The sequence below is a fragment of the Polistes dominula genome, unplaced genomic scaffold, assembly GCF_049000335.1.
Source record: "Polistes dominula isolate Pdom_NZ unplaced genomic scaffold, Pdom_raw_medaka contig_83, whole genome shotgun sequence".
Lineage (NCBI taxonomy): Eukaryota > Metazoa > Arthropoda > Insecta > Hymenoptera > Vespidae > Polistes > Polistes dominula.
The window spans coordinates 1,572,051-2,148,766 of record NW_028301032.1 but is presented as its reverse complement, the minus strand read 5'-3'; the positions used below and the strand labels follow the sequence as shown (position 1 = coordinate 2,148,766).

Here is a 576,716-nt window from a genome sequence, read left to right as displayed (position 1 = left end):
CGCTATATTAGCATAAATTAATTATAATTATTTCTAACTGATAATTGTTTGTTATTTTCTTTTATTAAGAATAAAGAAAAAAAGAAGGAATAAAACATTTGATGAAAAGGACAAGTTTCTTTATAAGAAAAAACAAATTATAGTTGTACAGTCACATTCGAATCACACCAAGCATATATATATACATATATGTATGTACATATGTGTTGGAAGATATAAAATTGCGGTGAGGATGAAACTTGGAAGAGGAAACCCAAAGGCTAAGAATGGTTGGTTGGTTGGTGGGCGATCGAGGGTCCTGAAGGCAACTGCTGCAACAGCCCAAGCATTTGCCGTGGCGGCAGTGTCGGCAAATCATCAAAGGGAACTGTAATTAGCTGCGCATGTGCCGTCCGGCCAAGCGGAGCACCGGACGCGGGAATTCCCTGCTTTTTGCTCGCGATCTTCATTGCTCGGATATGCTCGGTCTCTTGCTGGGACTAAAATCCCCCTTTTCTCCCATATTCTTTTTCTTATTTCTTGACTTCCTTTTTAAAAAGAAATTCACAGCGATTATAATCTTATCGTAAACTATACGACTATTTCTTTCATTTGCAGCCTTTCTTTTTTTGTTGGTGACGATGATTTCAACGAAAACGTATGAAATTTTTTGAAAAAGTTTGAGTACCAGTTTACATCTCAAAAGTCTCTGTCAATTTTTGAATTAAAATATAAAAGTAGGCTAATTAAATTTATGTGATAGGTTTCCAGCATGACACCACAGTGGTGTCACCAATGCTTGGCTCAATTGTTTTGAACATGACACCAACGTAATGTCACCGGTTTGATAATGTTCAAATTTTGGAATGTAAACCTTTATATTATCATCGACCTATAGGTGGTTTTCTTTGAGTAGAAAATTCGCAATGCCCGAGTGAAAATAAAAAGGGTTATTTGTATGGGAGTTTGAGAAAGCAACCTAAAGAACCGAGAATGATTGGGCCCCGGCCCCGGCCCCGGCCCCGCCTCTTACCGCACCGCACCACATCACATCGGACCGCACCGTTCCCAAGAAGACACGGCAAGATTTGAAACTTTTTCTACGTCTGTCGCTTGGAAATCACGATTCGATTCACTCGAGATCGTTCGAGGGAACGGACAAGGGACGAGTTTCTTATGTTAGTCGTCGTCGTCGCCGTCGTCGTCGTCGTCGTTCGACGTTAGGGCCCTTTTTCCAACCATCTTCAACCTACTCTTTCTTTTATTCCCTTTTAAAACTCGTGTCTCCTTTCGCATCGGATCATTTCTCTCTCTCTCTCTTTTTTTTTGTTTCTTTTGTTATACGTTGAATGGATCGAAATCGAAGAAATATGCGAGATTCTACTTTACTAAATCGCTTCAACCATGATTATACAGGGATTATCGTTTTTAACAAAGAAATTTTATTTAACATTAAACTTAATGCTAGATTTAATAGATATATATCTTATTCCAATCGTCAATGGTCAAATGATCACTTTAAAATAATTTAAAAATCAGATTTTTACTTCTAAAATTGTGAACAATAATAATAATTCAAAAATAATAATCATTGTTAATACATATTTCATAAACAATATACTTTATTTTATTTAGAAATGCATCTTCATCAAGAATTTTTTTATTACGAATTAGCACATCTCTACAAATTGCAAGATGCAATCATTTTAGGTTAGGTTCGGTATATTTCGTTAACAATATAACTTAATTTATTTTGAAATGAATAACATGTTTATATACATTTAATGCATTTCCTAACTAAGAATGTTTTTTTTTATTTACAAATTATCACATCTCTACAAAATGCAGGACCCGCGATCATTTTAAGGTTAGGTTACTGATTATATTGATTTAAGTTTAGTGTTAAATTGATCCTACGTAAATAGAAAGACACCCTATTCTGTTCCATTCTTTTTGTAACAGGTAAAAACATTTTACGACACAATGTTTTTATTTTTTTTTATTTTCTCATCGTCGTGGTATAATACAAAAGTAAATTTATATATCCCCTATAACGGGGGAGGGAGGGAGAGGGGTGGGGGTGGGGGCAACTTGATACAAGTTTTTCTCAACAGGACGATTTAATAAATGCAGAAAAGTAGCTTGCGCTTGGGTTTGCTCGAAATATCCCAGGCACGTTCTTCTTTCTTCAAGTAGGAACCACCACCACCATCACAGCCAATGGTTGTGTTCTCTTCACATCCATCTTTCTTTTGTTTCTTTTTATTTTTTTTGTTTTTTTTTTTCACGTGATGGCTACTACTGGCAACGGCCACCACCACCATTTCTTTTACCTTCTATTGTTTCTACCTTTCATCGTTGAGCGCGTCCATTCTTTCATTCATGAACGACGAATCAAATCGATGATGATGATGATGATGATGATGATGAGGCCCCCGATGTGAGAAGAGGCCCCATTCCCCTCGTCAAAGAATCTCAACTATTTCCGAAACATTATTTTAACAAAATTAAATTGTTTTTTCTAAACCAATCCCAACCCCATTGCATTATTATATACGTTTTAATAATTTTTACCAAACGCATATATGCGTTCATGATAGCCTAAAGGGTTAAAAACATTTTCTTTTTTTTTTCTATAAAATAAATTGTACTATACAATTATCTTCTATTTGTTTATATTAAACTACCTACTGTAAATTAACGCCAGTTGTTTATATATGAAGAAATAAACAATTATTTCGAAATAATGGCCGACGCAGGAGTTCATTAAGATCTCGTATGCAACATTTTCTCCCCCCACCCCTACCCCGAAGGAAAAGACAGTGCCGTAAATCTTTTCAGACGCGACCGGTCGAGAGCACAAAGTGCAAGAGAGAAAGAGAGAGAGAGAAAGAGAGAGAATGCATGAAACATGCTGCTGCTAACCCACCATGAATCATATCGATTCGTTCCCATCTTTTTTTTTCGTTTTTCCTTTTAATTCGTGAAAAAAAAATGAAGTAGAAAGAGAAAAAGAAAAACAAAAAATACATGGGATGGTATATATGCAATTTTATATATATATATGTGCATTACAAAAGTGCACACTTAGGTTAGGTTAGGTGTATACGCCCTTATGCGAGAAAATGGATTTATAATCGCATTTGATAATACCCGTTGGTGGGCCCCCGTCAAGAAACGTAGATGGAGAAATGCGAACGCGATATTATGGTGTATCATCGATCATTATATCTTTTCTAAGAAGTAACATTAACGTGCATTAACTTTCCCTTCTTCGATGTGAATTTAATATCGTCATGATGTACTCGTGCGCATGCGCGTGCAAGCACATCTAGGTTAGATTAAAGAGAACAATCTACAAAATTATAGGAATAATAATAATAACTTGTATATATACCCCATGTCAATTATTTTCTTATATTTATATATTTATAAATTATTATAACAATGATGCTTTCCCGAAAAGTAGTGAGGTTTTTTCCGAAAAGTAGTTTCATAGCTTCGTTACATAGCTCCGTTTCCGTTTATTTACTTTTCAGATCACTCCCATTCTAAAGAAGTTTTCACTTCAATAAATGATAATTGAATAATTTAGTCCACTTTATTGTAATTAACGGTACATATATTAGCTACCGTATCATTTGATGATTAACTTGAAGAGTAACATGAGCTCTATTAGAATAAAAAAAAAAGGAAAAAAAAACTACAATATAAAATAAAAAACCGGAATTGTGGTAGGGGAAAAAAAAAAGAAGAAAAGAATATGAGTGTGCGGTATTATTGAAGATCTTCGTTACGGGTCGGGTTTTACAGGGAACATTAACACGATTTTCAAGTTTCTCGACCCCCATACACGGAGCCGCGTGTGCTCGGGGGCCTCTTTTCATGTCTTCTTGTCGGGGCCCGGTCGCAACGGTCTGTTACGCCCATCGAAGGACGACCAAAAGGGAATAACCAACGATAGAGCTTCCAAGCGGTGCTTTGGAGAGCTTTCAAAGCCAGGAAAATAAAGAAACCGGTGAGACAGGTCGTGTACCCAATGGTTTTCTTTGATGTAATCCGAACGAAAGGGACTCTCATTTTCTTTTAAAACTCCAAAGTACTAATTATGTTTCTTTAATCCCTTTTCTAAGCATTCCGTACCGATTAAACATGGTGTGTGTACGTGTGTGTATATGTGTACTTCAAAAATAGATAATTACCCTTTGCCACGTGGGTGTTTTCTTTTTCAGATTTTGTAATAAGTATCAATTTTTTTAAGTTAATTTGCTTGATATTACATATATATTAGGGTTGCGTCAGGGTTGCGTCAATGATCCCATAGAAATTTGTATTTCGTTGCTTAAACTGCAAAGGCTAAAGTCCATTGTGAGGAGTAATGAAATCATACAAAAGGGTTTGCTGGCCGTGGAAACTGGTGGAGGAGCAGGAGGGGGCCCCTGTTTGTGGGACAGAGATAGTACGAGACGGTATCATGAAAAGAAAGTAAAAAAAGAAAGAAGAAAAAGAACAATGAAGAAAAAACAAAAGGGTGTCCTCCCCGTTGGCGGGGAAATATGAGTCCCACTATGGTCAGTTGGGCTAATCAAAATCTACTTTGTAAAAACGTGTGTATATATATATGTGTGTATAATACCCCTAGTGATCTAATATACGTTATTATAATACACCATTGTGAAACCTTTGAAAAATGTTTGTATTTTTCCTCGAATCGATTATATCTTTCAGTGCGAGCTATTTTTGTCCTAACTAAGAAAAAAAAAATAAGAGACTCTGATCCTTACGAGGAAGTTTAAGAAAGAATTTAAAGACTTCTTTCTAATCTGGATGATTTAAAGATAAACAAAAAAAAAGTATTCAAAGTTATTCAAGCGATCATCCTGTTTAAAAGAAAAAGAAAATCAAAGCATTCTTTTAATACATAGACACGTATATATATATATATATCTGTTCATCCTGTTTGTGTCATAAAGCATTGATGTAACCGTTTCCGGGAATGCGGATTGAAATTCATTGGTACAAGGGATTAGTAAGATACTCGTACTTCTTTTCGTAAATCCCTCCCGTTGGCTCTCTTTGTTCCTAATTGTGCTTGTGTGGGATTGGTTCGATGACTAGCGGCGGTATAACCAAAATAATAGGTACTCGTGTAGCCGTAAGGGTCGTGGCGAGGCGTGGAAAAGGAAAAGAATCCTTTAGTAAGAAGAAAAAAGAAAGAATGAAAGAGGAAAGCCGCTGCCCAGGTATGTGATGATGCCCTATGGCATGTATAGTAAGTATATATATATATATATATAAATATATGTTGTTATAGAAAGGCCCACAGTCTTCATATTGCTCCGAGTAAGACCGAAACTTACCGAGTATTAACGAACGGTGTCAAGCTAGGTCCAAAACGTTCCGACAATGCACGAAAGTTTGTTGTGAATCTTAACCCCACTTCTGTAGAAAGGCCCAGTCTTCGCATTGCCGAGTAAGACCGAAAGTTGTCGAGTATTAACGAGCGGAGTGGGGGCAGTCCGAGATGTTCCGACAATGCACGAGAGTTTGTTGTGAATTCAAGCAGTTCGAGTATCGACGCTCGACTGTTCGGTTCGATTCGTTGTGATACGAAATATCACGAATTAGTTTTATATATATATATATATATCTATATAACAACGTGTTTTTAAAATATTTTATATTTTTTTGTAATAACATACAAAGAGGTGTTTTAATTTTACGTCAAAGAATATCGAATAACGCGTGTCAATGATTTGTTTCAATTTAATTCAAATATTCGACAAGGATTGTTCGAAATTTCAATTAAAAAATGAATCATCGACATTGTTTTTTGTTGTGTAACGTGAAAATATTCATTCAAGAAGAAGAAGATAGAAGAATTATTCTGTGATTTATACAATAAGGAAATATATTTTTGTTTTGTACAAAATTTCATGAAGATGAAAGATATTTGGAAAAAGATCACGTTGTTATTGGCAATTATTGGCCTAACAAAATCATGGGGCATTAATCATGCTGGTCAAACTGGACAAAATAAAAAATGCGAAAGATTAAACGTGTCATTTTGTCATGGATTGCGTTACAATCTTACTGCAATGCCAAATTTTATGGGACACGAGGATCAATTGCAAGCTGAACGTGGCGTAAGTTTGTTAATTAACTTTTCTTTTATTTATATACATATGTATATAAATAATCCTAACACTATTGTATACTAATTCAAAAAGAAAATCTAATTAATTAACCCCTTAAGGAACAATTTTGGATCAACGTAATACAACGCTGCTCGAGTTACTTCGAGCATGCAACTTAAGGGGTTAATTAACATTATATACATATATATGTGATGTTATTCAAATTATTATTATTATTAACATCTCACCCAATAGAATTTTAGAAAAAAAAATATTAAATGTATTCAATTATTTAAACATTAAATTCTTCTTCTTCAAAAAAAAAAAAAAAAAAAAGTAATTGACAATTCTTGAAAAATGTTTCACTTTTGTACACGTGCAAGACACCATTAAAAAAAATAAACACGTGTTAATCTTTATCTATCTTTATGAAAGATTTGTAAAAAAAAAAAAAAAGGAAAAAAGAAAAAAACAACAAAATGATTGGTACGATGTCGCGCAATCGGTCAGATTAACGAAACTATGGCACGAAGTTAGGGTCTTTGCTCTGTTGAAGGAGATAGCAACACAACACATTGAGAAACCATGATATAAAAGAGGTAGAAAACCCATATATGTATGTGTATATGTATGTGTCTATACGACGCAGGTGGCTTTTATAGTCCTGTCGATAAGATCAAAGGGAAGCCGACTACTTCAACCTTTTACTCGCGTCTTAGGCGTCTTAGCGTCTCTGTAAATCATTTTCACGATAAGCCCAGCTCGGCTTCGCGATAAACGCCGTTACCACCACCAGCTATATTCATGGACATCGTTTTGCAGCCCCCCCCCCCACCTCATCCCATTACCCACCGTCATTCCCCATTCCCATCTTCTCTCATTCGTTGAGAGATATAATATCGAATTCCCTTCGTGCATGTATTCGAGTTCAGCTGATGTACCCTTTTAAATATTATTAAAAGAAAAAAAAACATGAATTTTTTAAGCAGACTACTAATTAAATTTTACAATTAACTTATTCGCAAGACCACGATGTTCATTTCGAATGCATGGTTCCCAGCAGCCATTTTTTTTTTTTATTGTATTGTCAATTATTATACAATGCTAAATTTTGTTTTTCTATACTTTATTAAATTAATAATGTATAATAAATAATAATAATAAATTATTATTTATATTATTATAATTATTTTGTAATTTTTGGAATTGAATTTATAATTAATTTTTAATTTATAATATTTTAATTATTATTTTGTATTATTAAATATTATTATACTTTTATTTACTATTATTTTATTATATTTTACTCAAAATAACTGATAATAGGTTACCAGAGTATGATTGCACACACAGTGTGCAAGTGAATCTCCAATTGGTAAAAAATCAAATTCTCCGCCCTTCCTTCCCCCACCACCATACACCTCACCAATCATCGTTTATCGTAACACTTCAAATTATTTTCTTTAAATTTTTCTCTAAAATTTCGTACCACTTAAAAGAATGAAATTATTATTTCCTTCTCGTACAAACCAACCCGATTAGACGATTAAAAAGAAACTAATAAAAAGTAAGATTAAAGAAAAAAAAAAAAATGGGGGAAAGAGAGTGCACAAAGATATAAAAATTTATTCGCGTATCTCGCGAGCTCGATGTCAGACATGAAAAGCGCATTAAGACGATCGGATATCTTAGAGGATATGAGGGGGACTCCCCACTCCCCACTTTGATGATCGCCGATCGAGATAGCTCTCGCCACACTGAGAAGAACCTAACCTCAAAAAAAAGAAAAAGAAAAAAATAACCTTTACTTCGATATCGTTATAGTAATTAATTTGGGAGTCGCTTTAATTAGTTTCATTCTTTTCTCTCTTTCACTTTCTTTTTTTTTTCTTTTTTTTTTGATTTAGTTTTATTTTATTAATAATAAACTAATACGTTTTATCATGTTAAAACAATTACCACCTGCCACAATACAAAAATGCAAACAAAAAATATTTAATGATATTCATACTAACGAAATAAAACTATTTTTGCAACAGTTGTTGTTGTTTTTTATTTATTTAAATATAAAAATTATTTTGATATCATTTAATTATTGATTTGAAATAAAATAGTGCGAATTTGTAATATTTTCATGAAGCACCACGATTTCATTCTGAAGTTGCAGTTATTAAAAGAAAACAAAACAAATTTAAAAATGAGTCCCAAAAAATGGCCATTGGCGGATAACTGGGGGGTTAAAGAAATATTTTACAATTTTTTTTTCTTGAATATTCTTGAACCTGGGAGAGAGGTTAGGAATTTCGATTAGCAGAATTTTGTTCAAAATAATGAAAAAAAAAAAAAAATAAATCAATTAATTGATTCTTAACTTATTAACAATTTAATACAAGTTTAATACAATTGATTTGTTTTGGAATGATCATTAATCGTAATATTATAATTAGTAAGATTTTAACAAAGTATCTTGAAGTCTTCTTGCACAATGAAATTAAAAGAAAATTGCACAAATGAAAAGGTTAATGAACGCGTTGTTGAGAATAGTCTCTCGAGGACGAATGAACGAACGAACGAATGATCACAGAAGCGTGGATGAAACCCGACGGGACGCATCGTGGATAAATTAAAGACGATCTTTTTAGTCGGGGTGACCGGGGAGGGGGAGGGGGAGGGGGGAGAGGTTACGAAGGACGACGACAAAGGAGTGCAATCGTTGTTACAAATTACCCAGAGTATATATGTATATGCGTGTGTGTGTATGAGTGATTGAACACAACACTCGTGCAATGTATAATTGACGTATTAGATTGTACCAAAAGTTCATGCAAATGTTATATATTTAAATTAAATTAAATATAAATTAAATATATTTTTTTATATTTATTATTATTATTTATATATTTATAGAAGATTAAGTATATTTCCAATGTTAATTTTACCAAAAAAATAAAAAAGGAACAATTCATTTGTATGCAATTTATAACACAATTTGTAATACAATAATTATAATTAAATTTATTCAAATATAACCTAAAAAAAGAAAAAAAATTGATAAAAACAATAAATAGAGATTTTTTTTTTATTATTTTTTAAATTATTCAATATAATTGTATTTATGTAGTTTGTTAATTGTAATTATATATAATTAGTATTATTTAATTTAATAAATAATAATAATAATATAATATATTTAATATAATTTAAATATGAATTATATTAAACGACAAATAAATATATATATTATTTATTAATAATAATACGTCCTTGAGTAATATACATGTATAATACGTAAGAATAACAATTGATCTTTCTTATCGTTGCGTTCAAATCTCCAGCTGTGCACGGGGAACCCCCTGCGCGACTATTCCATTCAACTTTTGCGAATGAAAGAAGAAGAAGAAGAAAACCAAAACCAAAACCAAAACCAAAAAAAAAAATTAATAAAAATCCCAACGATGACAACGACAACGAAGATACACGTGGATTGTATTTTCCTAATTGAAAGAAAATATTTTCATAGTTAACAAAAATATACCGAGAAGTACAATACACTTAATACACTTGCGTAAAATAACCCTATAGATAACATATCCCTTTAAGTACTTTACTAAAATATCAAAAGCAATGCAATGCAATGCAATACACTGCAATACACTGCAATGTACTGCAATGCAAGGCACAGCAAAGCAAAGCAAAGCAAAGCAAAGCAAAGCACGCGGCTATAAAAGCTGAACACCGCGATCCAAGCGAGAGGAACGACCCGAGGCTGTTGAAGGAGCCTCTCTGAGAAGAAGGTGCGGGGAGGGGGGAAACGAAAGGGTAAAATGAGGAGGAGGGTAGGTTGGGGAAGGGGGAGGTAAGAAAAGAGGAAGCCGCTGCTCGAATCGTGCACAAGAACGAAGCAAAAAGTACAAGAAGATGAAACAGAAAATAAGAAAAAAAAATGAGAGAAAGACAAGGATGATGAAAAGGAGAAGAAGAAAAAGAAAAAGAAGAAGGAGATGAAGATGAAGATGAAGATGAAGATGAAGATGAAGTAAAAGAAGTGGAAGTTGAAGATGAAGAAAAAGAAGTAGTAGATAAAGATGAAGATAAAGAAAATGAAAAAGAAATTAAGAGAAATAAAGAAAGAGAGGAAGACAAGAATAATTAAAAGAAGAAGAAGAAGAAGATGAAGATGACAATGAAGATGAAGATGAAGATGAAGATAAAGAAGATGAAACAGAAAATAAGAGAATGGTAGACAGAGAGAGAGAGAAAGACAAGGATGATGAAAAGGAGAAGCAGAAGAAGAAGATGAAAATGAAGAAGAAGAAGAAGAAGAAGGTGAAGATGAAAAAAATGAAACAGAAAATAAGAGAAAGGAAGACAAACATAATGAAAAGGAGAAGAAGAAGAAGAAGAAGAAGAAGAAGAAGAAGAAGAAGAGGACTACATTTTACTACTACTAATACACTGCCTACGTAATTCGCAAAAGTCCTTCGTTGTCTCCGAGAGAGAAGGTCTCCCTTTCTTTCCTTAGTTTCTACTCTTTTGTTTTTTTTTTTTGCGAAGCCATCTCGGTTGTCTGTCAAGACACTTTTAAAATGCTATCCTCCCAGTAGAAGCAGAAGCAGAAGCAAAAGCATCGACGTGAAGCAAACAGGCAGCCAGAGCAGACAGGGCAGGCAGGCAGGCAGGCAGGCAAGCAAGCAGAAAGAGAGAGAGAGAGAGAGAGAGAGAAAGAGACCCTTTTCTCTTCCCTTCAAGGTGGATTCCCTTGTTTCTTATTCCCAACGGTGTGTTCTTCACTTCGGCGGACCATTCTTGGAGAAAAACGCGAAATAACGAAGGAAGGGAATGCAACATGCGGAAACCGGTCTTCCTTCCTTCCTTTCTTCCTTCCTTCCCTTTCTTTTCCTTTCCTTTCGTTTCGTTTCGTTTCTTTCCTTTGCTGATTTCTTTTCTAGCTATAGTTGTTACAGAACGAGGAAGAACTTTTTTATCTTCCTCCTCCACTTCTTCTTCTTCTTCTTCTTCTTCGTCATTGTCGTCGTCGTCGTCGTCGTCGTGGTCGTGGTCGTGGTCGTGGTCGTCGTCGTAGTCGTGGTTGAATCTAAAAAAGAGAGAGAGAGAGTTAGACTGTGACAGAAACGAGCATCCGTCACCGAGACCGATGCGATCAATCTTCCAATCCCTTCACCCCCACCCACCCCTCTCCTTCTCTCTTCTTTCTAGTTTTTTATTACCATTATACTCAAAGGGGTGCAATGCGAATAACTAGCTCGATCAAAAACCTTCTTTAGTTTCCTTTAACGAAAACTACCATCTATAGTATGTAACAAGTATAGTTATTATTATAGTTATTATTATTATTATTATTTATTCTATACGTGATTGCTGCTCGTTAAAACATTTTTATATATTTTCATTTGATTTGATAATTAATCATCTATAGTATATTACAAGTATAGTTATTATATAGTTATATATATTATAGTTATAGTATGTTGCAAGTTGATTATACTATAATTATTATTATTATTTGTTCTATATGTGATTGTTGCTCGTTAAAACATTTTTATATATTTTCATTTGATTTGATAATTAATCATCTATAGTATATTACAAGTATAGTTATTATATATTATAATTATAGTATGTTGCAAGTTAGTTATACTTTAGTAGCATAACTAACGTACTTAATTGTAAGTACTAATATAATAACTAAATAGTATAAACGAGTATACTCGTGATACGAAAGGCAACCCTTCAATAAACATTTAATCCTACATGTCAAAACATAATCCTACAATCCAATTTGATCCTATCCTATATATGCGTGTGTCTGTCATGTCAAACAATTATTAACTATTACACTTATGAACTATTTAATCAGTTGCAATATTTTGCAATTAGTTTATTAACTCGGTACTGAAATTGTTTAAAAAAAAAGAAAAAAAGAAAGTAAAACATAAACTATAGAAAGTAAGAAAGAAAGGGATGACGCATTTTTGAAATACCCCCTAAGGGAAGTTGAATAAAAGAAGCGAATAAAAGAAGAAGAAGAAGAAGAAGATGAGGAGAAAGAAGATGAGAAGGAGGAGGGGGAGGAAAAGAGGGGTACTAAGACGATCGAAAATAAGGGGGTAATGCACCTAACGGGGCGGAGGAGAGAAAAGGTTCCATGAGATATAACGAGCGGTGGGCATCACGGGCAATTATCCCGCCCATTCTTCCCGCCTCTAGAGTCTCGATGGACGTTTCGTTTTTTCTTCCCTTCACTTCCCATCCCTTTCCCACCTTCGAGAAAGGGCCTCATCGGTTCGAGACCCTCCTCACCCTCCTCTCCCCCCCCCTTCTAGCTGCTTGCTCCTTGCTCCATTACACCGAGTCGAGAGGAAAAATACTACTTCCCCCATACTATTCCTTCCTCCTACCCCTTCTTCACCACCTCCACGATGTTCCCTTCTTCCAAATTATAGACCTCGTGAAATTACGTGGTCACCCATAACACCCGAGAGAAAAAGAGAACGGAACCAACCCTCCCCCCCTCCCCCCAGCCCCCAAAAAGAAAGAACCTTTCGATCTTCTTCTTCTTCTTCTTCTTCTTCTTCTTCTTCTTTTATTCTACTAAAAATCTTTCATTTTAATCTCTAAGAGTTATAGAAAGTATTTCGTTTGTTTTTTGTTTTGTTTTTATTAGCTATATCTAATACAGGTAACACCTTCCTATAACACGGTTTTGTTTTAACACACTTCAAGAAAAAGTTGATACAAATCTTGATACGACACTGTATAATACAATGATTGAAATTAATGAACTCTGAATTGTCCTACAACAACAACAAAGTATTTTCTAAGAACCCATCTATCATGTTAAATAATATCTGTAATGTATTTTACAAAAAAAAACAAACCCTTATAAGTTGATTCTACATCATTCTGGGAGTGTTGCTAATAAATTTTGCAAAAATTGAATTAATCCATGAATAATTGAATTATTTTGAATTATCTTTTGTTCTAGTTGGCAACTCTGATGCCTCTGGTACATTACAACTGTTCCAAACATTTGAGGTTATTCCTTTGTGCGGTATTTGCTCCAGTATGTTCGGAACATGTAGCCATGCAAATACCAGCTTGCAAATCTCTCTGTCTTTCAGTCAGAAGAGAATGCGAACCTGCATTGACCAGTCTCACATTACCTTGGCCAAATATGCTCGATTGCGATCGATTTTTAGATAGAGGTAATTATCAATGATTTATTTCATTTGTAACATTATTTTATATTTGTTTGTTATTTTTCTAGGTAATACACTTTGCGTTCAACCACCTGAAGAAACACTTTTGGATCAGCCAGTTCAACCTGTTCAACAGCAATGGCCAACCCCAGAACAAATTCAGCCTGTACAAACATCTACAGGATTGCAAAATCATCATCAATGTCCACCTCATTTCGTAGAAACACCGGATGTACAAACGGTTGGTTCAAATGTTTCCAATAGATCAATGAAAAATCGTACATGGAATGAAGTACATTTAATAACATCATCATTTTTGTAATTTGTAGATTTCTTGTGTACCACGTTGCGGTACCGACGCATATTATCGTGCCGAGGATAAAAAGTTTACCGAAAGATGGATAATAGGATGGGCATGGCTTTGCTTTTTGTCAACACTTTTCACCCTTCTAACATTTTGGGTAGAACCATCGAGATTTCGTTATCCAGAAAGACCTATAGTATTTCTCGCATTATGTTACAACTTATTATCTGTGAATTATATCATCAGAGGTGCTATCGGTACCGAAACCCTAAGTTGTGTTAGTCAAATCGATGGACCAAGTTACGTGCCAGTTCATGATGGATTGAAAAGTATTCCTTGTACGTGTTGGTGGATCGTGAAACATTATTTAAATTTAGCCAGTAGCACTTGGTGGACATTATTGTGCGTTTGTTGGTTCCTAAGTGCTAGAAATGAATGGAGTAGCGAAGCATTGCACAATATTGCTTCGTATTTGCATGCTGTTGCTTGGGGATTACCACTCTTTATTACAGGAGGTAATATTTTGTGAATTATATGTTTTATAATATAATGTCAGTGTTTTTTTTTTTAGAAATATTCCAATAAAAATATCCCCTATATTATTATTTGTTCACAGGAAGTTTACTTTCTCGTCAGATAGTTGCAGATGAGCTTACCGGTCTTTGCCAAATAGCCGATGAATCCGCATTGTGGCACGAAGTTTTACCACACTCAATCTTGATGTTCCTCGGTTGCATTTTAGCAGCCATTGCAGGTGGTGCATTGATTCGCGTTAGACGTGCCATTCGTTCGGCCGGTCGTAGTGCAACGAAATTGGAAAGATTGATGACACGTCTTGGAATTTTTGCTGTACTTTACGTATTGCCAGCACTTGGAAACTTGACGTGCATTTTACAAGAATCTTCGACTAAACCCAGATGGCGAATGTTAGCCCTTTTAGCTGCTCTCGATTGTCGTTCTGCCGAAAATTGTGCACCTGGTCCAGTTTACAGAGCTGCAGGACTGGAAGTGGCCCTTCTGAAACCATTTTTGTCTTTGGTCATTGGCGTCACCTCAGGCATGTGGGTCTGGTCTGGTAAAACTTGCCGAGCTTGGAGTAAATTACTTGCAGCTCCTAGCAAACCTACCAGAACAATACCAACTGCTCAACCTCTGACACAGAATGTTCTTAGAAATTTTAAAACTGATGTAAATATTGTGCCATGAGGTATCTTCTTTTTTTTTTTGTTTATTAATGCAAGGGAAATACTCTCTCTCTTTAATTGTACATAATATGTAAATATTACCAATGTATTATACGTTTTTGTTAAAGACCGATGATCTTTTAAAGATATTTTAAAACTCATTTCGTTTCTTTTTTTTAATCAATTTTTCCATTTATACTATGTATGAAGGTAAAAAGATATTGTACAGAAAATTTATCTTCATTGTCAAATCATTGTTTTTCTTAAATATGATGTATTAATTTAATTACAAAAATAAAGTAAGTTAAAACTTTGATCAATAACTCAATTACCTGTTTTTAAATTATCTCTTGATGATAAGACAAATGTCTTCCTTACCGACATACTCTTGATCTTATTGAAAAATATTTCTTGAAATTGATGATATACAATATAAGTATACGATAATTATATAAAAATATTATTTTATCTCAAATATTATCTTACAGATAATTTCTATTGAATTTTATACAATTTGAATAACAAATAATATGATTGATATAAAATTATAATTGCAATAATATAAAACACACTCGATGCACTCGGTTTTTTATGATATAAGATGGCGCTGCAATTGATTGATTCTATTGGTTATCGTTTGAACCAATAGAAACGTGACAACGTGCGCTATCTGTGTTTCTTAAATGGAACTTATTGATACATTTAATACTCAACTTTCTTGAAGTTATATACTCTGTGTATAAATAATCCCACGTGTTTGCATGGTTATGTACAGAGTTGATGTTAGAAAAAAATCTAAATAGTGTTTCTTATTATTATTAATTAAAAGTATTTATTTTCGATAATAATAATGGGTAAAATAGCACGATTGGGTAGTAGAAAAAAAGCAAAACGTTGGCCAAAAGGACAAAGTTCTAATTCTAACCCTGAAACAACAAAACATCGTGAAAAAGCCACATGGATGTTTTTTAAAGATTTTGCTGGTAAGTTCGTTAATTTATATATCAAATTATATTATAAAGTGTGTTTTACGATGAATAAATTTGTATACTTTATATATACAATCTATTTAATATATTTAGGAACACCCGGTATAACAACAGAAGATTTACAGAAACATGATGCTATGCAAAGTATTCTACCTCGATTAAAAAATGTAGAAATTGGTGATGACGATGATGATGGTCAATCAGAAAGTGTCATAGATGGAACAATTGATTCTGTAAAATCATTTGCCAGTACTTACAGTAATTGTACACACATGTCTTTCAGAGGGTAATTATAATCAACACCATTGAATTAATATTCTTGTATATTTTGTTTACTTACATTCATTATGGATTATTATTTTTTGTAGATTTTTAGAACATTTTCAACCTAAATCATTGATTCAAAAGGAAATGTTAGCTGTAATATCAGCGGTTACAGAAGTTATTAAACAAAATGGTGGAACTGGAACTACTACTGAATACTTTGGTGCATTGGTAAATCTAACAAATTATTTTATTGATTATTTTTAATGCAATATGTGTGATACCAAATGTTTTTCTCTTTTTTTTTTTTTTTTTTTTTTTTAGATGAGTACCTTGGAAGCAGTAGATACCGATATATCTGTTGCTGCTACTTTATCTTTATTAGGAATGGAATTTAAAAGTGTACCTATTAATGTACTCAATGCACAATTTAGTGCAGTTAGCAAAGTTTTTCTACAAATATTAACTAAATATATTGAAGTTGAACATTTTCTTATAATACGACACGTAAGTTTATTATCTATTAATATAATTATTAATGTTATAGAATTTATGATTAATTTGATAATACTTTTAGTGTATCGGTTGTATTTCGTTGTTATTACGATTTCAAGAAGCTGCAGTTTGGTCCAATTCTTCAACGACACAAATATTAGATGCAGTTCTAACATTTACTATTCACAGTAAACCGAAAATAAGAAAAGCTGCACAATATGGAATATGTTCTTTGCTTAAAGGTATTATTCAATTATTATCGAATAATATATTATTTAATTTTCATAATACATTTTATTTTTTAATGTAATTTTAGCAAGTTATATTATGACTCGTGAAGATGCTCCTACGTATCATCCAGCTGCACCACATGTTGCTAAACATTGTATAAATCAATTGAACGCAGCTTGTGAACCTGGTGGAATAACCAGTGTTCTTCACATTCTTGTACTACTTAAAGACATTATACATGTATTACCAAAATCATACGTAAAGGTACATCTAATAAGATTATTATTATTATTATTATTATTATTATTATTTAATATGCATTCTAATATCATCAATTATATTTTCACGCAGACCATTTGCGAAGAACTCTTACGCATTATGGGATTAAACAATGTTTTGATAACATCATGCTGTTTACAAGTATTACATGGATTATTCGTGTCTAAACCATCTGAAACAATATTACCATCACAAAGAAATGCACAAATCATAACTGCTCTTTATGATTATCAACCTCCTGCAACTGATGCTCAACCAACTCTTGCTTGGTTGACTGTTATGCAAGAAGCACATTGCAATCTCATTGAGTAAGCAGAAATTATCAGAAATATATTCATTATCAATTTTAATTATACAGAGAGAGAGAGAGAGAAAGAGAGAGATATGAATTAGAAATATAATGAAAATAATTGTAGGAAATCTCCGGATACGTGTGCTGCCATTATGCCTCGAATATTTGGAAAGTGTATTGAATTATGGTTCTCTGATAAACAAGAAGTTGTATCGGGTACTTTTCATACTGTCAAAGTACTTTTACATGATTGTATTAGCCATTTATGTAAAGATGAAGAAACTGGAAAAAAGTATGTTTTATAATTTAATGAATTTATTATAAAAAAAAAAAAAATGATATCTATAGTTTAATGTAAATCAATTTGTTTTGTTTTTTTACAGATACAAAACAATACTGGATCAAATAATTTGTATGATGCATGAGCCAGCAAAGAATCAACATCTTGACACAAATAAACCATTTGACTGTATACTTTATTCCATCGAATTGCTATTTCAAGTAATTATCTTTTACTTAAACAAATAGAATAACAATATACATTTTAATATTTACTTTTATTTTATATAAACTATAATTGATATCTTACAGATAACTGGAAAAACGAAAAATCCACATCTCATAGATATTTTAAAAACTTTAGGAAAGTTGTGTGATTTGAACAATTTTACGTATACCTCAGCAGCTGAAAATGCAATTGGAGCAGCTATAAAAACACTTGGTCCTCGTATAGTTTTAAAAACTCTACCTGTTCAAGTATGTTTCAAGTATCCAATTTTTAACTAAATAATCTACAAATTAATTTACTATTTATTCACTTTCCAAATTAATGGCTCAATTATGTCATAGATTTAATCAAATTTATCTAAATTCTTATTCTTTCTAGACAACGGAGGGTTCTTTAAATCTAGAAAGATGTTGGTTGTTTCCATTATTGAAAGATTCCATTACTTGTGGATCAATTTCATTCTTCACGGAAGTATTATTACCATTAGCAGTGTTTTGCAAGTAAGTATAAATTATTTCAACGATACTTTAAATATCTTCTTCTTCGTGTCACGTTGTTTGTCCACAATGGACTCTTAAACTACTGAACGGATTTGAATAAAATTTTGCACACTTTGTGCAGTTTTATCTAACTTGAAAGATAGGATTATTTAGATCTCAATTTATAATCGCAATTGACTTAAAGACGTGTGTATCGGACTGATTGTGATGAGGCACCCTTAGTGTAAATTTATATTTAATGATTTTTATTTTAGCAACAAATCCAAAGAACCGGGTGGTAAAAATTATGAATTATTAGTAACACAAATCTGGGCAATATTGCCAAGTTTGTGCAACGATGCTGATGACGTTAAAACAAATTTCAAGGTATAACAATTAATTTCATTAATATTACAAAATTGTAATACATTTTGATCATTTATATATATATATATATATATTGTTGTTATTGTAGGATATTGCTAAATTGTTGGGATCAATTATTAGCGGAGTTAAAGATTTAAGATTGTCAGCAATGTCGGCTTTAAGAAAATTGATAGTAAGAGCAACGGAAAATAATAATACTGAAGATATATCGGAGCTTGCACGTTTTGCCAAAAATTATTTACCAGTTTTGTTTGTTTTATACACAAATAAACCAAGAGGAACGGACGAGGAGGGACATCGTTTAGCTGCATTTGAAACTATTAAGGTACTATTAAAATATAATTCATTAATTATTTGTAATATAATTTTTATATATTATTATTTAATTAATATTTATTTACAGATATATTTGAAAATAACACAACAACAATTGATATGTGAATTATTTGATAAAGCATTAGACAAATTAAAGGGCACTGAGATAGATGATTATACAAAAGAAAGTATTTATGATTTGATAAGATTGTTGATTGAATTTACCGATGTTTCTAGAATTAAACAATTCTATGACATGTGTGTACCATATATCCGAGATAAAACTAAAGGAAAAGAACAGAAAAAAGCTTACAAGTATAATTTCATTCATTATATACATTCATTTATATATATATATATGTCAAATATGTGAAATTAATTGAACAAAATATTATTGTAGATTTTTGGAAGGATTATGTGGCAGTGAAAAGGAAATATGTAAAACTTTCTTTAAAGAACATAGACAGGAAATTCAAAAATTAATGATCAGTTCTGCAACTAAATTAGTTCAAACGAGTAAAGGAGTATGTATATAATTATTATGTATAAATGTTTTATTTCATTTTGTATATATATATATATATATATATATATATGTGTGATGTGTATTTTTTTGTTTTATTTAAAAAAAAAAAAAAAATAGGCTCGTATAAGATGTTTGATACATCTCGTGAAAATTCATCCAAAACTAGAGAAATCCAAATTTTTGCAAGCTATCATTCCAGAAGCGATATTATGCGTTAAGGATATAAATCAAAGATGTCGAACTTCGGCGTATCAATTGATACACGCCATTGCTGATGTATTTTTACAAAATTCATCAAATCTCGAAGAATATATGAAAATGTTAATAATAGGTTTGGCTGGTGAACCAAAATGTTGCAGTTGTACTCTACTTGTTTTAGCTTCTATGATTTATCATTATAACGGTAATTAATATTTATTATTTATATTTATTTAATATTACGTCACTGTAATAATATTTTTTTAATAATATTGTTGTTATTGATAGATTCTATTGAAAAGGAAACTTCAGAAGAAATGTTACAACACGCGTGTTCCCTTGCAATTAGTCCAACAAGAGAAATAGCTGAATCGGCATTATCATATATTAAAGTATTTATTAGTATAACCTCGAATGATTTAATTGCAAAACAATTACAAAAAATAGTAAGTAAAATTGATTTAATAATATTCAACAAAAGATTTCAAATTGGGCGTCGTATCAGCGTCTCTCGAGTTGCTACTTGAATCTGTTGTCGGGGCGCCGTATCAGCGCCACTCGACTTACAATTTCAATCTGCTGCTAGACGCTAATTCGACGCCACTCGAGTGCAAAATCTTCAATGATATTACTATTATTAATATTTTGTTAATAAAAAAAAAACATTAAATTGTTGTCCTAGGTGAAAACATTGACCGATATGAACGACAATTGTAAACGACACTTTAGACAAAAAGTACGAGACATTTTTACCAAATTGATCAGAAAATTTAGCATTAAAGTCATTTCTCCAATGATACCAACGTCAGACGTAATACTTCATAAGAGATTGAAAAATATTAATAAGGTTGAACAACTGAAGAAAAAGAATAAAGAATTGAAAAAAATGAAGAAAAGTGAGAAAGATGATGACAATGAATTTAGTGCTAAGAAAAGACCAAAAAGGTAATGGGGGTCCTCTTAGATAATTCACAAAATACAATTCTACGTACTAATTCTTTATTTTATTTTATTTTTTCTTAGCATGGAAGATCTTTTGGCAGACAGTGAAGAAGAGTACGGTGATAGTGAGGATGAAGAACCTAAGAAAAATAACAAAAAACGAACATCGAGAAAAGAAGCTTGGATCAAAGAAAATGCTGAAAATATTGTTGATTTGATTGATCCTACAACTGCTAGGAATATAACTAGTTAGTTTTTACTTTGTTTTAGTAATTTTTGCAATATATTATTTAAACAAACAATTTTCTATACTTTTCAGCAACAAAACCTGGGACTAATAGTAATATGAACGTGGTACCTATAAAAAAACCAAAAGAACCAAAAGATTATGGATTTAAAATTGCTCCTGATGGACGTTTCATTATTAAGGATGATAATCAAAAGGATGATGATGATGAGGATAATGAAATGGAAAATAAAAAGAGAAAATATATGTTATCTGAAAATGATTCAAATGATGATTATGGTAATTTTATGATACATACATTATAATATTTTATTTCTTAACTTCCTTCGCCGGATATATCCGGCATCTACCCGAAGACTCGTGTACGTGTTTCCGTACGACACGTGACGACACTTTGGTGGACTGGATTGATGAAACGAAAGGGTTAAGGATTAAATATTTATTATTAATTGTTCTGGTTTTCTTTTTTGTTTTTTTTTTTTTTATAGAAGATGATGAGGAGGACAAAAAATCGTTAGCATCAGTGGACCCAGCAAGTCGAAAGAGAAAACATGGCGCTAGTTCTGATACTACAAGTATGAAGAGTTTTGGTTCATCGAAATATCGAGGTAAGACATAATTTTAAAAAATAATAATACTATCCAACAATTGAACAAGTTAAATCAACAAATATTAGTGTTCTTTTGATCATTAATGTTAAGAGTAATACTGAAAATTACCACAGAAAGATGGTGTCTTTGTTTGAACAATATTACAAAGAAATTATTCTAATCAAAATAATTTTATAATTTTATTATAGCTGGAGGTTCAGGTATTCATCGACCATTAAAAGTAAGAAAGGTAGAACAAACGACACCTGGTTCTGAGTACCGTGCACATAAAGCTGGAGGTGACATCAAGAAAAAGGGCAAACCAGATCCTTATGCTTATGTACCATTGACAAGAGCTGCTCTAAATAAAAGGTATATAATTATATTTAAAAAAACAAATGTGTTAAACTCGTTAAAATAATAATTTGAGATACAAATAAAAATATTGAATTTTAGGAAGAAGAAAAAGATGGCGACGAAGCTTCGTGGTATTGTAGCTGGTGCTAAGAAAGGAGCACAATTTGGAACGAAAAACAAACGAAATAGAAAATAATCACAAAGATCAAAATCATCTTTGATTATGTTTGATTACTTAATTTTTTTTTTTTTTTTTTTGTAAGAAGTCAATTAAATATATATGTATATATATATATTATGAGATTATTTTGTTTAAGAAATTTAATAGTAAAACAATTATAATAATTAATAAACTGTAAATACAGTTTAGCTACTTTCAATTTTTCCTATTCTAATTGAGAAATGATATTTTTTATTTAATACAATCAATCCAATACACGCGTCTCTAAGTCAACGAATTAACTTATACCGCCATCTGTTAGAATCTTATCGAACTAACAGAGATAATCATGACTCTTTGTTAATAAACTGAAATAATTTGCGATAAATTGAGATATAAACAATCCTATCTTTCAAGTTGGATGAAACTGCACAGAGTGTGCAAAATTTGATTAAAATCGGTTCAGTAGTTTAGGAGTCCATTGCGGACAAACAACGTGACACGTAATTTATATATATTAAAGAAAGAAGAAGAAGAAGAAGAAGATATATATATATATGTGTGTTACTGTTAAAGTATCTGATTATTATGTCAATACGATACATTGAAATTCGATAGAACAATGCAACTAACAGAACTTTTGTTTTCAAAATACAGAAAGAGTTTAATAATGGTTAAGTAGTATGATCATGTTGTATAAATAACAAACAGATCTAATTTCAATTTTATACATTACCTGATGATCTGTATAATTAATTTCACAAATTATTGTAACATATGGTAACATGTATATAAAATAATCTGCACAGAATGCAATTTATAATTGTTCATTTGAAGTCATAAATAAACAAATTAATTAATATTCATTTTGTTTGTATTTTGTTTTGTTTTTTGTATTCAATATGTTATATAACAAAAGAATGATACGAAATCATAACGTACAATTTGTATTATCCCATCATCATCAGTGATACTGTTTTTTTTTCCATTTTATATTGACAACATAAAAATGACATGATTTTTTTGTTTTGTTTTTTTTTACTTCATTCATTCTAGATATAAAAAAAAAAATTATTAACAAATAATGAGACACGCTTCATAGAAATATTTCTATTTAATTTGTAAACGTTGTTATTGTTGTGTATTTGTTTAAGCAAACATTATTTTCAGTTGAAGATAAAAATGTGATATTAGATTAGGTTATTCTAAGAAATATGGATGTAATTAGTTAGCTGTTGTCCTATTTTAACTTCTGTAACAAAAACAAACACAATATTATCTTCTAAATACTATATAGAGAGATATTAAAAAACCCTTTCGATACAACTGATGTTTATAATCAAACCATTGTTTAACACAACCACAGTCACTCAATGTGTCCATACATTCACATTACTACCAATAATTACAGTTTATAATTATAATAGTATTACAATGATTCTAATGTAAATCATTTCAAAATTGTGTGATATTCAATCCTTAATCAAATTAACAATAAAATCTTTCTTTACATTATAATTAACCTATACAATAGAACCTTATTCATAATACAATGTTGTAGTACAATGAAAGCATACTTGTAAAAATAACATAGTTGTATCAAAAGGATTAATTAATTAGTCATTGAATATTGATTTACCTATTTTGGGAGGTACTTTTTTAGGTAACATACTATCCAAGTTACCAGAATTACTCATTTCTTTGACTATATCTAATCCGCCAATAAATTCACCGTTAATATACACTTGTGGATAAGTTGGCCAATCGCTAAACTTCTTCAAACCTTCCCTGATCGTATTATCTTGCAATACATCAAAGGTTTGATATTCCGCTCTATGAGAATCGAGTAAAGCAATCATAGTTCTTGAAAAACCACAGCGTGGATGTTCACGATTTCCTTTCATGAATACCATACAAGGTGCTTGATTTATAAGTCTTTTTAATCTAACTTCCAATGTTAATTCAGCTGTCAATGGTGTTGCATCTTCATTGACCAAATGATATTTAACTCTTTCTGTTAACAATCCTGTATTAACACCTTCAATTCTATCTATTATTTCTTCATTTTTATACAATAAAATAGTTGGTATTGCTGTAATGCCAGCCTTCAATGAAATTTCTGGTAAATTTTCAGCTTCTACCATTGCAAATTGAACTTTATCGTAATCTTTCAATAATTTCATTTCTTCTAGTACGTCGTTCACTTGTTGACATTGTTCTGCCCATGGTGCAAAGAAATGTATAACCGATAGATCTTTGGACCTTGGATAAAAGAAATAATATATTTATACATATATACATGTATATATTACATATATATGTATATGTATGTAATATATATTTATTTAAAAAAAAAAACAAAAAAATATTTGTTGCTCTTTGATCTTAGAAGTAAAAAAAAGAAAAAGAAAAATATTGAAATATGAGTAATATAAATATCAATTAGGTCAATATAGATGGAATGCATTTAGATAACGATAATGCGCTTGAAAACAAATCGATAACATTACGAATAAAGCTTGTTTAAATAATAACATGATAATACCTAGGATATAGAAGAAAATTTAATACATGTATAATAGAAAAAAGAAAAAGAAAAAAAAAGATGAAAAGAAAGGAAAGGACAAAAAGAAAAAGTATAATAAAAAAGCATGTGATAACTTACTTGATAAATTCAACGTATTCCGGTGTGGTTTTTAAAACGGTGACAGTCATTCTGTCACCTGTTAGTATTTAATTAGAACAATGGAAAACAAAAATAATGTATTATATCTAAATAAATGTTAAACCGGTAAATGTCTCCTTCTTTGGCACACACGACGAACATCCACGAACATCACGACATTCACGACTACGCGACCAAAGTTATCGCTTTCATGGAGGTTTAGAATTGGCAAGTGTTGTGATTGGTTGTCTACTATCCAATCGGAGATAGGAAAATGGCAGACATATTTTCGCGCTAAATTGCAACATATTTAAAATGATTTAATTGTGGTTTTTGAAAATGGTGACAGTCATTCTGTCACCTGTTAATATTTAATTAGAATAATGGAAAAAAAATAATGTATTATATCTAAATAAATGTTAAACCGGTAAATGTCTTCTTCTTTGGCACACACGACGAACATTCACGACTACGCGACCAAAGTTATTGCTTTCATGGAGGTTTAGAATTGGCAAGTGTTGTGATTGGTCGGTTAATATCCAATCGGAGATAGGAAAATGGCAGACATATTTTCGCGCTAAATTGCAACATATTTAAAATTATTGAATGATTTGATTAGAGATTTTGATTATTTTCAATTAGATACAATCAACATATATTTGTTTAATATATAAATAATAATTGATAAATTCATATTAGATATACATAATATCGTAAGTTTTGAAAAGAAGATTGGAAAATAGAATTCAATAGAAAATTTACACGTTGACGTATGGAGACAAAAAAGAAAGGTATGTAACTTTGTGAACGTACCTTTAAAGTAATGGCATTAGGTGTGCCAGTATATTACAAAGTGACCAATCATAAGAGCCGATGGTCAGTACATAATGCTATATGGAAGAAAAGGAAACGAGAAGGGGGATATCAATGTGTAAGAAAGATATCAAATGAGAGAAGGAATGAGAAGAAGAAGAAGAAGAAGAAGAAAAAGAAGTAGAAGAAGTAGAAGAGGAATGAGAGAAGTAGGAGGAGGAAAAATGAAAAGTAACAAGAAGGAGGAGGAGGAGGAGGAGGAGGAGGTGAATTGTCAGACACCTCGCCCACAAAAAGCCGATGCAGATGCGCCTGAGCGGTGAACACGTGCGACGCTTGATGTTTTTGCAACAGGCGCGTTCAAACGCGGTGAGATGTCCAGAAAATTGTCTCAAAATGATGCCATCGAAAATATATCTAAGTGGAATACAAATGACGTCTTGTGTCTCCTAAGAAAGGTGAGTAAACTTTCAATGTTTTATCCTTGTCATCCATTCTGTATGAATTTTACCTTGGGAGAAAATTATTTTACCTTACGTAGGATGGGTCATTGCACTTATCCAATATACACCTGGTATTTCCACAGATCGTGATTGATTCGTTCGAATGTTTTCGATATTTGAAAAAAAAAAAAAAATTACAAAAAAAAAAAACAAAAAAATTTGTTTTAAATACAAATATTCAAAAGTACCGGAAGTAATAAGATAAAGGCAGGAAATAAAAATCAAATGAGATATGTATTATCTGAAAGAGAAACAATCAAAAACGACTTGTGTGTTTTATTATTCTTCTATTTATATTCTAATTTTCTTTTTTCTTTTTTTTCTTTCTCGTAGTATTTTGATTAAAATTAAATTTAAAATACGATTTCTCGAAATACAACGTATATTTTTTTTTTTACTCTTCTTTTAATTTGAAATTCTTTCAAATATTTCAAATATCTTTAAGTAATTTAATACTATGACGATTTTTATTGAAATATACAATTTCACGATTTATACAGAATGGTTTGGAAGAATGCTGTACAGCAGTTTCGAAACGGCAAATCGACGGTGACGATTTTTTGGTAAATATAATTAATATAATGAATTTTTAATTATGGAAAATTTCTTCTTCTATAATATTTTATATCAAAAATACTTAATATGCATTTTGGAAATTCATTAAAATGAATATTTGAAATCAATCAACACAATGATAAAATTAAAGATATTTTTTTGTTTGTTTGTTTTCTCCCAAAATTCTTCATCTTTTAATAAGTATACAATTATTTTCGTTTAAAAATTGCATTATTTGGATACTAAAATGGGCACGCGCCCCTCTTTAGAACGAGATCTTAATTGATTCTAATTATTCCAGCACTTGACTGAAGGGAAGTTGGCTCTATGGAAGAGTGACCTCACTCGTTCTTTGAAATGGTAAGAAAAACGATGCTCTACACGATTTGAATTTTACGATAGAAGACGTTGTTCAAATACTTACGCGTATTTATTTCCAATGAACTATATAACCAACTGGCAAACTATCAACTCACACACACACACACACGTGAATTTGAGACACATCGTTTGACAACGCGGATTAACGGTATCTTCCAATACGGTATTATTTTTCAAATAAAACTTCAACAGAGTGTTATGTATCATTGTTATTTTTTTTTACATTCCCCCCCCCCTCATTTCTACATATATATATATATATACATATTATCAAAGCCACGTTGGCAAAGCTATTGTTTATAGTGATACTGTAACTATATATATATACATGGTATCCTGTGGTATTAATCGATTTTGGTTTCATTTCCATTGTGTCTCTAATGTGCTGCTTACATTTACAAATCAATAATGTTGTTGAATATATACGTGTAAGTATTTTACACGTTCATCAATGGATCTTATGTATATATATATGTATGTATGTAATTTCATTTGTGTATAAAAGAAAGCGATAACATTTATCGCAAAATTCTCCATTAAATAGTAAACCGCGAGACAACAGGAGTTTACAAGTAAAGTTGTTTTTTTTTTTTTTTTTTTTTGGTATCATCCAATAGAACGTGTGTGTAATAATTGAAATTATAGGAATATTTGTAAATCGATTAATGGAGGAGGGAACACTAACCACCATCCTTCCTTTCTTTAAAGTAAAACACTTCGATGTTGAGTATTCGATAAAATGAAATTGCAATTGATGCATTTAACTCGGTAATCACTCAGGAGGCATACAAGATTTACATAAGTGGTAATTGCATAGCGTGTGGGTTGTAGTTGTATCCTTTAATGTAACATCGTCAGCTTTACGAGTTAAGTGTTTATAAAAGTGGAATATAAAAAAATCCCTATTCTTGCGTATTATGGCGTAAAAATGGCTTTGTTAAATAAAAAAAAGAGATTCGATTATTATTATTGTTATTTTGTTTTCTTGCTATATTATTTTTATCACTTTGTTAAATAATATATGATGTAATATTTATATATATATATATATATATATTTTGTTTGTTTGTAGGGAACTTCGTACATTGGTAGAAAAAATAAATCAATATCCGGAGAAATATGTACAAGAACACAATATTGAAACTGAACAACAACAAGAACAACAACAACAACAACAACAGCAGCAGCAGCAGAACGAGGATCACATGAGCGATACCAGTTCTTGGGACACAGATTTTGAAGATGACATAACGGAAGAACAACATATTAATTCTACTTTTACTGATACCAAGAACATTAATGATAATAAAATTAATTTGAATTATGGTAACGATCATGATATTTCGACAAAAATGACAAATATCCAAAGTATTAATGAGCATGTTGATGAACATTTAATTAAAGGAGACGACAAAGAGGATGAAACGACATATCAAAATTTGGAATTTACCATATCTGACTTTAATAGTGCATACACTAATTATCAAGACAACATGATGACCAATCAACCATCTAAAAATGTTTCAAAGTTACATGGAACTATAGAAAAATCTTTGGCCGAACAATTGAAAGAAGAATTGAAATTGAGAAATTCTAAGAAACCAATATTAAGACCAAAACCCGATTCATTGCTCATTTCAAATAGGCCGAAAAATGTTACGACGATTTCAGAACAATCGCAAAAATCATTTTTACATGATGAATCCAAAAACGAAATCACGAACACTAAGTGATCTACAAAGTTAGTTCTTTACTTTAACAGATGTGTATTTTTTTTTGTTTTTTAAACTTATTTGAAAAAATAATCGTTGAATAATTTGTTGTGTTTAAATTGTTGTTAAACGTTTTTCTTTTTTTTTTTTTTTTTATTAGAAAGAATGGCTGTACCACCACCACCGGCACCTAAAATACCTAACGTCGAACAAAATTTGTCCAAAATAGGAAAAAACGAACAAGAATTATTATCTAAACCGTCCATATCGATTAGAAATTTAGATTTAATTGCTAATTTACCAACCAGACAGGAGGAAAGTGAGGACGCATATGAACAATTTGACGATCAAATAATAGAACAAAATCAAAGATCGATGATCTCGAGAATCGACAGTAAACAGTCATTGACCAGCGGACCCCAAAGTTCTACAGAAAGTGTTTATCAACCTCTTAGTACGACCAGCTGTGAAGAGGAGGAAGAACTCTACGAGATTTATGAATCCATTAGGGATCCGGTAAATTAGTGACCGATTTTTCTTACTTGCTTGCTTCATTTTTTTTTTTTTTTTATATTAATTCTATCATTAACACATTCATTTTAATTTCTCTTTTTAGCCTGAAAATAATGTTAATTATATAGAACCACTACAAACAACACCAAACAGTAATATTCTACCACCGCCATTACCTGTTAAACCAGCCATTACACCACCCCCAACGTTGCACGTGACAAAATCGAAGAACAATGCAAATGGTTAGTACATTTTAATTATATTTCTTATGAATTATAGTATTAAACACAAAATAATTGTCATCTACACGTGTTATTACTCATTATTTTAATATAATGTTGTTTTTTTAATGAGATATTTATCCGTGAGTAAAGAATAAAGAAACGTAGTTAAGAATAATGAAGAAAATAAAACAGAATAGAAAAGAATCATCGTATATTACGTGATAAGGGATAAAAAAAAAACATCGAATACAGTTGAAAAGGAAAGAAACAAAAAGTATAATGTATTTATCTTCCCACGAACACGTGTGCAACAAATGGCTGGTTATTAAACTGATCTTACTCTCTCTCTCTCTCTCTCTCTCTTTCTCTCTTTCACTTTGTCATGCAACTTGATGCGCTTTGCAAATTTTCTGTCAGTCGATCACGAACTACCGTCCTGTTTATTTAAATGCATACACCAAAGGATTATTTCTTTAAACTTTGATATTTTTTTTTAATTTTTTTTTTTTTTTTTTTTTATTGATTGTAAGAATTTGTTTGAAAGTAAAGATGTTGATTGATACGTACCTGCTGATATCATCAAAAATATTAATAACAATGTATAACGATTTGCAATACGTTTGTATTTGCATAATAAGATCGAAAGATCAAAGTAATAATAAGAATTTACGTGAAAATGTGATCTAAACATTTCAATGAAAATATTGTCAATTTAATTTTCTATCTCATCATCATATTCATTCACTTACACACAGTTAATAAATAGTTAGTGTATAGAAAAAAGAATAATAATATAGAAAAATTGATAGGGGATTGATCAAATTAGAACAAGAGATAATCGAATAGTGTGATGGAATGTGGTTCCTGCTTTTATCTCAGGCTGAGCAAACATCTCTTAGGAGGTTTAGGTGTGCGTCTGGCCGATGAGGTCTCCGATATGATAGTAAGGATCAAGAGAGGTCTTTCTAGATGTTGCTATTATCAACCACCAGATCCCCCAGGTATATCAAATTATTGCAAAAGCACGTTTACAATTATTAAGCATGAAACCTGAATAAATTCTTCTTAAACGTGCCTTTATAAATGTTCTTCTTATGAACTAATAATATTGGGACACCCGTTGAAGATATCTGATCTATTTGGAAGCTATTTCTAAATTATTTGGGAAACTTATATTGTGTACCCCATGCTAAGAGAGACCAACGGAGAGAAAAAGAATATGTGTATGTGTGTGTAAGTGTGTGTATGTGAGAGAGAGAGAGAGAGAGAGTGTGTGTATGTGTTGTATCATAACTTACTCGCCATTATTTTCCATCGTTTATAAATGCATACCGTCGCAACGTTTCATCCTCAGTCTCCTACAGTTTCTCGTGCAATACACTGGAAAAAATATTCTCTGCTTTTCTCTGAAAAAGTTCCATTTTTTTTTGTATATCTATATATATATAAATATATCGGTGTTGAAAAAAAAATAATAACGAAAAATATTATTACTATTAATTTGTTAATAAAAAGGAACAAAAACAATCAATTTCGCGTAATATAAATTTACTGTTTAACTTAATCGTCACTGCGAATTAAAATTCAAATAGATCGTCGTGACTAACCGATAATTTCTCAAATTTATCACAATTTTCATTAAAAAAAAAAAAATAAAAACGAACAAGTAATCAAATTTATATAGAAATTTAGTGATTACTAATATCAACGATGAGTAACTTCTGAGAGTAGAAGATTTGTTGTTTTGCTTGCAAAATAAGACCTTGAAAAATCTGACAGATGATCTTTTAAACATTTTCAAATAAACCGGATTTGAGTGATTTTTTTTTTCAGTTTTCCTTCTTTTTCCATCTTATTGGAATTTTATCTCTCGTTGTTTAATATCCCTGATAATTTAACCATAGCTAGAACCATCACAGTTGTGCGACGTATAGTGCTCGTGTTAAGAACGTGCGTGTGATACGTTTGATATTTTCTAAAAAAGCTCCGATAATTTGAAACATGGATGGAGATAAAAAAAACGATAATGTATACGTACACGTACTTTTGTTAAATGCATGAATCCTAATATTGTACAAGTGTTAATCTGCATATGTCACTTTTTGAAAACAAACAAACAAAAGAAGAACACGCATTTAATTGATAAAAAAAAAAACATGGCAACTATAATAACCGATAGTAAAAGAAATGTATCATTGAATACTGCAGTACGTCGACAAGCAAGCCTATCCGAGTGTCTGACTCAAGCTGCTCTGACACAAGCACGTCTAAATTTAGCAAGTTAGTGTGTAAACAAAGTTTGGCAATTTAATTTTGTCTTTTTTTTATATTTTTTAAATTCTTCTTTTATTTTATAGTAAAGATAATGGTTTAATTTTTGAAGGGGTTTTTAAATTATTTGATCATATTTTTAAGTTGTGTCCAATTGTTTCAGAACGTTCACCAGACAAAAAGTCAGCGACCTTGCCACATTATGGTAGCAATACTTCATTATCATCAAGCGAAAGAGCTACGAGACCATTACCACCACCACCAGATCGATTATCTTACATAGACAAGCCTTGGTTTCACAATGTTACTCGTTCTCAAGCCATAACACTTATTACGGAACGTACGTATTAAAAAAAAAAAAAATAAAAAAGAATTTTAGTTAATCCTTTGACTGCTACGCTGAAATGTTTTGCCCAGAACGCCATTGCATTATTTTTATTATTCAAACAATATCATGGCAAAATAAAATTAATAATAATAATAATAATACAAAATTGTAATTGTTCAATAGTACACTTTTTACTTCAAAGTATCTTCTGTATATCGATCATATTTAAATACATTAATTTTCAATTTTCATTTAGTTTTTCTTACAATTGTAAAAGGTTCATACGCTCCGGTTATCCAATGACCAATATGGCGTCTCAGGAAAAACTGTGGCTGATCATATATGATCAACATGGCAGTCAAAGTGTTAATAATTGTCTAACTTGTTAAAGTTAGTTAAAATATATATTAATAATATTATTATTAATTAAATTACAGAAAGTACTTACGGTAATCCGCAAGATGGTTATTTTCTTTTGAGACCTTCTACAACCAACGTTAATAGTCCATTGGCTCTTGTACTTTGGTGCAAGGATAGGGTTTATAATATTCCCGTTAGAAAAAGATCTGATAATAGGTATCAATACTTTTATAGGTTATATTTTTAATTATGAACAATAAAAAGATCTGATAATAGGTACAATATTCTTATAGGTTATATTTTTCATTATGGAAATATTACGGGGGTTGAAATCAAAAGTTTATGTGTACGTTTATTGTATAATGAATATTTTTTCTTTTTATAAAATTTGTACTTTTGAAAAATGGAACTTTTGTTTCAAGCCTAAATATGATGATGAATTATATTTTGTAAATGTTTAATTTGAATATTTGCAGGTACGCTTTGGGATCTCCAAAATTAAACGAACAATCGTTTTCAAGTGTTGAAGAAATCGTAACGTGTTACACAAAAGAAGAATTGGTACTTTATACAGGTGGCGTACAAACAGGAAGTACGAAATTAACAGATACACCATCGAAATGAAATACAAACAAACATGTCTCACGTAAGATGAATTTTTACTTCTCAAAGGAAAAAATGTAAAACATAAATGGGGGAAGAGAGATGGGGTGGGGTGTATTATTAAAATCACGTGTCATTTAATATAAGAGAACACACGTGTGTTCACGTGTCATGGTCAACATAAGGATACTTAAAACAAATTTGATCATTTACAAATTTACAGTTAATTCTAAAGTGCCTCTCGATCATGTAGAAATAGATAGATTCTAGTTTTTATGTATCATATGTGTAAAACTGGTTGCACGTTGCATTTAGTATACATATATACATATTTTATATTAATATTTTATAAATTTGTCTTTTTTTTTCTTTTTTCTTTTTCTTTTTTCTATTTACATATCTTAAAACGTATTATCATGTGTGCCTTCGACGAACAAGATTTGTTCTGTTAAATCAAATAAGATATGTATGTTTATACACCATTTTCAATCTCATATTTTATATAATGGTATTTTTTTATTAAAAATAGATACAAAATTGTCGTGAGATAATTAATATTATTATTAATCGAGATTTTTATAAAAAAAAAAATATAAATTTATGAAATAAAATTGTAATTTTTATACAAAATATTTGTTAGATTTTCGAATTGCAACGTATTGCAGAGGTCGGCAACCCCTTTTGAGTTGAGAGAAGAGCCCAAAAATTACAATTAACAAAATTTCCAAGTTTTTCAAGAGCCACCAAATTTTGTCTTGCCAACAAAATAAATAGTACTCGCATAACACGCATAATTCGCATAAATAAATCTTTAAGAGCCGCAGTTTCACATCTGAAGAGCCGCCATATGGCTCGCGGAGCCACAGGTTGCCGACCCCTGATCGTATTGGATATACAAAAAAAAAAACAAAAAAAAACAAATGAAAAGTATAAAACTTGTATAAGTTTTTCCAATCTATTTACTAAATAATTTATTTATTAACGAAACGAATTGATCAATTAATGTATTAATTTACGTAATTAAATGCTGAACAATAATATTAATAGTTTTTTTTTTTTAATTATTAATTCATATTAAGTGTGTAAGTGTGTTGTGTATATATATATAAACGGATACGTATATTCAATTATTATTGTACGTTCCATTCGTTGATGATGAGTATTTATCTAATAATATATAAGGTTTTATTTTCCAGAATCGAGTGATAATGATATCAGTGTTAAATAACACCCATTTTGATAATTGAATCGATTCACTTTTTGTAACGGTGTTTAATCGAGATCGTATTTTTTTTTAACAATGTCGCAAAAGAAAAAGAAAAAAGAAAGAAAGAAAGAATATATTTGTATGATGACTTATACCCTTTTTAAAATCAACTCAAAGCGATTGTACAAATTTAGAGATAACTTCTATGTGATAACCAGCCAGCTGTGCGTACTTATAATCAAAAATAATAAGTAGTTTGATTTTTATAAAGAACTCTCTCTCTCTCTCTCTCTATCTCTATCTCTCTTTCTCTCTTATATAGTGAAAAAGAAAAAGAAAAAAAAAAAAGGAAAAAAGACATTGCTCAACAAAAATCATCCAATTGAAATTGCAACATTTCAGTTATTTTATAAAGTTGGAAAGTGCATTGCAACATATTATCGTAAGTTTCTACACGTCCTTGTATATGTACTATTAAATATAATGATATTTTAAAAGTTTCATTTACGTAAAAAAAAAAAGATCTAAAGATTAAATTATTTTGAGTAAAATAATATTACAAATATATATATATATATATATATTAATATTAATATTATATAATTTATATATTAATAAAATATATATTAATATATATAATAATATGTATATATAAAATTTAATAGTAAATAATAGTAAACGTGTAAAGTATAATAAGATTATTTCATTCTATCGCGTATCTTCATCTTTTTTATTTATCTTTTCAGTTCATATATATATATATATATATATATATTTTTTTATAACCATGCATTATTTTACTTTAACACAAATAGATTCAATGTTAACCTAAAAATTAAACGTGTAATGAGTATAATTAAAATTATTTCATATTTATCGCGTATTTTCATTTCATTTTTTTGTCTTAATTTATTTATCTTTTCGATTCATATATTTTATTATTTTACTTTAACATAAATCGATTCAAAGTTAACCTCAAAATTATCTATAAATATCGATGCAATTAAATACAAAGATTCATGTTGTTTTTTTTTCTTTTAAATTAATAACTGATTGCGTTAAAAAAAAAAAGAAAAAGATTACATTACATCTATACATAAGATATATATCTTAAAGATACGAGATGAATAAGTATCACGAAATTGAGATAAAGTAGAAGGAAAGAAAAAAACCCACACGCGTACACACACAAACACACACTCGTCATCATCATCAACACGTTCAACGATAAAAAACAAAACTCCTCTATTTTTATTATTATTATTATTATTATTTTTTTTTTTTTCTTCAAACGAGTTAACTATTTTTCACTAGATGCACATAATTAAACACAACACACTAAATTTAAGATACATATATCTATATATATATATAAACAAAAAAATATTTCATTATAATCTATAATAAAAAAAAAAAAAAATTCTTACCAAATATCACACAACAATAGATAAATAGATAATATTTTTTAATATCGATGCGCGTGTATATAGATTTTTTATCGACCTATGCACACATTTTTTTTTTTTAAACCGATAATTCGAAATACCATCGAGCTACGTAAAACAATATAAAAAAAAGCCCCCTACCCCCCCCCCAAATACGTTCGACGTGTTCGATAGTAAAAAAAATGAGTTAATTAAAAAACAACAACAACAACATCAACAAAATAAAAAAACGAAACAAACAAAAACAAAATGGTGGATAAAAGAAAAAAAAGTAGAATATAGATAAAAATATGATTGGTGATTGTATTGGGTGAGGTGGGGGGTCGGAGGGATGGGCGGGGAAGGGAGAGTGGGAGGGGTGAGGGTGGAGGGGGGGGTAAGAGAAATAAGCGTAGTGGCAGAGAACTGGGCAGTACGTGGTATGACAGGTTTATGCGCACCGTCTCGTTAATGACTACCAAGTGACTACCAATTGAGCACTTTATTTGGTTTATCACTTAAAGCTTTTCAAGTCAGCATTTCATAGATCCGGGGCGTTGTGGAACAAAGATGATCCCAATCTCTTGAATAAAGTTAAAAAATAAAAAAATAAAAAAAAAAATAAAGTATAATAATAAGAATTATGTTACAATAATCAAAAGAAAATATTTCTTATTTTTTATTCAATAATAATAATAATAATAATAATAATAATGTTTGACATTAATTGGTCAGTGATGAAAAAACATTAGCTCTTTTTAACAGGAATAAATAATGGTGTGCATTGTTAGATAAGAGGTGATAATTGTTTTGGTTAATATCGTGCATTACCTAAGGAAATGGAAGATGAACAACCAACGAGAGAAGCAAACAAGATATGCGGTGTTTGCGGTGACCGTGCTTTGGGATACAATTTCAATGCAGTCTCTTGTGAAAGTTGTAAAGCATTTTTCCGAAGGAATGCACTTAAAAACAAGGTATAATTTATTGTTTTCATTATTTTATTTAATTCTGTTTATACGTATCCTTGTATATTGTATATTTTGTTTTGTTATGCATTACCACAACCACCACCACCACCACCACCACCACCATTCCGTCTTCATTTTGATTTTCTTTCTTTCTTATAGGATTTCCGGTGTCCTTTTACAGAAAATTGTAGCATCACACCAGTGACCAGACGTTTTTGTCAAAAATGCCGTTTGGATAAATGTTTCAGTATTGGTATGCGTAAGGAATACATTATGTCAGAAGAGGATAAGGTTTTAAAGCGTCAAAAGATTGAACAAAATCGTGCTAAAAAGAGGCCTCAATCGGATAACATTAAAACATCTAAAGTTAAAAAGGATTGCGTAGAAGATTGTACATTTGAAGATACAGTTAATTCAGTTGCATCTAATGTATCTGAGACATATTTTTGGGAATCAGATAAAAAGTATGCTGACTTAGATGCAGCTAGACAAAATCCTATGGAAAATATGAGTCCAGTTACTGCTGCTAGTGTTCCTAGTCCTTCGAGTCCACCAGAAAGTGGCAACATAACTGGATCGAAAACTTTAGATATGTTAAAAGATTCTTATAATAATAAATGTAATTTTGTTAAATATGAATTAATATCACAGTACGAGGAACCTAACACTGATGTAGAATCAAGAAGAATAACTTCACATTCACCAGTATCAAGTCGAACAAGATTTAACGAATTTGATCTAGCATCTCAATCAACTGGAAATGATAAAAATATTTCGATAAATTCGAGAAAATTTGATCAAAATTTGTTAGAATTTGACTCGAATTTTGGTAATGCGAGTAATCAATCACCACGTTATCAACATGAGTATGAAGATAGTTCGGCAAGTTATTGCAAATATGAACAAAGTCCTGATAGTGGTCCTTCTACGTTCATCGATTGTACTTCGAATGTTGAAACTACGCAATTAAATTTAAGTCCCATTTCTCATACAAGTGTACAAACGTTTACTGAAGAAACTACTGCGTGTCAAAGACAAAAAGAAATGTGTCCTAAAGGGAATGACTTAGTTAATAAATTTACACAAAATCCAGAACTCGTTATGAAATTTGTCAATAATCCACATTTAGTTGCTAAAATATTTCAAGATAGAAATTTAATTTTAAAAATTATGACAGATCCAGTATTGGTTAATAGATTAGCAGCAGATCCACAAATTTCACAATTTGTTAAAGAAAATAGTAACGATACTAGTAATACCGATACCATAAAACATTCTAATCCTGAATTAGAAAAAGATGTGATAGAAGAGCATTTATCTGCAACTACAAGTAGACAACCATTTAAAATCAAACAAAGTCATGTTGAAAATCCAATTTTAAAGGATTTAATAACATACAAAAGTACTGAAAATTATAAAAACAAAGATACCGATCTAAGTACAAATAAAACAACAACAGCCGATGTAACTAAAGATGTACTTCAAGATGTACAAAGGTATACAATGAACAAAAAAACAATGATTTTGTATTTGTGTGATTTGATTAATATATATTCATACATATATATATATATGAAATACTTTTTAGAATACCAATTGCTGCCAATTCGATCGAATCGATCTTGTATGAAGCTATTAAATTGGAATTTTCAGCATATTCAGCTCTTGGTGGGAATCAAAGCACCAGAGAATTAAACGACGCTGAAAGAGCAAAGTTAAATGAATTAATAGTAGCTAATAAAGCACTATTAGCTCCATTAGATGATGATATAACAAACTTAGTTGGTGAAGAATGCAAATTTAAAGTAATTTTATTATTAAATGTTAACAATTTTAACATTCATCCAATTGTGTATTAAAATTTGATTGATTTTTTTTTTTATAGGGAAGTTTTGGACAATCCGATCCAATGTTGTTGGATGTTATCAATTTAACGGCCATAGCAATACGACGTCTTATTAAAATGTCGAAAAAAATGAATGCATTTAAAAATATGTGCCAAGAGGATCAATTAGCACTCTTAAAAGGTGGATGTACAGAAATGATGATCTTAAGATCGGCACTTAATTATGATCCCGACAAAGATATGTGGAAAATACCACATAGTCAAGAAAGAATGTCAAATATTAAAGTTGACGTATTGAAAGAAGCTAAAGGTAATTTGTATGCAGAGCATGCCAAATTTGTTCGAACTTTTGATCCAAGATGGAGAGATGAAAATATTATTTTAATTCTAAGTGCTATTGCTCTGTTCACACCTGACAGACCAAAGGTTGTACACAGTGATGTAATTAAATTGGAACAGGTAAGAAAATATATATATATAATATTAGGTGGAACGAAAAGTAATGTCGCTTTTTAACCTCAAAATTCAAACAAATCAATTTGCCTAACACGTGTTTATTATTAATCAATAATTAAATTAATTAATCAAGTTATTAACAATGCAAATTTTTAATATCGTTTACTTTACCATTACTTTTCGGTCCCCCTAATATATATATATATATGTAATGTATAACATCATTTTTCTTATTTAATTTTGAATTTACAGAATTCTTATTATTATCTTTTGAGACGATACTTGGAAAGCGTTTATCCGGGTTGTGAAGCTAAATCGACATTTTTAAAATTAATACAAAAAATATCGGAACTTCATAGATTGAACGACGAAGTTGTTAACGTTTATTTAAATGTAAATCCATCTAGTGTAGAGCCATTACTTATAGAAATATTCGACTTAAAGCATTGATATTAACATCATTATTATATAACTTTTACTCTGATTCTTACCTCATAGCTTATTATTATCTGATAAAACAGAAAATAACAACAACAACAAAAACAAAAAGAAAATAATGATTCTATATACGTAGATTGAAACTTAAATAATGGCAACTATTTATTCACAACCGATACAAAAGAGTTACATGTTTGCACCTGTTACTGTTCCTCAAAGTAGTCATCAGCGTTGTGTAGAACCCGTTGCCAGCGATGTGGAAGGTGTAGTATACCGTCAGCAGAGCCTGTTCTGTTGATGGTGCAAATGGAACAGTCTACTGCCATGTCTCATCTAGTGTTACGATACAGCGTAAGAAAGCCTCTCCTTCACGCTCCTAGCACTCCAAGTGCATCTGAGCAGCTTCCTAACACATCCATTTCTGCATTTCCGTCAATTCATGCTGAACCCATCGTGGCATTCGCTTGAGAACTGTTCCAGAGATTCGACAGGCAGTAGGACCGCTCCATTTGCACCATCAACAGAACAGGCTCTGCTAACGGGTTCTACACAACGCTGGTGACTACTTTGAAGGACAGTAACAGGTGCAAACATGTAACTCTTTTGTATCGGTTGTGAATAAATAGTTGCCATTATTTAAGTTCCAACCTACGTATATATATATATATAAATTCTTAATGAAGCCTTATATAAAAAAAAAAAAAAAAAAAATGAAGATACTGTGATCAAATTGATTAGATGTCATTCTTATTAAACTGGGTGGTTATGACTATATATATATAATTTTTTAAATTATATAACATTATTATTGATAATGTGTATTTTTTTAAATATTATTATTGAAAAGAAAAAAAACAAAACAAAAAGTTAGCTTGTGTGCGATGTGTATTTTGGTTAAGAAAAAAAATACAATGCTAACGGATATTTTTGAAAAATATGCAACCAAACTGTTTTAAACGTATTATATATATATATATATAATATATAGTATTAAGTTCAATTACATTCTCAAAGAATGAAATAAGACGAATGTTACAATATATGTAAGGGAAGAAGCATTGCTCTTCTAGCTAGTCACTTAACAAGATGACATCATCTGAAATTTAATCAAATTTTCGAGCACAAGTGAATATATTTATCTTAGAACATTCGATGGCAATATGTCTTATTTAATATGAATTATATTCCATGTTTTTTTTTCTGTCTTTTTTTTTTTATTTTTTTTTTTTTATCGAATCAACTGATTAATATTTTATTACATAGCAGATTTACAATTAACAATAAGAAAAAATAATGATATTTTTATAATTAATGTTTCTTTAAATCTTATTGATATTGATATTGTATTAGTCACAATGAAAAATATTTATTTTATGTGTAAACAAAAAAAAAAAGAAAAAAGAAAAAAAACCAAATTTGTATAATATATTTATGATAAAATAGTTTGATTATAATAATGCAACATTATAAATTTGTTTGATAATAAATTTAACAATTTTATGAGATATATGCCAATTATATCGCACGAAATAATTATGAAAAAAAAACAAATTGATAATGCATTAATTAGGATGATCGAAAAGTAATGGCGTCGTTATTACGCAAATCAATTTTTATATTTTAATCAAAAACAGATTGATTTTGTTCAATCCGTTATTATAAATTTTGCATATTAGATAACAAAAAAGGGTTGTTGATAACAAAGTGTGATTGTATTATTAATTTAAAAATTAATTCGTTTGAATTTAAGGTTAAAAAGACGACATTACGTTCCGATCCACCATTTTGAAAAAAAAAATGAAGAAGAAGATATTTCAAGTCAGTCAATATGACAAACTTGTCATTATTATATAATAATAATAATAATAATAATAATAATATATTAATTATGGTACTAAAATACACTATCCATTAAATATTATTAATAATGAACGGCTTTGAAAAAAATAAAATAAAATAAAAGAAAAAAAAATGATTTTATTAAATAAAATTATTTTTTTTTCTCGACGAATCAAGAAAATTGTTATAAATTTAAAAATAGAAATAAATAATTTTCATTAAAAGTAATTTATATATTTAGAAAATTGAATTGAAGAGAAGAGAAGAGAAAAGAAAAGAAAAAAAAATTAGAAATTTTTTTAATGTAGTAATTATGTAAATAATAATTTATCATCGATTCTTTGTATATGAATTTAAAAAACAAAACAAAATACAAAAAATAATATTACAAATTTATATTTGATATATGAGAATATTGTGAAAAATTTACCAAGAGACCTGTGTTCATATAAAATACAAACTTATAATATTGCTGCTATGCAGTTTAAAAAGAAGAAAAAAAAGAGATGATAGTAAATATGAATAAAATTGTTTGAACTTGGTACTTGGTATAAAAAATGAAAGTAACGAATGAAATTGTAATACTTAGGAAAACAAAATGATAACAACAACAACAACAAAAATTATAATAATTAAATAATATGTGTACGAGTTATATAAATGTTTCTAATGTACACTATAAATTGTGATATATATATACATATGCTTATGTATATATATATATATATATATATGCTTATATGAATATATTTTTCATACAATATCATTGTTGACATTATTTCAAATATTGTATATAATAATAATAACAATAATAATAATAATAATTATGTTTCTCTTATTATGTCGCACGTTTAGAGTCATTTTCAAAATTCATGTGATATATGTAATATTTTCAAATATTTACCAATACCCACAAATATTTGTTTTATATATTTTATAGTCAAATGATCAACCATTTACATATGTGTTTTTAAAATTACTCAACATCCAGAAGAATAGCTTTTTATTTATTTATTTTTTGTTTTTGTTTATAGTAGTTGTATTTTCCATTCATTGTGTATGGTTTTTTTTTGGATGTCGAGTTTTGAAAGTTTCTCTAAAAAAAAAAAAAACAAAAAAAACTATTTATCAATGAAAGAGAAACTGCATTTGAATTCTATCAAAATACACGACTTACTTATTTACGTAGCTTTTTTTTTAACAGTACTACAGTTTACATATGTATACATGCATGTATATATACACTGGGCTGTTCAATAAGTTTTGCGATTCGATAAGAAAAACATAATTTTATAGTTTGAAATATACTTTATTATTCAGTATAGTCTCCCTGAAGATCAATACACTTGTTCCAACGAGATTCCAATTGATGAATTCCATCCCTGAAGTGAGAATCTGGAAGGGCTGCAAAATACGTTTCTACAGCTGTTATAACTTCATCATTTGATGAAAAACGCTTAAATATCATGCTTTTTTTTAGGTCTGGAAACAGATGGAAGTCGCTAGGGGCTAAATCTGGTGAATACGGTGGATGTTCCAACAATTCGAACTTTAATTCATGAATTTTAGCCATTGTCAAAATGCTTTTGCGACACGGTGCATTGTCCTGATGATGAAAAAGGATTTTTGTCTGTTGCAAATCGGGTCTTTTTTCACGAATTATTTCCTTCAGCTGGTCTAAAAGGTTACAATAATATTCAGAATTTATTGTTTTATCAGTTTGCAAGTAATCCACAAACAAAATTCCTTTAGCATCCCAAAAAACTGATGCTAACACCTTCTTGGCCGATTTCTGGACACAAACTCGTTTCGGAACCGAACAATCAGGTTTACACCACTCTTTAGTCTCTTGTTTTAATTCAGGATTATGATAATAGACCCAAATCTCATCCATAGTAATGAATCGACGCACAAAATCAATTTTATCCTTTCGAAAACGTACTAAATGTTGCTGAGAAAGTCGCATTCGAATGTGTTTTTGTTCCATTGTTAGCGAATGCGGCACCCATTGTGCACACAGCTTTCTGAAACCTAATACTTTAGTCAAAATTTTGCTTACAGTGCCCAATGAGATGCCTAGGGTTTCTACTAAATCTCTTTCAGTCACTCGACGATTTTCCAATATGATATCCAATAGTTTTTCTACAATTTCCGGTGTTGTTACTGTTTTTGGACGTCCTTCACGTGGATCGTCTTCAAGGCTTGTACAACCACGTATAAATTTAGCAACCCATCTTTCTACTGTACTAAGTGAAGGTGAAGAGTCCTTATACACTTTCAATATTCGTTCATAAATTTCCTTTGATTTTAAACCTTCCTCCAATAATAAAAATTCAATTACTGCACGATACTTGATTTTTTCCATTGTAAACAAATACTGTAACACGACGATACTAAATTGCTTGTAAACAAAGAATGAATTGATAAATTGAAATGAAACTTCACATACGTTCATATGAAGAGTGTACCAACATAACAACAACAACAACAACAACAAAAATTTAAGCTAGTAGCAACGTCCTCTCTTATCAAACCGCAAAACTTATTGAACAGCCTAAGATATGTATATGTATATATAGTACATACCTGTTATTTCTTTTTTCAATGAATTTCATTTATGATTCTCTATGTTCGTTGTCTGTCGACATATATCCAAGAAGATGCAGGATAAAAAATATGGTAGCACTGGTAGACGCGATGAAAAATATTAAACTGAGTAAAAATAGAATTAAATAACATATAATTTTAATAACAATTGTAGCTGCCCAAAACAACCAATTCCAAAATGTATTCCATATTGTTTTTATTCCCATTTCCCTTTTTCCAAACTTGTCACAAAAATTGAAATTTGAGCTCATTTATATTTAGGTTAAAACAATACATTTCAATTTGTTAATATTTTAAATTTTTATTTACTAATCGTATTTCAATTGTTTTGTTATTTTTTGTCAATTGATTACTTTCCTATATATATATTTATTTCTAAATTAATTAATTATTATCGTTAATTAATTTCTATACAAATTAATAAAACAATGGGCGTATATAAATTTGTTATTAAAGGTTTTATTATTTGCATTTTTGAAAAACAAATCTAAAAGAAATTGTTTAACAGAGAATTGTTATTAATAATTCGTATCAATGTTACAGTCTCTTCCAGGATGCATTTTGTTTTCTTTTTTTTTTTTTTTCTGTCAGGCAGGAACACATTAAATATTCTAATATTATTTAATAAATATTTCATTATTTGCACGTACTATTATCATCTTTGATCATTTTTTATCACACTCAACGTAACCTAAGGTATCCATAGTCCTACTTGATTTATTAATGCTATTATCGATATTTCCTATTTTACCATAATGATCACGTTTGTAATGGAAAAATACTTGCACATTTTCATTATAAGGTTTAACAAATGGGCAATTAATTTGTTCAGCAGCTAAATAGGATGATCCCAATGCTGAAGTGACTGTTAAATTGAGAAGACTAAATTCATCTATGACCAAGCCACTATGAATCTCATCAATGAAACCATCTTTCATGTATTTCCATGATTTCCATACAGATCCAACGCATATCACTTTAAGACCACCATCACTTAATTTAAGATCCTAAAAATACAAATACATTGAATGATTTATCAACATAATCATACATTTTGTTAATTGTAACTCACGTTATGAGCTTTCTTGAAAAGTGCAACAATATGACGTGCAAGTAATCGGCCATTTTCTTCAAATATCGAAAGACAAAGAGAATCATCTCTATCACAACCAACAGCTATTTCTTTGGCAAACATGGCAAATTTACTTTTGTCAAAGTTCGAATACAAATGTTGTAACATGCCAGCTCTGTCTGTTACTTTGAAAAAATCTCTCATAGCTGGCCAGACATAAGATATTGGATAAGGTGACTTAACTAGGTCATCCATGTCATCAAAAACGTATTTGCAAGCTCGGTGTGCTATCCAATATGCTTAACAAGATAACAAACATTATTAGGATTCTTGATAATATGAATATTTAAGCAATATCATTTTTTAATATGTTTACCACTGCCTTCATCTCCTATCATATAACCCCAACCACCACATCCATGAGTTTTACCATCTGGATTGATGAGTAAAGCATTGCTTCCTGTTCCAGCTATCAATACAATCCCACCAATTTCTAAACCAGTTCTAAGACTACCCAATGTATCTGAACTAACACAATAATCTTTAGCAGCATCTGGATATTCCTCAAGAAGTGTATCAATGAGTAAACGATTTGTTGTTTCTTCCTCACAACCACTCAAACTTAGACCCTACAAATATATATGTATATTTGTATATATATATCTATATATATATTTTATCAATAATTTCATATTTATTTATTATAACAATTAAATAAATACCACGCAATTCAAAGGAATAGTTTTAGGTATGTTCAATAATTCTTTTCCACGTTCTATCATAGAATTAATCCTAGCTGCAGTTTCTTTCATTCCTAAAATCTATTGTACAAATTGTTTATCAGGATGTAATTGTTAAATAATTAGGTTATAATTTATTTTAGCTATTTGATGACAATAATTTACCCAATGATTGGTGTCGGGGCCTTTAACTTCTATCAATTTTTCTCCATTTTGATTGATTATGACAAAGGTGGAATGTGTACCTCCTCTACAAACGAAATTTACAGTAATTTTATGTATTTTTTATATTTTTTTTTGTTTTTGATTTTGATTATTCGATAATCTTCATTGTATTTATATTTTTTAACAGATATTGATTTAATCTCTTAACAAATATTAACACGGTTTATTGGTGATTGATTGGTTTTGGTGATTTCTTCATTTAATAAAATATATAACGGGTGTGTGTTTAATACAGTATCGATGAATTTTTATTAATCAAACCAGATTTCAAATAAATTCATATATTGCAAGAATAAAAGATAATATCTTTGAAGATTTTTAAATGATTTTTTTACTTTTCTTTTGTGTATCTGTCAGATAAGGTAAAACAAAACAAAACAAAAAAAAACAAAAAGAAGAAATTTATGATGTGTTATTCGTTGTATTGAAAAAAAAAAAAAAGGTTCGTTTTAAATTCAAGATAGTGATTTGAAAAATGTAATAACACGATAAGAGAACATTTCAAAGCTATAACGAAGATGAGTTATTATTAAGTATACTTAGAAGTATTGTAAAGATAACAATTTTGTCAGATTAATTGTCTTTTTTTCTTTTTCTTTTTTTTTTGTGTTCTTCAAGTAATTATATTTTTATTTTAATCGTAAACGTCGTGTGTATTTTTAAATTTAAATTACAAAAAAAGAAAAAAAAATACAAAAACAATAAAACAAAAAAAAAACTTACCCCTCTAAACCACCGATTCTAATTTCCGATGGAATTTCGGCTAATTTTGTGTCTTCAATTAAAAAATTCGTTGCATCCTCCATGTTTAAAGAATCTTCCCTTTCCGTTCCCGCTCTTAAATCGCGACGAAGTTGATACTCGTCGATTATTTTCTTCGATTCTTGTTTCTTACCCTTTCTACCTCCTCTACCACTTTTTTTCTTTTTTCCTGCCATTTTTCAATTTTTCAACAATTATTATTTCGTTACTTCTTCACAAAGTAATTTTAATAAATGTTTCATTTGTCGGCCATTTTTAAACGCGATATTTTTTTGCAATTTTGAATCAAACGCGATCGAAATACAATACGTGAATCAAATTATTGTATTAATACAAATTTAGATACAAAATTTGGATGATTAATTTTTTGTTTTGTTTTTTTTTTTTCTATAAAATGTTCATTTTAAAAAGATTATGCCGAAAGATTATGCCGAAAGATTATGCCGAAATGATTGATCCCAAAATTTTGCTTTTTGTTTGTTTATACAATTTAAGTTGCAATTTTCTTTTATTTTTTTTTCTCTCTTTGTTCTCTTAGTAATCGTTGCATATTTCATTTATAATATATGTGTGTGTGTATGTGTGTGTGTGAAATCACGCGGAAATAAAAACAGTATGTTTTAAAATAAAAAACTTACGATAAATGTACGACGTCCTTGTAAAAAAATATATAATTGTGTGTGTGTTTTTCAAACAACATATGCTTCGTTCACATAAATCGTAGTCATATTTTGTATAATAAAACAATCATTCTTTTCTCATTTGAATTTTTGTTTTTTTTTTAATTTTTATTTTTAAGCTTCTCTCATAAAGTCTAAAAAATGATATATGAATAATTTAATTACCTATGAAGAAATAGAAGAGAAGAAATAGAAGAAAAATAATAATAAATCATGTGTCCGTAATTATGTTCGCGATAAATCGGTTGATTATAAAAGAAGTAAAACCAACGAGAAAACGACGTGTTCGATTGGCTTTCTTTTCATCACTGGTAGCATGCTTTACTCAAAATCATATCAGAGTGTTGTTGGAGGTGGTAAAGGTATTGGTGGTGGTGGTGGGCTGTTCAATGTAACGACGTGACATTATTTATTTCCGTAAAACGTCAACGAGTGGTAACATGTTGTAGATCGGTTCAATTATATTTGATTATCGGTACGGACGTTAATAAAGTTTGACCAAAGAATACCAGAAGTATATAGAAACTCTAAAAATCCCCTTTTTTCTAACCAGATTCATCTTAGTTACTAACCTGACCACCAGTGGGCGATAGTATGTAAAATGTTGTATTCTTTGATAGTATTGTACCCTTTTTTGATAGTATTGTACAGTAATAGCGTGAAATATCTACTATTGCCAACTGGTGGTCAGGTTAGTAACTAAGATGATTTTGGTTACAAAAAAAGGTGACTTATGAGCTTCAGTTTACCTTCTGGTATTTTTTTGTTAGAGATCATTCCTAAATGATCGATTGATGATAACAAATAAAAAATAATCAATATTGAAAATAAAAAGGATTAAATAATTAAGATAAAATAAATCAAAATGATCAATGTCTCTTCTGCTACCACACAACGAGCTTTCAAACCCAAGGCCCAGCAATTTGTTATAGCTTTTTTTCAAATTTCACTTGACTTGTTTACACTGACGGTAAACAAACAAACAAACAAACAAAATTCCGATAACATTTTGAAAACAGATAAAAAAAATAATTCAAAATAAATGTATAAATGTTCAAAGGATTTTAATAAACATCCTTCATCGTTGGTGTAAAAGAAAATATTTGTTGGTGTTTATTTGTTTTGTTTAACTGACTTGTGTACAAGAGCGTTCTTAACAGACCGAATTCCAGAGACTGACTGGCCTCGAATCAGGCCCACTTTAGCAAAAGTAGTGGGGGTATATCGGAATCAGGAATATAACGGAATCCTGACTAACGGTTTTACTGTAATATCTGGTCTACGCAAAGTAAAGATAGAAGAAGGGTTAAGCACATTAAGAAAAGGGCGCTGGTGTATGACTCCACGACTTGGTCGTCACGTTTTCATCGTCATCGTAGACTGCAACTTCAGAATGGTTTTGAAATACGCGCTTTACAATTATTTTGGGAATTATATTATAAAGATTAAAATATTTCTTTCCTCTCTTTTTTTTTTTTTTCCTAATTAGAGTCAACCACAGATGGAGTACATTACAATGTTTCATGAAAGAAAGTTGGGAAGCGCTGAATGTTAGGTAGAAAATGGCCGGGAGTATACCAATCGAAAAGGTTCAGGGTTGTTCGAGAGTGTTCGTATTTTATAGAGGGCGTTGGTGAATGACAGAGAGGAGAGTGTGTGAGAGAGAGACAAGGGCCGGTGGTGAAGGGGAGAACCAACCATCGTCGTCATCGTCGTCGTCGTCAGACGAGGCATACAGCAGCATGCACAGCAACGACAGACAGCACCGTCGTGCTAAAGTGGAAGGTTCGGGTGGTTTAAAACAGAAAAGAGAGAAATAATAAAAGTTAACTCTGTTTTCGAGTTAGGCCAATAAGTGACGAAATTTTTTCAGAGAGAAAGAGATTGTTAAAGAAAGAAGAAAATAACGTGTGAACAGAGATAAACGTAAGGACCCGGGAGGTGTGTTAAACAACAGCAAACGTTTAAAAAGTGTTGAGTGTATGTTTCTCTCTCTTAAGAGAAAAATAGAAAGAGAGAAAGAGAGAGAGAGAAAGGTAAAAGTGCATTCCTATCCCGTATGTGTCTTCTTCTTCTTATTCGGTGCGTCGCCGTCGGCCATTGTCTCTGACATGGAAGCCTATCAAAATGGCAGAGATCGTGCAGATGTTTTTGTTTCTTTATAAATCAAAATATCGTCGTAAACGTCTTAGGCAACCGACACGACAAGTAGAACTGATTAAACGGTTTAAAGAGTGCGGTGCTGGGATCACGGTGCCATGCTTGACTCCGCTCTGGTGGGCGGTGTTGCTCTGCTGTTGGCTCCTGCACCTTTCGGCTGCCTCCTCCTCCTCATCTACAACGACGACTACCGAACCCAGTTGCGACACCGAAACCTGCATCAACGGGGATTGTGTCAATGGTACATGCTTGTGTCGCGAGGGATGGCAGGGTCCTGCTTGCCAATTTTGCGGTGGCAAAGTCAAGTATGTCCGATATACAAATCTTTTTTTTTTTTTATTTACATTATTTTATTTAATGTCATGTTACTCCCTTTAGGATGAGACACGTACCTTCATTTCTATCTTTGTATTTCTAAGTAGACTCCTATATGTATATATATATATTTTCTCTACTAGCATTTCTTGTTCTTCTTGTTAAGCCCTCCCACCCCTCATCTCTATCCTATCTCTCTCTCTTTTTCGCTATGGGCAACGCCGTCTACGTGTCGCTACGTGTCAAGTGCACAAAACGGGACTCCCTGGAGTGTTCTGTTGGGTTGTTCATCTTCCCTTGCATCCTTCTTTACACTTTGTCCTTCTCTTCTCTTCGATCGTTCTCTTTTGCCCCCCACATACACGTTTTGAAGTATATATCTCTCTCTCTCTCTCTCTTTATCTCACTTCCTCTTACTATATTCCCTTAATTAGAGTTTCACGTTAGATTTCCGTAAATAAACTCGCGACACGTTCTTCTTCTTCTTCTAGCGATACACTCCAGTTTAATCGCCCTCCTCCTCCTCCTCCTCCTCCTCCTCCATCACCACCTCATCATCATCATCATGCGTATATTTATCTCTCGTACAGTTACAGTCTCTCTTTCTTTCTCTCTCTCTCTCTCTCTCTCTCTCTCTCTCTCTATGTTTTTCGAGTGGAAGGAAATTAATGGGGTAAAGAGAGAAAGAGAGGGGGTAGAAAAGATCGTAGGTCATTGTCTCTGGATTGACTATACTTGGTTTGACATCCTCATCGCTGGGAAATATGCTCGTTGTATCGTTAATGACAGTGACATCGCTCCAAATATACACTGAAAACATCGGAAAAACTTTGGTCGATTTTTTTCTCCGGTATTTTAGTCATTTTTTTGATTCTTATTAATATTCTCCTTTTTTCTTTTCGATTCACATTTATTTTTATTTTGTTTATAAATTAATTTCTTTAATTATTTTCTCCCTATCCATTTTTATTCTTCCTCTCTAATAATTATTTTACAGTAAACAGTTTTTTTTTTGAATAAAGTATTAACTACTACGTGAAATGGGCGGGAAATTAAAACAAAAACTTGTTTTAATCGCTTCTTTTTTCTTGTTTTGTAATTTCCTTTCTACATATATCGATCGATTTCTCTTATACTTATATACACATATATATATATATATATATACCGGGTGTTTTGAATATATTAGGAGCTTAGTTTACTGATAAGATAGTTTTCATTAGTTTTGTAGAAAAAGCTTTGCAAATTATCGATTACATTTGATACCCTCTTCGAATCTAACCTTTTCGATCGATATTAGTACTTTTATTTATGTTTCTATTTATATTAATATACTTCTACATATATAATTAATTAAAATGTTAGGTTAAGTTATAAAAAAAATGCCCCTTTGTGCTAAGAAATTATCTATGCAGTTGATAACCACAGAAATAAAATATGAATTCAGGAAATTATTATCACAAATTGATAAAAAAAAAAATAGAATAGATGAATTCTTATTTCTTCTTTTTCGAAATGCTACAAAATAACTAGTTCTTTACTAGTTTTTTTTTTTTTTAGTTTTAATACCTAATATCTCTAAATCCTTTTATTACTATTAATTTTGTATGCAGATAATACGTGAGTCATTCATCTCCTAAAATCATCACGTTCACATTCTCAACATGTGAAAAAAATCAAAATGTTGTTCAATTAAGTTAAAAAAACACGAACAAAAGATTATTTATCGTATCAAAAGAAAAAACCAGTAAATTGTCAACCTCATACACACCTACACAAATACACACACACACGTTTTCTATGATAGAAAAGAAACGACAGTATTTTTATTTGTTTGAGTTTAGAAATACAAGAAAATATAAAAAAAGAAATAAAACGTTGATGGATATAACAGAGGACTTTGCGAATGACAGAGTGTGTGTGTGTGTGTGTGTGTGTGTGTGTGAAAACGTTTGTCTATTTTTTGTTTCTGAAAAATTCATCGTTTGATTTTTTTGATTTAGGTTAGAATCAATTTTGCAGAAAACTTTGTATCGAACAATCAACATTTAAACAGGTTTTGAATGAAAAAGATATACGATATTTATCTTAATAATAATAATAATAATAATTAAAAAAAAAAAAAACATTCCTAAAGAGATAATTTACAACTCGTATCAATGTAATTAATTAGTATTTTGCTTTTTATTTTTTTTTTTATCTTTTTATCTTTTTAATGTCCCGTGTAAATAAATGATCAAGAGAAATATAAAAGCTTTATAAGATACATAATATAAAAAACCTATTTATACAAAGAGATTAGATAAGAAGATTTGACCCATCGATCGATCGATTGGTGGGTTACGGTTTTAAAAGTTGACAAGTAGAAGAGAGGTGTAATAGTAGTGGTGGTGTACGGTTTCGTTCGCTGTCAAGGATCAACATCGTCTGCTAGACACATTTAAAATCCAATTTTCTATTAAGTCATGACCTTTTTAACAGACTAATTTTCATCGTTTTTTTTTTTTTTTTTTTTTTTTATCAATAAAATGTAATGTGAATTAAAGTATTTAACGAAATTCTTAGAATTTTCGAATAAGTTCAAATATTCCAAACGTTTAATGTTATCATTAAATTGGTCAGATTATTTAAATATGTATATTACCTAACTGTATTATATATCACTGTAATCAATATGAATACTTAACAAAAAAAAAAACCGGTTTTCAAACTACATTCATATATATTTTTAAAATAAAATATGCATATATATTTCAAAAATTAATATTTAAAAATATTCTATTTAATTTACATTAAATTTATTAGTAAAAATTAATATTCAATAATTAATTAAAATAAATTAAATAAAAATTATTATTAAAAAATATTCTATTAAATTTAAATTAAATTTATTAGTAAAAATTATTATTATTAAAAAAATTATATATTTTAAATATTTTATATATATTATTTAAATATTTTTTATATATTTTTTTAAAGAAATTCAAGTGTAAACTTGAACGATTCACCACCAATAGGTGATGACGATGATGATGATGATGATGCACTTTTGCAATACTCAAATAAGACTTTTAAATTTGATAAATGAATTTCATTGAAGCTTCTTCTTTTACAACATTGGTTGGTTGATGGTAATATCTATTTTCAAAATATATATATATATATACATGTTAAAAGAAAGAACTATAATATTACTAGATTTTCTCTAGACATCTTTCAAAAGTTAATCCAAGCTTAGAATTTTGACTTTGTGACATTTTAGTTGACGGTGATTGATCGGCACCGAACGTAATTGAAAATTCTCAACTTTACTTACTCCTTGCATATATATATATGTGTGTGTGTGTATGTATGTGTGTAAATATATACATACGTGTATATAACATTTTATGCATATCATTTTCATGAGAAAATCAAAAATTTTCCTTCAAAATGTTAAATATCTGTTTTTTACAATCTTCGAGAAAATAAATCTTTCATTTTTATTTTGCCTTTTTTTTTTTTTAATTTTTAATTTTTTCATTTTATTAATTGTTTATATTGAAATTTTTATATGTGTATATATATTTAAGATGATAATTGATAATAATATTGTGTAAGAAATGAAGTAATTTTCAAAAGTATGTTCACATAGCGAATTATTACAACATTTTGTTTCACAATTTAATTTTCTATTTTTAATTTCGATGTTGTAAGAAGATTCGAAAGTAGAGAAGGCACCTGGTAGAAGAGAAAAACCTTGAGAAAACCTGGGTTCACAGCGACAGTTTGCTGCCCAGAATAAAAAAAAATGAAAAAGAAAAGAACACACATACTCTCTCTCTCTCTCTCTCATAGAGTTAATAAACAATTAGAAATAATTATAAAAAAAAACAAATGATTAAATGATCTGTTCAAGAACATGATCAAATAAAAAATATTTAATAATTATATTATATATTATAAATAATATGGTACTTATGTATTAACGCCACCATAGCAAAATTTTGCTAATGCACCAATCAACACCTTAAATTGTTGCGATAAATCGTAGAATAAAAAACTTAATTTAAAATCAAAAAACACTTTCAAAATTCAAAACATTTTATTTATAAAAATTAGTCAACCGGATTTCGATGGAAAATTGGCCGATATAGAATTTAACATAGATTCAAAATAGTATCTATTTTCTTACACCTGATGCTGTCGCCCTAACCCTGACGAAACCCTGACGAAACCTTGACGCAACCCTGACGGTTGCTGTGTGCAAACAACAAGGTTGTTGTGTGCGAACAACAAGATTGCTCTTTATTGGCTTATTAGCAGAATTTTTGCTGCGATGGCGTTAATACGTGAATACCAGAACAAATTATTTGTAATTTATGTATATACGTATTATCTCTTGTAACAAGTATGTAAATAATTCATTAATTCGGGTTGTTATGTAATGAACACATACAAGTTTCTTTTTTATATTTGATTCTATTTCATCAACTAGTAGTACGGAATATTCGGAATCGATCGTATACACACACATATATATATATATATATAGTGTTCTCTCTTAAAATATTTAAGAAAGAGAGATTCACAATGTTATCTATTATACATGGTGGTTAGGAAAAATATTGAACAAGAAAACGTTTTAGAAAAATTGAGTATATAGATTTTAGAAAAATAAAAAATACTTATCTTGATTTGTTTTCTAATTTATTTATTGAACAACTTTCTTAAACTAACCTTGTATTTTTTTTTTTTGTATAAAATTTTCAAACAATACTGATTCCTCTTCATTATTATTAATGGTACTTACGTATTAATACCACCGCAGCAAAAATTCCGCTAATGCGCCAATAAAGAGCAATCTTGTTGTTTGCACACAGCAACCGTCAGGGTTTCGTCAGGGTTTCGTCAGGGTTTCGTCAGGGTTTCGTCAGGGTTTCGTCAGGGTTCCTTCATTTTTTAGTGCTACGAAAATGCGTATTTGGGATTTGCCAAAAACAGAACAAGATGCGAGACATCATTTGGAATCTATTCTATATGGGCCCATTTTTCACCGAAATCCGATTGACTACTTTTTATAAATAAAATGTTTTGAATTTTAAAACTGTTTCGATTTTAAATCAAGTTTTTTATTCTATGATTTGTCGCAATAATTTAAAAGGTGTAGATTGGCGCATTAGCGGAATTTTGCTGTGGTGACGTTAATACGTAAGTACCTTATTTAGTTTTCTATTTTCTTTGCCTTTTTTTAGTTTATTCTTTTTGTTTGTTTGTTTTATTTTATCAAATAGAACAACGATCAATGTTAAAACGATATAACGGGTGATTTGTACGTACGTCACATTACATAAAACTTTGATTTCACGTAAGTTAATGAAATAATAGGTTCGTATTAGTATCACGAACATTGGAATAACCTGGATTTTCTTTATATACGTATAAAACGTATAAACGAAGCTTTAAAAGTGTTATTCTCATTGACACGACGACGAGGAGGAGAAAGAGGAGGAGGAGAAGGAGGAGGACATCATTGGGTGTTTTATACCTTACATTGTCCTGCTTTTGCTCTCCTTTCCAACGACACACTTTCTAAGGATCGTGACTCTAGGAATAGGTTGTAGGCTCGTCAACGTAACAATTATTAACCAGGATTATCTTCTTCTTCTTCTTCTTTTTTATTTCTATTTTATTTTATTTTATTTTATTTTATTTCGTCTTGCTCTTCATCTTATTCTGCTACTTTGTTCTTTTATGATTTTACAATCAAATTGCAAACTAATTAAAATAAGGAATTGTTTTTCACCTAACGTCGTTCTTTTCTTTTCTTTATCCTAATTTAGCGATTTCGTTACCCTTTTAAAAATACTATTTCCCGCGCATCGGTTCGTTTATACTTCTATACTTCTATATAACATGAAATGAAACCGAGTAAGGTCGTTGAACTTCTGGTTAGCCCGTTATGACTCATTCACCGTCTACATTCATTCGAACTTAGGTTACGAATGAATATGTACTATATTTATCAAATTCACCAAATTTCCAAATTTATCATCAATCGTTTGAAAATAATCTTTTTACGTGGAACAATGATAATAATAATGATGATAATGATGATGATGATGATGATGATGAGTGTTTATTCAACTATCTTGAGAATGTATTCACGTTGTTTTTAATTAAATGATCTTACATATTTTCTTGTATGTTATAAAAGAAGAAGAAGAAGAAGAAGAAGAATAATAAAAAGTACAGGTGTATAATATAAATTTATTATTCTCATTTAGCAAAGAAATAATTGTCTTACTCATGTACATCAAGGACAAATGTTGCTATAATAATCGCATTATTTCCTCAACCTTTTTCTATATCTTTTTCTTCCGCAATAATTCTAATTTAAAAACCATGTTTATCGATGTAATCAGAGATACCATTTGATTTAAAGTTTCTCTTTCTCGTTATTTTATTTATTTCTTTTATTCTCGAAGATTCGCAAATAAACGATTATCGTCAATGATTATACTTCTTTTTAAATATTTATCATGTTATATCACAAATATAGGAAATCTTGTAGATAATAAAATTGAAAAGAAGGTTGAAAAGTTTCAAGGATTTACTATGTCGAAAAATATCAATGAATTTTATGGGAATAATCAAAATTGTTCTTTTAGATTAGTTTTATATTATATTATATATTATACCTTTATATGATATATTATATTATATTTGGTTGGTATATTATATTATAATGGGATAAATTGCAGATTTCATCGAATCATTGTCGTTAAAAAATCTGCAATTATTCAATTGTCAACCCAACATTACACTTTTAAAAGCTTTAAGATGTTATAATTATTTAAAAATAAATTAAAAAAAAAAATACTTTTTTTGTTTGACTATAGATTAACGGAACCAAGTGGAAGCATTCACGATGGTATAGGGAATTACACGGCAGACGTGAGATGTTCTTGGTTGATCGAGAGCACCCCAAATTCCACGATACGTATGCACGTAGAACTGTTTGCAACGGAATGTGGTTGGGACCACCTGTACATTTACGACGGTGACAGTGTCGAGGCACCTTTACTTGCAATATTCAGTGGTCTTATGCACAAAGACGGTTATCATATACGCCGTGTACCCGAAGTAATAGCACGTTCCGGGAGCGCCTTGTTACACTTTTATTCGGACGTTGCCTATAACATGAGCGGATTTAACATCACTTACAAGATTAATGCCTGCCCGACTAGGTAAGGAAGACCTAAACTGTACAACGAGAAAAAAAAAACTAAGTTGATTGGATACCAATTTCTTTTTTTTTTTCTTTTAAACTCTACACGGTTCTATAGGGGAATCCCCATCAACATAATACACTGAACATTAAATCAGTAAACCTAACAATTTGTGCAGAAGTTTGATACAGTTAACTGAATTTAGTTGCTTTAATTATACTGTAATATTATTGTCAACATTGTAAATAATTAGTTAAATAAGAAACAAAGATTTTGTTTATATGCTGCATAATCAATCAACAGCTTTATTGTTAGGTTTACTTATAGTGTCGTCATACGTGTTGTTAGGTGTTTCACAATTGGTTTGTTTTTTTGTTTGTTAAATGACAGGTATTCCTACACCGATTGTTCTGATCATGGTGTCTGTGTAGAGGGTACATGCGCATGCGATGCCTTATGGACTGGAAAAGCATGCGACGTACCGATTTGTCCAAATAATTGTTTGCACCATCGTGGACATGGTGAATGCAGTAGATTAAAACGTCGTTGTGAATGTAATCATGCTTATAAGGGTAAACTATCAATTTGTTATATTTGTATCTTATCATTAGAAAATTTGATGATTTTATACATGAACGTTTCTTTCAGGTGTGGACTGCAATCAAAAGAGAGAACATGGATTTTGGGAGAGTATTACTTACAAGGACTTTTCACCGGAAGGTTCAGCCAGTCATTGTTCTATCGTTTGGAAAGATTCGCTTTACGTGGTTGGTGGTGAAAGTTTTCATCGTGCCAAGATGATTTATGTTTACGATTACAATGGTAACGTTTGGGAGACTCCTCATGTTGAGGGTAAACTACCTGCACCTAGATATGCACATTCATGCGTACTATTCGGAGATAAGATATTTATGTATGGTGGTGTTGTACAAAACTCTACCGTAACCAATGAGATCTGGGCATTTGACGTGTCGGCTAAGGTTTGGGAAAACGTTACCGTGCACGATAATTGTCGAAATAAAACAATGTGCGGACCATTGAAGGTAAATTGAATGATTCAACAATGACTTTTACGTTGAGAAAATATTGCATATTAATTTTGTACAGGCAGCCGGGCATACAGCGACACTCGTTCAAACTTATGGGGAAAAAGAGAAAATGGTTGTGATCTTTGGATATTCACCTCAGTATGGTTACTTGAATACCGTCCAGGAATATTACTTGGGAACTCGTGAATGGCAAATTGTTGAGACAATAGGTTTCCCCGTTAGTGGGGGATACGGTCATAGTTCAGCTTACGATCCTTTGACACATTTAATATATGTCTATGGTGGATACGTGTCCGAGTCACAAAGCACTCAAATTTTGACGAATAGACTCTACTCTTATCATCCAAAATACCGGGAGTGGAGATTGTTAACGGCCGCACCATCAGCAAGATTCTTTCACACTGGTATCTTTATTTCTGGCGGTTTAATGCTAGTATTTGGTGGGAACATGCATAACGATACTCAACACTCGCACGGGGCTAGGTGTTATTCCGCAGATACCATCGCATACGATGTCATGTGTGACACTTGGCAACATTATTTTGTACCTAGGGAAATGACCGATTTGCCAAGATATGGACATAGTGCAACCGTTTTCGAAGATTCTATGTATATTTATGGAGGATTCGATGGTCAAATGTTATCCGACATGTTGAGGTATTTAACTTCTCATCCTACATCTTATTGTTTGATAAAAGAACGAAGAACTCGTACAATGATTATTATTAATAATTATATTTTGTTGTATCAGGTATACACCGGGACATTGTGAAAACATGAAACAAAATGAGTGTTTGAACGCGAGGACAGGTGTAAAGTGTGTGTGGGACAAAGAAATAAAACGGTGTATTGCAATAACTAAAATATTGCGGCATGAGTTACTCGAAGACGATATGCATGATGGAAGATACACGAAGTGTTTGGACGACACCCCACCTAGAGGATTAACTTCGCATAAGGAATTGTGCAAGCTTTTAACCGACTGCGTTGCTTGCGTACAAACTTCATACAATTGTGTTTGGTGTGGTAAAAGTTGTTCGTACGAAATATGTCGGGATATCGCAAATTCACCGGCAACCGAAGTTATCAAGGATTTGGAAAAGTGCGATGCTCATACTGGGATCGAATGTTATCAATTGCATACGTGTCACGCTTGTTCGAGTGATCCCCGTTGCATTTGGTCTTGGTCAAATGGTCCGGATCGTTGCAAACCACAATCAAAGACACGCGAGGTGAGAAATATGTTCTTTTAGAAAATCGAGACCTTTTTTTTTTAATTCAATTAAACAATTTGTAATTGATTATACATCTCTTTTGTTAGATCACAAGTTTAAATGGTACCATTCAAGCTCAACGTTTAACAATGGAAACTTGTCGAAGTCCATGCTCGGAATATACTTCCTGTAGGAATTGTACAGAATCAGATTGTATTTGGTGTCAGAACGAAGCTAAGTGTGTCGATAAAAATGCATATCCTGCTAGTTTTCCATATGGTCAATGTCGTGCATGGACAACGCTCGAGGCAAGGTGTCGTGCTACTGGAAATGGAAGAGAATGGTGTAGCTTTTATTTGTCATGTTCGACGTGTAGATCGGATCCTGGTTGTGGATGGTGTGACGATGGTTCTGGTACAGGAAAAGGACATTGTTTACCTGGTGGTGCCCGTGGTCCAAGCAGCAGGAGTTTAGAAACGTGTTCGCTTGATCATTGGTACTTTACCACTTGTCCCAGTGAGTATTTTTTTGTATTCCTTGATTATTGTTAGAACAATTGTTTGTTTTATTTTGTTTATTTATTTTAGCTTGTCAATGCAATGGTCATAGTAAGTGTCTTCCAAATAGCAGTGTTTGTATTCAACCGTGTGGAAATTTAACTTCCGGACAGAATTGTGATAAATGTATTCCTGGCTATTATGGAAGTCCTTTGAACGGAGCAACGTGTCAACGTAAGATACATGAACAATTCTTAACCCATAAACTTTTATCAGTAGCCAATTAAATCTAATTCGAAATGTATGTTTTCTATATTTTAGCATGTTCATGCAATAATCAAGGAACACAGTGTTCTAGCGAGACTGGTAAATGTTTTTGCACGACTAAAGGCATCGTTGGTGATCATTGTGAACGATGTGACGTAACAGGTCTTTATTATGGCGATCCTGCGAATAAAGGATCCTGTTTTTGTAAGTAAAATATTGTCATTTTTTTCTTCTCTCATTTCTATGATGTCAATGTTTTTAAATTGATTTTAATATTTCTTTTACAGACGATTTGGTTATCGATTATCAATTTACATTTAATTTAAGTAAAAAAGAAGATCGTCATTACAGAGCAATTAATTTTAAAAATTCACCACCCAAAGCTGACATTGATGCCGAATTTTCTATAACATGTTCAGTTCTTGCTAAAATGAATGTTACTATTAAAAGACCAAACAGTTTAGAGAAGCCACTTCTTTTGGGTGCCAATTGTACAACAAACATGTATAAACATCGTTTTAGTAAAGCGGATTATAATTTTGGCAGCGAAGAAAACAATACTTTAACGACGTTTTATGTATACGTTTATGACTTTCAACCACCATTGTGGATTCAAATTTCATTTTCACAATATTCTAAATTAAATCTACAACAATTCTTCATAACATTTTGCACGTGAGTATCTAGACATTTATCTTAAACACTTAATCAAAATAAAATGAGAATACACACACACACACGTTATTTATTAATGATATTAAAAGTAAAATTGGACATTTTTTTTGTTCATTTATTTTCTCCAAATTGACAATATACTTTTTACTATATTAAGTCTCAGGCAGTACTTACTTGTAAACTAGAGATTATATGCCACCACACAGGTGTTTCCTTGCTCTACTTTTGGTAGCAGCGATTTTATGGAAGATCAAACAAAAATATGACATGTATAGAAGAAGACAAAGATTATTTGTAGAGATGCAACAAATGGCAAACAGGGCGTTCAGTCAAGTACTCGTAGAAATCGAGAGGCGAGATGTCGTTGACAACGATGTTGACAATAGATGTGACAGCGAATATAATAATAGTCGAAAAAAGAAAAAGGTAGGAAACTAATAATTGACAAATGGAGTTATATATATAGGCCATTTTCAAAAGAAACGGCCCAAATATAAAAGAATGAAAATGTGTATGATTTAAATGAAATGTTATAATTTCAGGATGCACCTAGTCCAATCGCCCTAGAGCCCTGTTGCGGTAACAGAGCAGCGGTTTTATCCTTGCTAGTCAGATTGCCTACCGGTGGTGAACCGTTTACACCAGCTGGACAAAGTGCTGGCTTAGCGGTAGCCTCAGCCTTAGTCACATTGGGTAGTCCTCGCAGACCATCCCAAGAATTAACGACGAAAGAACCGAAGAAAACTAGAAAATCGGCGAGTCAACATCCTGAATCAACATGTATTTAGCGATAAACCGAAGAAAGTAGACAAACAAATGCAATATTTCCAATGCAACTACGAGAGAGCCTTAGAATCGTTTCTGTGATCTTGCCTGTAATTAGTGGCAGGACAATCGATTAATCTTATTAATTATGACAGAGTGCAAATGTCAATGCCCAACACACACATATACACGATCTATAAATTCATTATGAATTTTGTTCACGTACAAAATTCATTTTGTCGTCGAAGGATGAATAATTGAAACGTTGTTAAAAAAAAAAAAAAAAACTAAGAAACTTTGGGCTACGAGAAATATGACCGAGAAGAAGAAAGAAAGAAAGAAAGAAAAAGATCGTGTTTTAAAATCAAGAAATAGAAATCACATTTTTGTATATTAATCGTCTCTCTAAAAAGAATTGTCGGTAAGTAATGAAAATCTCTTCATTTTGAAAATTCGTTTATAAAATTATATTCCCAATAATGCGAAACACGGTTTACCAACTAAGAACACAAGGTTTCTTCTAGGGAATTAATATTCATCTCTTAAATTGTTGTTTCTCGAATTAATTATTATTTACTTAGCGAATTAAACAAGTATTAATTAATTATTCGCGTTAAAAAGTTATTTGGTTTGAAATAACGCGAAGGAATTACTCGTTTAACTCGTTAATAGTTCCAAACCAACGATGTATAATCTTGTATATATATATAGTATATTGTTAAATAACATTCGTTTGCTTTTATCGTCAATATAATTGATAAACGTGTTTATTTTATGATTGATAAAACGTATCCAATCGAATCAATGAGAATTAATTTAGCGCTTTTGTTACCAACCATCACAAACAAATGTGGTTTAACTGCGTTATACCTTAAACGAACGAAATTATCCATGATTCATTTCAATTTCGTATCTTTTATATTCATCAAAACACATTAACGGCAATAGTACATCATAAAGATAAATATATCATGACTTCCAACATAAACTGGATAAAAATAGAGGATTTTTAATATCACATTTACTATTAATTACCATCAACATCATTGACATCAGCATTTTCATCATCAACATCATCGTCGTCGTCGTAATTGTCGTTACCATCATTATCATCATCATCATTAATATTATTATTATTATTATTATTATTACAACTATTATTATTATAATAATTATTATTGTTAATAAAAAAAAGAGAACGTTTTTTTTATATATATATATAAATGCAAATCTTAATAACTAATTGAAATGAGTAGATAATTTTCGACACTGAGAGAAAAAACATACGAGAGATTTGCCACGAGTGCTTTGAACGTGTAATTATTATTATTAACCCTTTGCACTCGAGCCCTTTTTTCGCTTGCGTTTAACCAACAACTCGAGACGATTTCGATCAAATTAGAAATATTTTTACATGTACTTTAACGTCATTTATAAACAAACAAACGTATACATAACTAATCAAATTTACCATAGATACCCAAGATGCATCCTAGGTTTATCGGGACACGTATCACAACAATATGTTACTTCTTGCCTACCTTTAGGCGTATTACGATCAAAGTAAACCTTACAGTCCCCTTTCAACCATTTAAGTATTATCTTTAAGTATATCACATAATAAATAAGCAGATAGAGTAAAACAAAAGACTTCAAATCAGTCAGGGCGCCGTATCAGCGCCGCTCGAGTGCAAAGGGTTAAAGTAACTTATATAAATACAACTTTATATTTATGTTAAAAAGCAAACAAAATTTTTATGAATATCGATAGAAATAAAAAAAAAAAAAAAATTCATGACAAACATAAAAAAAAAAACAAATTGTATATTTTCATTTGAGCTATAAATAGAATGGAAGAGTATCACGATCTGCGAAAGGATGAAAAATAAAAAGAAGGAAATGCATATATAAAAACGGTACAAAAAAAAACAAAAATTACTGTTTGTATTCTTTCCCGGTTATTATCCTAAGACAGGAGTCGGCAACCTGTGGCTCGTGAGCCACATACGGCTCTTTGGATGTGAAGCTGCGGCTCTTTAGTTAAAAGAGTTTATCAAAACAAACAAAAAACATTTAAAAATCGTTCTGAATTGATTAACGAGAAATCGATGAATAAATAGATTAGTTTTTTTTTATTTATTTATGCGAGTTATGCGAGTTATGCGAGTATTATTTATTTTGTTGGCAAGACAAAATATTGGTGGCTCTTTAAATCTTTGAAATTTTGTAAATTGTAATTTTTGGCTCTTCCGACTCAAAAGGTTGCCGACTCCTGTCCTAAGATGATAATATACATATATACATATATATATATGTGTGAATATTAAATTCTAAAATTACTGCAAAGCGGGTTTGGAAGTTCGCGCGTGTTAAGGAAACCAGAAAACAATTTTGTGGTCCTTGTAGATAGAACGATAAATTCTCTTTATCCAGTTTTGTACTTGAATGGGTGGCGTATTGTGCCAAATCAATTTCCCATATTGGTCTAAAGTCAAATAATAATAATAATAATTAACAAATAAAAAAGTAATATTTATTATTAGTATACAAAAAATTTAGTAATTAAAGAGAAGAAGTTGTGTATAAAAAAAAAAACAAAAACAAAGATAAACACATGTATAAAGATAAAAAAAAAAAAAAAAGAAAAAACAGTATATAATCCAGGATTATAAATTTATTATTAATTTTTTTGTTTTATGGACTTAGTTATTTCAATGAAATAACTAGGATCATTGCTAAATAACTAGGATTACTTTGTTGGACAAACCAAATAGAAAAAGATTGTCAATTTTTTTTTTTTAAATGATTATTTGTATTGTTCAAGAAAAAAGAGATGGTTTCTATCTTATCTTTAATTAATTAGAGTGCTGGGCTTTTTTGTTTTAAAATGAATCTTTCTAAAACCAAAATGATGTTTTTCTCTTCCAATGTTTTCAATAATAATGTGTACAAATTTTTATCATCTTTTACTTATTATAGATTAATTGCTTTAATAGTAAAGCAAACAAAATATTGATCTCATATATCCGTATTGCTTTTATTTTTACTCAATCTTGTATTATTAATCTCGTAGAAAGAACAAAGAAACAAATACCAATGTCCAATTCGATGTTTAGTTTCATTCAGTAGTAAAAAAAAATAAAATAAAATAAAATAAAAAACAAAAAAAAGAAAAGTAACGAAAAGAAACCTCCAGCACTGAGAAAATAAATTTACAATATTTTTTTAATAATTCTGTAATTAATTTACTGAAGGAAAGAAAAAGAGAGAGAGAGAGAGAGAGAGAGAGAGAGAGAGAGAGAGAGTTAGAGTGAAGGTAAAATATTTGTTTTGCACGATGCATTTTTTTTTTAAGTGGTTTTAAAAATACTCATATATATATATATATATACACACGTATAATTATAACTTTTTTTTTCTCTCATTTATTATATACTTTTATTTAATTTTTATTTGTAATATTTCATTTCCAATTTTTTTTCTTTCTGATTAATGGAAATGTAAATTTATTAAAAAGGTGCTGCCAGGAAAATATGTGCGAATTAGAATATTCGTTCAACGCATAATCCTTTAAGTTGTGTTATTGCAAAAGAATGATGTAAGTTAAGAAATAAATTTTTATTGAAACGCAAATATTTTTTTTTTTAATAAACTTGAGTGCAATTTTTTATTAATAATGACTTACATCATTCCTGTAATAATCTTAGCTCTTATAATAGATTACAAATATTTAATTAGTATTCTCTTATTGTTTAATGCAACGTAAAAACTGCACTAATAATAATACGTTGTTTTTAATATTGCGAACTGGTCTGTAATTTGTATTTAGTTTCATTTTGTAATTCATTTTGTGACTAAGTATTTTTTATTCAACTTAATGAGTACTATATATATATGTCCTCTTTAAGTTCTGAATATTATTTTTTTTATAATCATACAATTAATATCAATTTTATTCACGTAATACCAATGTATAGTTGTTGACATAAAATTTCAATTCTTCTTCTTCTTATTATTATTATTATAAAAAATGATAATATATATGTGTATATATACATACATATGTATAAACGTATGTCACATATTTTTTAAGACTAAACAAATGTCAACTAATGTTATTAAAATGCGAATTGTTAAAATGTTATGTATATAAGTACATTTTTTATTAATTTTTTTTTTTAATGTACCTTCGACTTGAATATTATTTTACCACGATTAATTTAAAATATTATATTGTTTTAAATATAATTCTGCAAAAGGAATGATACAATATGCAATGTTATGACCATTTATTATTATTCTTTTGAACAAACATTTTCAATGCAGCGTTTGTTACTGCCATAAACCCCATAGAGTTTATTTATCTTCATCATGGCAGTGTGTCAAAGTGTTAACCATAAATAATTATATTGCAAACAAACTCTTGCTATATTTCATAAAAAAATAATCCTAACTTCCTCAGCGATGTCATACACCATTGTTGTTCATAATCCTGATCGCACAAGGATCTGCGACCAATATCGTTGTTTACATTTAATATAAAACTAATATTTCTTTCTTTGATCAATTAAATGAAGCATAATGGTTGGTCGGTGGATCCTATTGCGATTTAAATTCGTCCAAAAACAACAAAACAAAAAGAAAACAAAAAAGATTATTAAAGAGAAATAAAGAGCAAAGGAACAATCTTAACACGTTGTTGACCAGTCACGAGTTAACTTGTGTTCCTGTGACTGAACTGTTGCTGACTGGTCACAAGTTAACTTATGTTTCTGTAACTGAACTGTTGCTGACTGGTCACAAGTTAACTCATGTTTCTGTAACTGAACTGTTGCTGACTGGTCACAAGTTAACTCATGTTTCTGTAACTGAACTGTTGCTGACTGGTCACAAGTTAACTCATGTTTCTGTAACTGAACTGTTGCTAACTGGTCACAAGTTTACTCATGTTTCTGTAACTGAACTGTTGCTGATTGGTTACAAGTTAACTCATGTTTAAAGGGGTTCATTAAAAATTACTTATATTGTTTTACATTTCAATCCAATTACAAAATAATAGCACAGTGACATGAGATGAATTCTTAAAAGAATTGACAGTCAATGATGTGTCAATAAGGGACGATAATTCCTTCGCTTTTATATTTTTCTTTATACCTAGGAGTCAAATAATTATTCAGTCATAATAATCTCTATTATTAGCCCGAAGTTTTTAGGTTTAATCGTATAAATATATATATATATATATATATTTCATTTTGGGATAGCATGGTGTATATACATATGTATACACATTTAACAAAAAAATTGTAAATGAACGATATATCTTTAAGGTAAAAATTACAATAATAATAATAATAATAATAATAATAATAATAATAATAATAATAATAATAATAATAATAATAATAAGAATAATTTGTGTACATGACAAGTATTTAAAAAGATCTAATTTAACAAATAAGATGATTGCAATGAAAATTCGGAAAGAAAATGAAATGAAATGAAGTTAAAGGCTGTAAACGAAAATTTAGGGAAAAAAGTCATTGTATATGTACATATGTAATAAGATATTACATAAGTATATTACATATACATATATATATATATATGATATCAATTTGAATTTTCATTCGCAGGAATAGAAGAAAAATGAAAGAGAGAGAGAGAGAGAGAGAGAGAGAGAGAGATGTGAAACAGAAAAAAAAATAAAAAATAAAAAAAATACTTAAATAATTTAGTTAGATAGGTATATATATATAAATATTATACATATTATAAATATTATAAATACATATGTGTAACTTGCAACAATTTTTCTAGGACACAATCGAAAAATATTTATTTTTATTCAGTGAATAAGAGTAAGTGTGAAAGAGAGAGAATGGTTGGTAATGATCTTTGATAAGAAAAAGATTTAAAAAAAAAAAATAAAAAAATTCTTATCGACGTTAAGAGATGCAAAAGAAGAAGAAGAAGGGGTAGTAGAATATAAATGGAACGTGTTTTAGTACATTTCGACGAAAAACAACCCTATTGTATATTTAACTTCTTGTCTTGGAACACGTTTGCATTACCATACACACACATTATATAAATAAAATGCATATAAAACATCTAAAAAATATATCGTGTATGTACATATTACATAATATAAAGAAAAAGAAAAAAGGTAATGTAATTTGTACACGCAAAATAATAATTATTATTCATTGCCTTGTTATTATTATTATTATTATAATATTAATCGCATTTTCAAATTTACAAAGATGAAGAAAGGTTCTAAGTGTCAAACAAATGTCTAAAGTATAATTGAGAGAAACAACACAGAGCGTCTTACCAAAGTTACTAAAAAATTTAAAATGTAGAGAAAGTGTGAATGAATGAATGAATGAATGATTGAAAGAATGAACGTGTCATTTCGTGAATCTTTTTAAATGAATAAAATTCAAATAAAATGTAAATATATATATGTATAAGTAACGAAACCCTCCTCCCCCTGTGTGAAAATGATATTTTCTTTGAATTATGATACTTAGTACCTTTCGCACTTTGCCTTCCTGAAATAATAGCTTGGATTATAAATAAAAACATTTCTGTTTCGTACGTATGCAATTAATTATCTATTATACATACATCCATTTTTACATGCATGCATACATACCATTCATATTTATATGTAATTTTGAATTTGTATGTATCATATGTGTGCGTGATCATCGAGTAACACTTTATTTAAGTTCAATTCTTTCTAGAAAAATAAACGAGATTTAAAATGTTATCAAAGCGTTATCAAAATTATTTATTATTATCAATGAAAGATCAATGATTTATTAGACAAATTAATTATATGTCTTTTTTTCTTTAAAAGAATAAAACATACTTGTAATGTCAGGAGTGTTTTTTTTTTTAAAGAGAAATATATGGACTTGAAAAGATAACATCGTTGATAAAATTTAAAAATGATACGTCTGACAAGAACGTAACTAAAACATATTTTATATATTCCTAAATTTCTCGTTGATTTGTTGAAAATGTATTACATGATTTACACGCAAACTTATTAACACAAACATACATTTACATATGTCAGAGATATACTTTTTGCACATTAATTCTCATCCTGGTTTTGTATATTCAGCTTTATCTAGTCTTTAAACAAAAAAAAAACAAAAAAAAAAGAATACAAGAAAAAGGTGTGGATGAAATTTTGAATCGGTTGAGAGAAAGCTTTGTAAATTTTGCAGAAAATATACAGAATACAAAATTTATTAATTAAAATAATTTATTTCTATGAAAATTAATCGAAAATAATGTGTTAAAATTATTTCTCTTTCTTTTTTAATTTTTTTTTTTAAACGTTCATTAATTTTTAATGTTTGAAATAAAAGTGTTAATATAATGATGGACGCACATCAATGTTTTATATTAAAATAATCTTTATTTGGTTCAATTATATTCAAGGTAAGTGAAGTAGCATATTTTTTTTTTAAATATAAATTTTAACATTTATCAAATATTAACTCTTTGAAGTATGGTAGGATTAAAAGTGTCGCACCTTTTTGATACATCGTAATGCACGGTGAGACATTTTTAGTCCCATCTCGAAATATTATTGCAATTTTTACACGTACTCATAACTTTCTATTTCATCTTATTTACCGCAAAGCAATTGATTATTAATTCTTCGTTATTAATTGTTTTTTTTTTTTTTTTTATGTTTTTACATATTATGTTAAATATTTATTAATAAAAAATATATAAATATTGTTTCATTTAAAAACGTAATATAAAATTTTGTATGCAACATAGGGCTATTTTATTATCTGAAATTCTGTGCCGCAAAGAGTTAATAAGTGCATTGATTTATATCAATTTTTTTAAATTATTTATTAGATTTTTATAATATATTTTATATAAAGTATTAATTTATAAATTAATTAATTAAATAGATGAGTTTTGATTATCAACAATATATTTCCATACGATAACAAATTAGAAATTAATTGAAGATAATATATCCAGGTAATCAGGTATCTTTCGAAAGATTCAAGGGTTTATTCCGTTCTAGCAATGTAAACGTTATCGCGTTAATTGGTTTGGGTTTTAGATCGAACTACTCGCGTTCAATTTCATATGGATATTAAATTCAATTTACCTTAGATTTGCTTTACGTTATATCAAGAAGTTCCCTATCGAAAATTCACTAATGGAAATGAAAATGAAAGACGTCTTCTTACGGTTCTAAAGCAAGAGACAGAGAGAGAGAGAGAGAGAGAAAATTTATCATCCTAACCCTTTAGAAATTCTCTTAACCCTTTTTGAGTATACTTCATAATTTTTTGTAACTAAAAATGTTTTCAACAGTTACAGAATAATTTTAGAATAATTTTATCATTTAAATACGACCCCGTTTTTATTTTTTATTTTTATATAATTTTCATATTATCAAAAGAATTCAAAAAGAAGGTTGTATTATTTGTTAACTTTTAAAAAATAAATATATGCACAGTTTACAGTAGTCAAAGGGTTACAGATTTTAATTGGAATTTAAACAATTGATTAATTACAATAAACAACACGACGAACATTCTTTCTCTTTCTTTTTCTTTTTCTTTTTATTATTTTACCAAATGGTGTTAAAGTTTTCGTATGATGTGTGCTTTTACATTTCTTTTTTTTTTGTGTGAAAATAAAATAATTTTCTTATAATTTAATTTAATTTAATTTAATTATAAAACAACTTTGATCTTTCTTTTTCTGATGATGGTGGTTGGGTGGTATACATTAAACGTTAAATTTCTATCTTCAAAATATTATTAATTATTAATTTATGCGTGAGACTCTAGTTAACATTCCATTCTAATTGAAAACCACCATATTATCATGAAAATAAATTCTAACAACGGAGAAATATTCCCCTTTAAAATTGTATACTTTCGAGAGCAACTCAAAATCAACTAGAAAAAGAGAGAAAGATTGAAAATGATACGAGGGTAAGCTTTGAAACGTATATGTATTACACTATGGGAATTTAAGAGATTACGTGAAAGATGTAATTCATATTTGAAAAAGTTTGTCGATGCGTTTCAAAAGCGGATTCAAAATTCAAGTGGCTTTTGTATATCTCGTGTATCATCATCCTCCTTTTCCTCTTTTTTGAATCGATGTTTGATATTTTTTTTTTTTATTTTTTATTTTTATTTATCCTCCGTTTTCTCGTTCAGTTATGTATCCTACTACTATTACTATCTATACGTATTTATGTCATATTTAAAATTACTATAAAACGAAAAACCTTATACAATATAATTGCATCCTAAATCTTATGGAACGAGTTAACGAATATTATGATGAACCAAAAAGTTTACGACGTTTATTATGTTGTGTTTTATTATTTTTTTTTCTAATTCTATTTATTCATTGGTACCTAATTTTCGTTAATCGATTCAGAACAATTTTTAAATGTTTTTTGTTTGTTTTGATAAACTCTTTTAACTAAAGAGCCGCATGTGGCTCGCGAGCCGCAGTTTGCCGATCCCTGTACTATACGATTGAAATATTAATTATTAAAAATTAAATACGAGAGACAATAAATGATAAAACAAAAGACCAGAGAAGAAGAACAATAATACGATATAGATTAAAAATTAAAAAAAAGTAATAACGATGAAAGAAGTGGAATGGGTGGATGGGTTGGTTGGTTGGTTGATATAGAATGAAATTTTATAGCAATCGTCGATGATAATGCTTCTTCCATCTCCCTTGCCATTTTATTTTTTATTATTTTTCATTTGTCGAATTAAAAGTGGTAAAATCGTGATACGATTATCCTAGCTTAAAAATTCGATCGACGTGCATTTAAAAGAAAAAATTAAAAATAAAACAAACAAACGGTATAAGAGGAAAGAACCATACCTTTCCCAAACCCTCCCTCCATCCCACACCACCATCATACAAAACTCTCATGAAGCATCAACTTTTCCCGCGAATCCGTGGGGCTGGAATGAATTTACGGTTGAAAATCATAGCAAACAAGAGAGTCCCGAGTTATCTCCAGGCTGTTTCATCTTTAGCTATCCGACTGAATACGTGTCTCTGGATATATACACACACATATATATTCTATATGTATTTTATTTATGTATATAACGGATAGAAGTACGTGTTTAATGTATATATGTATATATGTATGTGTGTGTGTGCGAACGAGCAACGAGATGAAGCTTTTCGAGTTGAATTCATAAGAGAACGGATTCAATGATTTCGTTCACTGAAATATACGTGTGAATTCGAGCGATTCACGTTTTACACGCAATACAAAAGTCAAGAATAGATACACGCATACACACACACACACTTATATGCATACGTGTATGTTGTATTGATGTATGGTTGTATACATAAAAGTGATTATTTTGCATATGTTTCGTTTATAGTACTTTAATATGACATATATATGCACACATATATACACATGCATGCATGCATATGATATATATGTGTTTACGTACATATATATAGAACAAAAAAGAAATTAAAGTTTTTTTATATTGCTGGTAGAACCTGCTGCTTGTTTCGACAGAGATATAAAAATAGTAAGGGAATTTTAGCAATGTGTTCTCATCGAAATAGCAATGACATAGCATTCGTTAGTTTCGACGGATAGTAAACAGGTAAATATGTTGGATATACCTTTCTGAATCGACCGTGCGTAAATACCACGCCTTTTTCAAAGCCTACCATTATTCATACTCTTCTTCACATCGTTCTTCATTTACGTCAGACACACGAGAGTTGATTGATTTTTGATTTTTTATAATTAAATTCATCTCACTTTATTTATTTATTTTTTCTTATCAAATTTTATTATTCGTTAGATTATATTATTATTATTCTTTTATGTTTTCTTTTTCTTTCAAAAAAATATAAATCTTGTGAAAATATATTTGCCCGTTGTATAAAGACGTTGTAATATATTAGTTTTTTTCATTGAGAAAAGAAGAACTGCCCTATCCCAAGCAATTGTCCTGCACACATACATACGAATACACGGACACAAATACTTACATAAAAAGGGTAGGATCGTTGAGAAACCTTGAAAATAGCCGAAGGCTGAGATATCTTTTATGACCCTTCTTTTTTCGTGATCTCCTTCAGACAAGGTTAACACAGACAACCGACATTTTTCTTTACGTTTTTCAAATTAAATGCAAACTCAGCGTTTTCTCAAGTTAAATCGATAAAAAAAGGAAAAGAAAATTGGAAAAGAATTATTGTCATTAATCTAGACTCTACGTAAGGACCAACGAAATCACCGAAAAAATTTTTTTCTAAGAAAGAACCAAGAAAAAAGAAAGATTTATTTAATATAAAACTTCGAACTAAAAGAAAAGCTGTTAAATTCATTAAAGACTTATTTTTTATTACGTCAAATGAATATTTTTTAAATAAACTGCCAGTACGTATTCTATAATATTCAATAAATCTAAAAGAATTTATTGAATATTATATGACATATACTAATGTATATGCCACTAGGTAATGACCATGTGTGTGCCTTCAGAAATGCCATTAAACATATATATATATATTAAAAAATAGAAATTCGAGATGTGCAAATAGAAGAAATTCAAAAGGAGTAGATGATAAATCCAACGATGATCACCTGCAACAAGAAGAAAACAATATTAGTTATACAATCAAGTGAGATACAATGGCCTGACATATAAATCCTCCAATTCGTAGATGCACTTTTCAAATGAATTCTATATTTTAAATAATCAAATCTCTATATTAATCGTTGCAATAAAAGTTGAATTTAAACGCGTGATTTTACATTTAGAAAAAATAATAAAAATAAAAAAGTAAAAGTACAAATATTAAGTTACCAAAAAATAATATCTATTAATTATAATGAAATACTTTGAAACTGTACCATATAGAAAAGAAAAATTACAAATTTAATAGAATACGATCACAGTGAAAAAAATTAAAGAAAAAAAAAAGTGAAATTACTTTAATATTCAGAAAAAAATAATTATTCTTTAAAATGTAATAATAAGAGAATTTAAATATTTGACTCGAACTAACTAAACACATGTGCATCTTTTTGACGATATAGACACGAATTTGGTGTCCCAAGGAGATGGAATGGTCCATCATCTCCACTTACAACTAAAAATTAATGACGAGCAAAAAAGTAATAGAATAAAATAAAAAATATGACTAAGGAACCATTCTCGAAAGGCTCAAACATAATGTTGAACCTTTGAAAATAACTCAATAGCCTGTAGTTGCCCTCTTGAGCCACAATTAAGTGGGGGCCTCTTCGGCATTAAGCCTCTTCTTTCTTCATTCCTTGAAAACTGCATTTGGACATTTCCAACGTGCAAGCAAGATATAAGATCTTTCATACTACTTTTGCAAATTACCTCGTATTTTATTACGATTCTTATCCTCAATTATTGAAAAGTTAATTTACTATTTCCGTACATTTTTCTAACTCGTGTATGATCAATGAATTCTAAGTTCATTGATGATACACGAGCACATTTAATTGAATGTCCAAGCAGATAATAATTTCCCTCGATGACCTAATAACACTTCGCACTTTTAACGTCGAGTAATAAAATCGAATTGAAATAAATAGTGCAATAAATGTAATGCATTTTCTTGCAATATTTTCATTTCATTAATTCGTTATATTTAATTATATCAAATATTTCTAGTGGTAAGAGGAAATCGCGATAGTGCGTAGTGCTAATCCTGAAATACTTAAAACTAAGTATCAAATGCATCAAAGAATTTGCGAATTGGATTCGACTCTATCTCGTTTGAGATAAAATCGAAGTAGAAATGAATCTTTCAAATGGTTGCAAATACCTTTGAATCATGATACATAATAAAGATCACAGAATAGTCACAAAATAAATTAACAAATCAAGCATAATACAGAATGAGATGATACAATTTTGTAACAATTCTGTATAAACCAGGAGGCGGAATTTCCACTCCGGAGTGGAAGCAAGAAGTCTAATGCCTTTCCTGGATCCTACCTACTTAAAATTAAAGTTTTCACATTCATTCAGAGAAGTATGCTACCTGCCTGCCTATTATCCATATTTTTACCCGTTTTAAGAAAACACATACATACCCACCCACTCACTCCACGGTTCTCACACATACCACCAGGGTGCAAAAGCCTAAACTAGAGAGCATGCCCCGGGGCACCTCCGACACCCTAGTTCAACCACGTTTTCTAAACTTATATGCTAATGGGTATACGTACGTTTTGCTGAAATCGACTGCCAAGGCTAATAATTATTGCATAACAAACTAAAGCAAAAATACAAGTATACACTAGTATATATGTATGCATACTAGTAATATACAAGTATATCAAAGTTTCCACAAATAAATGCAGTAACTCTATTATGCAAACGATTATCAAACAAATTAGAAATATTTAATATAAATATAAGAATGAAGATAGATATGTAGAAGTAATGCTTTAAGTATTTAATGATGTATTAAATGAATAAAAAATATCGCGAAACGATGTACAATACACACTACCTAATACGCACACACAGGTGTAAAGTACATCGTGCAATCACTAGCACAATAACAGCCGCCAATAGGGAAAAAAACTAAAACTAAACCCACGCTAACTGTTTCTCACCCATACGTGTAACACCTGGGCACACGCATAGATGAGAACGCAGAAAGTATGGGGGGGAGAAACGGGAGATTAGTATATTAGAAGCTGAAAATCCTGATCTAAAAAAACATAATTAACATATATAAATATATCACAAAAGATTTTCATAAAAATTCATCTAAACGGGCTAAGGACTCTACAAGTCATTTGGTGAATAATGACTTAAACAAGCGAATGAAAAAAAAAGTTACCCCATATGAAACAATTATAGCTTCGAGGTAAGGATGTATTAAAAGACTCTACAATAATGATGGATATTTTTTGCAAACCTCGGACGACTCCTTTCATTAAGTTGGCTGTTCTAATGAAAGAACTGGGCTTTGAGCCACCACTTAACTGCCAAAGTCTATCCGTCGCGAATGAGTTTGTCTTCTTGCTCATTTATTTAAAATATCAAAGTATTGATATATCAAAATTAATTTCGATTAGATAAACTATGTACGAAGCAATGCATGTAAGACATTAATTATTACATGCTTTTAACACGTAATTTTTAAAAAAGAGAATGCATTTATTAATTGCATTATGAATTAAATGAATTTAACCGATGAGACAAGAAAACCTATCCTGAACTAATAATAAAACATACAATATAATATACAACTTTCATGAGTAACTCCTAAAAAGGAATTACTCATGTGCTCGTCAATAATTTATTTAAATAATTACAACCAGTAACTCGTGCCGATTTGGACCTTTCATCCTCGGCATGATTGAGCACTGGAGGGACTTTAAATAAAAACTCACGGTTTAAGAAGTTCTGCGATGGCTCCAAAACACTCCTACTTCGCAGCAAGTATTGAAGTCTGACGATGGAAGATATTACTCGATTTGCCATTGAAGAAGATCCATTGAAGATCCACCAAAAATCCATCGAAGAATTCATCCAACATCTTTGAAAGGAAGAGAGAATCCATGGTTATATCTGTAAAATAAAATAAAACGAAACGATAAGTTATCTGGAATATTATTCAAAATCATATAAAATAAAATCGAGTAAAATGTAAATATAAATGAATACTTACAATGCATTCTAATGAGATGCAGCTCTATTGCACCATGGCGATGCACCTCGCGTGAATCTAAAAACGCGGTATAAACGAAAATAAGAAACTATAGATGAGTTTCTTATCGCGAAACCGAAATTTTATTATACGACGAACAACACTGACTCTAATTCGCGTTTGATTTTAACTTATTACTCGCCCGATCACTGATTCTAGACTGCACTAATTCAAAGACTGCATTGCTCGCAGTCAAATGCAACAACAAAAATTTCACTCCCGGTCACTTCACATGGGCCATTCGTGCACGATTGCAATCTGAAACTGAAATAAAAAAACAATACTATTAATATCATTACTATTACAAAAAATCATTACAATTTTTAAGGAATTATTTAATAAAAAAATATACTCACTTTAAATTTTTATTGATGAATGCTCAATGGGTCTCCTTTCCTTAGGATGATGACGATGCCAATGTACAAATAATGACTATAAAACTGCATTAGATTCAATTAATTCAATTAACACTAGATTTATGGACTGAGCAAATTTGATTCATTTCAAACTTTTTTGTTACATATATATAAAATAGAAATATTTTAAATTAATTGTAATTTAATAAAATTTAAATTTAATTAACTTTAAAGTAGAATATTTTTTAAAAATATATGTTAATTTTTAATGCTGTAATGAAATATACATAAATATTAATTCCTCTCCTCTATCCACTTTTTTATTTAAACAATGTTTGTAAATTTTTAAAAAATCTAGTGTTAAACGAATTTCTAAATGAATTTAATAAATAAAATGTGAATACCATTCCAACGATGATCTGAAACACACAAATACAAACAAAATAATATAAATTGTTGTTATATAAAAATTACTATAATTATTGAGAAAATGTTTAATATAAAAATTGACTTACGTTTTTTCTTCATTGATGAATGCATGATGGGTCTCCTACCCTTAGGATGACGATGAACACACATTTAAACTTAATAAAAGAAACTTGCGAGTTTCTTAACCGAGCAAACGAAACTTTAACATGCGACGATCAACACTGAATCTACTTGTCGATTTTTTTATATTTTTTATTTTAACACGATGCAACACACGAGAACCTCATTGCCTACGCGCTCGATTGCAATGATTTTCTGAAACAGAAAAAGAAAAAGAACAATTAAGATCATTGTTGTAATAAAAATCAATTGAAATTATCATAGAAATGTTTGATAGTAAAATATACTTACTTTTAGTCTTCGTTGATGATTGCAGGATGGGTATCCTACCCTTAGGATGACGATGTATAAAATAAAATTAAATAAAAAGTCTGAAAAGCTGAAACATACTAAAGACTATATTACAATATTTCCTGTAAATCATTTCTGAAGGCAGGGCACACATTAAAACCATTGAATATTTTTTGATAGAATGGTATTCAAGTTATTAAATATTTGTAAAATTGATCAAAGTATGCAACTATTTGCTTGCAATATTACATATCAAGTATGTAATGTTAGTATAAATATTAATTAAAAATCTTTAAAGTTGTCTAAATAAAACGGTAATTGTATCAGCAAACTCAATAAAGAGTAACATAAAAAATAAACCAGATTTTATACCATTCTATGCAATGAAAAGCTTTTTAAACTATTAAAATCAAAAAGATAACGTTAGAAATAAAATTATTAAATAATTTAATACGCCTTATTTTCGTTCATGTTGTCTCGTTGAAAGATAGAAACCGAATAAGAGGTATGTTACTACGTAACCTTGGTAGAGGGGATCTCGGGAGTGTCGAACGCTCGGCTATTATAGCTACGTTATCGGCTGTTTACGTTTTGTCGTCGGTAATTCGACGAAGAAAATTCCTTGAGAAATTCCTGGAAATAAAAATACACATTTATAATAACCTATATGTCGAGTGTATTGTTTTCTTATTCTTCCTCTCTCTCTCTCTCTCTCTCTCACTCCTTCTCTCTCACTCTTTCTGTAGTATTTCTATACGCTTATATGCTTATATTTAAAAACAATAATGCTCACCTCGCCGTATATGGAGAAGATAAAAGAACTTGCCACAAGGTAAAAAAGGTTAGTGAATTCGTGTTATAACTCTCCCATGTTAAGAAAGCTAAAAAGAAAGTAAAATATTAAAACACATATAAAAATTATGCATATAGTATGCATTTGATATATAACATTCGTTATATATCATTTAATATATAACAGGAAGGTGTACATTAAAATATTAATTGAAACAATTACCTGAAATTAACGGGATAACAAAATCCGCTGCAACAAGTATACAGATGGCAGATTAAAAAATTCGAAAGATTCGCCATATTGATGTGCATAAAACAGACGCGTAAGACTGGCGCGAAAATATTGCATGCGCGAAAATGTTGCGCAGTAGATCTTCTTTCCACCTATAATAAAGAAAAATTTCGAATGATTAAAAATACGATATAGGACCACAAAAATTGTCAAAATATACTCAAAAAATCAAAATTGATCCTTTTATCCTTTATATATTATAATAGGAAGGTGTGAACCTTACAAAATATCTTTTAATTACCTGATCTTAACGGGACGATGACACTCCGATGTGTTCTCCACGAATGACGCCATGAAACTGAAGAATTCGGACGAAAGCTTGGCTGTGATTGGCTAATTCATTTTTTTGAACATGAAAAGGGTCATCACAGCTTCTTACACGGACAGAATCTGACCTTCCTCATGACCACGCTGGTCAAACTACATATGATAATTTATTTATTAAATAAATTAAAAATCATTTCTATTTTTCTAATAAATGTATACGAAACTTATAAATATTCTAAAAATAATGAATAGAATAAAGACAATGTAGACATTAAGAGATCTTTGTCGTTTTGCACAAAAAAACAAAATCCTATAGAAGAGAATTGTCGATAGAAAAATGTCTAATATGAAATGCAGCATATAAAAGAATAAATTCCCAAAATCTGTATCGATAAAGAATCCTCACAATTGAAATATATTTAGAGATGCATAATTGTTTTCAAAATATTCACAATAACGTTTATACACGATTCACACACGAAGATTATTCCACATGATTTTCTATGCTATAAGATACTACATGCTCTTTATTAATCTTCTATTCATTATTTTTAGATTAATTATAAATAACGTGTACAATTTATTTGTAATCGAAAAAAGAAACACAAATTTATAACATATCAAAATTGTTTTCTATTTAATATATGTTAAATTGTGAGATAGTAGAAATCTGCTTTAAAAAATAAAATATGCATTATAACAAAAATAATTTTATCCTGAAATTAAATAAAATAAATATTACAATAAAAGATTTCTTGTTTTATCGGTGTAATGCCTGTAACATTATAAAAGTTATTAAAAAACATTATAAGGTAATTAGTTTCTGGAGATGAAATGGATAGAAGGAGCCAAGGAAAGGAATAAAAATATGTTCATTGGAAAATTACAGAAACTAATTACAATTATAATGTTTATGGTAAGCGGTCTTTGGCTGGATTTTACTTGCAATGGAATGTAAAACATATCAAAATATGTTAAACATTACATGGAAAGTAAAATACCATTGCCCAGGTCTAACCACGAGGAGGTAACCGCTTCTGAAGACCCAAGAGGGATGTGCATCCTAAAGATGCTCACATCCGAATATAATTCAAAGGAATGAATCTAACTCTTAGGCCCTACCATAAGAGTACCATTCAAAAAATCGTTAAAATTATTATCGAAAATACCAGAGAAAAATTTCAATATTAAAAAATACAAAATGAAAGACAAGGAGTGTAATCTGAAAAGAAATTCAATAAAATCATCGATGATACTTAAAACTAACACACCCTAGAATAACTTCAACTTATAGAAATACAATCTATATACATTTATATACATAATTTTCAATCTACATAAAATAAAGTATAATAATTAAAAAGAGTATACAATTATAAGTTGTACCATGGAATCTATAAATAAAGAAAATACATTAAAAATAATTATCAAACACGTTCGATGCTAAAAGGAGAATTATATAACGATACACATTTTCATTTTATTTATACAAATAATTATTTTATACTATCCTATATTACCAAGTCCACTTCTGGTGCCTTTATGGTCCTCATCTGGTCCACCTGTGGTCGTTTCCTTACCATAGTCCAATCTGCAACAGAAAACAAAGGGATAAAAAAGAGTTAAACAATAAAAGGGATAGGAAAAAAAGGGGGGATGGGTGTAACTTTTAAAGCGGAACTTTTCACGATTTTTTTTTTAAGTGGTTTCCCCCCGATTGGACTAGTCCACTGACTCTAAATTTAGGAGAAACCTACACTAAATGTTCAGTCCAACACCGTATACTATTGCGAACTTACGGAAATGAATCCTTGGGTCCGTCTAACAATTAGCGGAAGATGCCTTCCCTTACAATGAAGCTTCAGTTTCCCATGCTAAATGCATATCTATCAATGCATATCAAAAAGCCAAAAAAGAAAAAAAGAAAAAAAAAGGACGGTAGTTCAAGTTTAAAAGTTAAATGAACATGATTCTACCCTTGGGAGTAAGAAGATAGAATCATGGCTCGCGTGGGCAGGGTCGCATCCCTGAAGTAAATTCTTTATTTGTAAATGGTACCACCCTTTACGAACAAAAAATTTACCCGCTACCCATTGAACCGCTTCTAAAACAGAAATTTTTAATGAATATTAATACAATTTTATTTGCAATGTAAGTAATTGGAGTATATTATATTACCTTCCGATCTAGGAACGCAATCAAGTTGAAGACAGTTATCTGATAAATTGAAAAAATAAATTCATATTAAAATTATTTTCTATTCAAAGTATGTTAATAGGTATGTAACGTTTAAATTAATGTATATGCGTTGAAACAATCTGAAAAATAATTAAAGTATATTAAAATAATGAAATAATTGTTAAACAATCGATAGAAGTATCGATTATTATTTAAAAGTACGGAATATATTTTCGGAGTACCTTCCTCTTCGAAATGCACTAATAGACTGAGCTGTTGTTCTCTAAAACAAAACATTGATTAGAAAGTTGTTTATATGACTTCATATATGTTGATCATGTGTACAACGGTAATTAAAATTCTAATAAAGAAAATTCAATATTATAACGTACAGATTTTATTATTTTATCTATTCTAACGTAATTATTTTATTGTTCCTGCGCAGTGATGACTTCGAGTGTTTAATTGTCCTGTAATATAAGTACAGTGTATAAGAATATTATATTAATTATTAATTAATCGATAGAAGTGTCGATTATTGTTTAAAAATACGAGATATATTATTGGAGTACCTTCCTCTTCGAAATGCACTAATAGACTGAGCTGTTGTTCTCTAAAACAAAACATTGATTAGAAAGTTGTTTATATGACTTTATATATGTTGATCATGTGTGCAACGGTAATTAAAATTCTAATAAAGAAAATTCAATATTATAACGTACAGATTTTATTATTTTATCTATTCTAACGTAATTATTTTATTGTTCCTGCGCAGTGATGACTTCGAGTGTTTAATTGTCCTGTAATATAAGTACAGTGTATAAGAATATTATATTAATTATTAATTAATCGATAGAAGTGTCGATTATTGTTTAAAAATACGAGATATATTATTGGAGTACCTTCCTCTTCGAAATGCACTAATAGACTGAGCTGTTGTTCTCTAAAACAAAACATTGATTAGAAAGTTGTTTATATGACTTTATATATGTTGATCATGTGTGCAACGGTAATTAAAATTCTAATAAAGAAAATTCAATATTATAACGTACAGATTTTATTATTTTATCTATTCTAACGTAATTATTTTATTGTTCCTGCGCAGTGATGACTTCGAGTGTTTAATTGTCCTGTAATATAAGTACAGTGTATAAGAATATTATATTAATTATTAATTAATCGATAGAAGTGTCGATTATTGTTTAAAAATACGAGATATATTATTGGAGTACCTTCCTCTTCGAAATGCACTAATAGACTGAGCTGTTGTTCTCTAAAACAAAACATTGATTAGAAAGTTGTTTATATGACTTTATATATGTTGATCATGTGTGCAACGGTAATTAAAATTCTAATAAAAGAAAATTCAATATTATAACGTACAGATTTTATTATTTTATCTATTCTAACGTAATTATTTTATTGTTCCTGCGCAGTGATGACTTCGAGTGTTTAATTGTCCTGTAATATAAGTACAGTGTATAAGAATATTATATTAATTATTAATTAATCGATAGAAGTGTCGATTATTGTTTAAAAATACGAGATATATTATTGGAGTACCTTCTTCTTCGAAATTCACTTGCAGACTGACCCATTGTTCTCTAAAACAAAACTTTGATTAGAAAGTTGTTTATGATTTTTCTTATGTTGATTATTTCTGCAACGGTAATAATAATTCTAATAATGAAAATTCAAGATTATAACGTTCGGATTTAAACATTATTTTTATTCTAATGTTATTAATTTATTGTTCATGCGCAGTGATGACTTCGAGTGTTAAATTATGCTGTAATATAAATAAAGTGTATTAAAATATTTAAATAATTGTTAATTAATCGATAGAAGTATTAATTATTGTTTAAAAGTACGAGATAAATTATTGGAGTACCTTCCTCTTCGAAATTCACTTATACACTGAGCCATTGTTTTCTAAAACAAAACATTAATTAGAAAGTTGTTTATATGACTTTGTTTTATGTCGAGCACGTGTGCAACTGTAGTAATAATTCTAATAAAGAAAATTCAATATTATAACGTACAGATTTTATTATTTTATTTATTCTAATGTAATTATTTTATTGTTCATGAGCAGTGATGACTTCGAGTGTTTAATTGTCCTGTAATATAAGTAGAGTGTATTAGAATATTAAAATAATTGTTAATTAATCGATAGAAGTGTCGATTATTGTTTAAAAGTACGGGATAAATTATTGGAGTACCTTCCTCTTCGAAATTCACTTATACACTGAGCCGTTGTTCTTTAAAAGTAAACATTAATTAGAAAGTTGTTTATATTTCTTTTTTTTTATTTCGAGCATGTGTGCAACGATAATTATAATTCTAATAAAGAAAATTCAATATTATAACGTACAGATTTTATTATTTTATTTATTCTAATGTAATTATTTTATTGTTCATGAGCAATGATGACTTCGAGTGTTAAATTATTTGTAATATAAGTAGAGTGTATTAGAATATTAAAATAATTGTTAATTAATCGATAGAAGTATTAATAATTGTTTAAAAGTGTGAAATATATTTTCGGAGTTCCTTCCTCTTCGAAATTTATTTATAGACTGAGCCGTTCATTAGAATGATAAAATAATTGTTAAATAATTAATATAAGTGCATTTTTTTATCTAATAACTTATTACATATGATCTATCTACCTTTGCCTTCAAAATTCACCTTTTAACTGATTCATTATCCTCTATAAAAATACTTTTATTTTAATGTTGTTTAGGTTATTTTCCAAATTTGCCCATGTATGTCACAAAATAAAACATTCCAATTAAACAGAGATTAACATTATAACTCTCTTCATGTTATTACTATTTTTATTTAATACACATGTAACTTGTAATCATTATAAAAATAATGAATACAATAAAAAGAATGCATACTATAAACATTATCTCATTGCTCACGAGAAAAAAATCATGTATAAAAGAAACTTTGTCAAAGAAATTTGCAAAACAATTGACAATCTATCGCTTGCCAACAATAGAAAAGTCCCTATAATTTGTTTCTTCAACGTAAAAACTCGCCTTTATGATAAAGATTTAATTTTATACGTGTGGCAAGCGATAGATTGTCAATTGTTTTACAAATTTCTTTGACAAGGTTTCTTTTCTTAATGATTATTTTCTCGACTACCATAAGATAATGTTTTTATTCTGCATTCTTATTATTCTATTCATTATTTTTGTAATGTTTGCAATTAAAGTGTGTAAAGTATTGTGTAGAGTGAAAAGAGTGTAAAAATTAGAGTGTTATAATGTTAAATTCTGTTTATTTCGAATGTTATTTACGTTGCATACATGGGCAAATTTGGAAAATAACCTAAACAACATTAAAATAAAAGTATTTTTATAGAGGATAATGAATCAGTTAAAAGGTGAATTTTGAAGGCAAAGGTAGATAGATCATATGTAATAAGTTATTAGATAAAAAAATGCACTTATATTAATTATTTAACAATTATTTTATCATTCTAATGAACGGCTCAGTCTATAAATAAATTTCGAAGAGGAAGGAACTCCGAAAATATATTTCACACTTTTAAACAATTATTAATACTTCTATCGATTAATTAACAATTATTTTAATATTCTAATACACTCTACTTATATTACAAATAATTTAACACTCGAAGTCATCACTGCGCATGGGCAATAAAATAATTACATTAGAATGAATAAAATAATAAAATTTGAACGTTATAATATTAAATTTTCATTATTAGAATTATTATTATTGTTACAGAAATAATCCACATAAGAAAAATCATAAACAACTTTCTAATTAATGTTTTGTTTTAGAGAACAATGGGTCAGTCTGCAAGTGAATTTCGAAGAGGACGGTACTCCAATAATATATCTCGTACTTTTAAACAATAATTAATACTTCTATCGATTAATTAACAATTATTTAAATATTTTAATACACTGTACTTATATTACAGGACAATTAAACCCACGAAGAGTCATCACTGCGCAGGTGTGATAAATTAATTCTATTACAATGAATAAAATAATAAAATTTAAACGTTATAATATTATAAATTTTCTTTATTAGGATTATTACTACAGTTGCACACGTGCTCGACATAAAACAAAGTCATATAAACAACTTTCTAATTAATGTTTTGTTTTAGAAAACAATGGGTCAGTCTGCAAGTGAATTTCGAAGAGAAAGGTACTTCGAATATATATTCCGTACTTTTAAACAATATTTGACACTTCTATCGATTAATTAACAATTATTTAAATATTTTAATACACTTTATTTATATTACAGCATAATTTAACACTCGTAGTCATCACTGCGCATGGGCAATAAAATAATTACATTAGAATGAATAAAATAATAAAATTTGAACGTTATAATATTAAATTTTCATTATTAGAATTATTATTATTGTTACAGAAATAATCCACATAAGAAAAATCATAAACAACTTTCTAATTAATGTTTTGTTTTAGAGAACAATGGGTCAGTCTGCAAGTGAATTTCGAAGAGGACGGTACTCCAATAATATATCTCGTACTTTTAAACAATAATTAATACTTCTATCGATTAATTAACAATTATTTAAATATTTTAATACACTGTACTTATATTACAGGACAATTAAACCCACGAAGAGTCATCACTGCGCAGGTGTGATAAATTAATTCTATTACAATGAATAAAATAAAAAAATTTAAACGTTATAATATTATAAATTTTCTTTATTAGGATTATTACTACAGTTGCACACGTGCTCGACATAAAACAAAGTCATATAAACAACTTTCTAATTAATGTTTTGTTTTAGAAAACAATGGGTCAGTCTGCAAGTGAATTTCGAAGAGAAAGGTACTTCGAATATATATTCCGTACTTTTAAACAATATTTGACACTTCTATCGATTAATTAACAATTATTTAAATATTTTAATACACTTTACTTATATTACAGCATAATTTAACACTCGAAGTCATCACTGCGCATGAACAATAAATTAATAACATTAGAATAAAAATAATGTTTAAATCCGAACGTTATAATCTTGAATTTTCATTATTAGAATTATTATTACCGTTGCAGAAATAATCAACATAAGAAAAATCATAAACAACTTTCTAATCAATGTTTTGTTTTAGAGAACAACAGCTCAGTCTATTAGTGCATTTCGAAGAGGAAGGTACTCCGAAAATATATTCCGTACTTTTAAATAATAATCGATACTTCTATCGATTGTTTAACAATTATTTCATTATTTTAATATACTTTAATTATTTTTCAGATTGTTTCAACGCATATACATTAATTTAAACGTTACATACCTATTAACATACTTTGAATAGAAAATAATTTTAATATGAATTTATTTTTTCAATTTATCAGATAACTGTCTTCAACTTGATTGCGTTCCTAGATCGGAAGGTAATATAATATACTCCAATTACTTACATTGCAAATAAAATTGTATTAATATTCATTAAAAATTTCTGTTTTAGAAGCGGTTCAATGGGTAGCGGGTAAATTTTTTGTTCGTAAAGGGTGGTACCATTTACAAATAAAGAATTTACTTCAGGGATGCGACCCTGCCCACGCGAGCCATGATTCTATCTTCTTACTCCCAAGGGTAGAATCATGTTCATTTAACTTTTAAACTTGAACTACCGTCCTTTTTTTTTCTTTTTTTCTTTTTTGGCTTTTTGATATGCATTGATAGATATGCATTTAGCATGGGAAACTGAAGCTTCATTGTAAGGGAAGGCATCTTCCGCTAATTGTTAGACGGACCCAAGGATTCATTTCCGTAAGTTCGCAATAGTATACGGTGTTGGACTGAACATTTAGTGTAGGTTTCTCCTAAATTTAGAGTCAGTGGACTAGTCCAATCGGGGGGAAACCACTTAAAAAAAAAATCGTGAAAAGTTCCGCTTTAAAAGTTACACCCATCCCCCCTTTTTTCCTATCCCTTTTATTGTTTAACTCTTTTTTATCCCTTTGTTTTCTGTTGCAGATTGGACTATGGTAAGGAAACGACCACAGGTGGACCAGATGAGGACCATAAAGGCACCAGAAGTGGACTTGGTAATATAGGATAGTATAAAATAATTATTTGTATAAATAAAATGAAAATGTGTATCGTTATATAATTCTCCTTTTAGCATCGAACGTGTTTGATAATTATTTTTAATGTATTTTCTTTATTTATAGATTCCATGGTACAACTTATAATTGTATACTCTTTTTAATTATTATACTTTATTTTATGTAGATTGAAAATTATGTATATAAATGTATATAGATTGTATTTCTATAAGTTGAAGTTATTCTAGGGTGTGTTAGTTTTAAGTATCATCGATGATTTTATTGAATTTCTTTTCAGATTACACTCCTTGTCTTTCATTTTGTATTTTTTAATATTGAAATTTTTCTCTGGTATTTTCGATAATAATTTTAACGATTTTTTGAATGGTACTCTTATGGTAGGGCCTAAGAGTTAGATTCATTCCTTTGAATTATATTCGGATGTGAGCATCTTTAGGATGCACATCCCTCTTGGGTCTTCAGAAGCGGTTACCTCCTCGTGGTTAGACCTGGGCAATGGTATTTTACTTTCCATGTAATGTTTAACATATTTTGATATGTTTTACATTCCATTGCAAGTAAAATCCAGCCAAAGACCGCTTACCATAAACATTATAATTGTAATTAGTTTCTGTAATTTTCCAATGAACATATTTTTATTCCTTTCCTTGGCTCCTTCTATCCATTTCATCTCCAGAAACTAATTACCTTATAATGTTTTTTAATAACTTTTATAATGTTACAGGCATTACACCGATAAAACAAGAAATCTTTTATTGTAATATTTATTTTATTTAATTTCAGGATAAAATTATTTTTGTTATAATGCATATTTTATTTTTTAAAGCAGATTTCTACTATCTCACAATTTAACATATATTAAATAGAAAACAATTTTGATATGTTATAAATTTGTGTTTCTTTTTTCGATTACAAATAAATTGTACACGTTATTTATAATTAATCTAAAAATAATGAATAGAAGATTAATAAAGAGCATGTAGTATCTTATAGCATAGAAAATCATGTGGAATAATCTTCGTGTGTGAATCGTGTATAAACGTTATTGTGAATATTTTGAAAACAATTATGCATCTCTAAATATATTTCAATTGTGAGGATTCTTTATCGATACAGATTTTGGGAATTTATTCTTTTATATGCTGCATTTCATATTAGACATTTTTCTATCGACAATTCTCTTCTATAGGATTTTGTTTTTTTGTGCAAAACGACAAAGATCTCTTAATGTCTACATTGTCTTTATTCTATTCATTATTTTTAGAATATTTATAAGTTTCGTATACATTTATTAGAAAAATAGAAATGATTTTTAATTTATTTAATAAATAAATTATCATATGTAGTTTGACCAGCGTGGTCATGAGGAAGGTCAGATTCTGTCCGTGTAAGAAGCTGTGATGACCCTTTTCATGTTCAAAAAAATGAATTAGCCAATCACAGCCAAGCTTTCGTCCGAATTCTTCAGTTTCATGGCGTCATTCGTGGAGAACACATCGGAGTGTCATCGTCCCGTTAAGATCAGGTAATTAAAAGATATTTTGTAAGGTTCACACCTTCCTATTATAATATATAAAGGATAAAAGGATCAATTTTGATTTTTTGAGTATATTTTGACAATTTTTGTGGTCCTATATCGTATTTTTAATCATTCGAAATTTTTCTTTATTATAGGTGGAAAGAAGATCTACTGCGCAACATTTTCGCGCATGCAATATTTTCGCGCCAGTCTTACGCGTCTGTTTTATGCACATCAATATGGCGAATCTTTCGAATTTTTTAATCTGCCATCTGTATACTTGTTGCAGCGGATTTTGTTATCCCGTTAATTTCAGGTAATTGTTTCAATTAATATTTTAATGTACACCTTCCTGTTATATATTAAATGATATATAACGAATGTTATATATCAAATGCATACTATATGCATAATTTTTATATGTGTTTTAATATTTTACTTTCTTTTAGCTTTCTTAACATGGGAGAGTTATAACACGAATTCACTAACCTTTTTTACCTTGTGGCAAGTTCTTTTATCTTCTCCATATACGGCGAGGTGAGCATTATTGTTTTTAAATATAAGCATATAAGCGTATAGAAATACTACAGAAAGAGTGAGAGAGAAGGAGTGAGAGAGAGAGAGAGAGAGAGAGGAAGAATAAGAAAACAATACACTCGACATATAGGTTATTATAAATGTGTATTTTTATTTCCAGGAATTTCTCAAGGAATTTTCTTCGTCGAATTACCGACGACAAAACGTAAACAGCCGATAACGTAGCTATAATAGCCGAGCGTTCGACACTCCCGAGATCCCCTCTACCAAGGTTACGTAGTAACATACCTCTTATTCGGTTTCTATCTTTCAACGAGACAACATGAACGAAAATAAGGCGTATTAAATTATTTAATAATTTTATTTCTAACGTTATCTTTTTGATTTTAATAGTTTAAAAAGCTTTTCATTGCATAGAATGGTATAAAATCTGGTTTATTTTTTATGTTACTCTTTATTGAGTTTGCTGATACAATTACCGTTTTATTTAGACAACTTTAAAGATTTTTAATTAATATTTATACTAACATTACATACTTGATATGTAATATTGCAAGCAAATAGTTGCATACTTTGATCAATTTTACAAATATTTAATAACTTGAATACCATTCTATCAAAAATATTCAATGGTTTTAATGTGTGCCCTGCCTTCAGAAATGATTTACAGGAAATATTGTAATATAGTCTTTAGTATGTTTCAGCTTTTCAGACTTTTTATTTAATTTTATTTTATACATCGTCATCCTAAGGGTAGGATACCCATCCTGCAATCATCAACGAAGACTAAAAGTAAGTATATTTTACTATCAAACATTTCTATGATAATTTCAATTGATTTTTATTACAACAATGATCTTAATTGTTCTTTTTTCTTTTTCTGTTTCAGAAAATCATTGCAATCGAGCGCGTAGGCAATGAGGTTCTCGTGTGTTGCATCGTGTTAAAATAAAAAATATAAAAAAATCGACAAGTAGATTCAGTGTTGATCGTCGCATGTTAAAGTTTCGTTTGCTCGGTTAAGAAACTCGCAAGTTTCTTTTATTAAGTTTAAATGTGTGTTCATCGTCATCCTAAGGGTAGGAGACCCATCATGCATTCATCAATGAAGAAAAAACGTAAGTCAATTTTTATATTAAACATTTTCTCAATAATTATAGTAATTTTTATATAACAACAATTTATATTATTTTGTTTGTATTTGTGTGTTTCAGATCATCGTTGGAATGGTATTCACATTTTATTTATTAAATTCATTTAGAAATTCGTTTAACACTAGATTTTTTAAAAATTTACAAACATTGTTTAAATAAAAAAGTGGATAGAGGAGAGGAATTAATATTTATGTATATTTCATTACAGCATTAAAAATTAACATATATTTTTAAAAAATATTCTACTTTAAAGTTAATTAAATTTAAATTTTATTAAATTACAATTAATTTAAAATATTTCTATTTTATATATATGTAACAAAAAAGTTTGAAATGAATCAAATTTGCTCAGTCCATAAATCTAGTGTTAATTGAATTAATTGAATCTAATGCAGTTTTATAGTCATTATTTGTACATTGGCATCGTCATCATCCTAAGGAAAGGAGACCCATTGAGCATTCATCAATAAAAATTTAAAGTGAGTATATTTTTTTATTAAATAATTCCTTAAAAATTGTAATGATTTTTTGTAATAGTAATGATATTAATAGTATTGTTTTTTATTTCAGTTTCAGATTGCAATCGTGCACGAATGGCCCATGTGAAGTGACCGGGAGTGAAATTTTTGTTGTTGCATTTGACTGCGAGCAATGCAGTCTTTGAATTAGTGCAGTCTAGAATCAGTGATCGGGCGAGTAATAAGTTAAAATCAAACGCGAATTAGAGTCAGTGTTGTTCGTCGTATAATAAAATTTCGGTTTCGCGATAAGAAACTCATCTATAGTTTCTTATTTTCGTTTATACCGCGTTTTTAGATTCACGCGAGGTGCATCGCCATGGTGCAATAGAGCTGCATCTCATTAGAATGCATTGTAAGTATTCATTTATATTTACATTTTACTCGATTTTATTTTATATGATTTTGAATAATATTCCAGATAACTTATCGTTTCGTTTTATTTTATTTTACAGATATAACCATGGATTCTCTCTTCCTTTCAAAGATGTTGGATGAATTCTTCGATGGATTTTTGGTGGATCTTCAATGGATCTTCTTCAATGGCAAATCGAGTAATATCTTCCATCGTCAGACTTCAATACTTGCTGCGAAGTAGGAGTGTTTTGGAGCCATCGCAGAACTTCTTAAACCGTGAGTTTTTATTTAAAGTCCCTCCAGTGCTCAATCATGCCGAGGATGAAAGGTCCAAATCGGCACGAGTTACTGGTTGTAATTATTTAAATAAATTATTGACGAGCACATGAGTAATTCCTTTTTAGGAGTTACTCATGAAAGTTGTATATTATATTGTATGTTTTATTATTAGTTCAGGATAGGTTTTCTTGTCTCATCGGTTAAATTCATTTAATTCATAATGCAATTAATAAATGCATTCTCTTTTTTAAAAATTACGTGTTAAAAGCATGTAATAATTAATGTCTTACATGCATTGCTTCGTACATAGTTTATCTAATCGAAATTAATTTTGATATATCAATACTTTGATATTTTAAATAAATGAGCAAGAAGACAAACTCATTCGCGACGGATAGACTTTGGCAGTTAAGTGGTGGCTCAAAGCCCAGTTCTTTCATTAGAACAGCCAACTTAATGAAAGGAGTCGTCCGAGGTTTGCAAAAAATATCCATCATTATTGTAGAGTCTTTTAATACATCCTTACCTCGAAGCTATAATTGTTTCATATGGGGTAACTTTTTTTTTCATTCGCTTGTTTAAGTCATTATTCACCAAATGACTTGTAGAGTCCTTAGCCCGTTTAGATGAATTTTTATGAAAATCTTTTGTGATATATTTATATATGTTAATTATGTTTTTTTAGATCAGGATTTTCAGCTTCTAATATACTAATCTCCCGTTTCTCCCCCCCATACTTTCTGCGTTCTCATCTATGCGTGTGCCCAGGTGTTACACGTATGGGTGAGAAACAGTTAGCGTGGGTTTAGTTTTAGTTTTTTTCCCTATTGGCGGCTGTTATTGTGCTAGTGATTGCACGATGTACTTTACACCTGTGTGTGCGTATTAGGTAGTGTGTATTGTACATCGTTTCGCGATATTTTTTATTCATTTAATACATCATTAAATACTTAAAGCATTACTTCTACATATCTATCTTCATTCTTATATTTATATTAAATATTTCTAATTTGTTTGATAATCGTTTGCATAATAGAGTTACTGCATTTATTTGTGGAAACTTTGATATACTTGTATATTACTAGTATGCATACATATATACTAGTGTATACTTGTATTTTTGCTTTAGTTTGTTATGCAATAATTATTAGCCTTGGCAGTCGATTTCAGCAAAACGTACGTATACCCATTAGCATATAAGTTTAGAAAACGTGGTTGAACTAGGGTGTCGGAGGTGCCCCGGGGCATGCTCTCTAGTTTAGGCTTTTGCACCCTGGTGGTATGTGTGAGAACCGTGGAGTGAGTGGGTGGGTATGTATGTGTTTTCTTAAAACGGGTAAAAATATGGATAATAGGCAGGCAGGTAGCATACTTCTCTGAATGAATGTGAAAACTTTAATTTTAAGTAGGTAGGATCCAGGAAAGGCATTAGACTTCTTGCTTCCACTCCGGAGTGGAAATTCCGCCTCCTGGTTTATACAGAATTGTTACAAAATTGTATCATCTCATTCTGTATTATGCTTGATTTGTTAATTTATTTTGTGACTATTCTGTGATCTTTATTATGTATCATGATTCAAAGGTATTTGCAACCATTTGAAAGATTCATTTCTACTTCGATTTTATCTCAAACGAGATAGAGTCGAATCCAATTCGCAAATTCTTTGATGCATTTGATACTTAGTTTTAAGTATTTCAGGATTAGCACTACGCACTATCGCGATTTCCTCTTACCACTAGAAATATTTGATATAATTAAATATAACGAATTAATGAAATGAAAATATTGCAAGAAAATGCATTACATTTATTGCACTATTTATTTCAATTCGATTTTATTACTCGACGTTAAAAGTGCGAAGTGTTATTAGGTCATCGAGGGAAATTATTATCTGCTTGGACATTCAATTAAATGTGCTCGTGTATCATCAATGAACTTAGAATTCATTGATCATACACGAGTTAGAAAAATGTACGGAAATAGTAAATTAACTTTTCAATAATTGAGGATAAGAATCGTAATAAAATACGAGGTAATTTGCAAAAGTAGTATGAAAGATCTTATATCTTGCTTGCACGTTGGAAATGTCCAAATGCAGTTTTCAAGGAATGAAGAAAGAAGAGGCTTAATGCCGAAGAGGCCCCCACTTAATTGTGGCTCAAGAGGGCAACTACAGGCTATTGAGTTATTTTCAAAGGTTCAACATTATGTTTGAGCCTTTCGAGAATGGTTCCTTAGTCATATTTTTTATTTTATTCTATTACTTTTTTGCTCGTCATTAATTTTTAGTTGTAAGTGGAGATGATGGACCATTCCATCTCCTTGGGACACCAAATTCGTGTCTATATCGTCAAAAAGATGCACATGTGTTTAGTTAGTTCGAGTCAAATATTTAAATTCTCTTATTATTACATTTTAAAGAATAATTATTTTTTTCTGAATATTAAAGTAATTTCACTTTTTTTTTTTTCTTTAATTTTTTTCACTGTGATCGTATTCTATTAAATTTGTAATTTTTCTTTTCTATATGGTACAGTTTCAAAGTATTTCATTATAATTAATAGATATTATTTTTTGGTAACTTAATATTTGTACTTTTACTTTTTTATTTTTATTATTTTTTCTAAATGTAAAATCACGCGTTTAAATTCAACTTTTATTGCAACGATTAATATAGAGATTTGATTATTTAAAATATAGAATTCATTTGAAAAGTGCATCTACGAATTGGAGGATTTATATGTCAGGCCATTGTATCTCACTTGATTGTATAACTAATATTGTTTTCTTCTTGTTGCAGGTGATCATCGTTGGATTTATCATCTACTCCTTTTGAATTTCTTCTATTTGCACATCTCGAATTTCTATTTTTTAATATATATATATATATATATATATGTTTAATGGCATTTCTGAAGGCACACACAAAGTTATTACATATAACATATACATCGATGTATGTCATATGTATTATATACAATATACGTAAATATCATTATTGATATAGTTTTTCTAGTAATTACAAATTTTGGAAATAAATGCATGATTGTATTTTAATTAATTCATATGTAAAGTATAATATTTAAGAAAAGAAACATTATTTCGATTGTGATTGTTGAAATCGGGGTTGTAGGTGTGGGATCCGTCAGGTGGGAAACTGGCCAACGACCTAGATTTTAATTGTCAAAGTTATCGGGTTGCATTCGCATATAACGACACGTAGTGTTTCCTGACTGCGTGCCCGGTGTGCCCGGTTGTACCCGGGGGTTGGGACAAGTAATATAACTCTCTTTCCTCCCTCTTTTCTCCCCCTTAATAACCGCAAAATCTCGACAGTATCGCGAATAACTTGGTCACGATGAAACGCGTTAACATTTTCCTATCAAAAACACTGATATGCATCTTCTCTTCTATGAATTTTCCACGTATAGATTTAATATTTAACAACAATTTTATTGTTAATCTAACATACATTTTTCTTTTTTTTTGTTGTTCTTCAATACGTTATTCGTGTTATCCTATAATCGGTATTTTACAATTCAAATCGATTTAATTTATAATTTAATATTTAACTTAATTAGAATTTAATAATTAAAACTCATTATTCAATATATATTATTGGTTGTTTATTATTAAAATGATGTGAATATATTTTTTTAAACATAGTTGCACCAATAAAATATAATTTAATTTCAATTAAATTTCGTAATAAACGTTTCGTAATAAATTTATTTATTTAATTATTTCAGATATAATAAAATAAATGTTAAATATTTGTTTTTCATACCAAATTTATATTTTTATTTAAATAAAAGAAATTAATGAAGTGTAAAATATTATATTATATAATACAGATTTCGATATAAAACAAATATTTATCGATTGTTTTAAGTCGGTTTAAAATAAAAGCAAAAAAAAAATATTCATTTTTCATACAACGCAAAATCTTGGACACACGTTGAACGATAGGTGGTAATAAAAAACTAAAAAGAAATATATAACCAAAAATTCATCCTCATATGTATTTCTAGTCCCGTACCTTTTTTTTATTATTATTATTATCATTATTATTATTTTGTTTTGTTTTGTTTTCTCTTCGAAAACAAATAGCGTGAATCGATCGGCAGCTCAGCTTTCTTTCGGTTATATATTGGATTTTTATTGTTTTTAATTATAAAGGAAAACGTTTTTCACATAGTTTTCATAGGATTTTTTTTCTTCTATTTTTTTGTTTTGTTATTTTTTCTAGGAAAACGAGAAATACAAGCAATCAGTGAGAATATATAAAAGAAAAAGTTAATTGAAGCGAATCTGTCTCATTCTATTCTTGTATTATTTGAAATGAAATAAGAATAGTGTTTTATTTGTGTATCTGTGTTTGCCTATTTTCATCTATGAATATAATATATTTTATCATAGTAGTGTAACTAGAGAGGTACTTTGGCAGTTTAATCAATGAAAACGTGATATTGAATTTTCATTTTCTAACGATGCGTAAAATACTGTGACAAATTGCTTTCAGAAAGGATACAAATATATATATATATATATAGTTTTCAAAACTAATTGACACGTGTCAATAATCTTTACGTTTTCATTACTGTAACACTTCAAATAAGTTTACAGAAATATTCGTAATACAACTTGTCCATTTTAAATCTATCAATTATTTTCAATGTAATGCAATATTTTCAAGAATATTGTTTTTACACAAAAATATTTCAAATTTTTTTAAATTGATATCAATTGTATTGGAAAAAGAAACGTTTCTATTATAAGATAAATAAAATTGTATATTATTTATAAAAAAAATTGATCGGTAATAAATATAGAATTATTTCAATAAAAAAGAAAATTTTAAAATATATAAAGATGTAAGAAAATTATAAGTGTTACTTATAAAAATAATAATTGTATTTTTTAATTAGATTAAATTTATTTTTTATTAAATTTAATTATAATAATAATAACTTTGTTTAATTACTCTTAAAAAAAATTGTTGTTTTATTTAAATTAAAATAATATTTATATCTAACAATATAATAATATATTCTTATGTAATTAAATTAATATCAATTTAAAAAGTTTAAATAATCTTCAAATAAATTTCTTCGTGTTGGGGAAGAAATTTGATCTAAATTATTATTTGAAAATGAACAGAGTTGTTAAGAATATTTCTTAAGATTCGTATGATATGTAAATATATATATATATATATATATATATATATATATATATATATATATATATTAGTATATTTTGTAAAATAATTTGAAGAAAAGTAATAATAATAGATTAGAACGAGATAGGAACCGTTCCAGTTTAGTTGAAAGCCGATTAAACGCGATAGAGAAGTATTTCACGTAACAGTTTTGAATGCATACGTTCATATTCGCATCGTTTGGAAAGTTTTCACCATTTCTAGTTTCGTTCTTCTTCCAAATTTAACGATAGGAATATATACGTCCTAGCTGATCGCATTTAATCGTATATACTAGCCCCATTTTATTAAACTTTTTCCAACGAAACCATATAACGAATTAACTTATTCAAAAAAGACATATACATATATATATACATGAGTTACAAATACTTTTATGATTCACTTATACATTTATTTATCCTTATTATTCGTCAATTTAGTTTATACAAAATCGTGAAAACTATTCTCAAGAATTGTAAGATACGAAATATAAAAGATTGATTGATTTGTTTTATTTTATTTTTTAAAAAGAAACGTGTGGAGAACAACGTAAAAATTCGATGTTTTATTCCTCGAATCTCGGTTGTATTTTATTTTTCTGTTTTTTTTTTCGTTTTGATTATTTTTCTTTATATTATCGTTTCTTTTGCTCATACGGGATATGATTGATCTACGAAAATGGTACCTTTCATTCCATCGGCTTCGATATAATACTATACCAAGCCTATGACCTATGACCTATAACAGGATATGCGTGATGGGTAGGTAGGGATGGGTGTAGGGGGGTGGAAAATGCCTTCAACCCCGCGAAAAGCTATACGTGTATTCCTATCGATGCTCGATAACAAGGGAACGGACCGTGAAATGATATCGTTAATTCGATTTCTTTCTACCCACGAGATGATAGTGATGTGGTACTCTACTCTCTTTTCTTTTTGATTCTTTTTTTCCATTTCATTTTTTTCTATTTATTTTTCTTTTTTTATTTTTTTTTATTCTGTTGCAGTATTTTTCTTCCCTTTTATTCGTTTGTCCTTTTTATTTTTTTTACATGATAATCGCGAGAAACCAACGTTATACTCGATATATTTTAATTAATATATATTTAAATATCTTAATATATATAAATTACGTGTGTGTCACGTTGTTTGTCCGCAATGGACTCTTAAACTACTGAACCGATTTTCATAAAATTTTGCACACTGTATGCAGTTTCATTCAACTTGAGAGATTGTAATATTAAAATGATCATCTAGAAAAATTATAAAAATTTAATACAGATATAAATATAAATATATAAGTATGTGTATTTTTAATATCACACGTTTATATATTTTATATATACACATATATAAAATTTTTCGTTTTCCTTGACTATTTTTTAAAATTTATTCAACAAAAGTATTTTTTATTTTATTGTAAAAACTTTCAAGAATATTTACAAATTCATTGTTTATCAAAAAATTAGTTAATAAACTACAATTTCACAATATTTTATTTCAAATTGATCGATGTACGAATACTTTCTATATTCACTGTATATAATAAAAGTATTATATATAATATATACATGTGTGTGAGTAAATGCATCTGTCTTTTTAAACAAAAATGCGTTTCGACAGTAACAGGGGTGACACACTGCCAGGGGTGGTAAACAATATAACACGAAAAAGGGGTTGACTTTATTTTGGAATTCCTCACGATAACACATTGCTCGCTTACGAACTGCTTTGATGTCGCAACTCAAAGCCATGTATGTGAATATGTGTCTGTGTATGTATGTGTGTGTATGCGTATTCATACGTGAGATTCAAACCATTCGATAAATCGATCGATCGATTAGTTTAAATCGATCACCTAAATTAACGAAATTACCAAATAAAACTCGTATGTCGTCGTGTAACGTTAAAAGCTTTGTAATTGAATATTTTTAAGTAAATAAAAAAATAGTATACGTATATACAAGTAGTGTATATGTGCGTGCGTGTGTATAATTCAATTACTGTCGTCATAGTTCTCTTTTTGTCCGTTGCTTTGTTTGTTTAATATGAGAATAGAATTATTTTCTAGTATTTTTATTTTTATTCGTGATTCGCTAATAAAATTATGTATTTTTTTTTTTTTTTTATAAGAAAAAAAATGAAGTAAATTCGTCATTAAATAACTTTTTCTTCTTTTTTTTTTTCGAAGGTGGGGGTGAGGAATAAAATTATTAAGAGAGTGGTAAAGGGTGACTTTAATTTATAATAAAATAATTTCGTTAAAAAACTCGCTTCCCAAATCGATTAACACCACAAAGTATAAATAATATAACATTGCTGTATAATATTAAAATAATCATATAAATGATTCTCACACATTAATATATAAAAATGAAATGATTAAATGAAACATATTTGTAATAATTAAAATAAATTATTAATTACGAGTTATTTCATAATATGAAATATTTTAAATTAATCGGTTTACATTTATACTGTGAACGATTCAATAATTAATATTTTTGATTAATACGGGTACGGGTAAATGTTGAAACGAAAAAAATAAAAATAACAGAATAATTAAATATAAACAAAAGAATTTTTATAAATAGCGATATAACAAAAGTATGTAGGTCTAATGAATAAATGCGTAGATATAAATATAAATACTTTATCGAGCACATACACACACACACATATATATATATATAGATAAATGTAGTAGCGTCCAATAATAGTACGAAATTATTTGTACACCGACAATGATTCATTTCACTACACTGAAACAGAAAAGTATTAGAATTGTTTTTAATAAAATATCTGTAATTGGCAAGTATACTCGTCATTAAGAAGTAACAAGATATTATTAAACTTGTTCTTCAGGCCACGTGTACCACCGGTGGAACATTTACCATTTTTTGCATTGAAAATATATGTTTGTAACAAATTTATATTGTGTAATAAAATATTTCAAATATTGGTGCATTAATACAAAAATGCATTAGAAGTTTGTTTAATTGTTATATTAACAAAATAATTAATAATTACATGTGTAATGATTGATTTTGTTAAAGCAAAATTAAATGGTCTGAATGACAAGTCACATACATAAAAAAAGGCTTGGCACGGAACGTGTTGAAATAAAAAGAAAATATACGACAACAACATAAACAAAAACAAAAACAAGAAGAAGGGGGTAGAATAGTGAATGATATTATCGATCATTCCAATTGATTGTATGATTCCGGAGGTTCGTCAAGCATGCCGAGAGAATTTCATCCGACTATTGGCCGAACGGAAAAGGGAATTTTCGCTTGGTTCGTGGCGGAAGGAAAGCGTTCGTGATTCTCTCTCTCTCTCTCTCTCTCTTTCTCTCTTTCTCTCTTTCTCTATCTCTCTCTCTTTCTAGTTCTATGTATATGCAAGTATCTATCTATGTATATGTTTTATATGGCATGTATGTGTAGTCGTGCCGTCGATAAAACTCCCTTGACAGGGTCGGCCGATGGCAGTACGACGCCGGCCGTCGTTGCGTGCACTTCGTTCGCGTTCTTGTTGTTTCGACGTTTTTTAAAACAAACCATTTTTGTTTTGTTTTTTTTTTCGAAACGTTTACGAACACGTTTTTTTTGTGTTTTTTTTATTTTTCTCTTTTTTTTTTTGTTTGTTTTCTACAATCTTCTTTTCAATTTTCCTAAATTCCCATCCCTTTTCAGATATATATCATCATCCCCCCTTTTTCTTTTCATTTGTATTTTATTTTTTATTTTGTTTTTGTTTTTTTAAATGTACGATCGTTCTTGTTTTTTTTTTTTCAAATGGAAGAAGATGTGGCTAGAAAGATTGGGGGTTTTGTTTTTGTTTTTTTAATTATTGTCATTAATAAAAGTCATATTGATCGATAAATAAAAAATTATTATTATATATATATATATATATATATATATATATATATATATATATATATATATAAGACGTAATAATAACGTAATAATTCAATTGGGAATATAGTGAAGAAGAAAATATTATTTTCTTTGTTCGTTCGGTTGATTAGTTTTTCCTACCCCCTTTTTATTTTTCTTTTTTACTTATTTTTTTTTCTTCTTCTTTTTTTTCTTCTTTCGTTCGTTCGTTCGTTCTCTGTTACTTTTCAAAGTAAACACGAAAAGAAAGAAGATTAATTGTAAAGAGGGGTGAGGTGAGGTGGGTAGGGGTGGGAAGAGGGAAAAGAAAAATAAGGCATTGAGAAAAAGGACAAGGACGATCGAAGAGGAATTATCGAGTGTACGTGATTGACAAGGATATAAAAGGGACTCATCAAAAACCCCCCACCGTTGTTAAATTTTCCAAAGTAAGGATCTACAAAAGATTTTCAACAAAATCGTCACCGCAATTTTTATTCAGGTTAGAAATATTCAATTATTTTATTACGAGATTTATGGATTATGGATTTTAAGTTCATTGTATTTTTTTTACTGATTTAGAAAGGTTGTTCTCTTGAAGGGTTGATTAAAAGGGTAGAAATTAATATTTAGATTTAATTCATTACGTAATTAAAAATCAACGTATGTTTTTTATAAATAAAATATTTACATTTCATATATATTACTGTATATTTATTATAGTAATATTATGTTCATATTGAAATTTTTATTATATATTATTAAATTTAATAGATTATTTTTATTTATATTTATTGTAATATATTTAATATATGATAAATTTCTTTCATATATAATTAAATTTTTAATATATTTATATAATAATGTGTTAATATACTATTAAATTTAATATATATTATTTTTATTTATATTGAAATTTGTATATTTATATGAAAATTATATTATTTCATTACTTATATGTTTATTATTATTTTATTATTATTATTATTATTATTTCTATATTAATATGAATTTTATACTTATATGAAATTTTGGTAATAAATCAAATTATTTCAATTCATAAATCAAGTGTAAATATTACAAATATCTAATTCTAACTAACTAACTAATATTAATAAAATAATAATAAATGAAGGATTTATTTATGAAAAGAATAATTAGTATGATAAGGTAGGTGGTGTTGGTGGTACGTTAACATAAACGCAAAAAAGGGAAAATAAGTTAAACGAGTATTTAATTAGATGCGGCTAACCGAACGTAAAGAAAAATAAAATAAAATAAAAAAAAAAGAAAAAGTATACGCGGTTTTGCTTAAAATAAAGTTTAGCTGAGGGGGTGGTTGGGTGGAGGTGGGTTGGCGGGGGGTGGTAAAGAAATGTGAGATGGTAGAAGAAAGTTGCCAGAAGGAAAAGAAACGAAAAGGAAAAGGAAAAGGAAAAGGAAAAGAGAACGATGATACATTAACACCACACCACTCCAAAGCACCAACTCTCTTGGAAAATAATTAGAAAGCGCGGGATAGAAAAGATACATGTGTGTATGTGTATGTGTATGGATATGGGTATGTGTATGTGGGTGGGTTAGTTGGTTGGTTGTATATGACTCGTCTCTCTACTGTACCAAGCCGAGTACTCTGCTTCCGTGTAATTAAATTCATTACGGTTACCGTCTACTTAGTTTTGCTGTTTTGACTTGACCGATGATATGTTGTAAATTGCGTGTCTTATATTTATAATCCATCTTCTTTATTATTATTTTCTATTTGTTTATTTATTTATTTGTAAAAATAAATACCAATCATTATCAATTAGTTGCTATTATCGTTCACTAAATCAAATTATATACAAACTTTGTATTATAGGGTAGTTGAAATGGTACATTTTTGAGAAAAAATAAAACAAATAAAAAACAATAGCATCCGTTATTCATAATAATTATTATTATTATTATAAATAATGTATTCATTCATTTATTCATACGTTGTAATCATTTAACCAGTTTAACTGTGATTGACGAATATACACGTCATGGCTCGATTCTGATGACACAAAACGGTGCATGCACTCAAACTAAGGCGCCACAGTTAACTGGTTAAACATGTATCATCATCATGTTTATTTATATATAATGATATAATATGATACAATCATCATCATCATTATTTTGGGTAGTAGTTTGTGTAAGTGTAAAAAAAATGCGAGGAAAAATGTAATTTTAGACAAATCTGTTTGATAAATAATACACGATGCAATTTAATAGGTTTATTATAGGACATATTTAGATTTTGATGATGCTATTTGTTCGCAATTCTTCATATATATAAATCACTGTAGTTAAGCGTGAAATAATGCGAACGTGTAGCAGTCCGATTTTCGGGGTCGACCACCTTAGTATGCGATCTAGAACACGCGTATTAACGTCCGTAAAGATATTTCTGTAAGAGTGATCACCACCCTTCTCGTATTGATACTCGGTTGCCAAGAAATAATGGGGTGTGTGTGTGTGTGTATGTGTGTATAACAGAACCAACACGATTTTTTCTTGTCTACTTTACACTCATTATTTATCACAATTTGAACGTCATTAAAACAGAATTATATCAACATTTAAATACTCAGTATTATATTGAATTAAATTTTAATATATTATTATGAAAAAAAATATAAATAAATAAATATATATTAATATCACTTTGAAACATTGTTTTGGAAACTAATTAAAAAGTGTTATAGAAAAAGATATCTGTGTTTTGTGGGTGATGAATTTGTTTAAATCATTCGTCGTTTAAATTAATTCTTGAAATAATTATATCAGATTTGTTAAAATATAAATAATATTATTATAAAAATTTAAAATATATTAAATAATAATATTTTTTATTTCATTCAGTTATGTCATGAAATAATTTATATATATTGATATGTATATATGTGTTACGTAATATATTTTATATTATTCGTTGAAAAAGCCAAGAAAGCGCATAAGGGTTCATTGTCTCACGATTTTAACGGGACCCGACAATGCCGTCCAATTTAATGATCGAAATCTGTGAAAGCGCAACGGAAGCTTTCTTCTTCTGTCCGTTTCGTATTTCCACCCCTACCCACTCCCACCCTCTTGTTCCTTCTACCTCCACCCATCTCCCGATTCTTTCCCTTCTTCACCCTTTCCCAATTGTCGGTGAAAACAATGGAAACGATCGTCGTCGACGTTGGTAGTGGTGCTGGTGGTTTTCTTTCCTTCTAATCGAAGGGTTTTTTTTTTTAGTCGTTCATGAACGCGAAATCGGTTCTTTTTTTTTGTTAGGGTGGGAGAGAGATGAGGGATTAAAATCCAACCCTCTTTTCCTTTTTTCTTTGAATAAGATGAAAAAAAAAACATTGAACAGCTTTTTTGGTCATAGTTTGTTCTAAGTAGACTTGTGTTTGAACAAATTGTAGATTTTCTTTGTTTTTTTTTTTTTTTTTTGCTTACAAAAGTAAACGATTTTATTTTTTTAATGTGTCTAATTTTGTGTCTGTGTATGTGTGTTAATATGTTAATTTTTTTGTTTATATAATATAAATAATTTTAGCAATGATTTATCTTATTTTGTTTTTTTGTAATGCATATTTTTCTTGTGGTTTGTTAGAGAAGCCCATTATTTTTTCTTCAAAGGTACTATTATTATTATTATTGTTATTATTATTTGTTAAAGTTGCCTCTTCCTCTCTCTTCCTCTTTCTCTCTCTCTCTCTTTCTTTCTTTCTTTCTTTCTTTCTTTCTTTCTCTTCTCTTTGTTATAAATTGAATTCAATATATTCGAGTTGCGTGAGTCGCAAGGGAAAGTTTTATGTTCGTAGATGAACGTGATCTAAAAGTCTAAAATATCTTCTACGATCTTGTATCTCCTTTCTGTATATATATGGGTCTGTGTCTGTGTGTATGTGTGTGTATTAGTGTTATATGTCGTTACCATCGAGAGTACTTGAAGCATGAGACAGATAGATGTTTAAAAAGATTTTCAAAGTAACTGAGAAAGCTATCGGGTTAATAGAAGAAACAGTAGAAGAAGAAAAAAAATAAAAAATGAAAAGAATACGAAATAAATAAATAAATAAATAAATAAATAAATAAATAAATAAAAAAATCAAAAGTGTGTTTTTATACGATGAGAAGAAAAACAGTAATAAATCGTTGTTAACAGAAAATGTATTCTACTCTCTTGTATATGAAAATTTTATTTGTTTTATATAACGAGACGAGTTGTTTTATCTTTTATGCGTTATCTTTAATTAAATTAATAATTGAATAATAATGCTAATTTTGTTTTTCCTTCTTTCTTTTTTTTTTTTTTTTGAATTTTACCTTTGATCTTATAAAATCTAGAGACACGTAAATACTGGTGGTATTTCAAACACAGTGAACATTTTCAGTATACGGTGATATAATATTATTATTCAAGAACGTTTTCTATTATCGGTATTTTACTTTTATCAAAATATTTTATCATACTAACACTATACTATTTTATTTTCTTGATTGTATCATTTATTGTTTTTTTTTTAAAATGATCGAAACCACCTATAGTGCAATCTTTTGTTCATCATTAATTTATATTAAATTTATTAGTATTATTATTATATATTAAAAAAAAACTTTTATTTTTATTTGTTTTATTGCATCATATTTTTTCATTTATTATACAGTTTAAAAATTATAATAAAAATTAATATTTTACCATTGCAAAAATGTATGTATAATAATCTGTTTATAATTTCAATAATTTATTCGAATAATGGAATATTTTACTGTATTTGCTTTTTCATAATTGAATGAACAAAAATTAAAATAATATTCCTTTGTTCAAAATTGAATAATATTGTAAATAATTATATAAGTATAATTAATAATAATCTTTAAGTTTATCCTTTTATTATATTATTTTAATAATATATATGATATTAACCAATAATAATAATAAAATTAAAATATATTAAATTTAATTTGATATTATATTAATTTAAAAATATTATTATTATATTATTTATGATATTATGGTATATTATAAAAAATAATTCTTGATAATATCTGGTGTTTGATGGTGGACAAACGTTGAGAAAAAAAAAGGGAATTGTGTTTTATCTGTGTGTGTGTGTGTGTGTTTTAAAACACTTTTTTTTTCTCGCGAGATAATATTATGCGAATTAAAAGAATTTATAAACATATAATCATATAAACATAGGTTAATACGAATTTACGAGTATTATTTTACGGTCAGAGAACATTTACATTATTTATTTGATATTTTTTTTTCTTTTTTTTTTTTCTTTTTTTGGCCCAGATGGATTTTCATTTTTGTACGATAGGAGGAAGGGAAGAGAAGGGGGAGTGTTATGCATAAATCAAATTTACATAAATACGTTATCAGTAACCGATTTTTCTTCTTCTTTTTCTTCTTCTTTTTATTTCTTCATGTTTTATTTTCTTTTATTTCTTCGAGTAATACGACCGTGTTGCCCTTTTCGTATCTTTTATAGGTTAGGTTACGACATACAGTTGACAGACGCGAGAACCTTACGAAAGTGATTTCGAAAGGATTTAGATATTCAAATTGAGCTTTTTCTTCCATCCTCGCGAAAAAAAAGAGAGAAAAAGAAAAAAAAAAGAAACCATTTCGTATTGTCGTTTGTGAAAATGTTTTTCTGTATCGCGTTTTTCTTTCATACGTAAAAGAAGAAAAGGAAGAAGAAGAAGAAGAAGAATCGTGGGGTTGGTTTATACAATTTTACGAGAAAAGAAAAAGAAGAAGAAAAGGAAACAAAAAATATAGAATAAAAGTTTATTGAAGATTTTTTATTTTTTGTTTAAAAAAAAGTTAGAAAAAAATATTCCTTCTAAAAAAGGATTCCACCCATCTTGTTTTTCTCCTTTTTTTTTTTGTTTCTTCTTTTTTATTTACATTTGATAAATTAAATATCTAACGTTTTTAATATTTAAAATTCGTGATTTATTTTTTGTTTTTGTTTTATTTTAGTTTCTTTTTTTGTAGATTTATTTTAATTAACGATAAAAAAATGTATTTTCTAAAATAAAATGAGTCAATATGAATATATGAATATTTTGTTACGTATAAATAATTCACATTGTCTTTAATATCAAATAGCAGTATATATATATGTTTATATAATTTGTGTTTTGTATTTTTAATAAAATATGAAAAGATTTCTTTTTTTTTTTTTTTAACTGTTTTCTATTAAACAATTAACTGACGTATTTAGTTTTAAAAATTCCTATAAGGTTATGTTTCATTAAAATCAAGTAATGACTAACGTAGTCATATATATATACATCATGCTTCTATTATAAATTTTACAAAAAAAAAGAAAAAAAATGGTAAAACAAAACGTAGAAAGGAAAATACATTTCTATTTTATAACATATTCTATTCACTGTTGCAAATATCGTTTGTTAACAATTCTTTTTTTTTCATATTGTTCAAAAAGAAAATATAATAAAATTTATAAACAAGAAAAAATGTAGAAAATATACACCCATGTACCACCCATGAAGTAATAATAATCAACTCGTTTCAGTTTGTAAAAAGTAATACATAAAACTAGATGCACAAAACAGTGAGAATAATTAAAATTTTGTTTATAATAAAATACGTAACAATTTTATCGGTAATATTAACAAATGAAAAAATTGTCCTAATATCAAATGACAATTTTTATTATTTTTTTTTTTTTATTGAAATTTCAGTGTAATTTGCAATAAATGATGATGTAGTACTTGCAAAATAATATTTTGAATCCATATGGAATACTGGCCATTTATTATATTTTCTTTTGTAATTATTAATTTTTTTCTAATATATTTAAACATTCAGGAATATTATTATTATTATTATTATTATTATTATTATTATTAATTTCTTTTGGTTCTTCTTTATTATTTATTTATTTTTTTATTTTAATCATTCTCTTTCAACGTGGCTTACACCGAGAATAATATCATCCGTACTCAGTAGTAGTAGTAGTAGTAGTGTGTGCAATGAAACGATGTAATTTACAATGGGATATTGCGTGGTTACAAAGGTAAAGGAAAAAGGGTGCATTGTACAACCAGTAGCAACCAGCAACCAGTAATAGCAACAGCCACCAGTGCAACCAAGTCCGGCGACTTTTTAATCTCCTGATGGAGGTATTCTTTTCGTGAACAAACGACTCTGTAACTGTAATTACGAGTATGTGTGCCCTTTTTTTTTGTAATTTTTGTTCTTTTTTTTATTTGTACGTTTCAACGTGTAATTTTACAACCATCCATCCCTATATGAGTTTTTATTTCATTCAAATTCATTTTTTCGATACATTTGACGTATAAGTATGTCGTGCATTTTTTTTGGGAACTTTTCTGATACGTCATTCAATTTTTATATTATTATAATTAATCAGTTAATTGTGATTGACGAGTAAACACGTCATGGCTCTATACTGGCGACACAAAACGGTGTGTACTTTCAAACGAGGGTGCCACAGTTAACACTGCTTAATTATTATAATATCTTAAGGGGGCCTTCTACTCTGAGCACCTAAAAAAAAGGCTATTTTCGCGAATTTTTTCCAAGAAAACTATAAAAGATATCGATCTAAAAGTTGTTGGGTTTGTTAAATTGAGTCTTAAACTATATGAATGAATTTTTATTTTTTCATTTTAATTAATTTTTTATTGCAAAAACAGTAGTATAAAAAAACACCTTAAAACTTTAGTGCTTTGGTAGCTCCATCAGAACTTGAGAATGGCTTACCTGAAACATAAAAGTAAAATGGTTTTATATTCTGTATGACTTCAGCTACAAAGTGACAGTTTTATATAAAAATTTTATCAATAAATAAAAAAATGGTGGACAAATTACAAAAAAAACGTAAATTTGACCTTTTTTTTTATTGTTTTTATTACCATTACCGGCATTTATTATCGGCCCATTACCGGCATTTATTATCGGCCCATTACCGGCATTTATTATCGGCCCATTACCGGCATTTATTATCGGCCCATTACCGGCATTTATTATCGGCCCATTACCGGCATTTATTATCGGCCCATTACCGGCATTTATTATCGGCCCATTACCGGCATTTATTATCGGCCCATTACCGGCATTTATTATCGGCCCATTACCGGCATTTATTATCGGCCCATTACCGGCATTTATTATCGGCCCATTACCGGCATTTATTATCGGCCCATTACCGGCATTTATTATCGGCCCATTACCGGCATTTATTATCGGCCCATTACCGGCATTTATTATCGGCCCATTAATGGTAGTTGATCATTGGCCGATTAATGGGCCCAGCAATGGGCCACGTTTTATTCAAATTATTAGCCCATTAACATCATCATAATTTAATAATCTATATATCATCATCTTCAGACAGTTATATATTTCTCTATGTCTAATCCCCCGAAAAATATACCTGACAATACGAAGGATTATACAGATTACAATAAAAAAAACTGCTTGAATAAACAATGAAAGAGAAAGGGATTGAACAAGATAAGAGTCGTCCGTGCGCGCCGAACGCTCAGGAAAGCGGTCCGAGGTAGTTACGTTCAGGCACCAAAAATGTAGTTAGAGACATCGGATCTTTTTGAAATTTTAACACAATATTTCTACATATATATACATTCGAAAAATGTAAAAAAAAAAAAAAAAAATTTTTTTTAAATTGCAGAGTAGAAGGTCCCCTTAATATATGTAAATTAAGTGTCACGTTGTTTGTCCGCAATGGACTCCTAAACTACTTAACCGATTTTAATCAAATTTTGCACACTGTATGCAGTTTCATTCAACTTGAAAGATAGAATAATTTATATCTCAATTTATAATCGCAATATTATTTTATTGCGAATGATTGTGAGCCACAGCAACGCGTGACGGGGCACCCCTAGTTTAGTACTAATTTAAATTATTCATTTCGTATATTAATCAAAAAATGATATTACATGGATAATGAAAATGAAAATTGTGGAAGAAGAATAATTGTTTTTTTTTTATATTTTTTTTTTCAATAAGGAAAGAAAGAGAAAGAAAAAAATACGAATAAAAAAGAAGACAAATTTTTAGACTCGTATTCTACTGCATTGCCACCCCTCAACTCCACCCCCTCCCCCCGTTTAAATACGCATCTTCAACGTTCTATTATTTTCTTTCTTTTTCTTTTTCTTTTTCTTTTTTTTTATTTTCTTTTTTATTTTCCTACCCCCGTTTTCATTTTACTCTCTCCGCAAAACTTTTTCTAGTTCATTTCTGCATCCCCTTTCTTTTTTCTTTTTTATTTTTTACATAGGGATGCACGACAGTCTTTTTATATATATATGTATATGTATATGTATCATCAGCTGCTTGGTTTGTTTTTTTCTCTTGGTTTTTCTCAGTATGTAAGAAAAAAATAAAAAAAACACGTGTCTGAACTAAAGTATATTCAACGAAGATAGGTGTTGGGTTGTTTATGTGTTAGTGTGAGACACGTCTAGCTTAGTATGCTTGCTTGGTAAACATTAAAAAGTCACTATTTAAATTTTTTTTAATCCTACGTGTGTGCATATATTATACATATGTATATACATGTATGTATGTATGTATGTATGTGAAGTACATAAGAGTAAGGTAATGAATGACCGGAAAAGACATTTATTACATGGGTTAGTTATAAAATTTCTTTCAAACGTGTGTGTGTGTGTTTTTTTTTTTTTGTAAGAACGTTTATGCATTATAATTTTGTAAGTTATTATATCAGTGTAAATTTTTTAACATTTAAACTGGTAGTTTATTTATTAAGTAGGATAAGTTAAAAATGTAACGAGAAGTTTAACGAGCGAAAAACTGGCACGTGAAATCTACCACCCTGATTTTATTTTTTTATTTTTTTTTTTATTTTATTTTATTCTTCTTCTATTTCTTTTTCTATTTTCTGTTGATTTTCTTCTTTTTTTTTTTTTTTCTTATTCATCTTGGTTTCGTTGTGCAGCATCGTTTCGTAGCTTTAGAATCGTGACTGAACTTTCAAGAAGGCCGAATTCCAAACCCGTTTTTGAACAATTTTGCACGAAACGAATGTTACTTCGTTTCCTTTTTACTTTTTATCTTTTTTTATATATATTATTATTATTTGATAATCATTTATCAAAATTTAAACAAATTTTAGCTGCACGAAAATAATTTCAGTTCAAAATTGTAATTAATTCTATTCAATTTAAATGTTTCCAAAAAACCATCTTTTATAAAACATTTTGAAATATTTTACCACCATAATTAATCCATAAAAAAATAATAATTTATTTAAATAAACTAAACAACGAGAAATCACATTTTTAAGATTGTTAACGTCTAATCAAAACGAATCTCGTGTAAAATGTGTAAAATTCGAATCGCGTGATTCTCCAATACGAGAAGAAGAAGAAGAAGAAGCAGAAGGGGTGAGGAGTGGGTGGTATCTATCGTATATGTGTGCATACAATACGTGTATGTGTGTGTAAGTCAGATCAGAAAGACAAAAGCTTTTGAGATAGGTCGAACACATGACTCACGAATGGTTGAATACTCAAACAATCTTAAATATACGTATATAAGTAAAGGTATGTGTAAAAGTATGTAAGTTAAGAAATAGAGGTGGATGTGGGAGTGGTAAAGGGATAGAAAATAGGAACGACCGGTTTTCTCCGAGGGGTGGTTGAGGGTGGGGTGGGTGGGTGGAGAGATATACTCGATTACGTAAGCGAAACGACGACGAAGACGGAAACGAAGTATTTCCGAACGGTAAAAGAAGGGGGTGGTGCAGGGTGGAGATATGGGGAGGGTAGAAGGATAGGGTAGGTTGGTAGGGGTAGATAGGATTTTGCTTCTTGCACGAAAACTTCTCGTAGTTGGTCGTCTAAGGTCTTCTACTTACTCTTTGCCAAGAGAGATATCATTTTCGAGAATGATATCGTTTTCTAGCTTACTAGTTTTCTCTATGTATACATAGGATGGTTATACTAACGGATGAGTCGGAAATTTTTTTTATTATTATTTTTCTTTCAAGTGTTTTTACCAATTCAGAAGAAGGACGAGAAGATAGGAGGAGGAGGAAGAGGAGGAGGAGGAGGAGGAGGAGGAGGGATAGACTTGCAAAAAGGAATAAGAAAGTTAAATCGAGAGTGTACATTGAATTTCTTTCTGTAACCCAATTTTTTAGATTATTATTTAAAAAAAAAAAATTAATATGATGTAATATAATATTTAAAGTTGTAATTTTGAATATTAGGTATTAGGTAGGGTGTTATATTATTTAAAATATTAGTAGAATATACTAGTAAGCTAACTTTACTATTAAATATTAAGTAGTGAATATTATATATTTAGAATATATTAATATTAGGTAAGGTGTTAGATATTTAAAATATAGTTTAATGTAATACAAATATATATATATATATATATTTAAATAGAAAATAATTTTGTAAGTTTTTGAATGAAATTCATTGAAATAATTATACAAAAGGGAAGATATAATATAGTCTATGTGCAAACGTGATATGAAAGTTAAAGTTACTCTACAAGGTGTTATTGCGAGTATATGTGTGAATGTGTTAACGAATTCTCCTGGAGACCTTCGTAAAAGGTGCTCGTGTGAAAAGGACGATGATGCTAATGAAAAAATACGACGAGTATAGACGAGAGATATACTTATCATATATATATATATCACTGATTTTCTTTATCATTTTATTTTCTTAGTTAGTTTCATTAATTTTCTTTTTACTTTTTTCTTACAATTTTTATTTATTTATTTTTTTTTTAATTTAAATTTTATAAAAATCGTTATCAAAATTTGTCGTATTAATCTTTAACGACGTTAACCTTCATAGGGTGGAAAAATTTCAACGAGGTTTAAGAAAAAAAAAACAAAATAAATTAGAATATTTTTATATAAAATTCGTGTCACTTTTGCATCACTATTAAAATTAATATTATATTAAAATTAATATTATAATTTTTTTTCATGTCAATTAGTAAAATATATTAAATAATAATATAATATAATAACTTATACATAATTAATATATTATATTATTTAATAAATATAATATAACAATTTTATTATATAATATAATATTCCTTTGACGTATATTATCGTATCGTATCTTATCGTTGACCATTACTACTGAATTGTGAGATTTTGCTTGGTTGCTTTTAATATCACTACTACTACTACTACTACTACTATTACTGTTACTGTTACTGTTACTACTACTAATAGTAGTATTGCCAGAAGGGAATTTAGAAAGGTCAAACGTTTTCGTCATCGAAAATGTACAAGCATGATACACGAATGTTCAAGAATAAGAGACGATTTCTTTTTCTATCTTAGTTAGCTTTCATTGCCATTGATAAACTTGCTCCGGTTAGTTAGTTTGCTTTATCGATCCCTTTCCCTCGAGACACTGGGAACACGAAAAAGGGTTAGGTTCTTATCTAAAATTAGGATGAAGATATAAAGACTGATCCTTATTGTAAACGTTTAGAAAAAGTATACGAAAATGTGAGTAAGATAGAAAGAAAGAAAAAATAATGTAGTGATTTTGAAATTTATCAATGTTTAAATATGTATATATGTATATCTGCATTTTTTATTATCTTAATATATATATATATAAATTACGTGTCACGTTGTTTGTTCGCAATGGACTCTTAAACTACTGAACCGATTTTAATCAAATTTTGCACACTGTGTGCAGTTTCATCTAACTTGAAAGAAAGGATAGTTTTTATTTCAATTTATAATCGCAATATTATTTTATTGCGAATTACTTGTTTATTAACAAAGAGTCATGATTATCTCTGTTAATTCGATAAGATTCTAACAGATGGCGATATAAGGTAATTCGTTGACTTAAAGACGTGTGTATCAGACTGATTGTGAGCCACAGCAACGCGTGGTGGGGCACCCCTAGTTATTTTTATAAAATTCTGTATCTATCTGTCTGTATATATTTATGTGTATGTATATGTTGTTTTACTTCTCTTTCTTTCTGTCTCATTTTTTTTTTTCTATTTGTTAATTTTCTTGATAATTTTATTTGATTGTCATTTAGAGAACGAATCGAAATGTCTCCTAGTAGCATTTACTAATTCGTTATTTTTAGTGTTCTCAATTCGTGCAGAAGAAGCATTCTGTGTGATTACGTGATTGATCTATGATACTGTTCGCGACGGAATTCTATTAATAGATATTGTGGAGGGGTGAGTAAAGGGGTAGGGGATGAGGATATAAAAACAAAAGTCTTTCTATAGATCGTTCGAGTTTCTACTAGTCAGCTTTTATATATTATCATCTATTTTCAGTCATAACTTGCCTTGCTAACTATATTTAAGAATCTTAAATTATTTATTTATCAAACTTGCATAGAGTTTTCTTTTTAAATTACTTTATTTTCAATTTACCAACCTATACTTTGCGGAAAGTATCAATAAGGATATGTGTGTTTGTGTGGGCGGGTGTGGGTGGATGTATGAATGCATCAATGCATCAATGAATGAATGTAAAAGCATATTTTTTTCTCATTAATAGTTTTTCAATATTTATGTTTGAAAATATTAACAAAAAAATGTATATTTTCAATGAAACCCAACTTTTTAAACATATACTACCACTCCTCATCTTTTTTTTATCTAATTGTAAAATAGTCTAAAAGTTAATTTCAGTATTTTTTTGTTTGTTTGTTTCCATGTTTGATTTTTTCTTTTTGTTTTGTTTTTTTTTTTTATTTTTATTTTTTTCTTACAATCAACGCGTTAGACCAAAAAGAGTATTATTAAGCTCATGCAAGCATCCGTTGACCTTGATAAAAGTGGCCTAATTTTCGAAGAAATAAACGTGATCTCCAACATTGTCGTCGCATTGTATTTTCTCATCATGTATATAAAGTATAGTACTTATTATTATTACTATTATTATTTATGTCACGTTTTCGTCCAAAAGAATGATAATAAAAAATATGTATATATATATAACATGTAATATTATTTATATTATTACTAGGGGTGCCCCGCCACGCGTTGCTGTGGCTTACAATCATTCGCAATAAAATAATATTGCGATTATAAATTGAGATATAAATTATCCTATCTTTCAAGTTGGATAAAATTGCACACAGTGTGTAAAATTATATTAAAATCGGTTCAGTAGTTTAAGAGTCCATTGCGGACAAACAACGTCACAAATAATTTATATATATTAAGATATATTTATTTTTAATTAATAATTGAATAATTTGTTAAATATTATGATATAAAAATAAATTGTTCAAAAGGTAAACGTTCGTATGTTGGTATCAATGTCAAGAGTACAATGCCTTGATACGCTAGACTTATGGTTAAAAAAGAAAAGGGCTAAAGAAAGGAAAAGGGAAAGGAAAAAGAAAAGAACAAAAAAAATTGCTCGACAAGAAAAAGTTTGGAAAAGGTTCGACAACCCCTAATGATTCGCCTTTTTTTCTTGCTTTTCTTTTCTTTTTATTTTTTTTTATTTTTTTTTTTTTTACACCTTAAATTGTAGTACCTTAACACGAATTCTACGTGATTCTGTCACTTGTTATCGTAGATCTGTCCTTTCACCTTTCTTTTTTTTTATATCCCTACTGCCTGTTTTCTTTCTTTCTTTTTTTTCTTTCATTTTAAAAATAAAACAGCCTCTTTTTATGCGTCAAGGTTTTAACCTTTTCGAAAACATTCGACGAAGTACCCGAAGGTGAGCAATGAAAAAAAAAAAAAAAGAAAAGAAAAGAAAAGAAAAAGGAAACTTATGCATTAACTTTAATGATATATTAATTAATAAAATAATTAATAATACTCTAATAATAAGAAAAATAAATTGGTCAGTTTGATATTATCATCTCCCTTTGTGATCCCTTTTTTTAATAGCCCTTTATTCCTTTCATAATACCAAAGAACAGATACACGAGTGATCATTGTTCAAATATATATATACATAAGTATTTTTCTTTTTTTTAAATTAATTGACAGTAAATGTAAAAGACAAATGCAAATGTTCGATTTGTTCGGATAATCTTCTCGATTTTATGAATCCCACGAGATATTTTTATTTTTTATTATTTTCTTGGAAAAAGGGAAGAGGGTTGGGTTGGTTGCACCACTCGATTTCAAATTACATGACACAACGTACTATCGTCTAAGTTTTTTTTTCTTTTTTTTTCTTTTTTTTCATTTAATTCTCGTCACGACCGCATATCCGTTCTATCGACTTGGATTTTTCTCTTTCCACGTTTTCGTTCGTTCGTTCGTTCGTTCATCTTCTTTTTCTTTTTTCTCTCTTCTTCTTTCTTTTTTTCATTTTTTTTTAATTTATCCTACGACAGTTGCACTTTCCAAATTTTTTTTTTTTATATATACATATATATATATATATTTCTTTTAGTTCACGTAGGTAAAAGTAAAGTAGTTGTCACGCGTAGATGCCCGCAAGCTAAAGAATTTCATTTGTATTCCTTCAACATCATCATCATCATCATAATCATCATCATAATCATCATCATCATCATCATCATCATCATGGTAGTAGTGGTGGTGGTGGTGGTGGTAGTGGTGAAATTTAAAAAGCGAGTTGGAAACAAAAGCTTCTGCTGCTGATACTGGTGCTGGTGCTGGTGGTGTTGGTGCTGCTTTTCCACCTTCTCGTGGGTGTTGAGTTCTTCTTCTTCTTCTCATTTTTTTTTCTTTTTAGGATAGAAAAAGAATGAATGAACGAACTATATTTTTTTTCAAATAAGAAAGAGACACACACAAAAAAACTAGAAAGATAGAAAAAATGAGAGAGAGAGAGAGAGAGAGTAGCAATTTTTAGCCAAAGTTTTTTATTTCTCGTTCTCTTTTTTTTTTTTTTTCACAAAGGAAGACGTAAATATGACGTTGTGGACCTTTTCAATATTTCCTCAAAAAAAAAAAAAAAAAGAGAAAAAAGGGGTTGAAAGATAGAAAATCTCATAGCGTGAAGATTTACGGAGTAAGAGAGATGAAAGATGAGTTTGTTTATGAGATACATATACACACACGTATACATAAACATACATATACCACACATATATATATGTTTTTTTCTATACTTTGAAAATATCTCGAGGCTTTTCCTCCTTTTCCGAATTGAATGTAAAGTCGTCAGTTGAAAACTTCATACGTATATCTGTAAATATATATATATGAATGTATATGTATAAAGATCCATTCGAACGAATTAAAAGATAGATATTTCTAGAAAGAGAGAGAGAGAGAAAGAAAGAGAGAAAGAGAGAACTATTAGAAATCTTTAAAGATAAGAGAAATTAATGAGGAATCAGTTAAACGATTGGTGGTGGGAGGAGGATAGGAAAAAAGGGGAGGTTGTAGTAACCTTTGCTAGTAAAGTTTGCTTCGTGAATTAAAAGAAATCGAAGGCTTGACCTTTTTTCTTTCTTTCTTTCTTTCTTTCTGTCTTTCTTTCTTTCTCTTTATCTGTTTCTTCTTCTTTTCGGAAAAACGACGACTGGCGTCGATTTTTGTCGCCCACGCACACACCAACTTCTTCCTTATTTCGTATCAAATATAAACGTGGAAGTAAAAAATAAGGAAAGAAGAAAAGGAAATAGTAGTAGCAAATGGCAAAAGTAGTGAAAGAAATGAGGTTCCGAGCACTGAGTGATAGGAAAAAAAAAAAGTAAACAAGAAAAAAGGGAATTAAAAAGAAAGAAAGAATGAAAGAAAGAAAGATAGATAGAGAGAGAGAGAGAGAGAGAGTAATATTTCTTTTTTCGTGAAAGTAAAAAAAGGAAGGAGGTGGTGAGGGGATGAACGAGTGTCATGGACGACGAGAATTTACGTAAACGCGTGGGTGGAACAATAAGCGAATACTAAAAAGAGAAAGGTTAGAATAGTAAATGGTAGTAAAACGGTAGTAGAAGTGGGGCTGGGGAGGGGAGGGGGGAGGGTAGGAGGGGGGGGGTGGTAGGATAGACAAAGATAAAATTAGAATTTACGAGATAATGATTCACGTTGTTTCATTCAACAACAACAAAAACGTTTGCATACCCATTGAGAAACCTTTTTCATTTAACATTTTAATATGTGAGTGAGCGTACGATTCAACTTCCGGTATATTTTACGTTTATAATGAAATTATTATTAATTGGCATTAAATATTGATCATATTTACAGTCCCAATTTCTTATTTACATCCGTAGCTTATTTTGTTTTATACTGTATTATAAAATGAGCATGTAAAAGTAAACCCCCGTTATGTTGATGTTTGAGGTTAGGAAAGGGATTGGAGAAGGGGAGTAGTAGTAGTTTGAGGTTATGTTCTTAAATAATTTAAATACCAACGAGGTGACCGATCGAGAACTTGGTTAAGGGATGAGATTATCAGATTTAACTACATATTTCTCGTGAAAATGTATTATCAGGAAGAGAATGAAGAAATTCTAGAGGATCCCTACGAAATACCGAAATACCAACCACCATTTATGTTAACCAAGATGGACAATAGAAAATGATAATGTGAGAATGTGAGAATAGTGAAGAGAGAGAGAGAAATGAGAAAATAATTTGAAATTGATTGAAATGTTATTTGGTTAATGCATTAATTGTGTTTATATTAATAATAAAAATTAGTTTAAATTATTTTTACATTTATTTTATTGTTTATTTTTTTTGTTATTTCGTGTTAATTATTAATAAAATAATTTTTATTTTATAAGTCACTTCCCACATGTGACTTTAACATTTGACAATTAAAGGGTTGATAAATCAAAAAGGAAAAAAAATTATTCTAGTAACGTTTCAGTTAGTTGGACGACAAAATGGGGATTTTTGGTATGCTATGAGGACACCCTGAATATCGGTTAGAAATATACTCGATTGACCTACCCCAATCTGTTATATATATATATATATATATATATATATATATATATATATGTATATATGTGTGGAGAAAGACGGTCATCGATTCTTCCACACCGTCAAACTTTGAATTCGGATTCTAACTCGTTCGTTCGTTTTCTAACCAACATCTTACCCTCCTCCACCTTTTTCCTTTTCCTTTTTCTTCTTCTTCTTATTTTTTTTTCTTTTTTGAATCCTTTTTCTACTTCTCGTTCGACCTTTTGGCAAAACTTTTTAAACCCACGATTTTCCTTAACTCGAAAGATCATTTGCCGCTTTTTTACCTTTACCTTTACCTTTAACTTGTTGAGAATTATCGAGAATAGTTGAAAGCAACGTGTGTTAGGTTAACAGTTCGTATTTTTTTTCCTTTTTTTATTTGAAGGTCATAATAATCGAGAGAAAAAAAACTGGTCGTGCTAGAACATGATCATCGTTTCCTTATCGAGTACGTTGTCGTCGTTGTCGTTGAGTAAATACTTTTAGATTCTATTTATAAATATTTAAATAAGTCTCACACCTACGTAATTACTATATATATATGCATATTATATTATATTCTTAACCAGTTAACTGTGATTGACGAGTATACTCGTTAAGTTGAAGTGGTATTCACGAGTATACACGTCGATGCGTATAAAGTAGTAACCATTGGTTATTTTAACCCTTTCGCACCGGCTGGGACATATGCTGTCCCAGTCGGAAAAATGTTTCAATCAATTCAAAAGTCAATCGTGAAATCACTGTTGTTGATGGTGCACTGTTATAGAGACATTTATGCGTCACCAAGTCCTTCAATCTTTTAGGCATAAAAAATTATTTTATCTAATAATCGCTTAGAGAGGAGAAATGAACTGATCTTTCTAATGGGACACAATCGAACTGATTTTTCGCCGTATTGAAAGGGTTGAATTGTAATTTTTGAGCAAAAGCAAAACGTATTCTCAAATTTGCTGGTTGTACTCAACCATTATGTATTCAAACACGATCTCATCTTGCTGTTTTTTTTTTTTTATTCTTCACTTGGTAACTCTTAAGTGGACATAGAAGAAGAAAAAGAAGTAGAAGTAGAAGAAAAACTAGTAGTAATAGTAGTAGTTGATGATAGTAGGGTGCCAGAAGTAGCACGTTCACTGAGTTTTTTATTTTATCTACCTTCTTTCTTTTTTTTTTTTTTTCTCGAGAAGAAGTAAGTAGCAAAAGCTTTTCGACGATTAGGGGTGGTGGTAGTGGTGATGGTAGTGGTGATGGTGGTTGTTAAAGTTTTGTACAAGCTTTAAAACACGTTTGCATCTCTCGTTTGGAAGCTTTGCGATATCTTCACGTTTCTTCTATAATGAAACTAAAGACGACATACTTAGGATAATACGTAAATCCGTATAATGTGTCTCTTAGGATTAAACTTCATTCTTAACAGTGTCATATATTATTATATTTACAACATCGGGGTTTTTCTTTTTTTTTCTTTTTTATACATGTTAGGAGTTAGAAAAAATCTCGTTTTATTTTTAGTAACATTTGATCATCCTTTTTTTTTTTTGAGTTTAACACGAGTTTTATCTTATACAATTTTTTATCGTGATAATTTGTTAATGAATTAAATAAAAAAAAATTTATTGTATTATATATAAAAAATACAGTGTTTAAAAATAATAATTAAAATGTATTATATATATACAGGGTGATTCACCAGCACTTGTCACATAAATAGCTTCGAAAGTCTGATAAAAACAGAAAAGTGGTAAAGGAAACAGAAAAGTATGATGCAACGTATGTTTCGTCTGTTGTTGAAACAACTAAAGTATGACGTAACCCTGACACAACTCTGACGCGACCACGACCCGACTATGACTCGGAAGAGCTGTATTTTGGCCGGCTTGTTCGGCAGTTTTTACCTTTGTTGACTTCAAAAATATTAATGTTGCATATCATTGGATTCGTCTTGACAACCGCTATCCGAAAATAAGTATTCAAGTATAAAATGAAAATTACTGAACTTAGCAAAAAAATACTAATGGCATGTTGTTGTCCTGAATTTTTCATACAACTCTTTTCTTATCCACTTTTCTGCTACTTTCATACTTTTGGTGCTGTTTAAGCTGATGAATCACCCTGTATATTAAAATAAAAAAAAAAAAAAATAAAAAAAGAAATGAAAGAAGGAGAGTATATTTTATCGTAAAGTGACTTTGTACTCGTTCCAGAGAATATATTAACTTTGATGTCATCTATGAGAGAGAGAGAGAGAGAGAGAGAGAGAGAGAGAGAGAGAGAGAGAATAAGGGCCGATTCAAAAGAGAAAAGGGATACTAAAGTTTTGGGAGGTTGGGGGTGGTTCTGTGTGACGCGTCAAGTCGTGTCGTCAGGGTGGAAACTATGGAATGCATAGAGGGATGATGATGATGATGATGATGATGATGATGATGGTATGACAGGAAGAGAGAAAAAGTCTGATAGGAATCTCATCGTGTAATACGTTGATGCTTCATTCCTCTTTAATATCAAAAGAGATCGTAGTTTGTGATTTAATGAAAATTCTTCTTTATTGCTCAAAATATTCTTATTCTTTTTTTCTTTTTTTTTTCTTTTTGTAATTATGTTTCCTTTATTTATATTTATCCTTTATTTATATTTATCCTTTATTTTGTTTTATTTTTTAATTTTATTTTATAATTTAAAATAATAATTTATAAATTATATTAAAATACACATACTCACATATTATTATATTTTAATTTAATTTATTTTATTTTATTTTATTTTAAATTAAATTATTTTATTTAATTTTATTTTTGTAATTATAATTGATAATTTAATTGATATAAAAATTTATCATACTCACACCTATTTCTTTTTTTTTTTTTTTATTTTTTTTATATTATTTTTATAATTATAATTATAGTATAAATTAAATACAAAAATATACCTACAAATATATATATATAATTATAAAGTTTATTTCGTCGCAAAAAAAAAAAAAAAGAAAAAAAAGAAAAAAAGGTTATTTTTATTGTCCTCATGGACACACGCGAACCTTCGAAGGAAAATCGATCTTATCGGACGTTCTAAATCCGTTCTCAAGTGGTGCACACGAGTGTACACTTGCATCGTGTCGTAATGCATTATATCAGATTTTTTCGCTGAATCGGAATTTATCCATCACAGGTAGAGATAGATTGAGTACGTGTGTTGTCGAACGATTCTAGATACGTATGTATATATGTATTGCTAAAGGTACTTGATTCTTTATATGAATTTCGTAGAAAGAGAGAGAGAGAGAGAGAAAGATTATAGCAAATAGACTGTTGAATCATGGAAAAGAACAATCTTTCGTCTATTCCTCGAATATATTGCATTTCAATCTACTTATATACATATATAGATATATTTTTATACATATATAATATTAAACGACGATATCATACATTTTGTATTATACGGATATACATGTGTACGTGTGTATGCATATTATATTTGATAACTATGATATGAATAAAATTATATGTAGATATGGTTATGCATTTTTTTTTTTTTATATAATTTCAATTATATAATTATAATTATAAAAATAAAAAAAAATATTGAATGATTAGATACATTATTATTATTATTATTATTATTGTTATTATTATTTTTTTTTAATTATTTCTCTCTGATTTCTCGGGCATATCAGCGTATCAGACAGGATTCTTGCACAGGTCTGACTGCTTTAATCTCCTGAATTTAAGATGGTTCTGGTTATGTCGCATTTTTTTTTTTTTTTTTTTTTAATATAACCGCCTTTTGTATTTCTTGATGTGTATATTTGGGTCTGATTGTAATTGTGTGAGATGTGGTTTTAAATTGTTCGGTGTAATGCCTGTTGCAGATATGATGAAAGGGAATGATGTGAACCTTTTTTTTTGTTTCCATATTCTCTGTGTATTTCTTGTACAAGTGGTGTGTAGTTTTCTATTTTTTTCTCTGTATTTCTGCACATTTCTCTTATTATTATTATTATTATTATTATTATTGTGGGATTCGTAAAAAAATTGGACCACTGGACTGACTGGACCGTGACTCGAACCACAACAATTGAATTATCCAGGACCCACCGATGAATCCTTCTCACGAATGCCCAATAAGTTTGGCATGGAGGCGCTCGTCCCACATTATTATTATTATTATTATTAATATAAGTTATTAGATTTCTTAATATCTGACGAAATATATATGTCATTTTTGAAAATCTTCTTCGGGTTATTTCTCAGCGACGAATTATTTTTACTTTGACTTTGTAACGCAAACAAACGAGTTTATTATTAAAGGGAGAGGTAAAAAAAAAAGAAAAAAAAAAGATAAAAAATATGAAAAAGAAAAAAAAATGTACAAAATAATAAGGTAAAGGTAATTTTTTTTTTTTTCCTAACATCGTCGTCGTCATAGTTGTACTCACAGAAGTAATAGTAGTAGTAGTAGTAGTGGTAGTAGTAGTCTCGTTAATTTCCAAGACTTGGCGAGAATAAATAAAAAAAAAAAAAAAAAAAAAAGAAAAGAAGAGAGAACCTTCTCTTTCCCGGAAATTTAGCCGGAATTCTTCGTAATTAGAGCCAATTTGCTTATGGTTAGGTATAATTAATGAAACGTTTGTCTTTAATTAGCTAAAATATCGAAGTTATTCATCATCATCATCATCATCGTCATCATCATCATAATCATCGATTTCGTGACACACAACCGTGATTAATAATTAACTTCAATAAAAATGTTTATTATCGAATTGTTAGTTTTATTTTTATTTGTATTTTTCATGTCAAAAATTCTAACATTTTTTTTGTAGAAGAGAATAAAATAATATTGCGATTATAAATTGAGATATAAACTATCGTATCTTTCAAGTTGGATGAAACTGCATACAGTGTGTAAAATTTGATTAAAATCGGTTTAGTAGTTTAGGAGTTTATTGCGGACAAACAACGTGACACGTAATTTATATATATATATATATTAAAGAGATAATTATAATAAATTATAAATATATTAGAATATATATTAAAATTAAAATGAATAAATTTATATTGTAATAATTTTTATTAAATATTAAAATTATCTTGGAATTTTTTCCGTTTAATTTATTAAATGTTATTTTATTACACAACTTGTTAATTATTTTTCTTTACTTGCAAAGTTTGTAATGGGAGGAGTGAAAAAAAATCTTAGACACCCTCTAGAAAAAGAGAGAGGGGAAATGAGACGAGACAAAGAGAGAGAGAGAGAGAGAGAGGGAGAGAGAGAGAGAGAGAGACAGAGATGGCAGAGATAAGAGAGTAAAATAAAGAGAAAAAAAAAAGAAAGTAGAGGAAAATGAAGAGAAAAGTAGCATCTCTTCGTACTATTAGTCCAATTTCGTAGATAGCTCGAGCCCCACGTCGTTCCAGTTTCCAGGAATACGAACTAGACAAAGAGAGAAAGAAAAAGATAAAAGTAAAAAAAAAAGAGAAAGAGAGAGAGAGAGAAATAGAGAGAGAAAGAGAGAGAGAGAGAGAAATGAAAAGTATCATCGTTCTCTTTACATAAGGTTGACGTGGTTCAGTGCATACTCGACTTTTCCATACGTTGACTACTATTTCCACGTTTTTATTCCCTTTTACTTTTCATTTTCTTTCGTAACAATTTTTCTTTACTTCCTTTACTTTCTTCTTTTCTTCTTTATCATCACCATTACCCAACACCATCAACTTCTTTACTACCCCACCCATCATATTATTACCCTACTTTTTTTTACAAACGTTATTATTAATTTATGTACTTTACAAAATGAAACGTTTGTTAATTTTGTTCACTTATTGTTAATAATATTAATTATATTAAATCATTTTACGTTTGGTTTTTAAATTGACGATTTTCCATTAAGTTTTAAGTGTGATTGTTATATATTATGCAGTTTGCATATTATAAAAGTTGCATATTATAAAATAAGCAACTTCATTGTTCAGTAATAGAAATTTATTTATTTATTTTTTTTTTTTTGTAAAAATATTATAAAAATATGTGAAATTATTTAATTATTTAATTATTAATAACACATTCTTTATTATTTGTAAGTCATCTAATTACGTGACACTTACAAACCATATAAAGATTAAATAAATAAAATATGTATGTATATAATTAATAATACAGAAATAATTATTTAATACTTTTCAGTATAATAATAATAATAATTATTATTATTATTGTGATTTTATTTTGGTTAGCTTAATTGTTTTCTTTTTTTTTTTTTTTTATCAAATCGTCAATCGAGATTCCTTTATTTGTTTATTATTAAAATTTTGTTTGTTTATTTAAAATTGTTTATTCAACGTTTTTTTTAAATTCTCTTTTTATTTTGTATTTATTCAAGTGTTTTTGTATTTGCAAACAAATGACAATAGTTCTCCAGGTATTTCCATAAGCCAATCGAAAGTACGAAGTTGTCCCAATGGTAACAAACCCTTTTCTACCCCCCTCCCCTCCCTCTCCCCTCCCCCTCCCCTCCCCCCAACCAACCAACCATCCCCCTTGGATGCTAGGAAAACTCGTATCGTGCAACTGAGTTAATAGGTAGAGTTTACTTTTGTATCTTAGCTTGAGTATAGTGTTTGGTCCTTTGAGAATAACGAAATTTTCTAACTCTCTAGTTACTTTTTTTTTTTTTTTCTTACATACTTATACTTAACTATCTATGTGTTAGTGTTTTTCTTTTTACGACGAGAAAGTAACAAGAAGCTGTAAAAAAAGAAAAAGAAAAACAACAACAACAACACACGTGACCGTCTAGACAAGAGTACAGTAATGGTTTTCTTTTGTTTTCTTTTTTTTTATTCATCCCCCAGTAGGATGAAAGAAAAGGTGAGGAGGGAGGAGGGTTAATGATCAGTGGGGTAAAATAAAAAAAAAAACTTTTCTTTGTGAGAGTAATTTTTTTTTTTTTTATTTATTTTTATTTATTTTATCTCAGGAGATATACGTGAAAGAGAAAGAGAGAGAGAAAGAGAGAAAAAAATCAATTGGAAAAAAAAATGGTAATCAACAAATTTTGGTTTTTAATTAAATTATAATTATACAAATTAAATATATTAAATTATGTTATTATTATTATTATTATCATGTTACTATATTTATATAATAAATATTATAAATAAATTCAATTAAATTATATATTAAATTATATTATTATATTTATATAATAAATAAATATATAATTATAATAACAAATAAAATAATAAATTTAATTATATAATAAATTATATAATTTAATTATATATATATATAATTAAATATAATTAAATAAAATAAAAAGACAACGATTATTAGTTTATTTTGGCAATATATTTAATATCTTTTTTTTTCTTTTGCATCGAATAATAATTTTAATAACGAACAATAATAATAATAATAATAATAATAATAATAATAATAATAATAATAATAATAATGAGAAGAGATTTTATAAGATAGGAATATTCTTATGGTTTCTTTGAGTATTTTCTCTTCTATGTCATATCAGAGAATGGAATTTTTGTGAAAATAAAATTTTTCATCGTAAAAAGAGACACTGCCTGCCGATCTTCTCTCTTTTTCTCTTTGTAAGCGTCCCCATAACATTTTCTTTTTTTTTCCTCTCTCTCTCTCTCTCTCTCTCTCTCTCTCTTTCTGTCTATGTATTCAAGCATCTTTTATACGACCTACAAGCGCATGGTATACCTTTTTAATAATATCGACTAGCATTAGGGTAAAACGGTAATACTATTGTACATTTTAAAGTTATGCTTTTGATATTTATCATAAAGTAAGACAAAACTTTATCAACAAATAAAACTAAAAAATCCTCGTACAAGTTTAGTCATTTTTATACAGTATACCTGTAAACTTGGAATATATATGGGTCAATAATTTATCTGTCAGGTAACAAAGATACAGAGAATGCTTGATTACCCACGCGAAATACTCACGCGTCGTGCATCACTACTATTACTACTACTACTATCATCACTATCACCACCATCACAAATATACTGTATAATATACATACTATACAGGATGATTCATCAGCTTAAACAGCATCGAAAGTATGATAGCAGTTGAAAAGTGGATAAGAAAAATGTTGCATGAAACATTCAAGACTACAATATGACATTGGTAGTTTTTTGCAAGGTTCAGTCATTTTCGAGATTAATCAGTTAACTTTGTTTTTTGATATGCAATGTTATATTTGAATACTTATTTTCGGATAGCGGTTGTCAAGACGAATCCAATGATATGCAACATGAATATTTTGGAAGTGTCAACGAAGGTAAAAACTGGTGAACAAGCCGACCAAAATACAGCTCTTCAGTGTCATGGTCGTGTCAGGGTTGCGTCAGGATTACGTAAGGATTGACTAAACCTAACAAAAAAATACTAATTTCATATTGTAGTTGTGATTATTTTCTTGCAACTTTTTTTTTATATCCACTTTTCTGGTTATTATCAGACTGTCGGAGTTATTTAAGTGACAAGTGGTGGTGAATCATCCTGTATATATTGTGTATACATAGATTTTGTATAGTTGGAACGTTTTGTCAGCTGCAAACTATTCTCTTCTTGATATACCTTCAACCCTGTCGTTGGGTTCCATATTTTCCCCACTTTCCTAGTTTTTTTTTTTCTTTTTCTTTTTCTTTTACAAGATATAGAGAGAGAGATAGAAAGAGATAGAGAGTTTCGATTGGATTGCGGGTGCATTGAAAAGGGCAAACAGGAGATCGACTATCCATCCCTTTGGGCTAGTGTTAAAACGTTGAAAGTGGTGCGTCCATATATGTATACATATATATATATATATATATATATATATATATATATATATATATATATATATATATAAAGTATGCTTGAATAAGTAACAGACCTTTCTATATCGTTCATGTTAAACGATTTTCACGTATGTTCGTCAAGTCCTTTTTTTACTAGAGTTTTACTAGAGTAAGTGTACATGACGGAAAAAAAGGGTTGCATTTTCGCTTGATAAGGGAAAAAAATATCTAATTAAAAATGTGTATTCGAAATTTATTAGTTTTATATACAGGGTGGTCTGTAATTGCTGGTACAAGCGAAAAGTGGGTGATTCAATATGACAAAAATAAATCGAAAATATAGAATAATAATTTTTTCGTTTAAGGGTTTTGTTTTCGAAAAAAAAAAGAAAAATCATCTTTAAATTTATCCGAAAAGTCCGTAGGGTATTTCTGAAAAGTTTGTTCCCTATATATATATATATATATATATATATATATATATGGTATATTTTGATAACTATATAGGAAACAGGTGGAATATAAAAAGAAAAAAAATAGAAAAAGAATTATTGTATTTAACCGTTACATTGTTCTTCGATTGATATATGTGTCTTCTTTCATGTACGTGTACGTGTAGTACATGTGTACGTTAACGGTATTTCGTTTAAAAATCCTTTTCTACCTGGCATTTCTCTTGTCCTTAGTTGTTTTATTTTTTATTTTTTTTTATTTTTGCAAACGTATTCGAAGGTAGGTACAATCGATTATCACGTTCGATACTACTCTGTTGCTGATATTCAATTGCATGCCTGCAAATATTTGTATGGTCTTTTGTATTTTTCCTTTTATAAAGCTTTATGCGATTATGTCAAAGCTTACGCGTTTTATCTTTTTTTTTTTTTTCTTTATTTCTATTTTTTTTTTTTTTTTTTTTAATAATTTTTTAGCAGAAATGAAAGAATATTCGATCGTACGAATTTTGTTGTATTTATTTTCTTCTCATTTTAATTTAAATATTTCAACATAAAAATATATCATATATTATATATAAATATATGAGTGAATAGTTGAGAGAAGGTATATAGGGGATATTTTTCATTAACTATGGATGAATGGTTGTTGGATGTTTTGGATGAAAACAGATTTTAATTTACGTGAAATAAAAAAAAGCAAAAAAAAAAGAAATTGACAGCATGGTTATGATTTAGGATACTCTGACTCTCTCGTTTGTTCTCTTGGAAAAATATTATATTGTATTTTTTTTTTTTTTGTTTTTTTTTTTTTATTAAATCGTATAAATATTATCGTTTCGAATGTTCCTATCGGAATATGAAATATATACATGTGTATATATATATATAGATATAGAGACATATAGATAGATAAATAGAGTATATAAAAAGGAGAAAAAAATGTTTGAGTTTTGTTTGATCGGAAATCGATTGTCGCGTGTTGGTAATAATCTCTATGAAAAGTTCACTTTCCGTAATTGAGCATTTCTATTTAATTATCGATTGAAAAAAAAAAAAATGAAAAAAAAAAAAACAACTGTCCGGTTTTTGCGATCAAATCGGTCCGGTAACAAAAAAAAAAGAAGAAAATTCTATTCCATGCAGTTAGGTGTTCTTACAGATGTATATAATACTTTTATTTTATTTTATTTTATTTTTTTTTTTAGTTATTTTGACCACCAATAATAGTTATTACAATTAACGTTGTTTTCTTTTACTTATTATAAATAAAATTAAAATAAAAAATATTTTAATTTATTATTTTCTATTATTTTTATATCATTTAAAAAAATATTCCATAATTTTGTTTTATTACGAATTATATATATTTTTTTTAATTTTTTTTTTTTTTTTTATAAGTAAACGTATTTCAGAAATTGTTCACACCCCCCTCCCCACTAGTAGTCAGGATAGAACAAGTTTCTCTCTCTCTCTCTCTCTCTCTCTTTCTTTCTCTGGTTTCGTCTTGCTCGTACTGTCAGTTAGAAACCGATTGCGAATGGCTGTAAAATGCAACGCAAGACTGGAATGAAAAGGAAATCCTGCGATTGGCAGATTCCCTCCCATTCGAAAATTGGAAATAGAAATGTTAGTAGAAATCGTCGAAACGATCAAGAACGTCGTCCTATAAGGGTATTGATAAAGTAATCGAAGTAAGATCGTTTCTTTTTTTTTTCCTTTTTTTTTTTTAAACTCTTGCACAATTATACTTTTTCTTATATTTTCTATTTTAATTTTTTTTTTTTAGATAAAACAGGATAAAAATTAAAATTTATTCCTTATTTTTTATATTATTTAATATATATTATTATTTCATATATTTACAGGATGATCTGTAACTGATGGTACAAGCGAAAAAGGGGATGATTCATTCTGTATGAAAAAAATAAATAAAAAATACAGAATAAATATTTGTCGTTTGAGGCTTTGTTTTCGAGAAAAATCGACTTTGAATTTTTGCAAAGTACGCGTACACTTGATCATGTCTTGTTATAATAGACCTACGAGCTTTTCAGAAATACAATACGAATTTTTCGGAAATATCCACCTTACGAACTTTTCGGAAATACCATACGAACTTTTCGGAAATACCCTACGAACTTATCAGAAATACAATACGAACTTTTCGGAAATACCCTACGAACTTTTCGGAAATACCCTACGAACTTTTTGGAAATACCCTACGAGCTTTTCAGAAATACAATAAGAACTTTTCGGAAATATCCACCCTACGAACTTTTCGGAAATACCCTACGAGCTTTTTGGATATATCCACTTTGCGAAAATTTAAAGTTGATTTTTTCGAAAACAAATCCTCAAACGACAAATTGTTATTCCATATTTTCGATGTATTTTCTCATTATAGAATCAGCCCCTTTTCGCTTGTACCACCAGTTTACAGATCACGCAGTATATTGCAACATATAATATGTGTGTTGTGTTATCGAATATATTTAATATATACAATTATTTAATATTATATATAATTATTTACTATATAAATTATTTAATATACAATTATTTAAAACATAAATTAATTATTAAATATACACACACACACATATTGCAAGACATAATATATTGTATTATACAATACAATAATTAATATATTAAGAATATAATCAAGTGAATTGCATTTGTTATTTGCATTACAATAATATTCAATATTTACTTTTTTATTTTTTTTATTTCGTTACTTTAAGCATTATAGAACATCCAGAAACATATTCGATCCATTATACTTTTTCTGTTTTATTTTTTTTTTTATTTTCATTGTCCTCGTCTACGTCGTTGGTGAGTAACCGAGCGAAAATAGATTAATATAAATTGCCATTAATGTCGGAGGCTTGTGTCTTTGAGTAGAAGGAAGTATCGTATTTTTTTTCTTTATTTTTTTCTTTTTTTTTTTTTTTTGAAATCTGTCTTCTTGAGGATAGGTATATAATAACAAGGTGGTTGTCAACTATTTTTTCTTTTCTTTTCTTTTTTTTTTTCTTTCTACCTTCTACCTTCTATTTCTTTACTTGGAAATGCGAGATTCCCTTTATCACGTTCCATTATTATTATTATTATTATTATTATTATTAATATTATTATTATTATCGTTATCATTGGTGGTATTGTAAAATTCAACTTAATATCAAGTTCCTATCGTATATGCAAGAAGTATTCAATTATATTTTTAGATAGAAGTTAGATTTGTTAACACAAGGTAATATGTGAATTCACAAAGATGAATGTTTAATAAAGAAATAGAAAATGATAATATGTAGAAAACGAAAGCTTTTTGTATGACGACAAAGCATAGAAATGGGTTTTTTTTTATTTATTACGAAAAATCATAAAGAGAAGAACAGTACCCCAGCAGCAGCTTCCGTTTATTTCATTCCGATGGACGCGAGATTGTAGTGAGTGCATTTTATTCCTTTTTTTTTTTTTTTTTTTTTTATTTTTGTCTGTTCCTTTTACTCTTCTTTCTATCTCTCTCTTTCTCTCTTTTTCTTTTTTTCTCTTCTATTTCTATTATTTCTTTTTTTTTTTTTTTTTTCTACGGAGATTCCGGCATTCAGAATATCCCAGTTTTCGCCAGGCGAAGCACGTATGAAACTTTGCTTGGGGGAAAAAAAAGTCTCTAGCAGTAGCAGCAACAGCAGCAGCAACCAGGGGGATAAAAATTCCAATCGTCCATCCGATGCAATAAATTACAATTCGATAGGTAAAGTCCCCAGGTTGTTGGTGATGGTGATGGTGGTGATGGTGGTAGAAGGTGTGCTTGCAAAATCGTTTTGTTAGAAATTCCCAGGTTCCACCATCGTTTTTGTGTGTGAATTCACACATATATATTTCTCAACTTTGCATTGCAGATTTGCCGAATTACAGTTATCCCCACGCTACAACACATTTTCATATATAATTATATCTTGTGTGTGTGTGTGTGTATGTGTTTTTTTTTCTTCTTTTCATATTTTGGGACTTTTTTCTGTTTTTTCTTTTTTTTTTTTTCCATTTTGTTTGTTGGTTCGTTTATCTTCTTTACTTTAGTTTTATCGATTATAATATAAAGGAAACGACATTGAGACATCTTGGTCAGGTGCACACCATCATATATCCCATTTTTCCTTTCTTTTTCCTTTTTCCAATTTTTTTCCTTTTCTAATCTCTTTTTCTCTCAAACGGATTATTTCGTATTTCTGAAAGGAATATTGTGTAATACTGACATATAGTAAACGAGATATTCAAGAGAAAGTAATATTACTGTACAGTGTGTACCTATCTGACAGAAGTATACTTTAAATTCCGTTGTTGATAAAACAAAATATTAGAAAGAAGATTAGAAAAATGTTGTCTTAATATTTTTCTAATATTAACAAATATTTAGATATTTTTTATATATTTTGTATTTAACGAAAATCATTCATTAACATCATGATGATTTCTGAATCTGATCAGTCAGTCAGAATCAGTTAGTCAGAATCAGTTAGTCAGAATCAGTTAGTCAGAATCAGTCAGTCATTCATTCAGTCAGTTAGTCAGTCAGTCAGTTTCATTGCCACAAATACCAAACCCCACCCAGTGTTCCCATCCCTGAGCTTTGACCCTGTCCATTCGCGGTCTTCGTAGCCCACTTCTTTAAGATCCCGAACCAATATTGTCCTCCCATCCACGTTTCGGTCTACCCAGTGGTCTTTTCCCGTTGGTAAACCGATCAGTATTTTATGTACCGTTCGATTCACCCCCATGCGTGCCACGTGACCTGCCCATCTTAATCGGCGCGATTTTACGACGTTAATAATGTCCGGTTTTGTTGTACAGTAGTCAGGTGTACTTCTACGTTATGGGGTTTTCTCCGATTCGGTCGTTTCCTCATCGCGTTTTGCACCTGAAGATTTGACGAACAACTTTATTTTCGAAAAGCTTCAATTACTTTTCGTCCCGTGACGTAAGTGACTACGTTTGGGTACCATAAAGGACTACCGGTAGGATGATTGTCCTGTATATCCTGATTTTGAAGCACCTAGACAGCAATTGTGAGCTGAGACATTGTTTAAATTAATTGTTTTCTTAAGTTCTAAATACTTAAAGTTGTTGACCTGTTCCAAAATTTTATCCCGGACAACCATAGTTCCAATATTATGCATATTCTGAATTCTAATGATGATTATACTAACCATAAGTCATAATCATTTATTATTCTCTTGTCAGTTTCGTTTGATTCGTCGCCAGGTCCAACCAACCAACCAACCCTCGCTCGTATCATTCGTTCTGTATCTCGTACTACGATTAATCGATAGTTCGCACCAATTTAGCCAACGGCGTATTCGCGGACAATTATGTATCCTTGTATTGTGGCTTGTTTCTAATCGCTTTGAAATTGTCCAAAGGGAATAAACTGATATAAACAATAGAATGAGCGAGAGAGAGAGAGAGAGAGAGAATGATAGATTAGTATAGATAGTTACTGGCTTAGAAGACACAAATCTCTGGATAACTTGTGAAACGATACTCTCCGTAACATTTGTTCTCGACTGTAATCTTATCTGAAAACTTGGTTACACTTTAGATTATAATTCATCTTAAATTGATAGAATGTTACATAATAGATTTGGTGATACGTTTGTAGATTAATATTATCAGAACACAGAATATTATTATTATTATTATTATTATTATAGAGTAATGTATTAATCTTTGTTTGTAATAATAGAGGAAAATATTATTTCATATGTAGATAATAAAATATGTAATTAGGATTTGTTTAACTCATTTATTTATTGGGGAATTTTTTTGAGCAATATTTTTATGTAAAACTTCGTACTTTATGGAAAGCTTAGAAATATGAGTATTGTAATTTAAGGGTTGTAGGTAGTAAAGGGTTGATAAATATATAAAAATTATAATTTTGCAAATATTTTATCATTGGTCCCTAGTAGAAAACAAATGTGTGTTAATATTAAACATTATCATTTTCCAATGAAGATTTGAAATAAGAAAACTGTAAATTAGGTGTTATAGGTAGTAAAGGGTTAATGAATAAATAAAATCATTATTTTACAAATATTTTATCATATTGACTCATAGTAAAAAAAAAAAAAAAAACAATTAAAATATTACACATATTATATACAGAAGTAATTTGAGTCAAATGTGTTAATATTGAATATCATAGTTTTCTAATGAACCTTTTCAAATAAGAGAATTGTAAGTTAAGGGTTGTAGTACTACATAGTAGGGGAGGAAGGGTTGATGGGTAGGTAGGTAGGTAGGTAGGTAGGTAGGTAGGTAGGTAGGTAGGTAGGGTAGGGTAGGTGGGCAGATAAAGTGGAGTTTGTAGGATCTGCCACGTCATGAAGAGTATGGGGTGGTAGGAGAGTTTGAAGCTCGAGGGTGCTTAGCACGCGACTTAGCAAGGCCAAGACGATGAAAGGTCATTTAATAAGCAATTAGTTTCTTCCCTTCTTCTTCTTCTTCTTCTTCTTCTTATTCTCCTTATTTCATTCGTGAGAAACTTGCTTACTAAAGCATCATCCCTCTCCCCACTCCTGTTCTGTTGTCATCGTGCACTCCTTTTTTACTTCACCAATCAACAACATGAATAAAACAAAATCTTTTTGATGATAATAATCATACTTATTATTATTATTATTATTATTATTATTATTTACTTTATTGATTATCCTCCCCCTTTTTTTTGAGCAACCATTTCCAACCCCCCATTTGTATCATCCGTTTAAAAAAAGGTTAACTTTATTATTTCTTCCTTAACTTTCTAACCAACCAACCTCTCCCCCTTGTCCCCCACACATCCCTCCGTTTTACCGTTCTTTACTTAAACTTTGAAATGTCCAAGAGACACGAACTTAAGATTAATACTCAGTTTTGCTATCACGCTAAAGGATTATCCCTTTTTGTAAACCGTTAAATCCGATTTTAATGAAAGCTTTTCAACGTAAGTCTCTTTAAACGTTACGATGAGGGGAGGGGTATGATGGGTGGAGACTGGGGTTGGGGAAACTCATCCTTACCGATCAACGATACTTTATCTCGTTCATTCGTTCATTCATTCATTCATTCATTCATCCTTTATCTCTATCTATTTCTCTTTTTATACTTTTTCTCACGAACTATTAATAGGAAGAACGATAAAGAAGAAAAGCTAAGGGGTTGGAGCAGAAGGAGGAGGAGGGTGGTGGTGAGGAAGGGAGAGGGAAAGAAGAAATAAAAAACGGTGAGGGGAAAAAAGTAATTAATTGCTCGTAAAAGTTTTGCTTTTGCCTAAAAAGTTTCGTGTTAAATTCCAAGCATAATGACTTAATTGTTCATTCTCATTACTTAATCTTTCTTTTAATGATTCTGTTTTTTTTATAGGGACCCCAAAAAAAGATAGAAAGGAGAACGAATGTATGGAATATATTTCTAACCTTCTTAGATCTTTTTTACAGTTACGTTTGAATGTCTTTAATCTAACCTATAATTGAGCCGTTTCTTTTGAAAATGGCCTAACTCTCTACTTGTCAAGTATTATTTTCCAGTTGTACTTGGTTATTGTACAACTTCATGTTGTGTACCAATAAAGCATTCGAAGTTGCTTATATTCCGAGTAAATATGATAATACTTTATTGTAAATAAAATGATACAAGAAAACCTGACGCAACCCTGACGCAACCCTGACACCTGTACACCTATTTAGGTTACCATCCACTTTTTTATGATCGAAAGTAAGGTAAACGTATTGTTTTGACGCAACCCTGACACAATCCTGACATCCTTTACATCTGCTGTTTGGTTTACCATCTCATGTTTTATGGTTGAAAGTGGGGTCAACGTATTGTTCTGTTTTTTTTTTTTTTATTAGGAGATTATTATAATGGCAGAAGATAATTAGTCAAAAGGGGATTGGTTATTATTAATCTAAAACACATTCTAGGAAAGTGTTTTTGTTCAAATAGTATGTGATAGAGTAGTAGTGGTAGTAGTTTTAGCCACATGCTGTAAAAGTAATTAAGTGGTTTTTGCATTTTGATTATGTGTTATACATAGGCGTATCGTTGGTGTGACGTATAACGTGGGTGATAATTAACAGGAAAATAATGATCGCTTTGTTGATTAACACGCAAGAATTTCTATCAACGTATATCCTTGTATTACGTGTGTACCTATGTTCACGTATGTGTTGTTTTTTTACAGTAAGCATCATGTATTTTGTTGACATTTACTAATGGTTTATTAATGAAGTGAGTATTTTATTTTTTATTAAAATGAACAAATACATATATACACATATATATATATATCTTCTTTATGTATAAAAATACAGTGTCATACTGTTGGTTTTCAATGAATTTTGAAATTACTGAACTGATTTTAATGAAATTTTGGTTTATTTTGTGTGATTTTTTGTAAATTTAGAAAATAGGATAGTTTTGTTCGCGTTTATTTTGTATTTTTTATCGCTAATTTAAAAAGGACTTATTATTAAGAGGTTATGTAGGTCTTTAGGTACTGTTTTCAATAGATGGTGTTGTATTACAATTCAATTATTTCACGTGTTTTTTTTTCAGATTTAAGCATGGCATAACTAACCTTACTTTTTATATTTGTTCCTGTGTTATTATTTTATGTATTTTATTATAATTGTGGTATTATTTTGAGTGTTGTGTTATAATTTACGAAATAGTTTAGAATTATATTAAATATATATATATTTACAGGAGACATATCGTGTGCATATTAAAAATTGACAAATCATTTATTAACCAAATAATTGTTTTATTTTTTATTAAAATAAACAAATACCAATAAACACACACACACACACACACATATTTTTATTATATTTGTCATTCCTATAATATTGAATTTTAAAATAGAATAATTATTTGTTGATAATCAATTAAGTGTTGAATAATCTTTGCGTAGAAATAAAAAACAAAAAATTGAATAACAAAATCAATGTAAATTCGTAGACCGAATGAGTGTGTGAAAGAGAGAGAGAGGGAGAGAGAAATAGGAGGTGGCAGATAGGTGATTTTCACCTTCGTAAATGTAACCAAAGATGCGATCAAACAACACACATACATTCACACATAGAGAACTAGACTGACTGTTAATCTGTTGGAAATAACGCGACCGAATTGAACCAAACTGAACCGAATCCGAAATCAAGGGACGAAATTTGTTCGTTGTTTGTCGTGTAAGCTTCACATCCGTTAGGTTGGCCTGTTAATCGGGGACTAAGGTCGGAGAAGGGAGAGAGGGTGGTTTGTCATTAGGCTAATTATTAATGCTACGGGGTACGAATTTGTATTGAAACCTTCAACGAACGGAAAATGAGAACGCTACCAGTTCTCCATTCGTTGTGTCGGTGCTTTAATTCCCATTCGTGTAAATATATAACACACACATATACATATATGTATAAATGTATACAGAGAATCATGTTTACATTTGTATCTGTTTATACTAATAGACTTCTCGTTTTTTAAATAAATTTTAATTTATTCATATTTTATTTTTGATTATTTGTTATTTTGTTGTTGTTGTTATTGTTGTTGTTATATTAAAGTTTTTATAGTAGTATACTTAGTTATATTAAAATTATAGTTTATTAAAATTAATATTATATAAAATATTACACACACACAGTAAATATAAAGTACATTCAGTATATATTAAAATATATACTAATATATATATATACAGTTATATATTAAAATTTGTTATAAAACCTCATCTTTGTGAAAAAACCTCATTACATTTTGGAAAAAACCTCACTACTTTTCGGAAAAAACCTCACTACTTTTCGAAGGTTTCACTTCTAACACGTGTGATCTGCCCACATGATATTTTTCCTTTTTTTTTACTTTTATTAATAGATTAATCAAATATTCTATGATATAAAAAATAATTGTAATTTCAATTTTTATTTTAAAATTCTTTCGATTTTGTTTTTACAATTTTTATTCCTCTTTTTTTTTTTTTATTTACCTTCATTCTTTTTACATATTACACTCGTATAATAGAACAAAAGTTTAATCTTCGTTTTAATGGTACTTCATTTCTCTTCTTTTTTCTTTTTTTTTTTTTTTTTGAGGTTCTTTTCGTTTCTTGTTTGATTTTTTATTTTTTTATTTTTTTATTTTTTGTTTTTTTTGGTTTTGTGTTTTCTGTTCATTTATTTCTCATAATACGATCTTTTTTTTTTTTAGTAATTTGTAGATCCGTCGAAAAGGGTACTCACGTTTTGTTTTTTTTATTTTAGAGGGGGAGGGAGGGAGGTTTGGGAGAAAGTTAAAGTTCAAGTACATCTACATATACGTAATATGTGAATGAAGGGAGTAAGTAGGGGGTGGAAGGGAAGGGTGAGTGAGTGAATCGTACAGGTAAATGCAGAAAAAGCGAAACGGCTTGATTTCGTTTTATTTTTCAACCAATACTTCCTTCCATGTTTTCAAAGCTCACCTAACCCCCACTCTCACTAAACACCCCCCCCCCTCCACTCTTCCCTCCTTTCCTACTCCCTACTCTTTACTAATTCATTTATATTCGTTGCCCGGCATCATCGTCCACAGACATACGGAAGCTTTTTAGCTTTTAGAGCCCTTTTATAAAATCACTGGAGATCTGTGCTTTTTTTTTTTTTTCTTTCTATTTTATTTATTTTTTTTTATTTTTTGAGTCCACTATTTCGAATATTCATTAGTTAATTCGTGATTTTTGTTTTTTATTTTTATTTTTGTTGTTATTTTTACGTTAAATGAATCAAATTTATTATATATTAAATAAGGCAGAGATTTAAAAAGAATAAATATAAATAGAATGAAACAAATATTAAAAATATAATTAAAGATGTTAGAAAAGTTAATAGATGATACAATACATAGAAATAATACAATATGTACATAATATAATAATAATAATCATCATCATCATCATCAGTCAGCTATCCTCATCCACAGCTGGACGTAAGCCTCCCGTAATAGTTTCCATCTACCTTTGTCCTAAACTGCGTTCATCCAGTTGGAATGGATACGTTTTATATATCGTCCGACCATCAGGTGGGTGGTCTTCCTCTGTTGCGAAATGCAACCTCAGCTCGAGGTCTCCACTCTGTCACCTTTCTTGTCCACCTATCATCACTGACTCTGGCTAGGTGTCCGGCCCAGTTCCATTTAAGGTTGGCAATCCTCTTTATGGTGTCGGTTACTCCACTTTTCTTCCTTATGGTTGTGTTGGGAATCTTATCTCTCAGAGACAGGCCCAGCATTGCTCTCTTCATAGTTCTCTGGGCTACTCTAATTTTGTTTGCTGTGCGCTTTGTTAAAGTTAGTGTCTCAGCGTCATACGTAAGCACAGGTAAGACGCACTGGTTAAAGACTTTCCTTTTAAGGCAGATGGGGGGATATTTGATCTTAGAATATAGTTGAACTTTCCAAAGGCTGCCCAGGTTAGTTCGATTCTTCTTCGGTAATTCACAAGATTGATTGTCTCTACCCAAGTGGATTTCGTTTACTTAATATAATACAATAAGTTTAGTATTTTTGATTGTATTCCATTTTGTTGTTTGATTTTGGGATTTTTTCTATTTTTATTTTTTTATTCCTACCACACCACGTTTATCGAGTAATTTTTGTAACATATTAAGAATTGTATTAATTTTATATTTAATATTATTATTGGATTGTCCGTAAATTTTGTGCCAAATTTTTACAGAAGATTAAAACGCAACGCATTTAAGTTTTTTCTTTTGTTTTGTTTTTTGGTATTATTTATATTTATTAAATTATATATAAGTGGCATTCTGTGTAAACAATCTTTCTCCATCTTTATGGATAACTTCTAAAATTTATGGACTAACTTAAAAACCTGAAAAAAAACTTTTCAGGTTTTTTAGCAAAAAAAAAACAACTTTACGCCATCTGTTAAAAATCTGTACGAACTTTTCGGATAACCCAATAATATTATTATTATTATATTTAATATTTGTTGAATAATTTTAAATATTAATATATTTACACAAATGATTACTATTTGATTATGATTTTTCTATTTTTAATCATGTTACAACGACATATTATATTTATCCATGAATATATTAAATTTCAAGGCCTTGCTATATGCTATCGGTTCTTTATCGTATTACGTGTAAGTACATTTTGTTAACATTATAATGAATGGCCTTGTAAATTTTCAAATCGGTGACGATAATCGCTTAAAATGAAACACATTTATCCGAGCAATTAGCTGACGTCGATATGGCACCCTTTTCAACACCTCAACCCAACCCCCATGTTCCAAATTTATTATCGCACTTTCCACCATCCTCCATCATCCTCCTCCTCCTTCTACTCCTCCTCCTCCTCATCCTCTTTTACCTATACGTCCATTTTCAACAATGTGATTATTGTTTGTTACCCACCCTTTTCCCCTTCATTGTGACACAGTTTTATCCTTCAATTTTATATCAAAGAAAATTTGAATACCTGTCACGTGATACTGTATTCTATTTTTTCTTTTTCTTTTTTAATTTTGTTATTAGTATAATTAATTAAAATAATTCATATTCGTTTTGTTTCATGTGTGCAAATTTTTTTTTCTTTTTTATTTTTTACATTGTAGGATTATTGGGATATCAAATTTTGAATTGATTGATTAAATTATTTGATGATTGTCAAATAATAATATTACTCTTTAATTAATTAAATGATTATTTGCAACAGTATTAGTTATCAATTTAAAAAATAAAATATAAATAATATTATTATTATTATTTTTGTGTATAATATTTGGATTAGTCATATAACTTTTTTCCTTTATGATTTTTTTTCTATTGTTACTTAAAAAAAGAAGTTATTACCCTTCCCAGTTCCAAGAAAATCATTCTGTGTAATGAATTTATCTATATATTTAACTATTCCATTCTTTCTTTGATTATTTTTTTTTTTTTCTTTATTGAATTAAAGAGTAAGTCTAAAGAAGTGCTACGAAAATGGCAAAAGGTTTATCTTAAATATTTATTCTTATACGTTATATTGACGATTGATTGGAGAGGGTTTAAGAAAAGTATAAGAATATACGTGGTGATACTAAGGATACGTGGATACAAACGTATTCATTTCAAATATTCATAGGTTTGTCGGAAAAGCATCTTGGCTAAGGTTAGAAAGAAAAGAAAAGAGTAAGAAATAGTGGGGATGAATATATTCGATATATGAATAAAAGGGTACGTATTTGGGTCAACAAGTACACCTGTATATATATATATATATACTAAGATACTCAGGCCATGCGTTGCTGTGGCTTTGTTATAAAATGTTAATTTAATATATTTCTAAACTATTAAGTAAATTACAATGAAATATATAAAATAATAGGGGTGCCTCGCGACGCGTTGCTGTGGCTCACAATGAATCCGATACACACGTCTTTAAGTCAATTGCAATTATAAATTGAGATTATAAACTATCCTATCTTTCAAGTTGGATGAAACTGCATACAGTGTGGAAAATTTAATTAAAATCGGTTCAGTAGTTTAAGAGTCCATTGCGGACAAACAACGTGACACGTAATTTATATATATTAAGATAATACACGAAAAAATAGAAAAAGTAAGGTTAGTTATGCCATGCTTAAATCTGGAAAAAAATAACGTGAAATAATTGAATTGTAATACAGCACCATCTATTGCAAACTTGCAGTACTTAGAGACTTAGATAATCTTTAAATAATAACTAGATTATACAGAATTATTTTCTAATACAATAAAATCACAATAAAGTATATTAACATTTCTATAATAATTATTGTAGTTAACTTCATAATTTTATTATGAATTATATTATAAGTTATTAATAATTTAAATATTACTAGATATTACTAGATTTAACAGAACACTTTTCTAACACAATAAAATCACAATAAAGTATATTAACATTTCTGTAAATAATTATTGTAATAAATTTCATAATTTTCGTTATAAACCTTTCCTATTAGTGGCAGGAGTACCAAAAGGTTTAATCCTATTACAAAATCAAAGTGTTATTACCATGTTCTGTGTTTTCTACATACACATATATTTTTCATTATAGAATATAACATGTTGACGTTAATTATTACCTTGTTCTGTGTTTTATACACGCATATACAATATATATATATATATATATTTTTCATCATAGAATGTAACATGTTGACGTTAATCTCCATGAAAATTGTCTACTATCAACCAACCAACCGTCGATAGTGAAATTTTACATTGCAAATGGTCACGTTAATTAAAGTCTCAATGCGATTTCATAATCCTTTGAACTCTCAAGATAATCCTAGGGATTTAATCTGAAGGAATCTAAAACTTAGTTTCGTTAGAACTTAAGGAAGAATCCTTATTAATCTATCCTTTTCCTTTTATCCTTTCATACTTAAACACACTTTTAAATAAATCCTAAACACACACACACACACACACACATAGCAAACAAACTAACGAACGAACGAACGAACGAACGAACGAACGAACGAACGAATGAGTAAATGAACAAGCAAGAACAAAAAAGAATAAAAAATAAAATAAAATAGAAGATGCAAATTTTCGAATATAGTTGACTCAAATTTTGACATAAGCTGATAGCAAAATATCTATGGTGTGTTCCCTATAGGAAAACCTATAAGTACAATTTTTCAAAGCCACCGAAGGGTAACATCCTCATCGTGATACGCCAATAGAACAATAGACTCCTCTAGGCATCTCTCTAGTCTGTTCGTGTGCATACCTCACCCCAATCCTCACCCCCATTCTACTCCCTCATCCCTATTCCTCTCATCATCACCAATGTCTGCTTTGTGAAACGAAACACAATGCTTCTTCTACTGAAAGAAACCATTTCTCTACTTCTCTTTTCTACCATCCCCTTTCCCCACCATCTTCTCTCTTTTACCAACCACCTAGCTTCATCTACCCCTACCTTTGATTTTTTTTTCTTCTATTTTTATTTCTATCTTACTCTTTCGTCTAACCTTTTACCACAAAACTCAATTCTTTGGGTTAGCCTTTGGCACACGTTGGACTTTCGTGTTGTATCAAAATAAAGTTGAGGTAGCTGCTTTTTATTTTTTTATTTTATTATTAACAATTTTTAATATTAACAAAATTATTTGATAAATGTGGTAGCAATTGAAATGATTATAAACAATTGTATGTTAATATAATTTAATGAATTAAAATGATCACACAAAATAATTATACGTTAATTTAATGAATGTTATATTATATGGTAATAAAACAAACGAATATAATGTTAATCATTTATTTATTAATTATCTAATATAAATTTTAAATTAATTATTATATAATAATAATTAAATTAAATATTGTAATGGAATAGAATAATTAATAATAAATTAATATGAATTATTAATAAAGTAATTGAATAGTAATAATAAATAATATAATATCAAAATAATACACAGTAATTTATTAGTCATAAATATTACTAATATATAATATATAATTATACTAATTAATAAAATATTAAAATGAACCATTAAATTACGATATCATTGAGAAAAAGAATGAACGGGTTGATAGAATGAATGAAAGAAGATTAATATTTATCCAGAAAATACGTAGGGGTTCTACTTGATGCTGGTAATTGTTGAGAAGGTAAAGTGCAAGGGTAGGAGGGTTGAGAAAGGAGTAGGAGTAAAGGAGAGAAGGGAGTAGGGAGAAGGGTGAGGTAAGAGGGTGGGTGGCACGTTCCACCGACTGAATGTCAATGAGGCTTATTAAAGTTGGTAACACGCTGACTGTGCAGATTGCACTCACTGTGTGCAACCAGTGAAACATTATGCAGGCACGCGATTTGCTTTTGACCCCATCCAATGGGAAAGGAAAATATTATTGAGGAAAGAGAAAGAAAGAAAGAAAAAAAAATCTTACAAATTGCTATGTCACGCACTTTCACCTGTATTTTTTTTTCTAATTTAGAAATTTCCCTTTTTTTATTATTATTATTATTATTTTGTTTTATTCCATCCTTTTTTCCTCTTCTATCGTTTTTTTTCCTCCCGTGTTCGTGTTGAAAATTTGAAGATACTCAAAGTTTCGTCGAAGTTAGCCTACTTGTGAAATCCTGGCGTCAACTTAACGCCCGATGCCAGTTACAACGCCAGGCACCCCAATTCAACCCTCGTCCCTTAAGTCAGTGGAACCTTTTTGCCACCACCTTCTTGTAAGCACCTCCTTGCAATTCAATTTCTTTTCCTCGATCTTCGTTTACCCATTCACTTCACTTCGTTTCGTTCCGTTTCGTCTCGTTTCGTTTCGTTTCGTTCGTTTAGTTCTTAATCCCCCACTCTACCGTCTATCATCCCCTCCTCAAGCCCCTCAATTTTCTTCCCACTCTTTTTTATCCGTCGCTGCTTCTGTCTTTTTACTTACGGCCAATCAAATATCGCGAAAGACGGAAAAGGGAATAAGGGAAAGGGAAAATCGAAGCTAAAGTTCTCTCGTCGTAGAAAATCAGTTTGGAATATCAGTAAGAGAAGACTGCATCGGGGATTGGGGGAGGGGGGTGAGGAGTGAGGGTAGGAAGGGTAGGAGGTTATAATTAAATCAATCCTCTAGAAACTTTGCGAATTGAACGTTCAAGTAAGAGAGTGAGAGGTTATCGAGAGAAAAGGTTGGTAGGAGATGGTAAGGATCTAGGAGTGGGGGTAAGAAATGTAGGAAGAAGCAAGAAAAGGGTAGTTTTTTTTTTCGAGTAACCCCTCATCAGGATTTATACTTTAATCTTGAGATTACAACCAACACTTTTTCTTAGAATTCACATATAAAAAAATGGAATATTTGTAATTTGCAAAATAGTACCAGTAATAAATGGAAAATTAATTGAGCATCGATCATTAGTTAAACAGAGAGAGAAAGAGAGAGAGAGAGTTAAATCTTTGTGGGATGGTGGGGGAAGTCTTAAATTTTCAAATGTTCAACGTTAATTGGTTGGAACTACTTAGTAAAACTTTAACGAATGAGAAATATCGAACGACGCTTTGAGTTTCCAATGGTTCAACTGTTGGGGGGTAAAAAGGGGCAAAGTTAGGGGTAGGGGAAAGACGTAACGTAAAACAATTTGATTTCATGGAACATTATTGGTTATCGATGCACGATATTCTCTCCTTTCTCTCTCTAACTTACTAACTCACTAACTCATTCAATCATTCTCCTTGTCTGTCTGTGTGTGTGTGTGTGTGTGTGTGTATTTTCGAATCAAAACGCACTTTAGGCATTGTCTGCAATTTAATTAACCCAATTGACCGAAGTTAGTATGATAGTGGTGTGGCAGGGGGAGGAGAGGGGTGAGTAGGTTAGGTAGTTCACCTTTTACACATCCTCTCCCCCCACCACTTCTCTATGGCTTTCTAATTCTCAGAGAATAGGAAGCAGCAGTTGAATGACGGGAAGGATTGAAGAATGGGGGATGGTAGGGATGAGAAGGATTGTCAATATTTGTCATTGGTTGAAAATATTTGCGACAGAAAAGAGAGATGGAATGATAAAGTGAGCTATTTGAATTGCATATATATATATATATATATATATATATATATATATATATATATATATATATATAATACAGATATGGGGGTGGGGATTGATAGAAAAATAGAGTTACCAATGAACGCAGTTTTGTTCTGAGATATTTGGAGTAGGTGTTGGAATGTTGGAGGGAGTGTCCATTAATTCGTGAGAATTGGACGAATGGTAGTGATGAACACCCACATTCCCACACACATATTCCTGTTGATCGGTTAACAATTAAATCAGAGTTTCTATATGGTAAAATCCCCATAGCCTTTTGCTGGACAATAAGTTTGCTCGAGCGATGAGACGATGATTTTGCGTAGGTGGGTTTGTTAGAACAATACTCACTAACGATATAATACTTGTTTGTATGGTGGTTAAAAAAAACAACCCTTTGTTTTATTCATATGTTCATACATTTTTGTTGTTCTTGTTATTATTATTATTATTATTATTTGTACAACTAAACAATGTTGTTGTTGTTGTTGGTGTTTCCTTTACAGTGTTATTGTTGTTGTTAATGTAGTGGTGTAAGTTGCATCGGGGGTGGATTGTGCGTTTGTTTGCACTACGGTTGGCTGGAGGGAGGATAAGGGGTAGTGGAAAGGTGGAAGAGAAAGGGTAAAGGGGAGGCTTGCAGTATTACTATGCACTTGTGAACGTTTGACCTATCAAACAGAAGAACACCGTAAATGCAAGTTTCATTGACGACAAGAGTGAGGAGGGGGAGTTGAAACTCTACTACTTGTTATATATATATATGTATATATGAAACTTCCTTTTTATCGTGGGGGAGGGGAAGGAGGGGGTGAAACTTTAGTTGGAATAAGAAAAGTTAAAGGGACACACGATAAAGGTCACACTGTATTTTATTCCTTTAGGATATACTTTGCTTCGATTTATTATATATTAGAGGATTTTAAAAAACATTTATTTTTTTATAAATAAAATCTTGTTGAGAATTTTTCTAACAACAATCACGTAGATGGATAGAAACAGAAAAATAAGAAGAAGAAGAAGAAGAAGAAGAAGAAGTAGAAAGGTTTTTGTGTTAACTTTTTGAACTATGGTGGAATTACAAGTATTCCCCCACCACCAGCATCACCACCACCGCCATTTTGATGCACTGTAATACAATAATATTTCTATGCAACATATATAGGGTTATTTTATTTCACATTGTAATTCTGTACAGCAAAGAATTAATTACATTTTATGTACAATTTATGATGAATCCTAACCTATCAATTTCAGGTTTTAATTATTGAATATTATTTTCATCCTGTTAGCAAAAAAAAATATATATATATATTGTATAGAATATTGAAAGTATTGATGGGTGGGAGTTGATGGTAGTGGTATTATAAATCGTGACGATTCTTGGAATTCTGCAATTTCATTTCAAACTGTAGCCAAGCAAGTAAAGTAACAGGGGTTCCTATGTGTTTCTCCCTACGTTAGGGGAGGACACATAAACGCGTATCAACCACTTGTAGAGCTACTCTGGAATAAGAAAATGTCGACGTAGTTGCACACACACACACACATACATACACACCTATACACACCTTACTCTTGTAGTATATACATGTATATATATCTCACCTTGTATATTTTGTCTTGGGTTAAGGTTTAAGAGGTAACATTGAATTCTCTATTCGATTAACGTGCATCGTGATATTATTTTAAACATATTTTATTATTATTATTATTATTATTATTATTATTATTATTATTATTATTATTATTATTATTATTTATTAATATATTATGTTAATTATTTATTTCTGTTTCTTTTTTTTTTGTAAGGAAATTATGTGTGTAAAATTATATTATTTTATATTGGATTTCTTCACTTCGTTTGAATTTTAAGGTTAGAATTATTATAATCATTTTATTAAATATTACTCTGATTATTTATTTCAATTTTTTTCTACTTGTTTTTTTTTTTGCAATGAACTTACATATTATATAAAATTATTATTATTTTTTTTTATTATATTTTAGATTACTTCATTTCGTTTGAATTTTAACTTAAGGGCTGAATAAATCAGAAATATTCTCTAACCTATTTTTTGATTCATGAACTGTTATACATTTCTTCTATTGTATAAAAAAATAAAAAATAAAAAATAATCGTAGGATTTAAATGTAATTTGAAAATAATTATTAATAGGCTTGAAAATATTTCAATGGGACAATTATTTATAGGTTAGAAAATTGATAACTAACTAATGAAAAAAAAAAATAAAAAAATAAAAAAAAGGAAAATGGAAAATTAATAGTTGGTAGTATTCGAAAGGTACGAAGGGTCACACAGGGATTGAATAATATGGTTGCTTGCTTGCTGTTGAAACGAACGACTTATAACCTTTGATTTCCCCCCCCTCCCCCCGTTTTTTTTTATTTGTAGGTTATTTTTTTTTTCTTTCTTTCATTTATATTTGACCTTTTCTTTTTTCTCTTTTCCCTTTTTCTTTATTCATAGGAAAGAGGAGACATTTTTTTATTATAATACGTAATACACTTCCTTGAGAATTCTATGGGGTTTGTCAATTATGATTCTAATTTTGTCGTCAAGAAAATAAAAAAAGAGAAAAATGGAGAGAGAGAGAGAGAGAGAGAAGAAGAATCAAGATTGTGTTTGGAGATATCACAAACATTTTCTTTCTAGTTTTTTTTTTTTTTTTAACCCCTGGTTGTCCCTCAGTTCATTTCGTTGTTCCCTTTTAGTTCATTCTCTTTCGTTTCTTTTATTCTTTTTTTTTTTTTTTCTTTTTTTTTCTTTTTCTTTCCCTACGTCCAACGTTTCTTTTGTCTGCCCTTTATTTCAATGTTCAAGCCTTATCGGTGACACATCTCAATAACTCGTTGATCATATTGATCTGATTTAAATCAACAAGGTTTAATCATGTTGAAATATTAGATTTATATCTTTGATCATTAAAATCAAATTACTATGGGTAAGATTAGTATATTAGGGATTGATGATTTTGTTCGAATAAAAATAAAAGCAAATGTTGAAACTGGGATGTTGTTGATATCAAATATACAACAGGATTTTGAAAATCTGAAATTTACAGTTAGGTGTAATAATGTGTTTTAGTTCTTATTGAATCATTAAAATCAAATAACTATGGGTACTATTAGTATATGAGGATAGATGATTTTTTCAAATAAAAAAAAAATACAGAAAAAATCCGTGATGCTATTGATATCAAATATACAGGACTCTATAAATTACAGTTAGGTTTAATAATATTATTTAGTTCTTATTGTATGATTAAAATCAAAAAACTAAAGGGGATGATTGTTTTCAATAAAAGAAAATACAGAAAAGAAATCGTGATGTTGTTGATACCAAATATACAGAACTTTGAAAATCTGAAATTTACAGTTAGGTGTAATAATGTGTTTTAGTTCTTATTGGATCATTAAAATCAAATAACTATGGGTACCATTAGTATATGAGGATAGATGATTTTTTCAAATAAAAAAAAAATACAGAAAAAAACCGTGATGCTATTGATATCAAATATACAGGACTCTATAAATTACAGTTAGGTTTAATAATATTATTTAGTTCTTATTGTATGATTAAAATCAAAAAACTAAAGGGGATGATTGTTTTCAATAAAAGAAAATACAGAAAAGAAATCGTGATGTTGTTGATACCAAATATACAGAACTTTGAAAATCTGAAATTTACAGTTAGGTGTAATAATGTGTTTTAGTTCTTATTGGATCATTAAAATCAAATAACTATGGGTACCATTAGTATATGAGGATAGATAATTTTTTCAAATAAAAAAAAATACAGAAAAAAACCGTGATGCTATTGATATCAAATATACAGGACTCTATAAATTACAGTTAGGTTTAATAATATTATTTAGTTCTTATTGTATGATTAAAATCAGAAAACTATAGGGGATGATTTTGTTTAAATAAAAGAAAATATAGAAAAGAAACCGTGATGTTGTTGATACCAAATATACAGAACTTTGAAAATCTGAAATTTACAGTTAGGTGTAATAATGTGTTTTAGTTCTTATCGAATTATTAAAATCAAATAACTATGGGTACTATTAGTATATGAGGATAGATGATTTTTTCAAATAAAAAAAAAATACAGAAAAGAAACCATGATGCTATTGATATCAAATATACAGGACTCTATAAATTACAGTTTGGTTTAATAATATTATTTAATTCTAATTGGATGATTAAAATCAAAAAAGTATAAGGGATGATTTTTTTCAATAAAAGAAAATATAGAAAAGAAATCGTGATGTTGTTGATACCAAATATACAGAACTTTGAAAATCTGAAATTTACAGTTAGGTGTAATAATGTGTTTTAGTTCTTATTGGATCATTAAAATCAAATAACTATGGGTACCATTAGTATATGAGGATAGATGATTTTTTCAAATAAAAAAAAAACCGTGATGCTATTGATATCAAATATACAGGAATTTGTAAATTACAGTTAGGTGTAATAATATTATTTAGTTCTTATTGAATCATTAAAATCAAATAACTATGAGATAGATGATTTTTTCCAATAAAAAAAAATACAGAAAAGAAACCATGATGATGTTGATATCAAATATACAGGACTCTATAAATTACAGTTAGGTTTAATAATATTATTTAATTCTAATTGGATGATTAAAATCAAATAACTATGAGATAGATGATTTTTCCAATAAAAAAAAATACAGAAAAGAAACCATGATGCTATTGATATCAAATATACAGAACTTAGTAAATTACAGTTAGGTTTAATATAGATTATACAATAAATTTGTAATAGGGATGGTATCTATAAATAGTTGAGTCATTTAAATAGTCTGTAGTCTCAATTAGAACTTGATTTAGCAAGTATGATGAATAAAGAAGGGGGGGGGTGTAACATTGTAAAACATATTTGTAGCAGATGGTGGCTGCCTGCCTACCCACCCTAACCAATTCGCACACTATGAAAATCTTGTCTACGTAAGGTCGTATCTCCTAGTTCCAAGTTTCTCTCCGCAGACATTTCGAAGTTAATAATGCCTTGTTAAGTACTTGGCCTTGTTCTCCGCTGCACTTTAACTTATGCATATTGTACAGCTAGGGTGGGCAATATACGATAGTATACGATAGAACAGAAGAAGAACGGGGGAAAAGGTGGAGAAGGAGGAGGAGGAGGAGGAGGTGATGGTGGTAGTGATGGTGGTGGTGGTGGTACCTTGCTTATACGTTTTATAAAGCACTTGCCCATGAGTTTGTTCGTTTTAATACTTCCTCCTATGTGTTTTAACGTTTATTACAAAATGTTCATCATTTACTTTGACAATTCTAGGAAAATGATGCTTAAATTGTCTTTTGTTTTTTTTCTTTTTTTTTTTTGTCTATTGAATGATAAGACAATTATTATTACCATGAGTTGTGGTTTGTTTTAATACTTCCTTCTATGTGTTTTAACGTTTATTATCACATTTTCATCATTTACTTTGACAATATTCTAAGAAAATGCTTAAATTGTCTTTTGTTTTTTTTTTTTAATTTTTTTTTTTTTTCTATTGAAAGATAAGAAAATTACAATTGCCATGAGTTCATTCGTTTGAATACTTTCCCCTTGGTGTTTTGACTTTTATTACAACATTTTATCACTTCATTTGACAATTCTAAGAAAATGGTAAATTGGTTGCTGTTTTTATTTTTATTTTCTTTTTTCTTTTTTGTTTATCGAAAAAAAAATAAGAAAATTTGTACTTAGCTAAGAGTTTGTACGTTTTAATAGTTTTGCTATTATATTTCAATATTTATAATTATATTATTGGGTTGGCAACTAAGTCATTGATGATTTTAAAAGCCATCTATCGACAAAATCCGTAATCAATTAGTTTCCAACCTAATTTTTATATTATTATTGTATTATATTATATTATCTTAATATATATAAATTACGTGTGTCACGTTGTTTGTCTGCAATGGACTCCTAAACTACTGAATCAATTTTAATAAAAATTTTCCACATTGTGTGCAGTTTCATCTAACTTGAAAGATAGGATAGTTTAAATCTCAATTTATAATCGCAATTATTTGTTTATTACCAAAGAGTCATGATTATCTCAGTTAGTTCGATGAGCTAACTAATCTTAATTATATTATTATTAAAATTTCATTATTAACTTTGACAATGGTAGAAAAATGCTTGAATTAGATTTTTTTTAATTTTTATTATTTTCAATTGAAAGATAGGAAAATTATGGCAAAAGTAATTTCGAACACATTGAACCTTCCAATTTGGAAATCAATATGCATATATGTATCATTTCTTTAGGTATATTAGTGTAGATCTATATGAAGTAATGTAGATAGATCATGAGAGAAAGAGAGAGAGAGAGAGAGATAGTTTCAATTAATTTCAATTAAGTTAAGTAGAAACTCATCGAACTGTGCTAAGTATACCACCAGATCGACTTATGAAGTGTATATATCGAAATATCTATTGAAATGGTTTTCAATCTATGAAATTATTCAATCAACTAATTTCCCCACGATCTCTTTTCAAATTAGTCTAATTTATTTTCTCTTTCTATCATTTGATTTTTCTCTTTTTTCTTTCTATTTTTTATTCGCTTATTTTTCATCTACATTTGATTGGGAGAAATGTTTGTACAGCTATTGAATGGCAACAAGGCTTGTGTGTGTGTGTGTGTGTGTTTTTTTTTTTCCAAACGATTCAAAGCAAAAATGATTTTGAAAGATATAGGGTGCAAAATATAATATAAAGATTTGTTGATAATAAATTTCTATGTGAACTTTTTCAAAACACTCTTGTAATATGTATAATATTAAAAAAAATGTATAAATATTTTAATTAATTTATATTAAAAGCTTTTTTTAATGTTAGAAGAAATAACTTGGACATTTTTAAATGAAATAAACAATAATTTTATATGACACTTGTAAAATTATTGTTTATTTTTTTTTGTTTTTTTTTAGGAAATTATTAGATAAAATATTAATTTAATTAGATTGTTCAATAGTTTACAACAAAGCTTGTACTTAAAAAAAAAAAACAAATTGTTTAATAGTTTGCTTTATATTATGTTTTATTAATTTATATATAATATTGTAAATATGTAATAATAATAAAATAATATATAATAAATATAATTAATATTATATTATTATTCTATTATTTTTATTATATATTATATATTTAATAATTTATTATAATATATTTATTATAAATATATTATTTTATTTTTATATATATTTTATATTATATTATATTATATTTTATTATTATTTATATTATTATTATATTTATTATTATATTATATTATAATATATTATATATTATATATATTATATATAATTAATTTAAATTAATAATAATATTATAATTAATATATTATATATATATCTAATTATATTCTATTAAATTTTATATTCTTATAAATTCTATTAAATTAAATTCAATTATATTGTTTAACAAATGATTTTTATTCAATATATTTATTTATTTTAATATTACATAATGAAAGTATAAAATTATATTCTATCTCATATTTTAGCAAATTAGTGTATTTCATGAATTAGTTGATTATTTTACAAATAATTGAAATTCTACATTTTTATAGTAACATATGTATATATATATATATATATATATATGATGAGTATGTTTGCCCTACCACACTAGAGAGAACATCAAAGGACAGAATAGAGTAGTGGTTATGGCGGAAGTTTAGTTTAGCATACTAGCCACTCTGGTCTAAAGTATCGTAGGCTTGAACGAACAACGAACAAACTCGTGATACTACTATCTAACGTTAGTATTCCTCTTAAATAATTGTCCTGTTAACAGCTTACAGGAATTTATCCGAAAATTTAATAAATAATCGGATTACGAAGATTAAACTTTTGGCATGTTTTCACAAAAATCTTTTGTCAAAAAGATCCTTTACCCAATTGATTGATCAATAACAATTTAGCCGATTCAACAGATTGATTGATTGATTGATTGGTTAGTAAGAATTGTTTAAAAATTCTTTAACTTATGATTGTATCTGTAACATTTTAAATAATTTTCCAATAATATTTAATTAATTGAAAAATGGCTTCTTTTAATTTAATTAATGTATGTGTGTGTGTGTGTGTGTGTGTGTGTGTGTGTGTGTGTGTGTGTGTGTGTGTGTGTTCACCATACCTTTGATTTTATTCATTATTTTAAAAGAATCATTTCGATTTCAAAGATTGTCAAATAAAATTGAATAAAATCATAACTAGACTTTTTTTATTCTTTCTTTATCTTTGTTAAATATATATGTACATATATATATATATATATATATAAATATTAATTAATATATGTTCACATGACATTTATTTTATTCATTATTGAATATAATTTTCAAGACTTTGAAAAATTTCAAGATAAAATTAAATAATATCGTAATTATATTTTTTTTTCTTTCTTTCTTTCTTTCTTTCTTTATCTTTTTTAAATATATATACATATATATATGTAAATAATTGGAAGGCTATTAATTAGGTTGGACTAGTCAAATAATATCCATTATATTAGGTTGTACGCAAAGTATTTTCGTTTTGTTTTTGTTTAAATAAAAACAATTTTTGTTTCGAGGTTAAACTTAGGATTTTCAAGTGGGTTTAAATAGTTTCATTTGATAAATGTTTAAAACTCTCTTAACAATTCCACGTGTTGTTATTTGCCAATTTTGCATTAACTAATTCTAAAAATGTGTCAAGAAAAAACTTAATTACTTTCCAAATAACCTAAAATCATGCTTGACAAATGTTTCTAAAAATAAATGAATGGTAACTCTATTAATACTCATTTACATAATAACAATAATAATAATAGTAATAATATAATAATAATAATAATAATTGTACACATATTACTATGTGTTATATCATATTACCATTAATTAATAGGAAAACCGAATTCGTACATGTACAACATGGAAACCATGTATGAATGAAGTATAAAAAAAAACCTGCAAGATTGTATTACCTACACACACACACACACACACACACAAACAATAAAATAATAAAAATAAATTAATATAATCATCATTATAAGTATCTAGGTACTGCAATTATTCGATAGATGGCACTGTATTACAATGGGAATATTTACATATATTCAAGTCATACTTTTTTCAAATTTACATATGACATAACCTATCTTTTTCTATTTTTTTCGAGTATCATTACTTTATGGATGCCATTATTAATTGTTGTATTATTTAGTATGCTATTAACTTAGAATATAGGCTTAGTTTTTCTCGCGTTTATTTTGTAGCTTTTTTTTTGTCGCTAATTTAAAGGATTTATTATTGAAAGATTAAAAAGAAAACTGCAAGTTTCTCAATAGATGGTGCTGTATTACAATTCAATTATTTGAATATATTCAGATTTACATGTGACGTAACTAACCTTACTTTTCATAGTTTTCCATGTATTATTATTATTATTTTATTTATTTCATTCTAATTGTAATTATTATTTTGGTGTGTTGTTACAATTTTATTAAATAGTTTCGAATCAAATTAAATCAACATTTTGTAACAAAACCACAACAACTCGTGGTCGGAGCATCCTAGTAATAGTATAAATATAAAACAACATATATATATAATATAAAAATAGATAAAAAAAAAAAAAAAAGAATGAGATTGATAGATAAGAAGAAGAAAAAAAAATTAGAGTGGGTAGAAATCATCGTGCACATAACCGGTTAGTCAAAGAATCGCGTGCAGTTTAATGCAGTGCAGTGCAGTACAGTACAGTACAGTACAGTGCAGTGCAGTGCAGTCTCGTGTGCATTCACTCTCTCTCTCTCCCTCTCTCTCTCTCTATTATTTTTTCAAGAGAAAGAAAGTATTTCGTGCGTTCTGTGTCACTCTTTCTACGTGTGGGTGGTGTGTGGTGCGTTGTTCGATGTTACCGGGAAGAGAGGATGAAAAGGTGGATATGAAGTGAAAGATAGAAGATTATGATAGTAGTAGTAATAGTAATAGTAATAGTAATAGTAATAGTAATAGTAGTAGTAGTGATAGTGTTTTAGTAGTTGCGTGATAGTGGTAGGTGGGTGGGTAGTGGTGGTGGTGGTGGTGGTGGTGAATGAGGAGAAAAGAGGATGAGAATGGTTGAGATAGAGAAGATGATGTGGTGGTAGTGGTGGTGGTGGTGGTTGTTGGTGATAGTGGTGGTGGTGGTGGTTGGATGTGAATTCTAGAACGCGCATGCGAATGCAGTTTTGTACGGGACGCCCGGATTTTGTCAGTGCGCTCGTAACTCGCGCCGTGAACGGAACGATATTATTGTTTTTTTTTTTTATTTATGCGAGTATTTTAACTCGCGGATGTTTCTCTTTCTCTCTCTCTCTTTCTCTTTCTCTTTCTATTTCTCTCTCTCTCTCGTATACACACACTTTATGTTTTTCTATCACGGGACATCAATTTCGTTGTAAAATTTTTATTTTATATAAAAATATTTATATTTTTATTCTTTGTATACATATATATGTATATGTGTATTTATATTTTTTTTTTTTTAATTTTTATTCAATTTGTTATTAATTTTTTATTTTATTTATTGAAATTTAATAAATAAATATGTATTAGATTTTATAATATATATTTATATGTGTGTATGTGTGTTTTTTTTTTAGATTTTATTCAATGTGTTCAATGTGTTATTTCTTTTTTTTTATTTATTGAAATTTAATTTATAAACATATATTAAATTTTATTATATGTGTGTGTGTGTTTTTTTTTATTTTAAATTGTAACCAATAGTCTTTCAATGTTTTTTGATGATATTTGCCTTTCTCAATTCCGTAATTTATTTTTTATCTTTTATTAACATTTATTCTATAAGATTTTATAATATATGCATGTATACGCGTGTATGTGTTTTTTTTTTTTATTTTAGATTTTAACCAATTTGTTTTTTAATATTTCTTCGTGGTATTTTTGTTTTTTCTTTTTTTTAAATTTAGTTTCATCTTTTGAAAATTTTATTACCTAAGTTTATTTAAGTATACATATATGTATATATGTATATGTATGTATGTCTATCTAATATTTAAATGAAATGATTTATGGATAAAGATTGAATAGATAAAAATAGAGAGAGATAAAGAGAGATAGATGATGATATTTCATCTCACTCAGTCAGTAGATGGTTACTTAACTTTAAAGTGTGTTGTTACTTGTATCTTTCGGCATTCGATCATCTTCAAGTTGGTCCTTCCTGAAAAACTGGAATGTCACGTTGCACTACTTTTGAAAGTACAGGTGCGTTCTTTCAATTCTTTAGATATCGAGATCTATCGATCTATAGATCTTTTTTTATTTTATCTTTTCATTGTATTTATTTATTTCATATTATTCTTGACACTTTAAGTAATTGTTAATTGAATTAATATATATATATATATTGCATCTAATTTATATTTTTTTTTTATTTTTTGAATTGTTACAAAGGGTTCATAATCAAGTGGTTGAATTTAACTTTCATTATTTTTTTTTTTTTTTGATTGTATTTATTGATTGATTTATTTAGTTTTAAGTTCATATTACAAATGATAATATCATTATCACAATTCTTGTAATTTTTATAATTTAATTAATATTAAATAAATTATATATATATGTGTATAATACATTACATTTAATTTATATTTTTGTATTATTCAAATTATTGCAGAAAGTGCATTCAAATGATTGTAATAAACTTTCATTATTTATTCATTTATTTATTTATTTATATATTTTACTTTAAATTTTATATTTCATTGTCAATTCATGTAATTTTTAATTGAACTAATATATATATATATATATATATATACATATATTTCAATAAATTTAATTTATATTTTTTATTATTACTTGAATTATTGCAAAAGGTGCATTCAAATGATTGTAATAAACTTTCATTATTTATTCATTTTATTTATTTATTTATTTATTTATTTATTTATTTATTTATTTATTTATTTATTTATTTATTTATTTATTTATTTATTTATTTATTTATTTATATATTTTACTTTAAATTTTATATTTCATTGTCAATTTATGTAATTTTCAATTGAACTAATATACATATTTCAATAAATCTAATTTATATTTTTTGTTATTACTCGAATTATTGCAAAAGGTTCATTCAAGTGGTTTTAATAAACTTTCATTATTTTTTCGTTGTATTTAGTTATTTATTTATTTATTTATTTATTTTTTATTTTATATTTTATATAATTATTGTCAATTCAAATAATTTTTACATATATTGCATCTAATTTATTTTTGTATTACTCAAATCGTTACAAAAAGGTTCATTCAATCAAGTGGTTTTAATAAACTTTCATTATTTTTTCGTTGTATTTAGTTATTTATTTATTTATTTATTTATTTTTTATTTTATATTTTATATAATTATTGTCAATTCAAATAATTTTTACATATATTGCATCTAATTTATTTTTGTATTACTCAAATCGTTACAAAAAGGTTCATTCAAGTGGTTTTAATAAACTTTCATTATTTTTTCATTGTATTTATTTATTTATTTATTTATTTATTTTATATTTTATATTTTATATAATTATTGTCAATTCAAATAATTTTTACATATATTGCATCTAATTTATTTTTGTATTACTCAAATCGTTACAAAAAGGTTCATTCAAGTGGTTTTAATAAACTTTCATTATTTTTTCATTGTATTTATTTATTTATTTATTTATTTATTTATTTATTTATTTTTTACTTAATATTTTATATTATCATTGTCAATTTTCAAATAATTTTTACATATGTTGCATTTAATTTATATTTATTTATTATCGAAATTGTTGCAAAAAGTTCATACAAATGATTCAAATAAACTTTCATATTTTTTCATATTCATTTTATTTATTTATTTATTCCATTTTATTGGATACTGTATATTAACATATCATTATATTCCAGTTCATAATTTTTCAACCAACATATACGTATATACATAATATATAATATATTTTATTAAATTTAAATTTTTTATGACTCAAAACATTACAAAAACCCTTCATTCAAGTGGGTGGGAATAAACCTTTAAAAAACGTTGTGAATATCTTTTCGTGCATGTATATACATATATATATATATATATATATATATATATATAGTATATAAATATGAATCTTTTTGTGCGTTTATGTGTATGTGTGTGTGCTTTTTACGGTCAGCGATGACGTGATTTAGACATTAGAAAAGAATCCGATAACGTGACGTACATATATGTCGTAGAATAAAAGAGAGGGGGGATAAAAGATGCGGGGGTGGTGGGTGTCAGTGGTAGAAATTGTGGTGGAAGGGTGGGGGCTGGAGATAGTAGTGGTGGTAGTGGTATTAGTAGTACTGGTGGAAAGTTATAAAAGGGGGTGGTGGTGGTGGTGGTAGTGGTGGGGGTGTTGGGGGTGGGGGTGGTGGTGGAACGAGTAGAATAAACGTACGGGGGTGTTGCTGAAAGATTAATGAAGTGAAACGCAAGCGCGTCTTCTTCGTCGTTTCATACGATAGGATAGATTGGGGGAGGAGGGAGGGAGGGGTGGTTAGTAGGGGGTTGTAGAAGGTGATGAGTAAAATAGAGAGGAGAGAGGAGGGGGGAGAGGGATATTTAACGAGGGGACGAGGAATCGTGGATAAAAATCTTCCTACGTTTTGATCCGGTCCGTTTCTTTTATTCGAGATCATAAATTATTCTTTTAAAAAGACACCCCCTACCCTCGATAACTTCGAATTTTATCAATGTGTAAGAGAGAGAGGGAGAGAGAGAGAGAGAGAAATAAGAAAGAAGAAAAAAAATTGAATAATTTTAATCGAACGAATTTAAAAACTTTTCTTAATATTTTTATTGTTTACAGAGATTACCGATTTGAAGTAAGAAAGAAAATAAAAGAACAAAATTAGCCGAGTGTAAACGATTTAATCAGCCATTTAGTTTTAAATTAATATTTGTTTAATATTGAAGAATATAATTTTATTGAAAAATTATTTTACATTATTTAAAATATTATTAGATATAATTAATATTTATATTAATTAAATTTATTTATTAATTTATATTTATTACAATATTATAATAATATTATACATATATATTTAAAATTAATTATAATTATATTATAAAAATATTTTATATTATTTAAAATATTATGAGATATAATTAATATTTATATTATAATAATATTTTATATTAATTAAAATATTATATTATCTAGTAATAATATTTATATTAATTATAATTTATTCATTTATTAATTTATATTTATTGTAATATTATAGAAATATTAAATATATTTAAAATTTAATAATTAATTTATTATTAATAATATTTGATATTGATTAACAAAAGAAAATTGTGTAAAATTGTGTAAAATTGTGTAAAATTGTTAACGGATTATGTAAAATTTGATGAACCAACGTTAAAGTGTAAAATATTGATAAGACCTGTTGTTGTTGACGGGACACGTTGATAGGGGGTTGGAATAAAAAATTAATAATAAAAATAGAAAAAAAGTAAGGATGCGGAAAGTTTAACCCCCAACCTTTCTTTTTCTTTTTTTTTTTTGCTTTCTTTTGATTTTCTTTTTTATTTTTCCTGAAAGTTTGTTCTTTTCTTTTTTTTTCTTTCTTTTTAATTTCGTTGTGCAAAACTTGCTTCTCTGGAAAACTTTTTTACTATTACAATATTATGGATAATATATTCTATATATTAAATATTAAATATATATATATATATATATATATATATATATATATATTCTAATAACGATCATCATAATTTGTGTAAAATGATCGTTGAAAAATTTTCTTCTCGTGGGAGAAACATTTTATTTGCGTGGGTTAGAAAAATAAAGGAATAAAATGAAATGGTAATGAAATTAAATGAAATTAAATGAAAAACGACAGTTAATGAGAAAAAACTTTACAGTTTTATTGCTATCAACATTGTAGTAAATTTTTCAAAAAAAAAAAAAAACAAAGAATTTCTTGATTTATTTTATAATAATAATATTCTACTCGTATCTTGAAATGATTGAAAATTGTCGAAGATTTTCAATTGATATTTTAGGGTTACATTTTAGGTTATGTTATTCCATTAATTTAACGGTGATTCAAATTTAATATACATATATATATAGAAATTGATTTTAAATCACGAATATTATTTTTCAATAATTTTTTACTTACTTTTATGTATATATTGCATATTAGTTTTGTAATTTTTAATATTTTTTCAATTAATATTTTAGGTTATGTTATTCCGTTAATTTAACAGTGATTCAAATTTAATCTATATATATATATATATATATATATATATATATATATATATATATATATATATCAATCATTTCGTTAAAAATTACTTCGTATCTCGTTCAATATTTTTTCAATTGATATTTTTATCTCAACATTATACCAACACACATAAAAGTAAAAAAATATATCTCAGTATTATTAAAAACTCAAGATACGAAAAATAAGTCAGTTCATTCTTTTGTATATATATATATAGTAACTTTTTAAGAAATAAATTCCATTGTTAAAACACCCTTTTTAAAAATAGGTAAAAGTAGCTTATATATATAACCATAGAAACTTTTTGAAATTATTTCTATCAATGGACCAACTTATACATATATATATATATATATATATATTATTCTTTCATTCTTTATTTATCTATCTATCTATCTAACTATCTATCTATTTATCTATCTATCTATCTATCTATCTATCTATATATATCTTTCCTTCTCTTCAAATAACAAAAGGTAACCGATCATTGAAAGCATACAATCTGATTCTGTATAGACTTGTAATGATATCATACAGGTGTATGTATGTGCACGTGTATATATGTGCATATACCTGTACAGGTATATGTACATGTACATGTATATGTGCACGTATGCAGCACACTTTGTAAGAGCTTTCAATGAGAATTTTAAGCCATATTGGAAAAGGTATCGATATCGAACCTAACCTATACATACGTACCTTAAAGTATCTCTATATGTAGGTCGATAATTCGAGTAAATCGATACACACGATATACTATGGTTTTAACCAGAAACATAACACACACACACACACACACATACATACCTACAATCATCTATTGAAAATTGTTCGATCATATTATGAATCATATTTACAGGACACTTACATGAATATTTGATTATCTAACCATTCTTTTTCTTTTTTTTTTAATACTTTCATATACGTCACAAATGATTTTTTTTTATTGATACAAATAAATTATTGATAGTTGATAAAATTAATGACATAAAAGTATGTAAAAATTGTTTGAAAAATAATATTCATAATTTTAACACTAGATTTTGGAATCTCTGGCAGAGACGTGGCGTAGCAATTCGACCTATCTACTCTAATTTTGAATTTAGCCACCAGATTGCGTATTCAAGTGCTAGAGATTCCACGTGGCATAGCAAAATTCGACCTATCTACTCTAATTTTGAATTTAGCCACCAGATAGCGTATTCAAATGCTAGAGATCCCAATATCAGACCAGCCATTTTAATTCAAAATGTCTGGTCTTCATGTAACATTTGATTTTGGTAGAAATAGGTATACTAAAAATGGTTGGTATATCTAGTGTTAAATCATTTTTCCATATAAATATATGAAATATCAAAAGACAATTGATATCCTTTTGTTTATAAGTATGAAATGAATTAGATAATATTAATCGAATAAACGTTGGGGTAACAAATACTAACACATTAATATACGAATGTGGGAGTTGAAAATTGGGGATGGGGTAGTAGGTGGGAGGTTTGGTGGTTTACTCAGTAAAATCGTGGATGTTCAACCAATTAATAATTTCTCAGTCACTGCAAACGACAGAAGAGAGGGATCATTAATTACAGTCAAGTGTAAGAGGAAGGGTACATCCAAGTAAAAGGATCATGCTTGGAATATGCGAATACTGTAATCTACCTTTAAACTTTTTGTCCAATATTTTGGAAAATTTGTTACTTTGTTCAATTATAATTGTAAAAGTTCAATAATATTAAATAATTAAATGTACAATGATTATAATAAACGAAAGTATTTGTCAATAGTTATCATTGAAATATTTTATTAATTATATTATACAATATTTATATTAAATTATTTGTAATATTTTAAGTAAATATAATTTTTTAGGTTATATTGATAAAATTGCAAGCAAAATAGATTGATATAAATTTATGTTTTAATTTTGATTAATTATAATTAATAGTTATAGTAATATTTTGTAGGTTATGTATACTTTTTACTAAGTTTTACAGTAACATTTGGTAATATGAAAATTTCCTATATGCTTCTAATATCATAACTATCGTCATCTAGTGATATTTATAATGAAATATTTCATATTAAATATAATCTAACATCATGTGAACAATTATGCATATTTTTTACAAACTTTTACAATAACATTTGGTAATATGAAAACTTTTCATACTTCTAATATCATAATTATCATCATCTAGTCATATTTATAATGAAATATTTCATAGTAAATGTAATCTAACATCATGTGAACAATTATGTATATTTTTTACAAACTTTTACAGTAACATTTGGTAATATGAAAACTTTTTATGCTTTTAGTATCATAACTATCGTCATCTAGTGATATTTATAATAAAATATTTCATAGTAAATGTAATCTAACATCATGTGAACAATTATGCATATTTTTTACAAACTTTTACAGTAACATTTGGTAATATGAAAACTTCCTATGCTTCTAGTATCATAACTATCGTCATCTAGTGATATTTATAATAAAATATTTCATATTAAATATAATCTAACATCGTGTGAACAATTATGTATATTTTTTACAAACTTTTACAGTAACATTTGGTAATATGAAAACTTGTCATACTTCTATTATATCATAATTATCATCATTTAATCATATAATAAAATATTTCAATGTAAATATTCAAATACTATTTTTGAATTATCATGTAAAATCGTATTATTAAAAAGTTTCTATTTCTCATTCTTCATTTTCCTTCCTTTTTTTTTTTTTTTTTCTTTTCATTCTGTTCTATTTCTTTGTCTCTAGTGTTAAATTCAACTAACTAAACTACGAAACAAATTCGAAATTCGAATTTGAATCTTCTTCTTCTTCTTCCTGTTCTTGTTCTTCACTTTTTCGTCATGGTTTTCTCCTCTTGCTATCCTTTTGACGACAAAAGTTTATCCACGAAATTCAATAATCTCTCTCTTTCTCTCTCTTTCTCTCACGACAAGAGAGAGAGAGAGAGAGAGAGAGAGAGAGAAGTTGTGTGTCGTGCGCGCATAGCTTTTGTAAGTTTCCATTGGTGCTCCTTTAGTATGATTTATACGGTCTATCTAACAATATATATAAGTAACTAAAAGTAACTTAACTTAAGTAAGTTAATTGACTAACCTCCCATAAGTAAAATACATAAATTGATTTTAACGCAACTTTTTCTTTTTTGTTACAGTTTCGTAACAGTTAAATAAAAATCAGTGGATTTAATGTTAAACATAATTTTATGAATATTGTTTAATTATAAACAATTTGAATGATTAAATTAAATGATAAAATTTGTGCTTAAATTTGTTTTACAATTTAAAAGTAAAAAAAGAGGGTAGTGGTGGGGATGTTAAAAAATACTTTGGCAAATAATTGTATCCTTTTCTAGGGATATACGTAGATATATGAACATTTTCTAGAATCTAACTAGATTTATGTATTTACCTATATATATTATGTTCGTGTATACGTAATCATGGCTTTTAGAAGAGACGTGTATGGTAGAAACATAAATAGGGATAAATAACTCTTTAGATAGATATTCAAAGTGAAATATACGTGCAAATACTTTTGATTTATATTTACAGTGTATTTTAAAAACTTAAACTTAAACTAGAAATTTTCAAAACTAAATATATATATATATAAATATATTGTATGCTAATTTAAAGATTTATTATTTAAAGGTTATATAAGTGTCTAGGTATTGTAAGTTTTCAATAGATGGTGCTGCATTACTATTCAATTATTTAGATATATTCACGTTGTACATTTTTTTTTAGATTTACATATAACATAACCTAGATTTTTCTATTATTATTTTATGTATTCTATTCTAATTGTGTTATTATTTTGTGTCTTGTTAAATTTATATATATATATATATAGAATAGTTATGTTCGCGTTTATTTTGTATTTTTTATCGCTAATTTAAAGGATTTTATTAATTTGAGGTTAAACTAAGTCTTTAGGTACTGTAAGATGGCGTTGTAGATGGCTCTGTATTACAATTCAATTATTTTGCTATATTCACGCCGTACTTTTTCTTCAGATTTACATGTAACATAACCTAGCTTTTTCTATTATTATTTTACGTATTCTATTCTAATTGTGTTATTATTTTGTGTGTTGTTAAATTTCTATATATATATATAGAATAGTTTTGTTCGCGTTTATTTTATATTTTTTATCGATAATTTAATAATTTATTATTTAAAGATTACAAGTACTGCAAGTTTTCAATAGATGGTGCTGTATTACTATTCAATTATTTGAATATATTCCAATTTACATGCGGTAGTACTAACCTTACTTTTTCTATTTTCTATTGTGTGTTGTTATAATTTATTAAACTAAATAAAATTAAATTAAATTAAATCAACATTTTATAAAATAACCCACACTAACTCATAACCTAAACATCTTAGTATATATATATATGTATATGTATACATATTATTAATTATTTTGTTCTGAACCAAATGTTTTGTAATAAAAAAAAAAAAACGATTAACAACAAGTAAAAATACTTTTAGTAATTTTCTATCCTTTGAATCAATATTAATATTAAAATCTTTTGCAATAAGTCATCATATATATATATATATATACACACACATAATTCTAACACAAAGATATCACGTCACGCATACTAAGAAAATCTCATTTCTCTTTCAAGTAACCGACTTACGCACAGCTTTTACCAACCAGCTCTTGTCTTTTAACTTTACTCTCACACGTTTCTATTAATTTCCTGCTACACAGCAGCAACACATGTGTGTTCACGTAGTATTTTCATCATGTTTAAATTGTATTTCTAAGTAAGAAAATCCCTCCCCATTCCACCCTTCAACCCCAATCCTAACCTCGAAAATCTTTCCTTTAAAACAAACGAATGAACGAACATATTTCATAATTATTGTCACTTTGATTCTTCTTCTCTCTTTTTTATTTTTTTTTACACTTATCATCCATTTTCTTTTACTTTTACTTATAATTTTTATTTTATTTTATTTTATTTTATTTTATTTTTTTATTCTTTTACCACTACTATTTCACATTTTTATTCGTGAACGTTCAATATATATAGAATACTTCTTTTAAGATGTTTCTATCTCTCTCTTTCTCATTCTTTTTCTATCATTCTATCTCTTTCTTCCTCTCTCTCTCTCTCTCTTTGAGGTTTTTAAAAGAATTCGTTCTTTTCCACTTCAAAAGGAGACTACGAATATTTAAATAAAATAAAATAAGAAGAAGAAGTAGAAGAAGAAAAAGTGTGCACATTTCTTTTATTCTTTTTCTATTCTTATTTTTTGTTCTTCATCTTTTTATCTTTATCAACGTTTTAATCGATAAAGAATTATATGTTGGTGTGAGTAGGGTGTTGGGGTAGGGGATGAATGGTGGTGGTGGTGGTTAATTGCGAGAAACTTAAATCATATCTTCTTTCTTTTATTTTTGTGAATAAATCACGAAACTTGAAATGAAACGAAACGAAATGAAACGAAATGAAACGAAACGAGACGAGACGAAACGAGACGGGAAGAGACGAAACGAGACGAAACGAGACGGGAAGAGACGAGATCAAACGAAATGAAACGAAACGAAACGAAACGAAACGAGAATGTTTGATCAAAAATTGTATATGCGCATTCATATATACTTTGAAATTACTTTTGTTCATGAAATGCAGATTTTCTTTTCTGTCGTTAATTAAAAAAGAAATATAGAAAGAATAAAAAAAAAAAAAAAGAAAGAAAAAAAAACGAAACCAAACCAGTCTAGAAAAATAGAGAAAGAAATAAAATTGGGAATGTAATATGTATTCCTAAAAATTTGGAGGTTAGGTGTGGGTGGCGAAGGAGTGGGAGGGGGAGGGGCAGGTTTACATTTTAAAATCAAATCAATGGACAATTTTTGTTTGTTTCGTCCTAATATGAAAATGTAAAACGTTTAGGCATATCGAATCGATATCACTGAAAAAGAAAAAGTACTTTCTTTCTTTCTCTTTCTCTCTTTTATTTTTTTCTACTTTCTTATTCTTTCTCGTTCTTTAAAAAAGTTTTACAAGTTAAAGTCAAAAAGAAAAGTTTATAAAGAAAATCGCTTTTGGTTTTAGATTTTATGTGCAGTTGAGTTTTTACCGTGAAAGAATTCTTTTCATAGTTTTTTTTACATACAAACACGTAACACTGACACACACACACACACATTCATACATATATATTTATTTATATATATATTTTGTAATAGACATCTATATTCAGGATTGTGTATATAAAAAAAAGAAGAACAAAAAAATAATAGGGAAGTTTGAATAATAAAAATTTGTCATGAACGTTTTTTTGATTGTTTTTTTTTGTTTTGTTTTTTGTTTTTTTTATGCTAAACAGAAAATATATTTTTTTCTGAGTTTTATTCATCGAATTGGAAATTTTTATTATTGTTATTATTTGTTTTCCCCTTCTTAGTTTTTATTTGTAATTTTTTTTTGTGTTTTTTTTTTTTGTATGCATCCCTTGTTTTTTTTTGTTTTTATTAGGTGGTTCGGAAAGTCGTTTCGTTTTTTTTTTTATAAAAATGAAAATTTTTGCTTCGAAGTTAAACTTAAACCTTTCAAGTGGTCCTAAATAATTGAATTTGATAAATTCAAGTTCTCATCGATTCTCATGTCTTACTATTTGTCGGTTTGCATCAACTAATGTCATTATTGCGTCAGCAAAAAATGAAACAACTTTCCGAAACACCTAACTAATATTTTTGAAAATTTTCTATCATTTTTAGATTCAACAATTTGAATGCATAGAATTATTGTTTAGGTAATCTAAACAAGACAAGAGCTTGTAACTTCAGTATCGATTAGGGAAACACTTGAAAGGGTATAAACACAATCTCTGGATAAACATTTCAGATAATGTCTCGTTGTTATTGGTTACCACTTTGAACATCTGTAACATGTGCTAACACTCCAGATCATGGTCAAACAATAATTCATTATTAACACGATTCCATTTAGATCTTTGCTATAGTTTCCGTTCAGTTCTCATGGGATTTATGTAATACGTCTAATCTCTTATGAAGTCATTTTTGTTTTTATTTTATTTTTGACTTATGTCGTTGCAATAACTTTAAACTAATACAAGGATTATAATTATCAATAAAAAAAAAAAAAAGGGTGTATGTACAAGTTTGAGTTGCATAAGAAAAAACATAATGGAAATGAAATTTAATGAGAACTTTTTTTTTTCTAAATATAATTTTAAATGAAAAAATTTATATTAGAAATTATGTTGGGGTAAAAATTTGTATTAAAAATAATATTAAGTTAAAAATTTATATTAAAAATTATATTAGCTTGAAAATGTATATGTTTTAGTTATACTAACCTAAAAATTTGTATTACAAATTATATTAACTTCAAAATTTATATTTAAAATTATATTAACTTAATATTTTATATTTTTTTTAATTATATTAACCTAAAAATTTATATTACAAATTATATTACCCTAAAATTTTATAATTCTTAATTATATTAACCTAAAAATATATAATTTATAATTCTATTAACCTAAAAATTTATATTACAAATAATATTACCCTAAAATTTTATAATTCTTAATTATATTAACCTAAAAATATATAATTTATAATTATTTTAACTTCAAAATTTATATTACAAATTATATTAACCTAAAACTTTATATTAAAAATTATATTAACCTAAAAATATATAATTTTTAATTATATTAACTTCAAAATCTATATTAAAAATTATATTAATCTAAAAATTTTTATTACAAATTATATTAACCTAAAAATTTATATTACAAATTATATTAACCTAAAAATATTAATATATTAATAATAATATAATATTATATAATATATTATAATATTATATATAATATTAATAGAAATTTAATACATTAAATAATTAATAATTTATAATATTATATAATATTAATTATAATATTAATTTATAATATTAAATATAATTGATAATTAATTTATATATTTAATATTATATATAAAAAAAACTGCAGCAAACACAATTTTTAATTGTAACCATATGCTTAATAAGAAAAAGCAAGAAGTTAGATAAAGTTAAGTAAAAGAAATTTATAAATTAATGAATATATAAATAATAAATATATATATAGATATACTAAATAAATAAAAATTTCTATTGGTTGCAGGGAATCTCGTGAGAATCGGAAAGAAGGACTGTTTAAGGGTTGTTACAGAAGAATATAGACGAGGTTGCATAATTGGAAATGCGCTTCGTATACTTCGAGAGGATTTCCTAGAAAGGAATAAAATTTGTGGAAAGGGTGTGGTTGACAAAGAAGAAGAAGAAGAAGAAGAAGAAAAAGAAGAAGAAGAAGGGGGAGAAGGTGAAGAAGGATTGGTCGAAATAATGCGAGCGAAGCGAATCAGAAAAGAAATCCGCTTCAGATTGCTAAGATATCGAGAGTGCGTCGAGTATCGTAAAAACTCGTCTAACATCATAAACCTGAGACACCTTAAGGAAAGGGAAGAAGGGACGAACGAGGAAGAGGAGGAAGATAGATTGAAAAAAAGAAAAAAAAAGGAAATTAACCCTTTGAATTACTTTTTTTCATTTTCATTTGCTAATTTTCTTTTTCTTTCTTTTTTTTTTTTTTTTCTTAAATTTCATTCTCAAATTTTCTTTTTTATGTGTTTTCATTTCTTTTTTTAATTATTTATTTATTATTATTATTATTATTGTTGTTATTATTAAATACTCTATCGACTGGCTGTGATTTTTGACTAATAGAAAATCGTCTAGCCCTTTAACGTGTTACACACACACACACAAACACACACACACACACACACGTAAAAATCATTTTTACAAAAGACTGATTTTAAATTAACATAAAAAGCAAAAGTAATAAAAGTATTATCACAAGATAAAGGAAGAAGAAAGATAATTAATATTAAAAAAAAAAGAAGCAGAAATATAAATAAATAAAAGGTATACAACAATTATATTTAACATAATATTTATTATGATTTATTACGAAAAGTTTATACACAAAGGTGTCTTATACAAAAGTTGCATCATTTAAACGTTTAAATAATAAATGAAAAAATATTTGTTAAACTTGTAAAAAATTAATTAATAACTATAAAAAAATATATTGCAATGTATACTCAATCAGAAAACACATTTGAACTTTTATTTGAAATATTTTGTTGTCACAGATTATTCCAAGTACTTGAAAAATCTTTACGTAAATACAATTATATGAAACACCCTGTATATATATATATTATAAAAATAAAAATATATATAATTTATTCAGGTGCCATATACAAGAAGACCAAAATAATCTTCCAACATGGATCATCCTTCGAAAGAAGAGAAAAGGACTCGTGTTGGGTTAGTTGAAGGAAGGTAACACAACAGGAAGAAAATCGGTTGAACGATTCTCGAAAACGAGGATAGAATAGTAGTACACCATCGAATAAAACGGGGTGGTGAACAAAAAAGAAAGAGGGTGAGAAGAAGTAGGGGGAAGGACATGACCATTCACGTGGAAGATCAACTGACGCGAAAGTAAGAAATAAAAAGAAAGAAAAGAAATAAATCAAGGATAAAAAGAAGATTTTCAGTTGCCATACAACATTGTCGTCGAACTTGTAAAAAAAAAAAAAAAGAAATAAAAAATAAGAAGACGAAAAATTGAAGAAGAAATAAGAATAAGTGTTTATTGTGTATCAGAAAGTGGTGAGTGGTGGGGATAGCGGTGAGTAGTGGGAGTAGCGGTGAGTGGTGGGAGTAGCGGTGAGTGGTGGGAGTAGCGGCGAGTGGTGGGAGTAGCGGCGAGTGGTGGGAGTAGCGGCGAGTGGTGGGAGTAGCGGCGAGTGGTGGGGACAGTGGTGAGTGGTGGGGATAGTTTTCTTATTGCTTCGTCGTGATTGATTCGTTTTAAATCCGAGAGAATTCATTTTTTTTCCCCTTGAATATAAAAAAAACCATAAAATGAGATAGAAGATACTTTGATAAAGAAAGTAAGAAAGAAAAAGAGAAAGAGAGAGAGAGAATACATGCAAGCTTTTTCTTTTATTCTCTCTGTTCTTATTTCTCATCTCGAGTAGACGATGAATTCGATTTTGATCTGTGAAAAAGCTCGAAAGCTTTCATGATAAAATTGTGAGACTTTTACATACTTATTGACTTACTTTTTTCTTTTTTCGTACGACGAGGTTAGAGTTCAGTGAGAAAGAATAAAAAACGTGACACATACACAGAAAGAGAGAGAGAGAGAAAGGGAGGATTAGTTTTGTTGTTTCATAACCTAAAAAACAGTGAGAAACTTGATAAGAAAAATATAAAGGAAAAAATAAAATTAAATTAAAAATTAAAAAAAAAATGAAAGTATTGAAACACAAAGTTGAAAAATATCGACTCAAAATTAATTAAAAAAAAAAAGATACCAATAATAAAATTGTTAATTAATTAATTAATTAATTTGAATTACGAAAATTGTCAAATACAAATTTCGTTGTTTTGTTTATTCGCAAATATTAGCAAGTCAAATAAAAATGGGACATTAAAATGATGATTATTATTATGATGATGAATGATGACGATTATTACAATGAGTATGACGATGCTGATAATGATGATAATAATAATAATGGATTTAATTAAATCAGTGACAAATAAAAAGGATATTTTTCCAATGAAATTAATTTTCAATGATATCATTATTACGATTTCTAACCTATCAAAACATATTTTTAAATTACGAATGGTGAAACATTGTTTAAACAATTTTCTTTATAACAATTTGTTTCATTTCATGTAAAAAATTATCTGACAAATAATTTCTACGTGTTTTTCTCTCTCTCTTTTCTCATTATTTCTTCTTTTATCATATAAATTGTATGATCAAACTTTAAAAAAAAAAGAAAAAAAAGGAATAGTGTGTGATATTTATTAAAAAATAAAAATTTGACAAAAACAAAAAAGTAGTGCAGGAAAAGAAAAATGTGTGTGTTGATGGAACGTTCGTGAAAATGATTGGAAGTGGAACGAATTGTGAAACATTGACGATAATAATAAATTTAAATATAATTAACATTTAATTAATAAACAAATAATAAGTGTTGATACAGTGGTTACAAAAAAAACAACAACAACAAATAAAAAATGAAAAAAAAAATAAGGATTTGTTTACACCGTAAGAAAGACAAAGAAGGGGAAGGATTTCGTTAAAAAAAAAAAAATATTTGAATTCTCTCGTTCTTCTCTTTCTTTTTTTTTTTATAATTGCGAACAAACTTTGACGAATTGTTTTACGAATAAAAAAAAAAAAAACAATTTATCTTTATTAGGGACACAAAAAAAAATAAAAAGAAAAAAATCTTCGAACTGCAAATGAAAAAAAAAAAAGAAAACCAAAAGTGAAGTGAATTAATAATTCGTGTTAATGTTATAGAAAAATAAAAAACAAAAACAAAATAAAAATAGAAAGAGCGAGAGAGAGAGAGAGTGAGAGAGTGAGGAAGCAAAAAAGAAGACAAGAAGAAGAAAAAAAAAAGAAGAAGAATCCCAAAATTTTCTCAATAATGGAGAAAATTCATCATGTCAGTGTTGGTGTTGGTGTATTTGAAAAATTGTCGATCAAATATACAAACAATTTGATTAATTTTCATCATCCTAGTGTTAAATTAAGCAAAAAAAAGGAAGATTCTGATCTTTTGGTATCAGAGTCAAATTAAAATGCGAGAATTGAACGCCAGTGCATGCAACGCTTTGTACGAGGGCGTAGATTGGTCCGGCCCGTGGATCCTTTTAACATTGATCACATTGGCAATCGTTAACGTTATGGTAGTGCTCGGTAATGTTCTCGTTATATTAGCGGTATATTATACGAACAAATTAAGAAACGTGACAAACATGTTCATCGTAAGTTTGGCAGTTGCCGATTTATTGGTCGGATTGGCCGTACTTCCGTTTAGTGCAACTTGGGAAGTATTCAAAGTAAGATTTTTCAATTATTATTATTATTATTTTAACCTATTCCCTTCAAGTGCCGTATATATCCGGCATCTACATGATAACTTGTCCATACGAGCGTCAGGAATATATATTTACTAGGGGTGCCCCGCCACGCGTTACTGTGGCTCACAATGAATCCGATACACACGTTTTTAAGTTAATTGCGATTATAAATTGAGATTATAAACTATTCTATCTTTCAAGTTGGATGGGAGTGCATAGAGTGTGCAAAATTTGATTAAAATCGGTTCAGTAGTTTAGGAGTCTATTGCGGACAAACAACGTGACACGTAATTTATATATATTAAGAAATTTATTCTTGTTAATTATTAACACAAAATCATATTTACTAACGTAGGTTCAAATAAAAATGCATCTTGCAATTTGTCAAAAATTATGAAGATGAAGTATATCTTTCATTATTTAATTGTTTAAAAATCTCATTTTATATGAAACATGTGTTATTTTTTAATTTTTAAACTCACTAAGAACAGGTATAAAACTAATTGTAAATGTTAAATAGGTATACTGTTAATTCGTACATTCCTTTATTCGTATATCAATTTATAGAATTGATTATATATTTATTATATAAACAAATATCAAATATCATTTTATGGAATTTGTTATCTATATATATATATATATATATTATATAAATAAATTCATTCAGCCAACAATTTGATTTGATCGAACGCGTATCGTTTGGAATATCGATATTAGGGTAGAAGAGTAATTTGAAACAGGTGGTTGCCAAAGTCTCCGCCTACGTGTGCACTCACACACACGTATACACTAATACTAGTCGTATAGTCTAGTACATATGAATTTGAGAGAGAGAGAGAGAGAGAGAAATTCTGACTATAGCATAAAGGCCATACATACGTTGTGTTACATACAAGATGATAAGGCATTATGCAGGAACACTTAGCTACAAAACGAGCCGTGAAACGGCCCTTTAGCCCTTTGGTTGTCCCATTCGAATACCTACCTCTCTCCCACATACATATATATAATCCTTACACACATATATATATATATATATATATATGTATTAGGTAAATAGGTGATAGGTACGCGTGGCTAGTAACCATAATCAAGAAACATACATACGCATATGCATTACACATACACACACATACATATATACATACATACATGTATATAAAGATAGATTTAGTCGTAGCATTAATGTGATACTGAGAACATCCTCATCTTGTTCTAACCACATACGCTTTACAGATAACATGATCGAGATCTAACCTGTATCACTATAAACCTTATAAATGAACCTTTATATATATATATATACAACCTTTATATATATTCCCTTTCTTTTTCAATCTGAAAAGTTCAAAATACATGTGTGTATTAAAAGACATTCAGACCGAGATAACGAATCTCATGTGAAACTTTACTTTTTCAACTCAACTCTACTTTGTTTTTATATTTTTTTTTTATTTTATTCTGTCTCTCTTTCTCTTTCACTTTCTATCACTCTCTCTGTCTTTGTCTTTCTTTCTTTCTTTTTGTTTTTTTTTTTTCAAAGGTCTGGATATTCGGTGATCTATGGTGTTCAGTTTGGTTAGCAGTCGACGTTTGGATGTGTACCGCGTCGATACTGAACCTTTGTGCAATCAGTCTCGACAGATATCTGGCGGTGACCAGACCCGTCAGTTATCCCCAGGCAAGTAATCAACAGACACACATACATATATCGTTCAAACAGTTGGAATATCTCAAATAGTAGTAGTCCGTTTATTAGATAGTCTTACTTTCTCTGAACTATCATTCTTTCTCAATCACTCATTCATTCATTCACTCACTCATCCATTCAATCATTCGTTCTCACTCCTTCATTCATTCTTTTTCACTCATTCGCTCACTCATTCGTTCATTAATCCAGTCATTCATTCATTCACTCATTCATTGTTTTTTTACTCAATATTATTATTGATCAATCAATTTTTATTCGATTTTACAGTTAATGTCACCGAAACGTGCGAAACTTCTAGTTGCCACGGTATGGGTATTGAGTTTCGTCATCTGTTTTCCACCCTTGGTAGGGTGGAAAGATAAACGGGTATGTGTATTAGAAAAAAAAGTAGAAAATAAAATAGATTAAAAAAAACAAATCTTTACTTTCTATTATATCTATCTTTTAAAAATTGTATATGTAGTATCATTAATTGTATATATATATATATATATATATTATACTCATTCATATTTTTATTTTATATTATATTAAATATAAATTATAATATAATAATATTATATATATAATATAATAATATAATATATATATAATTATAATTATTACACATATTATTATAATATCTATAATATATAAATATAAATGTGATACTACCTATGTGATGACTACCTAAATTGTAGTTTATATATATATATAATATTATACATATATTAATATAAAAAAATTGTTTATTTTTTAATCTAAATAAATATAAAATAATAAATAATATAAAATATATAAAATATATTAGATAGTACATAATACTACCTAACATCATATAAATAAGGTTAGGATATACATTAGGTTAGATAGCACATTATACTACTATATATATATATATATATATATTGGTATATTTATCGTTTCAGTCTCATCCCACGCACAACGTGACATTTACGCAAAACGGCCCTTTCAACACTACCACCATCATAGTACCGGTGAAACCATGTCCATGGATCTGCGAGTTGACCAATGACGCTGGATATGTCGTTTACAGGCAAGTCTCTCTCATTCACTCCCTCTCTCTCTCTCTTTTTTTCTCTCTTTTTTTTTTCCTGAAATATATTTATTATCCTTCCGCTTTTCTGTTAGGCACAAAAAAAAAAAGGAAAAAAAAAAAAGCTTCGTGACTCGTCCAAAATTATTCATTATTCAACAACGTTCAACCTATAACACACGGGGTAGAGGGAGGGGGAGGGACGGGGGGACGGGGGGAGGTTTATAAAACAGCCCCCGTCGTTTTATTTAATCCTTTGTGGGCTTATACGTCAACCCTGAAATTCATGAGGACACTCCTCATATTTGTCCTCTTTCTTTTAAAAACCCTTTTTATACAGATTTGACCTACCGTAAAAGTGTTACAAACTATTTTTATCCATTAATCCTTTTTCGCTATAATATACAGAGAGTTTAAGGTTTTTCATTTGTGAAGTGAAAACTTCTTCATTTATTTATGTACTGTTTATTTATTTGAGTGATTATTATCGTGAATGTTTTTACAGTGCCCTAGGATCATTCTACATACCGATGTTAGTAATGCTCTTTTTCTATTGGAGAATCTACAACGCAGCTGTTTCCACAACGAAAGCCATCAATCAAGGCTTTCGCACAACCAAGAATACTATAAAGTTTGGATCTAGGTACTGTAACCCTATAAAAAAAAAAAATACAAAAAAAAACAACCAAACACATAAGCTTAACATGTGTTGAAGACCCTTTTTTTTTTGTATTTGACCAATAAAAAAAATATTATTAAAAAAATAGAAAAGGATATATAATGTTATATATATATATATCCTTTTCTATTTTGTAATATATATTTTAATATAATTTTATTTGTTATTATATATTTCTATTATTTAATATATATTATATATATTTTTATTGCTAATATTAATATTTTATATTGCTAATTATTTAATTTGCTAATTTTTTATATATATTTATATTGCTATTATTAACTTTTATATTGCTAATTTAATTTGCTAATTTTTTATATATATTTATATTGCTAATATTAATATTTTATATTGTTAATTATTTAATTTGCTAATTTTTATATATATATTTATATTGCTAATATTAATATTTTATATTGTTAATTATTTAATTTGCTAATTTTTATATATATATTTATATTGTTAATATTAATATTTTATATTGCTAATTATTTAATTTGCTAATTTTATATATATATTTATATTGCTAATATTAATATTTTATATTGCTAATTTAATTTGCTAATTTTTTTATATATTTATATTGCTATTTTTATTACTAATATATATATGTATATTATTTTTTATTGCTACTTTAAGAATTTATTATTTAAAGGTTATATAAGTTTCTTGGTTCTTTAAGTATTCGATAGTTAGCGCTGTATTACAATTCAATTATTTTGATATATTCACGTCATACTTCTTTTTCAGATTTTTATAAAACATAACCTAAGTTTTTCTATTTTTTCGAGTATTATTACTTCATACATTCCACTAATTATTGTGCTATTATTTCGTGTATTATAAACTTAGTATACAGAATAGTTTTTATCGCGTTTATTTTATATATTTTATTACTAATTTAATCAATTAATAATTTAGAGATTATAGGTACTGTAAGTTTTCAATAGATGGCTCTGTATTACAATTCAATTATTTTGATATATTCAGATTTACAGACACAAATGTGACAGATCTAACCTTACTTTTTATATATAAATCAATTTGTTATAACATTCTAATGTATATATGTATAATGTTTTATTACAGATTCGATGAACAAAGATTAACTTTGAGGATACATCGAGGACGTGGTAGTGTTCATAATGGTAATAGCAATAACGGTAGTCCAAGAAGTCCGGATTATTCTAGTCGCAGTTCTGTAAGGAAAGAGAAGATCAAGATCTCGGTATCATATCCGAGTACAGAAACATTAAACACTAAGTGCAACACTCTTGAGAGGACTCCTTCCAAGTGTTCTCAGGTTTCCGTGCATTACAGTAACGGACAAACGCAGACTCAGCTTTGTCAGGGTTCTAGGAGTACCCATTTGAAGGTAAACCAATTGCAAGAAGCTTTTTGTTTGTTCATTTAATAAACTTTAATGAACCATAAGGATAATCAATTTTGTTCAATCTTAATTAATAAATTGTGAGAAGATAAAATATGATGATGATGATGATGATGATGATAATTATGGTTATGATAATATTAGGGTGAACAGAATATTTGTAAGTTTATTGTATTATTAATTGTATTTTATTTTTTGTTGGTAAAATTTATTTTGGAAAATATTTGTTTAAGACGTAGAAACTTTTGGTGTTCACCCTAATTATAATTTTTAATATATATATATACGCAACCACATATATTTTATAATATATAATATTTAATATTGTTAATATTAATTAATATTATTTAATTATTTATTATTAATTAATATTAATATTATATTTTAATAAATGTGTATTTAAGTAAAACGTTGTTTGTAGGTGTATAAACATTTTGATATTTTATATATTTTTTTATTTTTTTTATTTTTTTTTTTTTATTTTACGAGATGAATCCCACGAATATAAAATTTTGATAAAAGAGGTTAGGTTACCAAAAAAATATAAAAATAGTTTGACAAATATTTAGACGATGTTTGACATATGACAATTTATAAACAAAACAAAAAAAAAGAAACATTTCGTAGATTTCTTTTCATATAAATATTTGTTTGATATTTTTGTATTTATATTAAAATCGACAATTTTGATTTGATCGAAAAAATAAAAAATGGTAAAAGAAAACGACGTAGAGTTCTATATTATACGGTTTGCTCTTTGATCTTTTGCAATAGGTCGGTGGAATAAACAGAGTGGGCAGTATGAGAAGACCCAGCAGAAGGGGTAGTTGTGAGAGTCAGTTGACTGGTGACGAGGTTACCCTTCGGGAACTAGCTCAGGGACAAGATGAAAAACCTAGAGTTTCTACGAGGATGGGTAAACGAAATTTAAAAGCTCAGGTATTAGTATCATTTTATTATCTTACTTACTTTAATATTAATAATATGCCCTAGTGTCTTTTATCAGTTTAAATTAGAATCTTCTTTTTTTTTTAATATTTTATTCGTGTTTATTTAAAAAATATTAATTTTAATTAATATGATACGTCTATAGAGAATTTATATGGTTTTAAACTAAAACAAAAAAATAAAATATTATATCTATATATTATTTAATATATAATAATATATAATATATAAATTATCATATATTATAATATATAACATACCATTTAATATAACATAACCTATAACATAACATATAATATAACATAACCTATAATATATAACATATACGCATATATTATATCAAAAAAAAAATTACATAAAAAAATCAGAAAAAAATATTGCTATAGGTTGACAAAACAAAAAAGAAACCAAAAAACCCAAAAAAGCCAAAAAAATATCTGAATCCATAATCCAATTTTTAACATTAACCATACACAACATGCTATATCAAAAATTGCTAGAAACATTGCTTTTGATTGAAACAAACATTGCAATTGAACAAAACAAAGAAAACCAAAAAAAAAAAGGGGACCCATTTGTCGCAGGTTAAAAGATTTCGTATGGAGACGAAAGCCGCCAAAACCCTTGGTATCATTGTCGGTGGTTTCATACTATGTTGGCTGCCATTCTTCACGATGTATCTATTACGTGCATTCTGCCCTAATTGCATCCACCCAACCGTCTTCAGTGTACTATTTTGGCTTGGATATTGCAACTCGGCCATTAATCCTTGCATCTACGCTCTATTCAGCAAGGACTTTCGTTCGGCCTTCAAACAAATAATCTGCAGGTGTTTCTGCAAAAGACGAGACAACACATTACGACGCGGTAGCGACGGCAGCCAATTGGCGATGAGGTGGGAGGAACAAAGTTACAAGGCGCGTTTTATTAAAGAATTGATATCACGTACCTTAGACGTTGAAATTGTGCCCTTAAGACATCTTTAACCTCTTCTACAATACGTCGTGCCCTTAAACTTACACTTTTATTTTTAATTCTGTATATATATATAAACATATATGTGTACAAGCATAACAATTGCATAATAATTGATACATACATACAAGTACATGTACAAACATGAAATTGCATACTAATTGATACATGTACAAGTATAAAATTGCATACTAATTGATACAAACATACATACATGTACATGACAAGCATAGAATTGCAGACTAATTAATACATACACACATATTCATGTACAAGCATAACAATTGCATAATAATTGATACAAACTCACATACAATTACATGACAGACACAAAAATTGCATATTAATTGATACACATACGTACTATACATGTTCTAGGATAAAATTGCATACTAATTCATACAAACTCACATACAATTTCATGACAAGCATAACAATTGCATACTTATTGATACACAGACACATACAATTTCATGACAAGCATAACAATTGCATACTAATTTATACAAATACATACCACACCTGTTCTAAGATAAAATTGCATACTAATCGATACAAATACATACCACACATGTCCTAGGATGAAATTGCATAATAATTTATACACAGCTACATACAATTACATGACAAACGTAACAATTGCATACTAATTGATACACACAAATACCACACATGTCCTAGGATGAAATTGCATACTAATTGATACAAATACATACCACACATGGTTACAAATATAAAATTGCATACTAATTGATACAAATATAGACATATACAAGGTACAAGCATAACAATTGCATACTAATTGATACACACAAATACCACACATGTCCTAGGATGAAATTGCATACTAATTGATACAAATACATACCACACATAGTTACAAATATAAAATTGCATACTAATTGATACACAGAAATACCACACATGTCCTAGAATGAAATTGCATACTAATTGATACATACATACATACATACATATACAAACATAACAATTGGATATTATTTGATACACACACACACAGTTTTCGCTGATATTTCGAACGGAGAAGTGAAGCAACAAATTATTGTTAATTATTAATTGTCTCTCTCTCTCTCTCTCTCTCTCTCTCTCTTTCTCTTTAATTCTCTTTCTCTCTTTCTTTCTCTTTCTACTTTTATATTTTATTTCCTTTTCTTTATCTCTCTTTCTAGTTTCACAAAGAAAATCAATTTCTTCTAACTCCTCTCGATACACGTATAATAATAAGAACAATAATAATATATATAATACAATAATAATAATAATAATATTAATATTAATATTAATAATAAATAAATAAATAAATAAATAAGAAGAAAAAAAAACATGGTCCAAATAAATTCCTGCTTTAGTTAAGTTAAGATTTGTAAGAGAGAAAAAGAATATTATGTAATATTTATTGTAATAAGTGTGTGCGTGTGTGTGTTTTTATTTTATTTTTTTTTATTTTTTTATAAAAAAAAAAAAAAACTTTCTCTCTTTCTATCTAATCTGTCTATCTCACTTTCTTTCTCTTTCTTTCTCCTTCTCCGATCGATTTTCTCATCAAAAATATTAAAAAAAAAAAAACATTTCCTTCACACACATTCGAAGACAGAGAAGAAATAAATAAATAAATAAATAAATAAAATAATAAAATGATGAAAATGATAAGAAAAAAAAATTAAAAAAAAAATAAAATAAAATTTCTTATCTAATCAAGGCACGTTTTGTTTCTTTTTTTTTTTTTTTTTTTTTTTTTTTTTTTTCTTCTTGTTTGATTTCGATTTAACAGAAGCGAGAGAAGTCCAAGTTGTACAATGCGTGTACAACAGCAGCAGGGCGTTTCCATGGAAGACTCAGACCAGGATCCAGGATCAGAACCGACTGTACATTCGACGAGCGAGTCCAGATGACTTTAACCGGTCGTAGTTGGTGCCCACCGCGTCATCTTTGACCTCATAACTTCGAACATCTTGAGGAAACATCTCGTTTTTATCTTTCTCTTATCAAAAATACCAAAAAAAAAAAAAAAAGAAAAAAAAAACAAACTTGACATAACCCTACTTTTTTTTCTCTAACTCTCTCTATCTCTCTGTCTCTCTCTGTCTCTCTCTTTCTTCCATTATTTCTTTCTTTCATTTTCTACTTCTTTATCTATCTTGTATCTCATTGTTTTTTTTTTCCAAATTTTGGTTTATATATTAATCCTAAAAATGAAATAGATTGACACTAGATTTACTGACTGAATGAAACAATTTGATTCATTAGGAAAGTTGATGACTGTATATATGTGTATAAAGTTGCAATATTTTTTTTTTTGAAAAACCAATATATTGGTTTGAATGAAGTGTATACATACGTAAAATATTTATTACGTTTTAATTACTTAAATTTATAAAAAAAAAATATATAATATTTTATTATATATATATATATATATTATTATTATTATTATTATTATTATTTTATTAAATTTATTAAAATAATAATACATAAATTTTATATTATTTTATAATATAATAATTGTTATAAAATATCTAATATTATTATTATTATTATTATTTTATTTATTATATTATATTAATATTATTATTTCTATATATTATTATTTTATAATATAAATATTGTTTTTTTATTAATTTATTAAATTTATTAAAATAATAATATAAATTTCACATTATTTTATAATATAATAATTATTATATAAAATATCTAATATTATTATTATTATTATTTTATTTACTATATTATATTAATATTATTATTTTAATTATTCTATATAAAATATATAATAATTTGTTAATTATTAATAATTGATTAATATTTATATATATACATATAAAGTCTCTGAACATAATTTTATAAAAACCAATATATTGGTTTGAATGTAACATATACATAAAATATTAATTATTTTTCCTCGTACATTTTACTCAACAACCCCCTTTCATTCAAATATAACATTTTGTAAATTAATTAATTAATTAATTAAATAAAACTGAAGATAACAAAATTTATCTGTAAATCTTAGTGTTAATCTATAAACGAGTTAAATGATGAGAGGATAAAATAAAAAAAATATAAAAAAAAAAGAAAATAAATTAATTACACGCGCGCACACACACGAATAAATTAATAAATTCGCCAGGTGTTTTGTTTCTTTTTAGAGGTGGGCTGAATTGCTACGAGAAAGAGGGGGAGAAAAAAGGAGAAATGATTGAAAGTGGTGGGTGGAAGAGAGAGAAGGTAGAGAGTAGAAAGAGGTAGATCAGTGTATATGTGTGTTTGTGTATGAATGCGTGCGTGTGTGTGTGTCATGTGTGTCTCATGAAAATATTGTTCGTGATAAGAAACATGAAAACACGTGAGTGTTTTTCTAATTTGAAATGTTTCGTTAAGTATTTTACGTATATTAAAATTATACAAATATGGGGGTTAAAAAAAAAAGAAGAAACAAACAGAACAAATTGTTTATTATTATTATTATTATTATCTTTATTATATTCGTCTTTTGCGTGAATCGTGAAACAAAGAAGAAAAAAGAACAAAACGAATTCTATGAAGAAATTTCTATGTAAAAACAATCTAACACCCCATACGCGTATTATTGTACATATCATCACACATCAACAACAACAACAACAAGAAAAAATTAAAAAAAAAAGTATATTTCGTCGAGTATATCACGAAATAAGAGAAGTGATTATAAGAGAATGTTTAACCCTTTGAGTACATTTGACGAGTGAGACTCGTCATTTGCTTACTTGAACGAAGTTACGGTGAACGAGTCTGACTCGTCTCATCTGAATTATAAGAAACTTAAATAAATATATAAATATTTCTATTTTGTTTCATTTATATATATATATATTTATTTATTTATTTATTTATTTATTTATATTTTTTTAATTGAAATGTTATTGCAAAAATATATAATATTTATATCACCAATATAAATATATATTACAAATAAAATGTATTATTACTTTTAAATATTAATTCATATAGCAACAAATTAAATTCATTATATATATGCATAAAAATTATTAAATAATTCAGTACTCAAGGGGTTAAGTCAAAAAAATATCGAATGAAATGAAAAGAAAAAAAAAACTAAGAAGAAAATATACGACGTAATAATCTTCTATCTGCTGTTTAAACAATAAATGGTGTTCGTTGAATGATGATCGTGAAAGATCACGTGATTCCCCCTCCACTCACGCAATCCTACGTCACATTCAATATATTAAGTGGTTGGCAAAAGTCGTTTGGTTTTTTGCTGACACAATAATGACATTTAGTTGATGCAAACCGACAAATAGTAAGACATGAGATCGATCGAGAGATTAAATTTATCAAATTCAATTATTTATGACCACTTGAAAGGTTTAGGTTTAATCTCGAAACAAAAATTATCTTCATGTGTTCGTTGAATGATGATCGTGAAAGATCACGTGATTCCCCCCTCCACTCAAGCAATCCTACGTCACATTCAATATATTAAGTGGTTCGCAAAAGTCGTTTGGTTTTTTGCTGACGCAATAATGACATTTAGTTGATGCAAACCGACAAATAGTAAGACATGAGATCGATAAGAGGTTAAATTTATCAAATTTAATTATTTATGACCACTTGAAAGGTTTAGGTTTAACCTCGAAACGAGAGTTATCTTCATTTTGACAAAAAGATAAACGAAACTTTCGACTTTTCGAACTACCTAATACGTGTGTACGTATTAAATATTAATTAAATATTTTTTTTATGTTACATCATGTTTTTTTTTAAATGAAAATCAATAGAATTCTTTTTTTACATCGAATCAACGAATCAGATGCAACTATTTTGTCTGTTTTTTTGTTTTGTTTGTTTTTTTTTTATTTGTTCGTTTGACAAACTAAATGTGTAAAATATTTATAGATTGATGATAATGACAATTGAATTTTATTTATTACATTTTTTAGATAAATTATTACAATATTAATAAATATTTTATTTATTACATCTTTAAATAAATTAATAATATTAATAAATATTTTATTTATTATATTGTTTAGATAAATTATTATAATATTAATAAATATTTTATTTATTACATTTTTTAGATAAATTATTATAATAATATTAATAAATATTTTATTTATTACATTTTAAAAAAAATATTACATATTATTTAATTACATTTATTATATTATTTCAAAATAAATAAATTAATTTATAATATAAATCAAAAAGAAAAGAGGAGGGAGCGTGGGGGTTAATACAAGTGGAGCCAATGACGCACGTATAATTCACACATACTTATTCAAGTGTAAAAAAAAAAAAAGAATAAAAGAAAAATTCCAACGACGTATATGTGCGTCATTATCGTCCTACGCCATATTAACATATTTGTTGCTAAAAAAAAAAAAAAAAAGAAGTGAAAGAAAGAAAGAAAAAATTACCCCCCAAAAAAAAAAACATAAAAAAAATATTATTAATCCTATAGCTTGACAAAAAAAAAACAACAACAACAATAACAAAAATTATCTCTCTCTCTCTCTCTCTCTCTCTCTCATTCTCTTGTGCAATATTATATACCTTTACGACTGATTGCATATATATATACATATATATGTATATATGTATATGTAAGTGTATAATTTATGGGAATAAGAAAAACGGCTAATTAAATCTAAGTAACAGCGAAATAATAATATTATTATTATTATTATTATTGTTTATCGCGAAATTAATGTATTATGTGATAATATATCGTTATATATATATATATATATTATATATAAATTTAACGAGTTAAAAAAACGAACTAATGCAAATGAAAAAAAAAAAAAAAAAAAAAAACAATGTGAATACGATGCGAATAAAAAAAAAAGAAATTTTTTGCGAGAGTACGTTTGATCTTACCGATTTTAGATTGTTCTTCTTTTTTTTTTTTTTTTATTATTTGGCCTATTTTTATTATTATTTTGTTGTTCATCGTCGTTGGGGATAAAAAAAAAGGAATGATATTAAGGTACGTAAATAAGTTTTTACATTTATATAAAATTTTTCGTCATCTTCATTGTTTTATTTTTTTTTTACTTCACTCCTTCACCCCTCAAACGTTTGTACACATTCATGAAATAATATCATACATTGAAGTATTACGTTTATATAATATATATATGTGTGTGTGTGTGTGTGTGTGTGTGTGTGTGTGTGTGTGTGTGTGTGTGTGTGTGTGTGTGTGTGTGTGTGTGAGTGTGTGTGTGTGTGTATGTATATATGTAAATGTATTGTATTATATTTCGACAGGTGTATTTGACACGTTGACATTGTTCAATTGGATTTTATTTTATTATCCTGATACCTCATCTATGTAACTTTCCATATAATAATAATAATAATAATAATAATAATAATAATAATAATAATAATAATAATATGGCAGATAATATATCAAGCAGAGATTGATTACTCCAAAAAAAAAAAATAAAAATAATGTGAATGAGTAAAATTGTATAATATTAAGTATAATGATATAAATTTTTGAAAATATTATTAACATTTATTTATACAAAATTATTTGTTTAATTTAATTTAATTTTATTTTATTATAGTTAATTTAATTTAATTTTATTTTATTTTATTTTATTTTAATTAATTTTAGTTTACATATAATTATATATTTTATATAATAATATATATTTATTACATTTTTACATATATATTTACACAAAATTATTTATATTATTTAATTTTATTTTAATTTAGTCTATTTTATTTTATTTTATTTTATTTTATTTTATTTTATTTTAGTTTACATATAATTATATATTTTATATAATAAAATATATAATATATAATATTCATTATATTTTTTCCATATAAATTTATACAAAATATAATTTGGTTAATATTTTTTTGTCTTTTTAACTAATTTTGTCATTGTTTTTTTATTTTTTTTTTTTTTTTTTTAAAGGAATTAATTTGTATTTCAGATTTTGATTCGTTTGCATAGACACACACCTGTAATATTTTCAACGTGAATCGAGAATAAAAATGAGAATAAGAGAGAGAGAGAAAGAGAGAGAGGAGAGAGAGAATGAGAGAGTGTGAGAATGAGAGAGTGTGAGAATGAATGAGTGAGTGAGAGAGACAGATCGATAATGTTAAACTATTTCCATGAGTGTTCCATTTCGTTATCACCCCTTGGCATTTCCATGTTATTTCAACGTCCAACCAATGGCAATAATTATCCATATTGTTCTACGAAAATGTGCGAAACGTTTGTTTATTTCTCATTAAGAAAATAGATTCGATACAATAAAACAAATGTAAAAATAAAAAAACAAACAAAAAGGTTTTTTTAAAAGTAATATGATCCAATCTCTAGGTAGGTTGATCTTTTATAATTATAAATAAAAATAATTATGATTTTGATTATAATAATAAAGATAATGATGAGGATGATGATAAAGGTACAGGTTTGTAAAAAGTAATTAAGAAAATATAATAAATTAAAATGAGATAAAAATTATGATGGCTTTGACAAATAAAATAAAACAAAATAAAATAAAATAAAATAGATGGGAGGGTGTATATTTTTATATAATTTAAATTATATAATTATAATTATAGAAAAATAAATACAATTTAAATAAAATAAAAATGATGATGACTTCAACGATAATAAGGATGATATGATAGTGGTGTACAGGTTAGGAAAAAAAAACTGTATATTTAGCAAAAAATTCAAATTATACTTAAACCTACTTTATCAATTATTCCAATACACTAATTAATAATAATAATAATAATAATAATAATAATAATAATATTTTTCCAAGTCTGATTTTACAATCAGATTTGACAATTGAACAATTGTAGTCACATTTTATACGATACAATATGATTATTGTACGAAACATATTTTTCATTAAGCGAGATAATTATTTTCCGTAATATTTATACAGTACTTCGAATATTAGAAATTTTTTCAAATACGTCTAAAAAAAAAAAAACCCTTTTTTTCGTATTTTTTTTTTTTTCGTTGCCTGTATAAAAATGAAAATATTGTAAAAAAAAAATATCTTAATATGATCATTTATTTTGCTTCTGGTAGATTAGTAGCGAGTACTCTAAAACCATTATGGTCAGCAATGTAATGTACTTGTTGTAAAATACCATTGGGATCGATATAACTATAAGCACCTCTCGTAGTACCGTCCAATGACCTTGATTCGGTTTTAGCACTTGAATCACCTGTATAACTATAATCGTATTGACCTAAAGAATCTTGAGTATGATGAAGAGAGCTATGAAGTAGCCTGTATGGTAAAACAGGAAACACGTATGGGGCTGGCAATGCAACTGTTGCTGTTGCTGCTGTTGCTGAAGTTGCTGATGCAGCTGATGTTGTTGTCCTCCTATGAACGTTTGCCATTTCTAAGAATTTTCCAAACTGTAAAGCAGCATTCGGATTATCCGATGATTGTCGTAGTCCTTGTATTTTCTCCTGATTCTCATCCTGATCCTTTACCGAAGTGTCCTGAACGTTGAACGAGGTTGTTTGTGAACTAACTCGTTGAGAAAGTGTTGGATCCGGCTTGGGTACTTGAATCTTGTCAGCTTCCGCTTGAGATAGTACGAATGGATTTTTCGTGCTCTGTGTATGGAACACATAAGAGAGTAGATGGGCAATGGGGTTATTTCAATAAATAAATTAAATTAAATTCACTATAGTATCGATATATATCGAATCACTTTTTTTATTGGGGAGGGTGAGGGGCAGCGGGTTCTTTCAGCAGTGTTTCTCAAATATTTCTTATTTTATTTTAAGGTTATGTTAAATGTATGTATTATTTTTTTTTTTGTGAAATCGAAAGGTTTGACGGTTTATTGGATTGTAAATTATTTTATAAATTGCAATTAATTTATAAAAATAATTATTCTGTTTATTAATTTAAGAAATGTTTTCTTTTTTTGGGAGGAAAATTTAGTTTAGTGCAAGGTTATGTTAAACTCATATAACTTTCTATAAAACTAAAAGTTTGAGCGTTTATTGGGTTGCAAATTATTTTATAAATTGCAATTAATTTATAAAAATAATTATTTTGTTTAATAATTTAAGAAATGTGCTCTTTTTTCTTTATAAAATTTAGTTTAGTGCAAAGTTATGTTAAACTCATATAACTTTCTATAAAACTAAAAGTTTGAGGGTTTATTGGGTTGCAAATTATTTTATAAATTGCAATTAATTTATAAAAATAATTATTTTGTTTATTAATTTAATTAATGTGTTCTTTTTTCTTTATAAAATTTAGTTTAGTGCAAGGTTATGTTAAATTCATATAACTTTCTATAAAATTAAAAGTTTGAGGGTTTATTGGGTTGCAAATTATTTTATAAATTGCAATTAATTTATAAAAATAATTATTTTGTTTATTAATTTAAGAAATGTTTTCTTTTTTTGGGAGGAAAATTTAGTTTAGTGCAAGGTTATGTTAAATTCATATAACTTTCTATAAAACTAAAAGTTTGAGGGTTTATTGGGTTGCAAATTATTTTATAAATTGCAATTAATTTATAAAAATAATTATTTTGTTTATTAATTTAATCAATGTGTTCTTTTTTCTTTATAAAATTTAGTTTAGTGCAAGGTTATGTTAAACTCATATATCTTTTTACGAAACTAAAAATTTGAGCTTTCGTTGGGTTGCAAATTATTTTATAAATTGCAATTAATTTATAAAAATAATTATTTTGTTTATTAATTTAATTAATGTGTTCTTTTTTCTTTATAAAATTTAGTTTAGTGCAAGGTTATGTTAAATTCATATAACTTTCTATAAAATTAAAAGTTTGAGGGTTTATTGGGTTGCAAATTATTTTATAAATTGCAATTAATTTATAAAAATAATTATTTTGTTTATTAATTTAATCAATGTGCTCTTTTTTCTTTGTAAAATTTAGTTTAGTGCAAGGTTATGTTAAACTCATATATCTTTTTACGAAACTAAAAGTTTGAGCGTTTATTGAGTTGCAAATTATTTTATAAATTGCAATTAATTTATAAAAATAATTATTTTGTTTATTAATTTAATTAATGTGTTCTTTTTCCTTTGTAAAATTTAATTTAGTGCAAGGTTATGTTAAACTCATAAATCTTTTTGTGAAAGCAAAAGTTTGAACGTTTATTGGGTTGCAAATTATTTTATAAATTGCATAATGAATTGGTTCTTTGTTTTTGTAAAATTTATTTGAGAGAGGGGAGAACTTTTATTTCAATAAATAAATTAAATTCTTCTTTCTAAAGTATCTATATATATATATCAAATCATTTTTTTGTTGTATTTCTTTCAGCAGTGTTTCTCAAATATTTGTTTCTTTATTTTAAAGTTATATTAAACATATATATTATTTTTTTATAAATTCTATGAAGAATGTAGTACATAATTAATATTATTTAAATACTAAAATACTAACAATAGTATAGAAAAATAATTTTGAGAAACACTGAAAACGATACAACGAAAATGTGCAACAGAATGAAATGATTTGTTTGAGTAAATAAATAAAATACAGGTTTTTTTTTTGTGTGTTCGTATAATAACGTAATATTGTTTATATATTTTCAATAAAAAATAAATTTGAGAAACACTGAAAATGATACAACGAAAATGTGCAACAGAATGAAATGATTTGTTTGAGTAAATAAATAAAATACAGGTTTTTTTTTTGTGTTCATATAATAACGTAATATTGTTTATATATTTTCAATAAAAAATAAATTTGAGAAACACTGAGTAGTATAAGAGACGAGTAGAATGTTCATGCAATTTACCTGAATTTCTCGTTCGACAATCTTGTTCTCGGTTGGTTTTAACTGTGCGTAACTGACATACGGTGGTAAGATCTTATAAGATAGTATGTTCCGATCGTTTAACTGAGATTTATGCAATTCCTCTAAGTGATTTTGTTTAGCTAATGTTACTTCCGGTGTATCATCTTGTTGAATTTGTTCGTCATGATTATTTTTAGGTGCTTCTGGTAAATTACTAGCTCTAACTCTAAAACCATTTTGATCATCTGCGGTATACAATACTGTTTGTAGTATTCCGTTTGCGTCTATGTAAGAATAACCTTCCAAAACAAAATTTTATTATAAAATATAATCTAATGTAATATAATAAATATAATAATAGTTAAAAGTAACAAAAAAAGAAAAAGAAAATAGATGAAATATTAGATTTTTTCTGAAAGTTACGTCCGTTCGAACAAATAATTTTAAATAATTTATACAAGTATTAAATAATATTTTAAAATATATATAAATAATATTAAATAATATTGTAATAATATATAAATAATATTAATTGTAATATATCAAATATATTGTATTGAAAAACACAAATATTAAGTCTACCGGAGAGTTCTGTCCATTTAAACAACAATATTAAATAATATTTAAATATATATATGTATATATAAATAATATTAAAATAAAAAAATATAAAATATTAAAATAATATTAAAAAATAATTATAAAATAATATTAAATAATTTAAAATAATACTATTATATAAAATAATATATAAAATATATATAATATTAAAAATATATATATTAAGTCTACCAAAAAGCTATGTCCATTTAAACAACAATATTAAAATATGTATATATATAAATAATATTAAAATAATATATAAACAATATTAAATAATATATATAAAATATAATAATAAATATAATATATAAAATATATAATATTAAAAAACAATAAAATATTAAGTCTACCCCAAAATGTCTGTCCATTTAAACAAACACTGATTGAATTTTTGTAACTCTAACAAATTTCTTTTCTTTTTTTTTTTTTTTTTTTAAATGGACAGAACTTTTTGATAAATTTAATATTTCATAGTTTGTTTTTTCTATGTAACTAGAAAAATTGATTGCACATCCTCAAACAGTGTTGATTGATTGATATTTTATGCATGGGTGGTACATTGCAACATAATCGATGACGAATAATCGATTGACGAATTGAACGTAGGTAGCAAACTACTCGTCACAATTACAAATTAAGAATTACATTAAACATTTATGGGTATATATTGTTCTCCTACTATCACATCCGGTGTAAGAATGTTTTTTTTTTTTTTGCATTTTTTTTATTTTAACATAATTACCACCCTACATTATAATTGGTTAAACGATGTCAAGGATGAATTTGTAATATTCAATTTATTTCTATTTATTTTTATTATGGTTTATTAAATTGACTTACCACCCTGTGTAATACCATTCAAGTTAGATTCCGTTTTAGCATGATGGGGTCCCGTGAACGAATATCGATAAGATCCTGATCCATCTTGTATGTGATATTGTCGTAATGGTGAATAATTTCCAATGGGATTGATCCAAACGTTTGCTATTGGATTACATAAAGATGATCCTAATAATAAACTGAACAAAATTATCTGAAAAAAAACAAACAAACAAACAAAAAAATACAACGACCCATAAATAGTAAAATCAATGAGAATTAGATTTAACGATTTTATATTATAATTATATTTTATATTATTAAATTATTTATGTTATTTTAATTTATATATATATAATTATAATATACATACTAACTTATTTATATTATTATTAATATATAGTATATAATATATAATTTTATCAAATTTACTAATAAATATATAAAATAAATTGTATTTAATTAAATTATTCATTAAATATATAAAAGAAATTTTATTATTATTTAATATAATGTTAATAATATATTATATTGAACAACAACAAAAAATAATAGTAAATCTACCGAAAAGTTCTGTTTGTTCCAACAATAATATTAAATAATATATAAAATAATATATAAATAATATTTAATAATAAATATAAATTATTATATTTTAATTTATATTTAAAATTGAAAAAAAAATAATTATTTAATATCAAACACTCACGTTTATCATCATGTTAATTAATACAGTAGATACAATCGATGAAAAAAAAAAACAACCCCCGAATTATAATTAATTAAAATATTAATATTAATATTATTATTATTATAATTTTTAATACTCGTTCGTTCCGGTGATTATGTCACATATCAAAGTTACGTTAATATTTTTTTTTTAAATTTTTTTCACAAAGTTATTTATTTATATATATATATATATATAGTTAAAGAATAATAATAATAATAATACTACACAACCACCCCGCGTGTGTGCTTAGGCTAACTTGTATCAGAAGTATGCGATTCTTGCTTGGTTGTATCCTCTTATATATATAGCCCCATGATATTCCCCCATGATATTCCCCCATGTGAATATCTTCTTCTTCTTCTTCTTCTTCTTCTTCTTCTTCTTCGTCATTGGTTACACTTGCCCGTTGGTGTGCTTAGTCGTACGAGCTCACTCCCTACTATTACCCCCACCCCCATCCCTTCCACCACCACACCAAGTATGATGACGTATACCACCACCTGGGCCTTACGATGAGAAGTAAGCTTGGACTCCCCTCAGGGCCGTCCAAGGCCACAAATCAGCCATAGTTCGATTTTCCAAGCAGATAAATCAAATCTTTATAGGTCTACAATAAACCTTAGAAATTTAGACGTTGATTTTTCCAAAAAATTTTTCTTTTTTTTTTTTTTTTTTTTAGAAATTAAACTCTCCCCTAACCTCCCCACTCCTCTCTTATTTTAATTATCAATCTTTCAAATAAAAATGGGGATGATTGCTATGAGGAAAAAAATGATTTTCTTAGTTGAACAAAGTTTTATTCTTCTAATGTTTGTCAAATATGAAACCATCAACCCCCCCTCTCCCTCCCTTAATTTAATCTTATTGTTTTTTTGTATTTTCAATTTTTAAGATTTCAATGACAATGATTTGTTTATTTATTAATATTAATGTAACAAGTAAATTGATATTTCTCAGCTTTTTCAGATATGAAACTTCCCCACTCCAGTATTTTCATTTTTATTCTTTTTACAAATCATCCCCTACCATGAAATATAATCCAATTTAAATTCACATATACATATGTTATATTTATTATAATTGTACACACACATATTACATATATTTCTTTTTCATTTTAATAAGCAAACAACTGTACAAATCTTCTCCTACCTTGAAATACTTGAAATATAATCCACATCAAATTCACATATACATATACATATATATATATATATATCATATATACTACAAAATATAAATATTATATTACATTAATTATAATTGTATATAATACAAATATATGTCTATATATTTCTTGTTCATTTTAATAAACAAACAAACAAACAAAAACAAAGGAAAAGAAAAATCAGATTGTAATTAAACGATAATCATAATACATGTTACATACATACTGTACAAAAATATTTGAAATAATCAACCTGTTACCTGAAATTACCCCATACACCTATAACCAATAAACCGAATCATATATTATTTACCATATAGAAAGAGAATACCATATGACACAGGAATAGTATGTGCATTTAAATGCCAATGTCAAAACCAACGCGATTTCTCGCCCACGTTCTATATATACATATGTATGTATGAATGTATGTATGTGTGTGCTCGTTAAATACTAAAAAAAGAAAAAGGAATTTTACTCGGCATAGTTACATGGTTGTTGTTGATGTTGTTATGTAGTAGTGTATATAAGTATAGTTACTTATTAAAACTCATGTAGAGACGCAGAGCCTGAGTAATTCAAATGGAATTGATGAACTCGTTACATCCCCCACTCCCTCAACCCTTCCCTCCTTGTTCTTGCTATCTATCTCTCTTTCTCTCTTGTTTTACAACGTAGGATTAAGTGCCATAGCAGTACTATACTAACATGAGTACGTGAACACCGACATCCTTTTAAATTTACGCAACGTGATATGGAAATATTTTCTATGGTGTTGTATATATTCTTTCTTTCAGTCCTTTTAAGAAATAGGATAACTCTATATATATATGTATATGTAGTTACATATATGCAACGTATAAGGAAAAGGTCTGATTTAATACCGATCCACCCACTTCCTCCCACTTCCCAACCCTTTCATTCTAACCTTTCAACGTTTTCATGTCGCTAGGGTTTCTTCTAAAAACGTTTAGACCTTTTTTTTATTGCTAATTTATGGATTTATTATTTAGAGGTTATATAAGTGTTTAGATATTGTAAGTTTTCAATAGATGGTGCTGTATTACAATTGGAATATTTAGATATATTCAGGTCATACTTTTTTCAGATTTACCTATAACATAACCTAGTTTGTTCTATTTTTTCGAGTATTATTACTTCATGGATCCCATTATTAATTGTGATATTATTTTGTGTGTTGTTAACTTAGTATTTAGGATAGTTTTGTTCGCGTTTATTTTATATTTTTTATCGATAATTTAAAAAATTTATTATTTAGAGGTTTACTAAGTCTTTAAATACTCTAAAATTTCAATAGATGGTGCTGTATTGCAATTCAAATATTTAGATATATTCACGTCATACTTTTTCTTCAGATTTACATATGACATAACCTAACTTTTTCTATTTTTTCGAGTATTATTACTTCATGGATCCCATTATTAATTGTGATATTATTTTGTGTGTTGTTAACTTAGTATTTAGGATAGTTTTTTACGCGTTTATTTTGTATTTTTTATCGATAATTTAAAAAATTTATTATTTAGAGGTTTACTAAGTCTTTAAATACTCTAAAATTTCAATAGATGGTGCTGTATTGCAATTCAAATATTTAGATATATTCACGTCATACTTTTTCTTCAGATTTACATATGACATAACCTAACTTTTTCTATTTTTTCGAGTATTATTACTTTATGAATCCCATTAATTATTGTAATTAATTGTAATATTATTATTACAATTAATTATTATTAGTATTAATATTGTAATAATTGTATTATTTTATGTTTTGTTAACTTAGTATTTTGGATAGTTTTGTTCGCGTTTATTTTGTATTTTTTATCGATAATTTTAGAATTTATTATTTAGAGGTAATCTAGATCTTTAGGTACTGCAATTATTCGATAGATGGCCACTGTATTACAATTCGAATATTTAGATATATTCAGATCATACTTTTTTCAGATTTACATATGACATAACCTAACTTTTTCTATTTTTTCGAGTATTATTACTTTATGGATCCCATTATTAATTGTTGTATTATTTAGTATGCTATTAACTTAGTATCTAGGATAGTTTTTACCGCGTTTATTTTGTATTTTTTATCGATAATTTAAAGGATTTATTATTAAGAGGTTTACTAGATCTTTCAATACTTTAAAATTTCAATAGATGGTGCTGTATTACAATTCAATCAGATTTACATATGACATAACTAACACCGTACTTTTTATATTTCTTCATGTATTATAATTATGTTATACGTGAATTTGAAGGTGGATTATATTTCGTGGTAAGAAAAGAATTGTACAGAGGAACTTGTAGGAAGTATTTAGGACCTTCGAAAGGTACAACGTCTTCTTTATCGTCGATATTCCTTTTCCGAATACTCTCTCTCTCTATCTCTCTCTCTCTCTCTCTCTTTTTCTACAAACCATACTCGTAAAATTTTTCTTCTTTTTTGTTGCTTAGTATCGGTGTATATGATCCTGTGTATATACCAAATGGTATGGTATGGTGGATCCTTTAATGTCTTTTTCTCTTCACGATATATAGACACGTAACATGTACGTTTTAACACACATATATATATATATATATTGGTAGTGGACCATTATCCATGGAATGAAACCAAACGAATCCAGCACCAGTACCACCACCGTACCGGCAAACTCGAAAAACTTCTCTTACCCCGTAAGAAAAATTGGCGGCTAGCAAAATTACGGTGCCTGCCTCGTTAAAGTGTTACATAAATAATACACCGTGACGCTATAATTTATGAATAATACTTCCCGCACGAAATCCTTATTCTCGAGAGCCCTTATTCTTATTCTTCTTATTCTTATTCTTCTTATTCTTCTTCTTCTTCAGCGGAACCCTTCTCTGCTTAAACGAAAGAATGAAACGGGTTGTAAATCTGTTTCACGTGCACCAATCGAATGGAATTCGATCGATATTTCTACTTTTTTAATATGCTCACATTTGTTACAAAATCAACAACATATATATGTGTGTATGAGTGTGTGTAAGTGTGTATGTGTAATATTATTAATTAATAATTTGGAATATATGGACTAATTACTTACGATATTTTATTCTATTTTATTTCATCAAATTATATCTTTTTAAATTAATATTATTTTAAACTAACATTTATTACAAAATTAAAAATATAAAATATAAAATATAAATATATAAAATAAAAATATATATAATAAAAAATATCAAATATAAAAATATATAAAATAAAATATATAAAATATAAATAAATATAAATTACTTACAATATTTTATTTTATTTGTTTACCTTATCAAATAATAATTTTTTAACTAAATATTATTACAAAAAAAAAGAATAAACAACACAAAATAAAATTAATATTAAAAATTTTTAATCATTACATATGTTATCTCACGTTTACGAAATATTTTACCCCCCCCCCCACCACCATCTTTGAATTCTTTTTAATTGCCTAATTTTTTTTTTCCAATCAAATCGAAACATATTATTATTATACATATCTTTCGATCGAGATATATCGAATAATAATTCTAACCGCACGATAAATCGTGAGATCCCAAAGAACAAAAATGATAATCAACAAAAAAAACCCCTTCCCGTTCGTTTGATCGAAAGAATTTATCGGGAATATTCGGGGTGCTCGAAGGCAAAAGAAAATAAATAAAAAAAAAAAACAACCCTTTTCTCCTTTTACGGAAACGTGAAATTCTTCTTGAGTTATCCATTTTGTACGAAGCAGGCAGGCAGGCAGGCAGGCAGGCAGCATGTTTGAAGAAGGATCATCGAACCTTTCTCGATTCCCTTCAAAACTAACCAAGAAACAAAAAATCGAAAAAAAAATCAAACGATCATAACCTAAAAAAGGCACGCGATTGATTTCGTGGAAGTCAATTTAAACGATAGGAACAATTTGAAATTATGATTATGAGTGTTGTATGTCATCAACTTACCCCTAATTAATTAAAACTAATTGAACTTGCGTGTATTTTACTCTCTTTATTTCTCTCATACAAAAAACTCATTCGTTGTTGTTGTTGTTGTTGTTGTACATCCTAACCTAAAATAAAAAAAAAAAGGTTCCTTATATTCTCCCTTTCCCTGTACACCCTTATAAATACTGTACTCGTATTGGTATATTTATTATTAACGTATGTACGATTAATCGAACGAAATTACAGAACAACGCGAGTTCTGTAATGAAAGGATGAGTTTTAACAACGCGTGCTGTTGGTAATTGCAAAAAAGAAAAGTAGGAACACGAATAAAAGGGAAAAAGTAATGAGAAGGGAGGCCCGGATAAATAATATGCTAATTAACCAAAGGGGCCTTATTCCCAAAGAACCCTTTCTCTCTCTCTCATTCGAGTTAGTTTACGATAAACAAACAACATTGAATCCCACCGATTAGTTTCCTACGTTCCTTTACCTTTCCTTTCCTTGCCTTTCCTTTCCTTCCTTCATTTGCTGCCCCCTTCCTCTTTTCATCCCATCTCCTGTTAAACCCCCGTCCCCCCACCCTTAAGGAAGAAAGTCCTAGAACGCGATCGTGAATCACGATTGTTTCAAGACGAAGAACTTGTACTACAAGGAAGAAACTAACATCCGATTGGAAGATTAAACCGGCTAACTAACGATTCCATTTGCTGATTGCTCGAGAAACTCAAGTGAAATGCCTTTAGGGATGTTAAAACGCGTGTGCTATGTAACCATTCCTAAGAACCATTTTTTTGTTCTTGTTTAATACGTACGTCGTTTCTGAAAGGGGAACCCCCATCTTGTTCTGAGACCTTTGACACGATGACAAAGATCTTAGGACTAATTAATTGAGATCAATCTAAACCTTGATAAGTATTCTTATACTTATACTTATTTTTTTTTTAGTCTTCTTCTTGTTATTGTCTTTTCAATTTAGTTTTTTTTTCTTCTTTTTTCTTTGAAAAAAAATTGATAAAACTAACGTAGTACTAATGAGGTGATTTTATGCAATCAACGTTCAATTAATTGTACTAATTATCTTAGTAAAAGAAAAAATATATGAAAATATTCATTAAGTTTTATTATTTTTAATAGAAATACAGTTAGAACATTATTATAATGTATACAGTATTATGTATATATATATAATGAAGAAATACAGTTAGAACATTATTATAATGTATGTATGTGCAGTATTATATATATAATGAATTTCTAATTGGTTTTGAATCTTTGATATGTTTGCTTTAGAAATGAAGACCAAGTTGGGTTTCTCTATTACAAAACAAATTTCTATTTACAATATTTACAGCATTTAACGAATCTATAATCTTCTTTTTTCTTTTTTTTTTTTTTTGAAAAAACTAACGTAGTACTAATGAGATTATTTTAAGTAACCAACGTTCAATTATAGGTTAGTACAAGAAAAAAGAAAAACAAGAAAAAATTGATTAAGTTTTATTATTTCTAAAAGAAATACAGTTAGAACTTTATAATTTCCATATACTGTAAATATAATATGTAAATTATTATACATACTTACTTTTTTTGATTATGTATTAATATTTTATCCAAATATTCTCCTCTCTTACTGTATATATTAAATACTTCTAAACTTTGAAAATATAATTATATTTATACAACTGTATATTCTATTATCTAGAGTAGAAAACTGTATATTTTATTATATATAGAATATACAGTTAATATAATATTTACATTATTATGTATATAAGTATATTGTTTTTTTGATTATGTATTAATATATTTTATCCAAATATACCCCCTTCCTACTGTATATATTAAATACTTTTAAACTTTGAAAATATAATTATATTTATACAACTGTATATTCTATTATCTAGAGTAGAAAACTGTATATTTTATTATATATAGAATATAAAGTAAATATAATATCTACATTATTCTATATGTATATAAGTATATTGTTCTTTTGATTATGTATTAATATTTTATCCAAATATACCCCCTCCTACTGTATATATATATTAGATACTTTTAAACCTATAAAATATTATTGGATAACAAATATAAATACAAATGTAAAAGATATTATCTATATTATCTATACGTATAAAGTACTGAAATTTTCATAAAAGGTTGTGTGTATTATATATATATATGTGTAATGTATACACCTTTGGTAAGGTTTTACACCGTTAGAGAGTTGCATTTCTGACGTCAGCGTAGTCAAAGTTTCGTATAAACTGTGCAAATTTGTGATCTCTATGCAAAGAGAGAAATAGAAATAGAAATAGAAAGAGAGAGAGAGAAAAGAGAGAGAGAGAGGGAGAGAGAAAGAGAAATAGTTGGAAGGTACCTTTCGCACTAAGAACGTCGCGAGGAATCATTATACACGTCCTTATCTGCGTCGCATGCGCTAACGCATACTAAAAGAGAGAGAAAGAGAGAGAAAGAGAGAGAGAGAGAGAGAGAATACTGAGAGTATAACATATGCAGACCTTTTATCAGAAGGACGCTGGACGTTTCTATTATCGCGAGAGAGAATCGTCGTATTCTAGAGTCGTAGTTCCTTTCTCTACCTTCCTACGTCTAATGTAAGCCTAAGTCTCACCGTTTTATCTGCCATGACCGCATAAACAACGGTACCTGTAAAATACTGAAAGAGAAAGAGAGATAGATAGATAGATAAAGATATGATGAAACTACGTTTAAATTTGTAATAAAGTTAAATCATGATATTGATATGATATACATTTTAATACAATTTGTTTCGTTTTTTTTTCTATTACATTACTGTATATTTTATCATTTGTAATATTAGTTATACATTTATTTAGTATATTATACATGGTATACATTTAGAACATTGTTTTTACATTATATAATTGCATCATTATTATTTTACTAATTATATTATTCATAGTATACATTTAATACATTTTTTTTTTTTTTTTTTTACATTAAATTACTGTATCATTTTTAATATTGATCATAATATACATTTATTTATATTATTTTACATATGATAACTCATTTAGAACATTTTTAAATATTTTTATACATTATTGTATCATTTTGATTATATTATTTGTACTATATATATTTACAGTTAGTATGTTATAATATATATATATATTTGATTTTTAAATATTATACTGTATAAATCATAAAATACAATATTTCCATTTACCTATTAATTTAATGAGTATCCATAGAAAATATGTATACCCAAAATTATTCATAAATTGAAATTGGATCCGATACATACAACTAACGAGAAACATTGGCTTTCAAAATACAGGAAGATATACGAACGAATAACTATGAGTGTTGTTTTGTAAAATAATAAGAAGATTATATAAAGAAGTATCTAATTTCAATTTTATATTTGAAACTTTATTACATTAACTTTCATATATATATATATATATATATATATATATATATATATATATATATATATATATATGTATTACTTATTTTATAAAACCTAAATTATAAATTATTACATTATGTGTACATAACCTATGCACATAATAGTATGAACATATTCAAACCCAAAAAAAGAATATTTTATATTTAATATATAAATTAAAAAATAATATAAATATTTTATTTGTAAAATAATAAATAACATTTTATAATTTTACATATAAAATATTTTATAAATGTGTAATATAATAAATGTGCAATAAGTAATATAATATTCAAAATGATACAATATAACGTAATAAAAAACAAAACTGTAATATAATATTAAAAATTATACAGTAATATAATAAATAAATGTATATAGTATAAGTAATATAATATTCAAAATGATACAAATATAATGTAATAAAAAACAAAACTGTAATATAATATTAAAAATTATACAGTAATGTCTTCTTCTGAAGAAGAAGAAGAAGAAGAAGAAGAAGAAGAGTAATGTAATATAAAAAACTGTACTGTATAAATACAGTAATGTATAATATAAAACATAACATAAAAATAATGTAATAATATAAAAAACTGTACTGTATAAATACAGTAATGTATAATATAAAACATAACATAAAAATAATGTAATAATATAAAAAACTGTACTGTATAAATACAGTAATGTAATATAAAAAAATGTTCTTAATGCATATAATAATATTTATTACAATAAATGAACTATAGTTTGTTATAACATAGTAGCATGAACATATTCAAACCAAAAAAAAAAAAAAAAAAAATATATTTCATTATCTTTATACTAAAAAATAATATTTGATTTAGAATTGTATTCAATTGATTGTATTAAATTGAAAAAAAAAATAATAATAATAATAAATGAACTATAGTTATTTATAAAAAAAAAAAATGATCAACATTGACATAGGTGAGCGAATTACATTCGTGATAGTTGGCATAATGTACCCACCTATCCCTGAGTATAAAACAACAACAATCTGTGGACTGTTTCACCCAAGCCATCCGTTATGGTGACACCCACGCAATAGTGCACAAGGCAGAGCATATGCAACTTGCACTTTGCTAAAATAAGAAGGTTGAGGAGAGTCCTTCTTGGTGACTCGAGTGAAACGAGTATCCTTTTAGTAAAAAAAAAAAAAAAAAAAAAAAATCAAGAAAAGGTGGTATGCCAAGTGGAGGCGAACTTTAGACGCGTATTAGGAGATATTCTATGGGGTTCTCCAAGTTCTTCCTATTTTCCTCTCTCTCTGTCTCGTTCATTCGTTCATTTCCCCTACCACCCCATTCCTCACCCAAACCCCCTCCTTCACTTTTCTCTCACTCTATCTTCACGAGTCTAATCTTAGCCTCCATGGGGTTCGACGAACCCGATAGGACACTTGTCGCAACTGTCCAACTCAGAGATTAGATCGATCCGACGAAAGGTGTGTATATGTGTGTGTGTGTGTTTGTGTTTGTGTTTGTGAGTGTATACTTGAGGAGTTAGGTAGGTACAGGAGGAAACCGGATAAATCGATTCTTTACGAGCGTTCTAAGAGAAATATGGCGAACAACGAACCCCCCCATCCCTAAAAAAAAAAAAAAACAAAATGGTTGAAACGATATTATTCGACGACACCAAACCTCTTCCCCACTCAAATGCAACACTTCTCTTTCGATTTATCATTCTAAGTAAGTACTAAATCCATTTCATCATATATATATATATATATATATATATATATATATATATATATATATATATAGTATGTCGCCCACATATGTGACCATAATTATGAAAGTGGTCTGTCTAATGGTCATATATCTTTTGTTTCGAGATATTATTTTCAAGAATTACATTTGAACATACTAAATGTATCATTTTTTATGGGGATTGGTATGTAATATTGTTTCTACATTTGTTTATTTATATTTTGTTAATGTTAAATATTTATTAGTTTAATATGAGGTTATTTTCAAATACGTGTGTGTTTGAATTTTTAATGTATTTTAAAATGATATAATTTATGGTTTGTTTGGGGAAGGGATAAAAGAATGGAAAGGAAGAAGAAGTTAGGTGGAAACAACTCGTCAAATTAAGATCGAGGTCGACTACTATACTACTCGTCATACTAACATTTCCGACATTTTGTGTTACGTGAAAATGTTAAACGATTTTTATCATAGTTCTTTCTTTTTTTTTTGTCTTTGTGTTAAAATTAAATGTTCTCGAATAAAAGATGAATATAATTTTTCCTAATAAATGCAATAGATGATAGGACACACGTTGAACGTTATGCAAATTCTTAGAAAAATTCTCGTCAGGTTTGCGTCAGGGTTACGTCAGGGTTACGTCAGGTTATCAAACCCAAACGAAAAGTCTAGTGTCAGTCACTGATGACTGACGGTGGCGGTCAACGTGTTAAACATTAATAATAACAATTATTAGTTATAATAAGAAAACCAAAAAATTGATAAAAATGATTTGTTTTATTTGTCGTGTTATCTCGTGAAGGTTTTACAATGATACAATGATATTGTTAAAGGATATACATTATTTTTACTTGTATATGTAACACATGTATCAATGTACTATATATATATTGTATGTATGTGTATATATGTATGATAGAAACATAAATGACATTAAATAAAAAAAAAGAAAAGATGTTCCAAAAAACAGCTGATTATAAAAATGAAAATAAAGAATAGGATGTGTCTAACAAACCTAATAGAAAACAAAATTAAAATACAAAGAAATAGAAAAGCTCAAATGTAGTTCTTTACAATTTTACAGGTTCTTCAGTATTTTTTTGATTACTCTGATCGTTTAGGTTATCACGAGCATCATCTTTACTTTCGATTGGTTGATCGGATGGAATTTTCGTCGTATCGTCTTCCGATGATCGAGCTAAACGTATGGTAGGATAAATCCATGATGGAAATTCTAAAAGATTAGAGATTTGAATGTTGCCATTTAAATGAGTAGGAGTGATAGTTTTCAAAGGAACGGCCGTGAGAATGGAAGAATAAGGTCGATGATCCAGGATTGCAACCGGCTCTGGAACGAGAGTATGAAATTCCGTAAGTATTGGTATTGGTTGTTGTTGAACTGTTTCGATCTTGACCGCGTCCTTGTTAGACTGTTGACCTTCCAATCCAAGATTTCTATGAATCTGTATACGATTTTGATGATAATCTTTAGATACCAACACAGTAACGGGTGATTTGATCACATCGATGGTCTTCAATTCAATTGGATTTGTTAGAATAGGTAAAACCGGTGTAGCAGCAGCAGCAGCAGCAGCAGCAGCAGCAGCAGCAGCAGCTTCACCTGTGTTAATCCTATTGGTTATCGGTTCGATACCAGCACCACTTTCCGTACGAATATTCTGATGAATTCTTAAGTGACTTTGATGAGAGGTAGCAGTTGGTACTGATGATTCTGGTAATAAAATATTTGCCAATGCTCCGTAAGGTTTACCATTTACCGATGTATCATTTTGTTTCTTATTTGAATCATTTTCATCTGCACTACGTTTGTTACGTGTAATCGTGGTTGATTGTTTTTCATCGTCAGATGACGATGACGATGAAGATGATGATTCAGTTTTAGCATGTTCCTCATAAAGTGCTCGTTTAGCTAAAATAACATCAGCCGTTTCAATTGGCAGATCGGTATCGGTTGGTAGATTAGTTGCTGCAACGCGGAAACCACCCTCGTCGGCTACGTAAAAAACTGACTGCAAGATTCCGTGAGCGTCCAAGTAGCTGTAAGATCCCCTCGTGACTCCATCAGGACCTTTGACTTCTTCCTTAGCCGAGGGTCCACCTGAATAACTGTACGCGTGTTCCCCGGTTCTCGTGTTCTGAGACTGATGATACACCGGAAGTGGATCTGCCAGATAGGCATACGGCACAAGAGTCAACTGTGAGCACGTTACGGTGCTCAGGATCACCATAAGTACCACTATCTGTGAACATTTATTATTTCTTACATTGATCTCTTTAACAAAATGTTACAATAATAATAATAGATGAGGTTAGTCAATAATATTATTTAATTATACGAAATTTATATTATGATTTATTTTATTTTAATTTATTATTTATTTAAATATTAAACTACTTAACGTAGTAACTACTTAATGTAGTCAAATTAATATTCAATAATAATTTCTGGGACTTCAAATTACGTATAAAAGAACATACAATTTTTAATATATAAATAATAAATAATATATAAATAACAACACACAAAATAATACCATAATTAATAATGGAATAAATAAAATAATAATACACGAAAAAAGAATAGAAAAAGTAAGGTTAGTTATATCATATGTAAATCTAAATAAAAATGTACGACATGAATATATCTAATTAAATTGTGATATAACGCCATCTATTGAAAATTTATAGTACCTAAAGATTAATCTTAATTGTTTATTATTTATTGATTAATGAATTGATTGAATTATATAAAAAGTATTATGTATTATCTAATTACAGTAATTCATTTAATTATTTGAAAGAAAAGTACCCTACTTATTTTAATGGTAGATACCATTTGGAAAAAGCTTTTTTCTTTTTCTTTTTCAAAAAAAAAAAAAAAAACCTGATTGCTTCGATTTACTCCGTAAAGGATTTAACTAAAGATTTTATCTCCCTTTCTTTTTTCTCTCTAAAACACCAATTTCGAATGAGAACAGATTTATTTGCTCGCTCGTTCTTTCCTTCGTTCAGAGTGAATACTTTTCTTTACTTTTTTTTTGTTGTTTTTTTTTTTTTTTTTTTTTTTTGAGAAAAGAAAAGAAGAAGAAGAAGAAGAAGAAGAACGTTCCTGGAGTGTCGTCGAGCCATGCTCGAGCTTTTTAGAATTCCTTTCGTTGAGAGGTCCAAGCAAGAGACACTTTCAGATTCGAGTTGGGTAGGCAACCCAAAGAAAGACAAAAAAAACAGAAGAGAGAGAGAGAGAGAGAGAGAGAGAGAGTAAGAGAAAAGCGAATTTTAGGTCCGAACGAGTGTCGACAGTACCCTGAGTAGTGAGGGGTTGAGGAGGGAGAGTGTGAGGGTGAATGTAGTAGGGGGTAGGGGGAAATGCTACTCTCTCTCTCTCTCTCTCTCTCTCTTCTCCTCTCTTTCCCTTGAACGCATGCCGCTTGGGGTGAGTTTATACTTGCATGAGTCTCCAGAGATTCAACGCTCTTTACGACCCAATAAGAACCCCCGTATAAATGTTCACGAATCGAGAAAAAGATAAAGTAAAAAAATAAAATGAAACTAGAAATAAAAAAAAAAAAAAGTTACTTTTTATTTTTTTTTTCTATTTCTTTGTTTTATTATTCTCTATGCAAATCGAATAACGCGATTTGATGATCTGTAAAACGTGCATTGATCTCTTTTGATCAATCAATCAAATAAAAGGTGTTACGAATTCGTTGTTTTGAAAATATTTTGACATTTGCAAACTTTCAGTGGAGGTTAGATAAATTTAAATGGCTTTTGTTTCAATTGTTTCAGGTTAGAAATATTTTCTTTTCATATTTATATTACGAAATATTTTTCAAAGCAAATTTTCAAGGGAAGGGATGTATCAGATGCAACAATTAATACAATGTTTTAATATTTAAATTTGCAATTAATTTTTCTTCAATGAATTACAGCTTTTCTTTCAATCGTTTTAGGTTAGAAATATTTTCTTTTCATTTTTATATTACGAAATATTTTTCAAAGCAAATTTTGGGGGGAAGGGATGTATCAGATGCAACAATTAATACAATGTTTTAATATTAAAATTTGCAATTAATTTTTCCTCAAAGAATTACAGCTTTTCTTTCAATTGTTTTAGGTTAGAAATATTTTCTTTAGATTTTTATATTAAAAAATATTTTTCAAAGCAAATTTTTAAGAATGTATTACGTGCAACAATTAATACGATTACTTGATAATCTAGATAAAGAAAGAATGAGACAGGTATAGCTGTAATTTCGTCGTTATTTGTAAAGTGGTCGAAATTTCACGATTTATAATCCCTCTCACCCTCTACCTCCCCCACCCCCCAATATACGAAACTCATATTTACACATTGCGGATGGCCACACTCGTGATTGGAATAACCGATATGTTCCGTAGTCTGAATTTTGCCACGATTTTACAGTTTACTTCATCGTCGTGTCGTATTTACCTCTCACCATAAGTATATATATATATAAAATACAGGTAATAGGTAAAATTGTGGATACATGGTGAAGTATATTTTATAACTATTAAATACGACGAAATATATATATATATATATTTTACATGAACGTTGCTAATTACGAAATACGAGAAGTTTTGTGACTAATTAGAAATGCTTAATTTATATCATACTCCCTCTCGGTTTATTTTTTGTTTTGTTTTGGCTAACTCAAAAAGTTACAAATTCAAAGTAAAAAACCTTGACGTAATAATATTCATAGACATTTATAGAATATCTATATTTATTTATATAAAAAATTTGAAATAGATAGATATAAATATTTGTTTATATTTGAAATGTTTATATTTCAAAATACAGTATCACACTTTTGGTTTTCAATGAACTTTGAAACTACTGAACCAATCTTAACCCATTTTCCCGCCAAATGTTCACTATTTTATTTTAAATTTTTATATTAAATAAAAGAAAAACAATTGTTGCAAAAACAGTTCTATTTAGTTAGTATGAATATCATTATACAGTTAATTTAATTTATTTTTGCAATTTTAATATTGCGATGGGTAATAGGTCAATGAAATTTTTGTTATTTTATGTAATTTTGATCAACTTAGAGTACAGGATAGTTTTTATTGTTAATATAACAAATTAATTATTATATTTTAAGGGTATCTAAGTTTCTAAGTTCTGTAAATTTTCTATAGATGACGTTGTATTACAATTTAATTATTTCAATCTTTTTTTTCAGATTTACATATAATAAATCAACCTTACTTTTTTATATATTTTTCTTGTATTATTATTTTATTTATTCTATTATCAATAAATGTGATATTATTTTGTGTGTTGTTATAATTAATTAAATAATTTAGAATTATATTAAATCAATGTTTTATAACAAAGTCACAGCAACAAATACTCAGAAAGCCTCAACATCCTAGAATACATATAACAAAAAATATAGAAAATAATCTAATAAAATAAATAAATAATAAACAATATAATAAATAAATATATCAAAGAAACATATATCTAATAAATATATAAAATCTATTATCTATCTATCTATAAAGTATCTACAATTTAATTGAATATAATTTTCCAAATATTTATCTATCTAATATCCATTTGTTGAATTCAAATAAATTGTCTTTGTTTTATTTATAAAAAAAAAATAGATTCTTGTGCACAAAATACTCACACAGACACATATTAAATTTTTCAAATAAATTTAAAAACAAATCATTCAATGTAAAATGATCGAAATTAGTAGACCAAAAACTACTCACCAACAATGATTGTTGCTGCTTCATCATGTTTACAAATTCAAAGTTGACTTTAGGTAAACCTCCTTCTTCGATGAAGGACTGTTTCGATTATGCACCTTACTCCTGATCTGGATTTTACTTATATACGTTGTCTGGACAAGAAGAAGTCGTTGTACACGATTACTTTGAATCAGGAACCAAAGGTTTGTTGTTCGTTGAAGGACACGAACAAACGAGATCCGTTCACCGAATTCTTCCTTCTCTGGTTATTCCTCTCTCTCTCTCTCTCTCTTTCTCTCTTTCTTTTTATCTTTTTCTTTCTATCCGGAACCGAAGATCCTGTCTCTCTCTCTCTTTCTCTTTTTTACTCTCTCGTGTGAGAGAAACTGGTATATAAGATTGTCTTTTTCATCCTTTAACCGGCAAGAGCAACAGGCAAACACACAGACAAATAAAACGAGAAATAAGAAAGATACAAGTTATAAAAAAATGAATAAAATATTCTTACTAATAGTTATTATAAATATATACATACATACTTACATACATACATGTATAAATACATACATACATAAATACATATACTAATTGATATTAAAGGTAGGGGTTATCATATTAATTTGTTCATAAATTTCTATTCTTAAAATAGCAAAGAGCAACCATTAATGACAATTAAGATGAAGATAAAGGAACTTAATGAAGGTACTACTATCGTGCTAAATATAATTATGCTTTCTCGATCGATAATAGTTTTAAACGGTGATAGCACAAACTGTGTTATCTTATTACATAATTTATCTTATCCTATATTGAAACTTAGTATTGCTGTCAAGTCAAAATATAGATGTGTTGTTATTTCTTTAATATCTACAATATTTACGTTTATGGTTAATTAATATTAATTTAATAGGTGCTTTATGCGATTATTTACAGTTTTATTTTCTTATTATTATTATTATTATTATTATTATTATTATTATTATTATTTTATGATCTTCTTAATGATTTTGTTTTAATGAAATTGATATTATCATGTTTTACATTAAAGATAAGAATGAAAGAAAAATAATGAACATTATCTGTCTTTTTCTTGAGTTCCTTTACTTCATCAACTTCCCCAAGGTCGTTTGGTACAACTTCTGCTATATTCAAATATAAACTTCTTACTTATAATACACTTATTTTTATTTATACTCTAGTTTTATATTTTCTTATTTGATATCATGCAAAATGTAATGAGATTTTATGTCAAATTAACTCATTTAATGATTTGCAACTTTGTACAATTTTTATAAATATTATAATTATCTTCATTTTTAATTCTATTTGATATAATGCAAAATATAATGAGATTTCATGTCAAATTAACTCATTTAATTATTTGCAACTTTGTAAAATATTTATAAATATTGTATTATCTTCATTTTTATTTCTATTTAATATAATTCAAAATGTAATGGGATTGAAGGTTAACCATTAACTCATTTAATATTTGCAACTTTGTAAAATGTTTATAATATTATAATTATGTTCATTTTTAATTCTATTTGATATAATTCAAAATGTAATGGGATTTTATGTCAAATTAACTCATTCAATTATTTGCAACTTTGTAAAATGTTTATAAATATTGTATTATCTTCATTTTTAATTCTATTTGATATAATTCAAAATGTAATGGGATTGAAGGTTAACCATTAACTCATTTAATATTTGCAACTTTGTACAATTTTTATAAATATTGTATTATCTTCATTTTTAATTCTATTTGATATAAATCAAAATGTAATGGGATTGAAGGTTAACCATTAACTCATTTAATATTTGCAACTTTGTAAAATTTTTCTAAATATTGTATTATCTTCATTTTTAATTCTATTTGATATAAATCAAAATGTAATGGGATTGAAGATTAACCATTAACTCATTTAATTATTTGCAACTTTGTAAAATGTTTATAATATTATAATTATCTTCACATTTACAATTTTATTTGATAAAACCCAAAATTTAATGGAACTTTATGTTAACTATTAACTCATTTAAATTATTTGCAACTAATCTTATAATAAAACAAAAATCTTTTTAATATTTTGCAACATAAAATAATTAAATTTCGACATGGAAGAACACATCTTGAAAAAATCTAAACTCAGCAAGAAAGTAGAGAATTAAAAAAAAAAAAATAGAATTTAAGAACAACTGATCAATATTTCTAATAACTGCAACATTGTGTCATAAGATAGTACATTTATATTTTATTACAAATACTCATAATTTCATAAATATTAAATATATACATCTCTTTTTATATTATAACAATAACACAAATAATTTTATACAAATATTCTCATCAAAACTACAATCAGAATACAAATCATCAATAATTTTCGATGCAAACAATTTCAACAATTTCAATGAAGTCAAAAAAAAAATATAATTCGTTTAAAGTCCTTGATAAAGGTATGCAAGTAAGTAAAGTACATCTATATATATATATATATATATACATGATCACTGTAAACCGAAAGAATCGTTTAAAGCTACTTCTCAGGACCTTCTTTCAGAGTTATCTTTTCATTTCTTTTTTTGTTCTTATACCATGCAACCGCAAATACGAGCAAGAATGGTGGTAGTATCTTTCGCCCTAACCGTAATAAAATCACGCGACCCTCAGCCTTGACGTTATTCACAGTACCTGACCCGGACATAGGCACTTGTACTTTAAACAACAAGCTACTTTACACGTTCAAATATATCACACGACCAATGATTTAAGTAAACCTAGGTGTGACTGATCTTCTCATGAATTAAATCTAATTGAATTTGATCATTAATACAAAAATTATATTTATCTTCAACATCTACCTATCAGCAGATAAATGATACTCATACATTTCTTCATTCACACACATACAAACTCATACTAAATTCTCTCATATATATATATATATATATATATTAAAAAGAAAAACTTGAACTATTGTTCTCACGAAAGCAAGCAGAGCAAGAAGTACGTCTCAGGGTTTTTTTACGAGAACCTTTAATGATACCCTCGAAGGTCATTGAACTCGTAAAACAAGTAAAAAAGAAAAGAAAACGAAAGGAAAGGTAAGAAAGAAAAGAAAAATATCGAAGAAGAAGAAGAAGAAGAAGAGGAACGTGAGCTAGTGTATTCGATCCTTTAAAGGGTATCTTTACAGGGTCATTCGTCGTTGGAAAAGCTCGTGAACGCGAGCAGGAGTGTGTAGGTGGAGACAATCGGGCGTGTATCTCGTTCATACCATCTCTCTCTCTCTCTCTCTCTCACACACACACACTTCTTCCTTTTTTCTAGAAGAAGTAACAGCAATAGCAGCAGCAGCAGCAGCAGCAGCAGCGAATCCGAAGCCATCTCACGGATGTCTATTTGTTTTCACGCTACCAACGTATAGGTACTTTTACTACGTGGGAAGGGCTTAGAGTAGATGGCTCGTAGGCGAAGATAGGCTGAGTGAAAAGCGTGGATAATCAGAGAATAGAATAACGCTTGACACTTAAGAAGAATAAGAAGAAGAGGGTTAAGGATAAAAGAAACATTAAAGAAAGACCATAGGCGTGAATTGATGATAATACTTCTTATAGAACAAGATTACCAACTTATTGTTTATTCAAAATCATTTTTATATATAGAATTGAAATAAAATGCTATAATTCTATTGGTTACTGAGAGTCTGCTCTGAGAAAACAAAAAAACAAGACATAGACATTTTAACATTCAAGGATATAGAATTCTTCACCCAACCCCCTTATTAAGTACGTCCTGGTAGGACAGGATCCAAGGACAGTAAAATAATTCGATTTAAAAATCCCGAAGAGGTCTACTAGCGCAGAATATACACCCACGTTCGCAGCAGCACACTACGAAGTGTATAGGATCCGGTCACATATATGTGGAGGTCGTCTTATGTCGTAAACAACGCGAACGTAATGCCGTTTCGTTCTGAAAGAAAATGAGAGAGAGAGAGAGAGAGAAAGACCACACCCGGTGTACGTACGGAGTACCACCATAAACACCGAAGAGTATCCTATCGTAACTGCTCGTTTTAACGTTCTTGCTCTTCGGCTTCGCATCGGTCTTTCTTATATTTGAAACAGCAGGGTGGATATGAAAACAGGTACGTGAAAAATGTTTGTTGTTATTATTATTATTATTGTTGTAAGAGAAAGAGAGGAATATAATGAAAAGTATGCGAAAAAATGATTTTTTCTTCAGTTAATGTATTTATTGTTGTTGATCTTATTTGTTTGTTATTGTCTTTTTATTAAAAATTTGTATTAATTCACTGATTTTTTGTATTTAATCGAGATATCATGCCAAATGTATTTATTATGATAAATTTATTTTATATTAATAATTCAGTCTTCTGGATCAACAGTTACATTGATAACATCCCTGTGTCTAACTACCGTCAATTGCAATGAACCACTGCTTTCTAATGCTTTGTATATATTGACAGCGGCAAATACTGGTTCACCGTTGACATGTGTAATTATATCACCAGCTTGTATTCCACTTCTAAAATTATACAAAAATAATACGAATATTATTATAAATATCAAAAAGTTTTCTCATTAATTAATATAAATAATATTAAACGTTTATTAATTTACCTGTAAGCGGGAGAACCGGTTATTACTCTCCAAACAAATACGCCATGTTTGATCATGTCTAAAGAATAACCTCTTTTGTGTTGTAATTCAAAGATAATATCGGGTGAAATGGTTAACATCGTTATACCCATATATCTTCTTTTGTGTGTTTCTACCTGATCGGGAAGTTTACCTACAATGAAACATAATTATTGAGTTAATTCTAAAAAGCCATCTATCGACAAAATTCGCAATTACTTAGTTACCAACTCAATATAATATATTATAATAAAACAAAAGTAAATAATTAATTAAAATTACCTTTGTTCTTTCTACGAATTTCTGCCTTCTTTAAGAAATCTTTAGCATAATCTATAGGAATAGCAAAAGAAATACCCGCAGTAACTTTCATGGCATTAATGCCAATAGCTTCGCCATTTAAATTCACTAAAGGACCACCAGAATTTCCAAACTAGAAATTACACATAGCTTTTTGTTATAACAACGTACAATATTCTAATTGTTTTTTTTTTTTTATTTATATCATAATAACTAACAGTAATAGCAGCGTCTGTCTGAATATAGGTTATGTTCCTGTCGAGACCGAGTTCTTCGCTTGGTCTATTTGTACTACTAACTACACCACTAGTTATCGTGTTACTCAACGACAGAGGAGAACCAATGGCGATTACAAACTCTCCAGGTCTAATATCTGACGAATTACCAAGTTTCATTACCGGTAAATCTTTCTGTAAATATAAAAATAATTTATACATTACGGTAGACATTTATGAAAAAAGATTAACAGAAGTATTTAGATAACGATAAGTTAATTTAATCCTTTCAAACGCCGGATATATCCGACATCCGCGCGATGACTTGTGCTTACGAGCGCCGGATATATCCGGCAGCTGCGCGTACTTCCGTATGATGACAACACTACGGTGAACTGGACTGCCAAAACGAAAGGGGTTAAAGATAAAAACAAGTTTTATACCTTATTAATTCTTAAAGTTGCAAGATCACCTTGCATATCGACGTCCTCTATTACACCATTATATACAGTTCCATCATGTAAGCGAACCTAAACAAATGATAAACATATGTATCTTTAAAAATAATATTGTATAATATTGTATTTACCTTAACTTTGCTATTGCGTCTTCTCATGACAACATGAGCATTGGTTAATATCAAACCATCGGAAGAGACAATAAATCCACAACCGTTACTAGTTGCGATAGGTCTTCCTGTGAACATATCTAATCTATTTTTAAATTAATATTATAATAATTTTAAATTAGATGTATATATATATATTATTAATTTGGAATATAAATCTAACAAACATGTAGAAAAGAAATATTAATCAGAAACGTACCTCTGTACTTACTTTTTATCATCAGATATTTCTATGTAAACTACCGAAGGTGCTGATACCGCAACAACGTCTGCTATAAAATTATATCTCTCTCTATAATCCACGAGATTTGGTATAATGGTCGCAGATCTGACGATGGGCATTCCAAAATTGAACTCCCTGAATCGTTCGTACAAATCATTTCTTTTTTTGTACAAGAAATAACTGATTCCCGAAATGACTAACGTATAAGTTAACAAATGTTTTCCACTTCTGTTGTTATTATTAATCCTGTTGTCACGTTGACACAGATGGTTACTTCTTACTTGATTTAATTGATCTGCATTGAAAAATATAGCTGGTCGTACGTGCGACAAATATTCTTTTTTCAAAATGTTTAAAGAAACGCGTGACAAGAGGACAGTCATTTTGAATTGTAACAATCAAAGTATATAGGTTAGGTTTTTTCATTCAATTCTGTTGTCATCTAAATATACTACTACTATCAAAGAATATAGAATAATATATGACACTTTTTATGTCAAGAATTCATTTTAGTTCGCATTGGAACCACCAGTGGGCGATAGTAGGTAGAATACCATATTTTTTATGTTGATGGATTTCTTACTGACAATTGTCGATAAGGTAGAAATAGTCTTTCCCTAATTTATCGACCATGTAAAAAAACTAGTTAGCACGTGACTACCAGTAGGCTTTAATAGGTACTTTATCTAATGACAGTAGAATACTGTCAAAAATGTGTTCTACCTACTATCGCCCACTGGTGGTCGTAATGCTAACTAAATACATTCTGTATACTATTCTATATTCATTGATTTAACCTACTGTATTGAGCCGAATAATCAATAAACTCGTAGTTTCTGTTCTTGGTCAACATTTATAATCATAGTTGCATTGTATACTTTTGAAGTGTCAATATTCTTGGATATTTGGTATGATTACAAAGAATAAACAAATAATAACATCTACACAACATTTGTAATTACATAACCTTACTTACGTTTCAGAAAAAAAACCAAAACCATGAATAAGATGTATAGTGATTCACAAAAACTCTCTTCCAAAAATATTGTGGAAGACAAAAGGGAAGAAGATGATGATGAAGAAGAAGAAGAACAAGAAAAAGGAGCAGAAGAAGAAGAAAAACGAGATGAGGAAGCTGAGGAAGAGGAAGATGATGAATCCGAGACAGAAGAAATGTTGTTAAAAGATAAAATACCTTGTACACATGAGGTAACTATGACCCATGGTACTAAAGCAGTTATAGCTATTGCTGCAGATCCATCTGGTGCACGTCTTGCATCAGGATCCATCGATTATGATGTTTGTTTCTGGGATTTTGCTGGTATGGATTCTTCCTTAAGAAGTTTCCGAACTTTGCAACCATGTGAAAATCATCCGGTCAAATGTTTACAATATTCTACTACTGGAGATGTAATATTGGTTATATCAGGAGCAGCACAAGCTAAAGTATTAGACAGGGATGGTTTTGAGAAATGTGAAACTGTAAAAGGTGACCAATACATAACTGACATGGCACGTACAAAGGGTCACACTGCTGGATTAAATTGTGGATGTTGGCATCCATTTAACAAAGAGGAATACTTGACCTGTTCGCAGGACAGCACTTGTAGAATTTGGTTGTTGCATAGACCACGTGGTCATAAAAATGTTATCAAATGTAGAGCACAAAATGGTGTTAAAACAATTCCAACTACCTGTAGTTACAGTCGAGAAGGAACCGTAGTAGCATGTGGATGTATTGACGGTTCCATACAAATGTGGGATCATAGAAAAAACTTTGTCAGTCCATCCTTGATATTAAGAAATGCTCATGGTTCTAATAACGAAATATCCAGTTTAAGTTTTTCTTATCTTGGACAAACATTGGCGACTAGAAGTTGCGACGACACGTTGAAATTATGGGACTTGAGATCATTCAAAGTACCAATATTTGAGGTTAAAGATTTATTTTCTCGATACGAAACAACCGATTGTATGTTCAGTCCAGACGATTCTATGGTAGTTACCGGAGAATCATTAAGAAAGGGTCAAGAAATGGGTAAAATTTTATTCTACGATACTAAAACATTTGAACTGGTTAACGAAATACCTGTTACCAATTCGCACGTTATCAAAACATTATGGCATCCTAAATTAAATCAATTATTCGTTGGTTGTGGAAATGGTACAGTTAAAGCTTATTACGATATCAACAGAAGTATGAGAGGTGCTAAATTATGCGTCGTCAAATCTCATTTCAAACATAAACACATGGAAGTAATGTCAACCCAACAAATAATTACACCACATGCATTGCCACTCTTTAGACAGGACAGACCTAAATCTGTTAGAAAACAAATGGAAAAGGATCGTCTTGATCCTGTTAAATCCCGACGTCCAGATTTACCGATTACTTCTGGTCAAGGTGGAAGAGTAGCATCATCCGGTGGTACATTAAGTTCTTATGTTATTCGTAATCTTGGACTCAGTAAAAGAATAGAGGATGATCAGGATCCTAGAGAAGCAATTTTGAAATTTGCGAAAGTTGCTGAGGAAAATCCATATTGGATAGCACCAGCTTATAAAAGGACCCAACCAAAAACCATTTTTCAAACCGATGAACAGGAAAGTGGTCCAAGTAATAAGAAACCAAAATCATAAATAAATTTGAATTTAAAATTCTGAATAATATCATGTAAATATTTATAATTTAAGATATGGAAATAGATGTACTTTGTTTTATGTCAAAGTAAAGTGTAATGAATATTATATATATTATATATTATTGTTTTATAATATACTGTATTATTTATCTCCTTATTAAAAAAAAAAAAGACATTATTATTATAAATAGAAAAAGAAATTGTACGTTGGATGTAACATAAAATACAATTGAAATAAACAAACCTGAAGTTAGGTTTTAAAGGTATATCCCTGTTTTAGGAAGTTTAAAAAAGAAATGATTTTTTATTGTTTAAATTTATACCTAATATATCTAAGATTATTTATGTAAAATTATATAAACCAATTTACAGTATTTTCGAAAATACAGCACTAAATGTGGTGAGGCGTCGAGCAGGTTACACAACGCTCGGACAACTGTTTTTTTCAAATTTAAACAAAATTCTAAATTTCACAATAAGTTTAGGTTTTTTTTTAGTTTATTTAGTAGAGAAATGTTTGAAAATTAACATTTCTTTTGGTTTTTTCATTTCAAACGAATTTATCCAATAGCAAATACGAGCTGTATCTTTCCCGCCAAAATTGGAGATGGCGATTAGGAGATGCTGCACAAACACATCCATAAAAGTCAACTGCTTTTCAACATTTAATTGAAAAATCTGTATTGATATATTCTCAAGAGTACACTTGACTGGTTTCTTTCTCTCTATCCCCAAAAAATCCTTTAAAAAACGTTTATGTAAGGCCCCATAATCATTTCAAATGTGTATTTAGTGACAATCAAACACAAAAATGACACCATCTAGTGACCAAACTTTATTTTCAGATTATTTTTAGGAAATAACGTTTATGCGTCTCTATGCACGTGGGTTTAAGGTTTACGCGTCTCTATGTGCTCTGTTTGAATATTTTCAAAAAATCTAAATTTTGATTTAAAAAAATGCAATTAAAATTGTTTTTAATCGCAGCGGCATGCGATAATTTAGGAATTGGCATAAATGGAAATTTGCCATGGAATTTAAAGTAAGTTTTTTCATTCCTATAATAAAAGTTCACATTTTTGGACTACTATAACCATATTATCTTATCATATTTTATATTTAGAACCGAAATGGCATATTTCTCTCGCATGACGACAAAGACAAACAATGACAATAAAAAAAATGTTGTATTAATGGGTAGAAAAACCTGGGATTCTATACCACCGAAGTATAAACCATTGAAAAATCGTATTAACATGGTTTTAACGAAACAATCTCTGTAATTCATTTTCCAACGTGATGATAATCAACACATTGTTGACCGGTCACGAGTTAACTCGTGTTTTTACAGCCGAACGTTACTGATTGATCATGTATTAACTCGTGATGCGCTTTTTTTTCGTGTAATTGCGGTTTTTGTTGATAGATGACTTTTTAAAATCAGCAATGATTTAGTTGCCAACCGGTGACATGAGTTAAATTTAAACAAAAACAAAAAAATGGCCGGTCAACGATGTGTTGAAACTTAAAATGAAACTTTTTTAATAAATAATTCATAAATGTTTTAAACAACATTTTTAGAAACTTTGGATCCGATGCGATCCCTTGTAAAAGTATTACAGATGCATTGGATATTATATCTCAACCACCATTATTAGAACAGGTGGACAAAGTATGGGTCATTGGTGGAAGTTCCGTTTACAAAGTACATTTATCAACAATTTTGGTTCTTTGAGTTTCTTTTTCTTTTCTTCTTTTCCTCTTACAAAATTTCTATATTTTCATCAGAGAGACCAAGATATGGGTCATAGGTGAAAATTCTATTTACAAAGTATATCTATACACTTTTTCTTTTAACCCTCATTAGGTTTATTTATACAGGCCGCATTAGAATCACCGTATTTTCATCGTTTGTATCTCACTAAGATAAAAAAGCATTTTGATTGTGACGTATTTTTTCCACAACTGTCAACCGATTTTGTACAAGTCAAGTGAGTAACTTTTGTCTCACAATATCTTTTCAAGTATAAATATAAAAATGATTTTATTTAGGGATCCCAATGTTCCTGATGGAATTCAAGAAGAAAATGGAATTCAATTTGAGTATAAAGTTTATGAAAAGAAGAACTGAAATGTATGTAATTTGTAGCAAGCTGTTAATGGCGAACAAAATATGAATTGAAGCACAAATGCTATTATAATTTTTCATAAAAATAAGATAACAATGTAGCATATATCTAATAAAATGAAATATATATATATATATATTTTTATATCATAGAAATAAATTGTTAACGTATTATTATGTTCGATGATTTATTAGGAATCAAAAAAAAAATGGTTATAACGTATTGTTTTAACAAATCATTCAAACTGTAATATGTATCAGATCAAACAATTAGAATTTTGTTAACCTGGAGGCCATTGCATTTGTCTACCACCGAGTACATGTAGATGCAGATGAAACACCGATTGTGCACCATCCTTTCCATCATTAACAACCATACGAAAACCATTATCCAAACCTTCTTGTTTAGCCACTTTTCTTGCAACTAACATTAAATGTCCCAACAAAGCTTCATCCTCGTCGTCGGCTTTGGACAATTGGGGAATTGGTTTTCTTGGGATTACCAAAAAATGTACAGGAGCTTGTCCATTGATATCATTAAATGCAACACACTAATTAACAAACAAATACAGATCAATCGAGGATTTATGAACAATGATGTATATGTATATATATATATACAGATAATAAATAAATAATAATTATTTATTTTATAAATTATTCGATAGATTACCTTATCGTCTTCGTAAATAAAGTTGCATGGGATTTCTTTACGCAATATTTTTCCAAATATTGTATCACCACCGGGAGTGGCAGATTGTGCTTTTTCCACTTCGGTCGCCATTTTTCTTTTTAACGTTGAGTTTATCGATAATTTGACACTCGAATAAATGATACGTTTAGACGAATTTAATGCTAAATTTAAGAATAACATTTTTTACAGATATTCTTTCCAATGAAATGCGCATTTACCAACTAACTGTAATTTAAGAATCACTTTATATTTACGAACTTATCAGCAAGTTCGTAAATACAAAAATTAAATGGCTGATTATGAAAATTAAAAAATTTGGCGCCGAATTTGATATACTCTCTAATCAAAAATATATTACACAAATAAAATTCATAATTAGTGAATGTAATATTAAAGATTAAATTATAAATAAATATATATTACTATAAAGTTGTTAATTTAATAGTTTACAAAACTATAAAATGTATTTTATTCTGTTATACAGTCTTTTTTTTCTAACCTTTGTAATAAAAACATTACAATATCTTATCTTAGATGTATATATCGCTAATTTGTATACATATTAATAGCAAATATTTTACATAAGATTACATTTTTTAATATTAATATTAATATATCTAAATTCTTATTAACAGTTACATGATATGGCAGTGTCTTTTCTGGTCTTTTAGGAAGATCCTAAATCTTCCATAATGATTCTAATAGGTCTTAATAGACCCCAGTCTTATCAAAATTATTCTATTGTATAACATATATTTAAGTATATTATTTAAACGAAGTAATAAACTACTTATCTCGAAGAATTTGTCACTTCATTCAAAATACAGAATCAATTATGTCTTTGTGTTATTTTTTTTCTTCTTTTTTTTTTTTTTAGAAAATATCTTAACTTAAACACACACATTAATTATGAGTTGCTATAAGAAATACCTTTTTTTAAATACTATACGTTATAACTACTGTATAATAAATTGATAGAGATTAAAATAATATGTGATAACTAAGCTCAGATTTTGTATACACTGTAAAATTATTTTTAAACTTTTGTTTTTTTTTTATAATATAAGACTAAAAATAATTTTGAATATTATTAGAACTATATATATATATATAGATAAATAAGATTCCATAGAAATAATTCTATCAGTCTAAACATATACTTCTCTGCTTTGATAAACAATAAGACATAAATTTATGATGTTTGATTTGCAGTGAAGTATCTGTGCCTTAAAGCTTGATAAGCTGTTAAACGATAATGAGGATTGAACGTAAGCAACTTTTGTAAAAGATCTAATCCACTTTCAGCTAGATTAGGTACTACTTCACCCAAAGGTTTTGGTCTTCTATAAGGAAATGCATTCCAACCAAGGGATACGTTTTCAGGCCACTCTTCTATTCTTGGAGTACCAATAATTCTAAAATATCACATACAAAATGTATACAAAATATATGATATAGGTTATATTCTCTATTAAATTAAATAATAATTATAATTAAACTTACTGAAAAATTCTATCCAATTGGTCTCCTTCACTAGTACCTGGAAATAATGGTTTCAACTTACTAATTTCAGCTAATATACAAGCAGCTGACCACATATCTACAGAAGATGCATACGAGCAACCTAATAAAACTTCTGGTGCTCTATACCATTGAGTTACAACCTATATAACAAAATAAAATCTATAGAAATTAAAGTAATCATTTAATTTATAATCAAAACTATATATATATAAGGAAAATTGAAATTACCACAGAAGTTAAAACCATGTCAAAGGAATATGTTTTAGCTAAACCAAAATCTGCAATTTTGATCCTTCGATCTGAGGTGACTAATAAATTTTGTGGCTTCAAATCCCTGTGTATAATTCTGTGACCATGTAAAAAATCAATGCCAAGTAGAATGTCCTTGAACATTCGTTTAACAACGTTGGGAGGTATACCTGTCTCTGAACATGATGATATATAAGATGCCAAGTCTTGTTCAACATGTTCAAAGACTAACCAAAGAGTTAAGCTTTCTTCTAATGCGTCTTCTATAACTTCATTGAAAGGTAAGACACTTTTTTGACGTTTGCCTTGACAAACGTCCAATAATCTGACCTAATGAAAAGTTATACATTTAGAAAAACAAATGAATTTCAATAAAAGGTTACAAATTGAATCAAAGTACTTACGATATGTGGATAATCAAGTCTTTCGAGTTGTTTCAAAGTTGAAATTTCTCTAACTGTAGACGTAGGTAATCCATCAATACTCAATGGTATTCTAACTTTTTTAAGTGCGACAACTTGACCGGTATTAGAATCTCTTGCTTTGTAAACAGTACCATAGGCACCATTACCAATATAAATTAATTGTATGTATAATGCGTGATCACCTATTAAAGATGATTGCATATTTACAGTAGAATTCAATGCGACGGCTTTCATGTCTGATGTTTCTTGATTGCTATTATCTTCGTCTGAATTTATATCAGATATTTCTCTTATACCTGATGGTCCTGCTATTGCTTCCTCTGTTGGATTTGTACGGTTTTTTTTTAAATAAAATATAATTAATAATCATAATGTATATCACAAATATAAATCAATTGAAATATTATACCTTCAATAGATTTATATGATTCTTCTTCAGTGTCCTTAGGTGAGTGTAATGTTTCGTTACTTTCCAAACTTTCTTCTTCCTTGACTGTGTCAACTTCTTCTTCTTCAGCTAGTTCCAACAACAATCTAGATCTTTTCGAATTCCTAGGAGGTGAGAAATCCGGTCCGAGCTCAGAGCTCGGACGTCTAGGTCTTTCCGCCATCACCACATTTTGCCAATTTTCTGAAACACCCCAATAATATTTTATTTATTGTACATAACATAGTTTATGTTTGTAGTGTGCTACCATTAACAAGGTCTTAGGAAACCCAAAGATTATACCCAACCAACAGTAGCGCTACAAATACTCGATAAACTGTCAATGTTTCTTAATAGACTCAACAGTAATATTAACTGTGTTTGGCAAAGAAAATATTGGCAAACATTGAAGAATACCGCTGGATCTTCAAAAGTACTTGTTCAAAAGTATTTGTCCAATCACCCGCAAAAATCACCCGTGTTCTATTGAACTCAGTGAATACCTTCAAAACAAGGCAAGCGTAAAAACCAACCCCAAAGATTATACACTAGCAGCACAAAATATTGAAAAATATTAAATACATGTGCATTTAATATTAAAAAGATATTTAATGTCTTTTTAAATATTAATTACATTTACTTTATTACACAATTAATTATAAATACAAATGTATTCAATATTTTGTACTACTAGGGTATTTACAAATTCTTAAAATTAAAAATACAAAGTACAAGAACAAATAGTTTTCATTTTGTTTATGAGACTTTACAAAGATGTTTAAGAATGAAAGATTTATTATGAAAAATATAAATTATAAATAATAAAAATGAAAGGAAATACAATTTACTTGCTGATGAATATAACCAGTTCCTATTTTATGGGGAAAAGTAAATAACATTTTCTACAATTCTAGAAAAACCAAAATTTTTCCTCTCTCTCTTTTTTTTTTTCTTTCAAGTTAAACAATGAAAATGTCGTTTGTATATATATATATACAAGAAAAGAAATAAACTATACGTATATACACTTCTGCATGTATATACGTTGGCACACACCGTCTGTTTCGTGACATCTGCATGAACACCTGCGTTCGTATAATGGAAGGAACCCTCGTGTCGCCCTTCACCGTCTTTCCGAAACACATCTTGTAAAACGTAATGAAGCCCTTATATATATACCATACGAAACTTTCTTTAGTCCTTTGTCTAACACCAATGTGAAATTTTATATTAGTATATATTTTTACCTTCTCAGAACATCCGGGCTAAATTGTAATTTGAAATGGGGAAAACATTATGGGAACGAATATGGGGGAAGAAAACAAAAACAATTCAATTCAATTGAATTCAATTAAAAAAAAATGTATAAAAAGAAATGTTGATGAAAGAAGGAAGAACTTTTCTAATTAATGTGCGATTAATTAATGCAATAAGAATTTAAAAAGTGGTGATATGCAATGTTACTTCATTTTTTATCTAAGGTCAACAAAAGTTGAAAGTTAAATAAGAGTAAATATTTTTTAATAGAGATAGAAATTGATATTCCCCTACCCCCTCCAACTTAAAGAAAAAAAAAAAAAAGAGTAAAAGGTTTTAACATCTTGGCACGGAAATAATTTATAAAACAAAATTTCTGAGAAAACATGTAATCTCATTTTGATTAACATTTTTTTTTATTTTTTTATTATTATTATTCTTTTCTTATAAAACACACACACGTGTGTGTGTCAATTCATTGAGTGTGTTAGTCTCAACGTATAAGAAGTGGATTTTTTATTAATGAAAAAATATCGCAACGAGCGGAAGAGCAGGAGTGGGGGGTTTAAGGTTAGAGTGGGGGGTTGTTAACGATACTACGATATACAATAAAATGTTGCAAAGTGATAATTAGAATGTAATCTTTCTTGTGGTCCCCAAAGTTTGTTCTTTTGACTCAATTAAATATATTAAATGTTTTTATTTTCATCTTCTTTTTTTTATCAGCTTCCTCTCGTGATAAAACATGGCGGAGAAAAAAAAAAGAGAGAGAGAGAGAGAGAACGAAAACAAGAAGTTTATACGAGGAGTCATAATGTGAATAAAAAAAAAAAAAAAGAAATGAGAAATAAAATAACTCACTATGAATGTGGTTGAATATCATACTGAAGAAAGATCACGACTATGAATTTACACTACGTGCTTTTGGGTTCAAACAAGAAAATGCAGGCGCTAGGGGGAAAAAAGGTGTTAAGAAAAAAAACAAAAGGAAGAAAGAGAAAAAACATGCAACAATTTCAACAACAACAAAAAAAAGGAAGAATGGAAGAAGAAGAAGAAGAAGAAGAAGTGGGGATAGCGCCTTCTGAGAACAGTATCCGTGCATCCGGGGGACTTTTTCTACTCGGAATGCGAGAGAAAGAAAGAAAGAGAGAGAAAAGTTGCAGTGGGAGTAAAAGAGAAGAATGGAAGTGGAAGGGAAGGACGAAAGATTGCTTGGTAGGAGGTAGAGAAAGAAAGAAAGAAAAAAAAGAACGGAAAAGTGTTTGAAATCTAAAGAGAAGTTAAAAGAAACCTAAAACTAACGAATAAAAATATAATTATTTCTCGCATGGTATTATCACGATACAGTTTTTATTTTGACTAACGAAGTTAGTTTTCAATGTTTTATTCAAATGGTGAAAGAATTATTCGTGAAGGATGATAATAAATTAAAAAAAAATTTGAAAGTTTTACGTGGATAGTCACATTTTTTCCCGCTGACTTTCGTAGTAAAAGAAAATGGCGTCCTTATTCTAATACTTTCTTCCTCCATTCTTTTTCTCTTTTACTCTTTTTTGTTTCTTTTTGTTTTGAAACTTTAGGATACACATAAACAAAAAATTATATTTTTCTTTGAAAAAAAAAAGTTAAATAATTAATGTTAATGTTAATTAATGTTTCAAGTAAAAGAAACCTAATCGATATAACCAAACTCTTTGACCAAAATAAATGTTGAAAAATTACCCAACCAAATTATATTTGGTATCCCAAGTGACAATCCTATATATAATATGTATATGTATGTAATATGTATTAACAAATAATTATTTTATTATATTTATAAACAAAATATTGATTTAAACAAAATAAAATTGCCATTAGAATCGTTCAAATCTCGCGCGTTTGATTGATAGTCATCAAAAGATTAATTTATCTGAAATACACATACGTATACAGTACACATATATACTTGACAGATGAGATGATCAACGAGTACACACGTGCGCGCGCGCGCGCACTCATTGTGTAATACAACCTGAAAAAAATATACCGAAACGATGAATGAAGAAGAAAAATAGAAACAAAAGGATTATTGGATACGAGATGAAAAAGCTCAACATTGTAAAATCATAAATTTGCTTTTATAAGATCGAATTTACGGAATATCAGTTGACATTGTACCCACCCACCCACACATACATACACAGTTGTGAAGAAGAACATTCGTTAATTTCACGGTGCTTAATGTAGGCCAAAATTCATACTGTTATCAAAACAAAAGCCGTTCACCGTGGATCCTCTTCCCCTGACCCCACCCTCTTTCAATCTTTTACTCCCCTCTCCTACCCCCCTATCACCGTAGAAACAAATAAGAGATTTGTATCGTTAATGAATACATACATACACACACATAAGTATGCATAGTCTAGCGACGTATGACAATTTGCGTAAAAAAAGGTTTTTTCTTTTTTTTTTTTACATCCGACATCTTTGTAATCTCTTCAAAGTGATAATTTAAGTTTAAATATACGTCATTGACCGATGACAACGATAAAATCTTTTTTAATGTTAGATTTTGAGACAATCATCAGCATGATCGTTTGAAAATTAAAGAGGGAGGGTTTAAATATTTAATAAAGGTTTTCTAACCTTAATTTTGATCCTTCTTTTAAAGGAAATCAATATTGAATGAAATATATTTATATGTATAAATGTGTATCAATACTTTGAAAGCAAATGTAGTCTTTCACTTGACTCAATTTGATTGGTATCATTTGTTCAATACAACATTTGAATGATTTAAATAAATGGGTTGATATAAAATAATACTTTAAATATAATATCTTATTTATTTTATCGAATATATAAATCGTTTAAATTCTAAATACGTTTAGAGTTCTAATTACCAACGTGTGAACGACAAAACGTTATCATCGAATAACGATAATCGTGGAATGACAAAAAGAAAAAATATGGCGTCGAGTATCTCAATAGCGTCGGGCGGGAATTTTGAAAATCACAAAAAAAAACAAAAGAAAAATTTTACTTTTCTATCAAGTATTCCGCCATTTTTATTTTTTTTTTATTTTTTACTAACCTGTCATCATTGACACATACTAAATACGATTCTAAGTAAGTATAAATAAGTTTGTATACAAAATAAATGCTGATGTGTGTGTTAACGTAATAACAAGACGGTTATTCCCAAATATATACCGGGTGTCTTCCACGTAAAAAGAAAAACTTATTGTAATTTGTAAATATGAATAAGTTTGTACGTGTAAAATAAATGTTGATGTGTGCATTACCGTAATAACAAGACGGTTATTCCAAAATATACCGGGTGTCTCTCTCACGAAAAAAGTAAAACTTAATGTATTGTCGAAGTTTATATTTTCTTTTTTCTCACTTATGGCTATGAAACACTTACAATTAGAAGGGGACGAAAAAATGAAACTAGGCACAACCCAGCCGTGACAAAACGAACACAGCGTACCACCGGAAATGGATATCGTCGTTCTCTCTCTCTCTCTCTCTTTCTCTCTCTCTTACTTTCAAAACAGATCACACGAAATTCAAAACTAAGGTAATTGGATTCCAAATATCATTTAAAGATTCAAACCGAAACATGATGGAGGAACTTAAATTGAATAATAAAACACTAGGATGACACACCCTTTTGGTTTTTTTAAAAAAACCCCAATCCTTAAAAAAAATGATTTTCAGTATCATTTGAAAGAATATGGACAAATAACTTGAAATGTTTTTGAAAAAAGTGTGTGTAAGCACAAAGTTATTGTGCTTGGGGGGTCGTCAGAGAACTTGAGAACTTAAAGAAAGAAAGAGAGAGAGAATGAGAGAGAGCTGCCGGCCATGGGCCGGCCGCGTGCTCGACGGGACGTCGAACTTGAAACTACGCCACCGGTTTTTCGTGATCGAGTTTTATAAGAAGAAGGAGAGCCCATGTCCGATGACTATTACGAATCATCATCATCATCATCATCAGATGACGAATTCAACGCGTCTCTTACGTGGAAACTACTTTAAACTATTTTTCTATAATATTCGTCATTTTCTTATTAAAGATACATATATATAGATAGAGAAAGAGAGAGAGAGAGAGAGAGAGAGGAAAATGATTCACATCAAACGATCAGCTGTGACCAACACACACACACACACACACACACACACAACACGCTATTCGTTACTTTCTCGTAAAGATCGTTAATTTTTCTTAGAACGAAACTTGTTAGCCTTTTTTGTGGTTCTATTAAAAATTTCCAAAATAAAATAACAAAAAAATATATATATACGTTGAAGTATTGAATACCTCACCGATTTGGCATTCCCTTTGATCCCTCCGTTCTTATTCGCGTTAGTAGCACGATTATTGTACTTCTTAGGATCGTAGGCAGCCATATTTAAATAGAAAAAGGTACACACCAGCAGTGACAGAGAGACAGAGACAGAAAGAAAGAGATAGAGATAGAATGATAGAAAGAAAAAGATAGAGAAAGGAAAACACACATACACACAGATATATATATATATATATACACACACACATACACACATACACACAAATAGTAAGCAGAAGAGACAAGAAGTCAAACAGACAGACAGACAGACAGATAGACAAATCGTAAAACCTTTGACACTTTACCCGAGTCTCTTACACGATTCGTGAATTTGTAGTAGGGTTTTTGTTTATTCCGCGCGTTGTTGATGAACTCTAAGTTGACAAATTCTTTTCTGAATTTGTTGATAAAATCGCAAAATGAAGTTGTTCTCTTTCTCTCGACGTGGCGACGACGACGACGACGACAACGACGACGACAACGACTCGATCGTGTAAAAGTAAAGAGGTTTTGAGTAGACGGAGAGACGACGAGGACGACGTTTTCTTCCCGAGGGCGGAGCACGAATGGAAGGAAGTGGGGGGAACAGGACCGATGCGTTAGTCTCGGGCCCGTAGAAGGTGCTTCGTTAGCACTGACGTTAGGACTTTAAAAGGGCCCTCTTTACTACTCCTCGTCAAATTTTTTACCTTTCCCTCTCTCTCTTTCTTTCATCTTCTTCATTTCAACAAATACATTTTTGTAACATTTTTCAGGAAGACTTTGTTCGATTTTTGATCAAATCATGTTGTTAAGAAAATTGTCAATGAGAAAAATGTTCATCGGTCAAACAAATCAAACCCTGCCCCCTCTGCCACGTGTTTTATTGGGTTGTACGGAAAGTAATCGAATTGTTTCCTGACCCAATAAAGGGCATGAGTTGATACAAACCGGCAGGGAGATTGGTGAGAGGTTAAATTGATCAAATTCAACTGTTTATACTCACCTAAACGGCCTAAGTTTAATCTTGCAGAGAAAATTGTCTTCATTTTCATAAAAGTTAGTTTCTGAAACAACCCAATAAGAAGAACATTTAGGAGACTGTCCTATTTGCATGTAAGAAATGTCAAGTAGAAGATTAGAAAGAGATAATAGAAAAGGTATGATGTGAACAAATAATTCACCAAGTCAATAGAAGTCTTCACGTGTTATTTCTAACCCCTAAGAAGATGTTGTTGAAGTGTGATGTTGTGTCCTTCTATTGTTACGTGGCATCTACTGCTGCTGCTGCTACTCTGCTGCTGCTGCTGTTGTTTGCTGATCACGAATAGTTTAACTGGACACGCATCGATGACGAGTCTAGACGAATATTATATCCCGCGGCGTTAGTAAAACCATGATGACGATATTTAATTTTTGCAAAATATATGAACAAATAAATAATAGTCTACTTTTGCTAGTTTTATTTGTTCCTTGCCCTCAAAGTGGTCTCGTGTGTGTTTTTTAAATTCCTTTTTTTAATATACACTTACAAACAAACGATTGACAACTGTGTTGCGCGTAGCACACGGTCTCGAAACATGAATGGAAATGCTTCTTTCGATTCGTTGTGTACAAGAAGTATATGTGTGTGTGTGTGTGTATTTGTATTGCTAATATACACACACACACACAGAAATAAGAGATAGGAGAGGAGAGTAGAGGAGAAGGAAATAGAAGAGTAAGGAAAGAAGCACAGAAGAAGACTGTTCTGGAATTGGGTAGGAGAAATTTGTCGGTCAGATCAGGGCCGGGACTATTAAACATAGGGCCCTTTCAAGGGCTTCTTTAAGGGCCTATCTATTGTATTAACTTTATACTCATGCTACGTGCTTATATATTTCTTTCATCACTTTTTTTTTCTTTTTGTTTACTATGGGAAATAATTTTCTATGCAAAGAGCAAAGAAAAAAAAGAAAAAAAAAAAAAAATGCTAAAAACCCTAGTATTAAGAAATGTAGATAACAGGATGGAAAGTATTCTTAACCAATCGGATTTATTCTTTAAACTATAGGCGGGTAATTTGGAATAGAATAAATAGATCACTAATATGACAAAAGTGAAGATGATTTTCTAATTGTAATTCAACATTTGTTCTAACAAAAGGAAACAATGTTCGTAACATTTCTATGAGATTTTGGTTCAAAAGTAATTTTGTAATGTCAGGACATCGTAGGGGTAAAAAATAGGGATGAAAGGAAAGAAGGGAAGGGTTGTTTGAATTAATATGAATCATAGATTTTCTTAGTATGAACAAAGTAGACAAGTTATGAGATTATATATCGATCGTTATCATGGTTGAACGTATAATTCCTTATCATTTTGAAAATAGTGGACGACACACGTGCAACATGCATGTGACTAAAAAAAAAAAAAAAAAAAAGGGACAAAGATAAATAATACATTTCTTCTATTTTGATCTAACGTAGAAAACTGATAGAAAAAATGTCCTAGGAAAATGTAAAAAATAAAATCTTTTTCTTCATAAATAATTGAAATTTTCTCAAAGTTTTTCATTCTTTCCTTATGTTTATTCGTGTGTGTGTGTGTGTGTGTGTGTGTGTGTGTGTGTGTGTGTGTGTGTGTGTGTGTATATGTGTGATTTTTTTGTTGGTCTTGTCATTTACGTTTTTTTTCCAAGAGACAAATGTAATTTAAAATCATGAATTCTAAAGGAATATATATATATATATGTTATACTGTATAAATGTTTCGTTTTCTTTAAGTTTACTTTGTAGTATTATACTAGTAAAATTCCTTGTAAAACATAATAAAACTTAGGTGACTGATTCATAGATTAATCGAACATGTTTAAATACATAACTATGAATCGTCGGTAAATTATCCCGTCATATCGTCATACTATGATTCGTTCGATGAATAGAATTACTTTCCTAAATTTTTTAGGAATATAAAAAAACATTATAATATATAATTATAATTTAATTTTATAATATTATTTATAATATATTAATAATAATTTATGTGTATAATATTATTTGTAATATAATTTATAATATAATTATAATTTTGTAATGAAATAATTTCAAATTAAATAATTTCCAATTTACAATTATTATTAAATATTATAAATTTTTAATATAGAAAATAATATTTAAATTATAATATAATTATAATTTTTTAATTAAATAATTTGTAATTTATAATTATTATTAAATATACCAATTTTATTATTGTTATTTAATATAAATAAATATAAACATAAATAACTAAATCAAACAAATACGTAAATCTAAATCACGTTTTATAATTATTATTTAATATATCGCAGTTTAATTATTATTTAATATTAAAATACTAATTTCTTTTTATTATAACAATTTATATCCAATGTTGTTTATTAATTGTGTTCTTATGTTGGTCATCAAATGACTCGTAAAACTATGACAAATGTATTTTATAATCAATTCTTTATGCACCCATATGTTTACGTAGTACACATATGTTTCTTCAAATATGGCGGAAAGATGCACTCAAGTGTCTTTCCCTTATTGGATTCTGTGCTCTACATCTTTCATAAAGAAAGAAAAAAAGAGAAAAAAAAAAACCAAGAAAAAAAGAAACAATCCCGAACCGAATTAGCTAAAAATAGTTCTGACTTTTTAAACTATACCATAAACGTCGCCATATTTAATCTGTACAACGGTAGTCAGTTGTTGTTCCATCAAATTCTATTTGTTACAAGGATAACTGTAAAAAAAAACCTTTCAAATCTATTAATTAATATTAAATAATAATTAATACATATATTTTTAACTTAAAATGTTTAATATTATTTATAATTATCCTTGAACAAAAAAAAATCTATTAAAATGTCGTATACATTTATGGTTTGGATGGATTCATTTAACGCGTTTATAAATAAAAATAAATATTAAATATTGATTTACATATATAAACGTAAAATTTGTTAACAATTATTCTCAATTTTTGCTTTCATGTTTAACAATTAATTATTAATTTATTTTAACGCATTTTTTAATAATTACTTACCGAAAAATCGAAGTGACGATATTGATGTTAGATAAGAAGAAAAAAAAAAGGAAGGTTAGGATTGTCAAAGGGACCTCGTAGGAATAATCGAAGTTTCCTTTTCAACTGAAAAACATTATGTCGAGTTCAACACCAAATGGCTTCCTTTCCCTTCGTTCCCTTTCTTCCTTCCTCCCTTTCCGACCTTTTTGATAGCTTATGCGTTCCTTGAACCAGTTACTGCTGCTTCTGCTGCTGCTGCTGTTGTGTTAGATGTGTCTTCAATTTCAGCAAAGTAGACTTCAGACTGGTTTCTGCTCAATTTGGTTGCCATACCTCACTGCACCATCATCCTTCACCATATTGTTCAATCAGCTTTAGAATGAAAATAGGAAAAAAAAGAAAACCGTATCGAGTGATCGAGTTGCACAGGAAATCACCATAACCTTCTATAAATATTTATATTATTAGTGTACCTTTTTACATACCTTTTTTTACCTTTTTTTACTTTGGATCAATTGTTAACTATTTATAAATTAATTTTTTATGAATTATTTAAACAATTTTTTTTCGTAAAACGAGATATAAATATAACCTTTTCGATCACGTGTTCATTGGTTGTATTAATGAAGAATAAATATTTGTTGTTTGATAAAACTTTTCTTTTGTTAAATTTGATTAGGTTTAACTTTTGTTTTGCATTAACACCCTTTTTCGAATTAATAATTTTTTTTTTATACAGGTAATTGTAGTATCGTTATTGATTTACCATCTGTAGGTAAGTTTTTCTTAGTAATTATACAAATTATTGTATACATTATTTTTATAATGTATTCTATTTTTTGTTTTAAATGGTTTTGTTCAATTATTTTAATGTTATTATCAATCTTTAATAGATATCAATCTATAAGTTATCAATAATTTTAATTACCAACTGAGTTACTTACTGTAACAGTAAAATCCTATAAAAATATTATCGACAGATAATACTGACTGAAATTGTCTACGTAGAGTATGACATGTTGCCTAAGTTCAGGTGTAATATTTTAATAACCTTAAAAATGATTTAAAAAAAAGAAAATTATCTAAAAATTGACGTAAACGAAGTAACGATAATTTGATTACAAAAATTACAAAAGATCATTTTTAGCATAACCAAAAAAAAAATAATCAAAATAAATACCATATTTTGAGATATAAAAATTATGACTTAATATAAAAAATAAAAATCACACGTTTTTTTCTTGAAGGAATATTTGCCATTAATAAAATAATTCTTATTGTTAAATATTCGAAGAAAAAAAAATAAAAAAAAAACAAAAAACATTGTATGAAGATTCTTTACATTAGTTTATTCACGTAGTAGAAAGAATCGACACTATCTATACCGTGTAATGGTTCATGGATACTTAAACAGAGTGCAAAAATCCGTTAGATAGTAGAAATGCGATTTTAATTCTCACTGCGCGCAGTTACAAGTTAGGTTTTGTTGTAACGAGGACACACACAGACAACACCTTCGTCAAAGTTTTTTTTTAGAAAAAAAAAAAACAAAAAAATAAAAAAAAAAACAATTCGTTCAAGTATGGGCGTTGTGTTACCAAGAATGATACGTGAGGTAGATGATGATCAAAATGAATTTGTTCACAAATATTATACTACATTGCATCGAGAAAATTATGCGGCCTGTTATTGGGGCCTTAATTTTCATTCTTTCAACCATTTGCAATTTCAACCCGTTATTTTAACATCACACGAAACAACAGAAACAATTTGATAGAAAGTTTTGTCTTTTTGTTTTACTTTGATCGTTTGAACAATTCGTAAATGATTAAACAATGAGAAAACAATAAATAATATTTCTGTATAATATAATATAATATAAGTCCATTTTTTCAAAAAAAAAAAAGAAAAAAAAAAGAAGAGATATCATTTAATTCATGCTTAATTTAATGTAAACTTTTAATGTGTGGGTTACTAGTTAATAGTTTAATTTCTTAAATAGTAATTTGAATATATTAATAGTAAATATTAATAATAAATATTTTGTACAATTTAAAATTGGTTAGTAAAAGAAATTGAGTTGCAGAATTGATATGCAAATCTTTAATTTTCTCGAAACAAAAGAGAAAGGGCGCCTTACACAGTTTTCAAAATAAGCGGTCCACAGATATATTAGAAAAAAAGATTAAGAATTAGGTTATGTTAGAAGCCAAAAAAATATATATATATATATATTAAAAAAAAAAAGATTAAAAATTAGGTTATGTTAGAAACCAAAAAAGAAACATATATATATATATATATATATATATATATATATATAAATATTTGAATTTTGATGATATTAATTCAACTTGCATTCCGTTATACTGAATCTTCCTAATTATTTTCTTAACGCGTTCATTTTCTTTTTTTTTTTTTCTTCTTTTTACAACTAACGATAAGAAGAATTGAATGCAAGACGTGACGTGAAAAAAAAAAAAGAAAAAAAAAAGAAAAGAAAATGAATGAATGCGACGATTTGATGAGAGAAAATTAAAACATTTAATTAATACTTTTCCATTATGTTATATACACAAACGTACAGAATAATTCTTCACTATGAGTGTGTTTACACGAACCCTTTTATGACGTTAATTGCACGAATTCATTAAAACGAACTAAAACAGGTTGAATAAGGAAGGTAAATGTCTCGTTAATCATTTTACTCATGGTAATTTAACGTGAAATAAAAAAAAAATAATTATTGTATTATGATTATTATTAAATATTTGATCGATAAGATTGTACTGTTGAAAAAACTACCCTTATAAAAAAAATAGAAGTTCAACCCTTTAACTGTAAACGATTAAATTCTTCGAAAGTATTTTGAAAATGAGGTTGATTAATTTCAAATGGGTTTGCACATCGTTGTGTGTGTGTGTGTGTGTGTGGTTCTTTTTTATATAAATTAATAAAATGTAATAAAATAATATAAATAAATATAATAAATCGTTAAATTGGTATTTTACATATTTACAGTTATTACAAAAAAAAATAGAATAAGCATCTTAACAAATTAGTAGCACCCCATTTAAAAAAACAGATGACGAATTAGGTTATGTTAGAAATTATATTTTTCTAATAATATAAATATAATAAATTAATAAATTAGTTCCCTTTCTCCCCATTAAAAAAAAAAATATATTAAAAATTAGGTTATGTTAGAAGACAAACAAAAATATATACATATACATAACAATTAATTTTCTTTTTACGAATTGAAATATTTACCAGTAAAAATACGAGTCAGTTGAAGTAAAAATTGCAACCAAAAAAAAACAAGATACAACTGGAAAAATCTCAAAAAAAAAAGAAGATTACAGGTGAGACGATAAAGATACCGAAAAATAAAAATGGAGGAAGATGAGTCAAAGGTAAATTGTAGTAAACTTCGAATGTTGTTTAGAAACGAGTCACTTTAAGAATACTAAGAAAAAGAATAGATAAAATGAAATGACGTTTTACGGGAATATTATAAACCCATGGAACACCATGGCGCGGCCCTGGAATAGTCAAGGTGGGAGAAACCGTGTATGACCGTCCTCATCGTCGACGGCCAGTACCGTGTGAACGACCGTGAAGTAAACCTCGAACTTAAAAACGTAAAAATCCGACCTTTACAATTTGTTTCATCAACCTCTCACACGAAAGGATGTAAAATACAATTTTAATTAAAAAATATAAAAAAAAAAATAAAAAACCAATAAAACTAGAGCTAGTAATTTTCTACAAAACGGTGTTGTTCATTTGACATTTTAACATTTCAAAATATTCCCCCCTAAGAGAAAACAAAAAAAAAACCCTAAAATTTCAAATCATTTACAGTAATTCAGTTGACAAATCAAAAACACTGATAAATATTTTCAAACAATTATTGTAAATTATTGTTTCAAATTTGTGTTTATAAAAAAAAATTTGTGATTTTAATAATTAAAAAAATAAAATTGTTGGAGTTTTAAAAAAAGGGATCACATACAATAAAACAATAATAATAATAATCATCATCATAGAAGGTTCCTTCAAAAAAATTGTAGCAGGATGTAAAGAAGAAACAATAATACAAGAATAAGAAGAAGAATCAGAACAAGAAGAAGAAGATTCAAGAATTTATTGATAGCATATAAAGGGACGAAGAAAAATAAAGAAAGGAAAAAAAACACAAAAGAAAATAAAAATATAAAAAAAGGTAAAAGGACGTTTCTTGGCCGAAAACTTGTGGGGGTTTTTTTTTACACCAGCAGACTGTTCCTTGGCAAGTAGGTCAAACGGTGTATTTGTGTGTACGTGTACCATATATATATATATGTGTGTGTGTGTGTTGTAAGACTGACTGAGAAAGAACAAAATACGTAAGAAAAAGATAGAAAGAGAGAGATAGAGAAAAAAAAGGAAGAAGAAGAAGAGGTGGAAGAAAAAGGATACACCTGAGGAAAGGGAGAGGGGGAGAGAGAGAGTGAGTGAGTAAGAGAAAGAAAGAAAGAAAGAAAGAAGATAAAAATAATAATGGCGGACGATGCTTGTGAAGTTGTGGTGTAGTAGTGTAAGTTCGACTGATGACGAGTTTCAGGCTCGTGATCCAAAATGGCGGCCCTATACCGATTACACGATTCCTTTCGCATAGACAATTTCATTGGATTTGATAAAACTACTTAAACAAACAAAAAAACAAACAAATCCTACCATTCATTGGGTTGACCTTGATATAACCAACGACCTTCTACAGAACGAAAACCAATATTCTCGTCCACCCCTTTTTTGTCCACCTCTTTCTTTTCTTTTTGTTTTGTTTTGTTTGTTTTTTTTTTGATGTCTCGAGAAGTGCATCGAGTAACAGGACGAAGAACAAACATGTCGGGATTGACCGGGTCCAAGGCCTTATCGGCCTTGACCATTCTCTTCGTAACTACCGGTAAGTTATTGCAATCGTTGCGGTTGAATAGATTTTGATCGAAAGCCATAGATCTTATGGGGAAATAGTTGTAGATAATATTTATTTTGTTTAGGATTTTGTTTATGTTTGTATTATGTATACGAAATATTATTGTTTATTATTTTTTCTTTTAATTGAAATTTAGTAAGAATTTTATAGAGGAATTTTATATATAAGGGATGAACAAATTAAAAAATGCTGTTTATTCAAAAAAAAAAAAAATACTATAATACAATTAATAAATTAGCTATAATGTGTGTCATAGCATAATTTTTATTATATTTTATATTATACAGTGTTAAATTTTATATATATATATATATATATATATATATATATATATATATATATATTAATTATTAATAATTAATATATATTAATAAAAATTATATGAAAAAAATACTATAGTAAGTTTTACCTAAGTTAAGGTAAATTATACTTAATCTATTAGGTTAATTTTTTTTTGGTTTAATTTCGTTTGGTTTTAGGTTAGTTTTAATTAGATTTTAGTAAAATTTTATAAAGGAATCAACGAAATAAGAAATACTATTACCAACAACAAAAAATACTCTACTATTATTTAATATTACTAGTATCATTTACTATAGTATTAAATGAAATAAAAAATACTATAATATAATATACTATAGTAATTTTAATATTTTTAATAATAATAGTATTTTTAATATAGTATAATATACTATAGTATTTTTTATTTTATTTAATACTACAGTAAATATACCCCTAATAGTTAGATATATTAACCTAAGTTTACCTAAGTTTACTTATATTCTACCTAACCTATAAGGTTACATATACACTTTAGTAGAAAATATTACATATATAATAAGAAATAAAAATTTGATTTACAATAATTTTAATAAATTATTTATAACGTATATTATACTTAACACTTTTAATTACATTCCACTAGAATTTTATAACAGAAACAAAACAAAATTTACATACATATATATATATATATTATTATAAATCATGAAAAAAAATTAAAGAAACAATTAATGAATCATTTATATTCAACGAAGTATAAAATCCTTGGCGAAATATAAACCCGTAAGTGGATCGTATCCGCATCCGGATAATCTGGCACAATGTGCGTACCGTCTCGAAAAAAAAAGGAAAAAAAAAAAAGACAAACACTTTCTATTCGTAATGACGATCATCTGACGATCATCTTACGTCAACGAATCATATATATAAAAATAGAATTAGAAAATAAATAATAATAATAATAATAATAATAATAATAAAATATACCTATGACGAATATTAACACTAAATATACCAGATCAGTCATTTTGATTCAAAATGTCTACTTCATGTAACATTTGATTTCTGTAAATAATTAAACGTTTTATTATTTAAAAATGTCTATCAATTCATTTATCTATTAAAATTATTATTGTTAAACATTTGTTCATATTTTTTGAAGAATAAATAAACACTGAAAGCTTCAAAAAGCATTTTTTTTTTATACAGTAGTCATTTTGACTAGTGTGGTATATTGAAAATGGTGGTATATCTAGTGTTAAAATCTAAACGAACAAAACAAAATCAAACAATAATCTTGTTCTTCAATAATATCGATTAAATATCTCGATAACCAAACAAATAAACAAACAAACAAGAGATATGCAAAATAGTTTATTGTTTTATTCGAACAAAAGGAACATTAGAAAGGAAATGCAATGGTTAAATGGAAGAGTCTCTTTAAAATGATGAGGTGAAAGCTGCATACGAACGTAAACCGTGTTTCTCTGAAGATTAGGTTATTTTTTTTTTTTTTTTTTACTATACCCTGACTGACTGACTTACTCTCTTCTTATTCATAAAATGTTTAAAAAATAAAAAAAAAAAACATTTAAGAAACTTCTAACAATTCTCTATCAATATACACACATGTATGCATACACGCACGTACGCATGAATTCTAACCTAACCTAACCTAAGTTACCGTTTTTTTTTCTTCTTTTCCAAGCCCGTATGAGAAAAATAAAATGAAACGGTTTTATCTCATTGCAACATTGTTGTTTCGTTAAATATTTTCGAAAAGATTGAAATATCGATATGAATTTTTCTATATATATATGTGTGTACAATATTAAAACATAACATTCCAAGATTACAATTATCATAAATTAACATTTTCTACGTCATAATATTATTATACAGAGGGATGTGAGATCAACGACATTAAGAGAAACACGTATATCCGGAATCCGGGGTGGGGGTGGGGGAAGGGGTTTCGTCATTCCACGACTTTCGCTCAACCGCATTAAACCATGAAAGTGTCACGAAATTGTACGACACACTACGCACCTGACAATATAACCTGTATATGTTACTTATACATGCATAAACTTTTATACAGTGCAATTGAACAAATAAGTAGTAAGGATCAATATAAACTAAAAACTTTTGATAAATAATTGGAAAATAGTAGAATTTCATTAATGACAAAAAATACATTGCAATTAATAATAATTCGAATTGCACAAAGTATCAAAATACATCTGACATATTAGGGGGAACCAGAAAGTAATGTCATTTCTACAAATATCCAATTTTTTTAGATTTTTATTAAAAACCAATTGATTTTTAACAATTTGGTATTAAACATTTTGCGTATTAGATAAAAAAAAAGGTTGTTGATAACAAAATGTGATTATAATATTAATTGAAAAATAAACATTTGGTAAAAATGTATTCTGAATTTAAGGTTAGAAAGCGCCATTACTTTCCACTTAATATAAAAATGAAGAGTTCGTTTGTTCCTAACCTCTAATCTCCAAAAGTACTTTACCTTGATTATTTTAAAATGTTGACACAATGTTGCATTCGCATTCAACTAGGTTTTTATTACATTAATTTATTTAAAAAATAATTAATTAATTAAAAAGAGAAAGATAAAGGTACAAGGGTAAGTTCAGTGCCATCTGTTGATAATAGATTTTGGTAAATGCGCGAAACATTTGAACATAACCTAACTTTTATCTAATAAACTACAATAACGTGTGATAGGGGAACAACTAAATATTAAAAAATAAAATAAATAGAAAGTAATATTATTTTTAGAATAAAACAAAATGAAGTTTATAAAATAGTAATCGAATATACAAAATGATACTATGCTCCTAGTTCGTGCATAACTTTTATAAATCTGTGGATAATGATATCTGTCAATAAGAGATTGAGTTGACGAAGTTATCTGACACGGGGCAAACGAAATGTCGCGTTTACCAATGAAAAGAATAAATATTGGGTTGGAATGGGGTGTACCGTTAACTCTGCCGTTACCGCCTCGAGAGACACGGTACATACCTTGTCTACGTTTCCACGAATAAAACCCTTTCGACAGTAACAACAATCAAAAATCAATCATATATTTATAGATTAATTAAATCTTTATAATCTAACATGAGTTATACATATATATGTATATACTAGGATACTATGGCCACACATTGCTGTAGTTTATTTATAAAACGTTGATTTAAAATATGATTTTAAACTATTTAGTAAACATATCAAACAATACCATAATTAAAATGAAATAAATAAAATAATAATATACCAAAAAAATATAAAAAGTTAGGTTAGCTATGCTATAAATCTGAAAAAAATGTACGACGTGAATATTGGGATATCTAGCACTTGAATACGCTATCTGGTGGCTAAATTCAAAATTAGAGCAGATAGGTCAAATTGCTACGCCACGCCCCTGCCAGAGATTCCAATGGCTAAATAATTGAATTGTAATACAGAGCCATCTACTAAAAATTTACAGTACCCTAGAGACCTAGATAATCTTTAAATAAATAAATCCTTAAATTAGCGATAAAAAATACGAAAAAATTATTCTATATACTAAGTTAACAACACTAAATAATACCACAATTAATAATAGAATACATAAAGTAATAATACTCACACAAAAAAAATAGAAAAAGCTAGGTTATGTCATACGTAAATCTGAAAAACATATGACATGAATAATAGCAAATTAATTGAATTGTAATACAGCACCATCTATTGAAAATTTACAGTACCCTAGAGACTTAGATAACCTCTAAATAATAAATCCTTAAATTTTTATTTAAAAACATGTATGAACATGTATGATGTATGAAATTAGGTTTATAAATTCATTAAATTTATATATAGTAAGATTCTTATGATATCAACAACATGTATGAATGTAATAATAATCAAGTGTAAAGTAGTATATCTGTAAATTAGGTTTAGTATGCAGGTATCTATTACGTAAAGTTTGAAATACTAGATAATGGAATGCAGTTCTAAGAAGACACAAGAAGAAGACAGTCTGCATTGCAATTTGCTTAACATTCTCACGGTTCTACTGTATAATATGTATATCTAAAGAAACATTGAAAGAATTTTTAATGTTCTAACCTAACAACCGTTATAATTCTCGCTGTTACACTTAATATTATAATGAATTTAAATTTTAATTAATTTTAATTATATATATATAGAACACAACAAAATTGTCAAAAGAACAAAAATATTTAATTATTGGATAATTATTTAAAAAAAAAACACAAATGATATATGATTAAATTTAATTGAACGAACGAATATTAAATTCGTGTAATACGATTGGATCTTAATGACCAATTAGAGATAACCTTATGAAGGAATCAGAACTGAAAAGAAAATGGACGCTTCGTGATTTTGTTCAATTTAAATTTGACTAATTTAAAAATATCATTCAATTAAAATTTATTTCCTTCTTATTCGATTCATTCTCTATCAATCTTTGTAAAAAAAAAATAAAAAACAAATTTGTTGGCAAGGTGTATTTCATAGAAACGGTTAATTAAACGGGGTTCAATGGATTAAATAGATTCAAAGATGGAATTTAGGTCGAGGATTGGACGTTATCGATAAGATCTCGATATATGCATGCATTTCTCGTATACACGAGTATGTGTGTGCATGTGTATGTATATGCAACGGATCCTATAGCAAAGTTTTAGTTTCACTTAAATTGCGTTGCGCTTCGTTGAATGGAATGGAAAAGAACCTAACCTAAGAAAAGAGAGAGGCATGTGTTCTCTAAAATTTCTCATCTTTATATTTATTCGCACTTTCCACAGTATTGCTGCTATAATTTTCTCTGTAAAATTGATATCATAGATATAAGAAATTAATTAAAATTGATATTTTCTTCATTTATCGATTACTGAATGCATTATAGATAAATTGAATTATTTACCGACAGATAAAATGAATATAAGTGTCGGTAAATTATCATCGATAATAAAAACTCGACTGATATTTTATCGACTCAGTTGTATTTAAAAAAAAGTGATGGGAATCCCCCATTTTACTTTGATATATTTCATTACTACAAGTTCAATAGAAGGATGACTCTATAGTATAATACTATAGTTTATTTATATACATATTTTTGGTACACAGTATATTAAATATAGCATTAAATATTGTAAAAATAATGAAATAATATTATTTGTTTCTTTTCTAAAATTACAAAATAAGTAACGATAATAAAACCAAATTATAATATACAATATTTGATGTATATAATATATATTTTGGTATAGTATGATGCATTGTGTTGGCAAAACCTGAACCAATGAACGAAATAAAGAACAAAGTAAAAGGTTTGAATAAAAAGTAAGTAAAGAAAAATGAAAGAATCCATTCCAGAGTAATCGTCGTACTTTCAAAGACGTCAGAACGTCAAAGCGGTAATTCGAAGAGTTCGATACACCGTGTCCTCGAGAATGTCAACTACTCGAGTACCGTTCGTTTCGGTAATCGTTCCTCGATCTCATCGATTTTTTGCTCCCACCACTACCATCACCAACATTACCTTCAGATCGATTCTCGTCTACCACGTTTGCCCTTTGACGGAAAGATATATATCCGGGGGGTGGGGGGTTACGATCAGGTTTTCTCTTGTATGGTGTTCTGACTCGTTTACGGGTTTCCGTTATCACATTCATTATATAGGAGAATGGTTATTTCATATGAATACTTTTTTTTTTGCAGCAACCTTGGCCATAGAAAATGATCGAACTTCATCAAAATCGTCAAAAGATGATTTGATACTAAGCGCTAGCTCCTACAGTACACCTCAAAGGACCACATTGGGTTTAGAAGAATCTTTGACCTTTCAACGAACCTCTCCGGCATTTCGATTGGAAACTTCTAAAAGTGTTTATAGTTATGATAATAAAAATGATTTGATAGAATCTTATCCTTATGAATCGATCGATCAATTAACATCATCCAAACACATTGATCACATAGACGGTAATAACATCGAAGTTAAATCTGGAGAATATTATCGGTAATGATTTGTTATCCTTATCATCAAATAAAACATTTTTGTGAACGACAAATGATATATGTTTAATCCCACTTGATTTTTAGCAATATAATACCAACGACAACAAGTCAGTCGATTTCGGGGGAAGGACAGGGGGCTCCGCAGGGAGGACGGAATCACTTGACGGAGCCCCATCATCAGTTGCCGGTTGGAATCCAAGACCAACCAGTACTTTATTTGCAAGGAATAGACCAACCAAGACAACCACGTCAAGAGAAGATTTATAGCGAACATGCACCACCACCACCGCCCATTCTACAAACTGCCTTGCCTGGTAGACAAGCCAATCCTGATATTCAGGACATCATTACGGGTATAGTTAAACTGTTGAACGGTAATGTCAATGTTGCTGCTAATACTGTAAGACCTTTGAGACCTGTCCAAGCTACTAGGTTAGTAATTATATCATTGTTTATATAATTAAACTCACGGTGTATTATTTTTAAGATAAATTTTTGTATTTTAGGATTAACAATAGAGGACCACCAAGAATTTCTGACGTTCCACCATTACCACCAGATTTTGATACACCTGGTATGAATCCCCCACCACCACCAGACACACCATATCCGTTTGATAAACCACCGAGTCTTGATAGGCCATTGGTTAATCAATTACCACCTGAAAGACCTATCAGACCTTTCTTAAATGGTGTACCTTTACCGGAACAAATTGTACCTTCAGGAAATCGTCCTTGGTCCTGGAACAGGCCTGGTATATATTTTAATTATGTATATATATATATTTTTAGAAGAAAAATTTCAATAAAATAATTGATTTTGTTTGATGATTCAGGTGTTCATAGACGACCCATTCCAGCTTACAAACCTTTACCACCTAATTTGGATTCCAGCTTTCATCGGGACAAAGATCATTTGAGCAATGATAAACACATGGAAAAACCTCATTTTGATTTGAAACCCGATCAACAACAGCAAATAGAACTCAATACAACTAACGAATCTGTAAACGTTAACGAAGAAATGGCGACCAATCACAAAACGATAGAAAATAAAATAGTAAATAATCATAATCAGGATAATGAACAGGATAATCCTACGAAGAAAGGTGAACACGATGATTTTACGAAAAAGATTCACAAGTATCAATCCCATATGAAGGATAAAATAAATAATGACAATACTTTAATATTGGGTGCTAATGAATCTGATGACAACGTGAATCAAGCTAGCAGTGTGATACGTTACACGGAATCACCAAAACCTGTAATATCATTGAACAGTCATACGAAGGATACGAAGATTACTAAAACCAACCATCACGTTATCGAATCTTCGATTATCAATTCAAAGATTGAAGATGAAAGCAAACTTGATGACGTCACGTTGTTCTCGAGTACAATCAAACCTACCAAATTATTTTCAACGAGTACTTTAAACATTGAAACGAGTTCTTCCGTACGTGTGATTGAACCCACGTCAACCAAGACGAACGTTCAACAGCAGTCAACATTTGTCCCAACGAATGATCATCGTCATACGAGTAAAATTGTCGAAACTACAACAACCACAACGACAAGGATGGAATTGGAACCAAGTATTTCATCAATTGAAACAGAAATTATAGAAATTCGTACAACAACATCATCTGTTATGCCAACTGAAAGTTTACCACCAATTACAACAACTTATTCAAAAACTAACACTCAGAAAACTACGATTCATAGTTCAACGAGTAGCAACACATTTTCGAAAAACACAGGTAATACCCAATGATGTGTTTTAAAACCCAATAATGATAAAGGGAAAGTGTTTATTTTATATTTAACGATGTAATATTATTATTTTATTTTTGTAGTACCTACCGATCGATATTCCTATCGACCTCGGCCTGGAATAGTACTCGATGATACCTTGGATTACACAGGAACACCAGGATTGGCTACGCAAAGACCTTACTCACCACCAAGACCTACATCCTTGGTTGATATATTCGACGTCACGGTTTCCGCAGTTCAAGGTCCAGGTGGAAGTTCTGGTATACCTTTTTATCTTGATAATTAATCATCTAACTTGATATCAACAAACAAGAAAATCTAATTTGATTAATCGTGACAAATCAGGTGACGGTGTTAGGGTGTCAATTAATGGTGGAAATGCCGATGTTATTCTAACAACTGCCGTGGAAGGTCAAGGATTTGTGAGTATCGATGGTAAAAGGACTTATTTAAATTTATTCGACAATACTGATCGAACTTTAACATCAACCACCCAGCCAATACTTCAACCAACTCGAACTCAACCACCCCATGTCGTTGGCACCGGGTTTGTAGTTTTGTTTTTACAGTGTATCAATTGTATGAAGTATTGTAAAACAAAAACATCAATTTAAATATGATTTTAGATTAGCAATACCACAACCGGATACTCCTAACATCAATCAACGTCCTAGTTTATTATCACCAAGACCAAATTATCCTAAACGACCAACTCAGCCTCCTGTTAGGATTGATACTTGTATAGTTGGTGATAGTAGTACCTGTGATGCAAGTCAACATGAAGCTTGTGCAACGATTCAAGGTGTATCAGCGTGTCATTGTAAACCAGGATTTGCTAGGTTACAACATTCCTTACCATGTAAAAGTACGTAATCGAAATTAGGATGAATCGTTCGTGAGTTAACTGTATTACAAATTGTGTTGTACATAACCTACTAAATTTTTAAAATATATAATCTTGATATCTTAAAATCAATCTATTTGGTTAGCAACTAAGTGATTGCAAATTTTGTCGATAGATGTCTTAGTTGCTCACCCAATATATTCAAAACGAAATATTATTTGTTGTTATTTTTTTTTAATAGAAATCGTAAGTATCGTGGTATCCATCAGGATAGATAGATTTTACGATAGAAAAGTTGTATGGGATCGTGGATTAGCTGACAAGGATACCGAATCCTATCAAACGTTGTCCTTCGAAGCTAACAGAGCTGTAAGTATTTTGTTCTAAATTTTATCTCAATAATAATAATAATAAATTTATTTTCATTTGACGTTATTGATCAATTCAGATCGAGTCAGCGATGTCTATGACGCCATTCTCGGACGAGTATATGGGATCGTCAGTTAATTCCGTCTATCAAGGTGATGTCAGTCAAGGACAAGGTGGTGTCTTTGTTAATGCAACCCTGAAGCTAATCTATGAACCGAGAACTGTGCGACCCAGTTTAGCCGGTGAATTGCAGAAACAACTGTTAGGTGTCATTCATAGGAGGAACAATAATATTGGAAATAGCGCGTTATACGTGGACAGTCCTCGTGGATCGATATCCAATTTGCAAGGTTAGATATAAACAAAAAAAAATAAAACAAATACACTTCTTCTCTATTCACACCCCCACCCCTTTACTCCCATTTTGTTTTTCTAGACTTGGACGAGTGTGCATCATCGGAATTAAACGATTGTCACTCTTATGCAACTTGTACAAATTCATGGGGTGGTTTTACCTGTACTTGCAATTCAGGATTAAAGGATCCTCATAAGGATGATACCAATGAGTCTGGTAGATCATGTTTGTCATGTCCTTCAACTCATTGCAATAATCGTGGAACGTGTTCCTATCAAAATGACCAGATGCAATGCGCGTATGTTGCAAACTTTATTGGTTTCTTATTAATGATTGATTTATAAACTTAATTATTATATTAATTTGTTATTTTTGGTCAATAGATGTACTGGCAATTATTATGGGACACAATGCGAGGTTGACGGTGAAGTTTTAGGTGTTGCTATTGGTGCATCTGTTGCTGCTTTGATAATCATAGTATTAACACTCGTTTGTCTTGTGATGTGGAGGTAAATAATTTGATTAAATGTAAAAGTAGTTTAATTATGAGGAATAATTTTGATATTAATTTATTTTTATTATAGTCGAAGGTGGTCACGTGAACAAAAATCAGTAGGGTCACCTGTTTATGGATATATTCAAGGTGGAATACCTGGAACACTTCCTGGTAGAGTATAATTTTGATATATCATTTATAAACCTTTTTTTGTATATAACAATATATATTTATATAATAATGATGATATATAATAGGTACATTAGCTAGAGTAGGTTCAGTTGGGACATTGGCATCGGTAAAACAAGGACCACCACCTAATTTACCACCCTACATGTTGGCACATTTTGGTGATCACATGGCAACTGCCAATATTTATGCCGTAAGTATCATAAAACATTTAAAACAAAGATAAACATATTACTATTAAAAATGTTCTCATAAACAGACAGAACCTATGGGCCCAACAAGACCAAGCTCAGCAATGTTTGGTTATCCACCAATAAACGTTCACGGAACATTACCACCGGTTCCATTACCACGATTGCAAGCTCCACCGAGACCAAGACAAAGACATCAACCGGATCCAGACAGTTCTGATTCAGAACCTCAGGATAAGGATAGAGCCGATTTGATACCACACAGTAATGGGTTCCATGTGCCCAGGCCTAAATCCAGGTCGTCTTTGGCGGTTAGTATAACAAAACAATTCATTTGTGATATATTAAATACATATATGTATATAATACATGTGTGAAAGACAGAAATTGGATACTGTAAAAGATTCACATGGTGAAATATTGCAACATTGATTTTGCATTTGATTTTATTTTTGTACATTTCATATTTTGGATATATACATGTGTATCTTGGACATTATCTACAATTTCGGTCTTTCATGGTAACACCATAAATATCTGAGTAGTTCTATTAGGTTGGCAACTAAATCATTGCTGATTTTAAAAAGCTACCTATTAGCAACATCTGCAATTATTTTTAGTTGCAACCCAAATATTTTTTTTTCTACAGTTTTTACAGTGATTAATTTGTTTATTTTATTATTTCCAAATGCAATTGCACATTTTCTGAAAACAGCAAAATAAAAAATACAAAAAAAACTATATTTACTTTTGTATTTTAATTTTTAGAATCAAAGTGGAATTTACAACGACGTTGAATACGATCAAGGAGACGTTCAGCACCTGTCCAAAAATAATATACCAATGTCCACCTATAGACCGTATTATAGAACGTGAAATTGTTTTTTTTTTTTTACAGAAAAAAAAAGCACAAAAGAAAAGAAACAGTCGTGGCTCATAAGTGTCCCTTTCCTTCTCTGCTGTAAAAGATGAGGAAAAATTGTAAAATAAAATTTAAAAAAAAAAAAAATGAAAAAAAAAAGACAAAACAAATAACGGGGAAAATGAAAGGAGACTCTTTATACATAGTAAGATTATTTAAAAATGTCTTCCATATTGGGAAGCTTATTAAACTTTTTAGGTTAGGCTTAGAAATCCTATTTCGATTGGTTTCAATGGACCATTGAGTATTATATTAAAGTCCCAAAACGATTGGAATAGTTATTAATGTTATTATATAATCATCCATTTATGTAATTTTTCTTTTTTTTTTGTAATTACATATTATACATATATATTGTTTTTTTGTTTGTTTTTTTCTTCTTTTGTTTTTGTTTCAAAGTTGAATTACAATAATACATTTTGAAAAAAGTATATTTCAACCAAGTTCATCACTTTTTTTTTGTTTTTTTTCTTAATCCCATTTTTGCCTCATGTGCATTTAAATAATAATAATAATAATAATAATAATAATAATAATAATAATAATAATAATAATTAATAATAATCAAAGTTAAAAATAGTTTGTAAACATCATTTCATTTGAGGTTAATTAATGTTTCTTCTTTTTTTTTCCGATCAAGTAAAAATACACAGAGCTTTTGAAACATTGTTAATTAATTATTGTTTGTTTATTTTTCTCTCGGCACTGTAAAACACACAAGTTTATTTTTGTTTGTTTGGTAATTATTCGATTAATTTTATAATTAATTAATGTCGTCAAAAAAATCAAATAAACAAGTGTTTTTATTAAAAAAAAAAGAAAAAACCACGTGTATATATCAATTCGTTGCTGTTACTCGTGCCGTTTCATTTCGTTATACACAAATTATTTTGCTTTTTGTTTTCTTTTATAAATTATTTAAAATCATCAAACTTTTCTAAAACTAGCGTAGTCGTCGTGTAAAATTCAAAACTAACGGCCGTTGAAAATATTATATTTTTAAAGAATAACAACATTGGTCACAAAATTTGCATTCACATTATTTTCTAATTGTATATATATATATATATACGATACTTAAATTACGATTAAAAAATATACTCGAAAAAGGGAGAGGGAAAGAAAAAAAGGGAAGGGGATAAGAGAGAAGAAGAGGGGGAGCGTAGTTGAGGCACGTGACAATTCGCGCAAAATACAATATTACATTTATCATTTTTTTTTTTGTTCTTTTCCAAGCTGAAATAAACGAAAAAAAATGTATCCCTATTTTATTTATTATTATTATTATTAATAACAATAACCTATTGATATTCGAAAAGAGTAAAATTTGTTTAAAATTTTCTTTAAATAAGTTTTTCTTACATAGGATTTCATTTTTGTTTTTTTTTTGTTTTTTTTTTTTTTTTTTTTTTTTTTATGCAAACATGCGTAAAATCGTGACGAGAGATAGATAGAGAGAGAAAATATTTTTTTTTTTTTATTATCGAATCACGGTCTTCTTTTTTTTTTTTTATGTATTTTAAATCGTAAATCGTTAATGATTGAGAGAATATGTTTTTACCGAACGTTGACGTATATATATATATTTTTTTTTATATATATATATGGAAAAAATTATGTAATTACAATATATCAATATAATAAATATGAAATATGTGTTGACAGATATACATATATATATGCATCAAGGTATATGTATGTATATGCGTACTGTAATGTATAAATACTATATATATATAGATAGATACAGGGTGTTCCAGTTTTATTCCACAAAATTTTATCAACACGTAATATGGTACTTAAAAATACAAATAAAAATAAAAAGAAATGTTATATTACAAAACAGACTCTTAAATAATTTATTAAATAGTTATAACAAATATATAAAATTATAATAATATTAATAATTCGTTGATATAATTAATAACTATATCAATGTGTATCAATTAATATATTTGCAACTCATTTAGCATGTAAAAAATTAATATTACATTGTTTTGTATTTTTTTTAATTTCCTACAAAATAAAAATTGCTGTTAAAATTGTTAGAAGATATATTATTATTATTATTATTAACTATTAGCTGAACAGGTGTCTTGAAGAACCAACTTTTTGATTCCCAAAGATTAACAAATTATAATTTATTCTTATGTGATATAAAAAAATGAAAAAAAAAAAATACAAGAAAAGTATTCTCCATTATAATTTCGTAATTTTGATTTAATAACATTTTAATAAAACATTTAAAAGTTAATAAATTTATAAGAACCATTTGTTCTCATTTTGTTTGTTTGTTTTTTTTTTTTCACTAATTAATACTAATTAATAACACACTGATAAAATTTTGTGGTAGGAGAGGAAGAAAGGGTTAAAAAAAAACTGGAACATCCTGTAACATTATCATATAATATTAATCAATAATATTAATAAATAATATTAATCAATAATAATAATAATAATAATTCTTTCTTTCTTTTTCGATATACGTAACAATACTCCACGCACACATACACATACACACACTCACACATACACCTGAACGATAAAGAGATAATGTATTACTTTTTTTGTTTTCTAGATTTTCTCGTCTTGTTTCTTTTGTGATAAGTGTGTAACAATGTTATATTATATAATGTATATATATATATATATATAAAGGAACACGATACTACTATCACTGAATCATGCGTAGCACCTGTTCCTCGACATTTCGTATAAAGGCAATAAATTTCTTTTGGTATGTAATAACAAGAAGAAGAGAAAAGGAATTGATTTCTTTTTTTTTTCTTTTTTTCATTTATATATACAGGGTAATTCACCAGCACTTGTCACCTAAATAACTCCGAAAGTATAATACTAGAAAAAAAGTGGATAATGAAAAAGTTGCATGAAAAATTCAGGACTATAATATGACATTAATATTTTTTTGTTAGGACAAGTCATTTTCGAGATTTAATGGTCAACTTTGTTTTTTTATGTATAATGTTATATTTTAATACTCATTTTCGGATAGCGGCTGTCAAGACGAATCCAATGATATGCAACATTAATATTTTTGAAGTGTTAACGAAGGTGAAAACTGGCGAACAATGCAGCCAAAATACAGCTCTTTCGCGCTGTATTTTCGCGCTACCAGAATGGCGCTGTGGTCGCGTCATCCTTCAGTTATTTCAATAGATATTTTCCAAATTGTTTTTATCGGTCATTGTCAAGTTTTATATTTAATGTTATATATCGTTGGATTCGTCTTGACAGCCGCTATCCGAAAATAAGTATTAAAGTATAACATTGTACTTAAAAAAACAAACTTGACCAATAAATCTCGAAAATGGTTTAACCTTGCAAAAAAATATTAATGGCATGTTGTAGTCCTGAATTTTTCATGCAACTTTTGCTTTATCCACTTTTCTGTTACTTTCATACTTTCGGTGCTGTTTAAGCTGATGAATCATACTGTATATATTGGAAATATTCTTTGATTATACATCAAGAATATATTTTTGATAAGCAAGGATATAAACTATATATTTTTGTTATCCTGCTTCATTTTTTTGTTTGGTCGTATTTTAACATGATATATTATTTATATAGTTTTTTTTTTATTTTATTTTATATATATATGTATGTATGTATATATATATATAAGTAATGTAAAAAGATTCCGAAGAGATTAAAAAACATTGTCGAGATGAAGGAGGAGGATAATAAAGCGAGCGGAGTAAGAAGTTTTGGAAGGCAAAGAGTGACGACGGGTACGGCTGATCTATGAAATTTTTTTGTTTTTCTTTCAAAGATGGCCGACTCGCGATTATTATTATTATTATACACGAGAAAATATAATTAATACTTCCTTTTTATTTTGTGTGTACTTTTTTTTTGCTTTTTTTGCTTATTTGTTTTTTTTTTTGTTTTTTTTTTTTTTCGTTAATCCGCAGTTTGCCGACGAAGATGATTTATCCCATTTTTATTTTCATTTAACTTTAATATACAGTAATCAAATTTGAAATGAATCAAATTAGCTTTCAGACAATAGTAAATCTAGCGTTGAAAATAATGTTATTTAAAAATATTTTGATATTATTTAAAATCGTTGATTAATTTATGTCTGATATGATTTGCACATTATTTTCAAAAAATATTCTGTATTAAAAATAGGATTTATTTTTCATCGACAAGCAAACGTAATAAATGTGTCCATAATTATGAAAGTTATCTAACATAAGTCAAAATATAAACAAAAAATGACTTTATCAATTATTCAACACACTACACATTATTTTAAATTAAATTAATTCAATAACAATTTTTCATGCTATTTAAATAAAAAATGAATTTAGTTAGATAATGTTTGTTATTTCAATATTATACAAAAATTAATTTAAAACATTTAAATATAATACTTTAAATATTTCAAACCAGAAGACATATATGACAGACCATTTTCATAATTATGACCACAAATATGGTTCTCTTAAGTATCTTAAGAATCCTTTCTGTGACTTATATTACAAACGACGTGTTATAAGTACCCAAGGTTTAAGTACGTAAGTATTCAAAGTAGAAAGTGTAAAGTATCACAAGGATTATAATAATCTTTATAATAATAATAATAATAATAATAATAAAGATAAAGATAATAATAATAATAATAGTAACAATAATCTCGCAGTAGAGTGCGAAGATTATTGTGCTTTATCTTAACATTATCGATCATACATTAATTATAAGCGCTTTAATATTCGCGTTCGTTTTATACGCGAGAGAGAAACCATACGCGCCAACGAGTATCACCAAAGGGGAATTTTTTTCTTTCTTCGTGTGTGTGTGTGTTTAGGATTCTCCCATAAATACATCAGTCTTTGACACAATAATTTATAATAATAATACCACTGATAGTAAAGAGAAAGAGAGAGAGAGAGAGAGAGAGAGAGAGAGAGAGAAAGTAAAGCTGAGTTAGAAAGATCATCTTATACATATATATATATATACAAACATATACACACACGTGTGTATTTTTTTATGTGTTCTGTGTGTTCTTTAATATGTGTGCATGATATGTATATATCTATATACATATTAGACACACGTGTGTATTTTCTTTTTATGTTTACTGTGTATTCGTCAATGTGTGTACACGATATATATATGTATGTATATATATATATATTTATATCTATATATATATTTGTTTATTTATTTTATTTATAATATAATCATTAAATATTTTTCATTTTTTCATTTTTCTTTTTTTTTTATTTACCGTAGACGAGAACACTTATAAAAGGCGACTTTAAGTATTTTTTTTATTTTTTTTTATTTTTGTTTTTTTTTGTTTTTTGATGCGTGGTCAAATATTTCGTTTAACGTTGTGCGCGATAGAGAGCGGAATTAGAAGGCTCGAATAGAAATATTATTTAGTAGTAAAGAGAAAGATGAAAAAAAGTGTATACAGGGTAATTCATCAGTTTTTGCTACCTAAAAAGCTCAGAAATAGAAAAATTTGCATTAAAAATTCAGGACTACAATATGACATTAATATTTATTTGTAAAGTTAGATCACTTTCGAGATTTATTAGTCAACTTTGTTTTTTTATATACAATGTTATATTTTAATACTCATTTTCGGATAGCGGCTTTGAAGACGAATCCAATGATATGCAACATTAATATTTTTGAAGTGTTAACGAAGGTGAAAACTGGCGAACAATGCAGCCAAAATACAGCTCTTTCGCGCTGTATTTTTGAGCTACCAGAATGGCGCTGTGGTCGCGTCATCCTTCAGTTGTTTCAACAGATATTTCCCGAATTGTTTTTATCGGTCATTGTCAAGTTTTATATTTAATGTTACATATCGTTGGATTCGTCTTGTCAGCCGCTATCCGAAAATGAGTATTAAAGTATAACATTGTATTTAAAAAAACAAAGTTGACCGATAAATCTCGGAAATGACTCAACCTAGCAAAAAAATATTAATTTCATGTTGTAGTCTTGAATTTTTCATGCAATTTTTTTCTCATCCATTTTTTTGACACTGTCATACTTTCTGAATTATTTAGGTGGTAAGAACTGGTAAATCATTCTGTATATATATATATGTATATTTATATATATTCTCGAAAAAAGGGCGTTAGAAGAAATATGTTTCCTAAAATTGTACGACACGAGTCGGAATAATTTATAATACTTACTGACGATTTAATCTCATCATTGATAAAATGTTGTGTGTGCATTATTATAAAGAAGAATAGCATAATTCTTCCATTTTTTTTTACTATAATTCGAACCTTGTATTCTTCATTTTCATTTCTTTTCTATTATCCTTTCGATCAAACCAGCAATCTCATATTTTTGATTCTTTTTTTTTTCGTCAATTGAAATAAATAAAAAAAAGTAAAAAAACTTTTTTTACCTTACACGTAATAATTAAATAAATAAATAAATATATTTATATTATTTTTACATATAAACAAATAAAAATATGAATAAATTATTTGACGTATATATTTTAACATTTATATTTAATATGTGTTTTTTTTTTTTTTAACTCGCGTGTATTTTTTTAATGAGGACACGAGAAAATTACAAGAAGAAGATGACAACAACAACAAAAAACAACGTAACAGTAGAGAAAGTTATATATATATATATGTATATACAACAAGATGCTTGGGGGTGTGAGGGTTATGTATGAATCTCGAAAGGTGTATTTTATCATCGAGCCCTCGTCAGGATAATTAGTCATATTTAATTCTTTAGCTATAAATTAAATTAAACCACCATAATAATAATTTTCTACTCAATAATCGTGTCATATTATTTAAAAAATTGTTCTAACCCTTTTTTTATTGATTTTACAACAACAAAAAATGATAAAATGTGTGATAATTATAAAGATAACTTTGTTTCTTATTTTTTGTTCTTCAACAGACTTTAATTTGACCTATTTTCTTGTATAAGTCAAAAGAGAGGTTAAAAGTCACCATAGCTAGGGAATTAAATATTTTCTATAATACGAGGGACACACACACATATACGAGGGACAAGCGCACCTATCGATTCTCTCTTTCTTTTCTTTTCTTTTCTTTCTTTCTTTCTTTCTTTCTTTCTTTTTAGGCCACACGATATTTAATGTTGTTTATTTTATTACGAGGAAAATGAAAAAGAACGAGCACGCCTAGTAATTTTATACTCGTTACACGAGATTCGTTAGTTAATAAATTTGATTAATTTAAGTCGGAGTTGCTTGAGTCTGAGGTGAGGGTGATGCAGGAGTGTTAACATTTGGCCTATAGAATCTGTTAACTAATTGTTTCAGACTCATGACACTTCCTAATCCTGTACCCGGGTCCATGTTGATAAACGAATCCAAATTGTCTTTGCACGCTAAAAACGTACGTATTTTTTTTTTTTTTTTGGTCGTAATCTATAATGTATTTTTCTTACAATGAAATATTCCTAAACAAATTATACATACTTGGCGTTGAAATTGGTGGATAATCGGGTGGCGTTTTGATCCATGTGCCATCCTCGCGTTTCATGTGTTGACGATTCGATGCAAATTGTTGCAAATAAATACTAGCAGGTACCAATCTAAATCGTCTGTGATATTCCGGTCTTAATGCTTCATCAGATCTGAATGTTTCCGTAGCGTATTTCCAGAAATGTGTTGGAAATGGTAATGCGCTATCCAAATCGTAAACGACGGCTCTTTCATCGGGCGCGTAAATCAGTATCACGTGATAATCCTGAAGAAATAATGAACGAACGAACGATTCTAACGATAGTATTGATAAAGTTTGATTTTATTTTTTTTTTTTTATAGCAATCAACTAACCCAAACAACGAGTTTGTCTTCGTCTTTTCCAGCACGTTGACGCCAAAGTGGTACGCTACGTCGAGAATTACTAATAAATGCAACATGACAATGTTGCAATTCCGATCCGTGTTTAGTAGCAACGTCCTGACACAACTTCCATACATTTTCTTCGCTAAAAAAAAAACCATACATATACCGTAATAATAAATAAATAAATATAATTTACAATAAAATGGTTTTATTGCGTGCACGCGATACGAGTAAAGCACCTTTTTATAGATTTATCAGATGTAAATTGCAAGATTATAAAATGGATAACCAATTGTTTTATAATAAAAAGAAAATCGTTAATTCGCTAAGTATTGGAACATTTAAAAAAAAAAAATTTTGTAAAAAAAGAGAAAGAGAGAGAGGGAAGACGTAAATAAAAAGTTACTGTGCATGAATTCATTCGAGAAAGATGAAGAAACGAAAGAAGATTCTGGGCCAATAATCGTGCAGCTGAAGTAGCGCGAATTTTTGAATATTCTCTTCTAAACGTTTCTGATTGGTAGCACGTTTTATCTTCTCTCTCTCTCTCTCTCTCTCTCCCTCTTTCGCTTATGTTTTCATCGATAATGGCGTCGCTTCGTATCAGCAGCGTTCGTGTTCCACCACCGCAACACGCGTATCGATCCAGGGGCGCGCGGAATATACCGCAATACGACACATTTTATTCCTTCAAATCGATCTTTACCCCTTCTCATTACTTAATACGAAAAGAAAAAAACAAATAATAAGAATCTACATTAAATTAAATATAAATTGTTTTAATTTCTCACCAATAGCAGCTGGTGTAAATGCAATCGGTTGACTTGGTGAAAAGCGGCACCAGGGGTTTGGTGTTTCCCGGGACACGAGGTTCCACTGCCATACTTTGTTTACAAACTTTTGACGTTTTATTCGAAACCCTAATCAATCTCTCTCTCTCTCTCTCTCTCTCTTAAACTCTTCTTATTCACACTTCGATTAAATTCGCGAATGAATTATGTTGTTGTTTTTTTTTTTAATTTTTTTTGTTTTTAATGATTTCTTTCAAACTACGTCATAGTTACCAACACAAATTCATTTCGCGCAAACATCATCATCATCATCATCGTCGTACTTTATTTTAACCCTATATGGTTTTAATTTTGATCAAAATTTGTATTAAACTTGTGTATATTAAGTACAACCTATGATACTGAACATGCTTCCGTCACTGCGTCTCACTAGGGAATGTAACTACGTTCTCTTGACATCGGACCCGCGCCAGGGTGTCATGACATTGCGACTGCGTACTACACGTCTTCCCCTTCCCCTTTCATTCGATTTGTTTATCCCCCACTCTTTTTTACATCTCTCTCTCTCTCACACACACACTCTTTCTTTCTCTTTCTTTCTTTCTTTCCACACACCAATGAACGTTTGTAAGGCCGAACGCGCGTTATCATTGTACTATTAATAAAGCATATTTTACACGGATGAAAAAATAAATTGTAAAAAGAAATCAAGAGAAAAGAAAAGAAATAAATATATAAGAAAAAAAAATGTACGGAATTAAGATAGTATTCGTTGTTAGAAAAAATATCAATGATGTATGAGATAATCAATCGTTAAATCTTATCAATGTTTCTTTTAGAGATTATTATTATCGATAATACAAATATTAATTGATAATTAGATTAAAAATGATACCAAGATTTATTTATTATTTTTTTTTATCTGAATAATAATAATAGTAGGGTGAAATAAAAAAATTCGTGAATTTTTAATCAATGTTGTTTTGATTTTTCAAGGAAAATGATTGGTGAGACCTTTGACACGTTGAGCGCCATGTTAAAAAACTATCAATTGAAAGAATATTAAGGATGTATTTTTTACCCCTTTAAACTTTATTATTTATCTTTTTTTATTTTATCAGACACACGCGTGAGTTTCAACCCTTCGTAAATATACATTTTCCTACTATAAAACCGATGATGTTATCGGATAATATCCTCCAATGATCGATCCGTGAGAATTTACGCGAGTATAATGCGACCTTCCTTGCTTATCCGATAAAAATGTGTTTGTGTTATATATATATATATATATATTTGTTATTATATATTGTATATAATATATATATTATTCTTGCGTCTCGTCTTTTTTTCTTTTTTTTTTTATTTTATTAAAGAGAAACGATAAAAAATAAAAGACACTTGCATCGATGATGACGTTTTCTATTGAACGTGTTCTGCTTCATTTTTATTTTTTTTATTTTTCACGTTTGTCAAACAGTATGATAGTTTTTCTTTTTATTGTTTCTTTTTTTTTCTTTCATGTCAATACGATTAAATTCTACCTCTCTGCAAGTGATGCAAAACTTTTTCTACTTTTTTCTTTTCTACCTTAGTCTCTCTCTTTCTCATGGTGGTGATTGTGTTTAAAACAAATGCTTGTCCTTTGATCTTTGTTCATAAAAATACAAAAAAAAAGAAAAAAGTATTTCAATTATTCGTGTAATATTTTTTTTCTTTTTTTACAAAAACCTTTCGAAATTTCTTTTTCTTTTTTTTTTTTTTTTGTAAAAAGATAATATAATTTTAAAATTGAATTTATTACAGAATGCATATTGAATAATGCAGTAACGAATGTCAGATAACTCGACCGGAAATGCAATGGCGTCCCTGAACTTTGAACATGACAAAACGTTTATCTTTTAATTCGTATTTAACTATTATCTTTTGAGTATACTTTTACATTGTCTAGGACTATTTTTTTTATTATTTCAGACATTTTTTTTGTGTTTGTTTATAAATTCTTTAACATAATGGCAATAAATGCAGCAAAAGCTGTTCTTAAACAAGGAAGAACTGTATTATTTATATGTGATTTTCAAGAAAGATTTGCTAAGGTTATGTTCGAATTTGACAAAGTTCTACAAAATTCTGTTAAACTGGTAATTACACACACCGATTATAAAATCATTTTATATATTATTAAAATGCAATAATATAAATTAATGTAAATATATGAATGTGTACATTAATAAAAAAAAATTGAGGTTATATTTTGGTTTCATTTTGATACTCATATAACTAAACACAATTAAAACATCAATCTTATTATTAAAATATGTTATATATATATATATTACAATGTAGGTAAATTCCATGAAACTTTTACAAATTCCAATGCTAGTAACCGAACAAAATCCAAAAGCTTTAGGAAAAACTGTATCTGAATTAGAAATATCTTCGGCTAAAGGTCCTTATGAGAAAACCCAATTTAGTATGTGTACTCCTAACGTAAGTATAATTCTTCTTTTCAATTTTCAATTTGTTACAAGAATTAGTAATTATTTATAAAATGATATTATACATAGGTTAACGAAGTACTTTCTACTATTTGCTGTGGATCTCGTCCAGAGTCTATTATACTTATAGGACTTGAAACACATGTTTGTGTTGAGAATACAGCTATTGATTTAAGAATGAATGGATATGAAGTTCATACTGTGGCAGACTGTTGTACATCACGCACACAAGAAGACAGATTATTGGCATTGGAGGTAATAGATTATGTGATACTTGTATTATAATAAAATATATATTAATAAACTATAAATCATTTTTTCTAGAGAATGAAAGCAATAGGATGTCACGTGTCTACTTCAGAGACTGTTATTTTTAAATTACTGAAAGATGCAAACCATAAAGAGTTCAAAAGTATTCAAAAACTTATAAGAACACCAACATTGTATACAGGACTCGTATCAGTATCAAAGATATGAGATATATAGTTTTGTTACAAAAAATCATTTCAAACTGATGAAACTAATAAATTGTTGAATTATATCATGTATTATTTTATAAAAATAGTATCACACATATTACAGTATAAGAACACACAATGGAAATAAGAAAATATAATAATACTGTACTTTGATTGGTAACAAGTTTATAATCAGTTCGTTTGATCTATTGATTGGAAATCTTAACTTTTTTATTTTGTTCCTGTCGAACCAAAACCACCTTCACCTCTTGTTGTCTCATCCAAGGTATCCAATTCTTCTAATACAGGGTATTCTATTTTTTCACAAATTATTTGAGCAATACGATCACCAGGTGCTACTTTAAAATCTTCCTCGCTATGATTGAACATTAATATTTGTAGGTTCCCACTAGAAGTAAAACGAATAATTAGAATAAAATTGGATCAATTAAATAATTATTTTCATTTTGAATATAAAAGGAATATTTTACCGATAATCCGCATCTATGACGCCTGCGCCAACATCTATAAAATTTTTCCATGCTAAACCAGATCTTGGAGCTATTCTGCCATAAGTACCAGGAGGAACCTGGACTTGTATATCAGTTTTCACTAATGCTTTGCCTCGAGCCGGTACAATGGCCTCATATGCACTAAAGATATAACAAAGAACATTTGAAATAAATGCATTCATTTTTTGTCTAATAACAAACAATAATTCTTACCTTCGTAAATCAAATCCAGCTGCAAATTCAGAACCTTTCGTAGGTGCAAAAGCTTTATTTGATAATTTGGCGAATTTTAAAATACTCATGTTTGATGTAGCAGCCATGACGAGACCTTACTGCTTAATACAACGTTTTTCAATAGGTTCTAAACCTTAGAACTTATTTCTTTATACTTCAAGCCCGCCAAAAATGTATATAGAAGTATATAGAAGTGCAAAAGTTCGCTTATTTCGCAACTGTATTCATCTTAGTTCCTGTCATAACCATCAGTGGGCGATGGAAAGTCTATTTAATGCCATGACGGTACAATACTGTCAAAGATATTTATATTTCATCGTTGAATTTGAGAATAAACCTTTAAGATTTTCTTCTGTTTAGTAGGTGTCTGAAATTGTATCATTTGTATAATGACATTTCTAAATGCACACACATGTTTATACACTAAATATTAAATATAATAATTGAAAATTTAATTGTAAATTGAAATGAGAATCTAATTAAGAAAAAAAATGAACTTGGCAGATTTAATATTATTTTGTATTTTTTAATAATATTTATATTAAATGATTTTAATTGATAATACTTATTTTGAAAAGTCCGCCGAAAGATCACCCGATAATCGATATTATATCGAATATCGAAATCGCGTAGTTATCGCGGTCCGTCTTATACTTTCAAGACAAATATCTTGGCATTTAATTGAGAAGAATTATAAAATGATGCATTTTAATTAATAAAATGAAATATATATGTTAATTATCTATAATATATATATATATAAATATATTAATAAATTATCTAACCTTTAGAAAAATTGTGTTAACTCATCGACGGGGAGTCCCTTACAAACTACGTAAAAGTAATCACATGGAGAAGACCGAAGAGTGTCAACGATCAATAGTATAACGAAAATGAATTGGTGAATATTACTTGAAGTATTCCGTGGAAATCATGGTATCCGGCGAACACGAGAGATTGTTACCTGAGCCTGAAAATTACACGAAATGCTTTTACGATCTCTTTAAAAATGTAGCAGAAGCGCAAAGGTATATAAACGTGTTTTCTAACCTCAACAATCTTTGTTTACCTGTCACTTTTCCTTATGTCTATGAAAGTAGTTGTTATTCTTGACGATTTCATTAAATTCTTAAGTCAATTTTGTAAGAAATCATAAGATTCTTTATTCAGAATTTATTTATTTCATTTAATTAATACGCGATATAACTGTATTTATTTTTCTTTAGGAATAACCTCAAATGTTTTATTTATGCACATTTGACAGTTCTAATGTATACAAATATTTTTCATATTTTATTTCTCTGATTATTTATCAAGATTATTAATTAATGTATTAACAATAATTTTCTTTTGTTTTATGTTATATTTTCTGTTATTTAAGAATAATAACAAATGATTTATTTTTAGATATAAAAATGAATGGAAGAAATGTAAGAAGAATAAAGCTGCTAAAAAGAAGGATAAAAAGAAGGTATTATTATTATTATATAATTTGATTTATCTTTTTTTTCTAAAATAATATATTGTATATATTTGTAGATTGAAGTGGGTGGTGATTTAAATTATAATAATCCACCAGAGATAGAGGTTTCATATAATGCATCAGCATTTGCTGTATTCGCTAGTGTTAGAAGTGCCATACTTGAAAAACATGCAAGAACAACAAGTGAGATTTGTAGAGCATCTAACTGTGGTTCACCACCACCAGAACTCAGTGATACAATTGATTCTGAGAGTGATGATGAAGATAGAACATCAACTATTCAGAGCTTACCAAAGGTAAATAATATATAAATAATATTAATAACTCTTTTTATTAATTTAATGTTTCTATAGATTGTAGGTATCGGATTAAGAAGTGTTTTTACTTTAATGCGTGAAAGTAAATCTGTTGATCCTACATTATGTACAAAAGCACTAGTAGCCTTATTGGATGTATTACAAGGACAGCTCCCAGAAGGCTTAAAATCAGAACCAGACGATGTCATAGGTTAAAATTACAATCTGATTAATTGAACTATAAATTTGTGCGTCTCAACTTGATTACAAAACTAATTCATTGTATCTTTCCAGATCTTTTATTTGATTTGCTATTAGATCTTGCAACATCTCATGGCCCTGAATCAGCGGCTGCCAATGATGGCAGTCATTTGACAGCAGTTGCATGTGCATGTCTATTAAGTCTTGTCGTAGTCAGAGGAGATACTGGTCGTCTTTTAGCAGCAGTAGCCGCTTTACTCATGTGTCCAAGAGCATTAGCGATTCAAAATATACAGGTAATAAAGTTATGAAAATATATGTATATATATAGATTTGTTTTCAACTTTAAAATATAATTAGATAAATTTATTTTCTTTAATTTTAGATGCCATGTGTATTAACTTCGTTGCAAAGAAGTGTGCACGCCGTTCTTCTTGGTAAACTTGCACGACCAGACTGGATAACGTATGGAGTTCCTAAAAATTCTAGAATTTATACATCTACGCTTAAATTACCAAATGATATAAATAATATAATACTCAACGGTAGAAGTTTTGTGAGCGATGGAAAATATCTTTATTTGCATACAAGTAAAGGATTATTAAAGATTGGTAGTGGTCATGGTGGTACGATTTGGGGTCACGTATATGTCCATAAGGCTGATTTTTATGCAACAGAAACTGGTTGGCTTGGTTATGCAAAAGTTAGCCATATTCTTTATCTTTAGCTTTGTTTTCCTTATTTATTATTCAAAAACATTAATATATTTATGTTTGTTTCTGCAGAATTCATTATACTTTAAATGTGCACCGAGAAAGCAAAGTGAACTTATAATAATAGATGCAGAAACTCTTGCAGTAACAGGTATTGCTGTATTGGAAGGACGTGATTGGTCATCATCTGTTATGTTTTCTGATGGTGAAAATCTTGGAATGATAACAGCTGGCAAAGATGTAAGTATTACAATGCTACCATTCAATTTTCACATAATACTTGGGTCTAATTTTTGTTTAGGATGGTTTTGTGGTGCGTACAATAAACACATTGAGCAATCCAGTATCATTTGCCTCAGAATTACCATTGAAATTAGCAAGAAAATGTGTAGATATCTTCGGATATGCAGCTTTCGATGAAGAACAAGTTGTACATACGTTGAATCTTGGTTGCGATGAAGAAATAGCAATGGTTACAGCTGGAAAAGAATTTGGTTTACTTAAAACTGTATCTGGTAAAGTAAGTATTACATTTAATAATTATATATATATATATATTTATGGTTATTGTATTTATAAAAGAAATTTGTTTTATAGATATTATATACTGGAAAGGGAGCAGCTTTGGGTATGAAAAGTAACACAAGGCCTAACAGATGGTTGGAACTTACACTTGGCAAAGGGCCAAGAGTTACAAATTTTGCTGCAGGTCATGATGGGCAGCATGCAGTTTTTGTTTTGGAAGATGGTACTGTTTTATTTGCTGGAACTGCCAGACGTGGAGAAGATGGTGATAGCAGTAAGTAATATGCATTCAATTTGATTATACTTATATTATATATTTTGGACATTTTTATTTTAGATAAAGCTCGTAGACAACCTAAACCAGTTAAGCCAAAGAAAATGGTCAGAGGAGAAGGAAAATTTATCGTAGATACTGCTTGTAATAATGGTACAACAGCTTTAGTAACAAAACATGGTTCCCTGTTAATGTTTGGAAAAGATACACTGCATTGTGATCCAACGACGGGATTGGTTACTGATCTTATAGAAGTTTATGTAGTTCGTGTTTCTCTTGGAAAAGCACATGCTGCAGCATTAACTAATAAGGGACATCTCTATACATTTGGAATTAATAATAAAGAACAATGTGGCAGGGATTTCTCAACCGTGCATACAGTGAACAAAGAAGCTACAGTAGTTGCTATGGAAATGGGTACAGGGGAAGATGAACTTATTGTAGCTGAAGAAGGTACTTATCTTTTTTTTTCATTAACAAACATTTTTGTAATTGATTAAAAAATAATACTTTTGTTATTAATAAAGATGGTACAGATCCTGGGGAAGATTGGGAAGAGACAAGGGGTATGTGTCCACCAGGTCAACATCAATGGAGACATCGTGTCTGTATGGTTTGTACAGTCTGTCGTGAATGCACTGGATACAGTATATCTTGTTTAAGTATTCGACCAGATAGAAATCCAGGCCAGTATGTATTTTTTAATATTTACATATATACACTTTTAATATTAACTTTATTATTGCATTAATTATTTCTTTTTTTTTAAACAGAGAATGTGGTTGTGGTGAAGGTGACAGTGGATGTGCAGAATGTGGATGCTGTCGTACCTGTGCAAGAAAAAGCTGTAATAACGGTAATAAATTCTAACTGATATGTTTATTAAAATATGTAATTGTTATTAGAGTAATATATGTAATATTATGTTGTTGTACTATTATAATATAGGAAGATCAGGTTCCAATTATCGTGAATATTTACAAAAACGTTTAGGAGAAATAAGACAACAAAGGCAGAGAAGTAAAGCAGGTCCAAGTGCAATGAGATATGGAATGAAGATGAAAGGAGCTAATAATCAAAGATTAGGTAAATTAATAAACAAAGTGACAAATTGATAGATAAACATGACAAATATATAATCTTTGTATTATGAAAAAAGTAGGATCAAGTATTGTTCCAAAAGGAGGAGGTCAACCAGGTAAAATGGCATTAGGATTAGGTAGCAATGTAGCAGGAGAAGAAGTTGTCGGCGGTAGCGACGTTGAAAGAGGAGATGCTGCAAGAATAGCAAGTATACCACCAGCTAGAGTTCCTATACCTAGCGATAGTCCTGTGATTCAAGTGTCTTGTGGTTTGCATCATACAGGTATATAATCTAATTAGTAATATAATTATTTTCAACAAATTCTCATTATCTTGAATCATTTTTGTAAATATCATTTCAGTGGTACTTTTACAAAATGGAGAAGTATACACATTCGGAAGCAATATATACGGTCAATTAGGTATTGGGTATATGGTAACACATGCTGGTCCAGTTCACGTTAAATTACCTACTTTAGCTACTCAAGTTGCTGCTGGATCTAATCATACTGTTGTACTTACAATAAATGGTGAAGTGTATACATTTGGTGCTTATCAGGTAATCCATTGATTGTTTTAATAATATATTTAAATCTATTTGAATTTTTTTTCATACATGATATAAATTTACAGAAGGGACAATTAGGCAGATCAGTAGGAACTAGCGAAAATGAATCTGTAAATATCACTTCTCAATCTAGTCGTCGAGCTGAAAAAGCTCAACCTTGGCAAAGCTTTCCAAGTATAGTTCCAAATATTGGTTCTCGATGGGGTAGACGTGCAACATGGATTGGAGCTGCCGGAGATCAAACATATATAAAAGTTGATGAAATTAATTCAATTAGTTTAACAAGAAGCACTGTAATGGCAAATAAGAATTGCATAAGTATGATCATTTTCAATAACAATATTATTGTTGTTAAAATTATCAGTGTATATAATAGCGTAACTTGTAATTCATTTTTACAGTATTACTTCCACATCAAAATGATCATGCAAATTCATTTAAATGCTTAGTTATAAGTAAAAGAGATGGAACATGTAATAGTTACAGTGGAAACGATCAAGTGGATTTTAGTAATTATGCAGCGTGTTTAGATCCTTTGTATAACGTTATTTGGACATTTAATCCTATGAATAATGAAATAAGCTTGTATAACATCATATCTACAGAAGCTCGGACTATTTCTGGATTGGAAGCTTCTATACTTAGTCCTGGTTTAGCATTACCTGTAGTACCTACATGTTTTGTAACACGTTCACAAGCTGCAATGCATTTATTAGCATGCTTGGATACACTTACACAAGCGCAAGATGAAAATTTAACTATAGTCGAAGAAAATGAATGTGATCAAACGAATCATGGTAAAGTTTACAGTAGAGAAGATTTTTCCACAGTTAGTAGATTCGAAAGTAAGTATTATTTAGTTTGTATTATCATTATAAACAAACAAGGTTTTAATATGTTTATTAATTATTAATTATAATTATTTAGATCATGGTGGTGGTTGGGGATATTCCGGTCGTTCCATTGAAGCAATTAGATTTATGCCTAACACAGATATTCTATTAGGTGGATATGGTTTGTTTGGTGGTCGTGATAAATACACTGCAAAGATAAAGGTATTTTTATATAAATAACATATATACATTATTACTACTACAAAGATATTTTTTCATACATACAGCTATTTGATATTGGAGTCGATGGTGGTGATCAAGAAAATGATGGAGAACTTTTAGCAGAAACGGAAGAGATACCATACGAATGTGGTCCTAGACAAAAATATGCTATTTTATTTGACGAACCTATTGCATTACAAGCAAACAGATGGTACGTGGCATGGGCAAAAATTGATGGTTCGTCTAGCGATTGTGGATCTAGTGGGCAAGGAATAGTCATAGCTGAGGATCAGTAAGTTTTATTTGTTGTATGATAAATGTTTAAGTGATATGAGAAAACAATTAATTGAATTTTTATTTTAAACAAATGCAGGGTTAGATTCTATTTTAAATCATCTAAAAGATCTAATAATGGAACTGACGTTAATGCCGGACAAATTCCACAATTATTGTATCGTGTTGTAACACCAGAAAATCAAACGTCTAATAGACAAAGAGATCAAATTGGGCCAGTTTATATACTTAAAAGAGAATTTAGTAGAACAGTTACGAAAGTATGTATTTATGCATTGAGAAAACAAACATTTATATGCAATTATGTGCAAGTTTATAATTGTATTAATTACAGGATTGTTTTCAATCTTTGATATCTCTCTTACAATGGAGTTGGAACACATTAAAAGCAGGATTATCAGATTCATCAGTCCATATTGCTTCATCTTCTCACACATTCCTTGAAATGGAACGTTTAGTTTATATTAGTAAAGCTAGTTTACGATTACTTAGAATATATACCAATGAAATTTATCCCAATCAAGGTTTGTATACAAGTGAATTAAAATAAGGACTAAAAAAAAAAAAAGGATAATTTATAATATTAAACAATTGTACAATTTATACAGCTGGAAGAAGAACTCCAGCAGAATCTGTACGTCTTGCTGAATGTATTGGCGAAGTACGAGCTTTGTTGCGTCAAATTTTATCCGATTCTGTACCTTTAAGTAGCAAGTGTAAAGGAAAAACACGTTCCAATAAAAGTAAGCATTCATTTATAACATAAATATAAATATAATGTATAATATAATTGTTGTTTATATTTTAGATTCGGAAAGTTTGAATAATAAAATGAGCAATAGCATACTCGAAGAGTGTCATAAAACATTTGTATCCTGCTATCATGCATTTTATCCAACTGCATATTTAAAATGGACTTCTTTATGCGAATTATTGTCAGAAATAGATAAAGTAAGTTGATAAATATAATAAACACAAATGTTTTTTTCAAAAATTGTTAATTATGAATTATTTATACAGGAACAAGGTGTTACTACGAAAGATCGTCTCCTATCAGCAGTTGTTGCTTCTCTTTGTAGTCCTACGATTCGTCTTAGATGCACCTTTCCAATTTTAAGTAATACGATGGATAACAGTGATGGTATAAAAAGACAATTAAGTCCATCGGATAATGCTGGTTTACTTATGATGAATTCAACAGACACCCATCAATATCCAATTCTCGTAGAACAAATTAGTTACAAATCACAAATTGAAAGTTCTGGAAGAGAAACATTGAATTGGTCGTTTCGTGAAGTTCTCGAAAGATTATTAGATTTGGTATTGGTACCGGTGAAGAAAAATCTTTGTAGAGAAAAAAGTTATTCATTGCCAGAATTAATTTTGCACTGTTGTTATTTACTTGCTCGTGTTATCGCTGAATTGGCAGCACAGTCAAATGGAAACGAAGATGATTTGCAAGGTGCTTATGGTAAACTTATGTACACCACACCTTCAAGATTTACGAGAACGAGTCAAACGAGATCATGGAATACTGGAAATGGTTCTCCCGATGCCATTTGTTTCTCCGTTGATAGACCAGGCATTTTTATAGCAGGCATTGGTATCTTTGGAGGTGTCGGAGTTTACGAATACGAATTGGAATTGTTAGAAGATGTATGTATAATTTTGAAACATTTCTTTTTTTTTATTTATTTTGATAATATTTCATAATAGTACATTAATTTATCTAGCAACAAAATAATACTGGAAATGATCCGTCTCATACTCAACGTTGGACTAGTTTAGAATTTACAAGAGGATCCTTTGGACCGGAAGGTTGCGTCAATGATATTATAGAAATAAAATTTAATAAACCGGTTGCAATAAAAGAGAACGTTAAGTATGCTATTAAATTGAGAAATCGTGGTGGTCGTACTAGCAACGGTGATGGTGGTTTGAGTGCAGTCAAAGGACCAGATGGTACAACGTTTACTTTTACTGCCTGTTCTTTCAGTTTTAATGGTACGAAGTATTTTAAAGTATTATAAATAAAATATCTTTTCTCTCATGTGATAACTAATCTTGTTATAATGTTTTATAGGAACAACACAAACAAGAGGTCAAATACCACACATTTATTACTTTTCCAATCCTCAAGATTCTGATGGTCAACATACCAGTCAAGCAATAGCTGAAGTACAGGCAAGAAAGTGCACTCTTGCCATGACAGCTACAATTATTCAACGTTCTAATGAAATATTTGCGTTGGCAAGAGAAAGAGCTGAAGAAGTCACTGCCAGTGAAGTACTTGGTAACGCAACTTTTGTAACAACCCTTTTACCATTAGTGATGGCTCACATTAGTCCTTTAGCTACATCAGATCCAAGGGTAAATATTTTATTATCATTTTGTATTTTGTGATTTTACAAAATGTTCAATTAACAATTATACATTTCAGAGTGGCGTACAAATATTGACATTGATACAAGAAATGCTTCCACACGTTGCAGCTTTAAATTTATTATCTAATATGGGAACATCCCAGTTATCGCAAGATAGTGAAACACAATCTCATTCGACACCCTCTGTCACTACCAGTCACCATTACACATGGCTCGAAAGTGATCATCCTTATAAACCTTCTGCAGTGTCACACTATAAAGTTACTTTTCCCGAATCTGTTAAATGGTTATCGATCGAATTTACTTCAGAATGTGGCACGTCACAGCCAGAAGATTATTTACAACTTTACATTCCAAATGTTATTACAAATGCTTCTGCTGGGTAAATAGAAAAAAAAAAAAACTAAAAAAACAAAAACAAAAAACCAAAGATTTCATTTACATTTAAATTGAAATATTTTAACAATTTTTTTTTGTATTTTTTAGTACACATGGAAATACAGTGTCAGAAGATACTCTATTATATTGGCCTGTATTACATAAAATGAGTAATATACAGAGTCAGTGGCCACAAAATGCTGTCGTATTACCAGGTATTAACATATATTAAAAAAAACTAATCAAAAATGTCGTCTTTATTAACACTTTAATGGCCGCACGCGTATACGCGGTTAAATGTCGTCAGGAACCCGGTAATATTTTTCAAGAATTAATTTCTAAAAAACTTTATTTACGAAAAAATTAACATAAAACAAAAACAGTAAATTTAATATATATACTAGGGGTGTCCCGCAACGCGTTGCTGTGGCTCACAATCAGTTCGATACACACGTCAATAAAATAATATTGCCATTATAAACTATCCTATCTTTCAAGTTGGATGAAACTGCACACAGTGTGCAAAATTTGATTAAAATCGGTTCAGTAGTTTAGGAGTTCATTGCGGACAAACAACGTCACACGTAATTTATATATATTAAGATAAGAAGAATAAGATATATAAAGTTATACACACATGTTGTATGAGCGGCCATTAAAGTGTTTATTAATATGCAATAATTATAAAAACTAAATAATATTTTCTAGGAAACGAAGTAATATTTTCTTTGGAAACCGCATCAGATTATATGAAGAACGATAGATCGAATACTTATGGTTTCAAGTGTTTGGTCATCGGTTATGATTGGATTACATCTGGAAATGGTTTGAAGAATTTAGAAATTGAACTGTCGTTTCTTGGTGGAGCATGTAGCGCAAGTTTAATGAAGAAAAATCTAATATTACCACCGGTGTCTGGTGGGTCTACGAAACATTTCAAATATTTTCAGTTTATTTTTTTATTTTTTTCTGAATAAAAGATTTCTTTTTGTATTTTTATTTTACATATTATGTATTATGATTACAGCTGAAGAAGTACAGAACGATTACGAGACTATGCAAGAAACTGCTAAGCGGATATTCTCCGTACACTCGGCCTTACTCGGACGTGGATTTGCTTTGTCATCACCGCCAACTGTCTCCCAAGCACTCGACGGTGTTCTTCCCTTCAGGTAAGTTTCATTCAAATTATTTTATTAGATCTAACGTAATCGTTAAAAACTATTCAAGATTAACAACTACAAAGATAAAATGCATGAAGGGGATTCTCGTCGTTGTCACAACTGGCAACAAAAACCCTAAAACATTTGTTTTCGTAGGTAGACACACAACTAGGGTATCAAAAAACACCATGATCCATTTTGTTAAAAATTATTTAAAATAATTCTTACCTATAGCGTTGATTTTACGTATCACGGTGTATACGAACACTCTCATCTAACTAAAATAAAAACACTTTTCGTAGCAGCCTTAATAAAAAACGCGTTTTCCGGGTATCGTTGAACAAACATTTTACTTGTTGAAAAAGTTAGCTCAACAATTGTTGTTGTCAGCTATAATAAATCCAAGTCGTTGTATTAATTGTGTCCCTGAGACTCGTTAAAAAAAAAAACTCCTTCTCGATTGTTGTAATTAACGCCTGTTATCATCGATCCAACGTGTTTATTCTTATCGTTACCAGCCCGGTATCTTATAATAGTGTGTTACGTGTAGATAGTGAGGGGAGGGGGTGGGTTTAATGTGTTGGGAGGGTTATTAAAAATAAATACAATAGGTTTTGATGATCGTTTAAAGGTATTTAGCGTGATCTTTATTCTTAATCGTCGGAATCAATACGTCGTTCAATGTGTAAAACAAATAATTACATTAGTCCAGAGCTGTTTGTGTTATATATCACAGTTTCACGATAATTATCAACTAAAAGGATCATTAGAAAACATAATTTTTCGCCAATAAGCGATAATCGCTAGACGCGTATACTCCGTATAATGAAATATGTACTAACGAGTCACGTTTTATGAATATTTCTCAGGTTACCTTATTGTATTATCAAAGTTGCATCGTTTAACACTTGCTCGCAATCCTTCTTGATGCTTAATTGTAATAATAATAATAATGATAATATATCAAACCTTGAGAGATATTTTTCTCAAAGCTCAAGGTAACAACGAACTCTCGATGAAGGTCATTGCGCGCGCAATAATCTCGGAAGCTTCGAGGCCCAATTTTTCTTCTTGTTGCATTGACTCTCTCTCTCTCTCTCTCTCTTTTGCTCTCTTTCTCCCATTTTATTATCGCTTCGGGCTGGCTAAGGAGAAAACTACCTTTGGAAGAATATCGTTTACAAAAGGGACGAGTAATGCGCATTAATAATGCATGCGACTTTCGTTCAAATATCCAAGATGGCTTTTACAAGCATTACAACATCAACAACAACAAAATTATAAAACCTAACCTCTTTTTTTTTTTACTATTGCACTTTTAGGTCCTTCTTCTTCTTCTTCTTCTTCTTCTCTTCTTCGTTAGTAAATGTAGTTTGTTGTCCTATTTTGAATAGATTTTTGTAAGAAAAAAAGAACTATACTTCTTTTTAATTTGATGAGTCTTCTTTGCAAGGGATTGGGGGTTGAATATTGAAATTTATTTCACATTATGTCTTAATTATTTAATGAAAAAAAGAAAAAGAAAAAATATGAGAGATTTAATTTGAAAGTTTGTGTGTCATTATTGAAGAGGAAATAGTTTAGGTGATTTTTTCTTTTATTTTCTGCGAGTTCTCTTATCTAACGTTTAAATCTGTGTTTCTTATTTGAATGAATACATGTGTTGGTTGGTGTATTTGTATATGTGTGAGGAGTGACGGGTTTTTGAATTGTATATTTAATATCTCTCTCTTTATCTGACTTGGTTGTTGGGTTGCTTTAGAATTAAAAATCAAATGAAAAATTACGAGATTAAGTTTGCGAAGAAGATTCTTAAAGGTTCGTCTACTTCTTCTATCTGTCTTCCTTTTTCCGCTAGGATGAATTCGTGCCTTTGAAAGGAACGAATAGAATTCTAAATGAAGAAACTCATCTTTGTGTTTTCTCGTACTACTTGAACGTGGTTCTTCTTCTTCTTCTTCTTCTTCTTCGTCTTCGTAGATAATCAGCCATCTTCTCTTGAAAGCTACCTAACGATATAAACTTAACTAGCAACGACGACCGATTAACCGTCCTCGTGACCTCGATCGGAAATCTCTTAACTGCTGAGAGGAACGTGACCGTCTCAAAGTAAGTAAAGTAAGTAAGTAAGTTAAATAAGAAAGGAAAAAGAAAGAAAAAATCAAAGTATAACAATAAGTGGGACAATAAAGTGTCATTAATTAATAACGCCGAAAATATTAATAAATAATACAAAAGAACTTGGATTGCAAAAAATCCAAATATTGGGTTGTCCGTAAATTTCGTGCCTATTTTGACGGAAGATTGACATGCAACACACTCACCATCTTTATAGGTAACTTCAACAATTTTTGGACTAACTTAAAAACCTGAAAAACAACTTTTCAGGTTTTTCAGCAAAAAAAAAACTTTACGCCATCTATTGAAAATCGGCACAAACTTTCCGGACAACCCAATATATCCGGTCACCGATAAAATTCAAAATGTTGAATTCAAAACTTTGGGTTGAAGGTATCAAACAATTGGTCAAAATGAAACAAGGACACGTTCGGATGGATAATCGGTACTCGTTGTTTCGTGATTTTAACACTTTAATGGCCGCACATCGATGCAGTCCAACATTGTCAGTGACTGGTAATATTAAATCTAAAATTAAAACTAAATTACCTCTAAAATCAAAGACGTAGCGATGAAATACGAAGCCACTCTCAATATTCACACTTGTTTACATTCATAAATTTATCAAACAGAGAGTGTTTTACTTACCAACAACTTTTGGCGCTAGCATCACACGCTTGTTGTATGAGCGGCCATTAAAGTGGTAATTGTCTTGTATCAATAAGATAGGATTACTCGATTTAAATGAATTCATGAGTGAATGAAGAAGGGGGGGTGGTTTCTTTTTGTTGTTCGTCGTTTTAGGATGTAATTGTAGTAGTCACGCAGGACTTCTTTATACGTGTGTTGTTTATAATTTGTTATCATTTTTGTTTTGTTTATATCGCATAAACGCATCTCTCATTATATCATCGACTTATACATATTATATTAGAAGATATCTTTTTTATCGCATATAATACACGCATGGTTGACGTGAAAACAAAAGGAATTGTTTTGAGGAACCCGCAAAGAGGTGTACACAATCGCGTTTATCAAAAAACGTTCCATACTTTTTTGTTTTGTTTTGTTTTTCTTTTCCTAACATCATTTTAGACGCAAAGGAATAATTCGCGCACAAACACCACGCTTAATATATATATATATATATATATGGTCTTTTAATTTGTATCATCGTTGCAATTGCAAGTGTGTTTTCTTCATAATTTATTTATCGTATCATCAAAGCTTGTACACTCGAAAACGACAGGAATTAGAATTAGTAGTAGTATTGATAGCCGACGAACCCGACGGTTCAATTTCACTTTGATGATGATCCTCAAAATGATGAATTCGATCGTTCATATAATCCGTCGAGTCGTAGGTGGCTTCTCGTTACAATTCCGTGGTCAAAGGTTCAGCTTTTTCAACGATTACGTGAAACTCGGTTTCCCTGTAAAGTCTACCATCTGGTACGACCATAGTTATCCTGCTGTCAACTGGTGTACCACCGGTCGTTGCTATTTCTCTTCCTATGACACCATTTTTCTTGGATACAACGTCAGGTGCGTTGGTTGGTACGCTCATCCATCGTTTTCTATCGTTGTTACGTCGTCTTTTGTAACACCAGACGATCAGGCACGCAAGTATTATAAGCGTCGCAAGAATTCCTACTATGATGATAATCAATATCAACATTGATCCACCTAACGAACAATGTCTCATTTCGTAATCGGTAAAACTCGTCGTTGAGGTAACGTCATAACAAAATAGAAATGTTTCCGGTGTTTCTATAGAATCTTGGGTTGACAAAATTGGTGGTACCACGGCATTTTGTCTCATGTAAAATTTCGAATATACATTAGTGTAATTTAATACGTTGTTCCTCCACAATGGTAACATCTGACAATCGCAGGATTGTTTTACCAATAGATCGTCTAATTCCGGACGAAAACTCGAACGATCAAACATCAATGATCCTTCCTCGAAATTAGACATACTGTTGTTCTTAAATATAAGATCATGAAGATTAGCGGATGATGATGATGCCGGTGGTGGCCTAGTTTCCGGATCCGATCTTATACCTAGAAACGCGCCTACGGCTAGACTACCAAAGGTATTATTTTTTATTATTACAGGTCCTTGAGCCGTTACATCAAATGCTTCGCTTTCTAAACTGTCTATTAAACAATTTTGAATCGCAACGGTACGTGGACTACGAACTATAAACGCTTCGCTTCTTACAATACCCATTTTGATACCGTCCAACATGAACTTGTGGTGTACCTCGATGTCGTTCATCGTACGACTAGGTACTTGTTCACCAAAACTACCACCTATCACGTGCAAATATCCCACGTCGAACTTCTTGAACGATTGAGCTTCCGTATTATCGATCTGACAATTCTCAAGCCTCAGGGTATCCGTGTGAAAGAGATTCGCAAAAGCGAATGCGCTCAACTGACCTATCCTCACGTTTTCGAAGCTTATAGCTTCAACGTCACCACCAAACACGAAACTGGGCAGCACGTCGATGCTGCAGTTCCTAACGGATATCCTTGTGCGCGAACTGTGCGACGAAAGTTTGAAGCTATGTCGAACCAAACTGAGATTCGCAACGTTCACCAGATCCACCGATCTTAGACCGATCATCGATATCAAACTTGAGTTCGTTACTATTACTGATGAACAATTGTTCACGACTATTCGACTGGTGTGTGGGCTCAACTTCTTGTCGCTTTCCGTGCTCAGGATCAATTCCTAAAACAAAAAATATATTTTTTTTTTTAGGTTAAGACATTAACAATGTTTGCTTTACTTTTAATTAATTTCAATCTTTCTTTACTTTCTTTTTATTTTTATTTTGATATTGTTTCTTTCAATGAACAAAATAATAATAATAAAAAAAAATGGGACACGTTTATACTCGATTTGATTCAATTCGATACGTTGAATAGGAGGCAAGGCTTAATAAGGGTCGAATAGCTGTAATTAGAAGACTAATTACTGTAATTGTTAGCAACGTGTGAACACCTCCTACCTTTCCAACCCCCATCCCCCTGTATCGCGTCAATTTACACGACTAATATTGTTATCATAATCACACGAATACGAAATATCAAACTTTTCTCTGCTAACTTTGTTTTTTTTTCTTTTTTTTCCGTCCATATCATCAACCCTTTCATAGTAGATTCTTTTTTTGTTTGTTTGTTAACAAGAGAGAGAGAGAGAGAGAGTTGTATACAGGCTTAATTTTATTTTACAGATTTATTTAAAACTAACAATCAAGGGTTGTTTAAATTGAGATAAATGATGGGAATTGTGTCTAAGTGGGGGAGGGGAAGGGAGGGGAGGGGAGGGGGGACGGACACCACCTTTTAAATTCATTTGAAAATAGTAAAACAGTTCTAACGAATAATAACAAGGTTTTTATCAGCACTAACATGAAAAGTCAGTAATAGCAAACAGTAACAGGTAGACAGGAAGGCAGGTAGTACATTAGAGAATACAGGTAGACTTTATAACACTAGTAATATATTTTCTCCCTTTTATTTCCTTTCCCTTTATGGTCATAGAATATATATAAAAGAGATCACATTTCATGAGTTAGTATTTCAAGAATAAAATCATCTACCAAAAGGCTAACTTCAATTCGTAAAAGAAATTTCAATATGTCTGTTCCACTACGTTAGTCAGACAATCATCCAATAAGGAACATTCCTGACATATTTTCAGCATGATTAATTTCTTAACAAAGAATTCGATATCTTGATATCGTATTATGTGAATGTATAGTCATCTAAAGGTTCTTTATCTTTCCTTTAAAGTGTGTGTGTGTATGTATATACATATATATATTGTATATACCGTTTCGTGTTTGGTTATGTAGGTTATGTAAACGATACGTTCGTGATTTCACGTTAAATGTTAAATCATATCGAAAAGATTTCGATTATCGATCGTTTCAAAATAAACTTGTACTTTTTTTTTTTTATCACCTTTTTATAAATGTACACCTTTTTTTTTATATATGTGTGTGTTAATTTTTTTGTAATTAAATTCACTTTAATCAAATTACAGTAATTTGGTGTTGATCATAAATTGAATTATATACACATATATATTATTAATTAATTATATATATTATTATTAATTAATTATATATGGGTGGGGTTAATTTTTCTGTAATCAAATTCACTGTAATCAAATTACAGTGATTAGGTGTTGATAAGAAGAAATGGAATGATTTTATTTTCTAACAAATGATTAGTTTTATTATTATTTATTATATACACACATTCTAGAATTTCGGATCATTTTTCATCTTGTTTGTTGTGTGTGTGTGTGTTTAGTTTTGTTGTATTTTAAACGAAACTGACCCACTCACCCCTCCTTAGAGTCTCGGGTATCAAATGAGAAACAGTTGAAATACTAGCAAAAGGAGACTGACCGTATTTCCTGTTTCTTATCTTTCTCTCTCTTTTTCTTTCTCATTTATCTTTGTTTTTTTTTTCTTTCTGTCTTGCTTTTCTTCTGGAAAGAAGAAAGACACGTTCAAATTTCTCCACATCGTACGTTTGTTATATTTATAATCCCTCTTTTATTCTTTTTCTTCATCTTCATTCTACTTTTTCATATTTATTCTTCTTATTTTCATTTTGTTCTTCTTCTTCATCTTCATCTTCATCTTCATCATTTTCACCTTCATCTTCATTTTCTTCTGCATCTTCTTCTTTATTCATCTTCTTCATCTTCTTCTTCATGTTCATCTTCATCTTCTTCTTCATGTTCATCTTCATCTTTTTTTTTTTTTTTTTCATAGTAGTAGGTTAGAAAGAGTGTTTTCAATGGGTAGGAAAAAAGAACATGCGGAGGAGTATGGAATAAAAGACGCAAAAGCTTCTATGCCAGGTACGTTTTTCTCTTCTGATGAAAACGAAACCTTTGTACTTTCCTTTCTCTTTCTATCTCTCTCTCTCTCTCTCTCTCTTTCTCTCTCTCTCTTTCTCTCTCCTTTTCTCTTTCTAGGTCTTTTTTTACTCCTACTTTTTTTTTTTCTTCTTTTTACTTGTTTGCAAGCACACCCCGTAGTTTCTACGCATTACCATCTTGATCCGTGCAATCTCTCTCTCTCTCTCTCTCTCTCTCTCTCTCTCTCTTTATTTCTTTTTCTTTCTCATGGATGCTGCTCGTGTGTCCCTTCCTGCTGCTGGTTGGTGATGGTGGTGGTGGTGGTGGTGGTGGCCCGTTTCGACCTTTGTTCTTTCCACAATATCCGAGCTGAGAGAGCGCGAGTTTCTCTAACCGTTATGGATTTTCTTTTTTTCCTTTTGAAAAGAAAAGAAAAAAAAAAAAAGAAAAAAAAAAAAGAAGAAAAATTTGTGCTCTCTTGGATATTTCATTAATTAATCCACGTCCGTGAATCTTCATCCCTTCTTTTCTTTTTTTTTTCTCTCCCTATTATATTTTCCTTCCTTCCTTCTTTTCCTCTCTTTCTTTTTTTTATTATTTCTCTCTCTCTCTCTCTCTCTCTCTCTCTCTTTCTCTGTCTTCTTTCTTTTTAGAAAGAAACAACTAGCATGGTAGAGGTTATGTTATTTATCGTACCAGGAGAGACTTTTTCAAATACTTTCAACTAAACGTTGAATTACAATGCATATACACACACACATACACATATATATGTATATATATAGTAGTCTGTGCAACGTCATGTGTTAATGTGGCTCACATGAGCCAAAAATATGAAGTTGTATTAGATAAAAGTTAGGTTATGTTCCAATGTTTCGTACACTCACCGAAATCTATGACCAACAGATGACACTGAACTTATCCTGTATCTTTTTCTTTCTCTTTTAAATTAATTAATTATTTTCTAAATAAATTAATTTAATCAAAATCTGAATGCGAATGCAACGTTGTGTCAAAGTTTCAAAACAATTAATTAAATACTTTTTCAGATTAGAGGTTAAGCATAAACGAAAAATCTCATTTTTATGTTGGGATTTCTAGCACTTGAATACGCTATCTGGTGGCAAAATTCAAAATTAGATTAGATAGGTCGAATTGCTACGTCTACGTGGGGGATCTCTAGCACTTGAATACGCTATCTGGTGGCTAAATTCCAAATTAGAGTAGATAGGTCGAATTGTTACGCCACACTTCTGCCAAAAATCCCAATATTAGGTGTACAATTTTACTTCCGTTATTTTCCTACAGATGGCTTATAGAAAAAAATGGCGGAAACAAATCAGTACATCTATTATGTAATTAGTAGTACCTAAAATTTTAATCTAATCGAAAATAATATAATAAAAATGATACAAAATTTAGGTTTATACGATATTACCGATTAGGTTCAAATGAAATCTACATTTATATATATATATATATAAGTAAGGGGATTCCCCCGAAACTCATTAAGTGGCATTAGTTTAAAGAGTATCGTATCGTTAAATGTGTACCGGGTGTCTCGAAGCACAAATTTGTATTTAGGAAGGAAAAAGATAGAATAGGGTGAGTACTCAAGAGGGGAGGAGGATGCAGACAGGCCAGGGTCATTGTCGTAAATTTCAAGGACCCCACCGGGAATCTGAATTTTATTTCCCAACAGTTTTACTCTACTCCCACGAGACAGAGAAAGAAAACAAACCAACTCAGAACAACGAGTGTGCGTGTGCAAGAGAGAAAAAGAGAAACCAATGGAAGGGTTTAGATAGAAAGAGAGAGAGAGAGAGAGAAATAAAATGAGAATGAGATAGTGGGATAAATACCATGATGCTTGTTGGATAGAAAGAGAAAAATTGAGTAGACCGGAAATGAGAGAAACAAATATATTCCTTCTCTCTCTCTTTTTGTATTTTATTATTTTTTTTTTTTTTTTTTTTGAAACGTCTCGTCTTTATTATTCTTCTGTCTCATTTTTTTTGCAGTCGCGTGTGTAATTTTATCGAACGAATTTCACATGTGTGTTATTCTCCAGACATTTTTCGTTTGTTTGTGTTGTGTGCGTGTGTTGTGTGTCGTATGAAATAAAAGAGAAAAGAAGGAATAAATGAGAAGAACAGAAAGAGAAAGAGAAACTGGGGGCTAGGAATGGAGGGGGGTGGGTGGTATAAAATGGGGGTTTGGGGAAGGGAAAGAGTAGAGTAGAGTATCGCGTAGAAGGTGTGTTGCTTCTCGATTACTTGAGGGGTGGTGGTAGGGGGTGATTCCCATTGGGAACACCAGCCCCAGAGTTTCTTTCAAAGGGTACAACATAGTTCGACATTGCAGCATGGTAGTTGCACAGCATCCTTCCCAAAGCTTCTTTTTTCTGTTTTATTTTTTTTTTTGTTTTTCTTCTTTTCTTTTATCCTCTTCCTTCTTCTTCTTCTTTTTGTTTTCAACCCTCATCGTTCTCTTCTTCTTCTTCTTCCTCTTCTTCTTTCTTGAAATGTTCCCACGATGGGGGAGAGCGCACGTTCTTTTCTATCATCTTCAAACGTTTCTCTTATTCTTCTTCTCGATATGATGCTAGACGAAAGATTGCCGATCGTCCAACACAAAACACACTCACACTTATATCTATATCCACATATATACACAATCTCATATAGACAGGTACAGTGAGAGAGAGAGAGAGAGAGAGAGACAGACAGATTATTTGAAAACCCAGTTCGCGTTCGTCTTTTCCTCCACCTGATTGTCGATTGTATTTTCTCTATATTTCATTTATTTTCTTTTTTCTTTTTCTTTTTCTTTTTTTTTTAACCCATTTGGAGACTACGAAACATTTTTTTCGAAAAGAAGAAGAAAGTTAAAAAATGAAAATGCATTTCAATTGTTAACAATCGAAAATCTCAATTCGTTTGAGTTTTGTTGATGATGTTGGTTGTGTAGATGGTTATGAAGGGTTGAAGGGATGTTGAAGAACCACTCGTGTGGAATAAATATTTCCATCGAACTTAGATGTCTATGAAGAACAAAAAAAGATCAAATGAATACGAAAATGTGTACTTTTACGATCTATAAAAGATTTATTCGAAACAATTTTCCCGTAAGGGGTTGGGAATGGCAAGGGTAGATGGTAGATTCATTCGTGAGAGTTCTATCCATCGTCGTCGACCATTATCGTGGTCTCCTAGTGGTCCCACCACCATGTTCATTGGTTACCAATTCCCTTTTTCTCCTTTTTTAATTTCTTTTTTAAACCAAACCAATTTTCCATACGCGGTTTCAAACACGATTCGATAGATAGTAGTAGCCAATAATTAAATCTCACGTTGACGAAAGTTATTAATTAATTATCACCTAGTTTCCACCTTCTCATTTTCATCCTCCTCTTTCTCCTCCTCCTACTCCTCTTCGTTATGTCAATTGTGTGTCATTTTTATTATCTATCGATCTGTTCACGTTGAATTATCGATAATATAATTTCTATTCTATTTTCAATTCGTAACCACGAGACTTTTTTATGAAGAATCAGAATTCATCAGTCATGTTCTATAGATCAGAATCAGTCAGTCAGTCAGTCAGTCAGAATAAGTCAGTCAGTCAGTTTCATCGCCACAAATATCAAACCCCACCCAGTGTTCCCATCCCTGAGCTTGACCCTGTTCACTCGCGGTCTTCGTAGCCCACTTCTTTAAGATCCCGAACCAATATTGTCCTCCCATCCACGTTTCGGTCTACCCAGTGGTCTTTTCCCGTTGCTGTACCGATCAGTATTTTATGCACCGTTCGATTCACCCTCATGCGCGCCACGTGACCTGCCCATCTTAATCGGCGCGATTTTACGACGTTAATGATGTCCGGTTTTGTTGTACAGTCAGGTGTACTTCTACGTTATGGGGTTTTCTCCGATTCGGCCGTTTCCTCATCGCGATTTGCACCCGAAGATTTGACGAACAACTTTATTTTCGATAAGCTTCAATTACTTTTCGTCCCGTGACGTAAGTGACCACGTTTCGGTACCATAAAGGACTACTGGTAGGATGATTGTCCTGTATATCTTGATTTTGAAGCACCTAGACAGCAATCGTGAGCTGAGTAATTTATTGACCGAATAAAAGCACGTTATTTCTTTTCTCTTTTGTAAATAATATACTATTCTCGAATTCCCGTGGTTCTATCTATTTCATGGTGGTTTGGGTGGTCCCTTGTGAGGGTATGCGGAAGAGGGGTTAAGTTTTAAGAGACACCACATCCGCTAAAAGGTACGATCGATTATTCACGTCCTTGTCAATTATTCAAAAAGGGGATACTTGGGACTAACTCTGCTGGAGAGAATACCACCCTTTACTCTGAGGGTGGGTTTTTTTTATATTTTTTATTATTTCCTGTAACTCGTTTTGCCGAAAAAGAGATAATACGACGAGTGGGGTTAGTTGGGTTAGTAATGGTACTGGTGATGGTAGTGGTCGTAGTGGGGGTTGCTGAGTTAAAGCACGGAAATTCGATAAGTTTCAAGGATTACTACCCTAGCAGCAGGTACACATACGGACTTAACGTTTTGCAACATCCGGTTAGTTTATACCGGAATCCGGAAACGCTGAGAATATCGGTCGAGGTCGATTACAAAAGCTTTTTTTATTTTTTTTTTATTAACCTCCATCGTTTTTCGAGCATCGTTTACTTTCTCTCCCCCTAACCCTCCTCACCCTCACCGTTGGTTGAATGTAAAAAAGAAAAACCTGGGAAAACTTGGAATTTTCTTTTTTTTTCTTTTTTTTTTTTATCTATCTGTTCAATCACATTTCCCTTTTTTTTTGTTCTTCTTTTTTTTTAGTTTTATTTTTTCTATTTTGCAATTGAAAATCGAACGATCAGTGCAACCACCGAGAGTAATTAAAAAAAATATATTTATATATATATATATATATATATATATATATATATATATATATATATAGTTATGTATTATATTATATATTTATATATATTTAAATATAAAATATAATATATAGATGTGTGTGTGGGTTAGAGAATAACAAAGAGACAAATAATTTCGTTCATATTCTCATAATCATCGTATATACTTTAGAGTATCTATTATTATTATTATACTTGTGTATCTTCTATGTAATCATAAACCCATGTATCGTTCGTAAAAGCGAAAACACCTGGTTGGTTAGCCAGGTAATTCGTGAAATGTAGAGAGAGAGAGAAACGTTTCTAACTTCTGAATAGTTTCCTCTCAATTTTGTTGGTTTATTTGTCGAATTTATACGATGAAACTAACTACTACTATTACTTCTCGTTTGTTAAAATAGCAAACTTTCTTCCCGTTGTAACGAAAAATATTAAACAAAAGAATTAAAGGATTAAACAAAAAGAAAAAAAAAGACAAATAGAAATAACGAAATAAAGAAATTAAAAAAAAAAAAAAAAAGAAGGAAATAATAAATTAAATATTACAAAAATTGCATCTTCTTATTTTTCACAGTTTTTACAATGTTGCAGCACCATTTGATTTTATTTAGATTATTACTTTATCTTCTTCTTATTATTTATTTATTTATTTATTAAATTCATAAATTAATTTATTATTATTATTATTATTATTATTATTATATTTTATTATTACCTTATTTTTAGATTACTGATTTATTAGATTGATTATTTAAATTTGATTTCAAAGTTGCATTTTCCATTTGATTTTATTTTTTTAGATTAATTTATTTTATTATTATTATTTTATTTATTTATTATTATTATTATTATTATTATTATTATTATTATTATTATTATTATTATATAGTTTATTATTACCTTACTTTTAGATTACTGATTTATTATAGATTATTTAAATTTGATTTCAAAGTTGCATTTTCCATTTGATTTTATTTTTTTAGATTACTTTATTTTATTATTATTATTATTATTATTATTATTATTATTTATTTATTAAATTAACAAATTAATAAATTATTAAATTATTTCATTATTATTATTATTATTATATATTTTATTATTACTTTATTTAGATTATTGATCTTGAAACACAAAACAAAACAAAAAATACAAAGTCTTATCGAACGTGATACTAATTAAGATTTATTTTCACGATACACACATTTAACGTGTGTTGCATATAATTAACATAATTTATCTTTTTCTTTACTACTACTTTTTTCTTTTTTTTTTTTTTTTTTTTTTTTTAACCATGAACTTGATGACGAGATCGATAAAATTACTATGCGACTAGATGTTATAGTAATGTGTCTATAAAAGAATAGAAAAAATAAGTTTCAATAAATAAGAATAATGAATTTCTGTTTTAGTTCAAGCAATCCGATTGGTTGAACTACGATGTAAAATAACCTTGCCTTCTCTCTCTCTCTCTCTCTTTCACACTCTCTTTCTTTTTTCTCTCTCTCTCTTTCTCTTTCTCGTGGTCATTTCGTCACGGACACGGCTTTTACGGATCGAGTTTACGGCATTTCCAAAGTATACTGCATACACTCATACACACACACACATATATACACATATATATATTCTACGTGTTGTGTTGTTCTTTGCTTGCATTATTATACTACTTCTCTTTGTATATTATACCTTGTACTTACACATACACATATATACATATTACATACATATACATATACATATATATAAATATACATATGCGTGTTGCATTTCTCGGATAATAGACAAAGAACGTTTTGTAGAAGAACAATAGCTATGATGGTTAAGAGAATATACAACCCACCCCCCTATCCTCCCCTACCCCCCTTATCCCTCATAGAAGAAGGAAGAGAAGCGTGATAGTTAAAACCTTTTTTTTATTTTTTTTTTTTATATTTTTTTTTTTTTCAAGACTTAGAGATTATGTTTCCTTGATAATGATAATAATAATAATAATAATAATTTGTAACCAACACACTTTTTCCTAACTCTCTCATTTTATTTTTATTATTATTTTCTTTTTTTCTTAAGGTGTTTAAAATAAAATAAAATAAAATAGATTTTATGATTGTTCTCACCCGAGTTAAGTCGTATTTTCTTTCTTCTCGTGTTTTTTCAATTTTTAATTGTTATTCTTTGTAACTTTTAATCGTTTTGTTACTATGGATCACTATAGTGGTCCGTAAGATGCTACTGAGATACTACGGACCACTATAGTGGCCCTGCATAAGATACTATTGAGATACTACGGGCCACTATAGTGGCCCTGCATAAAATACCGCATATTTTACATACGACGAACATATGCAGTTATAGCACTAAGTCAAATATTTCACTGTGGACGTGTAATTTTATAGTGTTTTGTTTCTTTTGATTGAAAAATCATTAATATCAACAACAAAATTATTTAAAAATAAATTTCAATTGTAACAATTTCGATGCTGCACGTATTAGTAGCCAGTACAGTAGAAGTAACACCATGAAAAATATGCCCATAGCAAAAGGGTTTAGTAGTTATACTCTTAATAGTACATTCAAGATATTTTATTTCTCGTATTAAGGTATTTTTGTTTTTTATTATTATTGTTTAATTATACAATATTATTATAAAACTTTTCTTTGTGATATTTTTTTCTTTTTTTGTATTTTTTCTAATCTTACAAAAAAGCCATCCTCCCCTTTGATAATAATTCTCGAATATAATATGTCGCGACGATATTTGATAGGTGAGAGGGGGTTGTGTGTATGTGTGTATGTGTGTTAGGATAAAATTCAACGAGACGCGTGTGACCCATGCATGAGAATCCTTCAACGAATTTCTCCCATTTTTCTCAGCACGCAGCAAATTTCGTTTTCTTTTTTTTTTTTTTTTTTTTTCTACCCCTCTTGGGACATCAAGCTACACATACGTACTCGTCCGGTGCGATAAATATTCTAAACGTAGGGGTGGGAGGAACTTGTGTGTGTGTATGTGTTCTCTTGGAACACGGGTTGGGTTGGTTGAAAAAAGAAAAGGTAAAAGTAAAAAGGAAAAGGAATGAAATACGAAAGGTGAAGTGCGAAGGGAAAGAAAATGCCCCTGGCTCATACACACATATATACCTACACATACACACATACGCACCTTACCTGTCTGCCTGTCTGCCTACCTGCCTGCCTACCTGCCACTCGTGTCGGCCTCGCGATTTGCGTAAACACGTTCTAATTTATAGCATATAGGGTTGGTAGTACTTGCCCTATGTACCAGAATGAAAAAGAAGGAAACAAAGAGAAAGAGAGAGAAAGAGAGAGAGAGAAAGAAAACCACTCTCACCACCCTTACCACTACTACTATGCAATTTTGCTCATATTTTTCACAGTTTAGAGAGAAAAAGCAAGTGTTCTCTCTTGCTTTTCTAATTTTTTATAACCTTGAATCTTTTAACAAGTACGTTTTTTTCTCTACATTTAATAAATAAAAAATGAACATTTACGTCAGAATAAAAAAAAATAATAGAATATAAAAATGTGATATTTTGCAATGTTAAATACTGAAACATCAGAAATCATCAGTTATGTCTTATAGATCAGAATCAAACAGTCATTCAGTAAGTCAGTCAGAATAGGTCAGTCAGAATCAGTCAGTCAGACATTCAGTCATTTAGTCAGTCAGAAATCATCAGTTATGTCTTATAGATCAGAATCAACCAATCATTCAGTAAGTCAGTCAGAATCAGTCAGAATCAGTCAGTCAGACATTCAGTCATTTAGTCAGTCAGAAATCATCAGTTATGTCCTATAGATTAGAATCAACCAGTCATTCAGTAAGTCAGTCAGAATCAGTCAGCCAGTCAGAATCAGTCAGTCAGACATTCAGTCAGTTATACATTCAGTCAGTCAGACATTCAATCAGTCAGTCAAAATCAGTCAGTCAGACATTCATTCAGTTAGTAAGTCAGTAAGTCAGTTTCATCGCCACAAATACCAAACCCCGCCCAGTGTTCCCATCCCTGATCTTGACCCTGTCCACTCGCGGTTTTCGTAGCCCACTTCTTTAAGATCCCGAAACAATATTGTCCTCCCATCCACGTCTCGATCTACCCAGTGGTCTTTTCCCGTTGGTATACCGATCAGTATTTTATGCACCGTTCGATTCACCCCCATGCGTGCCACGTGACCTGCCCATCTTAATCGGCGCGATTTTACGACGTTAATGATGTCCGGTTTTGTTGTACAGTCAGGTGTACTTCTACGTTATGGGGTTTTCTCCGATTCGGCTGTTTCCTCATCGCGTTTTGCACCCAAAGATTTGACGAACAACTTTATTTTCGAAAAGCTTCAATTTCTTTTCGTCCCGTGACGTAAGTGACCACGTTTGGGTACCTTAAAGGACTACCGGTAGGATGATTGTCCTGTATATCCTGATTTTGAAGTTCCTAGACAGCAATCGTGAGCTGAATAATTTATTGACATTGCCTAAATTCTACCTCTTTTCCTCTCCCTTTTGTTGGGTTCTGTTGAAGTTGAAGAAGAAGGTGTAAAAGCGTGGGTGTGAGGAGTATCGAAGAAGAAAAGGATGTTTTTTCGTTTCTAAGGGATCCCCCATTTATACGCTTTATCTAGATTCGATAATTCGAAAGTTGAGTTTAAAACGTTCATGGTTTGAACAAAAGTAAATTCCAATTCGTGGATTGGTCGTTCTCAGACCAAAGTTAGGCGTCTTCGTATTCGAAATTTTTCATAAGATAAAAATCGCGGTTTTACTTCAATGGATTCTCTTCTATAAAAGAGGATGGTGGTGGTGATTGTGAGTAGAACAGAGATAAGGAGAGATAAGGAGAGGAAAAAGAAATGGTTTCGAGAATGAGAATCGAAGGGAAGAAAGGGAAAAGGGTAAGAGTGGTGGTGGTGACAGATGCAAAGATACTAAATTAGAGTACTACTGGGTACAGGGAAATGAAATCGTTCAGATGAATCCATTTAAATAAAATTGATGTATATATATATATGTATATGTGTGTATATATGAAGAATTCATTTTTTGAGAATATAAATTTCCCTCTCCCCCCTCAAAATAAAAAAAAAAAATAAAATAAAATTGAAATAGAAAAGGAAAGGAATATTTTCATTTGTTTCAGTCTTTAATCTTCTTTTTTCTTTTTGTAATAATATTTGTATATGAAGTATTCATTTTTAAACATGTAAATTTTCCCGCCAAAAAATAAATGACAAGTAAAATCTTCATTTCTTTTAGTCTTCCTGTTTTTTTGTTGTTGTTGTTGTAATTTTTGTAATTTTGTAAATTTTTTTTTTGATAAATAATATTCCCTTAACAACTTAACGAATTTCATGTATTTCACATTTAAAAATCAAAATACTTAAGCTTTGTTTTGATATAAATAAGAATTTATTGTTTTCACTGTGTTAAATCGTAAAAAAAAAAGTTAATAATACATCCTTACCTCACCATCCTCTTTGCAGTCGCATGTCAACCTGCCATAGTGATCGCAGGAACAGGGCGAATAATCGCACCTGTTAGTTGAATTCGTCAGGACACCTTTCATCAGCAAACAACTCCAAAATAGTCCAAGAATCGCACTACCTAGCACGAATTTCGCTGTTCCCATTTTGTGCATGACACCTTCCCTTCCCTTCCTTCCTTCCTTCCTACCTTCCGTCCGTCCTTCCTTCCTCTTTCTTTAGCCCTTTTTCACCCTTTCTCTTCTTTTATCCTTTGTCCAGGTAATTTTTGTTTGTTCTTTACATCATGTAATCCCTTTTCGTGAACCAATTTATTTAACGTGTAACCAAATCAACATATATATATATATTTTTTTTTCTTTCAATTTTTATGTTTATTTTTTTTTTATTCTTTGTTTATTCTTCAAATCTCAATTTTTTTTTATATTAATTATTAATTAATTATTTTCATATATTATCAATTAATTAATTTTTTGTTTTTTTTTTGTTTTTGGTAAATTTATTCTTCAATATTTTAATATTTGTCTGATATTTTTTTTTGTATTATTTGTCTGATATTTTTTTCCAAATTTTGATTAAAGTCCTTTAAACCTTAGAAAAAGGTTGTTTTTTTTTTTGTATTGTGGCGTACGTCAAAAAAGTACCCCAACCCCACACAACCCTACGTCATTCTATCGGTCATATTATTCGAACGATCATTATTATCAATTTTATCATATCACTTGTATTATTGTTATTATTATTATTATTAATATTATTAATAATAATAGTATTGTATGATATTTTTCGTTTGTTTAAATTGATGATCCATCGACTGATTGAATTTTCAAAAGAAAATTAAAAAACACTTGGAATTATTCCTCTTCTATAATAAATCGTTGTAATCCAATTAGTACGTGGTAAATTCACATTAACGTATGATATCATCATAATTATCATCATCATCATCATCATAATCATCATCGTTAGATTTCTTATGTCAATTGAACACGTGTTATCTTTCTTCGGTGTGTTATCAGCCAACAAGTCCGATGATAATATTTCTTCTTCTCTGTAAAGATAATAAAAATAGTCTGATAAAGTTCTTCGTATTATTTAAATCATAATAAAATCATAATAATAATAATAATATTAATAATAATAATAATGATGACAATTCTACGACGATTCTTTGTGATCATATTTCAATAATAATAATAAGAAGAATAATATGAAATTAAAAGAAAAGGGAACACCCTTCTCAAACCCTTTTGGGTTCAAATTGAATTCTTGATTATCGTGTTACATATTTTAGATACGTGTGTGTATGTGTTTGTGTGAATGTTAGTGTGTATGTGAATGTGTTCATTCGTATCACGTTTATTGTGGATGAAAGTTCATTCTCCTGGGATTCGAAACAAGCATATATATATATGTGTACATGTACGTTGTGTGTGTGCATGTATGTTGTGTGTGTGGATGTACGTATGGGTACTTTGAAAGGAAGATGATAACACATCGTATATATTGATAAACGTTGTCTCGCGATAATATTCGAGAATATCGTGCGAAATCGATATTAGGAGATACGTTGTTGATATTTCTTTGAAGAAAATAAAATACAAATCTCGAAGACAAACTATGACACATAAGTTTTTAATCCTTGTGTTCATGAGACTTCAAGAATTTTGTTCATAAAGGTGTGAACGTGCTTGTATTTTATATAAAGTACTAGAGGTGTCTTGCCACGTGTTGTTGTGACTCACAATCAGTCCAATACACACGTCTTTAAGTCAATTGCAATTATAAATTGAGATATAAACTATCCTATCTTTTAAGTTAGATAAAACTGCACACAGTGTGGAAAATTTGATTCAAATCGGTTCAATAGTTTAGGAGTCCATTGCGGACAAACAACGTAACTCGTAATTTATATATATATTAAGAAGATATATAATAGAAATATTATGGTAATGTGTGTACAACATATTCCTTTAAAAAGCACATGGTAGTGAAAAAGAAAAAAAAAGAAGATTAAATTAAATGAAAAATAAAGAAACACAGAAATGGTGAAGTGGGTGTAATAAAAGGATGGGTGGATGTAAAAGGGTGGGTGGGTGGTTGTTTAATTGTCCCTTTAACTCTCTTTAAAATACAATCATAAACTTTCTTGAATAAATTAACCAACATAATTAACAATAATTAAATTAATCAGTAGAAACAATATCGTGATAATGTGTGTACACACACACATACACACACACATATTACTCCTTTAAAGAACACACGGTAGGGAAAAAAGAAAGAGAAAATTAAATTAAAAATAAAAAAAAAAATAAAAACACAGAAATTGGGAAGAAGGTGGGTGTAAAATGATGGGGGGGGGGAGTGGATGTTTGGAATACAATCTAAATTTGACCTATATATTTATATGTGTGAAAATTATGAAAAATTATTTAAAAGGTATGACAAAAAAAAAAAAGAAAAAAAAAGAAATTATGAAATAATTCCACGTATTTTCTCATTTCCCCATAAATTTGTTGAAATTGCAAGACGACTTCTCTCTCTCTTTCTCTCTCTCTCTCTCTCTCTCTCGTCTGTTCGTTTGTTCGTCTCTGTTCGTCTGACCGACATTTTAACGCATATAATCGACTAACCTACTTCTGACAAACGCAGGGAATCACTTGTCACAGTAGCAAATGAGAGAAAATTTATTCTGATAACGAAACAACCGTAATTTTAACACTTCAAACAAATTATTATTGCTCACACTTCATATATATATATATATATATTCATATATAAATATATAATTTTTATAGTATCAGTTTTTACATATTTTTATGTATTATTATTTTATTTTATTATTATATATACATATTAATTAATTATTATTATTATTATTATTATTATTATTATTATTATTGGTCACACTTTGTATTTATGTATTTAAAATATATTATTATTATTATTATATATTTAATAATTTTAATATTATTATTTTCTAAAAATATATATTTTTATATATTATTTTTTTAATATTATAATTATATTAATTTAATTATAATTATAATTATAATTATAATTATATAAATATTTTCTTTTTTTTTATATATAATTTTTTTAATATATAATATTATATTATAATATATAAATTATAATACAAAATTATATTATAATAATATATTTCTGTATATTATGATTTGTACATATTATAATATAATATTATATGAATTATTGTGTATCTCGGAGGGAGTGGGGGGGGGAGGGAGGTACTGATTGTGAGCCACAGCAACGCTCTAATTCTAATTTAATTATTTTTAATTATTATTTAAATAATTAATCGAAGAAAGTTCACAATTTTTTATGATTTAATGTTAAGTTGAAATTAGCATCACAAAGGTTGTGAAAATAAAGTAAGTAGTCAAATATATGCAAGCTTGAGTAATATTCTTTTTCTTTCTCTCTCTCTCTCTCTCTACTTTGCAACTTTGCAATGCAACTAGGTTGCACATATATGCACACACATATATATGCATACATATCCAAAGTAGAAGTAAAATGTTTTGCAAATATTTTAACTCTCTTACATTTTTTATTATTATTTTTCTTCTTGACACAAGAAAACTTATGTGTGTGTGTGTCTGTTTTCTTTCAACCAGGTTTTTAAAAGAAAAAAAGAAAAAAAAATGAAAAAAACGGGTTTTACAATTTTCTTAGAGTAGTAGAATGAATTTTTTAAATTTATTTTTTTTTTTTTTCACGTTGAGTAACCAATCAGGTACGAATTATACTACTCGAAAACTTGCTTGCTTTATATACGCGTATTGTAAGAACAGTATTCGAACGTTTTCTATGTTAATGGTGGTGTTATCGGTTGATCGAATGAAATACATATGTGTATATATATATATGTGTGTGTATATATGTGTGTTAGTTGAATGCTCGAGCAACAAGAGTATGTAAAAATCCGGTATCCTAATCGCAGCTCGTAAAACACGCCTTGTTACCTTACCCAAGACCCCCAAGACCCTGTTCGCGTGTTTTCAACACTTTTTCGATTTTTCTTCATTAGTTTAGGGTGGTTGGGGGGGGGAGAGAGACGGGGGGAGGTGAGGGTTTGTGCTAGACAGTGAACAGAAAGGGAAAAGGAAAAAAAAAAAAAAGAAAATGAAACAAGAATGAAAGGTAAATGAGCAAAGAGTTAGAAAAAGGTACAATGTGAATAATTTTATAGTACACGTCATCATGCCACGTGTTTTTTTGTTTTGGTTTAGTTTTTTTTTTTTTTTTTTTTTTTCTAGTGGAATATTTTGCGTGTCTTTGACATCAAACGAAGAAATTGTTGAAATTAAAATTGTAGAATTTATTGTAATATTTCAAAGTTTATCTTTCATTCTTTCTTTCTTTCTTTTTTCTTTTCTTTTGGTAATTAATCTAAGTGACATTATTTTTTTATTTTTTATTTTATTTTAAGGGGGATTATTTAAATGGGTGTGTGTTTAAAATAAAAAAATAAAAAATAAAATTATTTTAATAATATAATAATAATTATTATTATTATTAATAATAATGTAATAAATATTAGAAAATATCTTAAATAAATAAATAATAAAATATAATAGTAAAAAGAACAAATAATAAAAAAAAAAAAAATATAGAACCATCAAATAATTTAAAAATTTATACAATTATATTCTTATGGGTGTATTTTTTTCATTTTTATGGACACAAAAAAATAAAAAAATTAAAAAATGAATCTTCGTTTAGTCGCATACAACGGGATGAGGAAGTATAAAAGAAGAAGAAGAAGAAGAAGAAGAAGATTATTATAGTAAGGTGGCAATATGGTTGGAAGAAAATTGCATTGGGGTTGCTCGGGTAAAAAATAATAAAAAAAAAAAAAAAATAAAAATAAAAAAAAAAAAGAAAAAGGAGAACCCAGGAGTGAGAATGAAAGGCTCGTTGTGTTGCTGCTGCTACTACTACTACGATTCACAAAGCACGGGGTTTTTTTCCAAAAGAATTTTCCTTCTATTTCCTACCCTCTTTCCTAGCCCCCCCACCCCCGCCTATCATCTCACCCCTTCTCTCTCTTTTACTCTTTTACTCATTTTTTTGTCACTTATTTTTTTATTTCTTATTTTACTTTCTTCCTTCCTATCTTAATTTCTTCCCAAGTACTTTTCTATCTTTTTCTAACCAACGCGAAATTCCTCTTTTTTTTTTATTATTATTTTGTAATATCATCTTTAAAAAAAAGAAAAATTAAATAAGAAAAATAAAAAGGACAGAAAGAAAGAAAGAAAGAAAGAAATGGTGTAAAGTAAGGGAAGACAGCAGCAGAAGTTCTTTTTTTCTTCTGGTATTTTGATTAATTTAACGAGCTGAGCTGTTAACTTGCTAATACTTAAAGAATTGAAGGACATTTTTTTTTATTAATATCATCACCACCATATCCCCTCCTTCCTCATCCACCCTCATTTCTTTCTTTAAGTCTTTCTTTTTTTCCTCTTTCCTTCTTATTAACCCATTTAAAATCCACTTGCACACGGTATGTGCAATCACACTTAACTTGAGACACCCACTTGCATACAGTGTGTGCAATCATAGTGAGCTGTTATCAATTATTCTCAGCAAAGTTTTTGTTGAGATAAGAAATTGTATTTTTTTATTGTTAGTTCTTTGTTTTTTCTTCATTTTGGTTTATTCAATTCGAGATTCACTTGTATACAGTGTGTGTAATAATTTTTGGTATTAAGAGACCACTTGCATACAGTTTGTGCAATCATTGTGAGCTGTTATCAATTATTCTGAGCAAAGTTTTTGCTGAGATAAGAAATTTTATTTTTTTATTATTAGTTCTTTGTTTTTTCTTCATTTTGGTTTATTCAATTCAAGATTCACTTGTATACAGTTTGTGTAATAATTTTTGGTATCAAAAGACTACTTGCATACAGTTTGTGCAATCATTGTGAGCTGTTATCAATTATTCTGAGCAAAGTTTTTGTTGAGATAAGAAATTTTATTTTTTAGTTTTTAGTTTTGTGTTTTTTCTCTATTTTCGTTTATTCAATTCGAGATTCACTTGTATACAATTTGTGTAATAATTTTCTGTATCAAAAGACCACTTGCATACAGTGTGTGCAACCATACTAAACTACTATCAATAATTTTAATTAAAGTATTCGTCAAGATAAGAATTTTTTTTTTATAAATATGTTAGTGTATCTTTAAAGTATAGAAAAAAAAATAAACAAAATTTGTTATTATAAAATTGGCAATTTAATTAAAAAAAAAAAAAAAAAAAAAAAGAAGTGTAATAAAATCAATATATAAATTATTAATCCATTAGTTATATAATTATTTAAATATATATAAATTATTATTAATAAAAATTGAATAAATATAAATATAAATAATATAAATAATTAATAAAAAAAAAATTAAAATATATAATAATAATAAAATAAAATAGAAATGGATCCTAGGAGAACCACCGTGTTCTATGAAAAAAAGTCTCGTAGGTTTCGAATGGGTTAAAGTAAGAAAACCTTTCTCTTAAATTCTTCATTGAGTTACTAAGTTGAGTTAGGAGTTAGAAATTCTTCACATCATAGTGTTTTGAGTATAATTATTTGAGTATAGTGTTTTAAGTACAGTGTTTGAAGTATAGTGTGACGATTTGTTCCTAGTAACACATAAAGATTGAAGATTGTAATCATTTGTATAAGTCAAATGTGTATTGTATGTTGTTGGTATGTGGAACGTAGGCGTATGACTATCAACCAACCAACCAACCAACCAACCAACCAACCAAAGCAAACTAAACCAACCAAACCAACCAACCGATCAAACCGAACGAATGCTGGCAACAGACATTCTGCCGCCGGCTTTACTCATATTTCTATCACTCTCTCTTTCTCTCTCTCTCTTACTCTTTCTCACTCACTCTCACTCTCTCAGGTCTCTCTTTCTCTTTCTCTTTTTATTAACAGTGTGAGGAAAATGTCCAACGAAAGATTAGAACGCGTTTTACACGTGCAACCTGGAAATTCAACGACGAGTTAAACCACCACCACCACCAGCACAACCATAACAAACTTTCCTCTTCCTCTTCCTCTTTTTTATCCTCAACCACGTGTCATCATTGTGTCATACCACTAGTCGTCATAGTCCGTCATATATCCGTCATATAGTTCGTCATTGTCGGCAATGTCAACAAAAGAGAACGTAAAACTTCTTCTTCCTCTTTCTCAACACACGTGTCATCATTGTCATACTACTAGTCGTCATACTTCGTCATATATCCATCATATATCGTCATTGTAGACAACGTCAACAAATGTGAATGAAAGTATATTATGAAATCCTCTCATTCTCTTTCACCAAAGCTGTTCCTGCCATGTTCTGCCATGTTTTGTGTGTTTGCAGTTCGTTAACACAAACGAATATTCCCATAATTTTCTATACGAGAATTTTGTTAGGGTGGTTTCCTTTTGTTTTTTGTTTTTTTTATTTTTTTTGTTATCAACCCCCAACTTTTCTCGCTTTCCTACACCCCACTTTTTCTTCTCTGTACACACATACACATGTATATATATATATATATATATATATATATATATATATATATATATATATACACAAACGTAATAACCACAATCACAATTACAACCACGAAACCGACGACGAGAAAGTTTCGAAGAGTATTAGTGAGTCTCGAGTGGAATGAATGGGGTTCTTCTACCCCTTCTTCTTCTTCCCCTTCAGTTATTTTTTCTTTTTTATCTTTTTCATTCATTCATTTACTCGTTCTATTCCGAAAACGATATATATATATATATGTATGTATATATAACTCGTGGGAGGGGAGTAGAAGTAATAGTAGTGGCCACTTTAAAATGAATTGCCCTGAAACGACGAGACACAGGTCGAGTTAAACTTCATACTTTTCTTTTTTTCTTTTTTTATTTCTTTCATTTTTTGTCTCATTTCTTCATTTTCATTCTCCTTCTACTTTTATTTCACTCCCCCACCTGACTCCTATCCTCTCTAACCAACCCTCTCGTGACGATGATGTAATTAAGCGAGGCAACATTGTAGCATCAGTAGTAGTAGGCAGCTTTAAAGGTAAAAAAAAAAAAAAAAAAAAAACTTTAAAGAAGAAGAAGAAGAAGAAGAACCTTTCGTTAATTATTATTCCCTTGTCGTTTCTTTGTTATTTATTTTTAATTGCTTTTACGATACAAAATGGTGCACTTAATAACTCGCTAAAATACAAGGCACATATTATTATCATCATTATCATTCTTTTTCTTGTATAAAAAGTTGTTTTTTTTTACGAATGAAAATTTACGATTAAATTGACCATTCATTTTGTTGACAAAAAAAAAGAAAAAAAAAAGAAAAAAAACATAGAAAACGAATGAAAATTTGCAACTAAATTGACCTATCATTTCTCACACTTTTCCTTTTCAAAAAGTTAGAAGATAGAACAGGTCGTTTCATTCTGAATTAGACGACTATTGGATGTTTCAATACACCCTGTGTATATTCCACACACGCTTTACTTCCCCTCACTCCCCTTTTCAACCCTCATCCCCCATTCTTTATGTCTTCGATATATGTATACAGTATTTTCTATTCCTTCGAGGATGGGTTGCAATTTTGAAAAACGTTCACTTCTTTTCTTTTTTTGTTTTCTCAGTACAATCGAGATCACGATATTTTCACCTTATCATCTTATTTTCTTTTTATTTTATTATTTTTTTTTTTTTCAGAATTATATTCATCTCTTTCTATCTAACTTTCATGAATAAACCGGTTATCATATACCCTTCACAATTTATGATACTTTCAAACGCATTCAATTTATATTCAAGATAAGTGTTCACTATTTTTCTGAGATACAACGATACAAAGAAACAGTCAGTCAGTCAGAATCAGTCAGTCAGACATCCAGTCATTCATTCAGTCAGTCAGACATTCATTCAGTTAGTAAGTCAGTAAGTCAGTTTCATCGCCACAAATACCAAACCCCACCCAGTGTTTCCATCCCTGAGCTTGACCCTGTCCACTCGCGGACTTCGTAGCCCACTTCTTTAAGATCCCGAACCAATATTGTCCTCCCATCCACGTCTCGGTCTACCCAGTGGTCTTTTCCCGTTGCTATACCGATCAGTATTTTATACACCGTTCGATTCACCCCCATGCGCGCCACGTGACCTGCCCATCTTAATCGGCGCGATTTTACGACGTTAATGATGTCCGGTTTTGTTGTACAGTCAGGTGTACCTCTACGTTATGGGGTTTTCTCCGATTCGGTCGTTTCCTCATCGCGTTTTGCACCCGAAGATTTGACGAACAACTTTATTTTCGAAAAGTTTCAATTTCTTTTCGTCCCGTGACGTAAGTGACCACGTTTGGGTACCATAAAGGATTACTGGTAGGATGATTGTCCTGTATATCCTGATTTTGAAGCGCCTAGACAGCAATCGTGAGCTGAGACATTGTCTAAATTGATTCTTAAAGTAGAAGAATAGAAATTTGTGTGTGTGAGAGGGAGAGAGAGAGAGGAGTTTAACTATGATAAAAGACAATTACTATGTTTAAGGGAAAGATTATTAAGATCGAGTATCTCAAAGGGACGGAAATGGTCGTTTGTTTTGATGGAAACAAGTTACTTAATCCAGCAATTTGAATGAACCTTTTGTCAAATTGATATTTATTGTTATCTCTTCCCCTCACCCCTAGATTATTTTTTTAAATTGATTGATTTATCGTAAGAGTTAAAAACACAAATTTTCTTCAACCCCTTCAGACCTCTGTGCACATTGTTGATATACATAATAATAATTTATGTACAATTATGTTACAAATTTAATGTTGCAAATTTTCGTTTAAGGATCCCACATCTCTATTAAAATTTATTTATAATTTTGCAAATTATTAAATAAATAAATAAAATGTGTATCGTTGTTTTATGAAACATTAAACTCACATGAATGTTTTAATTTTCGTATTAAAAATAATTGTTTATTAAATGGAACAACAATTTGGATCTAAAGGGGTTGTTAAATTAAAAAGTTTAATATAATTTTAGTCGAATAAAAAATATCCACCCCTTTCCCGTTGGGCAGCTGTGATTGTTCGTGAAATTTGTTCGATGATTTAATTAATTTCGTTTCAAGAAATTCGAAGCCACCTACCCCACCACCCATCTACCCAACACCACCCGATGTGTGTTGTCCAATTTAGTAACCTACTTTTGCTTAGTTTTGTTCGTTCTTTTAATTATTATTTTTTATTTTTTTATTTTTTAATATATACTCTTGAGAAAATGAGAGCAAATGTACGATCAACTTTGACACAACCAACAACGTTCATCAATTACGAAACGTGACGAAATGAAACGGAAAAATTTATAAACGATTTGATCCAATTTTCGATGAATATAATATCACATAATGATAATAATGATAATAATAATAATAATAATAATAATAATAATAATAATAATAATAATAATAATCTAAAGTTACGTGTCATAAAACGTAAATGAAACTCGGATTATTTCTATCTTTTTTTTTTAATATACGAGCCATGTTTTCACAACGTTAACGATTTTCGAAATTTATAAAACATAAAAAATTGCACAAAAAAAATTGTATTTTTCTATCGACCAAACTCGTTTAAAATTTTTCCCCGAATACCAATAATCCAAATTCACGGTGTGGTTTTTCATTTTATTGAAAAAATAAAATTAAATAAAATATACATATATATATATTAAAACACACACAACACACACAATGTTGCACGTGTTATATGAGATATTTCAAATGATCGGTATGATTGATTTTGAGTTGCTTTTCCTAGTGTCAATCAAAAGTTAAACGAAAAAGGTTTGTGATACAACAACAACAACAGCATCAGCATCATCATCATCGTCATTATCGTCATCATCGTCATCATTGACACGTGTTATGTTTGTTAACAACAAACCTACCTACCCGTCATCGTTTCAAGTCCTCGAATCTGACAAACGTTTCTCGATAAAATCCGTTTATTCTCACACGACGAAAATCATTGATTATATATCTATATATATCTATATCTATATATATCTATATATATATATATATATAGTATATATATCGGAAAACGATCGTACGTTTTGATAGGAGTTGGCACATGTCGACGTTAACGTAGGTTGCTGTTACAGCTGTTGTTGTTGTTGTTAAAACATTGCAGCAGAAACAAACACAAATAAGAAAAAATAAAAAAAAAAGTTAAGTTCGGACATCTGTAAAATTTCGTTTCATTTATGAGAAAATACAGCCATAAGTTGTATGTGGTTAGAGTACAAGTTTGTTCAGTTCAATGAAAAAAATATGAAAGTTAAAAGGTCAAAGATGAAAGGAGTTTAAAGAACGCGTTCGTGTAATAGTAGTATCATATAACGGGTGTTAAAATAATAAAAGAATGAGATAACAAGTCTTGACACACACTAATACACACGAATCATAGTGTGGTGATGCCCACGTGGGAAATCATGCATTACCGTTCCTAGTTCGCGATTAATCAGACAACACTTCAATATGTGTTTTAGAGAATGTTTTAAACTAGAGTAATGTTGAATAAATAATGTTTTTTTAATATTATTTAACACTTTGGTTACATTTGGACGTATTAATACGTCATGCATTTGTTTAAGCAAAGATGCATAGGACGTTTGAATACGTCGTTGAAACTGTGACGAGGATTTCATTTGAGTTCATTTTGGGGTTTATTTCAAAGTAGTGTGTAAATTTGGGATATTATTAGTATTATTATTTATTATAATATTTAATATTAATTTAAAAATTGTTATTATATATTTTAAAGTATTTTTTAAATATTATTTGATACTGAAAAGTGTTAAACTGGATGAGTTTAACACAAAAATTGTGCAAGTTCATCGAACCTTGATACAACTCTCGTTTATTTCAAAGTAAATCCCTCATTTTTATATTTTATTATTATAAATAATATTTAATATTAATTTAAAAATTGTTATTATATATTTCAAAGTATTTTTTAAATATTATTTGATATCCAAAAGTGTTAAACTGGACGAGTTTAGCACACAAATCTTGCAAGTTCATCGAACCTTGATACAACTCTCGTTTATTTCAAAGTAAATCCCTCATTTTTATATTTTATTATTATAAATAATATTTAATATTAATTTAATTTATTATAATATATTTTAAAGTAATTTTTAAATATTATTTGATACCGAAAAGTGTTAAACTGGATGAGTTTAACACAAAAATTGTGCAAGTTCATCGAACCTTGATACAACTCTCGTTTATTTCAAAGTAAATCCCTCATTTTTATATTATATATTATTATTATTATTATTATAATAAATAATATTAAATATTTATTTAAAGATTATTTTAATAAATTTCCAACAAATTTTTAAACAAAATTTATAACCAAAAGTTTCAAATAAATTTTGCACAAAGTATCGTGCAAATAAATGAAATTGTATAATAATAAAACCCAAAATAATATAAACGGTGAATAGAAGTAGACAAAATTAAAGGTGATGGTAATGTAATGGTGGTTGGTGATGGTTGAGGATGGGATTTCATTTAAACGACGTAGGTGGTCGAAAAAGGAAAAGGAAGAAGGGGGAAGGGAGGGCTCCCCGTTGGGTTATTCGTTGTTCGCATTTGAGATCGATTCGTGCGTTGCTCGATCTTGCAAAGGGCACACCCTTCGTGAGAGTATAACAGAAAAATAGAAAGAAGGATTTCTTCATACTATGGTTTTCATCATATCTCATGGGAACATTTAAGAATATTTCAAAACTCGTCTCTCGTGTGTCAGTTCGTGTTCTTAATTCATCTTAACACGTTGTGTGGTATTTAAAAGATTGTTATATAACTATGACGATGACTGTACACCACTACTACTACTACTACTATTTATTCGTGAAGAAAAAAAATTATCATAGTGATTCGTATCACGTATATGTGTGTGTGTGTGTTTGTTTTTTAATGATATTATTATTCATAAAGTTTGTATATTAATTCAACTGTGTATGTTAAAGCTCATTACAGTTATGTTTATTAATATACACGTATGTGTGTATTTTTTGTTGTTATTAATTTGTTGCATTATAAATTCGTAGTATTATTTATAAACTGTGTATATTAAATAACATTAAACTTATGTTTATTAATATACACGTAAAGTATATATGATTTTCGTAGTATAAAAAATTCATATGTGTGTGCATATTTGAGTATGTGTTTTTTACTAATCCGTGGTATTTATTCATAAACTGTGTATATAAAACAACATTAAAGTTATGTTTATTAATATACACGTAAAATATATATGATTTTTGTAGAATGAAAAGAAGGTCATGTGTGTGTATATGTATATGTGTATATGTATATTTATATATGTGTGTGTGTGTTTGTGTGGTAATCCTCTATTTAAACTCGTTATTAACGATCGGGAATTATGATGATACGTTTGAAGATAGTCTTTTAAAAAAGACATGATCTTTGAACTAAACGACATTTCTATATATACATACATATACATATATGTATATATATATATGTATGTATGTATTCTCGCGTAATCTCGAATAGTTTAGTATTATCTAGCAAATTCTATCATCTCGTGCCTGTCTATCCAAGAAAATGAAACTTTATAACATCCACGATATTAAGTGTGTATATATATATATATATATTTATAAATTATGATCATTGATCATCATCATCATTTTAAGCAACATAATCTTCGTCTAAATGATGCACAATTGATTCCTTGTCGATGAATTATCATACATTCATTCATTTTGATTGATTTATTTTATTTCATTCGAAGTATATCACTTGATTTTTCTTTTTTTATTTAAAAAAAAAAAAACACTAACCACCACATTCACTGATGTTAATATATTCACGTAAAGATCTCGTACGTTACGAGGATCAAGGTCATCGTCATCACGTTACGCGTAATAGCTGATCGAAATGAATCGTCCGATTTTATTCATTAAATTCATTTGTTGATTTTATTTGTTTTTTTGTTTATTAGAAAATAGCATGGAATTTCACTGTTTTTTTTTTTCTTTTAACTTCGTATACGATTTGTTCGATAATAATAATAATTAATAAAAAAAAAAAACTATGACGATGCGTCTCGTATGACGCGCGGACAGCAACTGGCCGGCCTTTCGAATTCTCGGCTGGTTTGCACCTCTCCCTCCTTCCTCTGAGTTCTCCCGACGACGGTTATCGCACACACGGCACGAGTTTCTCCCACCACCATTACCCAGTTTCTCTCCCCACCTAGAATTTCTCTTGACACGAGCACCCCCTCCCCTTCCCGCCACCCAGTCGTTTCCCTCGTCTCCCCTCTCCACTTTCTTCTGCTCTCTCTGTCTCTCTCTCACCCTCTCACTCTCAACCCTTTTTTATTTTCTCAAATCTTCTCCGTTACTTCTTCCTCGTGAGAAAAATCATTCTTCTGCTATTTTCTTTTTATTTTATTTTATTTTTTTTTATTTTTTTTTCTATCTTCGTTTATTTAATTTGAAATTCATTCGCAAAAATTGTGGTGTCTCCAATTGCTTATCTTCTATCTTTGTCCTTGTCTGTTTGCTGGCCCTTATCTTTCACGAGATTAAAGACGAACGATGAATTTATTTGCGCACAATTCATGGGACTTACAATTGCGCAATTTTTTCTACGTGTGTGTGTTTGTTCGTTAATGTTGTACGTGTATATACACGGTAATATATAGAATAATCGCCTGATCGTTCGTAAACGTTTATTTTACAAAAAGTTTTTAACCAGTTAACTGTGGCACTCCATTTTGAAAATTTGTACCGCTGTGTGTCGCTACAATCGATCGATTACAAGTTTTGAGGTTACAATTGCTCATTTTCAGGATAAAAGGAACTCTACAAAGTTCAAGAACTCAAGAAGTTCAAATCTTGAATTTCTTTTAACTCATCTTGAAATTGAAGAATAAGTTTCGTTTCCTCCCTCCCCCCCGAAAAAAATTGTTACAATTTAAATAGCAACAAATCATGAGACTACGTTTTACGTATGACGAAATCAAACTCAGTTAACTGATTAAAAAGATAACACAGTTATTTTCCACGTATCATTTGATTCACATCATCGTTCATCGTCATCGTTCATCGTCACGTCATTTTTATTTCTAACACGACACGATAAGAAAAAAAAAAAAAAAGAAAAAACGAGGAAATAATATATCGAGATTTTTATTCTAAAAACTCCCCAAAAAAAGTGGTGTACAGTTTTACGTAACTTCAGTTTAACTAGCGACGACCAACAAGGTGTGTGGGTGGGTAAAGGGGGTATTAGTCTGACGTTACGAGCATTCCAGGTTTATATGTGGGCTAACTGCTTTTTGGACTCTCTCTCTCTCTCTCTCTCTCTCTCTCGTGTTAATTAAACGGTGATTAATTATGTCGAGAGGTTTTGATAAAAAGCTTTAGCCTTGTACTATTACTGGGCTGCGTAAAGTTTACGGAACGTGTGTGTTAGTTTAATGTTCAAAGGTTTTCGTTGAATCGTTTATCGTTAACCGTCATTGCAACGTTCCAGTTATTCCTTACGTTTTATTATTATTATTTATGAAGAAAATCAGAAATCATCAGTCATGTTTTATACATCAGAATCAGTCAGTCATACATTCAGTCAGTCAGAATCAGTCAGAATCAACCAGTCATTCAGTAAGTCAGTCAGAATCAGTCAGCCAGTCAGAATCAGTCAGAATCAGTCAGTCAGACATTCAGTCAGTTATACATTCAGTCAATTAGACATTCAATCAGTCAGTCAGAATCAGTCGGTCAGACATTCATTCGGTTAGTAAGTCAGTCAGTCAGTTTCATCGCCACAAATACCAAACCCCGCCCAGTGTTCCCATCCCTGAGCTTGACCCTGTCCACTCGCGGTCTTCGTAGCCCACTTCTTTAAGATCCCGAACCAATATTGTCCTCCCATCCACGTCTCGGTCTACCCAGTGGTCTTTTCCCGTTGCTATACCGATCAGTATTTTATGCACCGTTCGATTCACCCCCATGCGTGCCACGTGACCTGCCCATCTTAATCGGCGCGATTTTACGACGTTAATGATGTCCGGTTTTGTTGTACAGTCAGGTGTACTTCTACGTTATGGGGTTTTCTCCGATTCGGCCGTTTCCTCATCGCGATTTGCACCCGAAGATTTGACGGACAACTTTATTTTCGAAAAGCTTCAATTACTTTTCGTCCCGTGACGTAAGTGACCACGTTTGAGTACCATAAAGGACTACCAGTAGGATGATTGTCCTGTATATCCTGATTTTGAAGCACTTAGACAGCAATCGTGAACTGAATAATTTATTGATCGAATAAAAGCATGGCATTGTGGGTTATAACATTTGAAATATTGAAATAAATGTTAATCAATGTTTGAGAACATTTTTTCTATGCCTTTTAGGTATTACTCTCAATGAAGTTGACTTCGTTCGAAATTATTTGATTATTTCTGTATGTGTCTGTGTGTGTGTGTTTTTGATTTTTTTTATGTTTCTTTTCTAATTATTTCATTTTGCTAAGAGGATATATTTTTTGTTTTTAAATAACTGTAACGTCAACCTACTTTTCGTAACATTTGTATTTATGAGGAACTTTATTTTCCCTTTTGCACGATGAAAGCTCCTTCTTCTTCTTCTTCTTCTTCTTCTTCTACTATTGTTTTTAATTTTTATTTTTTTTTTTTATATGCGTTAGGACACCTCGACCTTTTAAACTTTCTGGTTAATACGACATTTTTCTCGCGTTTCTCATTTCTCTTTCTCTATCTGACAGAATAAAACTTTTCTCTCTCTCTCTCTCTTTATTTCGCGTGCACACCTTACTATTATTTTTTTTTTTTTGCTATCCACACATACATACCTATATACATATATAGAGTTTTCCATTTGGTGCAGCGTGTCATTCTGCATAACGTTATGTCGCGTTAAAAATCCCGAAAGAAAATCTCACGCGAATGATCGCGAATAAACTCGACTTTTTCACCTTTAACTTAACTGTTAGTCAAGAGAGAGAAAGAGAGAGAGAAAAAGAGAGAAAAAGGGACCTCGAGATTCAAGCCCTTTTAGCATAATATATATTCATTCTAGATAAGAATTTGTATGATCGATTTGTCGTAATGTCATGCACCTCGTTTGTCTTTTATAAAGTGTGACAAATCTTTAAATACGTTGGAATAATTTGTTTTCAAATAGATATAAACAAAAGATTATTATTATTATTATTATTATTATTATTATTATTATTATTATTATTATTATTATTATTATTATTATATATGATATTTAAGGTTTCCTAATTCATTTATATTTTGTATTTAATTATTAAACAAGTATACATATATATTATAATTTAATAAATAATTTATATATATATTATAATTATTAATTAATTATAGTTATATTATAATTACATATGATATTGTAATTTAATTTAATAATTATATATATAATAATTAAATATAAAATATAAATTAATAATAATTAAATATAGAAAATATATTCATTATATATATATATATATATTATATAATTAAAAATTAATATTTAATATTAATATTATAAATTATTAATTATATACATGTATATATATATATAGAACATTTTAGAAATTAATCCAATATATTTTCTGTATTTTACTTAAATACACAATCCCATAGTATACACGGATCAACAAGTGTTTCTCCTCGGTCGCGTTAACCCTTGAAAGGGTCTCGAATAAAAAAAAAAAAAAAGAAAAAATAAAAAGAACATTTGAGAGTTCCTTATTCTTTTTCCTCTTACTTGAATTTTCTTTAATTTATCCTACATAGAATAATTTGACAATAATTTCAAAGTTTCACATCCAAATGATGGTGCAATTAACCAAAAAGCTGAAATTGGTGGCAGAAGTAAAACTCTAGGGTAGGGATAACTCAGTTTTGTATTAAAATAAATTGGGACTTATACAAAAAACATAAAAAAAAAAAACAAAAAGAATATGCATTAATCGAGATTATTCTGTCCATGATTCTCCACTTTTTACCACCCCTTGGTGTCACCACCCCTTTTTTCTAATTTGTTCTTTTTCTTTTCTTCTTTTTATTTCTTTTTGCATTCCTCTTTTACTCGACGTTGTTTTTAAATGGGTCGACCGACAAGCAAGCGAGCAAGCAAGCAAGCAAACAGCACGTGGAATCTCGTTTCGAGGTTATACCTGGTAGACTAGTAGCAGGAGGAAGAGGAGGAGGAGGAGAAGGAGGAGATGGAGGTTGAGGTGGGGGTGGTGAAGTTACCTACGGTGCGCAATGTGCACCCAGTTCAATTCGGAAAAAAACTTTCGAGTGCCCTCTCTCGTCCGCGTATTTTCACTCAGATTCGAACGATCGAGTTAATTAAAAAACGTCAGACAGCAGAGGGAAAGAGCAACCAGGGGATAAAAAGGGTTGGTTGAGGGAACAAAAAAGTAGGAGAGAGAGGGGGTGACAGACAGAAAGAGAATGTGAAAGAGAAAGAGAAAGAGAAAGAAAATGAATTCTATTTTACTACAATTTTTCTTCATCTTTTGTTTATAGCCCACTCTTCTCTTTTTTTTTTTTTATTTTATTTATTCAAATTATAATCTTGTCGTCCGTTAATTTTCTACAATTGGGTTGTTTATATTTAAACGAATGATTTTTCATGGGGTTTAATCTACAAAATGAGTGATTTTTCGTCTCTATGGTGTTTCGTTATTTAAAATATCTTTATATATCTTAAAATAATTTTAAAATATCTTAAAATATATTTTATAAAATATATATGGTGTTTTTGTTATTTAAAATACTTTTCTTTTCTTCTTCTATTTATTTATTTATTTTATTTTATTTTATTTTAATTATATTTTATTTTAATTTTATTTTAATTTTTTTTATTTCTTTCTTTCACTCAAATTATAATTCTGTTCTTGGTTAATTTTCTAAAACGGGGGTTTCCTATACGTAAAACCAGTGATTTTTCGTCCCTATGGTGTTTTTGTTATTTAAAATACTTTTTTTTCTTCTTCTATTTATTTATTTTATTTTATTTTATTTTATTTTATTTTATTTTATTCACTCAAACATTGTAATCCTGTCCTTCAATAATTTCCAAAAACATGGGTTTTTTTTATACATAAACGAATGATTTTTCAACCTTATAGTGTTTTTTGTGTTAAAATACTTTCTTTTTCTGTTATTCCTTTTTTTCTTTTTTTCTTTTACTTCCTCCCTTACTCCTCATTGTCATGTCAGTTGCAAAAAGAGACAGGTAGAAGAAGGTTTGGGAAAATAATAGAAAAATAGAAGATTAGAGACATGGGAATGAACGAATAAACGAATGAATGAATTTAAAGAGCCCAGACAGGTGTCAGTGACGTCACAGATGCTTTCCATGAACACAATTCGACACGATTAAGTTTAGTCGACGAATTTAAAAGGTCGTCGATGCATCCAATAACATTTTTCGAATGAAAAAGAAAAACCTTTCGTGAAATTCATTGTATCTACGTAAACGATTTGTCTACTTTTCATTGAGAATTAAACCTGAAAATACCATTGATATTTTATTTTTTATTCAACAGAAGGGGAGATAGTGATGGTGTTGACTATTATATTGGGTTTGTAAAAACCTGTTAAAGATTTTCTATGGTTAAAGTAAGTTGAATTTTATCGGTGTAACAACTTTCTTCTCTTTGTTTGTGTGTGTGTGTGTGTGTGTGTCACGTGTGCATCGGCGTAAATTTCACCTACGTGTTGTTTTCTCTTCCTATCTTCTTCTTCTTCTTCTTCTTAAGGGTCCTTGACTATATACCGAGTTGCTTTTTAAAGAAAAGAAACCAACAAAAAATGTCTGCGCACGGAAGCTACTAACTTGGATTCTGTACGTTCACCTTACCCACCTACACACGTAACAGCCATAATACATACACATATAGAGTGCATTTTTAAGGGAAAAATATTAGCAATAAATTCGAGCTACTTCTCTTCTAGTTTTCTCTTTTCTCTTTCCTTCTTTTCATGTATTTTTTCACTTTCTTTTTTTTTTCTATTTCTTTCAAGCTTTTTAGAAGAACAACTATGTTTTCTAGGAATTTGCTAGGAATTTTCTAGGAATTTTTTTTCTTTTCTATGAGTAAATGTGAAAGTTCATTATTTTTTATTTTAACGATGAAATTTTGTTGTTGTTTTTTTTTTGGATTTATTAAAGATATTCAACCAATTTTTTCTTTGACTCTTCGAATGAACGTATTTTCTTCTTCTTCATCTTCTTCTTTTATCATTCGTAGTACGAAAAATCCTTCTGTCTACCTTGCAGTAACGGACAGAAGGTGTAAAATATATACCAATGTGTAGGTGGTGTACCCTTTTTGTTACGTTTCTCGATCACAACTAAGGACACAACATTTATCACTGTCGAACGAATGTGTTCGATCGTGGTGGCTTTAACGTTGATGGTAAAACAGGAAGAAGAAATCGAGAATCTTGAGAATAACGTTGGATGAATACAGGTGTTGAATAAAAGGAATTTTAACATTGTTCTTGTCGTGTGTCTCTTATCAAAACAAATCAGAAATCATCAGTCATGTTTTACAGATCAAAATCAGTCAGTCAGTCTGAATAAGTCAGTCAGAATCAGTCAGTCAGATATTCAGTCATTTAGTCAATCAGTCAGACATTCAGTCAGTCAGACACTCAGTCAGTCAGACATTCAGTCAGTCAGACACTCAGTCAGTCAGACATTCAGTCAGTCAGACACTCAGTCAGTCAGACATTCAATCAGTCAGTCAGACATTCATTCAGTTAGTAAGTCAGTCAGTCAGTTTCATCGCCACAAATACCAAACCCCACCCAGTGTTTCCATCCCTGAGCTTGACCCTGTCCACTCGCGGACTTCGTAGCCCACTTCTTTAAGATCCCGAACCAATATTGTCCTCCCATCCACGTTTCGGTCTACCCAGTGGTCTTTTCCCGTTGCTATACCGATCAGTATTTTATACACCGTTCGATTCACCCCCATGCGTGCCACGTGACCTGCCCATCTTAATCGGCGCGATTTTACGACGTTAATGATGTCCGGTTTTGTTGTACAGTCAGGTGTACTTCTACGTTATGGGGTTTTCTCCGATTCGGCAGTTTCCTCATCGCGTTTTGCACCCGAAGATTTGACGGACAACTTTATTTTCGAAAAGCTTCAATTTCTTTTCGTCCCGTGACGTAAGTGACCACGTTTCGGTACCATAAAGGACTACCGGTAGGATAATTGTCCTATATATCCTGATTTTGAAGCGCCTAGACAGCAATTGCGAGTTGAGTACTAGTGGAATGAGACTACGTTGGAGATTAAAAGATTATTTTGTTATCAATTTGAAATAATGTATAAAAAGAATCAGAACGCGTAAAGGTGCTGACAAGTTAGTCGGTAGGGTAGCTGCGATAAGTAAGTGTGACTACATTGAGGGTTGGGGGTTAGGCTGTTGGGGGTTGAGGGTTAGGTGGTTGAATGTTAGCGGCATCGTTTAGGAAGAAGCGAGAATCGGGCCGCTTTCCTTTTATATTTAAGTCGGAACTCTTTTGCGAAATTGAAATACTGAAAGTGGGTAGTGGTACGAGTGAATTAGAAGAAGAGAAGAGAAGAGTTATCCAGAAGAGAGAGACACAGAGAGAGAGAGAGAGAGAGTATAAATGTTGAGTAAAAAAGAAAGAGAGAAAACGACTCCTCGTACGTAGTAATTAAAAGTCTGAAAACTCCCTAAGTCGCCTCAGACTTTGCGTAATTTGTAAACGCGCACGTGGGTTCTTTGCCTTTTCTTTTCTTTTCTATTTCCCCCCTTTTCGTGTAAAAAAAAAAAAAAAAAAAAGAGTCAAAGTAAGAGAAAGAAAGAGAAGAGTATAAAGAAAGAAACTCTCGTCAGCGACACTTATTCGAACCCCTTACTCTCTCCCACTACACCATTTTCTTTCTTTTTTTTCTTTTTCTTGCACATACTACTAACCCTACACACTCACCCTACACACTCACCCTTTTTCTCTCCTATACGAATATACAATTTTTTCTTCTATTTGGTTTCTTTTTTCTTTTTTTTTTTTTTTCGTAACTCTTGTGACGTTTACTTTCTTCCATTTTCTATTATTTTATTCTATGGTGGTAGGTTCTTCTTCATTTTTAGTTTGTTTTTATCTTTCTATAGTTTTCCTTTATTTATCTAATTTTCTATTCGTATAAACAAAGATATTATTTATATATATATATATACACACACATAAAAAGAAAGTATATCAAAACCCTTAATTCAAAACACATTTTTCCCAACATTTGATTTTCACTGTATTATTAAATAAATAATAATATCTGCCATGTGTAATTATTTATGGTGAATCGTATAGTACTTTTATTATTATTATTATTATTTTTTTTTTAAATCTTTCCACGCATTGCTATTGCTCAGTTTTCCGTTTTGCAGAGTTTGAGAATCGAATCGAATAGAATCCAATCGAATAAAGATCTCGATCTCGTCAAAGGACTTGTATATATGTATGTGTATACGTATATGTGTATATTTCTCTATCCTAGAAAAATGTTGAACCAGTGAAACTAACTACGTATAGTACGAAATACTTGTGTTCGATAAAATGTAGAAAAGACGACGGGTAGTTCTCTCTCTCTCTCTCTCTCTCTCTAATCCTCGTTTTTCTACGAACGAATGAATACCTGGCGTGTTATAAAGATCCGATTACATGGCTGCGCACACCTTGTATCTACGAAAAGGATGATGGTGGTACTGGTGGTGATGGTGCTGGTAGATTTCTATAAAGTTTTTTTTTCTGAGAAAGAAAGAAAAAAAAAGATAAAAGAAAGAGTCAAAGAGTAGTAGTAGTAGTAGTAGTAGTATTGCACCGAACCCGTATCATTCTCGTCTCTTTTCGAAACTGAAACCTATAAAAATTCTATGTCGATGGTTGTTAAATTGTATCGTTGACATAAATACGATCGAAAGAGAGTAACTTTTCTTTCTACTTTTTTATTTTTTTTATTTTTTTTTTATACCTTTCTAACCAAACGCACGTGGTTTTAGTACGGACGAACGATTTACGAGAATATATATATGCACTTGACGTGTCGTTGTCAACACTACTACTACAAATAGATATGTCGGGTTTACGTCTAAAGCTACCCCTATATGTAGTATATATATATATATATATAGGACACGAGTGTATATGTATATTCTATAGGTTAGTGGAATTTTTCTTTAAAAATGTTTTTCAAGGATCTTTGCGAAACGGATATTTCTATTGCAAAAGATGGAGGTCAACAAAATTTTTTTAAATTCTAAACGAAACGCGAAAAAACGATAAGAATTTAGATGATCTAGTATTGAAACTTTCAAATAGAAAATTATAATAATACGATAAAGTTAAGTATCTACTAAAATATATATATATATATAATATTATTATTTATAATAATTATATTATTAACCCTTTGCACTCGAGTGGCGCCGAATTAGCGCTCGGTAAATGGTAGATTTAAGTAGCAACTCGAGCGGCGCTGATACGGCGCCCGGTAAATTGAAGTGGCAACTTGCACGTTAATAAATAGTTAATAAATATTATATATTTATAATATTATATGATGCTTAGGTATCAAACTGATAAAAAAAAAAAAATCACATTTAAGTATAGAAAATATTTAAAGATTAATAATTTGCAATTAATCGAAAATTTCATTCAACTTTTCATTACAAGCAGATGTGATTTCCCAAATTCACTAATAAACGACACGATAAAAAAATAAAAAATACAAAAATTTACCAAAAGATCGCGGCGACAAAGCGTGTAAACCGTCATAGCTCGTAGAAAAGAAAAAGAAAATAAAATAAAAACAAAGAAAAAGAACAAAAAACAAAATGAAATAGGCAGAGCTGCTGAAAGGTTAGAAAACAAGCGAGAGAGAGAGGGAGACAGAGTGAGAGAGAGGGAGGAAAGAGAGAGTAGTTGGAAAAGAAAAAAAAAGAATTGAAAAAAAAAAAGGGTCGGGTCAAAGCGTCGACAAGTTACCTTTGAACCTTGACGATCATCGTGCTTGCCTAGCAGACCGCCGAGTTTTTTCACTAGCGCGTATTTTTGTTCCTACACTTTTGCTGCACTCCTCTCTCCTCTCTTCTCCTCTCCTCTCCTCTCCTTCGTCTCCCTTTTCCCTTTTTCTATTTTTTTTTCTTTTTCATTTACACGCGTGTTGTACACACGCAGCAAGTTCATAGACGCAACCTGGTGGGAGTTGGAGTTGGGGGTGGTGTCGAGGTTAGGGTTGGTGTTGGGATTGGGATTGGGGTTGGTTGGTTGATTTTTTCTCGCTTGAACGCGACTCTTTCGGCATACGGCCTCAAGCAACAAACTTTAATTAGCAAGGATTCAGGAACCTAAAAACAGGAAGGAAGTGGGGAGTGGGAAGGTGGTGGGGATAAGAAGCAAATGAAACATCATTCGTAGCACCTATAGGCGCTACCAAAATTACAATTTTGTCAATTTCTTTTATTATTTTTTTAATTTTTTCCTTAGAAAGGATTCAGAAACCTAAAAACGGAAAGGGAGTGGGGAATGAGAAGGTGGTGGGGATAAGAAGCAAATGAAACATCATTCGTAGCACCTATAGGCGCTACCAAAATTACAATTTTGTCAATTTCTTTTATTTTTTGTATTTTTTATTCGTCCCTATATCCTTTTTCCCCAATCTATCTATCTATCTAAACTATCTAAACTATCTATCTATCTATATATCTATATTTTTATCAGTTTATTTCAACCCTTCATGCATATACCTTTCTCTCATGTTCCTCGCGGCAAACCTCGAAAACGTCCGACACTGGAAAACGTCACCCCATTTCCCTACCCTCACCATCAACCTGCCAGGTTGCCTGCCAGTGCTTTGCCCATATTTTTTCACCACTTCTCTTTCCATCCTACCACCCCCCCCCCTACTACCCTTCTTTCCTCTTTATCAACGTTCGTTCAAAGCCGTTCTCTCTCTCTGGTGGCAGGAAAAACTCGATGCACCCCTCCGTTTCTGTACTGCACTGCACTGCACTGCACTGCACTGCACCACGTCTGCACTTTCTCTCTCTTTTTCTCTTTACTATGACGTTGCTTCTAGTTCGAAAACATGTGTGGAAAGAAAAGCGTGAAACTAACACGAGTTTTATGAGAAAATGAGAGAGATAGAGATACAATATATATATATAGTATGGATATCGAGCTTCAAAGAGTTGCATGGCACCCCTGCTTCTGCATCCTCTTTCATCGTCCGACACTTCGCTCATATTCCGTTTTTTTAAAAGCTCCGGATTTACCCACTCCTACGTTTACCAACCCACACACACCTTTTCTACCCTCCTTCCTACTTTCCTTCCTTCTTTCCTTTCTTCATTTCATCCCCCTTTCGGATTCAACCTAAACGTTTCTCCCGTACGTTCTTTTCTCTTTTTCAACCCCCGAAAAACCCGCTTTCGTCAATGGCCTACTATTATCATCCCTCTCTTTTGTTTTTTTTATCAATATTTTATTGCATAGGAATAGAAAAGAAAATTAAATGAAAATAATGCGTTTTACACACTTCATTGCAACCAACTCAACCAAGTCAGCTTTCAACATTGTGTAAAGTAAGAAACTAGCACAACAGATTTGTGAAATTTAGAACGTCGAACATATCGCAAATTTGGTTATCGATCTGTGTCTAACCTCAAATTAAGATACAATGATTAATAGATTTCATGCTACCAGTGTTCATTTTGTATATACTTGATAAACTTGACCATCAGGTCACTTGACACCTTGAGGGCCACGTGAATTTTTATGGAAATCTTCGTCAGGTTGCAGCAAAACGAAAACTTGAACGTCAGGCATTGGTGTCTGACACAGCCTGAATGGGAAGTTCAATGTCAGGGTTGCGTCAGGATTACGTCAGGGTCATCATTAATGACTGACGTGGTACTCAACGTATTACAGTACCCATTAATGGATAGGATATAAACGATCCTATCTTTCAAGTTGGATGAAACTGCATAGAGTGTGCGAAATTTGATTAAAATCGGTTCAGTAGTTTACGAGTCCATTGCGGACAAACAACGTGACACGTAATTTATATATATTATATCTATTTGATTATATTTTTTTTTATTTATTATAGTAATTTTACATTGGCAAATTTTTTTTTGTTATTTTTTTTTTTATCTCGATGAATACTTTACACAAAATAATTGATAATAGTGTTTGATTATAAACTCAATTCATAAAGTGTTCGAATTCGTAATGGCATCTATGGAGAATGATATATATATATATATATATAATGGGAATTGTTATTTGTTACACACGAAAAAGGATGAAGATTTTTTGTGAAAATTTGAATGTACAAGAGAGAAAGAGAGGGAGAGAGAGAAAGATAGATAGAGAATTTTTCAGATAATGTACGAGCCAAAAAGATCGTACAAATTTATATCTATCGTTCGTCAAATGTGCGTGTACGATACGTTTCGTGAAACTACGTTACTCCGATTGACTTTTTTTATTTTTTATTTTATTTTTTTTTTCATGATGGATATAGTAGGAAAAGTGGACACATATATAGATATACATATATGTAGATATAGATGTACAACATACATGTTGTATCGTCAGTTTTATTGAACTTCGCGATAGCGTCCTTTTGCCCATTTTACGAATCTAACGAACCTAACCTTTCTTTTTCTCCCCCACCTGACACCTAAATTTTTTTTTTTTCTATACCATCATACTTTTGTTGTTGTTGTTGTTGTTTTTGGGAATTGTGCGTAAAAATATCTTCGAAAAGGTTTAACGATTTTGATAAGGTGCGATTGTTTTGTTCAACTGACCAATGAGAAAGTCTGTGTGTTCATCATCGTGTGTGTGTTTTCTCCAAGTTTCTTTTGTGACGTGGGGAAAAAAAATCCCCCCAAAAAATTGGGTCAAAAATGATGTGGAAATAAAAAAAAAAAAAAAGAAAAAAAGGTTCGTTCGTACGTTTCATATTTATGTGGTTGCTTCTCGTATTTTTCTCTTTTTTCTTTTTCTCTGGTAATTTTTTTTTTGTCTGTACTCCTACCACCTTCACTTCTATCTGTACACTCCCACCTTCAACCCTTTTTCGATTGATTCACGCACGAATAGGAGAAAGAAAGTAATAGGGTAAATATGCAATAAAAGTCGATTTCGCAATTCGTGAAAATGCTCGACAACGACTACTACCACTACTATCAAGACCATCACCACCAACACCACCATTGTTTACAATCCTACGAAGAGATGCAATTAATTTCATTATCATCCCTCGTATTCCACGTATAACGTATCCACAAATATCAATCCAGGAAATTCTTTGTTCCTTGGTATAATCGAGAATCGTAGTAGTAGAAAAGAGTCATTTTGACAAAGGTAATATCGATTTGCGGTTTATTTGATAAAATAGAAAGAAAAAAAAAATTAGAGAAAAAAAATATGGCATACCACCACCCCCAACTGAGATCATCATCAATCGGTTTATTTGACAGAATAGATAAAAAGAACAGAAATAAAATGTTGCACTCAACCTGATCATTATCAATTGGATTATTTGATAGAATAGACAAAAAAAAAAAGAATAAAAAATATTTGAAGAATAGAAAAGAAAGTAAAAAACAGATGTTTGCAGATCACACACGGTAGAAAGTGAAATCTTCAAAAAACTAAGTTTCGAGATAATGAGATGAATACAAAATATCTGCTGTAGGATAATTGTATTCTCTTCTTATTTAGTATCGCGGACGTTACATAGCCGCCCACCGCTCCGTTACATAGCCGCCTACCGCACCGTTACATAGCCGCCTACCGCATCGTTACATAGCCGCCTACTGCATCGTTACATAGCCGCCTACCGCATCGTTACATAGCCGCCTACTGCATCGTTACATAGCCACCTACCGCTCCGTGTTACATTTTTTCAAATCACACCCATTCTAAAGAAGTTTTCACTTCAAAAAAAAGATCTTCACTTTCGAAAACAAAAAAAAAAGAACAATCGAAACAATCGAAACAAGTTTTCACCTCAAAAACAAAAATGGCATATCACCCCGTTACCCACATCATCATTAATCGATTTATTTGATAGAATAGAAACAAAAGAATAGAAAATTCAACAAATTTCGACAATAAAAAAAAATAAAAAGAACCAAAAAAGTAGAATACAAAAAAAAAATGGCATATCCCCAAACCCCAGATCATCATCAATCCCATATCCAGTGTATGACACGCGTGTAACGTTTCAATAGACTTTTGTGAAATATATTCCTATCCCCTACGGGTCTGCACACCCTCCCCCCCTCTCCCTCCCCCTTCCATGTCCCTTCCCTCTTTTTCTGTCCCTTTCCATTTCCTCTCATTCCACAGATATCACAGTATGATGGTGGTTCGCGATTTTATGGTCGAAATACATATCACTCCATGGTTGTACGTGGTTCGTTCATTGAAAAACACTGGGCCAAAGATATGAGCTGGAAGACATTACGAATGAAGAATTATGGTAGTCAGCTTTTTCATGCTGAAGTGACGAATTTATTCGAAAGTTCCATTGCTGCATTGTTGCATTGCTGTTGCATTGTTGTTGCATTGTTGTTGCATTGTTGTTGCTGCTGTTCACTCTAATTTGTCGTGTCGTTTAGTTTTCCCCGTAAAATCCTCGTGTATTTGTGTCTCTGGGTGTGTGTTTGTGTGGGTGGGTTTGGTGAGTTAACAAAATTATTATTTTCCACTCATACCCGTGATACTATCGAAGGTTTCGTTGTTTTCTTGTTGTTGGTTGGTTGGTTGGTTTGTTCGTTTGTGCCGATTTTACGAGAATGCATCGATATTTGTTTTATTTTAATTTTGAACTAGATTTTCATTGATTGATTTAGTTTATTTAACTTTTTTTCTCAGATATTTATAAAAAAAAAAAAAAAAAACAAATGTACATGTAATTTAATATAAAATAATATATTACAACAGTCAGGAAGTAGATTGTATCGATTTTTTTATTCTAATTTTTGAACTAAAAAGCAAACAAAAAATAGAAAAGAAATGATGTTTCTTCTCTTTCACTTTATTTTTGTTTCTTTTATTTCGTTCAAATTGCAAAATACGAATGTTTTATTTATTATATATTTTTTTTCTCGAATAAATAATTATTATTCTTTCCCCGAGGTATTATAAGTTAAACTAAATTTCTTTATTATATTTTTCTTCTTTTTTTTTTTTGTTTTCTTTCTTTCTTTTATTCTGTTCAATTTGCAAAATACAAACTTTGCGTTTGTATTTTTTTGTTCTCTTTCTGAACAAACAATTATTCTCCCTTACGTATTTTAATTTGAAATAATTTCTAAGTTATACTTTTCTTCTTTTTATTTTATTTTATTTTTTATATCGAAACGTTTTCCTTTTATTGTAACTCAACTGATATAATTGTAACAAGAAAGTATAAAAAAAACTTCTTTTGAAAGTGTTTACAAGCAGTCAGGGAATTCGTTACGAGAATAAGAAGATGAAGAAGAAAAAGAAAGAAAGAACTTTGATACGTTTCATTGTATTACTTTGATAGTTGTAGTAGTAGTAGTAGTAGTAGTAGTAGTGGTAGGCACTCGTACCTTTTCCCCTTCCCTTTAGGGCACCCTTTCCTTATCGGTTTCTCGTCCTCGTTTCGCATTTACGGACCAACTTTCTTTACTACTATTACTGGCCTACCTGATATTTTTCCCAAAGATATACGAGAAAACTTTATAGGGTAGTTTTATGGTTTACCCCTTACCCTACCCCATCGACCAATATGATTTGAGTTACTAATAAGCTAAACTTTTTGTGGAGAATTTGTTGCTGGGTTATAGAATAGTCAACTAATAATATTAAACGTTGATGTACACCTCTAGTTTTCATTTTATTTTCATTTCCTATAGTCTCACCCTCTACCAACATCACCATCATCCTTCTTTCCTAAAATCTTTCTCATGGGGCCACATCGTGAAAATTACGCGCAACCTATATCATGACGTAGTTAGCATCTTCATCAACTTTTAATATGTTGACAGAGATATGTTCAGTATTATTGTTTCAACTCATCTTAATGTTGCAACCCGTCATAATAAGTCAGTCAGAATCAGTCAGTCAGAATCAGTCAATCAGTTAGAATCAGTCAGTTATACATTCAGTCAGTTATATATTCAGTCAGTCAGACATTCAATTAGTCAGTCAGAATCAGTCAGTCAGACATTCATTCAGTTAGTAAGTCAGTCAGTCAGTTTCATCGCCACAAATACCAAACCCCACCCAGTGTTCCCATCCCTGAGCTTGACCCTGTCCACTCGCGGTCTTCGTAGCCCACTTCTTTAAGATCCCGAACCAATATTGTCCTCCCATCCACGTCTCGGTCTACCCAGTGGTCTTTTCCCGTTGCTATACCGATCAGTATTTTATGTACCGTTCGATTCACCCCCATGCGTGCCACGTGACCTGCCCATCTTAATCGGCGCGATTTTACGACCTTAATGATGTCCGGTTTTGTTGTACAGTCAGGTGTACTTCTACGTTATGGGGTTTTCTCCATTCGGTCGTTTCCTCATCGCGTTTTGCACCTGAAGATTTGACGAACAACTTTATTTTCGAAAAGTTTCAATTTCTTTTCGTCCTGTGACGTAAGTGATCACGTTTCGGTACCATAAAGGACTACTGGTAGGATGATTGTCCTGTTTATCCTGATTTTGAAGCGCCAATACAGCAATCGTGAGCTGAGATATTGTCTAAATTGATTCTTTTTTTAAGTTCTTCGTTTATTTCGTAAAATTCGAAAAAAGAACAAAAATCTGGATGAAACACAACATTGAGTATTACACAATAAAAAAAAAACCATTACGTGTCAAACTTACTTAACAATTGAATTTGTTTAAATCTGCGATATTTCAATGAAAATTTTATATGCTATATATACAAAAAAAAAAAAAAAAAATAAAAGAAAATAAAAATAGAATCGTTTTAACCCCCCAACCATCCACCCACCACTACCACGACGAGTCCAGGCATCAAATTGATGAGATAGGAAGTAGTATTTTCGGGAGAATATTTTTCACTAAAATCGAATATGACGTGCATCTCGGAAAAATAAAAAACAATAAAAAAAAACCCTTTTTTTCTGCTTTGAACTAAATAACAAATAAAAAAGAAAAAATACAAAAAATCGTCTAGGCGACAACTTGAATTTAAAAACGTCCAGTTCCAATAAAAAAAAAAAAAATAAAACAGTAAAAAAAAAGGAGAATCATTCAGATGGGTTTTTTTTTTTTAAAGTTACATGAACCATTTAAAAAAGAAAAAAAAACGAAAAACCTCAAAATTTCGAAAATTCATATCTCAAAACACAAGAGGGTTCGGTCGAAAAATTTTCTGTAAAAAATCATGAATACCTTTTTTTTTCTTTTTTATTCATCAGGATCAATAACGTATAAAATTTTCATCGGAATAGCAGATGCAACTAAAAAAAAAAAAATAAAAAAAATACATTTGGTTAGGATAAAAATTTTATCAATCGCACGTACACTCGTAATTTAAAAGAACAAAAAAATTATTATTATTTATTTTAATAATTGTTTTTAAAAACTAACCACATAATAACTAACGACCCTTTCCATCGATTTAATCCTTTGAAAAAAATTAATAAAAATAATTCAATGATACTTCTCGATGTTAAAATTAAATAAACACAAACAAATCGAATAATTAAACATTGTGATCGATACACGTTTGTGATTATTCTCTCATACGTTGTTATAGTGTTGCAAAACTATCAATCGATGGTTGGTATTAACGAGGATATAATATTGCGTACGATTATCGGAAGTTACTTGTTGGCAGTATTGATTAATTAACTCACCGATTAATGGGAAATACCATACGTGATGTTGTACTATATTTAAACGATAGCGCGTTTAAACGGCCAAACACGATGAACTTGATCGGTTAGTTTCACTTCTCGTATGAGTTATATCAAGTGGTATTCTATTAATATCATCTTCTCAACCTAAATAGTATAAAACGATTACATTAATAAACTGATCGTAGGTTAGTATATTTTGAAAACAAATGAATATTAAGGGGTTTACAAAATATTAAAAAGATAATTATTAACCCTTTCGCTGCGAACAGCGCCTTTTGGCGCCGTGTATTTGATTTACGAATGTCTTGCGTTGTACCGTGTTGTCCATACAAACAACCTACTATTGCGCCAACTGCTGAAAGAGCATTTCATTTTTAGGCGCTCCCCAACGAAAGGCTTAACATTCAATGTCTCTTTTATAAATAAATAATTAACAAAATAAATAAATAATTAACAATCATCATCATATTAATATCATACATGGGGGGGGGGGAGGATGTAAACTCGCGTTTAGAACATGCCACACGTTTCTGGGTATAACATCGAAACATAAAGGAATTGGGGGATGATTGGGAGGGGGGCTCGTTCCGGATGCACTTTGCATCTACGGTGCATAATTCGTGCTGTTCGAGAGGGTCCACTACCATCACTATCACCACCCTTCATCGTTGGGGGTCCAGGATGTTTCCCCGATCGATGCCACTCATCGATCACACCCCTACCTTCATCCCCACTTCTACCATTGCTATGGTTCAGCTTCACAACGTGCTTATGTGCGTGCCGTACGTGCTAATTATACGCTTGTCCGAGAACATTACCCCCACCACCCTAAAAACCCCTAACCATTCTACTACCACCATCTCCTATTCCCCAATTCACATCCCCTAAGCATTTGAGTACTCATCTAACGTTTACTTGGGAATTTGTACGCTTTGAAAACACTGTTGTTGTTCTCCTTGTACTTTGATATTTATGGTAAACTTAACTCCTTCCTTCCTTTAAGGGAGTGAGAGAGAAAGGGAGATGATTTTATTTCATTTTTTAATTTATGATTTTATTTTATATTATTTAATATTATTTTAATTTACTTCTTTGTATGATTTGATTTTATTTTAGTTTAAATAACACATGTGGGTAGTATGGTAATTTACTATCTCTAGTTGAGATAATCCCTACTCATCTTCTTTCTTTCTTTCTTTGTCTTTTATTTTTCTTTCAATTTTTTTTTTTAGTTTCTTTTTCTACCCCTTTTTAATTTCAACGAAATATGGTTATTACGTTAAGCTATAATAGTACGAATATCTTCCTAAGTAAAATAATTCGTTTCATCTGTTTTAAGATAAGATAATAATATAGTGGATTTAAATTCGATATCAATTTTAAATGTTACTAGTTGAACGAAAGAAATAAAAATGGAATAAAGATATTCTTCCATAGCTTAATGGAATCCTTAGAGTCGTAATTAGGACTTGTAAAAAGGGATTTAATCGAATAAGAAAAAGGAGAGACTGAGAGGATAGATAGAGAGAGAGAGATAGTTAGAAGATTAAGAATAAAAGGAATAATAATAATAATAATAAAAGGAATAATAATAATAATAATAATAATAATAATAATAATAATAATAACTCTTATCTTTTCGTCAGGTTTTTTTAATTGATAATTCTCACTAATTATAAATTATAATAATACTACAATATTATAAATACTTAAATTACTACTACTACTAATACTACTATTAATAATATTAAATTAATTTATAACAAATTTTTATTTATTAAAAATAATTAATATTTCGGTCAACATTTATCAAAATTTCCTTTTTTTTTTCTACCACACGCAAGTAAAAAAATAAATTTGTTTCTCATTGAAGTTTATTATCATCATTTTTCACAATTTACTTTTAACTTTTAAGTTTCTTTTATTGTTGATAATGATTGTTCTTTATTTTATTTTTATGGTTTTTTTTTTATTTTTTTTTTTTTTACTCTTATAAGGATAAGAATAAAATAAATTTTTATTCACTCCATTTATTGTTTTTTCTTCTTCTTTTTATTTTTATCAAGTCCTTACTTTGTTATCCCCCCCCTTTTATTCTTTTCGTCTTTCCATTTCCTTCAACCCCATTATTCGAAGTCACTCGTTGTTGCTGCACCGTTCGGGGAGTACGAGAAGAGAAAAAAACAACACACACATATACACAGACACAGATACAGACACAGACACAGAGAGAGCATTCTCTTTGAGCTTTTGCATAAAAGGGGACCTTTTGGGTTCTTAGGGAAAATCGAGAAAGCGAGACGAGATCAAACATGCTGTGAGAGAAGAGGAGAGGGTGCTGCTGTGGCACGTTTTCTTCCTATCCTCTATCCCCCATTTCGTTTTCTTTTCTTCCAGTTTTATCACCCATATTCTTTGCTTTCTTATTCTCTATTTGTCTTTTTGTTATTTTTATTTTTTTTTATTTAGTCACGCGTACGGAACAAAAAAGAGATGAGCAGAGAGAGTAACGTAAAACCCTTAGGAAAATATTTTCTAAGAAGGGGGTTGTGGGGTTAACAATTATTTTTTATTAATTACAATATTATTATTATTATTATTTATTAGAATAAATAAAATCTTACATAGAACAAAGTTCAAATAAAAATAAAACGATGCTAACACTTTGACTGCCATTTTGATTGGTTTCTTAGTTTGTTTGGTTGGTTGGTCATTGGGTGATTGGAAAGTTTGAATAAAAAATGTACAATTAATTAATACATTTTAAACATTAAACCCTAATTTAAAATATACCTTGAACTATAAACAAATTATCCCTTATTGCATTTAATTACAAAATAAAATTTAAAAACTTTACCAAGGAAAGTGTTTCAGTTGATGAAACTAGCAACCTTATCAATGTAAAAAAAAAAAAACAATATGGTTTTATTTAAATTGTTTAATTAAAAATAAGAAGGACAAAAGTCTTAAGAAGAAGATAATTGTAAAAATATCCAAATATAAATAATTAATTTCAATATAATATCTTAACACGTTGAGCAGAGCCACGCTAATTCTAAAGGGAAATCCCCGTTAGTCAGCAGCGACACACACGGCCTAAACGGAAAGCTCAGTGCCACTCAGCAGCGACTGATGTTCAACTTCACGTTTTGACCACATCAGGCGCTGATGACTGACACGTTCAATTGTTTTTTCAAAACAAAGCAATGCTTGTAGCCTGACGGGGATTTCCATAAGAATTCACGTGACACTGAACGTGTTAAAATAATAAAATCAAACTATTATCTTAGCATCTTGAACGAAACTTGTCTGCCAATTTGGCAACAAACAATCAAAGTGTTTAATAATCGTGCATGGGGTGGGGGGACGGTTCATGGGATTCAGTTAGCATAGTAATTTAAATCGAAATAAAACGAATGAGAATAAAAATCTTCGTGTATCTTCCTTGAGAAGATGGAAAACTATGATGAACGGGATATTGGGGTGGGTTTGTAGAGAAGGTGATGAAGAAGAGAAGGAAGAAAAGGAGGTGGAAGTGAAGGAGGTGGAAGCCGGGGGCTAATACATGGTTGCTTTCGTGAAGAAAACTCTCCGATCCTCGAAACGAGACCTGGGCCCTTTATCCCTGTCGGTATGACGTTCTTCCCTGCACTATACCTTGATATCGTATTAAAGTTGCAACGTGTCCCCAGGGCGATACGTCTCTCACCGATAGTGTAGTAGTAAAACGTATGGGGGGGCTAGGTAAGGGGAACAGGTACAATCCTATATATACATATATATATTTACACACATGGGGATATGCTTTCAGAACAACTCGTTTCACCTAGCGCTCGTTCATCTTACGAATTTATCAGAAACGTGTTTGTTTCATAAAAAATAGAATAAAAAAATTAAATTAAGATTAATTTACATATATATAGGGTGGTTCAGTAATTATTGTTTATTTTGTTTTTGTAATACAACATTCACTTATTTTATAACAAATATTGAACTGTTAACTAATTACTGAACACCATCTTTTGTATATTCGTTTGATAACGTAACTAATAACATTATTATACTTTTCCTTGATAATTTTCGTTTTGTAATACCCTCCGAAGTTTCCTTAAACAAAAGAGAGAGTGAGAGAGAGAGAGATTAATCGAGAATTATCACACCTATGGTGTAGACCTGTCGTGTATATGTGTTTATGTTCTTGCGCTTGAAGCTTGCCCGATTACACGCGAGCTTGATAATAGATCACCTAACCCCCATGCCTTCCTTCCCTGTTCACGTTTACACCCAGGTAATATCTCTGATACCTGCCTGGTTGCCTACACACTACTACTACTACTACTACTACTACTCCTTCACTTTCATCGCTTTACTATTACTATTATCTGATCTCAGGGATCATCTAAAGATTCCTATCCATCATTGACACGTCAACCTGTTGTCAAAGGAATGACAACTTGCTACTCAGTCTTATTTCCAAAACAATTACATTAATTATCCTAATAACCCCATACGTTCAGAAAACTATGTTTAAATTGTTTCAAATGATATTCTCTTACAACATTTCAACTTAACACTGCTGTACTTTGAATTGACAGTAAGAGAATGTGTGTATGTGTGTGTGTGAGAGAGAAAGCTGATGGGAAGACACGTACCTAACAGGATTGGTTGGTTCACTTGTCACAATTCATGAGTACACATACACACACAGAAAAAGAGAATGTCTGGATAATATGTATTGCAATTACACGGTTACAAGGACAACAACGATCCTTCGTCGACATGCAACATCCCAGTCTCACTTCCGGTCGAGAACCTTTTCAATCTGGCTCCGTAGTATGTACCTATTATCTATCGGTGCGGTAGCACTCTGTTTACAAAGTCTAACCCTTACGTGAATTAGAAAGAGATAGATAGATAGAGAAAGCTAGGTAGCTAGCTCTAGCCTAGCCAGCAAGTAGGTGAACGATCTACTAAGCGTTCAACGTTTACGATAGAAACGCGACACAAAGTACATAAACCCCCATACACAAACTGTGTGACATAGTCGATCATCGAATTGCTGCTCGTTCATCCGATATACGTTCTTCTCTTCTGTCCAATATACCCAAATCAAATTCATAGGGAATCTAGGGGGAAAAAAATATAAAATTTCGTTCGTGGGATTTAAAAAAGTCAACAATAAAAAATAAAAAAAAAGGAAAACATGGTTTATCAATTGGACCAGTTGTGATGTACATGTGTGTTGGGGTGGTTAGGGTGGTTGGGGTTGATGAACTGGACTATATATGCGTTCTTCTTCGTGTTCCTTACTTTATATCGTTTTCGCTACCTTTTCCAGCGTATCAACCCTTCACTGATTCATCATCCTACCCACCGACTAGAGTACCTCGAGCCTTATCCGCTTGTAACTAGTTCATTACTAGACGCCTAGGGTTAATCTGGTATACGTAGTAGACGGGGCCGGTAGGTTCTATTATACCTGGGGGTTGGTTGGTAAGCCGTGTTGTTCGTGTTACACCTATACATGTTCTCGTGTTTAATTCTTCTTCATCTTTAGGTGAAAAAAATCTCACGTTTAAATTGTTAAAAATTTCAAATTAATTTGATTTCTTATCATCTTCGCCTTTCATTATCAATCGTATCAATTTTTATCATAGATAGATAGGATATATCGATCAATTTTTATAAAGATTGAAATATGAGAGTGTATAGAGAGAATTTTATTGAGAACTCAACAACACGTGTTTTATCGATCTTCGTTCACGTTGCTGATGTTGCTGACCCATTGTTCTCCAAGATCACATATACTCTCTCTCCCTCTCTCTCTTTCTCTCTCTCTCTCTCGGGGTTTTTTAATTAGCGTATGGCAATCAACAAACGTGTACAACCTGTATTTCCTAGAAATATTCTTCTTTTCTATATAATACTTTTACGATGCACGTTTTATTCTATCATTCGTTGATAACGGCGTTTATTTGAAATTTTCTTTTTTTCTTTTTACCTTTTTTTTTTTTTTGTAGATCACTGCCCCATAGGTATCAGTAATTCGATAACAGGGCGTGTATCACTTTTTCAACGAATCGAATATACATACACATATATACATACAGGGTGTCCCATAAAACATTTTTATTTTAAAACCTGGCAAAAATTTGAAAAAATGTATGTGTTAAACAAACCTGGACAGCCCAGTTCAGTCCCAACAGACCCCCACAGACCAGGGTCCTCCGGGGACTCTCAGGGATTCTCCATTAATTCCCAAAGACCTCCAAAGGGTTCCCACAAATTCCCCGGGGACTCCAGGGTTTCCCACAAATTCCCTGGGTACCCTCAGGGTTTCCCACAATTAATCTGGGCTCCCCAGGTGTTCCCCACAAATTTTCCAACAAAATTTATTCAAATTTCTTTTATATAGTCAGTATCAAAAACAGCTGAACTTATAAACTTTTGTTAAGAATATTTTTTTTTGGTCAGATTATATAGCAAGTACTTGAACAATCATGAAAAGAATCTTTTTTGTGGTACACCCTGTATATACGTGTGTATGTGTGCACGCATATGTATGCACGCACGTTTGCACGCACGTTTGCACGCACAACGTGTCACTCCTCTGTAGAATTAGTTAGGAAGCTAATTGCAACGCCACCTCGTTTTAATTCCATTATACGATAGCTGGCGTCGTGTAGATGCAAATTTCTATCCTTTACCCACTCTCCCTTCCACCCTTTCGCCCACACCCACCCACACACACTCTCTCTACCCACTTTTCTATCCCTCTGGCAGTTTCTATCCCTTTTCTGACATCATCTACTTTCTCTATCCACCCCTTTCCCTCATCCCTCCCCATTCAGCTCTTCTACCTCAGTTCCTCTTATCTTCTAACCAACCCTTTCCCTCTCCCCCTGTCCCCACCCCTATCTTCTCGCTTACTATCAGAGAACTTTCCGAATTATCTTGTAACGCGAGACGACATCACCGGCTCGCAATTACGGTTGGCACGTCTGGAAGATGCTGTACTACATGCAACTCACTTCCTTCTCTTCTCTTTTACTCTGTCTTTGTCTTTATCATGTTCTATCGTGAACTTCTCGTTCATCTCTCTTTCCTACATGTTCTGCTATTAACTAATACATATATTTCGTCATTCCTTTCAAAAGCACACGCATTCGTAATTGTAATAGTAATAGTAGTAGTAAAGTGCTTTGCAAAATCAGAACGGTTTTATTATTGAATCGTATTTAATTGTTTTCAAGTCCTACCACATCGTCAATTTCAATTGCTTTCCCTTATTCGTTATGGTTTACATATGGGATATACTACGTGAAGATTAGAGAAACGACGTGGAAAGTTTTTATATCCCCCTAGGACCATCACCCACTCACCATCACCATCATATATGCATGCACATCTACGGTCATTGTTATTTGCAATCGAATATAACGGACGAATGTTTTTGTTGCTTTGCATTGCACATTTTTTTTTTTTCGTTTGGTCTGTTTTTTGTTTTTTATTCTAACAATATTTCCATATTTTATTGTATCTAGCATATTTCAGTTTTGCGGTACAGTTTATATTATTCATTCGTGAACGTGTTCGTATATTAATCTACGAATCTTCCATTATGACCATTATATTATACATAATCCATAGAATACATCTTGGTAATCATTTTCAAAATGAGTCTGATAACTTTGTTGTAAAGTTTTTTTAAAGTTAAATGGCCAAAAAGGTTAACCTTTTAGTTACTGCTGAATGTTGCCAAGAGCTGTTTCTTTTTGTGCCAGTGTTTTTCATTTTAATGAAATATTTTATAATTATATTATAATTTTTTTCAAAAGAATAATACACATATACTTTAATTTCAACAATTTACTTTAATAATTAATAAAAAATTAGGTAAAACACATTTTAAAAGATGTTAAAACGTGCCACTATAGTCGCGTTACGTACTGGTAGTTGATGTTTGGGAAATCCCCTGTAGTTGAACGTTCTGCTGGAAGATGGCATTCATGTAAGTCACTATAGTGACGCGCGTTGTACTGGAAGATGACATTCGGGAATGCTACTATAGATGGTGCGTCGTACTGGAAGATGGCGACCACGCAAGCCACTATAGTGGCGCGCATCATACTGAAAGATTACATTTGGGAAAGCCCCTGTAGTTGCGCGTTCTACTGGAAGATGGCATTCATGTAAGTCACTATAGTGACGCGCGTCGTACTGGAAGATGACATTTAGGAAAGCCATTATAGGTGGCGCATCATACTGGAAGATGGCGTCCACAAAAGCCACTATAGTGGCACGCAATACCTAAAAGGTTATTTAGGATCTTCTTTGAATTTATAAAATAAGCAAAAAGTTGACCACGTCATAGATTCTACAAACGAAAATTTCTCTTTCCCTCTCTCTCTCTCTCTCTCTTTCTCTCGTCTAAAACTTCCTGGGTATATTTAGGAACGTTATATATACCTAAACGTTCATTCTAATTCGACGATTCGTTTAGAATGTTTGTCTAATTGTTTACCGATACGAATTCGTTCTACTAATGCGTTTCAATATATATATATTTGACTTAGTTAATTAAATTTCTTTGTAAAGTTGTATGTTAAATTCTATTGAACATAACTACACGTTGATTAGTTTATTCATTAGAAAATTGTCTTTGTAAAATAAGACAAAGACAAATGAAATATTATGTGAGAAAATTACCCCAAAAAAAAATTCCTTATAAAGTTTGTTTGTTTAAAAATTAAAAAATACTCTTTTATAGATATAACAAGAAATAATAATATTGGATGTTAGAAAAAATCCTAATCACACATCCTTAATAATATCTTTCTTTTTCTAACGATCTTTTCATAAATCCTCTTTTCGGCATTTAATATGCAAAGATACATATATATATATATACGTGTGTATATTAACGTGGTCTCGTTTATCTCGGGACGATTAAGTACGCTTAGTATCATGCAAAAAGCGCATTATCCCAACGCGACCATGAGCAAACGTTATTATCCAGAATGTGCGTCGTCGTTTCTTTACCCGAGCCAATGGCCGTGAATGCAGTTTACGTCTAGCACTCTCTCTCTCTTTTAACATTTAAAATTACATCTCGTTGTCTCGCGTTTGCTTAATGGCACGGAATTTTCTCACCAGTTACAACAACCTTTTTTTTTTCACTTCCTCTTCTTACTCTCTCTCTCTCTGTCTCTCTCAGTTTTCCTTGGTAGTTTCGAAGGGTAAGCAGAAAAGAAAATCGTTTACGACTTACGTAACCACCATCACATCTTAAAGGGAAAATTTTAATGACTGATTTTTATCATCCCTCGTTCACATATTTTATACATAATTAAACCAGTAAAACATAATTTTAGGTAAACTACAGGAAAATATGTTCAATATTGGAGCTTTAGTCGTGCGGGATAAAATTCTGAAACGAGTAAACAACTTTAGATATTTAGGATCGATCATAAACCAAGAACTTCAGAAAACAATCAATTTAGACCATGTCTCAGCTCGCGGTTGCTGTCTAGGCGCTTCAAAATCAGGATATACGGGACAATCATCCTACCGGTAGTCCTTTATGGTACCCAAACGTAGTCACTTACGTCACGGGTGCAAAATGAGATGAGGAAACGGCCGAATGGAGAAAACCCCATAACGTAGAAGTACACCTGACTGTACAACAAAACCGGACATCATTAACGTCGTAAAATTGCACTAATTAAGATGGGCAGGTCACGTGGCACGCATGGGGGTGGATCGAACGGTGCATAAAATACTGATCGGTATACCGAACGGGAAAAAACGACATAGTAGATGGGAGGACAATATTGGTTCGGGATCTTAAGGAAGTGGGCTACAAAGACCGCGAGTGGACAGGGTTAAGTTCAGGGATGGGAACACTTGGCGGGGTTTGGTATTTGTGGCAATGAAACTGACTGACTGACTGATTCTGACTGACGAATGACTCAGGGTTGAGAACACTGGTGGAATTTTGTATTTGGGACAATAAACTTACCAGTTTCTAATGCCAATTAATAATAATAATAATAATCAGCTTATTCATCTAACGTAATATGAGAAGAAAATTTGGTCGTCTTTGGTAATCTGTCGATTCGGTGATCCCTTGGCAGAAGAAGATGAAGAAGAAGTTAGCTTTCAAAAGTAATTTGAATTTGTGCACGACCGCAGAAATTCGATTTGATACTCAACGTGAAATGTACGTAACGAGTCTAGGAACTATCCTAGAACGTTTCTCTTGGCACTCGATTCTCGTGCTGCCTGCCTGCCTGTCTGCTTGGTGCACCACCCCTATAGGGTGGTGAAACTTTCCTAATGGTGTAATTCGTCGAATAATTAGCGTTAGCTCTTTAAGCGTCAAGAGAAATCAAATCCCTACACTTAAAACGACCTCAGGAACCGATCGAAAGAACAAACACTAAAGACCAAACTTGTTTTCCGTGCGTTTTCGAACTGACATAGAATTTTAGGTGGTAGTAGTTGTATTTTTCTTTCACTCTCTTTCTCATTCTCTCTTTACACTATTTTCTTTTTACTTTCTTTTCATCTTTTGCAATTGAAACTATAATTGAAAGTTTTACCATACCTTTTCTGTATATATTCATGCATACAAATTTAGCTTCCTATGCTTGTTTCCCGTTCGCGAAATCTCTGCAGGTAACAACTCCCTACCAACATTTGTTTGTACGAGACAAACAAACGAACCTGCTGCTCGTGCTGCGACCCGCAAACATACTCTCTCTCTTCCTAGGGTTTTAATACTAGGACTGACTAGTCAGCTTTTTGTAAGAAAATTGTTTAAAGATGAGAAGAAATATATTTTTGGACAGTTTAAATTTTGATTTTATATTAAATAATTTAGAATTATATTTAATCAACGTTTTATAACAAATATATATTTATTTATTTTTTTGTTTTTGATGATAACAATAAAACAAAAAAGTAATTCTCGTTTGATGTTATGTTGCAACGCTTCAATGGAATTCATAGAACCAAGGAATCACACGGATGCTGCACACGGGCTGTTTTGTTGGGATTTCGAATAGCAGTTAGAGGGTTGATGGTGACCACCGCCATGGACTAAATAATGGCACCCACATCTCCGTATTCTAAAATCCACCTCTACGAAATCCCCAGCGATTTTTTTTCTTTCGTTAAACGATGATAACGAATTCAGGATACCGAGAGTCATTTGAGTTTCAAATTTGTTCCTGGCATCTGTGCACACCCTTCCCTCCTATCTTGTGTTTGATGCTACCAATCCTAATCCTCACGTCGGAGTATCAATTTTTTCGGCTTTGAAAATGACGTTAGAAAAGGGAATGTAACCTTGTACTTTGTATATTATCCTAAACCACATTCGAAAGTTATTACCCTTCAGAATATTGCAAAGCTAATTTGCAATTCGTACTATCCACTAACGGGACTTTTGATCTTGTCGCTTCTCATTGGTCGTCCGATAACACCGGCTCAAAGTTGTCCCAGGGCTTTAGCCCTAACACATTTCAGACAAGGGAGAACGTTACTCAAGGGACATTCATAGTACCCTGTGTAATGGGTGGGGGGGGTGGCTGGTAGGTGGTAGTATGCGTTAACTTTGACCCTGGAAACCAGCGTACGTGCGTTCTCTTTCTCTTTCTCGTACACACACGTACACACATAAAGAGATATATATATATGTTCAAAGGAGGTCCTTTAAGAGGAGGGTCCAACCTAAAGGATAGATTTATGCTGATCAGAAATTATAGGTTAGGTCTGTGGTTATGTCGACTTGCACATCTCCCCCCACTCCCTGTCGTAGTGCATTAATCAAACCCACCTACATTCATTTTCTCGTTTTCTCTCTTTCTCTTTCTCTTTCTCTTTTATTTACACTTTTTCATTTTATTTAAAGCTTGAACCATGGCTGTTGTTTAATGTTCCGAGAGCAGGCTTGTATTCTCGTAATTGTAATTTACCACACCGAAGATAGTAATGTTCATTGAGAAATGAATAACAAACTTGGAGCAGGAAATGGTAATGAAAAAGTGATGGATGAAAATAATAAATGAAGAAATTGTGGTGCAGGTAAAATGAGTAATACAAAAAAGAAAAAGAAAATTTACTCGAGATATGATTGGCTGATAGAAATCTTTTGGAAAATATGAAATAAGAAATAATGTTAAGGGATTCAATATAAATGTAACACGAATTTATTTTACACAAAGGGTTAGTTCACTGTATTTATTGCAATTTTTTAAATAATTTATTTATTTAAAATATTTATTATATTATTAATGTTATTAATTTTAATTTATACAGACTTTTAGTACGTTCAATTTCATGATGAAAAAAAAAAAATTGGAACACTGGTGCTGATCGAGATTGCTCGCATGTAAATTTTGTCATTTCTCGTAAACGTTGAAGCTTTTTCCTATTTCAGCCCCCCCCCACTCCCTCTCCTATCAACTCCCACCCTTCGAAGGAATTTCAAAGTTTAGAAAAGTAGTTTGGTAAACGACGAAGAAGATCACCGAGAGAAAAAGACGATGGTGCAACAACTTCTTCTTCTTCTTCTTCTTTTTCTTGTTCTTCTTAAAAAAAAAGTTTCTTTGCTTTCTTTTCGTCTCGACTACTTTCTCACACAGGTGGGCTTTTGAACGTAAACATTCCCACGTATGTACACCACTGTTAGTTGACATAACTTTTAACAACTGCAGTGGAGACCAACCCGTTGTTTCTCACATGTTTTGTTAGTTTCGTGAATAACCACACGAATCATCGTTTCATGACATTTTTCTATTATTCAGTCAGTCAAAATCAGTCAGTCAGACATTCAGTCATTTAGTCAGTCAGAATCAGTCAGTCAGTCAGTCAGACTCAGACAGTCAGTCAGTCAGTCAGACTCAGACAGTCAGTCAGAATCAGTCAGTCAGTACGAATAAGTCAGTCAGACATTCAGTTATTTAGTCAGAATAAGTCAGTTAGACATTCAGTTATTTAGTCAGTCAGTCGAACATTCAGTCATTTAGTCAGTCAGTCAGACATTCAGTCATTTAGTCAGTCAGTCAGACATTCAGTCATTCATTCAGTCAGTCAGACATTCAGTTATTCCTTCAGTCAGTCATTCATTCAGTTAATCAGTCAGTCAGTCTTTCCTCATCGTCTTTTGCACTCGAAGATTTGACGAACGACTTTATTTTCGAAAAGCTTCAATTTCATTTCGTCCCGTGACGTAAGTGACCATGTTTGGGTACCATAAAGGACTACCGGTAGGATGATTGTCCTGCATATCCTGATTTTGAAGCACCTAGACAGCAACCGCGAGCTGAATAAAAGCATCATGAAATTTTTCTATCTACAACAATATCAAAATTATCATTAATGTGTAAAGAGAAGAAGCAAAAGGGTGCGTAGGTGTTTCAGAAGATTTTTAGGTTGAAGGAAAACGTAATCGAGATGGCAAAGTCGTTGTCAAGGGTCCACCATCATCCTTTCTCTCTCTCCCTCGTGGTAGTCTAATTCAGAAAGGCTATTATTTTCACGTCAGGCCGCAGTGAGCACACGGTAAGGGCAAAGGGGTTGGGGTTGGGGTTGGGATAAGGGGAAGTGTGGCCCTCCTAGGATATTTTAGAACACCGTTGTCGTTTCCCTGTACTCTTCGTTCCGCAACGGGACCATTACCGCATGATATATAATACGGTCCTGAGTTCAGCAAGCCCTTGCTTTAACCTCATTCCCATTTTCCTCTAACCTTCGTCGTTTGCTACCTGTTACTATTATACACTCTTTTCATATTCAACTTTATTTCTACTTTATTCTTACTTTTTAAAAGAATACTCGTATGCATGGTGTTTAGTGTTAATTGAATTACAGTTGGACGTACCTAACCTAAAATTTTATCTGCCTTTAATTGTTACGAGTATTTAAATACGAAATAATCATTGATTCGTTGACTTATGGGTTAGATTTTTGTTGTATAATTCACATTGTTGCTTCTGCAATTCCCCATAGTGGTCAGTGATGATATTCTATAGGTTCTTTTTTGTTTAAATTATTACAGAAAAAAAAAGATTATAGAAAGAAGAAAGTGTGCAACTTTACTCATTTCTCATTACGATCCAAAGTATACAATAAAAAAAGGTGTAAACTGTTTTCCCCATGACTACCAGGTTAGGATAATTAGTTTGATGGAAAGATCAATGGCTTTTGTCTGCTGCTGCTGCTGCTGCTGTGTGTGTGTGTGTGTAGTGCTGTTACTGTTGCTGTTACTGTTTACTGCTGTGTGATCGTCGATAATAATTAGCAACATCTGGCGTACGTATAATTACTTTCTTCTTCTCCACTACGTACGTAATACACAGAGGGAATTTATACAGTTAAAAAAAAAAAAAAACCTGATCGATATTCCATCAGATGATTGCGCGAATGCCACGTGATAGACATTCAATCACGTCTAATTATTTCGTGCTGAAAATATCGTCTGATTCCTTCTTCTTCTTCTTCTTTTTTTTCTTATTCTTATTCTTTTGTTTTTCTGATTCTCGAACCGGTTAAAATGAAAAGAATCCTCTTGCAATTTATTCTCGATATAATTCCATAATTCATCTTGCGTCTTTCTTTAACGACGACTAGGTGGAATGGTGGGGGTTGGGTGAGAACCTCGTTGGATTCTCTTACGAAGAAGACTGTTAAACGTAACGGGAAGAAAAAAATAATGAATCGGTTATTCCAACCTCGTACGAACATAAAATATTCCTTGATCTTGATACGAAGAAAAGAAAAGAAGAACAAAAAAATATATAAAAGGTACCACCGAATAAATATATATATATATATATATAAGGTCATAGTATACTTGATACATGGTTCGTTGAATTCGTATTAATAATAATTTTTATAATACTGGTGTGTCATTTAAAAAATGAAAAGTAGCTTTAAAAAACATTACCAAAAAAAAATATTTTTAAACTGTTTTTTTTTTTTTTTTTTTTTATTGCAATGTAGCAATGTATAATCCAATTAAAAAACAGATCATAACTTTCGTTTAAAGTATTTTTTTCTTTTTTTATCAGGTTGTCGCAAATACTTGAAAAATCGTGAATGGAGGAGTTTTATGAGACACCCAGTATATATGTATATATGTTAAATTTTGTTAAAAGATTAATGTTAAAAAGAAATGTTAAAAAAATATTGAGATGTAAGATGTACAAAAAAGAAGAAAAAGAAGAAGAAGAAGAAGAAGAAGAGTCCTTCTCATTATTTATTTATTAATTTGAAATTTGATGTATTATTTATATAATTTAATAATTTTAAAAAAATTTTTATATTTATTTAGTTATTTTCTTGAATTTTTACGAGAGAGAACGTACCCTTAATGTTTTTTTTTTCTTTTTTTTTCTTTTTTCTCAGAAAGATTCTACGCATCGTAAAAAACATTTTTCTTTTTTTTTTCCTTTTTCGTTTTTTTTTCTCGAGCAAGCAACCAAGCAAGCAAGCAAGGAAGGAAGGAAGCAGGTCTTTCGGGATTTGGTAATTTTCGTTGAAGAAGAAGGGTCGAAGGGAGAAGATACGTATCGAAACGAAGGAAGGAAGTTTGGTCCTTTTCAACGACGTTGAAAACTGTCGGTCTACGGGGTTACTTTTTGTAATTTCGTAAAATAACGGGTTGAGTGTGTCATACCACTACTACTACTACTAAAGTATTGGGTATTGGTGAACATAGGTGTACGTAGTTTGAGGAAAGAAACATTTTTCCTTCGAACGAGGGTTAAGTTTCCATCGATGTATGGGTGGGTAGTGATGGAGATGATGGTAGTAGTGGTGGTTATGGTGGTGGTGTTAACTTGTCTCTTCTTTAGGTGTTTTCACGTCAACGGTTGGTAATCCTAAAACTCCCTAGGTTTTTTTTTCCTTTCCCCTTTTTTTTTTTACTTTTATCTTTGTCTTCCTAGTTTTCCATCCCTTATCCTATTTTGATGTTTTTTTCCCTTCAACCCTGCTACTCGGTGTTATAACCCAAGCTTACGTTTACGCGTTACTAACGTGAGAGACACTCAACGTGAAGGGGTGGGGATGAAAAACATCGTTGGTTACACACTCGAGCCACGTGAACAAGATCAGAAAGTGAGATGAAGGGAAAGGTGGAGAAGAAGGTGGAAGTGGAGGTGGAGATGGAGGAGGATAACGTTCGAAAACATCTTGATCCCGACCCTGACTACTACTACGACAACGAACGTATCTTAAACTTTGATCATACTCTAACGAGATTTCAAAATGTTCTCAATTGGAATGACTATCAAAAATAGTTACTTCATAGTATTAAATCATTATTATTATTATTTATTGGCATTAAAAACTGGAAAGTTCATTGCCACAAATACCAAAGGAATACTAAGGAAAATATGTGTTATCAAAAACTGTAAAGTAACTTTTAACAAGTTGACAGAAGTTGTATGTTCGGTACTATTGTTTTAACTCATCCCAATGTTGCAACCTGTCATAATAAGTCAGTCAAAATCAGTCAGTCAGAATCAGTCAGTCATTCATTCTGTTAGTCAGTCAGTCAGTCATTTCATCGCCACAAATACCAAACCCCGCCCAGTGTTCCCATCCCTGAGCTTGACCCTGTCCATTCGCGGTCTTCGTAGCCCACTTCTTTAAGATCCCGAACCAATATTGTCCTCCCATCCACGTTTCGGTCTACCCAGTGGTCTTTTCCCGTTGCTATACCGATCAGTATTTTATACACCGTTCGATTCACCCCCATGCGTGCCACGTGACCTGCCCATCTTAATCGGCGCGATTTTACGACGTTAATGATGTCCAGTTTTGTTGTACAGTCAGGTGTACTTCTACGTTATGGGGTTTTCTCCGATTCGGCAGTTTCCTCATCGCGTTTTGCACCCGAAGATTTGACGAACAACTTTATTTTCGAAAAGCTTCAATTTCTTTTCGTCCCGTGACGTAAGTGACTACGTTTCGTTACCATAAAGGATTACTGGTAGGATGATTGTTCTGTATATCCTGATTTTGAAGCACCTAGATAGCAACCATGAGCTGAGTTTGTCTGGTTTAACTAGAAATATATGAGAAATTATGAATTATTCAATTATTTAATAAAATATTACAGTCACTTACTAAGTAAGTTACAACTTATGAGACTTAATATATCAGTCTGATACTTTGATCTCTTTTTATAAAAATATGTATATATGGTGAATACATACGTATGTAAATACCTTTAATATTTAATTTTGATTTGAAATAGGGTATATATTTAAGACCCGTGTAAATAAATGATTATTTGCAATCGACAGAACGGAAACAGAACTTGGTGTATCGTGTATTCGAGATGAACGTTATTTAACCATAGAGAGTGGTGTTAACGACGTGTCCTCGCGGTTATACCGTATAACCGATATGACAATACAATTGTCTGCTGCTGGTGCGTAATGGTTAGCTTCGATGGATGGGATATCTATTCTCAGTTTACGATCATCGTCATGACGAATCATGATTGTTGTCGGTTCCTCGTAAATTCAAACTCCTTGTTCGCACGTGTTCTCGATATTTCCAAGAGATATGTTTCATACATATACACATATATATATATATATATATATGTATAAGGTTATCTTCTCAATACATTTGTTTTCCTATGTGTTTCATTTTATATTATCGTTTTATTATTTCCCCTTTTTTTTCTAGCCCCGAGTGTAACAGAAATTTTATTTGAATGAAAATATGAAAACATAAAGAACAAATCTAGTGGAACACGTTTGCTCGATATTTGATGTAATAACATATTCGATATTGTTTATAAAAATGTATTATACAAAGTTTTATTAATGATAAAAAGTATTTCCTTTATATAGGATAATTTTTATCGTAATTATTTGTTATTTTCTATTGCTAATTTAAGGACTTATTATTGAGAGATTACATAGGTCTCTAAGTACTTTAAATTTTCAGTAGGTGGTGCTGTATTAGAATTCGATTATTTGGATATATTCACGTTGTACTTTTTTTTTCAGGTTTATATCCAACATAACCTAACTGTTTCTATTTTTTCGTATATTTAATTTGACTGCATTGATTAGTTTAGTATTATATTAAATCAACATTGCATAAAAAAGCTACAACAACACGTGTCTGAAGCATCCTAGTATATGTATGTATGTATATGTATGTATAGAAAATATGAGAAAGGGAATGGTTGTTTGTTTTCGTGATTAATGGAAAACGATACCTATAAGTGTGAGTTCTTACTGCACATCATTTTTTTCACCATAGTTTTCATTTGTGTTAAGAATAATGAACGCGTTCAAAGGTCCCCCATGAGTTTTTCGCTTTTTATTAGCTTGTTAGAAAAATCTGTCCTCCCTCAACCCCTTCGTTGAAATATATTTACGAGCCCTTAATTATTCTTTTCCTCTCTTCTTTTCTTTCCCTATCGTTCATCGTTAACACTGGGTGTTTCGGTTCGCGTATGAAACCCTCCCCTTCAATCCCAATACTAACCCCCAACCCCTTTTCTTTCCCATCCCTTTTGCTTTGCTCATCTCTTTCGTTATGGCGTAACTTTGGCTTGGAATTCTTGTGTTATTACCGAGATATCAAATTTATCTCTCTCTCTCTCTCTCTCTTTTGTTACTTTATCCTTCTTTCTCTAGTAACGTGATAAAATAAATCAAAATGTGAACGAAGAAATAAAAACAAAAAAATATACAACAAGAATATGGGTGAGGGGGTTTTTTTTTTCTTTTTTTTTTTTTTAAATCGATAAGCAAACGTTACATACCTGCTTGCTCTCTTTTTCACGGTCATTTTTCATTATGAAGAAAAGTGGTTTCTGTGTGGTAATTAATGAGACTTCTCAGACATAGCTCGGTTGGCCCCCTTTCATTTTTTTTTTCTTTCTCTCTCTTCTTCTTCTTCTTCTTTTTTTTTTTTTCTTCTTCTTCTTCTTCATCGCGATTCGTCTTTGCCAGTCTCATATTCTACTTCAGTTTTCTCGATTTTTCTCTCTTTCTTTAACTTTCTTTTACCTTCATCTTTGTCTCTATCTCTCTCTTTTCACTTGTTTTTTTTTTCATCCCCACCCTTTTCGTTTCTTTTTCTCTATAAATCATTCTTCTCTTGTACACCCTTTTATTTTTTTTTCCTCTTCCCTTTCGTAGAGTCGTCCTTTTACCACTTTTGGTTACGCGAGGGTTAAAAAGAAGTTCCTTCAAATTACAAGATATTTCATCGGTTTTCTCTCATCAGTTGAACCAATCGAGAGTACTTCTTCTTCTTCTTCTTAGGGGGTTTGGTGAAAGATGAGGTAAGGGGTTGGATAGCTTTGGTACGACCATCTTAGTGGCATTAATTACAGTGATAACGATTGGATAACCAGAACCACCCTACGATTCTTGGTTGTAGGTAACAGTCAGAACCTCCCTCCACCCTTTTAGTTTGCCCTTAGAGTTGAATTTAATCTCATTGTAAGGAAATTCAACGGCCTGTCTGACTCTGAGAGAAATACTAGAATTTCCCCTTTTACGTCTCATCCAACCCCCGTGAACCCTCATTTTATCTTTTATCCTACTCTAACGCTAACAATTCCCATCCTTTCTCTCACCAAACCATCGTAACTCGATCTAAATTTTCCACCAAGTCATTGACTATATATATATTCTGTTACTATACCAACTTAAGATTCTACTACTCGTTTATCGTTAAACATTGATTCTTGTTCTGAAAACACCATGAGTATATATTTCGAACAAATAGAATTGTCTGATTGTAAATAGGTATCTTATTTGGAAACAAATTCGATTGATTTGTTTAAAATGAATATATTTGTAGGGTATAATAGTTTAGTAAATATATATTATTAATTTATAATGTTTTATTATATTATTATATTTATTAAATTATTTTTAATAAACGTTTAATAAAAGTGTGAGTATTGAATGTGAAGTTACGAGTTCTTTGAATCTGTGAAGTTAGGAATAACATAACCAAGTACTACTACTAATAATAATAGTAAGAAAATAATTTTATAGTAAAATATTTTCTAGAAAGTATAATTAATAGAAAGAAGTCCCATTATATTTTATTATTTTATTTATTAAATTACGTTTAATAAAACTGTTTCCAGAGAACAAATAAAATAGCATTTTGTAGTGTGTGAAGTTAGGAATAACATAACCAAGTACTACTAATAGTAATAATAGTAGGAATATAATTTTATAGTAAAATATTTTCTAGAGAGTATAATTAATAGAACAAAGTCCCATTATATTTTATTATTTTATTTATTAAATTACGTTTAATAAAACTGTTTCCAGAGAACAAATAAAATAGCATTTTTTAGTGTGTGAAGTTAGGAATAACATAACCAAGTACTACTAATAATAATAATATTAATAATAATTGCTAGGTAATTTTATAATAAAATATGTTTTAGTATAATTAATAGAAAGAAGTCTCATTATATATTTTATTATTTTATTTATTAAATTACGTTTAATAAAGCTGTTTCCAGAGAACAAACAACATAACCTTTTTTAGTGTGTGAAGTTAGGAATAACATAACCAAGTACTACTACTACTAATAATAATAATATTAATAGAATAATTTTATAGTAAAATATTTTCTAGTATAATGAATAGAAGTAAGTCCCATTATATCGATTTAAAACAATTTAATAGTTATTTTTATTATTTTCCCATTCCATTTATCCATATTGTTCACAACACAAAAATTTTGTCTTATTTAATGCTAATGTCACGGATTTCAAAGTTACTATATGGAAATAAGTAAATAGATAGTAGTAGTGGTAGAAGTAGGGGTTTCCCTATGTATACAGAAAATCAAATCTTCTTCAGTGATTCTCTAGGGGGTATATAGCAAAAGGCATGGCATCACATCCTCCATGGTGTGTTCCCATTTACGGCAAGGGTTTTAGGTGCTTGCTTATGGGTTGGTTGTTCGTAGTTCACCACAGGGAGAAAGCTTGGGGGATGTAATATTAAGGTTATATATATATATATATATATCCGGAGTCTGTCGAAGTCTATGGTATTCCCCATTGACGTTAGAGAGATGTACATACCATAGAGATGCCAATACATCCCTGAACACCTTCTTACCTCTTCTCTTGAATCTTCGATAAATTTACGAGATACTAGGAACGTTGCATACGTAAACACTGAAAATATTCATCGATAATGCGATTCATGCATTCTTGTTCGATATATGTTTATATATATCGAAATTACTGAATTGATTTTAATACAATTTTGATTTATTTTGTGTAGTTTGTCTCAATTTAGAATCTAAGATGGTTTTCATCGCGTTTATTTTGTATTTTTTATCGATATTTTAAAGATTTATTAGTTTGAGGTTATCTGTGTCTTTAGGTACTGAAAAATTTCGATAGATGATGGCACTGTATTACAATTAAATTATTTTTTATTGTTTTGTATTTTTTATTGCTTATTTAAGGATTTATTATTTTAAAGGTTATCTAGGTTTTTAGATACTGCAAGTTTTTAGTAGATGGCGCTATATTATCATCCAATTATTTTGCTATATTCACGTCATACGGTTTTCAGATTTACATATGACAAAACTAACCTTTCCTTTTTCTATTTTTTCGTGCATTATTATTTTATTTATTGTATTCTAATTGTAATATTATTTTGTGCGTTGTTTTAATTTATTAAATAATTTAGAATTATATTAAATTAACATTTAATAACCAAACCACATCAACGCATGCCCTAAACATCCTAGTATATATATACTTACGTATGTGTATGTATATGTATGCTTGTATGTATCTTTAAAACCTTTCTGGAGATTCCTCAAGAACTTTAATTACATTTGACGATTTCTCCTCTTCTTCTTCTTCTTCTTCTTCTTCTTCTACTTTTTCTTTTTCTTAGACGACAAATTAAGGATCCCTTCAACGCCCTTGATTATTATCCACCCTAGTACGGTAGCAAACAGTCTCTTTAAATAAGGTCAAACCCGGATGTTTAACCCTTTTATCGAAAGTTTCCTGCAAACGTAAAGAATCAAAGTTTCTTTTTAGACTTGTTAAAAAAAAAAAGGGAAAAGAGTGTAGGGATCATTTAACTCTTCAAAGGGATGAGGATGAGAAATGCCTAATTACAACCTAAATATTTTAATAGTCTTTTAAAAAAATAATGATTATGATTATGATTATGATTATGATTATGATTTTTGAGTACGAGTTGTTAAAAAGAATTCGGAAAAAAAAAGGAAACATTTTGAAAGACAGTAATATTCTTAAAATTATTTTTAGGTTAACCATGCACAATTTATTGTAACATTTATAGTAATTTTAATAATAGTAATTAGTATTTATATAATTAATAATAATAATAATAATAATAATAATAATAATTTTTGAGTAGGAGTTGTTACAAGGATTCCAAAAAAGAAACATTTTGAAATACAGTAAACTTTTTTAAAATTTCTTTTAGGTTAACCATGTACAATTTATAGTAATATTCTAGTAATTTTTCCTTGAGTCTTATAATAATTTTATTTAGTTTAATTTTTGTTTCTTTTTTACGTTTTAATTTCATTTGTTTTACGATGGAACATTGTAGCACAAAAATTTAAAGAAATTCTTCTTTTTCCGAACGTTATAGGGATTTAATAAGACACAATTCTTAAAAATAACTTTTGAGGTTAACCACGCAAAAATTAATCGTAACATTATAGTAATTTCTCTTTTAGTCTTCTAGTAATTTTATTCAGTTTCATTTCTTTTTTATTTTTAACGTCAGAACTTCGTTCGTTTTACGATGGAAGAAGAAAAGAAAACAAAAAAAAAAAAACAAAAAATAGAAAAAAATAGAAAAAAAATGAAGAAATTCTTCTTGAACGTTATGGGGATTTAAGAACACAAACCCAATGGGCGGTAACAGAAGTAAATTGTATCTGTTTACAGAAAAGAGAAAGAGAGTTAAGAGAGAAAGATAGAAAGATAGAAAGAGAGAGAGAGAGACAGAGAGAGAGAGGGTAAACTGGGGAAGAAGAGAGGGTAACTCTGGAAAATCAGGCAATTTAAATTCACCGTAAAAAGACCTTTTAATTAAAAGACTTTAATTCCTCGCGGCGTTACGGTAGAGAGACGTTTACTTATTCATACTAATGACTAGGCAGCCTCGAGTAATTAGAACGGTTTGAGAACTACCGTAGAATCCGATCCACATTTACTGTATATCAAGAATCGTTCGTACCACGTTCGCGTGTATTTCGAGGATTCGTGCGTTTGAAGTTGATGATGGGTGGTCGTTCGGTGGAGGGGGGGGAGGGGAAGGTGCTTGTCTGGATTTGCTTTTAAACAAACCAAAAAATAATAACAAATAACAAATGACTAACAAAGAGGTGTCAAACAATGAAAGGGTTCATCTATGTATTATATTTTCACGTACTGTAATAAAACATTCTAGAGAGAGATAGACAGAGAGAGAGAGACAGGGGATGATATTAGTGAAATTCTTTTAATTGGTTGTTTAAAATTGTGGTTAAATTTATATTTGAAAAAAAAAAAGAAAGAAAAAAAGAAAATGATGATATTTTTTTCATGATCATTCTTCACCAATGGTTTTTTTATGATCTCTATGTATATGTGTTGTATATTTTTTTTTTTCTCATAATTGGTTAAGAAGAAAGACAAATATAATAGAAAAGTACAATAAAATAGAACATGATAATACATAAAATTCGTGAGATGATAAAACGAAAGTAAAAAGTAAAAAAAAAAAAAAAAAAAGAAATTGTGCAACCCCTTCTTCTAACGCTTGCAACCGTGTTGTGTTGTACAAGGCTGAAAGAATTTTTCGTATGGATTTAATTTCGTTATGTCGACCGTTTTTCACGTACTGCGAATCATCGATAAAAAAAAAAAAAAAGAAGAAAATTCGAATGTTCCACGAGGTGTGAGAGGAAGGAAGAATTTTTTTATTCGGATTAAACTTTGTTCGACTTTCTTTTTTCTTTCTCTCTTTCTTTTTTTTTTTTGTTTTGTTCTCTAGGCCATCGGCTTTTGCACAGCAGCACCAGCAGCAGCAGCACCAGCCTTGTTAATTAGATTCACCTGTGATAATTAGATTAAATCCGTCAATTAATATTCCGTGTTTTACTTTCGTGCTTTGCTCTCATCCCCTATCCTCCACCCCCTCTCCCCTATCTCCCCCCTCTCGCCCCACTTCCATCTATAAAACCCTTTTGTCCTATCTTTCAATTTTTCACCTATACCCATTATATTTATTCCTTTTTTCTTATAGTAATCGATGTGTGTGTGTGTGTGAGTGTTTTTTTTTCTTTCTATCGATTTACAACGATACCCATGTAATTCCTAATTTCTTTTTTTTTTATTTAGTATTTTTATTTCGAATTTGTATTTTTGGATGAATTTTTGTTTTCCCCCCTCAATTATCCCTTTGTTTTTCTTTTTCTTTTTATTTCAACTTTTTTTTTTAGCAACCTTTACCTGTACTTAGGTTCTTTTTCAGTCCAATTTATTCTAGTTCTTTGGATACGAAAGATCCTTTCGGTTCGATTAGAGTTACCACCACCACCACCACCACCACCACCACCATAATCGCCACCACCACCATTACTACTACCATTCTCGTACCAGCGTACAGTAACATTTACGATAGGTATAAGTATAGTTAAACCCTTTTTGGCTTTTTCTTTAGTCGATCGATGTGTAACTCCTTCTTCTTACCGCCATAATTCACGATCGTACAAATCCCGTGGCCGAATGAGGTTTTTCCTCCCCCACCTTTACCTTTCTTCATCATCCATACTTCTATCCCCTCCCTTTTCCTTTTTACTACCACCACCAACATAACCAACCGTCTTTCAGATTTTCTTCTGCATCGTTCGATCTCAGTTGAATTTTCTTACTACTACTACTACTACTACTACTACTACTACTATTACGTGATTTTTACTTGAAGGGTAGAAGATTGTGAAACGATAGGTCGTTTGAAAAATATGCGTACCCTTCATAGTTTCGTCATTTCAACTTTATAGTTCATACTTCTTTTCTTATTTCAAATGTGATTGTTCTTTTTTATTTTTATTCTATATGAAGCTTTTATTAATTTCTTCTGTTTTTTTTTGTTTTTAAATTAAATACGAACAAATTAACTTGCTATTTTATATACATGACGCAAAATATTCGTAAAATTAGAAATAAGTAAGTGTATGCAACATTGTTCGATTACTTTATCCCTTTTTCTCTTCTTTTCCTTTTTTTTCTAAATTAAATACAAACATATTAATTTGCTATTATATATGACGTAAAATATTCGTAGAATTAAAAGAAAATAATTGTATGCAACATTGTATGGTTATTTTATCCTTTTTATTTTTATTTTTTTTCTAAATTAAATACGAACAAACTAACCTTCTATTTTATTTAAATATATGACGAAAAATATTCGCAGAATCAAAAGAAAATAATTGTAGGCGTAATATACTTATGCAACATTGTTCAATTACTTTATCTATTTTATTTATTTTTTTTCTAATTTAAATACAAAACAAATTGACTTGCAATTATATATGACGTAAAATATTCGTAGAATTAAAAGAAAATAATTGTATGCAACATTGTATGGTTATTTTATCCTTTTTATTTTTATTTTTTTTTCTAAATTAAATACGAACAAATTAACCTTCTATTTTATATTTATATATGACGAAAAATATTGGCAGAATCAAAAGAAAATAATTGTAGGCATAATATACTTATGCAACATTGTTCGATTACTTTATTTCTTTTTCTTTATTTTTTTTTCTAATATAAATACGAAACAAATTGACTTACTATTATATATGACGTAAAATATTCGTAGAATTAGAAGAAAATAATAGTATGCAACATTGTTCCGTTACTTGATTTCCTTTTATTTTTTTTTTGTTTTAAATTAATTACGAAACAAATTGACATACTATTTTATATGATGAAATATTCGTAGAATTAGAAACAAAATAATTGTATACATAAATATATTTATGCAACATTGTACTATTACTTTATCTATTTTTCCTTTTTCTTCTTTAGAATTTAATAAGCACTTATAAATATAGTTTTTAACTTACGTGTGTATGTATATTCGATCAAGTCTAATAATTATCTATCGATCCTCGTTTTCCATACTAATTATGCAAATGTCATATTTCTGTATAAAAATAGGTGATTTTGAAATGTCGATGAGAAACCAAACTCGTTCAGTTTTTTTCTATCTTTATTTTTCTCTTTTTCTGTAATTTTCTTCTTCTAATCTTAGCACACTATTTAAAATTATATATTGACAGTTTCATTACTCGTTTCAATGGGTTCATTTTTATATCGATTGATTTATTTCCTATCTTCGTTTCTTTTTTCTTTTTTTATCTTTTGCCATATTAGCTTTCTGAGAAACTGTTATGGTAAGGGAGATTTTTTTTTTTTGGCATAACTAACATCGAATCTGCGATTTTCTAGTCGTAAATAAAGAAGAAAGAACGTTGAACGTTAGAATTGATTTATAATAGTCCCAAATTTCGATGCACCTGCTACCAATGCGTTATTATTATTATTATTATTCCACACATCCTTTTTCTTTTATGGTTTTACAAAATTTCTGCACACCTTTCTGCATATTTCACGTGTGACAATAATAATTCGATTTTTAGTTTTTTTTTTATTATTTAGGTTCAAAGGTAATATTCATTCACTTATTTAAATTCAAACGTGGTTTCTTTTTCTTTCAATAAAAATTTATTACAAATTTATTATTATTATTATTTTAAAAATTTTAAATTATATAAAAAATTAAATATTATTACAAATTATGATATTAAATATTCAAAATTTAAAATTATATAAAAATGAAATATTAACAATGTCCAAGAATTTATTTCGAACACAAATTTGATATTTTTAATTTATTAAATTTTTTTTTTTATTATAAATAATACATCATATAAAAATATGAATTTTTAAATAACGCAATTGTATTTATAATCTTGAACTTTTTTTTTCATCGATCATAATTGTTTTTTCATTTTTTTTTTTTTTTCATTTATTCATTCATTCATTCTATCTGGGAACGTTTTATCGACAAAGTTTATTAATTGAATAATTTCTTGTCATACTTTTTTATTTTCACACAATGACCAGATATTCTCTTGTCGACAAAATACACCCAGCACTTTAGGAAAAAGTTTACAAGTATAAAAGTTAAGTATAAAAGTTTGTCTACCACCACCACTACCCACCACCAACACCAACACCACCACCACCACCACCACCACTAGCACCCACTTCAATGGTCGAAGTTTAATTACTCGACAGATTTTCTTTCATTTTCGAATTCATTTTCAAAGTAATAGTTATTGTTAACAAAAAACTTGTTAGTCGAACTTTGATAGCAGCCAAAAGAAAAAGTTTCACACAGAAAGGAGAGTTGATATCGTTTAATGTTACGTGTAGATACAACAGATTAGAGTACTCGTAATAACCTAAGTAATAATTTCAACAATTTTTATTATTATATTTTTACACAAAATTCTAGTAAATTTTCTATAGAAAATAATTCTATTATTTTCTATTATAATAATTTCATATTATAAAAGAACTTTTTTTTTAATTGAAAATAATAATAGAGTATGTTATTAAAAGTTTCTATAATTAAACATAACCTCAATTCTAAGTTTTATTATTTTATTAGTTTAATTTTAATATTAGAAGTACCATATGAGACTATTTCAATGTAACCAATTGTCAATAATTGGTTTTGAAATTAATTTTTACTAAATTACTAAAATTTTGAAAAATAAATACTAAACATAACCTAAATTCTAAGTTTAATTATTTCATTAGCTCATTTTTAATAATAAATATACTATAGGACTAATTATTACTAAATTACTATAATTATTTGTGTAAAGAATATTAAAATTTCAATTTAAATTTATTTTTAATAATAAATACTAAACATAACCTAAATTCTAAGTTTAATTATTTCATTAGTTCATTTTTAATATTAAATGTACTATAGGACTAATTATTACTAAATTACTAAAATTATTTGTGTAAATAATCTTAAAATTTCAATTTAAATTTATTTTTAATAATAAATACTAAACATAACCTAAATTCTAAGTTTAATTATTTTATTAATTTAATTTTAATATTAAACGTACCATGGGACTATTTCTAAATATAACCAATTGTCAACAATTTTTAAATAATAATTTTTACTAAATTACTAAAATAATTTTTAAATAATATTAAAATTGTAATATCTACAAAATTTATTAAAAAAAATAAATACTCTATTATTTATAATATTTATATTATATTATATATACTATATTAATATAAATAATAAAATATATATTAAATTAATATAACCTAAAAGAAAAAATATAACCTATATATATATAATTATAATTAATATAAAAATAATATAACACATAAATATGAAAAAATATAACCTATAAATGTAATTCTAATTATTATAAAAATAATAGAACATAAATATGAAAGAATATAACCTATAAATATAACCTATAAAAATATAACCTATAAATATAGCCTATAATTAATAATATATATTTAAAATATAACTTATCATTATAATTATAATTAATATAAAAATAATACAATACTTAAATGAAAGAATATAACCTATACAATATATAACCTATATAAGAATATAACCTATAAATAATAATATATATAAAATATAACCTATAAATATAATAATAATGAATATATTAATCTAATATAAAATACAATAATAAACTAATGAATAAAATTTCAATAAAGGATTTATGGACAGATTGATCGAGTAAAGTTTACTGATAGGCCCTGTTTTGTAGGACAACTAAAGACTGACAGATTGAATATAACCGAATACATTACTGAAAGTTGCTCAACGTTCCTATGCGGTAACATAGCTCCACTAATTTCGAAACCACCCGCATTGGGGTTACTCGAATAGACATTACTACATAGCGGAACTTCCTAGCTTGCAAGTACTTCTTGGTTCAGTAGTTTCTCGCGACTGTCCTGGAAACTTGTTTGGCACTTCATTAGAGTCACAAACCTTCGCTGCTGTCCTCGGATGTTAGGTCAAAGAGAAGAGTAATTTTACTGAGAAACAGGAACACTGCTAATAGAGTTCACGGCTTTAAGTAAATTCAATTTTCAATTGGATTGACATAAGTCGGACAAACACAACATTCAAAAATATATACATGTATGTAAAAATTCAGTGTCACATTGCTGGTGCATTCAATGAAGTATGGAATTACTCAGCTGATTTTAACACAATTTTTAGCTTATTTTATATTTTTTTATTGCTAATTTAAGGGTTTCATTATTTAGAGGTTATCTAGGTCTCCAGGTTCTGCAAGTTCTCAGTAGATGGTGCTGTATAACATATGACATAACTGACTCTTACTTTTGATATTTTGTCATGCATTATTATTTTATGTATTGGGATCTTTAACACTTGAATACGCTATCTGGTGGCTAAATTCAAAATTAGAGTAGATAGGTCGAATTTGCTACGTCACGTGGGATCTTTAACACTTGAATACGCTATCTGGTGGCTAAATTTAAAATTAGAGTAAATAGATCGAGTTGCTATGGCACGCCCCTGCTAGAGATCCCAATACCATTTTAATTGTGGTATTATTTAAAGGTTATTTGAGTCTTTAAGTACTGTAAGTTTTCGATAGATGGCGATGTATAGAAATTCAATTATTTCAGGGGTTTTTTTTTCAAACTAACCTTACTTTTTTTATTTTTTACAATTACCATTTTATTCAACAAGATCTAAATCTCTATTTATAATAAATTTATAAAATAGCTCAGTTAAAAATAAAAGTAAAATCAAAGATAATTTAGATAATATTTATAGATGATACAGACTGATAAAAAAAAAACTCTGGTCATTCGAGAAAATGAACGACCATTTAGATTTGATAATTGAAAACCACTTGTAATACGTAAAAAAAGAAAATGGTAGTTATTAATGAATGAAACAGCTTAATAAAATGAAACAAACATTACTTTACAAAAGATTTTACTAAATATCATTTTACTTTGTTTAATTTATCAATCAATCAAATCAATTAATTAAAAAAATTGAAGAAAAATTTATTTAAAAAATTTAGCAATTGAATTAACAAAAAAAATATTAACAAATAATAAATCGTATGATAAATCTTTGGCATTTAATTCGAATTGGGTTTCAAATTCATAGGATCGTGTACTTGTTGCAACGGTTTAATTGCTTGAATACAGGAACCGGTTGTGAAAATAAAAAAAAAAAATAAAAAGAAGTTTTCTGGAAAATCGTTGGTCCAATGTTCGCAACTCGCGGCGAGAGTTTATTTGGAGGATAAGGGATGGTGCGGGGCAGGGGGGAGGGGGTGAAGGGGGTGAAGGGGGTGGTAGTAGGTTGCACATATGTGCATGAAACGCGAATGCATCGACGTGTATTGCACAGACTGTGAAGACGAGACTGCTGCTGGATACTGGATGGTTACTGCTTTTTCTATTGGTGTGTTAGATATTTGCTAATGTATGTATGTGTACGTGTGTGTGTGTAAGGGAATCCTGTATTGCACTTATACTACTCGTTTTAATCCTGAAGAGCCTGGCGTATATTCGTCCGTAGCCCCAGCATCGTTGAAAATCGTGGAAACTTTCTCTGACTGGTTGGCGTTTAATATCCGTAACACTCTTTTGTTAATAAAAAAAAAAAAAAAGAAAAAAGAAAAAAAAGAAATAGTAAAGAAATAAAAATAATGAAAGAAAAGAAATGGGGGGGGGGGTGGGGCAAAAAAAAATCCACGAAGGTTTTATTGTTGGGTTGGGTTTGGGTTGGGGGCGGGGAGGGGTGGAAAAAAAGGATTTTCGACGGGTAGTACAAAAAAAAAAAAAAAAAGAAACAAAAAAAGCTGACATCGCGGTTATTCCTCGTTGTTAACTAAAAACGAATTTTTTTGTTGTTCTGTTTTTTTTTGTTTGTTTTTTTTTTCTGGTTTTTTGGTTTCATTTCGATGTAGTAAAACATTACATCTCCTCTTTGGTTGCGAAAGATTGTAGAACGTTTTAACATTTTTTTGTGTGTGTGTGTGTGTTTTTTTTTTTTTGTATTTTTTCAGACGAGTGTCATTTTTAAAATCTTAACGCAGTAAAAGCTTATTGTATATTTTTCTTTTGAATATTATTTTATAAAAATAGAAATAGGTTTTAGGTTGAATATAAATTAAGAAATAAATATGTTGATTGTATATATATATATATAATATAAATTTAATAATATTTAAATAAATAAGGAATAAAAAATTAATTATTATTATAATAATAATTGTGAATTTTAACTTAATTAAATTAAATAAAATAAAATAAAAAAATAATAAATAATAATAAATAAAATACAATATTATTGTATTAAAATAATTCTCGATTTTTTAATTTAATTAAACAAAAGTAAATAAAATAATAAGTAATAATAAATTAAATTAAATATATATATATATATTATTGTATTATATAATAATAATAAAATTTTAATTAGATTAAATAAAATTAAAATATAATTCTATAAATTAATAAATAAAATTTAATACTAATAATAAATTGAAATAAAACAATATAATAAATAATATTAATAATAGTATTATAAATAATTTACATCCTCCATTACTTTATTTGAAACATTATTATTTTTAATTAATTCTAAAAAATTTGTTTTATATTCAATTTATATTTTATATTAATTTTATTAACATTGTGGACAACTTTCAATACAGAAGTGATTATTGTCTATGTGAACATTAAAACGTGTTTGAATAATATTAAATATTAATAGAATACCATATTAAAATGTTTAACATACCTTTTTATTCTTTAATATACATTGTAATTAATTAATAATTAATTTTAAATAATGTATCTTTAGTTTAAAAGTATTATATACGAGTATATGTGTACGTTGTATCATCATTGTGTTCAAAATCCAATAGAAAAATTTATTTTCTTTGTCATCTACGCAAGTTCTATTATTGAATATTGTTTTTATAATGTTCGGAGTATTATTTTTGCTTTACATACATACCGTAGCCTTCGGCAAGTTAATATAAACAACAGTTTAATATTTGTCCTTACATGGATGACAAACGAGAGTCAGTTGATCGTTTGATTTTGACAAGGAAGGTTCGTATAATTTATACTTCGTATTTTTATAATATAATATACATTGTTTATAATAATTAACAATCAAATTAAGACATATTTGAACATTCTAATGCACTTTATTAATATTTTTATGATTGTTTAAACTTATTTTAACATTATCGTGTATTTTCGTGTGGTTGTGTGTTTTATTTTTGACAATTTTCATATCGGATGAAATATAATTCATAATTTGTTGATTTAATTTTTAATAGAAGACAATGAAATCAGTTTATTGGTGGATACCAAAGAGAAAGGTGGGACAAATGATTTGTTTAAAAAATTATAAAAATGTATATGTATATGTATATTATCAGATAGAATGAAATTTTATATTCAATTGCATATCTAACTAGAAATTTTATTTTATATATTATTTATATTATATTATTATTTTTTTATAATAATAATATATATTTATGTATTATTATTATTATTTTACTATGTTATAATAATAATAATAATAATAATACTAATTAGAAATAAATATATTTCTTTTATATATTATTTATATTATTATATTATATTATTATTTTATATTTATTATATGTAATATTAAAATATATTACTATATTATAAATTATAATATAAATAATATATTAATATTAATATATAAATTAATATATATATATATATATAATATAATATTAAATAATTTTATATTTATAATAATTATATAATTATTAATATTGATTATATAATTATTATAAATAGTTATATAAATTATATAAATAATTATTGTATATTATTTCTTTCATTTAGAAATAAATAATATAACATTTTATGTGTTTATTATTAAATTTTTATAAAAAAAATCATTAGAATTTTACAAATTACAGGAATTACGTTCATTTGACAATGATCATTTGACAACACAGTTATTTGATACAACACAACGAGAATCACGTGTATAAAAAAAAAAATCATACGACAGATTTTTTCGATTCGTTGATAAGAAAATGAATGAAAAAAGCGTATTATTATTTGGTTTTATGAAATTTTCGAAATTTTAGAAAAATTTAATATTAAAACAATAAATCTGCAAGTATTTCTCTTTGGACTACTTTTTTCTAGAGTGGAAACAGAGATAACGAATTTAAAGAAGGCTTGACTACTTACACACGGTTGTTCGTGTGATTTTTGTCTTTTAATGTTTTTTAATTTTTTTGTTTTTATTTAATTTTTTTTTTTCTTATATTTTTGCAGAAGGATTACAAAACAAAAGCGTCGTTAATCTCGAGATTTATTCCATCTGAAATTGAATTTTGCAAAAACAGAAGTTATCTTTGTTTCCCGTTTTCTCATTCTATTTCTCTCACTCACTTTCTCTCTTTGATTCGTTTTCATTTCTCTGTTCTCGTCTTTCCTATGGGGAAAGGGGGTTTGTCCCGTGTAATAACACGTAGAACAATCGCCTTAACTCGAAAATCCTTCTCTTCGTTAGAAGAAGAAGAACAAAAAGAAGAAGCAAGCAAGCAAGCAAGCAAGCAAGCAGCATTGTTTTTTTTTTTTTATCTTTTTCTAAGTTTTCTTACTCGTTTTTCACTCGACAAAATTTATCTCGAGATGTGAGTCCTCACGTTTTTCTCTAAAAGTAAATTTCTCCCCCCTTTTGCCCCCACCCGCCCTCTTCTTTCATTTCAAGAAATAATAAAAAGATATTTTCATCGTGTGTTTCATATTTATAATATGTCTACTCTTCTTTATTCTTATCTTTGATTAATTAATTAATTTCTTTGTTTTTTTAATTATTATTTTAAATAGTATTGTTTACTATGGTATATATAATATTGCATGTTTTAATATGATGGTTGCATTCCTTTATGGTGCATTTAAATATAATAGTTTTTTTGATTCGTCTTTTTTTATTTGAGAATTAGTCGTTTTTTTTTTATATATTTAAAATTGTTTTATATTTAATATTATTTATTTAAAATTATTTTATATTTAATATTATTTATTTAAAATTATTTTATATTTATATATGTAATATTATTTATTTACTATTATATTACATTTATATATTTAATATTATATATTTAATATTATTTTATATTTATATATTTAATATTATATGTTTAATATTATTTTATATTTATATATGTAATATTATATATTTAATATTATTATATATTTAAAATTGTTGGTGCATTAGACATTTTTTCGTCATGTTTCTTTTTATCTAATATAAAAATTGTTCTTTTATATATTTAAAATTATTTTATATTAATACATATAATATTATATATTTATTACTATTTTATATTTATATATGTAATATTATTTATTTACTATTATATTACATTTATATATTTAATATTATATATTTAATATTATTTTATATTTATATATTTAATATTATATATTTAATATTATTATATATTTAAAATTGTTGGTGCATTAGACATTTTTTCGTCATGTTTCTTTTTATCTAATATAAACATTGTTCTTTTATATATTTAAAATTACTTTATGTTAATATATTTAATAATCTATATTTAATATTATTTTATATTTATATATTTGATATTATATATTTATATATGTAATATTATATATTTAATATTATTTATTTAATATTATTTTATATTTATATATATGTAATATTATGTATTTTTAATATTATTTTACATCTATATATTTAATATTATATATTTGATATTATTTTATATTTATATATGTAATATTATATATTTAATATTATTATATATTTAAAATTGTTGGTGCATTAGACATTTTTTCGTCATGTTTCTTTCTATCTAATATAAAAATTGTTCTTTTACATATTTATTATTATTTTATATTTATATATGTAATATTATTTATTTAATATTATTTTATATTTATATATTTGATATTATATATATAAAATTTTTGGTGCATTAAATACACTTTTTCTTACATACACTTACTTACACTTTTTATTTTTTTTTTTTATTTTATGGAAGCGTAAGGAGAAAAAAATGAGTGGGTGGGGTTGGGTGGTAGTTGGAACAAAGATAAGAAGACAAAATCGGAAAAATCAAAAGAAAAATCATAGTTTCGCCAGAAAGTTTTTTTTTTTCTTTTTGATTCTTTTGCTCACAGACAAAAAAAAAAGAAGAATAATAAGAAGAAGAGTTTTGAATTAAGAAGGAGAGCCAATTCTAGGAAGGTACTTTTAAGGTTAGGAGAGGGTTTGGAAAAGAATGAGGAGAAAACGAAAGGGAAAGAGGAAGAGGAGGAGGAGGAGGAGGAAGAGGAGGTCAAACTCGACGTACAAATCATTTGAAGTTCTTGAACGAGTTTTCGGTTAGGTTCAAAACGGCGCGTTTGTTCGAGCATAAAATTGCTATGATATAGAAAATGAGTGGGAGGAAGTGAGAGAGGGGAGAAGGGGATTGGGGGTTGGAGGGGGGGGGGTGTTGGGTTGAGTTAAAGAGTTAGGGAGACACCAACGATTTTGCTATATTCGTTTTTTTTTCCTTTCTCATCCAACTATTCGTTCTCTCTTCGTCATTGTCACCTCCTCCTTCCCCCCCACCATTCTTCCTTTTCCCTTTCCCTTTCTCCTCTTTTCAAAGAGTGGTGGGGGAAACCATACCGCGAAAATCACGAAGAATTGCGCTTTTCGAAAGTTTCGTTCGTCGTTCTGCTTTGGAAAGATTGAATTATTTTCTTGTTCATTTTTTTTTTTTTTTTTTTTTTTGTAGAATAGAAGAAGGAATTTACTTTCTTTTGATTTTTGGATTTTTGAAATAAAAAGATTAATATAAGAAAATCTGTTATATGCGTTTGACGTTAAAAATGAATTATTGTTAATTTAAAATTGCCGTAAGTTTATTTTATGTGCGTGAATTGAAATATTGACAAATTGTTGCGTTGTGTTAATTAAATTTTATATATTATTAATATTTAAATTATTAATATTAAATAATATTTTATTATTAATATTATATTTATAATTTAATTTTTTATTATTAAGATATGGTATATTAAAATTTAAAATAAAATATACAAAATTAAAATATATAATTAAAATAAAATATATAGACCATATGTTGGTATTTGATTTGTCCACGATATAAATCCATTGGAATTACAACGATTTAGAAAACATTTCATAGAAAGAAATTTCATTAACTGTTCACTAACTGTACCCCAATCTATTATTTTTAAATTTCACCTACTGTAACACCTATAATAGGGTTAAAATAAATTAAAAAAAAAAAAAAAACCATAAGCAAACGTTAATAATAAAAAAGAAGTCTCACTTTTGTCAGTTTCAAACTTATTTTTCTTCATTTTTCAAAAAATATTGACACAGTCCATGAGATGTTTAACTTTTGGATGTTTAAGTCTGAGTATGTATAAAATGGTTTCATACTTGAAAGAGCAACCCTTAACGCTTTTACCTTTCCACCTATGTCACACATGTCACAAAGAAGAAGAAGAAGAAGAAGAAAAAGAGAGATGATGCTCGACTTAGAAACGTTGAAATGGCATGAACGAATAAAGACGACAAAATTGTATACATTTCTTCAGAAGAGTGTATATAAATGTACAAAATAGTAGTAGTAGTTGTGTAGATATTTGCACGTCGTCCTTTACCTTTCGATATTACCTATACTTTCCCCCACTTCTCTCACTTTACTTCCCCCCACTCTTCTCGTTTTTCTTCAAGATTTCAATGGTCGAACGCGTTACGTAAACAAACTTGAAACGAGTTTAGAATACAAAACGAGATCCCAAACCTATCATTGATTTGAATATTTGGTTGTTGTTTTTTTTTTTTAGTTTCAGTTTCGACGATATTTCAACACACACACACACACACACATTTAAAATATATATATATGTGTATGTGTGTATGTATAAACAGTTAGTTCAAATAAAAATAGGAAACATCGTTTTACTCGTAGGATTTTTGTCAAAGCTAGCAAAGAATTGGAGTGAAATAATGCAAGAAGGGGCAAATACTTCAGCAACCCCCTACCTAAACCTCCCCCTTCCACTCTGAGCAAATATAGCTCGAGTACAGTTCTTTAGATTTTTCGGTATCCTTTTTATTTCTTCTTACTTCTTTTTTTGTTGTTGTTTTTTTTTTTCTCATCAAACCTATGTACCATCTCAATTTTTGTCACAAAGTTGCATGGCGAGGTAGAGGAGGAGGAGGGGACGGACACTTTTTACGTACACGTAGGAGATAATGACGAATAGGAATAAAATATGAGAAAGCAAACATTTGAAAAGTTTCTTTCTGTTTTTTTTTTTTTTTTTTTTTTGAGTATTTTTGTCTATTTGGTTCATTCAAAACCTGGTTCATTCTGTTTTGTGCAACATTGAAATTTTTTCATCTAGGAAGAAATGAGGATTCTAAAGTTTATTCTATTTGCCATTGAGTAAATGCAAATTCTCGAATGTTAAAATACGTGAGGGAAGATTTGTATGTCGACAGAAATCATCGTGAAAGATCGATAGCATGGTCAACGTGATTTCCTGACCAACAAAGTAAAGTAAATTAGAATCGTGCAAGTCATTAAAAGGAACAAACATTCTCTAACTATCTCTCTCACTCTCTCTCTCTACGTTTATCGTCTTAACTGTTGTTATCCACTTGCAAAATCTATTTTATCTTTAATTCTATTTGTTCACTATTATCTCGTGTTGATTCGAACGTATCCAACTTAAAACGTTTAAAATAAAAAAAACACTCACACACAAATCTATTTGTGATGTTGTTTAAAAATAAAAAAATAAAAAAAAATAATAATAATAATTTAGACCATTTATGTTTGTGACACACATATCACATATTACACATACATGTGTAAATAAAATATTCTATAAAATAATCAAAGTTTAGAAGAACAACAAATCTATTTGATGTCTAGGAATGCAAACAAAATAATAATTTTGACCAATTATGTTTGCACATAAGTAAAAATATCGTGTAAAATACATCACTCATACATACACATATCCATCTACGTTCTTAACGAACCACGAATCATCATCATCATCATCATCATCATCATCATCATCATCATCAAACATCAACATCAACATCATCGTTGGTTTTTCCACAAAGCATACTCTATGAAAGTACATCATACGTTAAAACGACGTTTATAGAAACATACGAGTTCAAAGAGAACACGACGACGACGACCATGCAAAAAGCAAGAAAAAGAAAAAGAAAAAGAAAAAAAAATGTTGGAGTACTTATGCGAACGTGTATTTAATGACGGGAGACATCAAACGAACGAAAGGAGTAGTCGGAAAAGCGAGTTCAACGCGAGATTCTTTTCCCTCGTGTTAGTCGTTACCCCCCACCCCACTCCCATCCCCACTCCTTCTCCATTCCTCTCCTCTGCAGTCATATTTTTTTTTCATTTTTATAATCTATATGTTTGTATTTAAAAATTCAGTGTCACATTGTGTTGATCTCCAATGAAGTTCGATATTAAGAAACCGATTTTTATGAAATTTTCGTTTATTTTGTATGATTTTGGTTCAACTTAGTACATTATTTTGTATTTTTTTATTGTAAAATTAAGAATTTAATTATTTTGAGGTTATCTAGGTGTTTAGGAATTGTAAATTTTCAATAAGTAGCACTGTATTCAATTTTATTTCAATTTATATACGACATAACCTTACTTTTTCTATTGTTTCGTGTATTATTATATGTTTTCAATGAAGTTTAAAATTACTAAACTGTTTTCAATGAAGTTTAAAATTACTAAACTGTTTTCAATGAAATTTTTGCTTATTTTGTAAGATTTTATTTTAACTTAGTACATTATTTTGTATTTTTATTGTTAATTTAATGATTTAAGTATTAAAAGGTTATCTAAGTTTTCAGATATTGTAAATTTTTAATAGGTGGCACTGTATTTAATTCAATTTTAATTTATATATGACATAACCTTACTTTTTCTATTATTTCGTATATTATTTAAATGTTTCCAATGAAGTTCGAAATTACTAAACTAAATTTAATGAAATTTTGTTTTATTTTATTTGATTTTATTTTAACTTAGTACATTATTTGTTATTTTTTATTGTTAATTTAAATATTTATTTACTTAGATGTCATCTCAGTCTTCAATTACTGTAAGTTTTCAGTAGATGGCACTGTATTACAATTGAATTTCACTTTACATACGACATAACCTTACTTTTATTATTATTTCATGTATTATTAATCGTTTAAGTATTTTAAAGCTTTATTAACAACTACGTTATTCAAAAGTTGTTAAAATTGAAGTCAAATTTTCATAAAAATATCATTCATCACAATAATAATCGTTGATATAAAACAACAATTCCTATAAAAAAAAAAAAAAAAAAAAAAAAAACAATGAAATTGGCTGTTTTTTTAAAGAGATTAAGAAGAAGTTCTTTAATAAGTCATTTGTATGTTTTTTACGTACACCAAAACTAAACTTAAGACGATTTATCGAAGAATTTTTCATTGTGAAAAGTGTACGCGTAAGAATTGGCATGCTTTTCCTCCCTCCTCTTGTCCCCAACCCTCTTCCTTACCCAGTTTCCACGTTCTGGTCGAGAATGTAATTTCCGTAAGGTCCGAAGAATTCAGGACAACTCTTCCAAAGTGAAAAAAAAAAATATAGTAAAAAAAGAAAAAAAAACGAAAGTCAGTGCACACATCTGACGCCCGATACAATTTGCTCGATCGGAATCTTTTTGCTAGAAAGAAAAAGAACTGGATGGTGTTTTTTTCTTTTTTTTTTGGTTTTTTTTTTTACCGTTTGCACTTTCGTGTCGTACCTTCTTTCGTTTCCCCGTACACCCTTCTATTCTTATATTTCTTTCTATTTCCCTCCCCCTCTTCCCTTATTTCTTAGTAGCGTCATCCCCCCAATAAGGTTCTTCTCCACTTTTACTGCAATTTTATCGTCCAAGAAAGATCCCGCTTCTTCTTGTTCTTTTTGGTGTGTGTTCACTCGTTCGAGTAAAATCTCGCATAGTTCTTCGGTTGAATAGGATAAAAGTGTGTAAAGTGATTCCTTTAAATCGCGAGAGGATGAAGGGTTGAAAAAAAAGGTACTTTAGGAATTTTTATCTTATCGTACAATTTCAATAGATTTTCTCAAAAATTGTTCTATCTATTTTAAGATATTTTTTATTCAAAGTTTTATTTAATAAAAAAAAAACAAAATTTACTTTTACTATAGTTTGTTTAACATATTATAATTGTTATTTAATTAAATTATTTATTATTTAACACGTGGTTTGTACTAAACCCTTTTATGTCTGACTTGTAATTCCAAAGGCCATTTGATTTTACTTTAACAAAATCTAACCACCATTACATGTATAATAATTAAAAAAATTGTTTTCTTTGTTAGTATATTGCATTATTTGTTTAATGCATTCATATATTTTTTCTACAGAATTAAATTTGTTATACAAAATATAATTGCAGTGTATTTTTAAATTAAATGTTTCCAAGTGTGTACCACTGGTGGTACACGTGGCCTTAAGATTTGTTTAACGTGTTAATTAATAATAATAATTAATATTTTACAGATAATATTTTTGACGAACACTCTCTAACGAATAATTCTTACCCCTTTCCCCCTTCCTTTTTAAAATTTGGAATATTCTTTACAGGGTTGCTATTATTTGAACGTGAAAACGTTTAGTTTTATTTTTGAAAACAAAATCGTAGAGATAGAAATCTTTTCGGTCGAACAATCTTGAACGAAACTATTCGTCGGATATCACTCGATTTAAAGAAAAATAAAATCCCTTTTGTTTTTATCCTTCGTTTCAGCAAGGATCTTTATCGTTAAATCTTTTTCGACGTGTAGAATTTCAAAAGTCCAAGTACGTTTTTCTTACGTATCTGCTTTCTATCCGTTGCTTTTCTCGTACAGAAAAGACTTCGATAAGATACACCCCCTCCTCCTTCTCCTCCTCCTTCTCCATCCTTGCCGTTCAACCACCCTTCTTCTTCTTCTTCTTCTTCTTCTTTTTCTTCCTGTTTCGTTGAGGAAAAATCCGATATGTTAGAAAAGGGATGCATCGACTTGTCAACCGTACCTATGAGACTTAACTCCCCCTTTAGAACATCTTACCCCCACCATGACTTTCATCCTCATCCTTGTCTCACCCCCAACCCTCTTTTTGTAGCATGCTTCTCGTCACCTTCGATATTATCCTTTTCTTCCTCCAAGAATCAAGCTTGAATCTAGCTTGCAAGTTTCCCTTTACTTTCGATCTACTACAATCCGATGAAATCGGTTTGACCTCGATACCCTATTCGATCTATCGTACTACCATCACTTATCTTTGGCTTTGGCCATTCGTTGAAGTACTTCTTGACCTCAATATGTGTCCCATTCCTTTTCTCTCAAACACCCTTTTTTAAACCCCCTCTTATAATCGATGGAGAGCTTCTTAAACAGTTAACTGATGAGTTTGACGAGTATACTCGTTCATAAAGAAGTGGCAGTATTTTGGGTTATGACTAATATACTCGTCATGATTATTAAAAGTAATCATTGTATGTAATCATTGTAAAAAAATGAAACATAATCTCAAATTTTAAGAGTAGTAAAAAGAAATTCAAAAATCGTAGAATAAATTACCATTTTAGTTTATTTTATTTTATTAAATGAACAATTTTAATCTCAAAACTCGTAATCGGTCGATTGTAGCGACACACAACGGTGTAAAGTTTCAAAATGGAGTGCAACAGTTAACTTGGTTATAGATGAGTTTAATCACGTGGAAAATCACGTGGTAAGTCATGTGATAAGTCACGTGGTAAAGCGTACAAAGAAATGGCCACTGGCTAATTGTAATTACTGTAAAAAAATGCGAAATTAATCTCAAATTTTAAGATAGGTAAGAAGAAATTCAAGATTTGTTTAATAAATTACTATTTTTGTTTAGTTTTAGTTCATTTTATTCTCATAAATGATCAATTTTAATCTGAAAACTCATAATCGGTCGATTGTAGCGACACACAGCGGTGCAAATTTTCAAAATGGAGTGCCACAGTTAACTTTGTTAGAAATTAGTTTAATTACGTAGTAAGTTACTTGTTAAGTGACTTATAAATATAAAATAATATGTTATTTAATAATTAAATAAATAAATAATTCCAGAGTATGTGTAGTTCTCGTTCAGAAATATAAAAAAATTATTTCTAATAAATAATAAATTATTTTTATAATACAATATTGAATAAAATTTTGTTGAATATTTATCGAAACCATTTATTAATATATTTATTGATATATCGAAATGATATTTATTGCATTAATGTGAAATGGGGGTTTTCTACACACCGTTTTGAGGTTTTTTCAAAATGTCAATTTATTATTTTTGTTTTGAATGTTTTTCAAGGTAGATTAGCTGTCATACGATTTTTCTATTACAATTTTTTTTTTCCATTTATATTAGAATGCAAAAAATAAAATAAAAATTGCGTTCACTTTCTGCGCATCGTTTTTCTTTTTATTTTCTATTTCTTCTTCTCAATAGCCAGGGTTAAAACTACGTCATGACGTAGTCTTTATTGCTATCGATATATCATGCTACGAAAGGAAAAAAGAAAAGAAAATAGTTATATATATATAGGAAAGGAAGATAGAAGAGAATAGATGAGTTTTACCATCGACGAACCAATATAATGGTCGTCTAGGGGTGGAAGTTGGTAGTGGGAGGTTGGATAGTCGCTTGTCTCGAAATAAAAAAAAAGAATAAAAGAACAGGTAGAAATAATACCATCCTCTTTTATCGTTTCACCGTTGAACAGAAAAAGGTGGAAAAGTTGGAATCGAGTTGGACCTTTGGTAGGATCGTCTTGATTGGCCCTATGACCTTCCTACGATTCCCTTTCTCTCGTTTTATCTCCGATTGTGGCAAAAGAAAAGAAGTTTTTTTTTTTTTTTTAACGTTCACATTCCAATTTACTTTTGAAACGACACGAATAAAAAATGAGTTCCTCTTTTTTTTTTTTGGATTTTATTTTATTTTATTTTATTTTGTTAAGGGTGGAAGAGGGGGGATAATTTAATCGAACGACGATGTATCAAGGAAAAAATAAATTCTATCACCGTTATAAATTTTCTTGGTAAATGTCGTTACTTTCATGGTAAGATAGAAATATTGATATGACTAGTTTGTGACACGGATATCACATGACTCATACACACACACACATATATATATATATATATAAATTTTGGAAAAATATGGCCAACACGTGGTGTTATGTATTTCTCAGGAGACTTAACTTTATTTACTTCACGTACTATACAAGTTTTTTTTTTTTATTTTTTTTTTATTTACCATGCACCTCGTACTACGATATCACACGAAAATTCTTATTATAGTTCTCATCTATGTCGTCCTTGAGCTTTTGCAGATGAAAATGAAAATCTGTTGGTCCTACGAAGAAGAGAAAGAGAGTGTGAGAGAGTGTGAGAGTGAGAAACCGCATCTCCGAAAACAGACTCTTACACGCACTTTCCCTTTAAAATTAGATGCACAAAGTTGCTGATTCTGCGTAACTACTAAGTTAGACCTTCCCGCGAGACAATATGTAGATAAGCAAAGTTTCCATTGTCTTCGGATACATTCATCTAACTGGCAGACGTTCGCACGTTTCTGAAGAACGTTATTAATCACGCGTAGTAGTATATAATTTTCAGTCCTCTCCAACTAGTACATACACATGACTTTATACATATATATATATATGTAGTATATACTGGTATATTGTGCAGTACCTATCTATATATATATTTAAACTGGTATATATTATGTGTAGTATTTGTTATAATGTTATGTAGTGCCTATATATACAGGTACTGTATATATTGTACTTATATATATATTGTTATGTAATACTTGTATGTGTTATTTGTTATATGTGTAGCATTTGTTATAGTGTTATTTAGTACCTATATATACAGTTACTGTATATGTTGTATATACTGTTATGTAGTACCTTTATATATAGGTACTGTACATATTGCACATATATATACTGTTATGCAGTACTTGTATGTGTTATTTGTTATATGTGTAGCATTTGTTATAGTGTTATTTAGTGCCTATATATACAGTTACTGTACATGTTGTATATACTGTTATGTAGTAGTTGTTATAGTGTTATTTAGTATCTATATATACAGGTACTGTAAATGTTGTATATACTTTTATGTAGTACCTGTATATATAGGTACCTATATGTATAGGAACTACATAACACTATAACAGGTACTGAGTAATATACCAGTATAATATGTATATGTAGCATTAGTATTAGTACAATATATATATGTAGTGGGTGCACACATATACAAATATTACATAACCTTTATCCTCCTACACTTGCATGTGTGAGATATTTGTGGTAAAAATAAAACATGTAAAATTGAAGATTGAATTATTTTGTTATTATATATGTTGTATAATTTTGATAATAATTTTGTAAATTTACTTTGTTTTACAGTGTTAGCCAGATGTTTATGATCTCCCTACTTAGATAACTCCTTTAGGATGTAATCAATTTTGTTGACAATTCCTATCATCTCCAAGTACTTTTCATTCCTGTTCCTTAAAAATCATTCTCAGGTAAGACATATTTTCATCTTGATTTAAAGATCATTGACCAATCATATTTTTTATCATTGTTTTAATTTTGATTTTATTTTCTTATATCATTTCAGTTCTTTCACGGGATAGAATGATTGAAAAAAAAAAAAAAAAAAATAGTTCGACTATTTTTTTTTTAACGATTTCATTTGCCTAGGATGAAGAAGAAAAAAATGTGTATACATGTTTATACATTAAAATTCAGTGCCACATTGTGGATTTTCAATGAACTTCGAAATTAATGAACCAATCTTAATGAAATTTTATTTATTTTGTGTAATTTTGGTCAATTTAGGATTTAGGATAGTTTTTATTCGTGATTATTATTTGTTATTTTGAGGTTATCTAAGTCTCTAAGTACTGTAAGATTTCAATAGGTGGCTCTGTATTACAATTCAATTATTTCGATATTTACATGTGATAGAACTAACTTTACTTTATATATTTTTTCGAGTATTATTGTTTTATTTATTTTATTGTAATTGTGATATTATGTGTGTTGTTAATTTAGTATATTGGGATCTCTGGCAAGGGCATGGCGTAGCAATTCGACCTATCTACTCTAATTTTGAATTTAGCCACCAGATAGCGTATTCAAGTGCTAGAGATCCCAATAGGATAGTTTTATTTTATTTGTATTTTAGATTTATTCTTTGAAGATTATCTGGGTCTTTAGGTATTGCGAGTTTTCGATAGATGGTGCTGTATTACAATTCAATTATTTCGATGTTTACATGTGATAGAACTAACCTTACTTTTTATATTTTTGTTGAGTAGTATTATTTTATAATTGTGATATTATTTGTAGTGTTGTTGTTTAAATATTATATATTATATATAATAAAAATTGTATGTTGTTTTATGCTTAATTTTATTCCCAGAAATTGTTATGGAATATTAATTTTACAGCATTAAATAATTTAAAATTATATTAAATCAATATTTTATAAGAAAACCACATATATACATAAATATTCAACTACAAAAGCATCTAAAAAAAATATATATATATATATTTGATTGAATCTTTTCGATTTCGACAAAATGTTCTTGAAAGTTACGGTGAACTTAGATTTAAGATTGGCCGCATAAGAGTCAGAAAGAAAAATAAAAGACAAAAAGAATTGAAAGAGAGTGAGATGGAGAGTGAGACGAACGAATCAAAGAAAGAAAGAAAGAAAGAAAAGAATGAGATAAAGAAACAAACCAGATTTCGTATTCGATAGAAAGAGAAAGAGAGAGAGAGAGAGAGAGAGAGAAAAGGGATTCCAGAATGGTTTGGAATACGGGCTTAAATATTTACTCAATGCAAACAGAAAATTCAGTGCTTCGTTGTAGCCAACCAACCAACCAACCAACCAACCAACCAACCAATTCTCTTTTCCTTGGAAACATTTTCGTAAAATTCGGTGTGAAAGATGCCATAGATGCCCGAGTACCATTTTCTCTCTCTCTGTCTTTCTCTTTTCATTTTCCAACCTTTTCCTTTCCCTTTCCCTTTTATGTCTCATATTCACGCATGCTACGTTTTTTTCTTTCGTTACTCATTTCTATCATTTTTATTTTTTTTTGAATAAAGGAATACAAAAAGGAAATACGATAAACGATAAAACTACGATGCGTGACGAACAATGGCCACTATAATGGCGCGCATCGTACTGGAAGATTACATTCGGGGAAAGTCCCATTAGTTGCGTATCGTACTGCAAGATGGCATCAACAAAAGTCACCATAGGTGGCGCGTCGTACTGCAAAATGGCATCCACACAAGCCACTATAGTGGCGCCGTGTTCCTCAAAGGTTAATGGTAATACTCGTCCTTTCGTTTTTATTTTTAAGAAAAGAATTGAAATATATTTCGACGATCGACAATTTTATACGCGACAAAACGTTAAAGTTACAACTACCATTACCATAAAACGCGAATAAAGGTGGTGAAAGGGTTGCGTAGAGAAGGGGTGGAAAAAATTCAAAAATAAAACAAAACAAAAAAAGGAGTCAAAGTTAGAAAGAAAGAGAAAGATATAATTTTCGTGAGAAACTAAACCGATTGTTTCGACGTTTCTACCAGTTGTTGGGTGAAGTAGCGTAAAGTGTGGGAGGTAAAGGGAGGAGGAGTAGAATTGGGGTAGTAGGAGGAGGGTTGGTAGTTGAGAAAGGAACAAAAAAATCTATGAGAAAGTCTTTCACTATTCTTTTTAGAGATACTTTCTTCGCATTCGTTGAAAATTCATGAAACTGTTCTTCTGTCGTTTTCTACTACACCCCCAACCCCACACCCATCCACTCACCCATCGTTTCAGGTTCTTCTCATACTACTCTCGAATTATATACTCTTTCTTCTTCTTCTTCTTCTTTTCTTCTTCATTTCTTTGTACTACTTCTTCTCCATATTATTTTTTTTTTTTTGTACTTTACTTTAGGAAAATATTTCAATCGTTACTCGAGTGGTATAATTTGTGTAATCGGTTAATGGACGTTTCGTTAACTAATGGGGGATGAAGTATGTTAAAATGGGGGTGTAATAAAATATGTTTAATCTGTTCATGAGTAAATCAGAGAATATTTAACTGTATTTACATTTTATTTTACGGTTGAACATATGTAATATACGTGTTTATTCATATTAATTGATAGAAATATTACTGCACATTATATATACCTATATATGTATATATGTATATATATATAAAGAAAATAATTTTTGATTGACACGAATGAACACGTAATTTTCATAATCTGATTATTGTATTAATTTACTCCTTTTGTTTTGGTTTTGAAAAGTCTTATTATCCAAAATTGTCTCAGTCAATTTTTTTAAACGTTCAACGTGATAATTTTGTAAATAAACTTTTAATATTAGTGTTGATTTAATAAATATTTAATTTATATGCATTTCTCTTCGTGCTTTATTCACGATTTTAAATATGAAAGGCTTTTAATTTGAATTTAATCTATAAAACGAGAAATTATTATATAAGTTATGTTAGTAATATCGTGTATACAGGTTTCGTGTTATTTGAGCTCTTATAAACAAACTTTGGTAACATTAAACTCGTTTATGTATATATATATTTTCAGGTTAACAAATAATGGTCGACAAATATACTTGTCATTTTTTATTTTTTATTTATAATATATATATGCCAGATTTTAAAAAATTATTTATAAAATGTTCGATAATTTTGTATAAAAATATTTTTTTGTTTTAAATCAGGAATGTTTGTTATCGATTTTATCCTATCCCATTTTTGTTACGTTAATTAAATATTTAACATTGAAATTTATTATCCGTGACATGGTCAAAGAGAAAACCAACCCCATAACGTAATAATAATTCCAATTTTTTTTGTTAAATTCGTTTTACCATAACATAAGTGCCGACAGAATTAACGAGCATATCTCATCATGTATATATATATATCTATCTATGTATGTATGTATGTATGTATATGTATTCGTCGAATCATAGGGAGAAGACCCCCTTTGAGGTTTGATATCACCCACTATGCATCGTCATAGATAACATGTATAAAATTTTAATGTAAAATTGTAACCGGTGGGGTTGCGTTCAACCCTTTTGGAAAACACAGCTTTTGCTTTCTCTCACAAAATTCCTACGTCCCTTTTATTATAATCGATGATCATGATGATGATGATGATTGGTAACGAAAGATATGTTTCGTGAATATGATATAAACATTTTTTAATTAATTTTACACACCTTTGTTTAATCATAAAATTTGTGAGTAACAAAAGTGTCATTATTTGTAATTCATTGATACGTAAAATCTCGTTGTTGTTTTCTCATTGATCGTTCGAGCGTTATAAATTCTTCGCGTATTTTATATCACATAAAATTATTTATTAATTAAATTTAAATTGCATATTTCTCTTTTTTTTTTCATACTGGGGTGAGCTTTAAGCTTTAACTTCAAACAAGATTATTTTGTCTTTTATTCAAGGAAAAAAAGAAATATTCAAAGCAAAGTAGAAAAAGATGCTCAACTTTGTCTTAATTAACGTTAATGAAACGAGCTTTGCGTATATATATATGTACATAGATATCCTCCATTTTATTTTATTTTATATTTTACTTTTTTCATTCATTTATTTTTAACTTAGATTTAATTATATGCTTCGTGTTTTACATGATCGATAAGATAGGAATTTTTTTTGTTAAAGACAGTAATACAGTTGACTTTGATCTTTGAAATATAATTGAATAAAAATTTAACAGGTGTAATATGAATTGTAAAGGAATAAATTTTTTTACTGTAAATATCATTTATAGCAAGAGGTTGATTACACGAACTTTACAGTAACGTTGTTTCATCATTATGCCACGTATACGTTCTTTTAAATATAATTGAAACCAAATTTAATAGATAATATATACATTATACAGGAAAGAATAGTTTACTGTAAATATCATTTATAGCAAAGGGTTGATTACACATTGTAACAGTATCGTTGTTTCATCAGTATGCCACGTACGATCTTTTGAATATAATTGAAAAAGAATTTAAGAGGTTTAATATAAATTGTACAGGAAAAAATTGTTTACTGTAAATATCATTTATAGGAAAGGGTTGATTACACATTGTAACAGTATCGTTGTTTCATCAGTATGCCACGTTGATCTTTTAAATATAATTGAAACCAAATTTAACAGATAATATATACATTGTATAATAAAAATTGTTCATTGTAAATATCATATATAGCAAGAGGCTGATTACACCAACTTTACAGTATCGTTGTTTCATCAGAATACCACGTACGATCTTTTAAATATAATTGAAACCAAATTTAACAGATAATATATACATTGTATAAGAAAAATTGTTCACTGTAAATATCATATATAGCAAGAGGTTGATTACACCAACTTTACAGTATCGTTGTTTCATTAGTATGCCACTTAGATTTAAATATAATTGAAATACAATTTAACAGATAATATATACATTGTGCAAAAAAATATTGTTTCCTGTAAATATCATTTATATAGTAAGAGCTTAATTACACCAACTTTACAGTATCGTTGTTTCATTAGTATGTCACTTAGATCTTTTAAATATAATTGAAATACAATTTAACAGATAATATATACATCGTGCAAAAAAATATTGTTTGCTGTAAATATCATTTATATAATAAGAGCTTAATTACACCAACTTTACAGTATCGTTGTTTCATCAGAATACCACTTAGATCTTTTAAGTATAATTGAAATACAATTTAACAGATAATATATACATTGTATAAGAAAAATTGTTCACTGTAAATATCATTTATATAGTAAGAGCTTAATTACACCAACTTTACAGTATCGTTGTTTCATTAGTATGCCACTTAGATCTTTTAAATATAAATGAAATACAATTTAACAGATAATATATACATCATGCAAAAAAATATTGTTTGCTGTAAATATCTTTTATATAATAAGAGCTTAATTACATCAACTTTACAGTATCGTTGTTTCATCAGAATACCACGTACGATCTCTTAAATATAATTGAAGAACAATTTAACAGGTTTAATATATATTGTGCAAGAAAAAATTGTTTACTGTAAATATCATTTATATAACAATAGTTTGATTGTACTAACTTTACAGTATCTGTTTCATCAGTATGCTACGTACGATTTTACGAAGTTGGTTTGCTCGTAGAATAAGGAAATTAAACCATTTATATCATTCTTGTACTTGTCTCACGTTCTACGAAATACGAGGACAATTCGTGAACCACCCTCTAGGCGTGTTCGTCTCTGCCTTTTACAGTATCTCAATTTTTCCTTCATCTTTTTAATTCGACAGAATTAGGTGGAATTTCTTTAAGAGTCTTTTCACAACTGACGACGAGCTTTTCAAAGTGGAACACTCGTCAAAGTAATCCATTCTTTTTTTTTTTCTTTTTTTTTTTTTTTGTTAGATAAAATAATTTCACAAGTAGATGATCAAAACTGTCATTTATTTTTTAAGTTTTTACTTTTAAAACATCTTTCACGTTTATATTAATCGAAATATTGACATTTAATATTAATGGAATAATATTTTAATCAAACTTTTACGTAAAATAATGAAAATCATTATTTTTATCTTTATTTTATTTCGTATTTTTTATATGAATATTTTTATGTGTTTTAAAATATGAGATAGAAATAAGATTTTAAAGATGAGATAGATAATAAGATAAAAAATAAAATATGTGATCTTAAATCTTTCCAATGTTGAATTGTTTGAATTGTTTCCAATGAAGTTCTAGAAAATAAGAAAAAATAAGAATAAAAATAATCTTATCAATTTTATTATTACAAAATAATTGAATTCTTGTTTAAATATTCAATCATTTTTTTTAATGGTGTTCTAGAAAATTTAATAAAATCAAAACTAAACTTATCAATTGAAATATCACAAAATAATAAAAGTCTTTATTGAAGACTCGAATTATTTGTACGATTTAACAATTAATTCGATTTTTTTGTTCATTTTAAAATGATAAGAGAAAAGAATCTAATACATACATACACACACACACACATACATACATAGTAGCAGATACTGGAAACTACCATTACTACTATGGGGGTTTCCTTTCGAGTCAAACGTTCCTCTGAGAGTAGCAGGTAGCACTCACGATGGGAAAACTCGTTTCTACTTGAAAGAGTTGTCCTCTCTTTCTATTTCTGCTATCGTAGTCTCTCTGCACTTTTAGATAAAAGAAAGAAAGTAAAATAGAAAGAGAGAGAGAGAGAGAGAGAGAGAGAGAGAATAGAACCATGGGGGTTCTGTCGGATTCAATGACCGCTTTTTCCAGAACGAATTCGCGTGCTGCTTGCTTCCAAGTGAATTAACGAAAGAGAGTTACGGATAATTTCAAATACTTCAGAGATGAATAGACCTTCTTCTGTTTTTCACCCCCTTTACCATCCCTCACTCACTCTTCACTCTTCATTCCCCCATCTCTCCCCACACTTTATCTTTCTCCATCCCCCTTCTTCCTTTCTTTTCTTCTCTTTTTAATTTCTGCTTCACCTCTTTTATTATATTCCTACAGTGAGATTTCTCGATATCATTTTAAAATTCTACACCACCCACTCACTCATCTCACCCTCTGTGCTTGTGTTTTCAACGAAGAATTTCTTTTTGTGTGTGTGTTTTTTTTTTCTTTTTATTTCTCTTTTTTTTTCTCTCTTCGATGAAAATTTGCTTATAATTTTGCATTTTTCGCGTTATATGAAATAATCGGTACTCATTTTCTTCTTTAGATTCTTTTCTTTCTATCTCTCGAGAGAAAAGTCGAGGAAAATTCATAGTTTTCTTTTATTTTTTTTTTTTATATTTTTTTTTTTAAGATCAGTATTTTAATCTCACGAAGATATTGTGTAGTCTGAGACTCATCTTTGATTCATCGGATTCGACGACGTTTTATTTTATTTTTTTTTTGTCTTTTATTGCATTTAAACTTTCGTTTCAATCTATCAAACTTATCTCAATTTTATTTTAGATTTTTTTTTAACATCTTTGTTATATTAGTTAAAAAAAAAAAATAAGTAATAATTTTTTCTTTCTTATTTATAGAGAAAAAAATAATTGAAATACATAAGTGGAAGTAATTGCATAGTTTATTGATTTTCATTTTATTTTATTTTTTTTTTTTATTGTTTTGTATTTTATTTTATTTTATTTTAATTTAATTTAATTTAATTTAATTTAATTTTATTTTATTATTTTTGTTGAATTTTATTTTATTTTTCTTTTATTTTATTTTATTTAATTTTTTTCTAGATATATATTTTTCAATTTATCAATTTTATCTTAATTATTTTTTTTGAACATCTTTATTATTTTACTTTTACCAAAAACATAATAATAATTTCTGTTCTTTTTTATTATACCAAGAAAAAAGGAAATAATTAAAATGCAAAATTTGCATTAATGCAATTAAATCGCATAGACTATTATTGATTTTCATTTCCACATTATTTTACTTAATTTTATTTTATTTATATTTTCTTTTTATTTTTATTATTTATTTTTTTTTTCATTCTGATATATTTATTTCTCATTTTACAGTTTGATGCGGTTTTACTTATCGATCGATACTCGTTGACTAAGAATTTTGAAAGAGAAACTTGAGTATAGCAAGATAGTTGCTTTGAAAAGTAGCTCTTTTTGTGAAAGCGTTCTAATTCTTTACATGGCAAAGCTTCTTTACGTCGAGGGGTGGTGATGGTGGTGTGTGGCTTTTAGAGATCGGCCGACTAAAAGGTCCGAAAATCCAATATGCGAGTGGGAAAGCACGTAAGACCAGTTTTACTAAAAGGATCGGTTCATTCGTTCCTCGTTCGTTCGTTCGTTCAGGCTTTCGTTAAACTCTTCAAACTGTTTTTTTCTATTTTTTTTTTTTTCCGAATGATAGTTTTGAGATATCTCAGAGACCAACTGCAGCCCTCCCTTCGTTCATTTCTTTTAAATTATCTCGTGTTCCTAAAATGAAAGAATTAAAGTATCTTGTTTTTATCTTTTTGTTCATAAATCAAACGAATATCGGATTCAATTTAACCACATGAGTTGTAAAAATCAACATTTTGTATTTTACGTTTGTAAATAAAATTTGTAGCAATTCTTTCCCCCATTCCACTCCTATTTCCATCCTATTTTTAAATCAACGTATTCGTTTTAGTCATCAGTGACTTGAAACAATTTTAAGATTCCTTCAAAGACTCCCATTCGTTTTGTTCAAATTATTTCGTGTTCCTAATATGAAAGAATAATTAAAGTGTCTTTTTTATTTATATTTTTGTTAATATTTGGGTGTTCGGAAAGTTCGTGTCGATTTTCAATAAATGGCTTAAAGTTTTTTTTTGCTGAAAAACCTGAAAAGTTTTTTTCAGGTTTTTAAGTTAGTCCAGAAATTTTGGAAGTTATTCATAAGGTTGGAGAAAGGTTGTGGAAACAAAATGGCACTTATATATAATTTAATAAACATATATATATAAATAATACCAAAACAAAAAAGAAAAAAACTTAAATGCGTTGCGTTTCAATCTTTCGTCAAAATTGGCACGAAATTTCCGGATAACCGAATAAATCAAACGAATTTTGGATTCAATTTAACTACATGAAATGTTGAAGGAAACGTTCTGTTTAAAAATCTACATATTTTGTATTTTTTTTGTATTTGTAAAATAAAATTCAGAATAATTCTTCCCCTACTCCCCACTCCTGACTCCTGACTCCCCACTCCTCACTCCTGACTCCCCACTCCCGTTATTTTCAAAGCAACGGTATTCTCATTCGTGAGTCGTGATATGTGACTAGAAACGAATCGCATAAACGAGAGTGAGTGAGATAAAGAAAAAGAGAAAGAGAAAGAGAAAGAGAGAGAGAGTGTCCTGACAAAATGGTACGTGCCCTTGGGAACAAACGGGCGATGCATTTATGAGATTTAAATCGCCTAAGCGGTCCATTTCCGCGGTTATGCATTATTCACCAACTCCTCCTGGTTCTTGAATGTTTTATATCTTCTTCTTCTTCTTCTACTACTTCTTCACTTCTTTCTTTCTTCCATTCTTTTTCTTTTCATTTTCATTTTCATTCTTAGTTCTATCTTGGTTCTTCTTCTGTGGGGTAGGGGGAGGGGTGCCCTTTGGACCTTTACTTTCGTAGCAACGTTTCTTCGTAGAAGTTTGAAACGTTGTGGCGGTTGGCCGCAAGGGAGAAGACACACACACACACAGACACATACATGAGAAAGAGAAAGAAAGATGGACGACGTGTAGGAACGAAACAGTTTTGCGGTTTTTACCCCATTTCAAGTTCAGCACGAATGTTATATATATCACTATTTCTCATCTTGTAGGATTTAAATTGAGAACAATCGTTTTTACACGTGTGTGTATGTGTCTTACTTGATATTTGCATATTTATTTATTTATTAAATTAATTATTTATTAAATGTGAGTGACGTAAGCAAAATTATTATATTTTTATTTTTTTTATTTCAAGAAATCTTTTTACTATTCTCTCATTTTTGTTTTGGTTTATTTTGTTTCTTTTTCTTTTTAAAATACAATACCATGCAAATGCCATTGGCAAGAACACCAAAACACTCTCCTACTCCTCCTTGCTCCACCACCTAAGCTTCTTCTTCTTCTTCTTACCTTTTTCGTTGATACGCCTTTCAGTATTCCGTGCACTCGTCTCAACGAATTTACTTTACGATCCAAAAGGAATTTTCGAAGATACCAACAGTCAACTAGCCAACTAAACCAAACCATCCAAACCAACCCGTCAGCCAGTTACCAAGTAAAACGTGTACGAACTGTGCATTTTTTTTTTCAAGGAACATGGCCAACGTCCAGTTTCGTGTTACGTTTTTTTCTTGTCACCTTTTATAATTATCTTTTTCTAATACCTTTTCCATTTCTAAATTCTTTTCCAAGAATTTTTACACATGGTTTCTTACAACCCTTTTTTTTTACGTGACAATCTTAATTAACCTGAAAAGTGTTACTTAACCTAAAAATTACTCGCTGCAATACAAAAATATAACAACAACAAAATTAAATTAAATTAAATTAAATTAAATGTACAATGGTTTTTATAATAATTATTTTATTAATTTATTTTTTTTTTGCAATAATTGTTATTGTTATTTTTATTTAAAATATGGAGTACGTGGTGGTAAGATTTAAATTATTTCAATTTTTGTTTCTTACTCCCCCTTTTTTACGTGACAATCTTACTTAACCTAAAAAATGTTACTTAACTTAAAATTAATTAACTTTTTTTGCAATAATTGTTGTGGTCTTTGTTTAAAATATGGAAAATGTTGTGTTAATATTTCATAATTGCAGCAATCATAATTTCATTCTAAAGTTGTGGTTATTAAAAGAACAAAAATTAATTAGAAATTGTGTACCAAACAAAAAATGGAACCTTAAAGGTTGTTAATGGGTTCAATAAAATTTCAAAAAAAAAAAAAAATAAAAATAATTTAAGTTACAATTTATTGCAGAGACATCTAACATTATTGAATGAATACTCAAAAAAGACGAGAATCACAAAAGTTGCAATTGTCGTACCTAACGCCTGTAAAAAAAAAAAAAAAAAAAAAACCCTTTTTCTCACGAATTTTTTTTTCCCTCTCTTCTTTCCTCGTTTTTCATTTTCTCTCTCTCTCTCTCTCTCTCTCTCTCTCTTTCTCTTATGCGTGAACCAGTATTTATAGTGTCGTAGGTGTCGTCGCATTTTTTTCAACATCCTCGAGAACGTTATTTTCGCAGACGCCATTTATTCAACGTGAGAGAAGAACATGGGGGTCTACGTAGAATGAGAGTTTGCTATAGTAAAATCGAGTAGAGGTTTTTTTTTTTGGGTCTTTTTTTTCCTATTCTTAAACATTGGCCAACCAGTCTGACCACTGACGAACGTACTACTACCACCTATCTCTTTTCTTTCCCACCCCTCTATCCCACACCCCCTTCCCTTCCTTTCTTTTACTACTCTTTAACATACACACATATACATTTATATATATACATACACATAGTCCTGTAAAATACGTACATATGTATGTGTGTACATATGTGTTCTTCAACAACCCCTCTGGCTTATTCCCGGTTCTACAGGATAAATAAAGGTTAAGGTTAGATTAAGTATGGGGATTCTAACGAACACCGTAACGGGTGGTGGGTGGTTGGATGGTGGTGGTGGTGGGTTATCGTGGCTTTTAGTGAAATATATTCCCCACATGAAATTTCCGGTGCGGTAATTTTCTACAGGTACACACATTCTTTTGAAAATTCTTTTGTTCCTTTTGGTGAATTCATGGTGGGGTTGAGGAGAATTGAAAGAGTCATATGACATTTCTATTCTCATTATTTTCACTGAATTTTACTGATTTTATATTTAGAATGTAATATAAATAAATAAATTTAGTGTGACTCATGTGAGTAAAAATATATGACGTCGTATTAGATAAATGTTAGGTTATGTTCAAATATTTCGCACGCACTCATCGAAATCTATGACTAACAGATGGGACTACATTTACTTGTTTCTTTTTCTTGTATGTTTTAAATTATTTAATTAGTTTATAAATAAATTAATTTAATAAAAATGCAGATGAATGCGAATGCAACTTTGTTGTGTCAGAATTTCAAGACAATCAAGGTAAAGTACTTTTGAAGATTTGAGGTTATGGACCAAATTAAATCTACATTTTTATATATATATATATAGATAAAATGAATTATTATTATTATTTTAATAATAATATAAATAATACTTTTAAATATAACATTCTTATGTGAAATTATTATATGTTGATTACGTTGTTGTACAATTACAGTTGATGTGCAAAAGTAAACTTCACTTAAATGCGAATATTTGTGTCAACGAAAAATTTTCTTTGATTATTTATATCATAAATTTTAAAATAACAAATTTTTATTTATTTTAAAAGTATTTCTAATTAAAAAAAAAAAATTGAGTAATCGAAAAGATCGATGATTTTCGATCAACGAGTTTAAAGAAAATACGAATTAAAAAAAAAAGAGAATAAGCAAAAACGAAGAGTAGGAAAACGAATTGAGAGGGGAGGTAAGGGGTTGAATGTAGGGGGTGGGTGGGTCAGAACTATCGAAATCGTTGGCTTGAAACTATCTCACGAGTTTCCGGTGGACCATCCATCCGATAGACGGGAATGTGAAGCTTCGAACGGAAACGAACGATTAACGAGAGTTTCCGCGGGAACGATCGATCATTTAACTTCGACCCTCTCATCCTCTTCATCCTCCTGCACCTCCCTCCTCCTTTTTCTCCTCATCCTCTTCTTGTCTCCTTCTCCGTGATTATTCTGCACCGAGCCGGAAAGTCGTGGCTCGAATTGCACTCGATGCACCGAGTCTTCTCTCTTTCTCTCCACCATCACATTCTCCCCACCCCTTCGAAAGTCTCCCCACGTCTTCGTCGTTGATTTTCTTCTTGGTTTGCTGACTCATCAATCGCTTTGTTTTAAGAATCTAAAACGAATACTTGTCGATATCTATTTGCTTAAAATTAGAACTATTCCTTTTTTTTAATTTTTTATTTGACCTTTTATTTAATTCGATCGATAGTGAAACGATTTGTACGAATTTGTTTTTTTTTTTTTTTGGATATCACATTATTCATCTGTGTTCTATTTTTCTTTTTAATTTGAAATACTTAATTTTAAAATGTAATATTACATGTATAAATATATTTATATATATATATTATATTTTATTTTAATTTAATACAATTAATTTATTATATTTATTATATTTAATTAAATTAATATTTAATTACAAATTAAATAAAAGTTCAATTTTTAAATTGAAAAAATTAATATTTAAATTTGTTAATTAATATTTAAAAATATTAGAAAAATTAGAGAGATGTGTAAGGGGATAAATATAATATTTATATATTATATTTGTAATATAATATTATTTACATAATTGTAATTATAATAATATATATATTTATTGAAAGTTTAATTGAAATTTTGTTTCTATTTTTTGTTTGTTATATAATCAAGAATGTTATACAACTTCTACGACATTAATTAAAAGACGCGTTAATGTATTTTACGTTATCGTTGTACCAAGGATTAATTAACGAAACTAACAAACAACTCTCTTCGTAAATAAGTTTTGTTAAGTTTTACCTTAGTAGAGAGCATGTTTAAGAAGATTTTATCGATGATTGTAAACCAACATAGATCGAACTTTGTCGGTACGTGGAACAAACAAAGGTGTCGAACAATCTCAGTTTGGTTTCCATGTAGTGAACGACGACGACGACAGGGATGAGAATGAGTACGAGGGTGTGACACACTGTATTTCAGATTAAACCGCAATTTCAACGTGTAATTGGAACGAGATAGGTGGTGAGGAGGTGGAACAACGAACACACACAATGCAAAACCGTCCTATACGATGACTTCGATCCCTTTAACTCCCTTTTAACCCGCTTAAGTCGTAGAACATACACCTGATTACTAATTAGATCCCTGGGATATGTTACATGCTCGTATACTCTGTGTGTAGATGTGTCTAAGTGTATCTTGGTGTGGGTTTGTGTATGTTGCTGGGTGTTTGAGAAAGAGAACATTTTTCACGAACAATTTAAAAGGCGAGTCACTGAATATAAACGTGATTTATCAATAACATCGAACGTGCCATGTCTTGCTCTCAATTTTTACACATATACCTATATATGTATAATATGTATCGTGATTATTATTTTTATTTATATACTAGGATGTTACAGCCATGTGTTGCAGTAGTTTTTTTTTTTATAAAATGTTGATTCAATATAATTCTAAATTATTTAGTTAATTATAGCAAGACACATAAAATAATAATACTCGTAAAATTATAAAAAGTAAGGTTAGTTTTGTTATATGTAATACGCCATCTAATGAAAACTCACAAAACTTAGAAACTTAGATAATCCTTAAATAATTAAATCCTTAAATTAGCAATAAAAAATATAAATTAGTCACAATAAAAACTATCCTTTATACTAAGTTACCAACACATAAATAATACCACAATTAGAATGCAATACATGAAATAATATAATACAGTTAAAAATATAAAAAGTAAGGTTAGTTTTATCATATGTAAATCTGAAAAAAAACGTGAAGTAATTGAATTGTAGTACACTACCATCTATCGAAAACTTACAGTACCTAGTAGCTTAGATAACCTCAAAATATAATCAATCCTAAAATTATCGAATAAACATTATCCTATTGACTGCAAAAAAATCACACAAAATAAAATAAATTTCATTAATATCGGTTCATTGGAAACCAACAAAGTGGCACTAAATTTTTGTGTACAAAGATGTTACAGTTAATGTTGAAATAACAACGTGGATTGTATATAATGCAATTTATTAAACGTGTGTGTGACTCACTGTTTTTATAAATTAACCGAAACCTTCCGGACATTCTATAAAATATTTTAGAATATATCCATTAACCATAACACATGATTATAATAAATGACTGCAATTTCGAAAAAAAAGAACATTGTTGCAAAATTTGGTTTCCAATGAATTGCGAGTAAATCGATAAAATCGTTTAATTGACATTCTTTTTTTTTTTTTTTAAATTATATTTTATCACGCGAGAGGAATCTTTTTGCGATAAAATAAAAATCTCTTCTTCTTCTTCTTCCTCTTCTTTTTTTTTTTTTTATTCTCTAAATTAGTGTGTGTGTGTGAGAAAATAGTCGCAGTAGGATCGAATTAAATCGAGTGCACCCGGGCAAGTTAAATTCCGTCACGGATCACTCTATAGATCGTCGGGTTCTCTATCGATAGCGAAGTGCAATTAATTATCGTTAAATTGGATTGACGATATTTCATGAGAATGGTTGAACCTACTACTACGGGGGTGGGGGGATGATGGGGGGTGGACGCTTCCACGGATCATTGAGTCGGTAAATCGACTGCCAAGAGAACGGACGCACTCACGGGAAATGTACCTAATCGCGAAGGTGGTGGATAGGTTGAGAAGGAATAGAACGGGGGTGGTGGGGGGTGGGGTTGGGTGGTAGAAGGGGGAGGGGCTTGGCTGACTGTATGTCGTTTATCGCTAGAATTTCTTAAGCTTTCATCAATTTTATCGTATCACGTTCTCAACTATCAATTCCTCTTTCCTTTCTCCTGTTTTCTCCTTTTAACCCCTCCCCCCTCCCCCCCGTCCCCTATCCTAGTTTTAAATTAAAAGTCGTATGGGAATTGACAAGAAATACTTTTTATGATAAATCGTATCTCGGATTTATTTTATATATGTGTAGGTATATATCAATGTTCTATTAAAATTCGTTCGATCAAAGTATACACGTTTTACTTGATATATTTGTTTTTCTGTTTTTTTTTTTTTAATTATTTTTTTATTTCATATGAAATTTTATTTTATGTATCAATTTTGTTTTTATACACTTGTTTTCTCTTCCATCGAAATTACAATTTTTTCTTTTTTTTTTTTTTCTGATCTAATTTAATTTGGATGATACGAGAAAAATTGGTTTAGAATGTACAATGAAAAAAATCCTTTTATCGATGACGATGATGACGATGTTTCGTTCAATTTCATGGTGGCTTCGATTCGCGAAATATTATTGGTCCTTCTCTATCTATCTATCTATCTATCTTTATCTAGAAGGGTGTCTAAAACGATATACGTTTTGGCTTTACACTATGATTGGGGTGAGTGGTCATCGTCACGTTTTAAAGGGGTAGTGGGAGGTAGGTTAATGTCACGGTGGTTTTCTGCGATATATTACATTAAGAGAATGAGGTTATAGTTTCTATTAAGTTGCCTATTCTCTATCCAATACTTGCGAAAAGTGGTGTTACAAGGAATGAAGGCTTCATAGAAATAGGTAGAGTAATATTCATTGGATAGTATGGGGGTAGAAAGGGAAGAAGAGGGTGGCTCATATTCAGCGATCAGATTATCTTTGTGTTTAAATTCTTGCACGTTTAAATTGCATTTTGATCGAAACGATTAAAAACATTAGTTTGTTTATTGGTTTATTTTATAATTCATATTATTATTATTATTATTTTGTATTTTTATTCTCATAAATATTTTCAGTTTGTTGCAATTCATTTTCAGGTTAAGTTTTGATTCGTTAATTTTATGAAATTCCCTTTTCCCAAAGAATCGAATTGATTTTGTTTTGTTTTATTTTTTCTTTTTTTTTTTTTTTTAAATTAGTATTAAATTAATGAATAATTAGTTCATTTTAACGCGTATATATAAACTGGTGTGTTTTAATTTTCACTCGAGCATATGAGAATATCTCGCGAGGCGTTGTTGCATCGGTCGACTTGGCGTAGTATAACCCACGGTGGTCTATCTATTAATAGAAACACATGTGTGCGTTCGTTGGCTGGCACGCATGACGAGGGCGCACCCCGATAAATCAGTCATAATAATGAAAGAACGACTCTCGGTAAAATAGTATTAGTTTGAATCCAACGTGACACCGGTATACTTTTTGTTCTTCACTTCAAAAGATCAAAAGATCATTCCATTCTCATTTTATTTTATTTTATTTTTATTACCATTTTGCAACAATGTTTAATTATTCAATCAATTTTTTTCAATTTTTTGTCCTCAATTTCTTCCTCTTCTTCTTTTTCCCCTTCTCCTACATTCGTTTGATTTAATCTGCTAAATAAACAATAAATTAATTCAAAATTCTACAACTTTTGATAGTCGTGCAATTAATGAAAGAATTTTTTGAGTTGAGTGGGGAAAGAAACTGGGGAAAGGGGAGTGGGTTACATTCGAATTCAGTTTAAAAACTGAGTTTTTTTTTTTTTAGCGGGAATCCTAAAATCCCTAGGTTTTGCAATTCCCATACCCTGCAAATTTTTTTTTATCTATCTTTTCTTTCTATCCACCTTTGCGTCTTGAATCAGTCCGAGTAAATTGAGTTTCGATCACTGATTGAATCGCTAAGTTGGACCTAAAGGTTGTGGGATATCGATTCGTGGGTTACACGTTGGTCTGCCCCTTTTTTTTTCTTCTTTTCCCTTTTACACAAATTACGAAACGGAATTGAGAAAAACTGACTGATAGTTTTACAAAAGAAACACAAAAAAAAAAATAAAAAAATAAAATAAAGTAGAAAAATGTTGAGGGGTAGTAGTGTGTAAGACCTTACTACTCACCGTCAAGATATGGCTCGCGAACTACGTGAGTCAGCCTTGAAATTTTTCCCTGATAAGAAGAAGAAAAAGAAGAAATAAAAGTAGTAGTAGAAGAAGAAGAAGAAGAAAAAGAAAAAGAAGAAATAAAGTTGTTTCATAGTAGTAACCACCAACTCGTGTAGGATGTTCACTTTGTTACACGTGATGAAAAAACTAAAACGTGTTTTTATTTTAAACATTTTTTTTTTCTTTTTCACTTAAACAACAACACAATTTTCACTATGCAATGGAATATTTTCGTTCCATTCGTTCGCAATCGCGTAGGTGTCACCCTATCTATACAAATATTACTTCGAATAGTTTTTTTTCTCAATAAGGAAACTATTAACACTCTTTGAAGATTACGAGTTAGACGATGCAGGATCATCGTCTGCACTGCAACTAACATAAGCGACTTTCTTAAGGCCGAAGAACCGGACGAGAGGAGACCCGTTGCCCGTATCCCCGCCACTATTACAAACCAAGAATCTGACTTTAAAGCTTTATTCACAAGTACGCAACATTATTTCATATCTTTTTTTCTAACTTATACTTTAACTTATGAATAAACAGTCCCAATTATTCCAAATATTTTATTCAAAACAATTGATGTAACATTTATAATAATTGTCTTGTTAATAATGTAAAAGAATATGGCTCACACAAGTACCAGAACATTATTGCACATCTTTTTTTAACTTATACTTAACTTATACTTTAACTTATGAATAACCAGTTTCAATTATTCCAAGTATTTTATTCAAAAAAATTGTTATATATTTAAAAATAATTGTTTTGTGTTAATAATGTAACAGAACATGATTCACACAAGTATACTTAGACTAAACTACTTAGTATACATATATATACTAAACACTTTAACTTAAACTGAAATAACCTGTCCCAAATTTTTCCAAATATAATATTGTATTTAGAAATTTTAAATTGATATAACATTTATAATAACTATGTTACTTTCTTTAGTTAATAATTGAAAAGAACATGATTCACACAAGTACTCAACATCATCATTGCATATTATTATTTTAACTTATACTGAAATAACCTGTCCCAATTTTTTCTAAATATTTTATTTGCAAAATTGATATTAATCTTTAAAATAATTATCTTGTGTAAATAATGTAAAAGAACATGATTCAAATGCACAACATTCAATTCATGATAAAGTACTCAACATCATCCTTCCATATTACTTTCTCAACTTATACTGAAATAACCAGCCCCAATTATTCTCAATACTGTATTTCAAAAATTGATACAACATTAATAATAACTATGTTACTAATTATTATATTAATTGTTAATTAATGCATTAGTTAAATAATGTTAAGTAACTTGAATATAATTTTACTGTTTTCTCTTAGCAAAGAAATAGTACTAATTACAACTACAATTGGTATTATATTGTATTATATTTTTATTTTCTTAATTTTATTAGTCCATTGTAAAATGGTAGCAAAGGGGTGGTGCACTTTATCGAAAGAGAGAAAGAGAGAGAGAGAGAGTTGTGTGCCACCTCCGTGAAACTTAATAATATCGTTGACTAGGTCGGGGCAACATTGCTTTCATCAGTTCTCCGGTGGAATGCTCATTATGAAGTTAGCAGGACGGATTCTTCTTCTTCTTCTTCTTCTTACTACTCCTTCCCCACCTCTTTCACCTCCACCTTAACCTCCTACTCCTCTTTCTTCTTCTTCTTCTTCTTCTTCTTCTTCTTCATCCAACCTTTTCATCCTTGTCCGCTAGGGTGAAATTAAATTATGTCGCGATGTGATCTCTCTCTCTCTCTCTTTCTGATTCTTTTCTCTTTTTATTCTCTCTCTTTCATTCTCTTACACAACGCGCTTCTAAATGAGATTATAAAAAATTAGCGGCAAAGCTAAGAGTCTTCTAGCGTAGTCTTCTTGACTTTTCACTGAAAAGAAAACGAGAACATAGAAGTAGAAGAAGAAGAAGAAGAAGAAAAAGAAGAAAAAGAAGAGAAAGAAAGAGGGTGAGTTTAAGGGTGGAGTGGAGTGGAGTGGGGGTCTAGGGCAAAAGGGAGAGAGTAAAAACGAGAGAATGATAAATATTACGGTCTATTCTGTTAAGATAATACAAGGCTTTTGCTTCGTCGAGCAGCTCTATTTGCCTTTATTTCGGGGGACTCTTCATTAAAAGAGAGGGAGAGAATAAAAAGATAAAGAGAAAGAGAGAGAGAGAGAAATTTTTACAAGAAAGATTTTCCACGAATCACTTTGCATTTGAGGATACTAGTTCCTTTTATATTTTCCCGCTTAACGATCGTCATCTTTATTCCATCGAATAAAAAAGTTTCCGTTGACGTTGGTAAAAATGTTTGCATAACGAGGCAAGCTCGTATGTCTGATATTTGCATAGTCTGTGTTACTTCGTACGTTATATATATATATAGTTGTGTCCTTCCGTATTTTTCTTTTTCATTTTTCTCTCTCTCTCTCTCTCTTTCTATCTTTCTATCTTTCTCTCTTTTTTTTTCTCAGTCTTTCTCGTAATCTGAAAAATATTCTGTAAAGTTTGTTAGTGTGCAATGGTTGCTGCATTGCCAGAAGAATGGCGCGAGTTTAGATCTCCTCCGGTAGACGACCTCGGCCCTACGGACGTCGACCTTAAAGATAGTACAAGTAAAGGGAGGGAGAGAGAGAGAGAGAGAGAGAGAGAGATACGCAAAGGAGACCAGAAAGTGTTTGGTAAATCCTTATGGAAGAATAAATGTGACAAAACTTGTTTATACGAATCATTTACAATTAATTACTGTAAAGTTTGTTATTAAAGATTTGTGAGACATATTTTATGAATTATAACCTTTTTACATATTAGTTTGAATTATATTTCCAATGGGTATTTTAATTGCATTGATATAGAATGTTAAGTTAATCATTTTCATCGTCAGTTAATATTTTTTCATCGTCAGTTAACTTTTTTTTCATCGTCATGTATATATCATCTGTCTGTTCAATAAATTGATATCAGCTGTTAAATTTTGTCTAAATGAACTGTAAGATTTGATCTATTTAAAGGTTATCTTAGTTTCTAAGTTCTGTAAGTTTTCAATAGATGGCGTCGTATTTTAATTCAATCAGATTTACATATGATATTGCTAGCCTTACATTTTATATTTTTTTGAGTACTATTATTTTATGTATTTCATTTTAATTTTGATATTATTTCGTGTGTTGTTTTATTTCTAATTTAAATTTCTAAAAATTATTAATAAATATTAATTTTACTGCATTAAATAATTTAGAATTAAATTAAATCAATAATTTATAACAAAAAACATCCTAGTATTATTTATATATTATTTATTAATATATTTTCTTTTCTTCTCTATTATTGCTATTATTTTCTGTTCTGTTTTTTTTGTTGGGTGGGCTTATGGAGGTGGCTGAGTTGGGAAAATGTCCTTGAAGTGAATTCCGGTATCGAAGTGCAATTAAGAAAAGTGATCGGATATTGTACTTTTCAGAAAAATCGTTTTCGAAGTAAACGAGAAACACGTCGCCAAAATAAAAGAGAAAAATAAGAAATAGGAAAAAAGTTAAAGTTAAGTTTGCAAGTGTTGCAGTTGTAGTATCGTCCTATCGAAATCGAACGAGTGTCGTTTAATTAGTGGATGCTCGTTCGAGAGACTCTTATTTCCTTTTTTTTTTGGTCTTTAAGAACCGTCGCAATCCTCTCGATTCGGTTGGCGCCTCTGACGAAGATTCCTCTTGGAGGATCTTCCCTCTTTATGGTCTTTGTCCTCTTAACTCGAGTGTCCAACCTTTTTCTTTCTCTTATACTCTTATTCATGGTAACGATGAATCACTGAAAATGCAGCCAACTTAACCAAACATTGATGATTATGATGATAATAATTGATTGATTACTTTTATAATAACTTTAAAGTAGTTTAATTTAAAAATAATTGTTTATTATATTTTTTATGATTTCATTAAATAAACTTCACCATACTAATTTCTATCTTTCATCATTGTAAATAAGAAACAAGAATAGGAAGTAAATCTAGTTCATTTATTCGGGGATTGAGGAAGGGGGAGGGGTGTTATTTGTGAAACGATTCGATTAAAGAAGCATCCGCTTGGGTTCTCGCCAGGTACATCGTAAAATACACCTTAATTAAATTCCTTTTATGGATGGTCTTTTAAAATCGTTGTTTTCCATTTTACATACTGTTACGAAACAACGGTAGAACTTAAAGGTACAGGGAAACGAATGAATGAATGAATGAATGAATGAATGAATGAATGAATGGAATCGATACGCTAACGGTAAAAGAAAATACCACGTTTAACTAATGACTACTAATTTATTTCGGTTAAGAGAAAGGTGGAAAAGGAAACGGAATACCCTCACCCTCACCCTCACCCTCACCTTCTCACTCTCTCCCTTTACGAATGTCAGGAAAGAGAGACGAAATTACCGATACTGTATTTTAACCTTACTCTATATATATATACACATTTCGTTTTCTTCTAATACAAATTCACCCTCTACTATTTTGTTTTACACTAATGTAATTCCGATGTTAGTCGGTCGTGATCGTAAGTCTCAACGAAGAATTGGTTCGTATAAATTATATATATAAAAAAAAAAGTAAACGAATAATACTTGAGAAACGAACGAATTAATAAAAGATACAAAAATATAAACGCATTAGAGAAAAATAATCATATTATTCGTTGACGAAAAAAAAAAGAAAATAATTGAAGTGAACTTTTTATTTTTTGAAAACGTATTTTTAAACGAATAATACACTCGAGAAATGAACCGAAATGAAAGATAAAAAATAAACGCGTATAAAAGAATAATTATATTATTCGTTGACAAAAAAAAAATACACACACACACACACACACATTGAAGTTAACTTTTTTTTTTTAAAATAGAAAACGAATTTTAAAAGGACAAATTTCTGAAAAGCAACGTAAACGAAGATAGAAGAGGATATTCGAGGTCAATTTATGTCACTGTACACACACACACACACACACACATACACATATGTGTTCCAGTATTCTAGGTACATATAAAGTAACAGTATGCATATAGTTGGTAATGGGGAACAATTTCACGATCGAAGAGAAAATTCTGTCGGTGTGTGTTCATCGTATTATCGGCCTCGAGAACTGTATTTTCGATGCCACCACCATCACCACCTCCTCCTCTTCCTACGTTTACGTCCTTCTTCCCTCTCTTCAACCCTCTCAACCAACCTCCTCTCCCCCCGTCCCCAACCCCTCCTCCCCCTCCTCCCCTCACCACCACCCCTCTTTTACTCTACCCTACCTCGTTCCCACATTCTGTTCCAATGCAATCAAATTACTCGATGTTCGACGCGCCAACGGGGAAACGTCGTTAACCGTGGTGGTTATCGTCGGTGCGTGTCGCGTGTCGCCCTGTAAATCGAGTTTGTACCTTCCGTAACGGTACCCATCGAAAATCGGTATACCAGAGAAGAGGATGAGCGAAAAATAAAAATAAAACGAAAGAGACAGAGAGAAAAAGAGAAAAAGAACAGCAGCAACAGTAACAGCAACAGCAACAGCAACAGCAGCAGCAGCAGTAGATGCAATGTTTCCATCCTAAAAATTGTACCATGGGCTAGTCTTATTCCTTTATTTTGAATCAAAATCCTTATTTTTATATTTTAATCTCTTAGACAGGGTTTATTGTTGCATGGGGTTGTTTCTTTGTACGGTAGGATTCAATGAGAATTATATTTAAACGATAAAACTACGATGTGTTACGAAAAATGGTTGTTTTTTTACGCGAGTACATTTTTCATACAAATTTTACGGTTAAATTATAATTTTTTTTTTTTCAAAGAAATAATACACATATATATTAATTTAAACAATTGACGTAATTAATTAATAATAAAATTAGGTATAATATATTTTAAAAGATGTTATATACGCGGCGCGCGTTGTATTGGAAGATTACATTCGGGAAATCCCCTATAGTTGCGCGTCATACTAGAAGATGGCATTTGCGAAAGCCACTATAGTGGCGCGCGTTGTATTGGAAGATTACATTCGGGAATTCCCCTATAGTTGCGCGTCATACTAGAAGATGGCATTCGCGAAAGCCACTATAATGGCGCTAGTGTCTTAAAGGTTAACTAAAAACTTCCATATTATTACTCCCAATACACTCCTGCATTATTTTGCATATATATTTTTGTTCTGTTTTATTTGTCTTTTACTTTTTTTAGAGGAAGGGGAAGATTTTTGTTTGGTCTTTCATTATACAGTAATATTTTTGATGATACAATGACGTATTATTACATAATTTTACATCAAATCGACGAATATATGAATACTTCTCGTTAACCCTAAAAGTTCAACTGGCGGTTAAGAGAGAGTGGTTGAGGGGTGATTTTTATCAGATGTATGAATTATTGCACGACTTGTTCGGAATTATTAGAGAGCGATTCGTTATCCGTAGATAATGTCATTTTCTCTTCTTTTATTTTCCCCCCCATTTTTTTTTTTTCATTGCACGGCGGCGATGACTTTAACGTAAAAAATTTCTCGTTGATTGCGACGATTATTAGCGACACCGTGAAACGACCCTCTCCACTCTTGTACACCCATCCACCCCTTCGTGTCATTCTCCCTCTACCAACCCGAACATCGGTTAATCGAGTTTGTACGAATTTCGAGCGAGACCCAGGCTTGAAAATGTGATTTTAGTTTTTGTGTAAATTTCGTGTACCCGCCGAATCCGTTTTTTCCTTTTTTTCCTTTTTATCTTTTTTTCTTTTTTATCATATATCGATTTGTACTTTTGATTAGAACGTTTCGCACTAACGCTCTCGTCAAACTTTCATGCATTTACAAAAAAAGAATAGGGGTTGATACATACACCTATACACACCTTTGACGTTTGACAATTTTAGGCTTAGGTTCACTCACACATATCTGTTACAACGAAATTGCAATTGGTGGTGTCCGATTTTATTACACGCATTGATTTGAACATCGATTTTTTTACAAACTTGACAAAAGTTCTTCTAGTCGTAGTGGTTTATAATGAAAGTACAAAAGAAAAAGAACAGGAAAAAATGGTTAAAAAGACGAGTAAAAAACGTATCGATGAAATCAATTTTTCTATAAACTTTTCGTATTAGTTAGAAATTTTGTTACAAAAGAGAAAGAGAGAGAGAGAGAGAGAGCGCAAGATCTCGTCAATCTTTAACAAAAGTTTTTCCTTCGTAAAAGGATATCGATGAAAGAAGATTTTCTATGAGATGATTTTCTCTTATTTATTTTTTTTTTTTTTTGCATCTTCCAAGCGTCGTCGTCGTTATTTTTACAACGAGATCCGGTTAGTAGTTTTTTTTTCTTTTTTTTTTCTTTTTAAAGGAAGAAACGTACCCCCTTATTAAATTCCTTCGACGTTAATTATTACTTAGAACGTAATAGATACGTAAAGATTAAGGGGGAAAGGGGGAAAGGGGGAAGGGGGGGTGTATAGTACAGAAGAGAAAATTCGTTCTTTAGCGAAGTAATCCGAAATATTTGACCTTGAGTTCAATCTCCCCAGGACTTTGGCAAACTCCATCACGCTACGTTAAATCCTACCCCCGTCCTCCCCCACGTTCCTCCATGTCTTCCAAGAGCCTCTGACTAGCCAGAGCCAGACTATGCTTCTCTTCTAAGCCGGGGTTATTGCTGTGCTGCTGCTGCTGTTGGTGTTGGTGTTGGTGTTGGTTTTCTGGTGCTGCGTTGCTTTGCTACACGGTGGTATGCGTTTCATGAAAGATGGATAACGCGTCGAGTTTCCTTATTCAGACTCTTCTTGAAAAAGTTTTTGATAAAAAATCGTTTCGATTAAAAAAAAAAGAAAAGAAAAAGAAAAATAGGGCTGGAAGAAAATCATGCATTGAAAATATAAAAAATAAAATTAAAAGATAGTTCAACCCTTTGACTGATGTGGACGTATGTGTTTGATAATAATATTTGTTAGTGTGGGTGAATCTATTGATGCATATGCGAGTGTTTGTTTTTGTATTTTATTTTATGGGATTATACCATTATTATTTATTAAATAATTAATAAACTCATATTATTATTTATTAAATACAAACATTTATAAAATAGATTAGGTGAAGTAATCAAAATAATTTACAAATATTTTAAACTATGTTTGATAGATGATAGAAGTTGATTAACTTCTTAGGTATTACAGTGGCGCCATTATAGTGGATATTTCGAACGCCATTTTTCTGATTGAAGCGCCACTATAGTGGTTCACTCTATTACTCCACTCGCCCACCATTTGTGTATCAACTATATTATTAATTATTAAAGTAAACTGTCAAATTGTTAAAATATCTGTACCATGTTTTTAATTTAATCATCAACAACTTAATTGCAATGTACTCTCGTAAAAAAACACCATTGTAGAGGTTAAATCTGTATACCCATAAAAATAATTATATATTACTATAAATACAGTTAACCACATAAATAAACCACAGTTTTGAATTTGTAAAGAAAGTCATTTTGTTAATCATCGCGAATCATCTTTTTTTTTTCTTTCAATACTTCGCATCCCTTTTTCGAATATATTTTGAAATTCGTTGAAATAAAGTCACCTAGAAGAAATAACCACTTTGTAGAAAGAGAGAATAAGAAGAATAAGAATAAGAAGAAGAATAAGAAGAAGAAGAAGTTCTTTCCAACCGACCACTTTCATCCATTACGCGAAGCGATTTCAGTAATCGTTGCCGATCATCAATCTTCAAAGACGTTTTTGTGGTACAGCATTCATTATACTAACCCCACTGCTTCTCTCTCTGTCTCTCTCTCTCTCTCTCTTTCCCTTGCTGTTTCTTTCTCACTCATTTTTTTTTTATATCAGCCGGGTTAAAAGCCAATCAGTCTCTGCGACGTCAGCCGGAGAAGAAAGGATCTGGCCATCCTAAAAAGTTGTATCGGGTTGAGGTCTCCTCCAAAGGAACCAACCAACGAGAGAAGTTGCTTTAGTTGAGGAAAATTCTCTCTCTCCCTCTCTCTCTCACACACACACTCACACATACACATACACTTTCTCAATAAACCCCTTTCCCCCTAATTCTTCTCCTATCTTCGTCCTGCTGATGTTGGTGGTCGTCTTGGTCGTCTGGCGTTCATGACACACACACACACACACCCACATATACAGAGAGAAAGTGCGCTTTATCAAGGTTGTAACGAGCTGTCGGCGTTATTGCCGAGGTGTCTCCGTTACCGCGGAAGCTGACGCGGCGTTTCTAATAAAACGATAGTACCAAACTGTATGTGAGTTGTTAGTGGTAGTGGTGATGGTGGTTGGCAAGGTGATGGTGTCTCTGTATCGTGTTAGTATACCAAAGGTTGATCGTCTCTGTGTATGATGGCAATACCACCACCAGGTGGGTGGATGGGTGGTGGTAGTGGTTGCTGGTTGCTATAGTTTTGCGATTTAGTGGTCACCCGGAAAATCTATCCTAACGAAACACGTCAAAAGGTTTCATTTTGTTCATCGTTCAAAACTTTATACGACGCTTTTTTACTTTTCATTTCTTCATCCTCTTATTTTTCTCAGTGAAACTTCTTTTACCCCCCACCCCCACCCCCACCCCCACCCCCGGGTAAGAAATCTTCTTAAAACCGGTTTTTTAAATGAATTATCGAGATAATCGATGTTGTGAAACGTTCGATTACATGTTTTAAAATCAACTTTGATATATCGAACAGAAGATATTAATTTTTTTGTTTAATAACGAATCGAGGTTCCCCCTTTATAATCAACGGTTACTATGTTGAAACTTTGATACAGTATGGTATTCGAAGAATTTCACTGAACAGTACAACCCTCCCGCTGCCCCCCCCTCCTTCTCCTGTTAAGTTCTTCTTTCTCTCTCTAACTTGATCATGTCACGAACGCGGAAAACACAATGTTTGCGTTGGGTTGGCATGTGTAACCGAGACGCGGTTACCTTCGTTGACACGTAACTACTACTACTACTACTACCAACGTTGGTTGCAAGTACACAAATAGAGAGAGAGAGAGAGAGAGAGAGATAAATTCCAACTGAGTTAGAAAGTGGGGAGGAAAAAAAAAGGAACAGTGAAGGAATCCCTGGGTCGAATCGAAAAAGCCACCCCCACCATGAGAAGAAAACGAACAGACATGTTAAACCATGTCGTCTCGTGGTTGACGTTCATCTACGTGCTGGTGTTGTTCATTACCATTTCCCCTATACATCTAGGGTTTTACTCTCATATATGAGAATAATAAGAGTGTGGTAACTCAACGTGTTGAAGTTACATTTTGAAAACGGAAAGTCATCAGCGGTAACGAAGCCGAACAACTACTACGAACCGTAGCAGGGGACAAGAAGAGTGAAAGGTAACAAGGACGAATAGGAGGAGAGCCCTAAGGGCTTTTTGGCAAAGCAACGACAAGAAATTTTGGTCGACACTATTGTTGGGCCTCCGGTCATTGTTCGGTTCATTGTTTCTCGTCACGTGCCGACGAAGGTCCGTTATCCCAAAAGCTTTCCTATTACTTTAAGGGACGAGGATAGGAAAATCACGCGAGAGGGAATGTAAGGAGAAAGAGAACGATAGTTGGTCAAAAGTTTTACCCCAAGCCCCTCCCCCCGCCCCGCCCCGCCCGCCACTACTCTCTTTCTGTCTTTCTCTTTGATATGAGAGAATCACAAGCATAGCATAGGGGTTTTAGTTTTAGAAACGTCGATGATGAATGAATCGTGATCATGTATTAAGCTACCGTTAACTCGAGAACAACCTGTCAGTTGCAATAGCAGCTTAATATTATTATCCAATAGATATTATTATATATCAAATAAAGGTTAATGAAACTAGCGTACAAATTTATGAAGTTTTATCAGATTACTGTGATTTCTGATTTTAATGGGTACTCAATTTTGAAACTAACTTGTCAGAGTGTCTATAAATTCAGTCAGTTTTTATTCATCTTTTTTTTTGGGGGGAGGGATAAAATATTGTCACCAAGCTGGTAGTTCAAACGAGAGAATAATTTTTTTCATCCTCACTAGGTGTGGTGGTATACGTTTATCGTCTTGAAAAACGTGCATGAGAGAGATATAGGAAAGGAAACTTTATTTCCTATCGACAGGTATAAGAGATAAAAAGCGTTCGTGAGTCGGATCACGCGTTACGAGATGACATCGATATCGTAGGCTTTAGTTCGTTGGCTTTCATCGTCCTTTCTACGGTGATATCCCTTCATCATCGTCGATCCCAAGGATAACGATTTTCAACGAGTAATACGATGGGGAAGAAAGAAGGGTGCTTTTCACAATCAATTGCTTTTGGAAAAAAGGAAAAAGAAGAGTAGGTAGGTGTCTCGGTTAAGTGAAGTAAGTTAGAAAAGGAAAGAATAAAAGTTGAGAAAACATTTTATATCGTACGGGAAATATCTGTTTCGATTTCACGTTGGCAGAGGTGGTAATCCGTTCTACACGGCATAGGTGGATCAATGAGAATTTATTGTTTATTTTTATTCTTTCCCGAAACGACTATAAAATGTAAGGGAATTTAAAAGGGATGGATTGTAGAAGACAAAGAAAAATAATAGAATACGTTTCTTTCCTCATCCCTTAACCTTGGTGCATCCTAGTATCATTTGGAAGGATGATAAATCATCGTAGTTCCGGAACCGTGCACTTTCTTTCCTAGACGAGTATCTTTAATGTCTCGCGAAAGTCCTCTTATTCTTTAGAAAAAGAAATGAAAGAAGGGTAAATGAACTCAACTATGGTATAATCCTCTCGGGACTAGGCCAATAAAAGGTGGAATACGCTGGGGAGTATCTTGGAGACTTCATAACGACCGCGAAAGTCAGGAACTGACTATTTCTTTTACTTTTCTCTATCCACCGGACACTTCTCGACACCGAGCCAAAACCAGCACACCAGTAATACCATTGCTAGTAGTAGTAGTGGTAGTAGAACCAACACCATCAACATCACTACAGACATCGTTTCTGACGTAATGCAGGCCCACCAACCTGTCCCTTAACTCGGTATTCTTCCTTTCTCGACTTTACGACAGGTTCTCGTAAAATATCGACTTTGTCCGCCAGTAACGACTCCTTTTATGCTTTCCGAACTTTTATTCTTCACCAAGTCGAAGATCTTAAAACATTCCGCATAAAAGTTCCTCTTCAACTTATGCTTCCCTTTCCCTTTTTCCTGAATAAGAAAAAGTTTCAAAAGTTTTCTTTTCCTCGAACGTTATCAAATTTCGTGGTTTCAGCCCTATAATTCATGGTATTCATATTCGATCAAACGGATCAATTCTCTGTACCGATCATATCCGATCCTATCCGATCTATAACACATATTCATATATATATAGAAACCCTTTCTCTGGATGTCACTATTTCGCGTAGCCAATTTCGCTACGGTGGTTCCCCACGGAACCGAAGCAAACGTTTGGGGGAGAAAAGGGTAAGGGAGAACAGTATTAGAGTGGGGGAAGAGTGAAAATCGAAAATAGCCCTCTCGCTAGCCGATTAGTACCGAGGCATCAAGCGCACGTTCCCGAACGCATTTCGATTCATTTTCTTCGTCGATTTCCGGCCAATTATTGGCATGCTCCGGGCGAGAGAACAGCTCACCGATAGGCCGACCGATTCAAATTGGATTTTCAAAGCAACCCTCTGCGCACTACCTCTCTCTCTTTCCACCACCCTTTCCCTTTTCCTCTCTTTCTCTTTCTCTCATTCCAAACCCCAACCCCTCACCCTCACCTGACACCCCATCTCTTTCTGTTCTTCACTCTCCGGGTTTGCTTTCCATCCCCTATTTTCTATCTTTCTCGTTCGCTCGGAAAAGGACACCGAATCACCCAACCCACTCACCCCCTGACCCACCACCCCCGATGATCGTTCCCATTTGTTATCACCGGATCTAATTGCCAGGACGAAATGATGCCGAGCGGACAGAAATTACGCTATACGTATATCCGCTACGCGTTTCCCGTGATTGCTTTATGTCGTCGCTTGCTCGTAACCACCACCACCACTACCACCATCACCATCACCATCACCTACGCCTGACTGCCTGACTGCCTACCTGCCTGTCTCGCACCATCGATAAAACTAAACAATGTTGGAAGAAATATACCCATACGATTCACATGTTTTTGAACATGCTCGACAAAAGGTGGAAGGTGGTAACTCGTTTCTAACAAAATTGTAACCCCTTCCACCGTGTTTCTCACACCCCTGTGCTATTATGTCACGGATGTTTGTTTTTCGTCGATGGCAACTTTAACGACAGCGATTAACATTCCTACGATTGTTGGTGCGTTATCAACGCACAACGAAAAAAAAAGAATTGCAATTTTAATTGGTTTTTTTCCTACGTGAAATTTATTGCATTAAATCTAGTGATATTAGTAATTCGGTTTACGTAATTTGTATAAATTATTTGAAAAATACATACTTGCGATTATTAGATTTCTTTATCTACATTTTATATTCTATTATTTTAATATTTATTATTTCAATTGACCCATTATACATGCATTTGTTAATTTTCTCTCTCTACAACTTCGGAAAAAAGTTATTTTGCAAATATTAGAATATAAATTCAATGCTTGTGAGTGCGTTATGCGTAGCAAACATATGCAAGTCCGCGAATATACCAGTAACCTAGTTTCGTTCAGAAAGAGGATAACAACAGATTGAAATAGAGAAATTACTTTTGGTCCAGCGAACATACTTGTCTCGGTTGAGGGAGAGTGGGGGGAGGGAGAGAGAGGGGAGGGGGGGTCATTGCTTTGCATGAGATTCCTATTTTCGAGAAATATCAGAGAGTTTCTAGAACAATCTAGCCGATGTTGCTCGGTATGTGGGCAAAGAGAAGGCAGACAACATAATTAACACGTATGCAAATTCAAGTGAGAGAGAGAGAGGGAGAGAGGGAGAGGTAGTATTAATAAACGTAACGCACATTAACTCGAGACTATCGAGTATTGTATTACGCCTGTGCGCTTTAGAGAACACGTTGACGCGCGTTACTGGAATATTGATGCGAGTTATACGTTATGACATTAATCTAAGCGGCTAACATAAAGACAACAAATTCAATATTTCATTGTAATAATATTTCCTTCCGATAAAAATTAATTGTATCGTTTAATTTAACTTTTTTGATACTACTGCCACCTATTTGTGGCATTTACTAAACAATCCTTGGGTCCTACCGCCATTTAATATTAGTCGCACAGATCTTACCGCCGCCTATCGGTGGCGTCCCCTAAACAAAGGTATATTCTTCGATTCGCTAATGAGTTTATGATGTTAGCGTGAAAAATTTAAATTGCATAATATCAAAATTCGCGTAATCGTATAGAATACGTTCGAAATATTAATGTATAAATATAAATTACAAATATTAGGTCTTTCTAATGTAATTCTTAACCTTGTTAATACAACATACACACGTATCATAGTACTTTGAAAACAAAACTTAGTCTGTTATTGTACTTCAACGTGTTGGTACATGATGTCTAACTCGTGTTCTACAACTTTTAAATCATGTTTTCTTTTTAATCCGGATTTTTATCAATCAAAACGATTTTTCTTTTCTATTATTGTTACATGTATATTCTCTTTGTATCTTGACGTTTCTAAACCCGTTTATTCTAGATATGCATATACACGTCGTAGAATTTTATCGAGCGTGTAGAACCCAACTCCGGACTAGGGTCACGCGAATTTCAGCGAGCCACGAGGGAAGAGAAGGAACATTGGGATGGGGTTGAGGGTGGGGGTTGGTTGGTGGTGCAACGTGACCTCAAAATCAGTATGCAAATTCAGGGAATAATTATTCCGAGTGTCCGTCTCTGTCCCGGTTTCCCGCGGATCTCTCTGATTTAGGGTTACTACCGATTCGCAAGGTTGCAAGCAACCCAGCCAGCCTGAGCACGGGAGCATACACCACCGGATACCAATCTACGACAGTTTCTACATCGTGTACAACGTATCCTCTTCCTCTCTACATATGTATGTGTGTGTGTGCTTGTGTTTCTCTGTTTCGTCCTTAGAGAGAAGCAGATCCAAACGGATGGTCTCTGAAGATGCAGCCAGCAGTTGGATATTAAGAGAAAGACAGAAACATAAACGTGAATCTTATTCAACAGAGGAACGTTTAACGTCGTTAAATATGGATGTCCATAAAATAACCATGGTGTACCCATGAAACGATGTTTTAACTTGAAACGTCATGCTAGTTATATTTAGTTAATATATATTTGTATTTCTATTTATCTTCTTTCTCTTTTCATTATATTGTTCATAGTTCATTTATCAGAAAGAGAGGGATAGAGGATTATATTCACTCTCTGCAAACGGGAATGATATTTGTCATACTAGTACTAGCTTCTGACAAAACGACGAGGGACAGTTTGTTGGAAGTAGGTACGAGTAACACAAGGCTGACTCTAGTGGAAAGAGAGGGTGGATACGGGGTGGTTGGGAAGGGGTTGGATTTATTGACCTGCTCCGACACGGTAAACAACGGCTAGAGCGTGGAAAAGCATTTTACTCGAAGTTACGTACGTCTGATCGTGCTTAATTAATCGTTGCTCCATTACCATTCGACGCCTAGTTTCAAGTTGTTATATTATATTTTATTTTATTTTATTTTTTTTTACAAAGCTTTATAATAACTTCAGTTTTAATAAAAAAAGTAAAACAATACTTTTCGTAATACCAGTTACTCGTAACTAATTATCCGATTCTTTTAATGGTATTATCAATATTTGTAATAATACAATTTACGTTGTTAATTGCATTGTACAAATGTTCAACGTCAACAACAACAAAAATTCATCTTCATTCGTTTCGACACGTGTTTTAATTGGTTTTTTTTTCTTCCGATGCCAATTCATTATATGTAAAATTGAGGTTAGGTTCGAAGAAGAAGTGGAAGAAGAAAATAAATAAAATCGAGGGTGAAATGGGTGGTTGATAGAAAAAAATATTGAAAGACTTCATCTTTACCCTCGTCATTCTCATCGAGAGAAGTCCAGACGACTGGTATATATATATATATATGTAGAAGATGAGCGTGAATAAGGAAGAGGGTTGGAGGGTAGTAACGAAAGTTAGATATGTGTAAAGCTAAATCCGTGTTTATGAGGGTGATAAGGACCGTCATTAGAGATCCCACAAAGGGAAGGAAGGGTACGCTTTTTGAACTTCCTGACGAGAAGAGGCACTTTAGCAAACATAACTTGATATGTATCAGTGTTTGTTGTACTCTCGGATTGTATAATAATCGATATCAGAGGTTATATATTTCTCAAAGTGTTATCGACTTTTAGCGGATGCATTTTATCCGCTTATATTCAGCTTAATATGAAGCTTATAATACGATTGTTGATATCAATACGTGTTATATCTATTAAAATGATCTATATGTTTTTATAGTTATCTATATATTGCATATATATATATTGTTTAAAATACTATGAACTAAATCATGTGTAGACGTTTTATTGTTAGTCAATGGTGTCTCATGTGACACACGTTTGAAATACGACGACCATTTTGTATCGTATAAAGAAAAGAAAAAAGAGAAAAAGAATAAGTTAGGTTAAAATCGCAAAAGTCCTTCTCGTTTATATCCCTTTTTTTTACCTTAACCCATCCCCTCCACCCTACCCCACCACGAGGAAATGACAAACGAGCGCGAATACTTCTCCATCTTTTTTTCTTCTTCTTCTTCTTCTTTTTCTTTTATCTCATTCTTCCAAGGACCTTCTTTTTTACTGTTTTCTTTCTTGGAAAATCCCGAGGTCGGAAGGGTTAGAAGGCAGAAAAAGAGAAAGAGAAAGAGAGCTTAGCCGTAAATTTATTTTCTGGGGGTTTTTTTTTCTCTTTTTGTTTTCTTTTTTTCTTTTTCTGGCGGAAGTCTCGTCCTCCTTTTCGTGGAAAATCCTCCAGGGTGACTGGACACTCTAGTTTTCATTGTTTACGGTTGGCCAGAACTCGATGGAGCCAAGGGACGACGGTCAACTCTCTTACATTCTCCATTTCTTTTTCTTCTTTGTCTTTTTCTACCACCTACTACTACTACTACTACTACTACTACTTTGCTTCCTCTTGAAGAGGATAGTTTGACCAGGTCCATTTCTCTCACAAGCGAATAGTGTCTCGACCCCATTTCGTCTACTTTTCTCCTCGTTCTTCAACCACCATGACCGTATAACCTGGTGTGTACAAGTTGACCCTACCCTTTTATTCGACTTTCTTCAAAAGATATCATCACCTAAGAGAAAACGTGATCTAACGAAAAATATTATATTTTTTTAAGATAATCGAATAGTACTATACAAAAATAAAGTTTGTTTTAGGTTCAGTTCCTTTTTTTTTAGCCCACACTGCCACAATACAAAAGTACAATAAAAAAGCAAAAATTAACTGTATAACGATTGAACCATAATTATTATAGTTTTTATTTAAATACTAGGATGACTTTGGGCCACACATGATGCTATGATTTTGTTATAAAATGTTGATTTATTATTATTTTAAATTATTTCGTAAATTATAACAACACACAGAATAACAATAGAGTAATTAAAATAATAATACTCGAAAAAATATAAAAAGTAGGGTTAGTTATGTCATATGTAAATCTGAAAAAAATGTACAACGTGAACATGTCGATATAATTGAATTCTAATACAGTGACATCTATTCTGAAGTTGCAGTCATTAAAAGAAAATGTCTCCCCAAAATGGAACATTGACTGCTGGTGTTACTTTGTTATAAAATGTTAATTTAATATAACTCTAAATTATTTAGTAAATTATAACAATACATAAAATAATATTACAATAACAATTGGATAATTAAAATAATAATATACGAAAAAATATAAAACTAAGGTTAAATGATGTTACATGTAAATCTGAAAAAAATGTATGACGTGAACATGTCGACATAATTGAATTCTAATACAGCTCCATCTATTCTGAAGTTGCAGTCATTAAAAGAAAATGTCTCCCCAAAATGGAACATTGATGGCTAATGGGTTAAATATCCTACGATTATAACCTTACCCAATCATCTTCTTCTTATTTTTCTTCTTAATTTTTTTTAATCTTATTTTTATTCTTCGTTCTCATCCCATGAAGAAGAAGAAGAAGAAGAAGAAGAAGATAAAGTACCGTTTCGACCTCATTTCGTTGAAGAGCAACGTTCGATACTATCCTACAACTAAACTCCCTTAGGTTCACCGAATAAAAATTCTTGTTCTTTGCTACGTTAAGCTTTCTTAAAATTCCACCGAGCGTACTCTTGCTAGCTCGTACCCCCGTCAATTTACTTTATCTTCAAATATTCAGCGGATATCCAAGAGGGAAAAGCCGATTTATTTAATGCTTTTCAATGCACGTCCTATCTAGGAGGATCTCGTAATTTGACGACGTTGTGAAAAAAAAATAGGTTCGTTCAGAGATCGGACTGGTCACGTTTCCTTTCTGACAACAACAACAATAACAACAATAACAACAACGAAATAAAAGAGGATAAAGAAGAAATAAAGAAAGAAGGTGTTCTGAGAAAGAAGAGAAATGGTCAACTTTTTAGAGTTGTAGTAACATTTCTTTTTAAAAGGTTGCTACACTTCATTCTTTTTCTTTCTAAAGTTAGAAACATAAATTTTAATAAGTCGCGTGTATCCATCAAAAATGTATGCATGATTTAGATCACTTTCATAATTATGAGCTATAAATATAAATTTCTATCAGAAATGATAGGATTTCTCATTGGATTGAAATGGTATGCTGTTTCAATGTTTGCTTTTACTTGAAAAATGAAATCAGTCGATCAGTAGAAGGACACTGAACATCGAAGATAATCGAATTGTTTAGTGCGGTATTTCGGGAGTACTCTAGGTAAAAGGGGTAGGAAGGAAGATGGGTAGGTAATAGGAATAAAGAGGGGGGTTGGTGTTCTCCTGTTTCCTCCTCCTCAGGAGAGAATTCCCTTCGCGTCGTCCTCTCAACGGAGTCCTATGGACTACGAGACCTACACGCTGTTCAGAAAGGGCCAGTTCCAAGCCGTTGGAACGTGCTCGCTTTGTTCGCGTGCCAATTGCAGCCGTTAATTGGGTATAGCCAATAAAGCGCTGATTACCAACCAACCAACCAACCAACCAACCAACCAGTCAGCCACCCAACCAGATCCGGAAATCCCGCGAATCGTAGACGAGGTTCCGCAAGCGTTCTACGAGTTAACGCTTCGCTTCGCCAAAATAGCTCTCAACCATCCACCACCACCCACAACTACTACTCTTCCCTCCCAATATGCGTTTTACGCTTGCCGATCAAATGTACCCAAATAATCCTATCTCTCGTAATTATATTCTCCTTTTGCCAAGCACGGACATCGATGAAAATTTCAATAGTTTACTATAACACGAACTAGATTATTTCTCGACCAGAGGTAAATGGACAGGTTGGATAGATGAATAAATTAGTTTCAAATGAATTTCACATCTACTTTAAAAAGTCTTCTCTTTAATGTGAAAAATAATATGGTTTTAAGTAATAAAAAAAAGAAAACTTTGTTTCATTTGTCGAAGAAGAAATTGCTATTTTGTGAGAAACCTCTTTTAAGGATTTAAAAAAAAAAAAAAAGAAAAGAAGAAGTAAGTGGGTAAGTCTGATAAGAAACGTTGGCAAGTTAAGACGACGTGTTTAAATGCTTTTCATTAAAAGAGAAAAATAGGAACGTAATTTCTACGAGAGAAAAAAAAAGGTGGACAATTATTTAACTAATGAAATTGTACTTTTTCTTTTAACTCGTAATAGAGAAATTCATTGAAATGAATCGAGATAATCGAGATGAAGTTTCTTCGATGGGTAGATGATACGATTCCTCGGTATTGAACCTTTTTCGGTAAAGCCAATTTTTCGTAGCAAAACGCGATAAATTAATCACGTGACCGTGGTGGTACATCGTATATTATCCCAGTATGACATGGATTGTGCCGGGCATCAATGGAGAACCGACGTTTCATGAATTCCGCGATCTATGCATCACTCAAACAATATGCCGTCGTGTATTGTGCGTTACACGCGGTCGACGTCGGAACGCAACTGGCATTGTCTCGGCGCATAACCTGGGCTTCGTGCAGAAATAGGGGGAAGGGGAAAAAAAAAAAAGAAAAAATAATAAAAAAGAAGAAAAATAATAGTCATTCTCGCGAGAATTTAATCCGCATGAGGATACAACAAAACATGAAACATATGATATCTTCTTCATATATCAAATTTTAGTGTCATATTGTTGGTTTTCAATGAACTTTGAAATTACTGAATTGATTTTAATGCAATTTTTAGTTTATTTTGTGTAATTTTTGTTAATTTAGTAAATTGGATAGTTTTTGTAATGATTATTTTTATTTTTTATGGGTAATTTAAATATTTAATTGTATTTAGAGGTTATCTATCAGATTATTTAGGTCTTTTGGTAGCGTAATTTTTCAATAGATGGTGGTGTATTACAATTTTATTATTTCTATATGCATTCAGATTTAATTTAAATTATTTTAATGTATTACTTAATATATTATTTATTATTTAAAAGGTATCTAGAGGTCTCTAATTACTTTAAGTATTCAATAGATGGCAGTGTATTGCAATTCAATTATTTTGATAATTACATATGATATAACTAACCTTACTTTTTATATTTTTTTGTGTACAATTATTTTATGTATTCTAATATTTATTATATTATTATTTTTATAATTTACTAAATACTTTAGAATAATATTAAATTAATATTTTATAACACAGCTACATCAACGTGTGACTGAACCATCATTGTAATTAGACACAATTATAACAAAAATCTGTTATAATTATTTGTATCGATTTTCGTAAAAAGTAAAATAATAATCCTCCTAAAGAAGAATCCTGATTATGATGCTATTAGTTCTCAAAAAAGTAGAGTTGTTTCTTAGACGATTAAAGTGAAAAAGTTTCGATGGATTCGACGATGGATAAGTCGAGTTGTTAACACTGTACTTTACAAAACAAAACAAAAAATAAAACGAAACTATTAAACTCATTGCACCGAGTGCAACTTTTTCAGGATATGACATGACTTTTTTTTTATACCCTAAAAAAAAAAAAAAAGAAATGTCTAAACTAGCTAAATGGTTATGTGTTTTCTTTTCTTGGGTAAAAAAAGAAAAGTTCCTCTCATCGTTCTCTTCGTGTGTCGAATTAGATCTATGCGAGTTGTCAACTTCTCTTCAAGTTCTCTTCTACTTTACCTTACCCTTACTTTAACTTTAAACTACGAGTGAAAATTAAAGTGGATATCGCGAGATAAAATGACTGTTCTTCATCCCCATTTTGCTAAAGTTAGAGTAAGGAACAGTGAAATCTTTACCAACCAGTTGCTTATTTTCTTCTTACTTTCATTTCATTCGATCAATGCACACGAACAATTCTAATCTCGTACGAGTCACTTTTTTTCAATGAAAAAAATTCAAATAAGAAAAAGATCGAAGTGAAAACAAAATTCTCACAGTTTTCATGCCGGCACGTCGAGTTATTATTACATACATTTTTTTTTATTTTTTTATATATATAGAAACAAATTTCGTATGCACGTTGCATACACAATGAACGAAACGAGCTTGCCAACTTGTCCTTTCCCGTTTTTTTCTTTTTTTTCTTTTTCTTTTTCTTTGTTACAATTCTTTTATGTGTTTTCTTTCTTCTTTCCTTTTTCTGAACATCGACCAAAAATATTCTTCTTCAACTATCGTTTTCAAGTCTCGACGACGCTTTTTCCACAAGCTTTACCATTTCTTTTGCGTTGCATTCATCTTTTCTCTCCCTCCCTTTCTCCCTCCCTCCCTCCACCCCTCTCTCTCTCTTTCCCTGTACAACGCTCAGTTTCTTCCCATTTATTCCGCATTGTCATTACTTGAAGATACCTTCGAAAATCCTTGCAGGAGAATGAGAGTATTACACTCGTAAAGAAGACGCTTTCTATATATATGTGTGTGTGTGAATGTATTTACTCAAAAATCCCACAAGTACATATATATATATATAAAGGTATATTCGGTAGGAGTAGCCAAGCAATTTCTGCAATTACTTCCGCTTCCGCACAAACGCCCTTTCTCATTCGCCCTTCTCAAGTAGACGCTTTTGGTGACGTTCCCTTTTTTCCCCCCTCCACTTCTCCAAACCCTTTCCTTAGTCCTCCTTATTTACATTCTCAACGTACTTCTTTTACATTTTCCTCATCCACTTCTCGGTGCATTTCGAATGGTACCTCTGAGTTTTCCAAAGCACGCATCCTTCTCGTAAGGACCCAGTCACGAAACCACGAAAGTGTTATTTATTTTCTCGCGTCATGGAATACAAAAACAAAAAAATAAACAGAAAAATATTTATAGTTGTAAACAAAAGTGTTCCTTTGTTTTTTGTTATTAATTTTTTTATTGACCGGTAGGTAGTTCAACATCTTATGCACTTAGAAATCGTGAAAGAAGAGTGTGAAACACGATGAAACGTAAATGCGATACTAACCACTATAATGGCGCGTTGTACTAGAAGATGACAGTCGGGGAAACCCCTGTAATTGCGCGTAGTACTAGCAGATGGCATCCGTGAAAGCCACTATAGTGACGCTAGTGTCTAAAAGGTTTACTGAAAACTTGTTTAGAATTTGAACATCGTGAAACAGCAGAGCGTGAAACAAATGAAACGAAAATGTGACACTTAAAGAGTCAAACATATATACATGTATAGTATTTACCGTGCGATAGAATGAGATAGAAGACAGTATTTATTTGTTTCGTATTATCGTCGGCTCCACTTTGTGTGCTCCCCACTCCCAGTTCTCCCCACTCTTCTCTACTAAGCATTGTACACATGTGGGTATGTGTGCTCCTGCATGAGTCTGGTTCCAGCGTTCCCCACGTGTGTATGGCTCTGTACGTGTGTATGTTTTAGGGATATCTGAATTGGTTTTCTCATATATCACGCATCACATAGAATTATCGTTGATTTTATGGTGGGTGGAAAAGAATGATGGTAATAAAGTTTCCTAATCAAGATGAAATATTCTATAGGATAGAATCGACATATAATCGGTAGTGTATCGTTCCCCATACGGCACAAAATTTCAATTAATATCGGTCTGATCTGATATATGTATATATATATATATGTATGGTTATATCGATGAAAATCATACACAGAGGGCAGGATTGTCATTACCCGCGAATGTAAATTATTGAACGATAGGGGCAATGCGAGAAGTCCGAATAATATTTATGCGAACGAGAGAGTACTATATTTATGTGAACTAGGTAGCTTTGATAGCTAGCCTAGTCAGCTAGCTAGCTAGCTAGAACAGTTAACGTTTTACAAAATTTATTATCGAGAAAACCGGACGGGGTGCTTTTATAAATTAGAATTCCCCGATACACGCTGGCGCTAAACTCGTTAATCAAACTCCTACGAACTTTCATTTTATCGTCGACTACCGATTACTCTTCCAGCTCGTCGATAAGATAACAACTCTAATGTATTTTACACTATTGGGTTTTTTTGATATAAAAAACAAAAAAAATTGCGTTTATTTACAATCATTTTATATATTTTCTTACGAAATTATTATGGATAATAAACAACGTGTTGTTTATTTTGTTTAGTTACCCATTATAATTGTTAGAATTATTGTAATGCCATTATTCAGGTGAATTATTAGGTCATGAAGTGTATGATGTTCGTAGAAAATATCCGATTTCGAATTGAACGTATTCGGAATAATCGGAGGTTTTGTGTTTAATGACCTAATATTTGTCCAATTTATGATTCAGAATTTTGTCGATGAATTCATCCAACGAGTCATAAGATTCTAAATTCTTCTAATCACGCGAATTAATGTTAACTTAAAATATTTCAATAAAAGTTCGCGTATTTATAATGAAAATTAAAATAAAAAGATACGAATTGTGAGTATTCGTTTTCGTGGTCTGTGTTATCGACGTATTGCCAAAGATAATAGTTATCTTTGTATTGGTAATCGATGTTAATTATATCTATTTCGTTTAATTATTATCGATTTGAATCTGAAACACTCTTGTACGTTGGTACAACGTGAACGAGTAAACGAAATAATAAGATTGCAAACGATTTAAATGGAAATCGAAGTACGCGATGCATTGAATTACAAAGTCATCCGTTTATGCTAGCTTGAACAACGATGAATTTTAATTAAATTGTGAACTATTCATTATAGTTGCGTAGATCGTTATTATATAAACCTCCTGTTATTAAAGCTTTTCGATCATCAAATACACATATATACGGTAGCAAACTTTGTTTTAAAACAAAAACGTTAGGGGAGCTTCGTTCATTGATGTAGACTAAACTTTTTAAGGTTTTACAAGGTAAAGTAATAAATGTAAAGTGAACACGGGGGTTTTGTGGTGTACGTCGTATACCGATTAATGTCATTTCATTAAAACCCCGTTATATGCAATTAGGTGCAAATTTTGTTATAAGTTGTTGCTACGTTATTTTGGTGTGTCTATGTATTTATGTATGAGTGTGAATGGGTGCGTGTTTACCTTTACGATGAAATTCCACGAAGGCACTCTTACGACGAGGGAAACATCATACTACTTAGTTCTTATATAAAACAACCAAAACAATTTATTCGAAACTTCAATTTAACTTTCTAAGATAATATATTAAACGTGGACCACAGTGTAAGGTGTAGTTACCTGATGATCAAAGACCTGTTCAATTTTTCCTTCTTTCAAACCCCATAAAAAGAAATATAATTTATTCGATCATTTTCATATATATTCTAGAATATTTCCCAAGAATTGGTATACCATTTCTATTAATATTCGAATAAAACGGATGTCACGTTGGTACCTTAAAGGTGGACTAGTGCACGTTTCCATGAAACTGTTCAAGATTAGACATAGATAGTAGTTGTATTTGAGAATTGTTTCCAGTTGGAATATTTGCTCTCGATTGGTGTTAAACTCTACCTCTCCTACTAAAGTGGCTTATGATCTTTCTATTCGAGTGGAAATTTAGCAATAGTTATGGTGTCTATGTATGTGTTAACTTTGCTTAATATAATACACCAGGTTGTTGTTGGTTCATTTCTAACTAACATTGCTAATTCATTGTTGATTATTTCTAATAGATACATGCCACTGTTATCATTTGCAGAATATCTCCAGAGAACGAAAGAGAAGGCCAGAAGTTGAGGAGTAGGAGGAAAGAACAGATGAAGGTAGAAGATACTCGAGTATTTCTATTGGTGGGGAAAATGAGAAGCTTATGGTGGTGGGGATGAAGTTAGATAGAGAGAACTAAGCTGAAGGGTGTTATTTGGGTTATTTATATGTCCCAAGAGCATCGGGCCGGTTTATAATCGAGCGTGCTTACTTGACGACCATGATTACACATCGTTATCCTTGTTAACTCACCGGAAACGGCAGGTCTCGAACCCTATCCCGACTGTTTTCGTCCGATAGGAACAAGAATTACGTTCCCTCCGGTACTTCCGGCCTCCTCCTAAAGGTCTCTCTCTCTAAAGCCCTTTTGCAATGGCCACAGAAACTAAGGAACTTCTTCTATTTCTACTACCATTCCCTCTTGTCTCTTCTTGGCATCACCGATCGTCCGAAAGGTTATCCGTTTAATCTCTTGTATTATCCTTCTCATTTCTCTTGTAAGTATATATATATATATATATATATATATATATATTGTATAGTATTTATGTGTGTATAGAGAGAAGTTAAAGACCCTTTCTCTTCTTCCTACTCCACCTTCTCTTCTCCTTTTCGTATAAGACAGTTCATTCCTGTAATAGTAATTGTACGTTTTCGTGGTATCTCTTAAGAGTATTCCTTAGATTACAGGTAATTCGATTAAAGTAAGATGAGAATGAAGTCTCTTGAAATCTCGTTTCTTCACTAAAAAAAAAAAAAAAAAATACATCTGTGCAGAGTCACACCCTGTAGAAATGAAAGCTTTATTAAAGCAAGTTTCGAGAGAATGAGATGAATAATGCAGATTGTCAGGAGTATTAATATGAGTTTTACGTTTCAGGTGTAGGTACAAAAAAGATTCACGATTTTCATATAATTTTGATTCTAATATTATTATTATTATTATTATTATTATTATTATTATTATTATTATTATTATTTTGTTATTATTAATTGGCATTAGGAATTGGAAAGTTCATTGCCGCAAATACTAAATCCCGCTATTGTTTCCGTCCCTGAGCGTGATCCTTCCATTCACGGTCTTCGTATTTAATTTCTTTCAGGGATTCTAATATTATATTTATCCTATAAATTACAAATTTTTGTTAACCTATAATTTAAATAATATGAAGATAGAAGTGTGAGAGGGTAAGGGGTAATAAATTGACGTTTTAAAAGGTCCTACTTAAATGGGGGTACATATATATATATGTGAGATTACACACGTATGTGTTATATTTAATTTATTCGGTTAATCGCCCTAATTAATATCCTAGCTAGCTAGTATGGGAGTCAGGAAAAGGGGGTAGTAGTAGTAGTAGTAGTAGTAGTAGTAGTAGTAGTAATGGTTATAGGTTATAGGTACGACGACCTCACGAGTCTGGTTGGTAGTACATTTTCCATAATGTATGACGATAAATACGCGTTTCCCTGGGCTTTCGGCCAGTTAACGTTGAGGATGGTTGGCTGGGGTGTATCGGTCGAGTCGAGTTTAGCCGAACCAACCGAATGACTGAGCTTCTGCCTCCTCGTTAGCCGTTGTTACACATGGTAGGTGCTAATTTGCTTGGAAAATGTCAGATTGGGAACGTAGTCTACCTACTAGGGAAGTTATGGGGGGGGGGGAAGGTAGGAAGCAAACTCGAGTAGAACGTGTGTGCTAATCGTAAGGTGCTAACGAAGCTACCAACCCAACGTAGACGAAAGACAAACTTTACTCAAGATTTCGAGTTTTATTTTTCCCATCCTCTACCCCCCCCCCCACCCACCCACCAACTTCAACCCCCATCCCCGTTTATCCAGGGAAACCGGAGCAAATCGATCCAAATTGAAACGCAGTGTTTACACGGCATTCCCAGATGTCTCGAGAAATTTTATAAGAGTTTCTTATTTTTTTTTCTTCTTGTTTTTTTTTTTTTTTTTTTTTCAAATGTAAGGAAGGTAAAGTAATGATGGTAAAAAATTTATTGATTGATATTTAGAATGAAAATATACATCGTTTTGGTTAATAGTAAGTAGTTTTGTTCTGTATTTTTGAAATACTTGCATACATTTTTTGAATGAAGAAATGGGTAGAGGGGAGGTATAATTATTTATGGGTACATTTTATTAATTATATATATATAATATGTACAAATAGTATTTTATATATATTTTATATATTATAATATTATTATTATATTAATAATATTATATAATATAATTATATATAATTATCTATAATAGAGTATTCTATATAATAATTTATAATATAATAATATTATAATAATATTTAATATAATAATAATAATAATAATAATAATAATAATAATAATAATAATAATAATAATAATAATAATAATAATAATAATAATAATAATAATAATATATACTAATAATAGTTTGCTAATAATATTATATTATAAAATAATGTTATATATAAAATATTATTTAAATAATAATTTGAGATTAGTTGCTTGTGCTTTTGTTTTTGTTTTGTAGTAGATGTATAGTATCCACGAATCATTGGATGTATGATACATACATACATATGTATGCATACGTATTGGTAGTGATCATCATTCGCTATAGACAGGATCGGTGAATTCCTATCGTGCGTCTCTACCATAGACTAGGAATTCGCCGATTGGAATACCTTAAATTCCATCAGTCTAACCACTATTGGGTTCTTATAAATCTTTCTACTTTAGCAAATATAAACTATGTGACGTGTTTTAAAAGACATCTTTAGTTAGTTCTTATAAACTATAAAAGTAAGAAGGAGATTTATGAAAAGTTGTGGGAGTGGGGCTCACGTAGGAGGAGTAACATTTCGTATAGAACATTTTTTTTTCTTTTCTTTTCTTTTCTTTTTTATTTCAAGATACTAACCGAGTGAGAAAGAAACGAAAGAACGGAATAGTAAAAAGAAATAAAAAAAAAAAGGTTAAAGCGTTCACCTGTGTACTTTTTCAACGCGTCGAAAGAGGCACTCTTTCGAAAAGAGGATCTCTCTCTCTCTCTCAAAAGTCCTCCTCTCGATTTTCCTACCGAGAGGTAGAATCATATTCAGTCTAACTTTGCCTCTGGCGTATTAAACCAGCCAAGCAATAAACTTCAGTGAAAATAAAATAAAAAAAAAAACAATAGAATCTTTCTAATTTTCTTTTTTTTCATTCTTCTTTTGCATTACTTTAATTTTCCACGATTTTATTAAATTGTGACACAGTATATTCGGTTTTTTTTGTTTTTATTCTAAAATAAAAAATAATCATACTTTAGTTATTTATGTTGTAAGAACTTGTGAAACACCCTGTATATATTTTATAATTTATCAGATTTTGTGTTTATCTATTCTCTCTCTCTCTCTCTCTCTCTTTTCTTTTGTTCGCATTCATAGAAAACAACAAATTTATACAATTGTGATTATTCATATTCCAACTTTAATTTAACTTGCTTGCGTATACCTAAACTTATAGCCAACATAAAAAATGAAAAAAACCAATGAAATATGTAGACGATACATTTTTTACGATTAATAACGTGCACATAGGCGTAATAAAACTGGTCCATGGTAAAAATGTAGAAGAAAAACTATTAAAAATTATCTTATAACCGAGAATTGTGAATGGGGGTAGGGGATTGAGAACAAATGAATGAACAACCAATAGGAAACGAACAGAAACCTAGCAGGCGTTTGCCAAGATAACGAATTCTATTAATTATAGAGGAATACTTTTGAAAAATTGAAGTCACGAAAGCTCGTAACTATCTCGTTTGAATTTATTTCTATCTACATTTTATTTATTACCTTTTTCTATTTCCACGTGACATTATGTAGAATAGTATTTGGTATTAAACACATTCATTTCTAATTTAAATCTCACTCACTCATCTCCCATGATTATCTCAAATAATTTCCAATCGAAAGAGAAGAGTGTGAAAGCATTAAAGATGATATATATATGTATAGGTACTCGATACAACGATAGAGTTGTATTATTGGTTAGGTTCGTTGAGGATCATTATCGCTCTGAAGTTTGCTACGATGATCTCTCGTTTCGTGTTATTTTCATCAGGTCTGTAAATGTACGAGTATTTCTATCACATTCATGTTTCTGGGTCCAACCATCACCAACTTATACTCAGACAGATCAATGAATTCCATTTCGTTACTGGTGGTTTACCATACGGCACCCAAGAGTCGTGGTGGTGGGGTAATTCGTTGCACCCGATCCGATAAGGATTTCATTTCGCTTGGGAGTTTCATTAAACGGTAATTAAGTTTCATACCTTACCCTCCCTTCCCCTTGCCCCGTTTCCCTTGAGAATCGAACCAGAGAAAGAGAGTTACGATGGTTGAAGGTAGTTAGGTGGTAAAAGTGGGATGGGGTATATGAGATGAGATAAATCCAGTTGGGTTATATTGCGTGATTAACGCAATCATTATTAACCGATGGATCTTAATCGTTTTTTATTAATCCATGGTCCAGCCTTTCCCCCATTTTTTTCCTCATCTTCATCTTCTTCTTCTTACCATCTTTTGCTTGCTTTTTTTCATTTTCTTCTTCTTTTTTTCGTACTTGTTCGAGCTCTCTTCACAAACTCTTGACTCGTACACCAGCAACGGTTCTTCGTTTACCGCCTTATTACGAGGGATTAGATTAACTTTCGAGCACAGCAGCACCAGTAGCAGTAGCAGAAGCAGCAGAAGCAGCCCTTTCCTTTCCCTACCCCCTTAGATTCTGTTTATCCTGGTACTTCGGTAGAGGTACTCTGGTGGTACTCTCGAAAACAGGGGGATGATCTCTGGTAATTGCTTTAAAGGGTAAGGGTAGGCGCATGCATCGAGGTTCCCTCTGAAACTCCTAGATTAAAGGAGAGATTCAACCATCCAAGATTCGATTTTCAAAAGTTAGTAGCCGAGTATGACGGCTGGTTTGTCATCGTTCGATGAACAAAAGATAAAGCAGATAAGGATGAAAAGGTAGATGATAAAATTAATTGATACATTTATTCGATAATTTTATTTTTGGTAATTAATTATTCAAAAAGTTGATCATTTTATTTATTTGTAAGTTTATTGGTGTCTATTATATATTTTAATTATTATTAATTCGTTTAAAATATAAATTAAAAGTATCTAACTGTGGTGGGGGAATGGTCAGTGAATTGGTGGGGGAATGGTCAGTGAATTGGTGGGGGAAGAGTTAGTGAATTGGTGGGGGAAGAATCAGTGGAAGTGGTGGGGATACAATCAGTAAAGGAGTAGTGGGGACAACACTTAATAAAAGTATGTAGATAAAAGATTAACGTGCCAATCTGAAGATGAATTTTGTAGAGGAAGGTACACAGATTACATATTCCAAGCTTTTAAATTGCAATACACATTTAGTTCTATTTTTTAAATCATTTTTTAAAATATTTTTATACACTCTGCTTATATTGTAGGACAATTTAACCATCGTAGTCATCATTTAGTAGGAAGGTAGTAAATTAATTTCATTATTAAGAAAAGAAATGCCGTAGGCAACTTACCTGTCTATCTACCTATGATTGATCTATATATATGTATATATATGTATGTATATATGTGAGCTTGACGGTGATTCAATATTTTATACGCGAATCTTTCACGTCATTCCACATTCGATTTCCGTGTCACGTTGATCGGCTTTTTTTCTTTCTCTCTCTTTTTTAGTTTTTTTTCTTCTATATCTATATCATTCCAAAAAAAAGAAGAAGAAAAAAAACCCTATAAAAATTTATAGGATATAGTGAAAGAATGGTGACTTAATAATAATCGTATAAAGTTTAGTTTGAATGTAAAATGCAACGTTGTTTCGTACATGGGCTTATTAAAGACTTAACTAATTAACGAAATGGTACGCGGGTTTTCGTATATTCTTGCGCTAATTAAATTTCACCTGATAACCGTGTGTTTTGCTCTAATTTTCTCTCTCTTTCTCTCTCTATTTCTATTTCTTTATTTTACATACTGAATTGTATACACTTGTCTATATATTATTGTTATTATTATAATTGTTTTTAATAATTACACAGGACACGTAACACATTTATTGAATATATCGAACACAGGCTCTTTAAATATTTATATTTTTTATCTAATTAATATTAAATAAACTAATTTTCAGATAACCTGATTAAAATCAATGAAAGAAAAAAATGTATTGTCAAAAATGAATAAAACATTTAATTAAACGTTTTCAATTAAGAATGTTTTAAACGATCATCCCCCATTTCTTATTTGTCTTTTTTGTAACCCCCCAATCTCCAGTGTTTACTCATAACACCTGAAAATTAATATTCAACGTAAAGCCACTTGTTCGTATTTTACAAAGTTGCCTTGGGGGTATACGAAACATAGAAAATTTAACGTCCAACAACAACGACTTGGTTGGTTGGTTGGTGGTTGCTAGATGAAACGTGATCCCAACAGTCGGACCATTTCAGAAAACAAAGAGGGGTTAAAAGTGAAACTGCGTTAGGGTGTTTTGATAACAAGAGGGAAAACTGGGTCCTAACGTTAGCAAAGATAATAGGAGACTTTTAATAAACTATTAAAACGCCATCAACATTGAGACGTACTTTTTTAAAACTCGCTATTTTCCCTTTAGCCCTTTTTTATATCTTCCTACCCTTTCTGTCTCTGTCTCTCTCTATCTTTTTATTTCTTTGCATCCCAGAATGGCTCATAACTTTATGCTTCTCGATTTCCTTCTCTCTCTTTCTCTTTTTCTATTTTTTCTTTTTATATCTCTTTCCACATCTCGAATCCTTCGTCCTTCGTCCTTCGTCCTTTCTTTTCTCATTTTTTTTATTTTTTTTTTTTTTTTATATATTTTTCTCTCTTCTTTTCTTCTTTCTTACGTTGGCTTGGTAGTATTCTTATCCAGGAGACCTTTTATATCGTAATTACCATTTTTATCCTTCCTTTTCTTACCCAACCATTCCCCCACTACTACCATCAGACAACCATTCCAACCCCCATCGGAATTCATTAAAGTCTCTGGCGTATTCTCGCGTAACTAGGAGACTTCTTCTTCTTCTTCTTCTTTCGATCTACGTGGTTATTTTTTTTTTTCGTTCTTCTATCCCTCAGCTTCCATCCCACCCTTTTTCTCTCACCTACGCGTCTTTCGTTGTTCGAGATATAAAATGAGAGAGAAAGAGAGAGAGAGAGAGATTGAGATAGAAAAGAAAAAGAAAAGTAAGATTCGTCGAGACGACGAAAGAGTCACGTTCCAGGTAAGAAAAGAAAATTTCTTGTCGTTTTCGTTTAGGGTCAAAATGAGAGAGAAAGAGAGAGAGAGAGAGAGAGAGAGAGAGAGAGAGAGTAGAGAACATGACAAAGTAATCTACAAGAAGTTACTTTTTAGTTGATAACATTCGCTATAATAATTAAACAGTTGTTTTTTTATTTTCTTTAAGTAGAAAATTAAATTTTAATTTTGTAAAAAATGTGTCCCATAAAAAAATGTAACAAAAAATTTCTATGTCTTTCTATTATAATAAAAAGATAAATGTATGCGTTATTTTTTCCCCTAATCTATTGTAAACACCATAAATTTTCCATAATTTAAGTTTTTTTTAAACCGTCAGGTGTCAGCAATGATCAATCAACCAACTTTGGTTAAAAATTAAAATGTTACAATAAAATTCATGAAAAAAAAATTCGATTCAAATCTCAAAAGAAAATTTTGTATTCAAGGACAATGGTTGGATGATAAAAAGAGTGAAAAAGGTATGGAAGGACTTGTCCACTTTTATCTCGTTAAAGACACAAATTTTCGTTTATCTCGAATAAAGATAAAAAAAAAAAAGATGATCATCGTAAAAAGGGTAACACGAGATTGTAATTTATTCTGAAAAGAAAAAGAAGAAGTTATTTCAGTGTGGTAAGTGAAAAAAAAAGTCAAGGTTTCGATCGATCGATCGATCAATAGATAGATCTATCAATGTATCGATCTATCGATTGAAACCTTACAATGTTTCTTCGAAACATCGAGTGAGACAGGGATAGGCATACAACGATATTGAATGGAACAGAAAGAGAAAGAGACAGGAGGAAGTATTAAGGTATAATGTATAAGACCGGTTTTCTATGGTGGTAATGGAATCGAAGGGATAACGAGGCTGGGTTCGAGACGAGTTAACCGATAAGGAAACCGAAGGGAGAAATCCCATCAATGAATTTTCTAATGATTACTCGATACGACTTCCCACAGTCCCCTAAAACGCCCTAAAGGCATTTACAGTACTCTATCTTTTCTTCTTATTTTTATTCTTGTTTTATCACTGTTCTTCTCTTCCATTCCATCTTTCCCCATTCATCGATAAGAAGGTAAAACTGTTATACCATAATCAAATCTTTTGTTTTTGTCATCATGTTCATTATTATTATTATTATTTATTGGCATTAGGAACTCGAAATTATTCAGTCAGTCATTCATTCAGTCAGTCAGTCAGTCAGTTTCATTGCCACAAATACCAAACCCCGCCCAGTGTTCCCATCCCTGAGCTTGACCCTGTCCAATCGCGGTCTTCGTAGCCCACTTCTTTAAGATCCCGAAACAATATTGTTCTCCCATCTACTATGTCATTTTTTCCCGATCAGTATTTTATGCACCATTCGATCCACCCCCATGCGTGCCACGTGACCTGCCCATCTTAATCGGCGCGATTTTACGACATTAATGATGTCCGGTTTTGTTGTACAGTCAGGTGTACTTCTACGTTATGGGGTTTTCTCCAATTCGGCCGTTTCCTCATCGCGTTTTGCACTCGAAGATTTGACGAACAACTTTATTTTCGAAAAGCTTCAATTTCTTTTCGTCCCGTGACGTACGTGACCACGTTTGGGTACCATAAAGGACTGCAGGTAGGATGATTGTCCTGTATATCCTGATTTTGCAGCACCTAGACAGCAACCGTGAACTGAGTAATTTAATGATGTTTTATGTTTGTCTTAGGGGAGAAATAATGGTGTATGTATATGTTTAAATTCTATGGATTGTTACAATTTACATAATTTAATAGCTAAACCATATGGAAATGTGTAATTATGTTCTTGTTTAAATGTTCTTTAATAATAGATCTTTGTATTATTACAATTTGTGTTCCATCAAAAGTCATTAATTAATATTAATTAGAGTTATTGTTAGTTAAAACAATAATAGATACAAAAAATCAGATTTCTGGGACAAGTATTTTAATTTGAAATATAATAAAATTAAAATAAAAAGATATAAATCATTTTTTTCGTGACAAACACACACATATACATGTACATGTAAACGATCTGGAAGTCTGTGACTTCTCGAAGTTTTGTTTTCTTTTTCTTTTTTAACATCGACAAAAGCAATAATCTCATTCGGGTTCCGCGTGTTGAATGGAAATTTCTGACGCCTTGGAACGCATATTATACTGCGAGTGTTATAGGTCGGTACGCCATAAAAATATCGTAAAAGTTTCAGGTCAACGTGCAACCGTTGATGGTGGTGATGGTGGTGGTGGTGGTGGTGGTGGTAGTTGGGTAGCTCAAGTGTCGTATTGACCGTACCTTTCAAAAAGCATTTACAGATGGTGGGGAGGGGGAGTGGTAGGATGAGGAATGGAAAGATTTAAACAACGTTACGTTCGGAAACTATTCTCACGTCATGCAACTCAAGACTTGGGTTGTTCACTTGCTCGAAGTTTCTTACGAGTACTCGGAACATTTAAATCGTAAAGGGGAGGAAAGAGAGAGAGAGACAGAGAGGCTGTTAAAATCGTAAGAGGGGGGAAATTTCTATTGGAGAATAAATTTGAATAATAATCATCTTCGATATTTCCCTTTACCTATATATACTTACATTATATCGATATCATTATGAAAATGAAAAGAGACGATAATCACGATTCTCTTTCTCTTATCAGCACGATATATCGTAATTTCTTCCTGTAATATTCTACGTAAACGTAGGAAGATATATGCCATTCCAATTTTAGTTAGAATCTATTTTGAAAATATATATATATATATATATATATATATATAGTGTATACTAGGATGCTTCGGGGCTACACGTTACGATGGTTTTGTTACAAAATATTGATTTAATATAATTCTAAAATGTTTTAGTAAATTATATCAAAACACAAAATAATATTAGAATTAGAATTGAATTAGAATGTAAGTTTGGATGGAAAATTAGAATGGAAACAATGAAATAATAATACATAGAAAAAATATAAAAAGTAAGGTTAGTTATATCATATGTAAATTACGAAATAATTGAATTGTATTACAGTACCATCTATTGAGAACTTACAGTACTTAGAGACCTAAATAACTTTTAAATAATAAATTAAAATAATTTAAATTAAAATATAAATGTTAAAATAATTTAAATTAAATCTGAATATATATTAAAATAATTAAATTGTAGTACAACACCATCTATTGAAAATTTACACTACTTAGAAATTTAGAACTTACAATACTTAGAAATATAGATAACTTTTAAATAATAAATTTTAAATTAAAATTGAATGTTAAAATAATTTAAATGAAATTCGAATATATTGAAATAATTGAATTGTAGTACAACACCATCTATTGAAAATTTACACTACTTGAGAACTTAGATAACCTCAAAATAATTAAATCTTTAAATTAGCGATAAAAAATAACAAAACAATCGTGATAAAAATAATCTTATGTACTAAGTTGAATAAAATTACACAAAATAAATTATATATGTGTGTTATTACAATAGTATTGGTATTCTAATATAGTATAACATAGAAAGAATATTATACGATAGGTAAACGTTTCGATAACAAACGTGTATGGCTTATTGTTTCTCCTGAAACAATTATTTTGTTTTATTTTATTTAACGTTTTAAAATTGTCTAAAAAAAAAAAACAAAAAAAAATACATATCTACTCGAGTGTATTTTAATAACATTAATGCTCATCCGCACAATTACCCGAAATGGAAAAGTATCGGCTCGTGTTCGCCAACCAACCAATCGAGCGGAATTTTCATTCGTGTACGAAAGGAAAAGAGAGAGAGAGAGAGAGAGAGAAAGGGGGTGGGTGGGTTGGTTTTGTGGAATAACGTTTTACAATCAACGTATGCCGACGTGCGGAAAACGGACAATACTCTTGCTCGGGGGGAAAAAAAAAGAGAGAATCAGAAACAAGAAGAGAAAGAGAGAGAGAGAGAGAGAGAATTGTCCGAGCACATCGGTCATTTTCGAGAGAACGTGCGTACAAAATGTGAGATTCGTAAAAGGCAAATAATATAATTCGTCGAGTAAAATGACATTACGCGTTGCTATATTTCCTATCTCTTTCTCTCTTTTTATTATTTTTTCTTCTCTTTTTTGTTATTTATTAAAAGAATAAAATTTCGTATATAAATGTTAGAAATAAAAAGAAATACGTGAACTAGAAAACAAGAAAAAAAAAAAAGATCGTTTCCTATTCGTAAATGCAAATAAATGCGAACTTTTTTTTATAGTAAAAGAGAGGGGGTAAAAAGAGAGTGGAGGGGGACGTCACGTGACGTGGTACTCGAACGTAAACGCGGTTGCGTCCTTTTCGGAATGCTAAAAGGTGCGTTTATTCTTTTCTTTAACATTATTTTCTATTTCATACTTATTTTTCATTTGTAGATTTATTTATTTATTATTTTGCATTATAAGATTCTTCATTTAAAATCAGAAACTGTTAGGTAACTTATCAACGTGTTATTATTCATTTAAATAATCAGCTGAGCTGACAGGATAAAAAAAAGATGGATCGATGTTCCTGCTTGAATTTCATCGGAATATTTGGTGCACCGATTCGGTTGAACGAATAACACGCTCGAGGGAATCTTGAGGAAAGCTTCTCGAGTAAGTTTCAGGAGTCGAATCGAGTTTTCCTTCTTGAGAAACTGGGTCTTCTGTTGCATGTGAAAGTACGAGAAAGATAGATTGATATAAAGTGTGTGAGAGAGAGAGAGAGAGGGAGAGAAATATAGAAACACATATATTTCATCTTAATACTTTGAAGAGAGAAATATCGAAATGATTCTCTATATTTCATCTTTTTAAATATGTCTTTTTTTTTAAATATGTGTGTCAATATTTATCGTATGTGTGTATAAAAAATCATATTGGATATTTTAATAATTTATCAAAGTGTCAAATTATTTTCTATAATACACAAAATAATACCACAATTATAAAATAATAATGCATACTCGAGAAAATATAAAAAGTAAGGTTAGTTATGCCAAATGTTATTAATTGAATTGTAATACAGCGCCATCTATTAAAATTTTAGATTACCTAAATACCTAGATAACCTTTAAATAATAAAAATATCGCAGAGAAAATAATTTGATTGAATAATATATAAAATAATTGTAAATTTGTAAGGTTAGTTCTGTCATATATAAATAATTGAATTGTAATATGTCGTCATCTATTGAAATTTTAAAGTATCTCGAGATCTAGATAACCTATAAATAATAAATACTGAAATTAGCGAAAATAAAATATAAAAATAATGTGTACTAAGGTGAATTAAGTTAAACTAAACCCTAAAAAAAATTAAATTAAATACACAAAACTAACAAAATGTCATTAAAAATTTCAGTAGTTTCTAAAGTCCATTGGAAACTAACAAAATGATACTAAATTTTTTATGTATAAAAATTGTGATTACGTATAACCTTAAAATAAGCACATTTTAAGATAATATTGTTATTAATATTAATATATACATACTTATCACATATTTTATATACGTTTTGTATGAATGATCATCGAAGCAAAGTCATTAAAGCTATAAGCGAATTGTAATTTCATTTATTTCGTTTATATCCAGCATATGTTCAGTGATTTGTACGCTCGATAAGTCGACGATCCGGGAAACAAACATCAGACAAATTAATCGGCTTTCAGATAGAATAACATTTATCGTTAGATAATCAATAGTTATCTCAATATATATATCTTATCCAATACAATAACCAATTCCATTATGTTATGGCTCTGCCCATTATGTATGTTAATTAGTCAGAGAATGCATACGGAATTTCTGTATCTATAACATGTCAATATTAATCTAGGACGTACAATATATATATATATGTATATTAGGACAGTGAATTAGTCTTGTTAGTACTCCTAGCTATTAGTCTTTCAAATTTATCCTGTAAATAGTCGAAGTAACGCTGTATAATTCTACTGTACAATTTGTGTACATTTTGAGAAATTATTAACAATTACACAACCTAACCTATTTTCATGAATATGTCTTTCTCTACAGTTTCAATATTTTATGGAAAAGAAGAAAAAAATGTATAAAATTATTAATTAGAATTAAGAATAAATAATATTAATATATTTTTTTTATTAATTTATTATTCATTTTATTAATATTCTATCGTATTCAGTAAAATTTCAATTTAAATACACTAAGGTTAGGTTTTTCTTTTATGTTTGATATAATAAAAAAATAAATTGTCATCTCTTGACAAGTATTCTCGTCAAACATATCTAACAGGTTAAAGACCATCAATATACCTATATATGTATATATATTTATAGCATTCTTCGTTAAGTGACACACTTGTCGTAGTTCTGACACAAATTGTGTATCGTCTTTATAAAAATGAATATTACATTTTCTCACGACAAATTTTAATTTCGTATTCTTTCAAATATTAATATTTGCATCTCCTTTTTTTTAATATTTTATTTTCATTTTTATTATTAGCACATGTACAAGATAACATATAAAAATAATTTAACCGAATATTATATTGACCTGGGGCTAAGTTTTTTATGATATCAATTTATAACCGCGTATTTATTATTAAATATACATACAAATATAAATATACCATTTCCATTTGAAATTTAACATATATATCAATGGTATATATATATATATATATATATATATATATATATATATGTATATGTATATTCATCAACGTATTTTAAACGTTGTCCGATGTTTCGGACATTGAGTATAGTTTGAAATAGGTTGAACTGTCAATAAGCGAGAAAACACGTCACAGAGTTATCTGGCAAACGCTTACGTTATCTAAAAGGAAGTAATACAAGCAACATAACCAACGATTCTGTCAAAGCATATACGAGGCTTTTCGATGATATTCATATACATAGTATGTTATATACACACATCAATACATATATATATCGAAAACGATCTTGATCGGCATTTGCTCAGAGCAGCAGCACATCTCTTTCGCTAGTATTGTTCCGATAACGCAACAACCCCTGTATTCGCGTGTCAATCGTTCTAAACCGTTTCATATATATCGTAACTCGAATATCAAAACCCTGATACCACTTCCAATCGAAAGATGTAATTTACGATCACTCGTTATATTTCAATCTCGTTATCAAAGTGTTATTAATAATAATAATAATAAAAAAAGGTAAAAGGTTGAAAGTGTTTGTAAGTTTGACTTCTTGAGTTTCTTGTTTTATTATATTGGTAACTTTATTGAATTATACTGAATTATTAATTATTTTTTTTTTTATAAACATTTAATACTGTGTACGGTTTTGTTAAAATTTATATTCTTTTTTATAATTAAATGATTCATTTTATAAATGTGCTAAGATACTCATTAGAATTGTAATACAACGTCACCTATTGAAAACATACAGTACTTAGAGACTTAAATAATAAATATAAATTACATGTCACGTTGTTTGTCCGCAATGGACTCCTAGATTACTGAACCGATTTTAAATAAAATTTTACACACTGTGTGCAGTTTCATTCAACTTGAAAGATAGGATAGTTTATATCTCAAATTTATAATCAAATTATTTGTTTATTAACAAAGAGTTCAAAGTTCAAATGAAAACAATCTAACACACTGAATTTTAATATACAAATATTAGATTATACTTATCTACATTGTTGATAAAGAGAATAAAGTGTGAGATGGGATGTTTGGGGTGGTTGGGAGAGAATTTTAAAGAAAGAGTAAGGGAAATAGTGTAAAGGTTTAGTAGAAACAGTGTCCTGAAGTGGTTTTGTTCGAGACCCAAAACTTCATCATTACCTTCTGCCCACACACGGCAAATGGTCATGCAACTTTTGGCTTAACGCTAGTGGAATTTGCGGAAGGGCTTTTGGTAGAGAGAAACAACATTGGATTGTCTCGCTATCGTTTGCCAGCCCTTTTAAACCAAACTCCGTGGAATCCGTGAGAAATTCTCTTGAGACGTATCACAGGTATACTGATTTTGTGGTAGAATAGAGAAGTGTGCAGTAATGTTACTTTACTTTCCTTATTGTTATGTTGAAATTCACCAGTAATAAAGAGAGATAGAACGTTGTGTTATGGGGGTTGTTTTCGTGGTTGAAATAGAGGGTTGAAAGAAGGGGGAATTGTAATATACACAATGATATTAACTTTATGTTTTTTTACTTGATATAATAGTTTTGAAATAGAAAGAATGAAAGAAAGTAAAGAAATTTTTCAATGAACTCGTCATATTTCTGAGAAAAGGGTGAGGGAAGGGTTAAAAGATTATTTTAAGAAGCAAAATCGATCGTAGTTTGAAAGGTTTGATGTAACACGTTCAAGTTGAACCCTAAAGTTCCTAGGATAAGCAGAAAGTCAAGAAACCTTGACGAGAGTTATGAACATTTTGATTGTACTTGCAAAGGATGCCACAAATGTGGCTTTTTTTTTCTTTTTCTAACCCCTTCACTCTCGTTTTCTTTTTTTTGGGTGACAATAAAAAGGGTTTTTTCCAGTAACAATACCCACTCGGATCTCTTCAGAAAAGGTTAGTAGTCGAGCAGGTGGGTACATGGAGAGTTGCCCATCACGGTGAGTGCAATTGCGACGGTAATTAGCATAAGTCAGAAGCGACGTTGCGCATAATTTCGAGAGTATGTGTTCGTTGGTACTTGTACCAAGGTCATTGTCTACGTACTCTTCATTTTTGCATTATCCTTTTTTTCTTTTTCTTCTTCCATCATCTTCTCTGTTGTTTTGTGCGAATAGACAGAGAAAGAGAAAGAGAGAGACAAATTAAGCAGGTAAAAATTAGTTGAAAATAATTCCAGTTGACGATTCTTTCGGTTGCATTTTGCGACAAAAATAAAAATAATAATAAAAATGATAATAAAAAAAATAAAAAAAATAAAAATCCTTTCATACCTCCTTTCCATTCGCTTTTAAAAACTCTTTTGTATATCTGGTAAAAATAAAAACTATGTAGATACTTAAAAAAAAAGGAGGAAAAATACTTCTCTCAGAGATAGAGGAGATTATTTTTCATCTTTCCTATCTTCCTTTAATTATTTTCTTTTTTATATCAAAGCTCGAACAACGTTAAACGATGCTACGAGTTAATCCGCATATTTTTTTTTTTATTCTTTGCGTTACTTCGAACGAACAAACGTTCGAAAGGTTTCAGTGAGAGGTTAGGTTAGGTTAGGTTAGGTTAGGTCAGGTTAGGTTGTAACTTGATATCCGACAAAATGGTTTTAAACATTCGTCACTGCCGAGGATTACAGAGTTAACAGCAAAAGCAACAGGAGTAGAACGAAGGGTGGAAAGGAAGGGTTGGAAAAGTGAGTTGAGGGGTGTGGGGATGTAAGCGTAGAATTGAAGACACTTTTACTGCTCTTACTTAGAAGTGTCAATGACGAGACCGTAAATATTTTACGTAGCTTAATGAACGAAGCTGTACGCTTTAAAGCGCCCTATCCACCTTCTCTCTCTCTCTTTCTCTCTCTCTCTCTCTCACTCATTCTCTCTCAAATCTCGGCTACTCAGAGGCGTACTAATGGAATTTCGAGGAGATTGCTACGAGTCATCTCACTTTCTAACTATCTATCTATCCATCCACCCCCTTTCTCTCTTCTACCCCCTTTCCACCCCCATCTACATTCTCTCTCTCTCTCTCTCTCTCTCTCTCTATCTCTCTCGAATAATTGCGTTTGGAAATTAATTCGTGTTTCTTCCCCTTTACGTTTCTTTTCATCCTCGCATTTTTCTTGAACGTTTTTCTTCCCCGTGCCACCCCCTACCTCCCTCCCCCTAACCTCCAATATCTTTTCTTCTTTATTATTGAGTTTACGCAAAATTTTGTTCTCTCTTTTATTTATTTCTTTTTTTTTCTCATTATTTATATCAACTTAATTATTTCTTTCATCGTTCGCGTTTTAGCTTTTTGTAGAAAAATGAGAAAAAGAAAAGCATTCGAAAAATTGAGGTTATGTAAAGAAGAAGAAGAAGAAGAAGAAAAAAAGCATTTTTGCGTTTTCTATTTTGTTCTACATTTGTTTTTGGTTTTATTTTATTTTTTTTTTATTTTGAATTTCACTAGTTTCCTCTCTCTCTCTCTCTTTTTCTTTATTGTATATGTATATTTTTTTTCTTTTATAATGTGTCATAGAATATATTTTACTTTGTAAAAGTTTTTGCAAGTAGAGGATATATTTACGAGAAGACTTTACGAATTATGACGCGTAAATTCAGTTTTTAACACTTAAGAGAGAGAGAGAGAGAGAGAGAGAAATTTCATTCTCTTAACAAGTAAGAGAGGAAAAGGGATATAATGTTGTAAGATTACGATCGCAGTTTTAATGAATGCTGATTCGGTGGAATAATAATACTCGCATAACTCGCTACGGTAAAGTAAGAAGTTCGGGTAGAGTTAGGGAGGTATACGTCAGGGTTTACTTGAACTATTAGATGGTAAGTTTAAAAGATGATTTATCTTTAAAAATTATCTTCTTCTTCTTTCTTCTTCTTCTTCTTATTATTATTATTAAATATATTAACGAATAACAAACTTGTCATTGTTATTTGAATTACTTTATCAGATTATACGAATTGTAGAAAAGGGTGGGGTGTGTGTGTGTGTGTCTGACTCTGTGTCTGTCTGTGTGTGAGTAGAGAGAATGTGGGTGTGTGTTGTTACTGGTGTATCTTACGGTCAACTTTACAAACGTGTGTTCTAAGTTGAACTTTTCGAATTAGAGAAGAAGATAAGGTTTGAACGAGCTTAGTTGAACGATACTTGTCTAAAATTTTGCACAAAATGTTATCCCCCTCTATCTTTGGTTTAAATGATATTTTCATGAGAACAATACGTTGTTCGTTATTTCTAACTTAGGACAAATTAAACGTAATTAATACAGTTTATTAATCCTTAGAGTGCTATGAACGCATATACGTGTTTGTTAATATTAATATAAAATAATATAATGTGTTTTATTTGTTATATATTGTGTGTTTATATTATATTAATTAAATTATATTCACAAAGAAACAAAAACTTTAATTATATAATTTATTATTAGAATCTGTATAATTATTTATAATTAATTTAAAAATTTTTTTATTAATTATTATATTAACCTTTGCTTATCACCCTACCTGGAGCAACACGCTTACCACACCCGGGTCCTTTGGACCCAGGTGAGAAAAATTGTTATAAACAAGAAACTATTGCATAAATTTACTTCAACATTTTTTTGAAACTTCTTTATTATTTACTTAAAAAGACTATATAGGTTTGATAGCTTTAAATTAAATTTAAATATGTTTAAAAAAATTACCAAATTTGAACAATTAAGAAAAATGACGACTCAAGTTGCAGAAAAGGTCTGGGTCCTTTGGACCAAAGTGTGCTAAGCAAAGGTTAATATATTATTTTTATTTATATATTTAATTATTTATAATTAATTATAAATTATTCCATTTCTAGAAAACATATTGATTGAAAGTATTCAACACTTAAAGGGTTAATATTTTAATTTAATTTTAATTATTTTAATTTTGTAATTAATTGTTATTCGAGATTGGATCGTTCATCGAACATATACGCGAAATTTATACGAACAATTAATTAATTTATTTATATTTAGGTATACCACATCGTTCGTATCAACTATATTATAGTTACGAATATTATATATACATATATAAATTTATAATATGTATAAATGCATTAAAAGGTTGAATCGTATCTTCATTTGGATTAATTTTCAAAATTGTCGAGAGAAAATGAACAAAAAAAAAGGAATACTTTTTCCCATAATACCAATTAATAAATGTATTTATACATAATATACATAGAAATATACGTCTCATATATCATTGATCAATTATCTCGTCGATCAAATTTCTATATATTATTTATCAAACGATAATACGCAAATAACCGTACCATTTAAATCGAATTATTCGAATCTACGACAAATGATTTTCCATGAAATTTCAATTGGTAATCATTTATTATAGAAATAAATTTATTTTTATATCTATATATAATGCAAATATATGTCTCTCTCTCTCTCTGTCTGTTTGTGTGTGTGTGTGTGTGTATTTTCTCTTATTCAAGGAATAAAACGTTTCATATTTTTTTTCCTTTTTTTTTTCTACATCGATAGAGTATGCTTTATGTTTTTAGAAAATAAATAATCGAAAGCATTGCAAATAGGAATGAAAGAAAAGAGAAAGAGAAAGAAATAGAAATAGAAAGAGACATTTGTAAGAAAGCTTTTTATCAGGGAATGGTTTTCATTGAGTCGAGAGCTTGCAATAATGCGGCTTATCCCTCTCTCTCTCTCTCTCTCTCTCTCTCTAGATTCTCGTTATACATATATATATCTTCCATTAAGGACTTGTTTCGCAACGTGAAAGCTCTCTCTTTGAAAAGTAATCGTGTCAAGTTGATATACGTAATTTTATATGCATAGTGACTCTCGAAATAGTATCACGAAAATGAAATAACGTAGGTAAAAGTAATAGTAATAGTAATAGTAATAGTAGTAGTAGAAGCTCCTTGACGAAAAACATGAATTTGAAAATTTTAACAATCCTCGAACGTCGACGAGATTCTTCTCCCTTCCCCTTCCCCTTCCCCTTCCCCTTCCCCTTTCTGCACCTCTTTCACCCTTCAATCATGAAACTAAACTACTTCTAACGTTTCAAATGTTGTTCTTAAATTCGAATTCTACTTTGTATCGTACACGATAACGGATTTTTTGTTCAACGTTGATTGAGTTTTGTTTTTTTTTTCTTTCTCTTTTCTTTTTTACTTTTTTTCATTTTTCATTTTCTATACAACGCTTTTTTTTTTCTTTTTACCGATATGGAAAAGAGCTTTTTTTTTCTTCTTTTTTTTTTCTTTTTCTATTCAATTAACTCGGGAATTACTTTCGTAAATGTTTCGAATAGAAAGAAAATAAAGAATATCACAAAATTTTGTATTATTATTGTATTTTGTTTTTTTTTAATAATTACGTATTTGTATTTTAATTTTCAAATTTATTTTTTGGAAACTTACCGTTTTCGTTTTCAAATATTTCTGTGTTTGTCAGACCTGTTTTAATATCGTCACTCAAATTTCATCTCATTTACTGTGACACACCGTTTTGTGTTGCAAGAATCGAACCATAACGAGTATACTCGTCAATAGACAAAATCGTGCTACTTATCCATGACTAGTATACTCGTCGATTACAGTAAACTGGTTAATTGACGTGAACTTCAACTTCTTCAACTTTTCAATTTAAGCAATCATTTTCATAAGCAATTTTATAAACTAATAGAAAATTTATTCAATTTTGTTGTTGTTGTTTATTTTTAACCATTTGTAAGATTTAATTTTCTTTAAATTTTTTTTTTTTTTTAAATTCTTTTCATCCCTTTTAATCAGGTTAAACATATAACATAGAAATGGTATTCTTTAATTTCGTTGATTAAACGCGTTTAAAAGGAAATGATTTTCCTCGAGAGAAAAGAAAATTCACCCTCTTTCTCTTTTTTTTTTTCATCTAATCTAACCCCCACCCCCGTCTGCAAGTAACATTCGACGAGAAAGACTAAATCCTTGAAGAACGTAAAAAGAAATTTGGCCTTAGTGGCTTTCCAGTTATTTTTTGACCAATCATGTGAACAATACTTTTGCAATTAATACTAAAGTGTGTTAGTTAATCAGTTGACTAAGTTTGACGAGTATAACCGTCAAGAAGAAGTGACAGAATTTTGTGTCATGACTTGTATACTCGTCATGTGTTAAAAGTAATGACAATTGATTAGATTTTCATAATTGAGTATCACAAACTTGGTTATAAATGAGTTTAATCACGTGGTAAGTCACGTGATAAGTCACGTGATAAGTCTCGTGGTAGGTCACGTGGTTAGGCGTAAAAAGTAATGACCATCGGCTATTTAAATTGGAATTTTTGTAAAAAAAAAAATGAAAAATCTCAAATTTTAAGATTGGTAAGAAGAAATTAAAGATTTTTATAATAAATTACTATTTTTTTTTTTTATTTAAAATTCATTTTATTCTCCTAAATGAATAATTTTAACCTCAAAACACTTTCATCGGTCGATTCTAGCGACACACAACGGTGCAAACTTTAACTGGTTAATAGTTAAAAATATAAAACAAAAAAATAATACAATTTTTTATCAATATTATTTATTAATCTTTACCAAAAATAATTAACTTTATTATTAAAAAAGCACAATTGAGAACAAAGCTTAACTTTTTATTCTAAATTTCAAGTAAATTTGTTTGTAATTGAGCTTCTTAGAGAATTGTAATGAGCTTGGTAAGAAGAAGTTTCCTTTTTAACGACGATAACGTACAAAAATTTTTATTTTACTTTGATGTATGTGTATGTGTGTTCTCTCTCTCTTGAAAGAAGAAAAGCCAAAGGAAGGAAAAAATATAAAATGAAAAAAAGAAATTAAAAAAAATTAAAAAGGAAAAGAAAAACATGAAAGAGAGAGAAAGTAAGATGAAAGCTTTTGAAACCAAACGTATGAATTATATTCGTCGGTTCATGATTTCTTGACTATACTTAGTATTTTCAGTTTTTATCCAAATCCGTAAGAATAATTCATAAAATGTAACATTAATTACATTATTATATATATATATAATGTTTTAATTGACCACTTGTTGTTTAAATTATTCTTCCTTTTTTCATCGAGCATGAAATATTAAGCATTTTTAACGGTACACGTGTAAAATATAATGAGCACGAATAAATGAAACTAAGTTAAATTAGCTTAACTTATATTAGTTGCAGTAAGCTAAATTTAACAGTAATTTCCACATATATATATAGGTGAATAAAATTTAAATGAAACTTATTGGAACGATGATATTAAAAGAAACATTGGAAACGTATAAGAAATAAAATTAAATTAACAAAAAATAAAAGAAAAATAAAATTGTGAGAAAATAGGTTAGGAATTTAATATAATCATCATAATTATCATACTTAACATCCACTCGTAATTTCATTATTTTCTTTTCTCCTTTTATCGAATTCGAATGATACATACGTATATATATATATATAGAATTGATTGGAATAATTAAAACTTAACATATCAAATTTCCGATCGAATGACTAGCATTAAATGTTTCATTGAAATTTTGGTCATTCGATGTTATTCAATATCTTCATTAAACATTAGAACAATAATAATAATAATAATAATAATAATAATAATAATAATAATAATAATAATAATAATAATAAAAATATTGTTTCAATTAATCATTCAAGACAATATAAAATTAACTATCATTCTGTATTCAATACTATAAAAAAAAAATATATATATATATACATACATATGTATAACTAATACGAAATGGTGGTAAATCGTTTAACCCCGTTACTGTATAAATATGTATGCATAAATAAATAAATCCTTTTGTAGATTAAAGTATATATTAAAGTAATTATAAATGATATTATAATAACTTAACTCGCATATTAAATTAAAACCTAATTTGACAATAATAACGTTCGTTCATTTGTATTGCAAATAAATAATAAAAAATCATAATAATTTTATCCTATTTGGGGGGTAGGAAATACGAAAATACGTGGATAAATGAAACATAAACGTAGAGATAGATTTAAACGAAGAAGAAAAAAACACATAGAACAACACTAAAGCTATGGGGACGGAGGAGGTTGACCGAGATTAACGGGCACGCGAGCCTATCGAGGGTGCTATTATGGTCGTTAATAATTCCATCGGTGAAAAATACGAGATCGGGGAAAAAAAGAACCCCCTTCTCACCCCTTTTCGCGTAACACGAGCGAACAAAACACACAACCCAATCGCTAGGCGGCGTATGTGCATCGCGTAACGAGATCGCCATTTTGCTTGGTATTCATGGTTGTTGTTGTTTTATTTTATTCTCCAACCCTTCATCCCCACCTCTGAGCACGCGGGTATCGTTTCTCTATTATTTTTCTCTCTCTAGGTTTTTTTTTTTTTTTATTATTTTTTCCTTTTCTTTTGGGAACGTGTATTTTGCGTTATTTCCGGCCCCGCATCCCACCTTTTCGATGAGAACGACGTGCCACCAGGTTCTCCCGACGATTTTCAATGAAATTTTTGTATTCAATGGAAGGGGAACAAAACTGCATTTATCCCTGGATGGATTTTTGGAAATCCTGAATCCAACAACAACAACAACAACAACAACAACCTCTTTTCGTTGAAAGCCATTTTAAGCCGATACCAAACGTGTGCTCTGTTACGTACGTTCCTTTACAATAATCCTACACTCGAACATTCAACGTAATCGTTTCTATGGCTATAGAAAAGGGGTTTGTTAATGGACGAACAAGCCAATGGTGTTTTATTTCTTTTCTAACCTAAACACATTGCTTGTTGCAACCATTTACAGAAGTTTTTAAGAAACTTTATAGGTTAGTTCTCTCGCAAATGAATTAATTGTACCGTAATTTCAATCGAAATAAGAAAATAATTAGGGATACTTAATTAAATAATATTGTTACAATATTTTTGTTTTGTTTATTCATTTATCAAATTAATGTTTAAAAATTTCAAATGTATTTATAAATACGACATTACTTTTTAGGTTTCTTCTTAATATTTTTAACCTAAAAAAACATTCGGTTTTGTGCAATTTAAGTTAATCGAGAATTGTTTTGTTTCAAATTATTTTCTATAAATTCGATATATATAATATTATATAAGGTGTCATTTATAAATCTAATTGATACATTTCTCTTTTACTTATTTCTTTTTTATTCTGTACTTTTACCTGTTTGTTAAAATAATCGGCAGCTATTGCTATCGTACGATTCATTCACCTATACACAAAAGCTTGTATGCCATAACTAAAAAAAAGGACTTTTACGATAAAAATAATCTATATTTTTTTATTTTTTGTTGGATTTTGTATTTTAAAAGCTTCAAATATGGATTGGGAGATATAACTACCAGAAGAGAGAGAGAGAAAGAGAGAGAGAGAGAGAAATAAAGATAAAACTAATAATAATAATAATAATAATAATAATAATAATAATAATAATAATAATAATATTATGAAAGATAAAAAGCGTCGTTTTTCGTAATACAACAGTCATATATATATATATAATAGTTTATCGATATTGCTTTTGAGTTTTCGATGATACTTCCATTCTCTATTTGCAATACCAACATCAACATATATATGTATATATATATAGTTATAAATGATACAAACGAAGGATACATTATGTAAAATTAATGTCAGCTATTTCGGTTTCGATCGAGCTGCATATTTGTGTCCTACTCTATTCCCTAGTTCACCCTCACCTCCAACACCCCCATTGAAGTATTTATGATATTCATAAATAACAAAATACGTGATAAAATGTAAATGTTTATAACGTTCAATAATTAAATGTTATAAACGAATTCATACGACCTATTGTTATATATTATAGTTGAAAAAATTTATTCTAATATTTATCATCAATGAATTTTTCATGTGATACAAATTTAAAGGATACTTGTAGTCAAATTTATTCTACTTTACACGAAATGTGACACACAAATCTTGTAAGTGCTCGATAAATGATACACAATGCGAAATATCAGCATATTACAAATGACGTTATGTGATTTTGATTTTAAAAATAATGGCGTGAATGATATTTTTTTTGGGGGGTGGGTGGGAAAATTGAATGGATGAAGATCGATAAAAAAAGAAATTAGGGGTACCAAATTACGTTGATATTTCGTAGGATGATTTTACGAAGGGCAGTTCCCCTTTTTGGTTGGATAATTAGGGATGATAACCCACGAAAAGAGGTATATAATGAAACGAAAACAGCGTCTATGGGCAAATGGGGGTGGGGTGGGGTGGTAGGGTTGGAGGTGGGTTGTATAACTCGTCTCGTGGCTTTCGGCTACAGAATTACACGACTATCCCGATATAATATTCCCTCTTTTGGCCGTACCTACCCGGATTGATTGTGTTTATCTTTCATTAGGAACACCCCAACCGGTGTAGCAGTCAGTAATGGTGGTAGTGGTAGCCTCTTGTGAGGACTGAGGAAGGGTGGTGGTAGTTGGTGGTGGGTTGAAATCGTGAATAATAAAACGTTCTATTATCTTCCTTTTTAAAAAGTCCACTTTCGAATCGACTTAAAAAAAAACCTTTCATTTCGTTTTTATTCTATTCACCACGATCCTTAAACAATTTTCTGTCGAGACTCATTCGCTTTTTTTCTTTTTTTTTTTTTGGTTCTTCTCTCTAGAGAGGGGGTGGACAATGTTTTATTTATTATTTACTTAAAAAAAAAAAAAAAGTCAATTCTGTCTGCGGTTTAATTTATTTATTTAAAAATAATCTCTTTCTTTCTTTCTTTCTTTCTGTTTTCTTTTTTTCGGTTTTTTTTTTTCATTTTCTTTTTGGGTAAAAGATAAAGGATTAAATATTCTTAGAATACAAAAGGGAGATAGAGAAGATCAGAGAGTATGGCAATTAATTCATTATGCGATATCCGATGCAACATTTCTATTTGGTTTCGTGGTTTGGGATTATGTTTATCTTCCATTAGAAATACCGTACAAACAGGATCGGGTGCTTGTGAATAATAAATCTCACTATTCTCGTTTTACTGTTGCCCACAGAAATATTCTCTATCTCTTTCTCTCTCTTTCTCTCTCTCTCTCTATATATTTTTCTCTCCTTTTTTATATACGATGAAAGGACTCGATAAAAATTTGATTACTTTTATTTTTAATTTTTTAATGACATTTCTTTTATTTTCGAATGATATAATTTTTAGTCACCTAGTATATATTTATCGTTTTAATTTCATAATTTCACCCTTATTTGTTATTTATATATTTATTTTTTTTTTTTTTTTGTTATGTTTTATTTTGTTTTATTTCAATCAAGATGGGGGAGCGTTTTATTTTTTTATGAGATTTTTTTTTAATAATTTTTTGTCACCTCGTATTATTATTACTACCCCCTCCCCCATAAATATATCGTTTTAATTTCGTAATTTATCCCTAATTTTTGTATTTATTTATTTATTTTTTTTTTTTTTTTGGTTATGTTTTATTTTATTTCAATCAAGATGGGGGAGTATTTTAAAAGCGTACCGTGTTGCCATCTGGTAAGAAGATATTTAAGTTCACGATACATGCTTTTTCTTCTTGAAGAACTCCATTGGTATCTATAGAACACTTTGATTGTGTTGTACGTGTGTGAACTTTTTGTTTAAAAAAAAAAAAAAGGATAAATAATTGCACGACTATATATAAATCTCAACTCTTTATATCTTTTATGTAATTCTATCTTTTGTTATCGACAAACGTACAATTACTTTATATAAAAAATATATTGGATAGTTAATTAAATCGAAACTACTACTACCAACATTAAACATACACACTTATACACACTTATATACATAAATAGACACAGGGAAGGAGAAAAATAATGAATTTTTTAATGTTTCATTTGTTTCTATAATTTACTTGATATTCTTCCTTCTCTCTCTCCCTCTCTCTCTTTCTTGTTAGACACACACATACAAACATACACATACAATGAATTCATTCTAGTGTCAAATAGACATCACAGAGTGGTTTAAAGTCAAAGGAACAGAAGGAGTAAGACCGTAGCAAATTAAGTTCTCAACTCGATTCAAAGATCATTTCCGTTCCGATGATCTCATCGTTCTCTTAACTATGAGTTTGATTGGTGTATACCAATCTGTTACAAAAGATCCTATATTCTCTTTATACACACACACACACACACATACATACATACACATACATTCATTCTTTCTTCTTCCTATTTCGATTTGTATTTTATTTTTGATTTTATTTTATCTTGAAATTTTCGAGATAAAACTTTCCTAGCGATAAAAGGAACAATTTTTCGATATTATTTTCTTATCAATCGTTTCGTTCTCATCTTCGATAAAACACACAACACACACATACACACACACACACACATAAACAAAATAAAAAATAAAAAAAAGAAAAATCATATAAAGGCAGAAGAATTCAGCGTTTTCTAGAAGAAATTGAGTGGACCGATAAGTCTTCTCGAGCGAACTATAAGTTTTCTGGACAAGCCAACGATCAATCAGAACAAAATATAACCGTCCATTGCTCAGCCGTTATCGAAATCATAAGGAAAAGGAAAAATAGAGAAAGAATGAGAGAGAAAGGGACTGTAGTCGACCCTTTGACATGTATTTCATTTTTGGAAAATCCAAGGATCAGATCCAACTATGATTTTGAAAATGAAATAAAAAAAAAACTCAATAAGAATATTTCAAACGATTTAACAAATTTAAATCAATATTGGCTTTGTTATAAAATGTTGATTTAATATAATTTGATAAATTATAATAATACATAAAAAAATACCATAATTATAAAAAGTAAGGTTAGTTATGACATGTATAAATAATTGAATTATAATACAGCACCATCTATTGAAAGTTTAGTAGTACCTAAAGACTTAGGGTAACCTTTAAATAATAAAAATATCCTATAAAATAATTTTATTGAATAATAAATAAATTAATTGTAAATTGGTACGGTTAGTTATGCCATATGTAAATAATTGAATTATAATACAGTGCCATCTATTGAAATTTTAGAGTACCTAAAGACTTAGATAACCTTTAATTAATTATATATATTATTTAATTAATATAATATCTATTTTTATTAAACGCAAGAATTAATAAGGGTATTACTTATAAAAGAATGGAATGTTTGTGAATTTACAGTAATAAGCAATGCTATTATCGTTGGTTATGGTTAATTTCTTGGTATAAAGTAAACCTAATTAAAACTTCCTCTTGCTTGTTATTAAACTTACTTTAGTTACTTACATTCCACGTATTTTATGTATCATTTTTTTTACAAATCAATTAATTCACATCTAATTAACTCAATAATGATTTCGTGTCTATTTTTTTTTATTGTTCATTATTCGATTTGTAATAAAACGAATTGATCAAAAAATAAAAAAAAAGAGAGAGAGAGAGAGAGTGTGTGTGTGTGGTTTTAAAATGCATTTGGAAAATTTCGAAAAATGTATCGTAGAATAAAATCTCTCGTAGACGCAGGTGAAGAATCAAAAGTTTTCAAAGTAGAAGTAGAAGTAGAAGAAGCGTCACGTGTAAGGCATCGATGAAAGGAAAAAACCACGAGACGAGTACGAGTACTATGACGATGAACAGCATGAGTTCAGAACCCGCATAGCATCTTTCAAATAGTTCTCCCTTTCTCTCTTGCCGGTTCCCTTTTGTCGTCAGAGAAGCGTGAGAAGCTTCCGGAGTTCGGTCTTTATAGATTTCTAAGGTAGTATTTACTACTAGCTTCCCTTTCTTTCCATTTCGAGTACTATACCAAGATTTTCTATACCTTAAAACCAGAACAACTATGTATAATACATAAAATGTAAAAAAAAAAAAAAAAAAACATGAAATTGATGGTTAATTCAAATGCATAAAAATCAAATCATTATTTCTAGTTTTAATTAAATTACTATGTAGTTGAAATATATATATATATATATGTATATATTAAATATTATTTATATAATAAAATATACCCAAAATAGGTTTGTTAATATAATATTTCTAGGGATTTGATTTTTATAGATTTTTTTAAAAATAGTAACTTTAATAATTAATTCTATTTTAAATAGCTTTCCAATTTAAAAAGCCAATGCTTTAAAAATCTCATCATTATTTCTAGTTTAAATTAAATTATAGTAGGTATATCGTAAAAATAATAGATTTTTACAGTTTTTAGATAGATAGATACCAAATACACCTTTTTTTTTTTTTTTTTAAACTTCCAGCTAGACAGACAATTTCGTTCGTACGTTTACATATATGTATCTAATATCTTTTACCATGTGCGTATACGTTTCTACATGTGTGTCTGTGTCTATATACATGTATGTGTATCTACCGATCAGGGGAATCGTTTCGAAACAAGTTACAATAGTTCAGAATTTGTATTTTTTGTGTGTGTATGAACGAATCTCTATTCTCTATTTCGGTTCGTTCAGGAAAACGTGCTTTTCCAGTATTCGATCTGTACTCCCATAACGGATTGCGGGCCAAAACTATGATACGTTCCTTTCCTACCGCAGACCATACTGCACCATACTGCTATTAATATCGCGAAGTATATTTAGATTTCAATGGGGATACGAGACGACGACGATGAAGAGAAGAAGAAGAGTTGCTGGGCTGGTTTGCAACTTGGACGATATGCCGCCGTCTGCAAACTGCAACACCGAGGGGTGGGAGACCCATCTTTCACAAATATCGTTCAGAATTTGAAAAGGAACATATTTTTGGGGGGTTTTTGAAATATCATTGATTCGATAAAAACGGATTTGTGCAGATAATGCACAAGGTAGAAAGTGTGAATCCTAAAATAAACCATACTTCGAGAGAGTTTGACGAATGTTGCAGAGATTATCAGAAGTGGGTTTAATTTTAGGATTTATTTGTTATATTAAAGACAGATTGTCATCTAAATTGAGATTTTGGAATTTTCTTTGCTAGTTGAATTCTTATTTTTAGCCTTTTTTTCTTGTTAGAAATGGTAAATGGTATTTGCCATCTAGTGGCAATTTAAAGGACTAATGTACAATGCCTAAGTTGCACATATAACCTCAGATTCTAAAGAAGTTTTCACTTCAAAAAATTGTTTTCCAATGAAGGAATTTTAATTCAACTTTAAAATGACTTACACAACTTAAATTTCAAATTAATTCAACTTAAATTTGACTTACAATCGAAAAAAATAAATTTCTACTGTTTGTATCTTTATTTATTTTCTTTTTGTACCGTGTTTATTTGTTTATTTGTATATTTATTTTTGATTTGGAAAAAGTTGGATGCACACATTTTTTATATTTCCTTCCTTCCTTTCTTTATTTCTTTCTTTTTCTTACATTCACCCACGCGTACGTGCACATACATACACACCACACACACATATATATATATATATATATATATATATATATATATATACACTCGCAAACGTAAGCAAGTCGTGTCTGCCACGACGACATCCTGTTTCTCGATTTTTCTTTTCGTTTTTCTCCTTTTATAAGCGGGTGCCTCGAGATTCAACACGTGACTCGCAAACGTTCCGACGTTTCACGGATGCACCAAACGAATTGCCGGAACGAACATGCAAGCGCACTAAAAGATGAAGTGGAAAACTTACCGATGAAAACTTACGACGGGCCAATAAGTCAACCGATAAACTCTATTGAATCTTTCATCTAAATTTTCTAACCTAAAAATAACCACTTATCTACGTTTCTTATTTTTAGGTTATAAACAACATATACTATACTAAAATAATATATTACAAAATTGGTAACATATATATTTACAGTTAATTAAAATTAAAATTAAAAAATATATTTTATTTTAAGTAAAATCAAATTAACAAAACAAACATGTAACTGATCAAATATTCCCGCCCTATTATTGAACACTTAACCTCAAAGTATTTAGTACTCAAAGGTTTAATTCAAACATTCGTAAATAAATATAATAAAAATGATTTATAAAATTAATCATTCATTTTCTTTTGTTTGAGTATCCAATAAAGATTTCATATTATCTTGCTGAACCTAGAAAAAGAAAGGTTATCAAATTGCAAAAAAGGAGAAAAAGTAGGTGTGTTGAATATTTCTGTGACTGACTGTATATAGTGAGATATTCGATTTAAAGGTCCATTAGACCCTTCGGTTGCAATATCGTTGCGACACGTGACACGTCGGATCGTAAGGCACAGACGGTGGATATTAGGGAACACCAAGGTTCCCCCTTAACCCCGCTGCACCTACCCCATATCATAGTCATGACGAAATAGAAACGTCGATTGGACGTTAGTCGAAATCATATGTCGTTCAAAGATAACCTTACTTATGATTAGAATTAAATTGTTCTCTATATATATATATTGACACCTATTATAGTAACTGGATGATTATCTAACCTAATTATTTTTATTATTATTATTTAGAAATAACACATCAATCATTGTCTTTCAGATTATGCAAATATATTATTAAATTCATATTAGTGTTAATTTATCCGATTGGATGATTTATTTGTCAATAAAATTTCTTTTGAAGTATTGTCGATGCGGTGAAACGTAATAAACCGCGAAACAACTTCCGTCCAACGTGTGTACTAACTGAAAACAAAGCGTTTGTTCATAGAAAAGGAGAGAGAGAGAGAGAGAATGAATCTAATTTCCATTAGTACGCTTCACAAAACTTTTCGAAAGTTGTTGGCACCACTGTAACGAAAGTAGAGATGATGATCGTCGGTGTAGTTAATTTTACAAATACCATGATGTACAGTATTGCAAATACGATAATAAGTGAAACAAATTGTCACAAATGTTCAGAAAGAAACAAAAAAATTCTACCTAATATTATTTTTGAAATTCCAAAAGTTTGTAGAAAAAAAAAATATATATATATATATATATATATATATATATATATATATATATATATATATATATATATATATATTCATGAGCATAACTTTCTTGCAACACGTAAAAAAGTTTATTTTGATTAGTAACAAAGTTGCAAGTATATCTCGTGAGGTTGGAATGATGGTGGGGGTAAATTATTCGTAAGATAAAACAAACTAAATGATTTAACGTCTCCATTTTTCTTTTTGTTTTTTTTTTTTTTTTTTTGAGTTAAGGTCTTTTTTTTCTTTCCAATTTGATATAAAACAGATAGGTTAGGTTTTAACCTCTTTAAAAAGAAAAAGACAGAGAGTAAATTGGTATTTATCGGATAAATCTTAGAAAGCTCGTTAAATGGAAAGAGGTAAGAGGAAGGGAGCATAGGGCTTTGCCATACGACCTAGAAGACCCTTCGTGATTTCAGTTTCTCGAACGGTTTACGTAGCCCTATCCCTATCCCTTTACGTATTATCGTCTCGTATCCTTTGAAGATATCCTCCGGCATACCTCGATCGATTGTCGTGGTATCTCTTAGGGATTAGGTCAGGGACCAGAGAAACAGGTTAGAGCCTCCGCAAATCGGATGGGAGAAGAGGTACCAACCATCCGAGTGATGAAATGATTGGCTGCTTGATGAAACATGATAGAGTTTGCCAGGCTGCCCTACGGATTATTCTCACACGACCCACGCCATCATTGCAACTTGGCTATAATCTCACTTGCACGCATTTCCGGTTTAGAATATTTTTGTTTTTTATTTTAACTACTCTTTTATTTTATTTTATATTTTGTTATCAAGATAAGCTCTATTTAACAAAAGCTTCTTAAGATGACCCTTTAATTTTTTCTTCTTCTATTATACCTCGTTAGGTTAAATTAATTTCTATTGTATTCATAAATTGAGATCTAAATTGATACAATTTTTTTTTTTTAAACTAATCTATTTAACACTAGATTGCCCGAGATTTCTTGTATAGCTATATTGCCCAAAAACAGTCAAAATGACTGCATTGTGAAAAAATAACTAATGTGTAAACAAATTTGTTTAAAATTAATTTTTAATATTTCTTATATTATTTACAGTTATACAACAAGTTATTAGTAAATATTAACAATAAAAACCAAATTCTAAGAAATTGTGTCATTATATACATAATTGTTTTTCTAATTGAAAATAAAAAACAGTCAAAATGACTGCCTTGGGCAATCTAGTGTTAATTAATAATAATTCATTGTACGATTTTTCATAACCCCAACATTTGTTTCATTTATTTAATAAACTCGTAGATTTTATTATACCCATTGTTTGAATGATTGAACAGCAGTGTGACAAAAGTATTTGCAATAATTGTTTAATAATTATTACCATGAAACACCATAAGGTAAAAACATGTATTATTGTATATTAATCTATAATAATTAACAATATACTATTTAAAACCCTTCTATTTTTATTTTCTTATCGATTTATCTGCATAAACAAAAACGAATATTCTGCCTGTTGTATTTTTTTCAGGTTTTTTTTTTTTTTTTTTTTTTTTTTTTAAATGGGACTTATAAAATAGTCGTTTATTATAACGTAACGTTTACCGTTGGAAAAATCCTCTTTGTAAGAAAACGAAGATCGAAGGTGGAAAGGAAGCAACAAATTGCTTCTCGTCGAGAACTCGTTAGCCTCCCCCCCTCCTTTAACTCCTCCCCCCCCTCCTTCACCCAACCCACACCACTCAAGCCCGCGACTTTTCACAACTAGCAGCCGGTCTCGAGAGAAATGACACTCTTATCTGAGTAATGGACCACCATAAACAATCCGACGAAATCGGTGGTGCACGATAGGACCCCGAACTACTTCGGATAACTCGAGCTACTATCATCCTCGTTCCTTTTGCCTTGTCGACGGCCATTGCAATACCCGAGATAAAGACTGTATAATATATTTTCCAACTAAGTTTTTTATTCCAATCTTTTCTTTTTTTTTTTCTTTTTTGTATTTTCTTCATACGAAAAGATTATCACGATCACGTGATCTTTTTACGATCTAGTGATTTGTACTGAAACATTTAAGTGAGGTTATACCACCATCTTGAGATTTTAAAAATCGATTTTAATTGCTGCGCTAAATTTTTTATACTTTTGAGAATATTGTTTAAAAATGTTTAACTTAAATTATTTTAATATTTAAATGAATACAACATATATATATATAAATCTTTATATATAAATTTAAGGATTTAATTATTTAGAGGGCTTTTAGGTTTTTGGGTATTGGAATATAGGAAATAGATGGCGTTGTATTATAATTCAATTATTTCACGCTTTTTTTCAGATTTATATACGACATAACCTTACTTTTTCTATTTCTTCGTGTATTATTTTATTATATATTCCATTCTAATTGTGATATTATTTTATGTGTTATTATTTACAAATTATATATTATAAATATTTAAAAAATTTATGTTATTTTATTCCTAATTTGAATTTTCAGAAATTAGTAGTGAATATTTGACTGCATTAAATAATTCAGAATTAAATAAAATCAATGTTTTGTTATATATATATATATATTTTTTTTTGTAATTAATTATTGAAAGGTAAAGGAATTTTGAAAATCATTTAGAATGAATTTGAAAAAGAGAATAAAATGTAAAATGTTTTTTGAACTCTTGTGAACAGCTGCGACACAGCAGGCTGTGGTGTATTCCACACAGGGCCAAGATGCTGAGGGCAAAAGCTAGTCGGATTTCTCTTCTATTTGTTTCTCTCGCATTCCATGTTGAATAGTTTGGTCTCGCGTCTTCTTGGATTATACACCGACTACGCCCAGAAAGAAGAGAACAGAAAGAGAAAGAGAAAGAAAGATTAAGAATATCTTCTTCTCTTTCTGACTTTTCCTGTTCTCTCTCTCTCTCTCTCTCTCTTTCTCTCTCAAACTCTCTCTCCCACTCTCACTTTCTCTTTCTCTCCTTTTCACTCTTCCAAAAGCTTACTATCCTTTTTTTTTTTTTTTACGTTTTTCAAGAAGAGTAGATTTCTAAGTGTGTTTCGAAGCACCACTACGAACGAAAGAGAAAAGCAAAGACAAAATAAGAAAAAAAGAAAGTGAAGGGAATAAAAGAAAGAAAGAAAGAAAAAAAAAGGGAAAATACTACAGTTACTACAGACCTTTGAACTCCACTCGACGTAGAAAGACTTCTAACGAGGGAGTTTTATACTACGTAAGAGAAAAGATCGTGTCTTAGTATCGTAAAAATTCTTTTCGAAAGAGATAAGAACTTGAGGATAGTCTAAAGTATTAAACGATAGTACTGGTTACACGTATTATACTAGAAATAGATATGCAAGAGTTTTACAACGTTTTAGGGCATAAGTAAGGACGATAAAGAGACTAAGATAACAGAAAATATTTTTGATGTAATCTGATTACATGAATTTTGACCTAGTCATTCAATAAAGATTGAATTTTGGGGAGTTAATATGATTTATATATTAATATTATGACGTCCGGTAGTTCCACGTTGGTGCCATGCGAAAACTATTGGGTAAGTGCCGGTGACACCATGTTGGTGCCATGTGAAAACTTTTGGGTTAGTGCTGGTTGCTTCACGTTGGTGCCATGTAAAAATTATTGGGTAAATGTCGGTAGCTTCACGTTGGTGCCATTCAGAAATTATCACATAATGTTAATTATAATAATAATAATAATAATTAAAACAATGAAGACACATATTTCGTGGTCCTTGTAAAATATTCTTTTTTATTAATACCTGTCGTAGTATATTTGTTTTTTTTCTCTAACTATACACGTAAATCGATATTGTACATTTGTAGTATCTCGAAAATAGTCGATTTAAATTATAAAAAAGAAAAAAAAGGTGAACGGGTCAATCTTTGTCCATTTTTTTCTTTCTCAAAGTTCAATGTGTGCCCCATCAAAGTTTGCACTACGTTATATTATAATGTCTATTTCGATGGTAGAGTAATTTAAAGAATCAAAAAAAAGAAACAACGCGTCAGATTATTTTCAATCACACGCGACCAACATTAACATAAATCTTGATTGATAGAAATATATTTTCACGATATACGGAAAATCCAATTTACACTATTAATTCTCGATATGTTTTTCTTTAATCATTTTTACAACTTAATAATAAAACTTGTTCTCCCACTAAAAATGCTCCTTCATATTTTATACGGTTTAGTATGAAAATTGTAAAATGAGGAGCATGAACGATGAAAACGATACGAGTTACGAGGAAATTGATAAACATTTTATCATAGTCATAATCGTCAGTCATTCTCGACACAATACATTAACACATAATATTTATATCACAGATTAATCGGTGTTAAGCGTGATTACGCTTTAGCCGTATTACTCGATTCTTGATCGGGTTTGGTAGGCAGTGGTCTGTTTGCCATTTTAGCGGCCGGTGTTGAAGTTTGAGGTTCCGGTAATTCGGAGTAAAGATGAGCGGTAGCATCGGAGGGTTCGGCGTATTCGCACAACAAGGAATTCGGCCTTTTGCTATTGTTATTGATCTTAGTTGCACCGAGAATACTCTCTCCTAAAGCTTTCAAGAAACTCATCGGCCTCCCTTGTTGATGATTCCTGAGGGATTCCAACTTTGGACTTTCTGGAACGTCGAGTTCTCTTTGCTGTTCTCCTCTATTTGTGGAACAACCATTAACGAGAATATGATCGTTTACTACGTCCGGTGGTAAAGGTTGAGGTGCTCTACCAGCTAAAGTTGCCAGAACCGGTTGTGAGAGACGACTTGTACTGGGAACCGTTTCGTCACCAGGTAACTCGGCATACAAATGATTTTGATCGTTGGTTCTTTGGTCACGCGGTTCCGTGTATTCGGTTATGGTAGGTCTAGTTATTAATAAACCTGTCGGTAAAAGTTTTTCGAGGGACGGGACTCTTGTACCAACGCTGACCGAAGGTTTGCCAGGTCCACGTTGCTTTTTCGTTTTGGGACGTATCACGTCGTAGGTGTTTTCCTCTCCTGATGCACCCCTACCACTACCCATGGTCGTCGTCTGTCTGTCGTTGTTGTTGTTGCAACTTTCTTCTACCTTGATTAAATCGTATAGATGTTCGATCATATCTCTAGCTTGACTATAATTATCGGGATCGTTTAATCTATCTCTTAGATCCCTCAGGTACTCCTCTGTTAGTTCCTCCGGTAATGTTTGCGTAGCCTTATCTTCGGTGTACTGATAAAGTCCAACAGTCTCCTCCTCTTCCTCCTCCTCCTCTTCCTCTTCGGTAACATCCGGCTGAGTTTCAACCTCTAGTATTCTTGTCTCTGGCTGAAGACCAGCGTATTCGTGAACGCTTAGTCTGGATATCGATCTTGCTGACGTGGCAGCGGTCATACCACTGTTGGGTGAGAACCAGCTGGTTAGATTCATCAGCGGACCCGATGTTAACTTGGGACAAACACCGCGTCTTCTCATGTATAAAATACCCGAAGTTAATATCACTACGAGAACGATGAAAACTGCTACCACGCAGATCACCACGATAATCCTTTTCTCACGCTCGAGTTGTTCAGGATCGCTCATTTCAACGTCAAAGTATCCTTTGTGTCTTGGATAAACGTGAGGACCTACGCTAGGTGGACTCACACTTGGTTCAGGTTTAGATATTGGTTTTTCGCAATAAACGTGACTGTCACCCTTTCCACAGATCAATCTTGTGAAATTTCTCATGTCCAAATAACCTTCCGGTAAATTGAAACACTTTTCAAGAAATTTATCCACCATGCAATAACTCGAGTCCATCATCCACGATACCGAATTGTTTCTACCGGTTATTTCACGTACATAATCTTCCAATTTGCAATTACACTTTTCTTTGAAATAATTATTACCAATTCGTGCTGTATTAACTTGCTGAGATATACCGATAAACTTCAACGAACCCGGCCAAGCATGTTCTATGTGATTTCCTGTAAACGAAAATTCGAACTTTGGCGCCGATTTCATTGGTTTGGCGTCCATTTCTGCTACGATAGCATCCGATTCGAGATCGACGAAGAGATTATGTTCAATGGCGATGTGATTCCATTGATGTAGAACGATCGAACGATTGTGAAGACTTTGAAATTCGTTGTTGCTGAACGTTACAGTTGCTGCTGATATATCAATGGCACCGGATTTAACATCGGATAATCTATCAATCAAATTAAATACGTTTCAAATTAATACAATCTTTTTTTTTTTTTTTAAATAATAGTACACAGGTAATCCTTTCATAAAAAACCATACTTCTATGGGAACATGATTTTTACTTAACATTTAACAATGCACTTTAGATTCTTGTAAGACACGGTTTAATATTAAATTAAATTTTTAGGAATGTTTGTTTATTGGGTTACAGAAGGATTACCTGTATATCGTATGTATATTTTTGTATTTTTACCTGGAATATTGAATAGTAACGTTGTCATGTCCAGCTCGAAAAGCACCGCTCTCGATAAGTTTCAATCTAACGTCAACGAATTCTAAACTCTCGATAAGAATCTTATCACTGAAGGCTCCAGATTCTATTTCCGATATCGAGGCGTTGCTGATGATCACGTGGAAGATTGACATTGCACAAAATGCTTCTTTTCTTATAACCTTAGTCCAAATATCGTCCATTCGTACCTCTGCCACCGATGATGGAAATACTGCAGTTGGTAATTCAGTAATTCTTACGCTTTGGAACATAATCTACGAAAAAACAAAATATAAACAAATAATAACAATAAATTGTTATGTAATTAAGTAAAAAAAAATGATGTCGAACCTTCGTTGCTTGTCCATGTCTGCCATATTGCGCAGATTCAAATTTAAATGCGTTGCTAGATAGTTCCAAGGTTGGTACCTCTTTCACCGTTATCCACAATAACCAAGAAAATGCGTTTGGTTTGATTGCAACGTGTTTACATCTGGATATCAATACGCTCAATGTACCACGTGAATTTCTAAACGCGTGACTCTCAAATATTACACTGTTACACTCGGAAACTTCTAAATGTGTGTTAGGTGCTCTCAAATCTTCAAAGGCCTGCCTCTTCGCTATGACGCTGTAGATATCGGATACGTGGACCCTTTTCAATGGTGCACCGCCAGCGAATGCACCGCTTTGGATTCGCAATTCTCTGCAATGAGATACCTCGACTTCCATCGCTTCCGATGGAATCGTTCCCTCTAACAGTTCCACGACCTTTAAGTTAAACAAAAATACAAATCATCATTTTTTATTTAGAATTTCACGATTCAATTCTCAAATTGAAAAGTAGAAGACAAAAAGATCAAATGAAATGGAGAAATGGGACGAAAATTCAAGATTTTTGTTTGTTTGTTTGTTTTATTCACCACGTTGCATTTCATTTTAATTTTTTTTTAACACGAGATGCAATTACGTTAAAAATTTTCATAAATGTGAAAATACTTAGGACAAATTCAATTATTCACTGGAATATATTAGAAGGGGTGAAAAGTTAGTTCTCTTTCTTTATGGTCTCTCTCTCTCTTTCTCTCTTTTTCTCACAGGTTGCATTTTATGCATCATGAATGACAAGTATTACGATCTTTGGTAAATAATGATCATAGAAAAATATTCTTTTTCCTTGGCACGAGATATATGAAGTGAGAGAAACGGTGAAGGTTTGGGGTTGGGAGTTGGGGGGTAGTTTATTTCTTAGCACCCCGTTATCGAACTATTCTATATCGATATAATCATAAATAATGTTTAAAAGGTTATACCTAACCGATGTAGGAGAAAACATTCTGGATAATATACGAAGATTGGAAAATATGAAAGAAGAAAAGTCTTTGCATACTCTTGCACTTATGCACCTGTGCGTATGCATGTGTGTATGCGTATGCGTATGCATTTTTATGCACGTTACGTTTGAGACAAAATCGAAGAAAATCTATTGGATGATTTTAAGAAGATTATACTTTGAATAGAAAAAATTGATTCTCTCTCTCTTGAGAATACGATAGAAAAAAATAAAATTAAAAAAAAGAAAAAAGAAGAAGGGGTAATCATGCTCGTTATTTCTCTTGAACCCTTTTCGTAAAACATGGATACATCGATAATCCGCAAAAGGTGAAACTTCAGCTTAATCTTCGATATTTTATGCATCAAGAAGCGAGAGGTAAGAGCAGTAGTTTATTGCATCTTACTGCATGTTATACTTCCGCCCTTCCTCCCTTCCCTACTCTTCCCTTCCCTTCCCTTCCTCAAAATCGTGAACCACAAATCTCGCTTTGATGAATCGATATCTGACACGAACGATGCAACTTGATGATGCTGGTTTTACAACGTTTGCTCGTTTCGGTGATGCTACTTCAATCAATCGAATTTAATATAATCGATAAAAAAATAAACGATGTTATTATTATTATAATATGTATAAATATTTATACATATATATGTGAAATTAATATACGAAAGAAATAGAAAAAGTTAGGTTATGTTGTATAAAAATCTGAAAAAATCGTACGACGTGAATATATTCGAATAATTGAATTGTAATACAATGCCATCTATTGAAAAATTCCAGTACTCAAAGACCTAAATACCCTCTAAATAATTAAATCCTTAAATTAATAAATAAAAAAATAAAAATAATTGCAATAAAAGCCATCTTATTTTTTAAGTTGGATAAAATCACACAAAATAAACCAAAATTTCATCAAGATAAATAATTTCAATGTATTATAAAAATATTATAAACATTTATTGGCAAGATGTCGATCATTTCGAAGGTTAGGTTAGTCATTTGTATTACTTCAAACGAATCAGATACTTCAAATTCGTCATGTGACGAGTTAATAATAATATATGGAAATAAGTTATTATTTTTCATTGACCATGAGATACTTTTTTTTTCTTATTACTATCCTAGTATCATATTATAATCTTCTATCTAACTTTTATAATTATTTACGATCAAGTTTAGTTTCCTTTCACAGGATACATATATATAGGTAAACCGCAAGTATGATAAAAGTAGATAGAATCTGGTTTAACCAAGATATTGTGGTCTATACAACAGTAAAGTAACTCTAGACGTTATCGGAGTTTCAAGGTTAGAATTCATGCATACAACTAACATTCTCGATACGAATAACCAGTCTGTTATTGGCCCACCATTTAGTTAGCTTTAAAAGTACTTCCGCCGACGTCAACTTCCTGACTTCTTCGTCTCATATCTTTATTAAAGTTTCTTCGAAAGTTAAATCAAAATACGTTTGTATCATTTTCTTAGTATTATTATCACAATAATAATAATATTAATAATATTTTATCATGTATAATATTATTTGTTATTTTTAGTATTATATTTAAAAGATATTCGATGAATTTAATTATCATTTTATTTATTTCTTTAAAAAAAAAAAAAAAAAAAAATAAAAGTGTTAACAAAGCGACTAGTTTAATTTGAAAGTGAAATAAATTTAGGATGCTATTCTATAATATTTTCTTTCTGATATTCAACTATCTCGCATTCCTTCCTGAATAGAAAAATTTGAAATGCTTTTGAACGAATCCCTAAAAATCGAATCATAAAATTTACATAAGAAAACGCATTCTCCTTAGAACGAGAATTGATTTATTTTTCTACCAACACAATGTAAAACGATAATTCATCATACAATGATACTTAGGATAACTCACAAGAATACAATATCAACGTTTTATATTTTCCTATTGTATTCTCAATTAGAGGCCCAAATTTAGAGTAGTAAAGAAAAGTTTAGAGGTTATAAAGAAGATTTTTGAAAAAAGTAGCTAGAAAAAAATGTGATTGTACTCGTATGTTACAAAGGAAGGGTTGGTTTCTTTGGTAAAGGACAGTTATTATGAAAGAACCCCACACTTCCTATCCCATTATAGGATCGTTCTAGCATTATAAGATAGGCACGTATCCATTACTAAACTAAATTCATTATCTCGAGATATTTCTGTCGACCTCGGATATCACAACATCCATTTAGTCGTACGTGTTAAACGAGAGACTGGATGGGTACCGTATTAAAGTGCTCATAGCAACGACAACTTGATTCATTGTAATGAATTCCAAGAGCTGAGTTATTATATATATATATATAGCAGTTGAAAATATAATACGATATAGTTACACGTTTTATTGTATGAGAAACAATTGTTTAATAATTTATTTTTATACGTTTATAGATTATTTTTTATTATATTTAAACGATTTAGATTTTGTTTAATAGACAAACGAATTTATTTGACTAGTGTTATATAGTAATTTTATTTATTATAGTATTTATTTACAGTAATTTTTTTTCAAGTTAGTATTCGCGATTATTTGTTAATTTTTATTGATAATTTAAGGATTTATTTATTTAGAGGTTATTTAAGTCTTTGGGTACTGGAATTTTTCAATAGATGACGTTGTACTACGATTCAATTATTTCACGTTTTTTTTTTTCAGATTTACATATGACATTAATAACCTTACTTTTAATATTTTTCAGTGCATTATTATTTATTTTATGTTGTTTTATGTTTAATTTGAATTCCAATAAATTAATAATGAATATTAATTTGACTGCATTAAATTAATTTAGAATGAAATTAAATTAATACTTTTTATAACAAAACCACACAGCTACGCAAAACGTTAGCATCCTAGTTTCAGTATAATTTTTAAAGGACAAAAAACTCAGAAAAATAATTTACAAAAAAACGTTAGTTTTCTAATGCAAAAAAATTAAACGTAATATTTCAGTAAAAATAAAAAAAACGATTACATCTACGTTCAGTCATCGTCCAAACTAAACTAAACTAAACTAAACAAACCTCGTTTAACATTAGTCAAGAAAAACGAAAATACGATACTTCAAAGTAGCGGAAAAACCATTTGAGTAGTTCGTTAGCAGAAAGATGATTCATATAACAAACTGTGTTAGTATGAGTGATGTTAGTCAAGGCAAAACGTACATTTGATTTTTTGTTTTTTTTCTTGTTTGTTTCCCTTATCTCGAATATCTCAGTTATTCTGTCGTATGTAATTCGAAGCTAGAAAAGTAAAGTAAAAGTGTATGTGTGTGTGTGTGTGTGTGCATAGGAGCGCGAATTCAAGCAGGCTGCTCCTATATCCGTTTTCTTCTCGTTTATCGGCTTGCGAGAACGTCGGTCGAGCGTAATTTGCGAGACTCGATTTCAAGCAAGAAGTTCTCCTTGAACCTATCCACCTGCCAGTTCCACCAGCCCACCCCTCACCCCTCACCCCTCCTGTTTACCTGCTAGCTTGCTTGCTTGCTTGCCTGTTCTTTCGTTTGCTACTTTGTACAGCTCATTCACCTGGAAGTGAATTGTATTCTTCGAAAGTGTATCTTTTCCTTAACCCAAGCGATATTATCTTGTCAGTTTATCGAATCGAATAAAACGATTCGAGATTACTCCAACTGAGAATCTTGTCGATATATAAATATTCATTTATAATATATTCAAGAAATCTGATGATTGTAAAATTATGTTTCAAAGTAACAACCGCATAAATGTTATGTAATAGTAATAAGAGTATACTTTCTCAAGGTCACTAACTATTTCTTCTATTTATTTTTTATTCAAGTATTTTTTAAATGCATTTCAAGGAAATCACATGCAATGCTTTTGTTAAGAAAATGTGGATGCGTAATACGTGATCCGAATGAACGATTAAATTGTTTTCTTTTGTTTTATATTTAATTGTATTAATAAGTGATGACGTATTTAAATATTTTTACTGAGAAAAAATACAATCAAACAGATACTATTATTATCAGGAAGATCGTGTTACAAATTTTAGTTTAGCAATATCAAAAATATTGTTAATAATTTCTCGTGATAATAATTAAATTTAGAGATTATGTTTAAAATCAAGGATCAAATTAATACAAAGGAGTTGTACAAGGTGAACGATCCTTTAAAGATATGATCAGATAAAAAGGAACGTACTACGTTGCAACGACTTATTGGGAACAGGGTGCGGCACTTTGCTTAGTTTCTGACTGGCCGCTCCCGTATTTTAAGGTTATGTTTATAACCAATGAACGAATTTACATTATATTTTAATCAAAAAAAAAATGATTTTTCATATTATTTAAATTATAATATTGATCTTGCTTATCATCTTAGATAATTTTATTTCATTTTTTTTTAATCATTTCGTGGGAATGTCTTTTCTAGGTTAGTTCAAACATAACGAAATGTTAGTCGAGAAGTTGAAAGTTGAAAGTAGAGCAGCAGTTGTTGACTGGCTGGTTAAAGAAAAAGTGAAAAGTTACGAACAACTTGTTTTTTTTTCTTTCTTTTGAAATAAGAGAAAAGGAGAATAAAGGGAAAAGATCTAAAAAAAAAAAAAAAATAAAAAAAATTCACTTTAAAGAGTCTTAAGAGTCTTAATGTTGAAGTAGAGTAGTAGTTCACTGTGCGATAAACCAAGGAAGAAAGAAATCCTGTAATTCTCTCTTCATTCCTTCAGACAAAAGTCAAATATTTTTCTTTGCATGAATCAATGACGTCATTCTATTTCCCTTCTACGCCGTCCCTTTTCTTATTTTCGAGTGCATCGTTCTTGAGAACAGCTGTTGTGTCGTCGTCAAACTTTCTTCCTTCTTCTTCTTCTTCTTCTTCTTCTTCAATAAAATAAAGAAAAATCGTGAACACGTGCGCATAAGATGAGTATGAGAGGGTGGGGGTGGGTGGGGGGGGGCTAGAAATAGATGAGATGAGATGAGATGAGATGAGAAAATAAGAGAAGAAAATTGCGTTTCCTAGGATATTCTTTTTCTTGACTAAGGTTTTCATACGATGAATGACTAAGACTTCAGTCTTAAAATTCATACGATTTTGTGAGTTGCACACTGGTGACTCAACTAAGAGACAGGGATAACGTGCCTTGGTTATTTTTGACCGTCGGCACAAAGAGGAAGAGAAGAACCCGACTTAGTTTTCCCCCCTTTGCCCTTCGAGTTATGAACGACGAAGTAAAGCATGCTTCTCTCTCCTTCTCCACTTCGTCCTCATCCCTAAAACTACTGCTGCACCCTGCAGCACCAACAGCAGCAGCGTGTAACTATGTACGTTCTTGATGATGGTGGTAGTGGCAACAGTTGCAGATTAATTTTGTAGTACCAAGAAGATGATGATGGTGATGGTGGTGGTGGTGGTTTTGGCGAGAAGCCACTATCGTCCTTGTTCTCTAAGAGAAACGTTGCTGTAACTTGGGTTCTTTCATACACCTTTCGTTGTACAGCACGAAAGCGGATCCTAGGAACACGTTGACTATAGTATATTTCCTTCTCTTCGTTCAAAGTCTCGATCCGATCAAGGTCGATCGATCTATCCTAATGGAAAACGACGTTGTAGTACTTCGTTTCTTCCTTGGAAGTACCTTAGAGGATAATGTATTCGATGGTATACTACAGCTCTTTGGTACCTCTCTCTCTCTCTCTCTCTTTCTCTCGAGAATTATTGAACGACTTTAGAAACTCGATACTGTTTAATGAAGTATAAAATGTATCCTGCCAAAAATTTGGGGTTTTTTTTTCTTTTCTTTTTTGGCCTCAGACCACCACTAGTCGACTAAGTAATCTTCTCTCTTTTGTTTTTTGATAAATCATTTTATTACAGTTTATTATAATTTTTGAAAGATTTGTTAACCATTTTATGCCTTTTTGTTTTTTGGTTTTAATTTGTCATGTAAAGTACATTTAATTATGTGAGTGTGTAAGGTCCATTGTTTCTCTAGCAAACATATTTCAAACTTTTCTCTTGTAATATTTTTTATCTATTTTTTAATCTGTAATATTTATATTAATCTGGAAAATTACAACCTTAGAAGGGATATATAAACTATTTTCGAATTTACATACATACGAAAAATGTTAATTGAACACGTTTCTAACATAACCTACAAAAAGATGGGAAGATCGGAAAAATAATGGGGGAAATGAAAGATACAAAAAATGTCTGGAGAAGAAACAATTTTGTGTTTTTCTATTTTGAATTCAAATAGAACGAAACTATCCTAAAATTATCCTCAAAAATAAAACAGATGTGTGCAGATAACACACTGTAGAAGTGAAAGCTTCAAAACTTTTGTACTCTTCCACTTCATCGGTTTTACGATTTCAAAATTAGCTTCGATTCTAAAAAAGTTTTCACTTAAAAAAAAAAAAAAAATAAAATAAAATAAAATAAATAATCGATCTAAAAACTCGAAATAAATAATTAAGCATCCTCTCGTTGTAGTACGTGTAACGAATTTCTTTCGATTTTTCTTTATTTCGTATTTCCTTTTTTTCTATTATATATATAGTAAGACGATACGTAGTTCAGCTTTAAGATGGCGAGTCACGAACCATCGAAAGGCTAGCTCGCCTTCTGAATCAAAATTGGCAAAGGAATCGACGATCTTATCTTGAAAAGATCGTGAATCGCACTCGATAAACTTAAGTCCTAATGACGAACGTTTAAAGCACGATAAAGTATGCGGTTCACGCTGCCCTAACCTCCCCATCCACCCACCCCCTGCTTCTTTCGCATTCTCCAAATTGAAGACGTCGTTGGGAATATTCTATTTGTTCTAAAGCTATTTGATTTTCATTCTAGTCTCGAGACGTTACGAAGGATCTAATACGTGTCGATGGAATCAAATAGAGAATCGATTTAAGAAGACTTTGATGAACGATCTTCGATGACTATAACGAGAAAATAATGATTTTTTTCTTTTTATTTTTTATATCTCGTATTTTATAATAATACTATGATGTACCAGTCATGAGTTGCTATGGTTTTGTTATAAAATATTGATTTTTATTATATTTCTAAATTATTTAGTAAATTATTATGATAAATAAAATAATAATACACGAACAAATGTCAAAAGTAAGGTTAGTTACGCCATATGTAAATAATTGAATTGTAATACAGTGCCATCTATTCAAATTGTAGAGTACCTAAAGACCTTAATAACTTCTAAATAATTAAATCTTTGAATTAGCAATAAAAAATAAGAAATAATTGCTATAAAAATTATCTTCTATACTAATTTAACAACACACAAAATAATACTACAATTGCAATTGAATAAATAAGATAATAATACAGGAAAAAATATAAAAAGTAAGGTTAGTTATGCCATATGTAAATCTGAAAAAAATCCTGAAATAATTCAATTGTGATACAGAGTCATCTATTAAAATTTTAGAGTATCTAAAGATCTAGATAACCTCAAAATAATTAAAACTTTAAATTAGCAATTAAAATGATAAAATAATCGAAATAAAAATTATCCTATCGGTTCAGTAGTTTCGAAATTCATTGAAAATCAACAATGTGACATTGAATTTTGATATATAAAGAAGATTTTGAAATAATTGGGATTAATATTTTGGAAATATTTGATACAGTATTGTTTGAATAAAAGGAGAATTCCGGAAGCAATTTTTGCTAGTCTAACAGACGACGAAATTCTTTGACGGTGATAAATTAAGGATCCCTGGAAACAGACAGTAGTCGTCGCGTTCACACGTAAAAATAGTTCTTAAGCTTCTAAAGTTCGAAATAACAGATGCGAAGAAATGAGAGGAAAGAAATGTTAAAAGAACATTAAACCCTAAGAATTTAATTTTAAAGCAGTCCTTGAGCTTATTGAAAATATCCATTAATGAATACATAATTGTTTAGAATTTTGTCAATATTTTTATTAATTTAGAGAATTTTAATTCAAACTGTATTATAAATAACTTTAATTTTACAATTTAATTTTCTAAAAACAGATTTTAACTGTAATACTTAGGCAATCATCCTAACAACTATATAAATGGAAATTAAGTAAAATTACATTAACCAAAGTAAATCAGAGAAACAAGAAGTTTAATTTAATATTTATGTAATTAAGAGTTTCATTTGGAGTAATGTATTTGAAATTACTTAAAGTTACAATTACAAACCTAACCTTAAATTAAATATTACTATTATATATATATTATATATAAATATATTTATAATACATTGTAGAGAAAAATAATATATTTTTTTTTTTCAAGAGATATACATGATTGTTAAAATTATGAAATAAATATGGAAAACTTGAAAGTACTTGAACTTTTTCTAGAAAGGTGGTAACCGTGTTCATTCATACGAGAATACGTGGCATATGCAGTTAATAGTTAAAGTGAGTCAGAAAAGGGATAGGTAAGGGTAAATGCAGGTTAAAGAAACAAATCCTTAGTAGCAAACACGTGTGCAAAGGGGCGTATATATGGTAAAGCATTGAACCTTACAAAACCGCTAACATTCGTGGTAAGCATAAGTTCCTAGTTAGAGTTTCATAGTAAATTCTATATCTACAGAAAGTCACTAAAGAGAAGTCACTGTTAAATTTGGCAAATTTGCAAATGTCAGATCTTCGCAAAGTTTGATTTTACTTTGTCAATAAAACATTCGAATATACAAGTTGCAAATAACAATTTGATTTTATACTATGCGAAATATTGAACTTGTTTTTTATTTTTTATTTTTTTTTTTTTTTTTTTATTGAAAATACAATGAATTTTTAATACGATTTGCAAAAGTTTTTCACAGAAGTAATAAATGATGACAATTTGTTAAAAGATGTTACGTCGTTCCATTATATCTTGTTAACAATTCTCTACGTACAAATTGAACGATCTATCGATCCTACGAATCCTACGTGTTTCGCATAAACGATCGTAGAAATAGTACAGTCGTCTCATAAATTTCAAATATCAACTTGTCAATCTGTTCTCTCGGTTATCATCGATTGTACGAGAATTTATTTTTTACCTGTATCGACATTCCTCTGATAATATTTTTTTTTTTTTTTTTAATCCACTCCCTACACATTTTTCTTCAATTTTCAAATATTTAAGTATAAACGTATAATAAAAATTGATTGTGAATTTGTCGTTCAATAAAAATCATTCGATTAATAATCCTTTTTGGTCTCTCATAGAGTTTGTAATTTTACACGACCGTAAAAAAAAGAAAAAAAACAATTCAAAAATCTTGTTGGACAGGTAAAAGTGTTCTCGTGTGTCGTACCGATACCTACACCTAAATACGAAAGGAAAGATTCTTGAATTCGATATGACAGGTAACACCACCATGGGAGTTCAATGTTCGATCAATAGAACGTCGAACGGACACACGAGTATTCTCTCTCTCTTTTTTTTTCCATACTTTCTATCCAGTTCATATCAATCACAAAATGGCGTGGATAGAATAAAATGAATTTTTATTGGTAGTAGACGTTAAAACTTATAATAGAACGAATATAAAGTTGCAAAAGCACTCAAAAATGATTATTCATTTGAACAAAACAAAAAATATGACAAAAATTCTCTCTCTCTCTCTCTCTCTTTCTTTTGAAGATGAGTATGCTTTATGGTTAATTTCAGAATTTCTGGATGCCGCATTATCGTTGAGTACGACTAATATTTGTACGTGTATGAGTAACATAAAACGTATAGAAGATACTCTATGAAGTATGTGTAACTGAAAGTGAGAGAGAGAGAGAGAGAGAGAGAGAGAGAGGGTAGATTGTACATATACAAAACTACGTATGCATCTCTCAGTGAATGTGGTGCAAGAATTTCGTGGAACTCTCCATAGAGCGTTATGGCGGTTGCCACGGGAATGCCGGAAGTTAATTCGCGGAATGGTGGTGATAGTGATGGTGGTGGTGGTGGTGCACGCGCTGACACTCCTTCTAGCCGCGAGATGAAATTACTTCTGCCTCGCATATGGGCGAACCACGGTTTACGAGAGAGACAAGGATAGAGATAGATAAAGAGAGAGAAAGTGTAAGTATATATATATGTGTGTGTGTGTGTGTGTATGTATGAGAGACTAGAGTCGTGCTTTTGGCCCCAACGTGCAAGCCCCATTATGCATCGCCATTATGCACCAACGTGTACGGGGTTCGAGACCAGGGGTCACGTCGACGGATAATTCGGTTAATTGTCGACCCACCAGTAGTAACAGCAAGCACATGGATAAAACACAAGCTAAATTCTCAAGCAACTCTCTCAACGAGTGAAAATTCAACGATCCTCTCTTATCATCGTTTATCATCAAATATATTTTTTTCTTTTTTTACTTTCAATGATCGTAATAATTTTACGATTTGTTTTTATATCGAAAACTAGGTCACGATTTGCTGTAATTTTGTTCATTTAATATAATTCTAAATTATTTTATAAATTATAAAAAGTAATGTAAATAATTGAATTGTAATACAACGTCATCTATTGAAAACTTACAATACCTAGAAAGACTTAGTAAAACTCTAAATAATAAAATCTTTAAATTAGCAATAAAAAATACCAAATAATTGAGATAAAATCGATCCTATATATTAAGTTAACAACGCACAAAATAATACTATAATTGCAATAAAATAAATAAAATAATAATAGAGGAAAAAATATAAAAAGTAAGGTTAATTACGCCATATGTAAATCTGAAAGAAAAAAACCCTGAAATAATTGAATTGTAATACAACGTCATCTATTAAAAACTTACAATACCTATAAAGACTTAGTAAAACTCTAAATAAATAAATCCTTTAAATTAGCAATAAAAAAACAATCTTATATTCTAAGTTGACAAAAATCACAGAAAATAAACAAAAATTTTATTAAAACCAGCTCAGAGTAATTTCGAAATTTATTGAAAACCAACAACGTAACACTGTATTTTTATATATACAGAAGATGTATCTTACACTTTAATCGTGTAAGTTTAATTTAACATTCCTATTTTTAGTTATAACAAGTATACAACGAATTTATGTATCTCTTTAACAGCGTTGAAATATTGTTTACGTTGTTTCTTACATAGGGATTGGGTTATAGTTGCTATCTTTAGTGTTTTGGATACATTATGAGTATCTAACATAAGACTAAAAGCATAGCTACTGTAATTCTTGATAGATGTATTGTAATAGTATGAGATAGAAAGTTCTCTCCCTTTCCTCTCTTCCTCCTCCCTACCCTTTCTTCACCCCTACTTTTAAGTTTCTACACAGGAAGGATAGAGTAATTACTCCTCCCTGTCGAGATTACATTTTACTTGAACAGACCTAGCTATCGTCTTGGTTAAGATTAATGAAATGTCAGTGACTCGTGTTTCTAACAGTTACCATAGCACTTGGATTGTTATTATCAAGTATTTCTCTAGCTGCAACGATAATTTTAACTACGACTCTCTTCATTTATTTTTTTTTTTTTTTTATTAAATATTATTTTACTTGATTGACAATACGCATGTATTGTAGAATGTTTTTGGTATTTTTTTAAAAATGGCTTTACTTTCCAGGGTTTAATTGTACATTTGTTATATTTTATGCATAGATTTCTTTTGTTCTTTTTTTCTTTTATTTTTTAACAACTTGTAAATCAAATAAAAGTACTGGTATTTTATACATTTTGTTCTTTCACAAAATTTGACTGAAGATTTCCCTAGACGAATGATTATTTTTCTTACGTTCCTCTTTACGATTATCTACGTCACATAACAGGAAACAGAAATTTGAACAAAAAAAAAAAAAAAAACATAAAAAGTTTTTTACGAGTCGGTGTTCAGAAAGAGAATCCCCTAACTTGATGGGTCAGACGGTTATGGTTGACCTCCGAAAAAAAACGAAAGAGGGGAATTCCTAAGCAAGGTCGAAACTTTGTCTCGTATCTCATCTTTGAATAGCAGAAGAAAATGCACTCCTAGAGTTCATGAGAAACGAACAATGAACCTACTATTGCGCCAGTTGGTCGGAAGATATAAGAAACATAGATAAAAGGCTTGTTTAAAAAAAAAAAAAAAAGATGGAAGAAAAAAACCATAACCCCTCGACGATAATGCGGAACGACACTTATCGAACGACAAAGCGTACCCGTATTCTTCGGAATTATCGCTTCTAATTAATCGGTTTGTAGAAGAAGAAGAAGAAGAAGGAGAAGAAGCAGAAGAAGGGTTTTAACTAACGAGATGAGAAGTGTGAGAGTACCAACAAAACAAAACAAAAATAAAAAGAAAAATCATCACACGAAAAAGTTTCGTGCTGCTTTCATCGGCATCCTTTTCTAATTATCGAATATACAAATGTAAATATTATCTGACGAGTTTTGATAAAAATATAAATGAAACACAAATTGAAATTCAATAATTCAGTTAGTTTTAATGAACTGTTCAAAGGACAATTATTTTTTTGTTGATTACGCAAACGTTTTGATTTATAACAATTGTAAATAATCACGTAACACTTCAATTCGTATGAATTGTCATAACTAAAAGATAAAAAACCAAATCGATATATCGGATGATTAATTCTCGTAATTCTTATTATTTTTGAAATGTTATAAACGTAGTAGCCTAGTTATGAAATCTCTCATTTTGATTACATCGAACAAAATGATTGCTTTCTTTGTGAATTGCTTTTCCACTTACGAGAAGAAATGATCCGTTGGTTAAAATTATCCTACACGCGATATTACGTGTCGCATTACGCATAATGAAAAAAGATAAGGAAAAGTATGCCAATGATAACAAAAAAAAAAAAAAAAAAATTAAAAAAACACAACGAGTTGTACGTCGCGTTTTGACGTTTACAATTTATGAATTTAAATACGTTATTATCTACAAAACAATTTTTGCAATAATAATCATTGTTTCAATATTCTTAAATACATTTTTTTATTACATAAATTCAATCATCGATTGAAATATAAAAATGTCAAGAATTAATTGTAAGAGAAAATGATGCGAATGAAATTAAGATTATTTATTTGCAAGGAATTTTTGTGGTGTAGAAAAAAAGAAAAATTAACATTGAAAAACAATCATCGTCCATAGGTGAAGAAGATAATCCTATTTCCTGCATGATTAATATTTCCATGCAGTACTTATACTTTAGAAAAAAAAAAACCCCAGAAACAGATTACGAAAAGAAATATATTGAAAGATGCACTCAATGAACAGAGAGAGAGAGAGAGAGAGAGAGAGAGAGAGAGAGAGAAAGAGAGAATGTATTAAGTGTGAAAGAGAAGAGAAGTGGTTGAGTATGATGATTCGACACGTCGTTAACCTCTTAGGCACGACTGAATGTTGCATGAGACTGTCTCTGTGTACAGCAGGGTTTAACAAGAATTACGTGTAAACGATAAAAGTACGATGTGTGACGAATAATGGCTGTTATATTTTAAATTGTAATTTTATTACATTAACTTAAACAATTTACTTTAATAATTAATAATAAAATTAGATATAATATATTTTAAAAGATGTTAATCCGCTACGCGCCACTATAATAGCGTGCGTCTTATTGGAAGATAGCATTCGGGAAATCCCCTATAGTTGCGCTTCCTACTGGAAGATGGCATTCGCAAAAGCCACTATAATGGCGCTCGTAGTACTGAAAGGATGGCATTAGCAAAATCTCCTATAGTTGCGCGTCGTACGAAAAGATGGCATTCACAAAAACCATTATAGTGGCGAGCGTCATATTGGAAGACGATATTCGGGAAAGCCTCTATAGTTGCATATCCTACTGGAAGAATGGCATTCGCAAAAGCCACTATAATGGCACGGTGGTGTTTAAAATGTTAAATCGGTAAACCTAAGTTGCCTATTTCCACTACCACATAATCAACATATGCAATAGTTACCTATATACCTGATCATGACACATACTAACGAAGAAAACTCATGAACACATGCCTAGTAAAAGCAACAGCAGCAACAGCAGGATAGAAAACGAGATGCATCCGCATAGTAGACACGGTGGTTTTCACTCTCTCATTCACATGCGCACGCGTGTGTGGCCAATCGCGATAACTCGAGTGTACTCGCGGGGTGTTACGAGAAGAGAAGAGAAGAGAAGAGAAGAGAAGAGAAGAGAATTATCGTTGGGAATGAACGAAGCAGGATGTCGACTATATCTACACGCCCCCGAGCGAATTCTCCAGACAAAGCGAGCAAACCGCAATCGGCCTAGATGAGAAAGAGAGAGAGAGAGAGAGAGAGAGAGAGAGAGAGAGATGAGAGAGAGAGAGAGAGAGTGTGAGTATGTGTGCGTGTATTGTGCAGCCGCTGCCCGTCCTAAAATAATTTATCTCTCCGTTGGGATACATTCTGTAGCCGAGAGTGATAATGGCATGTACTTCTCTCTTTCTCTCTCACTCTCGTACGCACGCGTATTACATAGAAACCACTTTTAATCCTCTACCCACCCTCACCCCTCAACTCTTTCTGTTTCTTTCTTTCTCATTCTATGTAATCTCGATCGAACGATCTACGTTTATTGGATTATCAAAGTTATCGAACATAATACAGATTGATAATAATCTAGGAAAGATATACAAGATTTTCTATGATACATTTTATATCCTATTCTAGAATAATACGATAGTGTAGAACCATTAGAAAATCGTCAAATTTTTGAATAGTAGTGTGAGAGTATTTCCAAAAAAAAAAGGAAAATGACCGAAACCAATAACGTTACTACTAACGTATATGCCTCCTATTTTTTATTCATTCCATCTATCCATACGTCCATTTATCTATCGATCTACATCTCTTTGTATTTACTCGTCCGTGTATATTCAAGCTTGAAAAACCATTTTAAATTTCAGCGAAAAAATATCAAAGCAACCTCCGGGCACCCTGCGCATTTTACTCTACTCTGAAAAAAAAACCCCCTATTCGGATCAACAACTTCGAATATGCAACTAGTATTAAAGCGTAATCATCGATTCGATCTAATAGAATATGTCAATGGGTGGTTGGTTCATTCATCAAGGAAGAGAGAGAGGGCGGGGGGAGGGGAGGAAAGGATTACAAGTTTTCAAATATTTTTTATAAATCTACCTTTTTTGTCGAATGAGAAAAATGAAACAGATGAACAGGTTTGATAAAAGTATAACTTTAAAAGTTATCAATAATAATAATAATAATTATTATTATTATTTATTCTATTTTTGTGAGTTTTTTTTTTTTATAAATGGGACTCATTTCTTTTTTTTTTGTTTAAATGTAAATACGTAATTTGGCTTAGGATTGTCCCAGTTATTTATATATACATGTCATGTAAAATAATTTCGATTCTACGAACTGTAATTGAGGGATAGGGGGGTGAGGATGATCGTAACTGTCAATTAGGTTACTTGACTGAACCTTTTCTCTTACGTTTGACCACTCTTATCGAATTTTAACAGTTCGTAGAATTCATATTTTATGTTTCAACGTATATGTTGAATTTTATTCGATAAAAATATGTCGATAACGTGAGATGCCAATAAATAAAATGGATAGTTGAATGAAATAAAAAAAAAAAAAAAAAAGAAGAAATAAATAAATAAAAAGATCGATAATAATTCTTAGCACGTGCATGAACAACATTTACTTTATCGTATAGCACTTGCTAATACTTTTAAAACCCGCATGATTATACCATGAATAAACATGGTTAATAAATACATGGGTAACACCAACCAGAGATTCGTTCATCGTCATCGTCATCGTCACAGTCGTTGTCGTTGTCGCTGTCGTTGTCGGAGAAGAAGTAGAAGAAGTAGAAGAAGATGAACATAATTCGTTGAAAGGGGCCTATTGTGAATAAATTGAATCGAAAGATCGGAACGTTCATGGACAAGATGGATGAACTCGAATGAGCTCGACGAACGTGTACGAGCGTGAACGACAAAGAGAAACACGACACAGTGGGAGCATTTTGTGCTCACGAAATTCCCACCACAAAACCCCCATACCATTCAGCATATATGTATGCTATTCCCCTTCCCTTCTCCACCCCCTTTTGGAAGACCTCGTAAAAGAGAGTGAGAAAGAGAGAGAGAGAGAGAGAGAGAGACCATCAATTTATTAATCCAACTAAAACGTCATCGGCAAAGGAAGGATCCTGTTTTTGAGGTGTGGTCGTACATATATATATATATATATATGTATAAATTTATTTAAAGTGAAAAATAGAAATAGAAATAGAAAGAGAGAGAGAGAGAAAGAGAGAGGTAGTATTATTTCAAAAAAAAAAAAAAAGGGAAAAGCATCTAAAAATATTTTTGTGGTGGATTGTTCCTTTTGGAATTCATTGTTCTCTTTTCTGGTATTCCATCGTTTTATATGTGTGTATATATTGACCAATGTATACTAACGCAACTATCGATACTGTATCGAAAAGCAATAGTTGGATCGATAACGAATATACTCGTTTAGATATAAAATTATTCTGTAACGCTCGAATAAGCACAAGAGTTTTTGTGGAATTTGAGCGTGGGGTACTCTCAATACGTATAAATGTCAAACTGTTGTTATTTCGATTGCTTTTCTATGTTTCATGGTGATTATCATCGAGAACGTTGTTGAATTCGTTCATACAAAAAAAAAAAAAAAAGAAAAAAAAATAGAAAGAAACAAAGTTGTTAAAGTCAGCATTGGTTTTGTTTTTTTTTTTCATGATGTATCTGAGTATAAAAGTTAAACTACGGTGTATGGTAATTTCTAATGAGTATTGTTTTTTTTTTTGTTAAAATTATTAATTATCATGTAATTTTTCTTCTCGCATAAATTTTAAGGTCGATGACCGTGAGTGTGTAACGGTAAATACGAAAGGATGAAATTAAATCGTGGTTGCCAAGCCAAGCCAAGTCGGCTGGCGTTTGCCTTCGGGTTTGATCGTAAAATCTTATGGTTGGTAGCTGTATTCTACGTAGAATAACGTATGCACGTAGATTATAATAGTTTCCTTTTATTTCAACGATATTAGAATACTTTAAATTGATGGAAGAATGAAAGTAACAAAGGTACAATCGTATGAACGTAATTTACTAACCATAAATACAATTGAAAAAAATAAAAGAAAGGTATTATATACAGTTAACTTGGTAACGAATGATATTACAACCCGTCTGTAACTCTCCTATGGTTATTTTAAAACATATGTGTGACGATGAACCCTTCAAGCGGAAGTTACACGCGCAGGAAGTTGCCTAGGTTCAACCGAATGCATAAGAACGATTTTGAGGGCCCTATCATTTCGTTGTGATCATTTTATATATTTTCAAGTTGATGATTATCTTTTTATTAGCATGAAACGAGTTAAAAATTAATTAACGTTCTAAAATATTTTCTATTTAATTCTTACTTTTATACAGTAATTTCTTTTTTGTTTTTGTTTTTGAAATTCTTTTTATTTTGTGTGATTTTTTTTTTAACTTAGTATATAAGTTTTTATAGCAAATATTTTTATGTTGTATTGTTAATTTAAATATTTCATTATTTAGAGATTATCTAGGGGTCTTTAGGTACTATAATTTTTCAATAGATGACGGTGTATTACAATTCAATTATTTACATATGGCATAACTAACCTTACAAATTTACAATTATTTTATCTATTATTCGATAAAATGATCTTATACGATATATTTATTATTTAAGGGTTATCTAGGTCTTTAGGTACTATAATTTTTAATAGATGACGGTACATTATTGCAATTCAATTATTTGGATAATTAAATATGACAAAACTAACTTTACTTTTTATATTTTTTCGAATACTATTATTTTGTGTGTTGTTATAATTTAATAAATAATTTAGAATTATAATTATTCAATCAACATTTTATAACAAAGCCACAGCAACACGTATATACATTTATATATATGTCTAAAATATATATGTGTCTAGAAATGGTGAGACTAAAAGAGAGAGAGAGAGAGAGAGAGAGAATGATGACAGTGTGACGAGGCTGTAAATGGAATTAACAACGTTTGGACGATAAGTGACGTAGTCGCTAGATCTGATTCGATTAGGAAGTATATTTTTCGTTTGACGAGCAAACGGAGTCAATGGACTGACCGCGTTTTTCAAAGGCAACGCCTTATGGTGTCACTAACGTTCAAAATTATGAACAAAAAAAAAACAACAAATTATAAAAAAAAAAACTCCTTCATTGTAAAAAAAACATTTCTTTTCCTTTGTATAAACAGAGGACAAATATATTAGTCGTAAATCCAATAAAAAGAACATACACACACAAAAAGAAATACGTGGAATAATTAGAAAGAGACAGGAAGGGAAAACTATTGTCAAGGACACACTTATGATTCCCCCTTTTTTACGAATTAAACCCAGTTCATTTTCAACCCACGCGAAAATCGTATATGGAGTTGTTTTGGACGGAATGGGGGGGAAAAAAAAAAACCAGGATTCTGCAATCCGCATTGCTAACTCACACGAATTGCGGACACCGTACACACTTTGCCGACTCTGTTAATTAATCAGAATGATTTATCGAAGAGGAATTTCCAATGTTGCATATGTGTGTGTGTGTATATATATGTGTGTATAGAATCGTTAGAGACGTGAGAAATAATTTCTCTTCGAACGTGAATTTTCAACATGATTCCACGGGTGTTCGGTGGTCATGTGATGTACGCCGCTTAAATTCTCGACTTGGTTGCGCGCGGGCGCATATATACGCTTTCAAAGGAACGAACGAACATGTTAGGTACTCTCGTTGCTATCGTATCTATGTATGTATGTATGTATGTATGTATGTATGCAGGTCAGAGAGATGGTTAGAATGATAGGAGATAGACCAGTCCAGTTTGCAGTCAAGAAGCGTGGCGTTGATATACACATACACATACATATATTCATTTATACATATGTAGAAACACGTGAACTCTCTCAGAGTCTGTGACCTCGGAAAACGAGACACTTCTTTTTAACTTAACGCGTCACGCGTTGTTTTAATTAACTCACGTAATCTATTTACCTTCCCTTCCTTATGTGATAAAAGTATTACATAGTACATTATGTATATGTATATATACCTATATTTATTTATTTTCAGAATCGACATGTAAAACGAAAAATGGGGATAAAAGAGAGGAAGAATTATGCGAATAAAGAGATAAAGATTCGTGATATTTACCAGGTTTCCAACTCTCACATAAGTGTGAGGTTATTTTATCCTTTTTGTTTAAGTTTATACATAAAATCGACTTGCATTTACATTTACACAAATGTATAAATTCGTTCCCTTGTTTAGACGTTAATACCTAGATGTATGTACGTTTATCGTGGATTATGATATTTAACTGCGTTAAAACTCGTTCTTTGTGTATTTCTGCTAACACGTATTTCCCGCCATAATTCGTTGGACCAATGATTTATATTCTAATTCCCCTTGAAACATGATCCTCATGTCCGATTTCGTAAAATTTCATCGTTGAGTATTACAACGATCTTTTTTCTCCTTTTTTGTATTTAGAAAAAAAAAATAAATATGAATGAAAGGTAACAAAAGATAACCTCTTTGTGAATTGTAATGAACTTAAATAAATTGAACTTTAAATATATTTGAATTTCTCGTTATGATCATCATCATTAATTTTTATTTAAAAAAAAAAAATACAACAAAGTTACTCTACGTTGAAAATATTTACTCGAAGGACATTCCCTTGCATACTTCCAAGAAAGGAGGACTAATGTTAAGATATTCAAATGACGAAAGTTAAGTGCATCGCGTGGCGCATACGCAAGAGTTTCCTTCGTAAGTCAAAGTAGGCGTCGAGAAACTTGCAAAGCTTCTCGTCGACAATATTACTACAGATCCTTTCATGTTTAATCCTTTAAAACTAACAAGAGAGAGAGAGAGAGAGAGAGAGAGAGAAAGAGGCACACAGAGAGAAAGAAAGAAAGAGTTACGCTTATTTTTGATTCCTTTAGTGAACGATTAAAATGGAAGGAAGAGATTATTTTCTTTTTTCGCGTGTTCGTTAGAGACACGTTAAAAATAGTTCACGAAACGTTCAAGCATCGCTTTGTGTCGGTCTAACGAGAAAACCCTTTTCATTTTTTACATTTCGAGAACAACTACGATGATATTTTTATTTTATAAAACGTTAATAATCAATGAAGTATTGGTTATGTTCAATGTCACGTATTTTGAAACAAAGGAATAATTAGGAAACATCAAAAAATGGGAATGAATATTATTTTCTAATAGAAAATGTATTTTGTTAGTTGGTATTATTGTACAAACAAATTATCGAAATTATATTTTTGTTTGTTTTTTTTTTCACCTGATCGTTAGTGAACACGCATTTGACGTTAATCCAACTATGTGCTTTGACGGTGCAATTGCATCCGTCCATGGCGCATATCCCTGGCGCACTTTCGGCTAAACACAATGCTACATAGGAGCACAGTAGAACCACCACAGATATCATTGCACTGTGATTATTATTATTATTATTATTATTATTACTATTATTATTATTACTATTATTATTACACTTTGACCAACCAAATGCACCGAACACACTACATTTTCCACTCATTTTCATTATTATATTTTGACCACAAAGAATACAACGATGTTTTCCCTTCTTTTCTTCTTCCTACGTTCATCCAATAATAATAATAACAACAACAACAACAACAACAATAACAACAACATCAACAACGAGAGTAGAATCGAATATACGTCAGTTCATTGAACCAACTGGCCGATCATCGTCGTCCTTGATCGGACGGTCTAAAACTTTCATCGATTCTATCATAGCTCGTTTAAATTATGACCAAGAATAATGATTGGTTGATAGGATCATTTTTTTTGAATTGATCGTATTTGGATCGATTGCATTCGATAGATCAAACCCAATCAATTAATTACAAAATATTCTATCCATTGATTCTTTTGTTGTTGTTGATTTAATGATCCTTTTAATTCCAATAAATTATTAATTTTGCTAACACGAGTAATGTTAGTTTGGAGAAGGATGGATAAACAACAAGATTTCTTGGTCGGATTTGGTAGGATGGGTGATTTTAAAGTTAGGCACGCACGAGGCCCGGTTCGTTTGCGAAGAGGCAGGCTAACTAAAGACCAGCTGACGCGATCATGACGGAGGTTGCTTTGAAACTGTGGTCGGTGGCATGCACGATCGGTGTCTACTCCCCCACCTAGAAACCCGTGTGCCTTGCCTGTTACTCTTCTCTTCATATCTCTGTCTTCGTCTTTGTGTCATTGCCTTTAGTCTGTCTGTGTACGTATAGGTATATGTATGTATGTCTATCTTTCTTTCTTTCTCGTTTTCTTCGTCGTACAACTCTCTCTCCCGTGCCTTCAGGGAGAGCCTTTTAAAAGATAAAAGACCCTACGAGATACTTGAGAAGTAGAAAGAGGTTGCCCCTTTACACAGGTTTCGTGTCACGACTTCTTTCGAGACTAGTTTGTAGATGGGGAACGTTTATGGTATCCTAAGGGAACTCTGAATGTTTTATCGAAATCGACCCTGACCAAGTTTACAAACTTAATCTATTGTATTTTCTGTCTGAAAGAAAGAAAGTATCAACGACATGTGTATTCTACGTAATTCGTTTACATGTTATGCGTATGTAGGTACATCAATGCAACATGTATTGTCTAAAAAGGTTTTTCAGATACCATCGAACTATTTTTGTTGTTTCAAGTTAATTCCCAATGTAATTGCAAAAACAAAAAGCAGATTAAAACAAGACCGTATGAACTATGTACGGTTATTTCTAACCTAACATCTTCGTCTATGGTATTTCTCTAAAACGTTTTACCTTTCATATCTCTTCCCTTTATGAGGAGAAACCTGACCATTTAATTTCCCATGAGAAATTGCGCGTGTCCGTACTTCAACTATCCCAACTCCTCTTTTCATGTCTCTACGACACACGTGTGGAACTTCCATTCATTCATAACGTGCTTCTCAAACTGGGAAGCACCTGATGCTATTTGAAGTGGCCATTTTCGAAATGGCCACGTGCTGACCATACGTCAGCCAGCTGGAGGAATCAGAGAGAGAGAGAGCGAGAGAGAGTGAAATACAACCAACCTTAAAGCCGCACAGTCAATTTTGAACTATCGATCGTTGAATCGCACGTCCTCGTCAGGTTTACCTACCAAAAGCTTTTCACGTTTAGATCATCGATCTGATGTTACTCGCATATTACTTTGAAGGAACGCGAAATAAAATTTTGTCATAAGATCCTAGTTCCCTAAGGTTATTTGTTATGATCGCTCATGGCAAACTACGTGCTTTGGATGTTACTTTAATTTAAAAATGTAACCAATTCATATTATAAACATTTTAATCTCTTATTTTTATATTTAAAATTCCAAATACAATTATATATCTATTTGAAGATTAATTTGAAGATTAAGATATGAAAATTAGATGAAAAAAATAGGTCTTCAAATTTCTCTGATTTGTTTTCGATTTGAAGAATTGACGAGAAATAAATCGAAGAATTCACGAAAGCTGACAGTAATCTAAGTCTAAAGGGTACTAAGTGAGCGACAGTTTGAGGCTGCCGAGAAGAGAATTGCGATGTGATTACACCTTATTAGGGATGAGTCGATCGTTCGTCAGGGGAAGCAGCGATTGTCTGGCTGTTAGAAGAGCATCGTACTCGGTTCGGTGTGATCTACCCAAGCGAGTTCATCCGCTAGTACCAATTAAGGATATCGCGAGTTTGAAACTTGTTCTAACGAACCTGTTACCTGAATTCATTCGTCAATTTCATCCAACTTCTTTTCGTTTCATTTCATTGACTCAAATTGATCACCCCACCCCACAATTTAATTTTCATTATTTTCTAAAAAGTTGTCTCAGAAATTATCACTGCAAACCACAAACAAATCATAATCGGTTTTTTTTCTTTGTTTGATTTCAGTTGTCACTCAAACGAACGACTTTTCTTAAGAGACTTCGTTTCTTGTTCAACCGGCACGAGTGGTGGTAGATTGGCGAGATGGCTTCAACCGGACAGCTTCGTGGATCCATCCCAATGCGAGGCTCTTTATTCCAGAGAGGAAATGAGATGCGGATGGCCCGCTATTGTAACCATACTCACCAGGGACCAATACGGCGAGATTGTGCACGTGCCTGGTTTAAAGGTGAAAAGCAATTTTCAATAATTCATGATCCTAACCCACTTTACACCACATTGCTGTTTGTCGTGAAATCTTTTGCTTCTTATTTAAAACAACGTAACAACAGTTCTTTTTTTTTTTGTATTAAATATTTTGGTTAGGTCGAAGTAAAAGCAATTCCCATCGACAAAATGGATATAACTGGTACAGATCAAGGAAGAAAAATTCGTCGAGTTTCTCAATCCGATCCATTAACCTTCGGTGGTCATCCACAACCAAATTTGGATGTACCATACGAGGCCACAATCAGCAATAAGATGTGTTTTTATTCGATTACCATGATGAAGGCCTACGAAAATTATTCCTTCGAAGAATTAAGATTCATGTCACCTACTTTTAAAAGATCCAGCGAGAGTATGTTAGTAAGACCAAATAATGACGGTAGTTACAGTGCTACCTGGACACCTTGTTCAGTTGGTTGGTATTCTTTAATGATTACCGTTGATGGTTACAATATGGAAGATGTGAGTTGAATCACCTTTTTTTTTAAGATTCTTTGTTCTTTCGTACAAAATTATTGACGATTATTTTCTTTAGAATTACAAGGTTGAAGTGAAGGAACCTCCTCAAGGTATGCAGCCACCGGCTCAAAATATCGTGAAGAAACACCAGCAACAACCGAGCAGAGTTAGAAAGTTTGTTTCTAAAAATAGTGCCGGATTGAGAATCAGGGCCCATCCTTCTTTGCAGAGCGAGCAAATAGGTTCAATTCCTATCAATGGTACCATATCGTTTATAGACGAGGTAAATCTTTTTTAAACTGTAGTTGCTATTGTTGAAAGTACTTTTAAACATTTCTTTCGATTACAATTTCCTATTGATTAGGTACACAACGACGACGGTGTATGGCTGCGATTGAGCGCAGAGACCATAAAAGATTATTGTAGTAGCGCTCAATTGGGTGCTTGGTGTCTGCAGTACAATCAACATCTAGGAAAAACCTTATTACTTCCAGTAGAGGAACCTAAATCGATTTTAGATCAGGTCATAAAAGAGACCATTCTTCGGAAGAGAGTAGATTCTGGGGAAGAGTAAGTAGACTTTTATATTTTTCTTTCGATAATTCGATTTAACACGTACTTTAACGTACGTGTGTTTGTGTCCTCGTTTTCAGCAAGAGGCAGTCAGTACGTCTGGCGGGTGGTAAAAACATGGTCGTTGTTAAATGCGGAGCCTCGGGACACAATATTCGTAGCAAACCCAGTTTAAAGGCTGCACCAGTAGGAATGTTGGCTTTTGGAAATACAGTAACAATTTTGGAATACGTTAGTATCATGATTATTTAAAACCAAAACAACAACAAAATGAAAATATGATACTATAAATTTGATCGTTCTCATTAAACATTTCACAGTTCACGAATAACGAGGGTGCTTGGGCTCGTATCGATGATGAATCAGCTTCTAAATATTGCTTCGACAAAAATCGTTGTATCGATAGTGAAGTTTGGTCTCTAGCAATTAATAAACACGGAGTGGAATACATGAAGTTCGAGCAAGAACCAGAATCCGATCCAGTTGAAAAGAAAATAGCATTACCCGATCAATCTGTTACGTTGAAAGATCAGAAGACCAACAAAGGATTTGATTTTTCCGTACCATCCGTGAGTCACGAAGGTTTCAATTTTACAACTCAAAATTTTACACCAGGTACAGGAGAGTCTGGTGAAAATAGCAACACGAATCCTTTTGTTTTTGGTTCATACAATCAACATGATTCACCAGGTATTTTTACGTTTATCAATAATGAAACGGGAATCGTTATTTTATTTCTGAGATTGATTTTTTTTTTACAGGTAGCGAAAAATTTGCATTAGACAAGACAGACGTCTCGCCGAAGTTTTCTAAAGCGCACTCGAAAGAAAGGGTCGTTAAGGAACGGGAAAGGGAAGGAGGCGGAAAGTTCAGCGTTTTACAGAAATGGTTGAGAGGAGACGACAAAAGTCACGCCGAGAAAAAAAGTTCTCCAGGCAGGTAAGTGGAAAAAATCTTCTCTCAATCACATTTAAAAAAAAAAAAGAGAAACAAATTTATAAAAGTTAGTTGAACAAATATTAACGAAGAGTTTATATTCTCCAGAGATTTCTCAGAATTCGTTGGAGTATCCGTGAAGGAATTAGTTAAAGCAATGGGCGAGAGTCGTGCTAATGGAAATGGAGCAACACCACCGGAAACACCAAGGAGAATGTCAAGAAGCTCATCACCAAAGAATCCCCAAGGTGGGTCACCACGATTTCAAAGCCCATCCTCTAGTCCGGTTCCGATACCCGGTACGTATTAAATATCAGTTACCTGTTCAAAGGATTAACTACTGCCCTACTATCTCTGCCATATTATTCTGTAAATTCACGCATCACTTTTATTATTTCATTTTCTTCCATAGCATTCCTGTAAAAATGGAATTTTTTCAGATCCTGAGAAATTCGGTTCTCAGACTTGTAAGATCATTTAGTATTACTTGGGTATTTTTGTATTGCATATAAAGCTTTTATTATCAAAATATACATAGAAAGTCTAGCACCTACAAATCAAAAGTGCTAGTTTCTATGTCCTTTTTTTTCAAAGTATATTATTTTCAATTAGTAGATGTATCCAATATTTGACGTTTGTCTTAGCTGAACCTGGCCAACAACCAGCTGGTTTTGGTAATCATCTACATATAACTGCTGCTAGTGCCCCTGTATCAGGTATTGAATCCTTCTTTTAATTTGCTCGTTAACATTTTTATAATATTAATAATAATAGTAATTAAAATATTCCTTATTTATTATTTAACCTATTATTTTGTTTCTTTGTGTATTAAAGCATGAAAGTAGATATGAATGATTTGTTTGTTATTCATTTTGATACCTTGCTACTTTGTTCATTTTGTAGTAACCATATCATAATTGCAAATGAAGTTAATAAACTTGTTTGTATAAAATACTTGACACATCACAATACATTCATCAATTAATACAAAATTACCAGGTGGGAAGTGTTTGGTAGCAGGGGGGGACAGTGTTAGCAGCAGCCCAGTGCTCTGCGGCTCACTCAGAAGTGTTGGCTTATCACCCTTAGGTAAGAATACCAACCACAACATTCATACTCAATTCAACTCTACACGAAAATGACATAAGTGTTGTGTTGACTAAGAACCTTGGATGTTGCATTCATTCCATTATCATTGAAATCATTACATTTCAATTATACATTTGTTGCAAATTAATCAGAAATAATTGAAATCATTTTGTTTGTAAAAAAAAGTGTCTTGCACGAATTTTATTAATTTTGTACAATGATACGTGGAAAAACTGGTATTGTCTTGTAATAATATTACTATGTCATTGTCCATGGTTTTTTGAATGTTTATAAAGGTGAGATAATGATAACATAATATAATAATAATTATTATTACAGGTATTATGATTATTGTAAAAAAACACGATGACATTAAATGTTCTTTTTCGTAAAGTCTCAGGTGGAATGATTGATAGTATTACGTCCCAACGAAGAGGATCAACTCAAAGCGATACAAGTGCTTTGGTTAGCAGTCTAACTCAAGATCCTTCTCAGTCACCTAACGGAATTAGTACTACAGCAAATACACGTGACCTTTCACCCAGTCCAAGTTGCAGTTCTTTACACATGAGATCAGAAGGCAGTATAGCAACACCACCTGACACCCCAAGAAAAGATGGCGCGGTAAGATTGTATTCCTTTATCTTACAATAAACCAAATCAAGAAACAACTAATATTCATTTGATATTTTTTGTAGAATTCTCAAGACAGTCCACGTAAAGTATCCCAAGCACAAACACAAACGAGTCCAGAAAGCGCAACCACCGCTATGAAGGGACACTTTAGCATTGGATCATCTGGAACAAAAGACGAACGTCATTCACCAAAATTAAATAAAAGAGATCATACGAAAGTAGTGAAGATTAGAGCTAAACGAGCAATGTCACCAGCCAATACAAATCAATTACCAAATCCGTCACGTGCATTAAATCTGAGTAAAGATAAAGTTAAGGAAGCTATTAGTCCTTCAGTAGCTGAATGTTTAAGAGCAGTATTTGCTGCATTTCTATGGCACGAAGGTATAGTTCACGATGCAATGGCATGTGCAAGTTTCCTTAAATTTCATCCAACGTTACCTAAACAAGGAGCCGTCGTTGTTACAAGACAACCATTGGTACAACCTAATGACAAGGAGAAACAAGAACAAAAGGCTAGGCAAAGACATTCCGTGGAAGTAACAAATGCTGGAAATTATTTGCATATACAAGCTAGTACCTTGGAAACTTTAACTCGTTCAGCTGCAAATGCAAATGCTAATCGAAGTAGAAAGAAACAAGAAGTGACTATTAAAGAAGAAATACAATCAGGTGGTAAACTCGATTCCCTTCCAGAATTTCATACGGTTGCTGTTCTACCACCGGCCTTGAAGAGTTTAGTATTCCTCTGGGAAGAACTTAGTACGAATTGTTTACAAGCGGTCGAGCAACAATCTGTTTTACCAAGTCCAATATCTCAGATACAGACGATGAAACTAGCAAAGTGTCCAGCACCTGAAAAACGTCCGAGAGAAGATAAAGTGAAAGATAATAAAGATAAGAAAAGTAGCAGAAAGAAAAAAGAATGGAAACCTGTTGGAAAGTCTAATGCATCTGAAAGTCTTGGTACTGGTATAGAATGTGAAACTATTTGTGAACTTTGTGGATTGATGTTTCCTCATCCAGTGACATATCATATGAAAATGGTACACCCAGGTTGTGGTTGGAGTGCAGGTGGTAAGGGATATAAAAGTGATGGTAATTATTGTGTCGGATGGGCAGGTAATTGTGGTGACGGCGGTGTAGGCGGTTATTCATGGTATTTGATATGTGACACGTGTCGGGAAAAATATTTAACAGTGAGAAAAAATAAATTAGCTAAAAATTTTATTACGGGATTATCAAAGAGTAAAACTAACGACAGCAAACCAGTATCACCGATTACTAGTCCCAATGGGTTTGATACACACATTATTATGAAAAATAATGCCATGTTTCTTTTGGACTTGGCCAGTGCGTCCGGTTTAAGCATTCCAAAACAACAGAGACGACCGTCTCAAACTTTATCCTCCGTAGCAGAAAATTACAGTCCCCCGGAAGCAGCTGGTCCATTTCCACCAACGGGTCCGTTTCAATGTTTGCAAGCTTTGGGAATTCACAATTCTCAAACTCACGATGAGAGATACTACGAGGAAACTTTAAGACGACAAAATGGTCAGCAAAATCTTTATGAAGGAACTGTCGGAATGTTTAACACCACAAATGGCAGAGTAAGTTAAATTATATTACTGTGACATGTTTTGTTTTTTAATCATTAATTATACAATTTCCAGCCATTATCCGAGTGTCCCGTGAGCGAAAGTGACAATGAAAGTGGAAAAAATCGAGGAACATTCCATAGATCTGTATCAATGTCTACAGGTGCACCATGGGCTAGAAATAGTAACGATGGAAGAATCGTAATGATGCGTAAACGAAACTATAGCGGCGGTGAAATGAGCAATGGTGATACCTTTAGATATATCTCATTTAAATTAATCATATTATTATTTAGAATAAATATTTTATCGATTTATTTGTATATTACAGATGCTGGTTCATCACTATTATGTTATCCATCAGCTGCTCTTCAAAAATTAGTTCCATCTATGGATCAATCCGCAATAGTTTCTACAAGTCAAGCAGAAACAGCTAATAACGATCGAATAGAAATTCTCATGAGACCAGTTATGTTATTTGTTCTTATGCAACACAATTTACAACATTTACAGATAGCGATGAAACAAGCTTTGCGACGTGCTGCGTGTAGAGTTTATGCAATGCAAGCTTTAAATTGGTTATTACGTAGCGTAACTCAACCAATTTGTTTACATGATTTACTTTGGTGGTTCGTTTCCTCGCTTACACCTGTAGCATCTACTGATACTTCAGAACAAACAGAGGAAGATAATAAAATGGAAAAGAAAGATGATCATGTACGTATATTAATTTGTCAATTAACATTATTTTAAAAGGACAAGTATTTACTGAATGTTTTTCTTAATTTAAGGATATGGCAGGTACACGTGAACATCCTTTGGGTGACTTATTGATAGCAGGTGAAGCTGTTAATCCTTTGCCAACAGCATTTCATACTTTATTGCAAACTATTGCTGATTTAATGCTTTTACCACCGCCAGGTATCTTTCTAATATCAAAAATGTTTCTATTTTTTGAATGTGCTTTATATTATAATCAAAACAATTTACAGGTTCACCATTACAACATGCTGCTATTAGATGTTGGTCGATTAGATTTACACCAGCTGATCATATGTTCCTTCATAGAAGTCACGTTTTTAGTAACATCAGTAAAATTTTGTCAAGATCTGAAGAAGAGGAAGATGTTAATATGAGCATGCACGAAAGTCATCAATCTATGTCATCTCAACAGATAACTGGATGTGTTGAAGTTTTAAAAGACTTAACGAGTGGTGTGAAAATTAAAGCATCCAGTAGACAAGCCATGATAAGCAGTTTGACTGACAACTCAACAGAAACATTTTGGGAATCTGGCGATGAAGATCGACATAAAACTAAAACTATAACTATAGTATGCGCGGTACATTCTTTTCCAAGAATAGTATACATTCATATTGACAATTGTCGAGATTTAACAGTGAGTTTTATTTCATTATCATAATTGTCAATAATTTCATTCAAAACATTGTACTATTGGATTGTATCATTTTAGCACAAAGTATCCAATGTTGTATTTCAATCAGGAACTAATGTTGATGAAATGGTCAAATTGAGAACTGTTGAGATTGAAAGTAGATCTGTTGGATGGATAAATTGTTCAATCACTGGTAAGTTTCAAATATAATAATTATTTTCTAAACAAAGTAATATAATGTTGTAATGAAATTGTATAGATCCACGTCACGTTGTTATTGGACTGGAATTCAAAGGACCTGACAATTCCCTTCGCGTACGTCAAATTCGAATTTTAGGAGAAATCAAAGGAGAATCGTTAAAAATTGGGAAACAATTAAGCACGCAAATGATACAACAGAAAAATTGTGAAACAGAAACGTTGAAAGTATTTCGTCTGATCACATCTCAAGTATTTGGTAAACTTATACAAGGTGAACAACCTCAACAACCTGAACAAACGGAAGGATCGAATGAAGATATAGAAGATAGCAATGATTTAAGAGAACACATGGTTGGAATTTTGTTCAGTAGAAGTAAATTAACCCATTTACAAAAACAGGTTTGCAAGCATATAGTTTTAGCTATACAAAAAGAAACAATTCGTATGAGAGAAGAATGGGAATTGTTGTTGTGTTCTCCAACACCTATCAATAGTGTAGTAAGTGACAACAGTGATTTACCAAAAACAGCGGATACTTATTGTTTTGAAATGCTTTCTATGGTTCTTGCTTTAAGTGGCAGTTCTGTAGGACAACATTATTTGTCATATCAATACGGTTTGGTTAAAGATTTACTTAGTTTATTACATACTGGATCTGCCAGAGTTCAACGTCAAGTACGTATTTATATCTTTTTAATAATCTACACATGATGTTTAGGTATTATTGGATTTGTTTTCTGTTCTTAGGTTACGTCTCTTTTAAGAAGAATTTTACCAGTAATCAAACCTGAGATATTAGCTACTGTCGTTGGTGTAGAACGATTACCACCATCAGATTTTAGTATAGTAGCTGTTGCCAATAATGGTCTTACACAGTCTGAAGAATTTGATGATAGTTCACTTGGAATACTTGACATATTTTTAAGCTGTATCGCTAAAGCATTAACTGTACAAGTTAAAGTAAAAGGAAAAGATAATAATGGTAAAGCTTTGCAGACAGCTTCACTTGCAACTTGTATACATCCAAAAAGTTTTGTTGGTGAGAGATGGTGGTTAAGGGGATGTATGGCTAGAAAATTAGCTGAAGTTATAATTCAACTTTTAAAGGATATGGCATCGGTAAGCATTTTGTTAAAATCATTTTTAGAAGTATGTTTCAAATAATTCTATACTTCATTCCTTTTATAGGGAAAAATATCAGAGGCATGGGCATCTGTAGCAAAGGCTGCTATTGCTGAAAATATTTTAAATTTGACAAGATTAAGTGAAAAAAGTCGAGAACCAATAGAATGTCTTAGAACTCCAACATTGTGGTTAGCTCTTTCTTCCTTGTGCGTTTTAGATTCTGATCATGTTGAAAGATTATCATCTGGACAATGGAGTGCTTCTGAAGGACAACCACAACCTCCCAGGGTTAGTTTATTAAATGTTCTTTTACATAATGATTGCACTTATTTTAAAATATTTAACAAACATGTATTTTTGATGATATCTATTAAAATATATTTTGCTAACTTTATCAGCCAACATGTAGCAATCACGATGACGGTGAAACAACGGCTATTATACAATGTAATGAATGTGGAAATTTATGTGCTGAATGTGATCGAGTATTGCACCTTCATCGAAGAACAAGGATGCACATTAGACAGGTCTGTAAGGAAGAAGAGGAAGCTATTCGTGTAGATTTACACGAGGGTTGCGGAAGAACGAAACTATTTTGGATACTAGCTTTAGCAGATAGTAGAACATTGAAAGCATTGATAGAATTTCGAGATGGTTCACCAAGAAAACCTGTTGGAGTTACTTCTGGAATGTGTAGATTTTGCGGTACTACTGGAAATACAGGTTTATTAGCAATAGGAAATATTTGTGCTGATCATGATTGTCAAGAACATTCGAAAAACGCATGCAACAAGGTTCACCCTTGTGGTCATATTTGTGGAGGAGTCAGAAATGAAAAAACTTGCTTGCCATGCTTGTACAGATGTTCGTCGGATAGTGATCTCAAACAGGATGCCGATGATATGTGTATGATTTGTTTCACCGAAGCACTGTCTTGTGCTCCAGCTATACAATTACAGTGTGGTCATGTGTTCCACTTACATTGCTGCCGAAGCGTATTGATAAAAAGATGGGTTGGACCAAGGATAACATTTGGATTCTCATTTTGTCCTATTTGCAAGGTACCAATGATACATCCGATGTTAGCTGAACAATTGGCAAGCATCAAAGAGCTTTATGAGGATGTTAAGAGAAAAGCTTTAATGCGATTAGAATACGAAGGATTGCATAAGTATGCATTGTTTCTTTTTCTTGTTCACACATCTCATAACCTAATATTTTGTTCAATTCTTAATACGATATTATTTATACGTAATTTTTTATTATATAGAGTGGAAGCAGCATTTGCACCAGGTGGACGTTTTCAAGATCCAGCAGCGTATGCCATGGAAAGATACGCATATTACGTTTGTTACAAGTGTCAGAAGGCCTATTATGGTGGTGAAGCAAGATGCGATGCACAGCTAGGAGGGGAATCTTTCGATCCCACAGAATTGGTTTGCGGGGGGTGCAGCGACGTGGCAAGGGCTCAGATGTGTCCGAAGCATGGGGCAGACTTTCTAGAGTATAAATGTCGATATTGTTGCTCAGTGGCAGTCTTCTTTTGCTTTGGAACTACCCACTTCTGCAACCCCTGCCACGACGACTTTCAACGAGTCACCACCATTCCAAAGAGCGAGCTGCCTTCATGTCCTGCAGGTACTTATTTTTGTTTAATTACTTCTTATTGATAATTCATTTGATATTAAAACGATGACTAAATTATTACAGGACCTAAAGCTAAGCAACTTGAAGGAGACGAATGTCCATTACACGTGAAACATCCACCAACCGGTGAAGAATTTGCTTTGGGTTGCGGTATTTGCCGCAATGCGCATACATTTTAAGCTTTCAAGAAAGATAATAATAGCACACAATTAGATATATTGATAAAGTGCTGATAACGCTTTGTCGGTATTCATAAATTTCATGAATTTATGGATAATTCTCTTCAAGCGAATACACACCATTTGATATAAATGTATTTCCTGTAGAATTTAAAGTCGCACGATATCACGAAAGACTATTTGTCACACGTCGGTAATATTTGTCGAGGAGTAACTTAGGCTTTCTTTACAAGATTTTATAACTATCATAAAAGTGGAATTGTCGGTAATTATAATACCGTATAGAAACTAATTAAATAGATTCTGTTTTAAGTGAAAATCTAATAATGCGCGGATCTATAACATTGTTAAGAATCGCATAAGCCGTTTTTATCAATTACACTAAAAACTAGAAGAATTATATGTAAAGAATAATTGAGAAAGAAAAAGAGCGTGAGAGAGAGAGAGAGAGAGAGAGAGAGAGAGAGAGTGAGAAATAGAGAAAAGGAAAGTAAATGTGCTCGAAAAACCAAACTTCCATATAAAATAATAAGGTGGATTGGCATAGGCACACAGAGTGTAATCAATTTTCGTAAAAGTGTTCTAAGGTAAGCGTTTAAAGTAATATAAATTAACTTTCAAACTTATTCAAGAGCTAATTGATTATCATCATGATAATCTTAAATAAATGATAGGTAATTCACTGTATATTTTAAGAATCATTCACCGTATAAAACGCTATTACATATTTACGTATAAAATAGTAAAAAAAAAAAAGACAAGAAAAACTCGCAATATTCTTAAATACTCGAAACATTCTTGCGTTTCAAGAAACTTGTTCCTGCTTTTATTTTTTTATTTTTTAATTTTTACATAAAAAAAAACAATCGTATCGCTTAATGTGTTCTTATTAATTTACATGATTATTTAAAAAAAAAATTAGCTGTTTATATTGCATGCGTTTTATTATAAAGAAAATTATTATTATAATATATATACATATATATATATATATAAAAAGAAAAAAGTAAATTGTCTGACGTTAATTTCCGTTGTATTATGTTATAATTTAAAAGAAAAATAATTAAACGATCAAGTGAATGAAACTAATTCCATGTTTTGTATTATTTTTAAAGTTAAATCGAATTTATTGACAAAAAAGTATTTCGAATTTGGCGCCATACTCGTAGAGTTTGGATCGATCAAATATGGCGGATTGAAAACAGCGCCACTGGACGGCAGTCTGCCGTAAGACGTACGAGGTGTAACGCGTGTGTTTGTGTGTGCGCGCCGATTCTGACGTTTTTCGCCTCGATCAGCGGTAAGTAGACTTTATTTACGACTCGTCCAACAATAGTTATATAATTCTAAAGCCATACGAGTTATACGTAATCAAATGTGAATGATCGATTGGCGGGAAAAACTTGATTCTTTCGTAAACCTAAACTCCTATTCGCGATGTCTCGCTTAACTTGTAAAGGCTGACGAGAACGATCATCATCTCCTACGCACGTTCCGTGCCACCCTGTTATACACAGAACTGCTGTCAACTAAGCTCTCTATGTTTATTTTTACCACGAATTGCACCCAATTACAACTCGACCTCTTGCTTGATCGAGCCAAATTACATTACTCTACATTTATTCTGCTTAATCTTTCAGTCAAAGATTCCTGTAAAATCATAATTGTATGTATCTATATATATATACGTAACTCCTTTACACTTTAGGTCTTGGTGTTCCTTTTAACATTTTCGGTCTTTAATAGTCTTTGTTTAATTTAATACTTTTTGTCACTAGCAATGACAATCTTTGAAAAATCAGAAATTACTTTCATCTTTCCTATCTTATTATTTCTAATTATATTTTGATACGTTATAAATATTTATACAAACACGTCTTCGTGTATTTGCATAACGTTCTTAGTTTAACCTTTCTTTAATGCCAAAACAAATTTGATGATAGGATTCGAGTGACTCTAAAGATTCCAAAATTAATTTCATTCTTTTTAGACAATTAAATGGCGTCTTATAATTAGATTTATCAATGAGTTATTAAGTTTGATTTTATTTGATAATATAATGACAGTATTGACAACGATCGGTTCTTATAATCCTTCTTGTGATCCTTTCATTATGTTTTTGAATTATTTATTATCAATTTAATATGATAAATCTAAAGAATATTTTTGATATTTTTCATCAAGGATTATACAGTAACAGATAATAATAATATACATAGATGTGTCATGTAATAAAAAATGTATTTATATGTCAGTAGAGACAGGGATGAAGTAAAATGAAGTAAAAAGATAAAAGAACAATATGAAGGACCATGCGCACGTGTTGATTGCGTTGGCGTTGCATTTTTTGTGTTGCAAGGGTTTCGATGGTAACCTTTTGGTCTGAAAATTCGATGTTTTCTTTATGGGTAAAATAACATATCGTTAGTTCATTTAAGGGATTTCACGTGAAACTGGTTTCACACACGTGCGCAGCACGCGGCATAAACGTATATTAAGATAGTCGTTTGCATCTCACATGTTGTGTCAAGACGAGAAACCTGTATATTTCAAATTATGACACACTAGAAAAATTCTAAACTAATATTATACGGTGTATTTAATTAATTAAATTAAATAAAATTAAAGTTTCATCATCGATTGACCAGTAAGTATCGTTCAAATTTTGTATTAACGAGAAAAAACAAGTGTTTTTTAAAATTATTAACATATTCTGAAATGTTTAAATTACTTAGATATATAATTCCTGTAAATTTTATTTAAATATGTATATTTTATTGGGAGACATTGTACCGTTATATTTTTAGATTTATAAGATACTCTAAACATGTTTTCATTAAAAAGCAATATATTTTTTTGTCCTCTATAAAATTACAGTTTTTACTTTTATCCTTATATATTTTTTATTTAAATTTAAAGTAATAACAGTTTCCAATAAACTGATGTAATATTAAGTGTCCAATAAATTGATATATTATTTGTTTTCGCTATTTTCCTACAGATGGCTTAAACAAAAATGGCGGAAGCAAAGTTGAACATCTGTTATTGTACCTAGAATAATATTATTATTAATATCTAATATATATTAATATATAATTATATAATTATTATAATTAAATATTGATATATAAAATATTAAATATTTGCTAATTAAAATAATATATTACAGTATTATTTATTTCGATACGAATTACTTAAAGTTACTAACCTATATTAATATATATTAATTATATATTATATTATTAATATTTAATTATAATAATTATATAATTATATATTATTATATATTAATATATAAAATAATAAATATTTGCCAATCAAAATAACATACCACAGTAACATTTATTTCAAAATAAATTACTAATACCGATTAAATATTAAAACTATAATAATAATCATTTGTATTGATTTAAAACATTGATAATATTAACCGTAACTAATTAAAAAGTCAAAATAAAGTGTCATTAATAGTGTTATATACTTGGTGAAAAAAAAAACCAGTTTGGACATCGTTCTCGTACCGTTATTTTTTCTTATAACTATACTGACGTTGCATTGAACATATGCTAGCTGGTCGACGACCGCTATTTGTCTGTATTGTTAATAAGCCCTTAGTAGTTGGATCATATTTGTTCTGATGACTTGAATATAATTTATTGTAATAAATAATCATCTAACTAGATAAAAGAATACAATGATCGATATATTCAAATCTATAAAAGTAATATTACACAGGATGATTCAATCTCACGTACATGTGACGTGGTATGTGTTAGTAAGTTGAAATCGGAAGACACGTTCGATATTTCGTGAAACGTTTTGCTAACTAACGTTACCCTAAAAATCTTTCTAGCATAACATCGAGTGTAATATACGATGTTGTTACTGTATGTTATGCCAGACTGATTTTAAGTTACAGTTTTTGCAAAAAATTGTCGGAATTATTCGAATGATTTTCATGAGAGAGTTGGATATCACACTGAGATTGGGATTCGTTTAATTAGGATTTTATGTTAATAAAACCTGGTGTGTGGATTCTAGGTCTTCGTCATAGTTGGCATGTGGCACGCACGTACAACAAATACATATATATATATGCATATGTATATGTATGTAGAAGTGACATCAACAAACTTGACTAGACGATGAAAAAAGAAACAGAAAGATGTGTCGTCCTCTTCTTGCAACTCTTGTTTAAATCATCTTTGAAATCTTACACTGCTTAACATCCAACATTCGCTGCTAATTAATGACGAGATCTGTCTATAGGAATTTACTCGTTGTGGGAGTTTTTTTTTCCCCCATCCCTCTCTTTTATTCAAATACACAAGCTTGAATGTAGCCACGAATTGAAAAAGTTCATAAGGCTTTCAAAAATTCTCATCTTCTTTGACTTTTCTTCTCTCCATTCGTTACGTTTACTCGTGTGAGTGAGTGTGTGTGTGTGTAGTTGCAAACAAGAAATGTCTTTCTGTGATGATGGATTTTGATCGTTAATTAGACAGATCTATTATCGTGATTTTTGAAAGATACCATTTGTTTGATACAAAACGAGTTTATCGATTGAAATTTCAATGAGTCGTTGGGTTAAATCTTTATTAATGAGAGTACCTGGTTATATTACCTGTATCTATGTTTCTTCGTTTATTTAGAATCAAAAAAAACATAGCAGTAGTAGCTAGCAAACTTTTCATGTTGTCTTCTTTAAAAAAAAAAAAAAAAAAGAACAAGAAATGTTTGAACGATCAATGGGATCGGAGGTGAGTAACGCGTGCCTGGTACGAACACAGACACACATACACATACACCTTTAATCAAGATGTTATCGTTTTTCGTAGATCGAAAGTAATTCTACCATCATTCACATACACGTACATCACACGTACAAATCGTATCCTGTCTGTGTGTGGTGTGTGTTTTATTTAACTTCATTGAAGAAGACTCGTTGCTCTGGTAATTTTGTTTGTTTGTTGAATTCAAGATTATTTTCAATTAATTAAATAAAAAGAAAGATTACTATGGGGAAAAAAATGTTTTGTTATTTTTATACAATAATAAAAATGAAATAATGTAATATGAGTGTGAGTGTAGTGTGTTATGGTTTTCAAGCATCGTTGAAATCCTAATTTTTGTTCCTGAATCTATCCCCTTTCTTTTTTTTCTTGTTTTTTTCTTTTTAGTTTCACGATGCAACTTATTTACCTAAGCAAATGTTCTAAATTATCATTCAGTGGGACGATAGACAATGAATAAACCGGTAAGCCTCATAGTATTCAGAGTGTGACTATAATCTAACATATTGTAATTGCATTTAAAGGCCCGTCAACGAACGCGCTCTCATTAACGAGATTAACGACCTTTTGATTACTATATTTCCACTCTTCTTAAGTACTCAGTTATAACCTTTTTTTATTCTCAAAAACTTTGGTTAATTAATAAAACGATAATGGTTATTTAAATATATTTAAAATGAAACATAATTTTGGTATTTAAATTGATTTCTGAAATTAAAACTGCGATCCAATTCAAGTTGATTTATATTTTGCAATTTTGTGTTTGTGTAAATAAATATATTTAATATTTTTATTATAATTAACATTAATTTAAAATTAATATAATATTAATATAATTATACAATTAATTAAAAATTAATTTCAATTATAAAATAATTTAATATTTTAAAATATTTATGGTAGATTCAAAATCATATTTATCAAAAAAAAAAATCATTCATTCAATTATTCATAATTTTTCATATCAATAAAAAACCAAAAAATAAAATCAAAATTTAAAAACAAATCATAGAATTGCTTATGGTAGATTCAAGATCAAGGTTACCAAGATCACATTAGAGAAAACTCTCATATTTGTATATGTGTACCTGTTTTAGAAGAAGGGTAAATTCATTTTGTAGAATATGTAAGTGTGTGTGTGTGTGTTAGTGATAGTAAGTTTCAGGATGTTCTTCTCGTGTGGACAGGAGTCGTGCTCGTTCGAGCATCTTCTCTCTTTTTCTTTCTCTTTTTCTTTCTATCTCGTTCTCGAACGAATTACGAACGGCTGGGTCCCACTCCGTTGAAGAAGAAACATATACATACATAGTTAAATCGTGCACGTATACGCAGGTGCGTGGTTAAGTCAAGGTGAATGTGCCTTGGTCGAACACGAGCCTAGCAATCGTTGCTGCTGCTTCCTCAGTCGGACCTTTTGCTTCTTATCCTCGACATCAAAAAGGGGAATTGGTTCTTACTTTTATTTATCCGAAAATTTACCTAAAATATAAACAAACAAAAATACTTAATAATAGTGTTATTTTAATCTATTAAATATCTGTGTGTGTGTGTGTGTGTGTGTGCGTGTATGTGCAAATGTGTTCATATTATTATTTAAATTATTATTATATTTATTTCTTTTTTTGTTTGATATGAGAAACAATAAATTAAAAAAATTCAAATTAAATGTTTTATATAAAAATTTATTGAAAATATTAATAATATATTTCATATAATTTTGTGATAACTTTAAAAAGTTTTCTTTTACACGACCTTGAACTAGAATATATGAAAACTAAAGAATAATATTCTTATTTTATTGCTCCACTTGTTTTATTGGAAAAATTGGTTCGATAATAAACTAAAGACACTCTATTTAAGGTAAAAAAAAAAAGGTTCTTAAGTTAACCAATTGAATATTCACGATTATTGTGAAGAACTATACGGACTGATGGTTTGTTACTGACCTAGGGTTAACATCGTGGAATTCATGAATGTTAAAAAGTGCCAGAGGTCATTTCTGAATGATTCACAAGTCTCATTTTACCTGTCTCTGTGACACGCTCATAGTAAATCATCGTCTATTTGTTAATGTATTCTATTTAACATGTCTTAATTAGTGTCTATTGTAACATTCAACGATTTGTTTACAAAGTACCCATTTAAAAAAAAACAAATATTACCTAAGGTGTGAATTTTGATTGGTGAACATAATCTACTTTCTCGAGATATGGGATACTGTTTTTTTCTATCATGGTCGTCGTGACGTCATCGGCCGTTACTGTAATCGAAGATTTTTCTAAGGACACTTTGGGAAGGTACGAAAAACGATTCTTTTTTTTTATTAATTATTAATTTTTTTTTGTTAAATCAAATTATTATTAATAATAATTTTCCTTTCTTTCTTTTATATTAGTGTATTTCAATTTTTGTTTTGTTTAAATATTCAATATTATTAATACAACTCAATAGGTATTACAAGTACGTGCTTGTTGATGCTTTTTTAGGTCAGTGAAATCTTACCTGTTCTTTTTTTCTTTCTTTCTTTCTTTTCATTTCTTCTTTGTCGATAAAAGGAATGAACATTTAAATACACCATGGGTGTACTGTGTGTGGTTTGAATCTTCTCTTCTTCCTAGTAACGCGATACTCGATCGAAAGTTTATTCTCAATTCTTTTTGATACCACTTTTGGTTCACGATTTTCAATTGAGATTACACGTCGTAAAACTGACTTTTTACTTACCTCACGGATTTGACCTTGTTTGAAAGGTTTATAAATCGTTTTTTTTGTTTTTTATTGTGAACAGGTAAAATGAAAATAAAAAATCGCGTTTAGATTACATTTGTATATATTGACCTACTTTTCAATGATACTTGGACAATTTTTACATTGTTCTGTTTTGTTTTCACGAACGAATCTCAATTCATGATATTTACGAACGTATGTTGAATTGAAAAAGGTTTTTGAATTATTTTATCAAACGTGATTCCCTTTTTTATAGGAGACTTCTTTGAAAACTCATTTCTAAATACAAATATGACTCATCATCAGATGACAGATGACTTTTATTACAACAAGATGAATGATTAGATTGATATGAACTATTTCTAAACATAGTAACTTCGATTATGATTCGTTGAAAATTCAATGCATTCCAAGAGTAAGGAAAATTCATATGTGAATATTTAAATGTACATTTGTTTTAGGATATCATAATTTTATGATATAAAATGTTGTTAATATAAATAATATCAATTGTTATGATATATATGAATGATATAAATTGTTGTAAAATAGTTTGTATATCTTAATATATATAAATTATGTGTCACGTTGTTTGTCCGCAATGGACTCCTAAAGTACTGAACCAATTTGAATAAAATTTTGCACACTTTGTGCAGTTTCATTCAACTTGAAAGATAGGATAGTTTATATCTCAATTTATAATCAAATTATTTGTTTATTAACAAAGAGTCATGATTATCTCTGTTAGTTCGATAAGATTCTAACAGATGGTGGTATAAGGTAATACGTTCGACTTAAAGACGTGTGTATCGGACTGATTGTGAGCCACAGCAACAGGGCACCCCTAGTATTTATATAAAATTATTTAAATTTGTATTTTTATTAAGAAAAGTTTGTTTTGCAAGATTGCAAACTTTCCTGTTTTTAAAATATTCTATTTTTTTTATATTTAATCACATATGAATTTACAAGTATATAAATACACACTCACATATATGTATAATATTTGTTTAAGGATACTTTAAATTTATTTTACTGTGAAGAAACATTGTATTTGTATACTTACACTATATTATAATTAAATAATTATATAATTATTTAATATATTCATTTTAAAGAATATATATTTTTTTAATTTAGTACATTATTATGTATTTTTTATTATTAAGGATTTATTATTTAGAGATTATTTTGGTTCTTAGTTACTGAAAGTTTTCAATAGATGGTTCTGTATCACAATTGAATTATTTCAGTGTATATAGGACATAACCTTACTTTTTCTATTTTTTTTTTATGTAATATTACTGTATTGTATTTCAATATTAATTGTTAATATTATTTTGTGTGTTGTTATAATTTATTAAATAATTACAAATTATATTAAATCAACATCTTATAACAAACCCACAGCACAACGTGGCTCGAACATCCTAGTAATATCAGAAATATATAAATGTTTTATTTATATAAAATAATAAATATTAAAATGTGCATCCTAGTAATATTATAAATATACTCGTTCAGTAACTATTTTAGTTACTAAAAGTTTTCAATAGATGGTTCTGTATCACAATTGAATTATTTCAGTGTATATAGGACATAACCTTACTCTTTCTATTTTTTTTTTTATGTAATATTACTGTATTGTATTTCAATATTAATTGTTAATATTATTTTGTGTGTTGTTATAATTTATTAAATAATTACAAATTATATTAAATCAACATCTTGTAACAAACCCACAGCACAACGTGGCTCGAACATCCTAGTAATATCAGAAATATATAAATGTTTTATTTATATAAAATAATAAATATTAAAATGTGCATCCTAGTAATATTATAAATATATAAATCTTTTATTTACGTAAAATATAAATTTGTAAAATAAATAAACAAATAAATTCTTTAATTAAAGTAAGAATATCGTCACGTTGATGTCACGAAAACAAAAAAACAAAAACAAAAAGTTAGGGTAGGGTGATAGAAAGGACGAAAAATAAAAGGGATTAGGAACGAAGAGGAAAAAGACAGAGAGAAAAATAAAAAAAAAAAAGTAGAAGAGTAGAAGAGTAGAAGAGTAGAAGAAGAGAAGTTAGTTGATGGTGGTAGCTGAAAAGGTGCACGCTCAATTAAGGGGAGCAGACAGCGCGGAACGAACATTGCTCCAAGAAACGCGTCTTTCTTGTCTTCTTACCATCTTCTTCCTTTTTTTCTTTTTTTTTCTTTTTCTCATTTTTAAAAGTTTCTTCCACAAAGTCTATTTTACCTTCTTCCTCTTCTAAATCTTTCGTCTTTCCCCTTTTTCTCAACTTTGTGTCCTGCTTTTGGTAAAAACTAAACAATAAATAGGCACTATGCAACATTGTTATTTTACAGATTGGGAAACTGTTTATCAGAAATCAACGAACCTATCCATCATTATTGTTTTTTTTTTTTTGCAAATAACCAATCAGTTGTTTTTATTACGCTTGGTTGAATTATCGTTCAAATACTTTCAAAGTGTTTCGTAATAATTCATTTTATTACGAGATCGTCAGAGAAACAATTGGCTTATTATTTACTTGTATTCGATCTTTTATGTAATTGTAATACAATCATTGATAGTAATCTATTAACTATCCTAGGGTTAATTGATTTTAATTTTTTAAATTGGTATTTCAATAAATTTAGGTCAGTAAAATTTTATTATGATGTATTACATATTATTTTATTTCTTTTTAAACTCAAGAAGAAGATGAAACAATATTGAAAGTATATTTGAATATTGTTTTGTTTAATTAATTTAGGTATCAAGGATTAATTGATTTTAATTTTTTAAATTGTTCTTTCAATAAATTTAGGCTACTAAAATTTTATTATGGTGTATTACATATTATTTTATTTTTTTATTTTTAAAGTTGAAAAGAAGAATAAACAATATTGAAAATATTTAATATTGTTTTGCTTAGTTACTTTAGATAACGAGGGTTAATTGATTTAATTGATTTTAATTTTTTAAATTGTTATTTCAATAAATTTAGGTTACTAACATTTTATTATGATGTATTACATATTATTTTATTTGTTTATTTTTAAATTTGAAAATAAGAATAAACAATATTAAAAATATTTAATATTGTTTTGATATATTACACAAATACGATTAAAATTATTTTTGTACACTCATTGAAACAAAATTCATTACAATTGAAATTGCATTCAAAAATTGTGAAATGTCTTATAACATTTCATTGTCATTTATAAATTAATAATATTTGATATAATTTTATTGAATCAAAAGAACAATTTATTAAATAAGATTCATTTTTTAATATTAAAATGTCTTTACATACACTTTACATACATTTGTATCTCGTTATTATTACATTATCGAAATATAATAATCGTGAGAATCACAATCACTAGATTCGAGATCGTTTTTCATTACATTATCTACAATAAGATAACAGAAAATAAAAAATACTGGGACTTGAATACCAAATGCATGTTGCAAGTAAAACGATATGTTTCTTACGCGGAAGTCTATTTTGCTTGAGGGGGAAGTCTGAACGATGAACGTAATCGTGCACAGTAAAGGGTCAAGAAAAGGTTAAGACCGGTCTTCTCCCTTAAAAATTTTTCCGAATACTTCGTATAACGAGATATACCACCATCTTCTTCTTAAACCTACGAATGAAACTTTCCTTTTTTATTTTTTTTCATTTCTTTAATTTTTTTTTTAAATACTTTAAATAAGTCAGACGGAAGAAAAAAAAAATGAAGAAGAATAAGAAATGATAAAATTAATCTTGTATCGTAAACAACGAAGGTGTTTATTATAAGAAAAACAAATTGAAGCAAAGGTAATTATTTTATGGTATTAAATTTGTGTTTTATTTTAATGTCGGCTTTTAGTTAAAGAATTTTTGTTTCAAAACTGGTCCTTTTCACGAGAATTCTGTAAATTTTGTTTATCGTCGACCGTTACCAAGGGAAAACAAGGTAATGTGTTACTTCGAATCGCATTTCTCGTCATGCAGGACAATTTGTTATGAACATTCAACCCTTTTGCAAGTTTATTTCCTTATTTTATATATTTTGTTATTATTTATCATTTTGTTTTTACGTACGTAAATAAACGTTTGTATTTCTAATCAAATTTTTTGATTATAATTTTTTGATTTTAATTAAATGATCGAAAACTTCAGTTTAAAATTATTTTTTTAAACTTACTTAGTGTTCTAGAAATGTATTATTTCATAGTGATGATTAAATCTTTATTAATTTTGTTTCAATTATGTAATTGTTAAGGTTCAACGTTTATTCAATCAGATGAAATCATCTGATGTATTATCTAACTCTTACGAAAGCTTGTATTAACTTTAGGATAATAAACTTTTTATTGTGATTAACTTGTTCATACGAACAATGATTCATATTAAATCTTTCTTTACTTTTTTTCTTTTATTTTTTTTTCGATGAATAATAAATTAGACGAGGTCGTGTCAAATGTGTCATCGAAGACTATCATTCAGAAAATTTTTATTTCATCACAAAATGATATGAATAAGACATGAAGATCATTCATAAGGTGAACTTGAATCTTAAAATCAAATGAATAAAATGTACATTTAATAATTTATTTAAACTTTATCAAATTGGTATAAAATATTCATAGAAATTGAAATATATATAGTTAATAATTAATAATATATTTAATAATATATATTTATATATATTATATTAATTATGTAAAATACCATTTAAAATATAATTTATATAATATTAAATTAAAAAGGTATTTATATTTATATTAAATTAAATATAATAATATAATATTAAATTAAATATAATAACATATAAATAAATATATTATATTTAATAATATACATTTAATAATATATTTAAATTCTATCCCAATTAGAATAAAATATAGATAAAAATTAGAATATATATTTAATAATTAATAATATATATTATATTAAATATATAAAGTACAATTTAAAATATAATTTATATAATATTAAATTAAACGTATTTATATTTATATTTATATTAAATTAAATATATTATATTTAATAATATACATTTAATAATTTATTTTATCCCAATTATTATAGAATAAAATATGGATAGAAATAAGAATATACATTTAATAATTAATAATATATTTAATAATATAATATATTATTAATTATATATTATATTTAATAATATTCTTCGTATGTGATTTGTGTGTATATTAAAGTTCATTGACTGGATACATTATAGAGAAAATAAAAATAAAAGATAAAATGTTTTCACTTCACAAAAATAAAAGGAGAAACAACAAACATAAGTCAGTCACACCTTTTGGATAGTTTCCAAGTACTTTGTAAGCGTTTAAAGATCATAGTGATGACGTTTAAAAACCTGAATGAAAGTGCAAGTCTGTGTAGTAAAACATTCAAACACACACATACATATATACACACCACCAACTGTATAGTTCATCACATTGAAATACTTTTTCCATTTACATTAAAATACAAAACAAAAATAGAAAAGTTTGTTGACAACAAAAATTCACAAAATCTCATCCCTTAATTTAATTGAAAATATCCAAACCTTCACTGAACATGCATTATGGTCTCAGAGTTTACATGAATGACTTGTATCGGACGCATATATGTGCTCATAAGATTCTAAAGTTTTTGTTCGACCCATAAGAGTTGAAACAAAATCTCTAAACCTTCACTGAACGTGCATTTGAACTCCACAGTTTATATCAATGGCTTGTATCATCCGCATATATGCGCTCATGACAATTCCAAAACCACCGAACGTTACATTTGAGTTCATTCTGGTCCATCAAAGCAATTTCATCATTGGTTATTTCAAACTAATGGTTTGTATCAGATGCATATATGCATTATGGGATTCTAAGGGTTTTGTTAGACCCATAGTAGTTAAAAAAGGGAAGAAGAAGAAGAAGTACGCTTGCGTGGGTGGTGTGTACTATACTCCAGTAGGGTTTGTTCACATCCCTATCTTCTCATTCTCTTTTTCTCTCTTTCGTTATGTCAGTTTCGTCGGCGTCGTCGCAAACGAAGAACCCAACGACGTTTCCATATCGGCAGACAGTACGTTTCGTGACGTTGACCATCGTACGTTCACTTCCAGACCACGTGTTTCCGTTCTTATTTCGATTTATCAAAAGTTCAAATTGTTCACATTATTTTAGTGATGATGTATTACAATTTGTACAAATTTTTATTTTAATGTGTGTTCGTTGTTTTTTGTTTTTTTTTGGGTGTTACAAATTTGTTCACGTGAATGTTTACGATTAATAGACGCAACATCGATAAAAAGTAAATTCTTTTTCTATATTAATCTTATAAATTGATTGATTGATTGATTTTTATGAAATATAAAATAAAATAAATAAATATTATTGAGGAAGAGTGTATTTTTATTAGGTTTTTTATTTATTTATTTTATTAATTTGATTTGAATATTATTGATTTGTTTCGATACTTTGTAATTGCAATTTGAAAGTTGAGTATGTGAAATTTTAATAATACGATTGATATTTATAAATATTACATATTTATAATTACATTAATAATATATAATTATAATATAATATAATTAATATTATAATTAAATAAATATTAAATATATTAAAAAATAAATATATTAAATATTTATATTAATATGTAATTGTAATATAAAATAAATTATATAATAATATAATTAAATAAATATAAAATAAATAAATAATTAAAATAAATAATACTATAATTTAATAAATATAAAATAAATATTAAATATATATAAATAATTATTGGTTCAAATTTGGTTTCTTTTTATTATTCTATAACTCGTAGTAACAAAATTTTTGTATAATAATTAATATACATAGTTGAATATATTTTTTATTGAATTACATTTATTAATAATATATTTAATAAACTATTAATTATAATAATAAAATTTAATATCTAATAAATAATTTTTGAAATCAACGACAAACTCAGATTGAAACTCGAATATTTTGTAACTCAAACTACGCCTAACGCGTTTATTTGTTTCGCATGATTCATTAAATTCAACTTCGTTTTGCTTAAAAGGCTAAACGATTACTATTCCATATGGACAACAACCTTGCCTGTTCCGCGAAGTATTTTTTTTCTTTCTCTTTCTCTTTCTCTTATCGCTTAAAATTGATATCACTGAAAAGTAAATAATATATTAATTCTTATCTATCGTTTATTTCTAAATTCAATATTATAAATTCACATTCCAAAAGTATTAATGGTTCCTCGATATTTATTTCTTTTTTTATACTTAACGAATGTCAAGTATATTAATATATCTCAATGTTTTTTTTTCTAATCTTCGTACACATAAAAATACTTTAAGTAATATTTAAAATATTTTGTATTTTTATTCTACACAAAATCTTGTCGATTAGATGAAATATTTTGAAATACATTGAATCGATTAGTTTAGTTAAATGTTTCTCAATGTTAGGATTGGTTGAAAGTATAATTCATGATTAGAATATTTTAAGTTATTTTGAACATTAGGAAAAGGTAGAATTTAGAAATGGTCGCGTCAAGGTAAATGGAATACGAAAGATCGTGCAAAGGAAAGGGGAAAGAAAAAAAAAACAAATGGAAGAAAAATGGTGGTAGGGAAAACACAGACGTGCTTAATCAGTCTTTAATCTACTCCTCTTGGTTTCCTTTTAGGTTATTTTTTTTCTTTTTTTTTTTAATTCTTTTTCCTTTTCTTTCCTAGTGACATTACGTTATGAAGAAAGTAATAAGCACAGAGAGAAAAAGATACTAAAAACTAAATTGTAATAACCACGACGTACACTCGAATTGCATATTAAAATGTTAATCTTAGTTTCTGTTTTTTTTTCTTTTTTTTTTTTTATTTTCATTTTGCTCTTTTTATTTAGAGTCAAACTTTAACTTACATTGTTTAAAAAAAAATAAAAATAGTAAAATGTTTTATGAAAAAACGAATCATCTGTTTTCATATGTTCATTTCTATTTCTTTCTATTTTGAGTCTAACTTTAACTTACATTGTTTAGAAACGAAAAGGTACAATGTTTTATGAAAAAATGAATGAAATATTTGAAGAATATTAATAAACAAAAATTCTGTAAAATTATTAAAGTACTTAAAGGTGAAATAAATAACTAGGGGAAATTTAATAAATGAGATAATGAAATAATCTGAATTGCTTAGTGGGGGAGTAACTAGAAAGGGTCACTTGTTTCAGAAGATTTATTAAAGAGGGTCTTTAAACTATCCCTTTATTATAATTTTCTATATTTAATTTAACAATTGTTATTTCATCTTTGTTGATTTTTATTTTTTTGAAAAATATATATATATATATAAACATTAAATATATATTATTAGAAATTATTATAATATTATAATAATATATTTATAATATAATATATAATAATAATACATATATAACGAAAAAATAAATTACATATATGCAATATATACATTATAATGATTATATATTTATTATTATTATTGTAAATATTTAATATTTAATAAATGAAATTCTTTTAATTTAAAATACAATATTTATTTATTCTATAAATATATGTAATGCATGTATGTATTATATATGCAACTATTTATTATTATTTATTCGAAAGTATATGATTGTCACAAATGTTTCTCGTTTTCTCATTGAAAAATTTCTTCTTACATAGAAATATGCATTGCCAAGCAAGTTTTTTTTTTTCTTTTCTTTTCTTCTTTTTCTAAAACTGGTAAAACGATTTCGATCTCGTCGATTTCTCATAGGTAGTAGAGCTGTGTCTATTGGGAATTTGTGTCGGGGAAATTCTATGGGAAACGGGTAAAAGTTAAAGAAGAAAAAGAATAATATGATGAAAAGAAAAGATAGGAATAGAAAAGACAAGATGAAGAAAACAAAAACAAAGAAAAAGAAAAAAATAAAGAAGTCTTCAATGGTAGCCTATCTTCTTATGTAAACTAGTCGATGTATAGAAAAGTCTTGGAGTCAAAGGTAAACCAACTTTGAATACACCTCTATTACCGTTCAGGTAAATGGCTCCTTTTTTAGACGAATTCGTTGCGGTATAAAAGCACTACACCAGTAATGTTGGTTCTTTTAAAAAAAAAAAAAAAAAAAAAAAAAATAAAAAGAAATTGGAAAAGCTCAAACTCTTAGCACTCCAGCAACGTGTTCAAATACGTTTCCTTCTTTCACCTCATATTTTTGGGATCAATGATCTTTTTCTTTGACATTTATTTGTTTTTTTTTTTTTTTATTACACAAGATTTTCTTACGGTTTGTTCTCTCACATTTATTTAATAATTAATATTCAACGTTGGTATTATTATATTTACAAGCGTGTAATAAGTGAAAGATTGTAATTACCAGCTGTATTAGTAAAAGTAAAGTATAATGTGTTATTAAAAAAGTGTGTATTAAGTTAATTATAGATTGCATTGTATTTTTTAATAATTTGGAGGAAGAGTTATATGATTTTTTTAAATGTAATTTTAATATATTTCTTTATTTACAATTTTATTTTAAATATAATTGATATTTTAATATTTTTCAAATATTTTAAATATTTTTTCTTAGTATTATATTATTTTTTTTTAATATTTCAAATAATTTTTCTTAGTATTCTATATATTTTTTAATATTTTTAATATTTTTTCTTAGTATTGTACTATTTTTTTAATATTCTAAATATTTTTTCTTAGTATTGTACTATTTTTCTAATAATTTAAATATTTTTTCTTAGTATTGTAATATTTTTTAAATATTTTAAATAATTTTTCTTAGTATTCTATATTTTTTTAATCATGTTAATATTTTTTCTTAGTATTACATTATTTTTTTAATATTTCAAATAATTTTTCTTAGTATTCTATATTTTTTTAAATATTTTAAATATTTTTTCTTAGTATTGTATTATTTTTTTAATATTATTAATATTTTTTCTTAGTATTGTATTATTTTTTAAATATTTTTAAATTAAATTTAAAATATTTCTCCAAACGTATTATTAACTTAAAAACTAATTAGCTAATTAAATTGTTCAATGATTAAATGTATTGACTCTAATAGAAAAAAAAATGATAATTAATCATAACAATAACAAAATAATTTATTATTTTGAATAATTTATTATAAAAAAAAAGAAAAACAAACGTTGATTATGATAACGGTACGAGATTAAATAAATTCGCAAAAATTATAAACGATGAATGATTTTTCATGCGTGCCAGAATTGAAAAGTGTTGGTCGCTAATAATATTTCCTTTTTCCTACCCCCCTCTTCCTCTTCCCTCACCCCATTGCTGTTAATTAATGGCTTATTAAAGTCTAGCGGTTTCGTTCATTGCAAAAGACTAACGACCCACGAGAATTGGCCCGTTATAAATTTTTTTTTTTTTCATAAACATGACTTTTTAAATTGAATTTGTTTATTTTTTTTTCCTTTTTTTCCCTCTCCCATACCCCTTTTTTATTTGCACATAAAAATATATGTATATATATTATGTGGGGTTATTTTTTTTTATGATCTCGCCAGTCTTTAATCAAAAACCTGAAATTACTCGGAACATACCCCATTTACGTTCATTTTCTTCATGTTACCAATAACACACACACATATACACATATACACTTTTGCTTAATCGATGTCACATCCCTCGTGTCTCGAATCAATTAACGTTACCAGGAAATTGTTCAAAATTGAATTTTCCTTTTCTACGGTTATTGTACGAAATGGTCAAATCAATGAGAAATTCGTTTTTATGTGTTTGCAAATGAAATGGTAATTTTCAATTATATATATATATTTTTTTAAACAATACATAATATTGTTTTAATAATTCCATTTATTTAAAGATAATATTTTATTATTGTTATTATTCCTCTTACAATTTTATTAATATAACAATAAATTCATAAATGAAACACACGTGCAATTAATAACATTACTCTCTCTATATATATATTTAATAATTTTTAATATTATTTATTTATTTTTTTTTAAACAATACATACATTGTTTTAATTATTCCATTTATTTAAAGATAATATTTTATTATTGTTATTATTCCTCTTACAATTTTATTAATATAACAATAAATTCATAAACGAAACACACGTGCAATTAATAACATTACTATATATATTATATAATATTAATATTAATAAAATAATAAATTAATTAATTTAAATATTATTAATAATATATAATATGTATATATTATATATTAATATAATATTAATATTATAATAATATATAATAATATACACACCATATTTAAAAATAATAAACTAACTACCAAATGGACGGATATTGATGAGGGCTACTTATTTTTTAAACAAATTTATTTAATTTAACATGAATGCATATTAAAATATAATATAAAATGAATTAACATTATTGTTTAATTATTGTTGCACCTTCTGTACATATGGAAGATAATTATTTGGATATATAGATAATGGATAATAATTAGATAACTTTGGATATTCTAACATGTAATTGGATAGATAATTATATTGACCTTGAGGCAAATATGTATAACCAAAACTTGGTATTATTTGATTCATACCATTTTGACAAGGTGTCTGTTGCTGTTGTGGTGGTGACAAGTTTTCATTGTCATTTGTTTTTGGTATTAATATTTTGTTAGAACCATCCGTACTGTAATAAATCATATAAACACCTGGTTGATATCCTACACCAGGATAAATTAAATTATTTTGTAATGGATTTGGATAATTATTATAAATCGATGACCACGTTGATGGATAGAGTTGTTGAACCAATGGTTTCATCGATGAACTGGAACTTTCCATTTGTATCGAACCCGTAATTGGATCTTTTAATTCATCCTGTTTACTTGACTGCTACAATGATAAGTTAAATATGACATATATATATAGATGATAATTATTTTTAAATTTAGAATATGTTACAAATTTACCTTTTCAATATTTGATTCCATTGGTTTTGACGTAACCATTGAATTTATTGTTAAAAGTCTAGGATCATTGAAATTTCTTGCAATTGGATTTTTCATGAAATTTTCTAACTTGCTTATCTCGTCATCTACATCGTTGTTTCGTGCATTTGATAAATTTGATTCGATTTTAGAATCTTGATGATTAGTTGGATTATTCATTTCCTGATTGGTAGATGACATTAATAAATTAGGAATTAAATTGTGTGGATTTAGATCGAATAAAGTTTTCAATGTAGTTGGATGATTCTTAGTTTCTGTAGTCTGATTTTCCTTATCTAAATAAAAAATATATATATATATATATATAAATTTGATGAAATGTTCATTTTTCTATGCATAAAAAATATGAATAATGTTTAACCTTTAATTGCAATATTATTTGGATTTTGGGTTTCGTTGTTTTTCAATGTAGTTTGATCGTTTATGGACGAGTTCGGTTGAACAATATTGGCCTCCCCCGTTTTCCCAGAATCGGATGGGTTGTCGACAGATTTTTTGAATCTTTGATGAACTATCTAAATGAAATCAACGTATTATATTCCCTTTTCCGTACAAAATGAAACTTTTGTTTGAATAATAATAAAAAACAAGTTTACTCACCGATTGTGGAGCAGGTGCTCGTAATGTGTTAATCACGTAAGATGGTCTAACAATTTTATGTCCACCAATTTTCAATGCATGCAAGTGTCTTGATACAATTTCCGGATTTTGTGGAGAACCCAATAAAGGATTATTATTATTATTATTATTATCTTCTTGATTATTAACTTCTTTAGGTGTATTCAAATAAATTGGAATAAATGTTGGTTGTCCATACCAAAAATATGATCTATATTGATTTGGTACGAAATAATATTGTCTATCAATTGGTTGATATTGTATGTAAGGTCTTGTATATTCTGGTTGTATGTTAACATCCGCAATGATTATGCTAAACGTTGCAAACAAAATCTAAAATATAAATATTAAAAAATATAAAATTCGAGGAATGTGATTAAAATACACACCGTGAATAAAATGTAATCATAAAGCAAAAGTAACAAAGATAACATTGAATTATTAAATTAAAATATATGTTTAATTAACTTACCAATATTTCAAACTGCATTTTAATAATTAGTTGATAATCGTTCGAAATTTTGTATGAAACTGATCAAACTGGACGAGTCCGGGAGCTCATTTATTCGTAAATTTGCTGATGCTGACGCTGATGAAGCATCAAGTAATACATTCTTCTTCTTCTTTCTAGAACCGGACGTGACCAAACTCGATACGAAAAAATATCGTATTTAACCCACGGAAATAAAAATAATCGAGTTAGCTAATTATGAAAATAAAATTGATACGTATGTCCGCTTGGAAAAATGTATTTTGCATATGTTGCACATTTTTTACCTTTTTTTTCTTTTTTTGTTAAACAAGATTCTTATAGTAGAAAGAAAAGAAAATATAATTTTAAGTATTTGTGAATTATATTTGTTAAACTTGATTGCATTTTACGTTGCAACGTGGATACGTTGTTTAAAAAACTGCTTGAAGTCTAGCAGTGAATAGATGAAACTCTTTTTTTCTCTCTCTCTCTCTCTCTCTCTCTCTCTCTTACTTTTTCTCTTGGTGCAAACCATACTACCAAACGCTTATGTTCATCCGTCTGTCTACGAAGTCTTTCCCATTGTCTACAACCCTTCTGATTTTGGAGAGGAAAGAGGGTGTGTTCGCATGCAAGGAAAGCAAGCACGCGAGTATAGCTAGCGTCATGTGCGAACAGTCGATAAGGGTTTCCACTTGTCTTTAAACCCTTCCTTTCTTTTCAACCTCCCTAAACTTACCCGAACTTGCTTGCTTGCTTACTTCGAAAACTGCGTAGTGTTGAGAATCATTGGTGGAATATAAAGTAGATGTTCGAAATGTTGAGTTTGTTCTGATTGTCTTTCCTTTCTTTTACATTTACAAAAAAAAAAGAAGAAAATAAGGTAAATATTTGTTTGAATTTTTGTTTTGATTTAAATAGTTAAATAAAATAAGTAATAGATCAAAAATACGAAATCTAGTCACCCACTTTTGCGTGTTAATCGGGGCACGTCAGCAGAAATGTTTGTGGCCTCGAAGTGCATCGAACTCGCGAAAGGATGCATTTTTGCACATTCCATTTAATAATCTGTTGCAATCCCTGTGTATGTGTGTGTTCTAAGCTTTAAATGTCGAACGGAAGTATAAATCAGTGGCGCGTAAATCATGGGTTATCGACGAAATTATATGAAATTTTTCTGTAAATATTTTTATATATCACATTATAATAATAATAATATTCATTGAATAAAATCTACATGTGAATTTTGTTCATAATTATTTTTTAAATAAAAGAAATAACATTAAAATATATTGATTTACGTATTGGTATTTCAAAACGATTCACCTGTTAAATTATTTTATTAATTTTCAAATGCATCTTAATTTGCATTTTATTTAAAAAAAAAAAGTAATAAGAGTAGTAATATGTGTTTTTAAGCTTCCCAATATGCATATTGTGCTATATTCACAACGCTTAGTAGAAAAGAGTGGGGATGCTACGAAGTACCGCACAAAGAGGAGACGACACAATAATAAGAAACAAATGCATACTACTATCTTCTATCTCATTTTCTCGCAGCGCTAAACAAAGGATGTATATATGTTTATTTCTTTTACTGGAAGATGGCATTCGCGAAAGCCACTATAGTGGCGCGTCCTACTAAAAGATGGCATTCGCGAAAACTCCTATAGTTATGCGTCCTACTAAAAGATGGCATCCACAAAAGCCATTATAGTGGCGCATAGTGCTTAAAAAGTTACAGAAGTTTTCACTTTATTAAAGAAGTTTTCACTTTTAAAAGATTCTATACAAACTTTTGTGTCATTTTTGTTTTATTTTGTACAGAAACATATACATAAGTTTTCTCAATGAAATATAGATCAAGAATATAAACTAGTTGCAATAAACTTTCTAAAATTGTTCAGGTTGCGTATTCGGTACGTGATGCCGGCAACGCACTTGACGCTGCGCGAAGAGGACGTGGTAAGACTGATCTTGGAGTTCCTCCACAGTCGTGACCTTCACATCTCGCAGCTTTCTCTGGAACGTGAGACAGGAGTGATAAATGGTCAATACAGCGACGACGTACTATTCTTGAGACAACTTATACTTGATGGACAATGGGACGATGTGTTGGAATTTATACAGCCACTGGAAGCACTACCGGATTTCGACATGAGAAAATTTACTTATTCAATATTAAGACATAAATATGTTGAATTATTGTGCATCAAATCGGAAGCAAATTTGATAGCAGCCGGAACAAATGGTAGCGTTGATAACGCAGTAGAAGAAGTTGTCAAAGTTCTTAGCGATTTGGAAAAGGTTGCACCAACCAAAGAGGAATACAGTAGTTTTTGTCTATTACTAACACTTCCACGATTAACCGATCATTTACAATACAAGGATTGGAATCCTAGTAATGCTAGAGTACAATGTTTTCGTGAGGTACATCCATTGGTGGAAAAGTTTTTACCGGGTGATAGAAAATCAAACGATTTAGTTCATCCTGTAACATCTGCGAAAAATGACAGGCTTATTCAATTGATCATCAAGGGTATTCTGTACGAATCATGCGTTAATTATTGTCAAGCTAAAGCAACTGGTTTGAAGGAGAGTGAACAGGTAAGGAATATTTATGATATTCATTATAAAATCACTGTAAATAGGACATGATCATTATTTTCTATCATTACAGGTCGAGATGAGTTTCTGCAGGTTGTTAGACGGTTCTATCGGTTTTAGTGACTCAGATCTGAGTTTATTATCCTGGCTTCAAAGTATACCGCCGGAAACTTTCGCTGTACCATTCGCTCAAAGAACATTGAACGTTGATGTGGAACGTCTCGAAAGGCCATCTTTGGAAACTTCATGGACCGAACACATGTTAATAACACCCATCAAACCGAAGACTTTTCCTCACAGTGCTATGCCCTTTACCAGACCTAGATCGGCAGCAGACATGATGTCACGTAGTTTGGTGCCAGCTTTGGAAGCTGGTCCAGGTCCTAAAAATATGCCAATACCATCGGCAGCTTTGATGGCATTATCCACTGGTGACATCAATCTTATGTCAAGATCCTCTTTCGCAAGTTTCCACTTAACCGGTTTCAAAAATAACAAGTTAATGAATACTAGCGTTGACAGGCTATTCGAGAACGAAGGTGATGTCTTTCTTAGTTCTAGTTACGCTGATTTTCAACTTTTACCGTCGATACAAGAAACAACGACTACTACTACGACTACTAGTAATAGTAATAGTCATCCTAAAGCTCCACCTAGGATCAGAGGACAATCAAAAAGTCCTGAAGGTTGGTTACTTCATAATAAATCATCAGATAATTCAAACATTTCGAAAATTAACTATACGTTTCTTTGTTTTAACTTTACAGGAATTAAAGCGGCAGATCCTTCAGCAGCATCCACACCGGAACGAAGAATTTCAGGCAGAGAATCACCAGCACCATCGACAGCTAGGAGTTCTAGAAGAGACTCATTGGCTGAAAAACCTACAGGTGTTGCTGCAAAGATTACGGAACCATCGGTAATCCCAAGCAGAGCTATGCCAGTGGATCAATTTGAACAAAGCTATAACGGTGATCTATTTAAAGAATATCAGAAACAAAAACAGAAGTTGCAAGAGACTATTCAACAGAAGGAAAGGGAAAGGGACGAATTGGTGAAACAATTGTCGACCCCGTTGCCACCTCAAATTATTGAAAAACGACTACAAGCTGATGGGTGAGTTCAAAATGTCTTATTATTAGGAATTTGTCCTGTTATCCCTAAATTTATAGCCTATTTGTTAGTTCTGGAAGGTTGCTAACTTCACCCTTAAACCCTCCTCCTTTATTTGGGCTTGGGACTGGCAAGAAAATGAAAATATCATTTCCTTGGTATAAGATCTACGTCATCTAAGATTTATAATCCTTTCACGTAAAGTTGGTTACGAGTAAATGATGTTATGCAACGACGACCATAACCTCTTGACCATACTAATAAGGAATTAATTTAAACAGTTTAAACATATGATTCCTTCCTACGATTTCATTAGATTTGTAGTTTGATTTTTAGTCAAAGTAAATATCTAATTAGTTATGGTTAGCATCACGTAATAGTATCATTTTCTTATCTGTTTAAATTCGCCTACGCGCAGTGAGTTGAAATTGCAGTTAATCAAGCCACGAGTTGTTGATTACATTCCCCGACAGATGGCGGTATTAGAACGTCAAATATATATTTCTTGATCCTAAACGCTCGCCAAGAATAGAAATCCGTTCGTATGGTCTAGACACCGATGTGGCGCCATTCGAAATAGCATCGAGAATCGCTAATAAACTCGCTTCTTATATTTTTTTTCTTTTTCTCATACATATCTGGCATTGACCTCCAATGCCATTCCAGGAATAATTGAATTTTATTCAAAAGGGAAACCATAGATTTTAAAATAGATCTTCACGTTTAGTTTTTTTTACAATTTGGTTCACACGAGTTCTGACGAACATATCCGGTCAATTGTCAACCATAACGAGTTTATGTCAGTAATTCCTATTTCCCATGATACTTAGGACTAGTAACATTGTTGTTGTATAAATAAAGAATGGATTACGAGTCAAATAAAAAGGTTCTGATTTATCAGAAACATTCCCATGGTAATACTTATAGGGTTGACCTCGATACTTTGATATTCCAAATTGGATTTAAAACGAAAGTGGAATTTGAGTATGGTTCATTGACACCAATGTGGACATTGTTGTTTCGAGGCCGGATACCGGATGCATGGAACCACAGTCACGGGCGAAATCGTGACCGTATGGGTTTTATTTTATTTTTTTTTTTTTGCTTGCTTGCCATTGCTCGTCTGCTTCTCCACCCCGGTGATTCATTCCCATAGTTTAGCTTAGCTTTGTCGTACATATTTATGGTGCCATTTTCTCGTTCATGCGCGTGACTGCGTTGATAGGTTTACATGCGTGACTATACATGTTTCCTTTTTTTTTTTCTTTTCTTGTCAATATGTTAAAGATTTTGTTAAAAACACATACACATATTTATAAGAAAAAAAAAAAGATGGATGAATCTTTGGTAACCATAAGATGGTTATTTATTATCATTGATTGACTATTATTATGTCAACTAACAGAGCAAAAGATTTTTCTTTTTGTTTTGTTTTTGTTTTGTTTTACTTTCTTATCTAATTTCTCTTACTTTTACTTCTCGTTTGAAATTCTTCGTTTATATTTCGGTTACATTTTAGAATAACAATGATCGATCTTTTCTAGGTTAAAATTTTTTTCTTTTTTGTTCGTTATTCATATACAGAGTGTCCCATATAACTGTATTCACGATTTTTCAAGTACTTTAAACACAAAGTATTTTCTAATAACATTAAAGTATTTTATATTAATTAAAAATAAAATATAATTAAATTAAAGTATTTTAATAAAAAAAAGTTTAACTGTTTTTGATTGACTATTGGGATCTCTAGCACTTGAATACGCTATCTGGTGGCTAAATTCAAAATTATATTAGATAGGTCGAATTTCTAAGTCACGTGGGATCTCTAGCACTTGAATACGCTATCTGGTGGCTAAATTCAAAATTAGATTAGATAGGTCGAATTGCTACGTCACGCCTCTGCCAGAGATTGGGAATACATTGCAATTGGTTATAATTTTTGAGGTTAACTCTTCACTTTTTTTTTAAATGGCGCCCTATATTTTTGACTTTACAATATTAACACGTTGAGAGTGCCACGTCAGTCATAAATGACTGACACTTAACTTTAAGTTCAGAACGTGTCAGGTGCGTGGCCTGACAAAGATTTCCCTAAGAATTCACGTGGCATTCGACGTGGTAATACAAATTCAACAAATTCAAGTGTATCAATGGGACACCCTGTATAAATTACATTGGAAAATATATTTGATTAGTTTCTCTTAGATTGAATTTCACTTGATGATGATGATGATGATCGTTCATGTCAAATACGAGAAGATCGTCGTAAATAAAGTGACTTTCACTGTACCAAATAATCATATATATATATATATATATGTGTGTATTTATGTATGTGTACTTGACAATTCATTTTGAGTTAATATTAATCCTCGTTAACATATCTTTCTTTAATATTATGTACAAAAATAAGATGGATAATTATTCAATGTGAAAGTTAACGATTTTCAACAAATCAACCTTTTGTTTTCCTAGAAAACGTTCTTACCTATATATATATATGATTCATTTATTACACATATAAAGAGGGATTTTTTTTCCATTACATAATTATTTTTATACAATCCAGTAAAAGTTGTAACGCGAATATTATTTGATTTAATAAAATCAAAATTAAATTTATTTGTGAAATATATTTGAGAATAAACAAAGTTTCACATTACACATTCAAAATCATCACATTCTATAAATCAATGTAAATGAGAGAAAACAAGAGAATCATGATTTGGTTTAACCTGTTGAAACAAATCGAACGTATTTTCATTAGTAATATTCTGTAAACGTACACACTGTATAAAAATTCAATACTTAAAGTAGATAGTGTTTAGAACAAGTGAAATAACTGTACCTCACAGGTTTCTTACTTTTAACTAAACCTTTTGATTCACAACATCTGTTGGATATCATCTTCATGAACGTGTTAGAGAACATTTTACCTCTCTTTCTTTCTTATATCAGAGATATCATTTATTCTTCTTTCGTGAAGTAGCATTATCACTTAACTTAAATAGAAAACCAATTGAACGTACTCGAATCATAATGCTCTCACTGATAAATTCATTATCAATTTAATATAGTAGTAATAATAATAATAATAATAATAATAATAATAATAAGAAGAAGAAGAAGTATTCATCATTCGTAAGTTAGTTAAATAGAAGGAGAAAGAAAATAAAATGAAAAGTAAGGAAGATATAAAATAATAGTAGGAGAAGTGAGTAAGTAAATATTAAAACATACTTTATGAATAGTTAATATTTAACAAACGAGAGTGCAACGTACTATTTATGAATTTAAAATCGATAGCGAAAATACCACGTGAAAGTTAAAGTTTCACGTGGCTACTCATGCATCGAGTTATATATGTTTGTATATATATATATGTATATGTTTCATTCGATTACAATGCTTCTTTTATTTCTATACGTTCTGATAATTCAAATAATATTTTTATTCGACGATATATTTTACCTGTTGTAAAGTACAAAGTATGGTATTTAAAAAAAGAGAAAAAAATGAAATATTTTAGACGTGTCATTTCGAATAGATTTAAATATCAAAGTTGCATAGAAATTTTTTTCGATAGATCTGAAACATTATTTTTAGTTTTGTAATTATTTCATTTACAAAAATTCTAATAATAATAACTTATTATCAAATTTCAATTGAATTAAATATCAAAGTTGCATAGAAATTTTTTTTCGATAGATGTGAAACGTCATTTTAGTTTTGTAATTATTTCATTTACAAAAATTGTAATAATAATAATTTAAAATCAAATTTTAATTGAATTAAATATCAAAGTTGAATAGAAATTTTTTTTCGATAGATGTGAAACATTATTTTTAGTTTTGTAATTATTTCATTTACAAAAATTCTAATAATAATAATTTAAAATCAAATTTTAATTGAATTAAATATCAAAGTTGAATAGAAATTTTTTTTTCGATAGATCTGAAACATTATTTTTAGTTTTGTAATTATTTCATTTACAAAAATTCTAATAATAATAATTTAAAATCAAATTTTAATTGAATTAAATATCAAAGTTGCATAGAAATTTTTTTTCGATAGATCTGAAACATTATTTTTAGTTTTGTAATTATTTCATTTACAAAAATTCTAATAATAATAATTTAAAATCAAATTTTAATTGAATTAAATATCAAAGTTGCATAGAAATTTTTTTTCGATAGATGTGAAACATTATTTTTAGTTTTGTAATTATTTCATTTACAAAAATTGTAATAATAATTTACGATAAATTTTTATTTTATTTTTTAACTCTTTTTTAATGCTACTGGATTAGTAATTTGTGTTTATTACAGTTGCATAATATGAGTTTATTATTTTTAAAAATATTTTCCTTACTTTTTGAAATTCTTTTTCTATTTTATTTTAAATTAAATTAAATTTATTAAATATTTAATAAAATTAAATATTTTGTTATGAATATAATAATATAATAATATTATTATATAAATTAAAAATATAATAATATAATATTATAATTCTATAATAATTTAATAAACTATTAAAGTAAATTTTAAATTTAATTAAATAATATAATAATAATATAATAATATAATAATATAATTCTATAATAATTTAATAAATTATTTAATTAATAATACAATAATATAATTCCATAATAATTTAATAAATTATTTAATTAATAATATAATAATATAATTATATTCTAATATTAATTAAAAATATAATAATAAAATAATATAATTCTATAATAATTTAATAAATTATCTAATTAATAATATAACAACCTAATTCTATAATAATTTAATAAATAATTAAAATAAATTAAATTTAATTAAAATTACCATACAATATTAGAAAGAACACACATTATAAAATGAATTTTAACATTTTGAAATTCACATGTATTTTGTTCAAAGTAACATACAATCAAATTGATTGATTAGAATTAGATTTTTATTAACAAAAAAAAAATGTAACTTTCATACTTTATCAAATGTTAACAATCCTATTGATTGAAATAAAACTGAAAATATAAAAAGAAAGCAAATTATATACGATAGGTAGTAGAACTAGCGATACGCTTTGTTATTACGAACGAAGTCAAGCACACACATAGATACACATATACACACATAGAGAACGGTCAGTATGGTTGGTTCTAATGGCAGGAGGCTGCTCAAGTGAAGCTTGTGGAACGGCTCCTGCTCGACTCGCTGATATTCGACGCCAAGCTTCCTTCGTGGCAGCATCGTAAAACTCGTGTCAGTGTTTATTTCTCACCAAAAAAAAAAAAAAAACCAAGCAAAACAAAATATAAACTTTATCTTTGATTTGTTGTTCCAAAAGATAGCAAAAGTTTTCCAACATTACGAAGTTTTAATTCTTGCACGATCAAAAAAACACAAAGTTGTGTGAACTATTTGTTATTGTTTTTATTTTTTCTTTTTTCTTTTGAAGAAAATCCCCACTTGTTTGACAATTGTTTTTTTCTTTCTTTCTTTCTTTTGTACTGAAGTTTTTGTTATTATTTTGTATTTTGTACTTGTTCGTGAGTGTACTCGCTAAGAACGTTCTAATCTTCTAGTGTATAATAGTTTAGGATTTCATCTTGACTATGTCGGAATCATCGTAGTTGAAAAAGTTCAGTAGCGTGTAATAGTTACGTGGAAAAAAGGGAATTCTTCTAGCGAGGATGATTTATCATAAACCGACGACACCGAGATTCCGTATTGCCGAGCGTGTTTGCGTGTCTGTAAACAATCGGCCGGTATACAATAAACAAAATCACAGTAACAATTGTAATCTAAGGAGTACCGGTTCTACCCCACCTTGCATTAATCGGTAAATTTGTCAATAATTTGTTTTTTATTACATGAATATCTTATATGAATATTTTACATGAATATTTTACATGAGTATGCATGAAGAAAAAATAATTTTAATTATTAAACATAATTATTAGATATGAATTAGTAAAATCAGTTAACGACATAAAGATACTTGTAATAAAGTATTTGATTTTTTTAGTGAAACACTTTGATTGAAATTATTCTCAGTGCTGTAAATGATTGATTACATTTGAAAGTAAAAATGCGATGTAATAATTGAATTATTGAATATAATTATTAGATGTAAATTAGTAAAATCAGTCAAAGAAATAAACACATTTGTAATAAAGTATTTGATTTTTTTTAGTGAAACACTTTGATTGAAATTATTCTCAGTGCTGTAAATGATTGATTACATTTGAAAGTAAAAATGCGATGTAATAATTGAATTATTGAATATAATTATTAAATGTAAATTAGTAAAATTAATTAATGAATTAAACATATTTTTAATAAAGTATTTTATCTTTTTCTAAAACACTTTAACTAAAATTATTTAGCATACTTAAGAAAGGTTCATTATATTTGAATTAAAAAATTCGAAGAATTAATTTAATTATTAAATATAAATATTAAATGTGAATTAGTAATATAAATTAATGCAACACACATACTAATAATACTAAATATTATAATTTACTAAATAATATAATAATAATACTAAATAAAATAAAATAATACATAATGATAAAGTATTATTTTATTTCTATTAAAAACATTTCAATTAAAATAATTCAGTACACTCCAAAAAGGTTAATTACATTAATTATATTTGATAATAAAAATTCGAAAAAATAATTTGAATTATTAAATATAATTTATTTAATATAATTATTAAATATAATTAAATTAATAAATTTAAATTAGTAAAATTAATCAACTAAACAAACATACCAATAATAAAGTATTTTATCCCTTAAGTGTTTTTACCAAACACTTCAACTAAAATTAAATATATTCAGGATACAATTTAAGAATGATTGATTACATTTGAAAGTAAAAATTGGATTAATTTTGTCAAAGTTTAATTTTTTTCAAAATTAATACTTTAAAGTTAATAATGAGAGTAAGAAAAGTGAGAAAAATGATAGAATTTTCATTCTACCTTAATCTCTGTAGTAAACTCATCAATTTTCTAGCACGGATGTTCAAAGAATTTATGAACAATTTCCTTCAATTTTCCCCACTCCATCAGGAAATTGACGATATGAGAGTTCTGATTTTCGTGATTCATACCTATCAGACAAACTACATGCCACATACATATAGTTCACACACATACACATATATACATATATACTTTATCTACAAACTTAATCGTTTGACAAAGAAATGAAAAGAACAATAATACGAATAATAAGATTAAACGAGAAGAAACTAGAAAAAAGTAAAAAAAAAATTAAAATAACTATATAAATTGGACCAATGACGCGGCGTGATATTATCTAACGGAACGACGACTATGACGGATGACAAATAATCGTAAAAAGTACACGCGAAATATTCGAGATAACGATTTGGAAAATATAATGGAATCTTAGAGTGAAACGTAGCGCGAAATAAAAAAAAAATAAAAAAAAGGAAGAAAAATAAAGAGAGAGAGAGAGAGAGAGAGAGAGAGAGAGAGAGATAGCTAGCGGAAAAAAATAATAGATAAGGGTGGTGGGAGGAGGGGGAGGAAAAATAAGATTGTTAGATGGTTTCGTGTTATAATATTTTGTATTACAGTTATCCTTTAATTGGCTTGTTTAACAATTAGTTTGTTTATGACGAAACTTTGCGTACAATCTGTGTATAATATGTTTGATGATTACAACATTTATTTAACTTTATATTTATATAAAAAAAAAAACTAAATAATATATAAAAAAAATTAATATAAAAAAATAAATATGAAATTAAGTGAATTGATGCAACGAAATGTAAATGACAAATTTAACTTTCTCACACACACACACAATTACTGATTTAAATTATTATATTTAATTTAATTATATATAATAATAATAAATGTTAAAATATTAATTATAATAATTTATATGTATTATTATAAAAATTATATAAATATATTATAATAATTATGTTATTATAATTCAAAATAATATTCGAATTACGATGATAATTGTTGTTGCAATTTTCATTTTTAATTGATTAGATTTTAATTGATTAGACATTTTTAATTTATATTTAATTAATTAAATTAAATCATAATTTAATTTGTATTGTTTGTTTTTTATTGTTTGTAGTATAAAACAACCTTTAGGTAGTAAAGGTCCATCGCCAGTTCACGCAAGTACACCTGTCAGATCTGGTATCCAATCACCAAAACCTTTGATCAATGGTTACGATCAAGTCACGTAAGTTTTATTATAAACAATTCTAATCTAATATAAAAATATAATGAACAATTTATTGAATAATAATTAATAATCAATTGTTTTTATTTATTTTTTTTTTTTTTTTAATGTAGAAGGCAAAATTCAGCACCGTGTGTCAACGAATCAGGGATTCACGAGAGTCATTATGATATAGTCAAGACAACAAAGGTAAATATTCAATTTTTATTATTATTCTTTTTTTTTTTATAGAATTAATAAACTTTTAGCATGTATCATATTTAAAAAGAATACTGTGCTTTATTATTAACAATTTAATTTATAAAGAATTTATTTTGAAATTTATTGTTTCATTCTTGTGATATTGCAAACTTTTATTGATTTTTTTTATCCTAGAAACAAAAAGAGGATCTAGTTTGGGTTCAATTTGGTTTTTTCAAGCTAGATAAGAGTATAATTTATAATAATTTATTAATTATTTAAGAATAGTATGGATATATATATATAGTACTAATTAAAACTACTAGCACTAATTAATTAAAATACTTTTAATTTAAAAAAATTTTAAAATAAAAATTAATATTATTTTTATATATATATAATATATTAAATTTAATATTTAATAATTTTTAATATTAAATTTATAATAAATTTAATACTTTAATATTTAATATTTAATATATATAATAATACTATTACTTATATATATATATATATATCTATTATTACTATATATATAGATATATAATATGGTATAGTACTTTTTAATTACTAGAATATTATTAATTATACTCTTATATATATATAAATGAACGAGATAGATTTAATTCTTCTTTAATATCAATTATTCAATTCCTTGAACGTTCTTAATTCATTGCAGATATATATATATATATTAAAAAATTCTTAGTTTAATCGTACTAATTGCTTTTAAGTGGCTACTTCTGCATGGATGGTTGAACGTTTTCCAACTATTATCAGATATCCTTAGATCTTCTCAAAAATACTATTACGAACTTTTCATTTTCAATAATCTTACCTTAATCAAAGATTTATAACGTTGAACGTTAATTTATTAAAACAATATAAAAATATTTAATTAATTATGATCAGAATTCTCACGAAAACTCGTATTCGTTCTATTAACTTGAAATTCACGACAAAAGCGTAGAATATAAAAAAAAAAAAAAAAAAAAAATAAAAAAAAGGTTAGGAGAGACACAAGTATACTTCCGTTGACGAAGATTACATCCGGATAAATGTAACAATGGTTGTGTGGCGTCAGCCGTAAATTTGCATTTTAAAAGCCTCCTTTTTCGTAGCTTTACGAACTAAATTCCTCAGCTATTGGTGGAAAAGAAATAAAAAAATTAAAAGAAAAGAAAAGATAAAGTCAAAGTAAAATATAAAAAAATAAATAACAGGTTGATAAAATAACAGGGTTTTTTTTTTAAATTGATTAATAATTCACACGTTAAAAATTATTTATGTTTTTATATTTTTATATTATAATTAATAAATTAATAATAATTTTGTATTTTCGTGTATCAACTGTTGGATACATTTTTCGTGTAATTTATAAATATAATAAAAAAATTAAATTAATAATATTTAATATATAAATAATAAATATAATATAATAAATACATTAAAATAATAAAAAAAAATGAAAAAAAAATATTAATCTTTTTGTTTATATGATTCTGTGTTTTCGAGTATTACTTACAACTACATTTATTTTTTCGTGTAATTTAAACAATTGATTAAAAATTAATTCAAGGTGTTTATAAAAAAAAAAAAAAAAATTGTTTCGTATTTTAATCTAAAATTTGATTTTTAAAGTTACACACACACCTATCGTGTAACAGTTGACATCATTGTCTTTGTTTGGTCTCGTTGATGAGTCAATAGGTCATGGTCAGTGTTTCGTTTTATATTTTTTCTTTTTCCCTTTTTTTTTTAATTTACCACGAATAGACGTATCAACTTTTACAAACTTTATATACATATGTGTGTGTGTATATATCGTAATGAGAACTTTCCTTATACGTTGAATCGAGAGTTAAAATTACAACACGTAAGATCAATTGCAATACTTGTAAGTTTATACGTTCCTTGTGGTATTTCAAAATATAATATCAAAATAATATATATATATACTAATAAATTTTGAATCTAATGAAAACATTTCTTCTAAGTTGTCAATGTTTTATATCTCTGTCAGTAAAAACGTGACGATATCAAATAGGTTACACGATTATGCGAACATTTATAATAGTTGATATAAAATTGATCACAATAATCGTATGAATCGTGCATTCCCTAGTGGTGCAACGTGCATCAATCTTTTATTTATGTATAGCAAACTGCTGCAGGTAGATAACTCTCTCTATATATATATATATATATGTATATATTGCAGCATTGAATGAAATATGATGAAAATAGATTGAAATGATATGCATATAATAATTATAATATAATCATTTGAAAGTTCGTGTATCTTTTTATATATATAAAATTATATAACTATATATAATCGTATCGTGATTTAAAATTTAATGTTGCAATGAAAAATATATGTCGAATATATTCGTTTGGAAAATTTATATATATATATAGATTGCAGTATTCAGTGAAATATGGTGAAAATTGATTGAAATGATATAATAATAATAAATAGTATAATTATTATAAATAATATAGGAATTATAGTATAATTATTATAAATGATATTATAATCAATTATAGAATTAAATTTTATTTATATTTATATATATATAAATATATATATTTTTTTATAATATATAAATTTTATTTATTAATTTATTTATTTAAATTAAATAATTAAATTATATTAAAATAATATAATAATAATAGTATAATCATTATTAAAACTTCGTCTATCATTTTATATAATTTATTAATTAATTCATTCATTAAATTATCACTTATATAATACATAATATATATTAAATATATAAAATTATATAACTATATATTCGTATCATGATCAAAATTTAACGTTGAGTTAGTTCATTTAGAAAAAAAAAAAGTATATATATATATATATAATAATTCACAGGACAAATCTGTATTATGGAATTTTACTTGCAAGGTCTCGTTCACCCACGTGTAAAATTCTAACGACCATATTAACTATTCTATTCTATTTATTAGAGAATCGTACTATTGAATAAATCTTTTATTAAACGACGACGCAATTCGTTCATGTTAATCTAACTCACGTAATAATACTATATATATATAATACAAACACACACGCCTTCTCAGACAAAACCGTGAAACATTGTGAAGAAGATATTTGTCTTCGTACGCGAATTTTTTTTCTTCTTTTTTCTATGCGTAGGTGAGTTCAATTTTTTTTTTTTTTTTTTACTTGACTTTTAAAAATATTTTTTTTTTATTAGAATCTTCTTCCTTGATATTCGATGACTATCACATAAGTCTGGTTAAAAATGTTTTTTAATTTCAATTATCAATGTTTACAAAAATGATTGAACATTGACGATGAATTATTTTGATATTTGCATATATACATTACAAATTTAATATCACACACACACACACAACACAGATTAATTATTATATTAATATATATTTTTCTTATTTCAATTATCAATGATTAAAAAAATGATTGAACATTGACGATGAATTATTTTGATATTTGCATATATACAATACAAATTTAATATCACACACATACATTAATTATTATATTAATATTATACACGTAAACATAATATTATTACACGTATGCATATGCATTTTTTGTTTATTACTATTTTAAATGGTAATTCTATTTTTTTTTTTTTTTAGTGTTCTATTTTATTTTATTATTTTATTACGTAGTACTATTTTTAAAAATATTTTTTATTTAATGGAAACTTTTGTCCTGAGTTCCTTTCTTTTTATTTAATTTAATACGAAACTTTCTCTACTCTTCTATTTATTTCATAGAAATGAAATAAACATACTATTAGAATCATACTAACTTAAATAACGTAATCACATAGTTGAAAATGCAAGACTCGCTATGCGATCTTTTCGTAGATTGTAATTCAACACGTCTGTTTGTTTCTAGTGTCAGTTTTCCGAAAGTGTATACACTTTTACAACATATCAGATGTATAATATAATTTCAAGGTGAACTAGAATCTATAGTTTATTTCATATGTGTAGGTGTTTTAATGAGAAACTTAGTAACTCGATAACAAATTGTTTTGTATTCTTCACAAACGATAAATCAAATTTTTCATTTGATTACTTCATAAATACATCAAAAATTAATTTCCCTATATGTACGTATTTTTACATAATTTTTTGCATAAGTTGTATTTACGTATATAAATATATATTTGTTTTTAATTATAAAAATAATATAAAAATGTAAAAAATTGATTCAAGTAATTCGTGCATTTGAAAAATGACGAGTTTATGAAGCAAGTATTTATCAAGGTTCGCTGATCTTAAGTTTCATATTACGTACCAACCATACAAAAGAAGTCTTTGTATATAGTATACATATGTATATATATATATATATATGTAAAAAGTACATTCGTATGCAGTTTATTCATACGTCAAGGGAAAATATGCAGCTCCATCTCGTTGCATACTAACGTCGATTATAGTAGAAACCTGTAAATACATGTTTTTTTTTTATATTATTTCAATGCATTAATACCACAAACAATTAAGTTCCTATTGGTGGGTAATATTCTGTAATAAAGGTCGTCGATAATGTAGAAAAGTATAATTAACAACAAATTTTTTTCTAAACATTACGTATAGTGATTCCTGTTGAATATATCTTCGAGAATACATCAAATGACATAACACATAACGTTAGTTAGGTTTGTAAGAACAAAATAATCCTGAGTCATCAACCATTTTAGTTCACAAACGTAATCGTACGGTAATCACACAACGTTCTGTTTGCTAAACAAATTATTCACTTCATCTTAAAGTTCACGATCAGTGAAAGTGAAACCTTAAACGTTTTTATCTACTTTGTGTTGTAACAATTTACACGAATGATATTGAATTGAGTTTTGTTTTTGCTATTAAATCAAACAAATTATTCTCATCTTAAAGTTCACGATCAGTGAAAGTGAAACCTTAGATATTTTTATCTACTTTGTGTTGTAACAATTTACACGAATGATATTGAAATTTAGTTTTGATAGAGAAGAATGTCAAGGTCAATAAAAGTGCATCTCTTCGAAGATTGAAGAAAATAACTCGTTGAGTTACTTGAGTTTGTAACAAAATTGAAAGTCAAATTTGACGATTGACTATTTGACACTTGTGACGTGTCAGGGTCAGGTAAACGTGATTTTTTGTCCTATTGTGAAGATTTATCTTCGACAAACTCATATTGTTTGACCTAATATGGTGGCATCGGCTTTACGAATGCCTTCAGAATGGTTGGTGGGGATTCATATGGTGGAGAGTTTCTTTGAGGCTCCAGGTTTCTCTCACTTCGGAGGCCAGCAGTATCTCACCGGACGTGTGTTAAGCAGCACATGCGTTTACATGTAACCCTGTTGTTACATGACTAACGTGTCAACTGATTATCTCACACAACTCGTTTTGTTTAAGTCAGCAAAAAAAAAAAAAAAAAGAGATTCAACTTTTATCAATTTGTTCGTCATTTCGAATACAAATTCCACGAATTATGTCGAATTCACATTATCATCATCAACAAACAGCTGCAATACGTCAATTGGAGGAACTCTTTAGGGATGTAAAATTGGAACAACGACAAAACAATCCAGAATTATTTAAACTCGAGATGAAAATAGACAAATGTTGCGACATTCATGGTAAACACGCTAAAGAAAATTGTTGGAATCGTCGTGGTGGTTCTATGAGTAATTTGAATCAAATCAGAAGGGATTCTATGAATCGTCGTCATGATGATGGAAATTCGCCAAGTAGAAGAAGAAGTTCGTTGACAATGTCACATACTAAAAAGGAATTACATCCATCAAGTTTTCCAAACACGTTGAGAAAAAATCCTTTGGGTGCTTCGACCGGTGCTATAAATCATTCCAAAAGGGACCATCCTAATAATACAATTGGTGGATCGAATCTTAAGAGAGATCCTATTGGTAGATCAATGGGTTGTTTGAGAAAGGATACAGTATTGAATTATAATTCACCTTTGAGACGTGATTACGTAGCAAAATCAATGACAAATCTTCGAAAAACTTGTAGTAGTGTTGATGATCATCCTAAAAGTTCATCACAAAATTTATCCAATTTATTTGCAACAAATGTTACACGATTGGACGATCCTAAAAATGAAACTACAACCACGAGTAAAGATGATAATCATCATACGAATAAGAAAATTGTATCCGATGGAAATCTTAAGAGTTGTCTCGCTGGTTCTAGTGGAAATCTTCGTAGTAATCTTAACGTGACCTTGTGCCATGACCCCTTGCACAATTCCAACGGGATTTCAAAGAAGGATGGTAAAACAACATCGTCCATTATACCACCACCTAGTCTAACTCAAACTAGTCGTAGAAGTTCATTCGATAGAAGAAGTAGAAGATTATCTACGGATTCTTTAGATAACCCAAAGAGAAACTCGTGGGATCCAGGTCGTAGAGGTTCTTCTGGATCATCCGGGGGTTGGGATGATCCGATTTGGGAAGAAGGAATTCAGGACGGTGATCAGGTAAGATTCTTCCTTCTTAACTTCTCCTAAAGTCTAGTGGCACTTTCTTGGATGAATTTGGAACTCTACTGAAACTTCTTCTGAGTATTATCTCATGCAGTTGAAATATTACTTTTCTTTCTAAATCAACCAAGAGTCACGCTTGAGTTCATTGTCTTGTTCATCATCTTCTTCTTTGGAGTTCCCACGAAGGGGACAAGATAAAAGTTCTTGAATAAAAGGGAATATAAGAAAGCTACTGACCACGATGTCCTTGTACTTATGGTTAGTGGTTAGATTAAATTTATCGAACCTTTTAAGGAAGTTCTTTTCATGTGTTAAACGTTGAAACGTGGGAAAGCTAGATTATTCCTTATCGCCTACGTTTGTTTAACAACTTGACATATATGTGTGTGTTTATTTATGTTTGCTCAGAGTTACTTTTATCTATTCATGACAAGCGTGTGTTTTTTTTTTCAACTATTTTTTAAAGAAAACAACTTAATTATTTAATTTGTTTGTGTTTTTTTATTCCAAGAAATAATCAGATGATTGTATCATTTGTTTAACAAACTAAAATGTAACATTTGTAAGCTTCGAATTAGTTTGATCGATTTCGAACGTGTTTTATTTCAATCAACTTGTTGGAATGTTTTTATCGTCAAAAGGTATGTTCACGTGGCACGTGGTTTAAAAGACGCATTTGTGCGTCTCTTTGTGCTGACGTCATTGCGTGCCATGCATGGTATGAAACATGGTCACAGGTATTAGTCATCCAAACGATTACGAAAGTTATAAACTGCTACGAAAAATCTTCACGATCTTCTTAATCAAAGAACAAATTCATTTAATATTCTAACATGTACAATAATATTAGTAACAAATAGATAAAACAATTTTGTTCACAATTTATTTTTTAATTTACGATTTTACCTCGTAAGATGGAAATGTTGATTGGTGTTTGACTTTTGCAATGATTTCATCATCGATACGTTTTTTAAATAGACCATTACCTGTTTATGAAAGATAAGATATGAAATACCTGTTAATGCATTTCTTGAAACACGTGACGATGATCCACAGGTACAACCAACCTACGCAAAATTGTCCCTGAATCAAACCCACACATTATTTACTATTCATCATATTTGGTGTTTTATACTTCATATTTTTTTTTATTTTTTTTTTTTTATTATTCTTACCACCACTTCCACCTTCTCCACTTCCTCTTCCAACTGCTGTTTCCTCGTTTGAATGTTTTCTTGACATAAACTAAAGATTACGTATGAGGTTTTTTTCCTAAACCAACATCCTACATATAAGATCTCTCCCCATATGGTAAATTCCAAACATGGGATGGTTTAAAAGTAGCATACGCGTCATTTAAATGAAATCAAGCGTACGTATTAGAAAAGAATGATGGGATCATTTTTATAAATGGACCCTAGATCGTAAATTTACCTATTAAGACGAATAAAAATGATGATCTACGTTACAGTCAAATCATTTTCTACGAATTTACTATAACAGGGAGTGACAAAGATACACATAGGTTTTTCTTAGAAATTCATTTCTAAAGAATGATCTTTTTATATCTGTTTGTGGTTTTTTCTTTTAATGAGAATCTTCGTTTATGGAGTAACTAGGATGTTTCAGCCATTTTGTTATAAAACGGTAATATAATATAATTCTAAACTGTTTAATGCAAATTAATATTCACTAATAATTTTTGGAAATTCAAAATTAAACATAAAATAACATAAAATAAATAATAATACAAGAAAAAATAATAAAAGCAAGGTTAGGTATATCATATGTAAATAATTGAATTGTAATACAATGCCATCTATTGAAAATTTATAGTATTTAGAGACCTACATAACCTTTAAATAACAAATTCTTAAATTAGCAATAAAAAATAAATTTAAAATTAGGCATAAAACAACATACAATTTTTAATACAATATATAAATAATAACATACAAAATAAAACCACAATTAATAATATAAAATGCATTACAAAATATAAAAAGTAAGGTTAGTTTTGTCATATATAAATCTGAAAAAAACGTAAAATAACAGAATTGTAATACAGCGCCATTTATTGAAAATTTACAGTACTTAGAGACCCTAATAAATATGTATGACTCCCAAAATATATTAGACCCCCATAATAATGAGTCAAATATAAATGTTATCTTTAAATGGCACGTGACGTGACAGGAAAGGTGAGAAAGGGGGTTGTTGTTGATTCCTCAGGAAATGCAATTCGATGCAATTTCAGATAATGCAAGTACTATCTATGCGTGACTTTTCGGTCGACGAACACGAAACGAGATTTCTATGGGTGTAATGATATAATGGTGTAATCTTTAAAACAGTTGTCTCACGGTAAAACACATTGAAAATGATGACCGATCGTACCTCGATACCGTTAGGTTAAAAAATAAATCTAAGCTTATTTAAATATAAATATGCATAATACTCGTAATTGAATACGCGAGAAAATCAATAAGAAATAAGAAATAGCAGACAGAAAGGTTCAAAGTAAAAAGGGTTCGTTAAACGTGTCTTATTCTTGATTGAATTTATTATCATCTCACGAATACTAAAAAATAGAAATTGAATTTGAAATATACAACGTAACGGAACGTCATTCTGAAAATAGTCGTATAATTTAACTTGATGAAATATGTTTTATCTTATTTGTGATATTCTTTTTCATCAAAAGAATCATTAAAATGAGGTTAAAATTGGGGTGGGAGAAACAAATCGATTCAAACGATCAAACAAAGTTATATGATCCTCACTTAACCTCTTTTTGAGTTAACAATGTACCTAAAGATTGCACAATGAATGCAAAAAAAAAATTAGTGTGAGTGAAAAAAAGGTGAAATGTAAACGAGTGAACGCATCCTCATCGATTTGCCAATCGATCTTTGACATTTAACAGCTTTAATTAGAATATTTTACTTTTAACGATCAGTCGTACGATCAAAACTTGTCTCTTCTTTTAATTTAGGTATCGTGTAAGAATTTAATACAACAAAGACAAATTTTTGCGTGGTCGTTGGCGCCGTCTGAGTCTGTTAAAATGTGTGCCTAAAATAGGGTGACAAAGGATTTGCTATGCTACTATGTATATATATATATATATATATATATATCACTTGTTTGTTTTAATTGCCATGAAAAGTATAATCGTGAAAAGGGTACATTGCAATTTCTCGGATCTGGCTTTTTATTATTCAAAGAATTTTGTTGGAATGTTTTGTCAATTCGGTGAAAGTTTTCTATCTGTGACCATTTGTTTCCTGTCCCAACACCATTCCTGTCCCACACATTTCTTCCTATTTTATCTTCTTTTACTATTGCAGTTTACAGTAGACTGTATTTTTCAAAAAATGTGGAAACTGTCTTATCTACTGTCGGTATTACAGATGTCTGTAAGTCAATTTTATACAGATTTTTAGCATTCATCGTCATATTTTAGTTTATCAACTGTTTTATCAACGGTTGGTATACAATTTTAGTAGTATTCAAATTTAACTGTAAGAATATTCAAACTTTGGGATTTTTTTTTTTTAATTTTAATATTTTACGATCTGCTAATAATCAAATAGATTAAAAGAGAAGAATATTATTTAAATAATATTAAGTTAATTGTTATTATTTATCATTAAAATTCATATTCATTGTGGCATATATCAAGTTTAGTATTTTACGACCGGCATAAATGACTTTTATCTTTTTTTATTTTTTTTTTTAGAATACTTTTAATTGAACATTTAACATTTAACATAAATTATTAGACATTTATATATCTTGACAAAAAAAAAGTAAAAGTGAGCATATTTTACATATGTATATCTTTTATATAATTATTTATACGGTTTACTGTACTATCAACAAAATTTTTTATTCGTTAACATATTTAAAACGATCTTTGCGAATTTTCTGATATGTTAATAATTCCACCTTCTCCACTTTACTTTTACTATGCGAATTTTTTAAATTACTTTTAAACACGATTCCGTGTAACGGGCAGGTTGTGTCATGGTCCATGTATCTGGGACCATAATTACATTCACATGCATATTTGTGAAGTAAGGTTTTCGTTCGGCTTATCTTAGTAGTATAGTTTTTGTGAAGTTGAAACTTTTAGAACCGTTATTACCATTTCTAATGTGGAATGGTTTAATCTAAATTTTCTCGCACTAAACGTCAATTCGTTAAATGGACAGTCCCAATAATGTTTTTTTTTTTTTTGTAAATAAAAATAAAATGTAAGGTTCATATATTACGTAATTTCTGTTAACGATAATCTCAAAAGAACAAAAATATAAAAAAATAAATTAGTACTTTTGATAATGAATGATTTATTTCAATGAAATTTAGTTGATATAACCTAACAAAAAAATAGCATAGAAATTTTGAAACAGAAAATATAATATGGTAGAGTGTAATTTTGTAAGAAATTAATTAACGAGTATAAAATAACATTTCAAAATAATGATTTATATATATATATAGATATAGATATCTTCAACGATCTGTAAAACCTTTCACAAAAATATTTTTAAACTGTAATAGGGGCAATTATAAGTAAATATGTGTGCCATAATTATGAAAGTGATCTAAATCATATATCTTTTGTTTCCAGGTATTTTAAAGAATTACAAATTGAAAACATTTGAACATTAAATGAATTAATATTGAATATAACATTAAAATAACAAACATTGTCTTTAATTAAATTATTATTTAACAATATTATGAAAATTATTACATGAAATTAATTTAATTCTAAAATGTGTTTTGTGAAATAACCAATAATGTTATTTTATTTTTTTTAATTTTGATTCAGACCACTTTCATATATAAAAGCAATATACTTATATTAATATAATATTAATATATAATTATTATAATATTAATATAATACCTAATATAAGTATATGACATATATATTAATATAATAAAATAATTACTTACACATATAAATGTAATATATCGATATGAAAAAAATTATTTTAAATTGTTTCACTTTAGAATGGCTTATAAAATTATTTTAAACAATATTATTTAGAAAGAATCATTTAAAAAAAATAAAAAAAATAGAAAGAACCTTGTTAAGGCATATGTCACATAAAACAGATCATTTTCCATACGGTTAAGTATGCACCGATTTGGTAAGTTGTATTTCCTGTATGTAAGAAACTCGGTTAACAGGTCCCATTTAATTTTTCTTTTTTTTTTTTTTTTTACAGTCACCTTTTAACCTATTCCCTCCTTTTTTCTCGGCACGTGCTCTGTTACAAAGACGTTGACAATACTTCATTTTATTTTATTTTTAAATGAAATGAGTATGATGGGGAAAAAGTAGGTAAACGCCCGGTTACTACTCTCTAGAGAAATTCTATCTTTATTTATTTATTTATTTATTCTTCTTCTTTTTGTTTACTTAAATTATTTTTTTTTTTTTTTGTATAGACAATTGACCAAGACGTATATTTTTTATTTTTATTGTTTTTCTTATTTGCTTATTTTATTTTTTATTTTTATTTTTGTACAGACAATTGACCAAAACGTATTTTTTTTTCCTCATAAATTATATCATTTCCTTTTAAAGTGTTTAAATTATTTGGAACTGTTCGACACCTTCGTTAACCTTTCGTTTATTTCTTCATTCAAGTTTAAATGCATTCTATTCGTGACTTGTTATATTGAATTTATTATGATTCAAACTGATATGAGAATACATTTTCATTATACTAATCGTTATCGAGATATACATTTATAAAACAACATGATTTCACTTTGTCTTGTACACGAACTAATACTATTTGTTATTATTTATTATATTCTTTTTGTTTTGTCGTATGATAAATACATTTTATGATAAAATAAGTTGTCAATTGTTAAAGTCAAAATTTAATTTAAAAAAAAAAAACAAATGAGTTTATCAGAATTATTTCATACACATACCAAATTATTTTAGAACTAAATAAATGTCAATGTAATATTATAATTTTCATGATATTATTAAAAATATAAATTTCATTTGAGATTATTATTTGTTATTTTAATATTATATCAAATTTATTTAGAGTGTGTGTGTGTTCAAATCAATTAAATTAATTCAATGCAATGAATTTATTTAAGTAAATATTTTTTATTATTTTAATATTATAAAAAATTTATTTAGTGTGTGTGTTCAAATCAAATAAATAAATTCAATGTAATAATTTTCACAATATTGTCCAAAATAAATTTAATTACAGATAGTATTAATTATTATTAAAATTCAATATAATAAATTATTATAATATTATTTCAATAGTATAATATTCAATATAAAATTCATTAAGTGTATGTTCAAATCAACTAAATTGATTCAATGCCATTTTTCATTAATTCAATTCATATTTGAATAAAAATGTATTTATTTAGCTAATGTTTTTTTTTTTGTTATTTCAATATTATATAAAATATTCATCTTAATATATATAAATTACGTGTCACGTTGTTTGTCCGCAATGGACTCCTAAACTATTGAACCGATTTTAATCAAATTTTGCATACTGTGTGCAGTTTTATTCAACTTGAAAGATAGGATAGTTTATATCTCAATTTATAATCGCAATTATTTGTTTATTAACAAAGAGTCATGATAATCTCTCTTAGTTCGATAAGATTTTAACAGATGGCGGTATAAGGTAATTTGTTAATTTAAAGACGTGTGTATCGGACTAGTTTAAAATATATTCTAATGAATTAATTCATGAAAATATTTGGAAACAATATTAATATATGATTTAGATCATTTTCAAAAGTTATAAACACAATTAATTTCATTTGAAAATTCAAATTAGAAAATATTAATTGTTACAGGACAAATATTATTTTTCTTGATTTATTCTCTAATCGGATATAGTTAAAATACTTTCTCTAAAATGCATCCGCCAGGAATTATTTTATTTGCATTAAATTATTTCTCTAGAATACACGTTCATCTCGATTCATTTCGATTATACGTTTTGCGACCTATTTATACTATACAAGAGAGTTTTCGTTTGAAAAATCTTTCAACAAATTGGTGCAGAGAGAAAACTGGTCTTCTTAAGTTTGCTCGCTCGATCGCACTTCGTATGATTATTTTTTTCATTTTTTTTTTTTTCTTTTATTTCTATTTGTGTATTTTATTTTATGTTTCTGTACGAGTAAAAGAGGACGAATGTTAATTGATCTCATTCTCTCTCTCTCTCTCTCTCTCTCTCTCTCTATCTCTCACTTTCTTTCTTTCATTCGGAAGATTGATCCGTTTGTAATTTTTTAAATGAATGAAACTTTCGTGCATACCAACGAGTACCAGTTTCACGATGTTAAAAAATTAATAATAAAAATAATAAGATATTGTATTTATTTATCTAAATTTTATTTTTTTTATATATATATATATATATAAATGTTTGTTAATAATTATAATTGTGTATAGATAGCAATCAAATATATAAAACGTGACAACTCTAATTTTGCAGTGAAAGGAAACAAAATAATATTAATTTAATTAATATAATATATTATAAATAAAATAATAATATTATAAATATAAATAATAATTAATATATATTTGTAGGTTTTTTTCTAATACATAAATAATTGTTAAATAATTGTTTAATTGTGTATAGATTGTAATTAAACATATAAACGTGACAAAATTCTAATTTTGCAGTGAAAGGAAACAAAATTATAATAATTTAATTAATATAATAATTAATATAATATATTATAAATAAATTATTAATATTATAAATATATATATTAATTAATATATATTTGTAGGTTTTTTTCTAATACATAAATATTTATTAATAATTTCAATTGCATATATATTGTTTATATATTTGTATATATATTTTAATTGAGCATAAATTAATTTAATTAAATTTATATTACATTTATTTTATTTATAAATTTAAATTATATTTCAATTTTATTTATAATTATATACAAATTAAATTAAAGTAATTTATACTCAAATAAGAATAAACAATTTATTTTTAATCCCATTTTTTTTTTTACAACACCATCAAAATATTAAATTTTTATAAACTCAGAAAAAAATTGAACAAATCTAATTAGCATATTTATTTGATGAAAATTATTATTCTTATTAATAAAATCATTGTATTAACGTTTAAATTATAGATAATAAATTCGTTTATAAATATTAATGTTTTTGTTAAGTCAGTATTAAAACAAAGAAGAAAAAAAATTTGATTTAAGATAAAAGATATAATTAATTTCAAATATTTCATCGTTCAACAAAAAGATATTTTTTAATGATCGTAAAAGTCTAGATTGTTTGTAACGTTAGAAGAAGAAACTTTGGTTTTTTTTCTCTTTTTCTTTTTAAGACATCTTGAAAACATCTCAGTGACAGTATAGTGGCATTTAGAGATCAAAACCAATTCCAATTTTCCATTCTTGGCTTTCTCCGATACGCTCCGTTAATAATTCTCTGCGATGCGGCAATCCTCTTTATTTTTTTCTTCTCTTTTTATTTCTATCTTTCTTTCTTTCTTTTTTTTTCATTTTATTTCATCTCACTCTCCTTTCTTTAATCTCACGAGAAATAATAAAAAAAAAAAAAAAAGAAAAAAAAATGTTTATGGAGAGTCAAGAAAAGGCCTAGCCCACGCAAGATTTCCTTTCGCTGTAAAACGAGAGTAGTCGTCGTAGTCGTTATTTGATTACTATCTATACGCAATTGGAATTGTTAACAAACATTTATGTATTAAAATATAATCTTGATAAATTATTACGATAGTTTACTTTTTTCATTTTTATTATTATTTTAAATACTTTTTTCCTTTCACTGTAAAATGAGAGAGTCGTCGTCGTCGTCGTCGTCGTCGTCACGTTACTTATTTGTATAATATTTTATATTTATAGTATTTATATATGCAACTAGAATTGTTAACACAAATATTTATGTATAAAAAAGAAAATATAATTTAGATAATTAATTATAATATTTTATTGTATTATTAATTTTTAATATCGTTTCACTTCAAAACGAGAGCCATCACGTTATATATTTGTATAATATTTCATATTTACAGTAGCTTTGTGCAATTAGAATTGTTGACACAAATATTTCTATATTAAAAAGAAAACAAAATTTAGATAATAAATTAGAATATTTTTATTTTTTATTTTATTATTAATTGTGTTATTGTTTTACTTCCAAACGAGAGCCATCATGTTATATATTTGTATAATATTTCATATTTACAGTATCTTTGTGCAATTAGAATTGTTGACACAAATATTTCTATATTAAAAAGAAAACAAAATTTAGATAATAAATTAGAATATTTTTATTTTTTATTTTATTATTAATTGTGTTATTGTTTTACTTCCAAACGAGAGCCATCATGTTATATATTTCTATAATATTTCATATTTACAGTATCTTTGTGCAATTAGAATTGTTGACACAAATATTTCTATATTAAAAAGAAAACAAAATTTAGATAATAAATTAGAATATTTTTATTTTTTATTTTATTAATAATTGTGTTATTGTTTTACTTCCAAACGAGAGCCATCATGTTATATATTTGTATAATATTTCATATTTACAGTATCCTTGTGCAATTACAATTGTCGACACAAATATTTCTATATTAAAAAGTAAGCAAAATTTAAATAATAAATTAGAATATTTTTATTTTTTATTCTACTATTAATTGTGTTGTCGTTTCACTTCCAAACGAGAGCCATCACGTTATATATTTGTATAATATTTCATATTTACAGTAGCTTTGTGCAATTAGAATTGTTGACACAAATATTTCTATATTAAAAAGTAAACAAAATTTAGATAATAAATTAGAATATTTTTATTTTTTATTTTATTATTAATTTTATTATCGTTTCACTTCCAAACGAGAATCATCACGTTATATATTTGTATAATATTTCATATTTACAGTATCTTTGTGCAATTAGAATTGTTGACACAAATATTTCTATATTAAAAAGTAAAGAAAATTTAGATAATAAATTAGAATATTTTTATTTTTTATTTTATTATTAATTGTGTTGTCGTTTCACTTCCAAACGAGAGCCATCACGTTATATATTTGTATAATATTTCATATTTACAGTATCTTTGTGCAATTAGAATTGTTGACACAAATATTTCTATATTAAAAAGAAAACAAAATTTAGATAATAAATTAGAATATTTTTATTTTTTATTTTATTATTAATTGTGTTATCGTTTCACTTCCAAACGAGAGCCATCATGTTATATATTTGTATAATATTTCATATTTACAGTATCTTTGTGCAATTAGAATTGTTGACACAAATATTTCTATATTAAAAAGTAAGCAAAATTTAGATAATAAATTAGAATATTTTTATTTTTTATTTTATTAATAATTGTGTTATTGTTTTACTTCCAAACGAGAGCCATCATGTTATATATTTGTATAATATTTCATATTTACAGTATCTTTGTGCAATTAAAATTGTTGACACAAATATTTCTATATTAAAAAGAAAACAAAATTTAGATAATAAATTAGAATATTTTTATTTTTTATTTTATTATTAATTGTGTTGTCGTTTCACTTCCAAACGAGAGCCATCACGTTATATATTTGTATAATATTTCATATTTACAGTATCTTTGTGCAATTAGAATTGTTGACACAAATATTTCTATATTAAAAAGAAAACAAAATTTAGATAATAAATTAGAATATTTTTATTTTTTATTTTATTATTAATTGTGTTGTCGTTTCACTTCCAAACGAGAGCCATCACGTTATATATTTGTATAATATTTCATATTTACAGTATCTTTGTGCAATTAGAATTGTTGACACAAATATTTCTATATTAAAAAGAAAACAAAATTTAGATAATAAATTAGAATATTTTTATATTTTATTTTATTATTAATTTTGTTATCGTTTCACTGTAAAACCAAATTTGTCATGTTATACATTTGATTACTTGAAAACTATAGGATAGAAGTGCTCTCTTTATTCCCGTAATGATTATATTTGCATGATAATTTACGAGTTAGGCGAATACATAGATTAAGTATAGTAAATAATATAAAACAAATACATGAATGGTTTCGATTGAGACTCATAGAGACATATATATATGTATCTGTATTACTAGACCCACCCTCATTCTCACTTCCTGCGAATAGAATCTTGAGTTTCTATCACACAAGTAAAACCATTTCAAAGCGGATGAACCTAATCTCTGAAGTCGTCAGTGAAGAGAAGAAAAGAGAAGAAAAGAGAGTTCACGTGGTACAGTGAAAGCAAGAAAGGATGGAAAACGAACGTGCTCGTAAATATATATATATATAGTATATAAACGTCACCATCTTTTCTTAATACTTTTTTACATATTATATTATTTGATTTTTGTTGTTTTATTTTTGCATTTGATTTTATATATAAAATAATATTCAAAAATCCATCTCACTATGAATGAAATTATTACACATATACACATTACCTTTGGTGTGCTTGTTGTTGTTGAAGTATGAATTATTTAAAAAAACTAACTTAGGAATTAATTTAATTAATTAAGGAAATATTAATATTATTATTATTATTTTTTTTTGCATTTAATTTTATATACAAATATATCTAACATAAAACTATTTTACGATTAGTCAAATTATCACACATTAACCTTGTGGTATTATTGTACTTGTTGAATTATTAATTATTTAAAAAATTAACTTAGAAATTAATTTTATTAATGAAAGAAATATTAATATTATTTAATTATTTTATTTTTAATTTTTCCATTTGATTTTATATACAAATATATCTAACATAAAACTATTTCACGATGAATGAAATTATTGCACATTATTCTTGTGTACTTGTTGTGAAGTATTAATTATTTAAAAAAAAAAAATTAACTTAGACATTAATTGAATTAATTTAAGAAGATAATAATTTTCTATTTTTTTAATTTTTATTTTCCATTTGATTTTATATACAAATATATCTAGAACTATCTCACTATGAATGAAATTATACCCATACGAGTATACACATTATACTTATGTACTTGTTGTTAAGGCATTAATTATTTAAAAAAAAAAAAAATTATTATAAATTCGAAACATTAAGGAAATATTATTTCATTCAAGGAAATGAAATTATAAAATCAACAATTAAATTTTGCGTGCAAAGGAAGTATACATATATATACATATAAATATATAACTGTTGTTTTCTTATAGAATAAAAATCCTGTTTTCCATCGAAGTAAGAAGGGGGAGACCCCGGTTATACGCAACCCTGCACACAATGTAGTGTAACGAATAAAAAAAAATAAAAAAAACATTAAAAAAAAATATCTTTATCAAAGATACTAATCTTAATACTTTAAAATCACACAACAGAACAGAATTGAGTTTAAAGAGATTAAAAGAGATCTTTGTGTTTGATCGAACACACTGACTACCAACCAATGATTTCACAAGATTACAAAACACTAACACAAGAATAAAACAACAACAAGTAAATTATACTCCTTTTTACGTAAGATTCTTCCTGAATTTATTTTTATATATATATATTTTTTTTTAAGTATATAAAAGATAATAATGAAATATTAAAAAGACAAAAAGATAAAGAAATGAAAGAATCAAAAAAGACAAAACAAATCAGATTCTTTCTAAATTTATTAAATATAAAATTATTAAATTAATATAATAAATAAATTTATTATTGTCTAAATATACAATTATTAAATATAAAATTAATTAAATTAGTAAATTAAATAAATTTATTATTAGAATATAAAAAACAGGTAATATATACAAATTTATTATATGTAAAATTATTAAATGATATAATAAATGAATTTATTATTATCTGCATATAAAATTAATTAAATTCATAAATTAAACGAATGTATTATTATAATATAAAAAACAGTATAATCTATAAAAAAACAAAGATAAAATATTAAAAAAAAAAAAATTAAAAAACAAAATGATTAGAAATAAATCAATAAAATGAAAGATAAAACACGTTCAAATTCGAGAAAGTCAAACTTGACATTTACCAAACTAAACTTTTGTATTTTATTTTATTTTATTTAAATACTATAGTTGTATTCGATCATTATAAGAAGAAAAGGAAAGAATAATTTTTTTTCCTACATCAAAACGAAAAAAAAAAAAAAAAAAAAACTAGGGATGAGCTAAGTGAATCTACTGACGATTGGAAAGAAGAAGAAGGGGGAAACACGCGAGGTTTTTTTTTTATCTTCTTCTTCTTCTTCTTCTTATTTTTTTATTTTTTTTTATTATTATTATTATTATTCCTATACTAAGGTAGATAGGTAAGTTGGTAGTAGTAGTAGTAGTAGTAGTAGTAGAAGTGGGTCGTTTCTCAGCAGCAAGAGGCAGTCAGCAGTCAGCAGCAGACCGAAGTCACTCGTCGAGAACGTTTTACCTTCTACGCACTCATTTGGTGCACTCACCTGAACACGGACGCATCTCAAACCATAAACGCCGTGGATATTATCACCCCATAAAGAAAAAAAAAATTTTTTTTAATCCTTTTAGAAAATTCTTTAATAATTATCCTTCAAAATTATTTATCAGCATTTTTCTTTTTTAATTTAAATTTCAAATCACACATTTGGAATCAGTGTTTGATATTTTTTCCTTTAACATAATTCACCCTTTACCTTCATATGATAAAAAATTTTATTTTAAAACAAAGTGTCAGTGTAAATATATGTGTTTGTGTGTTGGTGAGTGTATAATAGTGTGTCATATTTGATATAAAAAATTTGTATTAATAATTACAGTGTTATTATTTTGAGATCAGAGTATTTGTATTCAAAGTGTGTTCATTTATAAAAATCAACGAAATTAAAAGAAAAAATAAAACTATCGGTGTTTAGTGAATTTTTTTTTTTTTCTGTTTAAATTCGTATCGTCATGATCACGAAGGATCATAATACTCGACACATTCGTTGACATTAAATTAATTAATTAATTAAAAAAAAAAAGAAAAAACAATTCATTTAATAAACAACGTGTTTAAAAAAAAAAAAACTGAAGGACAGAATTTTCGTTGATCGAAAATTCGAGATGGGTGATATAAGAATTTTAGATCCAAGAGTAGATCCAAGATTCGATTTGAAACAACATCATCGTCCATGGCCACCCATGTATAGAAATCATGCAAATGTTAGAGTACCATCAGTGTGTTATCGACCAGTGCCATTTGAAACTTTGACACAGTGGATGACAGGTGGAGGAGGTGGTGGTGGTGGACCACATATTACGGATTACAATTATATACCTGCCAGAATGGGTGCACCCAATCCAAACAAATCTAGAGATTATTATTATTTAGCACCAATGTATAGAAATGCAATGCCACCACCAACTGCACATACACCAATGACACCTTTACAAGTGTCACCTGTAACCGCTGTCTCACCTAGAATGATGATGATGGAAAGGTCCAAAGTTAGAACCAAAAGTTCAGCTGATTATGGTAGAAATAGCATTCCACCACCACCATGTACATGTACTATTGGTAGAACCAGATCTTTGGAGGATGTTAGAAGTGAAATGAGCGAATGGGATGATTATCATGATGAAAATGGTAATAATTTGAGAAGGTGTAATAATAATAATCCTAAAGGTTTTGCTGCTGCATCAAAACAAACACGTAGATCTATGGAAAATCTTTTGGATGTTGAAATTAATGGTCATCATCGTCATTATCATCATTATCATCATCATGGTTTGAATACTTTCGATAGGGATGGCAAAAATTATAAGAAACAGGATGAGAAGAGGAATGATAAAACTGGAAGGAGAAGGGGTAGTTATATGGTTCGTTGAAATTCATACTTTTTGTCTTTATTTATATTTATCGTGAGAAAATATTTTGATTTAACATTATTTATATTTATAGGCTTTATTGGATTAGTTGTATTATAATATTGGTATGCAATTTTTAATTAGATTCTTGGAATTTGTGATTGGAAATAATTATTATTTGAATTACAATTATATATATTATATGTTATAATTAATATATTAAATATTTATATTAATATGAATTAAATTTTTATATGTTAATATATTTATTTTAATTTAATTAATATAAATATTTAATATATAAGCAATATAAATATTAATTATATTAAATAATAAGTTATAATTTTTATTATATATTAATTATAATAATATAAAATATATTATTAATATAAATAATAAAAATAATAAAAAATAATAATATTAATATAAATAATAATTATAATAATTATAATCCCTAATAATAATTAAATTTGTAATTTTATTAAATACTAATTTATAATTTTTATTATATTAATTACATTATAATATAATAATTACTCGTAATATTTTAAAATATAACCTTCTATATTGTTTTATTTTTTATTTTTTTAATAAAATTTTGAGAGTGTCAATTAATTCAATTTGAAATGAGATTTATGATCAACATTGATATAAAATTATTATTATTATTATTAAATACTTGTTTTAAGAAGAAAATGATTTACCAAATTATTATTGGAATAAAATTACGAAGGTTCTCTGTGACGTGTTGAAATAAATTAATACTCGAGTATATCCTGATCATAAGAGAGAGAAAAAAAATGAGAGAGGGAGAGAGAGAGAGAGGATGGAAAGTCTTTCTTTCGTATACTACAAGTATATACTCGTTTATATGAACATTTAACGGTAAAATTATGCGAAAGGAACAACATATATAGTCTTTCATATCTACTTACGTACGTGTATATATATATATGTATACATACGTTGATTCAACGAAGCATGATCGTACCGTCCAGTGACGTGTGTTGGGTTCTTGTGGTAATAAGAAAACCATCGAACGGCCTTGATGTTGTTTCTTTCCAATTCTATCCATTAAATAACAAAACAAACAAAAAATAATAAAAATGAGACAATCATTCAAAAGAACAAATAAGAAACAATAAATATTATGTCCGTTTATGTCCGAATGATTACGAAAGTTATTATTTTTTTTTTTTTTTTTTCATTTAGAATTGATCAACGAAATGATGAAGTTAAAAAAATAATAAAACAGAAATGAAATACAGAATCGATTAATCAAATGATTAAAATATAACAAAAGCGTGTAAACCATTTCTGCTATAATACAAAGTTGCACAAACAAAACAGAATTATAGAAAAGAAAAGTTAGAATTGATCAACCAAATTGATGAAGTAAAAAAAATAATAAAACAAAAATGCAATACAAGATCGATTAATCAAATGATTAAAATATAACAAAAGCGTGTAAAGCATTTCTTTTGTAATACAATGTTGCGTAAGCAAACAAACCATAAAAAAGAAAGGTTAGAATTGATCAACCAAATTGATGAAGAAAAAAATAAAACAAAATTAAAAAATGAAATATTGGATCAATTAATCAAATTGTATTTTAAAATATAACAAAAGCGTGTAGACCATTTCTGCTATAATACAAAGTTGCACAAACAAAACAGAATTATAGAAAAGAGAAGTTAGAATTGATCAACCAAATTGATGAAGTAAAAAAAATAATAAAACAAAAATGAAATACAGGATCGATTAATCAAATGATTAAAATATAACAAAAGCGTGTAAAGCATTTCTTTTGTAATACAATGTTGCGTAAGCAAACAAACCATAAAAAAGAAAGGTTAGAATTGATCAACCAAATTGATGAAGAAAAAAACATAATAAAATAAAAAAATGAAATATTGGATCAATTATTCAAATTTTATTTTAAAATATAACAAAAGCGTGTAGACCATTTCTTTTGTAATACAAAGTTGCATAAACAAAAAAGAACTATAGAAAAGAGAAGTTAGAATTGATCAACCAAATTGATGAAGTAAAAAAAATAATAAAACAAAAATGAAATACAGGATCGATTAATCAAATGATTAAAATATAACAAAAGCGTGTAAACCATTTCTTTTGTAATACAAAGTTACGTAAGCAAACAAACCATAAAAAAAAACGTTAGAGTTGATCCACGGAATAATAAAAAAAAATAAAAACAAAAAAGAAATATAGGATTGATTAATTAAATGAATATTTTCAAAATAAAATTAAAAAACAAAATCATGTAAACCATTTCTTCTCTTTTGGTTTTTTTCTTAATACAAAGTTGCAAGTTACGTAAACGAAAAAATTTAAAGGAATGTTCCACTAATCAACGTAACAAAATTGTAAAGGTGAAAAGGTTAATGAATATTTTAAAATCATTCTCTAAAAAAAAAAAGAAACGAAAGAAAAATAAAAAAAGTTAGGTTAGTTTTCATAACATCTTGGTGACTCTGGTTAAATCATGCGTTATGTAAAACGTGTGTAAGTTCGACGACTGGTGAACATAATTTTCTTGCGTTGTGTTGCGCTTGCTAATCTATACCTCATAAACATTTTTGTGAAAAAAAAAAAACAAAAAAAAAAAAAAGAGAAAAACCCTAGCAACCGGATTAATTACGCACGCGTGTGTTATACCGGACATTAGTACTCATAAATTGGAGGAAGCAAAAAGTAAGAAAAAAGAAAGAGAAAGAGATAAAGAAAGAGAGAGAGAGAGAGAGATAGGAAGAGAGTGAAAGAAAATTGTTCACTAACCGTACACCCATACACACACACGCACACACATATATATATATATATATATATATATATATATATATATATATATATATATATATATATATAACTATTTATCTTATAATTACTTTAACATAAGATAAAACTTAGAATTAGAAAAATGTTCTCTCACCTAATCTTTTTCTTTTTACCTGTCGATTGTAAATGGCTAATCATTTCTTCATTTCTTACAGGACACACATGAGCTCCTGTATTTTATTTTATTTTATTTTTTTTTTGAAGCTACAATTCTAATAGTTAATAATATATAATAGTTGTGTGTGTGTGTGTTATTTCTATAAATATGGTCTATAAAAATTACTTATATACGGATATTATTATTTTACCATCTCAAGGAAAATATTGAAAAGATGGAAGGGATAATTTTCAGTGAAATTGCACGCGAAGAAAGTGTTCCTTATTCCCTTTCCCTTCCCCCACTCTTCATACTTGCCCCATACCTGCCCCATATCTTCCCCCCCCGCCCTCATATCCCCTTTGATTCCATAGACGGGGATTTTGAGTTTAATCATGCGTTACCACTGTTCTTAGAAGATAATTTTATCGGACAATATAATTGTCTTATACGATTGGTAAATTGCAACAACAATAATAACAATAATAATAATAATAATAATAATAATAACAATAACTTGATTTGGATCGAAATCATTTATCGATCATCGTTATTATACTTAAATGAAAGTTCATGATCATTTTTCTTCTTCTTCTTCTTCCTCTTCCTTTTATTTTTTTTTTAATTAATTGTAACTTTCCACGTGTTGTTTACAAGGTAATTGGTTTTTATTTTATTTTTTTTTTTGTTGCGTTCATGCCTCTAATTAAATTTCAAAGGATAAATTTCTTAGTTTTAAACGATTTATAATGATGTTTGTTAAGTGGTGTGAGTAATTTGAAATAATTTGAAAAGAAAAAAAGTGAACGATGTGTGAATATCTTGAAAAATCTGAACAATTTGTTTTTCATTATTTTTCTAGATAACGTCAATTCCTAGATAATCGATCTATCGAACGTTAAAATCGGATAGTTGATTGTTTATCTGAAACAATTTCATCGATTTTAATTTATATATGTCCGGAAGAAATAATCAACTTATAGATATATGTATATTGTGTTAATGTATATATGTATATATTATATATAATAATAGTTTAATGTTAGATAATTATCTTGAACCATTTAATATGATTTATTTCATATTTTTAGTCTAATCTATTTGAATAATCACAAACTTAGATATTTCCTTAATACTTATTTCCTTATATATATATATATATAATAAAAAAGAAAGTTATAAAAAGATAGTATCGGTTTACAGATGAGATAGTTGTTCTCTCTCAAAAAAAAAAAAAAAATAAAATAAAATAAAATAAAAAAGTCAAGTAAAAAATAAAAAAAAAAATAAAAACAAAAATAAAATCACGCTTACTTTCCGTGAAAGTTAGGTCACTCGTTAGGCTTAGTCGTTTAAAAAAATTACGTAACTAATTTAAATAAAAAAAAAAAAAAAAACAACAACAAAAAACAAAATAAGAAAAATCTAAATGCTTTTCTCAAAAAAAAAAAAAAACAACAAAAAACAAAATAAGAAAAATCTAAATCCTTCCCCCCCCCCCAAAAAAAAAAATAAAATAAAAAATTATTGTCAGATTTTAAGCAAGATGTAATAATCCATAATATAATAAATAATATAATAATTAATATAATAATAATAATTAATAATCCGTAATAAATATAATAAAAAAAATACTTCCTCTTCAAGATTTTTCTTTGTATTTTTTTTTTTTTTTTTAATTAACATCGAATGAAAGTAAATTAACACATACACATATAAACACACACACATATGAAACTTTAGTAATAGTTCTTGGTACAATTAAAACTTATGACGTGTTTTGATGCCATTTTCGTCGTAGAAAGTTTCAAGAGATATTCTCCCTTTTATTAATCTTTTACCTTTCTCTCTCTCTCTCTCTCTCTCTCTCAGTCTCTTTCTATCTTTCTCTTTCTATTTTACTTTTCCCCACTTCCTTTTCCTTTCCCCACCAAACTTAATCGAAATGATATTTCTTGATCGTCTTCATCTTCATCTTCTTCATCTTCTTCAATTTCATCGTCATCTTCTTCTTCTTCTGCTTCTGCTTCTGCTTCATCTTTTTCTTTTTTTTATCTTTTTTTTTTTTTTTTGTAATAAAGTTACGATGCGTTTTATCCTTTGAACTATTACGCGTTGATTTCTCATAAGCTATCAGTTGAAAATGCCTCTTGTCCTGGAAAAAAAATGATTTCATAGAGAAACGTATATCAAACCATCGAAGTCAAGAAAATTATAGTCTTATCTCGATTGAATGAGAAATGATCGTATGCCATACGTACGTCCTGTTTCTATATATATGTATATGTATACATGTGGGTTTTAATATATAGGTATATGTTAGAATGTATTGGCAAAAAGGGGTTGTCTCTTACGAAATTTTCTTCTTTAGTCAAAGAAAATGTATTTAAGTAGAATTGTCATTAATTAAACTGCACCTGGTAAATTTCATAATCAAATTTTTTCTTATAGTTATTATCTAAAAGTATAAAGTTTATTATTTTATTGTTTTATTATTTTATTAATTATTTATATTTATCTTATATTTGTATAAGTAAAATTCTAGGTATTATCTAAAAAAACATAAAGTAATATTATTAATATTATTTTATTATTTTCTAATTATTTATATTTATTTTATATTGTGTTATAAATAATTCTAAATATCATCTAAAAACATAAAGTATATTATTTTATTAATTTATTTATTATTTATATTTATTTTATATTTGTACAATTAATCCTCTTTATCATTTAAACCATAAAGTATATTATTTTATTAATTTATTTATTATTTATATTTATTTTATATTTGTATAATTAATCCTAGATATCTATTTAAACCATAGAGTATATATTATTTTATTAATTTATTAATTATTTAGATTTATTTTATTATTTTCTAATTATTATATTTATTTTATATTTGTATTATTATAATCCTAGTTATCTATTTAAACCATAGAGTATATATTATTTTGTTAATTTATTAATTATTTAGATTTATTTTATTATTTTCTAATTATTTATATTATTTTATTATTTTCTAATTAATATATTATTTTTTTATATTTGTATCACTAATTCTAGGTAATCATCTAAACCATAAAGTATATTATTAATATTATTTTATATTTGTATAACTAATTCTAGTTTTAATCATCTAAACCATAAAGAGTATATTATTAATATTATTAAAATTATTTTATTAATTTATTATTATTTTTAATCAAATCGAAAAAAAGTATTAATAGAAAAAAATGCTAACCTAACCTAAGTTTGAAGAAGCTTCTCGAAGAAACTGAATGAAACTTTTTTGTTTTTATTATTGTCTAATTATTATAATATTTTATATTAGTATAACTAATTCTAATTATTATCTAAACCATAAAATATATTATTTTATTATTTTTAATCGAATCGAAGAAAAAGTATTGACAGACAAAAATGTTAACCTAACCTAAGTTTAATGAAGCTTCTCAAAGAAATTGAATGGAACGTTTTGTTTTGTTTTTTCAAAGATTTCTATTGAAATTATTTTGTTTGCTATCATTTTTGTCTTCCTCTTCTTTTTTTTTTCTTTTCTTTTCCTTTCTATGATCAACATAGTATATCTTTTAGCGTAATATAGAGATATAAACCATGGTTTGAGCATTCGGCATCTGTCGGAACAAGTCGAACGTTGAAAAAGTATGCCGTGACCTGGATAACTATAATCCGAATGATTTCACCGGACTTTTTAACTCTTCTCAAGTATATTAGTTGGTACTCTGATCGAAACGAATGAACGAATGAACGAATGAAAGCATTTTCAGATAATAGTATTCCATTTGCCATTTGTTTTTTAAGTGAGTGATGATTTTTCATTAAGTCTAAGGACCAATCATTTCCATTCCAATTTCTTAACATAATTCCATTCATTTTTTCATGTGTGAAAAATTGTTCATTAAGCTTAATTAATTTATTTTATTTTTATAATTTATTATTTAAAATTTCAATAAGCCAATCATTTCCATTCGAATTTCTTATCATAATTCTATTTGTTTTTTTTTTATGTGTGTGAGTGATGATTTTTCATTAAGTCTAAGGACCAATCATTTCCATTCCAATTTCTTAACATAATTCCATTCATTTTTTCATGTGTGAAAAATTGTTCATTAAGCTTAATTAATTTATTTTATTTTTATAATTTATTATTTAAAATTTCAATAAGCCAATCATTTCCATTCGAATTTTTTATCATAATTCAATTTGTTTTTTTTTTTTTATGTGTGTGAGAGATGATTTTTTATTAAGCCTAATTTATTTATTTTGTATTTTTATAATTTATTACTTATGATTTCAATTAGTCAATCATTTTCATTCAAATATTTTAATCATAATTCTGACTATATTTTGAAATAATCATTTAAACTTGCTTTTCTAAGAAGACTCATTTTAAATTATTAAAAATAAATACATAATCCAACTAATAATAATAATAATATAAAATAGATAAACAAATCTATTGGAAATGAATTTTTGTGCGAAAGAAATAAGTGAAATTAATATTGATAAAACTAACCTAATCGAAAGTGCTATTTCATACGCAAAACACGTTCTAATATTTTTTTAATGAATCCCGATTACGAGAAAGTTTAATTTCAAGTTAAAGATGCACATACAAAAAAAAAAATATCAAAAATAAAAAGAAAATATTCGGAAAAGTTTATAATTTATGAGATTTAAACGATGTAACCAACAGAAAGTAAAATGGCATACAATATATGTATATATATATATATGGTTTCGTTGAAATTAGGTCAAGGTTTCCTTATTAGTCGTTTTACATCGAAAGCCACGCGTCGTTGAATCCATCTTTAAATGATTGCCATAAGTTCGAATTAAAAGATTGGTTTAAGAAGACCTTCGAAACGTCCGGTTAATAAATGCAAAGAAAACATAACCTCTCTAATCAACGTTTTTCTTATTTTTTTTTTTTTTTTGAAATAATTACTACGAAGAATTAAATAGAAGAAAAAAATGGAAAGAACAAAATAATTGTCGTTTGAAAAATATTTTTTAATAGAAAAAAATATATTGTTAATTATATAGCACTTAGGATTATCGATAAAATTTCAATTTATTATTATTTAAATATCATTTTCATTGAGATGATATTTAAATACTTATGGTTGACAATTGCTTCAGTAAATACTTTCTAAAAAAAAAAAAAAGAAAAATTCAAATGGAAGTAATTAAGTTGAAAATAAAAAATTAACGATCAAGTATCTTCATAATAAAAATACAAGAATAATAATATTAATAATAATAATAATAATGATGATGATGATGATGATGATGATAATGATGATGATTATGATGAGGATATTATCCACGAGGAAGCGTCGTAGGTTATTTTCTTCTTCTAAAAAAAAAAAAAAAAATAAAATAAAATAAAATTCGTATTACGATCCTTTCCGATTCGTTAAATTTAATCCGAAGGAAAGTTGAAATGGTGGTCGATTTTCGATAAGAATTTCCCCGGAACTTGGATCGATATTTATTTTTTTTTTTTAACGACCTCATTCTCACTCGTAAATCACGCTACAATGAGATTTACTCTTGAATACAAATTTTCAACCTCCACCTTCCCCCCAGCCCCTACCATAAGAAATAAAATATGAGATATTTCTATTTATTTTACATATTTCATGGTACGATAACTTTTGGGTATGTAATAAAATTGCTAAGTGTTGGTTTTGCTGGAAAGAGTGCTTCAAAATCTTATCTTTTGACTTTCAAGAAAGTGAAATTCTATAAATTTATTATTTTAAAATGATTGATTATTCTTGAGCCTCTTACTTTAATTTTGTATTATTTATAATAAAAAGTTAACACTGTTTTGGTATTCAAAAGAATATCTATAGTATATTGTATGTATAAGTAATATAATAAGTATAGTATTATATCTTAATCTTAATATATATATAAATTATTACTAAATATATTTATATTTACTAAATAAATTATAAATTATAATTAAACTATGGTATCTTTCAAGTTGAATGAAACTGCACACAGTGTGCAAAATTTTATTAAAATCGGTTCAGTAATTTAGGAGTCCATTGCAAATAAACAACGTGACACGTAATTTATATATATTATGATATAGAGTATAATAATAAATAAATAATATAATAATATAAAATATAATAATAATATTACAATACTATATTAATTATTATTGAAATAATAAGTAATAAAATAAAAATATTAAAAAATGACAGATATATATATGCCATTAATTAAAAAAATTGTCTCTTTTGTAAAATATTTTCCAATGTTGAATTTGTTTTTTCAATCAATTAGAAAAAAAATATGAAAAGTTACAATTTGTTTTTTATTTGTAAGAAATGACAGATGTTTGAAATAAAAAAAAACCCCATGAATGTTTTCAGACTAAATATTTCAGTTTAATATAGTAGTAATTCATATTTTTCTAGTAAGAACGTTTTGTAAATTTCTTTAAATGACGTTTAGTGAAATCATAAATTATCTCGTTTGGAATATATTCAAATTGCGAACTCGCGAATTGTAAATCATTGATTATTGATTTAAATTTAAACTATCCAACGATATGTCATGGATTATTCATGACACGCGATTCGGTTAGGCGGAATACAACATCCGTGACTAAGCAACGATCATAAATGCTTCCTATTTGCTTCACTCGGTTCGCACATGTCCTGTCCTAGATCTTGCTACACTTTTCTAAGCCTTCCTAGAAAACGGAACCAACCCAAATCAAAAACAAAACTCTTATACATTAATAATTCTATCGTATGTCTATTTGATTTTATTTTTATCATTTGAGTTATGATTATTTTTAATTGAAGTGTTTTAGAGTATGAGATAAAATAATTTATTATCAGTTTTATAATTAAAATATTTAGTATTTGTTTTTAATAGAATTTTGCATTTGACAAATTTCAAAATAAAAACAATAATTCAATTATTATTTTATTATTTAATTTATTATATTATATTTGTATATTTTTCATTAAAGTGTTAAGTGAAAGATAAAATAATTTATTAGTTGTTTATTATTAGTTTTATTATTAAAATATTTGGTATTTGTTTTTAATAGAATTTTCCATGTGACAAATCTCAAAAAAAAAACAATAATTATATATTATTATTTTATTATTTAATTTATTATATTATATTTGTATATTTTTAATTAAAGTATTAATTAAGAGATAAAATAATTTATTATTAGTTTTATTATAAAAATATTTGGTATTTGTTTCTAACATAATTTGCATGTGACAAATCTAAAAAAAAAACCATATTTACATTATTATTTTATTACATTATATATTATTACATATATCTATTATTATTATTATTATATTATTATATTATTATATTATTATATTACATTTATATATTGAGAAACATATATAATATAATAATACATAATAATAATAATACATGCTAGTAAAGTTGCATCAAATGCATGTATGCATTTAAAGGGTTATAAGTACACGTGTTTCTTTAGTTATCTTTAGAAAAAAAAACAAATAAAAAAATCATACTGATTATTTCGCAAGTAATGATTCATTGTTCATTGCATTAATACCAAAGTAATGAGTGTAACAATGATTTTATCTAAAACATTAATATACATGTATTGCGTACGTATAAATGTTTCTCGGTCATTTAAATCGATAAATTCTCGAATCGATATTCAAGTCACGTTATACAATCAGACATTTCACTTCGTCCCTTTGCAATATCATAGCTATCGTAAAACTTCCTTTCAATATAAATTATATAAGAAGACCATCGTGGTTGACCATTTGGGTAAAACATATATGTGGTGTATCCCATTAATCGTATTTGATTGCATCACAAGGATGTTCAAATCTGCATGACGATAGACATACATACATTTTACTATTTTTATTAATTTATTATTATTATTTAAATAATTATAAAATAATAGAACATATAATAATTATTATATATATGTATATACACAGTCAGAACTAAAAATGTAAAATAAAGAAAATTATTTGGAAATATTTAATCATCACAAAGTTAAATGACAAATAAAGTATTTTACTATTTATAACAATTATTATTATTATTTAAATTGTTATAAAACAAAAGAACATATTACGTGTGCAATTTGGCTTCTGCCATTTTTCTATAAGCCATCTGTAGGAAAATAGTGGAAGTAAAGTTAACCTAATATAATTACAATTGTATATATTATATATAGTTAAAACTAAAAATATGAAATAAAGAAAATTATTTAAAAATACCTAATCATCACAAAGGTAGATCCTTTTATATAAAATAATAATAATTATTATTTAAATTGTTATAAAACAAAAGAACATATTACGTGTGCAACTTGGCTTTTGCCATTTTTCTATAAGCCATCTGTAGGAAAATAATGGAAACAAAGTTAACCTAATATAATAATAATAGATCAGAACTATAAATATTAAATAAATACTAAATAAATAAAATAAAATCTGGAATCAAAGTTACAAAGAAAATTATTTGAAAATACACCTAACCACAAAGTTAGAATGCAAATGAAGTATTCTTCAATTTATTAAACAAAAATCTACAAATGTTAAATAAAGAAAAATTATGAAAAAATATTGAATCATTACAAAGTTAGATTGCAAATGAAGTATCTTTTTCTGACACGTGGAAAATTAAAACGTCTTGTCTTTGCACCGTTATCGATGCATACGTCTAACAACTCTACGTGAAAACGAACTCAAACTCAAACACGATCTTTGTGTTTAACTCTTAGGTTATGCTTGTTGTTGTTGTTGTGTTGAACTGTATTTCTATCAAACAACACAACGCTCATTTGCTTTGCTAATTTGTCCATCAAGATAATCGACGAAGTCGGGAAGCTGAAAGTAAAAGCGTGGCGAAGTGCACACACCGTTGTGCAAGAAGATAAATAGCAAAACGAATTTACGCTACGTGACTATTACTATTTACTAGAAAATATCTATCTATTTAAATCATCGTATATATCCTTAAAGATATTTAATATTCTATCCTATTTAATTTGTTGATTATTATTATTATTATTATTAGTATTAGTATTAGAATATTAATGGGTGAATAATCTCATCTTGTTTCTTGTTTCTTTTCTTACAGCAAGAACCCAGACCGGATTTAGATGTTAGCAATGGAAGTAGCAATGGTGGTAGGCCTAGATTTGTTCCAGTTACCGCATTGGAGGATGTACAAGCAGTACGTTGTGCCGAATTTCACCCCCATGGTAAATTATATGCCGTGGGATCTAACTCAAAAACCGTACGAATATGCGCTTATCCTAAACTCCATGATGTCAGGTGAGAAATCCTAATTATTTATTTATTTTTCAACTCTTAATAATAAATACTTAAATAATTTAATTATTTTTAATTTATAAAATATAAAATATTAATTATTTAAGTATTTTTAAATTTTAAAATAATTATTTTATTAAATGTAAATAAAAATAATTAATTTAAAATTTACTAATACTTAAATAAGTATTTAGTATTTAGTATTTATAATTTAATTAATAATAAATTATTAATAAATAAATAAATAATAATTAAATAATAAATACTGAATACTTACTTTTAATGTTGTGTATCCAATCGATTCAAATTCCAATTGAAATTTTTTTATTTTTTTATTTAAAACAAGAAAAATCAACTTTACGTATAGAAGAATGTCGTTCTTCTTGATCCGATATTAACACTTTTTTGTATTTTTTAAATTTTTTTTATATTTCGACGAACTTTTATCGAATTAAACCAGCAAGGAAACTTGATTCGCACGAATAAATGCAAATACATTTCGATATGTCACGGAGACCGGTTTGAATTATCGATTAAAAAATACACACGAAATATATCGATTAAAAAAATATAAAAAAGACAAAAATCAAACGTTGACGAGTTTAATCGTGCGTCAAAAATCACTGATATAATTTTTCTAACCATCCTTATAAATATTGTATTTATCAATTAATTATTTAAAAGATTATTATAAATGAAAATTAGTCCGGAAGTTGTTCTTTTTTTATTTTTTTTTTTTTTTGAATTAAAAGAATTCGAATAATTTTGTTAATTTTTTATTTTAAACACATCGTATTTTTTTTTTTCATTATTCATTACTATATGCAAGTATTATTATTCTCTGATATAAGGGGAAGAGGTGGGGGAATGATTAAGCTCGTGTAGAAAGCGTAAACTTTTATATATATACAGTTTATGGTTTATACGTGAATAGAAGACGGTACAACTCAACACAACACAACTCAACACAACACAACACAACACAAACTGAGCTATGTGCAAGCTGTTTCGCGCCGGACGAGCGAGAAATCGTAAATTACAAAGTGTGACTTAATCGAATCGCGGAAATAAAAGTTGGACGAACGATATCTCCTTCGACATGCGAAACAGAAAAAAAAAATACAGGATTTCCTTGAGAAAATTTATATTGATTTTTCAACTAACCTGTCATTTAACGATATAATAGGAAGTCGCAATTGTTTAAACACTCTTTACGAGATTATAAACATTACTAGGATGCTTTGGGCCACGCGTTGCAATGGTTTTGTTACAAAATGCTAATTCAATTCAATTCTAAACTATTTAGTAAATTATAACAACACACAAAATAATATTACAATTACAATGGAATAAATGAAATAATTTTACACGAAAAAAATAGAAAAATTAAGGTTAGTTACGCCATATGTGAATAATTGAATTGTAACACATCGCCACCTATTGAAATTTTAGAGTATCTAAAGACCTAGATAACCTCTAATTAATATTAATATACATTATAATATAATAATTATTATATATTAATAATTAAATCTTTAAATTAATGATAAAAAATAAATATAATGCACTAAGTTGACACAAAAATCACACAAACTTCATTAAAACCAGTTTAGTACTTTCGATCTTCATTGCAAACCAACCACGTGACACTGAATTTCTAAATACAAAAATATATTAATTGTCATTTTATTAAGTATTTAAAAAAAAAATAATTCATTTGATTGATCTTGAACATTTGAAAATATTTCTCTGAATACTTTCCTTACGAAGAAGAATAAGATCAGTCGTGTTGAATATTTGTTTGAAGATTAAAATTAGCAGTGTGAAAGTAGTTTGAAAAGGGGGTATAAAATTACCTTAAGTTAGTTCTTACTTTTCTTCTTTCCCTTTTTTTTTCCACTTTTGATCGTTAACGACGACATCAAAACATTATTTGATCCCACGCTCGAATTACGTACTCACATGCACACACACATATGTATGTATGTGTACATACAAGTTGAGTACGTTTCGTTTTAAAATGAGGGCTGGGAAAGAAGACGAATGCGTTGATGAAAGAAAGTGATGATATGGATTATACACTTCTGAGAACTCAACAGGATTTTCTTTCTCGCGAGATTTTTTTTTTTGCTAAATTAATATACCTAGTGAAATGAATTCTATCAACGTTAAATGAATTATGATTGATTATACCTAACATTTAATAATAAAACGATAATTGATTTTCATTTCATTTTTTTTTTTTTTTTAGAGAGGATCATCAAACTTATCAACCAACTGTTTTATCAAAAAGAACGAAACACCATAAGGGTTCGATATATTGTCTCGCTTGGACACCTGATGGTCAACTTATGGCAACCGGAAGTAACGATAAAACTGTCAAACTTATGCGTTTCAATGCTGAAACCTCAAGTCTCGAAGGTAAACATTGTTTCAATATTTGTTTTTCTTTAATTTTATAAAACCCTAATTCAACTTTAATGAATAAAATTTGTTAATTGTATAGGTCAAGAGGTAGAATTGACGATGCACGATGCTACGGTTCGTGATTTATGCTTTTTGGAGGATACATCGAATAAATCAAGTTTGTTGATAAGCGGTGGTGCTGGTGATTGTAAAATCTACGTAACCGATTGCACAACAGGTACACCTTTCCAAGCACTCAGTGGTCACAGTGGACACATTTTAACCCTTTACAATTGGGGAGGTGCCATGTTTGTCAGTGGATCACAAGATAAAACTGTTAGGTTCTGGGATCTTAGAACACGTGGTTGTGTTAATATGGTTACACCTGCAACGGTACCTGGTAGCAGGGTAAGTTCATTTTATAATCATTGTCTGTAGGTTAATCAAGTTTATTTCTTTTCATCGATAAAATAAATTTCATATTTCACATCACCCCCTACCCCTCAGAGTATTATTTAACTGAAAATTGCACATGTGTGTGTGTGTTTAAGTGATATATTAGGTTTGCAACTATGTGATTGAAGGTTTCGTCGATAGATGGCTTTTTTAAATCAGCAATGACTTAGTTGTTAACCTAAAATATTGAAATATTTCACAAATTTCATGAAATTTCAATTCAATGATCATTAAGCATGCTTTTGATTTCATTTAAATTGAATTCTTTTTAGTTTTACGTCCGATAAAATATTCGATCTAAGTTATTTTTTTTTCAATTGCACATCAGCACATCATCTCATAACAATTCCTTTAACACATACATTATATTACTCATACACGTACACATGTATACAGATAGGATCGAATAATTATCGGACGTTTTTTTCAAATTAATATTAAAAGTAATCGGGTATTATTTGTCTGAGTAGTATTTAATGTCGTTTCAGGTTGGCAGTCCAGTTGCTGCATTATGCGTTGATCCTTCAGGACGCTTATTAGTATCAGGACATGAGGATAGTAGTTGCGTACTTTTTGATATTCGTGGTGGTAGAACCGTTCAATGTTTCAAACCTCATGCAGCGGATATACGAAGTATACGTTTTTCACCTTCCGCTTATTATCTACTCACAGGTGGATACGATAATAAGTTGGTACTTACTGATTTGCAAGGTACGTGCTGCATCGAGAACGTTGAACAACAAAAAATTTTTTTTTTTTTTTTTTTTATCTCAATGCAAGTGTTTTTTACCTTTTTTTTCCGGTACACCTGTTTAACAAACCGGTTAATGGAAAAAATTCTTAGAACTCAGTACATTTCTAACTAATTCTAATGTGTGCATAATTTTTTCTTGGGGGGTTCTTTTTTTAACACCTATTTGCAAAAGAAATGAGTGAAAGTATATTCACGTTTTAGTTATGTTAAGAATTTTTTGTTATAAATAAATAATATCAAACTAATTATTTAATTTATTTGATTATCAGAAACTTTCAGTTGAAATGTTTGATAAAAACAAAATACTTGTTTACTATAAGTTTGATTTATTTAATAAAATCACACTTAATATTTTAATTTAAAATTATTTCATTAAAGTTACTAAATTATATTTAATAATTTAAGTTTTTATATTTAATATTATTTGCATTTAAAATTAATACAATTGTACATAATACTATGCTACAATAACTCAACTTTGTTTTGAAACTTTTACTTAATTAATTTAATTTAATATAATTATATTTAATAATTAATATATTTATAAAGTATAATTATATTTAATAATTATATTTTAATAATCATACTTTCTTACATTATTTGCATTTAAAATTGACAAAATTGTTCATAATATTATGCTACAATAACTCAATTTTGTTTTGAAACTTTAACCAAGTACTCATATATGCGTTTGGATAACTCAAATTAAAGATAATTAAAGATAATTTAAAAAAAAAAAACCTTAAAATTTTGTATTTCAGGTGATTTAACAATGCCACTTCCAAGTGTGGTGGTAGCTCAACACCAGGACAAAGTAATATCAGGACGTTGGCATCCAACGGAATTCTCATTTCTCAGCACGTCGGCTGATAAAACTGCAACATTGTGGGCCTTACCACCCATATAGAAGGAAAACAAAAAATCTTGTATTTTTTCTCATACGTTATTATTACTATTAATATTATTATTATTAATATTATTTATTTATCCATTTTGTAATGATCATTCATTGCAATTATCGAATGATCGTTTGTTCTACGTTCAAGTAATTTTTATTTCATTCAAGTATTATTCATTTCATTAATTTTTAAATTAAAGACGAAACAAATGATCGTGTGGAATAAGTAAAAATATTAAAAAAAAAAAAAAAAAAAGAAAAAAAAAGACAAGACACCGTAAAACAAACGATTTGTATTCGATAATAAAACAAAGGACTAACACAACAGGTCCCCATAAGTTTATTTCATGCTTCGTTTTTGACCAATTAAAAATGTGCACGCACACATTAGAATTATTATTATTAACAGGAAAAAAAATGGAAAAAAAAAGAAAATACGGATTGATCATAATATCGTTTACTGTATTGCGCTTTTGAGTATCTCGTTTATTGAAAAGAAACACGAACAAAAATAATTAAAAAAAAAAAATGTCAAGCGAAGTGTAGAGGTTAAGTTAAGAAAAAAATTACGGAAATTCGAAGTTTGAAGTTTGATTAAGTAAGTTTAAAAAAAAAAAAAAAAGAAAGGAATCGTTAAACTGCGATTGGGAATTTTATAAGACTGCGAAAAGGAGAATAATTAAATTCTCGTTGTCTGTGTATTACTTGACGAGAATGTGTTTTTTTTTTTTTTATATATATATATATAAATAATACGTTTTCAATAAAAAAAGAAAATGTGAAATAAGAAAGAGAGAAAGAAAGAATGAAAAAGTTAAGATGGATCATCGAAAAGTCAAACGAATTTGACAAAACTTTATGTTTGTTATGCGAAATTATTCTGATTGAATCTATCTATCTCTCTTTTTTTTTTATACATATATATATATGATTACAATTGTATTACGTTAGTAATGTAAATACGTTAACGACGTAAAAATAATTTTCAATTATGGGATCATCAAAGGATTAGACGAAATGATACGTGCTTTTTGTTTTTTGTACAGTCTACGTTATTTTAAGGTTATGTTTTTTATTTTTTTTGATTTTATTTTATTTTCCAATGCTCTCTTAATTTACTTTTAGTTTTCTTTTTTCGGTCATCGTTTTGTTTCTATTTTTTTTTTTTTTATTATTAATTTACATTCGTTATCATTCATGATTTTATTATTATTATTATTTTGTTTTTTTTTTTTTAATTTACGAACAAGTAATATAATAATAATAATACGCGCAAACATTTTTCTCGTGTAATTTAATTTTTAGTTAAATAATTGTAGTTAATTTTCCTTGCTTTTTTTTGTTTTTTTTTTTTCGTGTCAATCAGTTATAAACAAATCAATGTTTTTTAATTTGTGTGTAATATTGCTTTTCCTTTTTTTTTTTTTTTTTTTTAATAATAAATAAAATACTATCATTAAATTCGCACACGGATAACAAAAAAAAACTATGCTCATGTATGTTTATTATTATCGATTTACGAATCACGCCAAATATACAAATATATTTAATGCGTACGTAACCGTATAAGTATATTTATTCGTATTAAAGAAAAGAAAAAAAAAAAAAAGAAAAAAGTAAGAAAAAGAAAAAAAAAGACAAAAAAAAGGAAGACAGAGAAGAACTAATTAAGAGAAAAAAAAAATAAATAAAAAACACACACAAACAATTATAAAAGCTCGTAGTAGTGTCATCGTTTATTTTATCGCACTCCGCTAAACGAGATACAACAAAATGAAAAAAAAAAAAAGATTAAAATCAATGTTTTGTTTTTTTTTTGTTTTTTTGAGAACACAATAGTAATACGAATAAAATAGAAAAATGTTCACAACATCGATGAGTTTAGAAATTTAAGTTTGCTTTTCGCAATCACCAAAGTTCTTTGAAAGTAAAGTAATTGTTTAAACAAAACAAAAAAATCAGAAAGTAGTAGATGAAGATGAAGATGAAAAATGAAAGAAAATATGTTAAATTTCATTTGTTCGTCTATTTTATATTTTTTACACGAAGCGTTTTTCATTTCTTTTTTTTTTTTGAATATCAGCATTGAATGACAACAATAATTTGTGTTAACACTGTAAATACATAATTATCATAAATCTGATTTTTGTTAATCGATACTGTCAACAACAACAACAACAACAACAAAAATACTATTGATTGATTCTTCCATATAAAATCAATATTTACAAAATGGAATCATTTTTTTTTGGGTTACATACAAACAAATATATATATATATTTATTTTTTTATTCATCAACGAGGAAAAAATCAATCGAAATAAATGCGAGAATACATGCGTGGTGCAATAAATAATAAAAATAATTCAATGTATTTCCAAACGAAAAGTAAAGAAGAAGAAAAAAACAACCGAACAAACAAACAAACAAACAAACAATAACCAAAAAAAAATGAGTGTATTTAAGATCGATAAAGATGGCGTTTCAAATTAGAAAAATAACCCCCCCCTCCCCAGAAAAAAAAAAACAAAAAGAAGAAAAAGAACCTTCGTCTAACATATAATACAATTTTATCATCAAACATTGCAAGATGTCTTAAAAAAAAACAAAAAATAAATTTGCGCTATTATGCATTGTTATTAACACATAATATAGATATATACACACATATATATATATACATACATATATAAATTTAAAAAAATAATTGCAGACGAGTGTTCTTTGAAAGAATTTTTGAGATTTCATCCTCACTTCACATCTTATAATAATTGCTTGACCTCAATCAGTATCATAATCGATTTTTACATCACAAAAAATATCTTCTTTAAACAATTCTCGTACGAGGGAGGCTCAAGGCAAAATAAGAAGAAACTAAACTCGCATAACTTGATTGATATATACATATATGATAATAAATTATCAATGCTAAACGTGATGTTTAAAAGAAAAAGAAAAAGAAAAAGAAAAAACAAGATTAAAAATCAATTATGCGAGAAGATAATCGTCATTTACGCGTAGCAATTTGTCGTGCCTTCTATCGTTAAATGCTTTTCAAAGAATCACACATACACACACAACACACACACACATTATTTTTGTAATCTTTCTTGTCCCATTAGCTAATCCCATTTTTATCACATTAGAAGAAAAAAATCACATGAACAATCTCACAATCATCAATATATGATATGATAATAATATTAACCTATCATCGAGTTATATTTTAAAATATCATAGTAATTTTCTCTCTTATCATACAAATCGACGTTTAGATTAAACATTATTATAATCCACCTTACTATTACTATCGTGTTTTCTAATAAAAAAAAATAAAAAATATATAATATCATCGCATTCGTATAAGATGAAAGAAAAGAAAGATAAAGATAAGAAGAAAGGAAGAATCTTATTAATATCGTATCGATTATTATCTCTCAGATTAATATATAAATATAAATATAAATATATATATATATACATAATTAGCATAATTTATAACTTCGTACTTTTCCTGTAGATACTATAACTATAATAATGTCATACGTTTAAAATGAAAATAATAAAAATTGCATTATTAAATAATCTATCATCATACTCATCATCATCATCATCATCATCATAATATCTCGTATAATGATCGCGACGATTAGGCTAACACTAAGAAAGGGAAAAAGGGAAACATGATTACTTTCAAGATGGAAGAAACAAAATGTAAGTATAATAACCCCCATAACACCCCCCTACCTCCCTCCCTCTCTCCCTCTTTCCTTGATCCAATTTTTTGTTTCCTTTTTTTTTTTTTTTTTTTTTTTTTTAATACTTAGTTTTAGAAAAATAACCCAGTTATTATATAATCTTCCACCCACGTGAATAGAAAAAGAAGAAGGAAGATTGTGGTTATAGTTATTTTGTTAAAAGGATGAAATTCTATGAAATAATAAAAAAAAAAAAGAAGGATAAACGAAAGAGGCTCATTAAGATCGTCGTTCTACTTTTGAAAGAAGAAAATTAATGAAAATGAAGATACAGGCGCCTGCTATGATTTTTTTTCTTTTTTTTTTTATCCTCTCCTTTTTATGACCCTCATTTGGAGAAGACCAATTTTCAAAGCAACGAGGTAGAAAAAGGGTTCGCATAGGTCAAGCTCTTCTTTTCTTTTAATAGATAATAAACGATTCGAATTACTGAGTTCTGAGATATTGGAAATAGAATAACTATAATATTGGTGTGATGTGTCCCTAATCGTGTTCTTCATTTTTAGTTTTTTTTTTGGTTTCTAATTAATTCAGTAAAAATTGGATTGAAAATCTTCTGTAAGGTTTTTTTTTTATTAGTTTGTAATAAGTTTTTTCTTAAATATTAAATTTTATAAATAAAATTAAAAAATACAATTTATACAAAATAAAGAAATCATTTATATGTATATGCAATAGCAAATTGTACTATTTCTAATATCTCAAACAATAATCCTTTCATTGTTTTATTTATAGAAACTTACAAACTTATAACCTTTCTCAATTTTTATTTTTTAAATTATATTAATTCTATTTCTCTATTTTTTTTAATATTTAAAGAAAGTCTATAATATTATTACCAAATAATAATAATAATAAAATAAAGAAACCTAGAGACCTATCTTCTTCCAAAGAAGATAACCCTATTTTACATATAGTAACTTAACAAATTTGTCTGCTTCCTAAACTTTGTAAGATTTTTATTTTTCAAATTATATTAATTCCTTATTCTATTTTTTAATATTTAAAGAAAGCCTATATTGTTATTAACAAATAATAATATTAAAATAAAGAAACCTAGAGACCTACCTTCTTCCAAAGAAGATAAACCTTGTTTTAGTTATAGTAACTTACAAAACTTGTTAACTAACCCAATTGTGAGATTTTTATTTTTTAAATTATATTAATTCTATTTCTCTATTTTTTTAATATTTAAAGAAAGTCTATAATATTATTAACAAATAATAATAATAATAATAATAATAATAAAATAAAGAAACCTAGAAACCTACCTTCTTCTAAAGAAGATAGCCCTGTTTTAGTTATAGTAACTTAACAAATTTGTTTGCTTTCTAAACTCTGTAAGATTTTTATTTTTTAAATTATATTATTTCCTTATCCTATTTTTTAATATTTAAAGAAAGTTTATAGTATTATTAACAAATAATAATAATAATAAAATAAAGAAACCTTGCATTTCTTACAAACAAGGCACAAATCTCTAAAGAAACATATTTCTAACTAAGTATTGCATAAATATTAGAAAACAAGATTTTAATATTAACAAATAACAACAATAATAATAATAAATAAAAGCCCCCATTTCTTATTAACAAGAAAAAAATCTTAGAAACATATTTCGAAATAAGTATAATATAAATATTACAAAAGAGTTATAATATAACATTGAGGATGATAAAGTTCCCTTTTTTGACGCCCTTAGGGACACGTTTTTGGGTCTTTGGACCCACCCACGAAATTCTTTAGTAACTGACGTGAAGCCATCTGTCGAATTCGACGAATTCTTTGTCCGCTCATCCCTCTTTTCGTACTCTTTCTTTCGTCTTCACCTTTCTTTGGTAGAAAACTTTTCGAAGTATTCACCCCGGGCCAAACTATGAGCCCTAATTACATTGGAGTCCACTTGACGATCATCGAAAGAGTTCACTCCAGGCTAAGATACCTTAGTCTTCTTCTTCTTCTTCTTCTTCATCATATTTATACTGAACGAACGAGTTAACTGTTTTGCCTCCAGTTCGAATTCTCTCTTATCTTTAACCTGGAATGTCCCTGAAGGTACTTACAAATGTTCAGTTCCATTTTTCTCTCTCTCTCTCTCTCTCTCTGTCATTCTTAGAAATCTGTCAATAAATATCATATATATATATATTTTGGATTATAAATGTTATTTTAAAATCATAGAACTAGTGAAATAATTAGAAATGAAATGAATCAAATTGTTTGATGGTTAAATAATTCAATTATTTAAAATAAAATTAAATTTAATGCTTATATTCAATTAAAGTTTAATTATTTAATCATCTATTACACCCCCCTGATTAGATTATCGTATAAATATGAATAAACAAACATAACTGTGACTGTATATTTATACAATCATAATAATAATCAAGAAAATGTTAACTTCCTAGAAAAAAAAGGTTTACAGTTTAATGCTACCAATTTTTTTTTTTGACCCTAACCAAATTAAAATTGAATTTTGGACTATGAATTTTAGTTCTAAGTTGTTAAAGTTATCTAAGGGCTAAGATGTGGGAGTTTGTGTAGGGGTTTTAGGAAGAATAAAAGAAAAGATTCGAGAGAACACGATTGAGAAAGAAAAATATAAAAGATGAAAAAAGAATAGGGGTGTGGGGTTAGGGATAGGGGTAGGAGGAAGAGTTTTGGAGGGACTCACTATGCATTAGGCTAATCACATCGTTAAATAATTCATCACGCACGAGGCATTCAAATTAATAACGTATTACGAGAATCGGACTTCAATCGAGAACTCGAACTCACGAATTGCTATTGTATACTCTATCATTTCATACAGTGGTTCTCATATTAACGTTGAAAAATTTTCTTTTACATATATATTATGTGTCAATAATTATAAATATAATTTAAAGTTATCTACACTCATCTAAAGTCATGTAAAGTCTTATATATCTCTTCTGTTTCGAGATATTTTATGAATTAACATTTGGACACATTATATATGGATTTTATTATAATATTGAAATATCAAATAAATAATATAAAATAATATTGTGTGTGTGTGTGTGTGAAGTAATTAAATAATAAACGCTATAAGTTTATAATATAATATTCAATTTGAGGTTACAATTTTCATTTTGAGGTTAAACCAAGAAACTTCAAGTGGGCCTCGATAGTTAAATTTGATAAACTTAATTTCATATCAATCTCAGGGGTTGTTATTTGCTGGTTTGCATCAACTAATGTCTTTATTCTATCAGGAAAAAATTAAATTACTTTTCAAACTACCCATTGTTTATAAAATAATATTGAAATAATAAAATAAACACTGTAGGATTGATTTTTGACAATATTGCTAAAATTTACATTGAATTTATTTATTATTAAAATAATATTACCTGTAACGTGAAATAACACTGATAAACTCACTTGAATTTTGTTTGCTAAATTTTAAATTAGACCACTTTCATATTTAAGGAGTGGGGGAAGCACATACTATATCTATTTTTTTTTTAGAATTTATTTAATTTAAAATAATGTTGGATGTGAAATAATTGATAAACTAATTATATTGTTTTTATAAATTTTGATTTAAACTTAATTTATAATTATGAGCATACATTATATTTGTGTTTCTAACCTATTATCTATTTTTTATCTCAATATTTTTAAAATAAACTTTAATATAATCGTTTCGTGTATCATTGTATTCATGGTGAATAATTGTTTAAAAAATAATAATAAAATAAATATTATTCGATAATTAATTTATTATAGTAAATGCCGTACAGTTGAACCACTGACTCAGTTGAAATTGCATTCATTCAAATTAGAAAGAGATAAATAGAAGAAATGAAAAGATTTGTTCGAATGAGAAACGAAACGAAACGAAACGAAACGAAACGAAACGAAAGAAAAGGAAAGGAAGTGTAAGCACAAGGTTCTGAACAAAACCCCAGGGCAACTTAGTATAATCATTCTCGGAAGGGCAATTCTGTAGGGGCAGGCGCGCACCAACCTACGATGATAATAATAATTTAAATCGCTGCCACTTAGCATACGTGTAATTTGGCGCTTAAGATGATTTCGCGTCGCAGTTTGTGAAACGAAACGAAACGAACAAGAGAGAAAAAGAGAGAGAGAGAGAGAGAGACGTGTGACGTGTTCAAAAGGGCGGAGAAAAAGGATGATCCACCAACAGCAAAGGGCTGGCTTTCCCCTCTCCTCCCATCCCTCCCTACCCCCCACCCACTTTGAAGAAACACACCAGAATTTCTCATTTTTAAAGAAAACAAAAGTAAAATGAATTGTAGATTACCCCCACCATTTTTTTGGTTTTGTTTTGTTAACCTGGAGGCATAGTGCTCATGGTAAAGGACATAATCGTAGTCGTTTTTGATGGCCGAATAAAATCCCCATGATACGCGTTTTAACTTTTTTTTGCTTACTCTCATTTATTTCTGTCCGCAAAAGAATATTGTAAAAAAATGTCTTTTGTTCTTTTTTATTTTATTATTTTATATTAATTTGGTATTTAATGAAATATACATATTTTTTTTTCTATTTAATAATTTTTTTAAATAATTTTAATAAGGGTTTCTTTTTTTTAACAAATATCAAAAATAATTTAAATTATTTAAAATAATCTAATTTAACTAAAATTATTCTCTTAATTAAATTTTTCAACTTTTAAACTATCGTAAAAAATTGTTGGTAAGATTCACTTTTAAACTTTGACATTTAATAAATGTTTAAATTAAAAAATGTTCGACTTCGTTCGAAGAGTTAACACCTGGAGGTGTTTTAGTTGTAAAATGGGGTTTCAAGGAAAATCAAAACAGGTCCAACTATAATAATAATACGACTATACTAAGAATAGTCATTAGGACAAAATCATTATTCCGTTGTCGTTATATTTACATGGCAAAAAAGCAAAACTTTGCGTGACAAAAATATCAAAATGCCCAAGGCTACGAATAGCTAACGTACTATCTGCTAAAGCTTAGGGTAAGATGGGGTGGAGTTGGGTTGGGGGGAAGAAAGGTGGAGGGTCACAAAAAGTGATCTTTCCGTTTAAAAAATCTTTTTCGATATTATTATAGGTATTTTAAACAAAAATATTTGCATGAAAATTTGAGTAACATTTTACGGAGAATTGGGGAGTTAGGAATGGGGAGGACAGAAAGGGGGTGGTTACAGTTAAACGGTGATCAGTTTTTTGAGGAGACAGGTGTATAGGACACGCTTATTATATTTCATAGTCACAATTTAAGGTAATGATCCAAAACTAGAAAAGTTCTTTTTTTTTTTTTTTTTAACAAGAACAAATCATCCAACTTTTCAGGGTTTTAAAAATCAAATAAAAAATTATTGAAATTTATTATGATATATTATTTATCTTTCGTGATTGAGTAAAAAATATTACAATTGAAAAAAAAAAAAGAAAAATTCTGAACAAAGTATATTTTCACAATTGCAATTAATCATTTGAGATCACAGTCATTGAACCAACCACCCACCCACCCCAGTGATAGGAACGAGGGTGATTTCTACCTTCATTTTGCCATAACTCTTAGTAATAGCTAATATCTCACGTGAGTCGTACAAATGCGAATCGGTTACTAGTTACTACTTACACGAGGTAACGTGATTTATAGGTTAGGGTAACCGCGCAAGGTAGAGGAAGGTTAGAAAAAGAAGGTGAGAGAGTGTTATGCGAAAGAAGAAGAAGAAGAGTGGTAAAAACATGTGCATATATATATAATATATACTTTGTATTAGTGAACAGAAAGAAAGAGAAAGATATAGAAAAAAGGAATGAAAGAAAAGAAGAACATGAGTGCAAATCATTCGGATGGTTCTACGATGGCTGCCAATTAAGGAGCAGTTTTAATCGTTCTCGCCTAATTACCGGGCTATTACATTGTCTCTCGTGGTTAAATACGTCGGCCCAAATAGCCCCTTTTGCAAATAAAGAATTCAACAAGGAACGCCATCAAACTCACAGACACACACGTACACACATATATATATATATACATCTGTACAGTCGTTACATTCGTCAAATGAGCAACAACATTCATGAACACGTCGCGAGAATCATAGTTGCCAATTAAAATGATATTTACTTCGAACAAATTTACATTCCTCAGATTTCTTTATTTTTATATTTCATTTACTTTTTTCATTTTTATTCGTTCAATCAATCATTCTAACCTTATCAGTCACAATCATACGTCTTATAATACATTCTCGTTTAATTATTATGAACACCTTTTTCTTTATGACATTAGGATTAATTAAATGAAGAGGAAGTGGAGATGGGAGAGGGGGAAATTAAAAATGGCAACAAATTTTCATACAATTCGTATGATATTATTTTGTTAAAATAATTTTGCATGAAAGTATTCACGTTGTAATTCACGTGTCAGAACTTTACACGAAGTTTTTATTTTTTTTTCAAGATCCCCAAGGAGTCTCCCCAAGTCGCCCTTAATAACCACCCTCGCACTATTGCCTAAGGATCCAAACGACGCGACCTACAATCACGCACCATAGACAAGAGTTGAGTTGCAGAGGGACTCGATCATTATCACGGGCCAATAATAATCACCGAGACGTATTCCTTTAAAGTGCTGCTTCTTCTTCGCCCCTCCCCACCCCTCTCTCCACCCTTACCCATCCACACAACTTCGTTTGGAACATTTCGTTCTACTACCCTCTTTTTAGTTCTTTGTTGTCCTTCTTCTTTGCTCAGATCTTTTTCTTTCCAGTTCTTTCTTTTTCTCTTTTTTTTTCTGTCACACACACACATTCATATACATACAAATATATTTTTGGTTCTAACACGTTTACTACTACTACTATTACTTTTCTATAAGTCTGTTATTTCGTTGGCACGATGAACAATAATCAAAGACTTGAATGAATGAGAGTGTGAGAGAGAAAGGGATGAACAGCATCCTTCTAATTCAATGCAATTACAAACGAACGATTAAAGCGATTTTAATTGTACTACGCGTGGAATTATCCTCCAGGGGTAAGATCAGAACCTTTTTTTTTTATACAAATAAAAAAAATAAATACCCTAATTGTATATCTCTCTTTTTTTATCATACAGATCGCAGCAGCAGCACAAATATTATGCAAGTTTTGAACTTCACATCAAAAACATGACACGTTGATTTTAAATCTTAAATTATATGATGATTTTTTAATCAATTATCCGACAAATAATTAAATTAAATGTTTTGCAATAAAGATTGATTAAAATTTCAGATTACGTTTCGTTTCTGTTACAAAAATTACAATTTAAATAACCAATGGTCATTACTTTTTACGCCTTACTACGTGGCTTACCACGTAACTTACGACATGATTAAATTCATTTGTATAATGTATATAATCGTAATGATACAAAATCCCGGAACATTTTCATGACGAGTACACTCATTAAACTCAGTTAACTGATTAAAATTTATATCAACGTGATAATACTTCCACCAAAAAATAATTAATGAAGAATTTCATTTAACTTAGTTAGTTTTTTATAGGTAAGGGTAATTAGATTTACTGTGAATCTCGTAACATAAAAACTGCAGGGTAACCAAAGTGGAAGAGAAGAATTCAAGAGGAGTTTGTCAAAGTTAAACACTAGTATGGAATATCTTGATAGAGATAGGGGACAAAAAGAGAGAAAAGAGACTAACTCCGTCACTCACCATAACATAAATGAAGAGGGAAAGATTTGTTAAAAAAAAAACCATCACAACACGAAGAAGACTCACGTATCACCACAGGGATTCCTTTATTTCTCGAATACACGAATAAAAAAAGAACAATGAAAAGATATTAGTAATGATCTCCCATAGCAATCGTATTCGTTCGTAATCAGAATCACAGGGACGAATAAGAAATATTTTTTGTCGCCTTGACAACCAAGAGGGTCTCCAAAAATACATTTCAACGTTGGACACCATGCCGTTTTCTATTTCATATTTTTGTTTTGTTTGTTTCTTTTCTCTCGATTATTATCCCATTTTATGTTTCATTTTTTTCTAAGTTATCCGCACGTATAACATCACTGGAGAACTAGTAGTCGAAATAAGCAAAAAAAAAATACAAAAATCTTCTTTTTAATTAAAACTAACGATAATATGCGCGTGAGACGGCACCAGATTTAACCCCCGTGAACATACAGCTACCGTCAATTACTCTTATATGCCTTAAATAATATAAAAACAAAAATTCACGTAGAAAATATTTTCATTCTTTTTTCACATTAGCTATTCGGAAAAAACCTCACTACTTTTCGCAAAAAACAACACTACTTTTCGGAAAAAACCTTACTACTTTTCGGAAAAAACCTTACTACTTTTCGGAAAAACTTTACGTAATTTTCGGAAATAATATCCGTACTTATCCTTTTTAAAATACCTTACGGACTTATCGGAAAGACCCTACAGACTTATCAGAAAGACCCTACGGACATATCGGAAAGACCTTACGGACTTATCGGAAAGACCCTACGGACTTATCGGAAATACCCTACGGACTTATCGGAAAAAACCTCACTACTTTTCGGAAAAAACCTCACTACTTTTCGGAAATAACTTCACTACTTTTAGGAAATACTTGAGGTAATTTTAGGAAATACTATAAGTACTAATCTTTTTTGAAATACACTACGGACTAAGAAACCCCTTAAGGGGACCTTCTACTCTGCAATTTAAAAAAATTTATTTTTTTTTTTTATCATTTTTCGAATGTATATATATGTAGAAATATTGTGTTAAAATTTCAAAAAGATCCGATGTCTCTAACTACATTTTTGGTGCCTGAACGTAACTACCTCGGACCGCTTTCCTGAGCGTTCGGTGCGCACGGCCGACTCTTATCTTGTTCAATCCCTTTCTCTTTCAATGTTTATTCAAGCAGTTTTTTTTATTGTAATCTGTATAATCCTTCGTATTGTCAGGTATATTTTTCGGGGGATCAGACATAGAGAAATATATAACTGTTTGAAAATGATGATATATAGATTATTAAATTATGATGATGTTAATGGGATAATAATTTGAATAATACGTGGCCCATTGCTGGGAACACTAATCGGCCAATGATCAACTACCATTAATCGGCCGATGATCAACTACCATTAATCGGCCAATGATCAACTACCATTAATGGGCCGATAATAAATTTTATTAATGGGCCGATAATAAATTTTATTAATGGGCCGATAATAAATGCCGGTAATGGGCCGATAATAAATGCCGGTAATGGGCCGATAATAAATGCCGGTAATGGGCCAGTAATAAATGCCGGTAATGGGCCAGTAATAAATTTTATTAATGGGCCGATAATAAATGCCGGTAATGGGCCGATAATAAATGCCGGTAATGGGCCGATAATAAATGCCGGTAATGGGCCGATAATAAATGCCGGTAATGGGCCAGTAATAAATGCCGGTAATGGGCCGATAATAAATGCCGGTAATGGGCCAGTAATAAATGCCGGTAATGGGCCAGTAATAAATGCCGGTAATGGGCCGATAACAAATGCCGGTAATGGGCCAGTAATAAATGCCGGTAATGGGCCAGTAATAAATTTTATTAATGGGCCGATAATAAATTTTATTAATGGGCCGATAATAAATGCCGGTAATGGGCCGATAATAAATGCCGGTATTGGGCCGATAATAAATGCCGGTAATGGGCCAGTAATAAATGCCGGTAATGGGCCAGTAATAAATGCCGGTAATGGGCCGATAATAAATGCCGGTAATGGGCCAGTAATAAATGCCGGTAATGGGCCGATAATAAATGCCGGTAATGGGCCGATAACAAATGCCGGTAATGGGCCAGTAATAAATTTTATTAATGGGCCGATAATAAATTTTATTAATGGGCCGATAATAAATGCCGGTAATGGGCCGATAATAAATGCCGGTAATGGGCCGATAATAAATGCCGGTAATGGGCCAGTAATAAATGCCGGTAATGGGCCGATAATAAATGCCGGTAATGGGCCGATAATAAATGCCGGTAATGGGCCAGTAATAAATGCCGGTAATGGGCCAGTAATAAATGCCGGTAATGGGCCGATAACAAATGCCGGTAATGGGCCAGTAATAAATGCCGGTAATGGGCCAGTAATAAATTTTATTAATGGGCCGATAATAAATTTTATTAATGGGCCGATAATAAATGCCGGTAATGGGCCGATAATAAATGCCGGTAATGGGCCGATAATAAATGCCGGTAATGGGCCAGTAATAAATGCCGGTAATGGGCCGATAATAAATGCCGGTAATGGGCCAGTAATAAATGCCGGTAATGGGCCGATAATAAATGCCGGTAATGGGCCAGTAATAAATGCCGGTAATGGGCCGATAATAAATGCCGGTAATGGGCCAGTAATAAATGCCGGTAATGGGCCAGTAATAAATGCCGGTAATGGGCCGATAATAAATGCCGGTAATGGGCCGATAATAAATGCCGGTAATGGGCCGATAATAAATGCCGGTAATGGGCCGATGATCAACTATTATTAATCGGCCAATGATCAATTACCATTAATGGGCCGGGGTTATCATTTGGATATTGAGCCCTCTATGGGCTATTAGAAAACGTCAATGATCGGCCGTTAGTTGTCATCCTTTGCCCGGCGATTGGCCATCCAAGGGCCTGTTTTCAAACTTTGTATGGGGAATTATTAATATCACTCGACTTGAAAAAAAAAAAATAAATAAATAAAAGAATAACTCCACCCCAACTTTTCACCTTTACCAACCCCTACCCCAACTTCTTCTTCATATTCTTCTTCTTCCTCTTTCTTTTCCGCGTTGTGTTTACACTTCCCTTATTATTTTCACTTCAATTCTCATTCTAATATCTTCGACAAGGAAACATTTTTATTTCATAAAAAGAAAAAGAAATGAGAAATGTTTAATTGATCATTGAAGTTGAATTTTATAAAATAACAGATTCCCATGTTCTCAACCCTTTTCAAAGTTTGTTTGCATTTTAATTTATTTTCATTTTAACTTGTTCGTACACTTTCGACGGAGACTATATCTTTCCTTACAAATAGAAAGGGATCATAATATCTCAAGATTCATAAAAAAAAAAAAAAAGATAATAATAATTACCATACGTGTTCCATCGACTGGTGTAAGTACCTCAAAACTAAGGCACTGAAGCAAAAATACAAGCATCCTCCGGCACTTTTTAAAGATGTACAGAAAGTGCTAAAGCCTATTTATAAGGATCTGACTAAGACAGAACTGCTGGAAAGATGTTTAGGTGGACATACGCAGAATAATAATGAAAGCTTTAATAACTGCGTATGGAACATGGCACCTAAACACCTGTTTAACGGCAAAAAAGTTGTTGAAATTGCGTGCAAAGTTTCAGCATGTATCTTTAACGAAGGATTTCAAACAGTGATGAAGATAATGGAAACGATGGGCATGAAATTTGGGCCAGGAGCGATCGACTTTGCTAAAAGACGCGACGACCGACGTATCGAATCTGCGAACCGTCGAAGCTCTGAGTGCTCAAAAGATACCAGATCAAAGTGGAAGAAGGCAAGACTGGAAGAAATTGAAGAATATGAACAAGAAGAAGATCTATTGTACGGTCCAGGCATCGCAGATTAAGTTTAGGTAAGAATTTTTCACGATTTTGAGTAGAAAAAAACTTTAAACGCGTTTATCTTGAAACTATGTTTTGAAATACTAGCTCCATCGTATCTCACGAACCAGTAAACCGATTCTTATAAAATTTAATCCACATATTCTACACATGAGCTGTAACAAAGTGACGCAGAGTTTTTTCTTATATTTTAATTTTTACTATTTATTTTTAGTCAAAAACAATAAAAAAAAGGTCAAATTTACGTTTTTTTTGTAATTTGTCCACCATTTTTTTATTTATTGATAAAATTTTTATATAAAACTGTCACTTTGTAACTGAAGTCATACAGAATATAAAACCATTTTACTTTTATGTTTCAGGTAAGCCATTCTCAAGTTCTGATGGAGCTACCAAAGCACTAAAGTTTTAAGGTGTTTTTTTATACTACTGTTTTTGCAATAAAAAATTAATTAAAATGAAAAAATAAAAATTCATTTATATAGTTTAAGACTCAATTTAACAAACCCAACAACTTTTAGATCGATATCTTTTATAGTTTTCTTGGAAAAAATTCGCGAAAATAGCCTTTTTTTTAGGTGCTCAGAGTAGAAGGTCCCCTTAATTGAATCAACTGGCAAATCGAGTAATTCTTTTATTTCCACTCAAATTTTGGAGGTCTGGATAGTTAATGGTTCCCTGTTATGACAGCAGGGTGCTTGTTAACTTCTTACCTTAAGATAGAAAAAGAAACTAAGTTTTCTCTTTTCTTTTGAACTATGCCGTTTTAGGGTTCTCGTTTGTAAACGGAAAGGGAGTGATTGATGTTGATAATAGTAGTAGTAGGAATATTGTTCACCTTTCTGAATGAAATTCAACGCCGTTTATTACCTCGAATGGCATTTGGAAACGTGCTGAGAGTTTCTCGACAGTTATCGCGTGTACGCATCATGAAAAATAAAAGAGAAGAAAGGGGGCAAACTTTTCTACGAAGATCGATGAGATTTATGGAAAATGGTTATGGTTTTTTCATATACGATTGGGTTTTTTTTTTATGTCGATACACGATTTTTATCTTATTATAAAAATTAAATGATTTTGTATTACAAATACTGATATTTATCTTGTAATTTATGATACTTTTGAATCATCCGGTATATCATTTTTATTGTAAATTAATGATATTTTTTCTGTAATAATTTCTTGTTTTTAATTATACGTGAACTAAAGATCGAAATCATTTCTTAAATTCTTTGTAATTCAAAAGACGAATAAAATGTTTGTTTATTATCAATTAATTATATTATTTTTTATTTTATCATATTTTAATTTGATAATTTCAAGAGATATACTTTGTGAATAATTCATAGTAACTTTCTAGAGAATATTTACCGATAACTGGCGTCTCCTCGTGGCTTTGACTCGAAACTTCATGTGCAACAGGTGCCTCGTGGTTGCAACAGATTGTTTGCTGCTACCACTGCTGTTGATAGTGGTAGGAGACATAAAGAAAGAGAAAGGTGATCTTAAATAAAAAATACCAATACTTAGAAAAATATTTCGATATGTTAATTGTCACAAAACCTTTTAAATTTTTATAAAACAAAGACCTTTTAAATAAAACAAAAGTTTAAACATTTTCTTTTTTTTTTTTCATTGACAAATGACTTTTGATTTTCAATTATAATTAAATAGCTAGCAAGAAGGATCATCGATTAAAAAAGGGTTTTATCTTATCGATTAGTTTTGCGAGTAACAAACTTCGAAAGTTATGAGAGGATTCATCAATAAACAAAAAAAAGTAAAAAGACATTTTCTGCATCACATGACGCGTAAATTGTTAAGAGATGAACGTGCAGAATGCGAGGCACGTCGTATCACCCTGACGTAAAAGGGTTCATGGGGGGGAGGATGGGGATTATATAAAAGGGGACTACGTAGATGGGTGGGCCTGGGTCCCCCCCGGTGTTGATGGTTTAGCATAATTGCACGATTTTTTTTCAAACCTCCTTGTGTGGTCATCGAAGTAATTAACCCCGCTCTCGCATTTTACAATGCATCCAAGTATTAAAATATCACCCTTTTTCGATTTTATTAATTTATGTTACATTTTGACAAGTGGTTTTCAAGATTTTTTCTTCCCTTATTTTTGGGGAGTACGGGGAGAATTTTGGAAAAATCATTTAAACTATAAAACAAATTGTTGCTAACGTTGAATCCATTCATGTGTCCTGTAATTCATAAAAAATTATGTGAAAATATATGTAACGTATATTATTAAAATAAAGTGTATTGTTAATAGTTCAATTTGGCTAAAATCACGGTAAAGTATATCGATAAGTTTAACCATAAAATATTTCGAAATATTTCATAACATTAAACTGAATCTTAATTAGAATCTAAATACAAAATTATAATTTATATATTTTTATATTCTAAACATACAACTATGAAAAAAAACCAATACAAAAAAAAAATTGATCTAACTCTATGATCAATTTCTACCGTTATATTGACGTGACACGAGAAATCTATGATCATCTTACGTCAGAAGAAACTATACTAAACTAAAAATATCGTCAAGTGTTAACGATGCAGTTTAAATGCATTCAAATGAAAATAACTAAGCACAGTTGGCAGAAGGACGACAAATAATCCTTTAGACATTTATTGGTTCAAACTTTTAAATCTTAAATATAAAATGGTTTCTCTTTGATGTTCACTGATCGTACCGCACAAAACCGGATGTTAACTGGTGACACTTAAATCAATCAGACTTGCCTTTTACTACTGTTAAGACAAATGATTAATCAATCATAATTAATTAATACGATTAAACCTAATTAAAAGTTTTATGATACTTGAATGATGATAAAAATACAGGTAACATTTTGTAAAAGATGTTACTTGTACAAATCAATCAGGCTATTCGTCGTGATAATTGTAGTAACATATTCTGATCAATCAGATACCTAAATCAGCTGACTCTGACTGACTGACTAGTCGTTTAGTTTCGAGTATACAACCGGTAGTCCTAGCAAGGCCGACTGGCGCCATGAAGCGCTTATTAGAAAGTCTCGGTGCACAGGTAGGTATGCGATTGTTCACCACGATTGTGTCTCATTTAGATTCCTACCGCATTCTTCTATTTCTACTACTTTGAATCTAGTATCTATCTCTAGTATCTATTTCTCTTATGTTAGTTTCTTTCTTACATCAATCCTCAACTAACTATACAGGGTGATTCACCAGTTATTGTCATCTAAATAGCTCACGAAAGTATAATGGTAACAGAAAAAGTTCAATAAGAAAAATTCAAGACTGCAATATGAGATTAGTGTTGTTTTTTTTTTCTTTTGGTTAGGTTGAGTCATATTTGAGATTTATTGGTCAACTTTGTTTTTTTAGATACTTGGTTTCCAATTCAATGATGTGGTTATTTAGGTTGCAAGAGTTGGTGAATCATCCTGTATATAATTTCTTTCTATATTTCTGTTTCACTTTTTATTTTTGTTCTATTTCTCTTATTTGAAATTCGCAGTAAACAGTTCTTGTTGTTTATTGAACGATTTGTTTACGATCAAGGATCTTTATTTGTTAGTTATTTCGATTAGGTATTTGTAAGAAAGAAAGTTTTATTAGAAATTTTTATTATAGTAGATTTGAGTGAATAGAAAATAGATAGAATTAGATAAATTTGTTATAATAAATGAGAATAATTAATTTTCTAAATAAATAACTTGGTATAGGTGAGTATATTTTGAAATGGAATATTAAATTAATTTAGGAATACAATATGTTAAATATATTGAAATTAATTGATATTTAAATATGTATATTAAAAATCAAATAAAATTAATATATATATATATATTAATTTAAATTAAATTGAAAAATGATTTTGCTATGCAATTTGTTTTTGAATTTACTAAACGAAATATAATGGAAAATAAAAAATGGACTTTAGAGTATTCATCTAACAGAGAGAAGAAATCAGCAACCGGTATTAGGCGCATTCAAAACATTCCCGAATGTTTCACGTGAGGATTTATTAACATATTTAACGAAAGGTTTACTGATACAAGCAGAGATAACTATGCACGTTCATAAAACTTATGCACACGCGTGTCCTTTTTGTTCAAAGGATTTATGTACATACCTAAACTCGACATAGAAAAATATATACCATATTTTTCTTTAAATGAAACATTTAAATAAAAAAAAAAAAAAAACAAGTTTTCATTCAAAAAAAAAAAAATGTAGTATTAACGAACAAAATGATGAGATGTAAAATATTTTTATATCTCTCTCTTGTCACGTTTTAATTTAATTAAATTAAATTATATATATTTTAATTGAAAATTAAATATATTTATAATTTATTTGTTATATTAAAAATTATAATTTTTATATTATAATTAAAAAATAAAAAATATACAAAAAATAATTATTATAAAATAATAAAAAACAAATATTGCAATATATACAAAAAAGATACTTTTATATCTGATTTTATATCTAATTGTAAATAAAATTTAAAAATTAACTTTTTAATCTTTTATATAATAATTAAATCTTATTATTATAATTTATTTACGTTAATTTTTTATATCATAAAATTTAGAAAATTCATTTCCTCAGATCACCTTACAAATATTATTTTACAGAAACTAAAAAATCATAGTTGTACTCCTAAAATTTTGTGTGAATCTTAGCATTTTACTTTCTTCATTAAAATTCAACATCAGTTTGAATTGTCCCACGAATATAATGGATTGTAAATAACAGTTTTCTCAGCTCACCAATGGTGGGATGGGTTGAGGGTAGTGGGGGTGAAGGAATATTGTTTGCGATGGTAATTGTAATGTTTCCTGGATCTCATTTGCTGGCTTTCAGCCGTTAATATATGACGGTTTCGTAGCACGGGGCCAGAGAACAGCCATAACTCACTGGAAACGCAGCAACAAACAACACACCAGTTCATCTAAGGCGGTGGTGGGTCGCGTGGGTGCTCTCAAACGTTTCACTTTAAACTGATCTTCCTTCTAACAACACATCTCACTTTAAACAAGTGTCTTTCTCTCTCTCTCTCTTTCTCTCTCCTTTTTGTTTGTTGTTTGTTTCCAGGAGTTGGATCACCTTCTTATTGTCTTTCATCATTTATCTTTTTCTAGCTACTTATACATATATTATTGTTTTGATATTTTAACACAACGTTGTATTCGTATACAGGTATGTATTTATAACATTAATTTATTTATAAAATAATTACATTATTTTTAAAAAATTATTGTATGATATAAGTAAAGTCCAGAGCCATCTGTTCGGTCAGTGTGTGAAACATTTGAAGATAACCTAACATTTTTCTATACAAAATCGAAACGTTTTCAGTTATTTATTTGTTATAAACGATAATTATTTAATAACACTTTCTTTTTAACATTTTACCAAAAATTATTTATTAAAAAAAAATTAATTAAATTATTTTTAACACGATTGTGTATAATTATTCGCATTTGAGATTTAAACGAAAAAAAAAAAAAAAAGATTAAAAACTCTCATCCCTTTCTGCAAAACCTTTTTATTTCTTTCAATGTTTCATTTTATTAACAACACATACATAATTCTAACACTTGCTTGTATCATTTATGTTTTATCCATAAATAGTCGAGCATGTGTTTGTGTGTGTATGTGTGTGTGTGTTTGTGTTTGTATGAGAAAGAGAACCGAATGATTTGCAATCGTTTTTATTTTTTCCAGTCTCGAAGCTCGAATCAACCACCGGAGTTACGCAAAATCCATCGAAGGGCCGAAGGCATCGTACTGAAGAGATACTCTTTCTCTCTCTTACTTTCATTCTCTGTCCTACCTTGAGGATACCGGACGGTAGCACAATTATACACGTCATTACCGGAATGAATATTCATAACGACCACAGCGAGAAAGCCCAGGGGGAAAATGATATTTACTTTGTCGATTTATAACCACACAGACATACACACACACACAATAAGAGAGAGGGAGAGAGAGAGAAGGGTCTACATTTGGTATGGGAAACAGGAACGAGAGATTGAACAAGTTTACTTCGTATCGATACCAATAAAATACAATCGAAACCTTCCAACTCGATCTTTTAAGTCCCAACGATTTTTATTTATTTAACATTTTTCTTTTTTACAATGATTACAATGATTAAATAAATAATAATCTTTGCTTTAAAGTTTTGAATTTGATTATTTATTATCGGAATGATTAATATGTATCATTGGAATGAATCTTAAAACATTTCAGGAAGGTAGAAAAGATTTTTTTTTTAGGTTAGGAGAGTTTGGGACTTTATCGAGAAAGAAAGAAAGAAAGAAAAAAAAAGAAGAATAAGAATAAGAAGAAGAAGGGTCGTATTTATTCGAGGGCTACATTCTCGGACACTATCTCACGACCTTAAAAGCGGCTAAACGATTCAATTTGTAGTAATTATAATGCAACCGACGAGAGACGGGGCGACTTAAGTGTGCGCTTTTTTCATTGGAACCACTTAAGTAAGCGACGGAGTTTCGCGTGTGGGCGTTACGAAAGCGGATCGAGAGAGAACTCTTGTCCCGACAATTTCGTGCTAATCTAAGTGATATTGAACACGTTTGACATTAATAAAGCTGAACCAACGAAGATTCGTCTTTTGTACTTGGGTCTCATATTGCATATATATCATACATAGAATACCATAACTTATCAAGAATACAACACATAGAAATGTTTATAATCTACAATTTTATAGGAATTTATTTGAATGAATAATTTTTAAATAAATTAATATTATTTTACTTATAATGAACCACCAATTGATTCTCCAGTATAATTAAACTAACATTTATAGATACAAGTATCTGAATTAAGTGTAAAAGTTTAGTAAATAATTTAAAAAAAAAAAAAAAAAAAAAACATTGTGTGAAGATTGCACGTGAAACGATTTGAAGATTTCAAATAGAAGAAAACAAGAAGATGATTGGCTATTTAAGAATTGATTCACAATTGAATGTTTCACACACTTGCGTAATGATTGAAGTTAAAATGAAATTCTCACCTACGCATGACTGTGTGTCACCTTCCACCCTCAACTTTTGAAAGTTCCTTTTTAAACTCGGTGGAATTGTTTCAAACGTTCATCTTAGATGCGTCTCTTAAAATAGTCTTCCCGGAATAGCGAAGAATTTAGACCACCAACGCGCGAACTCTCGTCTCAATTAACGTTTTAAAGACTCGTCCACGCGATTATAGTCAGAACTATAGCCACCCACAACGTCGTCTAATATGTCCATGTTTGTATGGAACCAAAGTGCTTCGTTATCGTAGGATAGACCCACCAACATGACGATGTAAAATACGTCAGCACCAATCTTAATATTTTTTTTAATTAAGTACAAATTTATCTTTTTTGAATTTGTTTATCAAATATTTGTTATGTCATAGATGAAACATTGTAATGAATTAAAAAAGAAAATATTTAATTCAATCTTTCAACTCATTTGAGACTACAACGTTTTTCGAATTTTATTATTATATATTTTATTTATTAAATTATAGTTATTATTTAATTATATTATAAATAATATTTATTAGAAATATATATTAAATTATATTTATTATTTTAAATTATATTAAATTATATTAAATTTATTTTAAATTATATTTTATCTATATTTATTTTTTATTTTATTTCTTTTTATTTATTATAACAATTTTGCAATGGTCAATCTTATTTGTTTTTCTATACTTTAAAGATACTATTTATACCAACAAAATTGTATTTCGAAGTATACTTTACTCAAAATAATTGATAATTAGCTAAGTATGATTGCACATATGTTGTGCAGGTGAACTCGAATGGTCCTTAACTCACACATATCGTTCTCATAAGTTCATAGTACTCAAAAATTGATTTCAAATCCATGATATTATTGAATTATTTTTTTAAAAATAATATCAAATCATTGTTTAAATTCATCTGACTGTTAAAATTCACAAGGAAGGTTTTTTTTTTAAAAAGAATTACGGTGACGATGAAGATGACTATGAAGTTGTTGAATCTTAACGTAATGATTTTTACCTGTGATGCAAAGTGTAATCTTGGTAAGAAAATCTAAGCATGTCCCTCCCAGTCTCGGGGTACATGAAATCTGCCCGCTTTAGTCGCATGAAGTTTCTTTAGCAAAGTGGGGTCAATTGGAGACGAGGACCTCGCCAGTTCGCTCCCACACTCCGCAGAAATTTATTCCGTTGCTCTAATCGAGGCCGTCCACTCGCGACGTGACGTCGTCGTCGTCGGCGGGAGGACCGAAGAAACGAGATTCACACACACACACACACAAATACACATCCACAGAGAGCGGTCTTACGTTCTTTCCCTCCCCCCATCTTCCCCTCATCTTCCCTCACATCCCAATCCTCATCCTTTTTCCAAATTCTTTTTTTTTTATTCTTTGAACATTGAATATCATCTCACCCTTATTTTTAATGTTTCAAATCA

General features: G+C 29.4%; 23 protein-coding genes and 1 long non-coding RNA gene across 54 annotated transcripts; 12 read left to right on the top strand and 12 right to left on the bottom strand.

The window, feature by feature from the left end:
- The first annotated feature begins 5,550 nt into the window (after positions 1-5,550).
- LOC107072989 (frizzled-9) lies at positions 5,551-15,152 on the top strand. The gene is made up of 5 exons (XM_015333354.2): positions 5,551-6,125; positions 13,123-13,342; positions 13,405-13,577; positions 13,666-14,155; positions 14,257-15,152. The coding sequence occupies exons 1-5, from the start codon at positions 5,916-5,918 to the stop codon at positions 14,844-14,846; spliced, it is 1,683 nt and encodes a 560-aa protein (XP_015188840.1). The 5' UTR covers positions 5,551-5,915; the 3' UTR covers positions 14,847-15,152.
- A 419-nt stretch (positions 15,153-15,571) lies between these two features.
- LOC107072990 (RRP12-like protein) lies at positions 15,572-22,949 on the top strand. Its single transcript, XM_015333355.2, has 23 exons — positions 15,572-15,807; positions 15,907-16,099; positions 16,182-16,308; positions 16,402-16,584; positions 16,655-16,814; positions 16,889-17,067; positions 17,155-17,390; positions 17,499-17,666; positions 17,758-17,875; positions 17,966-18,130; positions 18,261-18,382; positions 18,637-18,748; positions 18,837-19,073; positions 19,152-19,378; positions 19,464-19,587; positions 19,707-19,992; positions 20,076-20,233; positions 20,470-20,732; positions 20,811-20,977; positions 21,049-21,255; positions 21,465-21,584; positions 21,776-21,938; positions 22,023-22,949. Exons 1-23 carry the CDS (start codon positions 15,675-15,677, stop codon positions 22,117-22,119), a joined length of 3,945 nt encoding a protein of 1,314 aa, XP_015188841.2. The 5' UTR covers positions 15,572-15,674; the 3' UTR covers positions 22,120-22,949.
- Grx3 (Glutaredoxin 3) lies at positions 22,940-24,940 on the bottom strand. Its single transcript, XM_015333356.2, has 3 exons — positions 24,749-24,940; positions 23,723-24,345; positions 22,940-23,335 (listed from the first exon to the last, which is right to left on the bottom strand). Exons 1-3 carry the CDS (start codon positions 24,796-24,798, stop codon positions 23,289-23,291), a joined length of 720 nt encoding a protein of 239 aa, XP_015188842.2. The 5' UTR covers positions 24,799-24,940; the 3' UTR covers positions 22,940-23,288.
- Positions 24,941-25,301: 361 nt separating this feature from the next.
- On the top strand, positions 25,302-34,339 carry LOC107072992 (uncharacterized). The gene is given in 12 exon segments (XM_015333359.2): positions 25,302-26,019; positions 26,565-26,627; positions 26,921-26,979; positions 28,073-28,326; positions 28,405-28,700; positions 28,702-28,741; positions 28,873-29,228; positions 29,329-29,467; positions 31,658-31,729; positions 31,884-32,060; positions 32,486-32,624; positions 32,885-34,339. Coding segments are annotated over 12 exon segments (1,827 nt in total). The 5' UTR covers positions 25,302-25,935; the 3' UTR covers positions 33,033-34,339.
- Positions 34,340-36,050: 1,711 nt separating this feature from the next.
- On the top strand, positions 36,051-40,533 carry Hr96 (Nuclear hormone receptor HR96). Of its 2 annotated transcripts, none has more exons than XM_015333370.2 (5): positions 36,051-36,619; positions 36,773-38,109; positions 38,202-38,418; positions 38,499-38,918; positions 39,168-40,533. In XM_015333370.2, exons 1-5 carry the CDS (start codon positions 36,482-36,484, stop codon positions 39,363-39,365), a joined length of 2,310 nt encoding a protein of 769 aa, XP_015188856.1. In that variant the 5' UTR covers positions 36,051-36,481; the 3' UTR covers positions 39,366-40,533. The 2 variants fall into 2 exon arrangements, with proteins under 2 accessions (XP_015188856.1, XP_089030573.1); XM_089174447.1 differs by having other exon boundaries at positions 36,484-36,619; positions 36,795-38,109.
- A 3,705-nt stretch (positions 40,534-44,238) lies between these two features.
- On the bottom strand, positions 44,239-48,192 carry Nagk (N-acetylglucosamine kinase). Of its 4 annotated transcripts, XM_089174449.1 has the most exons (8): positions 47,550-47,897; positions 47,237-47,412; positions 46,560-46,767; positions 45,777-45,861; positions 45,594-45,692; positions 45,248-45,500; positions 44,872-45,170; positions 44,239-44,806 (listed from the first exon to the last, which is right to left on the bottom strand). In XM_089174449.1, exons 3-8 carry the CDS (start codon positions 46,640-46,642, stop codon positions 44,465-44,467), a joined length of 1,161 nt encoding a protein of 386 aa, XP_089030575.1. In that variant the 5' UTR covers positions 46,643-46,767; positions 47,237-47,412; positions 47,550-47,897; the 3' UTR covers positions 44,239-44,464. The 4 variants fall into 4 exon arrangements, with proteins under 4 accessions (XP_089030575.1, XP_015188838.2, XP_089030574.1 ...); XM_015333352.2 differs by lacking the exons at positions 47,237-47,412; positions 47,550-47,897 and adding an exon at positions 48,028-48,192; XM_089174448.1 differs by having other exon boundaries at positions 47,237-47,897.
- Positions 48,193-48,967: 775 nt separating this feature from the next.
- On the top strand, positions 48,968-61,726 carry dsd (attractin-like protein dsd). Of its 2 annotated transcripts, none has more exons than XM_015333349.2 (12): positions 48,968-49,743; positions 56,635-56,982; positions 57,355-57,536; positions 57,613-58,007; positions 58,072-58,670; positions 58,765-59,245; positions 59,335-59,743; positions 59,815-59,958; positions 60,046-60,195; positions 60,279-60,666; positions 60,852-61,092; positions 61,209-61,726. In XM_015333349.2, exons 1-12 carry the CDS (start codon positions 49,406-49,408, stop codon positions 61,452-61,454), a joined length of 3,921 nt encoding a protein of 1,306 aa, XP_015188835.1. In that variant the 5' UTR covers positions 48,968-49,405; the 3' UTR covers positions 61,455-61,726. The 2 variants fall into 2 exon arrangements, with proteins under 2 accessions (XP_015188835.1, XP_015188836.1); XM_015333350.2 differs by having other exon boundaries at positions 48,971-49,743; positions 60,873-61,092.
- Positions 61,727-100,798: 39,072 nt separating this feature from the next.
- Oamb (Octopamine receptor in mushroom bodies) lies at positions 100,799-181,581 on the top strand. Of its 8 annotated transcripts, XM_089174481.1 has the most exons (13): positions 155,709-155,849; positions 156,497-156,682; positions 168,947-169,749; positions 170,081-170,657; positions 171,702-172,767; positions 174,335-174,472; positions 174,770-174,868; positions 175,411-175,538; positions 176,044-176,181; positions 177,310-177,595; positions 178,385-178,549; positions 179,143-179,475; positions 181,326-181,581. In XM_089174481.1, the coding sequence occupies exons 5-13, from the start codon at positions 172,507-172,509 to the stop codon at positions 181,485-181,487; spliced, it is 1,710 nt and encodes a 569-aa protein (XP_089030607.1). In that variant the 5' UTR covers positions 155,709-155,849; positions 156,497-156,682; positions 168,947-169,749; positions 170,081-170,657; positions 171,702-172,506; the 3' UTR covers positions 181,488-181,581. The 8 variants fall into 8 exon arrangements, with proteins under 8 accessions (XP_089030611.1, XP_089030604.1, XP_089030608.1 ...); XM_089174485.1 differs by lacking the exons at positions 155,709-155,849; positions 156,497-156,682 and adding an exon at positions 100,799-101,004 and having other exon boundaries at positions 179,143-179,453; XM_089174478.1 differs by lacking the exons at positions 155,709-155,849; positions 156,497-156,682 and adding an exon at positions 100,799-101,004.
- A 5,664-nt stretch (positions 181,582-187,245) lies between these two features.
- On the bottom strand, positions 187,246-192,096 carry CPR16 (cuticular protein 16; the record flags this gene model as incomplete). The annotated part of the gene is made up of 3 exons (XM_015326551.2): positions 187,246-188,180; positions 190,359-190,657; positions 191,802-192,096. Coding segments are annotated over 3 exons (1,155 nt in total), but the record flags the coding sequence as incomplete, so codon positions are not given.
- Positions 192,097-202,878: 10,782 nt separating this feature from the next.
- Positions 202,879-205,326, bottom strand: LOC149031899 (uncharacterized). The gene has a single exon (XM_089174426.1). The coding sequence runs from the start codon at positions 205,066-205,068 to the stop codon at positions 203,890-203,892; it is 1,179 nt and encodes a 392-aa protein (XP_089030552.1). The 5' UTR covers positions 205,069-205,326; the 3' UTR covers positions 202,879-203,889.
- A 7,493-nt stretch (positions 205,327-212,819) lies between these two features.
- On the bottom strand, positions 212,820-215,114 carry HtrA2 (HTRA2-related serine protease). Its single transcript, XM_015326563.2, has 7 exons — positions 214,602-215,114; positions 214,352-214,475; positions 214,206-214,292; positions 213,766-213,957; positions 213,530-213,680; positions 213,230-213,401; positions 212,820-213,134 (listed from the first exon to the last, which is right to left on the bottom strand). The coding sequence occupies exons 1-7, from the start codon at positions 214,994-214,996 to the stop codon at positions 212,975-212,977; spliced, it is 1,281 nt and encodes a 426-aa protein (XP_015182049.1). The 5' UTR covers positions 214,997-215,114; the 3' UTR covers positions 212,820-212,974.
- Positions 215,115-215,370: 256 nt separating this feature from the next.
- On the top strand, positions 215,371-217,388 carry LOC107069329 (gastrulation defective protein 1 homolog). The gene is made up of 2 exons (XM_089174340.1): positions 215,371-215,521; positions 215,597-217,388. The coding sequence occupies exon 2, from the start codon at positions 215,613-215,615 to the stop codon at positions 217,251-217,253; it is 1,641 nt and encodes a 546-aa protein (XP_089030466.1). The 5' UTR covers positions 215,371-215,521; positions 215,597-215,612; the 3' UTR covers positions 217,254-217,388.
- Positions 217,389-217,573: 185 nt separating this feature from the next.
- Positions 217,574-219,449, top strand: Dhfr (dihydrofolate reductase). The gene is made up of 5 exons (XM_015326515.2): positions 217,574-218,297; positions 218,379-218,534; positions 218,837-218,960; positions 219,137-219,246; positions 219,308-219,449. The coding sequence occupies exons 1-5, from the start codon at positions 218,215-218,217 to the stop codon at positions 219,384-219,386; spliced, it is 552 nt and encodes a 183-aa protein (XP_015182001.2). The 5' UTR covers positions 217,574-218,214; the 3' UTR covers positions 219,387-219,449.
- Positions 219,450-219,554: 105 nt separating this feature from the next.
- Positions 219,555-220,341, bottom strand: HINT1 (histidine triad nucleotide binding protein 1). The gene is made up of 2 exons (XM_015326562.2): positions 220,057-220,341; positions 219,555-219,934 (listed from the first exon to the last, which is right to left on the bottom strand). Exons 1-2 carry the CDS (start codon positions 220,255-220,257, stop codon positions 219,665-219,667), a joined length of 471 nt encoding a protein of 156 aa, XP_015182048.1. The 5' UTR covers positions 220,258-220,341; the 3' UTR covers positions 219,555-219,664.
- A 617-nt stretch (positions 220,342-220,958) lies between these two features.
- LOC107069328 (cyclin-dependent kinase 4) lies at positions 220,959-232,888 on the bottom strand. 9 transcript variants are annotated; one of them, XM_015326555.2, is made up of 8 exons: positions 232,335-232,888; positions 229,466-229,640; positions 229,288-229,348; positions 222,685-222,906; positions 222,255-222,595; positions 221,830-222,180; positions 221,581-221,741; positions 220,959-221,492 (listed from the first exon to the last, which is right to left on the bottom strand). In XM_015326555.2, the coding sequence occupies exons 3-8, from the start codon at positions 229,334-229,336 to the stop codon at positions 221,270-221,272; spliced, it is 1,347 nt and encodes a 448-aa protein (XP_015182041.1). In that variant the 5' UTR covers positions 229,337-229,348; positions 229,466-229,640; positions 232,335-232,888; the 3' UTR covers positions 220,959-221,269. The 9 variants fall into 9 exon arrangements, with proteins under 9 accessions (XP_015182041.1, XP_015182040.1, XP_015182042.1 ...); XM_015326554.2 differs by lacking the exon at positions 232,335-232,888 and adding an exon at positions 229,733-231,174; XM_015326556.2 differs by lacking the exon at positions 232,335-232,888 and having other exon boundaries at positions 229,487-231,175.
- A 2,996-nt stretch (positions 232,889-235,884) lies between these two features.
- Positions 235,885-250,207, top strand: pwn (calcium-binding EGF-like domain-containing protein pawn). 3 transcript variants are annotated; one of them, XM_015326552.2, is made up of 16 exons: positions 235,885-237,267; positions 243,349-243,649; positions 243,733-244,080; positions 244,155-244,402; positions 244,484-245,410; positions 245,507-245,686; positions 245,772-245,973; positions 246,053-246,291; positions 246,512-246,639; positions 246,719-246,989; positions 247,076-247,292; positions 247,378-247,503; positions 247,579-247,661; positions 247,748-247,872; positions 247,939-248,181; positions 248,639-250,207. In XM_015326552.2, the coding sequence occupies exons 1-16, from the start codon at positions 237,165-237,167 to the stop codon at positions 248,744-248,746; spliced, it is 3,849 nt and encodes a 1,282-aa protein (XP_015182038.2). In that variant the 5' UTR covers positions 235,885-237,164; the 3' UTR covers positions 248,747-250,207. The 3 variants fall into 3 exon arrangements, with proteins under 3 accessions (XP_015182038.2, XP_089030456.1, XP_089030455.1); XM_089174330.1 differs by lacking the exon at positions 235,885-237,267 and having other exon boundaries at positions 242,890-243,649; positions 245,772-245,848; positions 245,924-245,973; XM_089174329.1 differs by lacking the exon at positions 235,885-237,267 and having other exon boundaries at positions 242,891-243,649.
- Positions 250,161-261,490, bottom strand: LOC107069313 (protein N-terminal glutamine amidohydrolase). Its single transcript, XM_089174336.1, has 5 exons — positions 261,111-261,490; positions 260,877-261,038; positions 256,627-256,780; positions 256,267-256,537; positions 250,161-256,175 (listed from the first exon to the last, which is right to left on the bottom strand). Exons 1-5 carry the CDS (start codon positions 261,215-261,217, stop codon positions 256,021-256,023), a joined length of 849 nt encoding a protein of 282 aa, XP_089030462.1. The 5' UTR covers positions 261,218-261,490; the 3' UTR covers positions 250,161-256,020.
- On the top strand, positions 259,048-260,605 carry LOC107069314 (isochorismatase domain-containing protein 2). The gene is made up of 4 exons (XM_015326529.2): positions 259,048-259,570; positions 259,776-259,919; positions 259,997-260,182; positions 260,252-260,605. Exons 1-4 carry the CDS (start codon positions 259,442-259,444, stop codon positions 260,402-260,404), a joined length of 612 nt encoding a protein of 203 aa, XP_015182015.1. The 5' UTR covers positions 259,048-259,441; the 3' UTR covers positions 260,405-260,605.
- Positions 261,491-261,504: 14 nt separating the features above from the next.
- Positions 261,505-267,485, bottom strand: LOC149031898 (uncharacterized). Its single transcript, XR_016177177.1, has 4 exons — positions 267,393-267,485; positions 264,190-264,303; positions 261,917-262,101; positions 261,505-261,800 (listed from the first exon to the last, which is right to left on the bottom strand). It is a non-coding gene; the product is annotated as an uncharacterized LOC149031898 (long non-coding RNA).
- Positions 262,030-482,286, top strand: hiw (MYC binding protein highwire). 6 transcript variants are annotated; one of them, XM_015326518.2, is made up of 53 exons: positions 262,030-262,159; positions 262,539-262,602; positions 262,671-262,910; positions 262,968-263,121; positions 263,205-263,407; positions 263,497-263,814; positions 263,897-264,064; positions 264,126-264,344; positions 264,422-264,623; positions 264,687-265,076; positions 265,151-265,313; positions 265,397-265,479; positions 265,617-265,709; positions 265,783-265,989; positions 266,069-266,265; positions 266,340-266,592; positions 266,676-267,119; positions 267,202-267,329; positions 267,395-267,621; positions 267,703-267,883; positions 267,958-268,147; positions 268,232-268,366; positions 268,432-268,574; positions 268,644-269,279; positions 269,357-269,627; positions 269,707-269,993; positions 270,064-270,389; positions 270,494-270,600; positions 271,094-271,303; positions 271,413-271,557; positions 471,718-471,940; positions 472,078-472,440; positions 472,514-472,720; positions 472,802-473,007; positions 473,091-473,241; positions 473,331-473,700; positions 473,772-473,949; positions 474,055-474,245; positions 474,591-474,662; positions 474,946-475,035; positions 475,430-475,659; positions 475,734-477,281; positions 477,345-477,516; positions 477,601-477,986; positions 478,061-478,190; positions 478,262-478,668; positions 478,744-478,858; positions 478,925-479,541; positions 479,614-479,985; positions 480,055-480,279; positions 480,390-481,162; positions 481,262-481,629; positions 481,702-482,286. In XM_015326518.2, the coding sequence occupies exons 1-53, from the start codon at positions 262,065-262,067 to the stop codon at positions 481,815-481,817; spliced, it is 13,989 nt and encodes a 4,662-aa protein (XP_015182004.2). In that variant the 5' UTR covers positions 262,030-262,064; the 3' UTR covers positions 481,818-482,286. The 6 variants fall into 6 exon arrangements, with proteins under 6 accessions (XP_015182004.2, XP_015182003.2, XP_015182005.2 ...); XM_015326517.2 differs by having other exon boundaries at positions 265,572-265,709; positions 265,786-265,989; XM_015326519.2 differs by having other exon boundaries at positions 265,572-265,709; positions 474,055-474,194.
- Positions 272,161-384,140, bottom strand: LOC107069312 (uncharacterized). Of its 2 annotated transcripts, XM_089174333.1 has the most exons (4): positions 383,699-384,140; positions 342,846-343,098; positions 288,978-290,047; positions 272,161-276,405 (listed from the first exon to the last, which is right to left on the bottom strand). In XM_089174333.1, the coding sequence occupies exons 3-4, from the start codon at positions 289,149-289,151 to the stop codon at positions 275,041-275,043; spliced, it is 1,539 nt and encodes a 512-aa protein (XP_089030459.1). In that variant the 5' UTR covers positions 289,152-290,047; positions 342,846-343,098; positions 383,699-384,140; the 3' UTR covers positions 272,161-275,040. The 2 variants fall into 2 exon arrangements, with proteins under 2 accessions (XP_089030459.1, XP_089030458.1); XM_089174332.1 differs by lacking the exons at positions 342,846-343,098; positions 383,699-384,140 and adding an exon at positions 302,924-303,238.
- On the bottom strand, positions 444,662-469,938 carry LOC107069311 (uncharacterized). Its single transcript, XM_015326526.2, has 4 exons — positions 469,092-469,938; positions 447,738-448,157; positions 447,369-447,661; positions 444,662-447,119 (listed from the first exon to the last, which is right to left on the bottom strand). The coding sequence occupies exons 1-4, from the start codon at positions 469,353-469,355 to the stop codon at positions 445,295-445,297; spliced, it is 2,802 nt and encodes a 933-aa protein (XP_015182012.2). The 5' UTR covers positions 469,356-469,938; the 3' UTR covers positions 444,662-445,294.
- Positions 482,287-483,013: 727 nt separating the features above from the next.
- LOC107069320 (WD repeat-containing protein 47) lies at positions 483,014-556,304 on the top strand. 3 transcript variants are annotated; one of them, XM_015326545.2, is made up of 11 exons: positions 483,014-483,117; positions 504,361-505,060; positions 505,134-505,746; positions 505,828-506,176; positions 514,305-514,415; positions 514,529-514,604; positions 548,112-548,308; positions 550,557-550,726; positions 550,812-551,119; positions 551,638-551,878; positions 552,683-556,304. In XM_015326545.2, the coding sequence occupies exons 2-11, from the start codon at positions 504,380-504,382 to the stop codon at positions 552,826-552,828; spliced, it is 2,892 nt and encodes a 963-aa protein (XP_015182031.1). In that variant the 5' UTR covers positions 483,014-483,117; positions 504,361-504,379; the 3' UTR covers positions 552,829-556,304. The 3 variants fall into 3 exon arrangements, with proteins under 3 accessions (XP_015182031.1, XP_015182029.1, XP_015182030.1); XM_015326543.2 differs by lacking the exon at positions 483,014-483,117 and adding an exon at positions 495,485-495,668; XM_015326544.2 differs by lacking the exon at positions 483,014-483,117 and adding an exon at positions 495,488-495,668 and having other exon boundaries at positions 551,656-551,878.
- LOC149031897 (uncharacterized) lies at positions 500,701-503,761 on the bottom strand. Its single transcript, XM_089174334.1, has 5 exons — positions 502,454-503,761; positions 501,964-502,314; positions 501,725-501,878; positions 501,325-501,638; positions 500,701-501,247 (listed from the first exon to the last, which is right to left on the bottom strand). The coding sequence occupies exons 1-5, from the start codon at positions 502,469-502,471 to the stop codon at positions 500,786-500,788; spliced, it is 1,299 nt and encodes a 432-aa protein (XP_089030460.1). The 5' UTR covers positions 502,472-503,761; the 3' UTR covers positions 500,701-500,785.
- Positions 556,305-576,716: the final 20,412 nt, after the last annotated feature.

What these genes read in the sequence shown, in the direction of transcription:
- LOC107072989 (XM_015333354.2), top strand. Translation starts at nt 5,916, where the DNA reads ATGAAGATGAAAGATATTTGGAAAAAGATCACGTTGTTATTGGCAATT. An exon ending in AATTGCAAGCTGAACGTGGC is followed by an intron (nt 6,126 to 13,122) that starts GTAAGTTTGTTA and finishes CTTTTGTTCTAG; the next exon opens with TTGGCAACTCTGATGCCTCT. An exon ending in CGATCGATTTTTAGATAGAG is followed by an intron (nt 13,343 to 13,404) that starts GTAATTATCAAT and finishes TTATTTTTCTAG; the next exon opens with GTAATACACTTTGCGTTCAA.
- LOC107072990 (XM_015333355.2), top strand. Translation starts at nt 15,675, where the DNA reads ATGGGTAAAATAGCACGATTGGGTAGTAGAAAAAAAGCAAAACGTTGG. An exon ending in TACCAAAATCATACGTAAAG is followed by an intron (nt 17,068 to 17,154) that starts GTACATCTAATA and finishes ATTTTCACGCAG; the next exon opens with ACCATTTGCGAAGAACTCTT. An exon ending in TGATTCAAATGATGATTATG is followed by an intron (nt 21,256 to 21,464) that starts GTAATTTTATGA and finishes TTTTTTTTATAG; the next exon opens with AAGATGATGAGGAGGACAAA.
- Grx3 (XM_015333356.2), bottom strand. Translation starts at nt 24,798, where the DNA reads ATGACTGTCACCGTTTTAAAAACCACACCGGAATACGTTGAATTTATC. An exon ending in GAATACGTTGAATTTATCAA is followed by an intron (nt 24,346 to 24,748) that starts GTAAGTTATCAC and finishes CTTTTATCCAAG; the next exon opens with GTCCAAAGATCTATCGGTTA. An exon ending in AAAAGTACCTCCCAAAATAG is followed by an intron (nt 23,336 to 23,722) that starts GTAAATCAATAT and finishes TTTTTGTTACAG; the next exon opens with AAGTTAAAATAGGACAACAG.
- Hr96 (XM_015333370.2), top strand. Translation starts at nt 36,482, where the DNA reads ATGGAAGATGAACAACCAACGAGAGAAGCAAACAAGATATGCGGTGTT. An exon ending in GGAATGCACTTAAAAACAAG is followed by an intron (nt 36,620 to 36,772) that starts GTATAATTTATT and finishes TCTTTCTTATAG; the next exon opens with GATTTCCGGTGTCCTTTTAC. An exon ending in GTACTTCAAGATGTACAAAG is followed by an intron (nt 38,110 to 38,201) that starts GTATACAATGAA and finishes AATACTTTTTAG; the next exon opens with AATACCAATTGCTGCCAATT.
- Nagk (XM_015333352.2), bottom strand. Translation starts at nt 48,055, where the DNA reads ATGATCTCTAACAAAAAAATACCAGAAG. An exon ending in CTATTCCTTTGAATTGCGTG is followed by an intron (nt 45,501 to 45,593) that starts GTATTTATTTAA and finishes ATATATTTGTAG; the next exon opens with GGTCTAAGTTTGAGTGGTTG. An exon ending in GATAGGAGATGAAGGCAGTG is followed by an intron (nt 45,171 to 45,247) that starts GTAAACATATTA and finishes TATCTTGTTAAG; the next exon opens with CATATTGGATAGCACACCGA.
- dsd (XM_015333349.2), top strand. Translation starts at nt 49,406, where the DNA reads ATGGCAGAGATCGTGCAGATGTTTTTGTTTCTTTATAAATCAAAATAT. An exon ending in ATTAATGCCTGCCCGACTAG is followed by an intron (nt 56,983 to 57,354) that starts GTAAGGAAGACC and finishes GTTAAATGACAG; the next exon opens with GTATTCCTACACCGATTGTT. An exon ending in ATGTAATCATGCTTATAAGG is followed by an intron (nt 57,537 to 57,612) that starts GTAAACTATCAA and finishes CGTTTCTTTCAG; the next exon opens with GTGTGGACTGCAATCAAAAG.
- Oamb (XM_089174478.1), top strand. Translation starts at nt 172,507, where the DNA reads ATGCGAGAATTGAACGCCAGTGCATGCAACGCTTTGTACGAGGGCGTA. An exon ending in AACGAAATTTAAAAGCTCAG is followed by an intron (nt 178,550 to 179,142) that starts GTATTAGTATCA and finishes CATTTGTCGCAG; the next exon opens with GTTAAAAGATTTCGTATGGA. An exon ending in GGGAGGAACAAAGTTACAAG is followed by an intron (nt 179,476 to 181,325) that starts GCGCGTTTTATT and finishes TCGATTTAACAG; the next exon opens with AAGCGAGAGAAGTCCAAGTT.
- LOC149031899 (XM_089174426.1), bottom strand. Translation starts at nt 205,068, where the DNA reads ATGGTGATCCTGAGCACCGTAACGTGCTCACAGTTGACTCTTGTGCCG.
- HtrA2 (XM_015326563.2), bottom strand. Translation starts at nt 214,996, where the DNA reads ATGACTGTCCTCTTGTCACGCGTTTCTTTAAACATTTTGAAAAAAGAA. An exon ending in GACGCAATAGCAAAGTTAAG is followed by an intron (nt 214,293 to 214,351) that starts GTAAATACAATA and finishes TCATTTGTTTAG; the next exon opens with GTTCGCTTACATGATGGAAC. An exon ending in ACCGGTTCTCCCGCTTACAG is followed by an intron (nt 213,135 to 213,229) that starts GTAAATTAATAA and finishes GTATAATTTTAG; the next exon opens with AAGTGGAATACAAGCTGGTG.
- LOC107069329 (XM_089174340.1), top strand. Translation starts at nt 215,613, where the DNA reads ATGAATAAGATGTATAGTGATTCACAAAAACTCTCTTCCAAAAATATT.
- Dhfr (XM_015326515.2), top strand. Translation starts at nt 218,215, where the DNA reads ATGCAATTAAAATTGTTTTTAATCGCAGCGGCATGCGATAATTTAGGA. An exon ending in GTGGAAGTTCCGTTTACAAA is followed by an intron (nt 218,961 to 219,136) that starts GTACATTTATCA and finishes TTATTTATACAG; the next exon opens with GCCGCATTAGAATCACCGTA. An exon ending in ACCGATTTTGTACAAGTCAA is followed by an intron (nt 219,247 to 219,307) that starts GTGAGTAACTTT and finishes GATTTTATTTAG; the next exon opens with GGATCCCAATGTTCCTGATG.
- HINT1 (XM_015326562.2), bottom strand. Translation starts at nt 220,257, where the DNA reads ATGTTATTCTTAAATTTAGCATTAAATTCGTCTAAACGTATCATTTAT. An exon ending in TTATTTACGAAGACGATAAG is followed by an intron (nt 219,935 to 220,056) that starts GTAATCTATCGA and finishes TTTGTTAATTAG; the next exon opens with TGTGTTGCATTTAATGATAT.
- LOC107069328 (XM_015326555.2), bottom strand. Translation starts at nt 229,336, where the DNA reads ATGAAAATGAAGACAATTTTCTCTGCAAGATTAAACTTAGGCCGTTTA. An exon ending in ATCATATAAATCTATTGAAG is followed by an intron (nt 222,596 to 222,684) that starts GTATAATATTTC and finishes CAAATCCAACAG; the next exon opens with AGGAAGCAATAGCAGGACCA. An exon ending in CAATTGGATAGAATTTTTCA is followed by an intron (nt 221,493 to 221,580) that starts GTAAGTTTAATT and finishes GTGATATTTTAG; the next exon opens with AATTATTGGTACTCCAAGAA.
- pwn (XM_089174329.1), top strand. Translation starts at nt 243,081, where the DNA reads ATGTCAACTACTCGAGTACCGTTCGTTTCGGTAATCGTTCCTCGATCT. An exon ending in AGACCTGTCCAAGCTACTAG is followed by an intron (nt 244,081 to 244,154) that starts GTTAGTAATTAT and finishes TTTGTATTTTAG; the next exon opens with GATTAACAATAGAGGACCAC. An exon ending in AGGTCCAGGTGGAAGTTCTG is followed by an intron (nt 245,687 to 245,771) that starts GTATACCTTTTT and finishes GTGACAAATCAG; the next exon opens with GTGACGGTGTTAGGGTGTCA.
- LOC107069314 (XM_015326529.2), top strand. Translation starts at nt 259,442, where the DNA reads ATGGCAATAAATGCAGCAAAAGCTGTTCTTAAACAAGGAAGAACTGTA. An exon ending in TACAAAATTCTGTTAAACTG is followed by an intron (nt 259,571 to 259,775) that starts GTAATTACACAC and finishes ATTACAATGTAG; the next exon opens with GTAAATTCCATGAAACTTTT. An exon ending in TTAGTATGTGTACTCCTAAC is followed by an intron (nt 259,920 to 259,996) that starts GTAAGTATAATT and finishes TATTATACATAG; the next exon opens with GTTAACGAAGTACTTTCTAC.
- LOC107069313 (XM_089174336.1), bottom strand. Translation starts at nt 261,217, where the DNA reads ATGGCTGCTACATCAAACATGAGTATTTTAAAATTCGCCAAATTATCA. An exon ending in GTCATAGATGCGGATTATCG is followed by an intron (nt 256,781 to 260,876) that starts GTAAAATATTCC and finishes TTTTTTTTTTAG; the next exon opens with CGAAGAAAATGTATGGAAGT. An exon ending in AAGACAAACTCGTTGTTTGG is followed by an intron (nt 256,538 to 256,626) that starts GTTAGTTGATTG and finishes TTATTTCTTCAG; the next exon opens with GATTATCACGTGATACTGAT.
- hiw (XM_015326516.2), top strand. Translation starts at nt 262,065, where the DNA reads ATGGTATCCGGCGAACACGAGAGATTGTTACCTGAGCCTGAAAATTAC. An exon ending in TTGTGGTTTGCATCATACAG is followed by an intron (nt 265,990 to 266,068) that starts GTATATAATCTA and finishes ATATCATTTCAG; the next exon opens with TGGTACTTTTACAAAATGGA. An exon ending in GACAACCACAACCTCCCAGG is followed by an intron (nt 480,280 to 480,389) that starts GTTAGTTTATTA and finishes TAACTTTATCAG; the next exon opens with CCAACATGTAGCAATCACGA.
- LOC107069312 (XM_089174333.1), bottom strand. Translation starts at nt 289,151, where the DNA reads ATGCACAAAATGGGAACAGCGAAATTCGTGCTAGGTAGTGCGATTCTT. An exon ending in ACTGCAAAGAGGATGGTGAG is followed by an intron (nt 276,406 to 288,977) that starts GTAAGGATGTAT and finishes TTTTTGTTTTAG; the next exon opens with GAATTGATCCTGAGCACGGA.
- LOC107069311 (XM_015326526.2), bottom strand. Translation starts at nt 469,355, where the DNA reads ATGAAAATGAGTGGAAAATGTAGTGTGTTCGGTGCATTTGGTTGGTCA. An exon ending in GCGTGTTCACTAACGATCAG is followed by an intron (nt 448,158 to 469,091) that starts GTGAAAAAAAAA and finishes TTTAACTTAAAG; the next exon opens with GTCGTGGAACTGTTAGAGGG. An exon ending in GACATGGACAAGCAACGAAG is followed by an intron (nt 447,662 to 447,737) that starts GTTCGACATCAT and finishes GTTTTTTCGTAG; the next exon opens with ATTATGTTCCAAAGCGTAAG.
- LOC107069320 (XM_015326543.2), top strand. Translation starts at nt 495,634, where the DNA reads ATGTTTACGATTAATAGACGCAACATCGATAAAAA. An exon ending in GTTTGAAGGAGAGTGAACAG is followed by an intron (nt 505,061 to 505,133) that starts GTAAGGAATATT and finishes CTATCATTACAG; the next exon opens with GTCGAGATGAGTTTCTGCAG. An exon ending in ACAATCAAAAAGTCCTGAAG is followed by an intron (nt 505,747 to 505,827) that starts GTTGGTTACTTC and finishes TTAACTTTACAG; the next exon opens with GAATTAAAGCGGCAGATCCT.
- LOC149031897 (XM_089174334.1), bottom strand. An exon ending in GAGCACCTGCTCCACAATCG is followed by an intron (nt 501,879 to 501,963) that starts GTGAGTAAACTT and finishes GATTTCATTTAG; the next exon opens with ATAGTTCATCAAAGATTCAA. An exon ending in AAATAATATTGCAATTAAAG is followed by an intron (nt 501,639 to 501,724) that starts GTTAAACATTAT and finishes TTTTTTATTTAG; the next exon opens with ATAAGGAAAATCAGACTACA.